This window comes from Vanacampus margaritifer, chromosome 12 (assembly GCF_051991255.1).
Source record: "Vanacampus margaritifer isolate UIUO_Vmar chromosome 12, RoL_Vmar_1.0, whole genome shotgun sequence".
NCBI lineage: Eukaryota > Metazoa > Chordata > Actinopteri > Syngnathiformes > Syngnathidae > Vanacampus > Vanacampus margaritifer.
This window is the reverse complement of record NC_135443.1, coordinates 2,632,083-3,159,828: the sequence shown is the minus strand read 5'-3', so window position 1 is coordinate 3,159,828 and position 527,746 is coordinate 2,632,083. Positions and strand designations below refer to the sequence as shown.

Genomic DNA, 527,746 nt, shown 5'->3' with positions numbered 1-527,746 from the left:
TTGTTTACTTTCAATTTCTACAGCAGCTTTCTGTATTTAAGCAGCAAATAAGTTGAGCCAACGTTCATTATCTCACTAGTGCGATCATTCTCAAATAATTGGGGAGTGGGAGGGGGGGGGGGGGTTCGGCGGTTGCGATGCTTTACACAAATAGCACTTGCAATTGCACATACACTACAGTAGGTGGCAGTGGCGCTTTTATTTATTTTTCGTATTTCAGGCAAATTGTTGCCCAATCTTGTGATCTTGTGATTCTTTGTAAATTGATCTATAACGTTTTTCTTTGTGTGTGTGTGTAAATAAGGATACAATGTAATGCAGAGGTGAACAATATTTTAGCCAAATAGTACTATTTTTAGTCGAGATTGGAGGGTGTGAAATGTCTTCTTCCCGAGGGCAACAGAAAATAATTGAGAAGCACTCCACTACACTCTAAAATTGCCTTAACTGGTAACACAGGATGGAATTAAATTAATCCAAAGTAAATATATTAAGTTAAATTAACTCTTAATTAACTCATAATTTTTCCACTCATTTTTTTATTTTCAATTCCAAAAAATTATGTCATTCTTTAAAAGAAATAAAATTTAACCAAATAATAATTATAATTCATTCAAATTAATACATTCTCTAAAAAGAATTGTTGAACCAATTAAAAAAAATAATTTAAGATTAAAGATTTAAGCTTCAAGTGGTAACACAGGATTGAATTAAGTTAATCCAAAGTGAATATATTAAGTTTAATGAACTCCTAATTAATTAACTCATAATTTATTAATTGAGTAACTCAAAATTGATGACCAACTTAATAAAATTGCTTCAAGTGGTAACACAGGAATGAATTAAGTAAATCCAAAGTGAATATATTAAGTTTAATGAACTCATAATTAATGAAGTCATAATTAATTAACTCATAATTAATCATGAGCTGACAATAAACAAATCCGGTTCATGGAAGATTCCCGCGAGCTGAAGTTTTGGAAGAAGATACAAATCAGTCATATCCACGTGTGGCAACATAATTACCCAATGTTTGGCACGTCACCATCTTCAAAGTTGGGATTGGCCCTCCAGCTCCCCCACAACCCTAATGAGGACAAAATGGTGGATGTACTCTAGTAAAAGCGTGTTTCCATCCAGGCAGAGGCCGGCAGCAGGTGCTTGTCTAGCAGCGCTGACTGCTGCGTTTCCTGTATGTTTCCTGGAGCCGGCCATCAATCAAAACAACCCTCACTCCATCTACAACGCAATGAGTAGTTCTGAAAGAGATGGTAATCCATTACAAATGTGCACTACTTCTTTTCGACAAAATTGCTTTTCCTTTTTTCTCCTTGGACTAGACCTGGGCTTGCCAGATGATGTGGAAGAAATCTGCCCTCTTCTGCCCTCTCTGGAGCAAGCGATGGGGGAAGCGGAGGAGCTGACGGACGCCGGCGCCGCCGCTCGGCAGGCCCAATATGTCTATGTCACGGACGTCACATTGCCTTTGCTGTGCGCTTACGTGTCCCGCTGGTGGCGAGACAGCCCGGTCCTCACATCTGTGACTCCTAAGCACGCCAGCGACCTGCTGGGGCACATTCTGCGAATTATCCACAACCACGTGGGTGCGAGCCAGGCTGACTGGATGAAGCAGCTGGCAGGTAGTTCAGTTTAGATTACTGTTGATGTTTCACTGAATTTTTGTTCCGCACAAGTTGTTTTGGGTGAAACCGTACTGAATGTAGTTTGTGAGTTGTGTGCGTCTCAGTCCATTCCCAGCCAATCATCGGCAAAGCCCGTAATGAGCTACTGAAGAGCCACTTCATTCCTCTAATGGAGAAGCTGAGGAAGAGGGCGGAAAGTGTGCTGCTCGAGGAGGAGCGTATGAAAGCGGAAGGTTGCGGTGCTTCCGAAGCAGAATTGCACATACAGGAGAAGTTCACCGTTTTGGTGCGAGACCTCTACGCCTTCTATCCCCTCCTCATCCCCTTTGTGGACTCAAAGCGGTAAGATTACGGAGACTACGGAGCTTGGAAAGGCAAGGCTCAAATTTTGCTTTCCAGATCCATTTTTGTGGCCTGTGTGTCACGTGAGGTGCGGAATTCGGACCCAAACCAGGCAAGACACTAGGGTTGGCAACAGAGAGTTTTTATGTACAAAAATACAAAGTAAGGATAGAGAGCAGGGCTGGAAGAATTCACTTGACGAAGAAATCTTAATTGAGAAACCTCGAACACATGCAAGGGCAGTGTGCAATTCTATATAACAGAATCAAAGCTTATCTGGCAAAATAAGAGTCACAAATACAGAACCTAAATAAGTGTCACAATTACAGGAACATGGCAACTGAATTGCAACTGACAACATCATCACAAGGAACGTAGCTACTGACATCTTCATCACAAGGAACATAACTGCATAGCAACTAACAACTTCATCATAAGGGATATAGTAACTGCATAGCAACTATCAACTTCATCACAAGGAACATAGCAACTGGCAACTTCATCATCACAAGGAACATAGCAACTGGCAACTTCATCATCACAAGGAACATAGCAACTGACAGCTTCATCACAAGGAACATAACTGCACAGCAACTAACAACTTCATCACAAGGAACATAGCCACTAACAACATCACAAGGAACATAACTGCATAGCAACTGACAACTTCATCACAAGGAACATAGCCACTAACAACATCACAAGGAACATAACTGCATAGCAACTGACAACTTCATCACAAGGAATATAGCAACTGACAACATCATCGCAAGGAACATAACTGCATAGCAATTGACAGCTTCATCACAAGGAACATAACTGCATAGTAACTAACTACTTCATCAAAAGGAACATAGCCACTGACAACATCACAAGGAACATAACTGCATAGCAACTGACAACCTCATCATAAGGGATATAATAACTGCATAGCAACAATCAACTTCATCGCAAGGAACATAGCAACTGACAACATCGTCACAAGAAACCTAACTGCACAGTCACAGTATTATGAACGCTGTCACAATGTGTAAAAATGTTCTGTTGAATGAAAACGAAATGTGTGGTTAATGATGTACAATAACGTGATATATAACAAAGCAATAGTTTCACTCTAAATGTCGTTAAATGCGTTTTTGTTTATGCAAAAGATGAGCAGGATTTTTTTCCCCCTGACTGTACCCCAATATTAAGCGAATAGTGAACTTAAACAATTGGTAATTATAGAACATTTATGTAGTTGCGCCATTATAACCGGCCCCAAAATGGCAACCAAAACTAAAACTCTTGAATGAAACTTTTCTAGGCACAGAAATATGCGTTTGTGTTATTTCAATAGCATTTTTGGTCAATCCGTCTCAGGGCACGTTGGCAGCAGGAGTCGAACCCTGATGCTGAGCAGCTGTTCAGCATGGTGGCAGAGGTCTTTATTTTCTGGGCCAAATCTCATGTGAGTTTGTCAAACATTGTCATCTCTTGTCACTGTCTGTTTTGGAAAGACATTGCGTCTCGCATATCACATTTGGTGTCGCACTGCAGAATTTCAAGTGGGAGGAACAGAACTACGTGGTCCAAAACCAAATCGACAATTTGGCATTCTTGGTCAATGAGAACTCATCAAAGGTTAGCCGTTATTCACAAGCGGACGCCGGACACGTGGAATCGGCGCCGTAATGTCATATCATTCCGTTTGCAGCTCGACTTGGAGAAAAGAAGGATGAAGAGGAAGGGCGATCGTTATTCCGTGCACACTTCGCTCATTGTGGCTTCCGTGAAGCGACTTCTCCCGGTGGGGCTGAGGGTTTGTTTTCCCAGCAACGAGCGTCTCATCATGTCGGCTAAGAGCGCTTTCGCTCAGGTTGGTTGCAAATGTGGGCGTCATGCCAAGTGATGGCTGCATGGGGAATGATTACCAATCTATTCCATAATGGATCATTTTCAAAAGAAAACAACTGCGGCAATTTTTATTTTTTATCATTTCAGCGTTCTGCCATTGGTGTTTTTTACTGTAACATTTATTGACCAGGTAGCATTTAAATAGTCAACAGCTTCAATATGATCAAGTGTGTCCTGTGGGTCTTGCCACTCGCCTACTCATGGACCAAAAAATAAATTGTGAAATGGGACACATGAGGCAAACTCATTAACATGCAACACAATACTTGGTCATCATAACAGATGAGAATACATACTTTTAATGTACGTACTGTACAGTCATGAATATGAAGTTTTTTTTTTTTTAATGTACTATATTTATTCAAACTTGTCCTGTTTGCTTTTCACAGAAGAACACTGAAGATGAGATTCGTGACTGTGTGTCTAAATATTTTCATTCTCGTGGTCAGGTAAAGACTGTCATTTCATTTCAGCCCTCCTGCTATGTTGTAGGTCAAAAATGACCCACTTTCAAGTTGAAAAAGAACAAAACTTGGCACCAACAGACAATTTAAAAAAAAAAGCTCATGATGACATAATTGCAATGAAAACGCAAGTTAACAATGAACTATAACAATATTTTTGGGGAAGGTTTTGGAACATTCAGCGTAGCCTGGGTCCAATTGACCCATTTTAAAGTTAATTAAAAACTTACAAATATTGGATTGCAATATGAAATGCCATGTCAACAGACTATAAGATTTTTTAAATTTCAACATACAGTAAGTGCAATGAAAATACTTAACTCATTCACTCCCAGCCATTTTCATTAAAGAACATGGAACCTACCAAAAGAAAGATTAGAGTCTCTTCTTTCATCAGAAATTTTTTTTCCATTTTGCAGCAATTAGCATTAAAATATAGCTGCGTTTCATCATTATTCACAAATCTGTTCAAAACACTGCGGAAAAGAGCTTGTTGCAACATGGCCCTGGTTGATCTCTTACACTCTGCTGCCACCTGCTGGCTATTTTTTGTAATAACTACCATTACCTTAAGCGACCTCTTTAGATCAGAAGCTGCATCAAAGCCTTCTGTATGGTCTTGCATTAAAAAAAAATATATATTTTTTTTAAACATACAAATACGTTTTTTGGGAGTGAAGGACAAATAATAAAAAAAACTTATTTACACGTTTTTGGGTCTGAATGAGTTAAAAAGTGCACATTAATTTTTTTATGTGAAACGTCTCATCAGCAGACAATGAAAGTTGTTCACTTTCAATTAAAATGGTTAACAATGTTTATGAAAATGATTTTAGATCTGTAAGAATTAGCCCCGTTTCAGAACTACAAATTTGTAGTTTTTTGCAACTTCTCACTGACAGACAATTCAAATGGTTCATTTTGACATCTTTGCATTAAAAACTCTTAAAATTCATTATCAGGACGCTTTTGGAACATTAAACGTCATAGCCCGGGTCAAACGGACCCATTTCAACGTTAAACAACTACTTTGAAATATTTGAATGCAAGCGGTTAATATTAATCATCATATTTTAATCATTAACTCATTTGCTGTTTTTAAAAATGTTTACAGAAGACTTTGATGCAGCTTCTGACCTGAAGAGGTTGTTTAAAGCGATGGTAGTTATTACAAAAACGGCCAGCAGGTGGCAGCAGAGTATAAGAGCTCAACCAGCGCCGTGTTGCAACCAGCCAATGTTTTTAACAGGTTTGTGAATATGATGAAGCTATATTCTAATGCTAATTGCTGCAAAATGGAAAAAGTGAGAAATATATCTTTTTTTTCCTGATGAAAGAAGAGACTCTAATCTTTCTTTTGGTAGGTTCCACGTTTTTATAGCAATAAAACACAATATTATGTGGGCCTTGCAAAATCTGTCAAAAGCCAGTCAAACAGCCGGGAGCAAAGGGGGTTGCTTCAGCGAAAAAGGCTTCTTCCTGAGAATCCAACATAGCAGGAGGGTTAACCATGTTGAATTTCACTGCACATTTCTTTCTTTCTTTTTTTTATGTGCACACATACTGTGTGTGTATATGTGTGACAAAATGTCCCCACTTGTCCTTGAGGGTTGTGTGCCTTTTTGAATGAAGCGCATGTGCCGTCATCCTGCATGCGCGCCGACACGCCCGAGTAGGCGCGATTTTCGATTCAAGCAACACGAGTGCCGTTAATTAGACTTTGGAATGGTCTCGTAGCCGGTAAAAATCCTTTCTTCCAGCACGCCGTGACTTGAATTTGTCACACAATACCAAAAGACGCGCCATGCATGCGCGCACTGTTAGCTCGCTCGAGTGTCAGCAAGTACTTTCCAGTGATTGCAATTCCACCAGCTTGCAACTGAATAAATAAATGCGCTCTTGTTTTTCCCCCCTCCACGAGAAGTCATCAACAAGCTTGCACAGAGACGTCTTTAATTCACAAGCCCAGAGTCGACTTTGTCCCGCCGATGACTTGAAGGCAACCGTGGACAAGATCCTGGGACTTGCTCGAGTCCTCCATTACCTCGATCAGGTGAGCGCTTAACTCTTTGACTGCCAGACGTTTTCAGAAAAGGGATGCCGTGGGTGCCAGCCGATTTTAAGCATTTTGACTGATCTTTCAAGGTCCATAGAAAATTATGTGTTTGGACTATGGAAACACACATACTACCAAAAAAAGATTGGACTCTCATCTTTCATCAGAAAAAAAAAGTTTGTTTCTACCTTATTCCGTTTTTCAGTAATCCACAATAGAAAATGGTTAGTTTCACCTCTGTTTTGAAACAGACGTCTTTTAACGTCTTTGGCACTCCTCCATAGGATTTTACTAAACGTTATTTAACGTTTTTGGCAGTCAAAGAGTTAATGGACGATAACGGAGAAGTGTCATGCTTAAGTCGTTAAGACTTTATCAGTCATTGTCTTTGAGTGCTGCTAATGATCTTTCTGGTCTTTTGTATTTACTTCAAATGATGTTTTGAATTCCGTTGACGTAAGAAACGTGAAGCAAAAAAAAAAAAAAAAACGTGAAGCAATGCTTCCCCTCCTGATGAATTTTACTGAAGTCATTCACGTCGCTGCATAATTAAATGTGCACCAAAAGCTTCTTTCCCTTTTCCGTCTTTGATTGTGCGTTGAGGTGGAACATCCGCACAAGCATAAAAGAGCCACATGGCACAAAGTCTTGTCCAAGCGGAGAAAGCAAGCAGTCGTGGCCTGTCTGAGGATGGCGCCTCTTTACAACCTCCCCAGGTACAAACACCTGCTGAATGATGTTTGCCTGTTATTGCCTGGGAGCAATAATTGTGTCCCACCTGCTTCCGTTGTAGTCATCTGTTCACACTGTAGATATTTTTAATAATTTTTAATAATTATGGACCGGTCCACTTTATAGGTCAATTCGACCCAATTTTTTGGGTTGTTTTATACACAATGACTTTTTTTTTTTGACCCAAGTAAAGCATCTGATCAATATTTATGAGTTATTTTACACTAAAAGATCAATTTCTTGACTCAAAGTTGCGTCAAATAGAGGATGTTTGACCCAACCTTTTTTAGAGTGTATGCCACTGTTCTTATTAAGTCATTTTGTGGAACATTTGCACTCGTTTTGTGTGCTTCTTGAGCCTAACATTGCTTCTTATGACATTATTTTGGCGAACTAGTGGGTAGCATTTCTGCCTTACATTCAAGTGCTCTGGGTTTGAATCTTGGCTCAGGCCCTACACTCTAAAAACAGTCGGGTCAAAAGAAACCCAATTATGGATCAAAATCCATAATTTACCACTTTCTGGGTCAATTTGACCCAATTTTCTGGGTTGCTTTATACACAATGACCTTTTCTTCTTTCTTTTTTTACCCAAGTAAAGGATCTGATCAATATTTATGAGTTGTTTTACACTAAAAGATCAATTTCTTGACTCAAAGTTGCGTCAAATAGAGGATGTTTGACCCAACCTTTTTTAGAGTGTATCCCACTGTTCTTATTTAGTCATTTTGTCGTTTTGTGTGCTTCTTGAGCTTAACATAGCTTCTCTTGACATTATTTTAGTGAACTAGTGGTTAGCATTTCTGCCTTACATTCAAGCGCTCTGGGTTTGAATCTTGGCTAGGCACTACACTCTAAAAAGAGTCGGATCAAAAGAAACCCAATTATGGATCAAAAATGGACCGGTCCACTTTTTGGGTTGTTTTATACACGACCTTTTTTTTTGGACCCAAGTAAAGGATCTGACCAATATTTATGAGTTGTTTTACACTAAAAAAAAAAACCTTTCTTCACTCAAAGTTGCGTCAAATAGACCCAAGTAGAGGATCGGTCCAACTGTTTTTAGAGTGTATCCCACTGTTCTTATTTTGTCATTTTGTGGAACATTTGCACTCGTTTTGTGTGCTTCTTGGAATTCTTGAGCTTAACATTGCTTCTCATGACATTATTTTGGCGAACTAGTGGGTAGCATTTCTGCCTTACATTCAAGCGCTTTGGGTTTGAATCTTGGCTCAGGCCCTACACTCTAAAAACAACAGTTATGGGTCAAAAATGGACCCATTTGACAAAACTTTCTGGGTTGACCCAATTTTTTGACACGAGTAAAGGATCTGACCAATATTTATGAGTTGTTTTACACTAAAAGACCCATTTTTTCACTCAAAGTTGGGTCAAATAAACCCAAATAGAGGATCAGTCAATTTTTGACCCAACTGTTTTTAGAGTGTACTATATGGACTTTCCATGTTTTTCCCACACGCATGTTAGCTTCTTAATAAACTCCAAGTTGTCCTTAGGTGTGAGTGTTAGTGTGTATGTGGCTCACTTTTCGCAGCCTCGCTAATTAAGGGATATTTTTGGGGGCAATTTTTCGCATGCATTTTTATTTTTATTTTTTTTTAACAGTAGTGTACCTATTTTTATTTTATGAAGATTTGAATATTGACAGTGTTACAACAAGAGAGAAATGTACGGAAATGAAAATGCATGTCTGAGAAAAGTTTCTAAGCTGTGTGGTGAAGGGTTTTATAGCCTTACGACAGATTTGATAAATGTAAGAAAGGCAGCTGACTTCTTTGCGGATTTCACATATCGCATGTATTTTTTTGCAACGGAACCCCAGAGATACACGAAGCAACACTGTCCCCATCTTCTTAGCAAAAGTCAACTCTGATCAACTCTCCGGCTCACCACGAAAAAGAAAAAAGAATGGATTGATTGCACATTTATTTTGGACCAATTCTGTGCCAATCTGGAGAAAGTGCACTCTATTTCCACCCACTTGTGTGACAAAAGGCGCAAGAAAAAAATCCCGCGTCAACAACCATGATTAAACACGGTGCAATTTGGGCAAACAGTGGCTTAAAAGCTTATTTCTATGCTGCCTGCTTTAAAATCTGCTATTTGCATGCGCCTCATTGAAACAGCAGCGTTTGCCAGCGTCGGGTTTGCCGTCCTCTCAAACGTCCCTCTCACTTCCCAGGCACAGAGCCGTCAACCTGTTCCTGCAAGGCTACAACAAATCCTGGATATTAGCTGAGGAGCACACTTTGGAGGAGAAGCTGCTGGAGGATTTAGCCGTAGGTGACTTTTTGCATTTATTCTGCGTGGCATTAAAGACTTTATTTTGAATTAATATCAACAAGGGAACTCAAAATCAATGGGGAAGAGATGTTGAAATATGACTTGTTTTTCTTTATTGATTTTGCATCCTTTTTTTTTTTCTTTGTATGCAGTCGAATAAAATTGGATGACAGACTCTCGTAGGCTTTCCCCCCAAAAAAGTACAGCAAATTCCGAATGACGTCATTTCTCGCCATTATTTTCACAGAAGCTCGGCGCGACGGAGCTGACGGGAGGAAGCCGAGAGGAGGATGAGGAGAGCGACGGCGCCAAAGCGACGGATCCTCTCCTCCAGCTCATCACGCTCTTCAGTTGCACCGCCTTGACGGAAAGCAGGTGTTGTCATCATAACAGATCCCGCAACAGTTTCTCTCCGTTTCCTCACATTTTCTGCTCAGCATGTCTCTCCACTGATATCAGCTCATGTGCCTTCCCTTCTAAGTGATCTCGGGATCGACTGGCTCTATGTTTCCTACGTGGAGATAATGGCCAAGGTAACAGGAAGGCGTGCGGGCTCAAGAAAAAGGATTCTTAAAGGGATACTTAACTTTTTACTGATGAAAATTGGTATATTTTGTTATTTTCTTATTAATTATTTAATATTATTATTTAACTTTAGGTAAGCCGTGATTGGTTGTCACCTGAGCGACTCAACACGTGTGATGTCATTTTTCAGTCGACAGCAAGTAGCAAAATGCTTTTTTTTTTTAAAGGTGTTAAATGTACATGAAAAATGACCGTACCAAATTCATGAGAAACAAAATGTTCCCTTTTTACTGCTAAAAATGGCAAAATTAGTAAAGTATCCCTTTAAGTGTTGTATCGGTCCTCATGGGAATTGTGGGCGTTTTTAGCTGGTTGTCATTCATTTTGTAGGTCTTTACCATCTTAACTCATTCTCTGCCATTCACGGCTATAAACGTCAAAAATTTATTTGAACTATTTCTATTAGTTTAATTTTTTTTCCCTTTTTGTTAACAAGAGTATGAAAACCTATTTTTTTTTATTGTACATTTAGAACAGATATGAAATTTGTAATCAATTGCGAGTTAACTACTGAAGTCATGCGATTAATTACGATTAAAAACTTTAATTGCCTGACGCCCCAAATTTTTTATATTATTTTCTTTATTTATTTTAATTCATTCACCGCCGTTGATGGCTACAAACGTCAAAAATTCATTTTAACTATTTCTATTAGTTTAACATTTTTTTCCACTTTTGTTTACAAGAGTATAAAAACCTAGAATTTTTTTATTGTACATTTAAAACAGATATAAAAAATTGTGATAAATCGTGAGTTAACTAGTGAAGTCATGCGATTTAATTACAATAAAAAAAATAAAAATAATCCCCTCTTGCCCCTAATTTTTAATAATCTTTTTTTTTTTTTTTTTATGAATTTATGGCATTGAATGAGTTAATATTTATTGTTTTTGTGATTTTATATCACCACCTGTCCTTGTAGAGCTGCCATAGAGAAGATGACGACGAGGAGCAACAGGAGCTGCAAAGTTTTGAAGTGAGTCAAACTTCTTAACGGATGGTAGAAAATTTAAGGGAAAAAAAATACTAAAATAAGAAAATTATTACTTCAAATAAGCAAAATTATCTGCCAACAGAAAACGTTTTTTTTTTAAACTTTAATTTACGTGGAAAAAAAACCTTGTAAAGCAAAATAAGCAAATTGAGGTTAAATTTAAGAAATGAGGCCTATATCTTACTTAAGATTTCAGTTTTTGCAGTGTTGTATTCTATGAAAAGGTGACTAAAATGGTCCCGTTTGCGTTCCAGGAGAAAGAGCTGGACAAGCAGAAGCTGCTGTACCAGCAGGCCAGGCTGCATCTTCGCGGAGCTTCCGAGATGGTCTTGCAAAGCATCAGTGCCAGCAAAGGTACGAGCTGAAAAGCAAGTGGCAAAAGTGAAGCGTTTCAGAAAGTTTTTGTTTCCTGAGACGATTGCTACGAACGCCTTTCCTCGCGGGTTGCATTTGGCTCGATTGTATTCATGATGCGTTTTGGAATGGGCGCTACATTTTCTGATTGTGATGATTTCACATCTAATCAGGAAGCATCGGCTCCGTGATTGGCCCAACACTCAAGCTGGGTATTGCTGTTCTCAACGGAGGCAACGCCACAGTTCAGCAGGTGCATTGTTGCTCTCACTTCACAAAAGAAAAAAATTACGATCCTGTCTCTGTCTGTCTGCTTTTGAAACGTAATCGTCTGACCTTGCCTTGCTTTGAATAGAAAATGCTGGATTATTTGAGAGCCAGACGAGATGTTGGCTTCTTCCAGAGCATGGCTGGACTCATGCAGTCGTGCAGGTGGGTCAATACAGAGACAGACATCCTCACAAAGTCCTTACTAGGGATGTAACGATATCCAAAAATCACGATACGATATTACGATATGAAGGTCAAGGTCAAACTAAAAAAACAACACAATATTGTGCTTTTGTACCCAATAGCAATGCATATAAACAACCTACTATCTCTAATAACACTTAACTCCCAAAACATTCTAAATATCTTTTAAATATTACCATGCTCCCAAAAACGTATTTATATGTTTTTTATTTGTTCGTTTTTTTAATGCTCGAGCATACAGAAGGCTTTGATGCAGCCTCTGAACTGAAGAGAATGCTTGAAGCAATGGCAGTTATTACAAAAAAACGGCCAGCAGGTGGCAGCAGAGTGTAAGAGATCAACCAGGACCATGTGGCAAAAAAGCTTTTTTTTCCCCCCAGTGTTTTAAACAGATTTGGAAATAATAAGGAAACTTAGCTATATTCTGATGCTAATTGCTGCAAAACATAAACAGATACAAATATACTTTTTTTTCCTGATGGAAGAAGAGACTCTAATCGTTTTTATAGCAATCGAACACAATATTCTGTGGGCCTTGCAAAATCAGTCAAAATCCAGTAAAACAGCCGGGGTTATTCCACTCGGTTCACAAGCATATTAATTTCCCCTTCATCTGACCATTAACTTTAGCATGGATTTTAAACATAAAAGGGCCAAAACATGCCTAATGCCCAAAAATAAAAAATAGCCACCAGAGGGTGCTAGAACTGAACAAATGGAAATCCACCTGACTTTTTGAACAGACGTGCTGCTTTTGACATTGTGGCAGCTTTGAGATCACTAAGTTTTGCTTGTGAGAACGTGCGCGTGTTTCCCCAGCGTGCTGGATCTGAACGCGTTTGAGAGGCAGAACAAAGCTGAAGGATTAGGCATGGCCACGGATGAGCGCTCAGGTAGCGCATTCATACGGAAAGTTTATCTCTATTAGGAACCTCCACTCATCGGATGGCTCCATTTACCTTTGGATTTCGCCACCTCTTTTCCCATTAGAGAAGGTGATGCCTGATGAAGAGCTGACCTGCGACCTCTTCCGTTTTCTACAGCTGCTTTGTGAAGGACACAACTCCGGTTATTGCTTCCTTTCCCCTCTTTGACACTTTTTAATTAACTTTGCACACGTTTATAATGGCTGAGCAAGTGTTGAAATTTTTGCAATAAAAGGAGAAAATGACCTTTTTCCCCTCAATTCTCACTTTTAATTTCATGCGTTAGATTTCCAGAATTACTTGAGAACGCAGACGGGCAACAATACCACCGTCAACATGATTATTTCCACTGTGGATTATCTACTAAGAATACAGGTAAGCATGAATAAAGCGTAGCACATCATTATGTAATCAGACAGACTCCATCATTTTTCATCCTACTTTTCCAGGAGTCCATCAGTGACTTCTACTGGTTCTACTCTGGCAAGAATGCCATTGATGCACAAGGCCGACGCAATTTTTCCAAGGCTCTCAAAGTGGCTAAGCAGGTCTTCAATACACTCACCGAATACATACAGGTGGCCGGCTCGCTCGCTTCCCCGTTTCTTCAATGATTCACATCATCTATGTACTCATTTATAATGCAGCGTCTCCCGCCGCTTGTTTTTACCGCAGGGCCCGTGTAATGGAAACCAGCAGAGTCTGGCCCACAGTCGCCTGTGGGATGCCGTGGTTGGATTCCTCCACGTCTTTGCGCAGATGCAGATGAAGCTCTCGCAGGTATGCGCGTTCGCCAATTGTCATCCTTTGAAACGAAAAAGTCTGGCGCGGCCGTGTCAATTGAAAATGAACGCCATTTTCTGCCTTGAATGTTTTGTTTGTGTGCAGGATTCAAGGCAAATCGAGCTCCTAAAAGAGCTCATGGACTTACAAAAGGACATGGTTGTCTTCTTGCTGTCCATGTTAGAAGGTGTGGAAAGTACTCAAACTCAATATTTTTGTCACAGTATATCTGTATGTTGGGGCCTGATCGATTAATCGGCCAGCTGATTATGGCCCTTTAAACATCCACCAAAATAATTAGCCAAAAGGCCGAAGTTTGACGACATTTGTTTCCTTATAATAGTTTAGATATATGTAGTTTTGAAATATTTACTCATTCACTCCCAGCCATTTTCCCTGAAGCAACCCCCTCCGCTCCCGGCTGTTTGACTGGATTTTGACTGATTTTGCAAGGCCCACTACATATTGTGTTCTATTGGTATAAAAAACATGGAGGCTACCAAAAGAAAGTCTAGAGTCTCTTTTTTTCATCAGGAAAAAAAAGTATATTTCTATCTGTTTCCGTTTTGCAGCAATTAGCATTAGAAAAAAGATAAGTTTCATCATTATTCACAAATCTCTTTAAAACTGTGGGGGGAAACAGTTTTGTTTCAACATGGCCCTGGTTGATCTCTTATACTTTGCTGCCACCTGCAGGCCGTTTTTGTAATTACTACCATTGCCATTACCATCCTATATACAAAAAACGTATAAGTACGTCTTTGGGACACCTAAACCATTTAAAATAGAACGTATTTATACGTTTTTTGGGAGAGCTAATATTTGCAATTGCAAACATATTTAGGGGTTGTCCTTTATTGGTGATTTTTTGCTCCACATGGCAATTGTTGACGAGCTGATGTTGGACAATGGTCCGTTTTCATCCCCGCAGGTAACGTTGTAAACGGAACCATCGGAAAGCAGATGGTGGATATGTTGGTGGAATCGTCGAGCAACGTGGAGATGATCCTCAAGTTTTTCGACATGTTCCTCAAACTTAAAGACCTCACATCTTCGGACGTCTTTCAGCAGTTTGACCCCGAGCGCAAGGGGTGCGTCTCCAGGAAGGACTTCCAGAAAGCCACGGAGCTCTCCAAGCACTTTTCACAAGCCGAGACTCAATTCCTGCTCTCCTGCGTCGAGACGGACGATGGCGAAATCCTGGATTACGAGGCTTTCGTGGATCGCTTCCACGAGCCGGCCAAAGACATCGGCTTCAGCATCGCCGTGCTGCTCACCAATTTGTCGGAGCACATGCCCAACGATTTGAGGCTGAGGGCCTTCTTGGAGCTGGCCCGCTGCGTCTTGACGTACTTCCAACCTCATTTGGGCCGCATCGAGATCCTCGGCGGCGGCAAGCGCATGGAACGCATCTACTTTGAGATCAGCCAATCCAGCCGCACGCAGTGGGAGAAGCCTCAGGTGAAGGAGTCCAAGCGGCAGTTCATTTTCGAGGTGGTCAACCAGGGCGGAGAGAAGGAGAAAATGGAGATGTTTGTCAACTTCTGCGAAGATACAATCTTTGAGATGCAGCTGGCGGCCCAGATCTCCGATAGCGGCGAGCGACACGGGGGAGAATTAGAAGACGAGGAGAACGGAGAACCAGGCCTGGACATGAAGGGAATGTTTTTCATGTCTCGCTGGTGCTTTTCGCTGATGTCTCTCATTTCTGTCAAAAAGCTTCGCGCACTCACAAAAATGAGCCTCAAGGACGTGCTCTTGTCATCGCTTGCACTCCTCAGATTCCTCGTCATGACTTTGATCCGATGCGTTTGCTTTGTAGTGAGCGGCACTCGCTACGTGCTATACGTAGCTTTTGTTAACAGCGGACTCATCGAGGGAGCCAAAAAGATGACCGTCTCGGACCTGCTCAGCGGGATTCTCGAACCGACGCTTGATGAGGTCACAGACGGCGCCGACCCGCTACGGCGCCGCTCTGCCGCTTTCTCCCCTCGGCGGGAGAGCCGGCAGACGGCAGCCGTCACCTCCGCCAGGGAGACGGACGTACTTTCGGACATATTTGGCCTGAAAGTGAAACGAGACGGAGGACAATACAGACTGGCGACGCCAGACGTGACGAGCGCTCACACGGATCCGTTCGTCCCCGCTGACGCTAACTTTTCTGACAGACATCAGCGGCTGGTATTTGTTTCTATGAATTGGATCAAAAGAGTCAGTCATTTTTAACATCATTTCATAAATGTTTTTTTCCCCCCCAGCAACAAAAGGCTTGCCTGTTTGGAGAGGAAAAAGCTGAGGATGAGATGACGCCTGAATCAAAAAAGTTAGTGATTTTTGATGAAAAATTGACTTAGCTCAGAATCATTCCCGAATTCATGAATCATGATATAGTAGGGGTGTCAATTAATTAATGACCTTTACTTGGAAAGCCTCTACTGGGGGAATTATTTGTGGAGACTGAGGTCAAGTTGTATTTTACAATTTAAGAAATGTGCAGAATTTCATAAGTTAGTTCATGTTAAAGGTTAGATAGCTCTAAATATGAAAATAAAAATGCACTGGGCTGTCAGGAATGTCTTACAAATGTAATTATGCCATCTAGTGGCAGAAATATGACCTCAACACAAATCAATATAACACTCGTTTTTTTACAGTACAGTACAGCTTTTGAATTTTAACAAAATCTTATGAATTATTATGAAATTACTGCATCAATAGTTTGGTTTCCATCCACCCATTTTTATTTGAATGTTCAAGAAATACGAAAATAAAACTGAATGGAAACGCTAGAAATTCGAAAAAGCGCCCATAATGCACTAAAAACTTTTTAAAAAGTTTTTACGCTTACAGGGGGTGGATTTTGAAGCCTATTGAAAAAAAAAGGACCAATTTTTGGCTATGGAAACAAGGTGCACGTCGCACGTTTTGACCGGATATTACGTCACACGTTCGTTTGTAGTCCTAAAGCAATGTCGGACGATAAAGTAAGGTATGTTTGGGGGGGCGACAAAACAGAAATATTTTTGGACTTAATTAAAGAAGCGAATATTAATGCAATTTTAGATGGAAAAGAAACAGTTTATCAAGAATTACAAAAGCAAACTCATACGACGTCATCGCACGGCGCAGTCGCTTCCTGGTTTTCTTCTTCTTCTTTTGAATTACTGGTGGATCACATCTCTCTGTTATATATAGCGCCACCTACAGCGGCGGAGTCCCCTCTCAATATTCCCAAAAGAAGAACAGATGGAAACAGGCATAAGTCGCATGTTTGTTTTGCGCATTTTCAGGAAATTCGCTTAAAAAAATTCGAAGCAATTGGATAGAAACCTGACTAATGACGAAAGGATGCACACATATTTCTATTAGTTAAAAAAAATATATATACTTTTATGTTAACAAGAGTATGAAAACAAATTTGATATCTGAGAACAGATCTCAAATTTCCAATTAATCGTGATTTAACTATTGAAGTCATGCGATTAATTACGATTAAACATTTTAATGGACTGACATCCCTACTATAAAGGGAAAAATCATTTATGAAGTCGATGTATGGCTGAGTGATTGAAGTCTTTTGCAGGTGGGAGACATGTGAGGACACAACGTCGAATGAGGATGAACGCAGAGCCAAGAGACTCTCTAATAAATCAGAGGAAGCAGGAAGCCAGCATTCCGCTTTGGGCGAAATGATAAGCGCTCATCACAAGAGCCTGCTGGTCAGATAAAAGGAAAAAAATGACGTTGTTATGTAGTGGAGCAAACGCTCTAATGTTCTTCCTTTTCCCTCCAGAATTACTTTGCCCGGACGTTTTATAACATGCGCTTGCTGTCCCTCTTTGTCACCTTTGCCATCAACTTCATCCTCCTTTTTTATAAGGTTAGTGTGAATGTTTAGAGGAGCAAACCTGACTAAATTAAAAATAAATACATGAAGAATAGTGGAAATAAAAATTTATGTAAAAAATATAAATCATAATGTAAATACAAAACAATACATTTAAATTGAAATAAAAACAATACATATTTATAAATAAATAAAAGTAAAAATAAATACATAAATAAAAAATGAAAATTAATATAAAAATAAATGTGGGAATAAATATATAAATAAATAGAATAAAATCTCAATTAAAAAAAAACGCTCTGCTCTGACATTTTTTCATGCTGCTAGACGCTTTGTCAGGACGAAATGTTATTTAAATGAGGGCGCGGTCCTAAACGTGTGTTGGTTTCGACTCCGCCGTTGCAAACTGCCTTTCAATGGTGGAGTGAAAATGAAATAAAATCCAAATGAAATAAAAATCAAAGTGCGGTAAAGTATTCAGCTGACATAAATGGACCTATGCAACAGGTACGAACACACCAATTTGTTATTTTGAAATATGAGGGACCCCACCCATACAAGGGGAAAAAAATGGCCCTAATTGCATATTGATTTTAGCCTTCGCACCTTCTTCTCAGGTGGTATCTTCGCCAACATCACCCGAAAAGAAAGTGGACACTTCACTGGACTCGGCGTCTGAAGACGACGAAGGCGGAGTTTCTTATGTTTTGGAAGAAAGCAGCGGCTACATGGAGCCGTCGCTTTACCTGCTGGCTGTGGCGCACACGCTCATCTCCTTCTGTTGCATCATAGGTTACTACTGCCTCAAGGTGCGTACACCCCCTCGAGCCACCTTCAACGTATGGGCGGGCCCATGAGAGCTTTTTGTTTTTTTACATTCCACAAACACACCACGGGCTGTTGTTGTTTGAAAGCATGTGCTCCGCAGGTACCGCTGGTGATCTTCAAACGGGAGAAGGAAGTGGCCCGGAGACTTGAGTTTGATGGCTTGTATGTGACACAACAGCCCCCGGAGGAGGACATTAAAGGCCAATGGGATCGACTGGTCATTAACACAGTGTATGTTCACATTTAATTTGTTTCCAAGCATTTGACTTTATTGCACTCACTGGTCCTTAATGAAGTAAAACATGCACAATATAATAAGAGCCAATACGCTGAGAGCTATATGAAGTCATCGGATTGGGGGAAAACATTTTGTCCATTTTAATTCAATAACGTACCAGTTCTCAGAAACCTCCTTGAAAAACAAGATTTGTTGACTGCTATTCTTGTTTTCTTTTAGATTTGTTCATGTATTGAATAAACATAATATATGTTAAATGTGAAGAAAACCCAAAATAATTTCTTGACAATATGTTCTATGCAGCCCCGCTAGTCTAAATGCTGTATTTTGGTTAATATTGCACGAGTGGAATATGAGTTAAGCAGCAAAAATCCAGCAGTTTTTATCAGTATCAGAAGGCGGCCATTTTGTCACTTGCTGTGACATCACAGTTGCCCAGGTGTCAGGCAACAACCAATCACAGCTCAGCTTCAGCAACTGTGATGTCATCTTCAGTTGACAGCAAGTCGCAAAATGGCAGCCCCCCGAGATGGATATAAAAAATAAATAAATGGCTGGATTTCGATGAATTATCACTATCAGAAGGCGGCCATTTTGTCACTTGCCGTCGAGTGAAAATGACATCACAGTTGCTTGGGTTTCAGGTAACCAATCGCAGCTCCGCTTCAGAAAACAGGTGAGCTGTGATTGGTCGTTGCCTGAGCCCTGAGCAACTGTGATGTCATCTTCAGTCGACAGCAAGTGGCAAAATGGCCGCCCCCTGATGTGGATAAAAAATGGTGGATTTTGCCACATAACTCATATTTCACAAATGTAATATTAATCAGAATGTCGTGTTTAGACAAGTAATGTCACATATAACATATTAGTGTCAAGAAATGTTTACGGTTGACTTGCCATTTAACATTTGTGTACTATTTGTTGTTTCAGATCGTTCCCGAGTAATTACTGGGATAAGTTCGTGAAGAGAAAGGTAAAGCCATTTTAATTTGGCAAAAACAACCTTAATTTTATTTCTTTTTAAATTTGGGCCGGGAACATTGCATGTCAGCTGCCTCACATTGACAGAGTTCTTTAACCACTGCTCTGAATTATAGCATCTAATTATGATGCACTCCCGTCATCTGACAGCGAATTGGACTCCATCGGTTTTCTCCATCAGGAGACCTTGTGTCATCTTAATAAATAATAATCAGACTTGACTATATTTGCCCAGCTCCGACGTCCGTGTGACTGTCCAAATACAGCACTCAGAGACTTTGTACCTTGAACGGCTTTCGGACGGAGTTGACTCTTCTGCATTGTCAGCGTTTACCCGGTCAAGACGAGGCACACGGCGTACAGGATTGTGATGAGTTGGGACTCCTGCCAGCAAAGCATGCTCGTTTATATTTCAAGCAAAATATGTTTTCACTGACTCACAAAAAAAGGGAGCGCTGTTTTGGTGGTGTAGACATTGACAGTAGCTAATATTTAGTTTGTTCTTGAACTTAAGTCACATCCATTACTGCATTTTAATCTCTCTTCTGCATCATTTTAACTCATTTGCTCCCAAAAACGTATAAATGCATTCTATTTTAAGTGTTCCAAAGACGTGTTTATACGTTTTTCTAGATTTTAATGCTAATTGTTGCAAAACAGAAAATTATGAAAATATGTCTTTTCTTCCTGATGAAAGAAGAGACTCTAATCGTTCTTTTGGTAGCATCCATGTTTTTATAGCAGTCCGTCCGTCCGTCTTCTTCCGCTTATCCGGGGTCGGGTCGCGGGGGCAGCAGCTTTAGCAGGGAAGCCCAGACTTCCCTCTCCCCAGCCACTTCAGCCTGCTCATCCGACGGGACCCCAAGGCGTTCCCAGGACAGCCGAGAGACATAGTCTCTCCAGCGTGTCCTGGGTCGTCCCCGGGACCTCCTGCCGGTAGGACATGCCCGGAACACCTCCCCAGGGAGGCGTCCAGGAGGCATCCGAACCAGATGCCCGAGCCACCTCAACTGGTTCCTCTCAACGTGGAGGAGCAGCGACTCGACGCTGAGTCCCTCTCGGATGACCGAGCTTCTCACCCTATCTCTAAGGGAGAGCCCGGCTACCCTGCGGAGGAAACTCATTTCGGCCGCTTGTATCCGGGATCTTGTTCTTTCGGTCACGACCCACAGCTCGTGACCATAGGTGAGGGTAGGAATGTAGATCGACCGGTAAATCGAGAGCTTTGCCTTTCGGCTCAGCTCCTTCTTCACCACAACGGACCGATTTTATAGCAGTAGAACAGAATATTCTGTGAACCTTGCAAAATCAGTCAAAATCCAGTAAAACAGCCGTGAGCGAAGGGCGTTGCTTCAGTGAAAATGGCTGCCAGTGAATGAATTAAGAGCAGTCGGCATAACAGATGATGCGATGTCCATAAATACTTCTGGTCCAGCACGTAGATTTCTTACCTTTTTACCAACCACCGCTGTTTTCTTCAGATGGAACCCAGGGGCAGCAGATAGAATGAAAACAGCAGAGGCCCCAGAATTGAGCCCTGTGGAACACCATACGTTCCAATCTACATGTGAATTAATATTGCACAAATTTGATCGACCACTTTCTTATTTTGCTTGACATAGTTTAGAATTAGAGACGTCATATCAGTATTTTTGCAACACAAATGTCATTAGAAATGATCATTTAAAAATGTTCTCTGTAAACCTTTCAGCGACCTCTCGCCTCCAGGTCATGGACAAGTATGGGGAGTTTTATGGCCGCGAGAAGATCAGTGAACTTCTTGGTCTGGACCAGGCTTCCTTAGACTTCAGTTCTGAGGGAACAGAGAGGAACAGGCTCCGAAAAGATGCCGCCTGGGTCACTGTGTGAGTACTGACATTTTTTTTACATTGATGACAGTTTCCATTGAGTGATTACATTTATGTTTCTGTAGAAAATTTTGTTTTTTGTAATATTTTATAATGTATGTATTACGCCTGCTCAATTATGGGAGAAAAAAAAATCACGATTATTTTGGTAATAATTGAAATCACGATTATTAATTGTTTGGGACAAAACAAAATGTTTAAGCATTTAAAAATATTTAGACCAATTAAAAAAACATAGAAACACTATAATTATGTAAGTTCCGTTTGGATCAAACAGAATTTATAATAATATATATTTATAATAATATTTATTTCTTTATGTTGGCAAAAACTTGTGCACTGTGCAGTAGCACGATCATTTATTTTTTTGGTACAAAACAAGAAAATGTTTAAACGTAAAAAACAAATAAAAAATATTAAGACAAATACAATTCTTTGAAACACTTTAATTAACAAAATTCATTAAAATAGTTATTTTAAAATTTAAAAAAGGTGCAAATGTATACATTTAAACAACTCAAAAATTAGTATTAATAATATTTTTTTTAAATATTTTTTTTTACCATTACAGTAATTTCTGGACTATAAACCGCTACTTTTTTCACTTGCATTCGACCCTGCGGCTAATACAAAGGTGCGGCTTATCCATCAGATCACAAGGGGGCGCACTATAAAGGAAGCGCAAGAGCGTCAGGCAGAGCAAAACCAACCAAATGAGGCCAAATACAGTAGGAAAGACATAAAGAGAACTTTGCGTCCTCATTATGGAAAGGAAAGTAGCGGGAACCCGTTGCGGTAACGTATGTTATATATATTATATGTGTAATAAACTTGAGTATTTCCCAAATTTAGCTAGCGCGGCTTATAGTCAGATGCGCCTTATAGTCCAGAAATTACTGATTCACACATACTTGTGTTTCTCAATGAGCTCTTAGACCTCAAACCTGATGTTTTACTTGAGAAAGAACAGGACATCCTGGTTTCGATGAATCGAAGAAGAAAACGAGTCAACGATGGTACAAATTGAAGCAGGTGCTATCCCGCATGATGCGTTGAATGGCTTTCTTTCAGATTCAGCTGCGTTGACGTCAAGTACCAGATCTGGAAACTCGGAGTCATTCTCACTGATAATGTAAGTCGAGCAGGCACAATACTCGAATGTTTTATGACGTCCGATCTGGCTCGCTATTGGACGGTCACTTCCTGCGTTGTACGTTAACAGACGCCACGAGTCCAGCATCAACCCTATTTGTTAACCTTTGACGACTGATTTGTTTTGACGTGGCGAGCTGCTGATTGTAGTTTGATGCAAATCTAGGCGGTGCCTGAGTGATGAGCGTAATAATATCCTGTGATTTTGCCTTATCGTCAATACGCGTTGGTCTCCATGCCGTCTGCTAATTTCTCTTTTGTGTGTTTGATGCGTTCGCCGCAGTCCTTCCTCTATCTGGCCTGCTACATGGCCATGTCAGTTTTGGGACACTATAACAAGTTTTTCTTCGCGGCCCATCTTTTGGATATCGCCATGGGAATTAAGACTCTTCGCACCATCCTGTCCTCTGTTACACACAATGGAAAACAGGTGTGTGTGTGTTTGCGCTGCTTTGAATTAGCTGGTGTCAAAATGAGTGTGTTAATTTTGAGCAAATTTAAGTTAAGTTAAGTTCCTTTAATGCCACACATTTTTTTAAACGGAAGATTAATGGTTTCTGTAGTGGGGAAATTCCAGTCGCAACGCAGCAGACACGTCCATGTCAAATTTATTAATGATGCATATATTTTTTCGAGACTGGGGTAAAAAATTTGCAGAATTTTACAAGTTCCTTCATGTTAAAGATGAGATAATGCTGTCACCAACATTTTACAAATGCAATAATGCCATCTAGTGGCAGAAAAATGACCTCAACACAAATCAATATCACACTCAAAGTTTACAGTACAGTCCATCTTTTAAATTTTAACTCCATTTTATGAACTATTATGAAATTACTGCATCAATGGCTAAAAGATGCAGCCATATTCTATTAGCTTAACATTTTTTCACTTTTATGTTAACGAGTATAAAACTTAGAAAATATTTTATTGTACATTTAGAACAGATATAAAATGTGCGATTAACTATTGAAGTCGATTAATTGCGATAAAAAAAAAAAAAATCGCCTGACAACCCTACTTTATATACTATACAACTTCCTGTCAACATTCCTTGATGTAAAAACCAGGATTTAGTTTCATGATGATTTTGTATTCCTCATAATAAAGTAGAAAAAGCTCTTTATGATCATGATCCCAAAGACTCTTGTTATGTGTGTGTCTGCTAGTTGGTCCTGACTTTGGGCCTTCTGGCTGTGGTGGTCTACCTCTACACGGTGGTGGCCTTCAACTTCTTCCGCAAATTCTACGACAAGAGCGACGACAAGGACGCCCGAGACATGAAGTGCAACGACATGCTTACTGTGAGTTCAATGAGCAAGCCGACGTTTGGGTGCGGTTTTCACTCCAGTGTTGGTTTACTGCTGGCATTTTGTTTCCATCCAAATGATTCGAAATATTGGAGCAAATTTTGTGAAAATGCACAAAACAAACACTCGGCTGAACAAAACACAAAACGATTATTTACTGCAGAAATATTTCAATTTCTTCACAAAACATACGTTACGTAATTGAAATGCAGTTATAGTGTCGGACTAGTTCGTCATCCTAATGAGAAACATTTATTATCTTTCTTTTTTGTTTTGTTTTTTGTTTTGCTTTTGTCACTTTAGGGGCTCTGTAAATTTCTAGCATTTCCATTCAGGTTTAATTTCATATGATGGCGTATTAGGGCCATGTATAATTTTTAGTTTTTTGTCAGCAGGCGTTCAAGGGGGATTAATATTCTCAGAAAAAACTTGCGAATTAGCCACTTTATAAAGTGATGATGATTCACTCATACTATCCACCTTTGCAAGAATTGTGAAAATACAACGGCGTATTAGGGCCACCTATAAAAAAATATATATTTCAGAGGTAGCGGTATTATTCCAAGAAAAAACTCGCAAATTTGCCACTTTATAAAGTTGCACAAAGTGGCAAATTTGGCAAACAATAATAAATTTATAAACTTGCAACTTTATAAAAGTGGCGAATTTGCTACTTTATAAAGTGGAAAATTTTGCGACTTTATAAAGTGGAAAATTTGCGACATTATAAAGTGGAAAATTTTGCGACTTTATAAAGTGGAAAATTTGCGACATTATAAAGTGGAAAATTTGCGACTTTATAAAGTAGCAAATTTGGCAAATTTTGTGACTTTATAAAGTGGCAAATTTTGCGACTTTATAAAGTGGCGAATTTTGCGACTTTATAAAGTGGAAAATTTTGCGACATTATAAAGTGGAAAATTTTGCGACTTTATAAAGTGGAAAATTTGCGACATTATAAAGTGGAAAATTTGCGACTTTATAAAGTAGCAAATTTTGTGACTTTATAAAGTGGCAAATTTTGCGACTTTAAAAAGTGGCAAATTTGCGACTTTATAAAGTGGCAAATTTGCGACCTTATAAAGTGGAAAATTTGGCTAATTTGCCACTTTATAAAGTGGAAAATTTGCAAGTTACTTCTACTAATACTACCGCTCTATCTGAAAAAAAATTTTACGTGGCTGTAATATGCCGTCACATTTTCACAATTCTTGAAAATTCAAATAATAATAGGTGGCTGCAAACCTTATGTTAGTGAAGTTTGGTAACAATTACAGCATGTACCAATTTACAACATCAAAATGTGTGCAATGTCAGCGTTTTACGGCATCATTCATTCACTACTTCATTAGGCACGATCTAATAATACAAGTGTCCCCCAAATTCTGCTTTCACAAAGATGATAATGATCGGTTTTGATTGACACTGCCATAGTTAATGTGGAATTTGAATCCCTCTCTGGGCCCCAGCCGTGTCTATTTTCCCGATATCTGGAGAGCCGCACGCACGTCTCGGCCTCCAGTGGCGTCGAGATGCTGCTGTCACGGATCCACTTCTTATTCCTCCCACCATTATTCCATAAAATAATGGACAGCCGGATAAAAAAAGCATCTGCTCAAGATATGATATCTCTTTGTTTGGCCAGTCACGACGCCGTACAACCCCGCCGCCCACCCCGCCTGCTCTACGCCGATGCGCCGTCCCCTGTCACTCACGGACGATACCATTTGAATAAATCCCTTCTATTTTAAGAGGCGGGAGAGCTCTTACATGAAATCTTCGGTCCTGGTTACTGTCTTATTACGTATGTTTGACGTTGAGCAGCCCTTGAGCAAGCACGCTTTTCACAATATTGTGAAGTTCAGCACAGTTTTGCATTGATATTCCTTGTTTTTCCTTATCGGATTTGTGTCTTTAGTACGTGAGTATTTGTGAGTCTTTTGTCAGATAAGAACAAACTTTGGAGGACAAAGTTTATTAAAGTGAGATTAAAGTGAAAATAAAACTGATATAAAAATATAATAAAAAAAAAAATATATATATATATATATATATATATAAATGGAAATATATGGTCCTAAGCATGTCTTGGGTTGGGCTCCGCTGTTAACAAATAAATGTGAGAGCAGAGCGTTTTTATTTATTTATTGATTGAAATGTAATTCATTCTATTTATATATTTATTTTTGTACATATTTCAACTTTTATTTTTTGAATCTCGTTTTTTTTATTGTTTTATTTATGGTTTATATATATATATATATATATATTAGTTGTTTTTATTTCTATTTTTTTTTTGTATTTAATTTTTACTTATATTTTTCATATCCGTTTTTATTTTCACTTTTAGTCATTTATTTATTTAGTCATTGATTTAGTTTTGATGTGTCGGAAAAGTTCTTCCTTCTTTCTTTGAAGGTTTGTCATGTTCAAAGTGTGTTAGCCATCAGTAAAAGCTATTGTGCACTTTTGGTCTTGTTGGCTTAAAGAAATGTCCTTGGCTCATGGAAGCGAGGGATCATCCCTGCTAGGCAACCAGACTCTCAATTTGTCCTGCCTCACGTTCTTCTACAAAATCCTTTTGGGGAATTGTAGTCAAAAGGCAAAGAATATTGATTACACAGTCTTCTGCTCCTTGATGAAAACAAAAAAATGTGCGGGCCTGCCACTGAATAAGGATCCGACTTTGAATTTGTGTTTCAGTGCTACATGTTCCACATGTACGTTGGAGTGCGAGCGGGAGGGGGTATCGGGGACGAGATCGAGGACCCCGCCGGTGATGACTCTGAGGTGGAACGTATGGTCTTTGACATCACCTTTTTCTTCTTTGTGGTGGTCATCCTGCTGGCGATCATTCAAGGTGAGTCGGAGGTCGTTGTTGGCTTTTGATCGCACGCAGCACAAAACTTAGCTTGCTTAAGTCGCAACATTTCCTAAACATTCTCTGATCAGTCTTAATGCTTTCCTAAACAGTCTTTATTGTCGCAAATTTGAAACAATTCAGAACGTTTCGGGAGCGCTGTGACATTCAACCAACCCTGACGTGAACTCAACAATCGCCAGCGACGTAAACGGCGTCCCTCTAAAGGGGTTTACACTTATTGACAATCGGGCCAAATAGCGAGAGCCACTACATCGTGATAACTTACATTGATGTTTCTGCATCTGGCAATTTATTATTATATTATATTATTAGTATGGGATTTTTTTTTTTTAATGGGCTTTAGGTGAACTGATGAATACACACACGCTCGCACGCACGCACGCACGCACACACACACACACACACACACACACACACACATACACATACTCACCCACATACAAAATAAAGGGTATATATATATATTATGTATATATATATATATATATATATATATATATATATATATATATATATATGTGTGTGTGTGTGTGTATATGTGTATATATATATATATATGTATATGTATTTAAAAAAAAAAAAAACATTTATTAAATTTTTTTTAATTGATTTGTTGGATTTAAAAAAAAAAAAAAAAAAAAAAAGGAGAGCAATGATGATGTCAAATCGAATGAACAATACTGAGCTCTCCTGTAAGAAAGGAAAAAAAAAAAAAAAAAAAGACAATCGGACCAAATTTGAGCATTTCTCTCATTTAAAAAAAAAAGAAAAAAGAAGAAGTTAAATCAGTACATGTGTAACCAGCTTAAATGAATTCATGAGATTCAGCCAACCACTTTTTTTCTGATTGTATGTTGGGGAGAAAAAAAATTAAATGTAAAAGTAAAATTTATTCCATAAGCATTCCACGTGCATTCAAATCTTAGCATTCAGCTTTCAGCATTCCAAAATCAAATTTCAGATTTCAAAAATCTAGTTTTTAATCACTATACGAATCCGAAGTACGAAATAATCACTAATAAACAGTAATGAGGGGGAAAAAAAATTGTTATACAATTTAATGAAAAATTTACATTAATCCGATTAGTCGATTAATTGATTGAATAATCGATAGATTAATCGATTCTAAAAAAATATTCAATCGTGACAGCACTAACCAAAATCATGTCGTAGTTTAACTCTTTGACTGCCAAAAACGTTAAATAACGTTTAGTAAAATCCTATGGAGGAGTGCCAAAGACGTTAAAAGACGTTTGTTTCAAAACAGAGGTGAAACTAACCATTTTCTATTGTTGATTACTGAAAAACGGAATAAGGTAGAAACAAACTTTTTTTTTCTGATGAAAGATGAGAGTCCAATCTTTCATTTGGTAGTATGTGTGTTTCCATAGTCCAAACACATAATTTTCTGTGGACCTTGAAAGATCAGTCAAAATGCTTAAATCGGCTGGCACCCACGGCATCCCTTTTCTGAAAACGTCTGGCAGTCAAAGAGTTAAAAAAAACATGTTTTTGCTTCATTAGAGTAAACAAATCCAAACCGAAAGACGCAATGTTGCCTGTTTTTCCCAGGCTTGATAATTGACGCCTTTGGGGAGCTGCGTGACCAGCAGGAGCAGGTGAAAGAGGATATGGAGGTGAGGTGTGACAGTCGCCGCACACACACGCACTGAGACTTTGAATTTTCGGGCTTCCCGTGAGTGCTTTAAATCCTCAAATCCGGCTTTCGCAACAAATAGCCGTCTGCTTTCACAGTCTGAGAGATGGAAGGCCTTAAATGAAACTTTGGTATTTGCCATGTATTTACAATAATACGCGATAAAGTAGTTAATCATGGTGTCATCTCCTAATCGTGTTGCTGGGCTTTTATAAATTAGCGAGCACGTGCCGCCACAATCGAAATGCTCCAGATTGTTAAGCGCCTTCACCCCAAAACGCGCCCCAAACCATCTGAGGAGTGAATCCAAATTTTGCGCATGAACCTGGCAGCTTTCCGCAATTCATTTCGCTATTCAGGCTTTTTTTTGCCTTTCAGTAGGCGCGCGACAGTCGCTTTGAAACGAAGGAACAACTTTGTTACAGCGCCACCAAATCCCACCAGGCGTCACCGTTTTACTTTTATTTCTCTCTCCCTCCCCGCAGACCAAGTGTTTTATTTGTGGAATAGGGAACGAGTACTTTGATAAAGTTCCTCATGGTTTTGAGACTCACACTCTGCAGGAGCACAACTTGGCCAACTACCTGTAAGTTTGCTGTACTTTATGCAAAAATACCCAAACTGCACCTTGTTTTTGTGTGTGTGTGTGTCACCATCACCACTAACTCTTTAGTAGTCTACTGACAGCTGTGAAAATGGAGGTCATATATATTAGGTAGTGCCTGCTTGGGCTTTATGGGCTATATTTATTTGTTCTATTTTGGCATGTTTGCCAATTTAGCAGAAAGTATTTCCTTCATAAATATGCGAACAGCTGGCATCAAACCCTCTTAACTCGTTCAAACCCAAAAACGTATAAACACGTTTTTTTTTTTTTTTATCCTTCGTCCTTCACTGCCAAAAACGTATTTACACGTTTTTGTTGTTGTTTTTCTGCATGAGCATACATAATAAATTAATAAAATACAGTATGAACAAAAAACATTAAGAATAAACCAAAATATACTGTATATACTGTGCTGTATAATAAGTAAATTAAAAAACATACTTTTGATGGAAGAAAATTAATGTAAATGAAAAAGAACATATATAATGAATGCTAAAGCGTTTATAATAAACTAAAAATCATACCAAAATGAAAAAACATGTAAAAAATGTATATAATTAACTGAAAAAAAAAATTTCATGCGGATTTCCATTATTGCGAGTAGTTTTTGGAACGTAACACCCGCGATAAATGAGGGAACGCTGTATATAAAAAATATAATACAAAATTAGTTTTTCCTGATGAAAGAAGAGACTCTCATCTTTCTTTTGGTTGGTTCCATGTTTTTAGAACACAATATTTTGTGGGCCTTGCAAAATCCAGTAGAACAGCCGGGAGCGAAGCGGGTTGCTTCAGTGAAAATGGCTGCACGTGAATGAGTTAATCATTTTATCTTTTTTTATTTATTTATTATTTTTTTAATCATCTCACTGGCAGGCACAATTATGGTGGGTACACTTGAATAATGGAGGGCGGCGGGGGTGGTCTCCAAGTCCACTTTACAGCGCGTGGGCCTATGTGAGACAATGCACGCCTTTAAAGGGATGGAAAGGAGCCGCTTTGATTGGCCATGATTGAAGTCAGCTGTGAACACTCCCACAGCGGCAAAGCCTTCATCTGTGAAATTACCAACATCAGGTCCAACCCGCCTCAGTGTAGTTTTGCCACGTGCCACGGTGAAGGAAATATAGATTGATCTGTTGATGAATTAACAGGCTCCTCACTCAATAATTATTCTCAAATCTAATTGCATAATTTCTACACTAATCATTTTTTACACGTTTGTGTGTAATCAAGTGTGTTTGCATTCTCGGACTGATCTCTGATGTCTTGCTCATTGGTCGACACGCGAATGAACGCACTAACCAACCCCAAGCTCTCAATAACGTTTTTTTTAGGAAGTCATTTCTTCTCGTGTGTCTTTGCAGATTTTTCTTGATGTACCTCATTAACAAAGACGAAACCGAACACACAGGACAGGTATAATTGTTGCGTTGAAACACCTGAGCCGTACCCGTGTCGGCACGCCGGGTGCTGTTTTTGAAAAAGCAATTTGTGCAATTGTGGGTCCATTAGCAGTTGCAAAATTGTCAAACTCTGCATTCTTCCCATGCGATTTCATGGTTGCTTGATGTGCAAAATATTAAAAAAAAAAGAATTCAAAGAAATGCTTCAAAAATACTGAAGCTACTTTATCCCTTGTGTTGACATAGGAATCGTATGTGTGGAAAATGTACCAGGAACGTTGCTGGGAATTCTTTCCAGTGGGAGACTGTTTCCGGAAGCAATATGAGGATCAGCTGGGATGAAAGCAATTTCGAGATAACGTCATCACATCATCTGCATCGATGTTGTCTGGATTAACTGGAAGTCGGTGTGTACTATCCATTTTGGATTTTGATCTCGTTTCCCTCACTCACACATTAGATGTACCAAAATTCAGTGCCTTAATGTATCCTTGGAGAAATAAAAGGAAAATGAGCACACGTTTTGAGGGTACCCTTCATAAAAAAAAAAAAATAATTCTCTTGTTTTTAAGTTCCAAATAGCCGTCATGTAAATGAACCTCCGCAGCAACGTAGGCTCGCGCTTTGTGAATGAAATCATTTTCGCTAATCGCAGCCTCCAAACTCTTCACCCAGCGTGACATCCAGACAAACTCTCCCCGTGGCATTTGTTCTCGCGACGTTCCACAGCACGCTTTGGCGGTGCTCTCCATGCCTGTCACGACAATCTCTCCAGCTTCCTTCTTGTCCTTCACGTTTCCACACCCCCCCCCCCCCCCTCATCTTCAACTTGTTTGCGGCCTCATTATAAAAACCACCGTGTAGCGCTTGAAAGGTCTCTCCGTGCTCAGGTCACCATGTTTCCATAGAAATGGATCATCAAGCTTTAGAGGGGACTTTTTATGGAAAAATTGACTTTTTAATAGCTTGTTTACAAATAGGTGTGTCCTGGACTGGTCGCCATGACTGGATGGGATGTGAAGTAGACTGGTCGCCACGACTGGAACGAGTGTGACGTGACAAGCGCTAACTTGACTTGCTGTTGAGTGACTTGACTTGGCTGTGACGATGACGACTTGGTTGGATGTGACGATGACGACTTGGTTGGATGTGACGATGACTACTTGGCTTGCTGTGACTTGATGACTTGGCAAGCTGTGACAATTACAGTTTGGTTAGCTGTGACGATGACGACTTGGTTGGATGTAACGATGACGACTTGGTTAGCTGTGACGATGATGACTTGGTTGGATGTGACGACGACAACTTGGCTAGCTGTGACTTGATGACTTGGCTAGCTGTGACAATTACAGTTTGGTTAGCTGTGACGATGACGACTTGGTTTGCTGTGACGATGACGACTTGGTTGGATGTAACGATGACGACTTGGTTAGCTGTGACGTTGACAACTTGGCTAGCTGTGACTTGATGACTTGGCTAGCTGTGACGATTACAGTTTGGTTAGCTGTGACGATGACGACTTGGTTAGCTGTGACGACGATGACTTGGTTGGATGTGATGATGACAACTTGGCTAGCTGTGACTTGATGACTTGGCTAGCTGTGACAATTACAGTTTGGTTAGCTGTGACGATGACGACTTGGTTAGCTGTGACGATGACGACTTGGTTGGATGTAACGATGACGACTTGGTTAGCTGTGACGATGACAACTTGGCTAGCTATGACTTGGTTAGCTGTGACAATTACAGTTTGGTTAGCTGTGACGATGACAACTTGGTTAGCTGTGACGATGACGACTTGGTTGGCTGTAACGATGACGACTTGGTTAGCTGTGACGATGACAACTTGGCTAGCTGTGACTTGATGACTTGGCTAGCTGTGACGATGACAACTTGGTTAGCTGTGACGATGACGACTTGGTTGGCTGTAACGATGACGACTTGGTTAGCTGTGACGATGACAACTTGGCTAGCTGTGACTTGATGACTTGGCTAGCTGTGACAATTACAGTTTGGTTAGCTGTGACAATTACAGTTTGGTTAGCTGTGACGATGACGACTTGGTTGGATGTAATGATGACGACTTGGTTAGCTGTGACTTGTTGACTTGGTTGGATGTGACGATGACAACTTGGCTAGCTGTAACTTGATGACTTGGCTAGCTGTGACAATTACAGTTTGGTTGGCTGTGACGATGACAACCTGGCTGTTGCGATGACCACAGACAAAAACAACAAGAACACCCATAGCAAACAAAAAGCCAACCCCCCACAGAACCGAAACATAACACTCCTTCCATGATTTGAGCAGTAAGGCAAGGTGAAGATCCAGAGCCACTTTTATGCCATGGCCGGATGAAACTTTTTCAAACTCTATCATGCAGAAACACCCACATCACCCACGAGTGCGGCACCACGACGTGCCAAAGCCAAAAGGTAAGCAGACCTGCATTAAGTTTTGTTGAATTCATGGGTTAGCATTAGCTCCAGGTGGGGCTCTATTCATGTCACAACAGTATGTACAAAATGATTTGATTGTCTTTACGGGCGCCTTAGCCTTGGTCGTCATGGTAACGGCAATCCATACTCGCCATTGGCCCAGCAGCAAATATAGTCAGGTGTCCAGTCTCATTTGCATTAGCCAAGTTCCTGCTCTCAAATCAGCTAATTTCAGCAAAAAAAAGAAATGCAAAGTGTCTTATAAAATTCTTGATCCCTATTTTGACCAAAGCTTGTCCAAAAAAACACCGTGTTTTAAAACGGGAACAAACGTGTCATATGTCTTTGTGACGTTGACAGGATTCGTCACTGAATCCTGGTTCGTGATAATTCCAGTTGAAGCTATTGTTAAAACACTTCTTGGGATGGCAGTCGTGTCGCCTTCAAGTCGATGCGTCTTTACTGATTACTTGTTTCCCTTGATGAATAGCTCTAATTAGCATGCTAATTTGGAATGATTGCTCTTTATTGCCCCACTTTTGAAAAACTCTTGTGTTCTAGAATGGCACTTTAGATATTGAGAAAGGAGCATCATTTCTACGAAAGCATGCCGGTTGTACAGATTTCTCCAAAAACATTCTTCCGTCTGGCGACTTCCCAGAGCGCAGATTAAAAAACCTCAGTTGGCCATTTGCACCGTCACTTTTTTTTGCCTGGTGTTTAAGCAGCAGTCTGAAAAGCTTTCTCCTTAAAATCGCATTTTGCTTTGGGGTCATTGACCTTAGAGAGAGTGTGTGTGTGTGTGTGTGTGTGTGTGTGTGTGTGTGTGTGTGTGTGTGTGTGTGTGTGTGTATACTGTGTATGGGTGTGTCAAAAAAAAGAAGAAAAATGAGTAATGAATACAATTTAGTTTTTAGCTGACAAACTCCATAGATCATCCAAACTGCTATGATATATTACATTAGCTAATGACTTATAAATAATAAATAAATGAATCAATAAATCATCCTACCTTTGCCATCATCGTGCAATGTGGCCGGCTAATCGCCAGCTTGTAGACCCCCAACTCCACCTTTTCATGATTTAAAACGTTATTTTTGTCTTATTTATGAGTTTGAAACCACCTCGAACCCGGTGCATTAGCCTCGTTGTGTTGCCGGAAGTGGCCGCTGACAACAAATGTCCGTGTTGAAACGTGCAAAGGGCCGAATACCAAATATGAGTTCTAGTCATCACAAATATTGATTCGATTTTTTCCATTGGAATTTTTATTTTGAACATGCATTAAAAAAATAATAATTTAAAAAGATAATGAAAATAAAAATTGTGAAGCCAAAAAATGTGCAAACGGCAAAGAATGAGAAGAAGAAGAAAAAAGCAATCGTTCAAAACTTAGCATCCTATGAAGCAACAAGAGATGTAAAGTCAGTCTTTGGATATGTTGTACGTGTTCGAAAAGGAGTTGGAAGAAGTATAAACTTTAAATATGCTTTTAAAATGCCTTAATTATAGTTTTGAAGCACAATGTTAGCCTACTTTTTTCCAAGCCCTAAGCTTCATGACATATTTTTATTACTTATATTTCTAAATATTTATTTGTTTATAAATAAAATAAAAATCTTCTCTCCTCAGAATAAATAAATAAATATATATATAATATATATATATATATATATATTTTTAAATTAATTATAGTTTTGAAGCACAATGTTAGCCGACTTCCCCCCCAGTCCTAGCTTCATAACATATTTTATTTTTTATTCATTTTTTAATTTATTATTTATATTTACAATTATTTCTTTATTTATTTATAAATATATATTTATTTATTTATGAATAAAATAAACAATGAATTATTGTTTCAAAGCACAATGTTAGCCGACTTTTTACCCCCAGCCCTAGCTTCATAACATTTTTTTTTAATTTATTATTTATATTTATAAAGATTTATTTAATTATAAACAATATAAAAATGATAAATTTGAAGCACAATGTTAGTCGACTCCCCCCCCAGCTCTAGCTTCATTACATATTTTATTTTTTTATTTATTATTTATAGATTTATATTTATTTATTTATAAATAAAGTAAAAAACTGATTTAAAAAGCACAAAGTTAGCCAACTTTTTCCCCCCAGCTCTAGCTTCATCGCATATTTAGATTTTTCCATGTATTTATTATTTACATTTATAAATATGTATTTATTTATTGATAAATAATAGAATAATAATGATTATAGTTTTAAAGCACAATGTTAGCCGACCCCCCCCCTTCATGACATATTTTGTTTGTAATTTTCAATATCCGTCTGCTGGCGTAGCAGTTGCAGTAGTTGGTGTTGGGTTCCAGCTCATCGCTGACCCTCGCGAGGACAAGCACTTTTCAAATGTTGGAGCGCTTCATTTGTCTTTTCTGCTTTTTCCGCGTTTACGTGCTCATTTTCCTCCACAACAATCAGTCGGGCGGCTCCCCCTTCCTTGGTTTTATGGCAGGCCTGCGCAAATGGAAAGCCCGTCTCGAGTAGTGTCCAATCAAAGTTGATTGTGAGCGGGCTGAATTTCTCGCGCCGAGCTCTTCTCCGGTCTTCGCCGCAGATGAGCTTGTGTCACATTTTGCTCAATTTGCACCGGCTGCCCGAAATGTGATCAGTAGGCTGACGGGTACAATGGTAACCGTATGTGACACGTGCTGGCAGGCGTACTGACTACACGTCCCTCGAACCCCGCAAGCTGTCCGTCTCAGTCACACGCTTCCACCGACGAGCGCCTGCCAGAAATGCTGCTGTTAAACACTTCAACATACGCCGCCGCCGCCGCCGACATTTGTTTTGACGTGCGCAAGTGAAAGGCTGTGCAGCGTCGCGAATCACGTCGTGAAACGGCAACGAGGAAGAAGAAAAAAAATGGTGGTTAAGGGGAAGTCAAACCACTTTTTGGGGACAATATTTTTAATTAACAATAATAATAATGATGTTAATTAATTAATATTAAACTCATTCACTGCCATTGACGGTTATAGACGTCAAAAAATTATTTTAACTATTTTTATGAGTTTAACATTTTTTCCCACTTTTGTTAACAAGAGTTTAAAAACCTAGAATTTTTTTATTGCATTAGAACAGATATAAAAAAAATTGGGATTTATCGTGTGTTAACTAGTGAAGTCATGCGATTAATTACGATTACAAATTTTAATCGCCTGATGCACCTCATTTTTAGTAATCTTTTCTTTAAAAAAATTTTTTAAATAATCTTTTTTTTTCTTTCTCGGTGCATCAGGCGATTAAAATTTATAATCGGAATTAATCGCATGACTTCACTAGTTAACTCACGATTAATCACAAATTTTACATCGGTTCTAAATGTACCCACAAAAAAAATCTAGGTTTTCATACTCTTGTTAACAAAAATGGGAAAAAAATGTTGAATAGAAATAGTTGTAATGAATTTTTGACGTCTATAGCCGTCAATGGCAGCGAATGAGTTAATATAAATAAATAATCATAATAATAATCATCATAATAATATGTTATATGCAGCCTCATTAGTCTAAACATGGCATTAATATTGTGTTAGCGGAATATGAGTTTAGCAACAAAATCCAGCTATTTTTATCCATCTCAGAGGGCGGCCATTTTGCCACGAGCTGTTGGCTGAAGATGACATCACAGTTGCTCAGGTATCAGCTAGCAACCAATCACAGCGCAGCTTCAGAAAACAGGTGTGCTGTGATTGGTCGTTGCCTGAGCCCTAAACAACTGTGATGTCATCTTCAGTCAACAGCAAGTGGCAAAATGGCCGCCTCCTAAGATGGATAAGAAAAAGGCTGGATTTTGCTTCATAACTCATATTCCACAAATGTAATATTAATCCGAATGTCATGTTTAGACTAGTGAGGTCACATCTAAAATATGATGTCAAGACATGTTTAAGGTTGACTTCCACTTTAAGATCTGCAAACCACAACACAACATCCGCTTAAAAGTAACTTTTAGCAAACTACTTCAATTTTAATGTTGCACTTTTCAAAGGCTTGATTTAAAATTCATAAAGTCTCCTTACTGTAAATGCGACCTATTTCTTTATCACGAGCTACCCCATGGACTCCTTCTTGTTTGAAATCACAGCAGCCTGGAAATGTATTCCTTTGATTCTCCCGCTTCCGCTCGTGTGAAAGCCAATTTTCTTTTTTCTTATCATTTACAGCAACAATACGTGGAAAGTAAATAACATCTGAGAGCCTTCCAAGCTTTCTCTTGTCTTTGTTTCATAGCATCCAGTCGTTTTTTTTTTTTTCTTCTTCTACGTGTTGCCATATTTTGACTCCAAATGATGATGAGGCTTGCTTGCTGACAGGGTGGACATTTGCTGCCTCTCATGATTGGGCCTTCATTTAGCAACAGGATTCAGTTGCAAGCTATTCGCTGTTGAGAAAAAAAACAATTCTGAAAGGTTTTCATACCGATTGAGATTTGACTGTGACAGAGTGGACACGTTAAGCTTGACAACAACAAAAAATTATTTAAAAAAATATATATATTAAAAAAAAATAAAAAAAAGAGAGCAATGACGATGACATGTCAAATCGGTAAAATTACCAAATGAACAATACTGAGCTCTCCAGAAAAAAAAGAAAGAAAAAAAAAGCTTGACAACAACAAAAAATTATTTAAAAAAATATATATATTAAAAAAAAATTAAAAAAATAAGAGAGCAATGATGATGACATGTCAAATCGGTAAAATTACCAAATGAACAATACTGAGCTCTCCAGAAAAAAAAGAAAAAAAAAAAAAAGCTTGACAACAACAAAAAATTATTTAAAAAAATATATATTTTAAAAAAAAAAATTAAAAAAAAAAGAGAGCAATGATGATGACACGTCAAATCGGTAAAATTACCAAATGAACAATACTGAGCTCTCCAGAAAAAAAAGAAGAAAAAAAAAAGCTTGACAACATCCAAATGACATCATCATGACAGGATGGACAGCAATTCAGCAAACTAGCAATGAAAGTAGCTCGTTTACAAGACATTTTTGGTTTAGCATCACTTGACCACTTAGTTTGGGAGATATGCAAAATCATGTTCTTGTAATGGAGAAGAAAAAAAAAACTGCTGTCAAAGGATGAGAACAAATTGGAAGACTTTTCATTGCACTGGTGTGTGTGTGTGTGTGTGTGTGTGTGTGTGTGTGTGTGTGTGTGTGTGTGCGTGTGTGTGTGTGTGTGTGTGCGTGTGCGTGCGCGTGCGCTAATGTTTGGCCGCTTATAATAAGACCTCACAGTTTCATTATCCTGCTACGATGACTGAGTGGTTCTGATAAAGACACCAAAGGCACTTTCAAGTGGTATTGACCCACTAATCGATGTCTACGTATTTACAGCGTGTCCACAGAGGACCGCTTACTTTCGATATCGCCGCTAATGCCGCCATCGAGGCATAATTACGCTAAGCAAAAACACTTCAAGGCTATACATTAGGGATAAAGCGATTATCGGCCAGGCCAATTATTGGCATTTTCGACAAATATCGGCATCGGCCTTTTTCTGAATCTGAAGGCAGATGATAAAGTTGGCGTCTCACTGAGCGGTGAATGCTAGCGAACGTAGCAAATTTAGGATTTTTATCAGGATTTGTAAGATGCTCAGCTTTTACTTGTCACAAAGACTTTTTAAACGTATTCAGAACATTTGTCACACTCTGCGAAGATTAACTCATTCACTGCCATTGACGGCTATAAACGTCAAAAATTTATTTTAACTATTTCTATTAGTTTAACTTTTTTCGTATGAGTATGAAAACCTAGACATTTAAAAATATATATATTTTATTTATTTATTTTTTTAAAGAAAAGAGTATTTATTAAAAATTTGGGGCGTCAGGCGATTAAAATTTCTAATTGTAATTAATCGCATGACTTCAATAGTTAACTCATGATTAATCACACGTTTTATATCTGTTCTAAAAGTATAATAATTTTCTTCTAGGTTTTCATACTCTTTTGTTAACAAAAGTGGAGGGAAAAAGCTAAACTAATAGAAATAGTTCAAATGAATTTTTGACGTCTATAGCCGTCAATGGCAGGGAATGAGTTAAAGTAACATTCTTCCATGCTTAAAGAATTAACCTAAACCCTAAGACATTTTGTTGTTTAACTCTTTGACTGCCAAAAACGTTAAATAACGTTTAGTAAAATCCTATGGAGGAGTGCCAAAGACGTTAAAAGACGTTTGTTTCAAAACAGAGGTGAAACTAACCATTTTCTATTGTTGATTACTGAAAAACGGAATAAGGTAGAAACAAACTTTTTTTTTCTGATGAAAGATGAGAGTCCAATCTTTCATTTGGTAGTATGTGTGTTTCCATAGTCCAAACACATAATTTTCTATGGACCTTGAAAGATCAGTCAAAAATGCTTAAAATCGGCTGGCACCCACGGCATCCCTTTTCTGAAAACACCAATTTGGCCGCATATTGAATCGATTCGAGATGGCGATATATTGCCGAATTGATGCTAATATTTTCAATTTGACTGCAAATGAATATCGACTTGAAATCTGGGTTATCGGTCTCCTTGACGACTGATAATCGGCATCCGTATCGGCAACGAAAAAGCCATATTGGCCTATCACGCTATACGTATCAATCAATCAAATGTAAAACAAACGCTAGTTAATTTCTTGCCGTCCGTATTCTGTCACGCCAGCCTTGGCCATCAAAAATGATTCTTCCTTATCGTGCTTTGGAGTTCCCTCACCAAGCACTATTTTTTATTTATTTTTTCTACTATTGATTCGGTGCATTGTGACACCAGCAGCCACGCAAATGTGAACCGATGCGACGGGTATGCGGCGATGAATGAAATCAGCCGCGTTTGTCATCCCACTCAATGCGAAATCAATGAAATACGGCTCGTACCCGGCACCTCTGCATTATTCAGCCGTTCTGATAACGTACGTGGAGGCTAAATAAGCAATTGAGACGGACGGCTTGAGGTCGCCGCACGTGACGGACGGATGGAAGACGCCTTGGAATGATGAGACACCAAAAGCGCCTGCAGATAGATTGACCCCCCCCCCCCCGACTCCCCCTCGACCCCCCCGACCCCCCCTCAACTCGATCATGGAATTGTGGTGTAAATCAATGCGAGACGACTGAAGGACGGGAAGGGTGGAAGTGTCGGCCCTGATGGCACTCGTACCCGAGGCTTCGAGCGCTGAATCAAATATGAAATATGCACTTTCTGTGATTTCACTTTTTTGTAAGCTCGTGTCTGCCCGGCCCATTAAATCGCACGCCGCCTGCTTTGATCCTCGGCGGGACCTCACGGCCAGTTGCGCCTTTCAGATTAAACTCCAGCTGGAGGCTGATGCTTTTTTTTTTTTTTTTCTCCCCTATCCATACTGATGAAGGAAATCACTAGAAGCCTACCTGCCGGGGGATGCGTGGAAAAATGCGAGCGCTCTTTCAGCGCAAGCTGAGTCTTGGTCGCGCATTCACAATCGGAAAGTGCATTTTTATCAATTCCTGGCTGCTCTTAGAATGACTCGGCGTGATGATGACAGCGCACGACACGTAACCATAAGGATTTTTTTCCCACCGCCCCTAAGACACATCTGTCGTAGTACCAAGATTGACCTGTGAGAGGCAGCATGGTGCCACAAAATCCTAACTTCCAAAATAGTGAAGAAGAAGAAATGGAAACAGCTTAGTAAACGATTGCAAATCCTGTCGATTGCAAATCCCGTCTTCTGGCCCGACTGTGCCACTTGATTTTTCTGCGCATGTTTTGTCTCGTGACAGTCCGATTGACCTTCTGCGTTCTCATTACAGTTTTAATTTTTGTATGGAATATGCGTCTAACAGTAAACAGGCGTTGATGAGAGGCGAGCTTCCAAATTAACATTTAGATTGGACAACACCGCGCCAACAATTGGCTAAGTAAGAGGAATGGGGCACGGCCGGACACCGGGGACGAGAGACGTTGGCTGCTTTTGAGTGACAGCGTCATCGCTCGGCCAACTTTTTTTTTCTTGTTTTTTTTTGGGGGGGGGGTCTCGGGTTTGTCTGCGGGTCGATCCGTCTCGGTGGAATGCGAAAGGGGGCGACAGGTGTTGCCTTCAATAATTGAGGATGGCAAAATTGGCTCATGGGCAGTTTGGGACGTGACCCATTTGTTGAGCCGCGCAGAAAGATCACGTGTTAGCGCGTTGTAGCCTGGCAAAGAAGTCGTTTTCTGTTTTACTCTTTCGCTTGTGCTTTCCTTATTTGAGCAAATATTCCCGCGCATAACGGCATCCATACGGGCCTGTACACTTATGCGGTAAATGATTTGGGACATAACATTTTGTCTGTGGTATATTTATTTTTCAGTCCGCAGCGATTGAAATAGTTGAAGCTAGCTAGGCTAACTGCTACGTTGCCACCATCTTTTTTTTTTTGCACTCTGAGACGTTAAAGTCGAATATAATCTCAACTGTTGTCACTCTGAGACTCACATTTTCCTATTCTGTGTTAAAAACAATTACCTTTGAATATATATATATATATATATTCATATTTTAACTCTTGACTGATTTTGCAAGTCCCACAAAATATTGTTATATAAAAACATGGAACCTACCAAAAGAAAGATTAGACTCTCTTTTATTCATTTGTTTCTGTTTTCGATTTTGCAGCAATTAGCATTAGAATATAGCTAAGTTTCATTATTAGTCACAAACCTGTTCAAAACACTGAGAAAAGAGCTTTTTTTCAAACGTTTTGATCTCGTTTGCTCTGCTGCCACCTGCTGGCCGTTTTTGTAATAAGCACCAGTTCCTCAACCGTTCTGACATTTTATATCGGTTCTAAATATACAATACATTTTTTTTCCTAGGTTTTCACACTCTTGTTAAAAAATGTGAAACTAGTCATTCAAATTCATTTTTTTGACGTCTATAGCCGTCACTGGCAGTGAATGTGTTAAGAGACGTGTCTGTTTTTGTAATGCGGGAGGCAGCAAGAGGAGAAAAGCCACACAAACAGAAAACATGCAAATCCCAAACCTCATGACGGGGAGGCAGACTAACTAAACTAACTAACCGCTAATTCACCAATCGCCATCCAGTCAATTCTAATATCACTTTAGCCTCCGCGCTGCAATTTTCTGATGATAAGAAGACATCAACAATCTGTCATATGTTGGAAAAAAAGACTCTTCGCGTCCCATCAATAATGTACGATAGCCAAAATGAGAAGATTTCGATGCCGATTGAAAACACCCTCTCGTCGTTAAGCTCCAATTTCTGCCTCTCCAACCCTTTCACTAAATTTGATTTATTTATTTTTTTTCTCAACGGCACAAAATGGGCTGCGGGTGAAACGGAGCTTCTGCCTAACAAACGACAAGCTTGCACCGATTGCGGAGGGAGGCGAGCGATGGCATATCAAACGCCCCCAAAAATGTTGAGACGTCGTCAGAACGCGCGCGTACAGCACGTCGGTGAGGTGCCTGCGCGCGACCCCTTCAAGGTCACGGAGATTACCGCGCCGACGTTATCGCACGCCGCGGCTCATAAGCGACGCTAATCTCAAAGATTTCCATCAGGGGGAGGCGGGGTCAAAGTTCACACGAGACGCGAGGAAGCGGATCTGATAAGCAGTTGTCACTCCAATCCTCTAATCCACTTTATAAATATCCTTCATTTGTCTTTCGTATCTTCGGGGATGGTCCGCGTTTGTCTCCGCTTTTTCTTGCTCTGAATTCGATTGTTAATTTTTGACAGCTAAACAATCATTTGTACTTCGACGAGAATAGCATAGTTGGCTTAAGTGCTTAATATAGGGAGGAGGGGGGGGGGGGGTACTTAAATAAAGATCCAGTTGGTGTTTTGCATGATTTTCTGATATTTTGCAATGTGCCGGCTATGTTGATTTTATAAGACTTTTAACTCATTCACTGCCATTGACGGCTATAGACGTCAAAAATGAATTTGAACTATTAGTTTCACATTTTTTTCCCCCACTTTTGTTAAAAAGAGTATGAAAACCTAGAAAAAAAAATATATAACATTTTTGATTAATCTCGAGTTAACTAGTTGAAGTCATGTGATTAATTACAATTAAAAATTGTAATCTCCTGATGCCCCTAATTTAAAAAAAAAAGAGAAACGATTATTAAAAAAATTATGGGCGTCAGATGATAAAAAAAAATTTAAATTGTAATTAATCGATTAATCACAAATTTTATGTTATAAATGCACAATAAAAAAAAATCTAGGTTTTCATACTCTTGTTAACAAAAGTGGGGAAAAAAAATGTGAAAACTATAATACAGTCCAAATGAATTTTTGACGTCTATAGCCGTCAATGGCAGCGAACGAGTGAATTTGAATGTAACGTAATGAATTCAAGTGTGAATGCTTGTTTTGTCTGCTACAGCTTTTATTGATCATTGAATCCAAAATGTTTTGAATTTGTCCCACTCTGTATGTCTGTAACTTTGTGTTCTTTTGCTGCTGCCTGCCTTGGCCAGGTTTCTCTTGAAAAAGAGCTTTTTAAGGTTAAGGTTAAATGGAAAAAAAAAGATTGATAAAAACAATCCATTTCCATCTCACCTCAAAGGGAAATAAAAACTAACTATCATGAAAATTCCAAAACTATAATTAACCCTGGTCGGGACCCAAAATAGTAGGCTACATAATTATTAAATTTATAAATAAATTCTAGGTTTTCATACTCTTGTTAACAAAAGTGGAAAAAAACGTGAAAACCAATATAGTCCAAATGGATTTTTGACGTCTATAGCCGTCAATGGCAGTGAATGAGTTAAAAGAATCTTGACCGGTTTCAGTAAGAATGCATTTGAAGCAAACTGTTGCTGAAGTCGGTCCGAGCGAGACCCGTATCTGTCCCGGCCAATCCCGTCTCCCGAGGCCGAGCGAGCGCGTGTCGCGGGTCCGATAGAGCGGGTGTGGCTGTCGGCTTGAAACGCGGGGACATTTGCTGCCTCCTAATCCCCCCTCGGCCGCAGTAGATTAGCAGAAACTCCAGAGCGGAGAATTTGTATGCTGCTCGTCTTTCGCCCTCCTCGCTGCCAGAGTTGACTTTTTGCACAAATTTCATTTGGCTAAAACATGCTAATTATAAAACAAACATCCACCCCCCCCCCCCCCCCCTTTTGGCTCAGCGGCTAAATGGAGTCAAAGTGGGGCTTCATTATCTTGGCGAAGTGGGAGTCTCCGTTTGACCTGCCGACTCTCGCGACACACGTGGATTGAAATTGCCCATCGTTGCTTCATTTTCCCTCTCGCATGCAAATGTCAAAATGCAGCAATTCGCAATCTCGACAGAAACTCAGTTTGACATTTTGTTTGCATTTGAGTCATGAAGGGTGAAAAAAGCCTTTTGTTAGCTTCATGTGAACTGCATCCGAATCCAATTTGCACTGAAATCGAGGGGATCTTTTGACAATCAGAACGGATGTTATAGTAAAAACCCACTCCTAACCACATCTTGCGATTATTTTTTATTTTTACGGAATTTTAAAATTATGATTTCATTTTCTTAATAATTATAATAATAATTATGCATCCACATTTTGTGGTTTTATGTCCAATTCTTACCTTAAATATATATATCTATATATATATATATATATATATATATATATATTAGGGGTGTGAATTGTACCTGGCGATTCGATTGGTATCACGGTTCATAGGTCACGATTCAATTCGATACCGATTCATCCCGATACGAATCCACAAATTGATTATAACGATTTTATTTTTTTTAACTCAAATTTAGAAAATACTCATCAGTAAACTTGTACGTGTACACTGCAAGATTTGCATGAAAATGTATTTATTTATCTGAAAATTCAGGTTGCAGTCTTGTTTCATGTTTGAACAGCACTGAAATGAAATATTAAGGCTTATTCCATTAATAGAACATTCTCCCATGCTTAATGTGTGAATCCTAACCTAACCCTAAATAAGACATTTTGTTGAATATTCCCATAAAAAAAATGGATGCTTAAAAATCGATTCAGCCGCATAGTGAATCGATTCGAGAATTGCGCGCTGTAAGTAATATCGCGATATATTGCCGAATCAATTTTTTCTGACACCCCTAATACATATATATATATATATATATATATATATATATTGTATGTTGTGCTTGCCGGGAGGTACGCGCCAGTTCAATCGAAAGTTCAAGTGAAACATTTGAAGTCAAACAAAATATGGCCGCCGACGAGCGGCGCGCATGATTTGACTTCCTTTTAATGCACGGCAGTAAATTGGGCTTAATGCGTCTGCTGAGATTGCGTTATGATGATTGGCACAGGAGGAGACGAGAACGCCAGGCAGCCGACGTGGCGCTAATTGGGCCGCCTCGTACGTCCCAAATTGGAGCCGGCGCATCGTATCTCTTTGTCCTCCCTAATAAGGAACACAAACATCGCACCCGGGCCTGCTTGTGGCATGTTTGTTTGCGCCCGTTGATTCATTTTGAATCCTTAAGAAAATGTTTTTATTTAATTTTTTCTTCGAAGCTCGGTTCAGCCGCCGATTGTAAGAAAACATGTCGTTCTCAAGGCACGTTTTAAATGCAACGGGTTGAAGTAAACAAAAATTGGGGACGTTTCGTCTTCTTGCAATTCAGTCGGGTGGCATCGAAAAGGAATGCAATTAAAGACAACAAGACGAGGAGCTCACCCAAACAAAAATAAGATTGTTTTTGTGCTACGTACCAGTTTTTATTGTTGCACTTGACTTGGATGAAAGATTTCCTACAAATTTTTTCTAGGGGCTAAATTCTATCTCAGCATTCTTATTATTCAAGTAACCAATCATCTTTTGGGGAATCTCAACATACCAAATGAGGGCAGAATTTGTTTCTCATAACAGGACGTACCGAAAAGTTTCACGTTTCAAAATTGAAGAGGGCCATTTGAGTTTGAAGCAGACATTTTGGGCCAATTCCACGGCTTTGTTGAACTCCAACTAGGAAAATCATCCAAAGAAGTCCCAATTGGGAGCAGAAATCCTAAACAGGCAAACTTTTTGTCGGCACGTCTAAGGTAGGTACAAAGTTTGATCTTTTCAAGGATTCAGAAACTTGAACAAACAATTTGACCGACGGACAAGAAAGCGCTTGGTAATAGACCGTGAGAGATCATCAGCGACGCCGCTACACATTTTCCAAATTGACTTAACTCATTTGCTCCCAAAAACGTATTTATACGTTTTTTGTTGTTTTAATGCTGGAGCATACAGAAGGCTTTGATGCAGCCTCTGACCTGAAGAGGTCGCTTAAAGCAATGGTAGTTATTACAAAAAACGGCCAGCAGGTGGCAGCAGAGTATAAGAGATCAGCCAGGGCCGTGTTGCAACAAGCTCTCTTTGAACAGATTCGTGAATAATGATGAAACTTAGCTTTATGCTAATTGTTGCCAAACGGAAACAGATACAAATATACTTTTTTTTTTCCTGATGAAAGAAGAGACTCTCTGTTGCAGTGGACCACTTTCTTTTGTAGCGAGAGGAAGAGGTTGAGTATGCGAGTCTGCCAGCTTGCGAGACTCAGAAGCCATCCGAGCATTAAGAATTTATGAGGGCGTCTCCGTTAGGGAGGAAGTCAAAGTCTATCAGCGGGCCGAGCGCTGTCAAGTGCCCGCCGTAGTTCTCGTTCAAATCGTAGTATTTGACGTTGCATCAATAAGAAAAGAAAAATGAGCGCTCATGCATGAGAACGGGGACATCTCAAGTCTATTTTTCACTTCTGTGGTTTGGAAGGAAGTCTCACTTTTGTCTTTGCGAGGTTTGGAAATATTCAGGCGACGTTGGCCGCTGCTTTGGTCCGTTTTTGCTTTCTTGGTCTGTACCCGCTGTCAAAAACTTTCCCGTCCATCACTCATCCATGCGTCATTTCTTTTTATTTATTATTATTATTTTTTTGTTTATTTTTTTCTTCTTTAGAGCTCAGTATTGACATGTCATCATCATTGCTCTCTTTTTTTATTTTATTTTTATTTTTATTTTGTGTGTGTGTGTGCATGTGCGAGTGTGTACTTATTAGTTCACCTAAAACCTATTAAAAATCCCACACCGTCCACCTAAACCGAATACTTCAGAATCCAGCTAGAGTCGTGAGGTTGTCAGGAGACCCGAGGAAGGATCAAAGAAAGAAAAGTGAAATTGATAGATATTATAACATTTTTAATACTCCATTTCATATAGCAACCATTGTTACACACTATTAACATTTTAATTCTTTATATTAACCTTGTCGAAATGTTTTGTGTCCTGTGCAGAGCAGATGGTGTTGATTTCGGTATAATTTGACCTTAAGCTGGGACATACTATTTAGTCTAAAAAAGTTCCTTCTCAGCGTTTTGTGCGAAAACACATTTGGTCCTTGAGAACAGAATCTGTTTTTGAACACGCACCCCTGACTCTGTTTTCGCCATCTGCTCACGGAAAAGTACCAGAGAGTATGTTTTGTCTACAAATTAAAGAGAGGAGGTCTTTTAACTATAAGAAGCGATTCTACAGGCAGAAGAGCTACATTTGACACTCTGAATCCCACCTGTTTAAGTGATGAATTAGAGGCTGTTATCTGTCCAGAGATCTCTGACTGATTAAAAATCATTTTTGCAAAGGTGTATTTTTCTTACATTAAGTCGATCTTCATTTTTGGAACACGCAAAGAGGACAAATTACGTTTATTCCTCTTTCAAAATCCAGCACCGACCAGACATGACCCGCTACCCACCAACCCCAGAAACATCTCAATTCCAACCAAGGAGGGCGTCATTTCTAAGAGTTCTGGCACTCGGCCCATCAAAGCGGCAGTGATCCGGTAGCGATGCGGCGCTCATCCAGCCTAAGCTCGGCCGCCGTGACTCTGATTAGGCCCGCGCAAGCTAAAAAGAGCCCAACAACCAGGACCAGATGTGGTCTTGCTGCAGACAAAGAGGAAATTAATCAGCTTGATTGTGTAAGCGCAGAGATATAAACGGCAGACGTGTGCAGACAGGCGTGCGCGCACGCCAGGTGCTGGCGGCTCGGCTACAATTCCTTATTACCGTATTTTTCGGACTATAAATCTCACTTTTTTTTTTTAATAGTTTGGCTGCAACTTATACTGTATTCAAGTTAGAAACCTAAAATCTCCGCTTCCCAACCACGTCAACTTGTTTTGGTGATTGGCAAGTACTTTTGGCGTGTCACCGCCAGTGGCCAGAAGGTGGCAGTAATGTATCAAAAGCACCCACAGTTAAAAGAAAGTAGAAGAAGAAATGGAAGCAGAAGAAAAAATATTAGTCATGGCTGTAGAGATCGATAAGAACACTAGCTGGCTTGTGCGCCCGGTGAGCCAATGAGAAGTGACGTCGTCACAGGGCGGCCATCTTGGGACAGGGCCGCTCGATCACCCATAACATTACAGTCAATAGAGGGCGGGATTTTCAAATAGCTGTAACTTTCCCAAATTCTTAAGCGATTTTCATTTTTGCTGTTGATATAACTAAATAAATAGATGACACAAAACATCTATGCCGCGAATTAAAAACAAACAAACAGTGATTTAAAAATTCTGCCTGTATTAAAGCCTTGTTATTAAGTGTAGTGTGTCGTAAACCAATCTGTTTGTGAATCCGTGAAGAATTCAGCGAGTTCCGAGTATTTAAATAGTAAATCATACACTTTACCACCAACAGCGCAGCACACCAAAGCAGTCCCCTGTCCTAAGATGGCCGACCAGTGACGATGCGGCCAACTCTGCCTTGAGCCATCTAGTGTTCTTGCAGATATTTATGAGTCATAGCAACAAATCTGTGATGTTTTGCTAGTTTAGCATTCGGCTTCTTTACCGAAAGGCACAAAAACAGGATTTTCTTCATTTGGCCACAATACAACAAGGGATTGTAGTTGAAGCTATTTGAAACTAAAAGGAAAAGCTTTGTCTGGAACTCACTTGTGCCCGGAATATTTTGTAGAAATAAAAGCTTCGAAGTAACTGTTCATCGATCTCCAGCCTGCATTCGGATAACCAACATTCTCACTACCCGAAAGAAAACGAACACGCGGAGGAAAAGATCGGCCTCTCAACATATGTTTGCCTGGCGACCAGTCTCGGGTGTAGCTTTCCCTCTTACCTCCAGTTATTTGGGATGGTCTCCAATTCTGCCGCAATCCTAAAGGAGGCGGCACCGCAGACAATGGATGTTTGGTCCTGCGAATGCTGCAATCCCGCCTCCATCTTAAAATCAGCTGGGACAGACTCCAGCTCACCCGCGACTCACAAAATGGATTCCCCACAATTCCACCTCCCCATCACTTGGATCTCTAGTGCTTCTTTTTTTTTTTTTTTTTTGAAGTATGTCAACATCTGGCTGTCCGTGGCAGAGCTCAGCCAAGAATCAGCTCTGCAGGCAAAAAAAAAAGACGAAGCGCCGTCTTTTTTTGTCTTCTGCCGTCACACGTTAGATATAAATAAGGCCTCGGAACGCTGGTGTACGCCATCCATCCTTTTCCCGCTCTTGTTTTCCGCTTTGTTTTTCTCACCGCGCCGCTCTCATCGCTTATCAAGTGCGCGCACTCGCGCCCCGAGAGACCATCGAGCGCAGCTTTCTTGGGGGGGGGGACTTATTGAATGAGGATTTGAGGCGGGCCAATACGAATCCACAAGTCACCGGCGTGCCCGATTGGAGGAGCCCCAATCGGTCTGCCTCCGGGAGGAAAAGCGACTTTTTGGGTGGATTTGGACGTTTGTGCGAGTGCGTGTTTACGTGTTTTTCTATGAGCATGTGTGAGTTAGTATTTTTTTGCATTTGTGCTTATTTGTGTGTGTGTTTGCACTTGTTTGTGTATTTTGTGTGAGTGTTTGTTTTGCATATTTGTTTTGTCTTTAATTGCATATGTTAACACAGGGGTGTCAAACTCCGATTAGCTCAGGGGCCCGCATGGAGGAAAATATATTATTACTAAGAAAAAAAAAAAAAGGCAAATAACTTAAAAACAATTGCCGTGCATATTTTCGCTATTTGTGGGCCAGCCCTAAATTACGGCGCTCAACTGTAATCATATTGTTGCAAAAAAAACAAACGAATGCAAATGGAAGTGTTAAATCGACCCATTTTGCATATATTCTGTTCCTAGAATGAATTGTGGGACAAATTTAATGACGTTAATCCTTGTCATATGCATTTGTGCTCCCTGTAATTGAATTTGTGTCATATTTAACACGTTTATGTCGGTCTATGATTAACTCATTAACTGCCATTGACTGTTATAGACGTCAAATATTTATTTTAACTATTTATATCAGTTAAACTTTTTTTTTTTTTTTACACTTTTGTTAAGAGTATGAAAACCTAGAATTTTTTTATTGTACATTTAGAACAGATATAAAAATTTTGATTAATCGCGAGTTAACTTGTGAAGTAATACAATAAAAAAATTTGATCGCCTGACTGCAAATTTTTTAATAATCTTTTCTTTCTTTTTTTTAAATCTTTGCGAACGTAGTAATTGGTTACTTTGTGAAGTGTTGAAGTGTGCCTTCGAATTTAGGTCCTTGTATTCTATTAGTTCACCACTAGATGGCACTAAATTCAACGCACTGGCCCTTTAAGTAATTACCTTTATTAATAATTTAACTACTAAATTTATCCCCTTTCATCTTATGAATGTGTGTGATGTGTATTTTGTTGTTTTGCAACCCATCAAAGTACCAATTACTACTTTCCTATCAGCCATTTTATTTTTTGTTTGACTTAGTGACTCAAAAAACATTAAACCTGTTCAATTTTTTTTTCCTTGTCACATTGTCATGTGTAGAATGTCTTGTATTAAAAAAAAAAAAAGATCTTAAAAATCAGTATGTTCATACCCCAATATTTGCATTGCCTTTTCACACTGCACTTAGCAATGAGCCATTGACGCAACGACTGTGGCGTAATCTTCTGCGATGCGTTTCTTTCATTTGTGTTTGGACTGGAGTAAATGGCGAGGGGCCCGCCATTGTTCCTTTCCCAATTGAAGAGACGCATGGATGGACCCCAGCCTGGCGCCACCTCGCCATTCACACGGCAACGCTTCCTATATCCTCAAGTCTCTTTGATTGTGATTGCTCTCGGCAGCACAATGCGGCCGCTCCTCTCGCCACAGGTTGTTGGCCTCCGTGCCATTATTGGCTGATTGCCCTCGGTCTCCCCGTACCTTGATCTCAAACCGAAACTCCCAATTTGTGATGTCCTTCAGGTAAGTGTCTTCTTTTTCTGTTCTTGTCAGTAATCTGCCATGGCAAGCTTTTCAGATTTTTTCTTTGCAGCTCATTTGCAGAATAAAACGGAATCATACTCTCTTTTTACCGGAGGCCGCCATCTTGAAATCATGTGAAGGCTCGATTTGTTTAACTAACTCTCCAGTATGGATCCACAGTGTGGTGTCATCCGTTTAAGTACGTGATATTTTATTTTCAAAGGCTTAACCGGAAGTGCAAAGGTGGCCGTGCACTAACTTGTTTGTTTTGTTGAGAGACGCAGAAAACTAATAAATGCGATCCAGTTGCCCAACGACGTGTAGCTTGAATTCTTACGCCCAACAACACAACACGACACGCAGCTACTTTGTGGCCATCAATTAGTATTTTGTGGCCGCAAAATGAGCCATTTTGTGCTCACATTTTGGACTCAAAATCATGTCTGGAGTTCCATCCTTTTCCACTAGTCTGTAGCTTCTTCCAACCACAAGATAAAAAGCTTTTGATCAAGTTGCTGAAGATGCTCACCCGTATGAACACGTCAGGTGCGAGGATTAAGCCTTTTATTCACGTGAACAGGTTGCGTGAAGCGATGCCTTTACAAGGCAAACGAGGTGGGAAGAACAAAAGCTGAAGGTGGCGGAGCGAGAACGGACGAGAAGGTCGGCCCGGATAATTGAACACGTAATTTGCTATTCACACACTTGACACGCACATGGACCGCTCGGATCACATATAGGAAGAAGAAGAAGAAGAAAAACACCTCGCGGGGGTGTCTGATTATTTTCCCGGGAACAAATTAATTGTGAGGAAGGGATCAAAGACGAGTGCTTTTCATTGTGTCACTCCTGGAACAACATGTAACTGATAATGGATTTTCAACCCCCCCTTGTGTATGTAAAAGAAAGCCCTTGAGGAGGAAGTCATTTGTTGGGATTTGAAGAAAATATGTTCACTTGCAGAAATCAAACAATTTCAAAGAAATAAAATGTTTTGTGGAATATGAATTAAGCAGCAAAATAATAATAATAATGTAAAGTGAGGGTTCGTTGGTGGTTAATGGAACACTCTTTACAAAATGAGAAAGCAGGATGGAGACGTATTTCTTCAGGAACAACGCTATTTACTAGACACGCGAAGCGACACTTCCTGACAACCCATCAGCTGACCAACACTAACCAATCAGGAGCTAGCAAACTTAAGGTAAATGCAAGTGAATTAGAACAGCAGATTCGACAGTCAATTTAGCTACTTGTATAAAAAAACAAAATATATAAATGTGTAAATAATAATTCTGGAAACATAAATGTAAATATATATGTTAAAAAATGAACTATTCCAAGTAATGACTTAATTGAAGTGTATGTATTGTGTATTGATTTTTGCTCGACTTCAACTTCAAGTTTAAGCCTTGACACTTAAGTATCGAACCAGCACCGTGGACCACGAGGCAGACACGCTCACCACTATCACGCCGCAATACATTTGGCGCTTAATCCTACTAAATAAACATGACCAAATCCTCCTTTACGCTTTTTTTTTTTTTTGGCGCAGGTATCACGCAGACCAAAACTCCATCCCAAATTTCCACTTTATTTGCCGCTTATCTGATATTCTGTTGACAAGTCTTGAGATTGGCGAGTGGTGCGAAGGCGTTGGAGGAGAAGCGGGCGGAGGAGGAGGCCGTCAAGGTGAGCGTCGGTTATCAGTGTGTTCACGCAGCTCTCGGTGGAGTCAGACGGTGTGAAATTGCTGGAAAGTCAACGTGGAACTCGGACCCAGGGAGTGCGACGTTGTCTCAATCGGACTGTGTCCATGCGCCTCATCTGCCGCGGGTTCGGTCGGCACATCCCGACTCTCAACGATCTCTCGTGTTGTTTATTTGCAGTGTTGCCTCAACAATGATATGGAGCAGGTAAATAAACAAATAAATGAATTTGCATTCCAATCAACAATGCGGGATTGCTTTTAGTTGTGTTGAATGCATTTTTTTTTTTACGTCAACAGCATCAACTTAACCGGATCAGCATCAGCTTGACCTCTTTCTCGCCTAGCAGACACCGTTTTATGTAATCCTATAAACATGCATATCCATAAAACACACACACATTAAAGTGTGTGAACGATGTGCCATTCAAGCACGTCTGTGACAAGTCTTGTGTGTTTTCACAGAAATACAGTGTGTGTGCGTGTGCGTGTGTGTGTGAGTGTGACAGGAAGCGCGCAGTGAACAGGAAACTGCAAGGCGCCATTCCTCAGGTCCCTGCACAAGAAGCAGCTGTAATTGGCTTACACACATTCCTGTCAGGATTAGCCCTTGTGCCATATTTGTTTATAAAAAAATATGTTCAAACATTGGCTTTGGGACCTGAATTACATCCCGGGCAAGTGTCAAAACAATTCAGTAAGCCACAATTCTTTTTTTTTTCAGGACTTGTTGAATGCACATTATTTTATTTTATTTTGTCACACACAAAAGGACTCATGGCTGAAACTGAACAGGAAGTCGGCCATTTTGGTTTGAAGCAAACATTTCAGGACTTGTACTTCTATGAACTCCGAGCAAGCAAATTACCCAAATGAGCCCCAATTGAATTCAGGTATGAATGACAGATGGGCAAAGCTAAATTGCAAATATTTGTCTAAACTGTGTAATGCGGGTGAAGCGTGACGTCAATATTGAAAGAGCATTTGAAGGATTCTCCATGCAAGAAAACGGTGCTGCAAGGACACTGTTGTCATTGTTTTGTCATTTTGGCTTCAGTTACTGTGTAATTTGTTCCCATATTGTATTTACATGTTAGTTTGAATATTGAGGATACAATGCATTCTTATGCTAGGCTGTAGGCAACCTACACCAAGAGTAAAGTCATCATTTTCTTCATATTTGTATAAAAAACGCACTAGGCCATATACATACATATAATATCAAAATGAGGTTCTGATTTTTTGGGGTACAGTAAATAATTGTGTTCTCGTGTTCTGTCTGGATGTTATTCCACTATTGACCACTAGAGGGCGGATATTTGATTTATTCAGAGAATAAATTCGAAAGAACGAAACCGGAAGTAAAAAAAAAAAACTTTATTATACATTTCTATGAACATACACTCGTAGAAGATGCAACGTCTGTGGCAACAATATAAAAACAAAAATAATCAAAAACACTAAATACTGTATAACATTGGCACTTATTTCCCTTGCATATTTGTTCCTTTCCCACTTTTCCAAGCATACAAAACAGGAAGTATTTTGACCGGCCTGTCTACAATTTTGAACAACGACTGTTGGTTCATTTTATAATATACTCCTTTAAGAGTTTTTGTATTATTTTAAGTGTGTTTAAAGACCTTTGAATCAATTAATTGCTGTAAACTCTTATCAAATCAGATTAATTAAATGGGACTTGGAAATATAAATTCCTAATGCTATGTCCAGTGCGTAATGGGTCGGTCTATTTCCTGGCACTAAAATGACACCACTTCATCTTTTGCCTCCTCAAAGGACGTTTTGTTGGGACGCCTCTTGAAAAATGTTCTCAATGAAGCACCACCGAGGGGACTATTTATCGTGCGGAGGAGTCACCTGCCGGCGCGTCACCGCCTCTCTGCCCAATCCTGGCGCGCTTCCTCTGCGTGCGTGCGCCATTTTTGGACGTCCCTCCTGCCTCTCCTGACGCGCGCGCGCGCGCACTCCTCCTCCTCCTCCTCCTCCTCCTCCTCCTCGCTGCCTGCCTCCAAACGCGCACCCGACACATTCGGCAGAAGGTGTCCGTCCAGCCTCCTCTTCATCCTCTTCGGGACGGCGCCAGTGGACTCCCCGCCGAACCCGACTTGACTCGTTTTGGATTGTCGCTCCTGGCCCGTTTTGTGCGCATCAGCCGATGTTTGAAAGGTAAGTGGATGGAAATGGGGAAAGTTACCTGCTATGCAAGTTGCTGATTTGGTTTGTGGTGTGTATAAAAGTTTGTCAAACTAGTGACGTCATCTCTTACGCGGAAGGCTATTTCATTATTGTTTGTGTTAAGGGGGAAGGCTGGCGGCATCCCGACATTGTTGCATAGATTTGCTGTCTTGTTTATCTGTGATGCCCTTACATAGCCACACGCTCTGTTGCTGGAACGAACCCCCCCCCCCCCCCCATCCTTAACCCTGGGTTATTGGTTACACCTTGTAGTGTATGTAAAGATGATGATGATGATGAAGAGCAGGCAATGGCATCCGTGCGTGTGCCACGGTGCAAATATTTCCCCTTGAGCTCGGTGGCTGCAGTCGTTCGTCAGTTGGGAGTTTGACATCCACTGATGGCTTCGTTTTTGTTTTTTTTATCAACACTTTGTTATATATACACAGCGTATATGTATTTAAACAAAAAATTATCAGTTGCTTTGGTTTATAGTATACCTTTTATTCCACCAACTGTCAATACAAGTCCCAAATTCTAAACAGATATAGTCTCAGTGGTTCACAAATATTTTGCAGCAAAAAGTAGTACCACCTAAAAATATATTTAATAATATTGAACATTATTAAGCACGCTGAGCTTACATTTAAGAAAATTATAAACTACTTAAAAATATATATATATTTAAATGTATTGTACTTAAGTTTAATACAAATTTTACCGAAATGTTTTAAAACAAGCCATTAAAAAAAAATATATATATATATATATATATATATATATATATATATATATATATATATATATATATATTTGACAAAATGCAACAGAGTTGCACATAACAAATGTACGCAGTCAGTTGGATTCGAAAACTTGACGCTGCTTAAACATAACGCACAGTTTGAACATGCAATTTTGTGATTCTTTGCTAGAGGGAACTGCTGTTACTTTGAAAATCAAGCATTTTTTTGTTGTTGCAGAAAATACAATTTTTTTTTTTAAAAAATCCCCAGAACTCTCCAGTATAAAAATATAGGGAATGAGGTACAATATATATATATATATATATATATATATTAGGTGAAGGGAACTTTGTGTGTGCGTGTTGGAGGTGGTTTGGGAATGTGTTTATTTGGACTTTCTCGCTGCAGAAGGACGAGACGGTGTTCCCAACTTGATGGATGGTTCGTGTGGTGCGCTTTCCTTCACCTCTGTATCAATCTTCATTATCAACTCCTACAATGCAGCCTGGTGGTGGGTAGGGGGGGGGAGGGGGGGTAGGGCGAGCAGGCACATTACTGTACACACATTACATGAGTTTTGTCTGTCACTGTACATCGTTGGTACGGATGGATAGAAAGATGCATTGTTTGTAGCAAATCAAATACGGTAACGATGCTACGGAGCACTGGCTCCTCCCCTTTGCCGCCACATGTAAATGTCATATGTGAGCTTTTCATATGTAATTATGGTTGCAACAGGCTAAGGACCTGCTAACATTGCCTGTTTAATGAGCAATCACTCAACATTTTAACGGCGCACACAAGCCGCTTTATTGGTTTAAGAAATGTGTTTGGAGGAGCAAACGGTAGAGGGCATTTTTTTTCCTCATGGTTTCAAACCGTTCTTTGTGTTTTAAGAAAATGCAATATGCTTTTGTCAAAATACCAAAAAGGATCAAGACTTGCCGTATATTTTATGCACCATCTTGTTGAAATTAGCATCTGTCATTCATCCCTGACATTCATCCCTTTATACACTGCTGGTGTGGAGACAGCTCAATTATTTTCAATCTTGAAGGCAGCACTTCATACACTGTGTGTATGTGGCGTATGGCAACCCCACCCCCGACACTATTATGATGACAACTTCACCGTGGACATTTGACTTTAAAAATAGTCTATTTGGTCCCACTCTAAGCAGGGTAAAATATTCAGAGTCAATTTTACTCACTTTTTTCAAACACTTGTTAACAAAATTCGGAAAAAATGTTGGACTAATAAAAAATTTTAAAAAATTCATTTTTGACGTCTATAGCCGTCAATGGCAGTGAATGAGTTAATCACTGTATATTCAAATGAGGAGGAGCAGAGGTGGCAAATCCAGGTCCAGAAAGTAAAAACCCTGCCGCAGTTTGGCTTTAGCCCCTGATGCTAGCTAGGTAAACAAGCACCATGGGAGCTAGCTAGCGAGCTAGCTAGTTAGCAGCTGAGGCTAAAGCCAAACTGTGGCAGGGTTTTTACTTTCAGGACCTGGATTTGCCACCTCTGAGGAGGAGATATATAAATGGTGTGATCATGACATGTAGTTGTTGTTAGGCTACTAACCTGACACTTGCAAATTGTCGCTAAAACAGAAGCTAATTACAGCTGATTTATTTTTTATTTTTTTGTAAGTTAACAGTTTTTGGCTGTGATATTACGAGCACGCGACGTTGCTTCTTCGTCTGCCGGTTTGAGAGGTGTGCTGTCCCGGTTGCTGTTTTCAGCTCCTGTGCGACCCAAACAACGACATCAAGAATTACAACCCCCCCACCAAGGCCACGCGGGCACCGCCAGGCACCACTCGAGCACTTTTCTCGTCTAGAATGGTGGGAGCCACTGATTGCTATTTTACAGGAGTCAGCTGGTCAAACAGACGGGCTGACATCCCCCATTGGGTTTCATTAGAGCTGCTCTTGATGTTAAAGCCCGCCTAATCCACTTTCACAGCCCGGCAGACCGCAATGGGGCGAGCCGCGGCGGCTATCTTTAGGCGGCTCAAAAGCGCCGGCCTTTGGCTTCCGTAATTAAAACAATCGCATGAAACCACTGAAGCCGTCCTTTAAAAGTCTTCGGCGAACGAGCCGGCTCGACGTCGGCCGTCTGAGCCGCGCTAATGACGACGGTTAGCCGGGATCGAGTCGTGTCGCTCATTCCTCTTTGCTTTCCTGGAGCAGGAATGCGGAAACTTTTTACTCTATAGTGAAGAAGCCGTGTCAAGAAAAGCAGCACAAAAAAAAAGAAAGGGGTTGTAATTGCCTACAAATGCCACACGATAATCGCAAAGCAGTACTTATGTCTAATTGAAACTCCTCAACTCACTTCAACATACTTCCTTCAAACCAGGATGCCACCAGATGGCGCCAAAGTCCTTTTTTTTCCTATTAGGCAAGGCACGTGACTTATGGAAGCGCTTCCTTTAACTTCAGCAAAGTTCATTGGCTCAGATGGGTTGCATTTTCCCTCGCGGAAGCAGCACTTCATCACCAAATTTATCACTGATGTTGTAAACAAGTATATTTTTCCTTTGTAGTACTTTTCTCGCAAAGTGCTTCAGAGTTATACCGTCATAATTACAGAAACAAAACATTTGACATCTAACAGCTAATACAAAAAAAAATAATCTAATCACTTGCGGATTCCGGGTTCCAGGATCTGCTATTCTATGTTTTTTCTTTTTCTTCTTTTTGGGTACAGTTCATAACCATTTTGTTCTGCCTCTCATTCATTTTGAGTGTAATTCCACTGTTAACCACTAGATGGTGGCACACTAGTTTGACAGTGTCAATCCTGCTTTTTATGCCTACAGAAAGCAATGGATGGACGGATGTTTGGGCGGATTGTTGATGTATATTGTGAGATGAAAAGTTGGTTTGGAAAACATTTGATTTGTTTACTGGAAGCAATCAGAACATCGTACGCAGTGTATCCAATATCAATCAAATATTATCTAATGCTCGTCCATGCATCCTAACAAAACTCAATGCAGCTCCGCTTACCTTTTGGTTTAGACATGATAGGCTTTGTAATCTGACCTTGGCGTGGAAATGCATCCGAAGAACTTGGTGTGGGTGTGGTATTATTCAAATGAGCTGACTATTGATGTCGGGCTCATTTGCATAACCACACTCCCACATGCTGTCACCGTTTGGCAAAATTCGAAATGTCTCGCTCACAGACACATTTTCAGAAACAGGGAGCTAACGAAAGATGTATTTAATTGCTTAATTTGCCACTTGCTGGGCGGGCAGCCACTCCAGAGACACAACAATAAATTGTGCACGTGTGCCTAATAAAATGTCCTGTGAGTATATTTTCCCGTGGTGATTAATTTCAATACAGAACAGATGGTGTTCTCTCATAATCTTGTTAATATCTAATACAAATATGCGATTGTTGACGTTGTAATTGCTAACTGTCGTTACATGGTACGTTAGCAAAGAAAGGTTTTTTTTTTTTGTTTTTTTTTAAAATTGCAAATCAATCATGCGTGCCACACTGACGCCGACTCTCTCTGACCTTTATGGAGCTGTCGCGCGCACGGCGGCAATAAGGCGCTCACTTTCGGGCCGTTAGCGATGCCACTCCGTGTTTGTCTTGAGATATTGTGTATGTTCAGCACACAGCAGTGCACGCACCACCACAGATAATACAAGCGTGTGTGTGTGTGGGGGGGGGGGGGGGGGGGGCGTTGTGGTGCAAAGATCAGGTCAAGGTGAAGGACAAAGGGAGGGTGATTTATGAACTTTTATCAACTTACATAAGGTCATAGGATAATCTTTTTAGAGCAATGGTTGTCAACTGTTGTCACATGGGGTCGCGAACTTTGAAAGATAGATGTGGATCATATTTTAAGTACACAATCTTAGCTTAGCTTAGCTTTATTTATTTCAAATGAACATGGTACGCGTTTCTTCTGTATCAAATATTTTACATTATGTTTTAAAATGAACTCGTTCCAACTCCCAGCCATTTTCACCGAAGCAACCCCCGTCGCTCCCGGCAGGTTTTACTGGATTTTTAACAGACGGGTCTGCACACTTATGTGGTAAATGATTTTGGACATAACATTTTGGCGACAAAGCCGGTAGAAATATTTGAAGTCTGCAGTGATTGAAATAGCTGAAGCTAGCTAGGCTAACCGCTACGCCGTCGTATCTTAACTGTTCCTACCGTCCTCCTCAAAGTTGCTTATTGCCAGTAAAAACGATACAGGCAACGGCAAAGGCAACATTTCAACTAGTTTTAAGTCGATGTTTCATAAGAAGAAATATGAAAATATATTATATATATATATATATAAAAGTTCCTTAGTGCTACTTTAACTCATTCACTGCCATTGACGGCTATTGACGTCAAAAATTCATTTGAACTGTTTTTATTAGTTTCAATTTTTTTCCCCACTTTTGTTAACATGAGTATGAAAACCTAGAATTTTTTTTTTATTGTACATTTAGAACAGATGTAAAATTTATGATTAATCGTGAGTTGACTATTGAAGTCATGCAATTAATCATTTAAAAAATTTAATCGTCTGACACCCCTAATTTTTTAATAATATTTTCTTTTCTTTTTTTAAATTAGCGGCATCAGGCGATTAAATTTGTTAAATTGTAATTAATCACATGACTTCACTAGTTAATCACAAATTTTATATCTGTTCTAAATGTACAATAAAACCATTCTAGGTTTTCATACTCTTGTTAACAAGAGTGGGGAAAAAAAAGGTGAAGCTAATAGAAATGAATTTTTGACGTCTATAACCGTCAATGGCAGGGAATGGGTTAAAAATGGACCTCATGGTGTTAGGTGTTAAATCGCCATCTAGTGCCTGACAGTCTGTCGAATCCAATTTTCTGTGGACAGATTTTGAAACCCAGGAGTGAAAACCTTCCACAACTTTTTTTATTTTTTATTTTTTTTTTACATGCAGAGATGTTCAATTGACGGACTGATTTGATATTTCAGCAACTTTTCTATCTGTTTACCCGGCTTCAAAGTGTTTCTGTTGACATGGCGTGACACAGCGACATTTGCAAAAAAACAACAACAACAACAAGCAAAAAGAAAAAAGAAAAACGCAAGCGCGCACGCTATTTGATAGGCGGAGAAGTTGCGAGCGAGAAAGCCTGCCGGGCCGCCACTCACTCACTCCGCAATTTCCATACGAACGCTCGGCGAGCCGCGCGCATGACCAAGCTTCAAACACTTTTTTTTTCTTCTTTTAGCGCCGCTTTCTTCTCTCCTGTCATCTTTTCCTTCCCTCGCTCTGGAAATTCGGATTCATGTGGAATATGTGACTGCTCTCTTGTGCGTGCTCTGTCCGCACACGATAAATCAATCAGTAACACTTATCCCATTTGCATGCAGCATAACAGGTAAATGCTGCTTCACCATGTTTTCTTTGAAATCTGGGCTCCACTTAATTGACAATGTGCAGACTTCAGAGCCCTCCTGGCTTTATAGTCAGTTAGCATTTCCTTAACTCATTCACTGGCAGCTACTTTCACTGAAGCAACCCCCTTCACTCCCGGTTTTACTGGTTTTTGACAGATTTTGCAAAACCCACAGAATATTGTGTTCTATTGCTATAAAAACATGGAAGCTACCAAAAGAAAGATTAGAGTCTCTTCTTTCAGGAAAAAAGGTATATTTGCATCTGTTTCTGTTTTGCAGCAATTAGCATTAGAATATAGCTAAGTTTCATCATTATTATTATTTAATTTATTATCATATTTACCATTTATATTTATTTTACAAACCTGTTGAAAGCACTGTCAAAAAGAGCTTTTTTTTTTTTGCAACATGGCCCCGGCTGATCTCTTATACTCTGCTGCCACCTGCTGGCCGTTTGTTGTTGTTGTAATAATTACCATTGCTTTAAGCGACCTCTTCAGGTCAGCTCTAGCATAAAAACATAAAAAAATTATAAAAAATTTTTTGGGGACCATGGCAATATTTCAAGTGTTTTTATACGTTTTTGAGAGCAAACCGTGCAGTGTTTGTTGGACTAGTAGCAGAATTGTAAAATCAAATTCTACAGCTGTTTTAGAGTCGGAATAAATGAAAGTCTCTCAAAAACCGAGCTGCAGCTGCGTGATGCTCTTTTGAAAGAGTCAAGTCGGAATATATATTAGAATATTATCTTTGCATGCTAATTTACTACTCATTTGAATAATTCTGCATTATTATGAGTTATTTTTAGGCCTGGAATCTGCAGGATTTTTATTTTTTTTCAAACAACCACCATGAACGTGAGCGTAGCAACTCTTGCTACTGTCAACCGTGCTCCCTCATTTAAACCCTTTTTTTTTTTTTTTGTCCTTCCTTTGTTGGGGGATCACATTCCGTTCATCATCATAATTGGTAGAAAGTCTCATAACGCAGCAATAAAACAATAAAGCAGCAGCAGAGCACAATATGAGAATTTGGCCCTAATGAAGTCACGCGGAAACTTAATAAATCACAATTTACAAGCGTTCTAAACAAGCCACATGATAAAAGAGCCGCGGGTCGCTCATCAGGCCGCGACATTTTTCAATCGGAAGCAATTCCATTTGTCAGCTTTTACTCCACTTGTGTCAAACGCTCTCGCGAAACGCGGCTTTGATCTGCCTTTCCACGTCCTCCAAACTCAAGGCGCCGCGGCGGCCCTCAATGCGGCTCTCGTCTCCTGTTATTTCCACAATAAGAATATTTTATCATGAGCACGACACCAGCCTGGGAGTGTGTGTGTGTGTGTGTGAAGCCTTTTACAGAGAAGCAATCTGCCTCCAGTCATGGAGCATACCGTCCCGCACGCACACACGTAGCGGCTTCTATTAATGCGAACCGCCACAGACGGACTGCAGGTTACGCTGCATAATGACGTCTGTCTTGAGGGAGGGGGGAAGGGGGGGGGGCGATGTGTTCAACTTCATGAGTGTCGAGTCATCATACGTCGAAACATGACAAGGCTTCTCGCGGTCCTCACACGATCTCATTTAAAGCTCCGGGCGTTATTCACTATGCACCGAAGCAGAAGCCCTTTTTGCTGTGCGTTCCGGAAACGGAGCTTAATGTGTTTTATTGTGTGATGCGCGAGCGGCAAAGGTAGGAACGAGAACGGCAATCTTGCAGAAACAGCCGCTCATCGACCTTTGCTGAATTGCGGAAAGATGCTCCGATTTGGCCACATTTATGGTAAGTTTGGGACCTGCTTTCCCGAAAGCGGCAGTAGGGACACTGTACAGTACGCTAGAGCGGTCGATGTTAATCGATTATCAAATTAATTGACAAACTATTGTAATAATCGAGTAATCGTTTGGAACCATTTTTTTTTATTGATTTAAAATTGATATTTCAGCATATCAACAGTAATTGGCAGAAATCCGAAATCAAAATAAGACATTTGCAAACATCTGTTTTTACTTTGGAAAACAATAACCGAACCTGTAAGATTTTTTTTTATTATCACTATATGAATACAAAGTACAAAATAAACACTAATCACTGGTTAATGAAAAGTAATTAAGGGATTTTAATGCGAAATTCAAATGAATCCGATCAATCGGATTCTAAAAATATTCAGTAGTGACAGCACTGGTTTCTTGAAGCAATCCAATTTCAAACAGATCTATTTTTGGTCCATTTTGGAGATCCTAACATTTTTCAAATCGTGTCCAAATTGTCTGAATGCTATTACATCATTTGTAGCACTCGGTAAAGCGACGTATGTTTAACAAATAATCTGAGACTGGCCATCGCTGAGACGCCTTTAACGGTGCCAGTGCACTTTCCTTTACGGTGGATTTGAAATGTTGACATTTTGTGCCGTGTGGCGAGCGAAGGGAAGTCGTTTCCACGTCGCGCGGCCGCCAGCTGTGCGCGTGATAAGATTTCGGGCCGAGCTGCCGTGCCACGCAGCTGCTGCACTGCAGGCCACAGCAAAGACGATGAAATTCCGCACCTGTGCTCCTTTTTGGGCAGGGCGCCATTACAGATCGGATGACTAACTCAGAGCGCCACCTGAATTGGTTGAATGAATTTTTAGCAGAAAACATAATCCAAGTATGACTTGATGAGTCCCGTCGAAAAAGAAAAGATTTTCAGTCCTGACGGACAGTTTTAGCTAGGGTTGAAACCTCCACTTTTTAAAACCAGCTGGTGATCGGCCTGTGCCTAATTCCAGATCGAGCTGCGCCGTATGAGATTTTTGCTGCAATTTTTCATAGTTTTACTGAAGCCCCCTGCTTGCATAGTTTTCCCAAAAACTGAAGTTTGCTGTAAAAGGGAAAAAAAAATTCAAAATTGTTTAATTAAAAAAACAATAATATTCAGCCAAACCATAGAATTTCATGTAATGAACGTTAGCTTGTTTAGCGTTAATAATGCAAAACACCGGCTAACAGAAATTAGCATGGATGTTTTGGTCATTTTAGCTGCTAATGCTAACATGCGCTCACTGCTACCTGGAATGCTGCGTCACAACAAACTCTCATTTTGAAAGGAAAAAAAATACCTGCGCAATAGCCGTGTTTCACCGCACAACAAAATAACAGCTCTGGATTTTAAGTGTAGCCATCACACGTCAGCTGGTCTCGTTCCCTGACATTGATTGACGTAGCGGAGCAATAGTAGAACTTGTAGCCGTCACAATGAGAACAAGAGTGAATACCCTCAGGCTAGAACTGTGTCGAGGAAAATGAATGAGTGCAACATCGCCCGCAGGCCGAGGAAATGAAACTTGACATTTACATGAATGTGTGTCACGGCGGCCGAGGAGTTCTTTAGGAGAACTTCTCCAACTCCACAGTGGAGAATCCTTCACTGTGGAGGAAAGACCTTCTCTGTTGGAGTACGATTGCCGAATAAGTGCAGCAACATGAAAATGAGGAATTCAGGGTCTTCTATTTTACTCGCGACTTAGCTGGCTTCGAAATGGTCATTTCAAAATAAAATAAAGTAAAGTACAATGATGTCACCAGAGATGGCAAATCCAGGTCCAGAAAGTAAAAACCCTGCCGCAGTTTGGCTTTAGCCCCTCGTGCTAGCTATTTTAGCCAATTTTTATATATGTTCTAATACAATAAAAAAAATTCTAGGTTTTCAAACTCTTGTTAACAAAAGTGGGAAAAAATGTTAAACTAATAAAAATAAAATAAAAACATGAATTTTTGACGTTTATAGCTATCAATGGCAGTGAATGAGTTAATCACTGTATATTCAAATGAGGAGGAGCAGAGGTGGCAAATCCAGGTCCAGAAAGTAAAAACTCTGCCGCAGTTTGGTTTTAGCCCCTCGTGCTAGCTATTTTAGCAAATTTTTATATGTTTTAATACAATAAAAAAATTATAGGTTTTCAAACTCTTGTTAACAAAATTGGGAACAAAATTTAAACTAATAAAAAAAAAAAAATAGAATTTTTGACGTCTATAGCCGTCAATGGCATTGAATGAGTTAATCACTGTATATTCAAATGAGGAGGAGCAGAGGTGGCAAATCCAGGTCCAGAAAGTAAAAACCCTGCCGCAGTTTGGCTTTAGCCCCTCGTGCTAGCTATTTTAGCTAATTTTTATATATGTTTTAATACAATAAAAAAAATTCTAGGTTTTCAAACTCTTGTTAACAAAATTGGGAACAAAATTTAAACGAATAATAATTTTTAAAAAATGTTTTTTTGACGTCTATAGCCGTCAATGGCATTGAATGAGTTAATCACTGTATATTCAAACGAGGAGGAGCAGAGGTGGCAAATCCAGGTCCAGAAAGTAAAAACCCTGCCGCAGTTTGGCTTTAGCCCCTCGTGCTAGCTATTTTAGCTAATTTTTATAAATGTTTTAATACAATAAAAAAAATTCTAGGTTTTCAAACTCTTGTTAACAAAATTGGGAACAAAATTTAAACTAATAAAAAAAAAAAAAATGAATTTTTGACGTCTATAGCCGTCAATGGCATTGAATGAGTTAATCACTGTATATTCAAATGAGGAGGAGCAGAGGTGGCAAATCCAGGTCCAGAAAGTAAAAACTCTGCCACAGTTTGGCTTTAGCCCCTCGTGCTAGCTCGGTAAACAAGCACCATGGGAGCTAGCTAGCGAGCTAGCTAGTTAGCAGCTGAGGCTAAAGCCAAACTGTGGCAGGGTTTTTACTTTCTGGATCTGGATTTGCCACCTCTGGATCTCACTACCACTGGCATGAGCCATACAGAATGTTGCATGTACAACGCATATGTATGTTGAAGAAAGGAACTTAATTAAAGCCTGGGGTATCGATTTTTCTCACATCGGGGCGGGGGTGAAAATCAATGAGTTGAAAATAGCAATCTTGATGATGTCATCCTGCCCGCCATGGCGACGAGGCGCCATATTTCCCTCGCCGCTGTTTTTTTCGTCCTCCCCGTTGACGATGATTGAAACCTTCGCTGCTTCTTTAGGGATCACTTCTGATATTGCGTGTAAAAGCAAATAACATAAATCTGGTTTCAATCCAAGTGGAATGGACAAGCCGAACGTATTCTCTATTAGTGAAGTGCTCCGCAAGAGCAAACGGGCAGTTTTTTTTGGTGCTGTAGACAAAGACACAAACTCCAGCATGAAGTCTTGGCGTGCCTCCATACTGAAGTTTTTTTGGCAGGGTTGTGTTGGCATAAAAAAAAAAGAAAGAAAAAAAGTTGATGTTTATTGGCTCGCTCTGGGCTGCGTTCTCTCTGAAATGTTACCACAGCCCAAGCTGGACATATTTATTGCATATACAGGCAATACACTGGAGCTTTGTTCATCAATATTTCAGTCCGCCGAGTAATGTAAACATCAAAATACAACGGCAGCAGCTCGATTTATGAAGCAAAGATCTAAATAACAAACTCGTGGGATGCGCCACGAAAAGACGCTGCCGTCCTGCTGGCCCTTAACAGACCGGACTGCAGACCGAGTTGACACGTTGGCGCTTGTTCTCGTGGAAGTTTCAATCAGTGAATAGCGAAATTGATCCATTTTACATCCAATTTTTGAAGCCAATTTACCGAAAATGCACAAAACGGACACGCCTGTTTCCGTCTGTTTCTTTTGCGAATATTGGGGGGAGTTTTCGCCGCTGTAGGGGGCGCTATACGCCATAGAGATGTGATCCACCAGTAATTTAAAAAAAGAAGAAAAAGAGCAGGAAGTGCGATGACGTCGTGCGTGTGAGTTTGCTTTTGTCATTCTTGATCAACCGTTGCGAGTTTCTTTGTTTTTTTTTAATCTAAAATATTCACTTCCTTAATTAATTCCCAAAACATTTCTGTTTTGCCGTCTTCCCAAACATACTTGACTTTATCGTCCACGATTGCTTTGTGACTACAAACAAAAAATGTGCGGCATCTTGTCAGCGTCAATTCGCATTTCCCTTTTTTCAATACGCTTCAAAATCCACTTTCTCCAAACGTCAAATCTTTCTTGCGAATTTTGGGCCCATTTTCAAATTTCTAGCATTTCCATTCAGTTTCATTTTCGCATTTCTTAAAAATCGAACAAACACGGGTGGATGGAAACCTCCACTTCTGTCCACCTCGAGTTCAAATGTCTTCCAAGCGTAAAAACCTTTTAGCAAATTTTAGGCCCATTTTCGAATTTCTAGCATTTCCATTCAGTTTTTATTTTCGCATTTTTTTTTTTTAAATCGAACAAAAACGGGTGGAGGGAAACCCCCACTTCTGTCCACCTCGAGTTCAAATGTCTTCCAAGCGTAAAAACCTTTTAGCAAATTTTAGGCCCATTTTCGAATTTCTAGTATTTCCATTCAGTTTCATTTTCGCATTTTTTTTTAAAATCGAACAAAAACGGGTGGATGGAAACCTCCACTTCTGTCCACCTTGAGTTCAAATGTCTTCCAAGCGTAAAAACCTTTTAGCAAATTTTGGGCCCATTTTCGAATTTCTAGCATTTCCATTCAGTTTTTATTTTCGCATTTTTTTTTTTAAATCGAACAAAAACGGGTGGAGGGAAACCCCCATTTCTGTCCACCTGGAGTTTAAATGTCTCGGATGCCAACATATTCCCAGGCCAGGGACAAAATGGACTCCAAGGTTTGCCCCAAAGTCTCCTCATGGTTGGACACAAAATCTCCCCTGGAATCCATTCCTGAAATATTTGTCCGAGCGAATCTCGATCTGGAGCAGCTCCTCACCCTGTTTTCAAGGGGATGCATTTCAGATTTGTATCCACGTCCTTGCTGCCACATGACCAACATTGACCGACTGGTAAATTGAGAGCATTGCTGGCTCAGCTCTCGTTCCAGACGACGGTCCGGTACAGCGGAGCGCTTCACCGCCGACGCCGCACTCATCCGATCTTCCTTTCTTCACCTTCTTCCCACCGAAGAAAAGACTTGAGGAGCTTGCGATTTCCACATCAGCCAAAAATGAGATTCCACGAGAATGGACTCACACTTTGGCCTTGGCTGTGTTTAGAAATGGTGTCGGTACAGATAATGAACAGGGCAGCATGCTGGGACAATGTTCAACATGTCCGCCTCGCACACTGGAGAACCGGGTTCGAATCTCTGTTGGAACGTCTCCATGTCCATTTGCAAGTTCTCCTCGTGCTTTTTTTTGAAGATGATGAGCTTTCCCTAACTGATTTAAAAAAATCTAAATATACCTCCTAAATTAACTGCGCAAGAGATTTTTTTTCTTTTCTTCCCAAAGACAGATTTAGCTGCAGCATCCATCCTCAAAGTAAGAGAGTCTCGAATGAAAGAAACCCGGCAGGAACGATAGGATAAAAAAAGAGGAATATTTATAGGAAACTTTTATCATCTGCTTATTTGGTCATTTTTTTTCTGTTTTAAAGCAAGCAAAACATGCTGGATATCTGGGAGCCCCTTTGCTTTTTTTTTTAACTACTAAACGACTTGTCTAGATGAGTCCCTTAAGCGCTCAAACGGTTGAAAAGGAGATTGGATCGTACTGGGTTGGAGGTTTGGCTTAATCCCATCACATCACAGTTGTGCATTTAACCCCACTGGGAACGAGAGGAGCGACCATGCGACGTCGCGTTCCGTTCTGGCGTTGTTAGTCGTGCATTAGATATGAGCACATAAGGTGAGCTCACAAGTCAACACGCAGAATCCACTTCTCCGGAGAGTCAATGGAAGCAGGCGTTTTCCTTGTTTGCCTGCTGTCCCTTTTTAATAGCGGCCAATTTCAGACCATAGATCATAATCAGGATGTGGCAGAGGTTATTGACACTGTCCACAAGACAGTGTTTGGCTTTCTTTTTCATTCCCGCTCAGCTACTTATCCGGTTCTTCCTTCATTGGTGGGAATCGGGCGTGTGCATATGAGAATATGCATACCCGAATCTTTAGGACGTGTTAGAAGACTATCTTTGTCTTCTGCGTGTTCGTTGTTGTTCGGGTAGAGACAATGTTGATTTTCTGAATCCAGACTGGAGATCGGTGAACAGGTCCTTCGAAGGATTTATTTTACAGAATATTCCGGACACGAGCAAGTTTACAGACAAATGGCTGCAGTCCTCTCGCAAGTGGATGTGGAAGTGGACGAGGTCCTTTAGACATGATGACATGAGCAGAAATTGCGACAGCACTTACAAAGACACATCCACAGATAAAAATTCCACTGAGGAAATAAGTAAATTAAAACAGTTATGACTAAATCTATGCAGAAGACCCTCTTCAGAAGCAATGATGGAGGCAAAACCAAAAGTGGTGTTTTGAGGCAACGCAGCTAGTACCGCATCAGTCCGAGTAACTGGTTGAGCTCGTTTGGTAGCAACGACCTCAACCCAAATGTTTCCTGTAGTTGCTAACGATCAGGAGACATTTTTGGACCAGTCCTCCTCACAAAACCGTCCCAGTGCCGCAATATTCTTGGGCTGTCTGGTGTGACATTTTGGACGCATGTCTCATGAGCAGACCCGCAAAAAGTCTCAAGCCTGAAAAGAAAGAGGAAGACGGCCATTTTGGTTTGAAGAAGTTATTTTTGGGTTGTTTTTCAAAGTCAATTACTTGCTGAAACGTTTAGCACCACTCGCACCCGAACGCTGCGATTGGTTTCGCACTCTGTAGAGAGGTCTGAGGTTCCCACCCCGTGGCTGTGACGTGACCCAGATTTGTACACGACCTCAAACGTACCGTAGTCGGTCACCGAGCACAACAAACTCGAGTCAATTAGTGGAGCCCGGGTTTCAAAGCAAACATGGTGAAGCGGCATTTAGCTGTTATGCTGCAGAAGTGGCCAGCCCCAAATGCTTTTAAATCCACATTCATAATTAAGATTGTTTTCAAGGTCTTGTAATGTTTTTTTTTTTTAAATTAATTTCACTATATGGTCTTCTTTCTTATTTCTTTCCTTTGCTTTTAAATCGATCTTTTGATTGCAAATGCATTTAAATGTTGTCAATGTACGTTCTTAATAAGCTTCTTTTATTCTCTGTGCTTTCCAAATGGATTTGGTTTGTTGTGTTTGTTAGTGCTTTTAGATGTTGAGCTTTTGGTTGCCGTATAAATAAAGTTGCCTTGCCTAGTTGAGTAAAACTACAGTAAATATTTATGTTTAGAAAACTGTTGTGGGTCATAAATGATCCATGTAAAATCAAGCCTTCTTTCTTGCGCCGCTTAAAAGTGTGTTCTTGTATTTTCATCCTTTTAATTTTGATTGTACGAATCCGAAAGAAGAATTTTTGTGTGATGGTGAGCGAGTCTGATTGTTCAAATTGTAAATGGGGTTCAATTACGTCCCTGAGCTGCGCAGCAACCTTGGGAAAATAGGAACCGTTTAAAAAAAATAAAAAAAAGCGTTCTCAAGCAGGTCCCTTCTAAAATAAATGAACGTTTTGTCTCTTTGCCCGACATCCACAAACACCTTTGAAGGATGAATCCTGCTGGGAGCGCCAGTTTGCGCTAATCCAGTTATTCAATCAGAACAAACTGTATGGACGGATGTTTCGGACGCAGCTGTTTGTTTGGAGTCCCTTGACCTCGGACAGGAAATGCTCTCCCAAGCAGTGTCATACCTCAACATCACCTCAGCTAGAAGCCATTATTTCTGCTGGTGTCATTTTCCCGGCAAAATGACACCCGTCTCCATTTCGGGTTGAGCGTAAACATTCACCGTTGGGTTACATAACTTTGTTATCTTAGCGTCCTCATTTTAGCGGCGACAATTCAAATCCTAATATAATCATGCTTTGCGAAAAGCGCTGCTGGCTTGTCGGTTGTTACGTAATAAAGTAAGAGCAGCAGCTGCAATGATGTCACATTGTTGTGCGACCCGTGGGAGCCCGAACGCCCGTTTGATTTACGTCTCGTCTTACTTCGGCATTCTTTGGAGGTCTGCGTGTCTTACGTGCTCGCAGGCCTGGAATATTTGTGTCCGTTTCCCAACACGCCGGTGGGCTGTTGTTTCTTTATTTGGCTCCAACGCCAACGCTCGCTGCACTTGCCTTCTATTTTCTCTCTGATTGATGGAGCTCGACACGCACGCTCATTTGCCGTTGATTAGCTTTCAATCTCCTTCAGGGAAAAAAAACAAATCCCTCGCCGGGGTGGGGGGGTGCGCCTCGGTGTTCCCGCGCCCATTCGTCAGCGAGCGCCGGTGACATGACGCGGCCCACGCCGACGCCGGTCTCATCCAAACAGCCGGGTCCATTGATCTCTGCTCCCGCCTCATCCATCACAGTGACACGTGCAGATGAGGACCGGACTCGAGGCATGCGGCTCCATATTGCTCAGTTATAAAGATGTTTATTGGTATTTCCAAAAATGACACCAACTGACAAAGAACAACACTTTTTTTTTTCTTTCAGGAATCACATCCATGTTCATGTTTCTCGATTTGGATTGTTTTTGTGGGATGTAGCCTTAGCTATTAGAGCATGACTGATTAATAGGCTGGATGGATTTAATTGGCTCATATCAACTCTTTTTAAAATCAAAATGGCAAAAATCTGTAAAAAAAAAAATCTCAATTATTTTTAAATTTTTTTAACATTAATATTAGTACATATTAGTATTAGGGCCACATATATATATATATATATTTTTTTTTTTTTTTCAATTTTTTTTTTATTTTTTATTTTTTGAGGGTAAGGGCAATATTCTGAGAAAAAAAACACACAAATCTGCTACTTTATAAAGTGGCAAATTTGTGAGAAAAAACTTGTAAATTTGTGAGTTTATAAAGTGGCAAATTTGCGAGAAAAAACTCAGAAACTTACGAGAAATACACGTGCAATTTATTCAACTGTCCCAGGATGATGGTTAGTGATATATTTACGGTTGAAACCTTTTTTTTTTTTTGGGGGGGGGGGGGGGGTATTTGAAAAGCACATTTGTTTTCCCAAAAGACGCGTTTTCATCAAAACATTTCATTCATAATTTACATTGAAACTTCTGTCATTCAAAAGGTACTGTCATGCCTTATTCAGCCATCCACTTTTGTCCCGTGCGCATCAATCCAACTTTGAGTCTTGCGCTTCCTTGCTTGTTCATCCAACAAAGTGAAAGTGGAGTTGTTTCTTCTACGGAGGAAGTTTTGATGGCCATTAAAAACCCCAAGGAGATAAAAAATTTTTTCCGGTGCTCGTTGAGTTGGCATGACTCAAAAGACAATCCATGCAGACGATCGTAAAAAAAAAATATATATAAAAAAAAAATATATATATATATTTTTTTAAATTTAATTAAAATTTTTGTTCATGATATTTAAAAGACTTTTGAGGGGTCTTTTTAGGCTACTTACTGCTAGCCCAGAATTTTGAGTTCACTCGATCGACTGAGTCCAATTTTTTTTATTCGCATCTTTATTTAAGACTTCCAGTGTTGCCTTGCACAGAATAACGCTGACCTGAGTTGAACCGTATGTTGATCTTCCCGCAGCTGACGGCCATGTTGGTCTTCTTCAGTCAGTAAATTAATTGACACAGGATCAACAGAACGTCAATGAGTTGGCAAGTCGTGCACTCCATTTTGCCTCAATTGCTTCAAGGGGGCCTTTTCACATCATCAACTAATCAGTCCCGTGTTTTCATGGCGACGAAAGGCGGCGAAAGCAAAGGTTGCTGCGGCGGTGGAGGGGGTTTTGGGCATGATGTAACGTTTGCGAGCGTAAAAACATGATCCGCCCTAAAATAGAAGCCGGGGAAGCACGATTGCAATCTGTGACGCTCGGCTGAGTTTACAGCCCGCCGGTGATCTGTGGACACGGGAGATTAAGAGGTTTGCAGATGTGTGCCAATCTCACAAGAGCTTTTGTGTTCCCAAGATGTGCCGGAGCGGCGAGAAACGGTGCGAAAGCACGCCATCCGCTAAAAAAAAAAAAAAAAAACCCCGGCGGTGTGTTTCTTTAGTGGAATAGGCATGTTCTTCATGGGCTGCCATTCGGCACTTTTCTCTGCGTCAAATCATAACACGGGGCGGCACAGTGACCTCTGGGGGTTCCAATTCGGGTTCCCGCCTTCCTATGTAGCGTTAGCGTGCGCTTCCCGTGCCACGTTTCTGGCTTCTTTCCAAGTCTCAAACGCATGCATGCAAAGTTAATTGGAGATTCAAAAAATTTGCATCGGTGAAAGCCTGACTGTGCAAAAGGTATAGAAATAGAAAGGACGAATGAAAAAAAAATTCTCGGTATTATTGTTGATGAACATTTAACATTGAAAACGCATATCAATATGTCAAATCGAAGGTATCCGAAACCATAGCTGTTTTACGCAAGGTTAAAGAATCATTGAACAAGAATCCTTTGTTGTCGTTATATAAATATATAATTATGACCTATTGCATTGAAGTGTGGGGGGGGGGGGGGTTTGCTGGCAAAAACGACACCGAACTTATCGTTCTTTGACAGAAACGTGCAAATTTTTCGGATGTGGATACAGAGATCACACTAATCCAAAAAACTAAAAACTTTAAAATTGAAGGAATTTATGGAGTTTAACCACCTTAAAATAATCTATAAAGCCCATCATGACCCATCATTAAATTTTGTCAATTAACATGCAAATCCAAAAAAAAAGAAAAAGGGAAAGTGAGTACAAATGAAGGCAAAATAAAAATAACGACGTATTTCAATTCAAGGTGTCAGTTTGTGGAACAATCTGGATTTTAAAATTAAATCATCTCAGTGTATTTGTATTTTTTTTTTAATGTATAAAAGCACAATAACAGGAAAAATATATTTAGCACAAGGTTATGCTGTTGAATTATTTTATTTAATTGTCACATTTAAAGCACATCTTGTGTGCGCTTGGGTAAACAATAACCCAACTGTGGGTAAAAAATGGACCGATCCACTTTATGGGTCAATTTGACCCAACTTTGAGTCAAGAAAAAGGTGTCTTTTAGTGTAAAACAACTCGTAAATATTGGTCACATCCTTTACTTGGATCAAAATATTGGGTCATTTTGTCTCTCTAAAACAATCCCAAAAGTTGGGTCAAATTGACCCATAAAGTGGATCGCTCCATTTTTGATCCATAATTGGGTTACTTTTGACCCAACTCTTGATAAAAAAAATTTGTGTTGAAGTTTGACTTCTTCCCGTCCCTTCATTTCTTCTCTTTTTTTTTAAAGAATGAATTTTTTTTTGTTGAATTATTTATTTTGTTTAATTGTCACATTTAAAGCATCTTGTGTGCACTCAAACGCTTGGGTAAAAAATGGACCGATCCACTTTATGGGTCAATTTGAGTCAAGAAATGGGTCTTTTAGTGTAAAACAACTCGTAAATATTGGTCACATCCTTTACTTGGGTCAAAATATTGGGTCATTTTTGTCTCTCTAAAACAACCCCAAAAGTTGGGTCAAATTGACCCATAAAGTGGATCGCTCCATTTTTGATCCACAATTGGGTTACTTTTGACCCAACTCTTGATAATTTTTTTTGTGTTGAAGTTTTACTTCTTCCCGTCCCTTCATTTTTTAAATTATTTTTTAAAGAATGAATTTTTTTTTTTTTTTATTGAATTTTAGGAATTGAATGGATAGCCCAAAGTGTATCCCGCCTATCACCCAAAATCAGCTGGGATAGGCTCCAGCTCACCCGAGTCCGTAATTGGGGGCTTGTGCAAAAGAAAATGGATGGATGGGTGCATATGCCGCCTTCAAAAATCCAAAATGGAAGCGCGAGTCGAGCTGCAGGCCGTACTTCACATTCCTAATGGACGACGAGGGAGCTTCTGGCTGTCAGATGGACTTCTCATTTCCTGCAAACCTCAACATGACATTTTACAACCACATGGCGCTTTTTTTTTTTGTTGTTGTGCATTTTTAAGTCGTATGGGAGGAATATTGACCGGCATCAGCTGCGTAAAAATCCATTTCCCGACTGCGCGGCCACAATGGCCGCCATGAATCATTCATTCGCCGCCGTCACTCGCAGCTTCGCCGCAAAATGGAGACCCGCACGAGCGGAAGCTTTTCTCTGTTTTGCTCCGCAGCAAACAAATAAGAGAGGGCGGACGGGTTTCTAATCGGGACATGCTCGCCGGTGCGTGTTTTGCTGGTTTTACTGACTGAGCATTTGACATATTTTGGCTGCACATCCCTTAATTCACTCTTTTTTTTTATTTTTTTTATGCCATTACCCTCTTCCGTGCAAGCTTTTAGAAGATAATGCGGATAATAGTGCATAGCAGGCAGTGACAACAATGCAAAACAACAACGTGACATGTTGCTTTTGCATCACCCCCGTCGCCACGTTACAGCGCACTTCGTATGAGAAAGGTCAAACTTCAGGATGACGGCAAAACGGAAGCATTTTTCATGCTAAGTTGGGAAGAGAAAGGGCACGTCTGGCTGCACAGACATTTAAACCACAACTTGTATTGATTTTTTTTTTTTTTTACCTTATTTATTGCCACGTTGCCTCCTCTCCAACATGTTTACATCAACTAGAAGTCGCTTCTCACTAGAGTAGAGCAAAAAAAAAAGCACTGTTAGGAGTACAGTTTGAACAGAACACTGCAAAAAAAAGTATATTTTCCCATGGAATGTTACGCTCATATAGCAGTAAACAAAGTTTGTTTTAGTTCTGTCACTATTGAATATTTTCGATTAATCGATTGATTATTCAATCGATTAATCGACTCATCGGATTCATTTGAATTTTGCATTAATGTATATTAAAAGAGCATTTTTCCCCCTGATTACTGTTTATTAGCCAGTGATTGTTGTTTATTTTGTACTTCATATTCGTATAGGGATTAAAAAAAAAAAGGGGGGGATTGATGTCATACTATGTTAAAGGCTCGGTCGCTATTTTCCAAAATAAAGACAGATGTTTGCAAATTTCATATTTTAAACACATAAGATAATCATGAAAGACTACAGAAATCAGTCAACAATTACTGTTGATGTGCTGAAATCAGAGGTTTTGGACAATTTCATATTCAAAATGGCTGCTTACTCTCCTATTGAAATAGTTGTTGATTCATTTGATCATCAATTACTTGTCGATATAGTTTGTTTAAAGCGGATATAATATGATACGGAGCCCCTAAAGTGACCAGGGAGGGAAAAAATAACGATGGTTCTCATGAGGATGAGAAAGTTTCTCATCCTAGCAAGAAACTTTCTTGTTCCAGCGGGAAGTCCAGTTTTTGAACTGCTCGTACACACAGAGACATTTGCAGAAACAGGATGAAAAGAAAAGATTTGCTTGGTTGTTTCATTTCACTCTTAATGGCCGCTCAGCCACTCCCGAGACCCAACTATTTGTCGACAAGCCATAAAAAAGCCAATTTTACATAACAGTTCCCCAAAAGATACAAGCGCCGTCCATTTATATGCATTTCGTCAACTCCAGAGTAGCGTTTATGACCAATTGGACTTAGCATTAAGGACAGAGCGAGCTGTTTTTCCCGTGTCCTAATTGTGGTTTGTATTTATCACGTAGCAGCGAGAGCCATTTAGCCGCTTGTTTGTCATTCAAACAACTTTTTGTTGGCACAACAAGCACAATGTTACTGTCCAAATAAGAAGCATGTCCCCATTTTAAGTTTCAGTATTCAAGTTGTTTGCTTCTAAAATAGTTTTTGTCGGCTTTGCATTTGGACAACTTAATATGCAGCCCTATGAACTCTGCCTAGCAACAAGTAATGGAAATTTCCATTTTCCTGGTTTGTCTTCCTCAGTGGTTGGAACTTAATATTTTTGATATTGTTCCACATAAAACGGCCAGTGATGTGACTGTTGAGTGTTTGGGGTGCAAAATCAATTCTTGTAGCAAACGCAGCCAGATAACGGTGAAGCGTACTGGTGTTCCTTTTTTTGTGTGTGTTTTTTTATTCCTTCCTCATTTGACACACCGTAAGAGTTATACCGTAAACAAACAAATAATAAACATATATGACGGTCCTTACAATTGTCAAATATACCTTCAGCACAACTTTCAGTTATACATATGAAAAGTTAGCTAAAGCAGAAAGCTAGTAGTATTAAACAAACATTTAGGAGAAGCTATCATTAGCTTCACTTCAATGGAAAATAACATTTGAAAAACTCATTTTCAGTAATTCACGTCATGAAAAATCACAATAAAACAACACAAATACCTCGTCACCGTTCCAGCTAGGTGCTTAGACAGCAACAACGTAAATCGTCTGTTAGCATCTTTCTGTTACGTGTAAAGACACCTCTAGCGGGTAGCACTTCCTGGACTGCCGCCAAAATAAAAGCATATGACATAAAAAATACGACTCGAAAAATAAAGCATGGAGAGAACAGGATATTGACGTTAGAAATCCCAAAGTTTGTCATTTATGAGTTTGTTACAATTCTGCCTTTTAGACTGTTGTATTAAAGTGCCGAGACCAGACAGTCACGTTGTGTTGCGTCGGAGAAAAAGACCCGCCGTGGCCTTGATAGCTGTTTGTCTGTCTGTCTGTCTGTCTATCCTTACCATTAGCCGCTTACCCAGCGACCATCGCTACAAAGCGGCTGTGATGGTCGCAGTTTGCTCTCGCTGTGGGGACGCCTGCTTCCCCGGGACAGAAAAAAAAGGCCAATTATTTTTTTCTGCGCTTTGATGACAATAAGTGCATAAAAAAAAATGAATAAACATAAATAGTCAAAACAGGAATCACGAGAAGGAGATTTGATCCAACTCGAATGTCTGACATTGAAAACACCTCGCAAATGAACCATTTTTCGCCTTTTACGACTATTTTCTGTTCAAGTGCGCAACGCAAGGCCTGTAAAGGAATGTTTGGGTGAGTTCATCGGGGAAGAACTTGATGGAACAGAAATTGTGAGCCCTCAGATCCTCTCAGAGGTTCGGCATCACTGACATCTGACCACACGAATGGCGTTCTGGATCAATGGACACAAAAACTCTCATCTTGTAGAAAGAGGACAGTGAAAGAGAGCCTGAGCAAGCTCACGGTTTTGCTGTGCTGGCTTGCGTTTGCTTTGGCGTGTATAAAAGAGGATCGTCAGCGCTGCCCGCTGAAAAGATGCTCTGCGATTTGGGCCAGCATCTTTTTTGCCTCAGGCCGCCACTTGTCTGCGTCTCACCGCAGCTCATCACAGCTGGGACTACACTTGCTCTCAAATCCGGGCTTGTGTGCCAGTTCTAGCAAAGCTTAGCAATACCCGGGTGCCCAGAAGATATCGATAAGCTATTACTTGTGTTATTGTTTTCCCGCACGGCTTTTCCCGTAGGAAATAAAGGAAAAACAAAGGATCTCTTTCAGGGTCAAACATTATTAAATGTCACACGTATGTAAAAAAATCAAATCAAATAAATAAAACCGTACCAAAACAGTTAGTCGGCTAGCTGTCTACTTACCTAGTTAGCTTGCCATCTGGTAGCTGGCTAGCAAGCGAGTTAATTAGCTATCTAGTTAGTTGGAAAACTAGTTATGTGGCTAGCTAATTTGTTAGCTAGCTGGCAAGTTAGTTTATGATTGAGTTTTTTAGCTAAGCACTTAGATGTCTACATAGTTAGCTAGTTACCCTGGAGAGGGAAAAAAAAAAGCGGTGGGATATAGCCAATCTTGTACGTTTGCCATTTTGTTAGCTAGCTGGAAAATGTGTTTGTTGCTTTGTAGTTATTGAGTCAGTTCCAACAAATCATTGCTATTAATTAGCTCAATGACCAACTCAAATTAGCTGGCTAGCTACGTTGTTGGCTAGATAGCGAGCTACGTAGTAGCTAGTTAAATGCCTTGATTTGGTGGCTAGTAAGTTTGTGATCTAGAAATCTAGTTTGATTAGATTTTTAGCTAATTCGATATGTAGCCAAGCAATTATACTTGTAATCACTTGGCTAGCTAATTTATGAGTTATCTAACCATTAGGTTAGTTGTCTAATTAAATGTCTACACTTTGCGTTGCTGGTCCATCTTCTGAAAGATGGTGTCATCAAAAAAAGACAAAGCAAAAGCAAATCACAGATAGTTTGCTAGTGCTCGGATTTGACAAATGCTGAGGTTTTGTGCGATTACAGCGCCAGTGAAAATAACCCAAATGAGGATTTCCTGGCCTTGATGAAGGTCTGCCATTCATGTTTTCCTATTTTGTGGGTGTTAGAAGCTCACGTTTGTGTATCCGCATCATTAGTGGACAATGCTGCTTTTAATTGCGCACGGAACGTTGCAATCATCAGGGGACGAGGATCTTATTTGCACATGATGGCACATTAAGACCGAGAATGAGCTTCCTGTTTGTTCACCAGAGCAACTCGCATCCTCGAAACCTCTTTATGGCGGCCCTGCGCGTCCCATTTGTTTCTTCCACCGCAGATCACACCTCCGCGCCTCACGCCTCCTCTTAGGCTGTCCGCTCACATTCAGAGCGCCGCTAATTGAGTTTTTGGACAGCTCGGCTCGGTCTCGTTTCGCTCTGCCCGAGATGAAAGACGTTGGACGTTAAGGCATCAAAAGGGGCCACGGTCCCAATCCTGCCCCCCCCCCCCCAATCCTGACCCCCCCCCCCCCCCGACTCCTTCTCTCGGGTGAACGCGATGACAATCGGACTGGCACGGTTGGGGTCAGCGTGTTCCCCAGAGGTTAATGTCGTGAAGGGAGCTGTCTCATTTCTTTTATCATTTCTAATTTAAGCTCCCAGAGGATTTGCACTTTGCTGTATTTTATGAGCGTGTTCACCTGACTGCAGCTCGGTCTTCCATTGGCACTAAACAACCCCCCCCCCCCCCCCCCCCCCTTGACAACAAAGAGGCTGCAGACGTGATGAGGATGCACATTTGCCTCCAAAAAATGAGAGTGAAGTATCCTGGAGTGTGGAGAACATTCCAGAGATCATTTTACTACGCTTCTGCTGCTCTCTTTTCATCTTTTCGTCACACTTTTTCATCTTTCTTTTGGGATTTTTTTCCCTTAACTCATTCACTGGCAGCCATTGTCACTGAAGCAACCCCCTTCGCTCCTGGCTGTTTTACTGGATTTTGGCTGATTTTTTGCAAGGCCCACAGAATATCGTGCTCTATTACTACAAAAACATGGAACCTATCAAAAGAAAGATTAGAGTCTCTACTTTGATTAGTAGACCTTTAGTAGATCTTTTTAAAACAGTGGGGGAAGCAGCTTTTTGCAACATGGCCCTGGTTGATCTCTTAGGGTGCACTCACACTAGGGCCATTTCTTCCGTAGCGTACTGAAGCCTGATTGCCCCCCTCCCCTGTCCCCTCCGGCCCACACTCACATTACTCTAACCAAACCGTGCCCGGGGCTCGGTTGCCTCCGAAATATATTCGTCATCACGTTGATTCCCGCAAGAAGAAGACGTCATCATGGGAGACGGCACTTCATCGTCCGACCATGAGCCCTTTGCTGCTGCCATCTCTTTGCTCGGGACACTCTGGTTGTTGTAGGGTCACCAGTTCAGGTCTCTCGCTATATACGTACGTACGTGACGTCATGGTTGGAGTGCACGTGCGGCCAACCGTACCGTTCTCTGTCCCACGTCTCGCAATGGTGCTAAACTGCGGATATGAACCGTACTCGGGCGCGGATCGATTGCGCTCACATTAGCGGACTTAAGCAAGCAAGCGTGCTTGGGCGGTTTTTGTAATAACTACCATTGCTTCAAGCATTCTCGTCAGTTCAGAGGCTGCATCAAAGAAAAAAACATATAAATACGTTTTTGGGAGCAAATGGGTTAATGTTCTTGGCGGAAGGGGGTGTACTTAGGGAGATTAAGGGGGATAAAATAGATACATTTGCAGCAGAATTCACTCCCTTGCAATCATTTTTGGGCACGTTAAGGATAAAGAATATTTTCAGTACGGACACTGCTGAATTTCACATTGAAAAAAACTATATATATGTATACATATATATTTCATATTCATTGGACTTATTTGTACATGAAACAGTGTCGTGTATCATCATCCTTTACCTGACACCTTTATCGCGTGGTCTCGACGGCATCTTTCACCCCATTAGATTCTGTGTTTGTGTCCTTGACAGTCATTACAGCTGCTTGTGAGTCATCTGCTATGATGACAGTCTTCTTTTTTTTTTTCTCCTGAGTGGCCATTGAGTGTACTGTAGACGTAGCGTGAGGCCAGCAGGTATTTTGAAGCTTAATGAGCCATTTATTGCACGGCCAATCAGGTTCCGCCTCCGCTTGTATGTGTGGCTTCAAGGATCTTCGCTATCCAAGCTACGAGCACCTCATGAAATTCATGCCAACCGACCTGCGCACACATTAGGAATATAAGGTCAAAGCCACTGGAACGATACATGAACGGGATCAAACATTATTTACATCAATTATATTGCTACATTTATATTAGGGCAGTCACTATCAAATATTTTTCGAATCGATCATTCTATTGATTATCCTAGGGATAGACCGATAATCAGCATGATATTGGGCTTTTTTGACGAATATTGGTATCGGCCTTTCTTAAGAATCTGACGGTCGATATAAGGTAAATCTAAAACCATTTTAACCTCGGGGAAGTATTTTTTTTTTTTATTTAATTTGAATTTCAATGAACTTTATAAGAGATGCTGCTGACCCTGGGAACCCTCTGAACCTTTAGTTTTTGTTCGACATTAAAACAAGTTTAAGAGGTATTTTTAAATTTTGGGGAAAAAAATATTTACTGTAGAAAACTATAGTGAGCTATGGTATTTACTTACGTTACCATTTAACTTTTTAAGACTTACTGATAACCTTTAGAGCTCCATGAACATTTTGTTAGAAATTTAAAAGGATGTATATTATCTAAAATTTAAATACTACATTTTGAAAAAAAAAATTGGCGTCCCTCTCTTTTATATCGGCTTCAAATATCGGCTTCAAATATCGGCTTCAAATATCGGTTATCGGCCTCCTTGACTTACTAATAATCGTCATCGGTATCGGCCCTGAAAAAAATATATCGGTCTATGTCTAGATGATTCCATCGGTTAGTTAAATATAGTGGTATCCCAATTTGTGAATTTAATTCGTTCCGTGACCCCGTTTATAACTTTTTGCTGCATAGACGTGTCCCCGTACACAAATTGCCAAACAAATACACACCCGTTTTTAGGGTTCAAATTTTTGGTGGGGAGAATGTCAAATTAAGTTCAACTGTAAAGCTTCTAGTGCATTGCAAGTTCATCCACGTTCTGTGACTTTTTTTTCCTGGTCTCATGCGTTGCTTCGTCGTTCGGCGCGAGGATCCGTCACGACGTCAGCCTCTCTTTCCATCTGCTTCCGCCATCAATTGGCTTTCATTTCCTGCCAAGTGCTGCACCTCCAGCGGCGACAGCTCATTTAGCAGCAAGCCTCGCGGATGATGAGACGCTCGGCTGCAGCGACGGTGAAAAGTCCGAGCCAAAACACCTGACTTTCAAACGTGAAACTTAAATAAAGCTTGTCTGGGAGCAGTCGAATTGTTTGATGTAAAACATATCGTTAACTGCAGTAGCGCGCAACCGTTTGCAAAAAAGTACTCGGTCCTCCCACTTGGGCAAACACAATTCGTGCTTTTATTGCTCCTTCGTGAGGGTTTAATCTGACGCTATATTGTCAGATTGGCGCCTTTCTGATCTGCCTGTCTGACAAATGTTTTATTATTATATTCCCCTTTGTCTTTTCTCTCTGCGGGTTCATTTTTTTAAAATTCTATTCTTATGCTTTTTCCGAAGCAGAACAAGGCAAAAAGGCTTGTGGGAAGAAAGTGAAATATGCTGCTTGTGATCTGCCAGAAAGATAACGTTTTTATTTTTTTATATCACCTCATAAATAATTTTGAAGCCGGATTGTGTCACCGGGAGGATTGGCTGCAGCGTCGCTTGTCACTTGCATCTGTTAACGCCATAGTCTCCACTTTGCTGTCGTGGTCTGTTTTCTGGCAACCGTCAGCCACTTTTAAGATCAAATGTGTCTTTGTTATCGAGAAGTAAATACAGGAGACTCCGATTCTCCTCCAGTATTAGCCTTTCTCCTACCAACTGATGTGGCGTTCTTCCTGCAGGTTTGCACTCCGCATTCTCCGATTTGCTGCAGCAGTCCGGCGTCTTGCCACTCCCAGTCTCCTCCTGGGTAACATTTGCCTCCTACAGTGTATGTTGAAGTAAAAACAAGAGAAACTTGTTCTCCTCGAGTCTTGTTCAGACTGTTTTCAACGTGGTGTGGCTTCTGTAGTGCTATATTCCACAGTCTCCACTTCAATGTCCTGTTTTCACCCAGTCCTCATTCACCTCTTGGATAAAATGTGTCCACAATGTTGAGAGGTTGTCAGGTTCAGTCAACCTAGAACATTTGATAAACAATAGACAACAGACTATTTTTGCTCGCGAGGAGAACGGACAGAGACGGTTGTTGCTGCTCTAAAGGTTGGGGGAACACACAGCAGCAACCATATGAGCCATCGTGCAGACAATAATACAGTCGTGTCTTTCTTCGGCGCTGAAGCTTTCAACAGTTTATCCGCAAAGAGTTTCAGTCGTTATCTTGTGATGAGTCATGATTTGCAATAAGAGTAAATATGGGATAACTTATGTACATGTATTCTAATAGAAGCAAATACAGGAGACCCCCATTTTCCTACATTACTGTTTTGTTAGTGTGTTAAGTGTCAACTCATATGTTTTATTTTTGTATTATACTCCAGAGAATCCACTTTGCTGCAGCCGCCCATTTTCTTTCCTGACGCGCTCTCTTTATGTTCTATTACAACTTTTGTTCAACTTTGTAAGGCACAGCAGATGTAATTTCAGAAGTAAATTAGAACCGCATTTAGTTAATTTAGCACGGTGAGACGAAGGTCGGCAATAAGGAGGAGGGAGGATGGCGGGCGGCGCCCGGGTGGCCTCGGCGCTGCCGACTGAAGGAAGCCGTGGGCCTGCTTTAATATGCGTCACGTCAGCAAGTCTGCGTTTTTGCATCGGACTGTTGCATAATGCATGCAGAGGTGCATGCAAACTCCTTCAGGAGCTGCGAGGCCTCAGCAAAAAACAGCCTTCCCGCTCATCAAACTAATGAACGGCAGAATGTACTCAATAGCAATTATGATGGTCTTCGAAATCAGTAGATGCAAATCTAGCAGTTTGGGATACGAATTTAGCTGTTGTTGGATTGCTGGTTAAACCAATTGATTTTAAGTTATGACCATTTGGTAATGTCAAATGAAATGAAAGAAAGTTGTTAATCTACGGACTGAGTGACAAAATATGGCAAACTTTGCTATTGAGAGAAAGTAAACTTTATGAGATTGACTGAATTTGCCAAAATGACGTAATGTCGTCAGCATGACTTGATTTCTGACGATATATTTTTGTATAGACATATCTTCTGAACAAGGCTTGTAAACTGTATCAAAAGTAACATGATATTTATTATACGTGTAACTGAAGCCGCATTTGCATAATCGAAGGAAAAGCAAATGAAAGATTTTTTCTCTTGTAAGTAATTTGCTCCAAGATAATGTATGGAAATATCATATAATGACATGACATGACCTTTCTGCTTCACATGTACAGTAGTTATTTCTATTTCAGAATACTAATGAGCGACTGTACACCATCTGGATGGCTCTCTCTCTCTCGAGAATTGCCATTCTTTGGTATTCTGGGAATTGAAAGATGGCACAAAACGGTTCCGACATAACGGCGGCAAAGCGACGGGACTTCATGTGGTTAATGAAAGGCCGGAAAAGTACAGTACGGGTCCAATAATTAAAAATGGTCGGGTGCCAAAGTGAGAAATGTCACACTGCCTCCAATCAGACAAGGGATGTTTTCTTATTGACCTTTTTGAGGTTCAATTTGCTGTAGGGATGAACAATGAATCAAATTCAAATTGCTATGTAGAATGTCATTTTCAAATCGCAAAGGCTCTGCAATTTTCAAAACCCCTCCAACAACCTCTGCTTCATTTCGGATGGTCAGCAGGCTTTATTTCAATGATTTATTCATATCGTGTCTACTGTCTAGAAAAGTTTAGTACTTAACTCATTCACTGGCAGCCATTTTCACTGAAGCAACCCCCTTCGCTCTCGGCTGTTTTACTGGATTTTGACAGATTTTGCAAGGCCCACAAAATATTGTGTTTTATGGCTATAAAAACATGGAACCTACCAAAAGAAAGATTAGAGTATCTTCTTTCACCAGGAGAAAAAAGTACATTTGTATCTGTTTCCGTTTTGCAGCTATTAGCAGTAGAATATAGCTAAGTTTCAATCATTATTCACAAACCTGTTGAAAACACTGAGGGAAAAAAGCTTGTTGCAACATGGTTGATCTCTTATACTCTGCTGCCACCTGCTGGCCTTTTTTGTGTGACAACTACTATTGCTTTAATTAATCTCTTCAGGTCAGAGGCAGCATCAAAGCCTTCTGTATGCTCTAGCATGAAAAAACCCCATTAAAAAACGTATAAATACGTTTTTTGGACCATTGCAATATTTAAAATAAAACTTTTTTATGTGTTTTTGTGAGCAAATTAGTAAAAAATTAAGTCTGCATGTTTACGTCTCATTGTTTCATGAAACATGAAAAGTTGAGTTAAGTTTTGTTGAAAGATGTCATAAGGAATTTGGTTCATTTGCCTTTATTTTAACAAATGCCGAACCGACAGTGTAAGACAAATGATTCATTTATTTCTTGTGTTGTGGGGGGGAGAATCATCATTGCATTATTTTTCAAGCTCATTCTGTTGTCGTTTCCAAACTCCACGTTGTTTCTGCAAGCTTTCTGGATGGAGTACGTTGGAATAATTAAAAATGGTTCGGGTGCCTGCCAACGGGTTAAATGTCACGCTTTCTCCAATCAGATGATGAATGTTTGCTTCATTGACCTTTCGTGGCTCAATTTGTCGTAAGGAAATGAGACGCTTGTGCTCACTTGTTGGAGTGACCTGAAGGTGTTTGTCATCTCCTTCACTGTTATTACGCCGCACCCGCCTTCCTCTCATTATATTTGCATAAGCACTAACATGAGGCCATGCTTTTTTTTTTTTTTTCTCCATGTTGATGATCTGGAACTTTATGTTTTATCTGGTGCGAGGACGCACTCCCTTATGTTGTCTCTTTGTACTTGCGACGGCGTTGGCTTAATGAGCTGCCTGTTCTTTGGGTGCGCTTCCGTTGTTCCCCCACCTCTGGCAACATCCAGCAGCGCGCAACGCGACACCGAGACTATATAAGGCATGAAGACTTCACGAGACATAAAGACATGCCATTCTCTCCTTTGACACGTATTATCCAGCCCGGACCTTGATTAAATCGCATTGCATAAATAAAGAACGTGATACTTCGATGCGATTTGGTTTGGGGGACTGACGTACTTGTACTGGTACATGATGTGTCCTCTGCCCTGTTTAAAAAAAAAAAAATTTTTTTTTGCTGTGGACGCATTTCCAAATGTAGTCACGTTGAATTATTTTGTCTTTGTTTTGTTCCCGCTGCCCTCCCCGTTCCCTCACTCCCTGTGTGGCACATAGACGCCATGATCCATGCTGAGGAGGATCATCTTGCCCCCCCAGCAGACAACAGTGACGCCGAAAGGCATCCGGCTGAAAGGTGACCTCCAGACACTTCACCTCCCCAAAATGTTTGGTAAGTTGAGCCTGCTCAGAGTCTCTTCACCACAAGGACACGATGTCAGGCAACAATGTTTATGTTTGAGGATCCAAATTCATCCCATCCAAAAAGGAAAACACAAATGCAGACCAGTTCCCCAGCCTACTCGGGCTGGGTATAGATTCTAATGTCCTCAATCGATTCACAAGAGTTCAGTTCGATTAGATTTTTCCTGATTTGATTCACTTCAATTCAATCCGATATTGCTTAACTCATTTGCTCCCAAATAAATATTACTGTGCTCCCAAAGACGTATTTATACGTTAAAAACGGTTTTTTTTTAATTTTTATTTTATGCTAGTGCATACAGAAGGCTTTGATGCAGCCTCTGAACTGAAGAGAATGCTTGAAGCAATGGTAGTCATTACAAAAACGGCCAGCAGGTGGCAGCAGAGTTTAAGAGATCATCCAGGGCCATTTGAAAAAAAAAGCTATTTTCCCCAGTGTTTTAAACAGATTTGTGAATAATGATGAAACTTATCAATATTCCAATGCTAACAAATATATATTTTTTTCCAGATAAAAGAAGATATTCTAATCTTTTTTTTGGGAAATTCCATGTTTGTATAGCAAGAGAACACAATATTCTTGCAAAATCAGTCAAAATCAAGTAAAACAGCTGGGAGCGAAAGGGGTTGCTTCAGTGAAAATGGCAGTGAGTCAATGAGTTACTGAAAGTAATGTGTTGTAATCACTTAAGTGTTACACACACATTAACATCAGCAAGAATGAGATGAAAATATTTTCAAAATCTAATAAAAAAAAAAATGTTAAATAGAGTAAAACGATTCTGAATTGTTTTAAAGTGCAATAAGTCAGGTTTTGCATAAATGTAACAAAATACTTTTAAATTCATGTGAACGGTAAATTTCAAGAAAATAGTCAAATTGAAAATCAAATTTTTAAAGAATTTATGGGAGAAAAGAGATATTAAAATAATCGAGTCATCGTTTTATGAATCAATATCAGGTTTGAATCAATTCAATTTTGATTATTCGATTTTTTTTTTTTTTATTGCTTTAAACCCACCCTCAATGACAAGTAAATGAATGTATGTAGTTTAGTTTCTGCCAAGCATATAATTAGGTATAACAACACGACAGGAGGTGTGAAACATAAAAGAATGAACTTTTCATTTTTTTTCATTTTCAAATGAGGTGTATGTCTTGTAGGAGGTGTGAGAGCCTCGTAAAAGTGTGCAAAAAAATCCAATTGAACACGAAGACTTCAGGTTCTACATTATCTTAAAAGTTCTATAAAAAGTTACGTTACTATTACTATTACAGTCTTGGTCAGACATCTGTTAACATGTTACAAGTAATGTCATGCATTTCTGGGAAAAAAATATTTTTGTGCTTGCCTGTTGTATTAAATAATATTTATAATGGAATTTTGTCAACATGGAAATTTTTCTCATTACCTTACGTGACTTTCTCATTTGACAAACCTTAAACCAGCGACCTTAAAAAAAACAATCAGTCACTTAATGGATGGAACGGTTTCACCTCCGAAAGAAAATAAATATCTTTATTGGCGTGAGGAAATCAAGTGACGCTCCATTTGCATTCATGTATTCCGCTGCTGGCTCGGCTCGGGGTTTGTCGCCAACGCGACGTCTCCTTAAGTGAAACCGACGCAAAAAATGAAAGCCATCATTTTCATGAATGGGCCAAAAGGCTGATTTGTGATTGAAGCGAGCCAAGTGTAAATGCCGTTAGTGTGATGGGAGTTCAGTGAGTTTACAACAAGCCGCCCGGCGTGTGTTTATACGCGTGTGTGTTGTATACGTGCGCGTGAGTCCCGCTTTACGAGCAGTGGAGCGTTGGATAGAATTCAGTCAGTGTGCGCTTGATTTGCGCCGGGGCGCTGCCGAGAGGCTGCTTTTACAAGAGATAGCAACAAGCACATTTGGGTGGCGGGAAGAAGGCAGGAAAATGCCCATAAACCACTTGTGTCACTTCATTCCTTCCACCGTAATTACCTGTCGTAAGCAATGGAGCCGCTCGCTTGCTCGCGTTTGGCTGAATTGAGATGACTTTCGTGTTTTGAGGGGGGAGGTTGGAGGGCGGATTTGTTGACAGTGTACTGTGGAGGAATACCGGTTGACTTTTGTTTTAATTGCATGCGTTTTTTTGTGTATTGCAAACAGACATAAGAGACAGAGCGAGATATTGGTTTTGTTGAATGTCATAACTAGGGGTGTCAAAATTAGTGTGTTCGTTTCGAGTTAATTTAAAGTTCCTTAAACGCCACAATATTTTTATTTTTTTTTCTGGAGAGCTCAGTATTGTTCATTCGGTAATTTTACCGATTTGACATTTCATCATCATTGCTCTCCTTTTTTTATATATATATATATATATATATATATATATATTTTTTTGTATTTTTATTATTTTTTTGTATGTGGGTGAATATGTGTATGTGCGTGCGTGCATTCATTAGTTCACCTAAAACCTATAAAAAAAAAATTTAAAAATCCCATATCGTTTCCCTAAACCGAACACTTCCAGCCAGAGTCGTGAGGCCGTCAGGAGACCCGAGGAAGGACCAAAGAAAAGAAAGGAAAGTGAAATCCAGCACCGACCAGACACCACCCACCAGGCCACCAACCAGAGTCCTTCACCAACCCCAGAGACATCAAAATTTCAATTTCACAATTTTTTTTTTTAACGTGTGCTTAACGACCGCCTCTTAATTGGAAAGCCTTTACTGGGGGAATTCCAGTCGCAACGCAGCAGACACGTCCACGTCAAAATTTTGCAGTAATGAATTGAATCATAATGCATATATTTGTGGAGACTGGGGTCAAGTTGTGTTTAAAAAATGTGCAGAAGTTACTTCATGTTAAAGATTAGATCGATCTTAATATGAAAAGAAAAATGCACTGAGCTGTCACCGTCTTACAAATGCAATTATGCCATCTAGTGGCAGAAAAATGACCTCAACACAAATCAATATCACACTTTTTTTTCTTTTTTTTTTAAGTACAGTACATCTTGCTAATTTTAACTCAGTTTTATGAATTATTATGAAATTACTGTATCAATGAAAAAGATGCAGCCATATTTCTATTAGTTTAACATTTTTTCCACTTTTACGTTAACAAGAGTTTGAAAACTTAGGGGAAAAAAAACACCTTATTGTACATTTAGGACAGATATAAAATGTGTGGTTAATCGTGAGTTAACCGTTGAAGTCATGCGATTAATTACGATTAAAAATTGTAATGGGTCTGACACCCCTAGTTCATAACATGATTGGATGTTGTCAAATCTAATTGAACACGACTTTGCTTGAGAAGGTTTGTAGGCAAATTTAGAGTTTTTTTTTTTTTTTGTCACACACTGTTGCCATGGCAATGCGCTGTTTGCAAAGAAAAATGATGTGCGTTTTTGAACATCTAAACCAGGGTGAAAACTTGTGAAACTTTGCATGTGCACCAGGCCTGGCATAAACATCAATATTTATTTTGGAAACTATTTACCAAATTGGCCTGAGTTGTTTCGGCTAAACAACAGTAGCTTAGCAGCATTTAATAAACAGTGACCGTTATCGTCCCGTCTCTTCTCACCTTGACTCATTCATCCCAGGAGGATTTTTTTTTTCAGGGGCCGGCTTGCACACAATGAGGTAGCGAGTCTAATTGGATTGTCGGCCATATTGCGCAGCCCGATAGCAAAGTGTCAGCCAAGCAGCTTCGTAACTCATCCAGTGAGCGCTTTTTGTGAAGTGCACGCATTGTGTTGGCCGCTTTTCTTTCTCCTTTCTTGTGTTTGACTTGACTTTCCTTGTTATGCCCTCAGGCCACGTGACTTTATAAAGTTTGGTCAGTTATTATACCTCATGGCATTATTATTCCCCCCCCCCGAAATTTCATTGTCTGTAAGTGGACGCCTTGAGAAAGCGAGTTGACTTGATCGAGTCGGGTTTAAAATTGATTTCCTATACTTCAACCGAGGCACATATTAAATCTAACTTCTATATTTTTCATTTCAACCACTGGAAATTGTGAGAAGTTAATGCTCGCTTTTTTTTTTTGTCCACTGGGTATCTCCGGTGAACAAGAACATGGTCGTCATCAGAATTTATCTTCCTCAATTCCTGCAAGACTCTCCAAATCCCAACGCTTCCTAGTCAGGATTTTAACGAAATGTATTTTTAATGCTCAGTGGCCTCCATTGGGGATTATCAGATCCAGATTTTCAGACTCCATTTGCTCCTACAACAAGTCAAAAAAAAAACAATTTCAAAGATTCCACCTTGCGCAGAAATAAACTGCCCTCGGCGCTCTTTTGCTTTTCTAAGCCTGTCAAGCGCCATCTGCGTCTTCTGCTAAATCTCTTCCAAAAATGCTGGTGCGACGACAAAACAAGACGTCTTGAACACGCGATGCCGTCCAATTGTAACCCTTGAGGATGAATTTGCCATGACAGTGACAATGCTTCAAGCAATACTTTGTTTGGAATTATTTGGAAAATGACATACATGACTTTTAGAATGTGGGAAGATGGCGGAGAAAACGTACGTAAGACACCGAGATATTGAGAGGGGACTCCGCCGCTGTAGGTGGCGCTATACACCATAGAGATGTGATCCGCCAGTAATTTAAAAGAAGAAGAAGACCAGGAAGCGAATTACTTTTGTTATTCTTGACAAACCATTTCTTTGCTGTTTTCCATCTAAAAGTTTATTAATATTTGCTTCTTTAATTAATTCCAAAAAATATTTCTGTTTCGTCGTCCCCCCCAAACATACCTTACTTTAACATCCAACATTGCTTTGGGACTACAAACGTACGTGTGACGTAATATCCGGTCTTGCCAATGTTTATTCGCATTCGTTTCCATCGCCAAAAATGGCATTTTCCTTTTTCCGATACGCTTCAAAGCTTCTTCTAAGCGTAAAAACTTTTGGGGGGAGAATTTGGGGCCCTTTTTTTCGAATTTCTAGCATTTCCATCCAGTTTTATTTTCGCATTTTTTGAAAATTCAAAAATTCTAAAATCCAATTTACTTAATTTGGTTGGAAAAATCCACCTGGAAATCTCTCTTCAACGTCCATGATAAAAATTGTGATGATAACGTCATCTTTGGTCCGCATGGTTGTAAACTGTGATGATAAATTGTCACTGGGCTATATTTGATACCCAAGTAAGAAGCAATTGAAGTGTTCAGGCTTGTCGGACAATCCTGATGAACAGCTGTAGTCTGGGGCTACTTTATTTTCAATGTTACGTCGATGATACTGTACGGGTTTCAGGCCTCAGCGCACCTTTTTTTATTATTTATTTTTTTCTATTTTTTTTTGTTTCTGGAGCGCACCCTTTTTTATAATCATCGGGCTGATGCATGATCTAAGAAAAAGCTCCCCAAAACGGCGACAATTCGTCTTTGGCGGACTCAGGGCCTGAATTAGAAAAATGTTTGCTTATCTACAAGCGCAGCTTCCCTCTCATGTTTAGTCACGCAGGACCTTCCCGAGTTGTTTCGCTAGTTCATTTCCTTGGACCTGCCTTGCACATTTGTCTTGTTTCTTCTTTTGTACGCCGTCCCGAGGTGGACCATACATTATACGCACGGACGGCGTGGTTATGAAACAGGACCTCGCAAAAGGCTTTGCATGTTGTACGACGGCTGACTTGGCGTCTGTGTGACGCTAGCAGCTTGAAGAAGAAGGGAAAACTCGTCCTCAGGACCTGCTCGCTGCTTTCTAACATGTTGACTTGGGTTCTGATCCACAAGAAGGATTTGCGCGCGCATTTGACGGCCGCAAAGCCTGATTCCTCAAACGGATGGTATGGAATGAAATGTAAGCACGTCATCACATTTAAGCCAGGAATCAGCTTTTTTAAATTTATTTTATCCGCATGCAGCCGAGCGATCTTGTTTTTCTTCCGTCCGTCTGCTGCTCTCTTGACACTAACGTTTGATTCACTTCCAACTTCAGCTTCAGCTCGGAACACAAAAACTATCCTCCACTTTGAGGGATGACGGGGTCCGAAGATCAGTGATTGATGATTCTGGCTTTAATTAGTATAGCCTGTTTTAGTGATATCAGCAATTCTTTACAGGCTATGCTAATCTGTGCCAGAATCAGCAATGCATTTGTCACAGATACGTTTTTTTCCCACGATGCACCTGAAGGTCCTTGCTTGCACTTGTTTCATCCATCAGAAAAAGTTTTCAATGGGGTGTTATGTTTGGATGCAAATCTCTGGAGTGCCTGCTCACCCATCAACCAAATAAATCTTTTGTCATCTGTCTATTTCTGAAAATGTTCCTTTGCGAGCGTTTCTTGCACTTTTTAATGTAAAAGTTTCTACATTGTTATGTAAAAGTAGGGTAATATACATAATAACCACCTCCCACAACGAGTTTGTCATGTATGATCTGAAAATCATCCAATTTGTGAGTGAGACAGGAGTAATTGAGGGATGGCGGACCCAAATGCAGGGCATGACTAGACTGGTTGCCATGACTGGACAGGACGTGAGGTCGCCATGACTGGACAGGAAATGACTAGACTGGTCGCCATGACTGGACGAACATGACGTTATAGGACCTGATTTGCCTTGACTTGACTTGGCTGGGTCTATGGCTTGGCTGTGACGAAGACGACTTGGCGGCGAGAAAGACGACTTGGCTGTGACGAAGACGACTTGGTGGTGAGAAAGACGACTTGGCAGCGACAAAGACGACTTGGCTGTGACGAAGATGAACTTGGCTGTGAGGAAGACGACTTGGCGGTGAGAAAGACGACTTGGCTGTGACAAAGACGACTTGGTGGTGAGAAAGACGACTTGGCGGTGACGAAGACGACTTGGCTGCGACGAAGACGACTTGGCTGCGACGAAAACGTCTTGGCGGTGAGAAAGGCGACTTAGCAGTGACAAAGACGACTTGTCTGTGACGAAGACAAACTTGGCTGCGACAAAGACAACTTGCCGGTGACAAAGACGACTTGGCTGCGACGAAGACGACTTGGCTGTGACGAAGACGACTTGGCTGCGACGAAGACGACTTGGCTGCGATTAAAACGTCTTGGCGGTGAGAAAGGCGACTTGGCAGTGACAAAGACGACTTGTCTGTGACGAAGACAAACTTGGCTGCGACGAAGACGACTTGGCGGTGACAAAGACGACTTGGCTGCGACGAACTTGGCTGCGACGAAGACGACTTGGCTGTGACGAAGACGACTTGGCGGTGACGAAGACGTCTTGGCGGTGACAAAGACGACTTGGCGGTGACAAAGACGACTTGGCGGTGACAAAGACGACTTGGCCGTGACGAAGACTTGACACATGAACTTCTACACATAACGTAGACAGAAGCTCCTACATTAACTGAACTAACCCCACAGACAAAATACACCTCTGCTAATTACTTGACAAGACACACCTGGGGAAGACACAAGCAGCTGAGGGCACTTATTGGTCAACACAAGGAAAGGGGAGACACGCAGTCGGATGTGGTTACACATAACGAGACGAGGGGAAGGACAAGGAACACAAAACAAAACACTGAACACTCAGACAACAAAGAACATGAATACCCAAATCAAGCAAAAACCCAAACCCACAGGACCGAAACATGACAGAATCCAAGCAATGCTGGAAGTCATCTTCTTTCAGTCCCTTCTCCGAAGCAAATGGGCTGACCCTTGATGAATTCAAGTGTCAGTTGATTTCATCGACTATCCTTGTTTCACCTTTTGTAACGGGGGTGGGGGGCACTTTTTTGGGGCGTGTCAAGACATGAGCAACACCACCTTCAGCTGCCGCCGTGATTTGTTGACGCACTTCCATTAACCTATAGCCGCCTAACCTATAGACACTTCATTACCAGCATGTCAATGGCTCGACAAAGCCATTATCCCCGCAGACACTTGTTCGACCTCAGCGATGATGAATGCACGATGATTTTTATTTCTCGTTGTAAAAGCACCTGCGTTTGCCTTTCTCAAACAACTTTTTCACAGTAATTGTGCTCATCAGATGTGAGTGAACTCTTTAAGTTGACGGCTGGTCACGGTGATGTCTGCACGGAACCTTAGCCCTTTGCTTTATCTTTACAAGTTTGAAAGGAACATATCCTACGGCAAACTTTTTGTTCTTGGTAGTGGAGAGGGTCTTCTGCCCAGATTTAGTTATAACTGTTTTAATTTACTTTTTTCCTCAGTAGAACTTTTATCTGTGGATGTGTCTTTGTAAGCGGTGTCGCAATTTCTCCCCGTGTCGTGATGTCTGAAGGACCTCGTCTGTTTCCACATCAATGGGCCAGTGTCTGTGGTTGAAGTCAATGTGTATTGGATGATATGCTGTAAAAGTCTTATCTACTTTCCGGCTGTCGTCATGTGTATTGAACTCAGGGCGGGGGGCTGTTTCCTGTTTTTTTTTTTAAGATAGTATAAGAATGCTGTGAGTCCGCTGTAACTACACACTTGCGAGAGGACTGCAGCCATTTGTCTGTAAACTTGCTTGTGTCCGGAATATTCGGTAAAATAAATCCTTCGATAGGACCTGTTCACCGATCTCCAGTCTGGATTCAGAAAATCAACATTCTCTCTACCCGAACAACAACGAACACGCGGAAGACAAAGATAGTCTTCTAACAGTAGTAAAACAATTCGGTGCAAAAAACAGGACATCGAATAAATGATCAAACGGCTTTGAGGCAAGCCAATTAAGCATTTATTCAATACCAGCTTAAGGTCCAAGTCCTCATATTCTCTTTGTCCTCAATAGTAGGACTTCTTTGGCCACTCAAACCCGATTCAGATTCTGATATGATTAGCACAATCCACGTTACTAATTAGTCAATACTAATCACTGTACAAGCAATCGAAGCAGTTTGTTCCTATATCGTCGCTAACGTGAACAAAAAAATGTCCATTTAGCTAATGATTGCAACGGAAAGAATTTCGAAAGCCAGAAGCGTGTGTTTTTTAGGCTGACACGACAAAACACATTTGCCACAAATCCTTGTTGGAGACTGGAGTCGTCCACATCAAACGATTCTCTTAAATGAGGCCCTGGATGGAGGATGTCTGGCGTTTTTACAAATCGGTCATATTTGGTTTACCTTCATCCGCGCCGTTGCCGTCTTTCTGTCAATCGATCAATTAAGAGCTGACCCGTGGTTGACTTGACCTCAGTGTAGTCGTCCGCAGAGGTTGAAAAAAGTAACAAGCCTTTTTTTGACAAAAGTAAGAAGTAGAAAGAAAAGACGTCTGTTAAAAAGACAAACGTTATCTGGAGCTGTCCCGAAGCTCAGTCAACGGGCGAGACGTTCCTAGATGAATACTTCCCTTGCTTAGCAGATTCTCTTCACTAGACATTTAACACGTGATATCAGTTCCGAGATCGAGACAAATTACAGTGAAGCATTCGTGTGATTGTCTTAGAAAGTACGAAGAAGCTTGTTTCGCTTGCTTTGGGCGGACGCTAATCAAAGCTTTAAGATCTTAGCTTTGTTTTTTCTTTTTGTAGCCAATATTGAAAGATTAAAACAGGAATGGAGGAACAATGATCACAAATATAATTCTATACGTACAAGTGAAGAATGTTTACTCCTGTTCCTTCATAAGATTCAGGTCTTCCTTGCTTCATGTCCTAAGTCTCAGACAGGACCATCTAGGATTTTTTTTTTGGTTTGATTTATTCTATTAAATTCTCTACTAATGCTAAGTTTGCTATTATATCTTTATTGTTGACATGAACTATGTCATGAGAAAACTAAATAATCAAGTATAAATGACAGATCAATCCTCTTAAGTGCAGTATTGTTAGCACTTGAAGGGATTTTGCTTCCGATAGTTTGGGTCAATATCATTTCTGTCACTCTTTGTGCAAAATCCTCTTCAATCCCGCAGGGGTGACACCTGCCATTTTTGCTGTTACTACCGAGGATTACATTTCCTGCGTTTGTGTTCCAAAATTGGCCTTAGCAATCCGCTACGCAGATTTCTGGTGACTAACGAACGCTTGCGCCGCGTTAGCGTCGTGAGGAGGATGCGACGGCTGCCAGGTGAGCCGCCTGTAAAGCGGCCCCTCGGAGGGACTGGCATTCTCGGCGGCCTTTGATTGACAGGGGAGCAAATGGCAGCGGCGTCTGGAGGCCTGATAGCAAATGCCGACGCACGGACGTGCGGATAAACGCGTGCGGACTTGACAATCCGCGCGGCCTCCCGCTTATTCCGCCGCACTCGTCCTCGCTTTGTTTGCCTCCGAGCAGGAATTTCCACCTGCTCACTTCACTTTGAGGGGGAAATATTCTTCAATTAACATAATCAGCCACTGGGAGGGCTTGGGATAATTTGCAATTAGCCATTATTTAGTATTCAGAGATGTTAACTTAATCCTTTCCACTCAGAGTGATTGATTCGGAAATTTAGGATAAAAAAAAAATCAACCATGTCCTTATTAGCAAAGTAGAGCGCTACCTTTACTTATGCTAACACACAGAATTATGTATGACGAGACCTTTTAACTAACCCTGGTGTTCACTAAGTGGTTAAAAAGTCCGACTGTTGCTCTCCTTTCTCACATGCAAGGAGTTCACATGAACTCATTGACTCGCAGCCATTTTCACTGAAGCAACCCCCTTCCCCCCGGCTGTTTTAATGGATTTTGACTGATTTTGCAAGTCCCACAGAATAGTGTGTTCTATTACAATAAAAATATGGAACCTACCAAAAGAAAGATTAGAGTCTCTTCTTTCATCAGATGAAAAGTATTTTTGTATCTGTTTCCGTTTTGCCGCAATTAGCATTAGAATATAGCTCATTTTCATCATTATTCACAAACCTGTTGAAAACACTGTGGAAAAGAGCTTGTTGCAACATGGCCCTGGTTGAGCTCTTATACTATGTGCTGTTTTTTTGTAATAACTACCGTTGATTTAAGCGACCTCTTCAGGTCAGAGTGTGCATCAAAGTCTTCTGTATGCTCTAGCATAAAAAAAAAACATAAATATACGTTTTTGGGACCATGGCATTTTTTAAAATAGAAAGTTTTTATACTTTTTGGGAGCAAACGAGTTAATGGGCTTCCATTTCATTTTTTCCGATTGGTAGGGGAAAAAATTAACAAACAATTTCAACAATGTGTGTGTAGTTGACACCAGCCCTCGGGATTCTGAAGGTGCCGGGAAAATATTTCCACGGCAATATTTCGAAGCAGAAATTTGATTGCTGGAAATACTTGATTACAATTCCATGTAAGTTTTCAAATTGAAATCGAAGGCCCTTTAATGTCCGAACTGCACGCCACTGCTGTGCGGACCCACGCAGCAGTTGCGCTTTACAGAAAGCCAATGATTGCATTACTTGTCCTGGCACGCATTATCTTGTGTCCAATAAAGGTTCCTCTAAATGATGGATTCCCCCCAAGTTGGTCTCTGTGTCAGCTTATCAGTCATTTCATCAATGCAAATAACGTCCCTGGTAATGACGTTAGCACAATCGCGGAGGAACACTCGTAATTGCTGCAACTTGTGAATCCAAGTGCTTCACTTATCTTGAAATCTCCACTGAAAGGATATTACCTCCGGCAGGGAGGTTTTTTTTTCTTTTCATTTTGAACTGATTATGTAAAAGCTTACTTAAAATTCTGGAGCAGGAAATTTGTGTTCTTGTCTCAAGAAATCTCACGCAGTCCTTGCTGGAGGTCTTTTCTTTTACATCAATGAGAAATTAAACTTGGAGTTTATTTGTGAGAGTTTTGACTTCCAGCAATTGACTTCATTTAACCCGCTTGATAAAAAAAGGTCGCGTGAACGTCGCCCGTCAGCAGCGATGGCCAGAACTTTTAGTCGGCTTCCGAGGTCGGCCGTCCCCGGAGCAGGCGAGCCCCTCCATTAAGCAAACTAATTGCACTCGTTACCTGCTTCGTCGCCGCGCTTTGCCAGAGTGGCTTTTTACGAGGAAGCAGCTGCAGCGGCCGTCACCGATCTGTCGTAGTGCCTCTTTGAGCACCGATAAGAAATTTGCTATTTTACGTTACGGCCTCGGGCGGCGGAAAAAAAACAAACAAACTTGGAACACGTTCAATTGTTTGGCTTTGTTTGGAGCGAATCAAGATGAGAACACATGATAAGGAGAATAACAAGAAGCATTGTTGTGTTTTGCATTGTGACATTTTACACCCTGATGTCAAAATATGTTGAGTACGTGAAACCAAAGTAAAGACAAAATAATTTATGTTGTGTGGAGAAAATGGTAGTTCAATGTTGCACCTCTAAAGCACTTTTTTGTATTTATTAATAAGGGATTGTTTTTATGTAATTGTACGTTATGTGTTACTTACCTCATTCGAACCCAAAAACGTGTAAACACGTTTTTAAATACCTTGTCCTTCACTCCCAAAAACACGTTTACACGTTTTGTTTTGTTTTTTGAATGTTTTTAATGCAAGAGCTTACAGAAAGCTTTGATGCAGCTTCTAACTTGAAGATGTGGCTTAAAGCAATGGTAGGTATTTAATAAAACGGCCAGCAGGGGGCAGCAGAGTATAAGAGATCAGCCAGGGCCATGCTGCAAACAAGATCTTTTTGTCAGTGTTTTCACCAGGAATGTGAATATTGATGAAACTTAGCTATATTCTACTGCTAATTGCTGCAAAATGGAAACGGATACAAATATAGTTTTTTTTTTTTCTGATGAAAAAAGCGACTCTTATTGTTCAATTGGTAGGTTCCATGTTTTTATAGCAATAGATAAACAATATTCTGTGGGCCTTGCAAAATTTGTCAAAATCCAGTAAAACAGCCGGGAGCGAAGGGGGTCGCTTCAGTGAAAATGGCTGGGAGTGAGTGAGTTAATGTGAACTCCTTGCATGTGAGAAAGATGAGCCACAGTCTGACTTTTTAACCATTTTTCTGAACACCAGGAGAACAGCAAAACATAAACGCCTGTTGTTGACGAGTATATTTTAGCAGGTGAAGATGAAGTGCTGCTGTCATGAGAGAAAATACATTTCATGCTGTCTTCAATGTGCACTTTGGAGTTCAGTCGCTTTTTTAGATTCGGGCTCGACATGAATCCACCCTTAGCTCCGCCCCTAATCGCCATGGTTAACGAAATTCATACTTGCTATTTAGCTTAGCAACATATGGCACGCGGTCAGCAGTGTCTCACTTGAACGAGACAAGAACGACCCCTTAAGAAGTCTTCTAAGACACCTGGGAAGTGTTTTACATTTGTAAAATAATTCACGATACGCCTCCATGTAGCACCTTCATAATCTTTCCGTACAAGTACGAGGCTTATTATTAATTAGTCAAGCGTAGAGCTCTTATTCAAAGTGATTTAACGAGGCTTCACCTCTAATGCATTATTTTTTCTGCTTAATTTGGGCGGAACATTCAAGGCTGGCTGCACCTTGTCCATCAAGCCAGATAACTGCCCGTGTGATTAGTGCACCGCATTAAAGCTCACGGCCGTTTCCTCTCTGAGTTATTGCGCAGGCAAAGATGCCGCCCGCTTCTCCGCAATTAATGACGCTGTGCATTCCGTCAATCCGGGAGGGAGAAAAACACTTTCTGAAAGATTTCTTCTTCCCTGGGGATGCTTGTCAGGGAGCCAAATGCACTTCAGTGCTCTCTGAAGATGTAAGCAACCAGCCAATGTGAACCTTAACTGAACCTACAGCGCCCGCTCAGGTGTTTCGCACCAAAGGTATCGGTTGACCGTGCTTAGATTTAGTCCGAAATAACCTTTTGAAATTCACAGTGGCGGCCAGATGGCACCAAAATGCGTCCGTCAGCATTTTAGGACGAGCTGTTGGTCCGCTTCCAATACTGAGGGACGCAGCATCCTGCAAGATCAAGAGAGTTTTGGGGGGGGGGGGTACTGAACATAAAGCAATCGATTGTGATCAGCAAGCAGTTCATCCTTCAAATCTTCACAGGCAGCGTAACGATTTACCTTGAATCGACCGCGTGCGTGTTTTCGCTAACGTCCTGCCTGACCTTGGTGAAGATTCATCCCAATGGTCAGCTCAATAAAATAGCAAACGTTTACTATTCAGAATGTTTATACTTGTAGTCAAATATCCCTGACCGGTAGTGTTCATTTTATCTGACATTTTTAAATTGATGTTGAGAGGAACCAGTTGAGGTGGCTCGGGCATCTGGTTCGGATGCCTCCTGGACGCCTCCCTGAGGAGGTCTTCCGGGCAGGAGGCCCCGGGGACGACCCAGGACACGCTGGCCTGGGAACACCTTGGGATCCCGTCGGAGGAGCTGGGTGAAGTGGCTGGGGAGAGGGAAGTCTGGGCTTCCCTGCGTAAGCCGACCCCCCGGATAAGCAGAATTGAAGACGGAACAGAACGGATTTTTTTTTTTAAATTGAGTCTGTTTTAATCCACTTTCAATCACACTTGTTAGTTTTTATCAGCTCATTCCGTTTTTATTTACTACCATTTTTCAAGCGTCCCTGCATCAAAGCCTTCCGTATGGTGTAGCATAAAAAAAAACATTAAAAATGTATAACTATGCCTTTGGGAGCATGTTAATATTTAAAATAGAACGTATTTATACAGTTTTGGGAGCAAATGAGTTCAACAAGGAGCAAACGTGTCGTTATACTTGGAATCATCATCATGAGGACTGAATGGACTTCAAGCATGTTTGGGAATAAAATAAAATATTTCATCGAGACGCTCTCATCCAAATCCAAGACAACAGATGCTCACGTTTAGCTTTGATTTAGGTTAAGGATTTCCCCAACGTGGTGAATGCGCGGGTGTCACAACCCGAGTCAATCCTGCTTACCATCAACGAAACGAGCCGTGCGACCGACCGCCTGATAGATTTTTGTCTCGATTTCTTGTCCGGCCCAGATTAGCGCTCGTATTGCTTAGCGCGTCCGTTCTCTCACTTTCCGCTCGCGCCGCGTCTCGCCGTGCCGGCGGGCCAATAGGCAAAGCGGCGGAATCTCTTCTAATCCCGGCCGGCTCGGCCTCCGTGAATTGAAGTGATTATACGGCCGCACCTGGACCTCGCTGAGACAACGAGCTCGGAGACGACGGGGGGTTGCGTGCCGCCGTCAGCGGAGATCACAAACCCCCGCCACGCCGCGTAATGCCAAAGTCGATGGCGGCGGAGGTTACGGGCCAGCTCTGCCGCTGATGAATTTGTCCTTGTGCCCAAGACACAACGCTGAATAACAAATAGTATTCGCCACGTCAAGCTGGGGCCCGCGACGAAGCGTTCGGATGCGGATTTGTACGCAGCTGCACCGAGAACGAAGACTAATATTGAGCGTATTCCCAAACAGTCTCGAACCATCTGCGCTCTTAATAAGGAGTCGCAGCATGTGTGGAAACAAATGCCTTTGCGTTGTCAGCCGCGCTCCAATGCGACACTCACTATTCATGACAGGCCCAAATCGTAAAAAAGACCGCATGGGGGGCCATCGATCGAATAAATCTGTCGAAATAGACCACAAGTTCTGCATTCTAACAAACAAAAACACAACATATTAGTGGATTGTTTTTTATGTTTTTTCCATCCATCATCTACCGCTTATCCGGGGTCGGGTCGCGGGGGCAGCAGCTTTACCAGGGAAGCCCAGACGTCCCTCTCCCCAGCCACTTCAGTCAGCTCCTCCGACGGGATCCCAAGGCCAGCCGGGAGACGTCTTGAGTCCGAACCAGATGCCCGAACCACCTCAACTGGTTCCTCTCAACGCGGAGGAGTAGCGGCTCGACACTGAGTCCCTCCCGGATGTCCGAGCTTTCTCTCCCTATCTCTAAGGGAGAGCCCGGCTACCCTGCGGAGGAAACTCATTTGGGCCGCTTGTATCTTGTTCTTTCGGACCCACAGCTCGTGACCATCGGTGAGGGTAGGAACGTAGATCCACCGGTAAAATGAGAGCGTTGCCTTTCGGCTCAGCTCCTTCTTTACCACAACGGACCAATACAGAATCCGCGTTATGTTTTTTTTTCCTAGGTTCATACTGTGCTCCCCTGCCTCCTTCCTCGCACTTCCTGTTTTCCATCTAAGGAACTCGGGGCACTAACTTCCCGTTGTGTCTCCGTTTGTTTTTCGTGTTTCTCGGACGGCTCGTGACTGTGAAGAAAAATCCCTTGTGTCGTTTTACATACTTTGCCATTAGATTTTTTTTCAGATTCTGGATGTTGCCAGAGAAAATACTCATCATTTGTGTTGTGACCACACTGTGGTCACCCACACACCCTTCTGTACGGGTGGCATCGTCACAGCTGACAGTGAGCCACGTCAAGTTCAGCTCAGATCGCCAAAGACGCGTCGCAGCGGGCGTAACCGACACCTGACCCGCTAGACGGAAATAGCTCGTCTCGTTTGTTCCTGAACGCAACGCAGGGTCGCATCTGCTGTGGAATTGCCGCATCCGTTGGTGACGTGAGAGGAAGGAGGAGGATTTTAAAATACAGAACAGGCGCAGCAGTTTGACTTCCAAGAGGTCATTTAAGCTTCATGGCAATAAATGTCTCACATTTCATTTTTTGGGCCGAGGAGTGCAGCTTTCTAAGTACGCGACTTGATTGTGTTGTCTCACCTCCCACATTCAGAACATTTTTTCACTTTTCGGATGAAATGTTATCACAGCCTTTTTCCGCACCGAAAATACATCGCCGCACTTCACACTGTTTTTAATGAATCGGCACAGAAATGAGAAGCATAAGATGCTTTTGTCTGTAAATGTCAACGTCGACTGTGCGGCTAGTTTGCGTTGCGATGAAGACACTGAGCGGGATCAGCTGTCTCTATTTGAGGTGTGGTGTTCATTTGTCCAACCCAACTGCTGAATACATCCTGCGGGGTGTTAGCATTAGCGCTCAGTCTAATGCTAATGTACACTCAAATGAATCAAGTCGTGACACAGTCACGTTAGCATCTGGCCGTGCTTTTTTAAGCATGTGAACGCAGTTTTGTAGCTTTTTATTTTTTTTTTATTGGAATTTGCCATACTGGCTTGAAATGCAAATCGCACCCAACAACAACCATGAGTTTGCCTGACCCCGTGGCTGCTTGGTGTTTTGCTCCCCGTCCTGTTATCCCAATCTTTAAAGACTTGCGAGACCTGTTGCAGTTACTATTAAAAGCCGGTTCCAACTACTTCATTGTGTATTGTGTATCGCATTTGGGTTTGCCACACACGCGTGTCAGTATTCTCACCCCCCCCCCCCCCCCAAAAAAAAAGGCCTACTACTTCTGATGTGCCACACTAAATTGCACAACTTTTTTTGAGCATGGTGTAAAAGTTTGACAATTATTTTTGAAGATTCTCGGAAAAATATAGCAAAAAAAAAAAAAAAAAAAGTTTCCCTGACAATTACCCATACCCAAAATTGAACAGGAAGTCGGCCATTTTTTTTATTTATTATTTATTTATTTATTTTATTTATTTATTTATTTTTTATTTATTTTTTTCTTTCGGTAATTTTACCGATTTGACATGTCATCATCATTGCTCTCTCTCTTTTTCTTTTTTTTTTATTATTATTTTTTTTATTTATTTTGTATGTGAGTGAGTATGTGTCTGTGCGTGCGTGTGAGTGTGTATTCATTAGTTCACCTAGTCGGCCATTTTGGTTGGCCGAAAGTATTTTGGGCCAACTCCTGCTCGGGAGTTGGCCCAAAACAATCCCCATCGGAAGCAGGTGTGTTCGACAGATGGCTGAAGCCAAATTGTGCAACTTTTTTCCCCTAAGCCGTCTAATGTGTGGTATCAAAATGTGATGATCACGTTTTCTCCTTGAAAAAGGCCCCGCCAGGCCCCGTTCATCGCTGCCGGCAACTATAATTCCTACTGCTGTTTTAATGGCCTTTGGCCTCCTGCGGCGTTTCCGAGCACTACAAAAGCCACTTCGCGCATCAAATGGCGAGCGGAAATGTGATTTAGACGGGCGATCCCTGTCAAGGGTCACACTTGTCTTATTAATTGCGCACTCTTACTGGTAAGGCCGTCCACTTTAATTGTCTGCGATTGGCCAAATTCCAAATCAACTCGTTATTAGCGCGAGGGGTACACGCGCCGACACTTTGGTAATGTCGAGCCGATGCGGCGTCATGCATTTTGATGCCGATCCATTATCATTCAGCCCAGGAGCGGAGTCGTACCTGCGCCACTTAATGAGCCCGCGAAAGATGAAGCGTCGTTCCCCTGTTGTGCAATTAGCTCGGCAAATGACAAGCTTTTTGAATAGATGATTATTTCCCAGCGTGACGGCGGTAAGTGTCAAATGTGTGTGGGGTGCTGGTTCCATTTCCTTTCTTGGTGACTCTGAGTGACAGCGCGCACAATGAATGTCAGCATTGTAATACAAAATAAATAAAAGGGCCTGATGGAAAGTGCGCGGCGCGATAAAGGGAGCCTCGCGCTCGTATTATTCGCCTTCCGTCTCCACTATTGTGTTTCTCGGGGAACAAAAGGAACATCCTTTTATTGGAAAGGCAAATCGTGGACTTCTCATAACGTCAGCTTTGTTAGATGCCCTCAAAAACTTGCTGTTTAAATAAGACTTATTATTCCGATATCGCCGCAAAGGCGCTCGATTAATAATATTTGACCTGGAATTGGAGTATCGGCCTAAAGAGCGGAAAAGTGCTGCTGCATGCGGTTGTGGAGATCTTAACTTTTTCTTATTGGAGGACGGAGGAGGCGTAGTGAGGTGGAACTGCCTGTTAATTAACCGTAGAGATCCAATGATGGACACACACGGCAGTCACACGCCATTTAGCGCAGAGTGGCACAACACAGCAACACATAATCGGCCGACTCCATTAGAGGATGTCGCTGCTGTTTGTTTTTTCCCATGTGCTTATTTTGCCTCCCTTTTACCCTGACCTGCTTTTCACCACACATTTTTATTATTATGATTCTTGTCCGACGGCTCACTGGGCATCCGAGTTGGCCTCAATGACCTCACCTGTCGTGTGGCTGTCGTTATCAGCCCATTTGTACCTTTTTTTTTTTTTTTTACTTAATTTTCACATATATCAGGAATGGGCACGTAGAAGTCTTCACAAAATGCTAATAAACATTCAATATACTTTAGAGCTGTCAAAATTAATCGATTGATCCACAAGTAATCGATTATCAAATTAATCGACAACTATTTTAATGATTAAGTAATCGTTTGGAGCCATTTTTTAGAAGACTGATTATCTTCTGTGTTTTATCAAAATGAGACATTTGGAAACATGTTTTTACAATGAATCGGTAACATCAATCCCCCGCCCCCCCTTTTTTTTATCACTATACAAAAACAAAGTACAAAATAAACACCAATCACTGGTAAACAAACAGTAATAAAGGAAAAAATGTTTTTGTAATACACTTTAATGCAGAATTGAAATGAATCCAATTAATCGATTGAATAATCGATAGATTAATCAATTCTACTAATATACTTTGTGTTTTAATGAACAACAAATGGTAAATGGGGGAAAAATCTGAAAATATAAATCAGCAAATTCGCAAGTGCCAAATTGCAGATACGCGTCAACTGTGATTTTAAGTTGTAATATCATCATTAACCATTAGATGGCAGACATTGCTTAGTTCATTGCGGTTCTAATTCTGCCCTCACAATCTGCTTTGAGATTATGCTGCCTATTCTGCACACATGGCAACGTCACATCAATCCCAATGTCAGCTTTCACAGCAAATTTGACATACAAAGTGAGATCCAACCCAGCCGACGCTTCAGAAGTTTGTCAAAGGTCAAATTAAGTTCGCCTGTCAAGGTTCACTCATTGTGAAAGTTCACCTTGGAATAATCATAACAAACGGTTTGAATTCAAGTTTTTCTGCTACAGTTCCAAATCAGAAAGCTTCGACTCCATATATTTAAATAAATATCAAATGTCAAAGGTGAGCGTTATTATCTCAGCTCAGCCGAGGATATTTTTCATGGGCGTTTATTAATATGCGAGTCGGAATTCCTCTGCGGATGCCAGAACTTGACATCATTTTGCTTGTGAATAATGAATGCATGAATGTTAGTGACAAAAATTCCGGCTTATGCCGAAGATGTGCTGATCTAAATTTGGGTTTTTCTGCATTTCCGCACCGACTCGCTGCTCTCTTTGTAAAGTCGCAATGTTTGATGCAAATCTTTTGTAGTGAGCCTCGTTAGGTTTTTGCAGGCGTCGTGCCTGGTGAGCGTCGTCTCACGCCACCTTAAATGCGGCGGTCTAAAATAGTGAGTCGACGTCACCGTGTGAGAAAACAAAAAAACGAATGCTCCACAATGACCAAAGCCCAAAACTTTTTCTCTTGAGCGTTTTCTGCTTTCTTGACTCTCTGCAGTTTGCCAAACCTTTTTATGCGTTGCATCCAAATTGCATCATCTCGACGCCATCATCAAATTTTTTGGGGGGGAAGAAACCTCACTTTTCTCTCCACGTCGTAGTGTTAACTTCAATTTGAGGATTTGGTTGTCCTTCAACGTGTAATAACTCTGGTTAGAAAAAAAAAAAAAAATGTTGTTTTTTAGCTGTCAGATGCCAGACAAATGATTTGTCGTGTCCGTGACACCCGACGTGCACAAAATACGTCATAAAACCGAATGCTATTTATTGAGCAGTCAAAGTCCGCCACAGTTGCCGCAAATCATTTTGAGGGGGGGGGGGGGGGGGGGGGGGGGGGGGCTGAAAATGAAGCGCTACTTTTGTTTTAAAAGCGTTTGAACCCGCACGGTTCGGAAAGGTAGCTCGCCTTTGCAATAAACGGTAATTAATCGGAGAACACGGTTGATATTGGGACGGGTCTCTCGGCAAAGCTGAAGTGGAGCCGGCGGTGCGGAACGCTTGTCGACTCATTTGCAAATATCCGCTGACAATCAAGTGGAAATGATTTGAAATGGAGTGTGAACGCCGATTAACCTGACGGGCCTGACGGTTGGCTTCGCATGGGAGCGTCGTTGACAAGTCGAACCGGGAGAGGAGACGGGAAGTGTTTAGAAAATGAAATAAGTCGATGACAAGAATGAATGAATATGAATTTTGAAACCATCGGCAAAACGCTTTCAAATGATGTGCAGTTAGCCACGGATTATTGTGGGAATGCTGAAAGCATAATTTAACAATAAATATCAACTTTTCCCCTAATCATTGCCAAATTATTTCACATCCGTTACTTTTGATGTCATTTGTCATTATCAAGTTTTTACTTCATTATATATTCAAAATTCATATTCAACGCATTCGCTTTCAAGTTTTTAGCGGTAAACAGGAGGCGATTATTCGAATCCCACTTTTTTATTCGTTCATTTGTCAACTACAACTAAGACTTTGTAATGTTCGCATCGTTTATCTTTCAAATGACTTCATAAGCATTCAGCTGTTAGCATTCAGCTATTAGCATTCAGCTTTCAGCATTCCCACACAATTTCTGTAGAAATTGCACTTTGTCTGGTTATTATTATTTTGAAAACGTTTCCTTCGATGAATGAATTGCCTCATTAGCGCCCCCTTTCGGAAAAAATGAGCCTCGGACACCAGTTTTGCTAAACAATATAAAGTTGGTTGGACATGTCTTATCCCAACAGGATGCGTGAACGTAAGTCCTCCTCGCCAGTAGTGGGAGCTACACTGCAGTGGTGTATTTGGTGTAGTCCGAATATTGATCTATCGCTGTGAATGCAACACAAAATGTCTTGGTTCAGCCTTGATGGAAAGTCTGATCAAAAGAGAATCGCCAATTATTTCCTTTTCTCGGAATGATGGAGCGATATAATGATCATCACGACAAAGCTTTAAGTGGACAAAAGATGCGCGTGGTTGGATTTGGAGGTAGCGATCCGAATTCCGCCTTCATCCGCACGAGGATTTTTATTTATTTTTTTAGAGAGCTCAGTATCGTTCATTCGGTAACTTTACCGATTCGACATGTCATCATCATTGCTCTCTTTTTAAAAAAAATTAAAATTTTATTTTATTTATTTATTTTATTTTATTTTTATTTTGCATGTGTGTGCGCGTGTGTACTCATTAGTTCAGTTTATTAAAAATCCCACACCGTTCACCTAAACCGAATACTTCAGAATCCAGCTAGGGTCGTGAGGTTGTCAGGAGACCCGAGGAAGGATCAAAGAAAGGAAAGTGAAATCCAGCACCGACCAGACATGACCTACTACCCACCAACCAGAGTCTTTCACCAACCCCAGGAACATCTCAATTCCAACAAATGAGACCAAAGGAGAGACTGAGGAAAGGAAGGAAGGACAGACATCAGCCAGAAACACAAAGCGGAGCGTGCTAATCGCAAGTTTGTTCCGTCCACACTCCGTCTTACGTCCTCTTATCTCTAGTAGTCTTCTGATCGGGTTAATTCATATCCTCTTACCTGATTCTATCTCAGCCAGACAACTTTCAGGGGGACATGATTATTCTCACCTTCAGGTCCTTTTGTTTTGGCATGATATGGCATTTCAAATATTTTTCCACGGCATTGAAGCGGTTATTTTAAGCTACAGGTCAAATGTCGCATTGAGGCTGAATGGTGCGAATGTGAGAAACTGCACAGGAAGTAGATGATGATCCGTCTCCAATCGTCTTTTTCAAGAGACAGAAGTGAGACGCTCGGAACAATAGCACAAGAAGACAATTAGTTCCGCGGCAGCCTGCACTGAGGCCGCCTGTCGGAAATCCGACGCGAGCTGCTCACAAGCCAACAAAGACGTTAGAGCTCAAGTCTTCCTCTTTGCACGGTGCCTTGTCAGCCTCTGAGGTTGCGGGTCCTAATCCCATGTTCTCCCCATGCGTCCCCTTGTGTAGGTTTCGATTCAATGGAGACTTTGGCTGCTTCTCAATTGGCGTTCTTGTCTGTTCTTACGTCCTTGTGATCGCGGTCCGAGTGCTTTTCCAATTGGAAGGAAGTACAAGTAATGAAGTCATTGAAGTTAAAGGGGAAGTCAATTTTTTATTTTTTTATTATTATTTTTTTTTTTTACAATAATATGTTCTATGCAGCCCCGCTCGTCTAAATATGGCATTCTGGTTAATATTGCGTTAGTGCCGTTTTTATACATCTCAGGGGGCGGCCATTTTGAAAAGAAAAAGAAACATTAGTTGGGTTTCCATCCACCCATTTTTATTCAAATTTTCAAAAAGTGTGAAAATAAAACTAAATGGAAACGCTAGAAATTTGAAAAAGGGCTCAAAATTGATTTAAAAAAAAAAATTATGCTTAGAGGGGGCGGGGGGTGGATTTTGAAGCATATTGAAAAAAGGAAAATGCTAATTTGGGCTATGGAAGCAGGTTTTGCAAATAACCGCTGGCATGACCCGATACATGTCACGTACGTTTGTATTGATTAAGTAAGACGAAACAGAAATATTTTTGGAATTAAGTAAAAAAGAATGATGGAATACAGCAAAGAAACGCTAAGGTTTATCAAGAATTGCAAAATCAAACTCATATGACGTCATCGCACGGCGCAGTCGCTTCCTGGTTCTCTTCTTCTTCTTTGAAATTGTGGCTAACATCTCTACGGTGTATAGCGCCACCTACAGCGGCGGAGTCTCCTCTCAATATTCGCAAAGGAAGAACAGATGGGAACGGACGTAATTTCAGTAAATTCGCTTAAAAATTTCTAAACAATTGGATGAAAACCTGACTAATGTCATGATGAAACCCGAAACGAAGACGAAAGTAAGTGTTTGATCTGGAAGTTTCTAGTTGCGTAAACCTGAGGGCAACAGAAACGTGACGTTAGCGGCTGGATGAAGCGAAGTTGTGCTGCTCTGTTGGAGCCATTTCCTTTATTGATATTACACAATTTGGGAGCTCAGGAACATTAACAAGCGAAACTGATTTTCCAAATAGCGCCATTATGCCCCACAGCCAGCGTTCTATGGCTGCGAAAACCACCTGGGAAGCTAATGCGATATGTGAACAGGCTCGAACAGCGACACTGACGAAGTCGACTGAGCTTCGGGCGTCATGTCAATGCTTCTGGACTGTTTTTTTTTTTTAAAAAAATGAAAATAGATCGACTGGAACTGTAGATCTGCAGAGACGGATTTGAACGACAAAATAGAGTAAGGGAAAAAAAGCAAAAAGTTGATTTGGAAGAATAACCAAAACAGCAATTTCAAAGCTGCCTTTTAAGTCTTTAAATGTAATGACAAGAACTAATGTTTAACTTTTGGGTAACATTGGAGCGTTCCTATTTGTAGCTCAGTTTTAATATATTGTTAATTCATCAATGTGAACATTTAATCGTTAATTACAATTCTGCATCTCCATCATCCAGCATCAACAAAATGTGTTTCTTTCTCTAAGCTAAAAAAAAATAAAAATAATCCAAACAGTAATAATATTGTATATACAGGGTGTCCATAAAGTCTCTTTACCATTTCAAAAATGTATTAAAAATGCAATTGATTAGATATTTTATTCAGATTTGTTCTATTGTATTCAGCGTTTATTCAAGTTTTGTTTTTTTTATCACACTGCATTTGTGCGTTTCAGGGATCCTGTTTTGTCAAAGGTCAAAGGTCGCCCACTCCTTCCTTTATCTAACACTGTCCCTGTCTCCATAAATTTCTTGGGCCGTGCACGAATTGACGGACGTGCTGGTGGATTTCTTCCATACTGAGTTCTGTAGTTTCGCTGAGTCTGCCTTATCCGATTTTGTTTCAATAAACCATGAGGCACATTTGCGCCCTTCTCTTGAGGGGGTAGCCATTTTGACAAACAGGATCTCTGAAACACACCAAATGCAGTGTGATAAAAAAAAACTTTAATAAACACTGAATATAATAGAACAAATCTGAATAAAATGTCTAATCAATTGCATTTTTAATAATTTTTTGAAATGGTAAAGAGGCTTTATGGACACCCTGTATATTATATTATATGTAATAATATAATAATAATAATAATAATAATAATATATAAAATCGGTATCACAAATGTCTTGAATGGAAAGAAATGTCGTTAAAAATTTTAAACCATGCTGCAGGCCTTTGAGACAATTTCAATGTGGTGAAGAACTTAACTTAACTTAAACAGCTCAGGGTCAACACATGCGAGGTTTGCAAATCTGCCAGTTTGTCTCCTGTAATTATATCAATGTGGGCGTGTATTTAATTCACGGATCATTCTCCCCCCCCCCCCCCATCGAAAAACTGTCTATGGTGCAATAGCGTGTGATTCACATCAGTTGTTTGATTTGGCTGCTGTTTACAAACGAGACGGCCCACAATGCACCAGGACGTCAAATGACATCACGCAGACAAACACTCGTCTATTAATCGCTCACATCCCGGATGTGGATTTGTCCTTAATTTCCTGGTTCAAACTTTTATTGATCTCTGCTGTATAAACCGTAAATCTGATTGCCGTTGTAAAAGTGCACATTGAAGGAAGCGTATCACTCCGTGCGGATGGCTTTTAAGTTGTGATCGTTAAGTTAATGGAGCTCGCAGTTTGGCCTGCTGTAAATGTTCATAGACACAAAGCAGAAAATCATGGAGTCGTCCCAACTTGATCAATCACACACCTTTTTGCACCCAAAACCTGCACTCAACTGTTAGTCCAAAAAATGAAATATCCAATTTGACAACTCCGACTCCTTTCGTGTCATAGTGACAAAGGTTTTGATACATTGCCATATTATGTCACATTTGCTAGGATTCATTCGTTCGTCTTCAATTCCGCTTATCCGGGGGTCGGGTCGCGGTTGGCAGGAGCTTTAGCAGGGAAGCACAGACTTCCCTCTCCCCCAGCCACTTCACCCAGCTCCTTCCGACGTAGTCTCTCTAGCGTGTCCTGGGTCGCCCCCGGGGCCTCCCGCCGGTGGGACATGCCCGGAACACCTCTCCAGGGAGGCGTCCAGGGGGCATCCGAACCAGATGCCCGAGCCACTTCAACTGGTTCCTCTCAACGTGGAGGAGTAGCGGCTCGACGCTGAGTCCCTCCGGGATGACCGAGCTTCTCACCCTATCTCTGAGGGAGAGCCCGGCTACCCTGCGGAGGAAACTCATTTGGGCCGCTTGTATCCGGGATCTTGTTCTTTCGGTTTGCTATGATTCATTCTCGCTGAAATCCGACAATTCTGATTCGACATTCTTTTTTTAACAGCTAATTTGCATCACAATTCAAGTCGCCATCTATTCGTGCACACACCTAATCCATCCATCCATATATCTTATTCCTCGCAAGGGTCATGGGGATGCTGGAGCCTATCCCAGCTGACTTCGGGCAGTAGGCGGGGTACACCCTGAACTGGTTGCCAGCCAATCCAGAAAAAAAAAAAAAACGTCTTTGGGATGTCTGCATTAGGTTTCATCCTATATATGTATGTAAAAAAAAAAGACAAAAATGGACACAAGGGGTTTTCACAGGATAGTGAGGATATAAATATTGTAATGTGTGACAGGAATTCAACGTCGCTCCAGTACGCAGAAATAACCAAGAGATGCTGTGATCCACTAGCACCGATGTCTGTTCATCAATCACAAGCTTGTAGGACTTTAATAATAGAATAATAGAATCATGTCAAGTCAAATCCAGGCCACTCCGGAAAGGTTTCTCTTCCGTCTTTTGTCCGTCTCAGCTTTTTCTCTTCGCTTTCTTGCTGCCTTCATGGAGACGTTGAAGTCAGTTAAAGTCATCGGAGATGAAGTCATCAAAGATGCAAGTCGGTTAACTTTTGATTTTGAATTTCTCCACCAGAAGACGCGTTCTCGGTCCTCGCAGTATTTTCACTCACTGTTTATCTCCGAGCGCCGACCTCGTCTTTGGGCTAAATATAATCGCTCTCAGCGCTGTTTAAATAAGATGAAGGGCTTCCGAGCCCTCCTCGCTCGCCGTTGACGTCTGAAAAGCGAGACGGGCGAGGGGACCCTCAAGAGGGAGAGAAGGAGAATGATGGTTCCTGTCATGTCACTGAATACAATTAGATTTGATGTACAACTTTGTGTTGACGTGTACTCCTCCTTTTTGAGCTTTGAAGGGAACACCTGCGGGTCCGAGCTTACTGTAACATCTTAGAATAATCGAGTAGACAAACATCAGACTGCAACATCATGACAGACTTTATGTCAAACATTTGTTCTTTCTGCATCATGAGAGTCATTCGAAGTTGCGATTCGCTTCTATGAAAAGGATTTCTTTGGTCCTTCCTCGGGTTTCCTGACAGCCTCACGACTCTGGCTGGAAGTGTTCGGTTTAGGTGAACGGTATGGGATTTTTTTTTAATAGGTTTTAGGTGAACTAATGAATACACGCACATACACATTATCACCCACATACAAAAAAATAATAATAATAATTAAAAAAGGAGAGCAATGATGATGACATGTCAAATTGGTAAAATTACCGAATGAATAATACTGAGCTCTCCAGAAAAAAAAAAAAAAAGGATTTCAATGGCCGCCCACGTCGTCTTCTTGGATGTCGAACCTTCCGACTCATATTAGCCACATGCATGCGTACATTCTCCGCCAGCGTCGTCATCACTCTCCATCCCGCTAATGTCTCTGTCAGTTGCGGCGGATGGCGACTATTACGCGCCGCAGATCATCAGTCAGTGGCCCACGTAAATACTGGCACTTTTACGGCGCCGGCGTATTAGCCCGCCGGTGATTTAGCTTGCCGGTTGTTGTTTTTTTTTTGGCATCGTTACGCTCATTTGGATGCGAGCGCCTCTCGTGCTTTGCCGTAGCCTTCAGACATCATTGGATGGTGTCTTCGTCCCCCCCTGCTGGCCTGGATGTTTTTGTCTTTCTTTCTTTGCATTCTTTCCTCCCCGCATATCAATGAGTTTACCATTCATGCTTCATTAAACAGCCGACGCATCTTAGATCAAATATAATTATAGGCTCTGCGAGGCCATCGGAGCACGGCCGCCTGCTGAATATGGAATCGAAAGTGGCCAGTCTTGTTAATTTTATTGCGTATTTATGCATGCATCTCTCCTAATTGTCTTTTAACACCGGAGTGTTTAAATGTACAGTAATAGCAACGAGGGCAGGGACTGCATCGGAAAATTACTTTTGCCCATCATAATAACACTGCTTATGGAAATAATGCTTCAACGGGAATTGGAAATGTAGCGACCTGTGTTAAAGGCTCTTGTTTGTTTATGGAGTTGTATACTTTCTTGTCCTCTGGGCGCAAAACATGCCGTAAAGAACAATTTTACAATTAAGCGTTGTTGGGGTTTTTTTACACAAAAATAAAAAGTTACATTACCCTTACCAGGCTGTCTCGATAGAAACCTTTAAAGTGTGGAACGTTCAGTGGTTTCAATATCAGCCGGTTTATAGAGGAAGGTCAGAGCGGCCGCAGGTAATAATAGCACAGAGCTAAGCAGGTATAAAGTGGCAGTCCAAAATAGTGCACTGAAGATGCTGCGTTGGCAAGGACCTTGAGTATTGATCACATGAAGTGAGCAGTCATCAATCCGGACGACGCTCATGCTGCTTTATTCCACATTATTGTGTTGTAAACTGTACGCTACGTTCATTATGTGCAGCCACTGACAAATATGCTACATTTGATTTGACTTCTGTATTAAGGCGATGGCTGTCTATGTATGTATCTATCTCAACTCTGCCGCATGTCATCCTTCCATCCAACTAATCCCTCCATCCAATTCATGTATCCATACATAATACAGAAGTCCATCAACTATTTAATTTAATGCGGCTTAGCCTGCACTCGGGGTGTTCTGTGGCCTTCCTTTTTGTACTGATCCTCATGTGCTTTAATGATATATCTTTTTCTTTTTCTTTTTCTTTTTTTTTGAGAGCTCCCATAGCAGATTTAGCCCGTGGCGTTCATGCGGTGCTGCCGGTTATCACAGAATGAGCTTGGAGATGAGATGAGACCACCATGACTTCCCCCTGGAGAATTGGGGAATCGAATTTAAAAGCTATTTTAGGCGGCCGTGCCAGGTACAGTCAAGTCACCTGGCTTTGACGTTATTGGATGAAATGGGACGGAACCCCTGCCAATGCCATCCATGTATGCATTGGGGTGTTCTGAGGGGCTGCATGGCAGGGGAGCAAAAAGAGGAATGAGGAGATGTTTGAATGAATGAGGTCGTGTCGGTTGGCGTATGTGTACAGTGTGTTCATGTATAACATCTCCTCACTGGAGTTGGAGCACAGCAGTGTATTATTATAGCGATAGGTCTGTCATAGTAATCCAATATTAAAGTTACTTTTCTCTTCATTATATTACTATTAAAGAAGTATTATTAAAGAACACTTATTTCCACAATTTGGCTTTAGCCTCAGGTGCAAGCTAGCTAGCTACTTAGCTAGCTCCCATGGAGTTTGTTTACCTGCTAGCTAGCTAGCTAGCGCCCATGGTGCTCATTTACCTGCTAGGAAGCTAGCTAGCAAGCTTGCATCAGGGGCTAAAGCCAAATTGTGGCAGGGTTTTTACTTTCAGGTGCTAGCTAGCTAGCTCCCTTGGTGCTCATTTACCTGCTAGCTAGCTAGCATTAGGGGCTAAAGCCAAACTTTTTTGTGTGGGGGGGGTTAAAGCCAAACTGTAGCAGGGTTTTTACTTTTTGGACCTGGATTTGGAACCTCTGTTTCCAGGTGTCTTAAGACCCCGGGCATCCCCCAACAGTCGTCGAAAATGTTCAGTGATAGTTCATGTCGGGGCATCCTCTTTGGGTCGAGGGGGTATAAAGCTAAAAAAATCTTCCGTTTGACGGTGCACTTCCTATCTCTGAGAACCAAACATTTACAAGGTAAAACTTTGCTGTCAGACATTGAAATATTTTGTAGTTCAATCTATATTCCTCTATATATTACTTTCATAACATTCAGTAAGAAAGTGTTTGTACATTTTTTCCCACCCCCCAAGTCCTGATTTCTTCTTGACGCCTTGTTGATTGTCTGCTCCTTTGGGGTTTTTGAGCGATGACAGCGCGACAGCGTCTGTGTTTGCATTCCTGTAAAGTGTCCTGAGTGAGTGAGAACACGCGGCATGCGCAGTTCCTCGATTTTCAATGGCGCTCTTATGTAAGTGCGTTCTCTGTAGTTGTGTTCTCCGTCACTTGCGACAGCTCTGTCGGCTTGCCGCTGTTTTGCGACTTCTGCTTTGCAACAAACGCAAAATCACTTGAAACTATCTCAAGTGTGTTTTTTTTTTCCTTCTCGTCTGTCCACCCTGAGAATTCTTAGAAGACCTAAAACGACCTTTGTGATGAGCGTAAGTGATTTTTTTGGGGGGAGATGTTGGTATCGTATCTGTCTTTGAAAGCAATATGAGGTACAATACCAACTTTAATGATGCAGTATTTGGTAACTCAAGCAAAGTGTCTGTTTTTTTTTATGTGTTTTTTGAGATGTGAGGACGATATTTTGGTGACTATGGCTGTGATGGTTTGTGTTTGACTTATCTATTGCTCCAATGAAAGACAAATACACAGTAAAGTCTGTAGACTAAATTTGACTCTATTTGGAGTGGGACCAAATAGACTCGGTTTTAGACTAATGTTTACACTCGAAAGAGAGTAAAATAAAGAATTGAAAGAAAGAAATGTCACTCAAGGGTTGCGAAACGAACTCACGATTGGCCGTCTCCCAAGCTGAAGGTAGTGAGTTTGTTCCTCAACCATTTTTTTAATTTTTTTTTTAATTTTACTCTCTTCCAAGAATAAATATTACTCTAAAACTGAGTCAATGTGGGCCCACTCTAAATAGAGTCAAATTTACTCTACAGAATTTACTATGTAGATGCTTTTTGGATCAAATACATTTTGTCATTGTCACTCAACGATTAACCCCCCCCCCAACTGAAGTTCCTATATCCAAAAGGTTTGAGAACCGGAGGTGGGAGTAAGTCTGAAATTGTAACCTCAAAGTGTATGCGAACCGAACTGCAACAGTCAAAACAAACGGTTTGGACAATTTTCATCAAAAGTTACTTAGGTATATTTATATTGTATGTTCACAATCTTACAGTTTTTACTGGTCCCAAACGAGTTTTTTTCGTATTGCTAGCGAAACCGTGACGTTAGCTCAACTGTCTTTGCGGGTTTTGTGGAGACGTATGAAAGTAGACGCCGTTTGTTGTGTCTTCATTCTGAGAGTTGTGTTTTGCCATCTTGTTTTTGCTTACGTCATTCACAAGATAATCCGTGAAGTAAAATTTAGTGATCTTCAGATTTGGTAGCAACAACGCTGACTGGTTTGCCCAATTGTTGGGAATGAAACAAACAAATAGTAACTCCAACCCCCCCCCCCCATTCTTTCTTTCCTTCCTAAAAAGGCAAATTGTTAAAATGGAGATTTCCAACTCTAAACAAGATGACATGTCTTCATGACTTGTTCAAGTCCTAAAAATGGCAACTAATGCCAAATCGTATGTCTGGAGTCGCCCATTTCAGGCCTGATATTGGAGATGCTCAAATTCAGCCCGATTATCGCTTTGTGTGAACACTAGCATCTCATTTCAAGAGCTCTCTCCTCATGCTCAAGCATGTTTACACTCCGAGAGTGTACGCCAAACCACCCCCCCCCCCCACGCCCTCCCCTCGCCTCTCCAGTGTGCCTCCTAAAGCCGCTCATTTGCACTTCCTTTTAAGGATTCCTCGTCCCGTTGCCCGTTACCGACATGTGTGTAGCATCTGCGCGTGTTCACCCGAAGGCCCCCGAAGCGCGAGGGTCACGCGGCGAAATCCGTCCTCACGCGAAAACAAAAGCGCAGCGGCTGGCAGGATGGTATTTGAAAGTTTGGATTGAGCCGTCGTCGCGCGGTCCAAACGGCGTTCCACGTTGACGCGTGACCGTAAAAGAAACTCGGGCCTTAATTTATAACGCAGCCACTTTTTGTTTTTGAAGCGGACGCCGGGTATGCTGGACCTCATCCAATTGCAGATTTACTGTAAGAGGAAGAAAGAAAGAAGGCAACGTTGGGAGCGTTTGACACATCGCCGTTTTTCTTCCACACGCTCTCCGTCCATTTTTCTTCCTGTGAAACGCACACGCCGCGGCGCAGGCATGTCTCAATGTTAGTCGAGCGCCGCGTCTAAAGAGTTCCAAGCAGCTTGTTACTCCGGCTGTCAGAAGCGGAGAGCCACCGCCGAGGTGAGGATGCGCGTGAAATCCCGTGAGCCTCTCGTGCTGCTCAAAACACATCCGCGGTGAGATTTCTCTTCTCACCTGCTAGTTTCGCTCAAAATCACACAGGCAAGACGGACCAACGGAACACCCCAAACAAAATGAAAAAAACAGGTTATCCATCTGTTTGATCAAATACTGTACAGATAAATTGACAAACACAGCCTGCTTAAAATAAACAAGCCTGCTAGTCGCGGTCGGGAGGTTTCCGAATCTTGTGTCATGATGTCGTCGTGGTTTCCAGTTGTGTTCTGGACCAATAATATGTGCCATCTTTCGGGCACCCTGACAAAACACCAGCCAACAGCAGTTAGTCAGGGGGGGCCCTGTGCGGGGGGGTTCCCGACATGCCGTCAAAGCAGTTTTGTCATTGATATGGGCCAGCCGTTTCTCAGGGCCCCTTTTAATTAAGCCCGAAGCTATTCTGGAGCGATTCTCCAGAGGAAAAAAAAGAAAGGAAAAAAAAAAGCCCTAAGCTATTTTACAGGCTTTTGCTCGAAAAAAAAAAAATACATACCCTCTAAAAAAAAAAATCTCTGCAACCACAAGGTCTAATTAAATAAGGGAACTCATTTGTTCAGATGGGTGACTTGTGTGTTTTGCATGAAGTCGCACAGCGGGAGTTATTTCGCTGTGCGGCGCAATGACGATTTCTATATTTGATGATGAAATGAGTTTGAGCTGTGTTAGGGGCACGGAAAAACGGTGTATATATTCTCGTAGCCGCTGTTCTGCTGTTTAATTTTATGTGCGACGTCATTATAGTCTATCATGATTAGTGTATTGTTTGACACAATTTCTTCTTGACAATTTCTTCTTCTTGCTGATCAATGATTTGGTTCAATAACTTGCCTGTTCAGCTCCTATTCAGCTGCAAATTTTTTTTAATATTAACTCTTTGACTGCCAGACGTTTTCAGAAAAGGGATGCCGTGGGTGCCAGCCGATTTAAGCATTTTGACTGATCTTTCAAGGTCCACAGAAAATTATGTGTTTGGACTATGGAAACACACATACTACCAAATGAAAGATTGGACTCTCATCTTTCATCAGAAAAAAAAGTTTGTTTCTACCTTATTCCGTTTTTCAGTAATCAACAATAGAAAATGGTTAGTTTCACCTCTGTTTTGAAACAAACGTCTTTTAACGTCTTTGGCACTCCTCCCTAGGGTTTTACTAAACGTTATTTAACGTTTTTGGCAGTCAAAGAGTTATAACAGTTGGATATTTAGTGCATTCAAAAGTCTATGGAAAGTCAAATGAACTCATTATCTGCCATTGACGGCTATAGACGTCAAGGATTCGGGTTGGCAGGGAATGAGTTATGTTTTAGTCTGTTTTAGGTTCAACGTTAAAAATTCACCTGAATGCCGAATATTGTATCTAGAATGGATTTTTTTTGTGTGCATAGTATGTCAGTAAAGTGTTATTGGTAGTGTAGTGGTTCACTTGGACGAGGTTAGCATGTGGTCTGACAGTAGCTTGTCTTTCTTGTGCACAGTCGCCCAAGTCTTGCTCAGTCTGATGTTTTTTTTTTTTTCTTCAAAGTTATCATTTTATAAGACAAATAATATGATTTGCCGCCATAGTAGAAAATGAACAAATTCAATTGGATGACTTTTTGCAATCAGACACTGAATACGCACTTCATTTTTAGGCTGAAGCTAAATTATACAGTGATGTGTAATGCGTCCCCCCCCCTGCGAACACTCTTTCCGCCTAACCGCTTTTGCCTTTCACCTCTCACTCTCACTCCCATGAATATTATTATTATTATTATTCCAGTTGTGCGCATTGTTTCGCTAGCGCGGCCAGCCCCCGTCAAGCCGCCGCCGTCTGTTCCCGGAGCTGTCGGTTGCCAGAGCGAGAAGCCTCTCTGCTCCACTAATCTGGATTGCTGCAGCAGCAGCGAGCGAGCGAGCGAGCAGCGAGTCACCTCAATAAAAGAGCAACTCCTGCCTGCCCGGGATCATAAAGGAGAATAAACAAGGTTAGGCAGAATAATTATGCTGAGCCGCTTCCTGGTATTAAAGGGCTGGCATGACTTTGTCAGCCCAATACGCACAGCAATCCCTTCCAGGTCACGACTTCCAGCGAACGTGTGCGGTCTGACTCAAAAATTCTTGCTATGTTTACATTATGCCGGCAACATTTCATCTATTTTCCAAAAAAACTGGCGGCGAATTGTGGCCTGTGCGAGGACCGAAATATCTGAAAACTTGCAAATGTGGTGTTAAATAAATGATGTGTTATGCAAGGTTTTATGCACGCTTGCCGCGGGTTGGCGTGGAAACCCAACGTGTGAACGGTAAATAAATAACTAGCAAACTTCGCTCTGCCATTTTGTGTTGTTGGCCGAGCTGGCGTCACGACACCGTTGGGGGGGGGCGGGGCCAAATGCCAGCTCTCTCCGTAAACTGGTCGACTGATTTATTCTGAAATACTCACTGCATATTTAGTGGGAATATTAAATTCATGACAGGATTATTTTCCAGCAACAGCAACTTTACTGCATCCAACTTGTAAACCTTGAAATCAGTGCCGCAAAATGCTTTCTGTGATCAATCAGAAATGCACGTTGGATCAGTGGTGCCAAAGTGCAAAGGCCTCTAGGATCCTTTTCGGGCCTGAAAACTCATTAGCTTTACCCGTTTGCGTGCGTCGTGCTAAAAAATGTATGCATTTTTCAATGTCCCTAATATAACTACACCAAAATTGACTTACTAAGTTAGAAAAGAGTTTGAATAAATAGCATGAAATGGGCTGGATGTGTCGACGTACTGTAACGAGACGCTTTAAAAAGTCTCAAGGACAACTCGTCCAAAACAGAACTGAAAGTAGTCCATTTTGTTTTGAAGCAGCCATTTTGGGCACATTCCAGAGCTTGTACAGTACTTTGACTAACTACTGTTAGAGGATTTGACCAAATGAAACACAATTTCATGACGAAACATGACGTGTGAGGGGGACCATCTGTTTACAGATATTTTATTCATTTTTAGGTTTGAAAAACGGGCTTTTCACTTGTATAGCACTTTACGCAAAGTGTTTTTTTTTCTCTTTTTTTATTATTATTTGTATTTTTTTTCTGGAGACATGTCAAATCGGTAAAATTACAGAATGAACAATACTGAGCTCTCCAAAAAAAAAAACTCAAAGTGTTTTAACGCTCTCCTCATTTTACCAACTGATAATGCAGCATCTTGCTCAAGGACACTTTCACACGCTCACAAGGGTTGAGGATTGAACCAACAACCTTCGGGTCGGAAGATCACCGCTTTACCACTTGAGTCGTACCCCATTTCCAATGTAGTGTCTCAGATATAATCACATATATACCTGAGCCCATTCGCAAGACTAACGTTAATTATCATCAATACAAAAACAACAACAACAACAAAAAAAAGGAGGCAACCAAACTAGCAAATTAGAAAACAATACAAAGTGGCTTAGTGGAACCTTAATTAATGTCATTGCTACTGCTTGAACGCATTCTCCTCATTAATGTTTTATGATGTCAACATGAGTTCTGCAAAAAGGTAATTAAAACGCCAAAGAAAACAAAGACTCATTTACTGTAAAGCAGCAACAAAAAACCGCACGGAATATTTTCCCACTTGAACTTGTGACCTCGCTTCTCCTGCCAGTTTCCCGCCACATAAACATTCCCCAAATTGGTGCATCGTGTTTGCCGAACGCACGCGGCGAGCACTCAAAGACACGCTGTGATAAGAGCCTCCTTAACGGGCCATTGAGGCCAAGCGTGCAACTTTTCTGCTAGGGTGCGAGCCACGGGCTCTTCTTACCACAGACATTTGCAGGTGGTAATTGCAAAGTGATTCATGTCTCCTATTCAGAGTTTACGCTATCATGACAAGTTATTCTCCCTGAGGCACAATACTATAAATTCCATACCGCTGTTAGAGAAAACCGGAAAATGTAGTCCGGTTTATTTATAGTTCACAAAACATATATATGACTTCTTAGTTTCAGGAAAATAAATTCTTCAGCATACAGAGAGATTTGAGGCAATCCAACAGTTTGGGTCCGACCCCCCCATCCTGTTCCAACATGAGAGCGCCATAAAGACATGGATGAGAGCGTTTGATGCGGATGACTGGCCTGGACGGTTCTGACCTCAACCTGATAGAACACCTTTGGGAGGAAATAGAGCGGAGATTGAAAGCCGGGCCTTCCCCGGCCAACAACACAAATGCGCTTCTGGAAGAATTGTCCAAAATTCTCATAAACACTCCCAACCAAACCTTGTGGAAAGCCTTTCCAAAAAAAAGTTGAGGGTTGTTATAGTTGCAAAAAGCTGGACCAACTGATCAACATTCCACAGCATTGGACTCTTAAAAGTGCTGAAGGACTTTCTGCATCAGCGCACATTCAAAGTTGTATCACAATTAATGTGCGACCGGTCATTTTAAACGATGCGACAATTATCTGCACAACCTGTCATTGTGTTGTCATTACCGCGCTACTGCTCACTCTATCTTTGCTTGATAACTTCAGCTGTCTATTTAGCACAGTAGTTGTGATTGTTTTCATACTTTTATAAAAACAACAGCGGGATGAAAACAAGCGGCTGTGCTTGGAAGCCGCCATTTTCGTTCCCATGGGTTGACTTTTCTCTCTTTTGGTATTTTGCTTGACAGGTACAGATAGGAGAGGGTGTTTTGCACTGTTGTGGGCTGGAACGCAGCTGACTGCCGGCCAATTCAAGCGGCTCCCCTCATGGCCATTAAAATCAAGCGCATATTGCAGAAGCTGAAATTGGCTTTCCCCTTGCGGACATCCAACCTGGCTAATTGGAAACTGCCTTGCACACTGGCTCGTACCTACGTCTGCGTGTCTCTGTCATCACAGACAGAGCTATCTTGAACATGCTGTGACCTTACGCTCTAAAAACAGTTAAGTCAAACCTAACCCAATTATGCACCAAAATTGGACCTCACACTATATGGTTCAATTTGACCCAACTTTCTGGGTTGTTTTATACAAAATGACCCAATTTCTGATTGAAAGTTGGGTCAAATTAACCCAGGTGGAGCATTTGAACCAACTTTATGGGTCGTTACATACAAAATGACCCAATTTTTTGACCCAAAGTTGGGTCAAATTGATCCAAGTTGAAGATCTGACCCAACTTTCTGGTTTGTTTTATTTATTTTTTTAAAAATACCCAATTTTTGACCCAAAGTTGGGTCAAATTGATCCAAGTTGAAGATCTGATCCAACTTTTTGGTTTATTTTATTTTTTTAAAAAAATTACCCAATTTTTGACCCAAAGTTGGGTCAAATTGATCCAAGTTGAAGATCTGACCCAACTTTCTGGTTTGTTTTATTTATTTATTTTAAAATACCCAATTTTTGACCCAAAGTTGGGTCAAATTGATCCAAGTTGAAGATCTGACCCAACTTTTTGGTTTATTTTATTTTTAAAAAAAATTACCCAATTTTTGACCCAAAGTTGGGTCAAATTGATCCAAGTTGAAGATCTGACCCAACTTTTTGGTTTATTTTATTTTTTTTAAAAAAATTACCCAATTTTTGACCCAAAGTTGGGTCAAATTGATCCAAGTTGAAGATCTGACCCAACTTTCTGGTTTGTTTTATTTATTTATTTTAAAATACCCAATTTTTGACCCAAAGTTGGGTCAAATTGATCCAAGTTGAAGATCTGACCCAACTTTTTGGTTTATTTTATTTTAAAAAAAATTACCCAATTTTTGACCCAAAGTTGGGTCAAATTGATCCAAGTTGAAGATCTGACCCAACTTTCTGGTTTGTTTTATTAAAAAAAATTACCCAATTTTTGACCCAAAGTTGGGTCAAATTAACCCAAATAGACGATCTGACCCAACTTTCTGCGCTGTTTTATACAATATGACCCAATTTTTTTTTTACCCAAATTAGGGTCAAATTGACCCAAAGTAGAGGATCTGTCCATTTTTTGTCCATCCTGTCAATCAACAGTAATGAATAGCCCAAATCCCAAATTCTCAATCAGAACTGTGACAATCTGCGACTGATTAGGGAACACGTGGGCTAAACGAAGCATGCAACAGATGAGACGAACGCAACCAAAGCAGGAGGTGGGCCAGCTGGAGGGATTTGGCACCCAGACAGAACCTCTCGGCTTTAATTTTCACACGGACTTTCCAGGTCTGAGAGGGAAAATCTGCTAAATCCGCAAATGTTATAATAGTTATAACTGGGACTTAGTCAAAGATAAAAGCAAGTGATAAACTCTGGTCGACTGACGATTTGCCCGCTTGTCAATTCCCGTCCTGATTAGACAGCTGGAGGGACGGAGCAAGCAGATGCTTTCCCAGCATAGCGCTCGGTGAGGAGCAAAAAACGTTGCGTTCTAACGTCCTCCCTTAAATCAGCCTCAATGAAAATCTGTCAACTCGAAGAGCCAACTCGGATTATCTCCGCCTCCGTTCCAGCAAATCCATCTTCTCTGGTCTTGGCTGCTTCTTGTCAGCGGGGAGTACCTGACGCGTGGCCTTGTGTTGTTGCGCAAGCCGCAAGTCTCTCTCTATCTTCTGGCAGTGGCTTTGTTTTTTTTTGTTTTTTTTTTTTAAAGGAAGCAAGGTCCTACACAACTTCATACTATGATGAGGTTCGACATACTACTGTAACAATACGATACGATAATACCACTGATGTGCATCATGTGAAAGTGTTTTTTAATTAGTGTTGAATAATTTAAGTACTGAATACATTTGTTTATGATTGTGCACATTCAAGAGGCTTGGCGTTGATGCTTTATGATCGTCTCGGTTTTAAATGCTTTGCCGGCGTTCTCGTGCTATTTTCGTGCAATTAAAAACCCTCTCAGGAGCGGTTTCAATTAAGTTGCATTGGAAGACAATAGTGTTCATTTCATCAACAAAAACTAAACAAAAATAATTTCGTCAACACATTTTTCACCAGACTAAAACCCTCACTAATGAACAATAATTGGGACTAAATCAGTATGCGTTTTTGTTGAGATGAAAATTGACTTTACTTAAAAAAAAAAAATTGGACCAAAATCTATGGACATTTTAGTTCATGAAGAAAAACAGGACGAAAATTATTTGATTTGGTAAAATCTCGATCGATATATTTCGACCGCTCACTAATGTTGGCTAACTTAATAGCTCATAGCTTGGAGCCAAAGCAGCCACTTGTCAAGTTGTTTTTCATCAAAAAGATGGGAGAACATTTTATGTGAAATTGTTTTAGAAATGTTCAACATAATCTGTTATATTTTTTTATATATTTTTTCCAGCGGTTAAATGATTGTCCTGACGAAAACTAGACAAAAACAAAAACAATTATGTTTTCTTGGACTAAAATAAAGACTAGAATACTAGATTTAAAGTCGACTAAAAACGGCCTAAATAAAAACGGGACGAGGTTGACTAGCTAACAAGCAGGATTGAAATTGGACTAAAACTGAGACTACATTTAAAAATGGCGGATAAAATGAACACTAGAAGAGATGCATCGTGCTAATTTCCATTACACTTTCTATGGTGTTTCACATCATATGTTAGCATTAAGCTAGCACCTTTTCATACATTTTGGTTGAATGTTTTGCTATTTATATATAAAAAGACAGAAATGGAAATGACGAATAAACAGCTTGCGGAAAAACGAGCTATGATTTTATTTTACCTGTAAATATGTTGTTGTTGTTTTTAGCTACCAGTACATACATTGAATGTATGTACTTTTATGGCTTGAATTAGCATACAAGGTCTTGTTGGCGCGTGTTTTAGGCGGTTCGTTGCAGGTGACTTAAAGTTAAGTTGTCCCAACGTATTTACACTGAGCAATCCTTCCTGCGCAGTCTTGACAATAAAGAGACATTTAAAGACATTTATGAGCCAACAAAAGTCCTGCTCGAGTGCTTGCGATGCCCTGCTGGATGTCACATATGGTGTGTTTGCAGCAACAACCTTTCACCTTCCACTATCTTTACTATCTTTACTAGCTTCCTGTGCAAGCAAAGTTTTATCTTAAAGCGCTAAAACAGGAAGCTCGTGTAAAAGTTTAAGACTCTCCCGTCGTTTGTATAAATTTGCATTCGAGTTCCGCGTGTCGTTGCGGCGGGGAACGAGCGAAGCGGTCACGCTAGGGTGAAATGGGATCAATTTATCTGCAGCAATCTTTGAAAAAAAAAAAAAAAAAAAAAACTCATCTCAGTGCAGCTGTGACGCTCAAAGCACACATTTAATGCTCGTTTCTCGCCGCTTATGTTGCTGATGAATAGTTGGATTTATCTAATATTGCGCTCAAGTGAACATACAGCGCAAGTACGAGCATATTTACATTTAATTCCCCACTAAAAAAACATAGCGAAGTGGTGGATTGCTGTAACCAAGAATTTTCTTCTCCTAAGATTTGTGATGATCATTTCTGCTAATTAATTACTTAAGTTATATTCAATGTTAATTTTTTTTACAATTTGAATAAGTTCCAAATTGTCTTCATGAAAGTTATCTGGTATTCTTTGGTCAAAATACACAAGACAGAAAAATGGCTGTGCACTTAACTTAATAAATTCGCTGGGAATTATTATTATTATTATTTTTTTGCTGTCGTTGCCATGACGACTATGACGGAAATTTATTTAACGACAGAGAAAGTGGCTCTTCGGTGTTGTCGATTTAGCAGCTTTGTCACTATTTAGTATTTTTCAAACATGACAAAAAAATAAAATAAAATAAAATGACATTTTGTGGGCGGCACGGTGGCTGACTGGTTAGCACGTCCGCCTCCCAGTGCTGAGGACGTGAGATCGAGTCCGGGCTTCGGCCTTCCTGGGTGGAGTTTGCATCTTCTCCCCGTGCTTGCGTGGGTTTTCTCCGGGTACTCCGGTTTCCTCCCACATTCCAAAAACATGCATGGCAGGTTGATTGGACACTCCAAATTGTCCATAGGTGTGATTGTGAGTATGATTGTTCGTCTCTGTGTGCCCTGCGATTGACTGGCAACCAGTTCAGGGTGTGCCCCGCCTACTGCCCGAAGCCAGCTGGGATAGGCTCCAGCAACCCCCGCGACCCTTGTGAGGAAAAGCGGTAAAGAAAATGGATGGATGGATGGACATTTTGTGGTGTTTTTAGAGATTTTGCGTAGTCTGCAAATAACTGCCGCTTGCCACCACTAGCTTATCATGCGTCGCTAGCATAGATGAGCACACATAACTTATTTGTAGTAAATAAATCATTTGGGGCCCGGTTAAGTGAAACCGGATCATTTCCAGGGTACACCTGATAATCTGTCACGGCAAAGTGGTTTGTTCAATGTTGTCATGGTGCGAGCGTACACGCAAATGTGGTGTGTGTCTCGTCGATGAGTGATCAATCAGCGCGCACTTCCTGTTCTGCGCTCACTCAGCCATCATCCGCATCCTGTACGACAGCAATTCTGCACGGTTAACTCTCAATTAGCTTATGTAACGTGTACCACTTTAGAATTAACTTTGGAGATTGATTTCCGTGAGTCTTAAGTCATTAACACGCTTATTCGCAACCCAGCAACAATGACGTCTTCGTGAGCATTTTTTTTTTTTTAACCCAAAAAACAAGGATAATGTTCGTTCTCGTCACTGCTGATAGATGCTTGAAAATAGAAAGCCGCACCCCCGGTGACCCCGCCCGCTTGGACCGTTTCGCATCCGGGGTGCGTCGAGACAAATGTCAGTGAACGCGTGGTGTTGCATCACAGTAAATGAGTATCGATTTTGTCTTGTGTACCTGAGACCATCACACCTACGTGCCTGGAAGTCCAAATATAGGGCCGAGCGCGCCCAGCCGCGCTATAATAACGTCAGTGTTATAGTCTTGTTTGTACAGCATGTCAGTGGATTTGTTTGTCTGTTGGGGCCATTTATACGAAGGCTTACATCAGTTTGTGTGTGTGTGTAAAAAAAAAAAGAAGAAAGATTGCTCAGAGACATTCGATTAGTCAGCGGATGTGTTTGTCCACCAGAAAAATCAAACCTTTTGAGCGTAATGAGTCAGCGCTCCCTCAATTGTCATGTTGTAATTGTGCCACATTGATTACTGCTTCTTCCATCCTTTTATCATTATACGTAAGTATCGCCATAAAAACAGTGAAGTGAATGAGACATTCCACAAAAGCGTTGCCCAACTTTCCCATTTCAGCTCATACACAACAGCATGGAAGTTATTTCCTACCTTCTAAAAATTCCCACATTCCCAAAATTCCACATTTTAAATAATAGAATACTCAAATTTAATTTACATTTGCATTTTATATTTCCTCCTGTGTAGAGCTATTAATAATATTTGAAAAATTCCCCACATTTTCATAATCAAATTTGCAAATGAGAGATTTCATCCTTCTTCCACTTCTTCACCTTCAGCATTAACGCATTTTGTCCAAATTTCTCAACCAACTAAAAGCATTCAGACAATTTTGAACACATCAGGGAATATTTTTTTTCCCACATTCCCATAATCCCCACTTCAGCCACAATTCCACATTCTCCTTGAAAAAGTTATTTTTAAATTTTTACTGGATGCTTTCACATTTCTGCAGTATTTACCCCACTCCCCCAAATTCTCACTTTCCCCACAATTCCACACCCAAAAAACAATAAATAACAATAATTGTACATTTCTCAACTGATTCACAGAATTCCAACTTTATTTATTTCATTTTATTTTATTTATTTTATTTATTTTTATTTTTTATTTTTATTTTTTATTTTTTATTTTTTATTTTTATTTTTATTTTTTATTTTTTATTTTTATTTTTATTTTTATTTTTTTTTATTTTTTTTTTTTTATTATTTTTTTTAATTTTTATTTTTATTTTTTTATTATTTTGTATGTGCGTGCGTGTGAGTGTACTCATTAGTTCACCTAAAACCTATTAAAAAATCCCCTACCGTTCACCTAAACCGAACACTTCCAGCCAGAGTCGTGAGGCCATCAGGAGACCCGAGGAAGGACCAAAGAAAATAATTCCAACTTTAAACTGCTGCGCTCATACAGAACTGTTTACCTAAATGTCCTCATTTTTCAGTATTGCACATAAAAAAAAATGCAGATTTCTTGCTTATTTACTTCCTCCTTCCAGATTTGTCAACCAATGACAACATTTGGAATTCTCAAGTTTCAACATTTCAATCAATTCTACAGCAGTTCAGTTGGATGTCAGCTTTTCGGCATCCTCTCGAATTTGCATCTTTTTTTTTTTCTCAAGTGGGTTCTTACAGGGCGCCAGTACTGTATTGTACACATTTCTCCTTCTGACCCCCCGCATTGACAATTCCATCTTGTGAAGGCTCGGCCTGGATCTAATTACATTGTTGCCCCGACTGCGTATTCCGCCTCAAGTCCGCCAGCCCAACCAACAAATGACTTTTAAAACAAGCGACGATAACTCACACTTTGTTATCCGAATGGAAAGAAGGACACAGCAGGTGATTGCGCAATCACAGGAGTTGCTGGTTCACCAATCGGGTCAGCGTTAATGGCTTATAGTGACAAACAGTCGTTAGTCACATGATTCTTACCATTTCCTCTGCTTATGGCCTCTCGAATGAAAAAAAAAAAAAAAAAGTAAGGAAACACAGCGTTTGATCTTCTGTTCTTCTAATAGCACGCAATCTTTTTTCTTACTTTCCCGTCTTACCTTCTTCTCACCTCTCCAGATGGGAACCCGTTTCCTGCTTATCTTATTTTCCCCACTTCCTTCCGGTACGCAAGTCTGCCCCCCTGAGTTTACAGCAGCCCGAGGTAGCGGATCGGCTCCCACCGCTAAATCTGCTCCCATCTTTTACTCCCGCACATTCTGCACTTGTGAGCCAATTAAAAGATGTAAAGATGCACATTACTGACAAACAGCCTCACTAGAATATACAGTAAGATGAACAGGGATGTGATTTTTCCGCTAATTCGCGGAATTCCGCTTTTTTTTTTATCTCGCCCCCAAAAAAAAAATCCGTTTTTTTTTTTTTTTTTTTTTTTTTTTTGTATTTCATTGTGTATGCACACGACTCCGACAGATAACATCTTCTGCTATAACAAAGACATTTGTGGTATGCTCTAATATGAGTTACTTTTCATTTGGTCATGATACAATTATTTGTTCATGAAATTTGAACCCCTCAACATTATTTATGTGTTATCTTAGTAATCACATTAGTTAGATATGATGATATTCTCAGTGATAGTTTTTAAAAGCAAAGGCAGTCCAATGTTTTTGAATGTGACTGATTTTGAGTTGACTAAAACTGCCATTTTATATGGGATAGTTCAATATACATTGAAAATTTATGCTGTTGTTTTGTCTATTTCTTTGTCATGTGAGTGCATTGAAAGTACTTAAAAACACAGAAAACCCATGAGCTCCGCCCTTGTCCCCCCTTGTCCCCCCACCAGGGCACTGCCCTGGACCTAGCTGGGTGCCAGCGGCCCCCAGACCCCCGGCTAAATTTTCAGATAATTTCACTTTGGTCAAATCACATCCCTGGATGAAGGATTTTGTAAAAAAAAAAAAAAAAATTCATATTTTTCGTTTTTTTTTTTTTTTTTTAATCTACAGCCATTTGTACAAATTCTCACTTTAATCCAGCACATTTCCAGATTTTTGTACATTCCAGTTCATTTCCATGAATTTATATTATTTGGAAATTTCCCAAGAGTCACAATAGAGGAATACGGCATGCACAGGTTTCCATATTGCATCCCACATTTGCTTCTTTCTGCTGGTGGAAAATGTGGCGCCCCCAAATGCAACCCCCCCCCATCCCCCCACCCCACCCCTACCCACCCATTTTAGTCGTGACTGTGGCTCCATTGTTGCGGTGAGCTCTCTGCTTCGATTTGATTGTGACACCAATGTGCTGTTGTCACACTTGTAAGTGGCCACTAGCTGAGTGTTGCTCCTCTCTATACAATATTCTATGCGTGTGTGAAACGTAGCCTATATAGTGTACATGCAAGGGTTCGTGTAGAGTTCATAGCATGATTTCCAACAAAAAGTCACCATACTGTGTGAGCTGCAAGGTTCCTTTGGGCTATTTGAGTTCTCTTACCTGCTCGGTGGGAGCGCTCTCAGCTCCAAATACCTTTCCCAGTGGGATGACGCGGTGTGTGTGTGCGTGTGTGTGTGTGTGTGTGCACAATTGGCATTGTGTGATGGATTGTGTTTGCTTGTGCGTATCATGATATTTTTTTATCATTTGAATTTGTGTATAGAGCCTTTTGGGGATTTGGTACATTTTTCACAAGTTGCAGGTTTCCCGATTAAAAAAAAAAAAAAAAAGTGACGAATCACGAAATAACGAGATGCAGCTCTGCTTACCTGCCACACTCTTTGAGGATGAGGGTGTTTCCGCATTAAAATGCCTGTGCATGAGTGCGTCTGTTGGATGCTTGAAAGTGGCTATGGATCTTCACCCAGCCTAGACATAGGCAGGAAAAAATGGATAAATTAGCGTTAGCATTTGCATGACTTACTAGAAATGCAGAATGGTATTGTATTCAGAAAAAATACATAATATGTTTTCTTAAATGCATGAAAGGTATTATCTTCACACAAATTCAAGTGTGACGTGCTGCCATCGTCAAAATATCGCTATGTCATGAACACGCATTCACCCGTCTTTAATTAATTCGGCTGTAACCTTTCGTACGATTCCTTTCCGAGAACAAACAAGGTGAGATCAGCTTTCGTTACAACCGCTCGGCAGCTGATGCGATAAACATCAAGCGAAATCCGCCGTCAGATGTTTTGCTTGAAAGGCACCAACATTTGAATGCAAATGGTAATTAGGAGGCAAAACATGGTGCCGCACTCCGAATGTATAATCCAATTATCAAGAAATTGCTTTGACAGAAAAAGCCAGGTTTTGTGTGTGTTGTTTGTCTCGGGCTTCCTTAAGTGACCCTCAAACTAAATTGCAAACACCACTTACGGGGGCCGTCAGTAATCAAGTCTTTCATTGCTTTCGTTTTAGTGCCTGCAGAGAACGCCTGTCGGAATCATAGACAAACGCTGGCTTCCTTTTCAACTCAAATCAAGAGGAAAGTGGTCTAATTGGAGAAAAAAAAAAAAAAGTCTGTCCTTATGGACTCTTCTTACGTAAATAGACGTAGATGGAAGTTGGGTTAAATTTTGACAAAATCGATAGATGAATAGCTACACTACTAGATTGAAGCTTCGGGAGGAGAAAAATGGGAGGATGCGATTAAGAGCCACTTCAACATAGATTTTTTTTAATTTACAAACCAGAATCAAGAACCAGCTTTCTACCGCCACCTAGTGGACACTTAATGCTATTGCACTTGACAAGAATTCTACACTTTTTTTCTTAACTTTAATTGTCTCTTGCGTGTCTCTGCCGTTTCCCTTCAGAACATGCCAGGACATAACAATGACCTCCAACAGCACAGACTCTTCTGGTCTCGTCCTGATTTCCAACACCTTCCCAGCAGCAGCAGCAGGAGCGGCAGCGGCAGTCGGCTTGTCCCCACAGTCCAATTCTTTCCATCAAGCGGGGACGGGACCCTGGCTGGTTTTCCACGTGACCGCCCCAGGCGGCAATTCCTCATCCGTGGACTCCCTTTTAAACGCCACCCAATCGCAAGATGGGAACGGGACGTCGGCCCCGGATCCCTTGGGCGGGCACACCGTGTGGCAGGTGGTCCTGATCGTCCTGCTGACGGGGACGCTCTCGCTGGTCACCGTCATCGGGAACATCCTGGTGGTGGTGTCCTTCAAGGTCAACCGCCAGCTGAAGACGGTCAACAACTACTTCCTGCTGAGCTTGGCGGTGGCTGACCTCATCATCGGGGTCATCTCCATGAACCTGTACACGGCTTATCTGGTGATGGATTACTGGGCCTTGGGGAACTGGGCCTGCGACCTGTGGCTGGCTATCGACTACGTCGCCAGCAACGCCTCCGTTATGAACTTACTGGTCATCAGCTTCGACCGGTACTTTTCCGTAACCAGGCCTCTGACTTACCGGGCCAAACGGACAACAAAGCGAGCCGGGATTATGATTGGCCTGGCCTGGTTTGTCTCTCTGGTTCTCTGGGCCCCGGCCATCCTTCTGTGGCAGTACTTTGAGGGTCAAAGGACGGTGCCGCCGGATAAGTGCTACATTCAGTTCCTCCAGCAGCCCATTATAACCTTTTGCACGGCCATGGCGGCGTTCTACCTGCCCGTAACCATCATGAGCGTCCTCTACTGGCGGATTTACAAGGAGACGGAAAACCGCTCCAAAGAGTTAGCCGGACTGCAGGGCTCCGGGGCCCGCGGCGGCGGCGGCGCGAAGATGGCGGCGAGAAACGGCAACGGCAGGGTCGACAGAGCCCGTTTTGTGCGTCAAACCGGGAGCTCCAGAAGTTGCAACAGTTACGAGCTGACCAGGTTGTCCCAAAGAAAGAGCGCGTGTCGGGAGCTGGTCAGCCGCCTGCACTGCTGGTCCGGGGTTCGATCCTGGAGGCCCGGTAGCATCCGGCAAGTCGAGCGGGATCCGGACCAAAGCAGTAACGATAGCTGGAACAACAACGACAACGCGGCCTCTCTGGACCAGTCGGGCTCGTCTGATGACGAAGACTGCGGCGGTCGAGACAGCCACACCATCTTCTCCATCGTTCTCAGCCTGCCTGGCATCAAAGCGGCTGTCGACTCCCAGCTCACTTCCTGCGAAGACCTGGATGACGCCTCGGAGCAGGACCCGCTGAGGGGGGCGGAGTACAACCGAGACCGCCTGGCCACAGTGGCGACAAACACCGGCGCGGCCGCCAGCCCCGACACTGACAACAGCTACCATCAACGCTTCTGTTCGCGCAACATCCTGTCCTTGCCGACCATCCAGCCCACCTCCAACTCCGATTCCGATATGACGGCGGCGACGGCGGCGGCGGCGGCGGCCCGCGACTCCACCGCCACCAGCGCATCCACCAAAACCCCCTCCGTTCCCATGTCCTTCAAAGAGGCGGCTCTGGCCAAGCGTTTTGCGTCCCGAGCTCGGACTCAGATCTCCAAGCGCAAACGAATGTCCCTAGTGAAAGAGAAGAAGGCGGCTCAAACCCTCAGCGCCATCCTCTTCGCCTTCATCATCACGTGGACGCCGTACAACATTATGGTCCTGATCAACGCCTTCTGCAAAGCGGCCATTCCGAACACGCTGTGGGCCGTGGGCTACTGGCTGTGCTACGTCAACAGCACCGTCAACCCCATGTGCTACGCCCTGTGCAACAAGACCTTCCGGACCACCTTTAAGATGATCCTGCTGTGCCGCTGGGACCAGAAGAAGCGGCGGAAACTGCAGTTCCAGCAAAGGCAGTCTGTGGTCTTCCACAGGAGGATTCCCAGAGAGTCCACGTAAAAGGACGGGACAGCGCTTTGATGGCGGGATCCCAAAAAATACGAAGCATCTAAGGGGCTTCTTGCGGGAGTTTGTCGAAGGCACTCGCACCCGAGCAGACGTTTGCAGCGGTTTCCATGTATGTGCTCTCGTGTCCGTGTGCATGCGAGAAGGGCTGAAGATTCAGAAACACGAGACGACGATGTGGTCTAGACGAACGCTACCGTTTCATGCGGGTTTATCTTCGAGGGATCCGATCGGGACGTGTGCTTGAAAAGGGCTTTAAACCGAACAGAAGGTCCGGAGTATTAAAGTGCAATTGACTCAAAGGGTAAAAGAAGAGTTTTGTCACACGGTTTAGGGCTTGTCGGTTCTTATCGTTTTCTCTTTCTCTTTAGCTAGATTTGTAACGTGCAGACTCGAGTGCTTTTGCCTTTGTGAAGAAACAGAAGTTGTCATTTGTCACCAAAAGCCAAGACATTCTTTGTGTCGTGCTAACTGGGCCTCGACTTTTGGACCGGCATGTTTTTTTTCTTTCTTTTTTGTTTTGTATCAGATCTTCTGTGCATTGCCTTCCTACGTAGATATAACTTGTGTTAGATGGGATATTTTAAAAAAAATAAAATAAAATTCAATGGTGTCCGACAGAGCTTATATTTTTGTGCTACTCATCTTGAACTTTTGAGCCAGTCTGAAAAAGACTTCTATGGGTATTCCGTGTGGCACCACCGTCAGTGAACCGCCGTCGTGTTGGATGTGATTGTTGTGGTTTTGAAAACAATGGCGACGACGAGTACATCCGGTTGTGTTCATGTACTTTGACGTCATTGTGATGATATTCTGTCGGTGTAATTTTGCAACTTTCACAAACACACACACAAAGATGTCGACTTTCTCAGACACGGCCTTGTTTGAACTTTCTACCGTAATCCTTTTGTCAGTACTCTTTTTTGCTTAGCTGTGGAGCCAGGGCGGCCTCTAGTGGTGGGAGGAGGACCTAACATGCTCACTGCCAGTTTAGCTTGTCTGTGTGGTGCAGTTCCATTCACAACCACCAGTTGACCTTTAGAAAAGACAGGTGAATTAAAAAAAGAAAAAGAAAAAAAAAAGGGAAACTTTTGTGTTTCTGTAACTGATTCTAATTACTGGTACTATGTATACTGTTTTGTGTTTTATTTTTAGATTATTGAATTGAATCCACATGATCTGAAAGTTGTGTGGAAAAAACTATTTTCAACTGTTGAGTGCCCTTTGGTGGCTGCTTGTGCCACAAATAGCACACCTTTATGTACTGTAACAAATGTCAGTGTCCCCTTTGACCATTTATACACACAAATCCCAAACATTGGTAGATCCATTCATCCATTTTCCATAGCACTGGGTGAGAAATTTTGACGTGGTACACCCTGGATCGGTCGCCAGTAAATGGCAGGGCACATACAGAGTCACAATAGTGGAGCAGGTGAGTCAAATAATCAATCAAGTGGTTATACAAGCATGATATACGGTGCGTATACCAATCCAGGTTGTAGACCACCTCTCAGCTTTCAAGTCATGCAAACTGGCTCGATGAATTTGTTAGCGTAAAAAGGGAATGCGACCTCATGATTGACAGCTGCCGTTGTTGTGTCCATCTTTCTGTACAGTGTACGCTTGCAGCACCCTTAACGTGTCACCATGAATATTGTACAAAGGCCTTCATGGACAGCTGCCGTTCCACTTTTATGTACTGTATACGAAGGGAAAAAAAACACTCGGTATTTGATATGCATCCAACACAAAGACTTTTTACATCGGTGGGGAACGTTTGTTCTCAAATTTCGGGAATGTAAACATGGTGATCGCAAATGTCTTTTTGTTACGTTTACAGTATGCCAATCATTTCGCATCTTTGAAATCAATAAACGGTCTCAAATGATTGTGTCACAAACTGGTATTGTGTTATTTCCAGCTTTATTATGTTTTATTTCTACGGGAGCTTTTATTCACCTTGACCTGTCCAAGTCGTCAATCCAAAGCCACAGTAGTCGCCAGTCAAGTCGAAACAATGAGTTGGCTCCCTCTAGTGTTTTTTATGAAGAAAAACTTAAATAAAAATAAAAAATCCAGTCCATTAAAGTTGTGTTGTATTTAACTTTTAAGCACAATACATTTGTATTTACAATGAGTTGGCTCCCTCTAGTGGATTTTATGAAGAAAAACTTAAATAAAATAAAAAAATCCAGTCCATTAAAGTTGTGTTGTATTTAACTTTTAAGCACAATACATTTATATTTAATATTTTAGAACTTTGTTTTCAAATATTCATATATGTACCATTTTTATTTAGGTGCAATCACTTTTACTAAACAAGAATTAAGCCTTAAATTAATAGAAAATCATTTATCTGAATAAAATACATACCTCGTTTTTGCTGAACCTATTACACTACTATATTTTAATGTTGGTCTTTATGCTGGTACTTATCATTAAGTTTAATTTAATTACTAAGTATTATTTGAGGTGGCACATGTAAAAAGTTCAAGATGACACAAGGTCTACCCACGTGTTGCCATTCCTAAAACGGAATTATTGTTAACGTTTGAGGTGCAACAATATAATCGATTCTCAAATTAATTCTGACAATCGATTTCTTACAGACTCTTTCACCCTTTTTTGTGGCATTTTTGTTTGGTGGTGTGCTGCCTTGGCAAAAAAAAAAAAAAAAAGTGGTTGCGAGACACTCACAGCTGATTGGCTAATGCATTGGTCAGACCCACCTGAGTCTTGATTAATGGGACGCTTTTCAAAGAGGCACCATGAAGTTAGCACACCACACATCAGTCTTACTGTATGTATTCCATACTTTTTTTCCCCCCCCCACAATGTCACACCAACAAACATGAGCACGTAATTTCTGCCAATAGTGCAGCATTCTCATAGCCGAGGCTGCTGATAAAAGTTACTGCCGGTTTTGGAGGGTTGGGTGGTTTCTAATGGGAGATGGCCGAGGAAAACAGACATGTGATGAGGCAAATGAAGCAACTTCATGTGACCGACGGCTGAGGAGAGGCTTGGAGAAGAGGACAAACACCCGCTTGTGTTGTTTTCTCCACTCAGTCTGCCAGTGCTGCACTCAGGCAAGTTCGCTCTCTATTATCATTTCATATATATTTTTTAAATGTTTAACATGATGTTGTTTTTAAAGAGATTGCGTTTGATAGAAGGCGAGCACATGTTTGGAGGAAGCTTCAATGCATGGATTTAAACATTTTAACCTTTACTTTGACATCGTCGTCCACAGTGGGACTATATGACGTTCTAGCTGTGAGTGAGATTTGTGTTTTGTTATCTTCTCTGCACATTTTGGTCACGTTTACAAATGAGAGAAGGCCTATATTGATCATTAGAGTTGGTGTGTGCTGCTTTTTATGCACCACACCCAAGGCTGGACTGGCAATATGACTTGGAGGGCAGATGCCCGGTGGGCCCGGCGTCTTTTAGGGCAGATGTAATGCGATTTTATTATTACTTTTTGACAACAGCCAATTTATTAATTTACAATATACTGCATTTTATTTCATGAAACCTTGACTGTGGATGGTATGACAAATAAGGGCGGTCTAAGCAGAATATGATATTTTTGTGCGTGCGTGCACCAGTCCAGCCTTTACCACACCCGAAGGCGCACACGGAAAAAGCTACAAAATGTATCAGTCCGTTATTCAACATTCGGCTTGTCTCTGCTGTACATGTCAGCTCATGTCTGATTTAAGTTAACACACAAAATGGCTCCAAGTGTGTTTTGGAAAACAAGAATTTGTACATTAAAGTCACAGTTATTTACGTACCGGCTTCTGTATGCACATACATGTCAGCTGGCGCATCAATTCAGTTCACTATTTACCATCTGCTTTCATTTGTCTCACAAGATGAGCCTTATGCTTATTTTTGTTTGGTGCGTATAAAACAAATTGTCATCCTTCATCACTTTGGACATGAATTTAATTCAATCGCTTTTTAGAGTGTATAATATTTCTTTTTCATCTGTTAGTTTTGGTTATGGTGGTTAGTATTGACAGTTTGAAAAACTATAAACTACAAGAAAGAATCATTTTCAACCTCCAATGGCAGCCATTTGCATTTTTTATGAGGCCGCACAATAAAATGAATCGGCTAAACTTGCTCCCTTTGCATCAGGCATCCTCGCCAGCCCTCCCCCGAGGGTGACGCCGTAGTGGCCGCGATGCAGACAATTAAGACCGTGGAAACTCAAGTTCCCTTCCTCAAAGAGAGTTTCTTCACCAGCACCTTCAAAGACAAGCGGAAGAGCAGCGCCTCCGGCGTCCTACGCCGACAGCAGCCGCAAGCCGCGTACATTTCCGGTCTTCCCGAGCATCTCTGCCCTTTGCCCTCCGAGCAGCCCCTCGCCAGGGAGCAGCGGCGCTTCCGCTCTAACAGCAGCCCGTTATGCAACCGCTCCGAATGGAGGGGAGCAGATGGGGACAGGAAGGAGGGGCAAACGGAGAGGAAGGATCAGAGCGCAAGACAAGCCCTGACTGGGAGGGGGGGCGAGCGAGGAATGAGCGTCGGTGGCGGCGAGCACGCGGCTGTCACCGACAGACTCCGCCTCCTCTCGTCATCATCGGCGGCAGCATCCTCGCAGCCGCCTCCGACCGCGCTGCCTGAGCAGGCGGAATTTGGCGGAGGAGCCCGCCAGGACCCCCGCCCGCATGCCCAGGCTCGACCCCAGCAGCACGGCCTTTTAGCCAGGGGGGTCCGCCTCCTCCGCAGCATGGGCAACCAGGAGGCCAAGCAGAAGAAAGGAGCCAGCGGCAAGGATGGCTCGAGCGAGGCCGGCGAGAGGGAAGCGGAGAAGAAATCCAAAAAGTCCAACAAGACCAGCAAAGGGGAACAAATTGAGAAGAAGAAATCCAAGTCGGATTCGAAGGTTTCAGTGTTCTCCGGGATGAAGATCAGGAGGACTTCCAAGGCCAAGGGATTGTCCAAGGATGACTTGCTGGCGGACGAAAGGTGGGTCAAACCCGGAAGGGGGGCCAGCCTGTCTGCCGAGGAGATGCTGTCGGATTTTGAGGGCGATCTGAGCCGCTTGACTGCAGGCAGCCAGCAATCCATCATGGATGAATCCTGCCACAAAGCCGGCTCGGGATCCGACGCGGAGATCTACAGTTTCCACTCGGCCGCAGCCGACACCGAGGATCTTCTGTCGGACATCCAAGAAGCCATGAGGGTCCAGCGTGAAGACTTCGTAGGAAGCAGTATGGCGGAGAAGTTTCTATCCGATCAATCTTTGAGTTTAGACAAGGACGTCTCTTCCCGTCAGAACAACAAATCCAAAAACCATAGCGCGCTCATGACCAGAGATCCGTCCCTGAGTGAAAATGAACCGTCCTCGGCACCCGACACCGAGAGGAGCAGTGGAAGTCTTTTTCCAAAGACCAACAGCACCTACAGCTTCCCGGACACTTTGACCACCACCCCCTCCTCTTACGAGAGTGCTGAGGATGACCTGGAGGTTCCGGTCCTGTGCCACAGTCAAGAGAACTGGACCGCTCAAGACAATTTACCAGGTATGCCATGTGTCTTGGTTGAACCAGGAAGTGCGGGGCCTGTCGTGGCTCACAAGAGTGCAAGCAGCATGGACTTATCTTCAGAGCGAGGGGAGGAAGACAACAATGTGGGACACAACTTCCTGTCCCTGAGGAAGAAGAGCAGTCTCTCAATCAGCCTGCCGGCTACCGAGAACCCCGCCAGACCGACTTCCGCCATCTCCCCGTCCACTGTCAAACTCTACCCTCCGGTGCACCCCTCCTATGTGAAGACCACCACCAGGCAACTCAGCTCCCCCGTCGGCTCCCCCCTCACCAGCCCCTGTGTGCCGAGGAGAACGGACTTGGGGGAACCCGAAGAGGTCCAGGTAGTCAGGGGGCGCAAGCAGAGGTCCAGCTCCATCGCGGGGCCACTCGGCACCTCGGCGGACTGGTGCGGAGAGCCGGACGGCGGGGATGGAGCGGTCTTCTTGGAACAGGAGCAAGCGGAGAAAGGCGCTACAGGGGGCACTTACTGGACACTGGGTTCCAGGAGGGCTCAGTATGGACACTCCAGGTCTTCCAGGGGGACAGCTTCCTATCTGGACATCTTCTCTGGTGAGTTGTAATCTTGTTTGTGAGTCTCTGCTCAATCCAAGTTATTCCAACTGTATGTTTACGCATATGTAGAAGAATATTTCAAACCTTTACTTAAATCTCAAAAGATTGAAGGCACGGCCTCATTCAAAAATGGGTACATTCTGAAGCAGTTTTATCAAGTTCAGTCCCAGTCCGGAGAATTTTCATCAGTAAACAATCACTTGAACGCAGAGATGGCAAATCCAGGGTCCAGAAAGTAAAAACCCTGCCACAGTTTGGCTTTAGCCCCATTGTGCTAGCTAGCTAGCTAGCTAAACAAGCACCCGGAGAGCTAGCTAGAGAGCTAGCTAGAGAGCTAGCTAGAGAGCTAGCTAGCTAGTTCCTGGGGCTTAAGCCAAACTGTGGCAGGGTTTTTCTTTCTGGACCTGGATTTGCCACCTCTGCTTGAACGAGACCAGTTGATTAAATCCCAAACAAAGCGGTGGCAGGGTGCCTTTCAAGACTTTGTAAATGAAACATGAATGAAGAAGTGCTAGGAGGCGTGTCCCACAGGAAGTAGAGCGTAAAGACCGACATCTGCTTGCAAAGTGCTCCTCAGAAGACAAGATTTTTTTAAAACACGTATACTAATGAAAAGAAACATCAGGTTTTAGTTGATCAATTCATCTCTTTGATGCACTGAATCTTTCCACAAAGGGTGGCATGTGACTCACAAGACTTGGTAGGATTTTGTTCAAAAACAAAGAATACTCTCTCTACAGGGTTGTCCCCAAAGTCTGGACACAGACATAAGAAATGAAATTTGGAAGTGCATTTCATTAATAATAATGACATCTTAAATATGATTTCAGACATTTGTGATTTTTTTAAGTTGATGTCTTTTTCGCAACACTCGCTTTCATTTTAGTGGGTTCAATTTAAGATATTAAAATATTGAATATCGCTGGTGTCGGGCTTTGTACCTCCAAAATCAGCAATTTTTAACACTTAAAATTGGCCAATAATTTGTAATAAATAAATACATTAATTAATAATGATGATGATAATAATATTAGTGATATGCTACATATTTTTTTTTTTTTTAATTTTTCATTAATTTCCTCACAAGGAAATAACAAATAGCTCAAGCTTCACATCACAGATGTTGGAAATCTTTGGAGATTTTCAAATTTACATTGCTTGAAAATTAGCATTTTTGCATTTTAATACAATTTTTTTTTTCCTGGTTAATTGAAATAAAGTTTAAAAAAAATACATGTAAATATTTCATTTAATTATTTAGTTATGATTCATCCCTAATCTTCACTACTTTATTGTGGCGAAATGTTTTCTTTTCTCGGTTTTTCGGTGTCCAATGACAACCCCCCCCCCCCAAAAAAAAAAAAAACACCATGTCATATTTGACCTTTATTTATGTGAAGCTGTGCTGGTATTTTCAACATTTGCTTGGCACACAGCTCAACCTATTAGACAAAATGTTATTATACAAGTTGTACAACCATGTAAAAAAAAATCCCGTTCTGAAAATGACCATTGCAAGAAAATGATTGGACGTGAAGGCCAAGTAAAACAGTGGATCTCTATTGAGTCATTAAGAGGTCAGTCTATGAAAACAAAGCTACCTTGTTCCCTTTCTGACGCATTAGATGAGCTCAGCTGCTCTCCGTGTGTGTGTGTGTGTGTGTGTGTGTGTGTGTGTGTGTGTGTGTGTGTGTGTGTGTGTGTGTGTGTGTGTGTGTGTGCGTGTGTGTGTGCGTGTGTGTGTGTGTGTGTGTGTGTGTGTGTGTGTGTGTGTGTGTGTGTGCGCGCGCGTGTGTGTGTGTGTGTGCCCTACAACAATTGACGACACGCGCAGATTTGCCCACAATGCATCATTGAGGATGCTAAACCAAAGTGACAGTTTATCTGCGTGGTAAATATGAGTCACGCATGACGTCATTTCACATCTCATCAGACTGAACCCGACACAGAGAGGTGTTTTATTATTCTATCGCAAACAAGCTGCATTAGTGACATTTCAGCGTCGCAAACGTAGAGAAGTGTGTGAGTGCTTGATTTGTCTCACCGTTCATTCCCTCGGCACTGCATGTGATGCTGCGGAATTTGTGGAGCTTTCCAGGTCACTCGCAGCCCTGAGGAGGGAAGGAGAGACAAAAAGTATTAGCAACAGCCATCCATGAGGAAAAATTGACATTATTCCGTTTCATTCATTGAACTAATTTGATTTCTCCCCATTGGCTGGAATTTAGCATAGTTTCAGACTTTGTTTGAATTATTACACAGTATCCTGCGTGGAATTGTCCCCAAAAGTCTCTTTAAATTACACAATGTAGCGCGAGCCAGTTCAGGAGCTGTGTCGAAAAATTTTGGCCGGTACAACGTTACGAATGTTCGGTTTTAATTGACGCTGGCAGATAATAAGTCACTTTCATTATTTTAGTTGGCCGCATAATACTGAAATGTTCATTTTTTTATTTTTTTATTTTTTTATTTTATTTTATTTTTTTTAAATTCTGGAGAATACTGAGCTCTCCAGAAAAAAAATGAAATGTTTATTTATGTTGCATGTGGTCCAGCTTATTTAGCTACATGAGAGGATTTTATACTGTAAAAACAACAACAACCTCAAAACACCCAAATGATTGCAGGAGTGCGAGTGATAAACCACAAACAGAACGAGGGTACTGAATAACATTTGGTCCACCATTTTTTGTGTGCATGTATATAAAGTGGAGCTGCACCATTAACACCTTCACATCAAGTGTCAGGGGGTTCGCATGCAAGTGTTTAATTATCACATTCCAAACTGTCACAACGATTTAAAATCATCTTCTTAAGTCTGCATTCTGTGTCTGAACCATAACATTCTTCTCATCTGGAACGTGAGGTCACTGATGAAAGTAGTGTATACCTTCAGGCCGCACTCTGCTGGACAGGCTTTGTATGAGCCAGGAGGAGGGCTCGTCACAGGAGCAGGCCAAGGAAATGTGTCAGCGAATGTTGACTCGGGGCCTCCTGCATCCCTTCAGCGACAACGGAGGGGACCGCCACAGTGACGCCAAGCTCACTTTTAACGTAAGCCGGCATGCCACGAATATACGGAAAAGGTGTAAGCGCAGAACCAGCACCCTCATCTATCCAGCCATCCAGTTTGAGTACAAGTACAGCTGTAAAAATAATAATAATAATTTAGTTAAATTAGAAGTACGGCGTTTTTCCCCTTGTTTTTTTTTTTTTATTCAAACAATAAAAGTAAAATAAAAACTATAGATACCGAAATGGACAAAGGTAAAAATAAATAATAATAATAAATAAATATATTTCTGTCAATTATATAGTATCTGTTTTTATAATTTAACAGACCAAAACAAAACTCTCTGGATGCGAAATAGTTTGCCCATAAAAAAAAAAAAAGTTAGTTAGTTAGTCGTTGTACTGAGATTCACGTTCCTTTTTTTAACCGAGAGCTAGCTAACTTGTATGCTTTCAAACAGAAATCACAGTACAGATATCTATTTTCAAAGGAGTAGCCTACAAAATAAAAAGTCATCCGAAAAATATATAAAGTTTAGATACCTGAAAAATATAGTTAAAAGGGAAATCAGCAGTTTTAAAACCACTATTAAGATTTGAATGTCAATGTAGCCCCACTTGGCTAATCTCTCTCCTCTTGAGTCTCTGACCAAACTTGCACCCCTCACTGTCCAGCATTCTTAAACGTGGTCATTCATAAAGATAAGAGAATGTGAAAGTGTTTAGTATTAGTAAATAGTCACAGAAAAGACTGTCAGGCTTCAACAAAATGGGGAGTGCTAAGCTACCATTTGCTATGTAAACAAGCTGACGTTAGCCACGGCTGCTACGTTGGTAGCATACACTATCTTTGAAAATTAATTTCATTTTTTTTCTAGAATGCACAGTCAATTTTTTAAAACTCAAACAGAGGTAATAAACGTACCTGTCAAGCAGAAATCTTGCTAATTAACATTTTTGAATCCTCCGCTTTTTTCACGCTACTTCTGTTTGCTAGCACTATGTCCAGTAATTAGCAAATGTCGGCGGGGCTTATTTATTTAGCTAGCTAGTTATCTTCCCTGAGGTTGATATTCCAACACTAGTGTGCTTCCTATAATTTTCATAATTACAATTTAGGCCTATGCTTGCAAACCATCCTCGCCCTTTATTTATATACATATTATCGAGCTGTATGCCAGCAAAGACTGTTGTCGGTATAAAATGTCTCAATCTTGCTCTCGGCGATGTTTTGCGTAAATATACATTATTCCTTCAGTCTGTTTAAAGCCGCTGTTTAGTTTATAGTCTGAAGTGGCCACAAACGGTTCCTTGGCTTTTCAAAGTCATCTCTGCAGCGATGCGTGCGCCTTGTTAAGGAAAGACATTCTTTTGATACAAAAGGCCGCCCTGAAACACGCTCATCCACGTTCATGGCCTTTCCGCGCATGACTGGATTAAAACGTCTCCGACACCCACTCTACTCTGGCGGTCACAATCGGCGATGCTCGCCTAGACCATCTGCTGACCACGTTATGTAACCGCTCCACGTGCCTCCATCTAGTTTAGCCAGCCTGCTATTCCCAGGCAAAACAATAATAATCTAAATCTGAGGTTTGGACCAGCACAGTCCTTCATTATGCAATTAGTCAGCTTTGCCAGAAATAACCGGGGGAAGTGTGTTGCTTTTTCTCTCTTTTAAAACTCTTACTGTACATACTGTTGATAAGAGACGGAGGTTTTGCAATCATGTGAGGGTGATAAAAGGATGTGAGGGGGGGATTTAATTGCATTCAGGGGACATAAAGCATGAGTGACTGAAATTAATTAGCTTAAGGAATACATTAGACATGAGCTGTGCTTTTTGTTCAAAAATAATTGAAGCACAGGCTGTTAATTGAAAGGAGAAAAAAAAAGCATTCCATCTCATTTACACCTCATTTATGCCTGAAAAGTATGGAGGTAAAAACTAACTTGTAAAAAAAAAAAAAAATTGTACCTGTAGAAAAAAGTCTAAATTTGTATCTGTAAAAGTCGTGATTTGTACCTGTAAAAAAAAAAGTGTATCTGTAAAAAAAAAAAAATAAATAAAAAATAAAAAAGTGTACCTGTAAAATAAAAATAAAAAAATTGTACCTGTACAAAAAGTGTAAATTTGTATCTGTAAAAGTTGGGATTTGTACCTGTAGTAAAAAAAATTTTTACAGATACAAATTTTTTTTTTACAGGTATAAATCACGACTTTTACAGATGCAAATTTAGACTTTTTTCTACAGGTACAAATTTTTTTTACAAGTTAGTTTTGCACCATATTTACCTCCATAGAAAATAACCTAATTTTATTTTATGTAATATATTTCTGTCCCCAATAAGTCTAAATAATAGGTTTGGTTGTAATTAAAAAAAAAGAAAGAATCTAAAATAACAATGGCGACATCCCCAGATCATACATACAGTCACAACTTGTAGTGCATGTTTCAGTCCTGCTTCTACTTCTTAACACGCAACCATGTATTTGCCATCATGTCTTACCTTACCTGCCTGCAGGGGGAGCAGCTGTACACCTGGGCCACTGTGGGGCTGCCGGTGTCCTCGCACCTATGGGAGCTTTACGGCGGTAGAACTCCGACTCCGAGAGTGCAAAGTTCCAGATTACCATTGAAGGCCACTTCAGCGGCACCGTCTCACCCTCAGGTTGGTAGAAAGCTGCCACCAGAGGTCAGGCTTGTCTCATTCGACCCAACACATGGTAACCCTTGTTTTTGTACGAGAACTAATAAATAAGAGGATAGCTAAACATACGCTTTAGATTCAACTTTGTGAGCACAATTTGCAAATGCGTTGTGGTGGTAGTGGTCTAACCTGCTCCCCCTTTGCTTCATTTGAGGCCCAACGGGACTCAATGTCTCTGGGGGTCAAATCTCTCTTACGATCCCACTCATCCAGTCTGGAGCCAAAAGGTCTGATGGAGTCTAGACATTGTAGACTTTGTTGACCTGCATGTAGCTTACACTTGGCTCCTTTTTTTGATTTGGGTATTTGGGATTGATATGTAAGATAATAGGTGAGGTGTCCCGAAATGTTCTTTAACATGCACATGGAATGCAGTGAATATGAAGAAGCAAACTTGGATGTGTTATTGGCAAATGTATTTGTCAATTTGTCCCTAAATGAACAGTATTAATTACAAAATCATTTTTATGTTTATTTAACAGTCAACGATCAGTATGTCTTGTTGAAGGGTAATAATATTTGTGATGCTAAAATATAATTAATGTTTATCCATATATATTTAAATGTACTATTAGACAAAAAAAAAAAGAGCACATCAGTATTTCTGGATTACACTGTCAAATTATTTACTCATTATTTACTCTAATTGCATTCCTGAGTGAGTCTCTGTGGTGGAATGCAATACTCGATTCATTTCGGACTCATTTTTGGCTATTAAATGTTGAATTCAGTTTGAAATTTTGAGTTGCTTTTCAAAGTTTACAGTATTAAGAGCTTATTGAAATTGAAAGCGTCCATAAAGATGTCATGAAGCTGTCATTTTTGTGCCAGGCGGTCTTTTATAGTGATTTCCAACCATGAAATCATCATCAGGTGTTTCTATTAGGGGTGTCAAAATTAGTGGGTTCATTTTGAGTTAATTTAGAGTTAATTTAATGCCTCGATTAATGAGGAAAGTCTGTATCGGGGGAATTCCAGTTGCGACGCAGCAGACGCATGCATGTCAAAAATTAGCGGTAATAAATGTAATAATAATGCATATATTAGTGAACACTGGGGTCAAGACAATTTTACAATTTTAAAAATGTGCAGAATTTCACAAGTTTCTCCATATTAAAGATTAGAAAAGCTCTTAATAGAAAAAGAAAAATGCACAAAGCTGTCACCAATGTCTTGCAAATGTCATTATGCCATTTAGTGGCAGAAAAATGACTAACGCAAATCAATATCACACTCTTCTTCTTTCTTTTTTTTTTCACGGTACAGTACATCTTTTTAATTTTAACCCAATTTTATGAATTATCGTATGAATGACTAAAAGATGCAGACATATTTCTATTGGTTTAAAAAAAATCCACTTTTATTAACAAGTACATGAAAACTTAAAATGAAATATTGTATTGTACATTTAGAACAGATATAAAATTAGCGATTAATCGTGAGTGAACTGAAGTCGTGCGATTAATTTCGATTAAAAAATTGAATGGCCTGACACACTCAGTTTCTATCTGTCGACTTGCTAGATTTTTACGCTCAGTTAAACAGAGCCAAATTTAACACTGTGTTAATAAATTGAGACGAAATCTGTAATTTTTCAGTATACAGTATTTACTTTTTGTGACTTTTTTTTTTATGATGGAGTGTCGTGAGATTTTTCTATTGTAAAAAAAAAATGTATTTCTTGGCTCAACAAAGGTTAGGGAGCACCGTTGTGACGTATTTGACATCTTTCTTGTGCTTTGTGCGCTGACAGGCAGAGCCCAGCAGGTTGAAGTCGTCAGCTCAGTCTTCCTCCGAGGATGACGGTGGCGTCATAGCCCAGCTGGAGAAGACCATCCTCGACCTTCGTGTCAAGATGGCCGCGCTGCAGGGCCAGCAGGTCTCCTCGAGCCAGGAGGTGTTTGTCCAGACCTCGCCGCTGGGAAATGGTTTTAAGTTAGATGTGACGACTGGCCTCCCCAAGCCTGAGGGGGGCTTTGTCTGCACGTGCCAGCAGAACAAGACTATCGCACCTCCACCTCCTCCTCCTCCTCCTCCTCCACCTTTACCTGGACTTGGATCCTGTCCCCCGCCGCCTCCTCCACCTTTACCTGGACTTGGATCCTGTCCCCCGCCGCCTCCGCCGCCGCCGCCACCACCCGGTTTTGGAGCTCCGCCCCCACCTCCTCCTCCCCCAGGTATGGGCCCCCCGCCGCCGCCCCCACCTCCCGGAATGGGCCCCCCTCCCCCACCCCCGCCCCCAGGCCTCGGCCCCCCACTGCCACCGCCGCCGGGGCCCGGGTTCTCCGCCATGGTCCAGGAAGCCGCCCCCGCCAAGGCTGTGATCGAGCCCCCCAAGCCGATGAAGCCCCTCTACTGGACGCGCATTCAGCTGCACGCTAAGAAGTAAGAACATGAAGGCAGATAGGCATCGCTGGCACTGAGCTGGTCTTTACGTAGGAGAGAGGAAACTTGTCCACTTAAGATAAAAATCTGCTGCATACTGTGAGGCGATGGGGATGCTCAACCTTGCGGAAAATGGATGTGATGCAGTCCAGGGAACCACAAATTAATTGTTGTGCAACACATTTTGGTTCCTATACTTGACAATAATATTTTTTTTGTGACCTCACGAGTCTAAACATGACATTCTGATTAATATTACATTTGTGGAATACGAGTTATGAAGCAAAATCCAGCCTTTTTTTTTTTCCATCTCAGGGCGTGGCCATTTTGTTACTTGCTGTCGACTAAAGATGACATCACAGTTGCTCAGGGTTCTGGCTACGACCAATCACAGCTCACCTGTTTTTTGAAGCTGAAGCTGAGATTGGTTGTTACCTGAGACCTGCGCAACTGTGATGTCATTTTCACTCGACAGAAAGTGGCAAAATGGCCGCCCTCTCAGATGGATAAAAACGGCTGGATTTTGCTGCTTAACCCTAATAGGGTCAATTTGATTTTGAGTCACAAGAGTTCAGTTCGATTTGATTTCTCCTTATTCGATTCACTTCAGTTCAATCCAATATCAATTCATTATGGAACATCAATTATTCTTAAATGTCATGGACATGATAAAAACGCCACAAATATTAAGTTCCAAAGTTAATTTTGCCGAATCAGTAACTGGTCAAATGTTTTAGTTTATTATTAAAAGTAAAATAAGTTAAAGGGATACTTGATTCATTGAGCCATTTTCAGCAGTGAAATGTTAATATTTTGTCTGGAATTAATTTGATAACTTAATTATTTTTCATGTACAATTAATACCTTTAAAAAAATAAAAATTTCCTACTTGCTGTCGACTGATGATGACATCACCTGTGCTGAGGAAGTAGGTAACGACCAATCATGGCTTACCTGTTTTATGGGCTTGGTCAGTCAACTGAACCATGATTGGTCGTTACCTACTTCCTCAGCACAGGTGATGTCATCTTCAATCGACAGCAAGTAGAAAAATTAGTTTTTAAAGGTATTAATTGTACATGAAAAAAATAAAGTTACCACAGTAATTATAGACAAAATATTAACTTTTTACAACTCAAAATGGCTCAATGAGTCAAGTATCCCTTTAAGTGTTACACAAACATTGATATCATAAGGATGAGATGAAAATATTTTGACGATTCTAATTTAATAATTGTAAATATAAACTTAAAATATTCTGAATTGTCTTAAAGTGACTTCCTCTTGAAAACGGTTGAATCTCGGATTTGGCCTTCCTTCAAAACAAAATGAATGGATTCTTCATTGGTCCTTGTGACACTCAAAACTGTTTAAAGGTCAACGCTGCTGTGGAAAAGTGGTCGATTTTTCACAGTATTGTATTTGTTGTCTGCCTTTGTATGTTTTTCAACGTCATTTTTGTCTTTCTGCAGGCAGAGCGGTTCATTAGTTTGGGAGACAATTCAAGAGCCAACTGTGGACTTTGATGAATTTGTGGATCTCTTCTCCAAAAGTGCCGTGAAAGAAAAGAAAAAACCCATTTCGGACACAATCAGCAAATCCAAAGCCAAGCAGGTATGATTTCGAAGCTATGTACTCGATTGGGGGATGCCTCAGGGCTCTTATCTTGTCCCACTGAGTGCTTAAAAGCAGACGGTTATTCTGTGGCGTGAGCTCTGGCTCCCGTCAAACTCCCGCCTGACCATATTATGGCAGCCGGCCAGTATTTCGCGTGCGGCGAGAAGAAACCTTGCGGTGGCGATGACTCCTTTCGGGAGGGATGGAAGCCTGGGAGCCGTATTTCATGATGCGGTTCCTCCCATTGTGCTCGCTGTGTGATTCACTTTTCTGAGCCAGAGCGTCTCTCGTTGCCAGCACGCTTCATGCTACTCCATCAATCAGCCAGCGGAGAAATGTTTGATCTCCAATTCAAACATGTTCTTGTCAGGATTTGTATGTTGAATGTATTTAACAGCTAAATTATGTGTTTCAATGGCGAATAGCACAAATAATATTGTTCCGGGGAAGTGCTTTTCCCATCCGATTGTTTGCGAAGAGGAAATGTGGTTTTCCGGAATGAAAATGATTTCATGGGAGCGGGTGACTTCCAACCGACATGCGAACATCTCCCAGAAACTTTCCGCTGAAGTGAACGTTGGACACTTCCTTGAAACGTCTGTTGCCCAAAAAAAGTCAAAATCCACTTCTTTTCGGGTGCCACCCCATATCAAAAGCTTTGAATTATTTTTGTGTCCGCCCTCTGTTCTTTTTATTTATTTATTTTTTAGGAGGTCTGAGAACAGTTAAGTGGACTTTAAATCACTTTAATCTTCAGTTCATCACTCTCTGTGAACACAGTGAGTACAGAATGTGGCTGTGATGCAGCCAAACATTTGCAACTCAAAGTGTTGCACTCTTTTTTTTTTTTTTTTACCAGATTGTGACTGAGTATAATTGCACCATCTAAAGCTCTTAGCTTTCATAGGCAGATGCTTTTAACCTTTGTAATTAAAGTCACTGCCATTGATTCTCCGGCTATTTTTATGCGTCCATGTAGCAGACAACAAAGGACATTTTCTTTCATTTACCTTACAGATGCACGATCCAGGATGCTCTGTTTGCCATTATACTCTCCCTTTTTGGGGAAAATCAGTGACCACATCACCAAACAACTCTTTTCTGTGGTCCGTTCCACTATTAGGAAAGACAAATGACAAAATTGGGACAGACAAATTGTTGGATGCGGTCGGTTCGATTCCAGTGGTCATGGCAGGATGGCACCACTTTTGGATGTTCTCAAACACAGCGACGCAAATGAGAACATGATTCCAAAAACAGAATTGCACCTCAGCATTACTTTTGTAATGACCCAACCATAGTAATAATAACTTCTATTTCCATTAATGTTAGTTTCATTATAAAATTCCAAAAGTGCGCTGTCATTTTAAATTCAGATTTCATAAGAACAAAAGCCAAAATTTGGTCAGCCCATCATGAGGAGATACATTTTCACTGGGCTCAGAAGTATGCAGATTATTTTCCAACAGTGTGCTAATAAACAAATTATTAAACAAAATGTACCTTTTGCCTTTTCGGTGACGTTACCAGTAAGGACATTCCTCGACGCTGCGCAACAAACTTTTCCAGCGTACTTACGCTATCAAGCTACCTTGAGAACAAAAAGCACTAAACCGGAGGTGCCTCTTCAAAATAAAACCGTTAGCCTAAAACCGGTAGCGCTGAGAACATCTTTTTTTAATGGTCTTTTTAATAAAGCAAGTACATGTGGACATTCGGCCAATTTTTGCGCCCTGCTTGGCTAACCGGGAGCGTCCTTCCATGGCTGTACTGAGCCCAAACATTTTCCCAAGAATTATCTTGAGGAAGATGGTAGGCCAATTCACTATCCCGCGCTGCAAAAATATTGAATATTGAAGGAATTCTGACATCCCCTGACCTCAAGCCTATTGAGAACCTGTGGCTCGCCTTCAAAAGTAGGATTGACGAGGGTGGGGGGCAGTAACTCTGGAAGGGAAAATGTATTTATGAGATACAGGCAGAAAGTATTCCTTGCCTGACAAGTTCAATGGATGAGAGAATTGTTAAGCTATATGCTAACCATAGGCTTAATCATTTGGATCGATGCTAATTTCGTTAGCGTTCTTATGGTGTTTCGCATTAGATGTTAGCATTAAGAGAGCAAACTTTGTGTTTCGCATTAGATGTTAGCATTAAGCTAGCAAACTTTTATATGACAAAGCAATGTGGTAGGTTAAATATACGTGTGTTTAGTTTTACAATCAACTCCGACCGACTGAGTGTCAATAAACAACTTGATGCAAGCACAGTTGGACTTTTATCTGCCAAACTGCTCACATCACACTCAGGAGAGTTGCTTTATTTTTTTACCATGGAACAGTCTGATTTATTTTTTTGTTTATTTAGGCAGTGCCATTTTCTTTTCTCTTCTCTTCTGTATGACCCTCATACCTCTTTGTCTTGGTTGGCTAATAATAACATAAACTTTTAATTGGTCTCTCAGCCGTAGACGCTGTTCGTCACGACTGGGAGATGACTGATGGAGATGACGGTGGCGGTAAAGTCAATTGAGACATCGTAAATCAACGAGACAGCATTATAATTTCATATAAATGTTTGTGGTTAGTAGGCTTGTGTTGCACTCCCACACAAGGAAAATGTCAAAGGAGGGGGGTAATGATCCTGTCTTTCGTAACATGTCAATTATTGAAATGCTTTTACTAGGTTTGTTCTTCTGTTTAACCCTGTTTTTTTTTTTTTTTTTTGCCTGGTCGTTGATTGCAGGTGGCGAAGCTTTTGAGCAACAAGCGTTCCCAGGCCGTCGGTATCCTGATGTCCAGCATCCATCTTGACATGAAGGACATCCAGAATGGTGAGTGACGTTGTGGGAAATGATAGAGGTCCCAAAAGAAGAAGAATGAGTTGATTGGTCAGGACCTGCTTGCTTTTCTTTTCTGATCAAGCACAGTCTTGACGTGCTACTGGTGAACCCTCTTATTACAACTGATCATCAGTAGTAAACATTTTTAGCTTCAAATATGAATCAAAGGCCGCTCAGAATGCAGGCGGCCATCCCTGCAATACAAATTCAATGGATGAGAGAATTTTTAAGCTATATGCTAACCATGGGCTTAATCATTTGAATTGATGCTAATTTTGTTAGCATTAAGCTAGCAAACTTTTGTAAGACAAAGCAATGTGGCAGGTTAAATATACACTACTCACAAAAAGTTAGGGATATTTGGATTTCAGGTGAAATTCATGGTAAATATAAAATGCTGACGCTATCGTTGACGATTGATAATTGACGATATCATATCATGAAAGTAGGACATTTAAGTAGAATGATGCACTTTCCTCATCGCAAACAATTGAATGAAAGAAAAGTTAACAACAATGGTGGGTACACCACCCTTGTGCTGCTTTTATAGAAATACAAAATCCCGTCCCCTGCTCTCATCCTCCCACCATTTTGCGCTTTTCATTTTGGTTCCAGCCCCTCTAGCCAACCGCACGACTATGTTTTTCTCCGACTTGTCACCATGTTGTCGGGCCGCCTTTTGTCAAAGTGATGTCACTCGCGAGATGATGATGATGAGAACGGACTGTCTTCCTGTTTTAGTTTGTCTCTGATTGCTCCGCCGTCGTCACTCATCGACGTGTCTAAACACTCGCTCTCGTCAAAGATGCCTCACATTGCGGTAGAGATCCATTTTCGCTGTGAAGTTTTCACCAAAACGAATTTAATTCATGACAAAAAAAATACAAATACCTCAAATTTGAAGAGCCTGTAATTCACTCTGTGGTGTGTTGTTGCCCTCGAAGCATTTCCACGCTTGTAATTGGAGTTTGAAGGTGAGAACATCCATCTTGGGTCAGTGCTGGAAGGGCATGCGCGGGCCACGCTCATCAGCACTGCCGTTCATCTCAAATGTTAGGACAACTTTTACCTTAGCGCACCATTAGCGCTGATTGGAAACGTCAGTATATCACAGAGAACAAGATGGAGGGAGACGATACAAGAGCTTTGGTGACATGCATGTTAGTCAAGCCCCAACAGTGAGTTTTATGGAGTACGGACAAATATGCATGTTGTAAATAGCTTTAACATGTTTTATTCTTTTACAGAACTAGCCTTCAGTTCTGCTGTTGTTCCTTCCTATGACAACTGCTTCTCATTTACAGTTCTGATGTATCAGCTTAACTTGTTCACTGCCATAAATTCATAAAAAAATTTTTTTATTAAAAATTAGGGGTGACAGGCGATTAATATTTTTAATTGTAAATAATTGCATGACTTCACTAGTTAACTCATGATTAATCACAAATTCTATATCTGTTCTAAATATACAAAAAAAAAATATTCAAAGTTTTCATACTCTTGTTAACAAAAAGTGGGGAAAAAAAGTTAAACTAATAGAAATAGTTCAAATGAGTTTTTGACATCTATAGCCGTCAATCGCAATAAATGAATTAAAAAAAAAAGAAAAGACAACATTATTAAAAATTTGGGGCGTCAGGCGATTAAAATTTGTAATCATAATTAATTGCATAGCTTCACTAGTTAACTCACAATTAATCACAAATTCTATATCTGTTCTAATTGTACGATAAAAAAAATATTCAAAGTTTTCATACTCTTGTTAACAAAAAGTGGGAAAAAATGTTAAACTAATAGAAATGGTTCAAAAGATTTTTTTTACGTCTGTAGCCGTCAATGGCAGTGAATGAGTTAAAGTGGAAACCTTAAACATTTCTTTACAATAATACGTTATATGTGACCACATTAGTCTAAACATGACATTCTGATTAATATTACATTTTTGGAATATGAGTTATGAAGCAAAATCCAGCCGTTTTTATCTATCTCAGGGGGCGGCCATTTTGCCACTTGCAGTCGACTGAAGATGACATCACAGTTGTTCGGGGCTCAGGCAATGACCAATCACAGCTCACCTGTTTTCTGAAGCTGAGCTGTGATTGGTTGTTACCTGAGAGCTGTGCAACAATAGCGGGGTTTCCATCCTCCCATTTGTATTCAAATTTTCAAGAAATATGAAAATAAAACTGAATGGAAACGAAAAAGGGCCCAAAATTTGCAACAACAACAAAAACACTTGGAAGGAAAAGGAAAATGCAAATTTTGGCTATGGAAACAGGTTTTGCGAATGGGAGCATGGTAATATTTAAAATAGAACGTCTTTATATATTTTGGGGTGAAAACGAGTGAATTGACTTTTTTTTTTTTTTTTTTTTTTTTTTTTTTTTTTTTTTTTTTTTTTTTTTTTGGGAGATCTCAGTATTGATCATTTGAAATGTCATCATCATTGTTCTCCCTTTTTTTTTTTTTTTTTTGTATGTGTGTTTGTGCGTGTGTGTGTGCGTGCGTGCGTGCGTGCGAAAAAAAATAAAAATAAATAAGAATTCCCATACCGTTCACCTAAACCGAACACTTCAAAATCCAGCCAGAGTCGTGGGGCCGCCAGGAGACCCAAAGGGGGACCAAAGAAAAGAAAGAAAAGCGAAGCCCAGCACCGACCAGACACCACCCACCGGGCCACTAACCTTCACCAACCCCAAAGACATCCCAACTCCAACAAATCAGGGAAACCTCAAGGGCCCAAAGGAAAAACTGAGGAAAGGTAGAAAGGACAGACGAAGCAGAGTGAGATCCACAGACACCAGCCTCCACCGAATCAATGACCTGAGGGAGAAACAAATTGTGTCTGAGTCTCGATAGATGCTGGTGTGGTGGATCTAGCATGCATGAAAATCTCCACCAAAGAGGGGAGCCGTCGACCTCCGCCAGGACAGAGCAAGCGCAACACCTCAGGGCCCCCCAGGCCGCGGCCGCGCCAAAGGACGACCCCCGGGCCCCGCAGGGGCCACCGGCCGGAGAGCAAACCCCGGAGCAGGAGCGCCCCCCACCCCAACGCGGCCCGCGCCCCCAACCCAACGCAGCAGGACGGGGCACTGCAGGCCCACCAGGCACCCCACCGGCCCACAACCCCCGCTCCCCCCGCGACCCCCCCGCCCCCCACCCCCGCCACCCACCCCAACCCAGCCCCAACCGCCCCCAGGCCCCCAAATCCCCAGACACCCTCCCCACCCCAGCACCCCCCACCCCGGCACCCCCACCACCACCCCCCCACCAACCAAGCCGCCCCCGCCCCCCGCCCCCACCCCCACCAACCGACAGCCCCCCAGCCCCCGACCCCAGACCCCGGGGACACACCGCACCCAGGCATCCGCGCCGAAGAGGGGGCCGGGCAGCGGAGCGGAGAGGGCACCCGCGCCCACCCCACCACGCGGAGGGACGGAACACCAGGGGCAGAAGGGGAGATGGGGGCACCGGAGGACGGGCGGCATCCCCGAACCCCAGGCCCAGCGGGGAGAGGCCCCGGTCGTCACCCCAACGATCAAAGTGAAAAACTAACCCTGTTACTAAGTTCGCCAGCTCGCCGACTGGCGAACTCTACCCCTAAACCGTGTGTGTGACCCCACCCAGTGTATATACATAAGTGTGTGTGTGTGGTGCATTAAAATTGGGGGCAGGTGAACCGGAGCAGAGGGAAATGATATCCCCCCCTGCTCCGATCCATCCGCCCCCCAGGCGAGTGAATTGACTTGATGGGATGCAGTTCTGTATGGCTGGACGTGTCCGATGGATGACGAAGTATTTGAGTGAATCGAGAGACTGCACGGTGAAGTTGAATGAAGGTTTAACTGGATACATTTACTGCATGGATGCTAGTCGCATGCCAGACGCCAGGACTGTTGGATTGACAGACATACAAAGGATCGGAGTGACAAGTTTGGGATGGAGGAACAATAGACAAACTGATGAATGGAAGAAGGACTAAATGAAGGTCATTTTTACAAAGATAAAACAAAATAGCACAAAGTGTCTTTGCAGTTTAATAAGAAAATGTTCCCATGATATAATTTTGTCCTGATCTTCATGAGATTGGGAAATTAACTTTGCTTCACATGCTTGAGTAAATGTCACTTCTGATGTCGTGAATCATGCGTTTTATTTGCCGATGATAAAAACGGCGCCGCCTGTCAACATTTCAATATCCCCAACGGAAAAGCACTTGTGATTCACACGTTTTAAGATGCTCCCTTGTGTATGTCGGCGCTGTTGCTCGGCGACCGGTCAACACGTTGCTGTTGTTTGTTTGTCGTCTCGTGTCCACCCGTCACAAGACATGACGTCTGCCGTGCCGCCTTTCAACGTGGCCATCGATCTCTGTTGCAATCTTTTCAAACGTGCCTTCATGGAGAACGGCCCGCCAGATTCTGATGCAGAAATGAAAACCAAATGGTTTGTGAGGAAGCAAGGGAGGAAGAGGGGCAACGAAGGGGGGGTCGTCGTGAGTGACAAGAAGAACTACAATTTAGGAATTCCTCGGACTCTTAAGGAGAACGAGATGGCAGATAGCAACGCTAAAGATCTGATTGTATCATTTGCTTGAGGCGCTCCTTCTTACAGTTGTGCCGCGATTTATCGTGACCACAATACGTATCCTTCCATTTCAAAACAAACTTTCAAAATGAGATCAATTATATTTGGAATACAGTAATTCATTCCAGTTCAAACCGTCTCGCTCATAAAACCGCTTTAAAGTAGACATATGATGCATTCTAGTATCAGTAGTATTTGTGCACGTGTACATTTAATTTAGCCAATTGCAGCTCAGTTTTGTTGTACACGATTTGGCCACTTAGGGGCAGTGTGGTTCCGTGCGTACTGATACACAGTTAAGTTGTAGCCACATTAGAGAGTAGAAGAAAAAGCTCACGATCAAGTTATGCAATTAAAAGTTGTTGTTTTTTTGCAGTGTAGGAAAAGCATATGCCGGTGAGTAATATTAAGATGCTTTTCTGTATACATTCCTGAAGCATTTTGTATGGACAGCCGTTCTTTTGAGTGATAAGTGCCGCGAGTAACGTGCTAATTAGCATTAGCGAGTCAGACTGGACACCAGACCAGGCAAAAAAAGGTTGGATAATAGTGAGTACTTGACTTGTTTAGCTCTGATAAACTGTCAATCAAGATAGCATTTAGCATTGCCATTAGCTAAAGTAATAACACAACGACCGGTTACCAAACAGACTTGATATTGTTATAAATACTTTCTGGTGAGAATTTACATTATGTTTGATTTCCAGCAAAATTTGCAATGTCATGGTTTATATTGTTAAAATCTGGTCACCAAAACATAAGTATCACTGCTTTGGCATATTCCACCTTTTGCTATAAAAGGCTACTTGACTCATTGAGCCATTTACAGCAGTAAACAGCAGCATTTACCTGTTATGCTGCATGCAAATGGAATAAGTGGCCATCAAAAATGAAGTCAGCCCAAATCAATTTCACTCTCCTACAAGTAAAAATCAACTTTTAAAAATGTGTTTGTAAAAAAAGAAAATAAATGCTGTTTAATGCTAATTCAATTGATCAATCAATAGTGTGGTGGTGTTTACAAATCGGTGTGTAATATGATCAATACTGTGAGTAGCCACCACATTACTTCATCATAAATAAGATGTCAACATGCATAAACACAATAGAGTATCAAAGTATGGACATCAGTCTACTCTAAGGCCAAAATCCAGTAAAACAGGCGGGAGCGAAGGGGATTGCGTCATTGAAAATGGCTGGGAGTCAGTGAGTTAACCAATAATGAAGTGTAGTTCAGTTTCACACCCAAACCACAAGGCAAAGCGTGAACCTCAATTACACCTCGTTCCATTTACACTCCTGACACCTTGCACAAGAAAACAAGGCGGGTCTAAGGTGACATGTTGAAATTGTCAACATTCAACTGTATTGGTGTTGAGTTCTTCGCCGGGCAAATTATGCACACATAGCGACAACACATCGGCCTCAACACCGCAGACCCCGCGGGGGGGGCTGTGTTTGTCTTTAAACATTTACTTTCAAAGGATTAATGCTGGCGGGCGCCTGGGTCCTCGCGCCGAGACAAAAAGGCGACGGCAGGAATTCAAACACGCGAGTTCAAACACACGTCAGCGCAGCACTGCCACATTGGCGAGACCTCTGCAGTCACGTCGTACTCTGCGGCTCCGTTTGCCAGCAATCGCCACCAGAGCTGATAAATACGACGCGCAGGGAATGCCAGCCGTGTTTCCGTGCGGCTTCCAACCGCAGCAGAGCTCTCGGCTATCATAAAGGGGACGTCTTATTGGAAATGGACTTTTTATTGCTTGTCTACAAAATAGTTGCGTCTCTGTAGTGTCGTTTCAAACATCGAGTGTAAAATTACACAAGCAAGTAAATCTTTTTTTTTTTAGTAACGTTGAAGTTCGTGAAAATTCTATAACAACCACCTCCCACCAGCATCGATCAGTTAGGCTGGGTGAAGATCCAGAGCCACTTTCAACCTGATGGTTAAATTTGTTAGCTTTGGGCAAGCAGCATTCATTTAGCCTGGACACAAAGGGGTGAAGCACTCTGAGGTAAGCAGAGCTGTAAAGTTTTTTTTGGGGGGGGATAAACATATTAGCGTTCATGAACAGCAAATTATAAATGACGCCTCCATCAGAGAGTTTTGTAATTTCATATACAGTAGATATGTTCATACCATATGTTGATACCATATGTTGATACCACTTTGACATGGCGTCAAAGCAAAACGTTTGTCTAAATGAAGCTCCTCAACTCACTTGAACGTAGTTCCCTGCCACAATAATGCCACAAGATGGCAACAAAGCACAAAATTTGTCTAAATGAAGCTCCTTAACTCACTTCAACATAGTTCAGGGTCACGAAGATGACAACAAAGCACTACCTTTGTCGAGGCCCTAAAGGTCATGTCCTTGCTTGTTTATAATGTCCTGTCCTTCTTCCCTCAGCCGTCCTCAATATGGACAACACTGTCGTGGATCTGGAGACCCTACAAGCGCTTTATGAGAATGTGAGTATCAAAAGCATCGAGGGGTGTCACACTTGCTCTGAAAACGTTTTTTATCTTGAAGGGAAAGACGAGCCAGTCTCGCTCAGACGGCGGTTTGTGTCATCAATCTCGAGCCGTAATCATTTCTGCACTTTTCCCGCCAGTGCAAAAAATACATAAACACAAAAGTTGAGCAACAAAAGCCGCACTGCTAAGCACTTTTCCCCCTTCTTCTTTCCGTTTAGCTTTTATTTTGAAACTGTCGCTTGCGGCAAACAGAAAGACGTACTTGCACATTTCACACCGTCCACATAAATAAACTGGCTGTTATTTAATGACAGAAGGCAACCTAGCAAGGATTTGACGAGACGTGATTCATCGCACTTTCAAGCAGGCGACCGTCAGCTGTTAGCGTAGCTTTTTTTTTTTGTGTAATCATAATTCACACAATGGCTGGCCTTCGAAAGCAAAAAGCTCAACTTTTGCAGGGAAAAAAAATGAATTCAATTAGGCTGTTGTGTTTTCAGAATCAAGCGGCATGTTTTTCCACTCGACGCCACTCTACTGTGAAGAGATTTTTCACTTCAGATGTGGCGTTTCCTGCCTCCCTGTGAAGGGTTGAACTAAAGGACATGGGCATTAGGCATTAGGCAGAGCGGCTCGCCACAAACCGTGTGATGTTTGGAGAGGGCCTGAATAGGGGAGCGATGATTTAACACGGTAAACATGTTTTTGTCACACTGAATCTGATCGACTTTTGCTCCTCCTGCTCCGAAGAGTTTGCACGCGTGTTGTGCCTTCGTAATATTTGCCACCACGGCCTGTCAACAATAAAAACTCATCTTGGATTTGAAAGTGGTTCTCTCCTAACCAGTAGGAAACCATTGGGAGCACCAATGGCGCTAGCTAGCTAGCACCTGGGGCTAAAGCCAAACTGTGACAGGGTTTCTAACTAGCTAGCTAGCTCTCTAGCAGGTAAACGAGCCCCAATGGTGCTAGCTAGCTAGCACTTGGGGCTAAAGCCAAACTGTGACAGGGTTTCTAACTAGCTAGCTAGCTAGCTCTCTAGCTAGCAGGTTAACGAGCCCTAATGGAGCTAGCTAGCTAGCACCTGGGGCTAAAGCCAAACTGTGACAGGGTTTCTAACTAGCTAGCTAGCTCTCTAGCAGGTAAACGAGCCCCAATGGCGCTAGCTAGCTAGCACCTGGGGCTAAATCAAAACTGTGACAGGGTTTCTAACTGGTAAACGAGCCCTAATGGCGCTAGCTAGTTAGCACCTCGGGCTAAAGTCAAACTGCGGCAGGGTTTCGACTTAGACTAAAACGCTCCACCAGCTCCTCTCCTGTTGGAGGGGTTTTTGACCACCTGCACGCAACAATGCTTTATTCCGTGGTTCCTGCCCCTCACCACATACACAATGAAAGGGTTTGACGATAGTATGCTGCGCTCTGATAAGTGCAGTGTAAAAAAGGCTTTAGGGTGTTACAGCAAGTACAAAACGTGGAATAGGTGAATTTTTCGGCAAACATCCGAGGATAAGCTTCCACAGAAAAAAAACGTGAATGGCAAATGAGCGGCGCTGCTTGACTGTAAATGGCTGATTGTTGATCATGGGAACAAGATGAGCTGCCGTTCTGATCCGACATGTCAAGAGTCTCCTCTAACGTCTCAAGCGCTCACCCCACGATTTGGAAGGCCTATCGCCCCTTTCTCCTTCTACCCCTCCCGTCCCTTCGCCGCCTCGGGCTGTGTTATTGAGTGGAGGAGCCAAATTGTTTCCCTTTTGTATTGCGAGACTCCATCCTGTCTGTGGGTCTCCAGACCCCTAAACCACAGTTGGCAGCACAGTCAGCCTGTCTTGAGGAATGCGAGGGGGCTTCTAATGGTTACGCCCTCGCTCGCTCGCTCGCTCGCTGGCTGCGCGAAAGAGAAGACTGCTCTCCCTCACTTTCCTCGCGTCGCCTCGGCACAAACACGCTCGCAAACAAACTGAAACCGAGCACAGAGATTTTACTTCTTTTTTCCTCCCCCCTTCTGCGGGCGTAGAGTCGCTCAGTCTGCGATCTTGCGGATTATAGTCACTCCTGTGCTTTGAACAATAAGCCATTAAAAGGGGGTGGCAGTGATAGTGGGAAAACGGCTCCCTCCTTTGCAATATCACAAGCCATAATCTGGGCCCAGACTGGCTGTCTGAAGCTCAGACTGCTGACGGTAGCGAAATGTCACGCAGGTCAGTCAGAAGCACGGCCCCTCGCGTACGATCGTTTAATGATCGCCTCTTTATTTTCTTCATAGCGTGTGGCTTCTGATGTCTTTCTATGTTTATGACATTATACCCGCGCTCATTTGGAAAGTATTCTTTGCACTTCAGTGCACTGAGACTCTCATAAACGGGAAACTGAGTGACATAAATGAGAGAATTAGCCATAGTCGGCTCCCTTTGCCCAGAACTAGAAAAGCGGATAATGAATACCACTTGGCCAACTACTGCTCCAAATCTGGCATCACGGAATATCATCCTACATTCCTTTGCATTTGATATTCCACATGGGACTGTATTTTCCATGCTAACAACCGTTGCAACATGCCCTTGCAATTCAAAGATCACACGCTTATGCCTACTTGTCCCCAATTACGCCGAACACTGCTGGGCTGCGCTGCCGCCCTTTGAAAGGGATCTGTTTTGTGTTAAATATATTTACACTTGAAAATGTCTCAAGAGGAGGGCGAAGGAGAGCTCGCCCTCGCCCCAAGAAGGCGGCGCTGTGCAGAATACTAATCGGACCCTCGCTGCGTTTGATGCTCGTTTTTGATGTCTGTTGAGGATCCACGCGAAGGCCGGCTTGAGCGAAGGTTCGATAGACAAGTGGGGGGGGGGGAGGCATCGTCACATTTGTCCATCGTCATCATCTTTCGGTCTTGGCAGGAAATGCAACTGACATGATCAAGCATTTTAGTGTGTTGTTGACATGTTATGGAATTGTTAGTATGCAAGTAATTGGGTCTCTGGCGCACCCGCCCACCCATCAAGTGTCAAACTAAACAACTAAGAAATTATTTTATCATCTGCTTATTAGGGAAAAGCTGTAAGCTATTTTGAATTTTGCTGAGTCATAGTTTGACCAAATTAACTCTACCCGTGACTTGGATCAGGGCTGGGCAAAAAAACTGAGCCACCTTCAAGCGACCATCTAAGTCTGTGTTGTGTTTGTCGATGTGTTGGCGGAGCCTTAGTCACTAAGGGTTTGAAGTGCTGCCTCCACAAGTGAAAATGCTTTACTTTGTCTTTGTGGACTTTAGGCTCCGCCTCCGCAAGTTGAATCCACTCTACATACCGTTTTTTTATTTCAACCCACAGTAGCAACGACTTCACGTCACTTTTGCAATACATTTGGTTTGAAACATTGCCAATTGAATTTTCCAATGGAACAATTTCCGTCAATCAGAGAGCCCAAAATGACGAGATGGAGAACATCACCAAACACATGAAGTCGGTGCAAGACAAAAAGGACGCAAAGCCTCTGGACAAGCCCGAGCAGTAAGTCTGCATTGCGCGACTTGAATCTGCTCACTGGATGAAAGTGAGCATCCTTCAACGTTCCTTCTTCAGGTTCTTGTTGCAGTTGTCTGAGATCCCCAACTTCTCTGAAAGGGTCTTCTGCATCCTTTTCCAGTCCACTTTCCATGAATGCATCACCTCCATTGTCCGGAAAATGGAAATCCTACAAAGAACATGCAAGGTGAGATGCGGCAACCTTGAGCTCTTTTTGTAACTGGCTACTGCTCAAGACCTATAAAAAAAAAAAAGTATTTTGAGAGTCATACCCTAAACTGAACAGGAAGTCCGCCATTTTTATTTTATTTTAAAATTTGGTCCCGTTTTTGCCCTTTCCTAAAGGTCATATTTGAACAAACTCCTCCTAGAAAATGTATCCGATCGTCTTCAAACTTTGGACGTTTTATCTAAAAGTGTTTTAAATGAGAAGTTACAGATTTTTTTTTTATTGTGTTGCATGCTGTTGCCCTGGCAACGCGCTGTTGGCAAAGACAAATAAATATAAATATATATAGTTCATTATTAATTCAATATAAATATCAGCCTGTCTGACTTTGATGTTTGTATGTGTGTCAGTCTCTTCAGAGTGGGAAGTGTGTATTGCAGGTTCTGGGTCTGGTTCTAGCTTTTGGTAACTTCATGAATGGAGGTAATCGAACCCGCGGGCAGGCTGATGGCTTCACCTTGGACATTCTGCCCAAACTGAAGGACGTTAAGAGCTGCGTAAGTACTTACAAAAAAAGAAGAAGACGAAAGTGTCGTGTCGTTTCAGGAAGGGAATGTTGTCATGATATGGAACCGCCAATATCCAAAGCTAAATCAAAAGATGTTCATATCGGAGTTCAGAGGAATGTTCTAGAAATGTGCCTCAAAAGCCGATGTTGCTTTTCTTTGGTGGTGTTTTATGATGCCCCTGTTGAATGTTGAATTTCAACACAGTTTCAATAATTCTGTAGCAATTTCATTCACAAAAAATGAACTTTACCAACCAGATGCTAATGTAAATAGCATGAAGCTAAATGTATGACGCTAATGATTATCATGGCCTTAAGATGTCTCATGTTCCTTTTCTATATGTCAGATGTCTCTATATGGTGATTATTGTATTTTAGTTTTAGCCTGAATTAATAATGAACTTTGTGTTCCGTCTGATAGTTAGCTTGCCTTGCCTATCACTTGACATGATATCCCATTGGACAAAAAGGTTTCGAAATGAGAACAACGGCTTCAATCCAGCTCTGGAGGTTCCACTGTATATAAAAATAGTCGAGCGAAAGTCATCGGAAAATCTTGACCTCCAGTGTCTCCCCCGACCTGGAATTAGAATTCGAGTCAAATCTTGGAACTTGTGGTCCGCATGAGCTGCAGAGCTTTGGAGAAGAGGCCATCGTGTTTACTCTTCTCGCTCAATATCACGCTGGTCCCAGTCTGCCCTTGGCAGCGCCATATAAGGCCGTGATGCTGGAGGTGGACCGAGCGTTGCGTCCATAAAGAACATCCCACTCTGAATTATGACAGCCAGCCAAGCGTGTTGTTACATTGTTCCCCTAATGTCATGATTGATGCTCCCCCTCCTCAGGGCTGCTGTTTCTATTTTTGTGTGCCCACGCACAAATTGAAACGTCCTGCTCCGAGATGATTAGATTAATAAATAAAGGATTTGGGTTTATTTATTTAGGTCTTTTCCTTTCTTTCAGGATAACTCCCAGAGTCTTTTGTCCTACGTGGTTGCTTACTATCTGAGGCACTTTGATGAGGTATGTTTTCATTTCTGTTTATTTGAATCACTTTTCCGTTGGGGTCTGATTCCCTCAGAAATCCTTCCAGAGCCCTCTTTTCATCTCCTCTCTCGCCAGAGGATACAATGACTTATCCTTTATCAAATTATTTATTTTTCTTTTCCGTATATACGGCAACGTGAAATCTCTCCTCCTCCTCCTCCTCCGGCTGACTGGTGATTTTCTGTCTGCATTTCACTCTTCATCTCTCGGCCTGGGTTCGTTCAAACTGGTCGCCCCGTTCACTGGCACGGCATCTAACGAGGCGCTGGTGTAAATAATTAGTTTTCGCCAGATGAGATGAACTCGGGCCCGAGTGCCGCTTGCCAAAATCAACCTGCATTACATGCTCGCAGCACTCATAATGGCCTTGGAGCGACAGTGATGGAGAGGATTGTGATGATATTTTTTTTTTCCCCGTTTGCCCTGCTTAAATGCTCCTAAATGTGTTGTCAAATCAAACATATTTGTTTGAATTGTTCATAAGCACACAAGGGCCACTTACTGTAAGACATTTGCATCAATCTGGCTGGTGTGTTCATAATGTATACAAGCGAGGCCTTCCTCGAGTCATTGTGTGTTTCTCTGCATGTGTGCTTCTCCAGAATGCTGGAAGAGAAGCGTGCGCTTTCCCTCTACCCGAGCCGCACGACCTCTTCCAGGCCTCCCAGATGAAGTTCGAGGACTTTGAAAAGGATCTGCGCAAGCTACGGAAGGACCTGAATGGTAAGCTGACACAGAAAATTGTTACATTTCCAGTCTTCGATCAAATACAGATCGTAGTAAGTAGCGTTATTTTAACACTGTCAGAGTCAATTTCCTTAAGTGTTGGGTGTAACCTGAAAAGCACTACCTTGAGTGTTAAATTGACCACACCCTCATTTCCGGTGAAGGAGAAACTCTGCAGTTTTCCAGCGCGCTGTCGACATTTCAATACATCCAGTTGTTGATGTCAGGGCGGCGTGGCTCAGTGGTTGAGTAGTCGTCTCGCAACCCTCAGATTGAGGGTTCAATCCCAGACCAGTGTGGCTATGTCAAAGTGTCCTTGAGCAAGATATTGAACCCCTCCTGGTGCAGTGTCATCAGTAGTCAAAAAGTAAAGTGCTTTGAGGAAAAACTATATAAATGAAGTACCATTTACCATAATAAAATGTTGAGTTACATTTTTTAACACTGACACTAGTGCAATTCACTCTTAAGTGTTTAGACACCAGAGTTCAGTGTAGTTTGGCAGGATTAAATGTTTAACACTGAGTACTTTCAAAACTACTCAATGTTTACAGGTGTAGATTTTTAACACTGCACAGTGTTAGAGTAACACTTTGAAAAGTGCCAGATTTACAATCATTGGTGTGGACACAAACACTTTTCTAGTGTTGGATTTAACACTCTCAGTGTTAATCCCAATTTTTTTTTTAACGCTACAGTGTTGGAGTAACACTGGAAAAAAAGTAACACTTTAAAAAGTGTTAGAGTAACACTTTGAAAAGTGCCAGATTTACACTCATTGGTGTGGACACATAAACACTTTTCTAGTGTTGGATTTAACACTCTCAGTGTTAATATATATATATTTTTTTTAACGCTACAGTGTTGGAGTAACACTGGAAAAAAAGTAACACTTTAAAAAGTGTTAGAGTAACACTTTAAAAATGGTCAGATTTACACTCATTGGTGTGGACTCACATAAACACTTTTCTAGTGTTAGATTAACACTCAAAATGTTAAATCTAACACTAGAAATTTTTGCTGTGCACCCGACCGCGATCTGCTTGCGAACAGGCTGGACATTCGCTGGCTGCCTACGTTTCCCCCCCATCTGCTTAACTCGACCCTGAGGTGTTATTTGTTTATGGGCAACGCGTGAGGAAACATGTGGAGCCATGAATTATGCATGAGGCCTTTAACATAACTTCTCGCGCGGAAACGGAAACTCATTTTCTCAAAAGTCGAGCATGCCACGGCCGCGGTCAGATTGGCGGAGGTGTGTCAGCTGCGAGATAACATCTGGTTGTTGTCCAGACGGCAAGCAGAAACAGATGTGACTGGTTCGGGACGAGACCCCCATGGGTTCGGTAGACCTCCTCATGAAATTGAGATCAGCATACATAATGATGGCGCTCATTTGATTTTCACCCAGTGTAAATTAGTTGACAATTTGATAGGAAGATTTTAGAATTTTGTCCTTAGGGTCCTGCTGCAACAGCCTCTGCAAAGATGGCAACAACAAAAAAAGCATGTTCCCTTTTTTTTTTCAATTTTATTTCGAAGACGTATGTAAAGAAAAAACAAACAGATTTTAAAAGTACATGTGTAAAGACAAAATATATAAAAAAAAAAAACATATACAACAAACACAACATTCAAGCAACGAAAGCAACATAAGAAAGTTTCATAGTGTTTCACCCAAACGTGCTGCTTTTAATATCGTGACACGACGACGACGATATTGTGGCAGTTTTAATAATATTGCCATTATCGTTACGCCAAAAGCCTCAAAGTGTCCAATTAAATTGTTCACTGTGGAGGGGCCGGGTTTCATCTCATCACATCTGGAAATTTCTATAATACGCTATTTCATTTTATCTTCTATAGCTCTAAATTAATTTTGCTTTTGGCAACAGCATCTCTCCTCACGTCTGAGGCAATTTTTTTTTTTTTTAACAAAAGGAGATACTTCGATACGGTGAAATGTTCCATCATGAAACAGATGGAAAAACCATTTGATTGATTGATTGGTTGATCAAGATCTCTGGAAGCAAATGTGCTGCTTGGCTTGCGCTTTGACAAGGAAGTGAAGACCTAACGAATGTGGCTGTTGGGAAATGGCTCATTTCTCTTTCTCAAAACACTCAGCAGCATTTTCCAAGCATGTCCACGGGCACTTATAAATGTATTTTTGTGCAAATATTAAAGTGTGAGATCGTCAGTTCCCCAAACAAGTTTTGGTCCCTAGGATGTTTTATGCGCCTTTACTGCTAAACTAATCAACTTTTGGGATACGCTTTGCCAGACAGTTTTTTTTTTTAAACTTATGTCGTAATTTGTAAGTCATGAAGATTTAATCGCTCGCAGGGGGTTATGAGAATAGGCTTGTCTGCTACCCCCTCCGAACGGCGTTGTCGCGAACTTCCCGCACATAAAAACGTCATCACCTGCTCTACCTACGGCGCTCTTCATAACCTAACGTCTGCTGAGTTCTCTAACAGACGCCGACTTTGCAAATGGGAGGCTGGGGTGTTCCGATAAGCGCTAAAAGGACCTCTGCTAGCACGGAGAACACGAGTAGAAGTCATTAGGTCCCATGAGGGGAGGCGACATATGGTTTCTAAATTTCATACACGACCACGTCCACTCCTCTTCTCTTCTTCAGTCTTGTTTACATTGGGTATCTGTATGAGCAGTGGGATGTCCAACCTGCGGCCACGGGGGCCTTTTGCCACCATCCATTTTTTTCAGCGGCCCACAGCTTGAAGTAAAAATGACACTTGACACTGCCAGCAAGGCTGGTTATAAGATACAAATGAAAGTATTCGCTGCTAAAATAGTAGACAATTTATCTTCAAAATCAAAAATAGTTTTGTCCACTTTCTGCTCTGTGTTGATTTATAATCAAATCGCATTAACTATTTTTTTCCCAGAAACGTATACGATTTTACAACATATTTTTAATATTGCCATGCTCCCATAATGTATTTATAATTTTGTTTTGTTTTTTTATGCTAGAGCATACAGAAGGCTTTGATGCAGCTTCTGACCTGAGGAAATGGCTTAAGGCAATGGTAGTTATTACAAAAACGGCCAGCAGGTGGCAGCAGAGTATAAGAGATCTACCGATTTGTGAATACTCATGAAACTTAGATATATTTTAATGCTAATTGCTACAAAATGGAAACAGAAAGAAATTTACTTTTTTTTTGGGGATGAAAGAAGAGACTCGAATCTTTCTTTTGGTAGGTTCCATGTTTTTATAGCAATAGAACAGAACATTCTGTGGGCCTTGCAAAATCAGTTAAAATCCAATGAAACAGCCAGGAGTAAAGGGGATTGCTTCAGTGAAAATGGCTGGGAGTGAATGAGTTAATGATCTTCAAGAAACTGTTTCAAAAATGGTCATCTTACTACAGTTTGTGCTCGTATAGGTTCTGAAAGTGAAGATCGGCTTCAGCTGCTACTAGAAAACATAAACAATAGACAATTTCTGGCCTGATTGATTGATTGATGGCTTATTGATTGATTTGAGCATGTTAAGTACATTAAAAAAAAAAGAATTTTAAAGTGGCCATTTTTCTGTATGTGGCCCTCAAACTAAAAAGTTGGAGTGTATTAGAGTAAAAGCAAGGTTATCGCATATTTTTGTGCTAAGAATGCACAAGTTATGACATTGGTATTCACTTTATGTGAAAACTTGGATGAGGCTCTGACTTTTCTAGCATGTATTTGTTTTCCGTTGCCTGCACTGCATTCGGGGTCATAAAGTCTACGCTTGCAAAAAAAAAAAAAAAAGAGCCAGAGTTGTAACCTGTGGTGACATGTGCTCCGCCACTGCGTATCTTCGCATCCTTTTTCTTTCAGCGTGCTCCAGAGAGATGGAAAAAGTATGCAAGCTGTCCTCAGAAGACAACCTGCAACCCTTCAAGGACAAGATGGATGCGTTTGTTAGCCAAGGTGAGTTATTCGCGCTTTGTCACATCCACATACAGTTTGCCATAAAGTAGAACAAATGTACGGAATACGGCACATATTCCAGCTTTATTTTCTCTCAAGAACATGCATATTCGCTTTAACGATGACTCTAAATTGTCCATAGCTGTGAGTGTGAATGAGTGTCTGTCTCTAAATTAGAGCTGTCAAAATTAATAGTTTAATCTACAAGTAATCAATTGTTTAATTAATTGACAACTATTTTAACTCATTTGCTCCCAAAAACGTTCTATTTCAAATATTGCCATGGTCCCAAAAACGTATTTATACGTTTGTTTTTGTATGCTAGAGAATACAGAAGGCTTTGATGCAGCTTCTGAACTGAAGAGGTTGCTTAAAGCAATGGTAGTGGCAGGTGGCAGCAGAGTATAAGAGATCAGCCAGGGCCATGTTGCAACAAGCTCTTTTGCCAGTGTTTTCAACAAGTTTGTGAATAATGATGAAATTTAGCAATATTCTAATGCTAATTGCTGCAAAACGGAAACTGATACAAATATACTTTTTTTTCCTAATTAAAGAAGAGACTTGAATCTTTCTTTTGGTAGGTTCCATGTTTTTATAGCAATAGAACACAATATTTTGTGTGCCTTGCAAAATCACTGAAAATCCAGTAAAACAGCCAGGAAAGAAGGAGGTTGCTTCAGTGAAAATGGCAGCGAGTGAATGAGTTAATAGGGTAATCATTTGGAGTCACTTTTTCTGGAGTCATTAATTGAAGAAGACAGATTATCTTCTGTGTTTATTCAAAATAAGTCAATTTCAAACATCGTTTTTTTACTTAAGAAGAAAATGACCAACCCGGTAACATAGTTCAACCCCCCCCCCCCCTTTTTTTTTTCTTTTTCACCATAATAGTAATCTGGTAAAAAATGCTTTTGGAATACACTTCAATGCAAAATTAAAATGAATCCCAATAGCCGATTAATCTATTAAATAATCGGTAGATAAATCGATTAATCTATTGAATAACCGGTAGATTAATCGATTCTAAAAATATTCGATAGAGACAGCACTCCTCGAAATGTGACCCGCAATTGTGTTGGCGACCAGGATGCACAGCGTAACTACCACCCTAATGAGAATATTAGTGGTCAAAATATTAGAAACCCTTCAATAAGATGCAGTTACAATTGCACACTGAAAAAGCAGAAAAGAAGCCTGTCACTTGTTGAACTCTTCTGCGTCTGTCTCCGCACCGATCTAAATCCAATAAACCTTGGCAATGAGATGTTTACCAAAAGGGCTGTTAAAATGATGATGATGAATTGATGCGCACTTCCTCTTTCACTGCCCATGCTTCAGAATTACATTACCCGGCTGACAACCTTGTATGAAAGCAGTTCAATTTATGCCGTTTCGCACTTCTAACGTACAGAATCATTTGAATAATGTGGATGAAATAACCAGCAAAATCCATCTTCCAAAAAAGCAGCTTGTAGACTCGGTGTCACATTTCAGATGTCAACACTGAAAGTGGTTTTCCATCGCCTCGGTCTCACATGGTTTTGCTTCATTAAATGCTCAACTGACCCAGTATCTTACTCAGCAAACAAAGATTAGAGAAGAAGTCCAAAAACTGAAAACAGATTTGTTTGTTTTTTTATATATATATGATTTTTTCCCTCACCCCTCCCATGTCACTCCAAAGCCATCATCAGATGTGTTGTGTTGTCAGCCTGACAAAAACAACCAACTGAAAATATTTACTGGAGCATGCGGTGTACTTGTTCTGTGTAAGTGAACCAAAAACATCAACTGAGACACCAGAGTTCATCAGCTGATCAACACGGAGATCCTTATAAAGTTAATACTTGAAAAAAGTCCCCAAGATGGACACGTAGCGGAAACCAGTGCTATAACTATTTTCCCCTGGCCAAAAAAAGCATATATAGACACATTGACAAGATTTAAAAGTCAAGTGTAAATATGAAATATTGAATTAGCTTGTTCATTAGCTGCGTCCCAATTCAAGTTCCGCGCTTTTGAGGGTCCATTCTACATGGTCCAGTGCATTCAGACACACCTCCAAAAGTTGTTATTTATTCAGGGAGTAGATTGTAGTCCCTAAACCCTTGAGTAACTTTATTTATTCATTTATTTAATTAAATTTAACTCTATTTAGAGTGGGACCAAATAGACTCATTTTAGAGTAAAATTTTCTTTGTAGAGACAGCCATAACAGGAAGTGGCAAAGAGGTCCCGAAAGTAAAAACCCTGCCACAGTTTGGCAGTTTAGCCCCAGGCGCTAGCTAGCTAGCTCCCTAGCTAGCTCCCATTGTGCTCGTTTACCTGCTAGGGCGCTAGCTAGCTAGCTCCCTAGCTAGCTCCCATTGTGCTCGTTTACCTGCTATGGAGCTAGCTAGCTAGCTAGCATCAGGAACTGAAGCCAAACTGTAACAGGGTTTTTACTTTCTGGATCTGGATTTGCCACCTTTGGACATCATACTGCAGTCTTACAAATAGGAATGCTGAAAGAATTAGGAAAACTTTTTGAATTTTATTTTTTTTTGCACAACTGAGTATATATACAGCAGCAGCAGCAAAACATTGTTCAACATTGTTTGCTGTGTGTTTTTACATAACGATAAATGTACTTGCCTTCTGTTGGCTTTGACCCAGGCTACATTTAACTGACTGTGACCAATCTCTGTGAAGAAAACATGCCACAGGCTTCGCACCGACTGCTTTTGTATTCAAATGAGGACGTATAACGCGGAGCATATGTGGCTCGGCGGTAAAGCTCGCTGTCCGTTTTTTGAAAGGAAGTCTGCAGATGAAAGCTCCTGGCGCCCTCTGTTACTCCCCCCACCCCCTTCTTCGCTTCTCTCCGAACCTCTCTCATTCGCTCTCTTTCTGGGTTGCGGAGAGAAATATGGGAGCTCCCGCTTTGATTCACATGACAAGATTTTTCCTCTGAGAGACCATTGCGAGCGTGGAAGTTTGACTCGCATGGCTCCAGACGGGTTTCTTGGGGTTCCGCCACTGTGGCGGTAGAAAGGAGAGGGCGGGGAGCAAACTCAAAACAAAACAAGAAAAGAGCCAAATGTCATATTTTTTTGTTTTCTCGCTAATCTCCAAAAGGCCCGGGGGTTAAACTGTTTCTGGCTCCATAGTTTAGAACCGCCTTTGTTTGTTTTCTGACCATGAAACTAACCACAGAATAACAGTGGAAGCGGACATGTTGGAAATCCGTTGTTTGGTCTCGCTCCGTTTTTGCCGCTCGCTTCACAAACTCTCTCGCCGCTCTTTGATGCTCAGTCATCGGGCCTTGTCGGATAATCTGTTTCTGATAGACATCCAGATTACCAGATGATGGGATTGCATCCATTCTCCCCGATTCTTCTATAAACAATCGTGAGATGTTTTTTGTGTTTCGGTCGCCGTATTATTACTAAAATAAACTGTTACTTTACTGTAATACGATCACTGTCCAATAAAAAAAAAAAAAGCATGTACTGTATCTCTATGCTGTCAGTTTAGTTATGGCTGGAACGCAGATTGTTCTGGTTGTTTTCTGGCAAATAATGAAATGACCAAATTTAGAGATACATGCTTTTCATCAGACAGTTTCGATTGGGCTTTATTTAGGTCGCATTTGAGTTGGAACCTTTGCAGCTGACTTTGGTTGAGAGGCAGAGGTGGCAAATCCAGGTCCAGAAAGTAAAAACCCTGCCACGGTTTGGCTTTAGCCCCAGATGCTAGCTAGCTAACTCCCCGGGTGCTTGGTTACCTGCTATGGAGCTAGCACAAGGGGCTAAGACCAAACTGTGGCAGGTTTTCTTTACTTTTTGGACCTGGATTTGCCACCTCTGGATAAACCTTCGCGGTTAACTTTGTCTGAGAGGTGGGCAGATGTGGCAAATCCAGGTCCAGAAGGTAAAAACCCTGACACAGTTTAAGTTTAAGCCCCAGGTGCTAGCTAGCGAGCTCCCTAGCTAGCTCCCCGGGTGCTCGGTTACTTGCTAGGGAGCTAGCATAAGGGGCTAAAGCCAAACTGTGGCAGGGTTTTTACTTTCTGGATCTGGATTTGCCACCTCTGGAGGAACCTTCACAGTTTACTTTCACTAAGAGACAGAGGTGGCAAATCCAGGTCCAGAAAGTAAAAACCCTGCCACAGTTTGGCTTTAGCCCCAGGTGCTAGATAGCTATCTACCCGGGTGCTCGATTACATGCAAGGAAGCTAGCATAAGGGGCTATTGCCAAACTGTGGCAGGGTTTTTACTTTCTGGACCTGGATTTGCCACCTCTGGAGGCGGGATAGTCCGTCAGCCAAGGACACGTGAACTACAATTCACACCTATGGATAATTAAGTTACTTTAGTCTCGTATCTAAGTAAACCAAGCCTGGTGGAGGGGCAAGGAAAGGCTGGTGAGCCGCCAGGCTAATAAAACACTGTAGGAAAGCCTGAATCTTCAATCTGCAGTCTAATCTGCATCAAATTTTATCTTTCTTAACTGGTCAAATGTCACTTTCATTATCGCCTTTCAACGCTCCCATTTTTAGCTCACTTTTGGAGAGTATTGTTCCATCAAATCGAGAACCCAATTGATATCGGACGGATGTTACAACTCTCATTAATGTCCATGTGTGTTATTACTTCCTTACTTCTCTCAAGGAACAAAGCAACTTCCAGATATCAAGCCTCATGAATATTGTTTACAGATTGATCATAATATATTGACGAGCTGTCATCCGTCACGAATGGGACTGCGGGCCGATGGGTGATTTAGCGCCGTGGAATTGCGCGGGTCCCAGTGGGTTTCTCCGAGATCTTTAGATGCGGCTCTGGCTTCAATTACACATCGCAACCAGATATTCTCGGGATAAGAGCTGAACATATATTTGCGCCAGGAAAGATGATCTGTTCTATCTGCTGTCATGTCTACCTCGCAAAAAGAACCCGTGAGGAGACGTGACTTTAGCACATGCCTGATCATTGACGGTTTAATGCAGCTTTAGCATACATTTATTGACGGCGAGGGTCCTGCGAAGACAATTATTCGGCAGCACCATCGACGGTAAACGGACCGAGGGGGAAAACGTACCTCTGGATTGAATCCGCTGTTGCTCTTATTCTTTTTGAAAACAAAACAGGCAGCCTCCGGATCAGAGATGAGATAAGCGAGCCTACACCGAGCCAGGCTGTCACACTTCACCGCCATTCCAAGTGACCCCGATGGCCGCTGAGATTACAGCAGCTTGAAATTTTGAGCAGTGCCGAATTTTTTTATTTTTTTTTTTACACCAGGGACCGGTTTAATGTACAGCAGTTAGGGTTGTTGAAATGAAAGCTCTCACTCTGCACATTAATTTAAATTCTTTAAAGCATTAAAAAAAATTAACTCAATTAACTCAAGATTAGTTGTACATCTTTGACAAATCATCTAAGCACAAAGTTACCTCTACAGCGCTGGAGAAGTTTTGAGAAGAATACAAAATGCCTGTTAAGCTGATCTGTTTCGATCATTGTATTTTACAGGAAAATTATTGTATTCAAGGATCAAAAAAAGCTAACGTAATAGTTTGGAAACTAAATATACTTACTATTTGATGACTTTACATCAATTCCAATATTTTACTGATATATCTGTTTAAAGCTCTGTAGAACATAGCAGTACAAAAATGCGATTAAATTGCGATTAATCGCGATTAATTACGGAATTTGCGTGATTAATTGGTTAAAAATTGGAATGGATGGAAACGGGTAGAACTCAAATGTCCGTTGTGTGCATTCTCAGTAAATTCGCTTAAAATTTTTGACGCAATTGGACGGAAACCTGACTATTGACACTAGCTAAAAATGTTTATAATGTCCAGTTCATGTTGTGATTTTGTTTTGGTCGGCACGTCACAGAGAGATGTTGGAATGACCCGGCCATTCCAACGTGGATCAACAAAATGTATTTTCTTCGGTCTCCAACTGGTCCTGGTTCGGGACTGCTGAGCTGATGGACGCAGTCACGTGCTAATCTTAATTTGCTCACACTCCTGTTCCGTCTCGCACCTCTCGCACCGACACAGCCATCCGTCTCCATTGGGGAGGCAACTGCACAAAGAGGCACTTGTGCCGCACTCGGTAAGAATCATTTGTCAGTTGTGCAACAGCGAAGCGAGCCGCCGCTCGAACCCGCTCGGTGGCACACCAGCGACCGCGAAGACGACTGTTGGTTTAACGATGGCAGGCAGGAACGCTCGTGTACATACAAGTCCGCCTGCCGCTGATCTCATCCCTGCACGCATTCCTTGCACGGCTCTCACTTTCCCACAAAATGTCTTTTCTTTTCTCTCTTTTTCAGCCAAAACTGAGCTGGAATCGCAAGAGAAACAACTGGCAGAGACTCAAAAGACGTAAGCCCTTGATCTTTCTTTCATGATTTTCCCGCAGCTTCTTCACCTCTCTTCGGTAGGTGATTCCTCTTATTCCATTTCACAGATTACATAAGGCCTGCTCTTGTGCGTCAAAGCACTGATTTGTGAGTTTGGAAGTAAAGGCAACAAGGGATGTTCAATCCAACAAAGCCTTAAAACGCCGTATTCACAGAGGAACATAATCTTGCCGCTTTGTCAATATTTAGGGCTTCTGGTTCCCTCGGTTATAGCGAAGGTGCAGGCCGTCGTTCCGGGGGGCCTCAGTAGACGGGAGGCCCCCCCTGCGCGGTGTCTGCGTTGTTTATCTAAGCGGAGCAAGAGGAGACAGCCTTGGCTCCAGGTTTCTGTTACGGCTGGCGAGGAATGCGTCGTTCCTACAGCACACTCCAAACAAAGACAGCCCAACCTGTCCACCGTATTGATCCACTGCAAGCCGCCTCGCCGTTCAACACCTTGACGTGCGTCATCCCGCGGCACCGGCGCTTCTGATGGATCGGCGGCACCTCCCACTTTTCCGTCAAGGTTTCTTTGTCTACCTAGGGAGAAATTCCGATTGGAGCAAAGGGGCAGCTGCATATATCAGCATCACGTTCACATTTCATTAACGCAGTGCACTTTGTCATCTCCATCTATAGCCATTGACAATTGACTGAGGTCTAAACACGTTTTTATGTCATTTGAGTATCTTGGGCCAGATTTAATTACCTAATAGTACCCACAGTTCACTTCTCGAAGGGGGTCTGATAAGTTACTTTCACTGTTTGTCATTAAAATATTACCTGAAGGGTATTCAGAGGTGTGCAGATGACCCATGACCTTTCCTGATATTTATTTATCTTAGGGGTGTGAATTGCCTTGTACCTGGCGATTCGATTCGTATCACGATTCGATTAAATACCGATTAATCCCGATACGAATCTATAAATTGATTATTGCGATTTTTTTAATTAATTTTTTTACTCAAATTTTGACAATACTAATCAGTAAACTTGTACATGTACACTGTAAGATTTGTATGAAAATGTATTTATCTGAAAATTCAAGCTTTAAACTGAGCCACTGCATTTAACTCTGCAGTCTTTCATGTTTGAACAGCACTGAACTAAAATATTAAGGTTTAATGTTCCATTAATATAACATTCTTCCTTGCTTAATGTGTGAATCCTAACCTTAAGTAAGACGTTTTGTTGAATATTTCCATAAAAAATGTATGTTTAAAAATCTATTTGAGAATTGCGCGCTGTAATATCGCGATATATTGCCGAATCGATTTTTTCTAAAACCCCTGATTTATGTATTTATTTATTTACTAATTAATTAATTTTAATTTTATTAATTACTACTGCATTAGTGTAGGTTTGTGATACACTACAGCTCGTTCTGTCTTAAGTACAAATTTACTCTCTGAATTCACTGTTTTGTTTCTAAAAAAGCATCAAACTCCAAGATAAGCGTCTGGATTCTGCATATTTGCTTGACGCCGCCAATTCTTTTTGCAATAACTGAATTGTTGTTTTATCTCATGTTGTAATAGTTTTGCCTGGATGTTCATGTTTTCTTTTTTGTTCTCCTCTTCCTTCAGTTTCTTGGAGCTGAGCACATCCTTCTCCGTCAAACCCAAATCGGGAGAAAAAGAGGCGTCACCCAACACTCTTTTCGGCCTTTGGCATGAGTTTTCCACGGATTTTAAAGAGCTGTGGAAGAAGCAGAACAAGCTGATGCTAAAGGAACGGTAAGTTACACAGACCCCGGATTAGCTAGAGAGATGAATAGACTGTTTGTTCGCTAGCTACATGAATAGCCAGATCAAGCCAAGTTAGCAAAGTTGAAATTGAAAATGTTGCAAAGTTAGCCTAGCTTAGTATTTTTGTTGTTGTTGCTAGTAGCTAATATGTATTTGTCTTTTAGCTAGCTAACTTTAAAAAAAAAAAAAAAACTAAGCTTGGCTAACTTAGACTAGGCTCACTTACATAAATCTTGCTATTTATGTAGCTAAATTGCTAGCTAATATGTATTTGTCGTTTAGCTAGCTACTCGGCTACATAATAGCCAGATAGAACAGTACCTAGGTAGATGATAAAGAAAATTGTCACAGCATCATTAAAAGTTGTAGCCTTGAGGAAGTATCCCAAGAAATAGAAATATAAAAAAATATAAATATAACGAAACGATAAACTATGATCCATCTTAGTATTAGTATTGCATGCTAATGTCAACAACTAAAACTAACACAAATGCTAAACCTAATGTATCTTACTTATTTGTTTTATTTGACTTGGTAGTTAGTTCAGTCTGTTTAGTATTTTTTCTTCAACCATAAAGAGGTAAATTCCGTTTTTAAAGCAAGCTAACAGCTAACTGTTAGCTACGCCCATGAAGTTATAGTGTGATCTGAACAAAAAAAGATTTTGATTCAAATATTATGACCTTTATGACAACGATAATTCAACAAACGTTCTCGACTCTTGAACAAGTTGAAGTGGATCTCGTGCACTCTGTCGATCCTATCGTGGTCATTCCGATTCGCAAAGGCAAAAGACACCAAATGACCCCAAATCTGGGTCTTCAACCCTGTAATGAAAAGAACACACGCAGCATCCATTTGGCTTCCAGTGCTACGATGGGATACACTGATAACAATGCATGTCGACAGAAAGCAAATTGGTCCATTATGCCACATGCCACATTGTGCAGCAGGAAAGAATACAAACATTTGAAAGCATGAACTCTTTGACCTTTTGCCCCCGAGCTATCATGCAGCTTTGGCTGTGTGGTGGTGGTCGCACAATTAAAGATTGTAATCTTCCCTCACGGTGGATTGTTGTGCAAAAGCAACAGAGCTGGCACTGACAATTGATTCTTGCCCGCTTTTCACATAAAGCCCAAATCATTCTATTAGTCCCGAACTGGTTTGCTTGACCTCATCCGTTATTGTGTGTGCGTAATTTTTAAGACTTTTGATTTGAGCCATATCATAAACAGCTGTAGGAAGCCCAGCAGGAGACATCGTCACAGACTTTCTATTCTGGCAATGTTAAACGGGAGATCATGATTACTATATTCTCAAAAATAATGCTAACTTTTCCTCTTAACATTAGGACTTTATTTTTCATTGACCCTTATACAACACTATTCCAGTAAATTCCAACAGAATATTTTTTTTTGTAAAGTTTATTCTTAAGAAAGTCTGACTAAATTCTTGAAATATTAACACTTTTTTTTTTTTAAATCTTTTTAAAAAAATGTTTAAAAAAAAAAATAATCTTCATAATATAATTTATTTATTCTCTAAAAGATTTGGAGATTTTCAATTTATTCTTCAAAAATCATTACAAAAAAATATTACAGGGTTAAAAAAACTAGAACTTTTTATTTGGACTATTTAAGTGGACTTCTTTTTATATAGCTATTCTATGTAGTACACGTTTTATTCTATAATTTGTTGTTCTTGTAATAATAATAATATTCATAATAATAATACAAATTATTCTGGTATTTTTGCCAACATTATTGTTGGAAAGTTCTAACTGTGAATCCCCCCCCCCCCCCTCATAAAATTAAGACTTAACTGGTAAATAAAAATATGACTTTGTCTAGAAAAATGGTATGTCATTTTGCCCTATAATAATAGAATATATATTTTTTATTTTTAAATGTGACCCTATAACTACATCACATTGCACAATGCACCGCAACCCAACAACAAATTCCAAAGCGTGCTGCAAGAATAACGTTTGCGTCTGCTATATTTTAGGCTGAAGATGGCGGAGGAGTCTTTCAGAAAGGCCAAAGAGAAATCATCCTACGTGGTCACGCCCAAACATGCAACTGGAATCGTGCGTCACGGTTATTCTTCTGCGAGCCTAATCTGCTTTTTCTCTAGTAGCCTCATGGGAAAAAAAACAAATCTCCTTTCTCTTCCCCAGAAAGCGAAGCTGAGCCAGAAGATGTAAAGCGCGGAACGCTAATCGCCGAGGCTACCGCGCAAGTACAATCAGACCTTTTTTACTCCTGTGTATTAGTTTTTAGAAATAAATGTAATACTGTTGTTTATGGCGACTTGGCCCGTTTTAAGCGTATGGAGAGTGGAACGCTCAGCTCGTTTCTGGCAGCACTTATTGAATTATTGCTTGCAAAAGACAAACGCAAGCCTTGGGGATTAGGGAGGAGATGCCAAAAAATGCTCACTGCAAATTCGTAGCAACACTCTATCCATGCGTTGGATTTTAAAAGCCATATGGAGAGGATTTTTTTTTTTCTTCTTTCAGTGCAATATCTCAGCCTATTTTACAAGCAGAGAGTTTTTCAACGTAGATCACCCTGACAGAGTGCCTTATCACACACCAGATGACAAATGAGTGCTGGACAACATGGATTTTTACAGACATATCATTTGTAATTCAGTATTTCTATTTAAAGGAAACGTGGCTAAGACATCTTTACTTTTATCTCATGACATCCCGGTAGTCACATGCTTTGCTGAATCCCCCTAAAAGTGAACGTGATGTGACGTCGTCAAGCTAATATCGCTGGCGTTGTTTTAATTCTTACGCGGTTCATATTGCTATCATGTGCTAACGGAGCAAGAGGATCATGTGACATGTTTTGGATGGAATACCTTTTGACCGTGAAAACGATGTATTTATTGAATAAAATCATTTACATGAATTTTACATTTTAGTGGGCTGTTCCTGTTCCTGTTCGTCAGTGGCCATGCAAAGAAGAAGAAAAAAAAAAGTTTATATGAAATAGATTTAATATACTTTTTTTCACATATGCACACATACATAACATGTTTATATTGTATTATATATTGCATTGCACTTGAAATACACATGCAGCAGTACAGCCTGTTCTCACTTGAATTTAGTAGGATTTTGTACAAAAACGAAATCTATAGAACATTTTTATTGGGGGATTTCTTGGAAAAAGCTAGGAATGTTCGATAACACTTTTTTTTGGGGTCTGCGATTCGATTCAGAATCGATTTTCAATTCACAATGCTTTTTGATCCAAAATGATTTGATTAGCAATATTTTTTACTTAATTTTATAGATGTGCAAAGAATCGTCATGATCTACTCCAGTCTGACTCGCTAATGCTAATTAGCGCGCTACTAGCGGCACTTTTATCGCTCAAACAAACGGCTATTCATACAAAACGCTTCAGGAATGTAAACAGAGAAGCATCTTAACATTACTCACCGACATATGCTCTTCCTACGCTGCATAAAAACTTTTATTGGAATAACCTGATCGGGACTTTTTCCTTCTACTCTCGAAAGTGGCTACAACTTAACAGTGTATCAGAACACGCGGAACCACACTGCCCCTAAGTGGCCAAATTGAGTATAGCATGAAGAGTGCTCACAATAAAGGCACACACAAACAAGGGCAAGACAGTATAAAATAATTTAAAGAAAATCGATTTTGGCACATTTCAAATCGATTTTGAATCGTACAAAATGAGAATCGATTTATTTTTAAAGGGCACACCCCCTAGCAAGTACTTTGAAGTAAGGCCAGGTATTGGCCCGGTACCGATACCTGGTGTCGGTACTCGCCCATCCCTAGAAAAAGCTTTTTTTTTTTTTTAATGACATTGAAACATTTTCTCATCAGTGTTCATGCTTGAAACCAAATAACGGGAAATAAAGTCATTGATGCATGCCCACCTTAGTTGTAGTCTGTCTGAGTTTTTGTATGATTTCCTACTAAATTCTTGTGAGAACATGTTGAGCATTGTTGTTGTTTTTCTTATTGTTTTCGTGGTATACTTGTGTGTCCAAACAGGCAAAATTCTTTATCGTGTTGCCGCTTGACAACCGATTGTGCATCACTTCGAACACCAAAGTCAATCAGAAGGATTCCGAAAAGTAGTAGGCCTGAACATCTCCGATAGTTTTCACAGTTTGGGTCCAGGATATTGTTTCGATTTTGGACCCCTTACCCTGGCAGCAAAGGAAAATGTCTGGTCCAGTCTTTGAACATGTCTTCAGTCTTTGACTGAATCAGTGTCTTCCAAGGCTGGACTGGCCATCTGGCATACATGGCAGACGCCCGGTGGGCCGGTGTCCTTTGGGGCCGATGCGGTGCTACTCAATGATTATTTTCCTCCATTTTACCCTGAGAGACCGGCCCACAATTAAGAATATAGAGATCAAACTGAACCAATAAACATCAGTGGTAGAGCTACGTGGTAGCTAAGGGCGGTCAGGAATCGGGCTGAACCAGCGGGCCTAAATCAAAATGCCAGGGCCAGATTATTTGTGCCAGTTCAGTCCTGGTTTCTTCCCTCCGAAGTTCCAAGCAAAGAGACCGGCCACGGTCTTCACAGCTTTCCGTGGCCGCTCACGTCCACAGACATGCAGCGGCACTGTTTGACCCTCTGCACTTTGCGGTGCCGGAAAGGGGGTTGCAGGTCGGGACAATCCAGCTGCACCGTCAGCTGCGTGACGCGGTGCGGCCTGCAGAAGGAGCACGACTGAAAGGGCTCCTGCGCCGCCTTATTTTGGCCTTTCCTTCCTTGTCCTCGATTGTGTCCCGGGCCGCTGGGCCCCATGTGGCGGGGGATGTAGAACGAGTTGCACTGGCCGTAGCAGAAGCGGTTGACCACCGTGCGGCTCCGGCAGCCGTCCTCGCTGATGGTCTGCCGCAGCGGTTGGGTCTTGCACCAGTCCCTGCGCAGGTAGCGGCGCTCGGTCACCACCAGGGCCTCGCGACTGGACGAGAGCACCTCGGGCTTGGGTTGGAGGAGCCGCTGGTGGCGCTCGGAGGACAGGTTCCCTTTGGTCTTGAACGGCGACGGGATGTAGCCCTGCGGCCGGGACTTTTTGCTTTCGGCCGTGATGCAGAGCGCCCCAGCCAGGAAGACTGCGACGGTTATTCTCCACAGCATTCTAGATGGGACGGAGACAAATGAGCGCGTTAGGGCGAAAACGGGAAACATCTGTTATCGCATGTTTTTCACATAGCAGCGACGACATACAAGTCACAAATGAATACAAGCCGCAGGACCAGCCAAAATATGGGGGGGGGGGGGGATGTGCGAATTCTAGTGCAAATAATGCCATAGTACAGAAACGGGTGTGAAGGAAGTTCGTAGAAGTGATTCATCTCGACTAAGAAGCTTTTATTTTTAAGAGTAATGCAAGATGAGTTTTGATCTGTTTTGGATCTTTTAAATTGTTAATACAGGCAATTCTAAAGATTTCTGTAGGCGTTGTCAATTTCTTTTGGTTTTTCACTATTTGCGGCAGGGCTTGATATTAACTCTTTGACTGCCAGACGTTTTCAGAAAAGGGATGCCGTGGGTGCCAGCCGATTTTAAGCATTTTGACTGATCTTTCAAGGTCCACAGAAAATTATGTGTTTGGACTATGGAAACACACATACTACCAAATGAAAGATTGGAGTGTCATCCTTCATCAGAAAAAAAGTTTGTTTCTACCTTATTCCGTTTTTGAGTAATTAACAATAGAAAATGGTTAGTTTCACCTCTGTTTTGAAAAAAACGTCTTTTAACGTCTTTGGCACTCCTCCATAGGATTTTACTAAACGTTATTTAACGTTCTTGGCAGTCAAAGAGTTAATCTCGCACGAATAGTCGGGATTCCCTGTATTTGCTTTTTCGCTCTGTTACGCAACCCTCCCCAAAAGAAACAAAGCCACCCAATCAAAGGATGCACTTCGACACGCATAATGAGAAGGGGAAGTTGATTTTATTGGTCCAGTTGCCGTGTAAAATAATTGGGCCGATGTTTACTTTAGTCATGAACTGTGCTGCAAATATGTAAACCCGGCACCGGAGGGGCCCATCTGCATGCCATTAGGGGGGGGGGGGGGGGGGGCGAGGACTAGACCAAGTACCCAGTCCTCGTTTTGTTCTCTTTGCTGATGGACTATTGTTTTAAAGCTGCACTGCGAATGACCCGCCATCTCTCCGATCGTCTTCTGTATCGCCCTCACGTCATAAAAGGGAAAATCGATCCCGCGTCTGCCAGCGTGCGCGCTGTCAGTGTTTTCGCGCCAGCACATTTTTGACCATCACTCAAGCATCTTTTGAGCAGATGTTCCCGAAAAGGACCAAGAAAAGAACCAAAGCGCCTCAAGGCCATCGTGCGCTTCTATTGAGCCAGTCGTCTTTTTTTTTTGCTCAGCGAACGCGACCTGCGACTCACCCTGCCCTGGAACAAATTACTTGATGGTAATCCGCTTTGGGGGTTTTGACTCCTTTTGTGATGCTAGTGATCCCGATGTCACGGCGGCCGTGTCAGCGAGTTGTCCAACCTGCTTCGATGAATTCTAGTAAGGATCTTCTGAGGTTTGGAACAAGTGTGTCGTTCTAGCTCTGTTGTACTTTTATAGAACAGTAGTCGGGTATAGACGGATGTATAGCTGGATTTTAATGTAAATATGACTGTGTTGGCGTAAGTTAGTGATAGACAGACAGACAGACTAGGGCGCATTCTGACTTGTGTACGAATTTGCGCTTACGTCGCCGCCGGAGAAGCCGATATCTGTCAAAAACTGATGAGCACATTGGTCAGCATTTAAAAGGAAAAAAATCCTCATTTCAGAGTCGCATCCGGTACCTTGAAAACATTGGTTTCCCGCTCCTTTCGGCGTCAGTGCTCCCTCAACTACCCTCTTTTAGTCACTGTCCATTTGGAAGTGAGCCAATTCTCAGATCTCTGTGCTGTGGTCAGCAATGAACTGGATAGGAGAGCGCCTCACTTTTTTTTTTTTTTTTTTGCCATTTGGTTTATGGCCTGGAAGTGTTTTTTTTCTAGGGGTGTCAAGCGATTCAAATTTTTAATAGGAATTAATCACAATAATTAACTCAAGATTAATTGCAAATTTTATATCAGTTTTAAATGTACAATAAAATGTAAAACATTTTTATATTCTTGTTAACATAAAATATAATCTAATATTCATAACATTAAGTTAAGATTAAAAAGACATACTATAAAAAGCGAGTGTGATTGATTTGTGTTGAGGTAATTTCTCTGCCACTAGATGGCATAATTGCATTTGTAAGACATTGGTGACAGCTCAGAGAATTTTTCTTTTCATATTAAGAGCTTGTGAAATTCTTTGACCCCACAAATCTCCACAAATATATACGCCTTATTATTAAATTTATTACTGCTCAATTTTAACGTGGACGTGTCTGCTGCGTTGTGACTGGAATTCCCCCAGGACAGGCTTTCCAAGCCAGCAATGAACTGGATAGGAGAGCGCCACACTTTTTTTTTTGTCATTTGGTTTATGGCCTGGAAGTGTTTTTTTTTCTAGGGGTGTCAGTCGATTAAAATTTTTAATAGGATTTAATCACGACTTCAATAGTTACAATTTTATATCAGTTTTAAATGTACAATAAAATGTTTTTATATTCTTGTTAACATAAAATAGAATATAATATTCATAACATTAATTTAAGATTAAAAATATATACTGTAAAAAACGTGTGTGATTGAATTGTGTTGAGGTAAATTTTCTCTGCCACTAGATGGCATAATTGCATTTGTAAGACATTGGTGACAGCTCAGTGCATTTTTCTTTTCATATTAACAGGCTTTCCAAGTAATTGCGCGTTTAAAAAAAATGGTGGCGTTAAAAGAACTTTCAATTAACTCAAAAGTAACACACTAATTTTGACACCCCTAGTTTTTTCATACAAATATTTACTGTAATTCTGGCCTTACTCACTGTGTTCGCGTTATGCCAAACCAAGGACTCCCTGTAATCCAACAAACAAATGGGAGGGGACTGTTTTAATTTTCACTTTTATCTATTTAGTGATTTATTCATTTTTAATTTTGGCAGTTTTAGTCCTCCATAACAAATATCCTGATGGAGCTCAACTCAAAGCTTGCGATGCTTGTTTTGACCACTTTTCCCATCTACCTCCATGTAAAACGCTCTCATTAATCTAAAGTAGCATTATGAAAAATAAAAAAAATTAAAAAATAAAATAAAGTAGCATTATGGAGTCCTCGTCTGGATAGCAAATTCTACTTCGGACTCTCATCCATCCACATTTAGCTGTTATCCAGCTTGTGCTCAACCTTTTCCGTCAACAATGTATTTTGGACTGCGGGAAAAAACGTCGGAGTGATTCTTTGTGAACATCCCAGAACCCAGAAGCTTCTTTGCGCGATGCACCAGCGCTAACCACTGAGCCACTGCGTCTCCCTCTCTAAAACTGTGGTGAGTCAAACTCCCCAAAAGTCACTGATGGGATGATCGAAACGACCCTGCAAAACATGACAGATGACCCCGAGAGTCTGCAGCCGAGCTTCCTGTCTCCACGCCTAAAAAAAAAAAAAAAACGGGCCTGATAGTGCCAGTCCTGACAAGCTGTCCTCATCAATCCTGCGGTTGGACAATCTGAGGCTTCGGTTGAGGGATTTGAGGCTTTGGAAAGGGGGGGGGGACTGCTGAGGTGGGGTGGTTAGCGGTCTGAGTAAGGAGACAGTAGGGACGAGGTTTGGGGTCTCTCCCCACAACTTAGTTTTTAAAGATCAACCCCCCCCCCCCCCCCTTCGCAACATTCCCCACTCCGTCACTGCGTCTGACGCTCGCACTAATCATTCCAGGGTCCCGCCGGCGGAAGGAGACTGTGGTGGAAAACGCCATGCGAAGCGGACCTCTCCGTCTGCTGGAGACTAATATCGCCCACGTAAACATCTCTGCGACTGCAGCGCGACCGCAAAAATACTTTTGGGGGGGGGGGGGGGTGGGCAGGGGACATGCTTCACTGAAGTGTGGCAGACCTTGCTTCCAAAATTCAGGCCTCTAATGAAATTACAAATACCAGAACCAAATACCAGAGAGAGAACAACCATTAGGCTTTGCTGCATTTTATTTTCCACGACGGCACTTACGATACGCTAATGGCGCTGCTTTCAAAGCCTGGGCAGGATATTTTAAAAGACGGCGTCACGCTGCAAAAAGGACAGTAGACAATTTGAGGAAAAAAATATAGCAAAGTAAGAAAATTATCTACCAACAGAACAAGTAAATTTTACTTAAATTTTCCTGTAAGATTAAAAAAAATATACTAGGCCCATATCATCCACAGCGGTGTTGAAAATCGTATTTTTAGACTTAAAAACAAATAATATTGACTTGAGTTTTAAACTGTAATATATAGAATGAGTGTCAAGCAGGGAGGTAACAGTTTTTTTTTCACAGGGATTGAACCCACAACCTACCACCAGTCCACTGGGCTGGTACTGGAAAAATAAAAAATGAGATTACTAAACATAACGTAACGAAGCACTTCTAATGAGCTATATTGCACTTTTGTTTGTTTTGATATTTGTATTTTTCCATTTATCTTTATTTACTAGATTATGCAAAATCTTAAAATCAGAAACTTCAATTTACGAAACCCCAGTTCAGGGCCTTTGTTGTTGGTTAGTAGTCGTCTTCAAATGTGGGAAATGCTTGTTTCAAGCCTCACTGTACTTCAAACTAGCTGTTAGCTAGCATTCGATGCCAAATCTTCTTGATCAAACAAGATAATGAAGTAGTGAGTATTGTAACGTCTCGAAAGAACGCCGCCAGCAAACGTCGTTCGGGACGTCACCCTTTTTATTTTGCTTCAGCAAACGCGTCGTCCCTTTCCTCCCGCGAGACCCGTGTTGCGTTTACTCACCGTCGGACATTAGAATGCTTTACAGAAATGGCAACGCCGAACACATAATACACTTAGTTCGCTACAGTATCTTAAAAAAAAAAGCAGAATGTAAAAATGAAAAAAAAAAAAAATTGGTTCAATTTAAGAAACGATATCTTACATAAGATTTCAGTTTTTTGCAAAGGAAACCTAAAACAAACAGAACCTGATGCCTCGATTATCGCAGTGCCTCAAACGCATTCTGCAAAGCGTGTTTAATAATAAGAGAGCTGCGTTGAACTCGCACGTGCACGCGTGACCACACGTCAAATCAATGTTCTTCTTTCACGTAAACCAAGAAGGAAGCGTGTCATTATCTGCGTTTTTGGATTGTGGATTTTCCCAAACTTCACTCGGCTGTTGGCCCATTAACAGTTGGGATGGATGGATAGTTTTGTTTTTTTTCCGAGGAGGAGGAGGAGGAGGAGGAGGAGTTTGGGTCTGCTCCGCCGTGTCAAACATTCGCATCGCCAGGAGGTTGCTGCAGGCGGTTTGGGCAGCCTGTTTGTCACCACAATCCATCTTGATAATGACTCGCAGATATTGAGCTTTTCCCTGTAAAGTAGCGACTTAAGTGCAAGAAAACGCCTTTGCCTCGGCAGCCAAATGGAACGCTTTGCGAGTGAGCGACGGCCAATTGCAGATACTTCTTGCTTTCCAGCGCTCAATCAACACGGGGCGACTCACTCAATGGCGTTTCATAGCGCTTTCGAAGATGCTTTATGTTGGCTTTGGTCCAAAAGCCACAAACGTAATTATTCCACAATAAGATTCCACTTAATGTCATTTTATTGATTATGCTAATGAATCGATCAATGTCTTTTGGATTGATTTGAATATTTTGGACCGTCTTTCTGGCTTTGTAGGAACAGTTTGGAACGTGAAAATGGATGCTTGGATGAGTTAATGTGGAAGAACTTGCCAACACTGACCTTTAACCTTTGGACCTTTTTGAGAGTTATTGCATCGATACCAGGGATGTAATTTTTCCGCTAATTCGCGGAATTCCGCTTTTTTTTATCTCCCCCACCAAAAAAAAAAAAATCCGATTTTTTTTAATTTATTTTATTTTTATTTTTTTTTAGTACTTCATTGTGTATGCACATGACTCCGACAGATAACATCTTCTGCTATAACAAAGACATTTGTGGTATGCTCTAATATGAGTTACTTTTCATTTGGTCATGATACAATTATTTGTTCATGAAATTTGAACTCTTCAACATTATTTATGTGTTAACTTAGTAATCACATTAGTTAGATATGATGATATTCTCAGTGATAGTTTTTAAAAGCAAAGGCCGTCCAATGTTTTTGAATGTGACTGATTTTGAGTTGACTAAAACTGCCATTTTATATGGGATAGTTCAATATACATTGACAATTTATGCTGTTGTTTTGTCTATTTCTTTGTCATGTGAGTGCATTGAAAGTACTTAAAAACACGGAAAACCCATGAGCTCCGGGGGGCTTTGCCCCCCGTGTCCCCCCACCAGGGCACTGCCCTGGACCTAGCTGGGTGCCAGCGGCCCCCAGACCCCCGGCTAAATTTTCAGATAATTTCACTTTGGTCAAATCACATCCCTGCGATACATTTCTGCCGTTCTCACTTTCAGGTTTTATAATCAGCCATCCAATTTTAATGCCATACTCGGTCCACCCGCAATGCCCCCCAAAAAAAAATCACAGTTCAATCTTTGTACTTTTTCTAGGACAAGTTTGTCTTTAAAGGACTACTGTCAAAATAAATCAATAAATAACCTCCAATTTTTTTGTGTTTCAAATTTGGAAGTAATCGGTCCAATTTTTCGTGGATGCCTGGAAATGGCAAAAATGACCCTAAAATGTCTGCTTTAAACCAAAATGTCTCTTTCCCTGTGTCTTTCCAGCTCTGGGTTCTTGAGACTTTTTTTGTGGGGCTACCCATGCTGGACCTGCCCACCAAATTTCATGTGGCTCAGTCTAAGGCTTTCGAAGGGTTGATTTTTTTTTTTTTTCTCAAAAAGATGATGTGGCTGTGAAATGAACTGAATGACAAAAACTACAATTTTTCACAATTTAACTTTGCCGAAACAAGTGCTTCAAATTTGGAAGTAATCGGTCCAATTTTTCGTGGATGCCTGGAAATGGCAAAAATGACCCTGAAATGTCTGCTTTAAACCAACATGTCACACTACCCGTGTCTCTTCAGCTATATGGTCTCTTGAGATTTATTTTTTTTTGTATGGCTACCCTTTATAGACCTGCCTATCAACTTTCATGTTGCCAAGTCAAACAGGCTTCGGGGGCTAAACTTTCCAAATAATTCCTGTGGGTGCTACCAAGACCATTTTTTTACCTAGAATGAAAACCTGCAGAATTTAGTGAGTTCTTGAGTAAGACAAATGACCTTTGCAGTGCAAGCTGCGGACAAGTAGGTCAAGTTCATCTATGAAAGACCCTTAGTTGGAAATGTCTGCTTTAAACCAAAATGGCAGACTCCTGTGTCTTTTGAGCTATGGTTTCTTGAGACTTTTTTTTTTTTTTGTGGGTCTACCCAGGGCTAAACTGGCACAAAAAAATCAACCCTGGCATTTTGATATGTAGTTCTGCCACTGATTGATGATGGGCCAGTATCTTGGTGCAAAAATGGAGTATAATAATAATAATATAATAATAATAATTATAAAGCAATATAATAATTAAATAATAATAATATTAAAATAATAATAACTAAAAAGCACTGCATGGGGCCCAAAAGACAGCGGCCCACCGGGCATCTGCCCGGAATGCCAGATGGGCCAGTCCAGCCCTGGGAACCATCCGTGATAGAGATGCTGAGCAAATTTCACGTCGCTAAGTGAAACAGGCTTCAGACTTCGGCCTCCCGTTCCCTCACGTGTCAAAGCTTCTATCAAGCTGCAGTTTGAAAGTCTTTAGCGTTTGCTAAAAGGACTTGTTGTGTGTGGCGAAAGAAAGTGTACAGTAATGTGTCAGTGCGCTGGCTAAATCCTCTTGTAACGCCGGCGCCGACTGTACAGGGCGGTGCAGTCACCGCAGCGGTAAGACGGATCAGAAGGCAAAACTCTCCAAGCGTATGCACACAGAATGGAGAAAATATTTGGGCCAACCTATGGATTGTGTGTGTTGCACAGATGATGATTTTGACCGCTCTTCATCTTACCGAGATGTTCTGTCATGGCAAAACTCACAACTCAAATTCCCGGCAATCTGCGGCCACTAATCACAGTCATTTTTGCATGACACTTTTATCTAGAGCACCTTGCGGAACCTTCAAGTTGGAGATTTGGACTCTGGGTGGGCCCCCGGTGGGAGTCAACCAGCCCACATATTGACTTACTCAATAAGTACAGATGCTCCGATTACACGCTGCTGTGGAGCAAGGGGGCACGTCCTGCTCGGTGGAAGCGGCTCCAATGTTGAATTTCAAACGGGCTTTTCCCCACTTTTGGCCTTCAATTTATATACAATTTGGAAAAATGGTAAGGTCATCTGTAAAACTAAATACAGAAATCTGCAAACTTATTTTTCCATATATAATAATAGTTGAAGAAACTGTAATAATTAATTTCATTTTGGCTTTTTTTTGGGAGTCTAATTCCAGTGGTGTGCAAAAGGGGGGGCAATGCGGTGAGGAGGAATTCACCCGAGGCGTTCATTTTGTGATTTATTTTATTTATTATTATTATTTATTATTTATTTATTTGTGATTTTATATTTATTAAATGGGTCTTTTAGTGTAAAACAACTCCTAAATATTGATCAGATCCTTTACTTGGATCAAAAAATTGGGTCTTTTTATTCAAAAGCACCCAGAAAGTTGGGTCAAATTGACCCATAAAGTGGATCGGCCCATTTTTTGATCCGTAATTGGGTTACTTTTGACCCAACTGTTTTTTTAGAGTGTAAGCTGACAACTTAATCAATGAATGAATCCATCGATCCATTACTTCAGCTCTAAATGAATCTTTTGATTGCTGTGATGCGTTGAAGTGCCAAAGCGTGTGTACAGCGAGTCGTACCTCTCAGCGTGGCAGTAACGTGTCGAGGATGCGGTCTGGGCAGGTCATTCCACCTTCGGCGGTCCTTGCGTCCGCAGCCAGGCTCCGGTTTCCATGGCAACAAAGTGGGTACGTATCCCCGAAGTTGACTTCCCCCCTCCCCTTGCTCTTCTTCAAAAGTCAAAGTCTTGAAAACGATAAGTTATCGGTCATATTGTTTTGGTCTCTTGGGTCCGGTGTGATGATGTCTCCTGGATGAAGGTTCGAGCGAGCGACTCCGGGTCTTACAGTGAAACCATCTGACGGCTCTCAGTGTGTGCGTGCGTTTGTGCGTAGTGAGACTGTGAGAGTGTTCCGCTGACTGTAAAGTCTTTGGACTTTGAAATACCACCAGCCCCTTCCCTCCTCAAGAATGGGAGGCTTTTTTCCTATTGGCCCGGGTCCTTGTGGGATTCAAGCAGCCTTCACTCCTTATTTTGTTTTTCTGTGTGTTTATGATTCTTGGTTATAAAAATGACAGCTTTTCATTACAACAACAGCCCCCCCCCCCCCCCAAATCTTTCTTAAGTCACTCTTTAGTCGTTTATCTGAATTTGTTAGTTTCGAAGATTCATCACATCTGGACTTTCGTCACTGGAGGATATTATGAGGAGCTTGGATGCTAAATTGACTGTCACCTTTATGAAATATTGATACAGCGTTGGAATCTAATTACAATGTAGAATGTTTCCAGACTAACTTTTTTTTTTTTTTTTTTAACTAGGAGCACAGTTGCGCTTAACCTAAAATTTTTGAGACACAATATTCACATGTTCCCTCATTTTCACGGTAATAATGATAAGTGAGTTGAAGTGGCAAGCAGAGGTTTGTCAGCTAAAAAAAAAAAAGAATTCAAGAATAATTAATGAAAATGTAAATAAAAAATAAATGAAAAAACTAATGGAAAAAAGTCAAATCAGGAAACTGGAAAAAATTAAAAGGGGGCATTGTAAATAAAATAAAAAAAATATATATATATTATACTATATATAGGCTATTGCTCAGAAAAACATGAAGATCAATTGAAAAAGTATAATTTAAACAAAAAATGCAAAAGAACCAAACGAAAAAGTAAAAAATTAATGATTTGGGAAAAGGGGGGGGGGGGTAAAAAGCGAGGATTTTAAATGGGATACGAGGAACAACGACCCACTCTAAAAATTGTAAACAACCCCCCTCCCCAAAAAATACAACCTTAAAACAAGAAGAGGGGACAAAAAGGATCTAGCCAAAAATATATGAATTAATTCATGTCAATCAATTCTGCAAATAAAGAAGAAAAACTGGATAATGTAATACTGTGATAATTATACCAAAAAAAATAGCCAGTAAACATAATTGCTCTAATGTTGATGACAGCCCGTCAAGCATTCCACTGTGTGTGTTGAGATGCCATCTTCCTCCCATCATCATTTCACTTCTTTGGGAAATGAGCTACCCCCCTCTAGCGGTTGAAAGGCCGTCCTGCAAGCTGGACGACTGAGGACACCCACACACGAGCCACAAAATCAGACAGAGGGCCGACTTTAATCATACAAGTAAATAAAAGTGTCTTTAAATATGGTATAAAAATAAACGCAGAGAGAGAAAAAACGTTATGTTTTACATAAGACAGCAGACAGTAAGTATCCTCCTCTAGTTTTTTGGATGTGACTTTTACAAGTGCAGTGGAAACCGATTACGTGCTGATTATTGTAGTGCAATAAAATAATGCAAAGCAAAAAAAATAATAAATAAATGCACATTAAACAATCATAGTAATATAGGTGTATGTATATATATTGTATATTCATTCTTCACAAGACTTTCCCATAGTGTGACAAAGTCTCTCTGAGCTCATCATCATGTAAAGCAAAGACATTGGTTAGATTTATCATTTGAAGCTTATTTATTATCTATGTGTGTGTTTTAATTGATGTTTAGTTTCTCTTTCTTGTCCCTCTCTCTCTCTGACATCATTTGTTTTAACCGGAAGTGAAAGAAGGCCTCCGATCCAGCGGTGAGGATGGAAAGCACGGAAACGGAACCGGATTTAACCTTTTTTTTTTTTTTTTTTTTGCATCTCACAAGGTTTGTCAGCGTCCTCACAAGTCAAGTGATGCCTCTTGTTTTTTTTTTCTTCTTCTCTCAAATCTAATGTCAATAACTGTAAGAGGAAGAGAGAGCGGTAGGAGCATCCCCGCTCTCGGTGGACGTGCAACGACTTGGACGACAGACGAACAGATCGGGCCTGGCTCGCTCGTCGCCCGGCTGGGCCGATAGACCACGACGACGACGACGACGACGATGATGATGGAGAGATGACATGGCTGCTCTCCATGTCCCAGAGAGAGAGAGATGGCATTGATTTTTTCTTCTTCTTCTTTTTTTTTTTTTTAAGCATGATGGCACACGTCTGGTCCGTCGCTTGTATCCTGGCAGTCCTCACTTACGATGAAAAACAAAGATAAAGAGAGAGAAACAAAGATGTGGAATGAGGGGGGAGGGGGAAATACGCATTGTGGGCTCCCTCTAGTGGTTTGCAAAAGTATAAATGTCAAGTCAACATTTTCTTTTAAATATGTTGTATGCACCTCCACTAGTCTAAACATACTATTCCAATTAATATTTTATTTGTGTGATATAAATTGAGCAGCAGAGGTGGAAAATCCAGCAAGTAAATTGCTAGAAGGCCAAAATGTGTTGTGATGAACCAGAACAACAAATAATTTATCGGAATCTACCATCTTTGTTGTTCACATTCAGAGGTGGCAGATCCAGAAAGTAAAATCCCTGCCACAGTTTGGATTTAGCCCCAGGTGCTAGCTAGCTGGCTCCCATGGTGCTCGTTTACCTGCTAGGGAGCTAGATAGTGGCTAGCTAGCTAGCATCGGGGGGTAAAGCCAAAAATGTGGCAGGGTTTTTACTTTCAGGCGCTAACTAGCTAGCTCTCATGGCGCTCGTTTATTCTATTAGCTAGCTAGCTAGGCTAGCATCAGGGCCTAAAGCCAAACTGTGGCAGGGTTTTTACTTTCTGGACTGGGATTCGCCACCTCTGTTAAGCAGCAAAAGCCACCGGACGGCCATCTTGCCACTTGCTGTCGACTGAAAATGACATCACAAATGCTCAGGGCTCTGCTGTATTCGAGGAAGGTGGGAAGTCGGATTTTTCCAACTCGGATTGGCCCAATTCCAACCTGAAAGCATTCGGGGTGAATGAGAACAACAAAGATGGTAGATTCCGATAAATTATTTGTTGTTCTGGTTCATCGCAACACATTTTGACCTCCAGCAATAACAGCGAATAACTAAATTAATGTAAATAGGTAATTCATGAATTCACAAACGTAATATTAATCAGAATTCCGTGTTGCGTCTTGTGGTGGCACGTTGCAGTATTTCATTAGTTGGTGGTACACCTGCACCATCTAATAGGATCCAAGTGCTAGACAAAATGGATGGCTAAACATATTAGCAGTCATCGTGTGTTTATCTATCGGCCTTACCTGGAAAGCTTTCAGAAGAGGTTCTTGCTTTTCTGTGAGGAAAAGAAAAGAATGCGTTAATGTAGCATTAGCTTACGCAAATATAGCTCATTATATACATTTTAAATCAAGATTCTTGATTAAAATAATACATATATGCCTAGTGCTATGCCTATTCCCTCTTTCTGTGTTGCTACAGTGTGTGTTCCAATAATCTTATAAATTTGACATTGTCATTTTTGATTAAAACTGGGGCGTCAATACACTTGAAGCAAGAACACACTTCCCCCCCCCCCCCCCCCGAGAACTGTTTGTTATTCTACTCAAAATCCACATCCTAGTTAGCAAGATGGTATGTTGTTCATCTCATTTCTACCCTCAATGCCAACATTCACTTTGCCAGGATATCAGGTAGACGCGTCTCAGACTAATTAGACGCTGTGGCTGATTAATCGAATGACGCCAGCCTCACAATTCAACGCTATTCTTCATCGTGGCCTACATGCTAGACAGGAGGCCTGATGAAGCGCCCCGTCATCAAGCACCTGGAAAAAAAAAAGTCTATTAATAAGCGGCTTGTATCCTCCCAGTGCACCTCTGCCATTGTTATATGCAGCACAGATGTAGAATAATTTCTGCTCACACGGGGATGTCTTCTTCACGCCGCTCACACTGAACTCCCCATGAACCTGTGTGAGGTTTATTCCTGATACCGAGTGGGGAGGGGATCACTGATCAGTTGTGCTTAAAAGGATTTTTGTTTTTGTTCCGGAAGGCAGTGGGAGCCAAACCATGACCAAATGCTACTTCTTCAACTCTGGCAACAGACTGACAAAGCAAAGCAAGGCTGTTTTTTTGCTGTCATGTCAGTACAAGTGGCAACGCAAGATGGCTGCCCTCTGGCTTCGGACACAAGGGGCTGATTGACAGTCCATTTAGTCCATGGGGAGAAATGAAATAACTTCAATATAAATAACACAAAATAATTTTATATAAACACCAGAAGACATCAGGCTAGAGGGGAATTTCATTTTTTAATGAACAGAAAAGAATAAAAAAAATAAATAATAAAATAAAAACGGCTCAAGCTAGCACTAGCATGAGCATCAGTCCAACAGGATTAGCAGGAAGCTAGCAGGATTGGCGCTAGCAGGTGCAGCTAAAGGGTGAACAAATTAGACGACAGGATCTTCCATCAAGCTCAAGAAGACCTTTGGCGTCATTAGCACAAGGTAAGTCACATTTTTCATCCACTGTCGCCAAGCAAGGCGCTTCAATAAGTTACATTAGCATGTTAGCATCTATAAAAGTGCTCGTCCTGTGCCCTTGGTCTGTAAGGTTTCTCACATAAACTTCAGAGCTAACATTCTGTTATGTTGTTTAGTTGCTTATATGATTAATGATCATTTGTGGTGGTTTCTGTTTTACTTTGTGGCGTTTGTGGCTACTTCAATATTATTGCTTGAAAATAAGTGTTGGAGAGACTTTCTACCATAAGCAAGTGTTTGCAATTTATAATGAAGGCGACTAATAGAAAAGCAACTTTTTCAGTGCTCATATACAAGAAATTGGTTTCTGGAATATCTGCCCACCCTTAATATGTGAAATTAAAACAAATAGATATTTTGTTAGATGCCCGTATTGGGGGGAAATGATTTGCGAAATCACAATTAGGCTAATTTTCATAATGTGGCATCACTGGAGAGCAACGCCATAAAATTAGGGTGATAAATTTGTTGTAAATGTTGATCTTTGGGGTATAGTATTTTGCTTTTACCACACCTGGGAACTGTTTTTATTGGTTTAAAAAAATTGTATGTTTCCCTAAAGAGCCACTAACTACCAAACAAAAACACACAATGGATATTTTTCAGCGCATATCCTACATATTAAGCATTTTTATGCATACAACTTGTTCTCATGGGCATGAAATCAAATGTTAATGCAATCATGCAAATGCTTTTTGATAGCGTTCTCTTGCTGGAATTTCACAAAAAGACACATCAGTGACTTTATATGTGGTTGTTGACAAAAAATTCCCGCGTTATTTAAAAATCTGATATTGGGCCAATATTGTACATTGACCTTGCGCCTGTGCAGGTGCGAGCAACAGCACCTCCACGTCCACACTGGCTTTATGTGGAGGGATTAGAAGAAGCGGGTTTAAAGTGTGAGCTAACACATGTTGAAAAAGCGTGACTGTGCGTACCAGGAGGGCAGCTTTCAGCATATCCCACAATGATGAAGAATGAAAATGCAGCCGTAAGCACTGTAACTCGTATGTGCACCAATATCGTGAGAAATTAAATGACCAGTCCAGTGCTCGACCACGAGGAAAACATAATAGGTTTGTAAATCTATGTTGTGTTTAACTTAAATGTTTAAATTGGAAAAGTACTGATCTGGACTGTTTAGGCCGATGCCGATTCTAATATTTGGCAGAATAGAATTCTGATAGACAATTAATTGTCCATATTAGACGAGGGGGATTTTTTTTAACGTAAACTAATTGTCTTGTTATAATTTATGTGTTAAAAAAAAAAAAGAGAGAGAGGGAGAGAAATCATTCTTATTGTTATTTTATTTTTTTTATTTTATTAAATTTTTTTAAAAGAAGAGCGAATATCGACCGATTATTTCGTCTGAACTATATATGGCCGGGCTCTAGTGCATATGAGCTCACATGGAGCCAGAACACAACTATGGTTAAGTCTTTGGCATTGAAAATAAAATTTTACAATTTACAAAAAGTTGTACTCGCACCAAAACAAGCATATTCAAATGTAGACACTAAGAAAATACAATAATAATAATTTAAAAAAAAAATCATTGTGCTGGCTCATGAAGAGCCATGTTGGGTTTATTTTTGTTTCTATGGTTACAGAGCTGTTTTATTTGGCAAAGTAAAGTTACGTTTAATGTGAAAACGAAACAGGATATTGTTGTTAAGCACTTCCTGTTTTGCGTGATGTCACACAAACAGATTGCAGCTCCGTGTCCTCAAGTCTTGAGCCAAGCACAACATGGACGTGTGTGTGTGTATATAGAAAATGTTTTGTGTGAAACGTGGAGCCATTATACATTAGAGGGGTTGTTAATCGTTTGCATTGAAGAGATGCTAGAGACGTTCATTTACGATTAGCCTCGAGCTAACGGTTAGCACGTTAGCTAGCGGACGTTAGCATGCTATCTCAGTGTATTGTTTATCATACAGCAAACAAGTGGGGTACAACGTTTTTATTGTATTTTATTTCACAACAGCATGCAAGTGTTTTTTTATGTTTGTTGTTGCAGTTTTACACCTTGAGTCATCTCCACGGTGAATAAAGTTGCAAGATTCATCAACTGGTGTTTTGTCTATCTTTCTAGCTACAGCTGGAATGTAGCAAGGGCAGAATAATCTTTTCTTTTTTTTAATGTGTAAAACAAAACAAAAACAGAAAATCGGCCGATTTTTCCAATTTCCAAAGAGCTCATATCTGTCAATAAAACTGACTAGCTGATTAATTAATAGTTTTTAAATTCAAATGTGAATTTATTTACCTTCTTCTTGGCCTGCAACAACTCCTGGTAGGCATTGGACCGAATGAAGCGGCTGTAGGAATCACTCTTCATCAGCTTGTAGATGTGTTCCTGTAGCGCATGACAGTAATGCACAAAAACATCAGACGCGCGTGTCACATGCTATTTACGCTGAACAGCTTCACAACAGAACTGTGACTCATTCGTAAGCAGGAATGAAGACCTCTGGCGACCAGTCCATTATTCATCTCGACGTTATGGGACCATGCTACGGTACCGAGCCACGTACTTGTGCGTCTTCAAAGGCGTAGCGTCCCGGGTCTTTCACATTCTGAGTGGTTTTGTCATAGCTCTTGGAGTCCACGTTGATGGCGCTGGGTGCGCCCGGAGCCAAAAACTCCTGCCAGATCTCCTGAACCCGAGTTGGGACTTCTCGGATGGGGCGCTTCTTTAGTTCCTGCACCGCTAGCCAGAACCTTCCAGATGTGGGACACGTGTAAATTAGACAACAGTCCATATAGAAGTTGACAGCAGCACTACAACGCTAGCTACTTGAATTATTTAGGAAGGATAAGACATCATTCATTTAAAGGGACACAAACACTTTTAGTCAAGTACATATTAAGGCCCGACACATGTTTTTTTTTAACGCTTCAGATATTTTTAATTTTGTCCCTTATACAGATACTTGACTCATTTTGCCATTTTCTGCAGTGAAAGGTTCATATTTATTTCAACATGTGTTGCTGCACTATATGCCGCAACATCGATGCTATTCATTTGCCCGTCTATGGCGTTTTGTATTGCGTGTTAGCATTAAGCTATTGGACTTTCTTTCCTAAGGCAAACGTGTAATTGTCTTTGTTTTGTTTAGGTTTGACAACGCACTTCAATTGGGAGCTTCAAAAGCCGCTTGAAGCCTCATTTGTGAAGAATTGTCCATCTGGCGAGCAACTGCTTGTTTTCAACTGAGCTGAGGTAAGTTTGCAGCCGCCATTTTAGTGCCGTTATCTCTTAGTGAGCGCAAAAAAAATGGTCTGATCAAGGCACTGCTGTGATTATAATTCATGAATTACTTACTGTAGAAAATTCTAAGCATTTTTTTTTATGTTTCTGGATGAATAACAGAGTCATGTTTTTGAATTGAGGTAAATAGTGAAGGATAATAGTTTTAATAGTACATTTCTGCAAAACGCTCCATAAGGGAGGGATTTGAACGGATGTAAATGCGAAAGGCTGGTGGCAGCCCCATGCTTTATTCATAAGTGGCTGTTTGCATGCATCTTTAAAACTTGTGCAATATTCATGCCGCCATGAATAAAGCAATTAGCGGAGGATTCTTTCTCAGCCACCTGCACGTACGGTCGCTGCTGTTGTGCCTATTAACAACAATACTGCCCATTCGAACCTTGCTTTGTCACTCTGTCTTCCTCTGTAAACACACTTTCCCGTATGGCACACTGTCCATACGCTTGTTGACATATTTAGAAATTAATGATTGTGTATTTGTTCAATAGGACTGAACAATTTTGAAAACGAATTGAATTCAATATTGCGATTGTGATCCATGTTTTTTTTTTTACGAACACAAGCAATAAATCAATCTAAGTAAACAGATAAAATAAATCTAAAAATAAATAAATAAATAAATTAGTTGCAACGATATAATCGACAACTAATAAATTAAATTACTCTAATTATTTTTGATATATGTATTTTTTTATTTAAAATTTAAAATTTTCCTAATCCTCATTTCAGCTCCTCAACAGGAAATATTTCTGTAGTCCTTCATGAAAGTGGACTGATGATCTTTTTTTTTTTTAAAGGGTGGAAATGTAGTTATCGAAAAAAAAAATATCGACAGATTAATCAATTACTGAAATAATTGTTAGTTGCAGTCCTAAAGAAAAGAAAGCCTGCCAACTGACCAAAATGAACCAGTTTTATATTTTATTTATTTTTTCTACTACATTGTGATGTCAATTTGAGTTCCATTAATTATATAAATAGCAAGGAAATATATATTTTTTATTCCTTTTTTTTTTTTTTTTAAGAGCTCAGTATTGTTCCTTTGGTCGTCTTACCGATTCAACATGTCATCATCATTGCTTTTTTTTTTTTTTCCTTCCTTCTACCATTTTGGCTGATGGATTCCTGCGATATGATATCGAGGTATGTGTGTACTGTATTTGTGATTGTGTGTGTGGGGGAGGGACAACGTGTGAATTAAATCCTGCACAGTGTCTTCCGTGTGCCCGGGCATATTAATCCAATTGTTCTGTAGGAACTGGCGGCTTGTCCCCACCAAGGTTGAACATTTGTAGTAGGATGAGAGGCATTTAAAGCTCCACGTGAGGGAGGGTGCGGCGCATTTAGCTCGAGATGAAAGTCGGAGCAGCAGTCAGAGGCCTCTTTGACGACATATTGTCGCTTCCTGTGCGTGGGTGCTGATTGTTAGCTGTTGGCTTCATAAAATCCACCTAAGCATATTAAAGCATATCCCACCTGAGATTCTCCGAGCTGAACTCAGACTCGAGGAACTTGAGGAACTGTTCCCTCCCCACGGGGTCTTTGAGAACCTCGTTGATGCCGAAAGCCCACCTCTTGACCCTCTGCTGGCCGGGCTCCTTACTGCATGCGGGGAGGACACACACGCGTGCACACGTCATAGAGTCAACTTATTATTTTGGTATCTTTAACCGTGCAAACTATCCTCAAATTTGCACATGCAATTTTGGTGCATTTATTATTATGTACTGTATAAGTAATGTAAAATGAGTTTTGAATAATATTACATTTTTGGGGAGAGAGATTATACTTTGTAGTAGGCTTGACACGATCAGCATTTTTTTGGCCGATCAGCGCTCAAGTTTGGGGGGGAAAAAAACAAAACAATAACCAATCAACAATTTGATCAGAAGATGGCGCAATATGTCTATTTAAGCAACGTTTGTATTTACTCTATAGTCGACCGCCTCCATACTTTACGAACTGAATAGCGTGAAATATGAATGGCAAAAACCCACATATAATTGACGGCAATTGAAATGCATGGAAAACAGCAGCCATTTTCAGATGTTCCTTTGCCTTACCATGTGATTTAATTATTATTATTTTTTTTTACAATATATACAAATGCATATCTGGGATTGAATGTCTAAATTCTTAAAAGACATGAAAATATGTCCACCAGGTATCAGTACCGGGCCAGTATTGGCCTTATTCTAAGGTATTGGGTATTTATGGAGGGTACTTATACCAGCTGCCAATATCCGCACACCCCAAAAAATCTGACATTGAATAAGTCCTCCTCGGCAGTAGTTGGCGCTATAGTGCGGCAGATTTGCCTTCTTATCATGTGCGTCAGAAAGAAAGTTCTTTGCTTACAATTGTTTTTTGTCATTGTGTTAAATTAAATTCTATATCTCAAAATTAGTACCAGTTATCGGTATCAAGGCGATACCCAGCCTTATTTCAAGGTATCAGTACCAGCATCGGCCATTTTTTTTGTCACTATTTTATGGCCAGGAATTAGAAATGAGAAAAATAGAAAATTGCCATTCATTTTGTACAATTTAAAGGAAAAATGCTATATTGATATAAATAGCTCTTTCTTTATCTGACATTGTTTGTTTTTTGTTTTTTTTGGGGGGGGGGGGGGTATCCTGTATCAAAAGTACTACTACTCAAATGTAAACACTTGTACTGGGAAGTGCTGTGTTTTCCCCTAGAAGACGGAATAATCATTTTTTTGTGGACTGACCTCTCACTTCCTCACAAGAGAACATCAATCAATAACATCCTGCAATGTTACTTTCAAACCCTTGTGCCGATTATGTGTGCTAATAATCGCGTTCAATGGGCGTATGTCCTCCGACATCGATCATCGCAGGCTCCTGAAGCCGACCCTTCTATTTGCATGATTGGTCGCAGTCGGTGCCCTAATTTGCTCACGTGAAGAGATATCGCAACGGGGGTGGAAGTTCAGAGGTCAAAGCGCTACCTGTTGCACTGACATGAATCAGACAAATATTTTCACGTGGACAGAGATAGTCACGACCGTCTTTCCTTTCTGTGCCCACCTTGCTTCCAGCTCCCACACCGTGGTGTCATCTGAGATCCAGGGGTTGGATGGATCCGGGGGCGTGAGAAAGGGGTCGTATTCGATGTACTGCTCCGTGTAGCCCAGCAAACTATTGGGGAGACACACAAGATACAATGTGTAACTTTTTTTTTTCTTTCAAATGTGTAACTAACTACTGCCTGCACGTCATCTTTTTTGCTTTGGTTAGTGCAGCTCGGCGGGATCGTGGTTAGTGCAGTTGCCTCGACGTTTGGAAGTTCGGGGTTTGAATCTCAGGTTTTATGTTAACAAGAGTAGAGGGACTTAGAAAAAAATTATTTTATTGTACATTTAGAACAGATATAATCGTGAGTTAACTATTGAAGTCATGCGATTAATTACGCTAAAAATTTTTAATCAAATTTAATTTTAATGGTGAAGGACTCTGGTTGGTGGCCTGGTGGGTGATGTCTGGTCGGTGCTGGATTTCACTTTCCTTTCTTTTCTTTGGTCCTTCCTCGGGTCTCCTGACTGTTCGGTTTAGGTGAACGGTATGGGATTTTTAAAATAGGTTTTAGGTGAACTAATGAATACACGCACGCACGCACATACACATAATCACCCACATACAAAAAAAAAAAAAAAAAAGGGGGGAGAGCAATGATGATGACATGTCAAATCGGTAAAATTACCGAATGAACAATACTGAGCTCTCCAGGAAAAAAAAATAAAAAATGAATCACCTGACACCCTACTAAATAAATATATTAAATACTATTGATATTCTGTTATTATGAAACCATGATGAGCTGGAGGAAAAAACGCAAGCAGATTCGGAATCGGCGCAAAAAAATATAATCTACAAATGTTTACTTGCATCTCTGCTTAAAAAAAAAAAAAGAGTTAAAAATATAGATCAGTTTTTATTCATAATGATTTCAGTAATCAATTGAAATAATCATGATTTTTTTTTTTCCTCTAATCGCCTGCCATACTCTCCAATGAGTGTCCATGAGGTAAAAATCCTGAAAACTCAATCAGAGTCAAGATAAGACAACGGATCATATGACATTACGCACGTCACGTTGCCAGGGAGCCGAATTATTACTACTCATGGAAATCCAAGGTAGAGTTTGACAAAAAAAAGGGATTTGACCGTTTGCAAGCATGTACAAGGTCACACAAGCTGACCAATCGTCTCCATTCAGCGAGGAGACGACCGGACTCTCTAATGATGCCACGTCCTCGGGCGGATCGCTCCTCAAGGTCACAAGGGGCGGGCTCATCATTCCGCAACACGTCAGCTGGTTTGAAGCCTCACTAAACACATCGACGGCCGAACTGAACGAAGTTGCCTCACCTCTCCGCCACTTTCGACATTTTCAGTCGATGCCGGTCTAACTGCAATTGCCAAAATGTGATCTGAAAGCAAAGCGGGCAATCGTTAGCCGGCATGGGTTGGCAGCGGGCTGAGCGTGACGTCGGTTCACCTGCTCCTGCAGCTCCTCTTCTGTGGGCTGCTTGGCCTCCGGCGCCGGAGTGTGGGTGGGGCTGTGCGCGCGGATGTCGTTCTGCAGCCCGTACACGGACTGGGACAAGATAAACGGGACATAAATCGGTACGCTGAAGCACGTTATCTTCGAAAAAGCAAGCCAATCGACTGCGCACCTTTCGGGTTTTGTGTGGGTTTTTCATTCTGGAGGACTTCTTAATGTCAACCTCTGTCGTATTCACACATCCAGGCTGGGAAAAAAAAAGAATAGAGAAGAAAGGGAATTAATGAAAGGTTTCATTATTTTCAGCATCTCTTTTGATTCCGTCTCAGCCCGATTCAAAAGGGCAACCATCCACATTCTCTGTTTGTCAAATTAGCGGCGACGTGGAGGGCTTCCGAGACGTCTCCAGGACAATATATCTGACGTTGGCTAATTAAACATTGAATGTGCCAATTCTTCTCTCCGGCAAAGCAAGAGAACCTGGAGGGGACTTAAAGATGGCAACGTCTGTCTGATTGAGTAAGTAGCTCGGATCTCTTCAGGAACAACAGCGTGGAGCCGCTCCGTGTGACCACGTCGGCGTGAAATCTGAATTAATATTGATTATATTGCCCCGAGGATGCATAAATTGAAAGTGTTATTTGCCAATTAAGCAAGAGGCTTGATGCTATTTGAGGACGGCAGCGGCGGAAAGTCTTTAACCTCGGGAGGGGGGAGTAAAAGGCTAATGCTAAGCGAGCATGTGGTTAAAGAGCAACGGTGACGCTGATGTGTTGTGGCACATATGGACTTGGTATTTTGTGCGTGTACGGGGGGATAACATGCCCCTTCGCACTATTCATATGCCACATGCAGGTACCAGATATTACCCATCTATAGATTGTATTCTTATGACGTCACCGAAGCAAACATTAGCGGGCCAGTGAGACGACGCAAAAGCTGAGGAGAGCGCGTGTTGCTATGGAAGTTTACATATTAGGGCCAAGTATAAATATATATTTTTTTTTAGAGAGCGGGGGCAATACTCCAAGAAAAAAACTTTGCGAGAGAAAAAACTCTGAAACTCACGAGAAGTACACGTAGCCTAACATATAAATAACCCGAGATTCTTCGCCTCTAATTCACAAATGATTTCATTAAATGCACACAGCAACCAAATAAAAGCAGAAAGTACACCATCGTTTGACCGTACAGTAGTTGAGCAGAAGACGTCAGTGTTTTGGGATCGAGCCGTCCTACCTAGCATAGCATACGTGAATGTCGTCATGGAATCCGGACCAAACATTTGTCGGTCAAATGTTTGTAATCCAATCAATTCCATTAAGCAAACAGAGTTTCAACATGTGCCACACCAATTGATCTAAACCTTCCCCTTACGTCGTCTTTACACAAGGTATGTTAGAAGAAGCTGAGGATGACGTTGTCAATAACAAAATCACATTTGCGCTGACAAAATGGCGCTGACTCGCGAACTCAATTCATCCCGTGATGCCCGTGAAATATCTCAATAGAAAACATTTGGGATAGTAAAGCAATGTACAAGTGGAGGTTCTTTTTTGCACTCACCACTGGTCTGTGCACGTCCCAGAACGCTCTTTCCTGACTGTCGATAATTTTCCTCTCGATTTTGTCCCTTTTCTTATCCACTCTGAGGGAGGACAAGGAAGACACTTTATCTGCGTGGCTTAGGACGGCACAGATGTGACACAGGACAATTGAACATGTGCTAATGAGGAGCTCAAAGCCCAAATTCCACCAAGCGCTATAGTTCAGTTCATTGGGGTACGATGCAAAAGCTGTAAACGGCCACATATGAGCCACATGTGACATTTTGGAAGGCTTCTGTTTTTTTTTCTGTATTTCAGCGATACAGTACAGAAAGAGACAAGCTTGAAATATTGTCTTCATGAGGAACTAGAACGCATGCCAAGGGCTAAGCCAACATGCTAACCTAAACGTTGTCGATATTATTTTTTTAATGTATTCAGAAAAAGCATTTTGTCTTGTTTCAATAAATTGCTAGGGAGATATGACGTGTATTGTTATAGTCAGGAAATGCAAAATTATAATTATATGGGGGCACGTGAGATTTTAAAAGAATAATTCAAATGCAGCATCCATGCAAAAATGCTTTTAAAATAATTACTAAGTAATGCAAATACTTCAGTAAAATTTGATTGCATTTTATTACATTTTATTGCTTTTATTGTTGCCTGTGCTGTACACTTTCAGATTTATTTTATAAATGTAAAGTGCGTTACAAATAAAATCTATTATTATTATTAAATGTAAGTTCATAAATGTTTTTCAACTTGATTGTCCTAAAGAACCTGAGTCTCCCCACAGCAGAACCGTCAGTCTGTCAACAACAATGGCGGCTAGCCGTGTTGCAGTCGTTTTTGCTTGGCCTCCTTAGCTCGCTTATGCTTTTGCAGCAAAATATTTTGCTTCTTTCTTCCCACGTTCAACAAGCGGCGTTGTACTTGAACCACCCGCCATTGTCACTTCTCCCGCGTTTGTCTTTTTTCCCTGTTGTTTTGATCCACGCAAAGTCATGTTTGTTCTGTTCTTCTTCTACGCTTTCCGTTAACTCCCTGCGGCTGCGCTACAGCGCCACCCCAGACTCGGCATATACATTACAGCCGTTAAACGCTTCTCTGTGTACGAACGAGATTGGTTTGAGGAACAAAGCTGCCAGCTTTGCTTCCGTCTGGACCGGGCCTCAGTGCTCTTGAAGTTGTCCTTAAGTTTACAATATGGCCTTCATTTTCTTTGTGTGGCATTGCTGCGATATTATTTTCACAGCAATGGAAGTGAAGGGCAGGATACAACCACCTGAAGTTTTGAATCGTACTGCGCTAAGATGAACTGAATTGTAGCACTTGGTTGAAACTCAACTATGTAAAACTGTATCTAAACCTACTTTGCTTGTGCTTCTGCTTGCATAAAAATGAACTCCCATTTCCTGGCGAAAGCTCGCTGTAGCCTCGCTAAGCTCTCCTGCAAGTAAAACAAACAAACAGGCAAAAAAAAAAAAAAAGGTTTTGAGGTAATTGGACTGATTATGTTTGCTGCACATGGCGTGTTGTACAGTGCACGGCTGGATAGCGATGCTAATGATGCCTGCTCACACACACACACACACATAAGAAAAACAAACATGCTTCGCTATCAGTGTGAGAGAGAAAGCCGGAAAGTGGCGCGAATGCTAAATGCTCTTTCACTTACCGCCTCGTAGTCTGCAAGCTCCAGACGTGCTTTGTTTTGCATTGTTCTTTTGCAGAGGTAAACAGCTGAGAAGGAAGAGGGAACGAGGTGGGTTAGAGCAGTGGTCCCCAACCACCGAGTACCGGGCCGTGGGTCATTTGGTACCAACAGGAAAAAAAATTGCATTATTTTAATTTTTTTTTCGAAAATGATGTTTTATTTTGAAAAGTGGCCGGATTCTGTCTGTTACATCCGTCTCGCTTGACTTGCTTGAGACATCAACTCTGCCGTTGTTCTGGATGAAAGTCATGGCAGAATACCCCGAGATCGCCACAACAGCACTGAAAACCCTGTTGCCATTTCCGACATCGTATCTGTGTGAAGCTGGGTTTTCTGCAGCGACGGCAACCAAAACCAAATTACGGAGCAGACTGGACCTAAGTAGCACACTTCGGGTATCATTGTCTCCCATAACCCCAAGATGGGACCGTCTCGTTGCAGCAAAACAAGCTCAGGGCTCCCACTGAATTCACTGCTGCTGTGATTAGCGAGTATTTTCATGCACTTTGTTTTTGTGTTGTGTCTTATTTTGAAGGTATGTTTAAACGCTACCATCGCGACCAGAGTGTGTTGCATTGTTTTGGGGCAGAAACGATGTTGCTCATGTGATGTTCTGTTGTTGGTGCGACGTTACGGACACTGTTAATAAAGTTGCACATGATTACACAGTAGATTTACGTTCATTATTATTATAGAGAAAATACCACCGTTTTTTTCTTGTCCTTTTTATTTTGTTTTTATCAGCGAAACCTTTAGATTGGGCCGTGAAAATATTGTCAGACATTAAACCGGTCCGTGGTACAGAAAAGGTTGGGGACCACTGGGTTAGAGGACTGGATCTCAGTTGGGCCTTAAGTGGCCCTGCATTTTACTCATTTAATCCTCTCAACTGCACATTTAAACTGGCCTGTAATTCACAAAGGTCATTGACGGTGCATTGAGCCTATGTTAATCGAGTGAGTGTGTGCGCGTGCCTGACTTTTGATGTCTTTGCGCATTATCATCCTCCCTTCATCCCATTGTAAAATGACCATTAGGTGGCCATTAAGCCCTTAGACTGTTTTTTTAAAATTCAAAAAACATAATTCATCAGTCTGGCGATGGGTCGCTAACATCGCCGTGGCCTACTTCATCTCCCGCTCTGTGACTCCAAACAAGACCAAGCAAAAAAAAAAAAAAAAAAGATAAAAAAAAAACACTGTTGGAATGAATACGCTGCCAAAAGCTCATCTCTGTGTCACCATCAAAATGTTCCTCCTAAATGTGCTCAGCAGGTGCACGCACACAAGCCACGGCTCTGCTTTTAGTCACTGTAATCAGTCTGTCTGATGAAATTAGAGGAGGGCTAAATTCCAATTTAGCTTGTGATACAGTTAAGTCGCTTGTGTTTCGTCCCTGCAACTCTATTGAATATCTATTGCAGAAATGCTCAAACTCTCAAAACAGCCTGCAGAGCGGGAAAGTGCCAAAGCCGTGCCGCACTGAACGCAACTGAATTTTTGAAGTTGAAATTTGAACGGTGTCAATCGGAAGTATCATGTGGGAGTTGTTACACGGCAAAAAAAAGTGTGGAGACTAAAAATCACAATAACATTTTTGCTTCAGCATTCCCACAACAACGTAGCCTGTGGTTGTGATCACTGCTCCAGGGGGACATATTTGCACTTTACATGCCAAGATGTGCTGCTACGGTGTTTTCAGCTCTGGTGACGGCATCTGTCAACATTCGCAAATTTCTTATCTTAATAATGTCATATTTAATTACGTAGCTCGCCATTTCTTTTTTTTATCATTTAATTGGCAAATCGACTTGAGACTTTTAATATACTTGTGATTGTCTTTTCTAATCTTTTTTTTTTATGACTCAATTTAATAAATTGATTAGCGGCAACATCTATCAATATTTGCAAGCAATTTCTCAGCTTAATTGCAATTGTGAACGGTGCTTACCATAGTCTGTGTTTTCTGGTTCCCAGCAGTTTGATGGCCAAAAGTATGGAGTCTGTAAGCACACATATGATAAGAAACGCACATGGAAAAGAAGCCCGAACGTCTCTGACGGAGCACCAAATGGTGTGTTGTCGTGCGGGGAGGGGGAGGCGCACGGGGGGCTCGTATCGGAGCATCATGGCGTCCGTCACGATCAAACATTTTGTCCTATAGGCTGCGTGCATCGCTGAAAGCGCATAAGCTCCTTTTCTGCCAGCGCTCGGCTCGGCGCACTCATGCATCCTGCCCGTCTTCGGGCGACACCGCGCGCAGCTTTCCGATGAGAAAGCCAATCGTGTGAGGAACACAAACAGCCTCCAGCGTTCATTTACATTGATTAGATGTGTAGTGCATGGGAGGCGGAAATCGCTAAAACTGTCAATCCTGCAATTGATGTTCACACAAACGTCGGGCAGATTTAAAAAAAAAAAAATGTATTTTTTTATGAGACCGTATAAATTATTGGACATGCATGTAATTCTTTTTTTTTTTTTCGATTTGACATGTCATCATCATTGCTCTCTTTTTTTATTTTTTATTATTAAACAAAAATAATAATAATACAAAAAGAGAGCAATGATGATGACATGTCAAATCAGAATAATAAAAAAAAAAGACTTACATGTAATTCTAACACAGAGACCTTTAGTCTGTCAACAGTGTGAATACGGATACTACACTAACCACAAATGCACAATGATAGCTGAAAGATGCCTTTTGTTTTAATAAAAGATGTTTCCATATCTTGTAAATATTTCATCAAATGGATCAGACAAAACTTTTGAGTCCTTGTTCAAAAAGTACAGTAAACCCGTAGTGGGGGTAGAGACCGAGGCATGCATTAAATAGTACACAGGTGTCAAACCCAAGCCCACGAAAAGCATTTAAAATGTGTCCACTTCCTGTTTTTTGCAAAAATTTACTTATTTCTTCATTTCACAAGCATTTATTTTTTTTAACCAAAATCCCTTCTTAATCTACAGTACATACATTTCTAATTCCAAACATACAATAATCAAATGAAGGGGCAATTGTGTAATTATGCCATATTATGACGAGATGATTAACAGCCATGACTACAATATAGCCCGTGAGGAAAATAAGTTTGACATCACTGGATTAATGGGAAAATGTAAGTTAAAGGGCTGGGTGTCGATTCTAATTTCCTCAATCGATTCGATTTCGATTCACAAGGGTTCAGTTCGATTCGATTTTCTTCAATTCAATCGCTGGTGATTAATTATGGAACACCAATTTTTTTTTTTAAAGATCCAGACAGTAACTGGTTAAATAATCCAATAATTTTAGATAAAGATTCTGAATGGTCTGAAAGTGCAATAAGTCAGGTCTTTCATTAATATAAAAAAATATATTTTAAATTCATGTGGACAAGAAAACTTGTCCTGCACTCAACAATCCTGCATTAAATCTGGCCTTTATGTTTCTCTATTCTAATCAAATCTTCTCCAGAGGTCAATTTCCAAGGTTTTACATTGTGGAGTTGTGAATGGGATTATACTGAGAGGTGTTCCTAATACAGTAGTACGGCTTCCACACAAACTCTTTGTGTTTAGGAACGAAGGCGTGCGAAAGTGAAATAAATTACAAGCTGCACAAATTGTGATGTGAGGATGTTGCGCCTCGTTCTCACCTGAAACCTGTAGAAAGTGCCGTCGTCTTTAAGTGTGAGGACATGGTCGGAGATGGGAAAGAAGTAACCATGCGCGGCCATCAGCGTTCCGAGGTGAAGAGCCTCAACTGGGAAGAAGAAAAAAGTCAAATACTCCATAACTTTTGTTTTGGACTTTCTGTTGCTTTACACTTAGTAGCATCTTACAATCATCAGTTGGCATATTGGGGGAAAACGATGCCCAGTTGGGACCAGGGTCATTATAGTTTTGGAATTTTCATTTTAGTTAGTTTTTATAAATTTAGTTAGTTTTAGTTTTCAGTGTGGTTCTGTTAGTTTTTATTAGTTTCAGTTAATTAAAAAAAAAATGCAGTTTGTTTAGTTTTAGTTAGTTTCAGTATTAGTTTTTGTTTGAAAAAAAAAAGTGTATTACTTGTATGCAATATTTAATAAACACCCTGGCAAAATGGAAAAAGTAACTCCCTAAATTCTTATCTAGCGTTGCATTTTGTCTGAGTTAAATTTAATAAATTTAAATAAATAAATAAAAATAAATTTAAAATCAAACGTCTTTAAAATCATCCCCCAAGGCTTAACTCATTTGCTCCCAAAAACATATAAAAACGTTCCGTTTTAAATATTGCCATGGTCCCAAAAACGTATGTATACGTTTTTTTTGTGTTTTTTTTTTTTTATGCTAGAACATACATAAGGCTTTGATGCAGCCAGCCTCTGACCTGAAGAGGACGCTTAAAGCAATGGTAGTTATTACAAAAAAAACGGCCAGCAGGTGGCAGAAGAGTATAAGAGATCAACCAGGTCCATGTCACAACAAGCTGTTTAGAAATATACTTTTTTTTTCATGATGAAGGAAGAGACTCATATTACTCAGACTAATATTTCTTTTGGTAGGTTCCATGTTTTTATAGCAATAGTACACAATATTCTATGGGCCTTGCAAAATCAGTCAAAATCCAGTAAAACAGCCAACCCGGCTGCTTCAGTGAAAATGGCTGGGAGTGAATTACCAAAGTTTAAAATGAAGGACATTTTCGCTATAATTATAGTTAGTTTTAGTTTGTTTTGTAAACATACAAAGTAGTCTTAGTTAGTTTTCTTCTTTTTTTTTTTTTTAAATAATTTTTATTTTATTTCGTTAACGAAATTACTTTTTGAATTTGAGTTTTTACGTTAGTTTTCGTTAACTAGAACAGCATTGGTCGCGACTCACACTGATGTATTCATTTCACAATATGTCCACATTATTGCGGTTGCACATGTGCGTCGAATCACACTGACAACGGTCATGTCTCAATTGGCGCCGAACACAAGAAGAAGAGCGCTGACTGATGAGGCCACCTTCATTTTGAAAAGGAGGAGCTCATCAGTCCAATCACCCATGTTGTGCCTAGCTAGGCTGGCCGGCTGCGGGGAAAATCTGCTTCCCTACGGCGCTCGCTCAACCGTCCTTGATTTTAACCCATCGCGTAATGAAAACACGCACGTAACCATCATCATTATCATCCACGTCGTCATCCCGCGCCCTTCACCTGCCGCACATCTCTCGCTGTAACCTTCTAATGATGTCAAAAGCCATCAGTCATGTTCTGCATCATGCCTTTGGCCACCTGTTTGCATCACCACGCGCGGTCCAAACATGTCGTGAAAAGTGTTTTACTCGGACTATTTTAAGCTAAAAAGTCGAAATGTCTGACTACAAATAGGGCGATGGTACAGCTTCATGGGGGTGAATTCTGTTGTTGGGGCACACACAGATGGTTCTGCAGCTGGCACATGTGTGCATGTGTGTGTGTGTGTGTGCAACAGTGGTCCATTCATCAATAAGTGATGACTCATAATTTATTCAAAGCCGTTTACGTATAAACACTTCCCTTCTGTGGTGTAACCTGAAGGATTATATTATGTAATCACCTCTCTGGCGCGCACACACATTTTTAGCTCTTTAGTGTATGCATTATTTTGTGCTCTAATACTGTACAGTCACGCAGGACGATGGATTAGTGGTTAGCGCATCTACCTCAAGGATCTGAGTTTCTGAGCTGGAATCTCTGCTCCGACCTTAAGTATGAAAACATGCGTGAAGGCTCTAAATTTTCCGTAGGTGTGAATGTGATGTTGTTTATGTGTGAGAGAAGTGCCTCTCACCAAAAGTCGGCTCGGATAGAAAATGGAGGGATGGTGATTGTACTCGGTATGAATATTCATGAAAATGTGTGTTGTTTATCAAATAGATGTACAAGAATGAATAACTGTTGACTTGTAGTTCGAGTTGATTAAATGTTGGACAAGGAGTCAAGTTGCCAAGTTTCCTTTTGGTGAAGCACTCCTTACATTTAATCATGTTACCTCTTTGTTGCCAAAATGAAAATGGACTGGAGCCCCATCAAATGGCGTGTGGAAGAGTTTTAGCATCTTCATTATAGCAAAGAGCTTTTGTTATTATTACACATTATACGACCAAGCAGTTTCATTGGACAATAATTACGGCAACAGCGTGTCACATAGATTGTTTGTGTGCATTTTGGTGATAGACGGCAAGATTCGCGATTTCATCCGCAAGCGCATGTGAAATTATAAACGTACTTGTTGTAAAACGCAATTTTATACAGTGTACTGCTACTTTAATTGTATGACTTGGCTACTAATACTTGTCATGTTTCAGTTTTGTGGCGGCTGGGTTTTTGTTTGTTATGGCTGTTCTTGTTGTTTTTGTCTGTGGTTGGTGTTTTTTGTCTCGTGTTCCTGGTTTCTTCCCGTGTCTGGTTAACCACGTACACCTGTGTGTGTCTTCCCTTCCCCAGATGTGTCTCATTAGTCTTGGTGTATTTAGTCTGTTGTGTTTGTCCAGGCTGTGTGGGTGCATTGCCTTATGTTATGTGTGGAAGTGCCTGCGTCAAGTCGTTTTCGCCACAGCCAAGTCGTTTTTGCCACAGCCTAGTCGCTTTCGCCACAGTCAAGTAGCCTTTGTCACAGTCAAGTAGCCTTTGTCACAGTCAAGTAGCCTTTGTCACAGTCAAGTAGCCTTTGTCACAGTCAAGTAGCCTTCGTCACAGCCAAGTAGCCTTTGTCACAGCCAAGTAGCCTTTGTCACAGCCAAGTAGCCTTTGTCACAGCCTAGTAGCCTTCGTCACAGCCTAGTAGCCTTCGTCACAGCCAAGTAGCCTTCGTCACCGCCAAGTCATCATCGGCACAGCTAACCGATGTCGTCCTCGTCACTGCTAACCAAGTCGTCCTCGTCACAGGGTTGTCTGCTCACCGTTCTCCCTATGTTTCATTCAAGTTTCTCATATTGCACTTCATTCCTGTCTCACTGCCTTGCTTGCCCGCATTTGGGTCCACCAAACCTCAACCTCTCACGTCCATCCTGACAATACTACAGCATGTACGCTATGCTTAACGGAGGAGTAATCTTCTCTTACCTTGATCTTCAATGTCTAGATTCTTGATCATCCACTGTACAATATCAGAACCTGAAAGGGCAAATAACAGCATTATCAATACAGCATGAAAACGCAGACATCATCATCGCTACAATTTTTTCTCGAAATGATAGCAACAACACTCTTAACCCTTCCTGCTGTCCATCATCATCACAGCGCATATCAATTCCTCTCGCCTTACACGGCGTGGGCGGATGACATCCCAGCTATTATTTTCTGACAGCCACTTCATAGCCACATCCCGTTAATTGAAATGACCACAGGTACGGCGGCATAATGGAGTGCTTACTAAATACAGTAACAACACAATTGAGGATGACTCACAGCAAACAATTCTTACAGAAGCTTAGCTTTATTATTATGGAGTGGGCTTTAACCAGTACAACCTTTTCTTTTCTTTTTTTTGCTTTAAAGAACTTTACCGCCAACAGTAAATAATATAACCCACTTGAATTATGGTCCTGTTCCATTTATTTTTAAGAGAGCCACGTTGCTGCTATTTATTGTTCAAGTGTATTGTTTTGTTTATTCTCTTTCTTTTTAAGCCTGTCCTGTTCAACTGCTTAGTCATGCAGTATGGTGGAGCTGTATGCCTTTTCACGCTGGAACCATTTTACTAACAGGATAGTTTGATATACCGTACTGCACTACCTCTGTTGTTGTTTGTGTTGAGATTTTATTTTAGAAATGCGGTAAGACAGAATGAGGTTTGAGAGGGGACAGACAGAGAAAATAGAACAGAGCAAAAAGAATAATAATATTAACAAGGAGTTAGATTTGTTTTGCTACAAATGTGGACTGCAAGTAGCAAATGGATAGGATGGCACAGGACAGGGCTAGTAAGAAAGGTAGTATTGCACCCTGTGAGAAAGGGACAAGAGAATAGCAACTAGGACAGAAATGAAAGGGATGTGCTGAGTAGCAAATAGAACAGGATGTGGCCAGACAAGACAGGGTAGAACAGGACAGAGATAGGGAGCCAGACAGTTATATACCCTGGGAGGAAGGGACATGATGAGGAGCAAATAGAACAGGACAAAGGTAGTAGACCAGAATTACACCCTGTGAGGACATGCAGCAAATCGGACAGGACGAAAGGACAGGACAGGGGTTTGAGCCGGGGTGTAATCGACTCTGACTGGACGAGATAAGTAGCAAATAGGACAGGACAGACGGCGTGAGCCAGGCAGTGCTTCACCCTTTGAGTAAGGGATGACGAGTAGTAAAAAGGAGCCGGACGGGACAGGACAAAATAGTGGTAGTAAGCAAAGGCAGTATTACACCGTGTGAAGACAGGAAACAATGAGTAGTAGATAGAACAGGATCATGACAAATGAAATGGCGGCACTAGATTTTTCACAAGACCGTAATTATCATGCCTGATTTACAGTCATTTCACATCAGAGCCGTGCACAGCAAGCACCTTCTGCTCTCTCCCACCCCCGGCCATTTTCCACACCCTATCACAACCTGCGACTTGTGTCATTTTGGTCTAAATATATCTCATAATAAATAAATATATCTTCTGAGCGGTTATTGCTGTCTACCGAGCTGTCAGGTGAGAGTGCGAGAGTGTGAAATGTCAGACGGTCCCCGCGGCTGTCTGTCAGTCTGTCCGCCATTACGTACGCGTTTTAGGCCGTTATTAATGTTTGCTTGGTTCCTGTTTCCCTTGTGGCCTCTTGCGTCCCCAGAGAACCGGAGAAGCTTTTTACATGGATTACCATCATTAGCGCAAACCCTGTTTTCACACTGTCACACATGACTTACTTCTCCGACAGCAAGCTTAAACGTGATGTGTAAGGTAATCTTCAAACAAGACCTGATTAATATGGCGCCTGATATGACCGAGATTTGCGCGTGCGTGCAAGAGCCGAGCTGACTATTTTAGAAGCAGGTTGTTACATTGCTCGTTAATAAAGTGAGGGCAAACCTGTGTGGTGAAAAAAATAGCTAACAAAAAAGAGACTAATGGATACAAGATGTGTTTGTGTTTGTTGACTGTGCACTTGCTTAAAATAGCATAGAAAATATGCTTGTGCACATTTTGAAAGAACAAGGCCCTCACGGGAAGGAGAGAAGTGCATGGTAGGTTTGGACTACAATATAAATGGTTCATTAGTAACACTAAAAGGTTAAAAGCATTAAGCTTAAATTGAGTAAGTGTTCATAATTGACCTGCTATTAATCTGTGGCTACAGAATGGAAAAGCATGTTGAAGAGTCTTTACTTGCATTAGAGGTTCACATTAGAAGATACAGAATAATATATGACAGTACAAAGTGTAGAGTTTGTTTTATCCCGCTCCACTTCTCATCCCGGTGTCTTATTGCTGCCATTCTGCCATTGCTGGATTGCCAGAAGTTTGGCGTGTTTTGTTTGGTGAGAAACAAAGGAGTTGACTGGCTGTGTGCTTTGCGGGTGGGAGCCCAGCAGGTGAACGGATGACAAGAGGAGCGCAAGGTGAGGAGCACCGGCTGCGCACAATCAGACCACAGAGGTTGAGATGAGAGCCTCACCTGAAAAAACACTGGGGATCTTGGTGAGGAAACTTTTGACTGTTCGGATCGGGATGCCATTTTTCTCCGCCTGCATACGCTTTATTACTTGCTCCATCTGGAGAGAAGCAGTGGGAAAGAAGAGGCAACATTTGAGAGGATGGCGTGGATTATACTTAAAAAAAACACACAAGGAAAATCACACAAACACGAAGATACTTCCTGGAGTAATACTAAAACACATTCGCACCTACACAGTAAATTCTGTAGAGTAAATTTGACTCTATTTAGAGTGGGACAAAATAGACTCCGTTTTAGAGTAATATTTACACTTGGAAAAGCGTAAAATAAAGAATTGGAGGGGAAAAAATCAATAAAAGTCATTTAAGAGTTGAGGAAGGAACTCACAACCTTCAGCTTGGTTGACAGCCGAGATACTCCCTGAGCCGCGCAGCTCCTGTTGTGCGTTAACATATCGCTCGTGTCAGATGGAATCTTCCAAACTCCCAAGAGACCAAAAACATCGCGTCTCCTCTTGGAGATAAGCAGTCAGTAGGAGGGGCATAGCTCAGGTGGTAGCGGGGCAGTCTCCCAAGCTGAAGGTCATGAGATCGTTCCTCAAACCTTGAGTGACTTTTTCCCCCTCAATTCTTTATTTTACTCTCTTTCAAGTGTAAATATTAGCCTACTCTAAAACTGAATCTATTTGGTCGCACTCAAAATAAAGTCAAATTTACTCTAATTGGAGTCAAATTTACTCAACAGAATTTACTGTGTATGGACAATATAGAGTCTTTCATTTGGAGTGTCGCGAAAGCTAGAGAACATGCAAACTTCACACAGGAAGGCCCGGAGTTGGGAATTGAACCTTCAACCCAAAATTATAATTCACCAAAACTAACTAAGTAACTAAAACTAGTAATTTTGGTTCGCGAAATTAAATAGACTTGTTTTCTTTTCTTGAATTCCACAAAACACCGCACTGTCCTGAAAATCAAACTAATATTCTCGCACCCCCTACAAAATGAGTGCCATTTGACAGTGACGCAAATCTATTGTAAATTTCAGATAAGCAAACTATCAAGTCTAACCTTTCACACCATCATGTTGTCTCATGCCAGCCGCTCCATTTGGGAAGCCCTGCTTTATGACCTCGTTCATATGCGGATAGCTCATCAGGAGCAATTGCTGTCTGAGAGTCATCCATAAGGACTCTTGAAATAGAATGCTTTGGCACCGTCTTGGGTTCAAGCACCCGTCTTTGTGATTGCTGCCAGCCACTTTACCACCTGAACCCCAGACATGGCTCAATCATGTCTGCAGGTCACAGGCTGGGGCGGACCATGTCTGCGACTAACAATTGTTGCTGTCATATTCTTAGCTGCACTCTACCAAAAAAAAGAAAGTGTTCTTTGGTGCTGTCAAGTGGACAATCCTGTCATTCTCCATCACCGTATATTTTGTGTCTGGTAGGAGGCGCAGATGCGGCAATTCAGACCGATTTTAGTTCTTCAGTGTGCTTGACTGAGTGACAAATTTAAATCGCACCGGGAAACAAATGACGTACGCGTTCAAGCATTTTTGCATGCGTCAAGGTGACAGAAGAGTTATGGGAGTTTTGTGAAGGGTGCGTGGCCTTGAATTAAGTGCCAAGAAACTCAAATGATGAATGAATTATAAATACAGACCACAGCACATAAAAAGGGAATTACTCAATCAAGGGTTGCACTACTCCCCCCCCCCCCCCCCCCCTCAATCTTAAATTGTCATCTGACTGAGATACTTATTTTCCAACCTTGTGGGAAAGACCCTTTTCTGCGGCAGCACAAAGACATGCTTGGATGAGTTTGGGTTGGAACATTTTGGGATGAACGACAACAGAGACTGGAACAGAGTCAGGTCCGGGTTCCAACATTAATGGCCGCTGACCAAATGTTCTCACTTTCATTAGATATCTGTCAAGTTTTCAGATCTTTGTAGCTCCTTTTGTATAAGAAAAAAATAATCTTGGGACTCACTGTAGTGTTCCTGAAAATGTATGCTGTCTTTGAGACTCCCTCCAGAGAAGATGATGTTCAATCCTCCGTGTTCAGCAAATAAATGGTGCGTGTGCTAACTTACAGTATACAGTGTGTGCTTAACCTTTTGGCTCGGACACGATTGTGCTTTCGCATAGTCTGGTACTAGACTCCTGTTACTGCTTGACAATGGCAGATTTAGAAGTTTAGCTGCCCGATCGTGGGTGCCGATACTGTGTGAGTGGCTCAGAGACATTTCCAGATATTGGCAGATACTTGGTTGTTTTATTTCATGCTAGGTGAGTGGGCAGGCACTCCAGGGAGCAACTATTTCTACTATTGGCAATCAAAAACTCAATTTGTCCCAAACCCCTTTTAACTAAATCACATTCCCTGCGATTAATTTCAAATTGTAAACAGACTTAATTCATATTAAAGAAAAGATTGTTCCTCAGTTGATGACTATTATTACGCGAACAAGTGAAAATGTTTGCTGATTTGAAATGATTGACTTTTGTGTAAAGAAAATAGCAATTTTGTGAGATATTCATCGGCTACTTCACCAAGAGCGACAAAAAAAGGAATATCATGGACTCGATACATGTCCCTGGAGTACACCACATGACTTGTCATGGAGTAAGAAAAGGCTATCCCGAGATGACGCTTTCTACATGATATGATCTTATTTAAACAGGCGCGAGGAGTCCCTAATGGGCACTTTGTTCCATAGTGATTAGCTCAAGCAACCTTGGCAACCAAGCAGCGATCAATATAACCTGTACTCATATTTGATTTGAAATGTGTCATCAAACGATGTCCAGTATCAGACTGTTTGTTCGTTTTGCCATCGTTGTTACTGTCTTGCGGTGTATGAAGTGGCTTGTTGGGAGTTCTGTCTGCATGTGGAACATTTCAGCTTTTTATGGGCGACGGTGTGGCTGTTACTTGGACACGTCCGACTATAACTCACTACAACATTGTTTCCGCTCCAGACAAAAAACTTCAGTGGAGCTCATTTAGGAAAGGGAAAGCAATTGGATTGCTCAAATGAGTGTTTTGTGTGTCTGAAAATGAATTTCTGTGGTCACATTGTTGCGAGCAGAGTTCCGATTATGAAAGAGCTCAGTTTAAAAATGTAATCGGACTATTTTGGCTTGAGCAATTCATGAACCGGGTCTGTAGCACTTTTTATTTTGAATGTTGTTCGCATGTTCAAGTTAACGTTGAAGCAGCTGTCTCCATTCTGCTGCTTGTTTTTTTTATGGGCTATTATTGATATGTGCAAGGCCAAAATCCCCACAGCAGGAGCTCTAATGGACCAGCAATGCGGCGCAGTCTAGAGACAGTTTTCATTTTTAACGAGGAGACGCTCTCGTCACTTGGCTATTTAATGCGGTTATTATGGGCTCTGGCTATTAGGAACTTGCACACAGGCGGCGATAATGAAAGGCGGAAAAAAATTGTGACAGCAGCTCATCACAAAATAATGCAAGTGTCTTTTTTTCGCAGACCAAGGGGATTTCAAGATGGTTGCTTCGTTTGAGGGAAATGTGCTAGAGGGTTCTTTTTATGTCTGGCGGAACATCAGTTCTTTTTTTTTTTTCTCTGCCATCATATCTCTGCTAATTAATCCAAATTGGTTTCATCTCATCGCTTTTTGAAGACTTGTGTCGCATGATGCCAACCGTCTCTCTGCCTCTTTGCTCTCGGTTGGCTCGAGAGCCTCAGACCAAACGGGGACATTGATCAATACCCTCACTCTTCTCTCTCTCTTCTCTCTCTCTCTCTCTCTCCAAACGTTCAACCGCCTACACATGCTAAAATGCCACCAGCCGTGAATATTCACCTTACAGAGCTCTCCAAAGGAGCCTCTGTGGCTTCATGTCGTGTCGAGATGAAGACCAAAGCAGTCTGTCTCAAGTGGGAGAGAAAGTGTCGTTCTATCCTCTATTCCATGCAGCTATCTTTATGTTGAGGTATAAAGAGAAAGTAGATCGCAACGGGAGAGAAGGGAACATACAAAGTAGTAGTAACTCGGCCATCCCTCAAGAGGGATGGTTCAATTCCCTATCATCAACTATCAGTCCTTTCACTATCATCTTTCCAACGGCCATAAATATCCATCCAACCACCCAAACAGAGCCGAAAGGGGTAGCGCTCAATTTACCGGTCGATTTACATTCCTACCCTGACCTATGATCACGAGCTGTGGGTCGTGACCGAAAGAACAAGATCCCGGATACAAGCGGCCAAAATGAGTTTCCTCCGCTGGGTGTCTGGGCTCCCCCTTAGAGATAGGGTGAGAAGCTCGATAATCCAGGAGGGACTCGGAGTAGAGACACTGCTCCTCCATGTTAAGAGGCGCCAGTTGAGGTGGCTCGGGCATCTGGTTCAGAGAGGTGTTCCGGGCATGTCCCAACCGGCGAGAGGCCCCGGGGACGACCCAGAATACGCTGGAGAGACTATGTCTCTCGGCTGGCCGAACGCCTTGGGATCCCGCCGGAGGAGCTGGTTGAAGTGACTGGGGAGAGGGAAGTCTGGGCTTCCCAGCTAAAGCTGCCGCCCCCGCGACCCGACCTCACATAAGCGGTAGAAGATGGATGGATGAATAAATCCGGAAGTTATACTGATTTTTGCAAGTGACATTGAGCTTCCAACAGTTGAAGAGAAAAAGTCCACGGATACCAAAAAATAATATATAATGTCAAAGTTTGACCGGCATTGTAATGTGGTAGGGCGAGTGAGTGAATAAAGCGATGCTTTCACTACCTTGAAGGTAAAAAAAATTGCTGTACAAGCGAAACCCATTCACCAAAAAAAGCGATAATGACAGCTTCTGTCTCTTGCGATTCCAATTAATGTCAGGAAAAGAGGAGTGTAGTCGGCTATGACAAAGAAGGTAGTTATCTCATAATATTTCCATGCCACCACCTAAACATCCATCCTAAGGCCAAAGAAAAGGCAGGTAATGTCAAAGTGTATCTCTTTTTTTTCCTCCTGTATTCATGTAGCATCTTTGTGACAAGAAAACGAGACAGCTAGTTTTCCCCCCAGCCGCCTCCACCTACAGTAACTCCCTTACTCAAACATCGGCCATATTTGTCTTGTCTATTTGACAAACTGCTTGTATAAGTGGAGTGGTGTAGCTACTGTTCTTTGTTTTTACAATGGGAATGGATTATTGGTTTCTATCAGTGTAATCGGAGGCGGAACCAATTGTTCCCTACTTGCGTTTCTGCACGTCACTTACTAACCACCCATCCATCTTCATGTTTACAAAAAGAAGAAAGCAGTTTGTGATGTAAAGAGAGAGAATGATGCCATCCCAGATCCTTCCTGTTCATCCAACCACCCAAAAATATCCCGGGCATTGACGGTCTGACCACGTCTCCGCAGCCTTCTGACGGGTACGAGCAAGTGTTGCGGTTTCACAGTGTGAATAGTGGAAGGATGAGGACGACACACTGTTCTGTACATGTGAAGTGACTAACAGAGGTTTGGAGGGGACACAAGTGAGCCTGACACTTCAAAGATGATTACGGTGGACACACAAAGCGCAATCACAAGCACCATTTTGAGCAACAAATGTTACAAACTGGGGCGTTTTCAATTATCACCGGCCCCGTGGATTGCTTTTAAAGTGCCGACAGGATATTTGAGGTCTTGAGGTATGCAAAGGGGTCTCGAGGGGGTCATTTGGTGGAAGAAAACGGAATTAGGTTTGATCGGTAGATTTTTCGTTTTTAATCGAGATAGAAGATGACAGAACTAAAAGGACTTAACTCTTTGACTGCCAGACGTTTTCAGAAAAGGGATGCCGTGGGTGCCAGCCGATTTAAGCATTTTTGACTGATCTTTCAAGGTCCACAGAAAATTATGTGTTTGGACTATGGAAACACACATACTACCAAATGAAAGATTGGACTCTCATCTTTCATCAGAAAAAAAAGTTTGTTTCTACCTTATTCCGTTTTTCAGTAATCAACAATAGAAAATGGTTAGTTTCACCTCTGTTTTGAAAAAAAAACGTCTTTTAACGTCTTTGGCACTCATCCATAGGATTTTACTAAACGTTATTTAACGTTTTTGGCAGTCAAAGAGTTAATGATAAATTGGGAAATCGGCTTCAATAAAGAGCACCAAATGAGCATTTGTTAAAAACCGAACATCAGGTCAAGGTGATCTCATGAAAATGTATCAGGAAATCCGCTCCCCCCCCCCCAAAAAAAAATCTGAGGCCGAGTCTTGCTGCCTAAGGCCATCCGGAAGACCTCTGGCTATAAAATAAATGTATAATGCATCAACAGGCAACCACATCTTACAATTGATTGACGTAATTCCCTTTTAAGCTGTCCAATAAATAAGACTGCAACTATAGCAGAGAGGAAAGATATTTCATATTTTATGCCCCAAGCAGCAGCGGTTTGCAGGAAAAAAGCATCGTCGTAAATATCAGAGGAGTGCAACTTCATCATTGCATCTTTGCTTTAGCCAATCAAGGCAAGCGAACGCATTGAAAGGCGCATTACAGCAAGCTGCAATCAATATCACCGTATATGATATGAATCATGCATCTCCTTTTGGCAGGCCGCTCCATTTGGGCAATCCTGAAGGTACAATGTGCTGCTCAATGGCATCCTTTGGGTTTAAGGTTACATAGCAGAGTGCACGCAAAGCGTTCTATCAAGCGGTGGCCTCGATTGCAATGTCGGAGAGCGGCCCATTTCCTGATGATCAATGCGCGTTTCTGCGCGTCCACTGGAAAATATAAAGACGCCGCATGTGCTGACTTAAGGCGTTCGTACGCATCTGTTGACAGTTGACACCAACTCTTCTTTTCATCGACAAAACTGAGCGATTCTTCGCCAACTATTTATCTGAATTGCCAAGAGTGAATTCGTCAATCAAAGAATGCTATTTTATCTGTATATGAATGATTTCCATGTCCACGGACAAACGTTAGAAACTTCTCTCTCGTACGATCCATATAAAGGCACAATTTAGATACAGTAAAATGTTGCTTGGATTCTGAATGAAATGCATCGCTGCATAATCTAGGACAACAACTTTGCGTTATATAAAGTTTCAATGACAGCGCACCCTCTCCGCAAACCAACCATGTGACTCAGAGGGGCAGGCGGCCGGTGGAGGGCTTCTATTCGTGAGCTCATGCTGACGAAGCCGTTGAGTCGATGACGTGAATCTCAAGTCTCTTCGAGGTTGCCTTCCACTTGTGAGTTACCACAGCAACGCCGTGTCCGACCACAATCGCAAGGACATCTCTGCCAGCTTCCCGCGGCTCATTCACCAGAGAGGAAGAAAGAAGGCGGCTGTCGGGGGGGGGCGCATGGGGGCGAAAAGCACGGACAGACTGTGGAAAGCCATACAATGTGCAACTTTGCACTTTGATGTTTGATTCTAAAAACTCTACAGACATGTATTAGTATTCTTTAAATACTTTTACAGAACGTACGTCTGTGAATTCTGCAGACATTGTTTTTGTATTCTTTAAGTACTTTTGCAGCACTTCAAGATGAGCCGAAGGGAAAACCATATTTTAGAACTTGTACGACTTTCAAAACAAATCCATGTTTTCATTTGTTGCACTATGTCTATTTCCTATTTGAATGATATTGTTATTGAAGTCATAAGATTTGTACCTGCTCAGAGTTCCTGACGGATAATTTTCACGTTTGATCTCTTCCTCTAAACAAAAGCCCTATTGATTTTGAAAGGGATTCGACAATTCAACGATGGCTGGGGAAGCTCTCAAGGTCAAACAATTAATTTTATTGACTAATGACTGAAAAAAATGTTGAGTCTGTTTGTGGGATAGTTCTTGCTTGATTAGATTATCTCATTTAGATCAGAGGTAAAGGTACCTGTATTTTTTTTTTCTGTCTTGGACGGCAGTTTGAGAAGTATTATGGCCTTCGCACTTCTCAAACAAGTACACAGCAAAAAGTTCAGTGTTTAATTGACTCCCACGAAGTTGATTTGAACACTTTTTGAAATTTGATATAGCTTCACAAGTAGCTCTTCTCAGACACGTTTTCTCTCTCAGTCAGTGTTGGTTTGACTCCTCGAAAGTTTACCTTCATAGGCCCAAACTCCATTTGTTTGAATGTCAGTATTTCCCAGTGATAAGCAAGGGCAGGAAATTTTACTTGATTTGTCTCTCTCAAACTGGAAAAGTGTCGGCGCAAAGGCCAAACTCAGACAACAGGTGACAACAGCAAGTGGAAACAATTGTTTTTTTAAAGGTATTAAATGTACAAGAAAAATAATGAAGTTATCAAATTCATTCTGGAAAAAAAAAAACTTTTTACTGCTGAAAAGTATCCCTTTAATCTAACACTCTGTAGAGTTAATCTAACGCTAGGTGATCAACTGAAATAACACCTACTTTGGACACTATTTAACTCTGAAAATGTTCAAATGGCTCAGGTCTTTTAAGCATTAGAATTTACACTATGCATGGCAAGCTTCTCATAACAGGATCATTTAAGCTATTGTAACAAACACCTGGGTGCAAATCTAGGTTGACGAGTGGGCCGCTTGACATCCGGCGAAGACCAAAGACTTGAGGAACAGACGCCGGGGTGACGGCAGCAACCGGAGGCGTCAGGCGGCGATTGCGCCATCCGACATGAAAGTTGATTTCTACGGGCCGCGCTCCGCCACCGGGCCGTCGGCCATTTAATAGCATCTGCGGTTTTGGTGCTTGATAAGCCCCGCTGTCACCCGTCTTCATCAACGTAGTTTCCCCTCTGTGTACACAATTAGTCACACGGAGCATCTGCTGCTCGGAATGTGTTCCCCTCGCTGTCTTTATTCATCATTCCGTATCATTCGCACAGCCTGGAGACAAAGCGGTGTTGTTTTGTTTTTTTTTGCGCTTCACCATTCCATCCTTCCGGCAGTCATGTAAGAATTTTTCCAGATGAGAAACCCTCACCGCTGAACCCCCCCCCCCGCCAAGCAACGTGATTGTGTGTTTCAAAACGGGGGGGAAAAAGTTGTTCGGTGGGGTAATGGAGGCGAGTGATAAGACAAGGCTAATGTCACCGTTAAACACTCTTGATAGCAGTCGCATTATCGTAAACACGTCTGATGGACAGTGAGAGGCTTTCTTCGGACGCTTACAAATGGATGTTGTGAGCCGTGATGCCTCGTCAGCTCGGAAAAGCTCCTCCGAGGTGCGACTGAAAGCCTTTTAATGGCTTGATCTTATTCGTTGATGGATGAAAGCTGGAGTGAGGTCTTTTTTTTTTTTTTTTCTTTTTTCGGGTGGTCTTTTTTTTTTTTGTTGCAGCGGTGACTTGTTGGGTTCCCGGGGTGCTTGTTGTGCTGTCATGTGTGCACTTAAATACACTGCAGCTGTCTACTTTGTTGTGAGCCCTGGACGAGGATGACAATTGCACACAGACGAATGCAGGGGTGATAGAATTCTGGCTCGATCAAATCTAAATGGAAATTATAATATCATCGTAAATCATTGGCTTCATGTCCATTTTTTAATGTGCACAATGGAACTCTCAATTGCCTTAATCTCTCAAGTATAACAAAATTTTTCTTTAAAAGATTTCTACCACAATACGTGAACTCAGATCAAACTCAATTCTGGCAGCATCAAACCTTGCCTTGTAAACAGTTTTGTGTGCCATTTGTTCAGCATTTAAAAATGATGCCTTTTAAGCTAATCATATTCCGTTTGATTAGATCTGTCAGCAAAGTAGTTTAATAAATTTCATTTACTATGGGTTTCGCCAATGCTATAATTTATTCTGGTGTGCTGGAATTGAATGTTTTCAAGGAAGGCCGATGCCACACTCCGTGCTCCAGTTTTGTTTTTAAATCAATAAGAACTATGAAGGATAAAAAAAAAATAAACATACAATGAGGGCAGCACCGTGTTTAGCTCTTTTACTGCCTAACGTTATCCAAAAAACAACCCCGCATTTTTCACTCATCTTTCAAGGCTAATGGAATATTGTCTGCTATTTCACTCTATCTATTGTAATCTATTTACACTCTACAGTCTTTTAGTAATCTGAGGAAGCTTTGTTTTGTTTCTTTCCTTTGCTTTCAATGTATTTAAATCTTTTGGTTGTAAATGTACTTAAATGTAAATTTATTATTAGCTTTTGTTCTCTTTGTCTTATGAATGTCTTCAGTTGTTCTGTTTGTTAATGCTGTTAGAATTGCTTTGTATATGAAAAGTGCTATTTAAATAAACTTTACTTAGCCCAAAACTTTTTTTTTAGGAGCATAAGCATAACCCAAGGAAAAACATAACTATTGTCATGAAATATAATCATTGACCCGAGAACTGAATGACTGAGATGTATTGACCACATTGTAGCCGATATTTCCGTCTCCTTTTGTGCAAGATTTCAAAACAGCTCAGTAGTCGCGCGCAAGTTGCCGTGTTAGAATTCATGCTAACGCAAATGAATTTGTTGGGCTCTCCTTTTGATGTTGTCATCAACTGCGCAGCATTTTCAACTCCCTTCTTTTCCTTCCTGCTCGCTATTCCCCGGAGAGACACCGTCCGTCCCTGGCGTACAGCAGCAGCAGCAGGACTGTCAGAGTCTGACTGTCCCTCCCCAAGGAGCAATCTCCCTCCACACTGGAGAGCCAGAGGCATGCATTGAATCGTAAATGGGGAAATGGTTTGCTTCTACCTGGTTAAACATGGAAATGGGATTCTCATTTGACACTGATTTTCTCAAAGGACACTTCCAAATTGGCATAGCACTTTGTAGATCTTCCCAAGTCTGGGGTCCTGAACGAGGAATAAAATTATTTGTCCTCTTTGCGTGTTCCAAAATTTGAAGACAGATTTAATGTAAGAAAAAACACCTTTGCAAAAATGATTTTTTTTAATCCAACAGAGATCTCTGGACATTTAACAACCTCTAATTCATCACTTAAACAGGTGGGATTCAGAGCGTCGAAATGTGTCTCTTCCGCGTGTACAAAGGCTTCTTATAGTTAAAAGACCTCCTCTCTTTCATTTGTAGACTAAACATACTCTCTGGGTACTTTTCCATGAGCGATGGCGAAAACAGAGTCAGGAGTGCGTGTTCGAAACAGATTTTTTAGACTAAATAGTATGTCCCAGCTTAAGGTCAAATTATACCGAAATCAACACCATCTGCTCTGCACAGGACACAAAACATTTCGACAAGGTTAATATAAAGAATTAAAATGTTAATAATGTGTAACAATGGTTAATATATGAAATGAAGAATTAAAAATGTTATAATATCTATCAGTCCAAAAAGGGTCGTTTTTTATTTGGCTACTGATTGCATTTTTAAAAAGTGTACTTTATATGGTAATGCTGTGACAATGTGCAATTTAGTCTTGCAGTTGTTTAAGTCCAGGGAAGCACTATTTCTAATGTGGGTGTAACAGATTGATATCTGAACCATACCAAATTTTTCCATTGACTTTTCAAAGCATATCGAAAAAGGGGGGGGGGGGGGGAACTTTAACACAACCCACACCACAGGATAATCAGTCAGGATAATCTTTCAGACTCATCTGATAATCAAACCTTTGCTGACTTTGATTGGAAGCGGGGGAATCAGTGACAAATTAGGCCCAATTATCAGTACGTGTAGTGTACCACGCTTTATATCATGTTGCCGCTTTAAGCCCAATTTAAATGTCTCCCGCGGGGCACTTCGCGGCTGCCGGTGGATGACTCTCTCCTTCTCCCCGCGCGCAGCAGCCCCCGGGGCCACGGGCCAAGCAGACGGGGGGGGGGGGGGGGGGGGGGTTGCCGGCCGAACTCTCCTCATCCCACAGCGAGGCGGCTTGTCCGCGGCCGCCGTGTTATATTTTACGGTACGTACTGTGATGATTATCTTCACACTGTGGCTGCGCTCCGTTTTAATCATAGCCCGTCCTCACACAGACAACAGCTGGCGAAAAGGGACCCCTCCCCCCATGCATATAAATATAGATTTTTTAGAGGGTGGCCGCAATATTCTGAGAAGTGGCAAATTTACCACTTTATAAAGTGGCAAGTATAAAGTGGCAAAATTGCGAGTTTTATTGCCCTCGCCTTCTAAAAATAATAATTTATACGTGGCCCTAATATGCCATCGTACGTTTGCAATATCAACTTGCAAACGAGTTCGAATGAGTTTGCAAATGCATTCAAACATACTTGTAGGCTAAATGCTAGTAACATAGCATTTTCCCATAATGCCACAAGGTATTGACTTGTACGTAACAAGTAAAAACAAAAAGCTTTTATTGGCCTGGATTATACCAATATGTTTGAAAATTGAGTAAGTAAACGTTTATTGGTAAATGATATGTAACATTTATGGCAACAATATTAGCACAACAGAACAAAGTCAGCAAGTTATTTGAATTGTTTACTGAATTATTTTTTACTTCTATCCTTAAGTTGGGGCATAATAGAAAGGAAGATTAGTTCTATAAATTCTTATTTCTTTATTGTGAAATGCAGGAAAGCCAATTTTCACATCAGCAACATTTTAAAATGTTTTAATAAATTGTGTTAGAATAAATGTACATAAGTTATCCCATATTTACTCTGTCTTATAGTATTGTCAAAGCATGACTCGTGCTCTTGCAGCTTCAGAACAGAAACTGTGCCCTTATCACAAGGATAAGGACTGAAACATTTTGTTGTTGGAACGCCCTTTAAAAAAATTAAAAGAGAGGACTTGGGAGAGTGTGCCTCAGAGCGGATAGGAGATTGTAACTGAGCACATTTCTGTCCGTTCTCCTCGCGAGTACAAAGAATCGAAGTATTGTTTATTTAATGTTCTAGGTTGACTGAACCTGACAAATTGCCCAATTTAAAATTTTTAGTGGTTTGATCTCAAGAGCTGGACTACATTCAAGCGGCGGCGTATCTGAAGCTTATTTGTACAAGAAATGTTGTCTCATGGCACAAACCAAAACTTGGAAAAAGTTGTGAGTTGGGGAGCAAGTCAAGGTATTGCGGCTGAAAAAAATCAAAAAGCATTTTTTTTCCCACCTCAATATTGTGATTGTGTTAAATATGTGATTTTTTTTTTTTTTTTTTTTTACAAACACAATCATGTGAGGTCCGTTCCCCTGAACTTTCCATCACGTTCACCTTCCTGAACTTTCTTTCTTTTTTTCTTTTTTTTTAAACAAATGATCTGATGGTGCTGGCAGGTGGTGCAACAGTGTTCCTGGGGCAGGACCTCTCTTTAATTCTCATGCACACAACACACACACACTCATCATCTTGGTGGGCGGGCAGTGGGCGAGAATGACTAAGCCAAGGTTGGCCATGTGCTAGAACATAATCCACTGAAAGCCAATATCCCGCCTGCTCACCCACCATCATTTCATCACTCAAACAGCATGATCATAAATTAGTAGATAAAGGAAGCGTTGATTCTTCTTCTGATTCGGAGGTAAATTCGGTGTTAAAAGTGGCCTACTGAAAATTTTGTAAACATTGTTTATTCATAGTTTTTATGATTTATTAAAATGTCTGCAGTGCATTTTTTTCCAATAATCCCACGGGGTCAAGTCAATACCCTGTGGCATTATGGGAGAAACTTTTTTTTTTTTTTTTTTTTTTTGCAGTTAGCCTACAAATACATTTGAACGTATTTGCAAATACGTTGGCAATGCCACGCTTGCGTAATTTTCCAAATGTACTAGTAAAAAAAGCCTCAATAATCATTATTTATATTAAGTCATGAATCTGTTTTCAATTTATTGTTTGGGGATTTTCCTGGTTATATAATGGCTAAATAAAATAAATACTAATACATTTTTGGGGATTTTTAGGCTACTTTGAAATCAAATTGAGGTGAATGTGGCCCCTGAACTCAAACTGGTTTGATACCCCTGCTATAGAGGATTTGCACCTTGGGAGCCATTACCATCGTTATTTTTATTGGTTAAAGTGCGCCGACTGAGATCATGGAACTCGATTCGCTTGTACAGTCGAGTTCATCCGTCATCAAGCCAAGCTTGTTAGCAGTGTCCAAAGTGTCTGGCTGTACATTAACCGAGTCTCCTCATTGGGCACCAGGGAGTAAATTTACTCTGACCAAACTGTCTGGAGCATGACAAGGAAGCGGGCGCGAGCAATGCAGAGAAGGGAAGCGAGTATGGAAACGGAGGTGTGTTGTGAATAGAAAAGAAGCAAAGATGCTATCTATTTTTAGATACGAGAGGTGGGGGGGGGGGGCTTACTCCTCAACTCCTCCCTCCTCTCCATCCCTCATTTCCCACATTCCTCCTTGGCACGTGCGACAGACGCTCAGGACGGCTGCTAGTGTCCTGAATAGCAATAAGAAAGAAGCAGCTGGATGCTGGCAGGCTGACATTCTTCCTTTTCTCATCTGCCGAGACCCAACAAGGGCAGAAGAAGCGCACACAAACACGCTGACATTTTTACTATAGAGCAATGAAGATGATGGCCATCTCACAATGTCAGTCACTTCTGGAGTGGTTCGACAATGCTGTTGTGCGAGCACTTGAAAGGTTGACGAAATGATGTGATAGATGCAAAGAAATGTCTCTTTTGTTTTGTTTTTTTTACTGCTAGTGACAATTTCAACTGCAGAGAACAGTTGAGGAAATAGTAGTTATTACAAAAACGGCCAGCAGCTGGCGGCAGAGCAAAAGAGATCAACCAGGGCCATGTTGGAAAAAAGCTCAGTACAGACGCTCCCCTACTTACGAACATTCGAGTTGCGAACAACGGTACATACGAACATTTCTGCGCGTACAGTATGTCGAAAAATGTTTGGAAAGAAATGCTGTAAGTTAGATTTTGTATTGCGCGTAGTGCTTCTTTCCGCCGCTAATACCGACGATTGGCGCTGTGAAAGCTCATTGGAGGCTGAGCAACGTGGCGAGGAGGAGGAGGAAGAAAACGCCGGTCCCCATGAAGCAGGAAATAACTTTTGAAGCCGATTCCAGCGACGACGAAGAATCTCTCATGATATAAAATCCTCCTCTTCCTCCTCCTCCATCATCTCCTTAAGCATCGAGTACATCTTCCAAAAGTAAGTTAAACTTCATTTTATTTATCTTATTACGTACATGTACATACTGTGTGTGTGTGTCTCACTCTCTCGCTCTAACATACGTAGTACAGTACTGTACGTATTCTCTCCATTTTATTAAGTTTTTTTCAGTACAAACCAATGCAGGTTACTTGTACAAGCCTTAAACATACTTACTGTATATAAACCTTCAATATACTTAAATAGGCTTTAAACATAAATTCTAATACAAAATATAGCACTGAAGCAACTTACGAACAAATTCACCTTACGAACGATCGTCCGGAACGGAACTCGTTCGTAAGGTGGGGAGCGTCTGTACTATACAGATTTGTGAATAATGATGAAACTTCATCAATCAGTCAAAATCCAGTAAAACAGCCTGGAGCGAACGGGATTGCGTGTTAGGCGACCAAGACTTGAAAACCTCTAAAATGGTTTATAATTTCCCATGGAATTATCATCATCATCATCATCATTCTATAGGCAGTTATAAAAGAAGAAGCTATACATACCACAAGATGGTAGCAAAGCACAACTTTTCTATTAGACAGGGCTACGGCCTGACAAAATAACTCTTCTCCCTTCAATTATCATAGTTTATTGGCTTTGGCCGAAACAAACGAGTGGATCGGTAAGCTTTTCGGCAAATAACAGAGCATAGGTTTCCCCCCTTTTGTGGGGAACACTCTACATGCAACAAGAGCAACGATAAGCAATCACAATCGAAAAGCAGTCTTGATTGCTCACGAGATGTCACCAATAACATCTCTAAGAACAATAAGAACCACGCTATGCAATACAGCAAGCCTGTACACTAACCGCAAATCTTTACTATGGCCGCAATTATGTGTTAAAACGGTGATTACGTCATCCAGAGAACCGGCACAGAAATTTCTTTTGCTTCACCGGTTATTTCACATAGATTCAATAATTGATGGCCAAGCTGGATATTTTCGCGTTGTATTGCACAAGAGGCGAGCGATAGGGGGCAACACCTCTTGCCTACGTCCGCAGTGGACCAATCTGCCATTTGTCTGCCATTCCATCAAATTTCAATCGAATGTGCCCAGAATTTAATCAACTGTCGATTGTTGCCATCTGCCTTGTCTTGCCGGAATCAGCCGGTAAATATCCTGTCCGTCTTGCCTTATGCACACGCGTATAATGCTCTGATGCAGACGGCATCGCACACAAGGGAAATGAATACCTTGTGAAATTTATTCAAGCCCAAAATATTGCAACTTTGACCTTGCGTTTTTTGTTTGTACAAACTCAGGTAAGAATTATTTCAGCACAGTGCGATCGAAAGACGCGATCATTTTTGTCAATGTTCAAATCCAGGAGAATTGTATTGAAGGTTAATTAGGAGATGGTAATCCGTGTTAATAATGTCCCTTCAGACTATAGAGATGGAAAATAATGGAGGTGCGTTTTATTTTGGCATAGGAGTCTAAATAAACTCTAAAATTACTAGTACTATATACTGGATGCATTAGCAACAAAGTGTAATGGGTGCCAACAGTTCTGCTGGGGGAAATGAATTGCCGATGTTTGTGTGTTTTGGAGATCGGTGTTTTAGTGGCAAATAAGGTAGAAGTCTTTCATGGCTAGTAGTAGCGTTTCTAAGCAAACTAGGCACTAGGCCGGTTTGTATTTACTGTAAATTTGGCATATTCGACCTTAAAAGACATCATTTTCTTGACATCTTTCTTCTCTGATGCACAACTAGTGTTGAAGGCGCCAGTGAGCAATGTCTGCCGTCTAGTGGTGAGCACTGTTATTACCACTGAAGACTGCTCAACTATATAAGCATTATTTGCAAATATCAATCGAGGGCTACTCCTTGTAAATGAATGATGAGATCACTCTATCAATGTCAATACTGTTAAATGTTTTACCTTTTAGTTATATACTTCACCGTATACTCGCATAGATGCAAATGAATCTAACCAAAGTCGGTGCCACATTTGAAGATGAGAAAAGCAGCAACAGCATGTGAACTCCGGATGGGCTTTGGTGAGCTCGCTAAGCTGAGCTAACAGCGCATAGCTGCGAGCCTCAGTCGGCTGCAGGTGGAAGCTGCTCAGCTACTTTTGCCCTGCAAGCTGTGAGTGTTTGTGTGCCTCTGATGACTTTGAAACAGGCGTTATGCAAATTCAGTCCCGGAGTATTTGCCAAAAGGAACGTCTCGATTATAATGGTCAAACTGAACACCTAATGGGACACTGGGTCGTCATTACCTCATGAAATGCCTTTTCTCTAATCGATTATGTTATGCGGCATGAGCAGGGCTGTCTGTAAAGGTTTTTGATAGTGAAGAAGATGTTAGGGCTTCACAGTTTACGATTGTTTGCTGTTAGGAGTCAGGTTTCCATCCAATTGTTTCAAATTTTTTGAGTGAATTTATTGAAAATGCGCTAAACGGACATGCGACTTATGTTTGTTTCCATCTGTTCTTCTTTTGCGAATATTGAGAGGGGACACCATAGAGATGTTATCCACAATTTAAAAAAGGAAGAAGACCAGGAAGTGACTGCGCCGTGTGTTGACGTCGTATGACGGTTTGATAAACCGTAGCGTTACTTTGCTGTTTTCCATCTAAAATTGCATCAATATTCGTTTCTTTAATTCATTCCAAAAAGATTTCTGTTTCGTCGTCTCCCCAAACATACCTTATTTTATCGTCCGCCATTGCTTTGTGACTACAAACGTACGTGTGACGTAATATCCGGTCAAAATGTGCGACGTGTGTCCGGTCTTGCCAGCGGTTATTCGCAAAACCTGTTTCCATAGCCAAAATTTGCATTTTAATTTTTTGGATACGCTTCAAAATCCACCCTATCCAAGCGTAAAACTTTTTTTTTTTTCAAATTTTGGGCCCTTTTTCGAATTTCTAGCTTTTCCATTCAGTTTTAGTTTCGCATTTCTTGAAAATTCAAATAAAAATGGGTGGATGGAGACCCAACTATTGTTTTGGGTACCCTAAGTTTGATTAGTGGTTCTTTTCTTGGTTCTTTACTTGCCTTTGGCAAGTGAAGGGATCCAATTAAAACCACCAGCTTAACTTCTAAGATCTTTCTTAGATGGTGGCAGGGCTGTGGTCAAGTCCACCTTTTATTGAGTCTCCAGGGTCAAGTTTCCAAAAATCAGGTTGCCACTCTGGGTAAAAGTTGTAAACAGCCAGAATGCAAAACAACACATCCAGTGTTGTTGTTTTTGTTTAGCTTGAGTCCCCAATAAAGACTAGGAGTCATGAGTGAATCATTTCACACAGGAGGGATGACTCTACTGCAGCAGGGTCTGAATATGTCGCTCTTGCCCCCCACCCCCACCCCACCCGCCATCTCTTTGTGAGGATAAAAGCTGACTGGAGTGGCACGCTGCTCAAAATCGCGCTCTGACGACTTCAAAGAGAGACGAGAGGGATGTGAGAGGATGGAACCGGCGGGCGTTGGGGGGGGGGGGGGGGCAAGGGGGTGGTGGGATCAGGAAATATGGCACCAAAGCGAGAGGTGCACATCTTCTGAACATACTGTAGGTGAGACAAGCAGACAAAGTTTTTTTTTATAGCGCAGGTGTACTGGGAACATCAAAGAGCTGAGGACGAACAAAAAAAGGACATCAGTGTGGTCGTGGCAGGGAACGGAGAGGGGAAAGGGAGTCGAATAAAAGCAGTGAACGTGGCGAGGAGGCCAGACAAAAGGAGCTAGACAGACTGATGTGAGAATCGCGAGAAGGATGCTTAGTAGGAAGAAAACAGCATCCTTGATTCCGGCTGACAAAATAAACTGCAGAGAAGCGGAGGCGATGCATGAAACGCAGCAAGTCGTTGACAAGATTTCTTATTGCTGTTGACTTTTGAAGGCTGCAAATACAATTTGGGCTTTGGCAATGAAGTGAGGTGGCGGGGAAATGTACATAGAGGCGCAGTTGTGGAAAAGGAGGGCTCTGCTGTTATTCCTTGGCTGAATACTTTAATCAGATGAATGCAAAAAAAAAAAAAAAAGAAGTTGATTTTGCTACTTGGAGGCAGGTGGTCACTGTATATTGCCTACTTTTGTATATGCAGTATTAACAGTGTAAATAAATTCTCGGATTGGTGTCACAGAATATATATTACAAATCTAAACTAGAAAGTACAAGTTTTAGAAGTGTTTTTCTTACAAATTCAGAGGCGGGTATCGTCATTGACTGGAATTGATGATTGATGGAAGTGCCCACCTTTTGGCGTGTGCTTCAGCACTTTGAGCGAATGCTTGATAATGCGAAGCCTCACAAGAATACATGGATTGAGAAGGACTGTGTCGACCGTGATTGACAGAAGTAATCCTGCTTCACTCGGTGCTGTCCGTGCATTTTTTTGTCAAGGGAGTTTCGCATTATCAAGCATTCGCCGAAAGTGCTGAGCACACGCCAAAAGGTGGGCACTTCCATCAATCATCAAATCCAGTCAATGACGATGGCCACCTCTGCGAAATATTTACTGTAGTTATGGCTTGACTACAACATGTTTGGATTTATGTGCAAATTTGAGTTACATCATGTCATGAAAACCGGACTCTGCGTCGTAAACAAAGGACCTGTACAACAATTGCCCACAACTATCCTAGCGTTAACAACACAAAAGGCCTCCTGGCTGGCTCGCCAATGTTATAGTCCTCTCAAGTGGCTTGTATGGAGATGTCGTGCGAATGACAGACAGCTATTCTCCTTTTTACAAGCCAGTGTTAGCATCTTAATGATTTCCAAGGTGTTGTTTACATGCTAGTGCTTGAAAGCAGTGCTTCCTAACCACTGTGCCGTGGATCATCAGTGTGCCGTGACAGATCATCGGGTGTGCCGCTGGAAATGATCCAGTCAACTTAAAATATATTATTTATTCACTACAAATGTCATGATCCGTGTTTGGGTTAACTTTGTTTTGATAGGATTTAGCTTGGTTTGTTATTTCTTTTTTTTATGTTCGACTAAACATGCAAAATTGAAAGTAAATACGTTTGTGAGTAAATTAAGATGAGAATATAATTACTTCAGTATACAATGGAGAAAACCATGAATAATTGATGCCTCTCGTTCACGAAAGATTTATAATTGCCTATAGATGCCATAAAATGGCAGCAAAGGAATACTTTTCCAAAATGGAGGTTTTGGAGATTACAGAAGATCTGCTAATTTGTGGAAGCTGAATGAGCAATACATGGCTTTTCACTATACAGTACTTTTTGTGACATTTTCGTTTGTTGGTGTGCTTTGCGAATTGTTGTCAAATCTGTCTTCACTCTATTGGTTCGACAACACTTGTTTAAAGGGCATTTTAAGAAAAGTGGGAAATGAAGACGAGATTGTTGCGATGGAGCTCGTAAAAGACGATTTCCAAGAGATACAAGGTCACGGAGACAAAGCAATACAGCCAAAAGTGTTTCCTCTTCCCTCTTCCTGCCTGTTTGAGTGTTTTTGCCCTTGTTTAAATCATCACACCAGAGGCCGAGCATCCGTTCACAGATCCCGACAAGGGTTTTCCCCTGTAATCATTCCCTAAATGTTGAGCTGGAATTAAATGTCCAGACAAAGGCGAGGCCCAAGTCAGCCCGCTATCGTAATGCCCAGGCTGCCTTCGACCCTTATATAATCCAAACAGACAGGACTAAAAGCTCCAGCTGTGGCAGACGGACACAGAAGGGGTTGGGGCGGGTGGTAGGACAAGACGGTATCTTTGCTGTCTTCACATAGCAGCTCAAAGTAGGACGCTGCCATTAGAAACGCAACATATTTTCCCAAAGAAAAGCCGCTTCATCAGTCATATGCGATCATTTATATTCACAGGTGCGCTAATGGGATTTATTGCTTTGTTCTGATACCCGAGGCCCTCCTTTTATATCCTGTCAAGGCTAAACTTGATTTTATCACGCCTATTGCAACATTACAGCATTACAGAAGCTTTAGCGGTGTGGCCCGGAAAGAAACTTCTAGGAATAATTGAACTTGATGGGAAATAGTCATTGTTTTCAGTTTTGTTTAGTTTTTTTTTGTTAGTTTTTTTTTGCTTTCTTGCAGATTGGAAGATGGGCCAATCAATAGCACTCTCTTCCACGGATGGTTCGATACCTCCTTGAATCACGCGCAGTGCAGTGCAGTTAACCCTGGTGCACCTTTGAGTATCTAATGACGCAGGTACTGACCCGATAAGTCCTTTCGTTCTCTCGGTGCATGCATTGATCATGACAGCAGTTGCAAAAATGGCACGGCATTTATGAAACATGATGAAACGGCCTCCGCCTTGACAGCCAGTCGCTGTGAGCTTCATGGACAAACTGTGGACACACTGATAAAGTGAAATCTATTTTCTTTGTACTTTACACAGAGTTCATAGTGTGTGTGTGTGTGTGTGTGTGTGAATGTGGCACATGGACATCCCTGAATTCCAACAACCTTCAGCAAATTTTGACAACTTCACTGAGCAAGTATGTGCCACGGAGCAGAAGCTAACACTAAGCTAAAAGCTAATCTGTCTATATATATTATATTATATATTTTTCACTTTTTTTGCTGCTGTTTATTAGCGTTTTTTAAAATATTTTTGGGGTTTTCATTTTTTTCCAATGCATTTATAATCAATAAACGTAATTTATATGCGTACATTTTTTTTTACCTCTTTAATAGGGATAGAGTGATTATCGGCCGGGCCGATTATTGGTGCCGATATTCAGCATTTTGACAAATATCGGTATTGACCTTTTAAAAATTTTGACGGCTGATAAAAGATCCATTTAAAACTGTGTTAACCTCAAGGAGCTAAATTTTCAGTTTTCAGTCCCTGGGAACGCTCTGCACCTTTTATGGTTGTTTGAAATTATAACAAAGATAAGTAAAAAAAAATTAACATTGTGGATATTTCAAAATTTTGGAAAACATTATTTACTGGAGAAATTAATACGGAACTATTTATTTAAGTTTTCATTTAAGTTTTTAAAGATGTGCCGATGACCCTTGGAACTCCCTGAACTTTTTGTTAGAATATTAAAACAAATATGTGTATTTTATTATTAAAGAATTTTTAAAAGGTTGTTCAATAAATTCAAGTTAAGAACTGGAATTTGTATTTTTATTTTTTTTCTTCTCCAAGCCAGTCTTTGTTTTCCTGAAAAATCGAATGAATATCGGCTCCAAATATCGGTCATCGGCCTCCTTTGCTACTAAATATCGATATCAGTATTGGGGAAAAAAACCATATCGGTCTTTCTTAACTCTTTAAGGATTTATTTTTGTTCATCTTAATAGTACTGTAAGAGTGGTTAGCTTGGAACTACACAAATATGGCTGCTGAATGTTCAAATGTTAATTAACTCACGTTGAGATGCTGCATAATGTGAATCAATTATTTCCCTTGCTTAATCTTCAGAGACTTGACAGTTAAACTGCTGTAAACAACATACAGCCGCCCGCACGGTCCAGCGGATTACCTCATGTTGTCGCCGCTATTGACTGTCGCTTGCGCGTGTGATGCCGGCCCCTCTAATTAGCATTTAGGTATCGACCACGGCAAATATGGACACGATGGATTACAAAGTCATGAGCCAATTGTCCGGGCGGGCCACCAGGCGACGCGCGGTTCGATAATTTGCAGTTTGAGCTGCAGCAACATGAATGTTTTCCGACACAGGGAGCAGATGTACAAAAGATTTCTCTCTAATCTTGTAATTATAGATCAGCCCACCTCGCCCGCCCTTCATCTTTCCCTCTGTTTTCTAATCGTCTGCGTTCAGATTGAGAAAAAGCCCTGCCAACCTCCACTGTTTGACTTGAGAACAATCGAGGATGGCTAGAAAATGATATTGATAAGATGTTGCTACGCTTATAGGGAATATTGAGTAGCTCTGCAGATGAGGGCGAGACATCCTGTCGAGAAGCCACGCACCGAATTTCTGCATCAAGGAAGGCTCGAGATGCGCATTATCCGTCAATACTGTATTCCAGCCGTGTTGCAGGCAAAGTCTCGTTCTTACGCCGGTGGCCGCCAAGTCGATTTTCCAGATCAATATCATGCACTAATACCTTTTGCCTTGCTTGTTAATTCCGTTTATTCCTTGCTTCGTTAGTGAGTCTCGCCAGGGGGGGAAATGCCGCAGCGCTCGCCGTGCGGCATCAACACCTTCTCCAAAGTGTCAAGCGCAGAGTTGCGCTCATGAAGGAACGTTGGCTGGATGCCATGCTAATGCTAATGCTAATGCTAATACTATGTCTTCTTCATGAAGATGTGTCACATGGCCCGTAGCTTCACGCTGGTTATGATCGAGGCGGGAAGAATAAGAGCTGACTTTTGGGGATATGAGCGTCTGGCAAGGCGGCGTCTAATAAATAACGTAATAATGCAGACACCGGCAGGAAGAGGCGCTTCCCATCAGACAATCACTTAAGGCGGACGGCGCTGATTAGATCGTATATGATTTAACTGTAAGCCCTTCTTCATTTTCTCACTGTTTGCACTCTTGTGTGGCTCCTCCAATGTTCGCTGCAGCTCCAGGTTTTTTTTATTTGATTTTTTTTTGTTTTAGAATTTTGCCCCGAGATTCTGCAATTGCCAGTCGTCACCAGCAGGTCGTCAAGTGAAATGATACATATGCTTAATTCTGCTTGGATATTATTATTAACTTGAACCAACACACCTGAAGCTCGTCAGCAAGCTCTGCTGCATAAGCCTGATAACGACCTCATTCATTGGAAACAGGTGCGTTGGAGCGGGGAAACATCCAAAGCATGCAGGACTCCAGCCCTCGAAGGACCGAGTATATAATATAATAATATAAGAAATATATCGCTTATTGTCCAAAAACTACAATCAATACATCTCTGCTTATGCCCACTTCAACCTCTCATCATTTTCAAACGATCACCGCCAATGTTTTGGATTTTATTGACGCGCGCTTTCCTCTTTGTAGGAAAAACGTAACATAAGTTGATGTCAGAAAACTGCGATCAATGCTCAGCAAAATTGAATGTATCTTAGTGGCGTTTGAGGAAGAAGCTTAATGTCCATAAAATCCAAAACATTTGGCCCATGGTTCTAATATTTTTTTTAAGTTGAAGTGGGCATACAGTAAAGATGTCCACGTGAATTTTGGTGGCAGTTTTCTGATGTTGACATTAAGCTTTTTTTTTTTTTTACAATTGCGTTAAGCATTTTAGGCTCTTTTTGACCCAGTTTTCGTTTTAGGCTGCTGAGATGTCCACACTAGAGGTTGACATAAAAAATACAGTCAGATGATCTACTTTTTAGTGTATGTATTTAATTTGTATTTTAGTATTTTAAATACTTTTTAACACACTGCATTGGCACATGGGTAAAAATATTGTTAGTACAATGTATTGATTTTTAGAGTGGAAATGACAATAGAAGGTAATCAATCGAATCCAGATCTCCCCAAAAATGCGCCTGGGAGTTTCACAGATTGACTACGCCCTGAGAATATGATGTATAGAAAACGCAAGATAAATATTTGGCGGTGTGACGCAAATAAGGCCGATAACAGTAAATGATGACGCTACTTACTTTTACGACGAGGCTGCTGGAAGGAAGGTGGCGTTAAAAAAAAAAAAAAAAAAATGATGGTAAATTTATATTTCATGTAAGGTTCCAAGCTGTACATGTGGCTGCGTCTCTCCTTAAGCCCTTAAGTGCTTTAAAGGGGAGGGAGAGAACAATAGAAATCACAGGCCCGTATGCTCCTTTTACCTCATTTTGCTGCAAAGCCGTCGTGTCGCCAGGGGACCGGTTACGTCAAAAGCGATCCATATTGACACACACACACATGTAAGCGCCGGAATGCAAAGCAGTACGCTTTTCCTTCATCGACTGAAGAGAATAACAACAGCGTAAAATACTGGTGCTCGGAACAAAAACAGTATAGGTACAGTTGAGGATTAATGGATCCGCACAGAGACGGAAGCCAAAGTGGCTGCTGGGAGAACAATTACTGGATGCCCATTGGCAGCTGAGATGTAAATACGAGTGGACTGCTGGCACTGCAGCCAGATACTTCACACGATAATGTACTGTTTTAGCGCTACCGATGATTGCGATTGCCTCCGAAAATTACAATCTTCAGAGATGCTGTTGACGAGCTGGAATGCAAACGAGCGAAACGAATTGAGGGCTGCATAAATAATGCTTGCAAATGCTTGCGGTATCTCAACGTACGAAGTTGATTTCATTCAAAAGCGGCCACTGAAAGGAGAAGCCCAACGTTGAAACAACAAAAGCAAATATTAAAACATAGACTGGATTTAACTCTTTGACTGCCAACCGTTTTCAGAAAAGGGATGCTGTGGGTGCCAGCTGATTTAAGCATTTTGACTGATCTTTCAAGGTCCACAGAAAATGTTGTGTTTGGACTATGGAAACACACATACTACCAAACGAAAGATTGAACTCTCATCTTTCATCAGAAAAGTTTTTCAGTAATCAACAATAGAAAATGGTTAGTTTCACCCAAATGCTCTGTTTTGGAGAAATCAAGCTTTTTGTGAAACGATATTATTTCATGCACTCTAGTGAATTTGACACTTGTCCAAAGAGAGTCATCGCTGCCATCTAGTGCCCAAAAATAGTCATTATACTAACTCGATCTGCTTGATACTTTCAGCACAGCTGGCCAAGGCTTTCCTCCACCCGTTTCCAAAAAAAAACAAAAAAAAACATAGTTAACGTCTTTTAACGTCTTTGGCAGCCCTCATTTGGATTTTACTAAACGATATTAAACGTTTTTGGCAGTCAAAGAGTTAATAAAGTATAATTAAGCTAAAAGTCTCACGGACACACTGTTAATGTGTCTTGACGTGTGCCTTTAAGGGGCGTGGCCAAGTGAGTGACATCAGGACCTGTGACTCCAACCCGGGTTATACTACGCTCACACCGAACACCAATTGATCCCACTCACACAGGATATGGATCGGGCTGGCCTACAAATGGCGGAAATCCAACAATAATGGATCCCCATTATACATGCAGTGCAAAAATAATACTTTTTTTTTTTAACTCATTCAATCTCAAAAACCTATAAATACGGTTTTTTTTAGAACTAGTTTGTCCTGCACTCCCAAAAACGTATGAATATGTTCTATTTTAAATCTTAGCATGGTCCCAAAGACGTATTTATACGTTTTTATGACTACTGAAATGGAATTCTAATTATAATACTATATGTCTGCTGTCCCCAAATATAATGAAAATATACCCCCAATGGCTGTGAGCAGTATCAATATGAAAACGAGTTAGTATAAGTGCAATACAACTAAGACGATGATGAAGAAGAAATGACATCATGTTGGAGAACAACAGCAATAAATGCCCAGCGATGTTCTTTGCATTCACACAATGCATTTTAGTGCACGACATCATTAGTATGAATGATTGATTCTCAGAATTTGCATATAGAACGTAGAACTTTGGATGATTGCAGATTGCAAAAGACAATATCATAATTGGCTAGCATCATTAATTTGCCTGATTTGAAAAGACTTGACAGGTGATGTTGTAAACACAGGGGAAAAAAATCAACTCAAATACGAATGGCAACAGTCGAACACAAAGGGGGGGTGGCTTGCTTTTATGTTTTCCAGCCTTTGTGCTGCACAGTCGTAAGACACTGGTGAGTAATACCGGATTAAAAAAGATCTATATTTTACACTCCGTGTGGTGTATTGCGCGGCACACAAAAGGTTCCCTCCGATGTTCCCTCCTCATGCTGAGTGGCTGTGAACTTGTGTTTTAGGCTTGCATGAAAAATTCAGCTCTTTCTCTCTCTCTCTTCTCAACGTTCGCCCTACATAGCGCTACATGCCGCCATGTTCATGCATGCAGCGCCATATTATTCATGCCACGCGCACGTGAGCAGGCATACACATGCGCTTTGGGCCAGGGGGAATTCGACATTCATCTCAATTGAAGAATTAAAAAAAAAATAAAATAAATATTGAGATTCTGAAGATTTTGCATCATTCCTACTTTGACATTAGTGATGTTCTTCTCTACGCAACTGTTATCAGATATTTGTACTTCACTTGAGTATTTATTTTTGTCATGACTGAAGATAACCTGTGCTGAGGAAGTAGGTAACGACCAATCATGGCTGACCAATGTTTGCTGACCAAACCCAGAAAACAGGTGAGCCATGATTGGTCGTACCGACTTCCTCAGCACACGTGATGTCATCTTTGGTCAACGGTAAGTGGAAACATTTGTTTTAAAGGTACATGAAAAATAATGAAGTTATCAAATTAATTCTAGCTAAAGTTTTAACTTTTTCTGGCTGAAAATGGTTCAATGAGTCCTTTAAGAACAAACTACAAGTACTTTTGCCACCTCTGGTAACAAGTGTCTGGTCTCTTTCTGGCTGAGGCGTCCTTGAGGGAAACAAAAATCGCTACGGTGCTCATTTGCAAGGAAAGCGGGTCAACACCTCGACTTGTCCATCCATTTTCATTAGAGGCTAATGGCAGCAGTGGACGAGCCGCGGCGAGAGCGAGCTTGAGTGCGAGAGACGATGCCGCTTCGGTCCTGCTGGAAGGACGATTTAACTACCATCCACTGTCCTTAACCAGAGAACTCCCTGCGCTCTTGTTATGTAACTCCCAAAGGTAACGTTTGATATCAACATTGACCGCAGTGTTTACGCAGTCAGTTTATAACATTTATGCACAAGAAGGCAGAAGTATGGAGGACCAAAACTGCCCAAAATAAACGACTAAATAAATAAATGAATAAAAGTGAAAATAAAAACGAATATCAAAAATGTCATTCAAAAATTAAATAACAAAAAAATGGAAATAAACCCCCCCCCCAAAAAAAAAAAAAATATATATATATATATATCCATAAAAAAATAAATACAAAAATAAATCTATTAATAGAATTTCATATCAATCAATAAATAAAAACGCTCTGCTCTCATATTTATTTATTTCATGCAACAGACGCTCTGTCAGGTCGAAATGTTATTCAAATGAGGGGGCGGTCCTAAGCGTGTCTTGGGTTGGACTCCGCCGTTGCAAACTGCCTAGAGTTAATATTTATTTAGTTTTTTACTTTTATATTTATTTTTACTTTTATTTATTTATTTAGGGATATATATATAGTTTTTATTTCCATTTGTTTAATTTTTGTAATTTTTTTTTTTATCCATTTTTAATTTTACTGTTATTAATTAATTAATTATTTTTTTTAATTTTGGCAGTTTTGGTCCTCCACTTGAGGATGCTTTTTTTTTGTTTGGCCCCGACAGCACGGTCCAGTCAGAGCGGGTCGCCGCATCTGAAAAGCATCTGAAAAGCATCTGGCATCCGCCCGAGCGAAGAGCACAGCCTTCCCATTGAAGTTTGACCCAAAGCCACTCCAGAAGCGCCGTTTTCATCCCGGCTGCCGTCACATCGTTCTCCCTTTCATGGTGCCGTGTATGTAGGTCAGCAAGTGCGCGCCATCACAAAAGGTCCGAAGAGTCAGATTGTGCGTGAAAGCTTCATGACTCAAACCCGTGATTTTGAAGACAGATTTTCAAAAGTAGCTCAAAGTGGACTAAGGATGCTTTGTTGCGGCTGAGCTTTCGACACGTCATGAGTTTAAGATCTGTCTAGAAACTATTTAATTGGATTTTACTTTAACCACCCCCCCCCCCCCCACACACACACACACACACCCTCCGAGATTATGTGTGTAATTAAACAGCCAACTGTCCTCCTTTCTCAAAACGTACCAATGAGCAAGCCATTCTGAAATTTCAGCAATTTACATAATAACCACCAACACATAAATTTCTTCAGCCATGACTTGGCAGCAAGGCTGGTGAAGATCCACCAATTTCAAGCCACAATTCGACAACAATGTCTGAGTCAACGAAGCCAAAAGGTAAGCAGAGCTGCAATGGCTTGCGCTAAAGGCGGTTTCTGATCAGCTGAAGTTGTCGTGGTGCACGCATTTCACGCTGATCTGCACACTAATCAACACGTATTGTTTGAAGTGCTGCATCCATAAGTGAAAATGTTTGTCTTGCCTTCAGGGGCGCTGTGGGCACAGCCTCCACCAGTAGAAGCCACTTTCTTCGTCAACCCCTGAGCTCCGCCTCCAGTCACCATGGTAACGAAAGCCGTACTCAGATTTGGTTACGAAGTGAGGCCGTTATTATTCTTGATTTTTTTAAAATTGTTTTAATGAATTTATTTTGTATTTTACTTATTGTATTTTTGTATTTTATTGACTATTTTTTTATTTTTAAAGTGGGTTTTACTAGATTTTATCTGTATTTTTTTTATTTGTTTTAAAATTATTTTTAATGTATTGTTTTTTATTTTACTTTATTTTAGTATTTTATTGACTGTTTTTTTATAGTTAGTTTTACTAGTATTTATCTGTATGATAGTGTGCGGATCTCAATGTGCAGCACTTATAAAGTGGATTGGATTTTCACAAACATACTGCATGTAAATGTAAACTTTTAATATATAACAATTTTAATTGTAATAGTTAACAATTACCTATGCAAAACCAAGTAGTTTATTAGTAGAAGAGTTTTGATCAATCTCAGGTGGCGGCCATTTTGCCACCTGCTGTCGACTGAAGATGACATCACAGTTGCTCGGGTCTCAGGTGACAACCAATCACAGCTCAGCTTCAGAAAACAGGTGAGCTGTGATTGGTCGTTGTCTGAGCCCTGAGTAAATGTGATGTCATCTTCAGTCGACAGCAAGTGGCAAAATGGCCGCCACCTGACATGGATAAAACAGCTGGATTTTGCTGCATAACTCGTATTCCACAAATGTTAATTAGAATGTCAGGTTTAGACTAGTGAGGTCACATATAACATATTATTGTCAAGAAATGTTTAAGGTTGACTTCCCTTTTAGTAATCCACCTCAGCCCGTCACCTTTGTTTTGCTTTTTGTGTGCCACTAGCCCACCAAATCCCGTCCCGCACGGCCAAAAAGCGTCAATCTCTGATATCATGCTAAGCGTATCCTCTTCCCGCCGTGCGGGAGCAGATGGAACGATGGCGCTCGCTGAAGGGTGAAGCCGACGAAATGGCGAAAATGGACTGCGCGCCTGACTCATGCGCAAGTAAAACGAGAAAATGCTCACTTTGTGGGCGCACCTGAACGCGAAGTAAACCATTTCAGGACCCACCAGGCAGCGATGCACGTTATCGCATATCGAAGGCCGTAATACTGCAGATCACACTTCATTATGGAAGCCGACCATCTCGGCTAAGTGAATTTGACTTCAGCTTTTACACGTCAGCGAGTAGGAGACTAAAATGGATCAGGCCTTTTTTGTTATCTTTTTGCGGATAATAAAGTCTGGGCCACCGGGGAACAGAAGCCTCTCCTGTCGGCAGGGAAGCAATTTCCAAAAATGGTTTCATCTGAAATGCATAAAAAGATTGCGATCAAATGAGCGCCGCGCACACTCTCGTACATCTTTATGTCACATTACAGGTATTCAAATTAGAATTCCGCCTCAAGTTTGAAACATTTTATCTTCCAGCTAAGGCTCAATCCTAAATAGTTTTTCCCTGCCAACATAACACAGTTCACTGATTCTGAGCTGAGCTGTTTTCACACCTTTCTCACTTGAGGCCAGTATCAAAACACAGATGCAGAATGCAATATTTATTCAGATAAGATATGTGGACAATCAAGTGTAAAACTAGGCACAAAAAAATATATATATTTTGTCTCATTTATAGGAATTAGCGATGCACGATAATATCGGTGACCGATAATTATCGGCAATTATCGACCAATTTGACGTCAAACAGATAAAACCGATAATAAAGAAATCTGCCTATAATTATCGCATTTTTATTTGTGATGTCATAATGCGCGCGAGCTCGTGTTCGCGGAAGATGTATCATGGTGATGTGGTCGTCGCCAGTGTGGGCTTTCTTTTTTGTGTCTCCCCAAAATGTTACCATCGCAGTTTTTTGTTGCATTTTTTTAAACATGGCATACTCAAAATGAATTACTGGTTGAGATATCGATAAAATTCAGCTTTATGGTGCTTAACACAATGTATTTAACATGTTAGACTTATTGAAAGACTATAAAGTATATTTATCTTCAAAATTATTTTGCAAATAATTATCAGCTTACTTCAATCAATAAACGCAATCAAACGCACCCCAGGATGCAGACGAGTCGAACATGCGAATGTTGCGTCAGGCCTCCGTTTGATGTGTGAAGCCGGGCGGGATTAAGGTGCCCCCGGCCCCTCCCCTTTTGTTTCACCCCCTTCCAAATACGCTCCGATAACGCCCTCACATGCCGCCGGGTGTCGTTTCTCCTCCATTAATGCAGACAAAAGCGCCTCTACCAACATTGTTAACTATGTCAGCTCCTGTTCAAACAGTCGGCGCAACCTGCAGGCCCCCCTGCGCACACGCGCACGCACACGCACGCTCTTTAAAGCCTCGGCGTTACTGTACAATCAGCTGATGTTGCAATATTACCAAAATGTAAAAGTAGGAGCGTTATGTTGGAAATCGCTGAGTATGGTTACAAACGTACTCGAAAGTATGCAGCCGATGGACGAATATGAATCCGATGCATCAATATTGGATGCTGCTGTATCAATAATGTAGCACAAGAGATAAGGTGAAGATGCATTATAAATACAGGGTGCTACAAAATATATATTTTTGACATCATTTGATAGACTAATACAGATACAGTTTCCCAACCTTTAGCGAGCCAATGCACAAAGCACTCAAAATAGTTCCTGAAATAATGACAATCTCCTTTTCTTTTTTTTTTAACTCAGTGTGAAATCTACTTATTCTGTTGTATGAAACAGGTAAACACGCACCTTCGTTGTACCTTCTGCCCTCTAGTGGAAGTGCACTTCATTGCAAGAGAGTTGATTTTCGAGGACACGCAATGAAAATAAAACTGCCACAATTTCTAAAAGGAAAAATAAAACGCTGCGCTTAATAACATCTTGAATTGGTTGCAAAATCCCATTCTGGCTGAATGCTGTGGGAATTGTGAATCATTTTTCAAAATCAAATTTAATTAAATTTTGTTTATTTCGGACATGTTGTTACTTGTGTATTCATATTTAAAATTATGTTTAAAAAAAACAAACAATAATACTGGAACATCTTGTACATGTTGATGTTTTGTCTCATCCAGTGTTGCAATTGGAACTACTTCCATAAAAAAAAAAAAAAAATTGTAATCAGTCATAAATAAGGCTGGGGCGATTCTGGATAAAATAATAATCACAATTATTTTTGATTTGAGATCATTAACATAACATCATTTTTCATTTATTCCAAAACTTTGTATTTATTGAATTACCAAAGCTCACCTTGAAACATAACTTGAAAAAACAACCAGAAAATAAATGACTGGTGATGTAAAATGCTAATATTGTGCAATAATAGCAATTAAAACAACCAATAAATACAGACTAGACTAAGTGCAATTTCTGGAGAAATTGCGTGGGAATGCTGAAAGATGAATGCTAAAATTTCCACAATAAATATTGTGTGTTTCTATTGTGTACACGTTGGCCTCTTGTGGGCAGTGTGGTGCCATACTTGCATAGAATACACACTTACATAAAGATAAGAAGAGTAGAAGAAGAAATGTGTGCGTGATCTTTATTAGTATAACTAATTTTCTACAGATTAGGACAAATATTTGCCTTTGAGTATTGTTATATTACCAGTTTGTATGTGTTTGTCCAGAAATTGTGTGTTACTTTTTTGTTTTTTGAAGGAATATCACTCCATGAACTCCATGCTAACTTTCTATTAGCCTGTCAATGGGATTTTACATTGACTGCTAGCATGAGCACTGGCAACGAAACATGTCTTTTATTTAAATACACAAAAGTGCTCTTTTCTTTGATTATAATGTTATAAATAAGAAAAAGCACACTTGGCATGGCCGCACTTACCTTCCTGTAAACGATCATATTGGGGGACTCGTCCGCCACCCCGTTGGTCCCCTGCCCGCCGCTGTTGGTCTGTGCCATCTTCCAGTATAAGTCGCTCTTCCACAGGAAATGTCAGGTGCTCCTGCGGTGGACAGAGCGGATATTGGAGTCTTTTGGAGGCACAATGGAGCCAAAAGGCCCGTCTTGCCCTTACCTGAACATCGCACCGGATCGTGTTTAAGCATATCTGACATTTACACGTGTGTGCACCTGCTCACTTTTTTTTTTTTTTCAAACAGTGGTCTGGTCAGGACAATTCTTGGAGGAGGAGGCAAAAGTTCATTCAGGGAGGAAATGTAATGAAGTGCAAGTAGTCTACCCTCGGGGTCCTTCTGCCCTCAGACATTTTCAGCTTTCACTCATTGTGCAGAATATACTTCCTGCTTTGTTTACATTGTGGCGTGCAGGCCAGCACTCGAGGTTCTAAATTCAAAACTAGTATCACCACAAGCCTTTAGGAACCGGCGGCTATAATGTATAATGTTTTTCTGGGGATGTGTATACAGTACGTTCCTGTCGGCCTTGAATCGAGGGCCTTGAATCGTCTCACATCACCAGAGCTGTCAACATGTTGACAGTGTGGATGCATCTGAAAACTCAAGTGTCAAGGCTAGTAGCTCTGATAGACGAGTCAAATCTGTAATGGTGCCTGGATGTTTGTTTTCAATACTACACTGTAAAAAAAAAAAAGACGAAATTATATTTAGTTGAGAAAAAAAAACTAGTCAAATTAAATTGTACTCAAAATCTCCCTTTGTTAAATTCACTTAGGATTTCTGAGTGAAAAAACTTTATCCGTTTTTTTTTTTTTTAGTAAATATTACACTTTTTTCATATATGCCTGACAGTGTTGAATTTCAAACTTGTAGACAAAGTTGGAAAACAACGAACAAACAAAGGTTTTTTTTTTGGAGGATGCATCGTTAACGACCGCATGGCTACGGATTGAAAAAGCTATGTTTCAGGATACCACCTCGTCAAAGCCAAAAGGTAAGCAGGGCTGCATTGGGCTAACAATTTTGGATTGTTAATTGCACTGTAAAAAAAATTAATAAAATGGGGCGCCCCAGCTACCGGAAAATTAACGTTTTTTTTACTATGTATATCTCATAAGATGTCCTTTCAAAATAAATGTTAATACAATGAATGCTACCATACATAGGACTTAACAGAAATTGTTGTTATTTGCACAAAGAAATGGTAAAATTATGAATTTTTACTGTTAATTTTTCAGTAAATGTAAAAGAACAAATTTTTTTTTTTAGGGTTTTTAAGTTGAATTTGACATGTTATTCCATTAAATAACAGACAAATATTTGTGAAATTATGATGCATTTGTGTTAGTATTTTAACAATCAATGTATGTATTTCTAATGGAGTTGTTTTTGTAAAGGAACAGAAATATTGTGTGTTTTTACAGTTACAGTGATTTCATGTTATTTTACATTCGAAATTGACACATTTTGTAAGTTAAATATTTTTGAAATACAGAAAAATTTTAATTCTGTTATATTACAGTATCGTTTTTTACAGTGTGGAGCGAAGTGTATAAAGTGTCTCAATGAGTGGAAATGTTTTGAAAGCTTTTTTTTTTTTTGTTTCTGCCAGTGAAACCATCTTGTCTCATTCAACCCGACAACACGAGGACACGACACCGGCTTACGGTGAGCAACCTTAATTAAGCCACTGCACATGCTTTTTTATGATTTAAAAAAAATAAATAAAAGTATATACACTAAAATAATATCACAGATTTTCCCCTATTATGGTCCGCTGTGATAAATGGACTGACCGTGCCACAAATGGCTCCCACTAGCACCCGGCTCCCTGTGGATTCCTAACTCATTCACTCCCAGCCATTTTCACTGAAGCAACCCCCTTCGCTCCCGGCTGTTTTACTGGATTTTGACTGATTTTGCAAGGCCCACAAAATATTGTGTTCTATTGCTATAAAAAACATGGAACATACCAAAAGAAAGATTAGAGTCTCTTCTTTCATCAGGAAAAAAAAAAGTATATTTCTGTTTCCGTTTTGCAGCAATTTGCATTATAATATAGCTAAGTTTCATCATTATTCACAAATCTGTTGAAAACACTGGGAAAAAAGAGCTTGTTGCAACATGGACCGGATTGATCTCTTATACTCTGCTGCCACCTGCTGGTCGTTTTTTATACTAAACTAACATTGCTTTAAGCGTTCTCTTCAAGTCAGAGGCTGCATCAAAGTCTTCTGTATGCTCTAGCATTTAAAAAAAACATTTAAAAAACAAACAGATGTATTAATACGTTTTTCGAACCATGGCAATATTTAAAATAGAACGTTTTTATACATTTTTGTGAGCAAATGTGTTAAAAAGTTTTAAAAGACATTTAATCTATCTACAAATAAGGCCTGAATTGGCATTAAAATGTCTTAAAACGGAAGTCAAGACAAAAATGCCCTTTACAATAATATGTTTTATGCGGTTCCACTAGTCTGAATATTAATTAACATGGCCAAATGTGAATTTAGCAGCAAAATCCAGCTGTTTTCATCCATCTCAGGGGCGGCCATTTTGCCACTCGCCGTCGACTGAAAATGGCATCACAGTTGTTCAGGAACAACCAATCACGGCTCAGCTAAGGAATGTCACATGACCAAAATTCAGAAAACAGGTTTCATCCAAAACATTCTTAAAAAAACAAGGATAAACATTTTTATCCTGCAAAAATACGTTGTTGTTTTTTTAAATCTATATATCTAGAAAAAAAATGTAAATATTGAAAAAAATTGTAATATGTGAACCCGTGGATTCCGAACAACAACCACCCAACCTAGTTTCTACAGGACATGCAATGCTTTTCTCTCATTAGGGATGCATCACGTCATCTTACTTCTTTGACACCAATTCCTCCTTACATGACTTTGGTGGAATACAGTGGCGCAAAAACAGCGAATAATGGAGGATACATGAAAAAATGAATCACAAATGTTCTATATTGCTTATCATGTTTAGGGTCGCATGCTGACATGAAAGGCGGACTACACCCTGGATTGGTCGCCAGTCAATCACAGGGCACTTATAGACAAACATTCACACTCTCATCATCTCGGAGTGTGAACTGAGCCCGCACGGCCTGCATGGAAGTCAGACCAATGTATCACAGTGACCTACTGTCACAGTCATTTGATTTTATTTATTTATTTTTTTACTAGTCGTGTAGAAACCCCCTAAAAAATGCCTTGTCAAAATATGAGCGCAACCGATTAAGGCAGATGCAGTCGAAACAGCACATCGTCCCTGGAGGAGCTCCTCCACAATGCAGCTTAGACACAACAGCCACTCGGGGCTCGCACAGGCAAATGTTGCCGTGTGCATCTTTCCGCTCCGTCGTCATCGCTGTGGTTTTCGTGCATGGGTAGGAAATTGCATGCATGCAAAAGGGGAAAAAAGAAAAAAAGAAAGTGGCGCATGCATGCGAGCTGCTCGTGCATGAGGCCGCCTTGTGTGTCTTGGGCAGCACCTTGGACAGCGACCAACAACGCCCCTCGTCCGCGCGTAAACACACACAACACACACACACACACACGCACAACACGCGAGGAAAAAGCAGGCAAGGTGCAAGACGAGAAAAGACGGCGATGTGTTGCCGTGAGTCCGAACGGAGAGGTTGTCTCACCTGAAAAATCGCGCAGCCAACCCCACAACCGCCCCCCCTCCAAGATGTGGTGGGACCCGTGGATCGGGGACGTGCTTGGACGCCGTGGACCCAGCCGGCCTTTGGCGTTGTCAAGCGGCGCGCGGAGGAAGGCGAGGCGGGCTCATCGGCGGCTCCAGGAGGCGGACATTCGGCGGACGACTCGCTCCCCGTCTCGCTCGTCTCTTTTTCTCCCTCTCGCTCTCTCGCTCTCCCCGACGACACTCGCCGCGCGCCTTCCTCCCCGCTATGCTGCGAAGCAAGCGGGCGCGCACCCTGGCGGCGCCGTGCACGCGCATCGATCCGTGACCAATCGCGTGTGCGGAATAAATTGCGGCCCGTTTCGAGGAATGTTTAGTTGCTAAATAGAATTGACCTACATTACGTCCATAGGAGTGCTTGCTGCGGTCATTTGAATTACAAATTGCTTTACGCGTAAGCAATATGTTGTTGGATCGAAAAATGCAGAATTGATTAGTGATTCCTAATCACTGTACTGTGAGAGATTTAGTGATCAGATGATGAACAAAATTCTCAAATTGCCTCTACAATTATTTATTACCAGCCTACAAATAATGTAGGGGAGACCGGGGCTAGTTCACGTTGCAATTTTCTTCTCCACCAGAGGGCGCATCGAAAAAGTGGAATACAGTACTAGTTTTCTTTGTATAAATGGCCAGGGGTTGTGTACTGACTGAGAAGAGAATAGCACATAGTGAGCTAAGATGAGTGCCAGTTATCTGTTTTGCACAACCGAAAGTAACAAATTTCAACTTCATATATTTTGAAACGGGCGTCGTACATAGACAAACTCTAGCAGAAAATCAAATGGACTTGTTAGTGGAGAGATTCAGGCATCTTTTCATGCCTCAGTCAGTGCTCTGTTTTAAGATAACTTTAAACTAGAGCAAGTATGGTAGTTTGGGGCAACTTGTCTCAAGTCATTTTGGGGTTTGTTGTCACATATGCAAAGTGTGGCGCCATCTAGTGGTTGACAGTAGAAATACATCCAATATAAACGAGATAAAATAGTTGTTCCCTGTACCAAAAAATAAATATATAAATCTGTGAATTAGCGAACGCATGAACATGGAAATTCTGGTGGAGGTTTATTGTAAATACTGTATAACCAATGATCTATATGCTAATGTACTCATATTTCTACGTCTGTATTTTAATTATGTTCTCCTTCGTAGGCTCCAATTCACCACCAAATTGCAATACAATACAATACAATACAATACTTTGCCTCTCGAGGACATGACACCACCCATCCATCGACTTGTGCAAGATAGGTAGAATTAATTCCACAGCTGCCAGCTCTGTTATTAAATTGCGTCTTGTTATTATACTGAATATTATTATTATAACGCTCAAGCCAATTGCAACTGCGGCATACGACTGTGTGTGCTTCCAATTCAATCACAGACCACAACATTGGGTAGATTTGTTTAGAGGCGTGATTCTATACATGCATATTGTGCCACACACGACAGTAAGAATTACATCCACTGTATATTTAAATACTAAAAAAACGTCCCTTTTAAAACATAGCTAGCCTAGCGCTAATGCTAAAATGCAAACAGGAAGTTAGCATTGACTTCGAGAGTGTTTTTCCTTCAAATAACGAATATTCACACACAAATGCTGTGAGAACACATACCCACATGTGAGATAACACTACGCAAAAGCACAAATTCTTCGCAATGTGTGAAAAGTGAGTTATTTTATAGAATTCAATCAGAGTCCAGTCCAGTAACTTTCTTCTGTACTCAATTTAAGTGTGTACACCATGGCTGGCATGGCAACACACTGCCCCCAAGAGGCCAAAACGCACAGGAACAGTCAGTACTGTATTTGTTCTTACTGGTTTTTTTCAGTTGCTATTGTTTTAGTTTATTCTATTCTTATTTCACTTTCTTATTGTTTTCTTTTGTCCTTGTTCTTCCAAGTTATATTTGAAGTTAATATTTCAAGAATTCAAAGACTTTCTTTTCTCAAAATTCAAGGATGCAAACATCCAAGGATGTATTTTTAATAAATCGGCAGATTAATGGGTAATTGGTGTTTCCCTGCGGCCTGTGAATGGACATTTTGCTAATCAAGCCCACAAACCTTCCATTTGAAACATTTAATAATGGATTCCTTCCGCTGTCCTGGCAACAGGAGTCGATACAAGTACCTTGCTCTGACCTATGATATTGATTATTGATTCACTTTGGCTTAAATGTGCACCAGCTGGCACTGCTGTGCACAGGACGCACTCACGTTTTTGAACTTTACTTGCCATATGTTACACATCCTTGCACTAATATTGGGCATGCGCAATCGCTAGATTTCATTCATGTAAGTAAGCGCATATATGTACTTGCATATCACATGCAGTCAATGCATTAGGAACCCCAGTTGAGAGTGTATACATTTGAACTGCCGTGAGGTCTATGGGCTACTTTATGGCAATTGATGGAAATATCCCTCATTCGTATTCTTTAGCAGAATTGGAATCCTCCAAAGAGAGATGGTGCAAATATTTTGCAAAGGAGTTGATTAGACAAACCAGCGTGATTACTCTGAGAAAATATTATGAATTTGCAATGCGCTGTTTTGATTCTGTGCGAATCAGTGCGGTGGAAACACTGTAAGAATGTCATTCCGTTTGAGCTATGCAGGGCCGTTGAAGCATGAAAGATTGCAGATGTGACCCCCCCCCACCCCTCTCACTATCTAGCGTGTTTATCTCCTGTCCTCTCGTCGCCTTTGCTCTTTCTGGACTTAAGCTTTTGGACAGGTGGACCTGAATATTCAGCTCACCTGCTTTCCTCTGTGAGCTTCATCGTGGACACACCAATGAGGAGGGTACATTGTTTGTCTAAATTGGCCACAAGTGGTGGACTGGGTTTTTGGTACCAGGATCTTCATGGGGGACTATTGACTTGACCCTCCTCTTATGTTGTGGGTCAAAATGACCCACTTTCAAGTTAAAGGACAAAAAACTATTGGCTTTTCTCTATGAAACGTAGTCCTCTGCATGCTCATTTGTTTTTAATCCATAATAATTCATGATCCACATCAATAGGCTGCTCATTTCAATCATCAATCTGCTTCGAAGGTCAAGCATCCATCATAAAGTGTATTTTAGGCCAAAGCATAAAATTTTAAAGACCACCTTTGGGGCTGTGAAGGCTGCTTAAATGGATGATTGAGCTAAAGGCCACAAAGCTACAGAACACCTGCCCGCTAAAGCTTGGAATATTTTTATTATAATAATAATGTGTGAATTTCCATAACGTCTATCTTTAACTACCTTACCTATTGAAATGTGAATTACACATTCACATTGCGTCTTTTCAACTAATAATATAATACACACATTTAAACTAAATAGCTTCTCTTCTGTCGGTCTTGGCCAGATCTATCTTTAAAAAGGTGTTTAATTTGGTCAATTAAAGGTTAAATTAAAAGACAAAATCATAAATACCGTCATTTAAACCATTTATCTAGAAGTACGTATGACGTCATGGCGAAGCAGTCTAAAAAGCGCGGTCCCTTTAAGGCAGGCTTGTCTCACAACTACATTTCCCACAATGCACCGAGCTCAAACAAAAACGCGGAAACAAAGGAGAACCAGTTTCGTCTCCAAACAATTAACATCTAGTCGGCGTAAAGCTAAGTTGTTAGTTGACATTTGTCGGTTTGACACCACAATCTCCCATAACCTACATTTACCACCTGACATGGCGTTCAAAAGAATAAAGAAGGTGAGTTTATTCGTATCGCCTTTTGTTTATTTGATGTATCAAAAAGGGTCGCCAGGAAACGTCGAGAGACTGAGACGTCCGGTATTACTGTGTTTGCTAACTAGTTTCATAAACATCCCAGTGGAAGGATTCAACTTGTATTTATTATAAAAGCAATCAGACTTCATTTGAATTGTGCTGACGTTACAATCTTAACATTTAAATCATTGGCCCGTTTCAGCACGAGTAAGCTAACTTCGCGGCTAGTTAATCTACCAAAAGGTTTTCAGCGTCTCCGCATGAACTTTCACTTCTATTTTAATCGTTGTTAGCTTTTATTACTATTACAAACACGCCCTTTTACCGGTCGTCACTACAGTTTAACGCAATGTTCCAATCCTGGACGTGATGCAATACCGCCTCTGGAATTGTGTTTTTGGTAGGAACTGGTGGACCTTAGGCGAGATCCACCTGCTTCGTGTTCGGCGGGACCCGTCGGAGACGACAGTGAGTATGCAAGACACAAGTTTGTCCTTTTTGGTGCTTGGCAGACGTGTGTGCAGTCATTTGGAACGTGCCCGTTTGAAGGACTGGTACTGCAGTGCTGAGTGTCAAACTCTTCCAAAAAAGAAAAGAAAAGCACATCCCTGCTTCTCAAATATTGGACGTTTAATCAAAAGACGGATCAAGGACACAAAAGTGACAAAGTCGAGGCATTGCTGAAAAGATCATGGATGTTACTTATCGTCCAATCCCGTGGCTCTGATGTCATTCCATAATCCAATTGACATCGCATCCAGGATTGACCTCTAAACTTTTGAATACACTTGCCCAACTGTTCGGTGTTTCATTACTTTTTGTACAACTTGCTGATCGCTAACAGGAAGCAGTGCCCAAAATTCAGTGGCCGTTTGATCCATTAATAGACCAATACAATGCCGCTTATTTCTGCGACTGTTCTAGTCTATCCGGAGCTCTACGGTATCGCAATCTGTTGACAAAAATCTGACACTCGTAAAGCCACCCAAAAGCCAAAGTATGCAGGATGTCCCAAACGCCTCTAAACACTTTCGATTTCATTTTCATTTGACAGCTCAGTCTTTGTGTTATTTATATCATTGCCGCATAGTTTGTCAAGAACAGCCTTGTTTCTTATCACAAATTTTCAACACTGCCCCAATGTCAAATGACGAGCCATGGGCAGTGAAGTAGGTGGGGTTCGCCGTAATTCTTATACCGCTCACCGCTCCTCGAGAGCATATTTGCATTATGTCTTGTGTATTTTGAGTTTTTGCACAAGTAGCAGGACGTGTCATCATTCACACACGTTCTCTGAAAGAACTTCACTTGAACTTTTTGAATGGCTTAACGGCCTTTTTGTCTTCTGCAGTGTTCCATTGGCAAGCCAGCATCGTAGGACCAGTGAGTTTTTCTAGATTTCTTTTTTTGTGTGTTTCCTGTATTTCTTTTAGGCATGTTGCTTCTGGATGTGTAGACAATAGAGCTTTATGTTGACTTCGCACTGCAGCGACCCCTTTTTTCCTGTTTAAAAAAAAAAAAAATTGCCTGGCAAACTATGGCTGTTTGATTACAAAGAAAATATTAATGGCGGTTATTTTAGTAGTAATTGAAATCATGATTAGGACGATCATTTATGTTTTGGTACAAAACAAGAAACTGTTTCAAAGTTAAAAAAAAAAAATTGAAAGACAAATAAAATTCTTTCAAACACTATAATTATGCAAGTTACTTTTTGATGAAACTAAATTAAATTCTTTTAAAACTTAACTCAAACATCTCAAAAGTAGTATTCATTTTAATAATCTTTTTTTACGATTATGCTGACTTTGTATTTTTGAGTATAATAATTATGTAATGAATTGTAATTGAGTTTTGATTAATTGCACAGTCGCAGTGTAGCATATGGCGGCTGTGACATTGTTGCAATAATAGCAACAACAAAAAAATGTCTTCTATCTGATGTCTTCAATGGATGTCAAATTCAAGTTCTATTTTAAATATTACCAGATATGTATTTATACGGTGTTTTGTTTTTGTTTTTTTTAATGCTAGAGCATTGATGCAGTCTCTGAACTGAAGAGAACGCTTGCAGCAATGGTACTTATTACAAAAAATGGCCAGCAGGTGGCAGCACAGTATGAGATCAATCAGTTACAAAAAGTTCTTTCCTCACGGTTTTGAACTGATTTGTGAATAATGATGAAACTTAGACATATTCTAATACTAATTGCTGCAAAACGGAAACAGATAGAAATATACTTTTTTTTCCTGATGAAAGAAGAGACTCTACTCTTTCTTTTGGTAGGTTTCATGTTTTCTATCAATAGAACACAATATTCTGTGGGCCTTGCAAAATTAGTCAAAATCCAGTAAACCAGCCGGGAGCGAAGGGGGTTGCGTCCGTGAAAATGGCCGGGAGTCAGTGAGTTAATGAAAATGTTTGTTTTCCTTTCCATCTTAGAGTGACAGCCCGTACAATGGAGGGGTGTTCTTCCTTTCTGTCCATTTCCCCACAGACTATCCCTTCAAACCACCCAAGGTAGGTTTTTCATCACACAGTTGAGCTGCGAGCTTCACAAAGGTTTTTATTATGTTAGGAAACGAGTGCAGCTACTTTGAAATCTCAAATGTCTTAATACAATCAGCTCCCGTATTTCAAAGCAATTTTTCCCAGAGGAAATAATTGGAAACTGGATTCATCCAGGCTGGGGTCATCTTTATCAAATTCACAGTTCGTTTTTGTGCGGGTTTGAGAGATGCTTGTCCTGAAAGTTAAATAACAGTATACTTGCCACGCCCTGTTTATGTCGTAGTGATTAGTATTGGCCTGGCTTTCGTTACCATGACAACCAAGGGGCTGCTGCATTCGGAGCCCTGTTCTGAAAACGGCAAAGCACACGCATTCCCCATTATGACAGCATGGATTCCGTTTTCCCTGGCAGAAGCAGCACGTCATCATTCTCACCACACAAGCTGATGAATTACACTTTGTGGCACATCAGTTGGGATGTAACCATAACTGCGAATTTGTGATATCACAATTTTAAAATTGCCACATTATCGTCATTGTCATGTCACAATGTTAATTTAAAAGCAGCACAGCTGTTAAAACAATATTTGTGTAGCTTTAGCACCCTCTGGTGGTTATTTTATTATTGCAGTTTATAATTTTAATTAGGAATGATTTGGTTCACTACGGCAATCATCTCATATTGGGAGTTTTTACACAGTATCGTGAGTTTTTTTTTTTTTTTTATGCCTCCAACCTTCCCACAATATCGTGAGAGTTATCATATCATGAGTTTCATATTGTGACTTTAATCGTATCGTGATGTTTGGATATCGTTACATCCCTACACAGCAAAAAAAAAATGCTCGCGATCCACACCATATCACCTTTTAAGGGATTTTTAGGGCAGAATTAACTCTTTGACTGCCAGACGTTTTCAGAAAAGGGATGCCGTGGGTGCCAGCCGATTTAAGCATTTTGACTGATCTTTCAAGGTCCACAGAAAATTATGTGTTTGGACTATGGAAACACACATACTACCAAATGAAAGATTGAACTCTCATCTTTTATCAGGAAAAAAATGTTTGTTTCTACCTTATTCCGTTCTTCAGTAATCAACAATAGAAAATGGTTAGTTTCACCTCTGTTTTGAAACAAACGTCTTTTAACGTCTTTGGCACTCCTCCATAGGATTTTACTAAACGTTATTTAACGTTTTTGGCAGTCAAAGAGTTAAGTACTTTTTGCAGTTCTTTTTTTTTTTCTGGAGAGCTCAGTATTGTTCATTCGGTAATTTTACCGATTTGACATGTCATCATCATTGCTCTCCTTTTTTTTTTTTATATATATATATATATTTTTTTTTGTATGTGGGTGATTATGTGTATGTGTAAGTCCTTTTTGCAGTTGTATGTCAAACTGGAAACCATTTGTATTTGTGCAGGTGGCTTTCACGACCAAAATATATCATCCAAATATAAACAGCAACGGTAACATCTGCCTGGACATACTAAGGTCGCAGTGGTCGCCTGCACTTACCGTGTCAAAAGGTATGTCGACATTTGCTCATATGCGGCCTTTCTCATTATATGACAAAAACTTAGATTCAAAGTATTTTCTGTACGTAAACATGTTTGAATTTGCTTAATGCCTGCATCATGACTGCTTTTTGACATCCCTGTTGTGTTTGGTTCCAGTGTTATTGTCCATCTGCTCTTTGCTCTGCGACCCCAATCCCGACGACCCCTTAGTCCCTGACGTAGCGCACACGTACAAATCGGACAGACAAAAGTAAGTGTGGAAGTCGCGGTCACTCCAACCTCCTTTTTTTTAACAATTTGTGCTGTTGCGTGTAGGTACAACGACATCGCCAAAGAATGGACTCTGAAGTTTGCCATGTGAAGGCAAGTCCAGTCGCGGCATCAACATTCCCCGGGACACCTCAAGTAAAAAAAAATAATAATAATAAAAAAAAAAAAGTACTTTTTGCCACCACACTGGTTGTAGTTTATGCCGGGAGCACTTTCACGACTCCAACTTGTCATGGCCCGATTGTTTATTCTGCTTGAATCAAATTGGAATTATTATTTTTATTATGATATTAGCAATGATAATACCTCATTTTATTTTACTTTTAAGAGATTTATATTGGGAGGGAAAATCTGCTTATTCTCCTTTACATTAAACACATGGAAATTTGAGTTGCATTTGATTTTGTTGCACTGACAAAAAACACACTTCCTGCATGCCGGTTATAACTTTGGTGAGCACTAGGGGGCAGCCTTGGCTTTTTCTCCACGTGCCTCAGGCCATTGATTGCAAACAGTCAACAGATCAACATAGCGTTTATGTTAATGAAATATTCATGTCCAAATTGATGTTCTATGTGTTTATTCAGTCATACTTGGGCTATTCATAAATGTAGAGTTGTTTTGGCAGAGCGGGGAAGCAAATTCATTTTATGGTGAAAAGTCACCATTTTTGAAGCGTGGTACATTTTTATACACAAAGAGAAACGAAAACAAAATGGCAACTATGGTATTTAATATCCATTATGAAACGGACAAAATGATTGAAATTAGTTTCACGTTAGAACCTGATGGAAGGCAATCGCATTTCAAAATCTCTTTGATTTATTCGTCCGAGGTATGTGCTTACAAGCCACAAATATTTAAGCTGTAGGAAGCCTGAATTTAGAAATAAAGCAAATCCCAGAGGAAAACCTTTTTTAATCATAATAAAATCAGATTTTTGTGTAGGAAAAAAAAAAATCTGTGGCCTGGCGCCATATCAGGCATGACAAAATGTCTACAATGGCATCAAAAAGGACATAAATCACATGATTCTTTTCCTAACAGAAGCGACAACAAGCAAAATCGTCCGTCCAGTTTGTCGGCGCGTGTGTTCCACTCGAGGCATGTTTTGTTTTGCTCCGACTTTCCTGTATTGCCCCCCACCCACCCCACCCCCCCCCCCTTTACAGGATGTGGATTGTTTCCTCTACAGGCCAATAAAGCCGTTTGCGTGGTGGCTGCGTAAAGAACACGGCTTTCTAGATGATACGTTGCCGTAACGCAAGAATGCACGTAATGTGCAGAAATGTTTATAGAAATGAAAACTAGGTTGACTAGCTTTTCCACCGAGATAAACTAGTCATTGTACTCGTGCCCAGAATGGTCTTACTAGCTTGCCGTTTCTGTATTAGTAGTACAACTGCATGTTGCTAGTAAGAAAAAAATTGTGCACTAGTTAATATTGTGCTACTAGTTATACCAGTAGTGCACATAAGTCAACTAGTGTACACTTTTGCCACACAAGTAACATATTTGTCCTACTAGTACACCAAAGTTGGCCTACTAGTGTACAGAAATATTTATAGGAAAAAAAGCTAGATTGACTAGTTTTTCCACTAGGATAAACTAGTCATTCTACTTGTCTTACTAGCTTGTGCGATACTATGCTCTTTGTCCTTAGTAGTACAACTGGATGTTACGAGTAAGGAAAAATTGTGCACTAGGTAAAGTTGTTCTACTAGTACTTATAGGACTTCACTAGTTATACTAGTAGTGCACACAAGTCAACTATTGTACAATTTTGCCACACTAGTAACATAGTTGTCGTCCTAGTAAATGTACCCTACTAGTGTGTAGAAATGTTTATAGAATTAAAAACTAGTTTTTCTACTAGGATAAACTAGTCATTCTACTAGTTTGATCGTCTTACTAGCTTGAGGTCGATGTGCTCATCCACTCTTTGTACAACTACATGTTATTGTAAGGCGGAACTAGTAGAACTGTTCTTGTTGATAACAATGTAGTACTAATAGCATGCAGAGGTCAACTTGTCTAGTTTTGCTAAAACAAAATAAATGCTTGTTCAACTAGTGAGGACAAATAGACTAGTATACTAGGACATGAGCCTTATGGCGTATATATTATGGAACTAATGGGCCATGGCCGCTTATACTAGTAGTGAAGGGGGAAAAAAGGGATGCTTGAAGTTTGAGTGGGAGGAGTCTGAGTGCAGGACGATGACATGTGAAACTTTGCTGGGAAGACTTTTTGTCAGTGTGTTTGGCGCAGCCTCCGCACTTGAGCGCTCAGCCTGCAGAGAGAGAGAGAGAGAGAGAGAGAGAGCGGGGTCTGCCTATTTTTAGCACCCCCAAATCGGCGCTCAAATGGGGGGAAATGACGGTCCGTGAAGGCTCGGCGAGGCCCAGCTCCCGAGTGACGGAACACGCGGCCCAGCACAACTTTTTTTGAGGCCTCCCCCCCCCCCCATCATCGCCGACGAGTAGCGCCGCCATGGCCGCCCAGTGCGACGCTTTGAGCGGATACTTGCAGCAGCAGCAGCAGTCGGACCCGGGCTCCAATAGCGAGCGCAGCACAGACTCTCCTTTGCCGGGCTCAGAGGATGACCTGAGCGGACCCCACCAGCTGCCCGACCCGGAGTGGACGGAGGAGCGCTTCCGAGTGGACCGAAAGAAGCTGGAATTCATGTTACTAGGTATTATTAAATAAACAAAAGTTCTGTTGGATATTTTGCAGCACTGCGTCTAAGCAGCTTTTGTTTAATTAACAAAACAAAAGATGTACTCAATTTAATTTGACCCATGTTAACGTACACGCGGGATTTGTTTTGATTGGCCAGTGGCACTGATCATCTGCTAATCACGTGCGTCATCTACACTAGGGAATTACAATTTAGCTCGGGTCTTTACAGCGCCAATGCTGCATTCAGTACGTTGGTTAGGGGGAAAAAAATGGTGGGTCTACTTCATTTCGTAGCGTGTTTCTTGGCTTCATCGCTTCCAGTACACGTAAGTGTTTTATTTTTTATTGTTTCGAGGTGCTGTCATGATATGAACTGCCCATAGCCGTCAGAATTCAGACATCATTATTGTTGAAAGTTGATTGAAACGATATTGGCAATGTGTTTATTGAAATCATATTTATAGTGGCAATTAGCGGTTCCACAACGTTGTCATTTTTCTGCCCTGCGGTTGGTTGCTTAGAAAAAAAAAACTTGTTACAGCTAACTTCAACTAGCGAAACATTTTTGTAGCATAATGTGCATCCTTGGTGAGTATGGTGTATTTTATTTGAATCTTTTAATGTTGTTTTGGCATGTTACAGGATAAATATTGATTCTTAACCGCTTCAGATGACATATGTGGCATTGACATTTCCGAGCTTACGTCACAAGTCAAAATGGCGGTAGTACTTGGTGAAATTACCTCTGCTCATTGATAAGCTTTGGATAGTTATTTGATTTGTGCGGATTATTTTGATTTCAAAATGGCGTTTGACTACTATTACAATCTGCCTGTCTGTATGCTAGTCACAGGCAAAAGCAATTTAAAAAAAAAAAAAAGGAATACATTGTTTTTCAGGAAGCGTTTGTATTGCGAGAATATCAGAAATGCCCGGATGTTCGGAATTGTCAACTGTAACTAAGTAAGAGTGTTCTTAAGAGGTTGATAAAGCTTGTCAAGAATGAACATTGTAAAAGGCAGTGTTTATGTGTGCCTAATATTGTGGCCGCCCAAGTTGACGTTTATCTCTCGGCACTCGCGTCGTCCTCCATGTCTGGCGTTGCCGCGCTTGCTCAAGTGCATTCCTCAACGCTGCATGTCATCTCAAACTCTTCCAGGAAAACAACTTAGCTCGCGAGCGGCCCAAGAGCCAAAAGTGTCCCGGACATACCATGCGCCACGTCACGCTGTGTGTCAGTGTGTGTGTGTGTGTGTGTGTGTCATGTTCAGTTGATTGGATGTTCCCGGTTTGTTGGTTCGCCAGCAGCCTCGGCGGAGCACAGAATGAGCGTTCCTCTGTCCAGCGCTCGCTCGCCGCCTCTTTATTTATTAGTTCAACTCTGGAAGCCACATTATCTGAACCATGAAACCTCTTTAACCTTTGACCTTCTCCTGCCTCCAGGAGTAATGCTGATCATTAGGTTGTGGGTTGTTTTTTTTAGGGCCCGACCGATATACTTTTCTTTAGGCCGATTTTTGGCTTGATTAATCAAAACAAAAAAAAATATTTTTATCTTGTGTTATTTTTACAAGTCTTGGGACTTATTTTGCTAATCATGTGGAAATGTGTGTTAAAACAAAAAAAAATCCTTGGATGTTTGCATCCTTGAATTTTGAGAAAAGAAAGTCTTTGAATTCTTGAAATATTAACTTTAAATATAACTTGCAAGGACAATGACAAAATAAAACGATAAGAAAGTGAAATAAGAATTAGCTAAAATAATAGCAACTGAAAAAACAGTTGAAAACAATTACTGACTGTTCCTGTGCGTTTTGGCCTCTTGGGGGCAGTGTGGTGCCATCCATCCATTGTATACACAAAGTAAGTACAGAAGAAAGTTACTGGACTGGGCTCCAAATGAATTTGATTAAAATAACTACTTTGTCACACATTGGGAAGCATGTGTGCCTTTTGCGTAGTGTTATCGTACCCGTGGGTATGTGTTCCCACTGCAATTGTGTTGTGAATATTCGTTATTTGAAGGAAAAACACTCCCGAAGTTGATGCTAACTTCCTGTTAGCATTTGAATGGGACCCTTCCTTCGCTTTTAGTATTAGCGCTAGGCTAGCGATGTTTTAAAAACTAAGCACGTTTTGTATTTAAATATACAGTAGATGTAAGTCTTATTGTCATGTGTTTAGTTTACAGTTAACTCCAACTGGGGTGTCATTAAACAACTTAAAGGACGCTTGGGGACAACAGAATAACAGACGCTACACACTTGCTAGGTGCTAATGCTACGCAAGCAAAATGGTGCATTCAATGTACTTGCAGAGCGTCGGAAACGTCGATTTTTCTTTGATGATAACGTTTTAAGGGGAAAATAATCGTCCAAATGTGTTTGAAGGGCAATAATCGCCCGATTATAATCTGCGGCCAATTAATTGGTCTGGCCCTAATTTTTTTCTCTTAACAAAATCTCAGTCCATTAAAACAATTATAATAAAATACAAATCAGCAAAATAGCAGAGATGAGCTACTTAGTAGTCAAGTGTGCTTTTCTGAAGTAAATCTAAATCTGCTTTCTCGTTCGTTTCAGTGTTGGTGTCATGAAGTTGTCCGTCTCTAACATCTGGCTGTGTTTTCTTTGGATTAGCTTCTGTTTGACATGTTCGAACCCCTTCTGATCGTATGGACGTTATTTCACGAGAGCTCTGGTGTATTTTTACGTCCGCTTTAATTGTGTGTGACCGTACCTCTGACTTGCTTCTTTAAAAAAAAAAAAAGTCATGCTATGCTTGGCCGAAAGCTACTGTCCAATCATAGCTCTGCATCTGCCGTTTGTACACGACTTGATGGCCAACTGCTTGTTACGTAGTCAAGTTGCTTGGAATGGTGGCGTGAGAAAAAAATCATCTTTTGGTTATCCCAAGAGGGCAACATCAAATTGCAATAAATACAGTAAAAGTAGATAGTAATAAATGATATAAACTAGTAGCAAATCTGATCTGACCGTCTTTTGAAGAACCTTCGTCAGTGTACGTAGGCCTGTATTAAATCTCTCTTTTGTTTAATAGCCATTCTGGACGATTGCGATTTTAATCAATACAATTATAAATAAATAAATATTTTAAAAAGGTTTAATCCATTCAAAAATAAATTTGAAAATGTAAATCTCCAAAATAAATGTTCACAATTCAATTCAAAATTTGGATAAAACCGAACTTAAGAGCAACCGCTTTTAATAATCAGCACCAACTTTGATTGATTCAAATGTAACTCTTTCTCACGTTCCTTTGATTTATTCCTATTGAGCAAATTTTCAAACCGTCCATTTTTAAAATGACATCATTAATCAAATCAATTTGATTAATTACGTCTTATATTCAATGAGCATTTCTCTTATGTATTCAGGACCAAAATCATTTACTACGAAAATGTCACATCGATGTGAACGTGCGTGTTTTCATTGTCAACACCGCTGAAGGCGGCAAAACGTGACCCGGGATCACCCGAAATGACTTTCAGCTTGTGTGGCGTCCACTCGTCCTGCCAACAAAACTGCATCCCAATTGTGGCCTGCTACACAACACATCCTGCCCCGGGATCAAGGACCAAAGTGTATTTTGAGCAGATAGTGAAGCCTTTAATCACATTTGACCGGCATCCCATAATACAACAGTGGCTACTGAAAACGGATTGACATACTTTTTTTTTTTGTTATGATATGGAAAACGGAGCTGAATGAAAGTTTGCAATTATGCGAGCCGTTAGTCACGAATTTCAAGAGGCCTTCCCAGCACGAAGCTGACGGTGCACGGCGGCCATGTCGTCACGGGTTGTGTGACTTTGCGGAAAATCTGGCGCGACTTCACAGGGGCTCGCAAACCCCGCAGTCGTCTCTTTTTTTGGGCCCGCTTTCTCCCGGAGAAAATGGAAACTATGAAGCCAGCAGTTCCAGCGCCATCTTTGGACTTAGCCAGTCCAATCGGTAAATAGATTTTTTTTTATTTTTTAAAAGGAAAGCAGAATCTTGCCCTGGTAGCCATCGCAGTTTACTGTTGTGTTTTTGGCACCGCCGACTGGATCTCCCAAGTTGTAACAGCTTGGAGAGCTTGACAGCGGCATGAAAGCCTGAAAGATGGCTTCATGTGGACAAGAAAACCCTGTGTGGTTGCTTTCCTGCCTGTTTTTTTTTTTTTTTTTTTTTTTAAATCTTTTAAAAGACAAAAAGACAGTGTGGTGGGAAAGCATTAACATTTACTCCTGGGCCAGTCATCCACCTTGTCTGCATTCAGATCCAGTTCTTCCCTCTTATATGTATTTTATCATACAATACAGTCAAAATGGTGGTATCAGTAAGTAACACACCAACAATTGACAGGAAATGGAGCATTTAATGGTATTACTTCATTTCAATTTTTGGAGTAATGTGGACAAGTTAGCCGTTCGCTATCCATAGCTACATTAGCCTAGCCACCAAATAAGTGTTTAAAAGTTTTAGTTTAAAATAACTTACCTTAACCCTACTTAATGGCAGCACAAAAAATGTTTTTCCAGTCGTGTACAAATGGCTCACAGCCTCACACGCGCTCTCCGCCATTGTTTTTATGCAGCTAAATAGACGCAAAGGGGTATGATGTTACGTCATCACGCCGACGTCGCGATATTTGCCCCCCCCCCCCCCTCCCCAAAAAAATACACCAGTAGTATCATAGATGGTATGATATGGAACGCCCCTAACCCTCAACCCTATTAAATGAATCATTTTCGTTAATGAAGTTAACACTGAACACAACGGAAAATAACGCCATCTTTTATTTAGTGGCGTCATGCCGCCTTTCTTGAAAACGTCATCCTTGTCCTCCTCCCGAGTGCTGAGCAAGACTGTCGGGACAGGAAGTGTGCGTCTTGAGGGGGAATGCGCGCACGCCTTCACGTTCTCTTGCTTCCTCCGGAGGATTCAAACAGTCTTCTGTTGTCCTCACTTTTCATTTGTGGCAGAACAAAAGTTATGTCAAATACTTGTACTTATCGTTTTCGTTTTTAGTCTTATTTTCCACGGCGAAGCTGTGTCGCTTTAACAAAGAATCAGGCACGTGTCCTTCTTTTCCCATCATAGCCGTGTGAGGCCGCTCCTCCTCTGCAACGTTTCCAACGGGTGCCGCCGTCAAAACAAATCTGCTCCGAGGACAGCTCGCTTTACATTTCCTTTGACAACTTCACAATAAAAGCAAACACGCCTGTCAACGCTAAAAGGCCTTTTAATGTGAAAGTAGCAGAAGCAGGAAATGACCTTCTTGGAGTTTCAGTAACCATCTGTTCACATATTTTATTTATTTTATTTTTTTTTTCTGATTTCCTTCTGCAGATGTTGCAGCCAGCTCCCGGCCAGGCTTGATTTAATGCATGCGTTGAAGTTTAGAGCCTTCAAATGGCTTCACTTGAGCAGGGCTGAATCCTAACGCATATTTTGTCTCACAATATAAAGGAAAACATCAAGCGAGCGCGTAAGTTGTCGTCTTCGGATTAGCAAAAAAAAAAAAAAAGTACTTACTTTGTCTTCATTTATTTTGTAAATAATATTTTTCCAAGACAAAGTTCCGTATATCTTTTTTTAAAAAAAAATTATAATGAAAATACCTCAAACTAAGGCACATTCCCTTCCTTTAAACATATGGAGAGTGAATTACAAATTAGCCTTGGTCCAATATATTAAAAAAAGAATTCAAGTAATCCAGTCACCAGCTGTCAAACTCATTTACAGCTACCAGCCAGACAGCCAGACACTCGTTGGTCATGCTAACAGCTAGCCGCTAGCCTCTTAGGTCAGAAACCTCTACCGTACGCTACAATGACGTCGTCATTAATTAGCAGTTTCTTAGCGTCCTAAATTAGCGATTGAACATGAGTTCGGGATAGCGTTGTGTTGATGGTGGTCGCAACTACAAAGTCAATCGAAGAAACGTCTAAAAGCGACTGGAATTCTGCCAGTACAGGCTTTCCAAGTATGGGGCGGTCATTAACTCATTCGCTGCCATTGACGGCTATAGACGTCAAAAATTCATTTGAACTATTTCTGTTAGTTTCAAAAGGGTTAGAAGAGTATGAAAACCTAGAAAAAAAATGTATTGTACATTTAGAACAGATATTAAATGTGCGATTAATCTTGAGTTTAAATAATTAAGTAATTGAACAAAAAAGAAAATATAAAAAAATTTGAGGCGTCAGACGATCACATTTTTAAATTGTAATTAATTGCGTGACTTCAATAGTTAACTCATGAATAATCACATTTGATATCTGTTCTAAATGTAGAATGTTTTTTTCTAGGTTTTCATACTCATTTTTTTTTCATACACATTTTTTTTTTAAACCAAAATATTTCCCAGAAATCTCATTTTCAAGCTTTAGTTTTAATACCGCAATTACAGTTATCATACCTTCACAATCTAATATCAGTCAACAATGATGTCAAAATGATCATTTTAAAAGCAGCTTTTTAGCATATTGTGTTAGCCTAGCATGTTAGCATTGGATCTCAATAGTGGCTTGTTCATCGCATATGTTTTCTTTTTTTTGCTCTTAATTTAATGTAAGTAACAAGCGTAACCGCACTCCATCCATTTTCTATAGTGGCGCCGATCCCGGCTTCCTTTGAGCCGCAGGCAAGGGTACACCCTGGACTGGTCGCCAGTCAACGGCAGCGAGCGGCGTGTAACTCAAGCCGATTTCACAGCAGGGCTCTCCGCCGCCGTGTCACCACCTTTTGCTTCCTTTCTCGCACCTTCTCGCTGGTCCGTCGCCACAACAGCATGCCGCTACAATTAATAGCGCTCGGTTCAACGTTAGCTTGCATTCCTCCATCGCGGCCGTGATGAAGCTCCCGGCAGCTGCAATATAATTGAGCTCCAGTTGGTGGAAAAAGCTGTAATTCATTACTTAAAAAAGAAAGAGAGAAAAAAGTGCAGCCTGGGGAGTCTGATTTCAGCTCTCTGACCCATTTCTGTGCTGGCGGGGCTGTAAGTGAATATCTGTTATTCCACGGCCCGCCGACATCTTTTTCTTGTGCAGATTTACATTCTGTCTGGTTTGCGGTTGCTATTTTAGAAATGTTTCTTTGAGGGTTGGGGGGCAGGGATTGTAGTGGGGCACCCCTGACTTGCATCCACATACATGTGGGCACGCCACTTAGGCCACGCCCCTTTCGGTGTTTGCCTTTTGGACAAGCTCTGGTTTTGGTTTGTTGTTCTCGATCTGATCACTCAGCAGTGACTGCAAGCTGCACTTCGTCCCTTTGCCTGATTAGAGAGAAATTTTAAAACATTCTTTTGGATCTATTTCTGGAATGTTCTTCACTTCGGTGCAGAAAAAAAGGACATGATTTGCTTGAACTTGATTTTAACTCATTCACTGCCATTGACGGCGATAGACGTCAAAAATTTATTTGAACTATTTCTATTAGTTTAACATTTTTTCCACTTTTGTTAACATGAGTATGAAAATCTAGAATATTTTTTTTTATTGTACTATTAGAACAGATATAAAATTTGTGATTAATTGTGAATTAACTAGTGAAGTCTTGGGATTAATTACGATCAAAAATTTAGAGTCGCGTCAGGCGATTAAATTTTTTAATTGTAATTAATCGCATGACTTCAATAGTTAACTCACGATTAATCACACAGTTTTCATACTCTTGTTAACAAAAGTGGGAAAAAAATGTTAAACTAATAGAAATAATTGAAATAAATGTTTGACTTTTATAGCCGTCAGTGGCAGTGAATGAAATAAAAAAAGAAAAGAAAAGAAAACATTATTAAAAATTTGGGGCGTCGGGCGATTAAAATTTGTAATCACAATTAATCGCAAATTTTATATCTGTTCTAATAGTACAATAACAAAAATATTCTAGTTTTTCATACTCTTGTTAACAAAAGTGGAGATTTTTTTTTTGAAACTAGTAGAAATAGTTCAAATGAATTTTTGACGTCTATAGCCGTCAATGGCAGTGAATGAGTTAATTTCCTGAGCATGTGATTGGCCGTTTTTGACAGTATCAGTAGACGCATTTAAGTGGTGAGATCAGCCAAGTCGACTTGAGAAGAACACCGCGCCGGTGGTTCTAATATGATTAACGGCGATTTCCCAACAATATCATGTTTACACAGCAACAGTGTCCAAGCGAGACGCCCTCCCTTTTACTCGGCAGGGGACCCGATACTGGGCTGCAGATACCAGGCACCAGGAATGCGCTGCCTTGTGTAATCGCTTGGCATCATTTATGAGGGATGATGCGGGAGGAGGCGAGAAATGAAATCAGCTTGATATCTGGACGTCTCTCGCAAATTCTTGCTCACGTCGTTCGGTCATTGTTGGTTTTAGACGTGGTCACGTATTCATTTTTTTCTAATCAGTTCAATAAAAGACGTAAATGAAAACAACAAATATTCGACTTCCATGTAGCAGTAGTCAAAAATTCAAAAGATGCCCAAGGTGTTTGGGGTTAGGTTTGAGTTGGGAACAGGAACGTATACGCGTGACAACTTAGCTTTAGCACTTTTTAAGTAGCGATAAGCTAGCACTAAACACACAAGCCTCGTCACCGACGTACGTCCCATCACTACTTTGTGGGAATAAAGCGTCCCCTGCTAAATTGTCGTGACTGTTTAAACTTGTCTCTGTGCATGTTAGCAAGTTAGCTTCTCCGGCTAACTTAGCTTAGCATAGCTTACTCTATCGACACACATCGCTAAGCAGTGATCGATTGTGAGTTTAAAGTGTTTATTGTTGGGAGTGTTGTGAACGAAAAACAAATAAAGGGTAGATTATCCGAGTAATCGATGGAATAATCAAAAGGTTGATCGATTCTAAAAGGTTTGTAATTGACAGCCAAAGAAATGCCCCTAGCTGGGACGCCAAGGTTGCTACATTGTTAGCATGTCTTATTCATGATGGAGCCAAAAGTGAAACATTAGCGGTTTGTTGTTGCAATTTTGGAGGTGTTAGCCACAGGCTAACCACTTGTAGACCGTTTTCTCCATTTTGTGGATAAACTATTGATAGTATTAGTTGATGGCAAACATATTTTGGTTTAAAATAAACAAAAGGAGATTATCATTGAAGGCTATTTTGCGACGCATGGAATTGGAATCCATATTGTGGAAACACTGAGTAATCTGTACTTTCTAAATTGTTAGAACGAACGGACACTTGTTTACATCACAACCGCGGCGAACGCTCTTTGTGGAGTTTGGATATTTTTTGTCTCCGTTTGGCCTTCTCTCAACCTGCATTTCAACCTTCCCATCAAAGCTGAACTCGTACGCGAGTGCAAGAATCCACCAGGAAAAAAACGTCCAAGACTTCTGGACGGAGTTAGAAGGTATTGTTTGCACGTGGACCGTCGCCACAAATGTAAGAAATCAACACTGTTTACATTCCGCCCGTGTCACAACAGTGGAATCTCCCGGATTTAGACTCTCTGCGTGAAATAATGGAGAACAGACCCGGGTATCATCTGTCAGTGTTTAGGCCTTCGTGCTTTCCTCCGCAGCTCATCGCTTCTTTTACATGCTGTGACGGATGGACTCATTGGATACGTTCGCTAATTGGGAGTCGCCGCCGCAAAATGACAAACTGACTTACGATGAATACTGGATTTCTTGTCGGCGCTCGAAAGGTTGCGATTCTCAAGCGGTCATCTCCGAACTATCGAGGAAGAACTCAATTCTTTTTGACTCGAAGGCTTTCGGCACATTCTTGAGCTGGTGTCAAATTATGTACGTTGTGGCGTGACTTGATGGTTTATGACAGTTGAAGGGTTCGGTTCTGAGCAACTACCGCCCACTTTGTTGTACATAACGACCACAATGAAGGAGAACTCGAGGGATCCTGGTCTTTCAAGATGGTGCCGTTTTTGGTTCTACAGGACAGACGATCTCCATTTCAAGGGTCCAAACTCCGCAATAGGTGGAGGTCAGTGCTAGAGAAAGTTGTAAAAATGTGTTGCTGGATCGAGAAGTGTCGTCCATGTCCTTGCGTACGTACAAACCGAAAACGCTCCATTTTCAAGTCATAACGGAGGCCACGATCTCTCCGACAAAATGCTGAAAATATCCTTCAACAAAGGATGTGCAGGGATGTGATTTTTCCGCTAATTCGCGGAATTCCGCTTTTTTTATCTCCCCCCCCCCAAAAAAAATTCCGATTTTTTTTATTTTTTTTATTTTTTAGTAGTTCATTGTGTATGCACATGACTCCGACAGATAACATCTTCTGCTATAACAAAGACATTTGTGGTATGCTCTAATATGAGTTACTTTTCATTTGGTCATGATACAATTATTTGTTCATGAAATTTGAACTCTTCAACATTATTTATGTGTTAACTTAGTAATCACATTAGTTAGATATGATGATATTCTCAGTGATAGTTTTTAAAAGCAAAGGCAGTCCAATGTTTTTGAATGTGACTGATTTTGAGTTGACTAAAACTGCCATTTCATATGGGATAGTTCAATATACATTGAAAATTTACGCTGTTGTTTTGTCTATTTCTTTGTCATGTGAGTGCATTGAAAGTACTTAAAAACACGGAAAACCCATGAGCTCCGGGGGGCTCCGACCTAGCGGCCCCCAGACCCCCGGCTAAATTTTCAGATAATTTCACTTTGGTCAAATCACATCCCTGGATGTGCTCTGCAGTCAGCCAGTGTGTCTCAAAGGCCTGTCATTTTGCTTGGCGGGCTAAAAAGTAGCACTTTGCCGCCTGAAGCTGAGAGGTCGCGACCTTCCTTGGCAGAAATCGCCCATCTGTATTTTCTGCTGAATTCATCTGTTGCGGTCTTTTTCTTCCAGAATACGTGTCGGATATTGTGGTAGGCCCGAGAACAGAGATTGTCGTAGGACTCCGTTGGCCAACGCGACGTTGTATGTGGTCTATTCAGATTGGGACATTTGAATTGAAGATTTTGTTTTCGATTGTTTGAGTCCAATAAAAGAGAGTAGCAGACATATGCAGGAACCCGGAACTTGGACTTCACTTGATATTCTTAGAATGATTTTTTACAGATTATCGGAGGCCTGAACTGGAGTTTGTAGTCGGCTGCTGCAAGAAGATTTTGCTACCTGGTTGCTGCTTGCAGATCTGCACGGGAGATTGCTGTTGACCTTTTTATAAGAGAAAGTTCTAGCTTGATACAAGAAACTGGTATCAGACCTGGTGGGTGGTGTCTGGTCGGTGCTGGATTTCACTTTCCTTTCTTTTCTTTGGTCCTTCCTCGGGTCTCCTGACGGCCTCACGACTCTGGCTGGAAGTGTTCGAGTTTAGGTGAACGGTATGGGATTTTTTTTTTCAATAGGAGGAACTAATGAATACACACTCACTCGCACACACGCACATACACATAATCACCCACATACAAAAAAATAAAATAAATTAAAAAATATTTTAAAAAAAATAAATAAAAAAATAAAAAAAGGAGAGCAAAGATGACATGTCAAATCGGTAAAATTACCGAATGAACAATACTGAGCTCTCCAGAAAAAAAAAAAAAAAAAGAATGTCACATATAACAAATTATAAAAAAATAATAATAAAAAAAGAGGGAAAAAAAAACTGGTATCAGACTATTACTAATGTTATCGGCCTGATACCTGTAGATTTTTTTTTTTTTACAAGAGATTGTTATATCGGAGATCACTGTCAGACCATTGACAAAGCGGTTCCAGGCCTGTAGATGAGATTGTTGTAGGCCTGGAGTGACCATTTTTGTTCCAAACCAGAATGAACGGCTGCTCAGTGAAGGAAAACCCCCGAGTTCTGTTTCTCTCTTATTAATCAAACAATAAAAAGCCGCTTAGCTTTTTTTTTTTTTTTTAGTGTGATGCAACGCAAATAGTGACTAACTGCAAAATTCCCGATTTGAAGTCAAGCATGTCAGCAGGTCCAGGTTTGGAGTAAGCGTTATAAACACTGGGGTCCGCCGATGGGGTCCTTGGCATGATAAGCGCCCCACAGTGGGTGTCGTGATCTTCCCGTCTCGGGTCTGGGTTCTCCCGCAGCTGGTTTGCGTGCCTCGTATGTTTCCCTTTCACTTTGAGGCTTTTGCTCCAAAGTTCTTGTCAGTCGGCAACCTCGGCACCATCTTTCTTGTCTATGAAATTTGTCAATCTGGGGGTTGTGCCAGACCTGCTTTCTCAATCTTAAACACACTACAGTTTTGGATTATTTGTTTAAGAGATGAAGTCTTTGATGGAAGACTTACGTAACTTTATGGACTGGCTGCCCGTTTTATTAGTTGGTACGGAGAGAAGGATGATGATTGTTGTTTGCAATATGACTGCTAACTATGTGAAAACCTCTTTTTAAGTGTCTGTCCGCGCAACAGCCAATTTTCAGTTTTCCCTTTTTATTTCTTTTTTTAGTACTGATCCAGCAAATATCCAGACACCATCTGTTATTAGCAGAAAATGGGATTGAGAGTTTGCTTGGCCTAAATCAGGTCAGAAATGTCGCTACAGCAAAATAGTCGAATGGCAATAAAGCAGATTTTTTAAAAAAAAATTTAGTAGGCTTCTCACATTCTGCATATGCGTTGAAAATATCAGCGTTATTAAGCGTCCGTGTCTGGACAGTTTTGAGACATCGACCCACATTGAGATCCGCGGACGCGCCTGACCCAGATTCCGACAGACGGCAACGGAACCGTCTCAGGGAACGCTGGTTAAGAGGCGTCATTAAAACTTCCTGTTCAAATGATAGCGAAACGTGAGAATCCTCCTCGGACGACAGATATTTGTATTTGCCATCGGCAGAGCTGCCACAAAGTGGAAGACTTGCAGATGTGCTGGAGTGACGACAAGCCTCGTTCGTTTTGGTGTTTGGCCCCCGTCTTCATCCAGCACGGGTCCAACTCAAGTAGATGAATCAAAGCGGTACTTCATCAAAATCAGACGGCATGTGTCATATTTAACGACTGATTAAATCTACCAGTTGCTGCTTGTTGCATCAGCTGTAGGGCCCGAATTGAAATCGAATAAAGTCGAAATTTGATGCTGTATAGATATGTTGATTTAAGGATGCGCTTTTGAAAACTTTTGAAGCACAGTCTGCTGTTTTCAATCACTTTCAGCCGTTCGTCTCAATGGCTGCTCTCAAGACGAGAGCAAATATGTTACAATGTTGATGAAGTTTTGAGTTCCCTTAGCTAGCTTGGAAGCTAACATGTCTGCTAGCATAAGTGTCGCAAATTAGAAACATTAGGTCAAGTAGCGGTAGCTTAATTCAACTTGTTTTGTTAGTGTAACTTTGTCGGTGACTAGAAAGTGTAAAAGAAACAACGGCATCTCTAATAATCAGGCCTTGCGGCATTTTGTATACATTTATCCAGCTTATTTTCCATTGCTACTGTTATAATATGAAAATAAATCATGCTATAGGCTACTTAGCGTTCCTTCAAATTTTGCAGATCAGTATGTTCTTTTCAATCAATTTTAGTGGTTGAAATGTTTCCCAATAAACTAGTCGCATAGCAACAGCAAATATGTGATGATTTTGATGTATTCTTGAATTTGTTAAGCTAGCTTGTGCTAGCTTGCAAGCTAACGCTTTGATCGTCTGCACATAGATGTGAAACTAAACTAAACAATTTTTTTTTTGGTCTACTTCTTGTTAATGGCAATTTCAAACCGTTACGATTCAGCTTGATTTATAAGTTTTATCTTATTGCTGCTTAAGCGAAAGTAATTTTCTCCAGCTAGCAAGGTTGAAAATGTCCGTTGCTAGGCAGCTAACAAAGACAAAATTCCATACTGTATGTTGTCATTTCCTATACATTTACTGAATGTATTTGGCATGGCGTCTTTATATATCGTTAAAATTCATCATCCTATCCAATTATTTGATTAGACAGTTTGATTACGTTTACTGCCTGAGGCCATTATTGCGGTACCTCATAATATACTGACCTCAACCCTATTTTACAAGAAGGTTACGTGGTTCACATTTATTAACAACCAGCTGCAGTTCAAATCTCAGGACCGGCTGGAGGGAGTTCCTCCGTATTCGATTTCGTGCTCGGAAAAAGACTTCCAAGCGCCCAGCTCTTGTAAATTTTTGATTTTTGTTTTGTTTGCACTGGGACCCGTCTTGTGTGGTTCATATTCTTTCCTGAACTGCCGTTTCCAAGGTATTCCCAGAATTGTGCCGAGGAATCTGACACAAAGAGTGCAAGTCGACGACAATTGGCCCAAACGTTGTATTAATTTCACCATTCCTGGCTTTTGTGTCATGTAATACCAACGTTGCCCATCAATTAGTCACGCGGGATTGTTTTCCAATCTTTTGGATTACAGACGACTTTTATACTATTCCTGTAAACGAGTGGTACCAATTACTCAACCATAAACGCTGCCACGTGAAGACACAATCTTCAAGAGATAGGTCATGACTTATTTGATGATTTTTCTTCTTCTCTGTCCCCACCCCAGCCGCCTCGGAGGGGAGAGTCAACGGCGGAGAGGATTTCTTTCAGAAGGTGAGTGTTAAGAGTGTCGTCCACACTTTTGTGGTTGTTTGCTGTATTCTCTTTGTGTTGCATTGTTGCCAGCTGAGTGTCTTTTCTGGCGGGGGGGGGACGTACGCACGTCAGGTGCTCCGTCCAGTTGTTCCTGATTACAAATCCAAACAAAACATAAAACGCTGGAACTGACAGTGACGTTGAATCGCTGCGGGGCCACCACTCGCTCTGATCGCCGTAACGCAGCTGACACAACACCGGCTCTTTTTTTGCTCACTTATGCAACGGAACACAAAGTGCACGTTTGTGTTTGTGAAGGTTGAAAACACGTGCGTCCGTTTGGACGGAGAGGACCTGCCTCGTTGACTTCATCAGTCATTTAGTTCATGTTCTGAAACTTTTGAGTGCACGAATACTTTTAGTCAGCAACTCCCTTATCGTTGTACGACTCGGAATCGTTTTATGACTTTGTGACGTGTATTGATTTAGTGCAGTGGTTCCCGAACTTTTTACCTCCCAAAAAATATTTGGCTCTGGAGTTTTTATTCCTAAAGAGTACATTTAATTCTATTGTAAGCCTCTATAACATAATGCAAACTTTAAGCATAAATATTGCTCTTAACCCTGGAGAACCCACGGGGTCAAATTTGGCCCCTATAAATTCTGCTACTCAAACAACAAAGACCTTTTTTTTTTTTTTACAAATTTAACTTTAAAAGTCCAGAGTGCCACTTCTGACCCCTGCATGGGGCCATCTAGTGGATGAATATTGCATTTACATGAGCCAGAGTGGTGGTGACAAGATGGCTAAAATGCAACAAATAAAACAAAATATATATATTGTTCAATGTAGCTGTGTATTTGATTGATTATTTTCTTAAATTCTAAATAGTTTACTGACAGTTTTTGTTATTCTGATTTTTCGAAATGATTCCCCTAAATCCCAAAGGGTCAAATTTCGCCCTAATCCTAAATTAGGAAATTAAGGGTTAACCCTTAATTCCCTAATTGAAAAAACATATATTTTGGTGTTCAGTGAATTTATAGCAGTCATTTAATGTATAATTCATCATTTTCCAAAGAAGAAAAGGGTTCTTGGGTTCTCCAGAGTTAAGCAATTTTGCAACATATTCATAGCGGTTTTTCCATTCCTCCAGATTTTATAGTTCTTGTCCTCATTAGGGTAACTTTATAAACTGGAGCCTTCCCAGTTTGACTTTGGGACTCGTCACCATCCACCAAGCAATCGTATCTGCCATTCACGCCAACCCGAGCCATTTGAGCTCAATGGAAGCAACACTGGTTGCGATTTCCAACCAGCCGTGATTGCTAATCGTTTGAAGTAACCCAAAACTACCCAAAGGCTTCGCAAACACTGCACTTTTTTTTTTCAACCATTAGAAAAGTACCATTGGCAGCGCCGTTTTTGTGACGCTAAATAGTGTATAGCATTCCAAGGGTTCGAGTTCTGACTGTGATTGATAAGCACTTGAAAATGAGGATTGGTAGCTTTAGGAAAAGGATTTGTGCACATTTTAATTTTGACCTCAAGTTTTCTGTTCCACTGTTTTGATTTTTTTAGTATCTTTAAGGTCACACAAAAACTTTGGGAGTTGAAATTGCCGCAAGATGTCAGCAAATCATACTGGACCTCAAAGGATTAACTCTGGCTTTGTTTTGTTTTTTTTGTGGTTGATTTTTGTAACTGTAATACTGTAGTTCTCGGTTTGGGACCTTGACTTGACGTAGAGAAATAATCCCCCAAAATGTGAATGACCTGCACTAATAAGAACTGGTTTGGCCAAATCTTAAACTTCCAGTGAGGACAAATGGACAGTTTAATCCTGTCATGTTTAAATAATTGTGTTCAAAATGGAGGCGTTTTGTCAGCCAGAGGGTTTTGTCAAAAATGTCTAAAGCTTGGAAGGCTCCAGTGAACAAAACTTTTTGACAACACTTTTCAACGTCTTAGCAATCTTTTTGACTGTTTCAAGTATTTGGTATTGGACTTCTTGATGCAGAGGTTAAGATGTCAATTTAAGAGTTCCTGCTGCACATTTTTGAAGGAAAGTAATGCAAAACAGGCGCGTCAAGTGTCCTGTGAAAGGAATTTTTACGAGTACTCGACACCGTTGGAATCTCGCCACCTCTTGTGCTTCGACGGTACCAGTGTTGAAATATCGTCAAACGCGCCACAGAGCCGTTCGAAGCAAATCTGCCTGGAAGGGTGTCAACGTTGCCCCTCAAGGTCTCGAGACCTCAACGTAGCAGTCAAGGTTAAATCATCAGCTCGAAATGAGCGCGTGAGGCTGTTTGAGTTGCAAGACCGCAAAAGACCACATTTTCCATTTCGATCCATTTGTGCGCAATTGCCCCTCGGATAGCGTGACCCGCGTCCAGCTGGCCATGCCTCGTTCAAGGCTGGAAAATAAACGCGGCTTTGGAGCGCGCCGTGCGATTGTGGAGCGTAAGTGAATGAAGAGCTTGTGTGCCGTACCTTGAAGCTGTTGAAAAATGGAAACGGATAGTTTGACCCGCTTCCTGTGGATCACATGCTAGCTAGCTAGCTGCGGCGCACGCTGGATTTATTTATTTTTTTTATGAAGGTACCACAGTTGGCGGAAGAGTAAGATTGTCCAAACTGACGAAAGCGGCGCAGTAAAAAAAAAAAAAAGAAAAAGTCCACCCCCACATTTGTCCCCAGTTCTCACTCTTACTCACCGTCTACTTGACTTCCTTTGAGTCCACAGCAGCAGAAAACCTCATGATGTCACCGCAAAACCAACAGGATGACGAGCAGTATGTAATCACGTTCATTCAACGGCCATGTTTTGCAGATGCTAAAACATCAGCAAAAGCAGCAAAACATTTTTTTATTAATTCAAAATATTAGGATGTGTACATGTTAATTTATGCAAGTACTGTATATATTTATGCATATAGTGTATGTGCTTTCACGTTGCATTTCTTATTTTTGAAGCCCTGCATTTGACTGCATCTGATGTCATCCATTTTAAATATTGGTAACACTTTGGCACTCCCATGACTCGATGTAACGTTGCTTGAGTGTGCGTGCATTTCTCTGCTCTTCTCCATCACGCTGCCAATTAGTCGAAGGCGGAATCAAATACTACAAACTGGGAACAAAATAATTCACTTTCTTTTTTCTTTTTCTTTTTTTAGAGCTCAGTATTGTTCATTCGGTAATTTTACCGATTTGACATGACATCATCATTGCTCTCTTTTTTTTTGTTTTATATACACACTCACGCACTCACACGCACGCACATGCACATACTCACCCACATACAAATTAAAACAATTATAAATGAAAAAATTATAATAATAATTCACTTTCATTGAACGCAGCTCGAGTCCACTTCAGGGCCAGCAGTGTTTTTTTTATTTTTATTTTATTTTTTTCTGCTTCTCTGCGAAAAACGTCATGTCGGTTGGCTTGCCGTGGCTGTCAGCCGTGTAAGAAAAAAAGTCAAACTTCTCAGCGAGCAGCGGACGGCCAGCGAGCTCTTTCTTCAGTGCGTGAAACCATCGTAATATTCATCAGAATGTCACGTTTAGACCCGGGAGGTCACAAACTATTGTCAAGAAATGTTTACGGTTGAACCGCACAATATCCAAAAGAACAATGTCTGAAACGTTTCTCGTCTTAAATCGAAAGCCTCAACTGCACCGTTTCTGGCGCTGCCGCCTCGAGGTCTACTCGCGACGTCTTTACACCCCCCAACCCCCCCTCGTGTGTCCCGCTGCCACACACACACATGCGCGTTCCAGCTGAAACAACAGCTGCACCATCGCAGCGCCGGCCAGGAGGAAACATGCCTCGGCCATGTTGACTGCTGCAGCGATATACTACGTGCAAGCATACCGACGCGCACGTGCACGCTCACGTGCGCCCGACACATGTGCTGACTTCCAGTCCAGGACGTTTAAAAAAACACACACACACACACACACACAAAAAAGAAATCCTGTTTGATTTTGCTCACACAGCAGCTGGAAACCTCTTAAGAGCCGATCATCGTGTCAAGGCTGCGCGGTGGAACCAATCAGTGGCGACGTTTTCTATTTACGCATTCCAGAAGGGGGCGTCGGCAGAGAGAGGTGTAGCGTTTAAAGGTAAACGGAATTTGGAGAGTTGTCGGCGAGTCTTTTCATCAAAAATAAACCGCGTCCACCCATTAAAGCAGTGTGTGGTCTTGACACAAATCAGTCCCATCTGCACGCCGCCGCCAAGAACAGCAGCGCTTAAAACAGGAAATGTCTCTCGCGCTCTCTGAACAAGGACCTTTTTGAAAGACGTCCCTGGCGAAGTTTAGCGCAGGGAGCGTCAAGAGTTTGGGGTCGTAATCGGACCCGTCGCGTCCACTTTTCATTTCATTATTGGGTTTCTTTCCTACCTTGTCCTCCATTCATCCAGTTTCTCGTGTCCTCACTAAAATGGGCGGTGGGTTGGCGGTCATCCCGGCTGATGTTAGACAAGAGGCGGGGCGGGGTACCCCTGGGGTTGCACCCGGGACTGCTCGCTAGTCAATTACAGAGCTCATAAAGACAAACGATTCAGTCTTCAAAGTTTTGGGACTGTCAGGAATAAAAACCCACACAAGTACGGGAAGAAGAAGTCAAACAAAAATAAGGGTCAAAGCTGAGATTTTTGGACCTTGAACCTTCTTTGTCCTTCACCTATCACAGCTGATGTTGGGCAACAGGCGGGGTGCACCGACAATTTCGAGCAGCGGTGTCAAACATGAGGCGTGCGGGCCAGAACTGGCCCATCAGGACAGAAGACGAATGTTAATTAGCTGTTGTTACTAATTTTTAACACTGTTGACCACTTCAGATTACTATACGATAAGAGAGTAACGATAAGAGAGTAATAAATGTGAATATTTCGAAACATAAAGTGCAAACCGAACACAGGAAGGCCGGAGTCAAGATTCGAACCTCTCAGTTGTGAGGCAGACGCGTTATCCGCTACTTCCTTGTGTTGCCGCACTACATCCCGATATTTTGATCCAGTTTCATTGAATTGGATTTTTGCAAGTATTTGATTGCATCTGTAATTTTTGTAATTGATCTTTTTACGTCCGTTACTTTTTTTTTCTAAATCCAACCCACTAAGCCCCCCCCCCCCAAAAAAAAGTTGGACTTTTAAAATACCCTCCATCGTGCCAGTGTAACGTAAGCAGCAGGATTTCACGCTCAGGCGAATTTATTGGCGAAAACCATCTGAGTGTGATACAAAAGTCTTCAATGATCCCGCTGAGACGCTTCTTATGTTGACGTTTTATGGACTCAGACGGCCGTTGATTGATTTGTAAGGCACATTTTTGGTTTCTGTTGACCGCAACCATTCGGACTTTGCGAGCGAAAGTCCAAATGTTCTGTTAAATATGCACGTTTGATGCTACTTTTTTCCGACCTACCACGCAGCATTCCCACGTATGTTGTTTCTAACCTTTATTATTATTTCAGGCACTTTTTTATTAACTCCCACATAATACTACCGATTTACATCGCTCAAAACTTGCTATCAAATATAAAAAAATCAAACAGTTGGTGCATCATGATGAATTGTGTTTCCCTCTGGTGTGCATGATTTGGCCACCAGGGGCAGTATAAAGACTTTCACCTAACTAAACTACACCAAGTGACTCAGTAATCAGCACTACATTCGTCATTATTTTTGCCGTCGATAATGAATATATGCCTGTGAGTGTTGCTTTTATTGTCTGTCTATATGTGTTGCGGGAATTTTGTGTTCAAATATACGTTTTTAGAAGTGTTATGACACTGCCACATACAGTATATGCTGTTTGTTAGCCTGTCTATGTCGCTTCCTATAACATGTTAGCATTAGGCTAGTGGACTTTAATGTAAAGTTGTGTGAAATTGTATTTAGTTTGACGCTAAACTTTCAAGGGGGAGTCAAGTCAAAAATGCTCTTAATATGTTCTATGTGCCCCCCAACTAGTCTAAACATGGTATTAGTGGGATTAATATTGTATTTGTAGAATATGAGTAAAGTAGCAAAATCCACCTGTTTTTATCCATCGCAGAGGGCGGCCATTTTGTCACTTGCTGTCGACTGAAAATGACATCACAGTGCCAGGCCGGCTCATCGATTTGCCTTGCTGTCTTATTTCTCCTTTTGGCTGCATCAGGATGACCCTGAAATGGAAAAAAAAAAAACATTTTTATTCCACATTATCATACCGAAACGGAGTTCTGTGTTGCATTTGCAAAAATTTGGCCGTAACGTCAACCGCATATTTCATAAGCGTTGCTGATTGCTTTCTATTTTTATTCTTGTTGCTATTAGATGACAACAATTGTACTGTCCACAGATGTGCAGCTTGATCCAATCGCCTCAAAAGAGGAAGTAATGCCAAACATGCTCTATATAAAAAAATTAATAAAATACAAAAATAAAATTCTGCTATGCAATTCGGCTTGAATGCGACTGCAGGACGGACGTGTCGGAAATGACGGCACTTGAAGTCCGATTTGAAAGACGCGCTGGTGCGACGTGTGTCACACTCGGCGAGGACGCGCTGTCAGTTTGCGTTAGACACGATGAGGGACAGACCCTACTACGCCCTCAACAACATATGCTGGAATTTAAGCACTTCCCTTTTTAATTTGTAGCCCCCCCCCTTAAGGACACGGCTGTTTTCCATTCTGCCAAGTGAAACGGTTGAATTACAAAATGTTTTTAAAGGGGAACTCAAGTCTGACATTTTCCTTGCAATAATGTGTTCTTAATAGTCTAAACCAAGGTTATTTTAATTAACATAAACTAATGAAAAACAGTGTTTCCTCTAAATTCATTTAGTAGCGGTGGCCTGCTGCTAATTCAAAGTCTGCACTCTTTATGGTACTTGGATTTTATTTGTGGATGAATGTTTTAGCAATGTTTTTTATTGAATGTTTACTACACGTTTTTTTGAAAATTATTTTTTGTACGGAAGAAATACACAAATTCTTAAAAAAACAAAAACAAAAAACAGAATGAATACTAAAACCAGTAAATATTTAACTAAAACGAAGCATGTTTTTGAAGAAAAAATAAACTTACTTTACTGGAATTTGACTGATTTTGCAAGACCCACAAAATATTGTGTTCTATTGCTATAAAACATGGAACCTACCAAAAGAAAGATTCAAGTCTTTTCTTTCATCAGGAAAAAAAAGCATATTTCTATCGGTTTCCGTTTTGCAGCAATGAGCATTAGAATATAGCTAAGTTTCTTCATTATTCACAAATCTGTTTAAAACAGTGAGGCTTGTTTGCAAAATGGCCCTGGCTGATCTCTTATACTCTGCTGCCACCTGCTGGCCGTTTTTTGTAATAATTACCATGGCTTCAACCGTTCTCTTCAGTTCAGAGGCTGCATCTAAACCTTCTTTATGCTCTAGCATAAAAAAGAAACAAACGTATAAATACGTCTTTGGGAGCATGGCCATATTAACATAGAACGCATATATACGTTTTGGGGAGTAAATGAGTTTACTTGTGAAAATTCCCAAACTTTTAGGTTAGCTCATGTTGAACATTTTTGACTCGAGTTCCTCTTCAGGGAAAAAGCTGTGAATTGTTATCGTGACTTTAGCGCTGTTGCTAATCTCTCCAGCTAATCTTGACAAGGTGCACTTTTCAATGACACTTCACCGCTCGCTTTTTATTGCTGCGGACCACTGAGGAATATCAAGTAGTTTTAAAAGCTGCTCCGGTGTCAGACATGGGAGCACTTTGGACAAATTCTTGCACTTTTCACCTCAAAGATGTCTGAAAGTATGAAAACAAAGATAAAGAATATATCAGCTTTTTTTTTTTTTCCTTCAACGTTAACATCTGAATTTCTTTTCCTTTCTGCTAACTTTTGGTGAGCAACACCCCTGAGGTTTGTCTGCGGATTTGTAGCCAAGCAAGGTGAGCTTTTCCTGTGGTTGAAAGGAGGAGCCTCGGGAGGTCGGAGGTTGTGTCGTTCTTAACGTGGGCTTAGCATGTGCTCCTGGTTACGACGACGGCACTTGTCAAGGGGCTCTCGTGCACGTCGGCCCTGGCGGGTTTCGCATCTTGTTGTTTTTTTCTGCACTCATGTTGGGGTGGAGGCTTATTATATATTTACCATACATCTGTGCAGCTTCTATCAGCCGACATGTTTGAACTGGATTTGTTGACTTTTGCATATTTAGTAGCTGGCTCTGTTGACGTGTTGCTACTCTGTGTGTGTTAAAGTTGCAGTTGTTTTGAATTTGCCCATCAATGGATTTTCATTTGATACCTTAGCAATATGGTGATGGATTATCCTTTCCTTTAATTAAACTATTAGGTATGGGGGCCTGACCGATTCATCGGCTGATCACTTTAACCGACTGATAGCTCTTTTGAAATTGCCTTAATTTGAAAATTTCTCAATTATTTGTTAAAAAAAAAATTATTACAACACAAAACAAACATTCAAGCATTCCCTACCTCCCCCCAAAAATCAGAAGAAATTTGACCAATATTTCCGTTTTTTTTTTTTGTCAAATATATATATATATATATATTAGGGGAGTGAATTGCCTAGTACCTGGCGATACCGATTAATCCCGATGCAAATCTATAAATTGATTATTGCGATTGATTGATTTTTTTACTCAAATTTAGAAAATGCTAATCAGTAAACTTGTACATGTACACTGTAAGATTTGTATGAAAATGTATTTATTTATCTGAAAATTCAGCCACTGCATTTAACAAACAGGTTTGCAGTCTGTTTCATGTTTGAACAGCACTGAAATAAAATATGAAGGCTTAATGTTCCATTAATAGAACATCCTTCCATGTTTAATGTGTAAATCCTAACCCTAAGTAAGACATTTTGTTGAATATTTCCATTAAAAAAAATTATGTTTAAAAATCGATTCGGCCGCATATCGAATCAATTCAAGAATTGCGCGCTGTAATATGGTGATATATTGCTGAATCGATTTTTTCTAACACCTCTAATATATGTATATTTATATATGGATTCTTCAGTAGGTCAGATGAATTTATTTAATTGGCAAAACTTCAGCCAATTAGTTCATATTTTGAAAAGGCCCATTAATCAGTTTGGCCTTACTGAGGTGCATTATATGCTTTAAAAAAAAACGCCAAGCTGTTTTTCCATCCTTACCAACATTTTCTCAAAATCGATTGCATGTAAACCAAAGAGCACCCGATGACCTCTTTGACCCTGATGCGCCCACCGTATGACATTCATTCATGTGAATTGTGTTGCAGATTATGGATGAAACCCAAACTCAGATCGCGTGGCCTTCCAAGCTGAAGATCGGAGCAAAGTCGAAAAAAGGTGAGAACGGGCCCCACCTTCACTTCGCACCTTGTGCTCCACTTGAGTCAATGTCCGATTTTGGTCAGACCACCACCTGCTAAATTAACAACATTAAAGCTGCATTAACCAGTTTTACACCAAGTTTGGTGATTTTTTAAAATTTATTATTGTACATTTAGAACAGATATAAAATTTGTGATTAATCGTGAGTTAACTTGTGAAGTCATGCTGTTAATTATGATTATGAACTATTAATGATTTGAATCACCTGACGCCCTTCATTTTTAATAATATTTTTTTGAGGGGGAAAAAAGATTATTAAAAATAAAATACTTAAAAAAAAAAATTAAAAAAAAGAAGACGAAAAGATTATTAAAAATTTTGAATTTTTCATAATTAATCCCATGACTTCACTAGTTAACTCACGATTAATCACAAATTTTATATATTTTCTAAATGTACAATAAAAAAAAAATAAAATCTAGGTTTTCGTACTCTTGTCGACGTCTATAGCCGTCAATGGCAGTGAATGAGTTAAAAACTGGATTAGGTCAGGGAAGTCCCTGCTACTGATGGCCCAGGGTACCAAATGTACCGCTCGCTACGGTTCTTTGAAGACTTTGAGTTGTCCTTAGGTGTGAAACTGATTGAATGAACGGTTGTTTGTCTGGATGTGCCCTGTGATTGGCTAGCGATCAGTCCAGTGTGTCTACTACCTCGTCCCCAAAATAAAAGTCAGATGGTAAAGACTCCAGCTAACCTGCTAACTAGGTGGATGGATGGTTCCGGATCCGGACAGGTGGACGACTCTTCTGACAAAAAAAAAAACCCTCTTTTCATTGGTCAGTTGTTCCAGTGCTGCGTTACTAATAAAACATGATTGAGGTTTGGTCGCTGAGTTGTAGCCACGCCCACTTTGTTGCCCGCCGGAGAATTGCCAATGCGAGTCCTCAAGCCAGATGTGCGATCCAACGGCATTATGTAACGTCCTCGCTCGCTCGGAATAGAAGACATTTGACAAAATGACATAAGAAGTCGTCTCACACAAAGTCGTCGGCGGCGTCATCGCCTGGCACGCGCGTCCCGTGCGCTAAATTTCATCATCTGTTGAAGTGTTTTCCGGAATGGCGCCATCATTTTTATTTTTTTATTTTTTTTTAAATATTGGCCATTGTCAAACAGTTACGAGCACATGTGTTCTTGGAAGAAGACATGTGAGAAACTGACTGACCGCACGTTTTTAACAAGCTGGTCTCGGGGGCAAAATGAAAAGTTAGTGATGCATCATCTGGCGGTTCAAAAAGATCCCTCAGTTAAAGTAAGAAAAACTTTAAATATCAGCGCTGGCCAACGAAAACAAATATCAAAAAATGTAAACATTTCATGAATGACACAAAAGGCCGTTTGGTGATTTTTACACCAGAAAAGTCATCCTACCTTTTCATATCCGTGTGTGTATTGGTTTAATGTGTTTAGCAACTTTTCATGGCAGAAAGCAAAAATAATAATAATAATAATGAATTCTAATGAAAAACATTCCGAGCTGCAAGTTTCTGTTCTCCCTCAGCTTGTAACAATTGGTAGCGAGGTAACGTCACATGTTTACACAAAACTTGCAATGCCATAAAAGCACCGCTTTGGTTGGCTAACGTGGAAATTTCCAATCATTCGTCGGCTGCAGGGCCGCGGCTGGAACCTCTTCAAGTTGACTCACCTGAAAGTTGCACACATTGGAAACAAAAAATAGCCATCGAAAGATGCACAAAATTGAGTTCATGTCAGCTCAAGAGAGGTTCACATCGTTTTCATTGGACTTATTTACAAGTTGTGCTTGTAAGTTTAGTCACAACGTAGCAGACACATCCAAAATTTGGCAGTAATAAAAATGCATATATATTTGTGGAGACTGGGTTCAAGTTGTATTTCGCAATTTAAAAAATGAGCAAAATTTCACAAGTTACTTCATGAGGAAAATTAGATAGCCGTCACCAATGTCTTACAAGTGCAATTATGCCATCTAGTGGCAGTAAAATGACCTCAATACAAATCAATATCACTCGTTTTTTTTCTTTTTCATTGTAACTCAATTTGATGAATTATTATGAAATTACTGTAGCAATGACTAAAAGATGCAGCCATATTTCTATTAGTTTAAAAAAAAAATCCACTTCCATGTTCACAAGAGTATGAAAACTTAAAAATAAAAATGTATTTGTACATTTTATTGTACATTTAGAAAATGTTTATTTTAAGATTAATCGTGAAGTCATGCAATTAATTTTAACTAAATTTTATGACTTATCAATGACGCAGCCATATTTCTACTAGTTTAACTTTTTTTTTCATTTTTATGTTAACAAAAGTATGAAAACTTGGGGGGAAAAATATTTTACTGTCCATTTTATAGTCCTTTTAGAACAGATATAAAACTTTGAGTTGAATTCATGCGATTAATTACGATTAAAAAAAATAATAATCGCCTGACACCCCTACAAATAAAAAAATAAATAATTAAATTAATTAATTAAGTTTACTACCCATGCCTAGAGTACCTAAACTTTCAATAGCTTCCTCCCCAAAACAGAATTTCTGTGTGTCACCCAAAGTTCCAAGCAGTGACTAACGTAAGACTCACCGATGACGTGATGCGAAACGGCCGCGTGTTATTTTTTTGCTCGTCCCATCCAAAAGCCGGCGAGACTTTTTTTCCCCGTAACTTTGCACCGGTGTCGTCTTTCACGCCGAGTCTGGAAACACTTTTGAGGTCGGCGGGCGGGCGAGCGGCGGACGTTTGTCACCTTTCCCACGAGCGAGGGTAGCGAGACTCGCGCTCCATGAAAACGCGAGCCGGCCCGCTTGGTTTATGACCCACGGGCCGAGCGGCTCTGCCACCTGCGCGGCCCCGATAAGGCTGATTGAATATGTGATCATTTTTTACATTTATTTATTATATGCAGTGTAAACGCAGTAATTTATAAATCAGATGACATCAATAATGCAAACAAATGTGTGACTTTATCCCTTCGAATGTTAGTAATTAGTTTTATTCAAATTGCTGCCTTTGCTATTTGAAAATTGCATTTTGCTAAATTGCAATGTTGATTAATTATTCAGCGCCACGTTATAATCATAACTTTATCTAGTGTCTCAAAAAAACCACATTATTTGACACCAGAATGGGTGAGTATCAATACCCGGCATCTGTATTGGGGCGATGCCTTATTTCAAGGTATCGGGTACTTATAAAAGATGTCGGTACCAGGCGCGATACTTATTGGCCAACCTTGATGCACGTAGTCGCACATCCAACAAGTTCGTGTTCTTTATAAAAACACATGACAAATAAAATTGTAGCATTTTGGGGGAGCTGGAACGGATTAATAGTATTTCAATTCATTTCGATGGAGAAAATTGATTTGATATTTAAATGGATTGATTGCATAGCATTCCTCTAAACATTTTTTAACTTAATTTGGTGTATTTCGATTGAATTTCCTCAAAAGTGCACATGGCTGCACATTCTTGTTGGACACGTTTAACATCAAGCCATTAGTTTTGTCACACTTTGTCAAATTTTGAGACCATTTTTGAAATGTCTGCATAACATGAAGACGTACAGTATGTGTTAATATAAAACATCTTCCCATACCATCCGTTTCCAGTAGTGAGCTTTGTGTCAAACGTTTTCTTTGTGTGACTGCGAGTTCTCACCTTGAGCCGCTTGCACGTCGGCTCTTATTTGTGTTTGTTTTTGTAGGCGTTGCGGGTGCCAAATGAAGCTGTTAGGTGCACATTTTTGACTCTGCTTCCCGCCCCCCCCCCCCCCTAAAAAAAAAAGGAGAAAAAAAAAAAGCCCACGCCACACTTTGCTTGAAAAATGTGGGGGTGTTTTACATCACAACTGCAAGCCAGCTAATCTTTACCAGATGGTGCTCTGCAGGTTAGAGTGGGGACACTGGAGAAGCGCCCTCTAACGGTCAAATTGTGTATTACAGGAGGTTAGTCCAAGCTTTGTCATGCAGGAATGTGAAAGGCGGCTTTTTTTCCCCGCTTTTTTTTTGGGGGGTCGTGTTGTTTTCTGGCTCTCTGTTATTTCCATACACTTCGAAATTCCGTCGTCATCACAAATTGTTCTGCCCCCCCCCGAAAAGTTTAAACATGCGCTAAAGAGGTCCACAGAATGTGGGGCGACGTTGTAACAATAAATTGGGATTCAGCGAGTCTTCTCCGAAGGCCATTCTGTAAATCTGAGATGCTGCAAGTGCTGTGTGTGTATGTATAAAGGGGAGGGGGGGGGGGGGGGATTCCTGGAAAGGGATCTTTACGGACTTCCTCCAATGTGTGTAGTACACCATTGTGTGTGTGTGTGTGTGTTTGATTCCGCAGGGGTCCCAAAAGTGAGACGTATCCAATGCAGCACAGATGTAAGCATTAGCTGCCGTCGCTTTGTACGCTTATCTGAGCTGAAAGTTGTCTGTGGAAGCGTTCAGTTTAAATAAGTGGAAGCGGTCCTCGGTTGGTACCGAAATACGTATGAGGCTTCGGGGTTGCGCAATAAAGTTAGTTTGCGTGGAGGTGTAAAAATATGTGGTCATGCCATATTTGCACTTTCTTTTTTAATTGCTTTATATTCAATGACTTTAACTTTTTTTCATACAAATATTAGTCTATATGGTTTGGGGGGAAAAAAATCGGATTTTATTTCCCCATTGTAAATGAAAAAAGGCAAATAACGGTAACAACATTGAAAAAAACAATTTCACAGCATTTTTCCCCCTCAACATTGACTTCCACAGTAATAATAGAAATTAAAAATACATCTTTAATAGGGGTGCGCCAAAAAAATCGATTCTCATTTAGTATGATTCAGAATCGATTTTAAATGTCCCAAAATCGATTTTATTAAAATTATTTTATACTGTCTTCCCTCTGTTTATGTGTGCCTTTATTGGGAGTGCTGTTCATGTTGTACTCAATTTGGCCACTTGGGGGCACTGTGGTTCCACGCGGTCTGATACACTGTTAAGTTTAGAGAGAAGAAGGAAAAAGTCACAATCAAGTTATTCCAATAAAAGTTGTTTTTTTGCAGCGTGGAGCCGTTCTTTAGAGTGATAAAAGTGCAGCAAGTAGCGCACTAATTAGCATTAGCGAGTCAGACTGGAAATATTTTGCAGGTCTCAGACCGCGATAAGCGTCCGGTGATGTTTTGTGTTGTTTATTTCGGCTCAAATGCGACATGCAAAGCCATAATCTTCAGCTCAGCCGTCTCGGAACGACTGACAGATCGACTGAGTATAATTCCACACAGTCGTGGCAGACGGCCCGCCGCTCCCTCCCGTCGTCACCCCCACTTTCTCGCACGCCGTCGCGGTCGCTCGCAGACTCAAAACGCGAGCGCGCTCTTATCAAAAGCTGCAATTATCGTGGCAGGGCTTTTGGCCACCGCTGTAATTTGTCAACGGTGGCGGACTGCTGGGCCACGCTTGGCCCCGAGCGGCCCCGAGCGGCCATGTTGTGTTTACTTTATCACCTTATGTCCTGACTCGCCCTCTCTCTCTCTCTCTCTGCGCACGACAGATCCACACATCAAGGTGTGCGGCAAGAGGGAACATGTGAGGGACGCCAAAGAGAGAATTATGTCGGTGCTCGATACAAAGGTAAATATCGAAACGCATTTTTTGTCGGTATCCAATCAGATTTCGCCCTCTGTGTTGCCATGCCAATCTAATCTGCCCAGGGCCCACCTCCGACTTTACGTTGCAAATCTATCCACGGCCATTATGCTAAGTGATGGACATGTATACCAACTGACTACCATGTCAAAAAATGCATTATCATTTCACCAAAATGATTAAATGCTAATGTTAGCTTTCAGCATCAGATGACACTTTTCGAAATAAACACGCCATTAGCCATGAATTCATACAAGTTAGCTTAGTGGTTAGAGCAATTGCCTTCCACTACGGGGTACCTGGGTTCAAACCCTGCTTTGAACCACATTTTAGTGCGTTTGATGGTTCGAACCAAGTGACGATCAGAAAATGGATTATATTTTCACTGAAATGATTAAATGCTAATGTTAGCTTTCAGCATCAGATGACACTTTTCGAAATAAATACGAAGACCACTTGGACCACATTTGAGTCCTTTAGTAATTTTTTCAAAGGCACATGCATTCAAATCTTAGCGTTCAGCTAATAGCGTTCAGCTTTCAGCATTCCCACACAATTTCTTAGCAATGTTTTTTTTTGCCAATCAGATTTTAAATTCACCCTCACAGGACAGAGCACTGGTCCTCGATGACATCAGCATTTCTCTGTTCTCTGATTGGTTGGATAGAGCAAAAATTGCTTACAGTCAATTTCAACTAGCAAAACACGTCTGAAGTGATTTTTGCCACATTTTGATTCTAAACTGCTCCTGATTTATGCGCATTTTGTATAGTATTGAAAAGTTTTCATAATGCCAACGTGATCGAGCAGGATGACTGCAAGAGGTGGATTTAATCCCCAGCGAAGAAGGCCCAGGTTCCAAATTCAGCAGCCGCCACTGCCTCTGGGCACAATTTCTCACATCCTGACAATCGGAGTCGCTAGTATAGTGGGGAGGCTCTGTTGTCACGGCAACACCACAATAGCATCACCTGGCCGATGGCGCTGTGGCGCCCCCTGGGGGCAACCAATCATCCGTGCACTTTGAACGGTCAACAGGGACGACGCATTGCATTCGGCTTTTCAGCATTCCCACGCAATTTCTGCAGAACTTGCACTTTGTCTTGTCATGTTTGTTATTCTGGTTGTAGTTTGCAGAAGGGAACCAACCGCGTCATACTCGGAGCTCATTTCCAATATTTGTATTTATTCGTTGAGCTGAATGCAGCGACCAAACATAAATGGAAACATCACTCAGTGATCAACGAACAAGACCAAATCATGCTGAATACTAAAAAAAAAGACAAAAGAATGGATGGAGAAACTTGCTACAAAAGAAACAGGAAACAAGATCGACCTGTATGTGCCCAGAGTAACAGGGTAACGCTGAAGATGGACGTGTCGCACACGGAGCACTCGCACGTGATCGGCAAGGGCGGCAACAACATCAAGCGTGTGATGGAGGAGACGGGCTGCCACATCCATTTCCCCGACTCCAACAGGAACAACCAGGCGGAGAAAAGCAACCAGGTTCGTACTTTGAAAGATTTATTTATTTTATTTTTTATTTTATTTTTTTTCTGGAGAGCTCAGTATTGTCCATTCGGTAATTTTACCGATTTGACATGTCATCATCATTGCTCTCTCTTTATTTAATTTTTTTATTTAAATTTAAAAAAAAAAATAAAAATTGTATGTGGGTGAGTATCCATCCATATTTATTTTTGATCCACCAAACCGCAACATTGCTGCGTGCTTATGTTTGGACTTGAAAGTCATCACCAAACTGCTAACCGAGCGCATTTCCATGCTTGGTCATTGACCTAAATTCAATGATGTGGTTCTAAACAGCATTTTTTTTGGTCTTTCTTCAAAACGTGCATCTTCTGAATGAACGCCGGCGCCCCAAGGTTAGTCAACGGCTTCCTCGTACTGAGAATCACAAATGATGCAAACGACAGTAACCGCATCGTGTGTTTGGACGCGGACGAGTACCAGACGGCTGCTGAAGGCCGAGAAGTGCGCAGATTAGCCGCGAGCGACCGCGAGCTGTAATGACCGTAACTCCCCCGCTGATTGCAACTTTCTGCTTTTTTTACTCAACATCGCTTGTTGCCATCATTGTCACCATGAAATTGTCAGATTATTTTTCAATGAGGAAACAACCGCATGCATGGCAGATGGTTTGTTTCACCAATCGATGTGGGAATGAGGTGATGCTAAGTGTTTGGAAAAAGATACAAATGGCTTAGTCCGCAACCTTCTTTCTTATTTAACTCATTCACTGCCATTGACGGCTATAGACGTCAAAACTTAATTTGAACTTTTTCTATCTAACATTTTTTCCCCATTTTTGTTAACAAGATTATGAGAACCTAGATTTTTTTTTGTACAGATAGAAAATTTGTGATTAATCGTGAGTTAACTAGTGAAGTCATGCAATTAATTACGATTACACATTTTAATCGCCTGATGCCCCTAATTTTTAATATTTTTATTTTATTTTTTATTTTTAATAATCTTTTCTTAAAAAGAAAAGATTATTAAAAATGAGGGGCGTCAGGCGATTACAATTTTTAATCGTAATTAATCGCATGACTTCACTCACGATTAATCACAAATTTTATATCTGTTCTAATACAATAAAAAAAAATCTAGGCTTTCATACTCTTGTTAACTAAAGTGGGGAAAAATTTTAAACTAATAGAAATAGTTCAAATGAATTTTTGACGTCTATAGCCGTCAATGGCAGTGAATAAGTTAATGGCATATGTACGACGCCCCAAAAGTGACATATGGGTAATAATATGTTTCTCATCAGGGCGAGAAACTTTTACATTCCAAATAGAAATCTTCATCAGAAACGTTCCCATTCAACCTAGAGCACTGCGCTCTGCTGCCTTTGAGGGATTTTGATTGGTCTGATAAAACTCTGACGGGCACGTTAGCAAGCATGAGAATGTGAGTTTAAAAAAAACACAATACACAGAGCTAATCGTTTTTAATCCCAATTTGCATGATTTCTGGAATGCATTCAAGCCTCTTTCACTCTCACTGACTCTGATGACGCAACACCAGGCAGACAATCGGCAAGGGGCTTCCTCCCTTCGCCCGAGACTCCATTTTGATTTTTTTTAAAAGCCTACCCATGCGTAATAAGAGCCTCGGGGGCATTGAGCTTGCATATACAGTTCGTGCAGCTGCGTGGCTTTTAACATCCGCTCGCTCGATGATGTCAAGCAGGAAGTCAGGAAGCGCTTCAAACACAGTCTGCGAGTTTATTTACTGACGAGGGATTTATTTGGCGCTTGTATGAGTGTAACGTGCATGTGGCTGCTTTTCAGATGCAATCACAGCTGTTAAAAATAGAATTGCTTACAAGGGAGCAGCAATCGCATATGATGCATTACTGGCAAATAATTGAGTACAGTTTGTTTGTTTTTGTTCTTTTTAATAGCGCTCAACATTGAAATGAAGTCTGATCAGAGATGGCAAATCCAGGTCCAGATAGTAAAAACCCTGCCACAGTTTGACATTAGCCTCTCGGTCTAGCTAGCTAGCTCCCTAGCAGGTAAACAAGCACCCGAAGAATTAGCTAGGTAGCTAGCTAGGGAGCTAGCGCCTGAAAGTAAAAACCCTGCCACAGTTTGGCTTTAGACCCTCGTGCTAGCTAGCTCGCTAGCTTCCTAGCAGGTTAACAAGCACCCGTAGAGTTAGCTAGGTAGCTAGGGAGCTAGCTAGCACCTGAAAGTAAAAACCCTGCCACAGTTTGGCTTTAGACCCTCGTGCTAGCTAGTTAGCTTCCTAGAAGATTAACAAGTAGTCTGACTATATGTGATGATCTGAGCTTGTATTTGTCTGGGCCTCATTTGTGTTGCTTTATATTATTATCAACAGGTGTCCATCGCGGGGCAGCCAGGAGGGGTGGAGGCGGCTCGAGTTAAAATCAGGGTAAGTTCGGAGCAAGTCTTCATGTGACAGAAAATGATACTCACACCACCAGCGCTTTAGAGGAACACTTCCTATACACGCTGCACTTATTAGTTTTGGAAACGATTCCAGCACATTTGATTTTAGGACGTCCATATACCGTATATTTTCTTTAAACGCACTTGGCTCAGAGCGTTGTGAACTAATGTTTGGACCGAAGTGCTCGTTTTTGGTTTCACACGTTCCAAGGCTCAGAACTCCTTCCATCCGTTTTCACGCAAATGCCCGCCATTCTGAGTCAGCTTCTTTTTGTTTTCAAAGGAGACATTTTGTGGCTTTTTACACAATTGAAAACAGTTCCCAGGTGCCTTAATAGCACGAACACGGCGAGGAATCAAAGAATTTCAGTGCCATTCAAGTCTGCCTTTCGTTAGCATGATGACTGAGGCCCCAGAGTGTCGGGGAAGTGGCAAGTAAATCCAGTAGGCCTCTGAGGTCAGCAGACTCGGGTCAATTAGCGGTGCCTAGAGTTCAAAACAAACATGGTGAATCACCATTTTGCTGTGATGCTGTATGCTCTTGTAGTCATTTTAGTAAACTACTTTTTATTTCTTTACTTTTGAACGTCTTAAATGCTTCTGCCCCCACCCCCTTTGTTTTTAAACATCTTAAATTCTTTCGTTTTTAAAAGCCTTTGAATTTTGTATTTTTAACTACGTGTGGAGCACATTAGTTATGGAATGCGCCACATAAATAAAGCTGCACAACACACAAAACACACAAAAAATGATTTTCCTAGTAGATGCAGCAGTTCTTCAAATCAGCTGGATGGACTTATCAGAAGCTAAGGCTGTTAGCTAAAACTAATATGTGCATCCAGCAAAATTCAATCAGGATTTGCTTGTTAAAGATCATTAAAAGTAATGAAATAGAATTGGCTCAAAACAAAAAACATAACAATACGTTCCATTTTAAATGTTTTAGGTGTGCTTCACCCGTTCCCTGCACTTCAGTCTAATCTAGCATATATAAAATAAAATAAACATAAAAACGTATAAATGTGTCTTTGGGAGCATGGTAAAATTTACAATAGGACGTATTTATATGTCTTCGGGAGCAAATGAGTTAATTACAACCAAAAATTGGAATCGACGGACAATCCTGATATAATAACAGTATATGCAGTACAATGTGGACATTACATTAATTACATTAAAAACTGCATTAAACAGCATAAAATTAGATTTGATGATACCAACAGCAATCCTGTCAATGCTGCTTGCTTTCATTTTTATTATTATTTAACTATCTAACTATTTATAACTATCATATTTCGAGTCTTTCTGCATGATAGTGTTTCAAACGGAACCTTCGTAGTGTCTCACAATCTTCACCTGGTTGATGGAGAAAATTTGCAGAAGGCCTCACTCTTGTTAAAAAAAAAACGTTGCGAACGCCTGCGTGACTTGTCCGTCAACTTTCAAATGTATTTCAACACTGTGGTCGTTACGGTCCGCGCCGCACCAAAACCAACAAGACTCTGCGTGCGTGCGTGCGTGCGTGCGTGCGAGAGATTTGAAGTGCGGCGTATTTGTGCGCCGTCTGCTGAAACACGTCAGGCTTTATCTGGCCGTACTTCGCTGCGCTTAACAGCTCTTTGCATAAGCAACAAAAAGTGCCGCTGGCGGCGAGCGTCCCAAAAACTGTTCATCCAAAGAACACCAAGTCAGCGGAAGAGAACAGAGGCACGTTTTCTTTTGGACACGTCGGCCAGGAATTGATTCTGCCTTTCACTGGTTATGTTTACAACAGTCAATTATTTTCCAGGAAATTGTAATTCAGCCTCAGTTGAAGCCTTGGAAAAATATCTTTACGACACTTGAAAGTATCCTTACACCCAAACCTAGTGCCCAAACCCAAAATCTGGATCCTGGTCAGTTTTTATTGGGTCAAGTACAATTCTGTAAGCTTTTTCATTGTCGTTGAACGTGATGTTTTGTGTGACATGTTCTGTCTTTTATGATTAATTAGCCGGTATGTGCAAATGTTATGACAATCTTTTTTGCAAGTTTTCACTTTGGATCCTGAACGAGAAATCTGGTTTGAAAGCAAAATGTATTATTAACATTTCATGTTTTTTTTAAGGCGGTGAAACTACCATAAAGTTGTGCAAAAACTCAGAACTGTGTGGCAAACATGCTAACCACCAGTACATCGTGCTACCCATCACAAATTATTACTTTCTAAACTTGTTGAAATATATCAATTTTGTGCAGAGGTGGCAAATCCAAGTCCAGAAAGTAAAAACCCCAGGTGCTAGCCCCAGGTGCTAGCTAGCTAGCTCCCATGGTGCTCGTTTATCTATTAGGAAGCTAGCTAGCTAGCATCAGGAGCTAAAGCCAAATTGTGGCAAGGTTTTTACTCTCAGGAGCTAGCTAGCTAGCTCCCTAGCTAGCTCCTGTGGTGCTCGTTTACTTGCTCGGGAGCGAGCGAGCTAGCTAGCATCAGGAGCTAAAGCCAAATTGTGGCAAGGTTTTTACTTTCAGGGGCTAGCTAGCTAGCTAGCTCCCTAGCTAGCAACTGTGGTGCTCGTTTACCTGCTAGGGAGCGAGCTAGCTAGTATGAGGGTTGTTCACATCTTTTTCAACATCTACCGAATGGGTTGTTGAGGTGCTGAATTGTCAAGAGGTTTCCCACAAGCTTTGCGTGTTCGACTTCAGCAGACAGGTGATGAAAGCTGACTTAACCTCCGAGATATTTACATTTTCCATCGTGTCTTATCCCTAACTGAGGTTTTCCACCCACGCTTTCAACTTGTAACTGTACTCCTGGTACTGCTTTAGAGTAAAGCTGAGGTCAGCTCCAACTCTCAAAGTCGGCCTTTTCTTCATTGATCGCACGAGTCCGGCTGCCCTTTTTGTGTTCTGACCTACATTTCTCGATCCCTCGGAGAGCAAGTGCGGAAGCGTGATAAAAAAAAACGAAGGCCAAGCACATATGGGACTGATCAGTGGAGGCATTTCTTTGGTCGGAGCGATTCATGCCGCTTACCCTTCACTGGAAGCCAAACCCGTCGTGGCGTTCTGCCCAACAGCCAGTGTTTGGATAACTTTGTGTGTGTGTGTGTGTGTGTGTGTGTGTGTGTGTGTGTGTGTTTGTGTGTGTGTGTGTGTGTGTGTGTGTGTGTGTGTGTGTCTGGGTTGGAAGACAACTTTGGTCTCATAGTTTAAATGCCAAAAGTTAAAAACATTGGCGTGTATTTAATGCAGTGGCGGACATTCATTTGTCTTGTCTGCCTAATTAATTTTTTGGATTAGATCGGAAAGCTAGCTTAACATTTGCTCCCAAAAAACGTATAAATATGTTCTATTTTAAATGTTTTAAGTGTCCCAAAGACGTATTGATACTTTTTTTTTCGTTTTTTTATGCTAGAGCATACAGAAGGCTTTGATGCAGCCTCTCAACTGCAAAGAACGGTAGTTATTACGCAAACGGCCAACAGGTGGCAGCAGAGTATAAGAGATCAACCAGGGCCATGTTGTAAAAAAGCTCATTAACTCACAATTCTAAATAGATTTGTGAATAATGATGAAACTTAGCTATATTCTAATGTTAATTACTGGAAGAAGAAACTCTAATCTTTCTTTTGGTAGGTTCCATGTTTTTATAGCCATAAAACACAATATTCTGTGGGCCTTGCAAAATCTGTCAAAATCCAGCTGGAAGCGAAGGGGGTTGCTTCAGTGAAAATGGCTGCGAGTGAATTAATTAATAGGTGAAAAAATAAACAAATTCTAGCACCTTTGTCATCCACTTTATCACTCTTTGGATGAAACCACACGGCTTTGCAAGTAGAGCTTGGGCGTTGCAACTAGGAGAGCAGCATTGAAGAGAAAATTGAGATGAAGTAAAAACATTTTCCTGTATTTTGGCCCATCCCTAATGTGCGTCTGTCTCATTTCAGGAGCTGCTCCCTCTAGTGCTGTCTTTCGAGCTCCCCGCCATCATGCAGTCGGACCCGAGCTCGCCGAGCGTGCAGGCCATCTCGCAGACGTACAACCTCGCCGTGTCTTTCAAACCGCCCACGCGGCTGTACAGGGCCACCGGCGTGGTGCGTGGCTCCCAGAACAACGCCAACGCCGTCAAGGTGAGGAGTGACGGATGGGCTTTCTTGTGGTACTTGCTGATTTGAGACTTTTTCATTTACCAAGCGTTATAAATGCTATAAAGGGGGGAAAATAAAAATAAAATTCCCAGTGCATTTCAATGGGTGTCAATTTTACTCAGATTTTTGCTATTGGAAGAAATAATAGACCAGGCCAGCCCGTGAATTACGAAAAACCACTTGTCCGGGTCTGGACTGTATCTCATTATACGCAGATCTATATGATCTATATATGCAACTCTAAAATAGTGCATTGGCGCCATATACTGGCAGTTTTGAATCATTACCATTCTTCTCAAACTTGGAATTCACAGTACAGCAACATCAGCTATGGAGGACCAAAACTGCCAAAATTAAAAAATAAATAAATAAATGAATAAAAAAATACAATTCAAAAATTAAATATAAATGCAAATAAAAACAACAAAATATATATCCATAAATAGATAAAAGCAATTAAAAAAAACAACAAGCTTTCTTTTTATTTTTGTATTTATTTTTACATTTATATATACATATATATATATATATATATATATAATTTCCATTTATATTTATCTTTATATATTTTTTATATCCATTTATTTATTCATTTATTTTTAATTTTGGCAGTTTTGGTCCTCCATACAAAAAAGACTGGAAAACACGTTCTTGGCACTAAACATTGTTTGGATTCAAAATTTGGAACAACATGAAAATCCATCTTTGGAACCGAGTCTCTTAATGGCATATTAGTTCACTTCAGTTGCCAACGGTCATGAAATTAATTAAACTCATAATCCAAGTCGCTGTATTGCAAACTATTTTCCGGGCCCCAAGCTCCAATTTTCAGACCCCTAAGGATCCGGGGACTACAGTTTGAGAACCACTCACTTCCTGTCTGTACAGTATTGGCGTTCTTCGCCGAGCTCCTCTCCGCCCGTTTCCATGGCGAGCCACAATTCAAAGAAAGCGTCTTTCCTGAGCCCAGCAATACTGTCAGCATTACTGCTTTTTCCCGCACAAGCCGCCTCATTTCTTCTCCGCGCCCCGCAGCCAAGAGTGTGCTGAGTGATGTTTGGGTGGCGTGAACTCCGCTGCGGGGGCGGCGCAACTCTTAAAACTTTTTAGCTTAGCCCACTCGTGCTGCAGCGAGAGGAACGTCCTCTCTCGTGTGCATGCCTCTAAATACAAATCCTACAACTTGCAAGTGCGCTCGAACCTGCTGAGGAGTTTTCCCGTCTCTCTTGCCAATAAGTCATGCCCACCGACTACACAGAACTTGGCGTTGCTTTGCCAGAGAGTACATTTCCAAGCCTGCGTTATACGTATATATTTATTCTTCTGCGTTCGCGAGCTACATCAAGTATGTGTGTTTAGTAAATGCGTTAAAAACGTCAGCGTCTCATCGAGTTTGCGGGCGGGTCAGAGGGGGTGAGGAGGCCAGACGAAGGCCGACGTGATTAGTGGAATGCGTGAGCGCTATTATGCGGTGCGGCGAGACCCCGGGAATACCTTGGTGGATTGCCAAACCCGCATACGGAGATGGATTCCCCCTTTCCGCCATGGGAAAGACGGGCTTTGCAAGGCCAAGTGGATCGCTTGCATAGCAGGGAGACGAACCCAAGTTTGGGATCCTCAACTCGTTGACAGGCGGATCTCAAATTTTCTCAAGGATATGGACTGTTTTACATCTGAACGGGATTCTAAATGTGCTTTTATTGTTCATTTTCAAGCCAGAAATAATCATTTTATGGTTGAGAATATTTATTTAGGTGGTAAAACAACATTAAGGACAAAAGTGGAGTGAGGGAGTTTCTGCACTCTACTGTAAACGGTAATATTAGAGCGCCGCTAACCCTACGGTGGACCCTGCAAGGTTGAACACATGTTTTCCCTGGACACTCATTCAAAGGAACCCCGACTGTAATGACACATTTGCTCTAAATTATTTATTTGGGTGTTACTAACATAACAATGAGATTCATTTTTCAAAAATGATTTCCAGTTTAATTCATTTTGTAGAAACTTTATTTGGACGTACGGCGCCATTGTTATTTACGTGGCAACGCAAAAAGCAAGGTGAGCCTCCGTCGCGTTCCTAAAGGGACGATTAAAACTCTTGAATGCGTCTGGTGAATGACGAAAGCACAGCGTAGGGGAGGGTGACTCTCCCGATCGCGTCTTGTTTCTTTGTCTATGTCCAAATAAAGTTTCTACAAAATGAATGAAACTGGAAATGATTTTTAGCAACAACCGAATAAATATAGAGCAAACGTCATTACAGTCAGGATTCCTTTTAACATTCTGGATTTAGAAATAAAATAAAAAAATTGAAAAAAAGCATCCCAGTTCAGCAGAAATGTTGCTAATTTTGCATCAATAATCAATTTAATAATCTTCAGCAAAAACTAGGCTGCGCTTGAAACGCTTCCTGTTTTCACTCTTCTTTTAATCTACAGTAGGAGTGTCAAACTCATATTAGCTCAGGGGCCACATGGAGGAAAATAATATACCAAGCAAAATGGTCTGCTGCCATCTAGAGGTCTGGAGTGAAATTACACCCAAAGGAAATAGGGGGGCAGAGCAAAATAGAGATACAAACTGTACAAAAATCCGCAAAATAGCAACCCTCGTACTTGTGATGGAGGGAGGATCACTGTACTCCCTGCGATCAATGTTTTTTGTTTTTGGAATGACCAAACTGTTTTTTTTTTTGTTTGTTTTGTTTTTCCAGCGCGGCACAGCTGTGCTACTGGAGCACTTGGCAGGCGGCCTGGTGAGCACCATCTCAGTCACCACCCACCTGGACATCGCCCCCCAGCACCACCTCTTCATGAAAGGCCGCAACGGCAGCAACATCAAGCACATCACCCAGAGGACGGGCGCCCAGATCCACTTCCCCGACCCCAACAGCCCCCAGAAAAAGTCCACCGTCTACATCCAGGGCACCATCGAGTCGGTTTGCCTAGCCCGGCAGTACCTCATGGTGCGTATTTTGCGCCGACTTCAAACCTCTAGCGTTTGTTTTTGTGGTCACTATTCCGACCGTGTAAGCCGTTCCCCAGTCGGTGTGGGAGCCATAATGGATGTCACAGTCGGACTAGCATCAGTTTGGTATGCGAGGGATGTGCGGGCTTCGCAACGTCAACCGCCGTGACCTTTTGGGGTTTGGGGCGAACCTTGGCCGGCTTCGCTAAAATGTGCATGTGCAGTTCGGCAACGACTATTAAGGTGCCACATAGCTGCTAGTTAGACACATTATCTTGACTGCCGCTAATGATGATGGTTTGCTTGGATTTCAGACTGCAATTCCGAGTTCATTTTTGGCAATTTGGTTTGGGTTTGGAAGTGCATTGTGGTTCATATTTTTTTTAGAGTGCCCTTGAACCTGAGGTAACTCTATTTTGGACTATCATCACAAGTCATTTTTGACAATTACAATTACAATTGATTTTTTTGGGGTGTGTGTATGAAAAAGATTTTAATTTTTTTATAATAAATTAATAAAATCAAAAAGAATTGTTATATGATTTGTTTTCATTTACCACTCAAACAAAATTGGTTTTGAAAAGAAAAGCACTCATGTAGATATAAATTTGTATTTGTACACTGTTAGTGTAGTAGAGGGGAAAAAAGCATGCATTTATTTTCACTTTGCTGTGTCTTCATGGAAAACATAAAATTATTTGGATGACTCCAAATTTACAATAAATAAATCCACAATTTTTGGGGGGTTTATATGTGAGTAAAAAAAATAATATGTAATGTATTTGAATAACCAATTTTAGGGTGAAATCATGCATTTAAAAATGTAATTAATTAAGAAATCAATCTTTGTCTACGGCCAGATCTGCATTGCAAATGAAACGTTGTTCTCTTATATTACCTGGATTAATAATGGTTTAATTAAAAGGAGAAAAAAGGGAAAAAAAAGAGGACTGCTGTGTTCGCACTAAAGAGCCCTCAGCAGAAATTCGACAGGGCTTCCCTCTCTTTCGCCTCGTATTTGGCTATAGTTAACAACTAGCAGAGCACTTGTGGTGACTGAACATGTCTTTCTCGTGCTTTGGAAACTGGAGCAAGAAAAACAGCTTCATGAGTGTGGCGAAGGAGAGCAAACAAAAAGCCGAGAAGTAAGAAAGAAAGGCCTAAAATAAAACGTCAAGTGGACGCACGGGATGGGGAGTCCTGCCTGTCAGGGCGTACTTTGTGATTTGGCCCCTCGCAATGTTGATTACAGCTCCAATCTTAAACTTGTCAGAAGCAAGGGCTACTCTGCTGCTAATTACACCTATTCACAATAGGAACGCCGGCCGTGCAGCGCTCGGCCACAAAAATAGAGATGTCTGTGGTCTTGTGGTGGTGATAATGTGAAGCATATTGCACTTGGCGGAATTTCCCCAAACTAAAGATGCAAAACGTCCACCGGGAAGTCTGAGTATTTATTGGATTGGTTTTACCTCCTAGTTTACGAAGTAAAGTGATAATAGTACTGAGGGTTTATGTTGTTGCTCCCAGATTTCATATGAAGTTATACTTTATTGTTATAATATCTAGCTATCTAGCTATCTAATGGCTATAGCTAGCTAGCCATTAATATATCTACTGGCTATAGCTACCTATAGCCATTGATATATCTACTGGCTATAGCTAGCTAGCCATTAATATATCTACTGGCTATAGCTACCTATAGCCATTGATATATCTACTGGCTATAGCTAGCTAGCGGTTGATATATCTAATGGCTATAGCTAGCTAGCGATTGATATACAGTGAGGAAAATAAGTATTTCACCCCCTGGTGATTTTGTGAGTTTGACCCTTTACAAAGAAAGGAACGGTCTATAATTTTCATGGTAGGTTCATCTTAACAGTGAGAGACAGAATATTAAAAAAAATCCCAGGAAATCACATTATATTAATTTTAAACATTTATTTGTCTTTTATTGAGGAAAATAAGTATTTCACCCCCTAGCAAAACATGACTCAGTACTTGGTGGAGAAACCCTTGTTGGCAAGCACAGCGGTCAGACGTTTCTTGTAGTTGGTCACCAAGTTTGCGCAGATCCCAGGAGGGATTGTGGCCCACTCCTCTTTGCAGATCCTCTCCAAATCCTGAAGATTTCGAGGCTGTTGCTTGGCAACTCGAAGCTTCAGCTCCCTCCACAAGTTCTCTATAGGATTAAGGTCTGGAGACTGACTAGGCCACTCCATAACCTTAATGTGCTTCTTCTTGAGCCACTCCTTTGTTGCCTTTGCTGTATGTTTTGGGTCATTGTCATGCTGAAACACCCATCCACGACCCATTTTCAATATCCTGGCTGAGGGAAGGAGGTTCTCGCCCAAGATTTCCCAGTACATGGCCCCATTCATCCTCCCCTCGATCCGGTGAAGTCGTCCTGTACCCTTAGCAGAGAAACAGCCCCAAAACATAATGTTTCCACCACCATGCTTGACGGTGGGGATGGTGTTCTTGGGGTCAAAGTCAGCTTTTTTCGCCCTCCAAACACGGCGAGTCGAGTTGATGCCAAAGAGCTCGATTTTAGTCTCATCTGACCACAGCACTTTCTCCCAAGCCTCCTCTGAATCATCCAGGTGCTCATTGGCAAACTTCAGACGGGCCTGTACATGTGCCTTCTTGAGCAGGGGGACCTTGCGGGCACTACAGGATTTCAATCCATTACGGCGTAGTGTGTTACCAATGGTCATCTTGGTGACTGTGGTCCCAGCTGCCTTGATATCATCAACAAGCTCCTGCCGTGTAGTTCTGGGTTGTTTCCTCACCTTTCTCATGATCCGGTTCACTCCACGAGGTGAGATCTTGCGTGGAGCACCAGACCGAGGGAGATTGATGGTCAATTGGTGTGTCTTCCATTTTCTAACTATCGCACCAACAGTTGACTCCTTTTCACCCAGCTGCTTGCTAATGGTCTTGTAGCCCATTCCAGCCTTGTGCAGGTCTACAATCTTGTCCCTGACGTCCTTAGACAGCTCTTTGGTCTTGCCCATTGTGGAGAGGTTGGAATCTGATGCATTGATTGATTCTGTGAACAAGTGTGTTTTTATACAGGTAACGGGAACTTAATTAGGAATACCAATTAAGTAAGAGGACTAATGTGTGTGCCTCCTGGTCACATGACCGGTCTGTGGGAGCCAGAATTCTTGCTGGTTGGTAGGGGGTGAAATACTTATTTTCCTCAATAAAAGACAAATAAATGTTTAAAATTAATATAATGTTATTTTCTGGGATTTTTTTTAATATTCTGTCTCTCACTGTTAAGATGAACCTACCATGAAAATTATAGACCGTTCCTTTCTTTGTAAAGGGTCAAACTCACAAAATCACCAGGGGGTGAAATACTTATTTTCCTCACTGTATCTAATGGCTATAGCTACCTATAGCAATTGATATATCTACTGGCTATAGCTACCTATAGCGATCGATATATCGACTAGCCCGTTTAGCAGCCTATATTAGTTAGCTAGCTCGCTAGCTATCACCTCAATTTAAAGTCTTTGCCCCTTACCTCACTAAGTTAATCTAATTGTTGATTGTTGTGAATAAGACAAAATGGTATACAGTATATTTTTAACATTTTATATTGTTTTATTATATTATGAATCATCTACAAATGACCTGGCACGTCCGTCCGTCCATTTTATAAATCAAATACAAGAAAAGTTTGCACACCCACGGACGAGAACGTGTGCGTGTTGCCTGAAATTCTGACATGCCTATTTTTATTTTTATTTTATTTTTCCTCAGGGCTGCCTGCCGCTGGTCCTGATGTTCGACATTAAAGAGGACGTGGAGGTGGAGCCTCAGTGTATCACAGCCCTCATGGAGCAACTGGATGTCTTCATCAGTATCAAACCCAAGCCCAAGCAGCCCAGCAAGGTATGACGGTCACAATCGCCCGTCTGTGCGCGTTTCTCCAGAAAGAACAACATTCCATCTTAAGAAAAGCACCTCGCGTCTTCAAAGGCGAGCGTGGGCGTTGCCGGTCTGTCCGATTGTATTAAACAAACATATTGACAGGTCGCATTTCAGTATGTGAGCGACTTAAAAAGCAAAAATCAGGAAGGGAAAAATCAAAGGGAAGGGGGTGCCATGTTCAGTCGGCGTCTGCCGCAGTGGAGAACCGCAGTCTGTCTTCAAGCTGTGCGTAAAGCAACGAGGACCAGCCGGCTCTGTTTTGTGTCTTTCGCAGGAAGACTCGCTTGCATTCTTGGTTAATATGCGTGGAAACTCGACATGGTTTATTATCATAAGAACAGCAGGGAAACATGTTTCCTCTGCAATCTGACATTTTTATTTTGCTTTCCGCGTGGACGCCAACATAGTGTTAAGTATAGAAAGAAAACAAAAACATGCACAATTCAAACGTTTAGAAAAGCTCATTTAAGTTCGCCTTTCAAGTTTATAGTGCACTTTAGGTTCTTCCTGAAATTTCACTCGATCACCAAATCCGTACTTTGCTCATTTCGGAGCAGTCCAGACTCGTGCGGGCCAAGAGGCGTCGTGCCTAACCCATACTGACCTACTGAGACGAATACGGAGATGCCAAGCACTGTTCCAGCTGCCCACCTCTGACCCCCGACCCTCCTAAAAACCCTTCACTTAAATATGTTAACGAGGTGACAGCAGTAGGCCCGTCCAAAGGCGGCCCACTCCCTTAGCACTTTGGCACAGCCATAAAAGAACGATTTGGATTCTGTTTTTGGAAGAATGGTCAAATGCAAACATGATGTGTGTGATTTTTTTTCTTCTTCTCGCATTTATGATTGTTTGCGGTCCAAGAGGGGCAGAGCTTGTGGTTTGGCTGGAAACGGTCCGTGCGATTAGAAGACGAATGAGCGAGCGGTCTGACTTGATTATTTCTCTACAACTCATATTGGATTCATTTTCCCAATATTTGTGTTAAATGGGAGTGTGTGGCTTCAAGTTCTATGTTTCTTTATGAAGATGTTTACGTCATGTATGACCACAGCCAATGAGAATGTGTGTTCATTTGCATGCATGTTCTTCATTGCTAGCTACTCAGTTGTAGTTGTTTTTTTTGCATAGCATAGAATACTTTTTATTTGTTAATCGATCGCTATAGCTAGCTATAGCCATTAGATATATCAATCGCTAGCTAGCCATAGCCATTAGATATATCAATCGCTAGCTAGCCATAGCCATTAGATATATCAATCGCTAGCTAGCTATAGCCATTAGATATGTCAATCGCTAGCTAGCTATAGATAGATAGATGGATGGATGGATAAAATGATCATCTAGATAATGTGTAAAAATAATTACAAAAAAATATTTGAATATTTGACTTTGACAAATCAAATACAATGTAAAGGACCTGTGTCAAGCTCAAGGTCGGCAAAAGCAAATCAAATCTTATCAAATCTTGTCAAATCTTTACTGAAATTTTAAATTGTCATGTGCAATAAATAGCTCGATTTCGCAAGAATTTTTTTGTTATCCTTTTTACGCTAACGTAAAGAATTCAAGAATAATTCAACAAACTATTTTCCTTGACGTCTGATTTCAAAACTAGTAAGCCATAATTTTTTGGTGTATACATAATAATACGATTAAAAACGTATTTGGTTTCACTTTCATAACGGCCCAATGAGGGAACTACAAAGTGACTTAAAGAAAACTTGCTGTTTCCATACAAGATCAGAAGTCAATTTGTCAGATTGAATTCACATCTAATTAATTTTGAGGGAATTAACAAAACATGCTAATCATTACATTTTAAATGTATTGAAAATTCAAATGGATTTTGAAACAAGAAAGAAAATATGTGTTAAAAATAAAATAAAAGTCACAGCAACAAAATTCCCTGTGCATGAACAGGTTCAAAAGTTCAACCAGAATTAATCCAGATCTGAACTTTTCAGGTCACACATTCACCACTTTATACAACATAGAGCGAATTCTCGGGATAATAATTATTTAAAAATAAAATAAAATCATGTCTTATGATATCAAATGTGATCGTAGCGTGCTATGTGTGTCGGGGAATGTGAAGTCAAAGCAAGTTTCCTTCAGATCGGATCCAGATTGCACATTTGGCAGCAATCGGCCCATTTAACAAATCTTACCGTGTACATTTCCAGTATATCGCTGTCATATCTCATCAGATCAACTTGTAATTAGTTGTGTTTTTGTGCGATCCTTTTACATTTCCACAAATCCTGGCAGCGGATGAAACCTGACCTCCTTTTTCATTATTTACATCCCGCATTGTCGTGGCTCGCTCGTTTAATGCCTTTTGTGCTATATTTTCCCAAATCCTATTTCCATTTTTTCCGGTCCGATGGGCATCATCATCATAAGCAGCTTTTTGAGAGACGGCGGTCACGATCACATGACGGTCAACCTTCTTGGCTGCATCACCGAATGCTTTTGAAAAGCCATCAAAAATAAAAGCTGGCAATTTGCGGGATGGTTGTGACATACTTTTCAACTGTGTGTGATAATTGTCCCCACATGTTTCTCTCAACATTCCTCATCATCATAATGTGTTTTTTTTTCCTCCTAATGTGACGTCAAAGGCAGGAATAATCTCTCCTTCATACTTCCATTGTGTGTGTAAGTGAGCGCGACGTGCTGAAAAAAGTCGTCCATCAAATGTTGCTCCCACACTGACCGACTGACAGTTTGTCATTCTAATCTCTCCTTAATTCCCTTCTTCCTTCCTTCCCACCGTGTTTGTCTCCCCCCTCATCCTCCCTTTCCCTCCCTATCTCGGCATCCAACATTCCCAAACCCTCTCCCGTCCCCTCCCGTGCTCCTCACGTGTTGCGACACACACGCAAATATTGACTCTTTTTCCTTTCTCTCACTTTTGATGCGCAACATTTTCCCTCTTTCTCTCTTTTTCAGTCGGTCATCGTCAAGAGCGTGGAGAGGAACGCCGTCAACATGTACGAAGCCCGAAAGTTCCTCCTGGGCCTGGAGAGCAACGGCGTGCCTTGCTCCTCGCCCTCGGTGGCCCCCAACGGGCCCTCGCCGTCCCTCATCTGCCCCGTTGGCCTGGACATCCTGGCCTCAGCTGGTCTGGGGCTCAGCAATCTGGGTAGTAAGAATGATAAATTGTCAACAATTCTTCACAAAAGAGGCTTCCGCTTGTTTAATTTGACTGTATAAATGTCAAATCGGTTACTTCTTGTGTGTTTCAAACAGCCAGAAAGGTTTTTCGCTCCACTAGCTTGGTGCTAATGCTAAATAGTAGGGATGGGCGAGTACCGATACCAGGTACCAATACACCGCCTTATTTCAAGGCCAATATCAGTATTGGCCGCCCTCTTGTGGCCGTTTTACAATCAGTAATTAGAAATTAGAAGAATAGAAAATTGCATTAATTTTATGTAATAGGTCTTTACAAGTGGTATCGGTATTAGTGGTACTTAGTATCGGTCACTACTCAAGAGTAAGAGAAAGAGTGGTATTGAACTTCCTTATTTAATAGTATCTATGTTGCTGTGCTCCAACCCCTTAATCAACACAAGAAATACTCACAATCATATATTCTTTATCCTCTGCAAAGAATGCCTAATGTTATGTTAATGTGCCGTACTGATGAGAGGAGTTGAGAAGCCTCAATGAGCGGTATTAATTTTGCCAAAAATCTGCTAAATTGCTGCATCTCAAGTTTGTGCTTGCATCGTTAAAAGTTTTTTTTTTGAACAGCTCATGTCTTAAAAAGCTCTTAAGTTGAGCCACTTGTATCTCAAGGCACCATTGAATTTTCAGGATAACCTAAACGTTTCTGTGTCATTAATTGAAATACTTATCTCATTTGCTCCCAAAAATTTATAAAAAAATGTTCTATTTAAAATATTGACATGGTCCCAAAAACGTATTTATATGTTTTTTAAATGTTTTTTTTTTAATGCTTGAACATACAGAAGCCTTTGATGCAGCCTCTGAATTGAAGAGAAAAAACGCTTGAAGCAATGGTAGTTATTACAAAAAACGGCCAGCAGGTGGCATGAGAGTATACAGATCAACCAGGGCCATGTTACAAAAAAAGCTCTTTCCCTCACTGTTTTAAACAGATTTGTGATTAATGATGAAACTTAGCTATATTCTAATGCTAATTGCTGCAAAATGGAAACAGATAGAAATATACTTTGTTCCCTGATGAAAGAAGAGACTCTAATCTTTTTTTTAACACACAATATTCTGTGGGCCTTGCAAAATCAGACAAAATCCAGTAAAAGAGCCGGGAGCGAAGGGGGTTGCTTCAGTGAAAATGGCTACAAGCGTATGAGTTAAGGATATTTTTTACCCCACAAAAGTTGGCTCTAGGTTGTCCACCTGATGATTCTTGTCATCCTATTTAATTAATTCTCAATTCTTTGCCGTTTCAAGGTTTGGTACAAGAACCCGTACTTCCTTATGGGACAGCGTGTTCCTTGCTTTAAACTCAATGAACGTACATTTTATGACCTCACTTTTCCTGCCAAATGAAAAGCGGGGAAAAGTAGATTTCATGTAAATAATCAGTGGGCAAAAAATAATAATAGCATTCCGTGCAGGCCCAGTTCTCTTGAACGGGTTCAAAGTTGGTGGACCAAGTTGTGGACGGGCCCACATCCTGGCCGTTAGTAATTGCTACATGCTTGTCCTGCTCGGATTACAGAGCAGCCTGCCAGCACAGTCCCGTGCCTTCGTCCCGGAGCCAAACTAGCCCCTTGTTAAAGCCACAGACCTGCTGCTCTCTGTTTTCATACTCTGACTTGGGGTCAACGCACTCAGCGGCGCATTGTCTCAATAACAAGGCTGCGTTGGGTACCGAGGCCCGGCGGATCGGTGCTGACCTTGCGGAGCGGCGAGAAATTCCTTCTCACGGTTGCCTGTTGCCTTGATAGGATTCTTGTTAAATAGTCGGAAAAGTTTGATTATTTTCCCAGAGGGCTTGGCATAACATATGATTAGCTTTAAACAAAAAAAAAAAAAAGGTTATTTTTTGACCACTGATTTGTCCGATTTGTCCACAGGCTTCCTGGGTGCGACGGCGTCCCACTCGCTGGCCAACTCGCCCGCCCCCAACGCCGTCCTCAACACCTTAAACTCCTCCATGAGCCCCCTGCAGGCCCCCAGCCCCCCCACGCCCTCGCTCTGGCCCAGCTCGCTCACCAGCACGCAAGGTGATGACATCCATTTCTTCTTCTTCTTACATAACGCTGGCATCGAGCAGAATCCTTGTACCTCCAAAATCGGCACTTTTCAGGAGACCCCCCCCCCCCCCCCAAAAAAAAAGTATGTTTCCTCAACTAGTAACATTACATTGTCAAAGTGCGGAAGCCGCAGAGCTGCTCAATGACGAAGAAAATATTAATCCTGATTATAATGGTAAGAATTGAAATCACGATTAGGATGATGAAAATGTTTGAACGTAAAAAAAATCTAAGACAAATAAAAACTATTTGAAACAATGTAATTATGCAAGTTCCTTTTGGATGAAACCAAATGTATTACATTTGTTATTTTAAAACAAAATAAAATGGTTTCAAATGTATCAATTTAAACAACTCAAATAACTCATTTAATATTAATACTGTTTTTTTTTCCTACAATTAGGCTGATTTTGTCATTGTGGAGTGTAATAATTGACATTGTAGTTGAATTTCGATTAATTGCACAGCCCTAGCGGAAGCCATTTCAATGCTTTTGATCGGTCCCAAAAATGTGTAAACCAAAAAAAATAACACCCATATATATCTATATGTTTACTATAAGTCTCTGCCACATTTTCAAATGATCACTTCTACAACATTCCGAGAAAATCACGATGTCCCGTCATTGAATATCGAATCAGTTAGTTATGTTTATTTTTTTAACAGGGTACTCATTGGGGTCCCTGCTCTAAATGGACTCTAATGATGCAAACGGTTTTGAAACTGTATGGATGACTATTCTTTAAAAAAAAAAATGGACTCCTGATGTTTCATTCTTCTTCTTCCCCAGCCTTCTCGTCCCAGCTGATGTTGCACCCGGCCACCCACGCCACCCTGAGCAGCATCCTGCTGTCAGGCGTGCAAGGTTACACGCAGAGCACGCCCTCCCCCCCGCCGGGCCTGGCGCCCATCGACAAGCAGCCCAACGGCGTCCCCGACTGCGCCAAGGCAGCCTGCGCTCTCAACGGCCACGTTAAGGTCAGCTCATAATTCGCAGCTGCGTCTTACTTGTTAACGGCTTCCTTCAATATTTTCACTCTGCATCGTCTGTGCAGCATCCGGCGTCCGTCTACGGGAGGATAGCCACCGCCTCGCTCGCTGAAACGGTTTTGAGTCCGGCGCCGTGCGACTCGGTCCAAGAGGCCAGCGGACATAATCCATCAGAACCTCTGTCCAGCAAGTCCAGCACCGATGAAGGTACGCATCACATCGAAGAAGTCGACTTTAAAAATAGCTCCACTGAAAATGTCTGCCTCGAAACTCCGCCGAACCATGTTTGCGCCGCCGTCCGTGTTTCGACACGGGCATTTTTTGCAGAACGCACGTGCTGGACAGGAAGTTATTGAGCTAATTGTAGCTAAGAGGTAGCCTGTAAGTGACTTTAAAGAGACTTTTTCATGTGTAATGGAGATATAATGATGTATGGTAGATATAATGACCTAAATGGTGGTTAGTGTTTGTTTATCTTAAATAATAATGCTAATATCAATTGCTAACCATTTAGCATAGGCTAATTTTGTTGGTCATTAATAATGCATAGCCGCTAACCCTGAGCTAATTACATATGAAGTTATACTTTGCTGTTTTTATATCTATCTATCTATCTATCTGCTAGTTGGCTAGCGATCGATATATCTGCTAGCTAGCTAGCGATCGATTTATCTAGCTAGCTACCTAGCTAGTTAGCTGTCTAGCTAACTATCACCTCAGAAACAGATGCCTTGATGATAGTATGTGTGAACAAAATGGTGGTTAGTGTTTATTTACCTTGAATGTTAATGCTAATTGCGATTGCTAACCATTTAGCATAGGCTAAATTTTATGGTGCTTAATAATGCATAGCCGTTAACCCTGAGCTCACAACGGCCAACCCTACTTTCATTTATTCTGACACCCACGTCACTCACCAGGCCATGCCTCGCCTTTTAAGGCCATTCACACTCAAAGTCATAGATAATACAGTGTAGAACATGAGGTAAAATTCGACATATGCAGCCCTGGTAGTAATACATCCTGGGAATTAAATTGTGAAGAAGAAAAAATCTCTCCTTCAAAACACCAGGGAAGTGTTTTAAATTGTGTGTGTGTGTGTGTGTGTGTGGTGGTGGGGGGGGGGGAGGTGATCCATATTATGTCTATTTTTAAACACCAAAAAGATAATCCATGAATCCATGAAGTGAGCGCAGGAGCTTTCCCTTGTCTTCTCCTGAGCTGTCGTCCTCACCTCAAGTTCAGCATGTGAAAGATTTATGTACGTTTTAAAGCCCCGTGAAGAATACTTCAAATCAACTGATTTCCCTGAACCTCACAGTCTGCTTATTACTCACAAGTGGAGACAATTTAACTTCTGCCCTCCTTGCGGTTTCCTCCCTCAAATCTTTCTCTCTCACGCGTCTCCTTTTTCTCGCGTGTTTACCGAACACGTCTTCCCTGATGTGGCGCGTCATGGGCAGGTTTTCTCTCTCTCTCTTTCTCTTTCTCTTTCTCTCTCTCTCTCTGTGTCGCAGTCTCTTTCACTCTCTCTCTCTCTTTCTGTCTCTATCTATCTCTCTCTTTCTCTCTATCTCTCTCTTTCTGTCTGTCTTTCTGCCTCTTTTTCTATCTGTCTCTCTCTTTCTGTTTCTCTCTTGCTGTCTCTCTCTTTATGTCTCTCTCTCTCTCTCTTTCTGTCTCTCTCCCTCCCTCCCTTTATCCCTTCATCCCTCTCTCTCTCCCTTTATCCCTTCACCCCCCCTCTCTCTCTTGGTCTCTCTCTGTCTCTCTCTCTTTCAGTCTCTCTCTTTCTGTCTCTCTCTTTCTCTCTCCCACTCTGTCGCCCTCTCTGTCTTTCTCTCTCTCTCTCTCTCCCACTCCCTCCATCCCTCCTTGCTTCCATCCTTCCATCACCTCCTCCTGTGTCTCCCAGTGTATTTGGACTGGCTCGCCCACCCCGGCTGCGCTCGCTTGAGTCTTTTTTGCAGGGTGCGCCGCTCCCAACGCGAATCCCCCGAGAGCTCCATTAGATCGCCTGACATCATTTTATTTTCCTTGGCCGTGCACCACTTCAAATGCATATTCATATAGCGTTGATGTGAACTCTCACACATCCTGTTGCGCAGCATATAGCGGCCGGCGGAAAGGAAATTTTACAGCTGCTGTTTTTCACTAATCCACAAATCTGCTGGGACTTTTAACGGCGTCTTTGTTTATGCGTTGAAGGCTCGGACACATTTGTGGAGGTGGGCATGCCAAGGAGCCCCTCTCATTCGGCCAGCGGCAGCGAGTTAAAGCAGATGCTGGCCTCCTGCAAGAAGTCGTCGGGAAAACGGCAAGCTGTCGAACTTCTGCAGGGCACCAAGAATTCCCATCTGCAGTACGTCACAATTTAGCAACACTCGACAGTACTTTTAGGGCGTTAGTGATCTTGAAGCCTTTTGGAAGATTTCGGTTGCGCTTTGCTAGTGGAAAACTCCATCAATGAGGAATTTGCAGGGTTTATATTCAAATACAGTGAATACAATTTGAAGGGAAAAGATAAAATGAAATAAGCTAAATCATTAAACTTAAGCAAAGTTATTACAATTCATTCTCAATTACAAATACAGGATTTAATAAATGAAGAAAAACATATTAAAACATTTGAAAATGCATACAAATGCAGATTTTGACATATTTTCTTGTGCTGTTTGTGGGCTTGTCTCATTTTAATTAGTTTTTTTTTTTTTTTATGAGCATTTTTGATGTTCCCAAAAGAATTATCAATCAATTAATTGTCCAAACTATTGATATGTGAAAAACTAAAGGCAGTTCAAAGAAACAGATGTAATTTTTTAATAAATAAGCAGCCCAAAATGAACCTGAAATCATTCAAATATCTTTGGCACTCAGGGGGAAAAAATCATAAAAATGTTGTTCAGTGAAATCAAATTAAAAACAATTTAATTAAGTAAAAACTTAAAATAAAAGATTCTCAAATCAACCAACAAACTGGGAAAACGTTTGACTCGGCTGACTCAAATTAAGTGTAAATCAAAAGCATATTTTACAATTAAAAAAGTCAGTACAGTATTCACTGGAAAGAAAAAAAAAACATACTCATGTAATTTAATGTAACTTACATTTTCTGTGCAGTTCCGATTGTCTCCTGTCGGACGCCGAGTCCAGTTCGTCAGACAGTCCCGTTGCCGACAAAAGGGCGCCGGGCAGCGAGCGAGCGGCCGAGAGGGCGGCGCAGCAGAACGAGAGGGAGCGCATACGATTGGCCCCGCAGACCTCCTTTGCCAACATGCAGGTGCCTGCAAACGCATACCGAGAAAAAAAAAATTGTTTTGATACTGAGAACAAATACTGTTTTTGTTTACAGGCATTTGACTATGAACAGAAAAAGTTGTTAGCAACCAAAGGTAAGTTAACATATTTTTATTCAAATCCTTGAATGCTGTTGCAGGCTCTTTAAATAACGTATTTTCACAGCCATGTTGAAGAAACCGGTGGTGACGGAGGTACGGACCCCGACTAACACCTGGAGCGGCCTCGGCTTCTCCAAGTCCATGCCGGCCGAAACCATCAAGGAACTGAGGAGAGCCAATCACGTGCCCTACAAGCCCAGCATGAGCACCACCTATGAGGTTACCCCCCCCCCCCCCCCCCCCGCCATTTTGAACCTCCCAGATCAATGTGTCTGTAACTGATATCGACCATTGCGATGGGCCAGCCTAATATTTGGGTGAACTTCCTCCCCCAGGGTTCCCCGCTGTCGCTGTCCCGCGCCGGCAGCCGCGAAGGCGTGGCCAACGGCAGCGACTCTGACAACTGGCGGGAGAGGAACGGCACGTCCAACGGGCTGCAGGCCCACGCCGAATTCCCCGCCGCCGTCAGCAGCCCCAAGAGGAAGCAGAACAAATCAGGTCAGCAGAAGATTTCCATTTCGTTTAATTGCTATTATTATTATTATTATTATTATTATTATTATTATTACTGATGACAATAAAGTCAGATATAGAAGAAAAAAAAAAGTCTTGCGTCTATTGAGCTGAAGTTGCCCTCGGGTGGCAGCTGCTCTCCATTCCGCACCATTACGCCTGGTCAGCGAGCCCAGTTCTGTGTGCGGTTGCCATGGCGATTGGCCTTCATGACTTTTTGGAGTGCAGGCTTACTGAGTGAGAAAGGACAGAATGATTTTTTTTTGTGTTAATGTCAAATATCAACAAACATTCTAGCATAAAGTTTCTCCTCTCTTGCAAGTCTTCCATCCATTTTCATAAGTTTACACACCCCTTTGGTATGTAACTTTTGAGCACAACTACCACTTCTATTTCTACTCTCCTACTACTATCACTTCAACTTCTCACTACCTCTTCTTCTGCTATTACAATGACTACTGCCGGACTGGGACTCATTTTCAGCCCTGGAGTTTTATGGCTTGTACCAGCTCCCTTTTAGTTTACAGTGTTTAAATGAAGAGGTATATTTTATATGTATTAATGTAGCAATGATGAACTGCAATCACACTTTAACTTCCTTGTGCTAGAATGTTCTTGAATTGCTATTAGCAAGGGCATGATTTACAAAATTGGGTACAAAATGCAAAAGTTAGTTTCAGTCACATAAAAAAAAAAAGTCATTTCTATATTTTTTGTCTATGTGATTACTTTTTTTTTTTAATTCCAAGAAAAACCTACTGTTCCCAACAAATACAAATATCACACCATTAAATTACTAGTAGAAAAATGATCAACCAAACATGCTATTGGACCATTATTTACATTTTGAAACAAACTTGCGGGCCGAAATAAACAGCGCCCCCTGGTGGCCAACCGGGAAAAAATCCCGCCGTGACAATCCCGGCCTGACAACTGCTATTAACACTAATAGTCGTACTTCTTTGACTACTTATACCACTATTACTACTAATTCTCCTGCTACTACTTTTTTTTATAATTCTTCTGTTATTAATACTACTTCTACTACCACTAATACTTGCAGTTACTTTATTTTATTTATTTGTACCTGTTAGATCTTCCACATATGTATCAAAGCTCCATACTTACATCATTTTCAACATCGTTTTCCTCGTTGTCGTTTTGACGTCCAGCGGCTGAACATTACCTGAGCAGCAGCAACTACATGGACTGCATCTCGTCAGTGACGGGCAGCAACGGCTGCAGCCTCAATTCCTCCCTCAAAGGTTCGGACCTGCCCGAGCTCTTCAGCAAGTTGGGCCTGGGGAAGTACACCGACGTCTTTCAACAACAGGAGGTAAGACGCATTGACCCGGAATGTGGACACGTGCGTCAGGAAGTGGAAGAATTGGTCTCGTCTTATCAACTATAACACTTTTTAAAGGATTAGGAATTGTTGTTTACAGGGTTTGGGGGAGCTTATTCCACATCAAAATAGCCTTAAATGCATACAATTGTCCCAAAAAAGAAATTATGAAAAATTACCTATACAGGGGCAACGAAAGGAGTCGAGGCCAACCTCGGAATTGAATTGTTTTCTGTGTACAAAGTAAATGATGGGTTTGGACTGCTTCTCATAAAGGTTGCTGAATTGTGGAAATAGTCCTGAAATGGTTTTGTTGTGACTTTCAGATCGACCTCCAGACATTCCTGACTCTGACCGACCAGGACCTGAAGGAATTGGGCATCACCACCTTTGGCGCTCGCAGGAAAATGCTACTGGCCATCTCAGGTACTTCAACACCCGGCAGATGCTGTGGCAAAAAAATCAGTCAATAACATATACAATAATACTGTCTTAGTTTATTTATTTAATTATTATATAATAATAATAATTCTTATTATTATTTATTATATTTTATTTATTTATTTATTTAATTTTTTTGTATTCTTTATTTATTATTATTATTTATTATTATTATTATTATTATTATTATTACTATATCATTATTATTATTTTTTTTTTTAGTTTATTCATTCCCACGTATGAAACTCATTTTACTTGCATCTAAAAATGAATACTCACCATTAAAATGATACCATTGTTACGTGTTGGGCCATTCCAGCCACCCAAAAAAAAAAAATTTAAATTTGGGGGCGTGTTGTAAATGAAGACAAATACTGTGGCAATGTATTGGATACAAATGTAGTATTCGTGATTTAGTGGTGTGCCTTTAAGGGGCTTGACCTGCGTGAGTGTGAGTAGTGACCTACAGCAGCTTTGTGAACGTTTTCATTTTTGTATGTTTGAATAGTTGAACAAAAAAAAAAAAGTGTGCCCCATTTTTATTTCACTTCAAGCTTGCCCATGTCTACAAAAAAATCGACTAATTAGTGATTTGTCACTTGAGAACCTTCCTCCTCTTGCGTGTTCGTAGGCCAATCCCTCTCGGTAAATGGAAAATAAGGGACGCGGGATTAAGAAGGATTAATTTTAATTCTTTGCAGATGAGCATTGTGTGTGTGTGTGTATTTTTCCACTAGCTGATGTTACTTTTGTTCTATTGACACACTGGCTCCAATGCTCATGTTTAGGTGTCGTTTTTTCATCAGTGATGTCATCTTTTTGCGCTCTGCCGTTCTGTAGCTGAAGTCATTTTGAACAAGGAAGAAAATCTATCCTAGAAAATATATGACTTGCATATGATTTGATTTAGGGTTCAATAATTCTGAAAAATTATGTAATTGATTTTTTTCCTTCAAATATTGTGATTATTTTTTCAACGTATTTTATTCAACAAACACAAGCACGGAAAAAAAATCAGGTGCATTTATGTGATTGAGGACGAGGATTTCCTTCCTTGTCTTTTCAGAACTGAACAAGAACCGGCGCAAACTATTCGAGCCCCCCATCCGCTCGTCCTTCCTGGAAGGTGGCGCGAGCGGTCGCCTCTCCCGCCAGTTCCACGCCGACATGGCCAGCGTCAGCGGCCGGTGGTAGGCCAACCCGTCCCGGCCGGCGCCGTTCTTTTTCCATGGCGCCGCGCCACCTTTTTTTTTCTTAAGGCTCAGACTGTTGACAGACAGCGCCATCTTGTATAAACATGCAGTTCCAAGCCATAGTTTGCCAAAAATGGATTCCTGAGGTTCGACGTTCACTCCGATCCGAGCCGTTGAGTCTATCGGAAGCGTTTGTGCGCTCCTACTCCAGTTTTTCAAGGGAACAGGCAGAATGATTAGTTCAATCATTTTAGCCACTGACGCCGCTGCAGCCGTGTCGGTGACATGCACTTTAAGGTTACTAGATTTTTGCCTGTGAACGCCTTCATATAGATTGAAATAATAATAATAATAACTATGCATCCGACTTAAAAAGCACTGATGCTTTTTTTGTACCAAGCCAAATGTAAGCACTTAACCAGCCTGATTGCGGGTGAGAGGACGACGGCGTATTAGGGCCACATATAAAACATTTTGGGGGTAATATTCTGAGAAAAGGTCATCAATTTCAATAAAGTCGCAAATTTGCAAGGAAAAAAACATACATTTGCGACTTTATGAAGTGGGAAATTTTCGACTTTATAAAGTCAAAAATTTGTGAGAAAAAAACTAATAAATTTGCAACAATAAAGTGGCAAATTTACGAGAAAAAAACTCATCAATTTGTGACTTTATAGTTTGTTTGTTTTTAAATTTACGACTATATAAAGTGGGAAATTTGCCACTTTATAAACCTTAACCCTAAATTTGGGGCAAAAATTTGTGACTCAAACTCATAAATTTGCGACTTTATAAAGTGGAAAATTTGCCACTATAAAGTTGAAATTTTGCCAAGCAACTCATAAATATGCGACTTTATGAAGTGTAGAATTTTCGACTTTATAAAATCGCAAATTTGCAAGAAAAAAAACATAATTTTGCGACTTAATGACGTGGACAATTTTTGACTTTATAAAGTCGCAAATTTGCAAGGAAAAAAACATACATTTGCGACTTTATGAAGTGGGAAATTTTCGACTTTATAAAGTCAAAAATTTGTAAGAAAAAAACTAATAAATTTGCAACAATAAAGTGGCAAATTTACGAGAAAAAAACTCATCAATTTGCGACTTTATAGTTTGTTTGTTTTTAAATTTACGACTATATAAAGTGGGAAATTTGCCACTTTATAAACCTTAACCCTAAATTTGGGGCAAAAAATTTGTGACTCAAACTCATAAATTTGCGACTTTATAATGTGGAAAATTTGCCACTTTATCAAGTGGAAAATTTGCCACTATAAAGTTGAAATTTTGCCAAACAACTCATAAATATGCGACTTTATGAAGTGTAGAATTTTCGACCTTATAAAGTCGCAAATTTGCAAGAAAAAAAAACATAATTTTGCGACTTAATGACGTGGACAATTTTTGACTTTATAAAGTCGCAAATTTGCAAGGAAAAAATCTTAAATTTGCGACCATAATTTGCCACTTGACACAATGGCAGATTTGTGAGGAAAAAAAACCTCACACTTACGAATTTTTTTCTCGGAATATTACCCCACTTATGAATTTTTTTATTTTTTTATATGTGTCCCTAATACACCGTCGTAGTGAGAGTGAGGGGGCGTGGCCAAACAAAGTGCAAAGTATGTCAGCGCACCAAAGTGGACTGGTCGGCAGACCGTGTACCAAAAAGGGAAATGTTTTGATTGGGAACAAACCTCCCAAGTCCGTGTTTATGTTCAGCAGCTGTTCCGACATCTCGCCATCGTTTGCGTCCGTGGAGTTCCTCGACCAAATGTTCTACTCGTTTATAAAAAAAAATAATGTTTTAATGACCATGTTAGGGGAAAGGGGCGGGGTGTATAATGGTAATCAGTTTACATGTGTATTTTTTTCTATGTTACAAATGTCTTAATATGATTATTTGGTTTTATTATTGTCATTTTATGTTCACGTTTCTCAGTCTGTGGAGCGCTTGGATGGCCACAGCATGTTTTCGTCTGCATCATTTTTGTTTTTTCTCCCCCGTCTGTTATTTGTCAGCGTTGGCCTGACGGGGGCCTCAAAATCCCACAATGCACTCCTCTGCCTTCTCTGCGGAGCAAGGACCTCGTTAGGGAACGTTTTGTAGCCTCAAGTGCCAGTTAACTTTTTTTTTTTTTTTGCGCTTGAAGAAGGGACATTTTGCGCTGACTGCATCTCACAGAGACCATGAAAACTCATTTGAAGGAATGCAAAGAAAGACGAGAATGTTCTTCTGTCATATTTTGGGGTCATCTTCATGAAAACCTGCCTAAGCTGCATTTCATGAAACCAGTGGATTACGCATCTATTCTCAAGATTTTTGAAGATTTAGAGGTTGGATTTCAAACAAAAGTGCAATTTTGTGTCGTTGTTAATATTTGACAGTATTCCAAATGAAGGATCAAGATTATCTTTTTCTGTGTGTAAAAAGTGCCTTAAAGGGTAAGTCAGCCCAAAAACATTTTTTTTAACAATACTTTGTTCTATGCAGCCCCACTGGTCTAAATACGGTATTCTGGTTAATATTGTCTTAGTGAAATATGAGTTAACAGCAAAATCCAGCCATTTTTATCAATATCAGAAGGCGGCCATTTTGCCACTTGCTGTCGACTGAAGATGACATCACAGTTGCTCAGGTCTCAGGTAACAACCAATCACAGCGCAGATTCAGAAAACAGGTGAGCTCTGATTGGTTGTTGCCTGAGTGCTGAGCAACTGTGATGTCATCGTCAGTCGACAGCAAGTGGCAAAATGGCCGCCCCTTAGATGGATGAAAATGGCTGCATAACTCTTATTCCAAAAATGTAATAGTAATCAGAATGTCATGTTTAGACTAGTGAGGTCAAGAAACGTTTACGGTTGACCTCCACTTAAAAAAATTGACCGCCTTTCGGGTGTTGAAGCATCTGAACTATTGATGGAAAATATCAGCAGTAAACAAATTAGTGCCTTGCATCGGAATTATTTTCCTTCAATTGCAATTTTTCAACCACTTTTGCCTATTTTTACGTCTATTTGAACCATTGTCAATGCGGTTGTTAATAACACTACAGTACAGTGAATTAGTTTATGACAAGGTTGCCGATGCTAATCAGCTAATTTTATGTTGTTGTTTTTTGTATTGAAATCTTCAAAAATACAAAATGGAAGCACTACATGGAAACTGGTGAATGTTCTTTTAAGGGGAAGTCAAGTCAAGAATTTTCTTTACAATAATGTTCTTCTATGCGCCTCTACTCGTCTAAACTCGGCATTGTGACAAATATTGCGTTTGTGGAATATGAATGAAGCAATAAAATCGTCCCCCACCTCAGGTGGCGGGCATTTTGACATTATACTGCCCTCTGCTGTCGACTGAAAATGACATCACAGTTTTCTGGCACTGTAATGTCATTTTCAGTCGTCGGGTAGATTTTGCTGCTTAGTTCATATTCCACAAATGTAAGATTGGTCAAAATATTGTCTTTAGACTAGTTGGGGCGTGTAGAACATATTTTAAAGACTTTTTTAAATGGACTTCCCCGTTAAAAAAGAAGCGCTTTATTTGAGGTTTGATGTTTTTGTTTTCTTTTTCTGTGGATCATGAAGAGACTCATCGTGTCAAAAAAGTTTACTTGCAGCTCCGCACAGCCTTGTTGGATGCCAAAAGGGTTTTATTGGAAACGTCTTTGTACTGCAGTTTTATGGTAAATTCATAAGAAATGTAAAACCACTAAGGGAACTCTGCAACATTTGTGCAACTTTTCAATCCGTAACTTTTTTTTTGCACCGAAGGATTTGTGCATCATGGCCAAAAAGCTCTTGTTCACAGTTTGTTATTCCACTTGTCTTATCTTAAAGAAGTATTTTTGTTTTGTTTTGATAAACCATAAGTCAGGCAAAAAAAAAAACAATGATTGACAACATTGATATTCTGAAGGTAATAAATGTATGCAAAATTACTCTTTTCTTTTCTTGTGCTTTTTCTGGGAAATGTTCCATCTGGTGTGTGTTTCTTTTCCAAACGTTCCAGCGAGACTCCAGGGAGGCTCCGAGTGGAGAATCTCGGCTGTCTGTCGCTATCTAAAAGCTTTTCATTCCCTTGCTACCTTTCTGCTTCCAGAACATTCTCATGCAGTTGATATGCAAAACGATTCTTCTCTGTGCCTGCTGTATTTTCAGGTGGATGGAAGCCAGAAAGAACACTTTTCATGCTCTTATGTGATAAGTCTCTTTTTCTTACAATTGTGAGTGCTGATTCTGATTTGCATCTCATTGAACTACCATGACTTCTAATCCATATGGAAGCTATCCATTTAGTTCGGCTAAAGTCAGCAAGGATAGAATCCAGCTCACCGGCGACCCTAATGAGGAAAAGTGCTATTGAAAATGGATGGATGGATTCAAAATGGCTGACAACCAGAGGTGGTAAATCCAGGTCCAGAAAGTAAAAACTGTGCCAAAGGTGCTAGCTATCTAGCTAGCTCCCATGGTGCTTGTTTACCTTTTAGGGAGCTAGTTAGCTAGCACCTGGGGCTAATGCCAAACTAGCAGGATTTTGATTTTCTGGACCTGAATTTGCCACCTTTGTTGTTGAATATTTCTTGGGCAATGTGAATTTGTTAACAATAATCATGGCTCCTTCTACTGTAGTATTTAAATGTGGCTGGTGTCAGACTACTGCATGATTTGGAAGGGTTGTCAATTATTGAGATAAACGGTGTTAGCTAGCTAGCTCCCATGGTGCTTGTTTATCTTTTAAGGAGCTAGCTAACTAGCATCAGGGGCTAAAGCCAAACTGGCAGAATTTTTATTTTCTGGACCTGGATTTGCCACCTCTTATGACAACAAGAAAACAGTCCATTGGGTCATTTTGTCCAAATGATGACTTCATATCAAGCCTCAAGGGGGCAGTGTTGCTGCTTCAAAATAAACACTAAAGATGGACACATTGCATACATTCTAATTCAATTGCCGTTGCGTTTCTTTGAAATGCAGTTTTTTTTTTCATCTAAATTTTCTCTTTGTTTTTAAGTTCATTTTTGTGTGACGTCATGCAAGCGTCAGATGGAGGGTGGTGGTGGTGATGATGATGGCACGTAGGAGGCTCCTCCCCCAAACAGGTGGCACCACCGAAGCGTCTGTTCATCACCAGCATGTGACTCATTTGCACTTTTTCCCCTCCGTCACCTTTTTGTTTTTTTTCTTCTTCACCACCACCACACAAGCTTTCCCCGCCTGTTTGTTGTGTAACACTGACGACTGTAAATACAGCCTTCTCTCACTGGGTTAATATGTAGGAGGAAAACGTTTATTACGGTACCAGATGAACACAAAAGCTGATTATTGGAGTGATTTTAAAGCTTCCTTTTAGGGCACAAAAACTGATTTCTCAAATGAATTTCACCTGTAAAGTGCATTTCAGGCTCATTCTTAGCCCGAAAGCTGAATGTTGAATAATGATCTCTCTTGTGGCGTTCACTCTCAAAGCATCTTTTGACTTCCTCAGAAGCTTCTTAACATGTCACATTTTCTTAAAAATGAGAAATTCCCACATTGAGTCAAACATCAGGTTTGTTGAGAAAAGCTGTCAATCAAGTCATCCTCAATCAACAGCGCGGTTCTGTTGTCCCATTGTATCGCCGAGATGTGAGAAGCTCCTGCAAATTGCCGAACGAAAACAACTGATATGACTAAGCAGCCATCAAGATGTGGGCAAGCTTCCCACTTGATGCTCCACAATATTGTTCACGCACGCACGTCGACAGATTGCCTCTGCAGGGGGAGAAAAAAAAGTGTCGACCGCGTGAGGTGTGATTTGCTTCCACATTATGTTTGGAAATGCGCAATTTCATTTTATTCTTGGAGATTTCATTCTTTAAATGAGACACTTTTTTTTTCCACCATTGGAAATATTCTTGAATATTTACTATACCTGGCAAGAGCTTAAGTGTCTGGCAGCTATCATCTCGCCAGTAAGTGTATGCCAAACAGCAGACTAGATCTTGTTGGTAAGTGTATATTCCAGAAGCAAAAACTAGTTGTTCTTAAAGAAAAACCCACACATTTACATTTTTTGAAAGTTTTTTTTAGGTCTTTCATTTTTCATATTTTTAGAATCCACTGTGACATCCTATTTTGACTTTAATGTTGTCAGAAGAATGCTTTACTTTGCAATTATGATTCAATTAAAATATTTTGTAAATGAAAGATAAAGATTTAAAAAGAAACATTTGACAACAAGTGAAATGCAATTCTTTTGCATACCACTAGGTGGCGCCCTCGTACCTCTAGTGCTAGCCGTACCGCATTTGGACAATCATTACTCTCTACTGTGTGTATGTAGAAAACGGTCACGTCACCAAACACAAATTCCTGAGAATCTGCCCTGTCGCTTGAAAACTGCTCTGGATCTTCATCCAGCTTGCCTTCATATCATGACTTAGAAATTCGGTATGGGGGTGGATATATTGTCAATTTGTGTGTTTGATAGGTTCTTATTAGAATGTGCTAACGAAGCGTTTCTCACCACTAATTTGAAATGTTCCAAGTACAAGCTCGTCCCTAATACAAGATGAAGACTCCATCGCTCTTCCTCCAACATCCTTCCATCCTCCATCTGTCGCCGTGCGGCCTCTGAACTCTCAGTCGAGGTGAGCCAATCTCACACACACGCACACGCAGAGGTCATAATTGTCATAAAGCAAGGTATGATGAATGACAGCATGAAAGGGATTTGGAAAAGAGAGGGCAATAATGTGTGTGCGTGTCAAAAATTCCTTTGAGCTATTTCTATATTAGTTTAGCATTTTTTCCCACTTTTGTTAAAGAGTATGAAAACCTAGAAAAATATATTGTAAATTTAGAACAGATATATAATATGTGTGATTAATTGTGAGTTAACTAGTGAAATCATGCGATTAATTACGAAAAAAATTACACCCCTAATTTTTAACTCATTCACTGCCATTGACGTCAAAAATTAATTTGAACTATTTCTATTTAACATATTTTTCCCACTTTTGTTAACAAGAGTATGAAAACCTAGAAAAAAAATATTGGACATTTAGAACAGATATAAAATTTGTGATTAATCGTGAGTTAACTATTGAAGTCATGCGATTAATTACAAATAAAAAAATTAATCGCCTGACGCCCCTAATTTTTTAATAATCCTTTCTTAAAAAAATAAAAAAAAGATTATTAAAAACAAAATGTGTAGGTTTTCATACTCTTTATCTGATATTGTTTTTTTTGTAGTTCACATGAATTTATTGCTGGTTTGTCAACACATACATAGGAAGAAAACCTTGGGGGGGAAATTGCAAGTTAAATCGCGATATTGTTGACAAAAATCCCAATGATCTTATCTTCTTGCTGTGTCAGTTTGTCCCCTTTCCCCATCCCTGATCTTAACACATAATGACTGTGACTGGAGGGGATGAGCTCGTCTGATGGATGGAGGAAGGAAACCTCCAGAATCAGTCAGCCTCCTCCTCCTCCTCCTTTTATTCCCCGGCAAAAAAAAAAAAAAAAAAAAATCAGAGCGACAAAGAGAACGAGACGATGCATGGCGTGCATAACAATCAGCTTTGTTTTTTTTTTCCTATCTTTTTTTTTGTATTCGGCGTAGCTCTTTGAGGCCTTTTGATGATGTAACGCTTGTTGTTTGTGAAGCTCAAAATTCCTTTCCACGACCGCTAGTGTGCTAATCTGCGGCTATCGGGGTGCTGAGCTCTTTTAGCGATGAAGGCATTTAAACGCAACAGGGGGCAAGCAGCTAAGTCATGCTCACAAGCTGCGTCCTATTAAGTCTGCGTAAGAGCATCATGAGCGGAACCAACTTCCCGATATGTTCCGTGTGTTTGTTGCAGACCCGGCAGGAGCCTGCGTGACCTTCGGGCAGCAACTTTGCAAGATTTGCTGCGCGTGAATGTTAAAAAGGTGAACGAGGCCTTGGTGGGCCTACTGAACGCGGCGTGATTATGAGCTTAGCTTGCTGTTGGATCCCGCTGGCCTCCGTAAACCTGATGTGCTAATCCCGCAATGTGCGTGGAAATGCGGCTTGTTTACAGACACATGTAGGTCAAGCCGCGCGCTTTTGGAACCATTTCAAAGTGACACTTGGCACCATTGGCCAGCTTTTGCGTTACGTTGTGGGATGTGGCGGCCATTTTAGGCTAGCTGAAGGATACCTGAAGCACACAGACGATGTTCATAAAGTTCTGAGCCTGTCACAGCCATGCCAAGAGTGCTTATGAAATGAAAATAGTGGCTAACCCAAAGTCATTTGTCTAAAAAAATTAAAAGAGGGCTGTCAAAATGGAAGAGTTAATCTAGAAATCAATTTAAATTCTTTAAAGCATTAAAAAAAATAACTCACTTAATTAGTTTTGTTGATTTTGTTCAACCTTTGTATTTTATTTATTTTATTTGTATTAGATTTTTCTCACTCAAATATGTTACTTGCATAGAACAACATAGTAGTACAAAATGCAATTTATCAGAATTAATTACATAATTATTGTGTGATTAGTTTTAAAAATGTAATCGGTTAGGATATTATTTTTTTTTTACATTAATTCCAAAATTTTACTCACTGAAATATATGTTACAAGCTTAGAAGAAATTAGCTGTACAAAGTGTGATTAATTGTGATTAATTACAGAATTATTGTGTGATTAATTAGTTTTAAAAATTAATCAGGTTAGTTTTTTTTTTTTACATTAATTCCAAGATTTTACTCACTCAAATATGTTTCAAGCATGGAAGAAAATAGTACAAAATGCGATTAATCACAATTAATTACAGAATTATTGTGCGATTAATTAGTTTTAAAAATTGTATCATTTGACAGCACTAAAAAATATACCGAGTCAGCCAGAATATATTCTACCAAGCTCCCCCCCCCCCCCCTCCCTATATTACACAGCATGACTCAGGGGTCTCACAGGGCGCATTTACAAACGGGGTTGTCCACTGAATAGATATGCACCCCGTCGCCTCTCCTCGGGGTGCTTTGCATTAGCGAGAGCGACAAAAACAAATACAAAGTGACAGTTGGACGCTTTTGGAGGTTCACTCATGAAAATGACTCCCCGACTCCAACACGGCCAAACGTTGTTAGGAGGCGCCCAAGGCCTGCAAATCGTCGCTTTGTCGTCCATTCATCGTACTCGTGACCTCTGGGAGACCTTCCTGCCTGTAATCAGCATCACACACACACACACACACAACACACGCAGCAGGCTGTGCATGTTTCATCACTGAGACACTTCATTAGGTACAACTACACAAGCTAATGAGATTCTGATGTGATTATAAATATAAACATGATTGGATTTATGTATCCGTGTGTTTTTCCTTCTCCACACTAGCGGCTGTCGCTAAACCCAAATTCCTCATTTTAATGGCAACTACTTGGCATTGGCCCCACAGTAGAAGGGTCCTCCTAAAACAGGCTCTTTTTTTTTTTTTTACAAAAGCAGTCATGTTATTAAGACTCCTCGCTTTTAAAGCATAATAATTAAGTCTCATTTTAATAGGCACCTTTAATTGTTCCAATTGGCCTCCTTGATTATTTGCTAATTTGTCCAGAAAAGGCTTTAATTCGGCATCAATCAAGCTTAAAGCTTGCAGATGTGCACTCATTATGTCGTGCAATATGTCAAGGGGCTCCATTTCGAAGCCACCCCCTTTCCCCCCCCCCCCCACCAGCTCATTAGTCCACTCGCAGCTGAGCTGAGCTCCGGACGGACCGACAGCCGAACGTCGCGGTCCTTTGATACGACTGCCTTTCTGACGTTAGGCGTGTTTTTTTTTTTTTTCTTCTTTCTTTTTTGACGCAACACAGAGGAGGAGAACCCGCGGGATCATCTCCTTACATAAGCAAGCGAAGCGCCCATTCGATTGCCGGAACGCTCGCGTTAATCCGCGCATGCGCGCACACTTGTGGCTCTCACCGCGACGAGACCGAACAAGCAAGCAATTGTGCGTTTTGAAATCATATTTGCATTGGTGTAATAGTGTGCAACGGGGCGTTTTTTTTTTCTTTTCCCTCCTCAGCCCGTGACGTCACGTGTCGGGAGAGTGAGAGAGAGAGAGAGAGAGAGAGACCGCAAAGTCCATTTGTTTCTCCTCCACCCCTCCTCCTCCTCCTCCTCGTCCACTCCCACCCGCGGAGCAGCCCCGAACCGGCCATTCAGCCCACACGGCAGCGCAGCATCGTCGTCCGCGCCGAGATGGAGGCACCAGGGTTGGCGCGCAACATCAGCAGCCCGCTCAGCCCTTGCGAGGGGATGATCAAGGACCTCAGCCTGGACGCCTTACAGTTGTGCGAACGAGACGGTGAGCTCAACATCAACTTACTACTCGAGTATTATTTGAGTGCATTCAGGTGCGAGTTTGTTTAGTTTTTTTTTTTTGGGGGGGGGGGGGGGGTTCATTCACGTGACGTGCAGAATTTGCCTCTTTTTTTTTCTTTTCTTTTTTACGCGTGTGCCTTTAAAGCCACTCGTTGGGGGTCTGTTGAAAGGCTGGTGCGTGTGTGGAATTTCAAAAGGCAACAAAGCCTTTTGTGCCACAATGCATGTTAAAAAAAAAAAATGAAAAATCTTATCTCAGCCATCCAGGCACCACCACACCTATAACTGCTTTCTCTTAAAGATGCATCATAACTGCAAATATTCTCCCTGATAGTCATTATGAGAGTGGATTGGATGTCTGCCACCATCCCATAATGAGTCTGCACCATTGAAGATCAGAGGTGTTGAACCCTCAAATGTGTGAAAAAAAAAAAACAGCAAGTCATCATGAGGAGAGATTGTGAGCCTCCAACATGGCTGCAGCCACATGTGAGTGAGCGTGCAGCATCCGCAACAGCCTCAAAGACACAAAAAGATCAATTCTCCTTTTTTTTTCTTTCTTTTTTTTTTAAACACATTTCCACCAACTATACCTGGTGATTGTGCAGCCATTCCTCCTCATGCTGCACTTAGTGCACTGCTGTCTTGATTGTGCAGCTTTCATTTTGCTAATGGTCAGAAGTGGACTCGCTGCCAGCTTTCAGGGGGCCCGGTAGACTGCAGGTGCAAGCGGGGAGCATTTTCATTACATTTGCAGCCAGTTGTGCTCGCCCAAACAAATCCAGCCTGTGTGTCCTTGAGACACCCACATGGTGTTTGTTTATGGAGCAACAAACGCACATTTTGGCTGCTTTGATGGCCAGCGAACGATGAGCTTTTCATGGAAGCGGAAAGACCGGTTTTAGTTGCAGGACCGTGTGAAAAATGTAGTGTAGTGTGTAAAGTAGCTTGAGGGCATCCACTTTTCATCATAAAGCTAAAAAATTGCCCGCAGAGCTTTGATGTGAAATCAGAATCTAATTGGTTAGCTTAACTAGTTTAAGTTACCATTTAAGCTAGGTAAACAGTTCTGCTTGTTGAACAGTTTTACTCTGACTAACCATTCACAAGACCGCTAACGTTATTATTGACCAGTTAGCCCTTTGATGGGAATTCAGAATCTTAATTGGTTAGCTAAACTAGTTTTTAAGTTACCATTTAAGCTAGGTAAACAGTTCTGCTTGTTGAACAATTTTGCCAGCCTCTGACGAACCATTCACAGGACCGCTAACGTTATTGTCGACGAGCTAGCCCTAATTCAAAATCTGATTGATTAAGGAGGCCAAATGCTAACATAGGTTTACATTTAAATTAGACTTGTTTTGCTTGTCAAAACAGTTTTGCTCTGACTAACCAACCACAGGACTGCTGATGACATTGTTGCCCAGCTAGCCCTGTGAGGTGAATTCAAAATGGGATTGGTTAACAAAACAGCCCCATTGCTAATCTATCCGAAGTTGCATCGGTCAGCGCGACTGATTCGGAAGATGCCGGGCAAATTAGACTAACATGGCAACACACAGAGGCTGGAATCTGATTGGACAAAAGAATCTACCGTCCACATACGATACATGCAGCCTACTGGAATCAGTTCAGCCAAGAGAAACGCAACAAAATCGAGAATAGACTGCTTGGAACCCTGACAAACAGGAACAGCCTTGACCCTGAACATGACAAGCATGGAAGACACAACGCCTGCATGTAAACTACTCGCATTGATTTTCCTGGAAATAGCCAGTGTCCTTATCTGGAAAACTTTTTTTTTTTTTCCATTCTCCGGACCGTATTCATTTCGGTACTTTGGCTGCTTTCTAAATTTACCTCTAACAGCCATCAATATTTAATTGGCAGCATGAGAGGCTGCATGCGGCCACGCTGAGCCAGCAAATGGGAGTGAGTGCATGCAGCATCACTGGGCCTCTTCCTGTCTGTGGGAACGGAACTCGCGCCCGCACACACACAGAGCGCTGTCGTGGATTTCAATGCAATAAACACGTGCTGGGACCGTCGTCAGTGTGTGGTGGTGAATGACAAAGTTCTACAGTCTAAATGCAGGACTTGTTCCTCAAAATGGAGGACGCGCTACTTCTACACTCCCATTTTAAAAGTACATTCAGATAATTGTTTGTATAATACAAAAACGCACAAGGAATATACCTGTATACTGATGTAGCTTTTAATCTGCACTGGCCATCTTACCACCATCACAAGTAGATTGTTTTGATCCATGATGGAAGGTCATCCGCTAAATAAATTAGCCTGCGCAGTTCTCTGAAGAGTGAGTTTTAATCAAATGCAAATTAATGATGTCGGCCTCAGACGTGTGCTTACTGCTAACAACGCAGACGAGGAAATTAACGTCAGCGTTGTGTCGACTTGCGGCGCGAGCGCTCGATCGCTAATTTGGAAGCTCATTTTCGAGCAGGCCGTGTGTCTACAACATGACGGCCCAGGCCAGATTGACGGGTACGTGTCGTGTTATGCGTCCATTCATCACGCCACAGTCGTAAAAAAATGATGTGATTGGCTCCATGGATAGTTTCTAGGGCCCGACCAATTAATCGGCCGATTATTGCTTTTCAAACATTTGCCAAAACGATCGGCCAATTGGGCCAAATGGCAGATTATTGTCCCCTTAAAACGTTATCATCGAAGAAAACCGAAGTTTCAGACGCTGTGAAAGTAACCTGAATGCACCATTTTGCTTGCGTAGCATTAGTAAATGTGTAGCGTGTTATTTTGGTTATTCTGTTGTCCCTAAGCCACCTTCAAGTTGTTTGACGACACCCCAGTTGGAGTTAACTGTAAAACTAAACACATGACAATAAGACTTACATCCACTGTATAGTTAAATACAAAACATGCTTCGTTTTTAAAACATCGCTACCCTACCGCTAATGCTACAAACGAAGGGAGGATCCCATTCAAATGCTAACCGGAAGTTAGCATCGACTTCGGGAGTGTTTTCCCTTCAAATAACGAATATTCATACACAAATGCTGTGGGAACACACAGGTAAGATACTACGCAAAGGCACAAATTCTTCCCAATGTGTGAAAATACATTACAATAAATGACATTCACTGTATATTTAAATACAAAGCATGCTTGTTTTTAAAACATTGTTAGCCTGGCGCTAATGCTAAAAGCGAAGGGAGGATCCACTGATCTGTATATTTTACTGGATAAGCGATAGGCCAAGACTTTTGAATCCGCAAGGCCGCAAATGCATATGGGTTGGGCCCTAATAATTTCAAAGTTTCTTCAATGCGATGTTACTTAAAGCTACAATATATGTCATGTGCTGTCATCAGGCAAAAATGGCTTGAATTTATTTTATTTTATGGGAAACTTGCTGATGTGCGAACACGCCGATGAACGGGCACATTGTTTGCGTGGCTCGGTATAGAGAAAGATGCTCTTGTTTCTGGTTGCTCGGCGCTCTCAGCGTGACATCCGTGTCAGTCTAGTAATCCGTGTCGCAAAAGCAACAAAGACGCGCTTTTCTAAAGGCCGGGCCAACATCCGTGTCCGCTGCTGCGCTGCTACCCTAAAAATGATGGGAGGCTGGTTCGAGTGGGTTACAGTCCAAAGGCAGTCCAAGACAAAGGACGTGGCATTTTGTTAGTACATGACCACGCAATCCTCGCTCAAATTCAAATTTCAAATCAAGTGAATTCAAGTCCTTATTGAGCGTACATGTTAGTAACATGTTAACATTATTGACCGTGTGTTTTAGAAATCTGACGATAACTGACGACCCCTCAAGAGGTTTACAAATGCTTATAGATGCCACAAGATGGCAGCAAAGCACTTCTTTGGGAAATGGCCTGTCTAAATGAAGCTCCTCCCCTTTTTTTTAGCATAGTTCCTTGGCAATAAAATGCCACAAGAGGGCACCAGAGAGCTCTCTTGTAAGCACTTCCTATTAGGGCTGGGGCTATAAAATACGTTTAGAATGGATTAAAACCGCATGAAAAAGATTTTTGAATAATACTAATCCAGCTACTGTTAATATCTGTTGGCTGAATGTGCTTTATGTGTGTTTATTTTGTTTCTGTTTGGTCTGTAATGCATTTGAAAGCGCACCAATTGCGACGTGATAGCCTAGTGATGTTGTTAAAACCCGTGGGCAGTATTTTATTTTGAAATGGCTTGGTCAGAACCATCAAAAAGCCACAAACGGGTCACAATACTGCCTAGCGGATTCAAGCAAGGAAATCCATTAGGAGGGTGATGTGTTTGCATGTTAACAAGATTTGTATTGAATTTGTCCATTGTTGTGCATTGCAGTACTATTTGATGGCACACTAAATAAAAAAGAAGTCCTTTTTTTTTTTTGGGCACTCTTCTGCAAATGCTCTTAGTCGAATCGTAAATATGTAGTAGTCATTCAGTGGCTTTTCAGGTGAAATGGTGATGCTGCAAAATGTAAGTCAATGTAGTCAACGCGCCGACAAATGTGAGTCACGGCAACACTTTAGTCGTCCCAGGCGAGCAGTATGAGGGTTAATTTCTACTTCCTCCGTCTGACCTTCGTCCTCCATCTTTCATTCTCACCGTCCCCGGAGGATCGGTCGCAGATAAGCGGCGCAGGCTGTCGAAAGCTTGAATGCACGCACGCACTGTACCTGGAAAAGGCAGAGCGGGCTGGCCACAATATTAGGTACGCAGTCGAATGAAAAAGTCTTATCTCAAATAGGATTTTGACGTGAACAAGAAAGAAACTCTTAAATGTCCATGAATGTCATACATACAATTTTGTATATGCAATCCATTTGTGTATATTAACATACTGTACGTAGTGTCGACTTCCAGTGTCTATAATTTCATATTTCAATGTACAATACAACAATTATATTATGCAAATAAGTTACATCTATCTATCTATCTATCTATCTATCTATCTATCTATCTATCTATCTATCTATCTATCTATCTATCTATCTATCTATCTATCTATCTATCTATCTATCTATCTATCTATCTATCTATCTATCTATCTATCTATCTATCTATCTAGATAGCTAGCTAGCTAGCTAGCTACTCCGGCCGCTGCTAGCTAGCTAACTTGCTATCCCTTGAAGTTAATCTTAATTATTGTAAATAATATAACATAGAACACGTTTTTACTTTTTAAAAAACATTTTATACTGTTTTAATAAGAAAGGGTTAATTTTACTTTAAATAATGAAGTACAAAAAGTAAAATTATCTACAATATCTATATAGCTAGTTTACGAGCTAACTAGCATCTCTTTCACTGTCTCCATCTAGCATCTCACTCACTTTCTCTCTCTCTCTCTCTCTCAATTTCACAACACAACAAGCAAAAGCTATCAATCCGTCTATTCTCTGCCCACCTTGTTGTAGATGAATGTTGATAATAATGCTTACTCCTTTGTTGCTATGTCGAGAGTGTCAGTCTGCGTCACATTTGCATTTTAGGAGGAGAATTTGCAATGCTTCATAGTTACGATGATGGACAGTGTTAATAATAACGCAGATGATCTCGCTCGCCTAATGTTACGACCCCTGGTGGATTGTGATAAATGAGCGTGGAGAGGACGGGATACGCCGCAAAAGAAATAATCGCCTCATTTGAAATACGGTGGCACTATCTGCTGTCGGAATCATTATAAAAGTTGAGTTTCCGTGCTGACTCACTGTTGGATCTCACTCATTTCAAATATGAAAGGCCAGTCTAGACCCGCTGTGCGCCGAGATTACTTTGGTGATGTACGGAGTCTCTCAAGTGTTATATTTCCATTTATTTTGGCTGACCGCGGGTCTTGCCTGAATCAAAGGTCGGGAACAAAAGGTGGGACAGAACACTTGCACAACCATGACGGTCCAAAATGTACTTTCAGATGGAGCGTATGCAGATAACGAATGTGCTTTGCCATGTCTACTATCGTGACTTCCTTTTTGAATATTTGTCACATGAAATCGTATTTATTAATTATGAAAAATGATATTCTCTTTATTTGGTGGTGTTTCTCTTGGCTGCATCGTTTCCAGTGCATGTATGTAAAAAAATTACTTTCTTTAAAAAAAAAATCCATTTAAGTTTCCGCTTCTCTTGTGTTGCTATGTCAAGCTAATCTGCCCAGAGCTTTCAGAATCAGTTGTGCTGATTCAGAGCATACTCGGCACCATGATAGTGTGTATATAAACCGTTATTTACAGTTTACGATTCAGGTACTCTTTGATTGGCTAATGACATACCGCAATGTCGCACAAATTGCACAAATGTAATTTATAGTGGCATCTTATTTTTTTTTTACATTATGTAATAATAATAATCCCCCCAAAATAGTGACTTTTATACTGTTACGGTATTTTCATACTGTTTCATACTCATATTTAAACTTTTTCACTCATTTGACCCGGAATGTTTAATATTCCAAAACCAACCCAATAAGCATTTTTATAGCTCATTATTAACCAGTTTCATTGCAAACTTAACACTTTCTTAATCTGTTGATGCAAAGTTTCATAGCAAAAAAAACATTTTAACTATGTACTTTGCTTTGAAAGCTTCTTAACTCATTTGCTCCCCAAAACGTATTTAAAAAGTTCTATGTTAAATATTACCATGGTCCCAAAGACATATTTATACGTTTTTTAATGTGTGTGTGTGTGTGTGTGTGTTTTTATATATATGCTAGAACATACAGAGAAGGCTTTAATGCAGCCTCTGACCTGAAGCAAACGCTTGAAGCAATGGTAGTTATTACAAAAATGGCCAGCAGGTGGCAGCAGAGTATAAGAGATCAACCAGGGCCATGTTGCAAAAAATCCCACTGATTTGTGAATAATGATGAGTTAACTGATTTTACTGCAAATAATGTCAACATTTTTGATCGTAAAAAGCTAATATTTGTTCTTCCACTTGAAAATGGGTCATTTTGACCCACAACATAACACGAGGGTTAACGTTTCCACTATGCGTGTGTTCATGTAACAGTGACGTCCAGTTCTGCAAGCTGCCTTCCGATTGGATATTTCCAAACTACACACTCTGCATTCTTATTCCTAAATGAGTGTGCATGTGTGTAAACGGCTGTACCATGCTCGGCTGCTTCCGCCATTGTTTAGACGTGCATTCTTCGCATTTGCACAAACACACACAAACACACACTGCATTGTTGAGTGTGACGCAAAAAGTCTATATTCCTCCGTGATTCCACAAAGGAGCCGTTGAGCCGTGTTTTGACATTTCCGTTGACCTCGCTTTGCCCTGTGGGTCGCGCGCGCGGCTGACGAATACGTGACGGATTGGACCAAATCGAGCGCCAACTGTCATTTTTGCATCCCTCACTGCTGATTAGAGATGGATCTTCCTCTGCGCATTCAATCAGCAGCGTTTTGAAATATTCATTGCGGCTTCTGCTCGGGGAAGCACATAGGTATGCATTGTGAGCGGGATGATGTGTTTCCATGGCAACCTGCGCTGGTTATACTGTAAGTGGCCAACGGGGAGGGAGAATAATCACTAGCAGCGACCAAGCAGATAAAAGAACGAGCGCTGCCAGCGTAATGAATGCACCAGCGGGATGTCAACATTTTGGGACCAAACGTGACTTCCTTTCTGCACAGGAAGTAAATCCCAAGATGGCGCCATCTCCGACATGGAGGAGCTGCCCGTCCCGCAGAGCATCAAGATCAGCAACATCACCTGCGACTCCTTCAAGATCTGCTGGGACATGGAGCAGCGCGGCAAGGAGCGCATCACGCATTACTTCATTGACCTGAACAAGAAGGAGAACAAAAACTCCAACAAATTCAAACACAAGGTAACGCGCCGCCAAAGCGTTTTGTTTCCCGCTTGCTTTTGTTTGACTCCCTGATGTTAGTTGTTCATGTGTGCTTGAAGGCATGATGGACTCGAAATGTTTAAGCAACAGTACATCTCCGTTTATTCTGGGGGTTACTGCCAGATAAAGACCGATATGTTTTTTTCAGGACCGATACTGATACCGATTATTAGTAGTCAAGGACGCCGATAACCGATATTTGGAGCCGATGTTCATTTTCACGAAAGGGAAAATATTGGCATCAAACTTTGGAGAGAAAAAAATACATACTCCAGTTATTTTTATTTTTAAGCAACTTTTAGGGTTTGTAAAATAGTGGAGTTTAAAAAAATAAACTCTTAGTCAATAAACATCTTTGTTTTAAAAGTCTAGCTAAAATCCAGGGATCTTCCAGGGGCAGTCGCATGTCTTTAAAGGTTAAATAAAAACGTAAGTAAATAGCTCCCTATTGTGTTCGACAGTAAATAAAGTTTTCTAAAATTTCAAAATATTCATAGTATTAGAATTTTACTTATCTAAGTTTTAACGTCAAACAAAAACAGAAGGTGCAAAGTTCCCGGGGTCGGCAGCATCTATGAAATTTAAGAATCAGTTCCCTAAAAAAAAATATGCTGAACACTTTTTTAAATGGATCTATTATCGGCCGTATGATTCTTCAAAATGGCCGATGCCGATACTGCCCTCAGTGCCCCAATCGATACTGGCACCACTGTTGACTTTACACAATCTCTCGGGCGCGTTTTGCACAGCCTGCTGGGGTCCTATCTGATGTGGTTGACTCCGCCCTCGATTGATCTTGTGTTTAGGGCCTGTTCTTGTGCTGCCATCATTAGTGCCTCCAGGCTGTTTTTCAGTCCAGCTCACTGGTATGCTTTCTCGATGTCAGCCACTTCTTCAATTTTCTGTCCATCTGGCTCCTTCTCCTTACTGGGCTTCTGTTGTCTAAGCATCCACTAAGCAGGTCGTCCCTGGGGGCCATCAACTCGATGTAATCTTGGAGGCTTGTTGTTTCCTTCTGGAACCTCTTCTTCTTCTACGCCAGGGCATTATGGCGGAAATAAATGCTCGTTCTGTGACATCACGGAGGGCAACAGCGTAACGCTGTTTTGATAAAGTGTGCAACAGCAGCAGTGTCGGGAGATTAATGGTGCCGCGATGTTGCTGGGCAGAGGATGAAATATTGGTGCTGTTGTCCCCCCGAGGGTCACAGGGCGGGGGTTGAGGGGTGGATGGGGGGGGGGGGGGTCTGTCTACAATGAAAGGGGGTCACTGTGATGTGATGTTGGTGAGTTACAGTGGCAACTTGTTACGAAGATAACATTTGAGTTTAACAGACTAACCAGCCAACCCAAGTCCAGATGTTGACGGTTAAAATTTGCCACGCCCCTTAAAAAGCACACAACCAACACAACAGTACCTACTATGATAACAAGTTCAATTTCAATTGCGTGTATTTGAATATTGGATTCCGTGCCATCTTCTTCCAGGATGTGCCGACCAAGCTGGTGGCCAAGGCGGTGCCTCTGCCCATGACGGTGCGGGGCCACTGGTTCCTGAGCCCGCGCACCGAGTACACGGTGGCGGTCCAGACGGCGTCCAAACAGACCGACGGGGACTACGCCGTCTCTGAGTGGAGCGAAATCATCGAGTTCTGCACCGCTGGTGAGTCGCAGGGAGCAGCGAAAACACCAACGTAACGCCGCTAATTAACCTGTTCCAGCCTCACACAAAAAAATACATACAAATACTTTTGTGTTTGTGTTTGTTAATGGGGAAAAATAGCACTCTAGAATATTGTACATAATCAAAAAATTCAATAGAATGGGGTTAAGCTTGCAGGGTGTTCTTAAGGCAACTGTTCAGTTGCTTAAAACCTTTTAAAACCGCGGCTATCCATGCTAACTGTTAGCATGTCAATGACATTTTCCATGATATGTTAGCATTAAGCTAGCCAGCCATTTTCAAGTCAACTCTGCTCAAATATCTGTTGCTTAAAACCTTCTAAAACCGCGACTATTGATGCTAACCATTAGCATGTCAACGACATTTTCCATTATATGTTAGCATTAAGCTGGCTACACAGCTGCTTTTTCGAAGTGAGTCAAATTGTTCGAATGACGTCTTGTATCAAACCCAAGATTCAGAACTGTCGAACTGTGAGGCAGATGTGCTGACCACTAGCGCACTACGCTGCCTGGCTGAATTTCCTTGCGATCTGTCCTCATACACGAGACTCCCGCATTGTCCCGACATTTGAGGTACCCTTGAGGAAGTCAGCGCGCCCTAAAAGATGCGCCATCATCACACCGGACGTGACCAAGCACTTTTGTCCGCATGATGTATGAGAGCACAAGCGAGATTCATACAGATGGAAGCTGTCAAGATTAGGGAAGGACGGCGGGATTAAATAAAGCAGCCAGGCCAGCGAGGCGGATGCGGTTTATCTCGCGGCGCGGAGGTCAGTGCATTTAATGCCGGTAGAGGGTGACCTATATATATATATATATATATATTTAAAAATAAAAAAATAAAGAGAAAGAAAAAAAAACTTTTTTTTTTTTTAATTTTTATTTTTTTTAAAAAGGAGAGCAATGATGATGTCAAATCGAATGAACAATACTGAGCTCTAAAGGAAAAAAAAGGAAAAAAAAGAGGGTGACCTTGGGGGAGGGGAGCTTTGAGGTCACGTGATTTTGGGAGGGGGGGGGGGGGGTTACACCACGCACGAGCTGGATGTAAAGCAGCGCAAAAAAAAAAAGCAACACTGACAGCATTGTGAGGCTTTAGTAAAAATAAATAAATAAATAAATGAAGTGGTTTGAGCAGGTTCATTTGCGTTCGGGACCAAATCAACATTCACACACTTTGATAGCACAAAATGGTGGTCCCTTGAAATGATAGTATTTTTCTTTGCAGATTATTCCACCGTGCATCTGAACCAGCTCCTGGCGAAGGCCGAGGTGATCTCCGGACGAATGCTGCGTTTCTCCGTCTTCTACCGAAACCAGAACAAGGAATACTTTGACCACGCCAGGTAGCGACTTTAGGATTGCCAGTGACTTTATTTGCGTTGTCATGCGAGTTTGTCTCTTTAGCTCAGCAATTTAGTTAAATTGTTTCATTCTTTAAGGAACAAACGAGAAAATGAGTCAATTGCTACTTCAACCTATAAGATGAATTTAATGTTGCCGATCAAGGACATCATTTCAAAGTTTCAGAAAAAAAACATTTTGAATAAATTAATTTATTTATTTTTACATTAAAACATTTTTTTTAGGTAACAGTAACAGTAAATAAACAAGAAATATGCATAAATTACATTATCTACTAATTATTGAAGATTATAACAATTCAGAAATCATTTTACATTTTAAGTTTTTAATTGAAACATTATTATGGTAAAAATATTTAACATTAACATTTAAAAATCTAGATTTTGTTTATAAATTTATTTATAAAAAAAAGTAAGATTAGGTTTACTTCAGGCCTTTTTCCCTTTCCTTCAAATGTAAAAAGGTTTATATAATAATAATAATAATAATAATAATAATAATAAATAAAATAATAATGAGAATAACAATATTTAATAATAATTTTAATAAATTGTTGTCTTTTTCATGTAAAAATATTTACCATTTTAAATGTCAAACCTTCCGCCCCAACTCAAATTCACCTTTTGAAAATCTAGCCAAAAAATAAGATTTGATTTATTTTATTCTGCTGCGCCCCTTTTTTTTTTCATATAAAAAAATGCTTCCTTAAATGTAATTAAATTTATTCTTAGATTATCCATTAAAAATATTTTAAATCGTTTTTTTTTTGTTCTAAAAAAAAACATGGAAAATTGTAACTATTGCAACTATTATCCTTTTTAATTTAAATAAAAGATTTTGTTTTCCAGTAGCACAAAAGAACACGATGAAGCAAACGCGAGCGTAGTACACGAACGCATCCGTCCCCACCGATCAATATTGCATTTGAACGTGTGGTCCATTAGCGCTTCTCCATTTACGCAAACGTGTACTCATGCAATCTTCCTGCACGCGGCAGCTGCAGGAAGTGTTTTCATTCCGTTCATAAATCGACATCCATCCGTCCGTTTTCCAGAGCGCTTGCTGAGCCCAACCAGAGAATTCAAACCCAGAACCATCGCCATTGGAGCGTCGGTGCGGCTCGGCGGGCGAGCTCGGCTCGTGTGCCGCTTTTGTTTCCAGCACTTTGTCATAATGAAATCAGCTTTTTCTCTTGGCAATTTCCTTCACTTGCGCTAATGTCATTACGGCGGCAAAGCTACACGAGAGCTGCGTGTAAATGAGTCGATCTTATTTTGCAAATGTCATCAGCTTTGCCTTCATTTTGGAAACACTGCTGGAATTAAGAAAGTGCTTTCGGGGGGGGGGGGCAAAAGAGATGAGGAGGCCCTCAAGGCGCAGGACGCGCGCGCATGCTAAATTGAATGCTACAAACAATTTAGCAGAGACGTCAAGGGAGCTAACGTGCTTGCTTTTGGCATGCTTGCTGTGGATAAGAAACAGCTGCGGGCAATTTGTGATGATATTCCAACACATTTGAACATGCAGGCTAGCTTCCGCTGCTAGCCCCCAAAAGTAACCAAATATTTTTGACAGCACACTTGGTTTCTTTGTAAATGATATTTAAAATGATGAAGTCCTCCAGTGAATATGATCCAATTCACATTTTGTAAAAGGCCATCAGGGTGACCATATTCCCATTTCCTAAAAAAAGAGGCCATCTTGAAATTGTGGTACCAGTCGCAGGTACACCGTGTACTTCACCTCCTCGTAGTCACGCAATGCCAAGCGGACATTTTCATGAATTTATAAAACTCTCGGACGCCCAAACGGTACGTAAGAATATCCTCCCATAAGAGGACGTCTGGTCACCCTAAATTAGAGTAACTGGGCATTCTGGTTTAATTGACGTAGGTTTGAGCATTAGCTAAAAAAATAACACAACCACCGGTTACCAAATGGGTTAAATTGGTTATAAATAGTTCATGGTGAGCATTTATTGTATATTTGATTTTCAGAAAAACTAAGTAAAACCTAAATGGCTAACAAAATGTTTCCAGAAGGTAAATGTACAATTAATTTTTTTTATAGGTTTTCATACTCTTGTTAACAAAAGTGGAAAAAAATGTGAAACTAATAGAAATAGGGGCAGCACGGTGGCTGACTGGTTAGCACGTCCGCCTCCCAGTGCAGAGGACGTGAGATCGAGTCCGGTCTTCGGCCTACCTGGGTGGAGTTTGCATGTTCTCCCCGTGCTTGCGTGGGTTTTCACCGGGTACTCCGGTTTCCTCCCACATTCCAAAGACATGCATGGCAGGTTAATTGAACACTCCAAATTGTCCCTAGGTGTGGTTGTGAGTGTGGTTGTTCGTCTCTGTGTGCCCTGCGATTGGCTGGCAACCAGTTCAGGGTGTAACCCCGCCTACTGCCCGAAGCCAGCTGGGATAGGCTCCAGCACCCCCGCGACCCTTGTGAGGAAAAGCGGCCAAGAAAATGGATGGGATGGATAATAGAAATAGTTCAAATGAATTTTTGACGTCTATAGCCGTCAATGGCAGTGAATGAGCTAAAAGCGCCCAACGGCAGCAAACATATTTGGTTTCAAAAATGAGTCGAGGGCTGCCCATAAGCTTTGAACCCGAGACCTGTTGACACTCCGCCCGCTCCTTGTGCTTCCAGGGAGGAGCAGGCCAACCGGATGCTCCCGTCGGTGAAGGACAACAGCGGCAGCCACGGCTCGCCCATCAGCGGCAAGCTGGAGGGTCTTTTCTTCAGCTGCAACACCGAGTTCAACACGGGCAAGACCCCGCAGGACTCGCCGTACGGCCGCCACCGCTTCGAGGTGCGGGCCGACGCCCTCTTCAACCCCGACGCCAACCTCTACTTCGGGGACTTCTACTGCATGTACACGGCTTACCACTACGTCATCCTGGTGGTGGCGCCCAAGGGCTCGCGGGGGGACGACTTCTGCAAGCAGCGGCTGCCCGCCCTGGACATCGCCGACAACCGCTTCCTCACCTGCCAGCGGGAGGACGGCGGCGGCGACGACGGCACCGGCGAGCTGGTGTTCCGCCACGCCCAGGACGTCATCCTGGAGGTGATCTACACGGAGCCCGTGGACCTGGCGCTGGGCTCGGTGGCCGAGATCAGCGGACACCAGCTCATGAGTCTGTCCACCGTCAACGCCAAGAAGGACCCCAGCTGCAAGACCTGCAACATCAGCGTGGGACGTTAATCGCGGGGGGGGACGCTCCTCCGCGTGCACGGCGGCAGAGCAACTCTTGCATGAAGCGGCGCGTACACACACACACACACACACACACGTAAATACATGTTGTCATCCATACACACTCACAAACACAAGCACGACTTTTTGTTCTCTCCCCAAAAATTCACATTATGGTCCCGTAACATTACAAATGATAACATTCATCTTATCTCTACCACAAGTTTTTTTTCAATATTTCAAAATAAAAGGGCAAAATTTGGATTCCCCCCCCCCCCCTTCTAATTTTCTACATTTCTACATACAACTTTAAACTTTTCAGCATATGCGCACCACAATTGTTTAAATCAAAATTTCAAAATAAATACATTTAAAAAAAATCCGACCGATTCAAACCATTCCAACTTTAAACTTTTCAGCATATTTTTTTACCACATTTTTGCCAAAATTTCAAAATAAAAGCCCCGCAGAAAACTGCATTTTTTCCCCTTTAATTTTTACATTTTTGGACCGATTCAAACTGTTCCAACTTTAAACTTTTCAGCATATTTTTTTACCACATTTTTGCCAAAATTTCAAAATAAAAACACCCCAAAATAATGATTTTTGGGGGGGGTTCTTTCCCTTTAATTTTTTTTTGGACTGATTCAAACTGTTCCAATTGTAAACTTTTAAAACACAATTTACAAAAAAAAAAAATCAAAATAAAATCTTTTTTTGTTTTGTTTGTTCTTTCCCTGTAATTTCTACTTTTTTTTTTGACAGATTCAAACTAACTTTAAACTGTTGATCTTATCACTAACACAATTTCTTCCCAAAACTTCAGAATAAAAGCAAAAATTAGGATTTTTTTTTGTTCTTTCCCTGTAATTTCTACATTTTTTTTAAAACTATTTCAAAACGTTGAACTTTAGTGTTTACCCCACCACATTTTTTAAAATCAAAATTTCAAAGTAAAAGCCCAAAATATTTTTTGTTTCTTTCCCTTTCATTTTTTGATAAATTCAAACCAAACTTTAAAGTGTTCATCTTATCCCTACCCCGATTTTTTTTTTTAAGTTAGAAAATAAAAGCCCCTCCAAAAATGAGATATTTTCGGTTATTACCCTTTATTTAATTAATAAATCTAAAACATTTTTTTACTGTTCATCTTTTCTCTACCGCAGCGTTTTTGAAAAATTTCAAAACAAAAGCCCAAATTGAGATTTTTGTTTTGTTCCCCCCACCCCTTCTAATTTCTATATTTTTTGACACCGTTCCAACTTTAAGCTCTTCAATTTATCCGTACCACAAGTTTTTTTTTAAGTAAATAAAAAGTAAAAAAATTGGCCGATTCAAAGTATTCCAACTTTTTCGCTGTTGATCCCTCATTCAAAATTTATGCAAGAAATTCTCAGTTGATTTATTTCTAGTACACTGTGATAATTTTCAAAGCGAAAACCTTTAAAAACTTTTTTTTTCTCGTATTATTTCATCTTATCAAAAATATGACTGTTCTTTATATTATGAAGAGCTTTTTTCATGAAGTTTTAGTATTATGAAAAAATCCCAAAAAAAAAACATCTTTTCACCAACACTCCACGCTTCTCTGCTTGATTTACTTTTTTTTATTTTTTTCCAGTTTTACTAATGATTTCCTTTTTGCGTTGTTATTGTTATCGTCAAGCATCCTTCTTCTTTCCAGCTTAATTGTGATCCTTTTCGTTCGCCGTTCCGGCGGGGGACAACTTCTCGCTACCTCCCAACTATGGCGTGGACTTGATAATCCAACTTTGTGAGGCTGCCTGCCGCATCCTGTTCTTTCTTTAAACCAAAGGGATTCAAAACAACTTACGACTGTGGAGGGATAAAAAAAAAAAAAAAAGCTGTGGAAAGTGATTGTCAAGTCATGCAACAAACAAGGCCTGGAAAGTGTGTGTTGTGATGGACAAGAGTGATAATCTTAAAAAAAAAAAAAAGAAAAAAAAAGAAGCATGATGCAGTCTTTTTGCAGCACGGGTGTACTGAATCTCGTCGCCATGGCAACCCTTTCTGCAACACTCTGTTGTCGTCGTCGTGCAGTGGTTGATAGAAAGGCACAAAAAAAAAAGAAAAAGTTGAGCGGGGTAAATGTGAAAAAGTATTTATTTTTTATTGATACATTCATATGTACATATATAGGGAGGCTATATAGAGTGTTCTATAAACCAGAAGTGCACAGAGCTCGGGTTCATGTCACTGAGAGCATTTCACTCATTGACTTCCAGCCCCGCTTAAATTGACGTCTATATCCGTCACTGGCAGTGAAGGAGTTAAGTGGAATTTCCAACACAAGATATGATGAGACACAAAAGCGGAACGGCGATGCACTGTAAATGCCGACGTTCACCAGGAAGTCAGCATTCAAATGGAATAGTTACAATAAATACATGTAAAAAATAGATATATATATAAATATATATATGCACATCAGAGCACAATGAAGGACGTCAACTGTTTCCATGATTGCATTTAACACGAATTAGTGGCTGACTATCACAAAAAAAGTCCGATTTTTTTCAAGAAAGTTATTTGACCAAAAAAAATATGGTCGTAACATTACACTTACTGTACACGCCAATAACACATATTTCATGAAAATATAATAAACTTTTAATTTCTTCACATAGACGGCTCAAAAAAAATAACATTTTGTTTTCATATTACAACTTTTGTAAATTTAGCTCGTAATTTTATTACTTTTTTTTTCCTCATAAATTTTTATTTTGTTTTCTAAAAAGGCAATTTAGTTTTCCTCAAAATGACTTTTTCTTTTTCTTGTAATGTGATTTTGGGGATGCATTATTTTCCTGTATTGTTATTGCCACTAAAATCTCTTTATTTCTTTGTTTTAATTTAGCAACTGCTCAAAGAAAAAATATTTTTTAGTATAATTTCATGTAAATTCAAAAATTGGTAAAGTTACAATACAGCGACCAAGTTTGCTTGTTTTTCTTTTTCACTTTTTCAGGAAAAGTCTTACTATAGTCAGACCATCACAAAAAAAACTTACTAAATTGTAAATTTGGCAAGGCAAGGGAATTTCTTATCTTATTTTTTTAAATGGCACTATTACAAAAATGGATGTTATGAAAATATATAGTCAAGAAAAAAAATCCCTTGAGAAGAAAAATCTTTTTGGGAGAACAAAATTAAGTTAATTTTGGGGGAAGAAAACACGGTTTAGTTTTCTGAATAGTAATTCTTTTTCTCAAATTGTAATAATTTCTAGGAAAAAAATATACGACCGTTCTGATAGCTTTGTGACTTTTTCCTCATAATTGTACCATTTTTTTTCTCTGTCCGGCATGTTCCTCCCTCATGCAATTGATGTTTTTTTTTTTGTTTTTTTTTGTTTAAGAAAATGCATATTCCACTATAAGAACAAACAAAAGTGCCATAACAGCTCCACAAATATTGACACAACTCACAATGTACAAGAACATCAAGTTGAGAGTCCGGATGCTAAACAACATACGCTTGCTTCATCGTGTGCTTTTTGGACTAAAAATAAATCCCTTTCAACGCCGTTGTCCTCCTGTAAAGTGCATCATCCTCATCATCATCATCATCCTCATCTTCATCATGGGCTCAGTTGCTCTTGGCCGTGTCCTGTTTTTTGCTGAGCAGGGCCTCCAGCAGGCGCAGTTTGGCTTTCAGGTTCTTGTACTGGCAGTACTCCTCCACCATGGGCCCGCGGTCCTCCTTCTGACACACCCTGTGGGAGGGCAGCGCGCCATGCTCATCAAAAACAAAAAAAAATGTTCCATGCTGCTTTTGTTGCTTTACTCGGATTAGTTAGTCTCTTTCAATTAAAAAAGACAAAAAAAAACTTTCCACAAAATGTGTAAAGAGCACAAAAGGTGCTAGTTTTGTTAGCCTGTCTTGATATTTTGTATTGTGTTTTAGCATTAGGCTAGTTGACTTTTTTTTTTTTTTTTTTTTTTTTTTTTAAGAGCTTGAAGCAAGTACTGCGCTACGTTTTTGCAAAATATTTCCCTATGTGTCAAAACTGTCAAATTAGCTACTACGGGCTAGCACTAAGTTTTTGCTCATAATTCAAGACAAAAGAAAGAAAAAAAAAGGCTCTCATCTCAAAAAACTCAAGTCACTTGTAAGTCGAGGAGATATTTGATTACAATGACGGATTTCTTTTGTTCTTTTTGTTGGAAGCCAAATTAGTTTCAAGGCAAAGTCAAGTTGCAAAGTAAAATAGTTGTATTTATTGATATTTGTGTGTGTGCGTACCTTCCGCTCAGGGTGTAGAAAAGGTCCTCAAACTCCCGCAGTGCTCGGTGGAGCCTTCGTTTTTCCAAGCGGGTGATCCGAAGATGGTCCAGTAATTCCGATCTGCGTGATCAATACGAGTCGTCAAGAAACTGCACTCGCAGGAATATTTCAAGCCTAACTTTTTAGATTTATGTACATATTTTACATGACAAAATTCTCATTTACTTTTTTTTTTTTTTAGATAATTTTAACACAAACCTACCAAATAAACATACATATTCATTAGTCTAATAAAGCCTATTTATTTGAAATGCCTAATCCTCAGTTGTATGTATTTAGTATTTAAATAAAGTATAATTACTCTAAATTAATAATGAGAGTATTTATTTAAAATGCATAAAGTATATTGTTTGAATTGCATAATAATCAGATTACCTAGCCACGATAAATGTCCATTTTATTTTATTTTTTACATTTGTATGTTTTTGGGGATGAAAGTGAATGCAGACATCCCAAAAACGTGAAAAACAAAAAATAATTATACTTTAATTTACTTTATACTAATGAAAATATATCATATAATTCTTATTTGTTTTTTTATTTTATTTTATTTATTATTTTTGTTAGTTTATTTTAATTTTATTATTTATGTTAAAATTATCTAAAAAGAAAAAAAGTACTTGGGAATTTGTTATGTAAAAAAATTACATGCGTCTTAAATTAGGCTTGAAATATTTCTCGTTTTTTGGCCAATAATTCAAATGATTGTCAAACTTTGACACATTCGATGGCAAAACGTCTCTCACAACTATTTAATTTCTTATTTACTACAAATAATTTTCTACTTATTAAAAGATATTTATTAGTTGTCGCTCATTTGCTTCTAGTCAGGGTTCAAATTCTATATTTGGTCAACACTATAGGCTCAAAATGGCTGACTTCCTGTTGAGACTTTTTCAATCTAAAATTCCTGTCGGGGTACATTTTTTCTTACTTTCCAGGGGTCACTACTGAATGATTTTGGGGGCGCATGTTTGCAATATTTTCCCAGCATACAAATAAAAATGTGATTCATTTTCACTCAGCCATGTTAAGGCCGCCAAAACGTTTGCGAGAATAGAATAAAATTTAAAAAAAAAAAATGGCCCCCCAGTGCACACAACGTGTACCTGGAAGCCTCATGGAGTGTTGCCATGGTGACGATCTGCGGCTGGAGACACTTGACTTCCTCCAGAGGCGACACCAGCGGCGTGTCGGACATTTCCAAAGTGGGAGGGGGAGGCGGCCCCCCCGATGACACGCATTGATGTCTCGGGGTTTGGTGGTCGTCGTCGGAGCCCTCCTCTTCCTCCTGTGGTCACACGTCGCTTATTGATTGGACAATAACAATGCAGTTCAAACGAGGGCTTAGTTGATGCATTTTGGTCAGATTTCATGTAATGCGCCCACACTGCCACTAGAGGACAGCAAAGTACACTATTTCATTTGAATGTGTGCAAACGGTGAATAACTTTTATCCATGATGTTTTGTTTAAAAAAAAATGTTAATCCTGTATTACCACATTTCGTGAGCAAATGTGATTTTGTTTTGATTCGCATAAAAATAATTAACATGTACAGTATCTATTTTTTTAATTGACAACAACAACAAAATCATTAGAATATGAGTGATTGTTATCAAACCAAAAATTTTTTAGTTTTTTGTTTGGAGAGTTTTGTTTTTTTAATCGATCATGCATCTCCAAATTTTGTGGGTTATTTCTTTTGATGAACAACTAAAAACTGTTTCTACTTACAATGGTGGTGATGAGTGCGGAGGTGGTGGAGGAAAGCAGCATCTGTTTGAGGATGCGGTAGCGCTCGTAGAAAGGTTTGACCAGCAACCGCTCGTTTGCGCTTCTCTGAAGACACAAACGGAGAGCGCACTGTTAGTTAGTGAGAGCAACGTGTGAATGAAATGAATGAATGAATGGATGAAAACTTTAGTGAGGTAGCGAGCGGGCCACTTGAAAAGATCAGTCAATAAGCTGAAAAAAAATGCTGATATTAAACTGCTTCTTTTGATCATAACCAAGAAGGTTTTTGTTGTTTAATTAGAACCTCAAAACATTAACATTAAAAAAAAAAAAATGTTTTGCATAAACACTCAACAATTATATATATATATATATATATATATATATATATATATATATATATATATATATATATATATATATATATATATAAAAAACATGGATCTAAAATCAACATGCAAAATTGGTTGAGTTTTGAATAAAATCAAAACCGAAAAAAAAACTAGAAAAATGTTCTTCACATTGAGAAAAATTGCCAAATTATTTTTGGGGAAAAACAAATTCTGATAGCTGATTGTAAAAAACAACTAAAAACGAAGAAAGGAAAAAAACTAATGTGAGTTATTTTTATTTTATTTTTTTTATTAAACCTAAAAAAATGTTTTTGTTATACAGTGTATTGTATTGTAAAAAAACAAAACAAAAAAATTTAACTAAAAAAGAATGTACCAGTAACTCGAAATTTAAACAGTTTTATTTGATTTATTTACTTATTTTAATTAAACCTAAGAAAAGGTTTTTGTTATATATCGTATTGTAAAAAAAAAAGAAAAAGAAAAGAAAAATGACAAGAAACACAAACTGGTTTGACCTTTGACATTACTGAAAAGCAATATGTTTCTTTCATTGAAATCCCAAAAGGATCCGTTTAAAAGTTGCGTACATTTGTATAAGGCTTGCTCCATTTGTGTATACATCATAACGCCTACGGAGTTATGATGACATCACGTAATACTCGTCGAGAGATAAGAAGAGCAAATTTCTTACCGGCCGTCCGTGCAGACTCTCGAAATAGAGCAAACACTTTTGCAGGCTGGACTTCTCCAAGCTCATCTGGGACGGGTTCATCTCCTGCGCGCCAACACACACCACGGTCAGCTTGGGACCGACAGTCGGACAACGGCTCGTCCCAACATTCAAAACGGAAGTAAGAGAACCTGCATGTTGTCCGGCAAGCCGAGTTCTCGCCGCGTCTCCGTCAGCGTCCTGGCGATGACGTGGAGCGTTTCCTCCACGCTGGGTTTGGCGTTGCTGATGTTGTTGACTTGTTGAAGTTCCAGCCCCGAAAGGGTCGCCTCGCTCGGATTGCTCCTTTCCGGCGGAGGGTGGAAACCCGCTTTCATGACGCCTTCCTCTGCGTGACACAACTTCAGCTCTGCGGGAACACACAAACAAGTACTTGGTGCTCACGAGGTTCAAAATGGGCTACGGTTTATCTTCACAATGAAATACCAGAAAATAGTCTGTTTTTATTCATTGGAGAATCTCATTGTTATTGTAGATTTGCAATTATACTTACATTTTCGTTAATCCAAAGTATGGAGAAAATGAGTTTAGTTGCGTTTGACTTTTTTTTTTTTTTTACAAATCTACATTTTGAGTTATTTGTTTTGATTAACAATGAACTTTTTTTTGTGTGCAGAAAATCCATCCATCCATCCATCCATTTTCTTAACCGCAGAAAATCTCAAAATGAAATGACTATTTGCAAAAAATTGTATCTTTGTCAGGTTAATTTTATTTTAAAAAATATTATTATAATTATTAATATAATAATAATAATAATTATTATTATTATTATAATTATTATTATTACTAGCCATACTAGAAAAAAGTGAAATTGCACATAATCTCAAAATAAAATGACAATTTGCAATAAAAAATTTTTTTTTTAATTGTCTGTTTTTTAATGTTAATATTATTATTTATTATTATTATTATTATTATTATTATTATTATTAGCCATACTAGAATAAAGTGAAATTGCACATAATCTCAAAATAAAATGACAATTTGCAATAAAAAAACTTTTTTTAATTGTCTCTTTTTTAATGTTAATATTATTATTATATTTTAATTATTATTATTATTATTATTATTATTATTATTATTATTAGCCATACTAGAATAAAGTGAAATTGCACATATTCTCAAAATAAAATTACAATTAGCAAAAAAATTATCTTTAAATTGTCAGTTTTTTTATTTAATATATATATTTTTTTTTTTTTTCAAATGTTATTATTATTATTATTTGTTGTTCTAGAATAAAAAGTAATTGCACATCCACTACAGTAGGTGGCAGTGGCATTCTTGTCAGAGAGCATGCAAGGAGTGCTAGCTCGCATACTTAGCTTTCTAGCTAGCGTACGAACAACAATTTTATAGACAAATTATACTATTTACAGTTACAGAAGAAGTTTTGTGAGCTAATAATTTTTTATACTAAACTTTTTTTTTTTTAAGTGTCTCTAGCAGAAAAAAAACAATTTGAATTCTCAAAAAGTACTTTTGCTTTCTAACAAAAAGCATATAAGAAAATAAATAAACAGCAACTGTATTTTTTACTTTTATCAAAATTTTGTGAGCGAATAATTAATAGTTTTTTTATTTAAAAATGAAATTTTGTTTTGAGTTTTTTGTTTTTCTCTTCATCCGAACCTATTTTTGACATTTAACTTAGAAAAAATGGATCCCTTTTTTTTCTTAATGAGCAACAAAAAGAGTTTTTGTTGTGTTTCTTATAAAAAACAGCATCAGATGTTATCATCAGACCTTTGAGCTGCTTGCGGCTCTTCAGAAGCTCCTTGATGAGTCTGGCAACCTCGGGATGTGCGTTCTTGTCATAATAGGAAGGCTTGCGAAAAACAAAACACAACCACGTGAGACTCGTGACGTCAGCGGTGGTGAGATGCGGCGGCGGCGGCTCGCAGGCCAAGCGTGACTCAGCCGCTTCGACTTTGGTGTTCACCTTGAGCCGCTCCTGCTCAAAATGCTCCTCCAGCTGTCGGATCCTCTTCCTCAAGGTCTGAACGTGTCGTTTCAACACCGACACGGACAGCGAGCCGTCGTCGGGTTCCGCGCGGACGCTGCAGCGCGCCCTAAACATGGAAATGAAACACTTTTGATTTAAAATAGGGGTGTCAGGCGATTCAAATTTTTAATCGCATGACTTTTATTTTAAATGTTTTAAGTGTTAAATGTTTTTTTTGTTTTTTTTTTAATGTTTTGAATTTTGAATTTTTAAATGCTATAGCATACTTTGATGCAGCTTCTCAACTGCAGATAACGGGTGAAGAAATGGTAGTTGTTACAAAAACGGCCAGTAGATGGCAGCAGAGCAAAAGAGATCAACCAGGGCCATTTTGAAAAAAGCTCTTTTTCCCCCCAGTGTTTTGAACAGATTTGTGAATAATGATGAAACTTAGCTACATTCTAATGCTAATTGCGGCAGAAAATCAACAGATAAAAATATACTTGTTGACTCTAATTTTCCTTTTCATATTAAGAGTTATGTAATCTTTAACATGAAGTAACTTGTGAAATTCTGCACATTTTTAAAATTGTAAAATGAAACTTGACGTGAGTCTCCACAAATATATGCATTATTATTACATTTATGACTGCTAAATTTTGCATTGCGACTGGAATTCCTTCAGTACAGGCTTTCCAAGTAGGAGCGGTCATTAATCGTGCGTAAAAAAAAAAAATAGTGGCGTGAAAGGAACTTTAAATTAACTCAAAATTAACTCACTAATTTTGACAACAATACTTTAAAACTTTTCAGACGGGTTGCAGTCCAGATGACGAAATACGCTTCGGATTTTGGACAAAAAGACATTTTAAAAATCTCCTCAATTGTGACAACATTCCTAATACGGCGGAGATCGTCTCTTACATGCGAATGTGCTGCGAGCACGGCGGCGACGGGGCGGCGTCGGGGTCCAGGTTGTAGCGGAGGCTGCTGCTCAAGTTGGGGCAGCGAGGCGACGGCACGGGGCACTCGCCCGTGGTGAAAGCCGAGAGCAGGAGGGGACTGCCCGGGGGGCTGGCCGGGGGGTCGTCACGTCCCGGCGCTCCCTCGGGAGGGGAGGGGCTACACGGAGCAGGAGGACATGAAGAATCCTGGGAAGGCGCAGGAACTGCCGGGCAGGGAAGACGTTACAACATTTTAAAGGAGATATCATGGAAAAAGTGACTTTTTGTTTGCATAATTAAACTTAAAGCAAACAAAGGCATATTTGCATATTTGACAGTTACAGTCCACTTGCATTGGGGCGCATGCGGAGCAGTGAGCAGCAGCGGAAGCGTATTGCATTCACTTGAGAAAAAAAACAAACTCCTGTTTTTCTGACAAATTTTTGTTTGCTTTGTTTTGAGTATTTTATTTTTTTCAGTTTTTCTGAATATGTTTTTTTCTGTTTTACTGATTTTTTTTCTGTCAAAAAATATTCTGAAAAAAATATTCCGAAAAACAGAGTTGGTGTTCTGTTTTTCTGATTTATTTATTTTTTTTACCTCTTTTACCAAGTGACTTATAGCGGAAGCGGACACTTTCCCGCATACCTCCATATGCAATAAGATGGTCATGTTTACTTACTGGCTCGCAATAAAGGAATGAATGTGTATACTGTATTGTGGTTTGTTCTCTAATCTGTGAGGGAAAACCCTTTAAAAAAATAAAAAATAAAAAATTATATAACGGGGAAATTACTCAGAAAAAAAATTATTCAAAAAAACTGAAGAAAATATATTTTTTTTAAATAGGGGAAAAAAATATTCAATAAAAAAGAAAAAAAACTCAAAAAAACAAAGCTCCCCCCCTAAAAAAAATACATAAATATATATATTTATTTATATATATATATATATATATATATATTTTTTTTTTTTTTTCATTGACAAAAAAACGTTTTGCTTTGTTTTTCCAATTTTATTTTTGGTTAACTAATATCCTTGGTGTGTCGTGAGACGTTTCTAATGTCTGATGGGTGTTGGGAAACACAAAAAAGAGAAAAAATACAATAGATGACAAGTCTCTTAAAATAGGGAGTTGCTTTTCAAATGTACACAGTCGCACATAAACATGATATTTGAACGTGTGCGCGTGTGCACTCACCGTACTGCAACGAGTGCACGTTGTCCTGAGCCGGCGTCGTCGGACGCGAGTGTAGAATCGGCTTGTGGTCCAAATGCGGGCTTGGCCGCCTGCTCAAAAGAGGCTGCTGGTGGCCCGGCAGGTTCTTCTGCTCCCCAGGGTCTTCTTGCTCCGGATCTGGGGGGCTGAAATCAGCCTCCAGGGCTTGGAGCTTGAGGGAGGGGCTCTGGAAGCAGAAGCAGAACATGGCTACGACCACGGAGGCGTCCTCAAAAAAGTCTCCGCGCGGTTTGGACGCCGCGTGGGAAGTAGTAAAGAATGGCGTCCTCCGCCTCGCCGTTCCTCACGTCTCCAACATCACCTCGCTGACGAGGCCATTCAGACAAAAAAGGATCGCTGTCCGAGCACGTCGGCGTCCAAGCGCAGGATGCGGGAGCGAAGTCCATCATGCAGGAAAACACGACGACGAGTGCGAAAAGGCGCCGACGTCCGCACATGGCCGACACCGGCATTCCCTGCTCAGCCGCCTCCACATGGATTATTCATCAGGCGCGGCAAGAAGGGGCGCGGCGGGAATACCGCTCGTATGGCTTGCGTGCGGCGTGGGTGTGTGTGTGCGTGCTCGGGGAGAGCAGAGGAGGAGGATGATGTGAGGGCGTTACCACGGCAACGTTGTCAGAGCCAGCTCGGGCGGCTACGCGGCGGTGATGATGATGATGATGATGATGATGCAGGAGTCACGTCGCTATCAAATATGGAGGCTGCAATGAAAAGCATTTTGCTTTGAGGTTGTTGTTTTTTGGGAAGGGGGGGGGGCAAATAAGTAGCTCTGACGTCACCATCACGGCTTCAAACGCTGCTTTCTCACGCTCCTGCACTGTTCATTCATAAAAAAAAAAAAAAGACGTTGTTGTGCGTCACAAGGCCTGGGATGGGAGGGGGGAGGAGGAGGAGGGCACGGATAGACGAGCGCGCTTCCAGATGCAAGCCCCCCCCAAAAAAAAAACTGACAGCAGCGTGGAAAGGTGCCCTCTTGTCACAGATTAAAAATGGCAGCGAGGACGGCGGGATCCATCGGACGTCATAGCCTGTGTAATTATCAGCGTGTGTGCGTCAGGAGAAGCGCCGCATCCTCCTCCTCCTCCTCTTTTTGCCTGAAGGAAGACGAACGCAGTGATGATGTGTCATCGTGCGGCAGTCCGTTGAAACGCGAGGAGCGCGTACGGGACAAAAGATGCATGACAAAATAAGTTGGTTTTATCATGAAGACGTAGCATGATAGCAACGTGCACTTTCGAACTACATGTATGAACAAAAAAATGTGATTTTAGATCAAGATCAAATGTGTGCCATGCTCTTAATAGATTTCATTTTTGATGATGCAAGATAAAGATCATGAAATATCGTAAGCCGACAAAAAAGGGCTTGAAGCAAAAATCATTCATTTTTGTGGCAATGCTAAGTGCTTTCTTGCATACAAAAAAAACAACAAAAAAGTGCAACTCGCTCAAAATGTCAACATTATGTTTGTCCTGCATATTCATATGAACTCATTCACTGCCATTGACGGCTATAAACGTCAAAAATTCATTTTAACATTCCCCCCCCACTTTTGTTAATAAGAATATGAACCTAGACATTTTTTTAAATAATCTTTTTTTTTTTTTAAGAAACGATTATTAAAAATTAGGGGCGTTTCATACTCTTGTTAACAAAAGTGGGGACATTTTTTTTTAACTAATAGAAATAGTTCAAATGAATTTTTGACGTCAATGGCAGAGAATGAGTTCACTGCCATTGACGGTTATAGACGTCAAAAAATCATTTTGACTATTTCTGTTAGCTAAAAAAAAAAATCTACATTTGTTAACGAGAGTATTTTTTATTGTACATTTAGAACAGATATAAAATTTGTGATTAATCGTGAGTTAACTATTGAAGTCATACGATTAATTACAAGTAAAAATTTTAAGCGCTTGACGCCCCTAATTTTTTTTTTTTTAAATCAGGCAATTCATTTTTTTAATTGTAATTAATCGCATGACTTCTCTAGTTAAGCCTAACTTAACAATTAATCACAAATTTTATATCCGTTCTAAATGTACATTTTCATACTCTTGTTAACAAATGTGGGAAAATAATGTTAAACTAATAGAAACAGTTCAAATAAAATTTTGACGTTTATAGCCGTCAATGGCAATGAATGAGTTAATAAAATATAAACTGAAATGACTGTTTAAATAATGACGCAAATGGTGTCAATACTTCTAATCAATACTCTCTATCAAATCTGCACCAAAGTGCAGGTGCGCGCACGCGTGTGTATGTGTGCGTGTTGTGTTGCTGCGAGTCCATTCAAGTTGTGGCTTCGTCATATGTGACATGAGTGAGGCACAAGTGAGACAACCTGTCCTGCAGCTCTGCTCTCTGAAAGCAGTGTGCCACCCACCATACTAGGTCAGCGCAAAATAGCCAGTTAGCGGTTAGCGACCCCCCCCCCCCCCCCCCAAGCCCGCGGCGCCTCCGTGTTATTTGGACTGGAATCATATCAAAAGCGTGTCTGTGGGCGCCGCGCTGCCCCAATAACCCACTTGTCACACCGACCGCGCGACCAGCACAGCGAAGGCGAGTCAAGCTGGCACAAAGGAGGACAAGAAACGACGGCGGCGTCCCAAACAATCACATCACCGGAGTGAAGACGGAAACGGCAATGGCAGCCAGGCCTTTTGGAGTTTAACAGACAACTTCGGAGCAAACTTAACAAAGTGACGTAACTTATTTTGTCACGCAAATTCGACACCAACTACTTTTTCTGTGTATTTCTATGATCATTGCCTAAGAAAAGTTATAAAAATATTAAATGGGAGAAGCCCTCCCATTTTAAACATCTATCCTTCCTTTAGTCTTTCCTCTGGTCTCTTGATGTCGCCCTAATCTGTTGGAATTTAGATGCATCTGGGGTTGGTGACAGATTCTGGATTCGTGGAGGTTGGCATCTGGTTGGTGTTGAGTTTCACTTTGTTCCATCTTTTTTTTCCCTTTGATCCTTCCTCTGGTCTCCTGACAACTTCACGACTCTGGCGGGACTCTGAAATATTCGGTTAGAGTGAGGGGTCTTGGATTTATAACAGGTTTCAGGTGAATTAAAGAGCACAAACTTCTGATGAATATTACATTTGCGGAATATGAGTTACGAAGCAAAATCCAGCTGTTTTTTTTTCCAGCTCAGGTGGCGGCCATTTTGCCACTCGCTGTTGACCGAGGATGACATCAATGTTGCGCAGGGCTCGGGCAACGACCAATCACAGCTCACCTGTTTTCTGAAGCTGAGCTGCGATTGGTTGTTAGCTGAGACCCGAGCAACATTGATGTCATTTTCACTCAACGAGTGGCAAAATGGCCGCCTTCTGATATTGATTATAACTGCTGGATTTTGCTGCTTAATTCATATTCCACTAACGCAATAGTAACCAGAATGCCATATTTAGACTAGTGGGGTTGCATAGAACATATTATTGTCAATATTTTTTTTTTTGGGGGGGGGGGGTTAACTTCCCCTTTAAGTATTGTTGTAAAACACAATATAAGTGTGTTGACTTGGTGGTCAGCCATCGGGTGTCTCGCTGGCTAAAACCCGAAAATGTGAGACCGACAGAAAAACCACTAGCTCACCGCGCTGTCCTAAGAAAAAAAAAGAAAAAAAAAAAAAAGAAATTGCTCATCCATGGTTGTTTGCGGAGGATTGCAAAATCCATCATGACTCAGAAGGTGTCAATTAATTCTTGTATCAGAATCTTAGAACTGCGAGGCAGACGTGCTAACCACTAGCTCATTGCGCTGTCCATGTTTGGTCTCGTCGGATGACCAAAAGATTGCATCGTGACTCACATGGTGTAAAAAAACAAATTGAATCCATATTTGGACCTTTATCGATGTCCATCCTAAAAATGAATGGATTGATGGTTTTAGCATGTTCAATAAAAAGATCAACATGCGCCTGCTGTGTATCAACAGATGAAGCACACAAGACCGGCAAAAACAACAACACGCTTTTGTATGTCGGATGGCCGGCAGTCAAGCATGCAGCTGACATGAGGGCGGCTTCCATTAGCGAGGAGAACGCACGCCATGATGAGCCCGCCTTACTCAACCAGTGACTTCCTGGAGGCAGAGCGGCTCAACTCCATGCCTTTTTTCATTTACAGCCGGAGCCCAAACGCGCACGTAAACATTACACGCAGCGGGATGGCGGCCGTTGTAGCCGCTGGAAGGAGCTGCAAGTAGGTCACAAATGATACGCACGAACACTCGCATTCAAACAGGTCGCCCCACCGCCGCTGGGCTTCTGACCGAAACGCAGCAAAGAAATAATTAAGCACACTTAAATTGTCATCATCACAATACAGGATATTTGCAGATTTTGTTTTGTTCTGAATTTAAAAATAATTGTAGGTGTTTTTTTTTAATTATTTGTATCCCAATCCAATGTATTTAAATACTGTATTCGAACGTTCTCACAAGTACGGTCAAAACAATGTACTTATAGGCTACAAACATATTTATTATAAAAATATATATGAATATTTATATATAAAAAAAATGCTGAACTTAAGTAATGCACTGCAGACATAGTAATAAATCTACGAATAAGCAATGTTTTTGACTTAATTTTTTTATTATTTTTTGAGCATACAGTAATTGTATAATGTGGGCTAAATGCTAAAAAAAACATTTTTTCCCCACTCGTAGTGTATCTAAATACGTTTGAACAAAAACGGCCAGCAGGTGGCAGTAGAGTAAAAGAGATCAGCCAGGGCCATGTTGCAAAAAGCTCTTTCCCCTTCTGGATATTCACAGATTTGTGAATAATGATGAAACTTAGCTATTTTCTAATGCTAATTGCAGCTAAACGGAAACAGATAAAAATATACTTGTTTTTTTCCTGATGAAAGAGGAGAGCCTAATCTTTCTTTTGGTAGCCTCCGTGTTTTTATAGCAATAGAACACTATTTTGTGGGCCTTGCAAAATCAGTCAAAATCCAGTAAAACAGCCGGGAGCGAAGGGGGTTGCTTCAGTGAAAATGGCTGCAAGTCAATGAGTTAACTGTTTAGAGAACATTTGGACCTTGATCGAACCCTGACGTGAAATTCGCTAGTATCGTTAATGTTCATCCATCAGTGGGATACGGGCTTAACTTAAAATGCCAAAACTTTTATTTATAATAAAAATAAATAAATCTTATAACTATTATTACTATATTATTCATTGTTTAAAAAAAATGACATGGAAAAGCCTTGAAAAAATAATAATCGCTTATTATATTACAATTACAATATTGAGGAGGGAAAAAATTGCAATTAGATTATTTTTCAAAATAATTCAGCCCTAATGTCAATTTGCAGGTAGGTAGGTAGAGACTTTATTAATTCCCAACAGGGAAATTCAAGGTATCCAGTAGCTAACAGTACATCCATATTAAATAATATAAAATAAATCAGTTAAAAATCTGTCACTGTGACTGCTTCTCTCAGCAGCTCATGAGGATGGACTTCCTCATCATCATCATCATCCTCAGTTCTCTTACAGAGTTCACTTTCCTCCCAATCACGCACACACTTCCTAACCACTTTGTCGAGGCTGTCGTGCGCTTCCCAACACTGTTTCCTAACCACACTGGCTAGTGAGGCCTCTCTGTCAGGTAGTTGGCAAACCAACCTATGAAAGCCGCTTCCACCCTCAATTTCTCAAATTCCGCCCTCGAAATCCGCAACTAGATGGTGCATGCGACATGCTCGGCCTGCTTTTTTTTTTTTTTTTTTACATTGCCAAGAAGTCAAAAGGTCACCTCAGAAGGGGTCCGAGGACGTCGGGGAAGGTGGGCGGGAGGCGCTGGGGGGCAGAGGGATGATCTTGTGCTTCCGGAGAAGATGGACCAATACGGTGTTGCACACGTTCTGCTCCTCCAGCATTCTGGGTCCAGCTTGAACGCTGCATGGGGGAAAACATGCCAGTCAGGCAAGTAAGTCTACAAATGGGTTGTGAAACACTCCCATCTAGTGGACACAATTACGCATTGCAGAAGTGTCATTGGATTGTAAGCAGCGCCTTCAGATATGCTCTTGCTTTGACTTTTGAGCTCAAAGTTGAGATATGAGCTCTGTGAACTCAATTCACAATAAGCAGTAAGTTAAGTCAAAATGAATTCATTTTTTAAGTTGTGTACTTTTGAATTGTAACGTGTAGAAGTGTTAAACGTCCCTCCGGCAACTTACTGAAAGATGCAGGGTCCGAAAATGGAAGCGAGAGCGTCCACCGTCATGTGATTCAACTGGCTGCAAGCCGCCACTCTGGAAAGGAAGTCGGCGAAGTACAACAAGATGGTGAGGTTTTCGTCCGGGATGCGGCAAAGGTGTTTTTTTAAGGCCAAGTTGAACTGGCTCTCGTCTGTGCTGGCTAAGGAAGGAAACATGAAAAAGGACAGGAACGTCTGGACATTAAGACTTACAATCTCAAGATGAAGGTTTGAGAAATGCGGGAAAAAAATGAATGAGATTGAAAATAATGAGTGGCAGTCCTCGATTGAGATATTTTGTTTTAGTTTCCGATGAAAAAGGCTCAGCAGTAACGCTAAAGCAGGATACAGTCAATTACCAAAGTGACCTGAAGAGGGCGCTGTTGCCAGACACAAACTCAAGTAACTAGTTGTGTTGCTGTTGAGTCATTCAGCACAATAAATGACAAGTTAAAGCTAACAACTAGCCTAGCTTCTTCTATGTCTTCTCCTACTATTCACACGGGGTGTCAAACTTTTTTTGGGGACTTCAAGCACTTTACCTCTGAAGCACTGGACGAGATTTTTGCGTTGGTACTCGGGGATGATGGGTTCGGGCAGCTGTTGAAAGAAAAGCTTGAGGAGCGACGCCACAGTGGAAACGTGTTCCAGCTCCAGTTTGACTTTCTCGCCACGATCCAGCCGCCATCTCAATTGATGGATCTTCACCACTGAGCCGCCCACGCGGAAGAGATCTTTGTATTCCATCCCTGATTATAAAAAAAAAAAAATGGGAGTCACAAACTGTTTGAGAATGAATCACAGATGTGCGCATCAATGACCATTTTTCTCCAGGCACTCCACCATATCTTGTAAGACGAGCGGTATCCCGTTGTTCATCATCCCGTTTTGTCTCAGCGTTTGGAGAGGAACGCCAAACACAGACTTGGACGCCACTCCAGACTTTGGCACCCGGAGAGGAGCAGCTGGATCTCGCTTGAAATGAATGCTAAACCACATCCTTATTGCCGAAGCTCTTTCCTGCTGGAAGGGGAAGGATACAACAATGAGAACTTAAAGCGACTAAAATGGACCATCACAAAAGGATGAGTTGGCGACTTTTCACCACACACCAAGCGATTGAACAGTGCACATTTACCTCAAAACTGCATCTGGTTTTAAGGCTCCGCATACAATATACTGTGTAGTATTGTTATTTATTATTATTATGAACCACATAAACATAGCGTGATTGTCAAGGAAGAAGTGGATCTGCCACAAAGACAAGGAAATGAGAATGTGTATTTTTGATAAGCTGTTGGCAAGGATTGATCGCCCGCATTCATTAACTCCATTAAGTCCACTCCTTACTTTCTAGGTGCAGGTACATTATCAAATTATAAATACAGTAAAGTATTATGAAATCAATCCACCTTTAGATAACTCCCAATACAGACAAAGGTGAGAATAAGTGATTGAGGACTTACTTACAGAGATTAATGAAAGTTTTCCTCCCATGTTGCAGCCAGATGGCACATCAAGCACTTCTGTTGGTGTTTTGTTATTTATTTCTCTCATTTGCAGCCATTTGGTCTCAGAAAAGGTTGCCTATTTTAAGACAACCCTTGACTTTTCCATTGTATTGTTGTGTTCTTCAATTAATTGTACTGTAGCTACAGAGAGCCATTTAATTGAGAGTAGGGACTAACCAATGAGGTCATCGGTACCGAAAAGAAAAAAAAGAAATAAGGCTGGCGGAGGGGAATGTAGCCGCATACTGACGTGACGTAGATATCGATCCGCGCGCTTGTTTTCTCAAAGTCGATTATATTTTAGAGCCTGAATAACAAAGACACTTGAGTATTGTTGGTTTTAAAGTAAAACAAATACTATACTGTGTCTGGACAGAGTGCTTGTATCTTACTTTCCTTGACTAACGGGACTACTAGACGTATAACGGAACTACTTGTGCGACGTTTTGAACGCTTACAACTTCCGGGTTTACGAGAAAGTGTAAAAAATAAATAAAAATAAATGACCAATAGGTTTTTGTGTAATCAGTTCACGTACACGTAACAAGTAGCGTTGCGGTGATGTACTTGTCATTTTTTAATTCGCGTAATGCCGACGTTTTCTTTAAAGAACATACCTCATTATCGTTATGATCGTGGTCATCTACTTCCGTGTTTGTTGACGTCACAAGCCGCGCCCACATTATCTCACAGCAGCCATATCAAGAAGTAAATAAGTACGATTTTTTTTAAAGGAAAAATATAAACTACTCTATATATTAAACTTTCCTGCACTAGTATTTTGATCAATGTGCCTAACTAAGGTAACCAAAATATCAGCAACAAGAGAGACGCCATAAGAAACATCCCCCCCCCCACTGTGAGTGCTCGTAAACCTTTGTACAATAATCAAATTGATATGTTGGCTGACCATCCTTCTGTGCATTGCATAAAATAAACACACACAAAGTCTTCAAAACATTTTTTATTGGCACGATGCATACAAAAGAATTGAATAGAAATAAAATACATAGATATAATAAGTGTAGGAAAACAGACATAACCGCGTCTATGCAAAGTGAGTGTCAGTTGCATCACGTCTGCACCCTGTATTGCATTCACTGACACAAAAAACGCACAAGAACAATCTTTACCTGCTACTAGAACTACTTTCCGTTGTTTCCTGAACAACATCCAAGTGATTCTCAAAGCCTACGTGTGATTACACGCACACAGTTACAACATAACTTACGGATCTACAGCCAGGTGCATGTAAAAGTCACTCGTAAATTGGACTTCAACTAGCGCTAATACAAAAAGTATATCAAACAACACACAAGTTTGCACAGTGCACCCGTGTGTGCGTGCGCACATACAAACACACGCAACAAATACAAACATGTCGCTGGCGACGGGCCAAAACAAGGTGGCAAGTTTCATGTTCTATACTTTTGGTCAGTCCAAACGCGTTGGGGTCATTTTTACCAATTATTGATCAATCTAAAGTGTTAAAAATGTCTTCTTCTCTTTAATGGTTGAAAAAAACAACACGTCGTTTTTGGGGTCTCTGAAAAGTGACCATTTTAGAGGTACAAGATTTTGGCCCGACACCAGCGATATGCATGGAAAAGGACCAGCCCGGTCAAAAATATTTATGCTACAAAGAGATAAAATATGAAAAGGGAAAAAAAATGATTTGACATGTCTTTGATCCTGACACTTCTTTTGCTGTAAAAAGTTCTACAGAAACCAGAAAAATAAACATTTTAAATGAATGCATCTGACAGTGCCAATCAATACTGAGCGTTATTATATTTTTTGGCACAGCTCTTGTATTGGAGCTCAATCGATTGTGCAAGTGTAAGCTCACGTTTGTGATATTAAGTTGAAGAAGAAAAAAAAAGTTGAAAATATCTACAAAGCAAGACGTGTGCGTTGTTCTAACGGGCGTTACGTGGAACGAGCAAAGACGCTTTTGTAATGTACAAGACGTGCCATTGGGATGGACAGACAAAACACTTGTTGCTTAGGTTACGATTATTAACTCATTCACTCCCAGCCATTTACACCGAAGCAACCCCCTTCGCTCCCGGCCGTTTTACTGGATTTTGACTGACTTTGCGAGGCCCGCAGAATATTATGTTCTATTGCTATGAAAACATGGAACCTACCAAAAGAAAGATTAGGATCTCCTCTTTCATCAGGAAAGAACAAGTATATTTCTATCTGTTTCCGTTTAGCTGCAATTAGCATTAGAATATAGCGAAGTTTCATCATTATTCACAAATCAGTTTAAAACACTGGGGGAAAGAGCTTTTTGCAATATGCCCCTGGTTGATCTCTTATACTCTGCTGCCACCTGATGGCCGTTTTTGTAATAACTACCATTGCTTCAAGCATTCTCTTCACTCCAGAGGCTGCATCAAAAACCTGTATGCTGTAGCATAAAAGAACACAGAAAAAAACGTATAAGTACGTCTTTGGGAGCATGGTCATATTTGAAATCCAACACATTTATACGTTTTTTGGGAGCAAATGAGTTAAAGAAGCTCAGTCAGTCGTCTCAATTCTTGAAGTTTTGTTTGTGCATTTCTAGTGGTTTCAAGTTTCAGCGCACAGCCGTTGATTTGGACCACCCCGTAAAATGAGGTTATTAAGAAGACCCCCCTTCAGCGGATGTGCAACGAGTGTTTGACGTGAACCTGAGAAATGCAGGCGTGCTTTTTGGGAGGAAAGTCCTTTATTTCCTCTGGCAAGTATTTTGGCGCGTGGAAAACCTGGCAGCAGTTCACGGGGCAAACCGTGCTTGTTGCACTCAAGAGGTTCTTCGGGTCGAGTTTTCTGAGTGTTGCCGTGTTTACCCCCGTGTGCCGGCATTCAAGCTACAGAGGCCACTTTGTCACAGTTGATGGTGTACTGGACGTCCGGCCTGTCGGTGTCGGACGCCGGTTTCCCGGTCCAGCAAGGCAGCGTGAGCAGGGAGAGAACCAGCGCTCCCAGCAACACGAAGCCGCCGCTGAAGTAGAACGCCAGGTCGTACGACTGCGTCCAGTCGAAGAACCAGCCTGAAAGGGGATGAAACACAAACAGTGGGTCAGCCCGAAAACATGGAACCAAGTGGTCTAGGGCTCAGGTAGTTCTACTGTATCACTTGCACGACTTCTTGGATAGTTCTGTAAACTTCAGTCAAGCAAATCTATTTTCTGGGTCACCTGCAGTAAGCAGATTTCATTCTTGGGTAGTTCTGCCACTGCACGAAGTGGATCGGTTCTTAGGTTGTCGTGTCTCTTTGCACAAGGCAGACACAGTTCTTTGGTAGTTCTGTCATTTTGTGAGAAGTGGGTCTGCTTAGGTAGTTCTGTCCCTTGTCACAGTCAAAGTCCAGTTCTTAGGTAGTTCTATCCTTTGTCACAGTCAAAGTCCAGTTCTTAGGTAGTTCTGTGACTTCTGTCCCTTGTCACAGTCAAAGTCCAGTTCTTAGGTAGTTCTGTCCCTTGTCACAGTCAAAGTCCAGTTCTTAGGTTATTCTTTCACTTTGCAAAGATGGTCTAGTTCAGTTCTTGGGTACATAGTTCTTTCACATTGACCCAAAGCGGGTCCATATATTATGTAGATCTGAGGACGCCGGGTTCTTAGTTAGAGTCTTGTTTCTGCTCAAAGTAGATCTAGGACTAGTAGTTTGGTCACAAGCAAAGTTGGTCCAGTTCTTAGGTAGTTCTGTCAGGTTCCGTAAGGCGAATGTAGTTCTTAAAGTGAACCAGTTCTTGGGTAGTTTTGTTACATGCAAAAAAGGACCATGACTTTGTGCAAAGTGGCCCAGTTCTTCGGTTTTTGGAACACTTCACACAAAGAACCTCATTTCTTAGTTCTGCCACTGCGCGAAGCGGGTCCAATTCTTTGGTAGTTTTGTCGCGTTCCCCGACGTGAACCCAGGTCTAAGGTAGTTTTCGTTCATCTACTCACCAACTAGAGGCGGTCCCAGCATGATCCCGAACCCGCCGAAGAACATGACGATCCCGTGGGCTTGCGTGAGTCTATCCAAGCCGACAATCTTGGTGGTGATGTAGGACGTGATGGACCAGTTCCCCGAGAAGAAGCCCAGGACGGCCACCAGGATCTGCAGTCCCGGGTAGCTTTTGGTGACGGGGATGAGCAGCAGCGCGACGCCGCCGGCGAACATGGTGAAGGCGTACAAGTAGATGCTGTTGATGCCGCGGATGTCCACCAGGATGCCGAGCACCAGCTTGCCCACGCAGGTGGCGATGGCGCCGATGGACACCAGCGGGATGACGCTGACCTCCTCGATGAGTCCCTGGCTCTGCGCCACGTCCTCGATTAAGAGCACGGGCGGGAACGCCCCCAGGCTGAAGAGGAAGACGCCGATGCAGAAGGCCACCATGACTTGGTCCTGCAGGATCTCGGACATGACGCTCACGTACTTGGCGTAGGCCTGCCTCTTTTTCTTGACCACTTTCATGATGCCCAGCCGGGCCAGGACGCCGCCGCTCCTCTTCTTCTTCTCCGCCTGAATGCCGTCGATGGTGATGAGGATCTCCGTCGCCAGACTTTTGTCTGTGGCGGCGGAACCCGGCGCCGTCTTCAGCTGGGGCTTTTGGAAGAGCTGCTCCTCCGTGCTGCGCTCCAGGGCCGCCTTCTGTTTGAGGTAGTAGCCCGGCATGTCGAGGGGCCTCATGAAGCCGGCGCAGGCCATCAGGTTGAGCGCCAGCGCGCCGATGATCAGCAGGCAGCCGTCCAGGCCGTACAGCACGATCAGCTCGTTCTGAGCCGTGGCGTAGATGAAGGCGCCGACGCTGGTGCCTGGACGGGAGACGGCCGCGATTCAAGTTGATTACTCTTGTCGTCATTGAATATTTTTAGAATCCGTTCATGTAAGGATTGCTCAATCCGATTAATCGACTAATCGGATTAATTTTTCATTAAGGTGTATTACAAAAAGCATTTTCGCCCCGATTAGCGTGATAGGTGTTTATTTTGTACTTTGTATCATATAGTGATTTAAAAAAAAAAGGGGATTGATGTTGTACTGTTATCGGTTCGGTCATTGTTTGCAAATGTCTCATTTTGATGAACTCATTCACTGCCATTGTCGGCTATATACGTCAAAAATTCATTTGAACTATTTCTATTAGTGTAACATTTTTCCCACTTTTGTTAACAAATGTATGAAAAGTTGTGGGGGAGGGGGGGAATTGTACATTTAATACAGATATCAAATTTGTGATTAATCGTGAGTTAATTAGTGAAGTCATGTGATTAATTATGAATAAAAAAATGAATTGCCTGATGCCCCTAATTTTTATTAAAATGTTCTACTTTTCAAAAAAAAATAAAAAAAATTACCTTTAAGAAGAAAAGATTATTAAAAATTAGGGGCGTCAGGCGATTACATTTCTTCGTAATTAATCGCATGACTTTACTAGTTAACTCACGATTAATCACAAATTTGATATCTGTTCTAAATGTTTTTTTATAGGTTTTCATACTTTTGTTAACAAAAGTGGAAAGAAATGTTAAACTAATAGAAACAGTTCAAATGAATTTTGGACGTCTATAGCCGTCAATGGCAGTGAATGAGTTAAACACAGAAGAAAATCGGCCTTCTTTCATGAAGGACTGCAGAAACCAGTGAACCATTACTGTTGTTGATATGCTGAAATCAGAGGATTTGAACAAGTTTGAACTCGATTATTAAAATAGCTGTCGATTAATTTGACAATTGATTACTTGTCGATTAATCGAATCATTTTAACAGCTCTAAAAAGATGCATCGCTGTCGCCTAGCAGAACTTGGGCGAGCGACTTGGACTATTTGCCAGCCCATCTCAGTTTACATGCAGAACCATTCATTCCTATCGACAACTTGATGATCATTTTTGAAATGGACCAAACGTGGATGCATATTTATGAAACGACGATTACATACGTTTGGATCCTTTGGCGGTACTAATTTGCTTGAGAAGACACTTGGAATCTTGTGACCGTCATGTCACAAGATCAAGCTGGCTGCGTAACAATGAATAATGAACACTAAAACGAAATATTGCGATAGCTCAGCAGCTTCCATAATATCTTGCATTTGCAGGGTGTGGACGTGGACTTTATACAGGAAGTGGACCGAGCTCACGCGGCGTCACCCATCGAACCATTATCGGCTAATTTGGCAGCCGTCCACGTTTTGGCTGTTTGGCCTGCGCAAAGTGACCGCATTTAGAGATAACCGATACACAGACCATAATAAACAGCAAAGTGGAAAGGAAACTCCGCAGAAAAATATTTATAGTGAAGCAAAATACGATCATTTTCTTTCAACCCCGTGCAATCGATTTTTGGGCAAATTTGCATTTTTGCAAACCTTTGAAAAATCAGCACCGCAGTTGGCGCTGCCGGCTAAACCCGCCCGCTTTTTTCTGGCCTCCCAAAACTCCCCAAAACATTCCGCCCGTGCTGCACTGCAGATGTTTTTACCCGCTCGGTTTCCCACGCTTGCCGAGCGGTGACGCAGACGTGAAAGCGGCGAGGCACGGAAAAGGGGACTTTAGAGCAGCAGTGTCGGAGGAGGGGGCCGTACCTGTGGTGACGATGCCGAGGGCGAGGCCGCGCCGCTTGTCAAAATACTGACAGGTGATTGTCAAGGTGGCCGCATAGACCAGACCGCAGCCCAGACCTGCGTGAGGACGAGACGAGAAGGCGGCGAGAGGAATTTATATTAGGGAGAAAAAGACAAGAATGTTAATTTTGCAATGTGTGTGAAGATTCAAATACTGAATGACAAAATATGGAAACGTGTGGAATGATTTAGAATGATGTGAAACGCTATAGAATGAAATGGCTGTTGTTTTTTTTATGTGTCATTTGGAATGAATGAAGAATGTTTTTGTGGGTAATTGTGGAAATGTTGGCATGTGGAAGATCATTCTCAAGGTGAACTGAATGAGCTGAACATTGCAGTTTAGAATGGTTGTCATCTATTTTGTTAAATGTGTCTTTGTGAATAAATTAGTTTTTTTTTTTAGTGTGAGAATAGTGAAAATGTTGACTTTTGGGTGCATGTGAATTTTTGCCATGAGCTGATTTTTTTCAAAATCCCAAATGGGAATGATGTGCTGTGAATCTGTTATGTTGAATGTCCCATTGGAAATGAATGGGGACATTTGGGTTTGAAAATGCAGAATTTGGGGGAAACTGTTGAATTTCTGCAATGAGACGAGTAATGACCCCCGTGATGAGAATTTTTGGAATATGCTGACATTGGAATGATGTGAATCGGATGAAATATGTGGAAGGAGATGCATGTCAAAAAAACGATTTTGTGCTGGCGAGAGTTTGAATTTTGATGTCATTAGTTGTATTTATAATCTTGAGATTTGCCAAATGAGTTTTATAAATTAATATCAGCAGTGGATTAACAAATTGTCCCGCCGGTGTGCAGTGTTAGTGTTAAAATGTGACTTTATTTCTATTTCTATTTCGTATGGAATATTTTTTCCAGAATCCAAACACGTCAGTTGCGACGAGTTCGCTGATTCTAAATGTTGTAAACGCACACGCGGGCGGGCACGGCACGTCTGTGCTCGTTTGTGTCCTACGTCTTATGCCGCATTGCCATGTGGTGCCATCCATACGCGCACACGCAAAAACGGCGATCTGAAAATACGCCGCACGTGCATGAGGCAACATCTCTATAAATAAAGCGGGGCCTTGCAATACGCATAGCGTCCACTCGGGGGCCACGGCTTCCTGCTTTCGGCAGCGTTACGTACGCTTCATTTCGTATGAGGTAACAGGTGGCAAAGGGTCATAAAAGGTCACGCCCGGATGTGCCAAACAAGTGCCGCTCTTATCACGACGCTCATTTTCATTAGCTGTAATCAGCTCCCGTGTTACATCATCGCAGCTCTTTCGAACCACGATCCATATTTGCGTGAGTTTCAAAAGGGATAAGAAGCTTAAGGCCGATGTCAGATGACCGCTTGGACATCAAAGGCATTCCTGGGCCGGCGCTTACCCACGACGATGCCGTAGGAGAAGATGAGGAACTGGACGTTGGGTGCGAAGGCGCTGAGCATCAGGCCGCCGGCCACCATGACGCCGCTGAAGATGGTGACGGGCCGAGCGCCAAAGTTGTCCACGCAGGCGCTGCACACGGGACCTGCGACCAAAGACGGGGACAAATTGATGCCGGAAGACAAATGGAACCTTTAGGAAGTGCTGACAACAAAAAAGAAAAGGCCCCGTGAGCCAAAAGATCTTTAGATATATATTTTTTTTTTGGACCCACTGTTTTTGCTTCACGCTTGCGTGGTTCGAAAGCAACCTTCTACTCGCGCTTGTTTGCTTTTCCAGCTCAAAATGGACGACAGCAGCTCAGCGAGCCGCTAAAGTGCTCATCAAAGACACGTCGGGTTCCCCCTTCCGCCCTGTTGTTGCAAATGCTGCAGAAAAACACCTGCGGCTTAGCGCCATCGTTTGAATTCCCTCCCCGAGTCCGCGCCTGCTTTTATCAGCGGCGCCACAAGAGGATGGAAACAAGGTCAGGTGTAAAGGTCAAGCTTTAGTGCGCCACTTTTTAGTGGGGGGGGGGGGGGGGGGCATAATGGGGCATGACAGCAGATGACGGCGCCAAAACATCAAATGCGCTGCCAAAACATTGATGAAGAAGCCACTCCTTTGTGATCTACAGTTTGCTCGGTCATAACTGGCATCCACACAAAATTGAGATTCTATATATTACTACTATATAAAAAAATATATGAAGTTCCTCTTTGTTATGTTTTGTTAAAATAGTCATGACATGAAAAACATTGTTTGTCTGTTGTAAAAATGTGCTGAATTTTTTTTTTTAATAAAACAAACTATCGCACGATGAGAGTGCAAGAAATGATTGACACCTCTTAAGGTATACCTTCGATCTCTGATTTGTTGTTTTTTAAGCTAGAGGCAGATTTTTTTCCCGATGATCATAATGATCATTTTATTCTGTCTAGTCATAATATTATGCAACTATTTGCCTCAGAAAGTGCTTTCATGTAGACACTCTTGATTTCACGTTTCATCATTTTGAGTAGTTTTATTGAATATTTGTTCTGTTTTTCTGAATATTTTTGTTCAGTTTTTTTTTTTTACATTTTAATTAATTAATTCTGAAAAACTAATAAAATACTAAATAATCAGGAAAAACGAAAAAATTGATTATTCAGAAAAATGGAAACAAATATTTAAAAATATTCAGAAAAACAGGAAAAAAACATTTAAAAAAATAGGGAAAATACTAATACTGTAATAGGAAAGACACAAATAATATTCAATAAAACAGAAACTTAAAAAAAAAAAATTAAAAAAAATGCTCCTCCCCAAAAAACAACTCAGAAAAACAGAAAAAAATATTAAATGAAGCAGAAAAAAATACTCCAAAAAACAGAGCCAAAATTTTCTTTTTTTGTCATTAAAAAATTCTGAAAAACATAAAAAAAGAATCAGAAAAAAACAAAAAAAGGATTATTCTGAAAAAAAGGAAACACATATTTAAAAAACTGAAAAAATATTCAGAAAAACAGGGGGAAAACTATTTAAGAAAAACAGGAAAACACTTGGAAAGACACCAAAAATATTAAAAAAATGTTTTTTAGTTTTTATCAAGTTGAAGAAGAAAAAAGATCACAAAAAGTCTTGAGTGAAAATCTTTTACAAGTTTTTTTTTTCACTTTTCACTCAATCCGAATGATAGTGGTTGACTTTCTAAACTAGATTTTTGCCACTTATGGAGCAAATGAAGGCAACCGACGTACAAGGAACAACAACCACAACATTTCTGACAGCGCCAATAAAAACGGAACATTTCAATCTCTCTTTCGTTTTTTTGGGGTCCACACGTGTGTGCTACTCACTCGCAATGAGGCCCACTCCGGCCACCAGGGAACCCACCCAGGCCGTCATGCCTTTGCCCTCCTGGAAGGCGTGCAGCCACTCGGGGTAGAGGACGCCCACCGACTGCGGGGAGCCGTAAGCCAGCAGCTGGGCCAGGAAGGAGGCCACCACGATGGCCCAGCCCCAGCCGCCGTCCAGCGCTTTGGAAGCCATGTCGGCGAGGTCGCTGCCGCCCGCCGGGATCCTGCGTGGGGAGGGGGACAAATCAATTCGCCGGCATCGTTTGCAAAGTGTGCACTTCTTGGGTTCGTCTCCTGGATGTGTCTGAGGACACAGTCGGTGCACTTTTGCTTCTTATAACCACACCTTGGAGGAGGGGAAAGTGAGTGTGTGGGGGGAGCGCTTGCTGCTGTGTGTGGCCAGCATCTTCATCTTGACTCAGAACAATCACTCAATCACAATTCATAAGCGCATTTTCATTTGGTAAATTCTCAAAATGTCCTCCTCAAATGTTGCAATATTCCAGAAAACTTGTGCACACAAATTCCCATCTGATGACCTCTTGCAAGGGTTATTAGCCTTCCGAAATTGTGTTTCAAGGCAAGTGTTAGGGTTTTGTGGACTATTGAGGAGTTTAAAGTCATGTGTCAAGACAAGATTTGGGTTTCGTGACAGGGTTAGGGCTTTACATACAAATGAGCAAGTACCAATACCAGTGATTGTTACTGGGATGGTACCAGCTTTATTTTCAACCTAGACATAGTGTCTCCAGCGTGTCCCCGGGGCCTCCCGCCGGTTGGACATGCCCGGAACACCTCGCCAGGGAGGCATCCAGGCTCCTGATACTTAATTGAAAAAAATAAAATAAAATCGCCATCAAGTAAGTCCTCCTTGCCAGTAGTTGGCGCTGAATCTGCATCAAGAAAGAAAGGTCTTTGAAATTTTTCATCATTGTGATAAATGAAATTTTAGTGGAAGATTTGGGCTTTCAAAACAGGGTTAAATAGTTTTAAAATAACGTTTAGTGCTCAAGTTCCAAAGTAGGGGTTCTACCCTACAATAGAATTTGTAGTTAGGGTTTCAAATCATGTTTTGCTTAGGGCTAAGATTCTTAAAATGAGGTGGGTTTTTTTTGTGAGGGTTGAGGTTTCAATCAAGTATTGTTGGTTTAATGTATATTTTTTTAGCCAGAATGTGTTTCAAGTCAGGATTTCTAGCCTGGGATAGGGTTTGCAATATAGGTTTTAAATCATGGCTTCACGCATATCATCAAGAATATGTCGCTTATTTCTTTGCTTCCCTCATTGTGACTTTCCTTTCTTCACTAGCACATTCCCTCCCTACTTTTTGGTGGCAGGCTGTTTGCGTGCGAGCGCAACTGAAAAACAAAAACAAAAACAAAACAAACCACTGCAGCAACAGCAGCATTCCGCCTTGCTTTTGTTTACAACGCAACGACAACGGCGCAGACCCTCTCGTCATGTGTCACGGTTAGTCGAACCGCACGTCAAGACGACGTAGAGCCTCCAGGTCGTAATAGAAACCATCTCATGTTAACGGCTGTTATGTATTTTTTTGGGGGGGGATTTGGTCGAACAATCCCTGCGGAACTCACCTCAACATCAACAGCAGCAGCAGCAGCCGTTGCTGACGCGCGCTCCTCCGCGACAACTTTCCATGTACGGGATGGAACGACGACAAGCGGTTTTGTAGAGGGAGAAAAAAAGCTAACAAAACAAACGCGGCGTTGTTTTGGTGACGTCTGGTAGAGGAGGTGTCGACGAGACGCTGAGCATCAGCGCACTGCGCCTCCTCCGCCTCCTCCTCCTCCTCTTCGTCGTCGTCTTCTTCTGGTTTTCTGGCCGCTTTGTGGCCGACGAGGCGATCAAACCGGTTCGAAGCTGTTCTCGCCGGCCAGCAGGAGCGCGACTGCCCCGTGAGCATACGGATGCTCTTTATGAGCAATACAAAAAAAAAATAAAAAAGCCACACATGACACACCTTTTATAAATCATTTCATATTAATAATTTACCTCAGATAAGCGGCCAAAAATGGAAGGACAAAAGCTAATTGGTAATAGTTGGTTATTAAGTGGACTTGTACACGTGCAAGATGGGAAGTTATAAGGGGGCCGACGAATATAAAAGAGGGGATGTATCGATTAATAAATAAATAAATAAATAAAATCTTTATACACAAAACTTAGGGCAGTCTCACCTCGGGGTGTACTCACGTTTGTTTGCCAGTGGTTTACATGCGAGTTGTTATTTTGTGGATACAGTAAGTGTGCAATGTTATACAAGATGTACACTGATTACTTTAAATTACAGCAAAAAATAAAGAAGGAGATGGTACATTTTACACGGCAAGCTGTCGTCAAAATGTGGGCATTAATCTCACTTAGGGGTGTTCTCACTTTTGTTGCCAGTGGTTTACATGTGAGTTGTTATTTTGTGGCTACAGTAGGTGTGCAATGTTAGACAAGATGTACACTGATTACTTTAAATTGCAGCAAAAAATAAATAAGGGGATGGTACATTTTACACGGCAAGCTTATTAATCTCACTTAGGGGTGTTGTCACTTTTGTTGCTAGCAGTTTAGACACGAGCGACTGTCCGTTGAGTCACTTTGAGGGCACAGTCAATTTACAATGACTGTTATCCAAGTTGTAGACGGAGTCGTTGTCAAGTCCAGTTTTCATAGGCCGTAATGAATAAAACGGCTTAGCGTCTTTATGATCTCTAACAAAGAAAGCCCGATTGATGACTTGAGATGAGATTCAATCTTGATAACTTGAGGTGGCTGACTGGGGGAATTTGTTTGCGATGATGATGATGATGATGGTTATTTTTATATTCTCACTATTTTTTTTCCATCCCTTCTATTGGACGCGAAGATCTTTCGAACATTGCTGTGGTTATGAAGAACGTCAGAAGAGCAGAACCTTTGATGTTTTGTTGATGATTGACCTCTTCAGGTTCCCGCACCTTCCCACCCCACCCGTGCCCGCCATGCACATGCTCTCAATCTGGTTGGAACTGGTCTAAGGCAACATGTCACTTTAATGCCAGTGTGAGCGCTACGCAAATACTTCTCGCTCCTGTCACTTTTCCTGGCAGGAGGGGGATTACTGGGCCGAATTCTTTTCCAGAAAATACAGCAAAGCGCCGCTATGGAAGCGGCAAAGGTCCTGAGGAATTTTATCCCCCCCCCCCCCCCAACAAGTGTGGGCCTTTGTTCGCTTTCTTTCATCAGGTTGAGTTCCTCCTATGCGACTCCCCCCCACAATTTGTGACCTTGCGAAGGTTGTGGCAAAGTGTCAAGTCACACGGCAGGCAGCAGTTGTAAATTCTTTTCAAGCACTCCGCAACTTCCGTCATGAATCATTTGAACAGTAAGCAGTTCAATATGTGCAAGAAGGCATAAACACACTTTATACATCTTACTTTTGTTGAAACAAACCTGGGATTATGTTATTTACAAGTTGGGGATTTTTTTTACATGAGTGCTGTCTGTTAATATAATTTTCACTCACTGAGGCAGCACTTCATACACTTGGTTCACCGAGAATAAAATGGTTGTATGTCTGCTTTCCCCCAAAAGTACAGTACAGTAATCCCATGCTACATCATGGATTTTTAATTTATTATTATTATTTTGGTAAAGGATAGGTTACAGTAAAACCCTGCTACATGAGATCAGGACCGCCGGGCTGGCATGTAAATAAAAACGTACTTTTTTTTATTTTTTACCTTAAACATATTTGGAACAATGCTGATGAACCAATTATGTCATAGATTTGAATTTTTTATATATTTTATTTAGGTCACTTTTAGGGAGTTTTTTTTTTTGGGTGGTAATTTAAGGTTACATTTCAGAGCATATTTTAGGGCGTATTTCAGTAAGTTGCTGACATTGGGCCAAATTTGTTTACTTTCAAAATAATCACTTTTCAGGAGACACAAAAAATAAATAAAAACCGCAAGTTGGTTCATCTGTAAACATTGCATTGTCAAAGAGAGCAAGCCATTTTCAACACTTAAGATTGGTCAATAATTTGTTTGAAAACGAAAATAGCACACACACATATAGACTGACCAATAGTTAGAGAATTGTGGGGGGAAAAAACTTTGACATAGTATGATTCAGCCTGACAGGTAGATTTAACAGTAGTTAACTTTTAGGAACAACATCCTGAATTGTTTAAGGTCCATTGTGCACACTTGGGCTAGTCGGATACTATTGTTTTCTAAAATCACATGTGACTTAACTGTATAACTTGACACACTTGGAAAAGTTTGACTTGTATTTGCTGCAAAATCTAGTGCACATACGTCAACGCTCTCCCGTAGCGGTTACGTGAGCTTCGCCATCTTTCTGCAGTGACACAGGAGAAGTCGCACCATGCTGTTCTCTCCCATAGGGGGCGTCAGACCAGGGAGACCCCTCCTGCTCACCACTGGAAAAAAACACAGATCACACGCTCAAGTAGAAAAACACACAGAAAGAGAAGACGATGACACTCGTGTGTGTTACTAAAGGAAAACAGCAGCCAATGGGGAGCTCGTCAGGTGACCTCACCCTCAAAGCACATCATGTAAGATGAGCAGAGGATTGATCATGATGGGGGGGTGCTTTTTTAAGTCAGTCAAAACCAGTTTCTTGGAAATGAAAGCGGAAAGCAAGACCCTTGATGATGAATGTAGACCTACATTTTATAAAGTATGATATAAAGTGTTGTTTACTCTCTTCGTTTATGGGGTATATGCCACGGAGGAGGCGGGAATTCAGACTTCCACACTTTCAGCTTTAGCTTTTGTGCCCCTCGGAAGCGAGTTTTGTCTACGGGTGCGAGTGTGTAGTGTGTCTGTCTCAGTTGTCTGAAGCATTTCAGAGCCGAGATGCCCTGGGGAGCGCCCGGTTGGAGGGCGCGAGTTTTGGAACGTGGCCGGAAACGTTGCTGATGTGTGAAACCCGGAACTTCGAAGTAGATGGCATCCATCCCATAGTATTATGCTGCGGCGTCGGATATATCAGTTTTTCCCCCCAGTTCCGACCTGAAAGCGTTCGAGGCGAAAGTAAACAACCAAAATGGCGGATAGTGATAAATTGTTTTTTTGGGGTCATCAAAACACATTTTAACACCAGTAAACTTGCCTTCTTGCAATTTTGCTTCATTTATCTTTATCTTATTTCATAAGACTTCCATACAGTTCAGTAGTTCACTTTATAATTTCATGCAGGGAGATAGCGGCATACTGTCACGTTTGTTGTGTGACGTGAGAGAGTATGCCGAATACTTATGAATGAAGAAAGCTATCAAGTTTTAACTCGAGTAAATTGTGTTTTACCATTCACGGTCTCTTTCCAAAGGGGTCGCCATTGTAGAGTGACGTCACATTTTAGTTCGTCCGTGAAGTCCCCCCCCCCTAACTTCAGAAGTGGAATTTCCGAGTTCAAGGGGGCGTTCCCGTACACACTTCCTGGTTCAAACTCAGAAAAGTCCCGACTTCTGACCATCCTAGAATGCAGCATACTCTTGGCTGCACTGCTTCTAGTACATGTAGATGTCGATTTTTTTGGGGGGGGTCCCAATCAGATTTCAGCCTGTTACCATGCATGTTAATCTAATCTGCCCTAATGACCAAGTTTGTCTTGGCAATGAGACTGTTCCTTTAACAAGATTTCAAATTCATGCTGACCCTCGATGACATCAGCATTTTTACGTCCTCTTGATTTGTAAAACTTTTGACTATTTGTCACAATCTGCACACATTTATGAAACAGCAGCTCTGGTGAGTATAATGATTTTATTGAATTTGGTCATGTCACTAGATTATGAGGTGACACTGTACACGGCGCAGCTGCTTTATTGCATTTGTGTATAGTGTTGATGGTTCCAACGAGGATTTCTTTAAAAGGCACAACGATCAAATCAGATTCCACCATTTTGCGGCTAAAGACAAATCCAACCAGCACAAGGTTGTGCAACACATCCAGCGGCCGAACGCTCGACTGGTGAGCTCATGTCTGATCATAACAAAAAGGTGTCTCAACTTTCACCGTGGGAACTTGACAACCATCTGATGGGGAGTGACAAGGAAACAGTTGCTAGGCTATCGTGTAGCTTCTTGAGCACAAGAAGCTGCAGGGCTCAACATCGCAAGGACTTTGAGGAATAACGGACGAAAAAGTGGGATGCTTCCCATGTTTTCATCTCAAGAGATTTTAATCATACATAGAAATTTAGTTTGACAGTACCATTCATTTCGAATGTTTTAGCAGTATGTATATTTAGTGTAAAGAGCACAATGTGTTTGTTTACTTTTTTTTGCCATTATCTGATGATGGTAAAAGCGTTGACAAATACACCAGAGAGAAGAGCAAAGAGTACATGACTAAGTAACACCTCAGACTACATCGTTATTTAACAAGCGACATTTATCTGTGGTTTATGTACCAGTGTGCATCCTCAAGGAGGACCCCGCCCCTTTTTCCCTCCCCCAAATTGACTTCAACGAGCCTTGAAAATGCGGGAACAAAAAAACAAAAACAAAAACGGCGACGCGATGACACATCTCGGCAAAACGCGAGTGAACGATCAAACTGCGGAACGGATGAAAACGGGAGTGTGGGTGCTTTGTGGTGGTGTGTGTTTTTTTTTGGGGGGGGGGGGGGGCAAATTACTGCAATCGAGTGCCACATTTATAAGGCGTAAAAACAATCGATCACATCCACAGATCACATCCATCTGCGGACCCAAACATCCATCTATCGCAAAACAACAACAAAAAAGCCGCCGCGAAGCTTCTGTGCCTGCCGTTTGTGCTATCTGAAAAAGCGCCACAACAACAATTCCAACCAGCTAAAGTTCCGAAGCAATGAAAAAAAAAAAAAAAACGACAGGAGGGCGGAACGGATAATTGGCCTACGAGTCCCACAAGTGATTATTTTTCAGTACATCCATTCCGTTTAAGAGCAATTAGAAAATGTCGACGCGGGCGATTTGGCCGCTTGGCATGGCGGGCGTGCGTGCGTCGCCTCTCTCTCTCTCTCTCTCTCGCTCGCTCGCTCTCTTCTTTAAAACTTTCTAAGCTGCTTCTGAGCGCTTCTTCCAGAGCTTGTAAATGATGGAAGCTGCTGCGGTTTTGGCGTCGTGGCATCGGGCGGGCGCCCTCGCGCGCCCCGAGACGGAGACGTGTGTGTGCGGGCGGGCGGGCGGCGTTAAGGCTGGGAGGGGGGCGGCTGCGTGGCGGCGGCGTGCTGCGACATGGCCGCCGGGGAGGACATGGACTGGACCATGGGCTGGGCCGGCGGCGGCAGCGGAGGCTGAGGCTGCAGGGCCCCCGAGTGTGTGTTGGGGGACGGCGGTGGGGTCGGACGTTTGAATTTGTCGGGGCTGGCGCTTCTCCTTGGCGAGGGCCTCTGCGTCACAGAGACGGGGGCGGGGGAGAGATCACACATTTTGAACCACATTACCATGAAGTCTTTTTTTTGATACGAGTAAGACTGACTCACCGCTACGGAGTGGGAGGAGCTTCCGTGGACGTGCAGGGCGGGGGTGTTGTAGTGGGAGATGCCGGCTCTGGACAGAGTGGCCGGCGGGGTGAAGCCGACCGTGTGACTTCCGTACGAGAGACCTGCGTCGGCGAGAAGTGAAAGTTGCTCAACAGGACAGCACACTTTGGATGACATGTTTGCACGTCAGCCATTTTGAAAAAGGAACAGTTTGCTGGGGGTGGGAAGGCGGGGTTAAGAATTCCACGATAGAGTTTTGCCCCATTGAAACAACAATTTTTAAATACAAAAAAAAAAAAGACAACAAAAAACAACATTTGAGGCTGCCCGATTATGAAGAAAACATTAATCACGATTTTTTGGTAATGAATGCAATCACGATGAGGACAATCATTTGTTTTTTGGTACAAAACAAAAAAATGTTTAAACATGTAAAAAATCTTAAAGACAAAAAAATTTATTTGAAACACTAATTATGCAAGTTCTTTTTGGACCAACCACGATTGATCAAATTAGTAATAAAAAAAAAAAAGGTGCAAATATCATTTGTAATGGTTTATTATTTTAATTATTTATTCAAGCTTTTTTTTTTTTTTATACAGTATGACCGTCAATTACTTTATTATTATTTTAGCAACTTAACAGCATTACTGCTGCAACTGATGATTACTGTAATAATTGACTAATCTGCTCATTACTTGGGTTGAAGAACAGGTTTTAATTTCAATTCCTTTATTAAAAAAAATTGGACATCAATTCAAATTGACAGTGCAAAAAAAAAGGAACAAATTGCGATTCAGTTGCTTTTTTTGGTCTGTAGAGTTGCAGAAAACAGGCAAAAAATGTAAAATTCTAAAGTAATACTAAATTTTTGATTCAACAACGATAATGAGTGCTTTCATGTTGGACTACAGAAATTGGAAAAGACATGCTGAGGATTTGGAAAGTTTTCTATAAAAAAAAAAAAAAAAGCTATCCAAACGATTGATCACTCATCCAAAAAAGGTAATCAATTCAAGCCTCTAAACAGCATTAATGTTTTTTTTTTTTTTTCCCCCAATGACGACCTGCAAAATAACTAACGAAAACTATAACTGTACTTGAGTTTCCAAGATGTTGTTTGTGCGAGTTCTCCATGCTGGGAAACCCCTGACACAGATTTCCAACTCTGATTGCCGAGAAATAAAATATTTATGCTCCTTTCTTCCGGTGCAAGGATGAGCTCAAACATGAAACTGCAAGTCAACAAGGCGGACGTGATAAAAATGATGATATGGTCTGTTACATAAAGCGACTTTATGATCATGATTTTCATGTGCTTATGATAGCTTATAAAAAAAAAAAAAGTCGTTCTGTATTTGATGACAACGTGTGAACTTGCTGAGCGTTTGGGCGGCGGCGGCCATCTTACCGGGGGATATGGGCCGGCTGGAGCTGGGGGAGGGCGTGTACGGGATGGGGCTGGACACCGTCCGCGCTCGCAGGCCCTGCGCCGACATCTCGTTGAAGTACCTGATGTGAAGCAAGACCAAAAAATAAATATTAAAAAAAGGGCTGTCGGTGACTAACGCAATGTTATTGCTGCCATAATGATTATCTGTGCTCGGTGATCGGGTCACACCGTCCTGTTTTATGAGGTGGCATAATGTTACATAACGCACCTGTTTGGCTACAAAGCAATCACAACACATTCAGGCTGGATTAACGTTGCATGGTTAACGATATGATTTTTTTGTTGGTGCTATCAAGTGATGCAATTTATATGCGCAATACTTTGTAAAAAAATTGCTGAAATGTAGAATGTAAGCCTTGCGGTTGAAATTGTTTGAACATGTGAAGCAACGTTCAACAAAATGGTAAAGACACTATTTTGGAATATTATTTATAAAATGTGGACATGTCCTCCATGAGCTGAGCAATTTCACGTTCGCTCGTCTCGCGCACGTCCGACATCTTTTGCTTTCGAACCGCGCCTCGTACCGCTCGTCGTCCATCTCCAGGCTGGACTCGCTCTCCGACAACTGTCTGCACAGCGCCTCCCGACGCTCCATCTCGCGCTGGAGTTTTCTCTGCAGCCTGACGTTCTCCTCCCTCATGTGTCGCTCCTCCTCGATGTACTGCGCACGCTTCTCCGTGTCTGCGCGGGGACAAATGGCATCGCTTATGGTCGGCGCTTTTCAACCGGACAGCGGGTCAAATGCCCGATTCCAGGATCAGAAAGCAAACAAAAAAGTCTGCATTTCCATCTCACAGGGATGTGATTTGACCAAAGTGAAATTATCTGAAAATTTAGCCGGGGGTCTGGGGGCCGCTAGGTCGGAGCCCCCCGGAGCTCGTGGGTTTTCTGTGTTTTTAAGTACTTTCAATGCACTCACATGACAAAGAAATAGACAAAACAAGAGCATAAATTTTCAATGTATATTGAACTATCCCATATAAAATGGCAGTTTTAGTCAACTCAAAATCAGTCACATTCAAAAACATTGGACTGCCTTTGCTTTTAAAAACTATCACTGAGAATATCATCATATCTAACTAATGTGATTACTAAGTTAACACATAAATAATGTTGAGGGGTTCAAATTTCATGAACAAATAATTGTATCATGACCAAATGAAAAGTAACTCATATTAGAGCATACCACAAATGTCTTTGTTATAGCAGAAGATGTTATCTGTCGGAGTCATGTGCATACACAATGAACTACTTAAAAAAAAAAAAAAAAAAAAAAAAAAGCAGAATTCCGCGAATTAGCAGAGAAAATCACATCCCTGATCTCAGCACTTCCCTCTAATTTAAGGTTGGGCTAAGCACTCCCCCTAGTGGCCAGAAACGAAACAGACAGACGGGTCACAGGAGAGGCTCTCTGGTTCATGCTAATTAACCTCCATTATTTAGTTGGAAAGGCAAACCAACAATTACAATTTGGATCATCAAGTGATGATGGACTTAATTAAAACTAGAGCTGTCAAACAATTACATTTTATAATCAGATTAATCACATTGTAGAATTTTGATTAATCACGATTAATCGCTTCATTAAAAAGGCTTTTTAATCAACATTTTTTGGGTTGCTGAGGCGCAACTTCCTTCTTCGAACATTTTGGTTGCGGGCGCACCCCGTTTGCAAACCCGCAAGCATATTTGCCGCCGCTTGCCCGCCGTCCACTTACGCTGCAGCTCGGTGGTGCGCAGGCTCTTCTTAAGCCTCTCCACCTCGTTCTTCAGGAAGCGGATGTGCCGCATCATGTTCTCCGGGGAGTCGATCTCCATGGAGACGTCCCGCGGGGACGGCGGGGCCGACACGGGTTGGTCCAACTTCTCCTGGAGGATCCTGGTGGATAAAAAGTCCATAAGAACAAAAAAAAAAAAAAAAAAAAAAAAAAGATTGCCGCAATGTGACGAAAGTGATTTTGTGTGAGCAGCGCGTGCCTTTTCTCGGCCTCCAGCTTGTCCATGCGCTTCCACAGTCTGTTGACGAGGGCTTCTTGTTCCTGCTCTAATGTGTTCTCGAGGTCGATCTTTTCCCGCCTCAACTGGAGGAGTGATGAGAAAAAGAAAAAAAACATTGAGAGAAAGCGCCCGGCACATTCAAGGTCTTGGTACAGAAAGTCTTGCCGCCTGCTCGCTCGAGGACACCGCCAGCAAAAGTAAAGCGCGGTTTGAAGATATTGGCCAAATGGTTTGGGCTTGGGTTAGAGGACGTTTTCAGGAAATTCGGATCATTTTACTCACTTCCTCAAAGTGTCAATTCTCACTAAAACGTGTTAAGTGTTTTTTTTCTCTCTTGCTGTATCCGTTTGTGTAAATGGCCGGCCGGGACGACAATCATCACTTAAAGCAACACTAAGGAACTTTCAGTTTACGTTGATTATAGCGGCGCCACATGGACAAAACTGCTTTTGTTTTGCCTGAAAGAAGACCACATTTCCCATGAGGACAAGCGCATTGCGTTTTTTTGTTTTTTTTGGGCTAATGTTGATCCTTGACTGTCCTTTTATCCGGGTAGCTTTTCCTTTTTGGTCTTCTCAGACAAATCTTTTCAGTTGTTTTGCAGCTCCTGCCATGAAAGCAGTTAATTAATTGTGCGACAACATTTAAATTGACTTCTTTGTAACGAATGGGGAAAGTGATGTATGCCATAAAGCAGTCAGCACATTTGTAGTTTTTTTATTTTTTTGTGGCAGTGTTTCGACCATCCGCCTCAAAGTTGCTTAGTGCCAGTAAAAATGATAAAGACCCCCTCAGGCCATGGCAAAGGTACCATTCAACTAGTTTTAAGTCGGTGTTTTCATCAGAAGAATTATAAAAATATTTTATTAACGTTGAAAAGTTCCTTAGTGCTACTTTAATCAAAAAAATTCCGACCTGGAGACGCAAGAGTGCATATTGAAATTGAACCGAGACGTTCATACTTGCTCCAAAGTCAGCTGCTTGGAGATGGTCTCGTTCTCCATCTTCTTGATCTTCTTCATGAGCTTGTTGACCTGGAACTCCTGCTCCTGCTCCAAGTGCTGCTCCAGTTCCGCCTTCTCGTGCTGGAGCTAAGATGAAGAAAAGGAAAAAAAAAAAAAAAAGGGAAAAAAAAAAAGGGGCAAGAGCAAGTGAGGGGGCGGGAGAAAAGAGATGCACAAAAGGATGACGATGAGTCACTTGTCAACTATTTGATGACGGGAGTGTAAAAGATCAACTATGTTAGCTAAACAACTGAGCGGGGAACAAAGCGAGATGTTAAGTTAATTTTGAAAAATGACCGACGCGGCAACCACGGCAACCGCATTTGGCAGATTAAGCAGACAAATAACAGTGACAGATTATGTAAGCAACAGTTACTCGTCATCAGTAGGGAAAGCGCAAACTCATTTATGGGAAAGGACTGGCGAGGGCGGACTGGCATAGAAACGACAGCAGGCGGACGGGAGGAGAGTCGTTTGGAAGCCGCGGCGACGTCATCGTCAGCCCTCAGAGTCGCCGTCCGGGCAGGTTAAAAATACAGCTGATGAGAATGCACGAGCTGCCGGGAGCTTGCATACACGAGGACGACCCAGACGGATGATGTCAAACGCAGGCCACATTTGCACCGCGTGGCTCAAGTCAAACAATTTGGATGGTATGCGTCATCGCAGTGGAAATAGAAAATGCAGGGAATCAGAAATCTCAAATAAAAAGATGGAGGGGGAAAAATCGGATCTGCATTATACGGAGATCAGATACTCATCAATGATGTCAATGAACGACTTTGAAAAATTAACTAATTGAGATTCTTTTCACTCAATATTGCAAATTTATAAAATATCTCAACTTATTCACCAGCAGCCATTTTCACTGAAGCAACCCCCCTTCGCTCCTGGCTGTTTTACCGGATTGACTGATTTTGCAAGGCCCACAGAAAATTTTGTTCTATTGCTATAAAAGCATGGAACCTACCAAAAGAAAGATTAGAGTCTCTTCTTTCATCAAGAAAAAAAGTGTATTTCTATCTGTTTTTGTTTTTTGCAACATGGCCCTGGTTGATCGCTTACACTCTGCTGCCTCGTGCTGGTCGTTTTTGTAATAACTACCATTGCTTCAAGTATTCTCTTCAGTTCTGAGGCTGCATCAAAGCCTTCTGTATGCACTAGCATAAAAAAAAAAACGTCTTTGGGAGCATGGTAATAATTCAAATATAACGTATTTATACGTTTTTGGGAGCAAATGAGTTAACGTTGGCATTATTTATGTATTGCAGTTTTTTTCATGAGTTCTTTCAGTGCAATTAAATCCTTCAGATTTAATTTGGAATTGTACACCAATCCAGCCACAGACGGCGCCAGGACATGAAAATCTGCTCTCCCGGTGCGGTCGGCTTCAACCTGCAACGGCTCAAGGTGAGTCCGAGGATGGCGCGGCAGATCCAATTGAGCGCAAGATGGCCGCCGCAAGGTTCTGGCAAAGAGCCCAGCTCCAATGTCAGCAGTGGAGAGTCGAAAGCTGAAGACAACTATCATGTTGAGGTGATGATGCATAATGGACGCAAACGAGGTCCTTTAAGGGAAGTCTGCACAGAGGACGTTACGCAACCTCAGATTTGTTTTTTTCCTTCAAAAACTATTTTCTCACCTGAAATGATGTAAGCATATAATTGAATATATATTTTGTTTTTTTTTTGATTTTTGGACAATTGTAGTACTTTCCTTTATTAAAACAAACAAAAAAAATTCTGACGATTTTAAGGGCCGAAATGGGAATTTTTTTTATAATCAAGACTCAGAATTGCGTGTTGCACCTTCTCCATTTCTATTAGCCAACAGACCGAAACTACGATAAATCATTTAGGGAAGTGGACAGAGGGAGGACAGCTGATGGCAGGTCAACTTTGCGTATTGCGCTTTTTCAACATTCCCAACTGTCACACGAATGCAAAAAGAAGTGAAAGGCTAAACATGAAGTCAAATAAAGTTTGCTCGTTGATGGCAAGAGACTAACGTGTTGCATTTCACACTTTAGGCTATTCATCCGAGCATAAAAGGAAGTCAAACATGGTATAATAAAACCTACAAACAATACACTGGGTACTAACCATTAACTAGGATGACGTGCAGCAGGTGCAGCGGAGGCAAGTCGCCTCACATTAACACCAAACAGCCAACTTTGCTGGGCTACTTTTTATTGCAATTATTAATAATTGCCATCTTGTACATAGCAACCAACCTTTGATGTTCATTGCAACTCTAGCAGCGCATTATTTTTTACAGAACAATCTAGCCACAATTCTAAATTGCATGCCTTCAGCACCGAAGCGGAATCCATCAAATCCATCTTACGTTCTCGTTACTCGCCCCTGAACAAAATGGTGGCGCTACTCACTTGCATGAGCTTCCTGGAGAGCTCGTTGGTGAGAAACTCCTCCTCCTTCTCATAGTTGACGGCCAGGGTCTCCTTCTCCTTCTGGAGGGCTTGAATCTTCTTGAACAGGGTGTTGCTGATGAACTCTTCCTCCTGCTCCGCTCGGGCTTGCTGCGCAACAAAAGCCGCGTCAAATGTTGGTGAGCCGGGCGGGAAAACGAGTTTCACAAAGGCTGCATTTGCACTTTAAATTCTAGCGGCCGACAGATATAATAACGCCTCTTAAGCGGCATGTCCGATATGCCGTGACGGAAAATGACACAGCCTGCGTGTGACAAACTGCACTTAAGTAACTCCATGAGTGTCAACAGTTAGCAGTGATAACACAGAAGTAAACAGTAGTGCAACACGTATTACAAAAGCTAAACATTAAGTTGGCCTGGTTTGACTCGCCGCCCCATCGATTGAAACGAGGTCATTTCCACAAACTACTTTGCTCATTTAAACTCTTCTAACGTACATATTTAGACTATGTTTAAAAGTATATTATTTTGCTCTAGTTTAGATTCACAGTGTGTGTTTTCAAATGTGCACAGTCAACGCTGGCTGATTTGTGAATCCTCACCGCAAATTTATCATAAGAACATAACTAAAACAATTAGCTGAAAACACACCTAGTCACGCCTACTCAAATATTTGTGTGCTTTATTTTGTAACACCCTAAGATGCTTCCAGCTCTCTCTCTCTTTTTTTTTTTTTTTTTAAAGTTTGTGGCAAACAGCCTAGTTCCCAAGAGACGGTAATGAAAGAAGGTAAGCAGGTATGTTCAAAGATAGGAAAATGTTGTGTGAGAACTCATGCTAAGGGTTGTATGTAAAGATAGCAGAAATGTTTGGGGCAACGATGAAATGTAAAACATTTATGGGTGTCTGCTTTTGTCGCCCTGGACTCAGTGAGGGTTAACCGCATACATGGACATTTTACTTTCCAATCAACTTTAAAAGGATGATTTGGGAAGAAGCGGAAACGTCGTGATTCGACCCAAGCTCAGGCCTGCGAGCCAGCCGTGTCAACCACTACACCGCCGCCTTGCTGCAGTCACTCGAAGTGTGCCAAACCAGCCAAAATATTGTTTGCTTTGACAGGGTGGAGTCGTCTTAACCGAACAGTGGACAGAAAGTTTTCAAGGCAAGGCAAGCTGGTGATTCACTATTGTTTTTCCACTGGCATCCAAAACGGAAACATAATTTCCCCTAATGGCTCCTGGGTTATTGCAGTAATGGGAGCCTCAAAAAGGGGAGAGGGAGGGAGTGAAACAGGAGGCAGCACACACGCAAATTCATCATCTCGCCAATGCGTTTATATACGAGCTGGAATGATTTAATGAAAGGGGGGTCAAAGCTGAGGAGACACCCGGCCTGAACCTCACCTCAACCCGGCCGACACATGAGCCTCTCTCTCGGCTTAGCTAGACCAAGTTTGGCCTACATACCTCCCATCTCGACACGGCATCAGTTACAAACTCCATCAAGGCTAATGTTGCATCCATTTGGCGTTTTAGCTGCGTGTGGACGCTTTTCCCCCCCAACCACTTCGCGTGCGTGTGTATGTGTCGCCCATTTCGGATTTGAGCCCCCCAAAAGAGCTCACGCCGGTTTAATTAATGACTTCGTGAGGTGTTAACGCGACTTTGGACGCTGAGCTAAGGTTAGCGGAGATTAGCGGGGGGTGGGGGGTGGTGTGGGTACAGCAACAAAACAAAGCCAAACTAGCCTGTCTGGCTAACCGCTGGCCGGCCAACACCAACGGAGACGTTAGCACGCACGCTACGTTAGCATAGCAACATGGCTAGCTCGACAACAACACGAGAGGGGCGTGTTGAGGAATATAACACACGCGTGACATGCATTACGCGTGGAAACGGACTTATTATGCGATTCAACGGCAGCGCGTGTCGCTAGCTACATGACAAAAAAAAGGAAAAAAAGCCAGGTATCGATCAGGCTGTCATGTATGTTAGCCGCGAGCTAAGAGGCTAACGCTACTCACAATAGTGACGCTAGCTTTGCGCAGGTCCCGATTCTCCTCCTGCAGCGCTTTGCACTTGAGTTTGAACGTTTCCAGCTCGATTTTCAGAACTTTGTTCTCCTGCTGCAGCGAGGCCAGCCGGTTGGTGAGCTCCTCCAGGCGAAACTGCGAGATCACGATGCTCGGCTTGCCCGAGTTGGAGGCGCAGGTCGACATCGGGGTGGCCGAACTGCTGCCCGCGCCGTCGGTGTCGCTCTCGCTCGCGCTGTCCGCCATGGCGACTGTGAGGAGGAGGAGGAGAGCTTCGACGCAGAAGACGAGCGCCGAGCTTCGACGCAGCTCTGCTCCTGCGCAGTGTCACCTTGCTGGGGCGCCGCGGTGACAGCGCCACCATGTGGAAGTCTCCGGAAGTGCGGCGGCTCGGTCGAACTGCTCAACTATAGCACGTCATAAAGGTGAGTGAGCCAGAAATAGGTACGCAAAAAAGTGCTTTTACCCCTCAAATGGTCATAATGTTAAGATTCAAGAAATATGTTGATGACAAGTGCACTTTCTGTTCTGTGGAGGTCGAAACTGTGACTTGGCTCCGCCCCTTTGGCCAAAGTTTTTGGAGTGACGTATGCAAATTGATTACTGAAACGATTGATGGAGATTTTGAACTGTTTGGTCTCTATGAATTGGCAGCACGGTGGCTGACTGGTTAGCACGTCCGCCTCCCAGTGCAGAGGATGTGAGATCGAGTCCGGGCTTCGGCCTTCCTGGGTGGAGTTTGCATGTTCTCCCCGTGCTTGCGTGGGTTTTCACCGGGTACTCCGGTTTCCTCCCACATTCCAAAAACATGCATGGCAGGTTAATTGAACACTCCAAATTGTCCCTAGGTGTGAATGTGAGTGTGGTTGTTCGTCTCTGTGTGCCCTGCGATTGGCTGGCAACCAGTTCAGGGTGTACCCCGCCTACTGCCCGAAGCCAGCTGGGATAGGCTCCAGCACCCCCGCGACCCTAGTGAGGAAAAGCGGCCAAGAAAATGGATGGATGGATGGTCTCTATGACTTTAAAAGAATCAAGTTAAAGCCCAAGGAGATTTAAATTATTAATCTTATCATTCTTATGGCTAAAATTTACATCCATAAATGTAAATTCTTACATAGGAAAACGTATTTACTTGCTTTCCATTGTGAAATCAGGCAGTACATCGAGTCCATTAAGTTTTCTCGTAACCAAAAAGCTATCAAGACCTACAATTTATGTAAACATTTCAGTATTTTTTGTAAACTTATTTCCCCTGGCATGTTATTTAGTTTTCTTTTGTTATGTATAGTCAACAATTGTTTCAGTCATTGATTTGTCATTTTTAATAATGGCTATTGTTGTATGTTTGCAATATTTAAAAAAAAAAAAGGTACACAAAAAAGTTAATTGCTATAAAAAAAAAGAGAAAAAGAAAAGAAAAAAGGTGTTTTATTCGGTGGTGAGCCTTTTTTTTTTGGTTAAGATTGTCAATGCTGTCAGTGTTTCCAAAACTTTATTGAGAAAATGTCATGGCACTAGGGTACGGGTTTGTACAGATGCGTGTGTAAAACAAAGAATTTACTGTCATTGTGTAACCGTTTCGATAAATTGGCAGATTTAAAACGTTTTTCTAAACCAAGAGCTAGTTAACACTGGCTTATGTTTTTTTTGCTATAAAAACGTGTTTCTATAGCTTTGCTATACAATATGTACTCCAAAAAAGCAAAAAAAGCTAACCTAGCAAATAACTGAAAATACCTTACCTGTATGAGTGTTTTTGTTGTTTTTTTCCCAGAATTTTTGAACAACAGATGCATTATTCCTTAGGCTGCCACCAGACAACACATTTGCCACAAATCCTTTTTTTATAGTGAAATCAAACAAGTCTCTTAAAAAAAAGGCCATTCATGTGGAATATCTTGCTTCTCTATATGTTGCTGTCGTTGCTAACGCTATTTTCAGATTTTGTTTACATTCCTAAATACTGCTGCGATACCCACCCCCAACACACACACAATCCAGTCCCCTAACGTTTCTACAAAATGAATTAAACTGGAAATTATATAAAAATATAAATACATGAATCTCATAGTCCCAGTCTAATATGATAGGTAACGTTTGTTACATCCCAAAAGAAATGTCTTTTCTGCTGCCCACCTCCATGTCAATATCACAACACACACACACACACAGCACAAGAGAAACGAGTTGTATTGCAAAACCAATGCATTTTTTTTATTTATTTTTGTCCTTTTCAGCTCGACTTTTGAGTTTGTTTTCTATTTTCTTGAAAGACATCTGAAACATTTGCGGTGTCCTCGCTGCTGCTATCGCCTCTAAAAGATAACCAAAGTGCTAGAATTGTTATTACATTTCAATGCCTTCACACTGTTAGTAAGAATTGTACATCAAAAAGTCCGCCCCGGGTGAAAACACATATGAAACAAAATCCATAGTTCAACCATATCAAAGGATCGTCGAGCCCCTGATAGACCGAGAGGAGTAAGAGGGGGGGGGGGGGGCTTAACACCCCCCCCACACCCACAGAAAAAGAAAACGTCACATAGTTTGAATGTCGACAGCGTTGGCAGATACTGAACACACTTGATCTATGGGTTCGCCTAATGAAAACCAACACACACACATGAGAGAATGCTTCTAATGGACACTGCATATACGGGCTCTCCTGTCTAAATACCACACGGCGTCAACAGCCAAACACAATTTAGTCAACAGCTTCTGTTGACCATCCAGTGTTTTTTTATTTATTTATTTATTTAGAGCTACAGTCAAAATAATCTCTGCTTGTGAAGTGGATTTTAAATAAAGTAGACATGTCACCCAAAAAGATTAATAATGAAAAATAAATGCCCCATTTTTTTTTTTTTTTTTTTTTGCCATTTGATACCACACAGCATTTGTGAGACGGACGACACGGTCTAAACAGTGTACGGACTCTTACACCTTATAGCCAAGAACGCACGATAACTGGTTACAGTGTTGTACAGCCGACGAGAGCTTACATTCGACTTTAGTCCGCTCTCAAGCTGACCCTCCAGTTTTACACACGCAGACGTTATCCCCCCCCCCCACCCACCCCCAAATCCAAAAAAACAAAATCGCTACCCTCGTCCGTTTTAAAATATAAAACCAGTGACAAACATTCAGTCTGTACATGTACACGGATAAAAGGGCCTTTTTCTTAATACAGTGCTTTTTGCAAACTTGTAAAAATCGTACTTAAAATAATGTGAACAGCATGCTTGAAAATACTCTTGAAAGGCTGCGGGATTCCATCCCAACACTGATTTTCTGGAAATGTCCTCAAGTTAAAATCAAACCAAGTCCGTATACAAACGTTATACCTGCTCTAGTAGATCTTCAATTTTTTTTTTCTTTTCCCCCCCTTTTTTTTAGTACAAGAACTTGTGTTACACGCACCTATTTGAAAAGTGGAATTGCTTCAGTGGATTACTAAAGCACTTGAAAAGATCCCACACCCCGATGTGAGCAAATTCTTACCAGTAGCGTATTAACAATTGGACACACTCTGATTCTATATACAGAAAAACGTGTTCATTTTTTAGTTTAAAAAAAAAAAAAAGGGAAGAAAAAAGTTCACCTCCTGACAACAGCGGGTTGGAGAAGAAAAACTATAAGGCCAGTGTTGAAGTTGGCTGACGTGTTCCATTAGATCGCTGTCGTGTTGGATTGTGTCTTCTCCGTAATTCCTCCGTTTGTGCCGTCTTTGGTTGCACCGACGTGTGTGGATGTGAGCGAAGGAGACGCCCCCGAAAGCCCTAACAGGAAGCGGAATCCTCGACGGACAGGTCCCGCGGACCGAGCGTTCGCCCTCCCGGGTCCTTTGATTGACAAGGAGTGGGAGGAGTTTGTTCATGCTCATGCGTTGGAGGATCGAGAGGGCCGTTGTTACTCCCCTCATCACGTGAAGTCCGTTCGGTGGAAGCGGATGCTGGCTGGACTCTTGGACTCAAGTCCTCAAACTGGAACACCTCAGCCCTCAAGTAACCCCTGTTCCCAGGAACGTGGAATATGATCCTGTATGGCTGCGGGACACAAAACGGTACATAAAAATACGGCCATTAGATTAATAGCATCAATGCCAAAGTCGTGTCTGAAAGAAACAAATGATCTCGTTTCATCCTTTGCAGATTACCACACTGGGAAAAAAAGTACTTCATTTGATCATGATGCACAAGTTTAACTCATTCATTCCCAGCCATTTTCATTCAAGCAACCCCCTTCGCTCCCGGCTTTTTTACTGAATTTTGACTGATTTTGCACGGCCCACTGAATATTGTGTTCTATTGCTATAAAAAAAAACACCAAAAGAAAGATTAGAGTCTCTTCTTTCATCAGGAAAAAAAGTATATTTATATCTGTTTCCGTTTTACAGAAATTAGCATTAGAATATAGCTAGGTTAATAATTCACAAATCTGTTAAGAACTGTGGGTACAGTACATGAGCTTTTTTCAACATGGCCCTGGTTGATCTCTTTTGCTATGCTGCCACCTGCTGGCCGTTTGTGTAATAACTACCATTTCTTCAACATTGTGTATGGATCCATCAATACAAATAGGATTGGATGATAGGATCGATCAATAATAGAATTACAAAAGCATCAATAACTCTTTGACTGCCAAAAACGTTAAATAACGTTTAGTAAAATTCTATGGAGGAGTGCCAAAGACGTTTGTTTCAAAACAGAGTTGAAACTAACCATTTTCTATTGTTGATTACTGAAAAACGGAATAAGGTAGAAACAAACATTTTTTTTCTGATGAAAGATGAGAGTCCAATCTTTCATTTGGTAGTATGTGTGTTTCCATAGTCCAAACACATAATTTTCTATGGACCTTGAAAGATCAGTCAAAATGCTTAAAATCGGCTGGCACCCACGGCATCCCTTTTCTGAAAACGTCTGGCAGTCAAAGAGATAATAAGGAATTACAGAAGTATGAAAGCAATTTTGATCTTTGTTAGCCTCATGATGGCGCGTGACGCTCTGCGTGACTTGCCAACGCTGCCAATAAATGATGTCATTGGTAGAGAGGGCAGCATATGGCCGAACAGCAGTGGGGCTTAACAGCGAGGCTGCAGGGATAACAGGCTCTTTTTGGAAGTGACACACTGCGACCAGTCAGGGATTTTGGTAGACAAAAAAGACACAGGCGCAGGTGTCAGAGTTAAATATTGCTCATCAGCGCTTTGTCACTAATGACCAATGACACCAGCACAAAACAACCCCCCCCACCCCCTTAGAAAGAAATGTTGCCAGAGAATGAGCAGGCTCAGACATCAGTAAGCCTTTTGCAAAGGCAGGAGCAAATATGTGGGCTGGGATGATTTGCCATTTAGGGGGAAAAACATGCTTAGTTAGACTGTATTTCATCAAATATTTGCCTCCACTAACAGATGCAGTGCCTGAGTTAGTTCATCAAGATTTGTGTCACCCACTTCAAATCAATTAACTATGAACAAATGCCTTACCACAAATACATTTAATGTGACAATGAATCATCCAGTGTGTCATGCACTTGAATAAATGCCCTAAATAAAGTAACGCTGATTCAGTTAACAAATGGCGAGCCATTCACTTGATCAAACGCCTCGCCTCAAATAAATTAACCATGTATAAATGATGCTCCGGATGAGTCATCGACTTGAAAAAACACCTCGCCTCAAATATATGAACTGTGACTAAATTAACCATCACGTGAGTCAGACAATAAGAAATGCCTTACCTCAAAAAAATTAACTGTGACTTAATGTGTCAACCGCTTCAACAAATGCCTCACCTTAAATAAATTAACCATGATCCAGCTACCAAATGGTGTGTCCTTCACTTGATCAAACGCCAGACCTCAAACAAATCAGCCATTTATAAATTACGCTACGGGTGAGTTATACGTGAAGAAATGTCTCACTTCAAATAAATTAACTGTGACTTAAATAAATTAACCATGATCCAGCTACCAAATGGTGTGTCCTTCACTTGCTCAAACGCCAGACCTCAAACAAATCAGCCATTTATAAATTACGCTACGGGTGAGTCATACGTGAAGAAATGCCTCACCTGAAATATATTGTCCCAGACTAAATTAACCATCAATGAGTCATTGGCAAGAAATGCCTTACCTCAAATAAAGTAACTGTGACTTAACGTGTCATCCGCTTCAACAAATGCCTCTCCTCAGATAAAGTAACCGTGACCCAAATAATAGTTATGCGTGTCATCCAGTTGAACAAATGCCTTTACTGGACCTCTGAAACCACCGCGTGTAACAGTAGATATTGTGGTGGCGTTTTGAAATTTCTTATGATTCATTCATTCATACAGAATTGTACGAGTACAATTTATTTTGCCGTAACATAACGGTATATAACATAATTGAACGACTAATATACATGTTTTATATATTGTTATTAAATTGAATACATTTTGGGGAAATTAAAACTATATACTGTAATAGCGAATGAATGAATAAATACATTACCTCCAATAAACACCTGGCACTCTCACCAGTTTGGTAAATAAATCTGATGATCTCAAATGAGTCTAACTTGGGACTGACTGCCTAAAAGTGAGCGACATGAAGCAACCGTACCTGGTAGAGAGAACAAGCATCCATCCCTATGAGTGAAACTTTTTATCTCCGGGCTTCCTCTCGTCCATTCGCCTGCTATTCCTCGACGCTCCTTCTTTCTGCGAAAACACACCAAAAGAAAGTTGAATTGAGGAATTTGTCATCATTAAATCCCGCCAAGCCAACCACTCTAATCTGAAACCAGCAAATGTTAGTAATCTATGGTTGCAAAACAACACCACACCTGGATAAAGAAAAATAAGGTTAGAATAAATGTACATAAGTTATCCCATATTTACTCTTATAGTATTGCAAAGCATGTCTGTTGCAGCTGCAATACAGGAACTGTGCCCACGATAGCGGATGAAACACTTTGTGGATGAACTGTTGAACTTTGACTGTTGAAACCTTCGGCGCCGAAAGAAAGACACGTCTGTATTATTATTTGTACAATGACTCATATCCATGAAGGTTGCTGCTGTGTGTTCCCTCCCCTTTAGAGCAGCATCCACTGTGTAACCAGGGGCCGCCCTAAAAGAAATAAACAGATGGCTGGGCAGAATGTGCTTCAGAGCGGTAGGAGATTGTAACTGTGCACATCTCTGTCTGTTCTCCTCGTGAGCAAAAATAATCTAAGTCTCTTGCCTTCCTTCTTTGTCTGTTGTTTATTAAATGTTCAAGGTTGACTGAACCTGACATTATGGAGAGAGAAAGGAAAAATATCATACTGTTAAAATACAGTCACGGCACTCGTTAATTACAAGTTGTCTGAAAACGCGTTCAAGATGGTTGCACCACACTCAACATTAGGTGGGCCAGAAAAACGTAATGGGATCAATGACAAGCCCAGGGTGGAGCCCACCTCTTGCCCAATATCAGCCGGGATAGGCTCCAGCTGCCCGCAACCCTGATCCAAATACGCTGTATAGAAAATGGATGGATATTCTCATTCTCTCATATTCGACCCTCTTATGTTGCTAAACAACTAACCAGGGTTATTGTGCATGCGTACATAACGCCACGGCAGCATCCCTTTTGTTATGAAGCAGAATGGACACCACAGCCCCAAACGCAACATGCAAGTTGGCATTTTTGTGTTTTCTTTGTCAAGTGAAAAAAAAAATCATCACATCCATCTCTGCCAACCTCAGGCCCGTCCTCCTGCAGGATGGGACTTTTCTGAAGGTCCCTGTGGCACCTGTGGTTGTCTGGTGAGGAGCTAGAGAGCCGGCGGATGACCTTCCTGATGACCTGCTCGGTGCGTCAACCAAGACAGAAAACAACTGATGGTTTCACAAATGGATTCTCTCCATGTAGATGAACGGATCGTGAACACAAAATGATACGTTACTTTTCTACTGATGAGGTTACCGTCTTGGTCCAAGTAGTGTTCCTCGGTCACAGATTCGCTTGATATGTTTTTTGCTTCCTCGCCCTGCGAAGGTTTGGCCATTAGCGCCATAAAATAAGACACTAAATGTGGCAAACAAACCATCACCACACCGAAAGAGGAGAGAGCACTGCAACAGCGTGACAAACAGGAAATAACTAGGAAGTAATCCCCAAATGGTATGCACATATGACCTCAAGGCTTCACAATATCAGCTTTGAGCATGTAGGCCATGTTATGACATCATTGCTAGATACATGTGCAACATTTTAGAGAAAACACATATGGACAGAGAAAAGTAATAGCCAGAGGTGGCAAATCCAGGCCCAGAAAGTAAAAAACAAGTTTGGCTTTAGCCCCAGGTGCTAGCTAGCTAGCGCCATTGGTGCTCTTTTACCTGCTAGAGAGCTAGCTAGCTAGCTAGCCACAGTTTGGCTTTTATCCCAGGTGCTAGCTAGCTAGCTAGCTCCCTAGCGGGCAAACAAGCTCCATGGGAGCTAGCTAGCTAGCTAGCACCTGGGGCTAAAGCCAAACTGTGGCAGGGTTTTTACTTTATGGACCTGGATTTGCCACCTCTGGTAATAGCTCTCAAATCAGATCAGTTGAGAAATGAAAACGCTGTTAAAGCAACAAATGCTCGACAGCAAACAAACACAGACACCAGGACAGGCTCAGGAATGCAAAGACGAGACTTTCCTATACTATCAATGCACCCACACCCAAAGGGGCACACCAAAAAAAAAAAAAAAAAGACTCCAGACTCAAGCCAACGTGAGCCACTTCCCAGGCTGGCAGGGTACCTTCAAAATGAGCCGTCGTCGGAAGATTCTGGTGGTTATGGTCTGTTCTTCCTCGGAACCGGAATCTACACTAACCCGCTGCTGTGGACGAGTCAAATTTAAGGCATCATGACACAAACTCAAAAGAACGAAGCCAGGAGGAGAGAAAGTGGTTAGTTATTCAGTGGAAATGTACACGGAAATAGACGATTGGATACAGGCTTTAAATCATAATTGGGCACTTGGGACCTGCAGTGTAAATTCAGGCCAAAACTCACATCCAAGAAACTGCTGAAATAGTTTAGTCAGAACTACCTGAACTTTCTTTTCGGACACCGGCGTTCCCTCTTCTTTTCTGCCATTCATTGACTCCGATGAGCCGCCCTGAGGTGAGCTTTTTGAGTTGTCGCCGTTCTGCCGGGACCTCCCTGAGTCGCCCCTGGACGAGGAAGTGACGGAATCGCTCGAGTTCTCGTGGCTGCCGAGAGAGGCACAATTAGGGCCGACGTTTTTGAGAATTTCAACGGCCGGATAAAATCACACCTTTCCCGCCTGTCCAGCAGATCCGAGCTGCGGCCCGGCGTGGGTGGCTCCACGTTGACGCTGGACGAGTCGCTCTGCCAACCTGAAAGCGAGCACACGTCTCTTTCTGGCTGTTCAACGCGATTGACAATCTTCAGAGCTCTGTCCACGGTAGTCATTTCCTGGTGGTCCTCCTCCTCCTCTGAGCCTTCTTCAGTTTTCACCTCTGCCTTCTCTTGGATCGCTTTATTTCCTCCTCCATCCTCCGCCTCAATAGAACCACACTCAGTGGGCTGACGTTCCCAAAGGGCCTCAGCCCATTTCTGAACGGTCAAGTCACTTTCCTGGCAAGTGCCTGCGCCTTCCTCAGCAACTTTGCTTCTTTGGTTCTCACTGTTCCCTTCTACTTGATGTACCCTGGGTGTTTCATTATTCCCTTCTTTGTCAGTCTCAGCCTCTATTTCATCTCCTACAGATCCAGTTTGCAGCACATTAATCATAACATCATTTTGTCCCGTCAAAATGTTCTTTTCCGCCTCCAGCTGACACCTATCTTTTGTCACTATCTCACATTTCCTCTCCACCTTTTTAATCAAATCCTCCTCTACCCACCTCTCCACAAATACGTTTCCCTCGACCGCAACCGTCTCGTCAAGCTTACCCTTTTCTTTTGACACTTCCCTCTCACATCCTCTACTATACACTTGCACCAGATCGCCATCTCCCATTTGTGCCCCGTCAGGTGTTGAAGGGGTTACCGATGATGCAGACGAAACGGAAGAGGATGATGTGGAGTAGGCCATGCTGATGTCTAACTCACACATTGCGGGGACGGCGCGCGTCTTGGGTTTGCGGCCCGGCTCCATTTCTCGATAAGGTCTGTCCTCCTCCTCGCTCATAAGCAGCTGGTCGTTCAGGGCGATGTGGGGCTTCTGCATCTTGGACGGAACAGGATCAGGGAGGTCGAAAGCCGCCGAAAGGGACAGGGCGAGCCGACAGGGTCTAAGGGGATTCTCGGGCGGGATCTCTGGGCTCCTGAACGGGGGCTGAGGCTGGGAGTCGACCGGCCAGGGGGAGTCGGGTTGTGGGTAATGTTGATGCTGGTGGTGGATGGGGGAGGGGTTGGGTGTGACGGGAAGTTCGGGCACCAGGAAATGTGGGCTGGAGTGCAGCGCAGCTGGGGAATGCAACTCGGCTAGAATGCTTTGATAATCTGTGGGTGACATGATAAATGTACACCAAAGCATGCTAAGAACTGAAAACACAGCAAAACACACAAACATACCACGACAAGGTTAATGGCACTGAAGTGGGAAGTAGGTAGCGTCACGGCACACATACACAATACAAAATTGTACTGTCTGTGTTTTTAATTTAATCCCTCAAGATTGTAAAGGAGAACATTAACACATGGAAAATGGAAGATACTGCATGCTGACTGACATAAGATAGTTGACAGATGAGAGGTGAAATATAAAGCGGGGGTTCTCAAACTTTTGGGTTCCAGGGACCCATTACAGTGGAGAATTTTCCAAAGAAGCGTAATCCGGCATAATCCTAACGCCAATTAAAAATAACTACCACATGTACCCCTAAATGCCACAGGAATTAAAATAAAGTTTGCCTATTTTCAAAAAAAAAAAAAAAAAGCAGCCATCTCTATAAGAATAAAGTTTTTCCTAAGATAAAGCCATAATATTACGATGACCCCAGTTTGAGAACCACTAATATATAGCTACAGAAATATTTCCAATGAGGTAGGGTCGATGCGGGTGCGAGTGGAAGGTGGACAAGCGCAAGGGCATGCGTGGCAAGGAGACAGGCAGCGGAGAGGCGGGGATGGGGGATTTGGGCTTGGGCAGCGAGACCCACAGGGGGACATGGCGGGCAAGGAGAGAGGGGAGACGGGGCGAGAGGGAGTGGCCAAATCAATTGGCGAGGGAGCAACCGCAGGTAAGGTCATAGGTGTAGAAGCATGTTGCGGCAGGTTGTGGGTATCAAGGGAGGGTGCAAGGGTGAGGACGGTGGCTGCGGTTGTAGGTTCGGAGAGGGTCGATGCATCACAGGTGAGTTCGGAGGTGCTTTGGGATATTTCCACGACTGCTGCGGAGGTTGGGGAAGAGGATGGCACAAATGAAGGTGCTGGTGAAGTGATGAGTGGGATCGGGGAGGACGGATGTGGTGAGAAAGGACAGGAAGGGGATTGGCGTGGGTCAGCAGGGGGGCACTGAGGGTTGAGGCATTTCAGAGGCGGGGGAACAAAGTGAGAAGGGGGTGCCAAGTCTTTGAGTGAAATGGAGAACTCGTAACTGGGAGAGCGGCGTGGGGCCAAGGTTCGAGGAGTGAGGGGAGGGGATGGGATTGATGGGTTTGTATGAAGGACGAAGGCAGGACTGCTCGGAATCAATGGAATAATCACACACACTAAAGGGGAGGGGCATGGATTGACACAAAAAGTAAAACAGGAAGAAATGGGAAATGAACGTCAGTGCTGATTGAAATCAATCATGAAACAGGAAAATGAATAAATGGCGTGACTTTGGGTGGGCAGAGGGACGATATCAGCAATATGTGACTCTTAAACAGTTAAGAGCTGTTATGTGCCGTTATCAGCAGCTAGGTGCTGCTGAGGGGGAGGTGATGGGAGGCAGGAGGGACAGGAAGAGAAAAAGCGGCACTCTCATCTATCCAAGGAAGGCTCAGAGGAACTGGAGGAGCACTAGGAGAACTCAACTACAGCAGAACACAGTTAAATAGACTACACAGCCACATCATCCACACTCAACTCAGATATGGTGCAAAATATTATTGCACTATCTTAGAGCATGCACTTTAAACAGGATACTCCTCTCAGGATAGGTCATTCGTGACGACTGCTACACTGTAGCCATGTATTCAATCTTAATTTAGCTAAGAAATAGTCCTATATGCAGACAAGCGTTAATATTAAAATATTTTTGGAGAACAGTAGGAGCCAGTTGTCCAAACCTAATTCTAAACTACCACTAAAACAATATCTCTATAAATAGTCAGAATTAGGCATTGGCAACTCGACATCATTCATGCAATGTGGTATTTGCAAAAACAAAACTAACAACATGGTAGCAGGGAGAGGTAATAGGTCAGCTAATCAGAGCTAAACTTTACCATCAGCCTGATCCCGGAAAACCGCATGATCATCGGCAAAACATCTCGTGCCGGAAATGTTACCATAGTCAAAAATTGGGCCCTCCAGTAAAGTCACAATATCCATCCGATTGACTTTGGTCAACACTGCAGTCAAGGCGTCCGCTGTGGAAAATGGACACAACCAAATATGAGGTCAACCTTTTTAGAAGGTTGTGAAAAGTGCTGAATGACTTCACATGTGAAAAGTCTTACTTGTGGCGTTTTTCCCTTCCCGGCTGACCCACTTCTTTAATAGCATGAAGCTCTGTGCTGTCAACGAGTTGGGGTTCTCCAATCTAACGTGGTTGATCTCATCTACTGTGAAGTTCATCTCCCGAGCCAGCTCTGATGACCGGATACACAAAAAGTCAGCCTCCGCGAAGCCGTCGCCGTGTACGCAAATTGCTCAAAATGTTTCCTAATCGGAATCCCTCCACAATTTCCTCACCTGTCCAGCTGAGTCCCAAGTGATCTGCTACAATGGCCATACGCAAATCTGTCCGTTCACAAGGACTTTGGGGACCTGGAGAAATAAGAGGACAAAGACTCGTTAACGTTTTGCATATCTCGTCCTCACATAACAAGAGAGAAATAAAAACACGCACGTTTCCTTTTCTGGCCATTTTTTCAGTTTACAATTCAAGATAACAGGATCAGCTGCAATTTGTGACTATAATTCAGTGATTACATCAAATATGTAGAATTTTTGTTTTGCATGATGGCAAGAAAAGGAATTTCACAGTACATGTGGTGGTCTACTGCTATTTGTGCTATGTAACCTTTTAGCAGGCATTAAGTGAACCACACAAAACAAAGCATACCACAACTCGAAGAGGCAGACTCGAAGTTCTAAAAAAAAAATCGATGGTGGATATTTCTAGGTTGGAATCTAAATGGTCAGCATGCGCTATCTAGTGTTGTTTGCAAAGACTACTGTGACAGTTGAGTGTATGAAAAAAATCTGACGAGACTACAACCATAATTGCGACAACTTTGCCCTGAACAGAGACAAACAAACCAGGGATTGTCAAACAGGTTGTGCCACTGTAGAAGTCACTACAACTGGCTTGCTACTCTACTGCACAGGGCATACAAGGTTGGAGAACGAGGAAAGGGGAGGTACAGAGGGAAAGGAATCTTGAAACGGAGACGGTACGGGACACAGTACATCAATGATGATGGGTCAATGGCAGCTACTGTTCTAAGGGAATATAAACACGCCACAGGCATTCCAGTCAATCATTTCAATGACCACAACATGTCATGCAACTATCAGTGAAATAGGTCAATATATATATATAAATGTATTTGATAGTGTGAAAGTTTTACAAACTAGGCTTGATCTCTGCGATGGGAGGTGTTCGAGACCCTGTGAGTCCCTGACTGCCCTCCTTCCCACCAGTCCGCCTACTCCTCCTGCTCCTCTGACTGCCAGAGGCCCTGTCCGTCGTCACCACCTTTGCCCCTACGGACGGGGCCCCGGCCTCAGCCCTCGAACCTCTACCAGACCTGGACGAGTGGGAGGGCTGGGAAGGTTGGGAAGGCTGCGAGGTGTCTGACAGGGAGGTGCTCCGGGAGGTGCTGTCTTCCTCCGACTGCTCTGTCTGCTTCTTTTTCTCCTCGTCTGACAGGCGGTCCACCAACTTTATCGTCTCTCCGCTAATGTCTTTAAAGTATTCAATGGTGCGTTTACAAACCTCGCTAGGGTTCTCCCGTCTCTCCTGCCTCGATGTTCCCTCACCTGATGCCTTACTGACCTGATGCCTGTCCTTCAGCGGTAACCTGGAGGGTAACTTTATGGCTGCTCTTTCACTAGCCAATGGCCTTGTTGGCCGCGAGGTCACCCTAACTGAATGTGGTGAGCTGGCTGCTGTTGTGGAGCTGCCCTTCTTAAAATCCTTGACTGGTATTCTAGACCTTGGCTCTACTTTGGCAATGGCTGGCTCTCCTCTTTTCCTGGTCTCAATTTTCACTGCTTGCTTGGGCTTCTGCTTGCCTATGGCTGTTCCCTGGGTGTGAATCGAACGCCCTGATGCTTTCACTGGAAGCCTGGACCTGGGCAGCTTCACTTCACTGTCTTTAACTGGTACGCTCGGCTGCTGCTGCACTTGACTACTACTATGACCTATTTCTACTTTCTCTTCTAAATCCCTACAACACGTTTCTATCCTGCTGGCTTTCTGAAGTGTGGGCTCAGAGGAGGACTGCAGATTGAACACTACACTGCCACACTGAATGTAGTTGGCCTGAATACTGGAGGACTCGAGGTTATTATTGTTGTTGCAGTTTTCAGAGGGGTAATCTCGTCTCTCTGACTTGGCCTCTATGCCTTTGCTAGACTGGCCTTCTGCACTCTGACCCTCTATACTGATATATTCTGGCACAATCTGGCCCTCTGATATCTCAGCTTTAAAATCAGCTAGCTCCCCTGAGTCTTTTTTCACAGTTATAGAGGCAGCTATGCCCATCTTAATAGGGGTGCGTAATTTGGGATCAACCTTGGAGGCTGTAATTGTGCATGAGGAGGCCGTCTCGACTATGGCTTCACAGGTGGGTACTTCAGTACCAGCATAGCCAGTGTCACTGCCAGGGTGCAAAGGGCTGCATTTTGCGGTTGCTGCTGGTGGTGTTGTGCTGCTGCCTGTGGTTGTATCTAGAACTTTCCCCTTCCCCTCTACTGTGGCCCTCTCCCCTGTTTTTGATTGAGAGGAAATTACACCCAGGATCTTGCCCCCTCTCCCCCTTTCCCCTGTTAGAGGGTCAGAGGAATGCTCACCAATCTGAAAAAACTGAAGCCTCTCTTCAACAAAGTCCCGCTTGCTCATGTCAATAGCACCACTGCGGGTCATCTCAAACATCTTCCCTTCGTGGAAAGGGAAGGGGTTAGGTTCACTAGTTGGTGTGCTCTCATCAGTCGGTGTTCGAGCAGGGGTTGTGTCAGGTGTTGTAGCCTGTGATTTGTCCTCCACAGATAAACCAAAGGGCTTGGGATCTTCGTCTTTGGTTTTGGAGTCATAAACTCCATCATGATCACTCCCTTTGGTGGACCAGGGGTCAAAGTCGAGGCCTTTTGTGGCTACTGTTTTAAAGGTTGAGTTTAGCTCCTCTTCAAGTTGGTAGCCAAAGTAGTTGTCTGTGAGGGTCTGCCTTTCTGGATGTCTTCCTTCAAGGGTGTAATCTACTTCTTCCTCACTGCTTTTTGTAGAAGACGGATTGGTTTTCCCATCCTCACACTTCTCTTCCTCAATCACCTCAAGCTTAGACTGACCAAAGGAGCGATCAGCTGTTTTCCCATCATTGGATAAACTGGATGTTTTTGGGTCCTCACTCAGTCCATCGTCTTCATCCTGAAAATCATAACCATCTAATGAGTCAATCTCAGTGGCATCTGTATCATGGGAAAATTCAGCAGTGGTTGCTATGGAGCAGTCAGTGATTGATTGGTCATTCCCATTTGGTTCCAAGTCAGCTTCCTCCCCCTTTACGACACTATTGACACCAGCCTCCTTATTTCCATTCTTCTCTAATTTTTGTTGTTTTGAGCATTTCTCTCCCTCCTCTTTCATTTTGAAGGTGTACTTTTTGACAGGGATGGGATGGAAGACAGACTCATCGTCACTAGAATCGCTGTTGTCAGCTCCAGGGGGGATGGGGGATGGAGGCTGGACTCTGATGATTGGCTCCGCTAAGAAGTGCTTGTCGTGCTCCTCCTGTAGGTTTACTTCTATCATTTCAGTCTCTGTCTCAGAGGATGCACAAGACTTTCTTTTATCAGGGTCTGACTGCTCTGTGTCCAAAGGGGGTGGAGGTGGAAACTCTATAAAAGGAACTCTCTTCTCCCCTTTTGACCTTTGTTTATCTGCTTCCTGTTTCTTGCTCTGATTCTCTGAATTTGCTTGCTTGGGTTTTTCCCTTGAAGGCTCCTTGTAGATGAAGGTCTTACCGTCTTCCTCTTCGGACTCTTCTGGAATTAGACTTGGCATGCCAGCCATGGAGCCAATCATAGAGTCGGGCATTCTTGAGGTCAGGCTAACGTCCTCAGGGCTTGGCGTCTCGGGAGTAACAGGACTCTTCCCAGAGCTGTCTATGAAGGTCACTTGTTCTAGAGTGTCATCTTCTGGACTACCTTGAGGAGATGGAGACTCCTTTTGTTTGACAGTGTAAAATGTTCCCCTGGTCTCATGTACGGTCCTACTCTCATGGCTTACTATTTTTTTGTAAGTTCCAAGCTGCCCAGTTTCTTTCTCATACTGCTTGCCTACTTGAATGCTGACATACACAGGTAAGGGTTTGATATCTTTGTAACCTTCTGTGATAATTGCAGGATTTCCATGATCCAAATACTCTATTGGGTCACAGTCAACACCATTACAAGTGATATTTGACTGGCTACAGTCTGAGTCTGTGGATTTCACAGACGATCCACAAGTAGATTTGTTGGATTCAAAGCTACTATGTATCGGGTTTCGAACTAGGCCGGGCGTGCGAGAGCCTTCCTTCTCATGTGTCTCAACAGAGGCGTCTAATTTTAAAGATGGGGATCTGCGATTTTCTGAAAAATTAGATGACTTTCTTACAGGAATTTGAGATTCCGAGTTTTTTTTTAGACCGTCATTGCTATTTGGACTCTCTCGTACAACAAATTCAGTGTAAATAATTTTCTTGGTAGTTTCTTGTCTTTGTGAATCACTATTGTCATCTTTTAGAGAACCGTGGACTAATGTTTGAGATAATTTGGGGGATTGGGGTTTATAGTTACCATACCCTTGGTTCTCCCATGTTTTGAATAACTTCTTATCTTCCTGATTTTTCTGATGCGTGGGTGAAAACTTGGACTCACTTTCTTGCCCTCTTCTCTGGCTTAATGGACTGTCAGGTGGTTTTGGAATGTTAGAACCACCAAATACCTGGTACACAGGGAGCTTACTTTCATGGAGCTTCCTTATGGGAGGATTGGCATTTGGGCCACCCTGAGGACCCTTATCTTGTCTTTGAGCCTCTTGTTCAAACTTAAGCCTCACTGCGCTTACTTTGGAAGAAGACATCTGAAAAGGTTTTGAGCCTTCAGTTTTTCCGTCTCCCTGCTTTTTAGAGTCCGAATCATTATACTGCAGCAGTACTCTCCTCTCCGGACTACTGGGTAAACTGGCACATTTCCTCTCAGAGCTGAACTTGTCTCTTAGTCTTTCTCTTCCCCACTCTTCCCCGCTAGCACCATTTCTATAAACCGATCGCTCTGGACTGCTTTGAGTGGAACTAGGCCCGGATCGTGATTCCCTAAAGTCTGGCCTGCGAGATTTTCTCTCTGGAGAGGAGAGTTCATCATTAAGCTGCTCTGTTTTATCTCTGAAGAACTGAGATACCTCACTGAGTTTTTCCTCTGCCTCTTTTACGGTTCTGTCCACTCTCTCCTCATACATCAGTTGCTCTCTTTCCTTTCTCTCCGTGTCGTCTGCCGACACACGCATCCAAACCGACTGCTTTGGACTACCGGGCTCAGAAGAATGCTGCAGAAGTGTCATTGTGTCATAATTATCATCAGCATTGGCCATTCTCCCTGATGTATCAAACACATTTCGTGCCGACCGAAAGATATATTCCGTTCTCGGGCTTATGGACCTATTCTCATTTCGACTTCTGTCTGGTGAGTGGAAGTGAGACTTTTCTCTAACATGTTCCCCAGTGTCAGCATGGGATTGGTCAAACTTCTCTGACAATAACATTTTCTCAGCAAAATTATAAGATTCCCCCCTCAACTCTGACGATTCATCCTCATTATACTCCACAGATTGCTGGCTAAGCAATTTAAAGGTCTTATAAGACTCGTCTGCCATTAATTGGGCGGAACTAGGGCGACTATCCTCATGTGCCGTGGTGGTGTTAAATTTGGAGGAGTCAAAATATATGGGAAGTTCCTCAGCGTCCCTATCTTCTTGTCTGTTTCCTGGGTAGTAATACATTTCATTGTCTGAGTGGTTTTTAGTCTCTCTAATGATGACCTCCGTTGGTTCTGTTTTATTGCCCTTTTCAATGTGCACCTCAATTATTCTTTCGACCTTTGGTTTGACGTCTTCAGAGAGTCTCTGTGACGTTTCCTCAGATTTGTGCTCAAAGAGTCCGGCAAGCTCCCGAGAAGGATCTTTTCCTGATTGAAAAGCCTTCATTATGTCATGAACAGACATGGTTTCCTCACACCTCTCTGATACAGTTTCGTTGCCAGGCGGTTTGTGGTACACCATCCTGGTGGTCGTGGTGATGTGAGTTTCTTCCTTCAACCGTATGCCTTTACCCATCGGATCATCATCGGGGGCAACTTTAACTGAATATCCCTTATTCGGATCAGGGGTGGATGGACCTTGATTGGCATGTCCTTTCGATTCTGTATCAATATATCTGATGGGATTTCCCTCCACCATTGCGGGTTGTTTGTTATCCTCCGGGGCCTCGTAGCTTCTGATGACATGAACAACTTCCGTCCTTGTCTCAGTGATCACTGGGGGAACGGGGATGTCCTGGAAAGGGGCCTTTGGGCCCATGCCTTCAGCACTCTGGGGGGCAGAGGGGGTCCTTTCACTTCTGGTCTCAAAGCCACTGTCTGAGAGGGGGCTCTTATCCTGTTCATGATATATGTCATCGGGGGATTCCAGCACAGTGTCTGCTCCGAAAAGAGCATCGGCCACTTTGCCCAACTCTCTGTCTGAAGGTGACGATCGCATGTTGGTTGGAGGCATTTTGAGTTTTTGCTCTTGAACCGCAATGGTAGGTTTCAGAACACGTTTATGCTTTTCCCTGCCATCCACTTCTCTCTTGCTCTCATCTATTGTATGCTTTGTGTCGTGTATTTTGGAAAGAGAGAAAGAATTGTTGCCAACATCATTAGCTAAACAGTCAACAACTTTAGAACGATTGAAATCTCTATCTTGGATTGTTTTTGCTTTTGCTTGAGGAACCACTGTTTCATATCTTGGGGGATAGCTCCAATTGCTTTGTGGCTGCTCAACCGGTACTTTTGAGAAGCGTATGTCGTCCAAGGCCCCCCTTGCCATTGGCTCTTTGGCTGCGTCTTTAGTCAGGATTTCACTCACTTTGACCAAATCTTGTTTTACTTTCTCCACAATCCGGTATGGCTCTTCGTCTTCTACCTTCCCTACAGAACCAGATTGAAATCCTTTATTTGTACTAGCATTGGGATCAGTCTGCAAAATGGCTGACATTCGTATTAAGTCCTCTTTCATATCAGCGACATCCTTTAGAATTTCTTGGCTGGATGACAAAGGGGATGTTGTGTTTGACTTCAAACTAGGCGAGAGAAGCGGAGGTTTGGTAGGGGAATGATTTCTGGCAAAGGATGACTGCAATTGAGGATTCATCTCAGGGGGCACGATCTTACGTGGGGACAGAATCGCCGCAGTGGACCTGGACACCTCGGGCAACTTTTTAAACTGGGGCTCTGGCAGTACATTGATAACAGAATACACAGGGACCATCACGGTGCTGGATGTTCCAGCAGTGGTGGCATTAGGCGGGGACCTGATTGAGTTGTAAAGGGAACTAGATGCGGAGGACCGAATGGACTGATATGAGGAGGATGCAGAGGAGGACAATGACTTTAAGGTGCCATAGCCAGCCGAGCAAGAATTCAAAGTCTTTTCAACCTCATCAAATACCGCATTGACGCTTGTGGTCGCAGCATTGGTGGTTGCTTGTATTCTTTCTTGGAGACTGCTGGCAAGGAGAGAGGTCGGGGAGGAGGAGCGGTACTGTGCCGGGGACGCCGTTCCATTGATCAGCGCCGCAGCACTTTGAGGGCTGTTGGATTTGAGTGGTGAAGACAGTGAGGAGAAGAGGTTTCTTGCAGGGCCGGACACATCTGAGGAAAACGAACGGACGGAAGAGAGGCCGGGGACAGTTTTGATGGGGGAGGAAGACGATACTGTACCGGCGGAACCCCCCACAACGGTCTTGTATGACAGAGGGGAACTGAACATACTAAGGGAGGATTTGGGAGATGTTGGAGGCGTCATGGCTATTGATGTCCTCTCAAGAAGAGGACTTCCTCCTGTAGAAACAGTTATCGGGGAAGACCTAGCCGACAATGCTGCAAATCCTTTCATGGACGCACTGTCTGAGGTACTTTTTGCAGGTGACGCCTGGGGACTGTGGACAACCTGGCCTGGATACTGAGCATGTTGGACTACAGTTTTGATGGGCGAGGAGATGGTTCTGTACGATCGGATGGGAGAGGCCATGTCACTAACTGACTTAACAGACGAGGCAGGGGATCCGGGAATGTTTGTCTTAATGGGCGAGGCAGAGTTGATGGACCAGACAGACTTTAGTGGAGAGGCAGAAGGTGTGTTGGACGATGAGCTGGAGAGCGAGCCAAACCCGGACTTGGCTTGGCCAGGGACGGCGACAGGAACAGGCGGCCACGCCTGATAAGATCTCGTTGAAAAGACAGGTTTGTGAGGGTAGCCAGAAGGCTGTGCTCTTTGCGGACTTCGATCGGATGTTTCTTCAACAATAATTCAAATGAAAAGAAAAAAAGGGAGGCAACAGAAAGTAGAACGTAAAATAATTGAAAAAGAAAAAACATAAAAGAAAGAGAAATTGAGTCAGAAACAGCATCACTTACAAGCAGTAAGACAAAAATGTACACTTGTAGATTACAGAAGGTCCCTTTTACACAAGCAGGATGACGTGAGAAACGAACGCATCAAAAACAATGATACATGACAAAATACAGCGTGCGTGTGTGGGCGGGGCAAAAAAGTGCATGACATGTGGTCCAAGTCACAAAACATGATAACTGAAAAGTACAATTTGGTTGCCTTCTGATGTGCTTCTTTGACTTTTTGAGACTAGCGTGCCTTTTACTGTCCACGTTTGCTCGACATGCAATTTCTTACATTTGCTTCATTTTCAAAGCCAGACACGACCCCACAAGTTAATAGCATTTGTACAAGCAGATTACAATATTTATGTATTTAGACACAACTTAGGATAAAGGATGAGGTTGCACTTTACAAAAAAAACATCAAGCACCAAGATTTAGGAACGTTCTGTGCAGTTTTCTGCTACTTTGTCACACTTACTGACATTTCAAATCTTCAAATGACACCCTAACGTTTAATATGGACCAGGCAAGAATAATATGTTTTAGTACGAAATCTACCCCCAAATGATTTTCAACCTCAAGGTGTAAAGTGCAACCTGTTAGCACAAAACTATTCATAGCCACACACAGTCACAAAAGCCAATAAGACAACAATGGCCACGCAATGAATACAAACAAAACGAAATGAACATTTTCATTCAATGCAAAAAAAAACCCCCAAAAACATTTGGTTCAAATAAATCAATGAATAACACGTGTGATGTTGACCTGCTAATATTTTCCCAAAGTGTAACACAAGATTTGAAAGAGTGGCACATAATGCTGAGGCAAGCTTGACACACAATAAAACCATGCAAGAAAGATGACAGAATGTTTGTTGGGCTTGAGAAGAAATGATTCATGAGCATTTGGGATTGAAAACTTCTGGACGATGTAAGAAACAACAATAACGATTTAAAGGGACCTTCAGACAGTTCAACTGACTGTATTTTTCCATGTAGAAAATCTCTATTGATTTGTTGTTGTTTGTTTTCATGCATTTTATAAAAAGAAAAAAAGGGGAACTCACTGGCCGCAGGGTCGGTCAAATAGCTGTAGCGCTTACGCAAAGCTAAGGAGGCAAAGGTATGGCGTCGCTCGGGCCTTTCATTCTGAAACAAACAAAAAACAAAAAGATGCTGAAACATAAAAATAGGCTCAGGTATGAGTTATGTTTACCTCCACCAAAAATAGTTTAACTTGGTCATTTAGTAGGAAAGTGCACTGTTTAGGGTCAGTCGCCATTTTTCAACCACAGGCAATAAAAACTTTTGTCTATTTGCTCTTTAACATTAAGTGCTCACAACAGTATTAATCAAACCAATTTTTCGGATTAAAACCAACTGAAATGGCATTAATTAATTAATTAGTTCCAACATCCCATAAACCAACATATTTTTTGTTCCATGGTTTTAATAAAGGAACATTATTATAATAATGCATAATAATAATGAATTGTCAAATAGAAATACAGTATAAAAATGTAATAAATTAGAATTTACATTTTTGTGTTTGCTGGTGACTTTTTTTCTTCTTTTTTTTAGTTTACTAGGAACTCAAATTTTGGCCTGCTACAGAAAGCAAAAATATCGCTCATCGCTCTAAATCTTGTAAGTTGGGGTACCCGGCCCGTAAATCAAGATTATTATTATTATTTTTTAAGTTACTTATATTAGAGTCATTAAATGCTACATGTGTTTGAAGAACGTATCGTCTACAAGAGTTACGATTATCTGTTAGTATTGGTGAAAAGATGCCACTTGACAAATAGAGAACTATTGGACGAGAAATAGGATCATCTTAAAGTTATTGATTAGCACTTGATTGGGCTGCGGAAACGCTAAAAAGGTGTGAAGCATTTCATGTCACTTGGGATGAAGGCGGTAAACAAAATTAACTCGATAGAAGCAAGTAGCATTTATTCATGCACGAAGCAGCTTTAGTAAAAGCCAACAGAGGGACAAAAAAAAGAAAGAAAATAATAACAGCAGCTGTTTGTGTGATGATGACGAGACTATTTACCTCATCGTCAGGATCAGACTCCATATCCTGTGGGATTCCCAAGATGCATTGCAGCAGGAGGAGGAGGGGGAGGAGGGGGGGGAGAGATGACACAATGGAGAGCGGCGACATTGTCATGAGATGCGGTGATGGAAAATGGAGCAGCAAAACAAAAATCCAGAAAACATCAGGGGGGAAAAAACAAGTTGCATAATAATAATAATAATAATAATAATAAGAGCAAAATATAACAAGCAAGAGCACCATTTTGCTGCAACAAATGCATGTGGAACCGCTCTTGACAGAGCCAGGCAGCAGCGGAGCAAAGCACAATATAGACACGTTGTGGGGTCTTATGACTGGCTTAAATATGTGCAATAAAAAAAACACCTAAAAAGGCAATCGTAATCTCCAAAACCCAAAGAGTTCATTATTTGAATATCATGTAGGGTGATATGACGTGAGTCTAAAAGCACGCAGCATAAGTTGAGAAGTTGACGCCTACCTTCTTGTGTGTGGGCAGCGTGATATTTAGATTGCATATGGCGGCCTGTGGAAGAACTTTAGAGCTTTTTGCTTCCTTCAGGAATGACAGCCGGCCACAGGCCTCTTGGCCCAGATCTCGGATCTGGACAAAAGACACGGGAATGCATTGGTGAGGGGGGGAAAAAAATAAAATAAAAATCACAGACCGGTAGTAGAAGATCCGGCACCATTTCCTGCTCTGACATGTACTGTAGAACTCAAACGTCATATACCAATTAGTGATGGGCACAACAATCGTAATTTGATTGTTGATTCACCGCAAGTCAAAATGGAGTGCAGTATTTGGCTGCAACCAGCACCTTTATCTTCACAATCCGTATCAATAAAGTCACCCAATTGTGCTTCTTTTTTATTAATAGTATAAATAATTGGATATTAGTGATGAACTCATTTGCTCCCAAAAACGTATACATACGTTCTATTTTAAATGTTATACTTTTTTTTCTCTAATCTTTCTTTTGGTAGGGTCCATGTTTTTATAGCGATAGAACACAATATTCTGTGGGCCTTGCAAAATCAGTCAAAATCCAGTAAAACGGCCGGGAGCGAAGGGGGTTGCTTCAGTGAAAATGGCTGTCAGTGAATGAGTTAATGAAACAAAAATATGTTTACAGGAAAATACTTGTCAGAATGCCAATTCTTAACACGTTTCTATATGAAAAATATTTAAATATTTTAACTCCTAAGGAATATTCAAATTTTTCTACAGATGGTGAATTTGGGCTTTTGTTAGGTGTAAAAAACAAGACAAAAAAACAACAACCTAATAACAACAAATAAAATAAAAAATCATTAAGTATTTGATTGTGAGTGTAACCAATCTATGAGCTTGACTTTATCAACTCAACATTAAGTTTTCCATGATTTTCTAATTTATTAACATGTATTCTAAGAATAAATAGTTAAGTGAAAAACAATTGACAGTTGATAATATTTTGTCACCGATTTTCTACCATTTAGCACCAATTTACAATTTCCTAATTGTAAACTGGAAAAAATTGTATTTTGGAGGGAGGACCTGTTTTGATTGAAATTTGTGAAAAAGTGGAGCGGTTTAATCAGTGTCGTATTGTAAAAAATAACATTTTAAAAAATATATAAAAATGTACCTTCACGTTGAAAGGAAGTCTGTTTTCCTTGAAGGAGTAAAAATTGAAAACAAGCTGCTGTCCACTTTTGGTCAGCGGAGACAAGTTGCCATAGCAGTCCACATGGATGGGCTTGTCCTCCAGAACCTAAATCAGGCCGTGACAAAAGTATTGAGACACCGTTTAAACAATGAATCAGGGTTTATGAGTTCATTGGGTCTAGTTTGGGCAAGTCCATTGGAGCCCACCTCGATGTCTTTACTCCGGGCCACCTCCTCAAAGTTCTCCTGCTGCTCCAGAGTCTTGTCCACTTTGTCGTCCGTCATGCAGAAGCAGCGCAGGCGCGCCTCCACCGGGTCGTTCATCTTGGCGAACACCACAAACTTGGCCAGGTACGGCACGCAGATCAGCTCCCGGTATAACTGAGACGCCAGACCCACCGTCTCAGGAATCTGGTGACAGTCTGCGAGCCAGAACCTGCCACGCGGGAGCGAGGACGGAGACTTTGATAAAACAAGATGGAGGACAGTGAAACGAACGGGATGTGCAAATGGTCTCGTACCTGGCCGACACATTTGTGGTAAAGGAGACGCAATCGGTCACAAAGGAAAGCGGCGTGGTCCCCGTGATGTCTTCCCACTGGGCGGGGGACGTCCCCCCTGTGCGAGGCAGAGGACAAAACATGAGCGTTCCCATAATGCATCATTTCAAGGTGGCCGCCCTCGTGCCTGTGATGCTGCAGAGCAAACGCAGGCAAGGCGCCGCGTCGCCCCGGGGGCCGGTGGGGTGGCCTTCCGCATGGCGTGGCGGGACAGGGATGGTCATGGTGATGGGCTTGTGGAACTTCCTCCTCCTGGGCTCCACGGTGACGATGGGGCTGAAGGTGGCTCTGTTCCCCAGGACCGCCCTCACCATGTCGTCAGGAACAGGCTGGGCCTAAGAAGGGGGCAAAAAAAAAAAAAGAAGGTATATACAGGGGTACCTTGACTTATGATAAGGGATTGACAGATATGGCTTGTTTGAGACCATTGCCGATTCCCATATTTGGATGAATAAAATTACGATAACTGATTCATCCACTGATTAATTAACTCATTTGCTCCCAAAAACGTATAAATACGTTCCATTTCAATGTTTTAAGTGTCCAAAGACGTGTTTATACGTTTTTTTTATGCGAGAGCATACAGAAGGCTTTGATGCAACTTCTCAACTGCAAAGAACGATTGAAGAAATGGTAGTTATTACACAAACGGCCAGCAGGTGGCAGCAGAGCAAAAGAGATCAACCAGGGCCATGTTGGAAAAAAAGCTCTTTTACTCACATTTCTAAATAGTTAATTGTCAAATCTGTGTTATCGTCGCTGCTATGGGAAAAACACTTATGTCCGTTTTTTAATTTTTTTTTTTTAAAAAGGGACCTTAAAAAAATAATAATAAAAATAAAAAATGGACATAAGTGTTTTTCACATGTCAGTGCTATGTGAAAAAAATCGTATGTCCATTTTTCTTTCGTTTTTGATTTTTGAGATGAAACTGAATGCAGACATCCCAAAAACCTAATAAAAAAAAGAAAAAAAATGGACTTGAGTGTTTTCACATAGCAGCGATGTTGTGTTGTAATTTGTTGCTGTTTATCAGTTGATGTCATGCGAACCTGCAGGCCGACGCGGATCTTCTTGGTGAGCGCCCCCTGCGGGAAGGAGGCCTGGACCATGGGCACGGTGCTACTGGACAGGACGCCCCCTTCAGGACCCATGTGGTTGGACTCCTGCTTGATCCTCGACACCACAGCAAAATACTGCGGGAAGTCTCTGCTCACGATGCGGCAAATGCGTTTCTTCTCCAGCTCGGCAGGGCTGTCCAACTCTGTGACACGACCACGAGGAGTGCAAATAAGGGACAGCCATTTTGAATTCACAGATGAATTCACCTGGGAATGCTCATTCACCACTCTATGTGGTCGTAGTTTTTTTTTTTCTTACAAATATTTACACAAGCGCTCTTTTACCTTCATCCATCCCGGTAAGCAGCTCCGTGAGTTCCTCTGGAGTGGAATCGAACTGGTGCTCCCGCCACGTGTCGCCGTTGTCGCTCCTCAACACGATCAGTTCCCGCTCCTTCCCCCGCATGGAGCCGAAATGAGGGATCTCCACAATTACGGGACTGAAAGAAAACACGGGATCGACGGGGTCAGTCAATAGAGCCTGGACTTCTTGTCCTAAGCCCCGAGTTTGGTTGCCAGTCAATCACATGGTACATACAGAAAACAAAACAAACACTACAACTGAAATCCACGGAGAATATAAAACTGCTATAAATATACTCACAAAACTTGCATTTGAGAGGATTGACATGCATCCAGTTCACTTGCTGTATAAGAAACTTCTTTCAGCCATGCATGTCATTTACTTCCTGATAGTAGAACGGCCACAAGAGGGGGCCGGTGAGTATCGGCAGCCTTTGCGAGACTGTAATTCTTTGAAATAAGGCCACTATCAACTAGGGATGTAAACGATATCCAAGAATCCCGAAACGATAAATATCACGATATGAACCTCACCATACGATAATTATCACAACGTTGTGGGGAGGTTAGATATACAAAAAAAAAAAAGCTCACAATAATATGTAAAAACTCACAATATTGTAAACAAATAAATCAATCAATAACAATTTAACAAAAGCTCATATTGGAGGTGGGGGGGGCACAATATTGTGTTTGTGTACATAATAACAGCAGTGACAGAGAAGTCGGCTTAGCCATGTCGTCATGGGCTCTTATTGGCTCAGCGGTGCAAAGCATCATGGTCTATGTAGTTCATAATATTGTTTGGCTGAAGCGGGCCAAAAGTAATGTGTTTTTTTTTTACGGCATTGTTGAAAAATATTTGCTGGTACGACTAACTGATTTAGAGGCGTGATAAAGTGGCCAAAACATTCCTAATTAAAATGAAATTGCACTAATAAACTAACCACCAGAGGGTGCTAGAACGGCACAGATGGAATATAACCTCACATTTTTAATGGATGTGCTGCTTTTAATATCGTGGCATGACGACGACGATATTGTGGCACTTTTAACTCATTTACTGCCATTGACGGCTACAAACGTCAAAAATTAATTTGAACTATTTCTATTAGTTCAACATTTTTTCCCCCACTTTTGTTAACAAGAATATGAAAACCTAGAATTTTTTATTGTACATTTAGAACACATAAAATTTGAGATTAATCGCGAGTTAACTAGTAAAGTCATGCGATTGTTTACGATTAAAAATTATAATCGCCTGTCACACCTACTTTTTAATAATCTTTTTTTTTTAATAAAATTAGTGAATGAGTTAATATCTCGATATCATGATATTGCCGCTATCGTTACATCCCTACTATCAACCATTCCAGAATACTTGTTATTGGTACTTGCCCAGCACGAGTTAGTTAATAAGTATGTTTTTGGAATGTGCGAGTGATCCAGAGTACATCGTCCCCCCGCTATGCTGCGGTTCACGCCGCTATGTCACTTTTTTTTTTTTATCCTAAATTCTCCCAAGTACTGTGTTGAAACCTACCCAAGAAATTGTGCCCCAGCCGGACCGACTTCCACGAGCCTGCTGACCAGGCCTTCCCCTTCCACCATGGGAGGCGGGTAGGCCAGCTTATGCCTCTTAGCCAGGCGGCAGGTGATACGCGTGGGCGCCGTGCATTTCCTGGGCGGGATGATGATGCGCATGCCGTTATGGCGGCTGCCCCTCATGGAGCCGCCGCGAGCGTCCACCATGAAGCTGACCAGGAACCTGCGTGAGAACACAGACCGACCGTGAGAGCGTGAGGAAGACGAGGCTGAAGCCGAGATGCGCGGAAGCCATATGGACATATAGCGAGCGGGACGATCCCCATGCTGTGATCACCGGACAATCAAAAACACGGAACGGAAAAAAAGAGAGAAGGAAAATAAAAGAGAAAGCGCCGGCGACACGACAAAGAAAGTTGCTTTGAGTTCCGAGAGCTGGCTCAGGTGGAATGCCTCAAATTGAAGGGAAACTAAACGGCGGATGGCGTTTAGTTGGGTTTGGAGGCAAAAGGTGAGATTGACGCCAGCGTTTCAGATCCTCGAAAGCAGCCGTCAGTGAGCAAATATCGAACACCTGCACAGATGTTTCACCAACATGTGATTTCAAGGTGTCACAAAAAGTTGGGATATTTGGCTTTCTGGTGACATTTCAGGATGAAACGGAAATGCACGAGAACCTATAAACACATTTGACTTCTTTTTTTTTTGGTTCATGTCCAACCGCTGTTCCCAACCGCTGTTCAACTCGCAAAGGTACGGAAAACACCGAAAAAAAAGGACATCATCATTCAAGTTAATCTCATCTGTAAAGGTCATAGTGCGTTTGAAAATCCAACTGAAATTTCACCTGACAGCCCAACATCCTTAACTTTGTGTGAGTTAGTTTGTCCTGTCAGCAAAATGCCAAGTAGAAAAGTGAGTGCAGTAATCCCCCGCTTGATCACAATTCACTAATTGTGGTCTTACTACATTGCGATTTTTTTTCTTGTGTTCACATACACAATAAAGAAGTCTAAAATAAATTCTTCTATTTTTTTAACCACATCATTATTACATACGTACAGCATTTTCTCTAAATTCTATGTTTGCAATTTTTTTGCATGTGTTCAAATTATTTTACACGTGACTTTAAAAAGTGCGCTTAAATTGTGCAGAAGGGTATTTTAAACTATTAAAAAAAAAAATCGATATATCAATGGTTCCCAACCTATTTTTTGGTTTGATTTATTTTTGATTTTTTTCCTTTGTATTATTTTCAAGGCCAAAATATTTATTAATGTTTAATTTGAGTAAAAAAGAAAAAGAAAAACACAATGCCTAAGAATTAAGTGTTAAAATCAAGTTAAATTCTACTTAATTATAACTTAATTGTTAGGCATTGTCTTTTTTTCTTTTCTTTTTTTAACTCAAACAATAAATATTTTGCCTCGAAAACTATACAAAGAAAAAAAATCCAAATAAATAATAATCCTTATCACATTTAAAAAAAGAAAGAAAAAAAAGAAGTTATTTAGAAAAAAAAAAAATCCCCTTTCAAACAGGCATTTAAACTTTAAATACCAGCACCAAAACAGGTCATTGATCTGGGAAATAAATGATCAAATGATTTCACGTACTTGCAATTTGCTCACCTACCCCTAGGGGTACGAGTAGCCCTGGTTGGGAAACACAGCTGTATATCACAGATTTGAACCATTCCCGAATGGGTCCGGAACAAGGGATTACTGTTCATATTCTCGTCGTGAGTGTTGTGTTTTTTTCTGTAATTGCAGTCTAAGGTTATTCACGTACGTTGCAAGAGAAAACCACTAACACAAAGATGACACACTTGTACTGTACTATCTCTATGCGATGCAAATGAAACACCAGACCACACGAATGAGTGGGAGAAAAAAAAAAGGGAATGTCGGTAAAGGCAGTGATGAACGAGTGAGTGACATCACTGAGGGGGACAAGGGGGGGGGGGGGGGGACGTCACGGGTTACAGAGCAGCGAGCTCAGTCGTCACCTGGAGTCATACTGAGGGAGCGGGGACGAGAAGCTGTAAAATAAACACATGGAGACAATGCAGGGAGAGGCAAAGCCCCCCGAAATCTAGTTTTAGTATCAAGGTTGACAACTGCTGTCGGGATCTATGGCGACAAAACACAAACATCACAAACTGCGCCGGGACGCAAAGCAGAACACTGACTGGGAAGGTTAACAAAATGGCGTTCGTTGGCTCACGTTAAAAGAAATGGCGCGCATTTTTCAGTTATCAAACATTGAAGGGGGTCTCTTCTGATGACGTCTATTTCAAAGTGTATGGCAGCTCTTTCACAATCGGTGTGGCCAACATAGGCAGTGGCGCAAGAAGGTATCGGGTGCCCCGGCGGCCATTCGTACTATACTTATACTCATATTACGTCATTTTTAAAATTGCACATCTGCATCGTCACCATTAATTGTGCTTCATTCAAGTAACTTGTTGTTTTAGTTTGTTCAACTTTAGCAAGAATCCTTCTAAGTGAGTCAGAAAACAGGAAAATAAAATTACTAATCGCATGGTCGTTTAAAAATAAAAAAGCCGTACTATACATATATATATATTTTTTTAAAAATAAAAGTCATGTAAATGGCCGTTTTAACTAACTAAACATCGTTATAAAAGCAAAAGCAAACACCTTACTATGCATGGTCATTTACAACAACAACAAAATCAGCTTTACTATATACATGGTCGTTTAAAAAATAAAAAGATTCCTTACTATATACATGGTTTGTTAGAAAAAAAAGCCTTAGATACTATTATATACATGGTCATTTAAAATAAAAATACGCCTTACTATATATACACACATGGTCCTTTTAACAAAAAGGGCTTACTATTTATGGTTGTTTGAAAAATAAAAGACGCCTTACTATACACGGTCGGAAAAACAAACAAAAAAAAAAACACCTTACTATATATAAAAAAAAAAAGCCTTTCTATATACATGGTTGGAAAAAAACTAAACACCTACTATATATATATATATATATATATATATATATATTTATTAATTTTTTTAAGACGGTCAATTGTCATTGCTGCACTGTTAATGTGAAGGATATGCGGTTTGTGTCAAATGTGTTGGCCCTCTGGGGGCCCCTGCTGGCTAAGGGGCCCCAAGCAATTGCCTAAAGGCAAACTACGCCTCTGAACGTGGGAGAGAAACCTGGACTGTGTCATTACATTTATGAGGTGAGTGTTAAGTACAATATCCAAAAGTCGCATCAGCACGGCCGTTTCTGCCGACTACCGAATACCGTGTTTGCGCACACTTCTAAACATCCGCACGCCCTTACCCAGAGTGAATGGGGCTGGATGCGATGTTGTGGCCGTGGTCCACCGTGTCCGGCGTCCAGCTGTAGCGCCGCAGACACTCAGAGTTGTATTCCCGGGTCACGGCGAGGTGCTGGGAAGAGAAACGGGCAGGTGAGCAGACGCAGGTGGAAGGTGAAGGATGTGATGAAGGAGAAAAGTTCAGTCAGTCAAGATCAATTCAAAAAGTGATGGTCATATGCGGCGTCATACAAATCAGTGGCGATTGCGTTAAGAATGCAAAGGAAGCTCAGCTTTCCCTTAACTCTTTGACTGCCAGACGTTTTCAGAAACGGGATGTCGCCAGTGCAAGCCGATTTAAGCATTTTTGACTGATCTTTCAAGGTCCACAGAAAATTATATGTTTGGACTATGGAAACACACATACTACCAAATGAAAGATTGGACTCTCATCTTTCATCAGAAAAAATAGTTTGTTTCTACCTTATTCCGTTTTTCAGTAATCGACAATAGAAAATGGTTAGTTTTACCTCTGTTTTGAAAAAAACCCGTCTTTTAACGTCTTTGGCACTCCTCCATAGGATTTTACTAAACGTTATTTAACGTTTTTGGCCGTCAAAGAGCTAAATGCCCCTCCCCTTGAAAAAAATGTAAAGTGAGGAAATGTATTCGCTATAAAACCTTCATCTTTTGTTCACAAATAACTTCCTTCTAATTAATCCCTGCAGTTCCACGGCACTTTTATTTATTTATTTGCGCAGTCGAACGCTGCTTGCTAGAGTGGGTTGTTCCACTGCGCAAAACTGGACAGTCATTGGATAAATGCTGGCCTTTTTCCCGCCCATCGGACGCTCAGCCAAACATTCGGCTAATGCGTGATGATTGGAAAAAAAATTGTTTTAAAGAGTGTGGCCTGGACCCCTGCTACGAATCATCTGGACCCGTCAACCCATTTTTATTATTATTTTTCTCCCAATTATAAGCAAAAGCAAACGTGGCGCCCCTGGCGGCGACGGCAGGAATTGCAGTCATGACTTCCTTAAGTGCCGTTCAAATTGTTAACGTCGCAACAACGACCCAATAATCGCTACAAAAGCGTCCACCTCATTTGAATGACCAGCAGCCGCCACTGATGTAAATTTATTAAACAAATAGGCAAGGGAGGCCAATTCTAACCTAATGTCTACATTAACTCTTTGACTGCCAGACGTTTTGAGAAAAGGGATGCCGTGGGTGCCAGCCGATTTAAGCATTTTTGACTGATCTTTCAAGGGCCACAGAAAAAGATGTGTTTGGACTATGGAAACACACATACTACCAAATGAAAGATTGGACTCTCATCTTTCATCAGAAAAAAAAGTTTGTTTCTACCTTATTCCGTTTTTCAGTAATCAACAATAGAAAATGGTTAGTTTCACCTGTTTTGAAAAAAAAACGTCTTTTAACGTCTTTGGCACTCCTCCATAGGATTTTACTAAACGTTATTTAACGTTTTTGGCAGTCAAAGAGTTAAATGTCATTAGTATTGTCTCTCATTCAATACTGTATTTGACTTTCTTGATACAGCAGATTTTCATAAATTGTTTCAAAAAAAATCATGACATACAAGTTTCACTTTTTTAATTCAACATGATTGTAATTCATTCAGAGGCATCAGCACACGACTATGTGACGTAAAAATGAGCATGAGTGAGCGGAGAATGGACGTGGGAGATGCGGGTAAAAACACTATGACATGAAATATTGACATTTATTTATTATTATTATTATTATTTTTAAATACCTTATTTAGTGGGTCGACCAGATAGGAAATGTCTTTACAGACACTCTGAAGCTTCGGGAAGAGGGAAGAGTTGCGCTTAATCACATTTTCTGATGTTTAAGTTTGCAAGAAAATCAGACGTAGTTACAATTACACCACACAAAATAACATTGATTGGAAACGGACAAGTCATGCAAATGAGTCCATTTGACTTTCTATATTATTTTGTCAAGGTGGTAAATCATGTAGCATTTGTATATTTTGGGGTCTTTGGCGACGTCGTCACTGAACTAGCAGGCTTCATTGCAGCCGCCGTTTGCAATACGAGAGGTGACCGTTTCTGGTTTAGCTCCTGACCACCAAAACAACAGTGGGACGGACGCGGAGCCCTGCGGTACGCCCTGAGGTTTCCCATGAGAAAACAAGAGAAAGGAGAGTAAACCCCTCATTTCCATGTGCTACATATATTCCTGTACTCCCCCTCCCAACAATTTGCAAAAACAAGCACGATATTGACCCCGAAGTGTGAGGACGCGAAAGAAGGACTGGTTGTGTCTTACCGTGTCCTTGGTGGGCGCCAAGATCTCCTCGATCATCATGCTGTCCCGGGCGAAGGAGCTGCGGTTGAGGGTGTTGGACCTATCCGAACTGAAGGAGCGGAGGCTAAATGTTACCACGCGAGCCAGCGCCGCGGGGCAACAAAAAGCCACGGGCGGCAGGGGAACATGACATAGGACAAAAAAAAGCAAGGGATTACTTCATGCAACCTCCAGGGAACAAGTTTGTACTTTTTTCTAACTGGACCAAGCGTGTCCAGAGTGGAAAAGTAGAAAGAGGTGGAAAGGAGGATGTGATTCTGGATTCTACTACGAATACTATTACTACTAGTAGTCTAGTAGTCGTCTCCATTGAAATGTATGAAAATGCCTTTAATATCGGGTAACCTCTGTCTATCCTAACAAAGCCTTTTTGCAAGAACTGACCTGACGTCTCGAAACTTCTTTTAAGAGAAACAGGGCGGTTCAGTTGCGATCAACAGGAAGTCGATTTAATTTCACTTCCCTAGGTAGTTACTCAGATATTCACATTTCACATTTTGGGAAAAGCCAGTATATGAATGTGTAGTCTGGTTTCTTTACACAATATGATTCCATACAAAATGCTGATAAAGTTTTTGGTCCGGCTATTTTGTAGCGTGTCTCGAGCTAAAATCGTGAAGGAGATGTCAATGCAAAAAAATAAATAAATTGGGACAAAAATATTTTAGTTGCAGCACCGCTAGTCTGAATATGGCATTCTGGATAATATTGTGCGAGTGGAACATGAGTTAAGCAGCAAAATCCAACCGTTTTTATCCATCTTAGGGGGCGGCCATTTTGCCACTTGCTGTCGACTGAAGATGACATCAATGTTGCAGGTAACCAATCACAGCGCAGTTTCAGAAAACAGGTGAGCTGTGATTGGTCGTTGCCTGAGCCCTGAGCAACATTGACGTCATCTACAGTTGACAGCAAGTGGCAAAATGGCCGCCCCCTAAGATGGATAAAAAACGGTTGGATTTTGCTTCATAACTCATATTCCACAATCAGGGGTGGCAAATCCGGGGCCAGAAAGTAAACACCCTGCCACAGTTTGGCTTTAGCCCCTTGTGCTAGCTAGCTAGCTAGCTCTCTAGCAGGTAAAAGAGCACCCGGGGAGCGAGCTCAGGAGCTCACTAGCTAGCACGTGGGGCTAAAGCCAAACTGTGGCAGGCTTTTTACTTTCTGGATCTGGATTTGCCACCTCTGATCAGAATGTCACATTTAAAAAATACCATTGTCAAGAAATGTTTAAGGTTAACTTCCACTTTAAATCTTTTCGATTCAGTCCGCAACACTAATTCGTTTTTTTTTTTGGGCTCCTAAACAAGAAGCGTCACAAAGACTTTAGAGAGTTTGATGTGTTCTAAAAGACAAACAACTAAGCTGGCCATTTGTGACGGGGGTCCGGCGGGAGGAAAATGCAGAGCTCAGCATGTCGAGCGGGGGGGGGGGGGGGCCGCAGTCGGTCACAAAGACAAGCGCTTTTATTGGCCGCCGCGTTACCCGGCAACTCTGAGCTGCCGAAATGGACTCAGTGGCGATTCCCAGTTGGAAGTCTCCCGAGCCAACATCCGTTCAAAGGCTCGTCCTTCCTTTCGAGTGGCTTCCCTGGAGTTGGTTATGCAATGTTTCAATCGGGAGTGTCAAATCACCTCTCCCTCTCGACCCCCCCCCCCCCTCTCTCTCTCCCTCCCTCTCTTTCTCTCCCCCCTCTCATTACTTCCCTTCTACAGAATGATGGCGCTTTCATGCAGCTGCCTTTTTTTCCCAACACTTCTCCGCTCTCTGTTCCCCTGAGCCAGTTCATCCTTCTCTCCTTTTGTCCTTTTTTTCAACACTGCTCCATTCATCTTTGCAGAGCTCAATCTGTCTGCCCTCCTTACTCGAAGCCGCACTGAACATTTTCCCGATGACTTGATTCTTGATTCCCCCGCAACCTGTGAATAACAAGCCATTCTTTATGATGCTACTCGTGCACGACAACGGGCATCCGTATGAGTTATGTTAGCATCGTTGCCGAATACTGACCATACATCGGGAATTCTCCTGATGACTGCCGGGACATCTCCGCGGATTTACGACGTGTGCAATTTACGACTTTGTTTACAGTTTGGCTGTCTTTCGCAAGGTCGCCCTCTGTTACTCTTACGGACACTATTTCAGCAGCCACTACGCTATATTACAGTATGTCTAGCGAAACATTGCCAGTGTCAAAATCAAAAAAGAAAGGGCAGAGAAAGGCCATCGATTTAGACACCCTGATAATAGTAATCCGGCTCTACGGGGGCGCAAAGAAAGTTAATGAGATTGGAAAAGGGCTTTAGGTTGACTGCTACACTGTCGCTAAGCTGCTCACAGACGCCAGCTACAGTCGAACAGCGCCTAAAATCAACTTACAACTGATTGGTGGGACCAAACCAGTAAAAAAAAAAAGATGCAGGTGGCAAGTTAGATTAGAGGCCATCAACCTTTTTTTTTTTAGCTGAGTTATTTCTTGGCGACTGATTAATGTGAAGGGCTACCACTTCTGAAATAACACATTCGCTCAAAATACCTTATATTATATGCCACTATTAATAATTAAAGGGAAAGTCAAGCCAATTCATTATTATTTTTGACAATAATATGTTGTATGCAGCCCCACTAGTCTAAATATGGCATTCTGGTTAACTCATTCACTCCCAGCCATTTTCACTGAAGCAACCCCCTTCGCTCCCGGCTGTTTTACTGGATTTTGACCGATTTTGCAAGGCCCACAGAATATTGTGTTCTATTGATATAAAAACATGGAACCTACCAAAAGAAAGATTTGAGTCATTTCTTTCATCAGGAAAAAAAAAGTATATTTCTATCCGTTTCTGTTTTGCATCAATTAGCATTAGAATATAGCTAATTTCATTTAATTATTCACAAACCTGTTGAAAAGAGCTTGTTGCAACATGGCCCTGGTTGATCTCTTATACTCTGCTGCCATCTGCTGGCCATTTTTTGTAATAACTACCATTGCCTTAAGCAACCTCTTCAGGTCAGAGGCTGCATCAAAGCTTTTTGTATGCTCTGGCATAAAAAAAAAAACCACAGCAACATTAAAAACGTATAAATATGTTTTTGGGACCATGGCCATATTTAAAAATCAAATGTTTTTATATGTTTTTGGGAGCAAATGAGTTAATATTGTGTTAGTGGAATATGAGTTAAGCAGCTAAATCCAGCTGTTTTCATCCATTTTGCCACGAGCTGTCAACCGAAGATGACAATGTTGCTCAGGTCTCAGATAACAACCAATCACAGCGCAGCTTCAGAAAACAGGTGCGCTCTGATTGGTTGTTGCCTGAGCCCGAAGCAACTGTGACGTCATCTTCAGTTGACAGCATGTGGCAAAACGGCAGGATTTTGCTGCTTAACTCATATTCCACAATTGTAATATTAATCAGAATGTCACGTTGAGACTCGGGAGGTCGCATATAGCATATTATTGTCAAGAAATGTTTCAGTTTGACTTCCACGTACTTATTTTAAGAACGGGCTCATTTCAGGGAGGTAAGTACTAGGGTGCAAAGTGAAAAGTATGCTATATTTCTTCATCTTAGATTTTGCATTTAGCATGATTATGGCACCTTTAAGTGGAAAACTAACAATTCCTGCGCTTAACTTGTGTGCCTGATCCCTGGAAGTTGCAGCTTCAAAGAAAGCCACATCAACGTTACAGGATTAGTGCACAAAACCCAAAACGAAAGATGGTTCTGTAAACACTTAATGCAGCCGAGCCTGTATTCCAAACGTCTTCCAGCATATTTGATGACTCGGGTAGACACGGGTGAGGAGAAATAATGTGATTACAGCACAGGGACAAAACTAGCACAAACAAACACCGGGCGACACGGGAGGGAAGTTGTCGGTCGGCGTAAAGGGGATTTGTGGGTGTGGTGAGTTTCGGGGAGGGTGACACGAAGAGACGCCATTCACAACGAAAGACTCTTACAACACTACTATTGTCTTACCTGATTCTAGGGCTAGAACGAGAGTGGAGGACGTGCAGGGAAAAAAGAAAAAGATAGGAGAGCGTCAAGCAAAGTGACTTTTAGAAGGCTTCAGAAAGCCAAATTTGTGCGTTTGCAATGTGGACGGCGGACAACAGAAAGGAAAATGAGTTCTTACAACTTTAGTCAAGCAATTGAACAAGTTACATCGGGAAAAACAGATCTTTACCAGGAAGTTTTCTTTTTTTTTTAATAATGAAATCTTGGTATGCCTGCACAATCTGACAAAATCACACACTGCTATCCAAAACTTTAAAGCACACATTTAGCGATAATGAGGGTTCATTTGATTTGTCTTTTTTCTGTCTTACAATTAGTCAGCAAAAGACCCGATTTTCAGATGGCTCTCAAAGATTATCCTGTGTTATTAATCATTTTTCCTCTGCTCGGAAAACATTTGGGGCAGACAATCGTTGATGTTAAACCAATTCAATATTTACAATCACAAATTGTCAGCAAATTCTGACTGCCGATTATCAGATGTCCCTAAAAGACAATCCTGAGTGATCCTGAAAGTGATTTCTCTTTCCCGACCGCCTCTGAAAAATGTTGCAACCAACAATTGCCAAAGTTAAACCTGTTCAATATTTACAGTACCAACACATTTCCTCATGTGCGCGGTTAAGACCAAGTTCAGCCGATGTTGACCACAATTATGATGCAGTGCAGTTCTACACCACAGCAGACGGCAACAACCACAAAAGTAAACATACTGAACAGGTACTGCACTGGATCTTATTAGATTGTGCAGGTGTCGATTTCCCATCTGTACACCCAGAGACTAAAATGTAAACAAAAAAGTGTTTTCCAGGCTCACAAATGTCATCCACTTCCTGTCACTATTTACGTTTTTGATCCGAGTGTGCCGATGTATGGGCGGTCGCTGGTGTTTTTCACTGCAGCGCTTCCCCTGGATTGAGGTCCACGTCGCAGTCCGCTGGGCATACACCAGCTCCAGTATTCAGCTCATTTATAGCTCTAATTGGAGCAACTTTATAACCCTGCGTTTGAACGAGGCCACGCAAAAAAAATGCTGAATCATTTTATCGGCACCAGTCATTTGATGGCAGCTTTCCAACGTAGCGGTGTACACGGTTCCACCAGGTGTCACATGGTCACCAAGCGGTGATGTCATGCTTTTTTTCCTCCTAAGGCATCTTCGTTTTAAACATTACGAATGACAGCGATGCCTACCTGGCCGAGCGGGCTCCGATGCTGAAGCCCATGTAGCCCTCCTGGGGGAGAGAGTCATCCCCCAGTTCTTTGAGGTCCTGGGGCCGCAGGTACTTGTCCGTGTCGCAGGTCATGGCATCCTCACCTGGCGGAGGGATCGCATCACGAAATGAATGTTTGAAGCAGAAAAGTCGTTCCTTATAAGATTTTAATAATGCTGCAGGCCTTGGGACATTCATCCGCACCATTTATAGCTGAATGCACCTGCAGAGCCCACTGCAACTTTTTTCTTATGTGACATTAAAACCCCCATGCAATAGACAGGAAACGTGACATTAGAAAAATATATATACTGTCATTTAAATACATCCATATCCAGCCATAGTTACTCTCTTCCTCTCTCCCTGACAGCAGAGCCACCAAAAAGCCAGAAGGCGCAAATGTGACAGAATGGGCGAAAAGTAAAGAACCGCCCCACCGCACCTCGATCGGCGGACCGGTGGACGATGACACGCCGCTCCACGAAGCGGGCGGCGCGGCTGCCGTGCTTGCCTTTCTCCCGCATGGCTGGAAGGTGGTTGTGCACCGCACAGCCCCGCAAACACTGCGCTCGTTCACCGCAGCCCCTCCCCTCCCGCCTTCGCCGGTGCCGCACTACAATCGCACTCAAGTCCCACGCAAGCACCACTCGCTGCGTTTCCGGTTTGGCATTTCACAATAAAATTCAGAAGTAATACTTCTTTAACATTTAATTTAACAGAAACGATTGTTCAGACTCTAAATTCGCCGTCGCTTGAGATGAGAAGGTAAATGAAGTAAATTAATGACGTATAGTCAGGACGTTTTGGATGTCGTCACATTAGAAATGTATTACGCGAAACGAACAAATATGCCAGCGTTTGTACGGAATTCCAAGACGAACGTCATGGTTTTAATGTATGGGCTCTCACTTTCTGTTTCAAAATACATTGTTTTTCTTCATTATTAGTCATTTTCTTCTTTTAATACGCGACAATATAACGTCTGATTTACACGCCAAATTCAATAAACGTTGGAATACGTGTACATTGAACCCGTCATTCAATTTCGAATTGACTTACCGTTCTCTGACGCAGCCATAAGTCCTTTTTAATTTAGATTTTCCGAGTCATTTTTTTTTAATCTAAAGGGAAGCTGGCTTCACGGGCTGAAGTCTTCCGAAAATAGTTGTTCTCTCGGTGCACTACCAGAGAAGAAAGCGTAAAGCCCGATGGCATGTGACGTCTGCAAAGTCCAGAGTTAATTCCCTTAAGAAAGCTCATCTCGTTGGCTTTAAGGAGGTGACACTCCTCACTTCGCGAACGCCTTTTCTTTTCTGACGCACCAAGAAGGAATAAGTTGTCCCCCCGAAACGAGCACCGACTGTCATCTTTTCTTCTTCGACGGTGGAGGAGGTTTGGCCGGTGGCCACACATGCAAAGTTTTGGTAGAAGAAGAGGAAGCCAATTCGAACCGATGCGAGGAAGTGAACTTTGCACAAGAGTCCAATTGTGCAACGTGGGATGCACATCAAGTACAGAAGCATCGAGTGCATGCACGAACAGCGGGTCTTCGCTTTACGACGGCACCGACGTACGTCGCCATTCAGCACAAAGAAGCCCAGTTACCAACCTAGTACCATTTACCATATCTATGTAGTGTTTTTCATTGGCAGTGAATCATTGTTTTATATTAATGGCCTAGACGTGTTAATCACGTTAACTGTGGCACCGCGACTTACTCACAACCAACTGCAGTTTGGCAGAATTGTTTTTCAAAAAAGAGGTTTCAAGCCGTTTTATTGCCTCTCACAGTAACATCAAAAATATATATACTTTGCCTTTGGAAATCCTGCTAGCTTAATGCTAATACATAATGCAAAACACCATTGACGGGTCAACAAATAGCATCAGCACTGTATTAGCTGTTTTTCCAATTGATTTAGAAGCGATTTTCATATAAGTAGTTTCTGTAATAAAGTCCACTTGTGTGTGATTTGCACATCAACACACATCCTGACCACCGTGCAGCATAACAAGATTAGACACCTCTATAGGATTAAAGCGACTCTTTACATCCACTCTCTCCTTTCCACAAGCGCACCGCCTGTGAATCGCGCACGAAATGTCGTACAACTCCTCTACGAGGGATCTTCCGTCCAGCCCGTGCTGGCTCACACCTGTCGAGTCTCCTATCAGCTGACATGCAAAGTACACCTGCACGCACTCAATCGTTGTCTAGGCAACATGCCCGCCAAGTAGCTCATCAATTTTACAAGCGTGTGGTTGGAAACAAAAGCTCAGCAGACCCAAGCAGCTCCTTGTTGTTGTTGTTGTTGTTGATTTAGGTAGCTTTGCAGTACTTTACAACATCTCAAACATAACAGATACGCAGTATGTAGTGTTAGGCCGCTTCAAATCTCCTCCCGAAGAGGAGAATGGCGAGATGGAGTTAAAAATAACAAGTGGAGCTTTTATTGTAAAATAGCATCAGTGCTGTCAGTCTGCAAAGGAGAAGGGACGGAAATCTAAAATAAGCTCACGTCAGGAGCAAAACCAACATCAAAATGTTATGGTGCAGTTTTTAGGGAGGAAGATGTTAGCACGCTTAGATGGACAAAAGTATTAAGACACGCCTCTTTACAAATTAATTCATCAATCAGAGCTTTTCATGTGATGTATTGTATGCTTAATGTTGGTGGGAACAGTTTGGCCAGCGCCATTCGAGAGTTATAGCGTCTACTTCTCGTCAAACTTTTTGCCGGGTGTGACGTCACTTCCTAGCCCGCACCTTCACTTCCGATATAAGTCCCGCCCCTTCACTTCCGGAGAGAGTTATACTATCTAGTTCTCGCCAAACTCGTTGACAGGTGTGGCATCACTTCTGGTACCGCCCCCTCACTTCCAGTCCCCCCCCCCACCCCCTTTTACCAAAATAACAAGTCAACATGTCCTGTTTTGACCACGCCCCCTATGCCCAAATATGGCCTTCCTATGACATCACACTTCCGGTGATCCGTCATGAAGTCAGGACATGTTTTTGAACAACTCTCAACTTGGGACATGTTCTAGCAATAGACGGATGATGTCATCTTGACCCCACCCCTATGTCCGAATATGGACTTCCTATGACATCACACCTGTCAAAAAGTTTGACGAGAAGTAGATACGATAACTCCTAACTAGATACTATGAAGCCATTTTCCTTCCCAACTCAACGGTGCAAGGTATGCTTGGATGAATGACATATTACACTCCAAAATCTTGTTGATAGTACGTCAAATATTGATTAGCAACACAAAGCGATGACCCCAAGAAAATGCATCACAGTATAATTTCTGTAAGTGTCCTGATACTTTTGTCCACTTTTGCTCTATCCAGCATAACTTACTCCGGTGTGAGTACCATGAAGCCAAAAGTCAAGTGTGGAAAAAAGAAATGCACACAACAAACCAAACCCACAACCAGAGCGATTTCGACGACCAACTAATGAAGCGCTACCTTCGTCGTCATCTGACATAGACTCCTCCTCCAGAATTTCAGGCACATTGGCCCAAACTGTGTGGTTTGAATGCAGACGCCGTGACACATGCAGACATGTTAAGACGTCACAAGGCACATTCTCTACTACAGAACAATCATGCAGTGCAGATAGTTATTATTATTATTATTTTTTTCATTTAAGAACAATATAAGACGTCGTTAGCTTACCTTCATCGTCTGACATGTCCAGGAACTCGTTCATGGTTTCCGGGACGTTGATTTTGTGTTTTTCGGCGGCACTCTGTCAACATGAAAAGAAGATAAGATACTTACTAATCATAATTATGTGAGCACTGTGGTTTAGTGGTTCGCAAGTTTGCCCTACACTATTAACTCATTTGCTCCCAAAAACATAAATAAATAATAATAATAATAAATAAGTTCTATTGTAAATATTACCAGTGTCCCAAAGACGTATTTATACGTTTTTTATAATAATTATTATAATAATAATAATAAAAAAAATATTATTATAATTTAATAATAATAAAAAAATATATATATATACTAGAGCATTCAGAAGGCTTTGATGCAGCCTCTGAACTGAAGAGAACGATTGAAGCAATGGCAGTAATTACAAAAACGGTCAGCAGGTGGCAGCAGAGTACAAGAGATCAACCAGGGCCATGTTGAAAAAAGATCCTTTCCCCAGTGTTTTCAACAAATTTCTGAATAATGATGAAACTTAGCTGTATTCTAATGCTAATTGCTGGAAAAGAGCAATAATAATTTACAAAAATATGTCATCTAAAAGTCCTGGCCTGTCTCGAGGGAACAGTTTTAATAAACCCAATTGAAATCATTTACTGTGTGCAAAAAGAGTATTTTTGATGTGTGTGTGTCTCACCACAGTATTCAGGTTTTCATCCGTCACGGGTCTCAGCGTGTCCACCACCGAGATGTAACCAAGGCGACGGGCGATGGTGAGCGCCGTGTTGCCGTTCTGAGAGGGAGACACACAGGAAGTGAGTCGTAAAAAGAGAAAAGCAAGCAATTGACCGGCGTCCAAGCGCTTGGACCGACCGCGGTGAGTTCGTTGGCCGAGGCGCCGTGCTGGAGGACGAGGTTGATGATGTGTGTGTGGCCTTGCTGAGCCGCCTGGTGCAGAGGTGTGTAACCATTCTGCACACCCGCAGGTGGGAAAAGAGACACCGGATGAATACACAAACAACACACAACGTTGTGATCTTGATGGGATTTTCCACCTTGGTTTTGCCGTTGACTTTGGCGTGATTCTGCAGCAGGAAGTTTGCCATCTTTGCGTTGCCATAGTGACAAGCCACATGCAGCGGCGTGTAGTCCATCTAGGAGAAAGTGAGAGACCGCCCGATCAGACTATGGAGGACCAAAACTGCCAAAATTAAAAATAAATAAATTACTAAATAAATAAATTAATAAATGTGAAAATAAAAAACTATATAAAAAATATAATAAAAAAAACAAACAATTATTTATATATATATATATATATAAATCTATTTATATATTTATTTCTGCAACAGCGGAACCCAACCCCAAGACACACTTAGGACCGCCCCCTCATTTGAATAACATTTTGACCAAACAGAGCGCCTGCAGTATGAAATAAATAAATGTGAGAGCGGAGCATTTTTATATATTGATTGATATTTATATTCGTTGAGAGGAACCAGTTGAGGTGGCTCGGGCATCTGGTTCGGATGCCTCCTGGACGCCTCCCTGGGGAGGTGTTCCGGGCATGTCCTACCGGCAGGAGGCCCCGGGGACGACCCAAGACACGCTGGAGAGACTATGTCTCTCGGCTGTCCTGGGAACGCCTTGGGGTCCCGTCGGAGGAGCTGGCTGAAGTGGCTGGGGAGAGGGAAGTCTGGGCTTCCCTGCTAAAGCTGCTGCCCCCGCGACCCGACCCCGGATAAGCGGAAGAAGACGGACGGACGGACGGATATTTATATACTTATTTTTGTATTTATTTCAACCTTTATTTTTATCTTTTGAATCTTGCGTTTTTTTAAATATATTTTTTTACTTATTTTTTTACTTATTTCCGTTTATATTTTTTTGTACTTAATTTAAAAAAAAAAGTTTTTATTTTCACTTTTATTTATTTATTTAGTCATTTATTTAATTTCCATATGAGACGGCTTTTCGTGTCATGACAATCTTCGAGTCATTTGGCCAAGCCTGTTTTTAGAATGGAACGTCGCCTTTGTTTTACGTGTGTCGGACGCATCAGTGAGTGAATAACCTCTTCACTCTAAACTGTCCTGTCAGCACAAACACACTCACACACACACACACACACACACACACACTCGCACTAGAGTAACCTTCAGCTTGTGACGTTTCTGTGCACGTGAGCTGCCTGCAATATAGTGTGCGCTCCAAACTGTATATTCGTGAACAAGGTTGTGTGTGTGTGTACATGAATAGAACAGGTTCAATTATAATAAAATATTAGAGCTTATACATGCTTGTGTGCATGCATTGAGGACACTTTCCACTCTAGTATAGATTTTTGTGGCAGGTGTGTGTAGCTCTGTGTGTGTGTGTGTGTGTGTGTATGCAGGTGTGTAGAAATGTGTGCTAGTGTGTTATTTTTAAAAATTATACTGGTCAACACAAACTTTAATCAGAGATGACTATATGTCTACTTAAACATATTTTTTATGTTAATTAGAAAAAATATATATTGGACACTAGATTATTTAGATATTTTCGTTTTTGACCTAGAAAAGCTCGCACGATATGGATTTGACCACGCCTTGTAATTCATGGCTACGATGTCCATACCTTCGTTTGCGTGTTGACATCCGCGCCGTGGTTGAGAAGGACTTCCGCAACATTGACCTTATCCTCCTGAGCCGCTAGGTGGAGTGGCGTCAGTCCGCTCTGACCATGGCAGAAAGATGCATACACACACAAATTGGAATACATTGTAAAACGAGTTGGGTCGAAAATAACCCAAATTGAGTCCAATTTGGATTATTCGTTAAAAAGTAAAAAAAAATAATAATTTGCACAAGCATGTGCCTTTAAGAGGCGGGGCCTGCTGGACTAGCGTGTGACAGTGGCACATCTGTATACGCTTGTCTATCAGGAAACAAAACCAAATAATTAAGCAAATAATTACAATTTTATTTAGTTAAAGTTAAATTCAAGATTTAGTTCTATTTTATTTGCTCATTTGTAGACAGATGTAAAGTACCGTATTTTTCAGACCATAATGTAAATGGGTAGGAATTTAAATTAAATATGTCAAACTGAAAAGTTGACATCCATATATAATTAAATGTTATATGATTATAAAGTGCACTGCAAATTTTTGAGAACATTTAAGGATTTTAAGTGTGCCTTATAGTCCAATAAATACAGAGTTCTGACTGTAATTCAGTCGACTCCTTGAGTGCCGCTACCTTGTTGCAAATGTTAACGGCGGCGCTCTTCGCCAGCAGCAGCGACACCAGGTCCACGCTGCCCTCCTGCGCCGCCAGGTGGATGGGGCTGACGCCCTGCCGCGTCACCGCGTTGGTGTCGGCGCCGTACTCCAGCAGCGTGGTGCCGATGTCCATTTGGTTCTTCTTGGCGGCGATGTGCAGCGGCGTGTAGCCATTCTGACACAGAGGAAGGCAAAGTTTGCATGATGAACTGTACTGTGTGCGCACACGTTATCGCGACTGTGTTTGAACCTTTGCATGTTGTGTAGGGGTGGGAATCTTTTGACTGTCTCACGATTTGAGTCGATTACGATTTTTGGGTCTGCCATTGGATTCAGAATTATTTTGGATTCAGAACGATTTGTGAATCAAAATGATTTGATTGACAATTATTTCTGCTTCGATTTATAGATGTGCAAAGAATCGTCATGATCTACTCCAGTCTGACTCGCTAATGCTAATTAGCGACACATTCCTCACTTAATAGAACGGCTATTCATACAAAAATGGATACAGAGAAGCATCTTAACATGACTCACCGGCATATGCTCTTCCTATCTTAACCCCCCCCCCCCCAATTTATATTGGCATATGTTGATCATGACTTTTTCCTTCTACTCTCTAATGTGGCTACAACTTAACAGTGTATTAGAACATACAGATCCACGCTGCCCCCAAGTGGCCAAATCATGTACAACATGCTCCCAATAAAAGCACACACAAACAAGGGCAAGACAGAATCAAAAAATTTAAATAAAATCAATTTTGGGACATTTAAAACTGATTCTGAATCGTGAATGAGAATCACGATTCTTATGACAATCGATTTGTTGGTACACCCCCCTAATGTTGTGATGCCCAGTCAACTGTAAAAAGTAGTTGGGTCAAAAAATAACCCAATTTGTGTCAAAAAGGGACAGACTTCTTTGCTTTCTGAAACACCCCCCCCCCCCTCCCTCGTTCTGTGAGCAAGCTCGTAACTCGATTTACTTTTGTACATGCATAAAACTGCGGAGTCAAAAGTAACTCAAATTAGCTAACCCAGTAATAATTAGCTAAGACAAAACCAATGTTGGGCCAAGGAGTAAAAACTACTCATATTGATGATTTAAAGCTGCCAAGAAATGGTCATCAACATACACAGGTGTATCAAAATAACCAAATTTGGGTTCAAAAGTAATCAACCTGCTTCTAAGGTCAATCTGACCCAACGTCCTGGGTTGTTTTGTTTTAAACGACTCAATTTTTTAGGTCGTTTTGAAGACAGCGATGAAAAGAAAAAGAGCCGTGAGGAAAAAAAATGACTTGACGACACATCACCAAAGAGCACAAACAAACATGAACTGATGTGAATTGGGAACGGAACAAATGAGACGTTTGATGTGATTCGGACCCACACCACCACCATTCCCGTCCCGTCACAGTTGTGTGTCGTGTGTACCTTGGCGGCGGCGTGTGGGGAAGCTCCCTGATCCAGCAACAGCAGGGCTACTCTCTGATTATCGTAGTGAGCGGCTACATGCAGTGGAGTTAGCCCGCTCTGAAAACACCCCACATGAACACGCACGCACGCATGCAACACAACGAGCAGCAGGGTTAGAAGGTCAATGACTGCATGGAAACACGCACACACACACAAACAACACTCACATAAGCCAGAAAGATAAATAGCTTGAATCCACCACAGAGTTTTGTGTTCATGCAAACATTTAGACGAAATAAGAACACTCAGCAGAAGATGATGTGATAAAGAGAGATGGATGTGTAAGGGAACATTTTCCAGTTATTACTCAGGAAGTGTTTTTTTTTTTTAAATACTTTGTCCTTCGCTCCCAAAAACATATTTATACATTTTTTCTTTTTTTAAACGCTAAAGCCTACGGAAGGCTTTGATACAGCAATGGTAGTTATTACAAAAACGGCCAGCAGGTGGCAGCAGAGTATAAGAGATCAACCAGGGCCATCTTGCAAACAAGCTCCCCCCCCACTGTTGTGAACAGATTTGTGAATAATGATGAAACGTAGCTATATTCTAATGCTAATTGCTACAAAATGGAAACAGATACAAATGAAAAAGAGACTCTTTTTTTTTTGTTGGTTCGAAGGGGTTACTTCAGTGAAAATGGCTGGGAGGGAGTGAATGAGTAATTACATGAATATAATATTTTCTTTCCCATTAAAACCCTGACGTGTATTGATCTGACGTTGCGCGGATACTCCATTAGAGGGCAGTATCGCCCATCTGACGGCTTTCGCAGCGACCTTGCAAGATGAAAAATTGACATAGGAGTGACACCTCTACTTTTTAATAGTGGGAAATATTCTTTCTGATTTTTGGAAATACTATTAGATTTTTGACAGTTATTTATTTATTTATTTTTTTCTGGAGAAAGAAAAAAAAAAAGGAAAAAAAAGATTTTTGACAGTTATAAATGTACGAATTTAAAGCATCGTGACCGTGTTGATTTTCACAACAACAACAAAAATGTTTGTTTGTTCAAAAGGACCATTAAATACTCTATTTACAAATAATCCGAATTTTCTCTCTTATATATCATGGTTCAGGCTTTATAGGGTTAAGGTCAATACAAATGAGGTCTTAAAGTGTTTAAATGGGTTACTTATCATATTCCCACAGCAATGATGCATTTTTGGACGACTCCCACTCAACATTCCACACAGTAAACAGCGAGCACGACTGAGTCACCATATGTGCATGTTGCACCAGACTGTAATCTTATTAAACACTTCAACGGGAAAAAAAAAAAATCTGTGGTATTTTCTACTAGAGTTCAACGTGGGAGGAAGATCTGGCCAACCTAAAAAGTTGCTGAGCTATGTTAGAAACATCGTTTTCATACTCGTGCCGCCAAATGCAAGCAGATGGTACGGCGCATGCTAACAATGTCGTCCGTCGTCAGCTTGGCAGCTTACAGATCGACATCACGTTGACGCGATGAATGAGCAGCATTGTTTGTGTCCCGGAGTTCACTGGAGGGAGGGTTCAATATGGGAAAAGTAGTTTGTGCATTCTTTGCGTGGGCGCATCATCTGCAGCCTGACACATTGCAGCCATGTCAGATTCCTCCCGTTTTCGAATTCCAACATTTTCCGAAGATGCTGTAATATGGTTAGCCTGTTAGCATACTTGCCTGAATCATACTTTTGAAAAACAAGGAAAAAAACATCAATTTGGTAAAAGTAACTAAAAAAATAGCTTAGGTACTAATTATGCTATTAAGTTAACAATAATTATTTCTTTTATTTGCTATTATATGACTAACATGCAGCACATCACATTGTCCCTTGCACAAACATAACAGGAGGGTTAAATACATGCATTACCTCCGCCAAGCAAAAGCGCAAAGGCAAGTAGTATTGTCTTGTTTTTTTGTTGCTTTGTTTGCACAATTATGCAAAAACTACACATTTGCGTTCCCAAAATGAATCTGGTCCAAATTAGGAAGTGAGGGAGGCATTGTTGCTATTTAGTTTTTGTTTCTTTTTCAATAAAAAAAAAAATATATATATATTATATTAATATATATTTAATGAAATAAAATACAACTCAATTAATTAATAATAAAAAAATATATATTATTTTTAAAGTTTTACATTTTTTATATATTTATTTTTTTGTGTTGTTTTTAAATAAAATAAAATAAAATATAAATCAATTAATTATATAGAGCATTGTTATATTAACATTTAATGATAATATTACAAAAAAAGTTTCCATTTCTAATGGATTCAAGGTGTTCCCACGGTAACATATCAGGAATGAAGTCGACTCCCTGAAGAGAGCCGTCATATGGCCTCTAACTGGCCTTTTTTTTCTTTTTCTTTAATAGACTCCTCACCTTGCCAGCAGCGTCAGGCGCGGCCCTCTTCTGCAGGAGCAGACTGGCCACCTCCATCTTGCCGTATTTTGCAGCCACGTGGAGCGGACTGAAGCCTTTCTGTTAGAATGTAAAAACGCAGAAAATTCAACTTGAGCTTTAAGAAATGGAAAGTGATTTTTTTATATTTTTTTTAATGACAATGAAGCACATGACCTCATTTATTGGAAGTTTCTACTCGCACTATCAGGACGACTTTTACATTATTTTGGTCTGGATATTAACACTGTAACAAGCTTTGTAAAGCACCAGTCAATTTCTCCATAAATAACACAAATGGGGCAGTTTGATGGGGATGTCGTTTCCTTGGAACAGCTGACTTGGGTGCTGTCCCAAAAGATGCTGTGTGTGTGTGTGTGCGCGTAATTGAGTGTATGCACACCAAGGGGTTTACCCTCCATTAATCTGTTCCACTGACAGAGGTCACCTTCACAACCCCCCCCTAAGCAACATACCACACACATGTTTAAACCACTTCCATTATCAAATGTCCTTCACGGCTTACGACCTCCCGCAACGTGATTAGTCATTTGGGAAACCATGTGACCGCAAAAGGGTAAAAATTCTTGTAACTTTTAACTTGAAGTTGACCTTTGAACCTTTGCGGGGTTCGTTTTGGCTACCTTAGTGGAGGAGGCGAGCGAGGCCCCGTTCTCCAGCAGCATGGTGGCGACGTCCTGGTGACCTTCGCGGGCCGCCAGGTGCAAAGGTGTGTAGCCTGAGGTGGTGGCGGCGTTGGCCGAGGCGCCGCACTGGAGCAGCTGCTGCACGATGTCCACCTTCCCCAGCCGACTGGAGATGTGCAGCGCCGTCTGGTCATCCTGGAAAGTAGCGCTAATATGATTTCAAAGTCTACACACACCGACCCGTCTTCAAATGGCAGCTTTTGTGCTATAAAAATAAGGAGGCCAAGATGAATCATTGCAAAACCTTCACATTACTGGTGAAAAAAGTTTTCAAATGATTTCTATTGGCCTCATTGATTGATTTGGGCTGGGCATTGATCAATTTTTTTCTAATTCAATTCGATTCACTTCAATTCAATCCGATATTGATTGCTTATAGAACATCAATCCTTTTTAACTCATTCGCTCCAAAACAGTATAATACGTTCTATTTTAAAGGGTTTAAGTGTCACAAAGACGTATTTATACGTTTTTTTTTTTTTTTTTAAATGCTAGAGCATACAGAAGGCTTTGATGCAGCCTCTCAACTGCAGAGAAAACGTTTGAAGAAATGGTAGTTATTACAAAAACGGCCAGCAGGTGACAGCAGAGCAAAAGAGATCAACTAGGGCCATGTTGAAAAAAAGCTCATTCACACAGTTCTAAACAGTGAATAATGATGAAACTTAGCTATATTCTAATTGCTGCAAAACAGAAACAGATAGAGATATACCTTTTTTTCCTCATGAAAGAAGAGACTCTAATCTTTCTTTTGGTAGGTTCCATGTTTTTATAGCAATAGAACACAATATTCCGCGGGACTTGCAAAATCCAGTAAAACAGCCGGGAGCAAAGGGGGTTGCTTCAGTGAAAATGGCTGGGAGTGAATGACTTAAATATAAATGACATGATAAAAACTACACAAACACAAAATTCCAAATGAAATTTTGCGGAGGCAGTAACTGGTTAAATGACCTTTAAAATTCCATTTCCTTTTGAATTTATGAGAAAAAGAGATATTAAAATCGATTCATGGTTTTATGAATCAATATCAGGCTCAAAAAAGGAAAATTATTTATGATTATTACATTTTTTTAAACCCAGCCCTATTACTTATATCCCAAACTCCTCAAAGGGGCATGTGGACTTTTTCTTTTGAGACTGCCGGTCAGAGTGCCCACCTTGGACTTGGTCTCCACTTTGGCTCCGTTCTTGAGCAGGTATCGAACCACGTCGGCCTGGCCCGCCCTGGCTGCCATGTGGAGGGCCGTCTCGCCTCTCTGGAGGAAACACAAAGCCACGCCGGCCACAGTGAGATTTCGCTCAAGAAAAGTCGCGCATTTCCAACACGTGACGATGCAGTCACGGTTCTCTCACCACATTTGTGGTGTTGGGTGAAGCTCCGTGATGCGTGAGCGCGTGCACGATGTTCTCGTGGCCCATGAAGGCCGCCACGTGGATTGGCGTCAGGCCAGACTGCGGAGGAAAAACTTGCTTTAGATGCTGAAACTAAATATGCAGCCAAGTATATCATGGATTGCGGAATTTAAGCAATCTTTGTAAAGTATTTACACTTGTGCACCTTCAGTGTATAACGGACCGGTACCGCATTGTGTTGTCCATGTTATATAAATGGATATGAGAAACATAATTCTAATATTAAATACAAAAAAATATATATAAATGGAAAAAAAAAAAAATATATATATATATATATATATATATACTGTATATACACCTCCGTGACAGCCTGGATGGAGGCTCCGTGCTTCAGCAGCAGCTCCATCACTTTCACTCTGTTCTTCTTGCAGGCGATGTGAAGCGGGGTGAAACCGTTCTGCGGAGAAAGAAAAAGTGTACAACCAGGGGAATTTCCACAGCGGGAAAATATCTGCGACTGCCGACCAGAGTGGAAGCAAATGAGCTGCCGGGGAACGGAACGGTGATGAGGAATTTCCCCATCGGTTGCACCCTTCTGATTCATGTTTCAATTTGTTTTATTATTCCCTTTATGGTATGTGCCGGCTCATTTGGTTCCCTCGTTGGGCCGTAACATTAGGTAGGGCTGCTAAAGAGATTGAGTACAACAGCTCTATCAAGAATTGTGCCTTTGCAAAGTTCAAGGGGGTGGACAACATTCAGAAAAACAGGAGGAAAAAATACTCGGAAAAACAGAAAAAAACAATTATTAGAATATTATAATTATTTTTAGCTCTGAACTCCAAGTGACTTGTTGCAGACTCGCTAATGGCTGACACTTTCCCGCATACCTCCAATGTGCCTAACTATTTCACTTACTGGCTCATTGTACGAATCGATCGGCATGATTTTAGTAGGCTAACAGTTGAGTTTCTATGGAAGCGTATTGCATGCGGGAAAGTGTCCTCCATTAGAGTCTGCAACAAGTCACTTGGAGTTCAGAGGTAAAAAAAATATAATAATAAAAAAATACTCTGAAAAACAGAAATTGGTGCTCTGTTTTTCAGAAATTTTTTTCTCCAGGTTTTTTTGAATCATTTATTCCCCTGTTTTTTGGAATATTTTTTCCCCTGTTTTTCTGAGTAATTTTTACAGAAGCATATTGCATTCACTTTTGGGGTGGGACCTTTGTTTTTTGTGTGTATTTTCTGTTTTTGTAAAAAAAAAACAACAACTTTTTTTTACAGATTTTTTTCTGTCATAAAACTTATTCAGAAAAACAGGAGGAAAAAAATATTAAAAGAAACGGGGATTTTTTTTCTTAAAAACAGAACACCAGCTTCTGTTTTTAAATTAGCAACAAGTCACTTTGAGTTAAGAGGTAAAAAAAGAAAAAGAAAATACTTTAATTATTTTCTCCTTGTTTTTCTGAATATTTTTTTTCTGTTCTAAGTAATTTTTCCTCCTGTTTTTCTGAGTAATTTTTTTCTTGTTTTTCTGTTGTTTTTTTTAAATGAAAAACAAAGCCCCCCCCCACAATTTTTTTTTGTCAAAAAAATGTTTTTTTTTGTTTTTTCCCAAGTGAATTTAATACCAGGGATGTGATTTGACCAAAGTGAAATTATCGGAAAATTTAGCCGGGGGGGGAAGGTGAGCATGACCAAATAATTGTATCATGACCAAATGAAAAGTAACTCATATTAGAGCATACCACAAATGTCTTTGTTATAGCAGAAGATGTTATCTGTCGGAGTCATGTGCATACACAATGAACTACTAAAAAAAGGGGGGGGGATAAAAAAAGCGGAATTCCGCGAATTAGCGGAAAAATCACATCCCTGTAATACGCTTCCCTAAATTGTTCCTCCTGTTTTTTCAGAATATTCACCCCCCCTGTTTTTCGGGGGGTGACAGAAAAAAATATGCAGTAAAACAGAAAAAATAATAATAATTACACACACTAAAAAACAAAGCTCCTCCCAAAAATTTGTCAGAAAAACAGGAGGTGAATGCAAATACGCTTCCGTATTGCTTTGATAAATATGTACAGACGAAATGTTTTCTGTCTTTTACCAAACCCGATATTAAATTCAAAGTGAGAATTCAGTCTGAAAGTTCCAAGCTCCCTTCCCGCCTACCAGCGCCTTGGCGTTGGGGTTGGCCTTCTTGTCCACGATGAGTTTGGCCACCTTGTAGTGTCCGCAGTGGGCCGCCACGTGCAGCGCCGTCAGGTAGTCGTTGGTGACGTCGTCCACCGGCACGTCGTGCTGCAGCAACAGCTGCACGCAGTTCAGGTGGTCCCCCTGAGTGGCCATGTGGAGCGGCGACAGGCCGTTCTGCGGTGGCGGGGCGAGAAGGGATGGAGAGGAAGAAAGAGGGGGGGGGCGAGAAAGAGAGAGAAACACGCAGACGGACACATAGACGGATGGACAGACAGACGGGGAAGCGGTCAGTCAGGTGGACGTCAGGTGCTGCGAAGGAAGTTTATTGGAGGACTGCGGGAGCATTGTTATAACCGGGCCGTTACAACAATGTCGACGTGGTTACATGGGTGGTCCCGCCAGGTCAAAGCGGACGCGTTCTGTTCACGGATGTTGCGGGGGCAGTGCCGCGCCACGTCGCCACGGCAACAACAAAAGCTCTGGTGAAGAGAGCTAATTTATTCAACCGTGCTTCCTGTTATTCAGAGCCTCGCTGACAATGTGAAAACTTGACAAAACTTACATACAGTGGCACCTTGAATTACAAGTTATGTCGTTTAAAAACCACGCAAAACGCCAACATTTTGTCTTTGTTTTTTAGTAGTACAGTAAACTCCCCGTTATCGCGGGTCCAAGCTCATGATTGTGCTATTTTGTAGATTTTTTTCCCCTACAGTTACTAAATCTATTGTGGTCTGTCGTTTATATTGGGTGTAATTCCACTGTGGACCCCTTGATGGCGGCAAAACTATTTGGTTGGAGGTCAAATTTGAAAGAACAACAAAAACGGAAGTATTTAGCATAGGCTAGTTTTTATTGAAAATTCTACGACGGCGTTCTTGGGCCACTTATAAATATATATTTTTTTAGAGGGCGGGGCAAAATTCAGAGAAAAAGAACTCACAAATTTGCCACTTTCTAAAGTCTTATAAAGAAAAAACTCGAAAATCTGCGAGTTTATAAAGTGTCAAATTTGCAAGAAAAAAACGTACGAGAAATTCACGTAACGAACTACTCGGATGTTTGTGCCAATACTTTTCAGTTGCGTTTTCAAATATGTCATTTGCACTTTGAAGCGTTGGGTACTGCCAGCGACAAAGATGCCTCAGAATTTTCTGAAGCTCATCCAGTAACATTTGTGTTTGCTACTCGAAAAACCCCAATCAAGGTACCGCTGTATTCTGCTATGTCGCTGCCCATGAGCTGAAAAGACAAACTCTACTACTCTTAAGAAAGAGTTTCCTCAAGCAACATTCCCCGGTAGCTACCTTGGTCTTGGAGAGGATGGGAGCGCCTCTGTCCAGCAGGATTTCTACCACCTGTGCATGCCCGCTCCTCGCCCCGCAGTGAAGCGGAGTCAGACCATCCTGCAGAAAGAACAATTTTTTTTTTTTTTTTTTAGAAAAACCCATAGAAGGGGATTTTTTTTTTAGGGCAATTATGCCGATTCAAATATATTTGGCAGAATAAAATTCTAAAAAATAAATTTTAATAAAAAAATAAATAAAGATGAATCAACTGATTTATCAAAAAATATAAAATATAAATAAAATAACTTGCTAAGCTATGAATTAGAACAGAACGTTTGACTGTTTTATAAATGCTTTGTCTTGTAGTATTTAAGTGTACAACAAAGAAAAAAAGTGACAAAAATCAGGGGTGACTGAATCTTTGCCTTATGTTGTAATGTTTTGATGTGAGGGGGGGAAAAAACAAGCTAATTATAAAAAGAGCTAATGTTGGCCGATGAATTGGTTGGGCCCTAGTTTTCAGTCATTCTATCAGAAACCTTTTCGAATGAAGTAAACAATTACAATTAAAACAAAATTCAAGATCATTTTGAAAAGCGCTAAATTAATCATAACAGTGCATTTCTAAGTAGTGACATAATTAAATAGAATGTTAAAGGTGCATCATTATAAATTCATTGCTCCTCCTTCTGGTGTGCATGAGTTGGCCACCAGGTGGCAATCTAATTCATTCATGTAGACAAACAAGAGTGTCACTCAACAAATGTAAGTGACTCAGTAATCTGTATTATTAGCCATTTTTCGAGTAGGCTAAAGAAAATATTCCTATCAGAACTGTTATATTGTCTTTTGACATGTTTTGTTGCACCGTTTATGTTCAAATATGTTTTTTAATCGTGTTATGACATGCGTTAGCCCATCTATGGCCTGTTAGCATTAAGCTACCGGACTACAAGGCAAACTTATGTGGTTGTTTTAAATAAACATGCAATCGTCTTTATTTTAAAGTTTAGTTTGACAGTAAACTTTAAATTGGAAGTGGCATTAAAAATCTTGAAGCGTCTTTTCAGGGGATGGTCACAGCCACCATTGGCCACCCTGCAGCTCCGCCCCTAATCTCAAGGCACCACTTTAATTAAATACAATGAAAGTACTGTATATTATACTGATATCCTATTACTGACAATGTAATGCTAATGTTAAGTATAGTAATGAACTACAATCATTCACTTGGTTTGAAAAGGTGATTTCCATGGTATGAGTGCCCCCACGAAAGGTTATTAAAGGTAATGGTTGGTGTTCTTGAAATGCATCCCAGGTCTGCTTGCAGTTTTATTGTGCATTACAACCCCGCAGGGAGACTTAATTAAACATCCCGAGCCACCCGTTATGAAAAAAAGAATCACGTTGTCACCTTGGTCTTGGCGTCTATTTTGGAGCCACGGTCCAGTAGCAGCTTGACCATGTTACTGTTGCCCCTTTTGGAGGCCACGTGGAGCGGCGTGATGTCATTCTAAAGGGAGGGAAAGAGACACTGAATGGCAAATGACGACAAGCAATGGTTCATTATTAGCAAGTCACAAAAACAAACAATGCGTGGCGCTTAATTACTATGATAAGGGCACGCGTGTGTGTGTGTCTATTCCCAGCTAACATGTGATTAATGCCAGAAAGCAGCACAAACACTTCTCCAGACATTAGCTGATGTCATTATGGACCTTTTGCTAGCTTTGGTTCGCTTATGTGGAAGCAAATGTCAATAAAATGTTATCCTGACTTTTGTTTGTGTACAGGTGCATCTCAATAAATATCATAGAAAGGTTCATCTATTTTAGCAGTTTACACATGGACATGGAAAAACGGTTTTCACAAGGCCAAATCATCCTCCTTTTTTTTTTTTTTTTATATATTAAAATAAATGATAGTTTTCTATATAATATTCTAATGTGCTGAGAATGTCCGGGGTTTTACTTAGCAACTATAATCATTACAATTATTTTTTAAATCAGGAAATATTTCACTATGTGAACAATTTACTGTTTAAACTAATTACATTTCCCACGATATTCCAATTTATTTAGACACACCTGTATTTCATACACAGTACAAATTGTGTACAATATGTTGACAGTGATATTGTACTTACCACGTTGCACCTACTGAACAAATATTTAGCTAGTTAGCTAGCTAAGTACTTGCCTAGCATGCTAGGAAGATAACTACAATAAAAAATAAATACATAAAAATATATAGCTAGCTAGTTAAATACAAATACAAAAGTATACCTGAGTTAAATTGAAGTTCCAAAATATAGAAAATAATTTAGTTGTACGTCAAACTTTGTAGGACATTAAGGGAGGGAAGACCTTGCTTTCCTACCTAGCCTAGCTAGCTAACTACCACGCTACCAAGCTAATGTTCTACCACGCTTTACTTACAACCAAAACAAATTATTTTTTTTCTTTATTTACAACCAAATCTAATTATTTTGTATATATTGGAGCTTCAATTTAACTCAGTTAAACTTTTTATTTTGTTCATTTCACTAGACTGAAACCACAACGAACTCTGATTCAGCTATCTTGTTCGAACAATTGTATTCAGGTGCGATCATGTGACGCAGCATGGCATCCTGATTGGTTTACATAATATGCGTGATGGAGTTCACCTCCCGGACGGCTGAGGTTGCCCCTAAACTCACCCTGGCCATGAAGTCCACGGCGGCCCCTCGGTTCAGGAGCAGCGTGGCCACGTTAATGTTGCCGTAGTGGGCTGCGATGTGAAGTGGGGTGAAGCCACTCTGTTTGGAACACACACACACACACACAGGCCAAAATATTGTATTACAAAGCACAAAAACACACACAGACACACAAATCCATTGCGACACTTACAGTAAGTCCACTCAGACAAGGACATAAATATTTATTTTTTCTCAGCGCATTTTTTTTATTCCCCACCACACAGTTTTTATTGACACATTATATAAAACAGCATCTCTGATGAGTATGATGCAATTTAATTATAAAAAAATTTTTTTTTTTGTTATGTAATTAGATAAACATTCATTTTTGAAGCGCTTCAGATGATGCAATATGATAGGTGTGGTATTAAGAGATCTATTAAGTCCCTACTGTAGGACCAGGCACCAAAGCGACACGTAGCACAGAAACCGCAACTAGCAAAGAGCATAGCGACATGTAATTCAGATGTTTGCTTAAGAGATGGCCAAAATGACCGTGCAAATGAACACAACATCCTGAATAAGAGTCATTTCCTGGCTTAGTGAGCGACAGCTGTCCAAATGACACAACAGTTCCACGTTAAGCTGTGTAATCATTCCACATTAGTGATAATCCAGGAGAAAGGAGGTGTTTGCTGACAGATATTCAATGCCACAACCAAATAAAAATATCTAAAAATATTTTCTTATTTTTGCACACATTGCAATTTTAAGACACCAGTGTACCAAATGAACAAACCTGGTGTTAGCGTAGCAACTAAGCTAGTCTGGTACCATGCAAAACCGCTTGTCGACCATTTGTCGCGTGTGAACGCTGAGAGTCACCAAAGCCGAAAATGCCAAAGACACAAATGAATTCACATGTCCAAAAAAAAATTGGGCAGATCCCATGCGAACGAGCTCTCTTGTTGGATTCCCATAATTAGGAACAGATGAGTGTGCGGGCTGAGGATTCTTTACCCTGAACAAGCTGCACATTCTCTTGAACGACAGCATTGGCATTAAGCGGGTAAAAGCAAACTCAAGTATAAATCGGACAAATCAAAGCTACAAGCATGAACGAACGGGCCCTCACACTCACTTTCTCATGGCCAATCCTTGAAATGATCATCAAACTTTGACACCATGAAAATTTAAAACACCCTTAGAAGGAGTTTTGAGTCTTGAAATTTGCTCCAAAATGGCTGCTTTAACCCAAAATGGTTGACTTAGTGGACATTTTCAGGCATGGGTCTTTGAGACTTTTTCGTTCATCCTGTCATGATCAACAAGTCCACCAAATTTCGTGTCAATCATTTCGACTAGTGTCAAGGGGGTCATTTTTTTCTCTCACTTTCTAGTAATGTGAGTTTTGTGTCCCTAAAACACAAAATTAGAGTACACATTTGCAAAAAGTGGTTAATTTGGTCTAAAATAAATAAATAAATAAATAAATGAACATGGCCATTTCAAAGAAGAACCTTAAATGGCATTTGGTGTAAATGCTCAGCATTCACGCACCAAATCAAAAGTGTAGCCCGGCAAACGATCATCAACTCACATCACGGAGAATCTGTTGCCATGCGGGTTTACGGGCAAGCCACTGCTGATAACCGCTCGACATGCTCCACACACTGGTTATCATATTAATCGGTTTCATGGATGAAAGAATTATGACATTGAAGTGGGATTTTTAGACTCAAATCATTTGCCAAAAATAACAGCCAAAGGCTTCCATTTTAGGCACCATGAAACCATTAAAATCAAGGAGAGCTCGGAACACGCCACAGTCCGGCCAAAAGGCAGCCAAACATGCGCCATTAATCCCGTATCGTTTGGTTCCAACACTCTTTGCTACATGAGTCAAGCCATGGAAGAGGAGAAGGATGGTGTTAAATGGAAACAAGGGGGACAAAGGGTGGGGACAAAAAGGGGCTTCAAAACTGCAGTAAGACTAGGGAACTGTTTTGGGGAAAGGGTTCTGTTTTGCAGACTTTATGAGCTGAGATGGAGAGACTAAATCATGTACAGAGTTGAGGTGTACCTCTGTTGTTCTATTCATCATCTACAAAGTCAGCCAAGAGAGGAGAGAACGTGTCGTTAGTGAGGAAAAGAACAAGTCAAGTCAGCGGAGGAGCTGAGGAGATCCTCAAAAGTGGTGGCAAGAAATAAAAAAAAAAAAAAACACAACAGGAAGTGAGCGCGGCTGCCTCACCTTGGACTCCACGTCTGCGTTGTGGTCGTTCTGGAGGAGCAGGGCGGCGGCCTTGGTGTCGTCCTTGCGGGCGGCGATGTGCAGGGCGGGCAGGCGCACTTTGCCCTTGGTGTCGTTCTCCAGGAGCAAGGAGACCACCTGGTCGTGGCCCTGCTGGAGGGCCACCGCCAGGGGGGTGAAGCCGTCCTGCGCACGGCGACGAGAGACGACAAAGAGCTCAGTCACAATATTAAGTCTTAGCAGTGATTGAAGGTTGCCTATATACTGTACATTGTAGTTAATGCTAATGCTAATGCTAAATGTTACACATATTTTTAACCCGATGTATAATAATGACCTCAGCTGTCAACAAATATATATTTTTAGAAGGATCTGAATCGCTATTAGCAGTTGTGAAAGCTAGCCACTGACTGACCAGCTGCTAACAGCTAGCTGCTCAGCATCATTTCCAGTATGTATTTAAAAATAATAATAATTATATAGCACCATATTGTTAAAGTATAAAGATGTTTTATCTCATTTATCATTGTAGAAAACATAGACAACGTTCCAAATAATTAAACAAATGATATTTTTCTTACTTTCCTAAATAGTTGATGCTAATGACATCAGCATACATTTTAACTCATCAACTGTAAAAATTGAATGCCCCCCCCCAAAAAAAACTTCAAATGCTTTTTTTTAAATTACTATTTCGCAAAACAGTTTAAAAAATGAATAAAAAAAGTCAACAAATAGTGTTCAGAAGCAGTAGTGAAACCTAGCCGCTAGTTGCTAACAGCTAGCTAACGTAACATAAGATTCGTTTCCAGTATGTCTTTAAAAAAGAAATTAAGCATATAGCACCATATTGTTAAAGTATAAAGATGTTTTATCTCATTTATCATTGTAGAAAACATAGACAACGTTCCAAATAATTAAACAAATGATATTTTTCTTACTTTCCTAAATAGTTGATGCTAATGACATCAGCATACATTTTAACTCATCAACTGTAAAAATTGAATGCCCCCCCCCCCAAAAAAAACTTCAAATGCTTTTTTTTAAATTACTATTTCGCAAAACAGTTTAAAAAATGAATAAAAAAAGTCAACAAATAGTGTTCAGAAGCAGTAGTGAAACCTAGCCGCTAGTTGCTAACAGCTAGCTGCTCAACGTAACATAAGATTCGTTTCCAGTATGTCTTTAAAAAAAAAATTGAGCATATAGCACCATATTGTTAAAGTATAAAGATGTTTTATCTCATTTATCATCGTAGAAAACATAGACAACGTTCCAAATAATTAAACAAATGATATTTTTCTTACTTTCCTAAATAGTTGATGCTAATGACATCAGCATACGTTTTAAATCATCAACTGTAAAAATTGAATGCCCCCCCCAAAAAAAACTTGAAATGCTTTTTTTTAAATTACTATTTCGCAAAACAGTTTAAAAATGAATAAAAAAAAAGTCAACAAATATTGTTCAGAAGCAGTAGTGAAACCTAGCCGCTAGTTGCTAACAGCTAGCTGCTCAACGTAACATAAGAGTCGTTTCCAGTATGTCTTTTTAAAAAAAATTGAGCATATAGCACCATATTGTTAAAGTATGAAGGCGTTTTATCTAATTCATCATTGTAGAAAACTTACACAGTGTTCCAAATTATTAAACAAATGATATTTTTCAGATTTTCCGAAATAGTTGATGCTAATGACATCAGCATAAGTTTCAAATCATCACATATTTTTGCCCCCCCCCCAAAAAAAAAAAACTCTTCAAATCATTTTTTTTTAATTATTTCGTAAAATAGATTATTTATTTTTTTATTTTAACATATCACTTCTTATTTGATAACAGCTTCACAATGAATCCATCCATTTTCGAATATACTCCAACAATGGATTGTTTGACATTCATGCTGACTGTCACTTGCATCGTGTGCGAGTGTTTTACTTGGCCTGGGGGTTGCACTGAGCTAAAACAGGTCCCGTGTCGCTCACCTTGGTCAAACTGAGTCTACTTATGAATAAAATATAGCACTTAACTTTACATATGACTTCCAATGACATGTCCCCCATGAGCGCATAGCCTGAGTATAAGTAGATAAGTTCTGCTTACGGGCCATTATAAGCTGCATGAATAATAAATGGCACAACATGTTAAACAAATGACGAGGTCATTGCGTTGTTTTACATTTCTAAGCCACTCCGTGTCGGGCGCTAATGTAGGTTACATAAGGAAAATGGATCACACATGCACATTCTACATATGGAGCATAACTCAACGTTGAGTTGTCATGTATTGATTGTAGTGTACCGCATACTGTACAATGTGAGTGTACTCGTGTATGTGCATCCCAAGACCAAGGGCACATTTACAGTATCTCATAAACGTTACTCCGGATCCTTTGGCTATTCAATTAACCCTATCAGTCCACTGTGACTGGCAAGCGTGCTTGCATTTGTGTGTGTCTGCGCGAGCCGAGCAACGTTAAATCGGCGGCCCAGAGGCAGCCGGGAGGGTGGGGAGGGGGCGGTGGGGTCATCATTGATACGCTCAAGGTCACTCTACCTTTGCCCGACTGGCAATCAATAAAACTGGGCCTAGCGCATGAAGAGAACGTGAGACGGGTGCGATGAAATGGAAGGACGAAGATGAGCTCACATGAGTTGTACAGTAGAGAGCGTTGGTGTTCAAACTACGGCCCCGGGGGCCATTTGTGGCTTGCCGTGCAGTTTTTAGTGGCCACGGCATATATTAACTCTTTGACTGCCAAAAACGTTAAATAACGTTTAGTAAAATCCTATGGAGGAGTGCCAAAGACGTTAAAAGACGTTTGTTTCAAAACAGAGGTGAAACTAACCATTTTCTATTGTTGATTACTGAAAAACGGAATAAGGTAGAAACAAACTTTTTTTTTCTGATGAAAGATGAGGGTCCAATCTTTCATTTGGTAGTATGTGTGTTTCCATAGTCCAAACACAACATTTTCTGTGGACCTTGAAAGATCAGTCAAAATGCTTAAATCAGCTGGCACTGGCGACAACCCGTTTCTGAAAACGTCTGGCAGTGAAAGAGTTAAAAGTAACATGTGACATGGTCCTTATCACTACTTTGTAAAATTGAGTTAAAATGAAAAAGTACTGTCCTGTAAAAAGCGAGTGTGATATTGATTTGTGGTGAGGTCGTTTTTCTGCCACTAGATGGCATAATTGCATTTGTAAGACATTGGTGACAGCTCTATCTAATCTTTAACATGGAGTAACTTGTGAAATTCTGCACATTTTTAAAATGATAAAATACAACTTGACCCCAGTTTCCAGAAATTATAAACATTATTATTAAATTTATTACTGCAAAATTTTGACGTGTCTGCTACGTTGCGCCTAGAATTCCCCCAGTAAAGGGTCGGTCGTGTTAATCGTGTGTTAAAAAAGATTAGTGGAGTTAAAGGAACTTTAAATTAATGCAAAATGAATGCACTAATCTTGACACTCCTAGTAAACAATAATAATAATTGCATGACGTTTCATCATATTTTGGCTTTTGCCTCAGTGGGCTGCTTGAGAAGTATGTGGAGTACCTCAGTGGCCATACTCTGGCTGGCGCTGTTCTCCAGAAGGAAGCGTACCACCTCCTGGTGATTCTCCTGGGCTGCCATGTACAGAGGAGTGAAGCCATTCTGCAGCGTGAACAAAACGCATGCAAAAGGAAAAAAAACGTTATGTAATCCATCAGAACCAAAAGACTTAGATCACTCAACAGAGTCAAACGCTTGAATGAGTCTAAAAGATATGCTGGCCGATTGTCAAGCTGACAGGAGGATTTTTTTTTGGTGTGCAAAATGGCCCTGCTTGATCTCTTATACTCTAATGCTACCTGCTGGCCGTTTTTGTAATAACTGCCATTGCTTCACCTGTTCTCTGCAGTTCAGAGGCTGCATCAAAGCCTCCTGTATGCTTTAGCATAAAAAAAAAAAAAAACACCCATAAAAAAATATATAAATACGGCTTTGGGACACTTAAAATATTTAAAATAGAACGTATTTATACGTTTTTGGGAGCAAATGAGTTAAGAGGCTATAGCGTGACTAAATGATATTCCTCACTTCACTTCCAAATAGTCCCTAGGCCCCAAGATGGCACCAATGCCATATTGTTTTATTTGACATGGCTTTGGCTAGAGCCCAAAATTGGCGACTAGGCAAATTTAAGAACGCTTAATATGTGTAGGTTGTACTTCAACCGAACCTCGTACTAAAATGCTCGTTTTTTTTTTGTACTCACCTATGTAAATATTACATACACAGTAAATTCTGTAGGAGTAAATTTGACTATTATTTAGAGTGGGACCAAATAGACTCAGTTTTAGAGTAATATTTACACTTGGAAGAGAGTAAAATAAAGAATTGAAAACAAACATAAATAAAAGTCACTGAAGGGTGAAGGAACAAACTCGTGACCTTCAGCTTGGGAGACAGCCGATCTACTCCCTGAGCCACGCAGCTCCTGTAGTGTGCGAGTATATCGCTCGTGTCAGCTGGAATCTTCGTAACTCCAAGAGACCAAAAAAACGATGTATTTGGTCTCTAAGATAAGCAAACAGTAGGAGGGGCATCCGGTGGTAGAGTGGTAGAGTCTCCCAAGCTGAAGGTTGCGAGTTCTTTCCTCAACCCTTGAGTGTCTTTTATTATCTCTTTGACTGCCAGACGTTTTCAGAAAAGGGATGCCGTGGGTGCCAGCCGATTTAAGCATTTTTGACTGATCTTTCAAGGTCCACAGAAAATTACGTGTTTGGACTATGGAAACACACCTACTACCAAATGAAAGATTGGACTCTCATCTTTCATCAGAAAAAAAAGTTTGTTTCTACCTTATTCCGTTTTTCAGTAATCAACAATAGAAAATGGTTAGTTTCACCTCTGTTTTAAAAAAAAACGTCTTTTAACGTCTTTGGCACTCCTCCATATGATTTTACTAAACGTTATATAACGTTTTTGGCAGTCAAAGAGTTATAATTTTTTTCAATTCCTTATATTACTATAAGTGTAAATATTAGTCAAAAATTGAAGGGAACGTCTGTACTGCTTTGATGATGGCAGAAATAAGAAAAATCCAATAAAAAAAAAAAAGAAGGGTGAAGACCTTGATTTCACCTTGACGTGACAGAGCAAGCATTAAAATGTGACGCCGGCGGCTCTGCGCAAGGTAGAAGCCTACTGGGCAGCGAGCCAGACTGAGCGAGGAGCTATCAGCTGAGTGATTCCCGAGACTTGACGATAATCATCATCAGGCGCAAAAGGGGAAGCCACGTTGCCGTCTGCCTTGGCTTCCATGACGTGCGCGTCGTTGTGCAACTCACCTGAGATTGTGCGTTGACATTGGCTGCGCTCGTGACCAGCTCTTTGACGACTTCCGATTGGCCGGCCAGCGAGGCGATGTGCAGGGCAGTGTTTCCTTTCTGGATTACATGCAAACAACCACAGGAATGCTGTTAAGCTCTCGCACACCTGTTCTGTGTGTGTCTGTGTGTGTGTGTGTGTGTGTGCGCGCGCAGCCAAGTCTGTTTATATCCATGTCGGTATTCCAGTGACACACCAATCACACTTAAGTTCCAAAGGCGCTCTCCGTAACTCGCACTGCCAACAATGTGTCACTTCCGATGCCCGCACATGAATGAGCCCGGACTCGGCCACAAATAGGATTGGTCGCGGGAGGCTTTATGAACCTTTGACCTTGTCTACAGTAAATTATAAAAGTCACATAGCCAACTATTTTGTACTTTTTGCATAGCTTTCTGACCTGGAAAAAATATATTATATATTAAATCGCAATCACAATACTTGGCTTGGGGGGGGGGATGCAATTAGATTACTGGAGAACACAATTTTTGTTGAGTTACGTCTCACAGCTGTTTTTAACCAATTTTTTGGGTGTGGAATCCAAAACTGATCTCGTTTTTTTCTCTATGACATCAAGTTATTTTTTAGCTGCAGGATAGTCGTTTTCTTTAAAAAAAAAAAGAAAAGAAAAACAAGAACGAAAAAAAAGAAAGAAATGTATATACAGTACACAGAATGTAAATATAACACTAAGGCGAAATAGTCACAACCTTTGAAAGCTAAAAAAAAAACAAAAAAAAAACAGCATACATTGAAATAGAATTTACAACGGTATATGGTATCAATTGTAACTGCACAAACAAGTTGCCACGCAGCTGTAGACGGGGTCCAATCATAATCAGCTCTTCTTACTACAGTCTTACTACAGCTAAGTCAGCAGAACATTGCTTATCTGGAGAGTAAGCTGTGGAGGAAAATGCAATTTTGTAATTTTCAGCATGTCAATTTTTGTTTTAATCAGCATAAAAATCTAGCTCAACATATTTTTTTTTTCCAAATTCTCAAGCGTTCTTTTTTTTTTTTTTTATCGTTTCGGCCAACTCTGACCTTAGTGGCCTCACAATGGCTCAGTCTGCATCAATTGTTGATTTGCTCTCAGGGTGATGAAGCGCTGCCTCAATGACAGAAAATACAATCCATGCTGTCTTTGTGGGATCTCAAGTATTCTTGCAATACACTTTCTTTTTTTTTTGTTGTCACACTTCATCCACCCCTAGTTCTTCCCCTTCGTCACCAAGGTAACGAAATCCGTACTCAACATCGGCCCAGCAGTGCGAGTGGCATCGGCACTGACTCACTTGCGAAGTGTGCTACTGTACACTTTTTTTTTTTTATTTATACCTCTGGAGTATTTGCACAAAAGGCATGTGACGTCTCATCCCTGAGAACGGCTTCAAATTGTGAGGAAAAAATACAAACGATATCGCCTTTAAAGGCAGCCATTTGCCAACGTAGGTGTCACAGATTGAACATCACTATCAACAAACAAAGTGTAAAAGGCTTGACATCACCCACAATGAAACCCCGAGACCTTACGCTAATCCCGCAGACCGCTTGAGGGGGGGTTGACAATTGCGAGGCTTTAATTGGGAAGACTCTTCTTGAATATTTCATCACATTATGTGTTTGTCAGCAGAAGGTTTGTAGCCTGTGGCAAAGAGGCGGGGCGACGGAAAGGAGTGCCAGACATTAATGGGGATAATATTTCCCCCTCAAAAGTGTTTATTAGCATCAGATGAAAGCGACTTCAAATCGGCAGACCCCTCCCATAATGCATAACATTAGGATGTGTTGCGTTCCAAGAAAAATAATGCACTGCGGCCTCGTTTGTTCTTAAAGCACATTTAAAACCGTTCCTCCAGCAGCGGGCGAGGCCGTTAAATGACTTATAATTCAAAATAAATTCCCCTCATCCCCACCTATCAAGTCGCAGAGGCTTGCAGTTGCTCTGCACTGTTTTAATCCTTGCAGCCTATTAACTCTTTGACTGCCAGACGTTTTCAGAAAAGGAATGCCGTGGGTGCCAGCCGATTTTAAGCATTTTGAGTGATCTTTCAAGGTCCATAGAAAATTATGTGTTTGGACTATGGAAACACACATACTACCAAATGAAACATTGGACTCTCATCTTTCATCAGAAAAAAAAAGTTTGTTTCTACCTTATTCCATTTTTCAGTAATCAACAATAGAAAATGGTTGGTTTCACCTCTGTTTTGAAACAAACGTCTTTTAACGTCTTTGGCACTCCTCCATAGGATTTTATAAACGTTATTTAACGTTTTTGGCAGTCAAAGAGTTAAAAAAAAAATAATAAAAGTAATCCAAATGGTGCTCGCTAAATCATCAGAGCTGCATGAGGTTGAACGGGGCAGCTCGGCTTACCTTGGTAGCCGCGTCCACAGCGGCGCCGAGTTTGAGCAGCTCAGACACAACCTCCACGTGTCCCTCTTTAGAGGCTAGATGGAGAGCATTCAGGCCATTCTGGGAAAGGAAACCACACAGTAGAGGTCAAGTAACCAATTAAGACGACGAGTGGATGGGCTCGATTTTACGACTCCGCATCGACGTTCAAAGCTTTTTGCCATCTTGTCTTCCAATCGGCTAATTTGGACAATAAGGTTTCTGTGCAGCAAATTCTTCATACGTTTGCAGGTCGAAGAGTACGAAACGAAGCTAGCGGTGGCTAAGAATAGCGGCTAGTCACGCTAGCTTCAGCTATTCCAATCACTGCTATCCCTAAAATATTCATAAAAACGTGACCACAGGAACAAGGCATCGGCGTGACGTAAAGCTTCATCTTTGTCAACAACTTTTCATGGTATGGCTAGCTGGACATGCTAAAAGCGTGAGGACATTTTTGACCAAAAATGAGAGCTTTTAGCATGGCCACTTTGAAAATTACAACAGATCAAGGGGGATTAGAAACAGTAAAATAATATTTTATATCATCTTAAAACATGCGATGCTATGCTAGTTGTATTTTTTTTTGTTTTTATTTGCTTCTATGCTGGTCCATTTGTACAACGACGTATTAGAGCCGCATATAAATAAATATTTTTTTTAGAGGGCGTGGGAAATATTCAGAGAAAAAAACTTGCGAGAAAAAACTGGGAAAATTTGCGAATTTATAAAGTGGCAGATTTGCGAAAAAAAAAAAAAAACTTACGAGAAATACACGTGGCGTACTACTCGGATGTTTGTGCCAATAGTTGGGTTTTCAAATAAGGAGATTGTAATTGCTTTGGCAGAGATTAACACTTTGAAGAATTGGGTACGGCTAGCGACAAAGACACCTCACTTTGCAAATGTCCACACCCTGAGGATCAAGCATTTAAGTTAATTTGCTAAAATGTATATTTACTTGTACATTTATGTTTCCAGAATTATTATTTACACATTTTGGTATTTTTTTGTACAAGTAGCTAAGTTGATGTGTCGAATCTGCTGCTCTCGGTCATTCACTTGCATTGACCTAAAGTATGCTAGCTTCTGATTGGTTAGTGTTTAGTCAGCTGATAGGGGATCAGGAAGTGTTGTCGCTCTAGCTGCCGTGTATGACGAGTAAAGTTTAAATTAAGAGTGAATCCGTCTCCATCTTGCCTTTTCATTTTATAAACATTAACCACCAACGAATCCTCACATTAGAATATAGCTACGCTACGTGTATGTCTCTTAAGTTTTGGAGTTTTTCTCTCGCAAATCTGCCACTTTAGGATTCAATGTCATTGAATCATCGACCACCTAATTTTTTTGTTTAACCCCATCTAACAGAAAAAAGTATTGAGACACCCGATTATATTACCGACAGGGAGAAGATTTTGATTTGAATTCAAATGAATTCTCACTTATGGACAATTAAGAGTCTTCAATGAACCTAACAAAAAAAAAAAATTAGAATGTAGGAGGAAGCGGAATAACCGGAGAAAATCGCCAGGCCGACATGTTGCCCCTTTTATATTAAAATACCCCCAATTCACAAGTATGTGGTCCGAGCAAAGTCTGCTCAACTCACCTGATTGCAAATGTTGATCTCAACACCAGACTTGAGGTAGTCAAGGACCTTTTCAAGGTTTCCAGCGCGGGCGGCTCTCAAGTAACTGGCATTGCTGTCAGACTGCGGAGAGGCAAGCGAGAAACAGAGAGGGAAAGAGTGAGTTCACACAGAAAATATAGAAGAACGTTCAAATATTTCTATGTACCAGGTAGAACTCAGTCATCATTCCTCAAGACAAACGACGTCAGAAGAGCAAAACTAATATCCGAGAGCATCCGTCTTTTTCAAGTTTGTGATTTCCTCCGATTTAAAAAGCAAAACATCCTGTGGACCGAAGCCATTTGGAAGCCAGCAGAGCTCCGGCACGCCGCTTCGTCGTAAACCGTGCACGTCACGTCCCAAAGGACGCTGAGCTTCCTTCGAATCCCAAGCATGTTTTCGCTCCCGGCGGCGCCGTCCCGACACCGAGAGTTCTCGGCTGCAGCCTCCCCGAATGTGCTGGGCTGCCCTCGAAAACCGGGCTTTGTAGACTAAAATAAAACCACGAGGCAAGCATAATTCTGACCCCATAAAAAAAAATGTGAGCAAAGGAAGGAGGGAGGAGGGAGGGAGGGGGGGGACAGCGGACAAAAGAAAAAGCGGAAAAACGAAAAAGACGATGCTTGGCTTTCCTACCGAGTTTATTGACATTTTCTGCTTGCTAGAAGTGTGCTTTTGTACAAAAGCGCGAGCACCGGAGTTGTCGCTTCATAATAGAGGATCGCAAACCCAAACGCTGCTTAACTCCAGAATCTTCTTCAGCACGAGAACCCGCTCGCCAACCCACGATAAGGGCCCGATCCACAAACAACAAAATAAAGTCAACAAACCAAACAGAGCATCAAACGCTGTGCAAATTTGTGAATGGAAAATATTTGTCACGGAGTTGCTTCCTGATTACTGTGACCTTTCAACTTAACATCATATCTCAGCCACTATCTTGAAACATTGTCTTCTTTTCTTGACCCCCCCCCCCCCAGAGGAAATCTCAGCTCTCATGGCCTCTGCAAAATTAGCTGACCAGCTGCGGAATGTGGCTAAAAATAAGATAATAATGCTTTGTTTTGATTGACAAGAATGTTCTCAAATGGCCTGATCTCAACCCAATAGAGCATGCTTTTCACTATGCATAAAATGACAGTAATTGGTCAAACTTAAACATTTCTTGACAATAATATCTTATGTGACCAAACTAGTCTAAACATGACATTTTGATTCATTTGGAATTTGAGTTATGCAGTCAAATGCAGACGTTCTTATCCATCTCGGGCGGGCAGGCGGCCATATTGCCACTTGCTGTCGACTGAAGATGACATCACAGTGGCTCAGGCAACAACCAATCACAGCTCACCTGTTTTCTGAAGCTGAGCTGTGATTGGTTGCAGCATTGGTTGAAGCAAATTTACTGAAAATGCGCAAAACGGACACGCGGCTTATGTCCGTTTCCGTTTGTTCTTTTTGGGGGAATATTGAGAGGGGACTCCGCCGCTGCAGGTGGCGCTATAACACCATAGAGATGTGATCCACCCGTAATTTCAAAGAAGAAGACCAGGAAGCGACTGCGCCGTTGCTTTTGTAATTCTTAATAAAACGTAGCATTTCTTTGCTGTTTTCCATCTAAAATTGCATTAATATTCACTTCTTTAATTAATTCCAAAAAGATTTCTGTTTCGTTGTCCCCCCAAAACATCCCTTACTTTATCGTCCAACATTACTTTGGGACTACAAAACGTACATGTGACGTAACATCCAGTCAAAACGTGCCACATGTATCCGGTCTTGTCAGCGTTTATTTGTTTCCATCGCCAAAATTCACATTTTCATTTTTTTTGATGCGCTTCAAAATCCACCCCCTCTAAGCGTAAAAACTTTTGAGTTTCTAGTGTTTTAATTCAGTTTTATTTTCGCATTTGTTGAAAATTCTAATAAAAATGGGTGGATGGAAACCCAACTTGTGATGTCATCTTCAGTCGACAGCAAGTGGCAAAAATGGCCGCCTTCTGACATTAACAACAACTGCTGGATTTTACTGCTTGATTCATATTCCACAAACACAATATTAATTAGAATACCGTATTTCGACTAGTGGGGCTGCATAGAACATTAATTGTCAAGAATTTTTTTGGTGAGTTGACTTCCCCTTTAATGGTAGCTACCATCTACATGTCAAAACTTCTTTAATTAAAACTAAATTGCATGTTTTTATTTCACATCAATTGTGGCGAAATACCGCTGGATCTAACTATAGCCTCTCCGATGACGATTTTGTCCTCATTCATTGCTTATTAAAGCCAAAGTTTCCCATGCAGGATAACATCTGGGCAACATGTGTGTGTGTGTGTGTGTGTGTGTGTGTGTGTGTGTGTGTGTGTGTGTGTGTGTGTGTGTGTGTGTGCAGTTGTCCTCTTTCTTACATAAGCAGTCCTGATGCTTACAAGCACGCGCTATGCTGTAGCTTGCCTGCATGATCAACAACATTCCTCTTGACGTGAAAGAGCGCAGGTTCGAATAAGCCAACAAATACCATTATGTAGGTCAAACACGTCGAACCCTGCACTTGTGCTTCTATACTCGCTCAGTTACGGTATGGGGAGAACGTCATGTGACGGATCTCCTGGAACATGATATGCTATTCTCTTCTCCTTTATGTGACCGGCTTAAGTGGCAGATTAAATAGTTTTAAGTCGCGAATCGCGGACCTGGTCGCTTGATCCCTTAATGCTTAGCGAACCAACATGTGGGACGCTCCGCCTTCCTGAAAATCCGTCCATTCAAGATGAAGGTGCGTCACACAGGAGAGGGGCGGCAGATTTATACGAGGAATAACGCTAAGATCAACCGCAGAATGGGATTTTGAAAGAAAATGGCGACGTGCGCGAGTGTATGGGTTAAGCCTCGGAGAGAAAAATGACACACGAGGGGGATGACGTTCAGGGGACGGCCCGTCGCAGATTTATTCTTAATAGAACTCGACGAGGTCGGAAAAAAGTCTCATTTGTGGGGAAATCACTACAAACGTGAGAACTTAACATCCCACGTCTGATTCGACAGCGGCAGGCTTAGCCGTGTAATCTTAATAAGATTACTGAAACTTATTTGTTTTAAATAAGAACGGTGGAAGCACAAGAAAAATATGCATTTTAGACGTTATAAATTACTGCTACTACATACAATAAATTCTTTTTTTTTTTTCTTGCAAATTTGCAACCTTAGATTTTTACTGAAGATTATCGAATGTCAACTTCCCTTCAATCCTGCTTTTTACGCCTACAGAGCGGTTCATATTTATAATATGAACCACTTGCACCAAACAACATACAATAAACATTAGAAGATGTTTTTCAATACAGCCCTTGTTTGTTTTCAGGCTGGCATGCGGCAAAAGAGCCAATTTTTTTTTTTTTCGCGAGCACACGAATAAACACGGAGGCTTGATGTCATGTGCTGATGATTCTGGCTGAGCTGAGTGCGGAGCGGCCGCAGCGCTTGTATTGTTCCACTTGATCCCTCACTGTCCTGACTCAACAAAAAAAACAAAAAAAACACAGAGGCCAGCTACAAAAAGCCCGGGGCACCCGGCGGCAGGCCCCAAAAGGTGTCTGCTGCCAAACACCTTTGCACTCACACGTTTCCTCTCATATCACAACGAGCGATGCAAGAATTTTTTTGCATGGTGGGCTACTGTGAAACCAAATCAAATGTAATAAACATGTAAGAATTTTTGGTGTAGTCACAAATTGTCCCTTCTTTATCATTTCTGCAGCCAGTCTTAAAGAGAAGTCAAGACAAAATTGTGGCAACGTTTTGGGGCCACATAAAATGGCATGTCGGGCCAGATCGAGTCCACAGGCCTCGGGTTTGACACGAGATCTCGAACCTTCTCTTGTTTCAAATGTACAAAGCCTTCAGTACCCAATGCTCTTCTAACTGTCAATCACCGGGGTTGCTATTTTGGGAAACAAACACGTCTGCGCTCCGCTGGCCCAAAGACAGGAAAAGGAGATTTTAGGAATACTGTAAAGGGGTCCTGGATTAACAATGGCGTCACGTTCCGACGACTTTACCATCAACTTGCGGTTAACACAAATCATAATCACAGTAAATATTTACGATAAAATAAAAACACTTCCAGGCCGTGAAGAGAAAACAAAAGGAAAATGTTGAAGGCACCACAGGTGCGTTCAACAAGCTAGCGGTTAGCCTAGCTTAGCATAAAGACTTTGCGACAACTGTCAAATGTGCCGATTGTACACGAAGGCATGCAAACAAAACACGGGACTTGTACGGAAACACATTTTGGATACCAAGGGTGGGCAATTATTAAAATCGATTAAAAAAAAACAGAGGATAGATTTGTAGGGGGAAAAAAAGTGAAATTTGAACATGGAGGTTTCCACCCAATAGTGACGATATGTAGATGCATCTGGTGGCGAAATAAATTGTTGGGTTCAGCAGACAGAGGACAGATTAATCCATCCAGGTCATGCTAATCCGCAAAGGTTGAATCCAGGCTACTGGATTCTTCTTCTTGTTTTTTCCCCATGTGTTGACTTTTTACCCCTTGTTTTTGCAAAACATTCAAATATGACTCTCAAATCCTGGCAAAGGGGGACAGTTGCTTCCTAGGCAAGACCCTTTCTGACACAGCTGTCAAACCCCCGCTCCTCGAGGACCCCTATTCTGCATGTTTTAAATGTTTCCTTCAGGCAGGATCCTGCAGAGCTGGCTGACGAGCTGATCATTTGAATCAGCCTGTTTGCCATGTGTCCCTGCAACACACCTGAATCAAATGATCAGCGCATCAGCAAGCTCTGCAGAAGCCTGATGACGATCCTGATTATTTGACTCAGGGGTGCCGGAGTGGGGAGACATGCGAAGCAGGCTGGATAGGGGCTCTTGAGGACCGGACTTGGAGACCCCTGTTTTAGACGTCTCCCTCCTCCAACACACCTGATTCAAATGATCAGTTTGTGAGCAAGCTCTGCAGGAGCGTGATAATGTTTGTGATCGTTTGAATCAGGCGTGTTGAAGGAAACACCTCAAACATGCGAGTGACTTATGGCAAAAGTTGCTTTTTCTTTTTCATGGAAAATGTTGGTGATTATTATTATTATTTATTTTACCACAGCTGATAATCCATTTCATATGAATAACCCAGCATCGGCTCAACCCCTTTTAGACCCAATTTGGGTTACTTTTAGTCCAGCAGTTTTGGGAATTTAACGAAATATCACAACAAATGACGCTCAAGGACCACAATATTAGGTACACCTGCAAGATGCAATATAACCCAACACGACAGCTGTTTTAAATGGCGGGAAAACCCCTCACTTTGTTGCGTTTTCAAGGTCGCAGCAAGTTTTACTCACGCGCGTTGGAACGCCGGCACCGTCCTCAACAGCCATCTTCTCTCACTGTTTACACTCTTGTCGCTTTCTCTCCGAAGAGGAGTGAAACCTGAACACCCCCCCCCCCCCACCACCACCACCACCACACCCCCCCTAGCCCGTCACCGTTCAGACACTCATCCCAACCTCGTGGGCATCCAGCCAACTCCGGCGGGCCACGAGTGCCGTCAGATACCAAAATAATACAAAGGAAGACGCTGACAACAAAAGGCGCTTTTAGCATCGGCGGCGCGGTTGAGCGAGCGGAGGAGAGAGAGCGGAGGAGGTAACAGATGAGGAAGATGCTGAGCGGGGCTGACTGGTGAGTAAACACGGCATTCAATCAGAATCCAATTTGAAAATTGAGAACGCTTTTCCCCAATCAGGTGAAACCCCGCAGCCGCTACCTTTCAAGCGTGGAGGGAAGCCCCCCCCCCCCTTTCCCCCGTACCTTCCCCCCGTGACTTACCATGACAGCGACGGATTCTCCCTCCTTTTCCGCCTCCTTCCCTTTCTTCCTCACCTTCATTGAGTCTGCAGCGGGAGGAGGAAGAGGAGGAAGAGGAAGGGTCTTTTTGTGGTTGGGGAGATCCAAGGTTGGGGAGGCGAGCGCACTGCAAATGGACGCCGGTGCAAATCCGTAAGCCAAAATGACTACGCCGGGATGTGTCACCCCACCCACCAGCAAGCATCCCTCCCACCCGCGATTTTTATGATCCCACCCACTATCCATCCCTCGTTCCCTCCCACTCTCGCTGCCTCCCTCAGCATGCGACTCTTTGTCATCCCGCTGAGCAGCGCTTTTCTCCCCAACAAAGACCGCATGTGTGTGTGTGTGTGTCCAGCACGCCGGTGCGACCTGCACTCAGCCTGTGTGTGTGTGTTGTTGTTTTTTTTTGATTGGTGATGTCATTTCATAGAGCAAAATGACAATAACAGCAGACGCTGTCATGTGAGGTGCCTCCCCTCCCCCTCCCCCAGCCCAAAAACAGTCAATGGGGACACTTTAACAGAGGATTAGGAGGGCTCGCTCTCTGGTATTAGGGACACCCCCCCCCACCCTCCCCCTACTGTCCGCCCACCTCACAACCAGCAGAGATCAGGATGATCTGATCACCTCGTACCAGAGGTGGCAAACCGACACTCAGATTCAGTTTTTTAGGGAATATTTTCCGAATCCATTGAAGGCTGTGGCCACATATTCTTCCTATACTTTGAACTTCATAATAATATTGCGCCCATTCTTTGGCATACTTCCACATAATTAATCAGATTCTTGTCATTCCGATTTTAACATATTCCAAATATGAATTCATGCCATTCTAGGTTCCATTTTTTTGTGTTCCAAATATTCCCGATTTTGTATCCTAATTTCCCCTCCTCATTCCTAATGGCAGATTCACCATTTCACCATTTTATATAATTTCAAATAGACATTCAAAACATTCAACTATTCCCTACTTGATTCTTCACACGCACCCCCCCCCCCCTTTTTGTTTTTTTCTGCAATAATTTATTAATTTATTCACCGATTTTAAACCGTTCTAACTTTCAACTGTTCAGCTCTTTCCAGGTCATTCTGCAGCATTCCAAGCCATTCAATATCATTCCAAATCATTCCATAGTTTTCATTCAGCCTCACAGCCTTCACACCCAATTTCTACATTATTATTATTTTTTTTAGTTCTATTGATTAAACGGGTCAACAGAAAATAGTATCGTAAATGTATTTTTTATGCTAATTAAAAAAAAAAATCAGTTTTGTTTCTAGTACATCTGGTTTTGGAGATTTAAGAATTCGATTCAGCAACAGATGGAATTTCTTTCCTGAAATGTCATAGATTAAAAAAAAAAAAAAAAAGCTTTTATGGGTCAAACTTAAAAACAAAACCATCCATCCATTTTCTTTACCGCTTGTCCTCACAAGGGTCGCGGAGGTTGCTGGAGCCTATCCCAGCTGGCTTCAGGCAGTAGGCAGGGTACACCCTGAACTGGTTGCCAGTCAATTGCAGGGCACACAGAGACAAACAATCATACTCACAATCACACCTATGGACAATTTGGAGTGTCCAATCAACCTGCCATGCATGTTTTTGGAATGTGGGAGGAAACCGGAGTACCCGGAGAAAACCCACGCAAGCACGGGGAGAACATGCAAACTCCACCCAGGAAGGCCGAAGCCCGGACTCGATCTCACGTCCTCAGTACTGGGAGGCGGACGTGCTAACCAGTCAGCCACCGTGCCGGCTTAAAACAAAACATCTCTCAAAAATGTAGTATGTTAGAAAAAACCTAAAGACATTAAAATCTACTGCTGAGCAGTTTAATCAGTCTGCCGATATGAAGAACTAGAGAAATCTGAAAATAATTGTTAACTAACTGCTCTGCTAAACAGTTGCATCTAAAATAGTTGAGAAAAAAAAAAACTGTATTTAAGTATGGCAGCAAAGTATTTGCACTTTTCTGTGACTTCCCGTGCTGGCTTGTCATCACCTCACACAGGAAGTGTGGAAAATGCACGTTGAAAAAAAGGTGGAGCTGATCACTATCTGCTTGCAAGGAAAACAGTGGAATGATTAGCGGAACGCATCGCGTAGCTAACGTATACAATAGGTTTGGAAAAATGGGCTATTTTACCCGTGGGTGGTCGGCAAAGGGGTTTTACCGAGGAAGGCCCCCCCGCTGAAGAATACAGCTAAAGCCTAAATTGCCAATTTGTGACAATATGCCTTAAAAGCCAACCAGGAAGCTTCTCAAAATCCGTCAAAAAGCAAAATGCAACACTGCTCAACACTTATTGACCTTCCTGCTAGCACATACTACATCATGTGTTCATCCCGTCACCCGAGCGCTGACGTGAGGGTCAGCGTTCCGGTGGAAAGGCGCCGCTTGCATCGCGGGGGGCATTTCAGCGCCGCTGTGGAGACATTCGGAAGGAGCGTGAGACACGGGAGGAGCCGACCGACCGACCGACCGACCGGCGAGCTGACCGAGGGTGCGACAGATGCTCCGGACTACCGGGGAGGCGTCTTGGCCGCCTGATTGGTGGTTCGCACGCACCCACACCCTCCCTTCAGTGAGCAACCTTGCTTGTTTAAATAAAAAAAATTAAAAAAATGGAAGAAGAATGCAGGGTTGCTATGGCGATGACGGAGGCTACAGCACAAGATGCACTGCTGCTTATACTTTTTAGTTTTGCAAATTATGCTGTCGTGGGAATTTTTAACTCTTTGACTGCCAAAAACGTTAAATAACGTTTAGTAAAATCCTATGGAGGAGTGCCAAAGACGTTAAAAGACGTTTGTTTCAAAACAGAGGTGAAACTAACCATTTTCTATTGTTGACTACTGAAGAACGGAATAAGGTAGAAACAAACTTTTTTTTTCTGATGAAAGATGAGAGTCCAATCTTTCATTTGGTAGTATGTGTGTTTCCATAGTCCAAACACAGAATTTTCTGTGGACCTTGAAAGATCAGTCAAAATGCTTAAATCAGCTGGCACCCACGGCATCCCTTTTCTGAAAACGTCTGGCAGTCAAAGAGTTAATTTGATTGATTGCGGTGCTTTGTAGGGCTGAACCTTTTGAGAAATTTATCAAATTATTTTTGCTGTCAATATTGTGATGGTGAGTTAATATATGATTATGTTTTCAAGATTCTCTTCTCGCGTATTTGAAATGATACAAGAAGGCGTTATTTTGCGAAATTTCAAAGCTTTTGTTATAGAACTTTACCCATTGCTGTTCTATATTTATTGCTCATGAGTTTATTTTTGTAAGCTTTATAAATAATTGTCCAAGTATTGATACCATATGTTAGATATTGGTATCGGGCCAATGCCGGCCTTATTTTAAAGGGATACTCGACCCATTTAGTCATTTCCAGTACTACGAAGATAATATTTTGTCTATAATTAATGCAATGACTTCATCACTTTTCATGTACAAATAATACCTTTAAAAACACATTTTGCCACTTGCTGTCGACTGAGGATGACATCACACGTGCTCAGGAAACGGCTAACATGGCCAATCATGGCTCAGATTGCTAATGTCACACGAACAAACTCAGAAAACAGGTCAATAAAAATACATAAAAATATATATATCTGTATATGTGTATATATATATATATATATATATATATATATATATAAATATGGATAGATTTTTTTTTTTTTTAATTTCCCAAAACAATGTATGTGTACATCATTTATGTGCACATATTTTTCAGCAAGTGGATAATAAACGTGATCCACGTGCAGAGAATTCCACAGCCGCAATCCAATCAGATATATTTCTGGGAATTTGCGTTTTGCTGCAGGACTCTTCCCGTCTTGTCTCAACCTGCCCATAAATCCAAAGGCTCCGTCCGCTTGCGCTAATCCGCCCGCTCGCTCGCTCGCGCTACACAAAAGAAAAGCTCGGCCATCTCGGAGGAGCAGTAAAGCATCTCGGCGTGGTCGTCGTGAATATGTGTGAGTGTGAAGACCGAACACACACACACACACACACACACACACACACACACACACACACGCACACACACCATGGAGAAGATTTACTGCTTGTGCTGCACAGTGCTCGCTCAAGGGCACGGCTTCCCTCCCGCCACCTGGGACTTGAAACCATCGGGGGAAGGACTAGAGGAAGACGAGGAGAGGAAGTGAGTGAGTGAGGAAGATGCCAGAGGGAAGAAGAAGGTAGACATTCTGGGATGGGCACGTTCTCTTTAACACAATCTGGGGCACTGTTTTTTTTTTTTAAAGCAAACATTTTCAATTTAAACAAAAAAAATTGAGCTATTGTAACACATTACGGACATTCACACTGAATTAATATACTGCCAACCTGACTCCAGCTCTTGCTGTCACTCACTAGGCCACGCCCCTTAAAGGCAAACATCCACCATACCACAGTAACCGCACTCATCATACTTGATAAAAAGTCAAGGTCGCACTGCGGTCCTCAAGCCTGTCGATAAGTGAAGAGTTGATGCGGATGCAAAAAATAATTATGAACTCTCACACTTTCCAGCTTGCGTCAACGACTCGCGGGAACTGAACCCAAACATCTGCTTGGATTCCTTCCGGCACAAAAAGTCAGCCGGAAAGGCAAAAATCCTGCTAAGAAAAGAAAGAAAGAAAAAAAAAAAAGAGTCACTTGTGTGGACGAGGAGGATTTGGAAGAAAAATAAATGGAGAGATAAGACATTGATGAGTTTGGAGAAAGATGAGGTCGATCTGGCATCAAGTCAAAGTGACCACGGCGTCAACTTTGCGGCCCTCGGCTGCCTTTGAGGCCATTCAACAGTCAAACACTGGACTCTGCTGGTCACTGCGCACATCACACGCAATCATGGTCGGCAAGCTGCACTTTTTCCCACTAATTGCTGCTTCTTACTGTCGTAGTGACTGAACACTCAAGTGTAGAGCCCAAAAGGTATCAAATCAAATGATCTGACAAATCTTTGCTACAGGTGGAAATGAGTTCATACCAGGGACGGCTATGCTGGCACTTCACAAGCTGGTGTAAATATGTGCAAAATACATACATGCGCTTAATATACTTCCTTTTTGATAACACTGTACATTTCTCGTAACCCAACGACAAAGCAAACAAGGAAGCTGTTTGTTTTGGTGCAGTGCAAAGGTGTCTCTTTCGCTTAAACGGCACAAAACTGTTGAATAAGAAACCAACATTAACTCATTCACTGCCATTGACGGCTATAGATGTCAAAAATTCATTTGAACTATTTCTATTAGTTTAACATTTTTTTTCCACTTTTGCTAACAAGAGTATGAAAACCTAGAATTTTTTTTATTGTACATTCAGAACAGATATAAAATTTGTGATTAATCGTTAGTTAACTAGTGAAGTCATGTGATTAATTACAATTTAAAAAAATGTCATCACCCCTTATTTTTAATAAAAAAAATTAAATTAGGGGCGCCAGACGATTAAAATTTGTATTCGTAATTAATCTCATGACTTCAATAGTTGACTAATGATTAATCACAAATTTTATGTTATAAATGTACAGTAAAAATTTGTTTCTAGGTTTTCATAAAAAAATGAAAAGAAATGTTAAACTAAGAGAAATAGTTCACATTCATTTTTGACGTTTATAGTCGTCGATGGCAGTGAATGAGTTAAGGATGAAATTCTATTTTGTAATATTTTTTTCCCCCCCAAAAAAAAACCAATTAATTCCAAATTTTAAGATTATTGAGGTACTATGCTTATCTGACATATAATTGCAAATCCACAAAAAAAAAAAAAAAAAAAGATTAGACAAGCACAACTAAGCCATGTCTGCCATCTAGTGGTAAATGGTGACATTACAACTTATGACAAAAGTGGACCTCTGCATATTCGCCATTGGCAATTTAAAAAAAAAACACTGAGACATGACCGGAGACTTCTGGAGTCTCTGTAAAAGCAGACCCCCCCCCCCCCCAGCCCCCCCTCCGCATTCAGACTACAAATGACGCTTGTGCAAAGCCACCAGCGGCAAATTGAACCGCTCCACCGACTGCCATTCCAATGTCCTTAAAATTAAGACCGTCCTTTTTGCCCGTAATTTTATTAGTGTTCAGACGGTAGGAAATAAAACCACTCAATGATCTTCTAATGTCATCATTTGCAATTGTAACCATGTTTGGTGGATACACGGAAAGGGCAACTGTATGACATCTATGTACTGTAGGTATTTATAGCTGTGTGTGTGTGTGTGTGTGTGTGCACGTGTGTGTGTGTGTGTGTGTGTGTGCACGTGTGTGTGATGCCTCTACAGACAGGGAGCTTCTTCTCCAGGCACAAAGAAGAAGAAAAGCCAAGTGTGCAGATGTCTTCACTTCATATTGCATCAAAATGACAAATCTGCTTTGTGAATGCAGCCTTTGAGAAAGCACTGAAATAGATAAGATAAAAAAAAAAAAAAAAGATGAGATACATTTGAACTTTAGCAGAGTAGAATGATGATTGTATTTCTCTTGATTTCTAAACAATAACGTAAACTCGACAAAGTGCAATCTCTGCAGAAATTGCGCGAGAATGCTGAAAATCGGAAGGCTAAGGTTTGAATGCATGCGCTTGTGAAGTAAATTGAAAGATGACTTGTGTGGAAATTACCAATTTGTAATTGTAGTTAAATGACAAACCTGAACTGCAATCTGCCTAAAGTAGGATTTCATCATTTCAGGGAAATTATAATCCATTTCCTGAGATGATCGAATGTACTAAAATGTGGTCCAAGAGGGGTTTAAACCCAGGTTCTCCATGGCGGCAGGTAATTGCTCTAACTTGTTCGACTTGTGCCAAAGTGTCATGTGATGCCGAAAGCTAACATGCATTTAATCGTTTCAGTGAAATATAATCCATTTCCTGATACGATAGTCAGTTGGTATACATGCATATATCACTTAGCATAACGCCCATGGATATATTTGCAATGTACAGTTGGAGGTGGGATTCGAACCTGCAACCTCCTGATTACTGGACAATGCACTTGAGTCCCCTGCTAATGATGATCAGTTGTATGAATGGGGAAATGTTGATATTTAGCGTTAAATTGTGCCAATGCGGCAAGTAATGTGGAATCAGACGATATATAACACAAAAATTTGAACGGTGTGAGTTGGAAGTATATTGAGAGAGTTGTTTCACGACAAAAAAAAGTGTGGAGAATAAAAATCACAATAACATATGTGGGAATGCTTAAAATGCTTCTAAAAGAATCTTCGGTTTGATGATTGCTCACATTCTTGTTTGGAAGAAATGATCGGGCCAAAAAAACGGCACAGATGCTAAAATGTGGAAACCGGCCAATCAAAAGGCATCCATCGCCAAACACTTCCTGTCCGTGTAAGCGAACCACGACGCGATGTCTCGTCAAATCATCTCGAAAACACAAAATAGCTCCGGACCGAGCTGAGAGAAGAAGCGCGGTGACCGCTTTGGATCTGGCAGTTATGGAGCACCAGCCTGGTGCCATCTGTCCCCCTCGGACCTCCCACCAGACACAAACACACGCGCGGTCACCAGTGCACAAAGCAGACATACGTGTGGCCGTAAACATGTTGCATTTAGGGAACGTGTTCCCATCCATCTGACACCAGACAAGGACAGAATGAAAAATGAAGGCGTCGGGCGCACGACGTTATCAACTACAGCAATATTTTGGAAAACAGAACAACGCATAACATGACTTAAATAACTTGTCTGCGTCACTTTTCTTAAATTGTTGTGTCCAGTGAGTTTAAACACGATGATGTTTTTCGTTTTCGGTGTTAAAAGTCCAGCTAATAGCTTGTGGCAGGCTGACGTGACGTTTGTGCACCACCGACAGTTTATACTGTGGGCGCCAGCACTTTTACTTTTAAGCGTGTTGTCCGTGTGACACTAAAATCTGGGAGGGACATTATTGTAAGTCCACCCTGGGTGAGGACGTGTTAGCTGACCTTTTCTGACCCCGCATGTCCAATCATCCATCTACGCAGGTAGCGTTAGCCGACCGCTCATCAAGGCTCACACACACACAAAAACAAAAATACACGCTAACATAAGTGACACATTGTCAAGTTTGTGTGTTCGCTCAAAATTCCCGAATGACGAATGACCCACAATACACACAAAACGGTGTGACAATAGATAGAAGAACAAAATGATACATATAACAAGAAAACATGATAGAACGGTAGAACGATAGCTAGAACGAATGATAGCCTGACCAACCAACTGAATGAAAGAACAGTAGAAATGAAATAGAACAAACAAACGATAGACCAAATAAACAAAAGTTATGACTGAATGACAGACCGATCAACGAATGCTAGTTTGGACAATCAAAGAAACGAACGCACAAAAGAATGAAAACGACAATAAAGCTAGCATGCTACAACAATAAAACAAAGGGCAGAACAAATGATAAAAACCGACAAAATAAACGATAGCGTAATGCTACAACAGAATGAATTAAAACAAACAATAGGACGAATGACAGAAGAAACAGTCGACGGCAGACAGAACGTTAGCTCGAACAAGAGAAAAATAAAATCCAAGCGGCTCTTCATTCATTCTGTATGTGTGAGTTTTTCCCCCTAGTGGCTGATTTAAGCTTTTACTGTCCGGGGGGGGGGGGGGGGGGGGGGGGGCAAAGTCCCACCAAAAGTTAAAAGTCGGCTATTAGTGTCAACGCAGCTGACACGCAGCTGACAGCGCTCCCGTCAGCAGCACAACACACTTACACAAACACTTAAGCAAAACGCACACTCCATGACAACCTCGTTGTCAGCAGCGGCAACGCCGCGAGCAACTTGTCAAACTCAAATTGTTTTGTCTCAGTGTATCACATTCAAACGTCATGCTGACCGGCTCACTAAACTGAAGCAATCAACTTGAACACAGCTCTCAATCTATGCCGGACATTTAGCTACAAATGTATTCATTCTTTAAACAGGGAAGCTAAAGTCCAAGCTAGCACGTGCTCGGGAAGTTAGCATTTCTTCACATAGGATTCCCTCGGGTATTCCGCAGCCGTTTCTCCATCTGGAATGTGAAACTTGTTGAGACCCAGCTGTAAGCGTAGATGACAACAGATACCTGAAAAATCTACGTCAGAACAGAGACTCAGCATTTGTACTCTGGCAACTCACACCGCTTGCCTTAAACTAAATAAAATGTTTGTGAACTCCTGGCTAGGTGAGCGAGTGCCGAGCTAACGTGGGCTAGCCCACCCTGAATCTATGTTTTAGCCTTGAGGGGTAAACATTAACAACGTGTACAAGCAGAGCACATAGCATAGCGCCGTTAAAGGACAACGAGGCATCTGTCAAGTTAAAGAATACCTTTGGTCATAGTGGACTTATTTAGGCGGCAATCACTTTCATGCTAGCATAAATTTGACATATGGGAGGAAAAGAATATTTGGAATGTGCAATGTGATATTTTCGAGGCCATTTTTGGGGGATTTTAGACATTGCAAAAAGCGTCTTATGTTCCTCCAAAACAGGCTAGGTACATAACATGGCAAAAATAGCGACAAAACAGGATATTTGCATTTTCAGCAAAGGCTAATTAGCAAAAATTGCGAATATGCGCGGTAATTCATGCCCACGTTTTATGCTCACTGCGTTTTTAGGGGTGATAAAATCCTTCAGTATGTGATCACGACGGATGATAACATATTGAAGGATTTTATCATCCCTGAGAAAATGTTTGGCAAAGCGGTGTCTGAATAATTCAAGCATCTTGTAAACAGAGCGCATGGAATTTATGCAGCGCACTCACAAAAAAATATAACCAACCGATGTGTGTAAAGGTCTATTTTTATCCCTAGTGATCACATATCTTGTGCAAAATAAAGAATACCAATCCCAGCTTGGAGCTACAATCAACCTTTTCCCCCAACAGATGCCATTATGCTGCATTAGTTGCCCGTGCACGCTTTTAGGAACGCACAACTATTGTCATCTGCTGTACTGGCCAGCAGATGACAAATCGGATTATTTCACCGAGCTTTGGACTTCTTGCAATGCTGCACATAAAACGCTAAAACCACGCGGTGAAGGAGAATATCAAAATCTAATCAAAAATAAATATACATATATAGAGAAACAAAGGATATATTTTCATGGTAAATTAGCATCTTTAATTAAGGTGGGATGGAAAGCACTGTAATATAATATTTGTTTTGATATAAATAATAATAATTAAAAAAAAAGATCACGTGGAGTTTAAATGAGGTTCTTTCCATTCAGGTTGGGGCTTGTTCAGGGAGCGTCCATCTTTGGAATTTCATTAGAGAGTAAGTTGCAGGATGATGATTTTTTTTTCTTCCTCTCAACATGAATCTGGATGTCTTTTTAACCCCCCCCCCCCCCCCCAAACACCCCCCCCCCCCCCCCCCGGGAACGCCTGCCATGCCCCCTTTTTGCTATCCTGCGCCAAGCAGGTAACAACACTACGGAAGAGGATTAGGGCCAGTGAAGACAGAAGAAAAAAAAAAGTTTGGCAGGATTCTCACTTTATTCTCAGAATTCTCACTTAATAGTCAGAAATTATTGTCTGACTTTAAAGTGAAAATTCTGAATTTATTCTCAGAATTCTGACTTTAAAGTTATAAAGTCAGAATTCTGAGAATAAATTCAGAAAATTGTTGTCCGACTTTATTCTCAGAATTGAAAGTATTCTCGCTTTAAAGTCATAATTCTAACTTTAGTCTCTGACTAGTTTATTGGCCCTAATCCTTTTTACGTACTACGGAAGCAGCGAAATACTAAATGTACAAATTCAAAATAGTTCTTGGTGTGGCTGCCTACATTCATTTCTTCTTATCTGCGCATGTGACATCGGAGTGGCAGGTGGTTAAGTGGGGAACCGGGAGACGACCTCATGAGCAAAAAGGGAAAAAAAAAATTGCAATTATCAAGCCCAGCCACGAGAGGACCCAGCACGCATGCAAAACCAGCTTTATCTCGGAGTGTCACCTGCCGCTTATGCGTGTGCAAACGCACCACGCTCGCATCCGGCAAAACTGCAGAAAATATCATTATTGCAATATTGTTTCAAAATTCACTGGCTCAAGAAATTTAATATGATAAAAGAAACAATTAAAAAAGATTTTAAATAGAGAACCCATGTAAAATGGAATTTCCACTGTTTTTTTTTTTTTTTTAAATCTATATGCGGTTCACTTTTTGTACTGAACTAGTCAAATAAATGAACTTTTCCGTCATATTCTAATTTATTGAGCTGCACCTGTACATTATATAACACACGAGTAAAAAGAGCGATTGAGGTTCATGTGAGCGTCGGTACCCGAATGGTGTCTCTTGCACGCCTCATCGAGTTTGCACTGCCTCCGTTAACCCCCCCCATCCTGAATGACATCATTACAAAGTACAACTGTCCTCATTAGCATGTGCTAATAGTGTCAAGGTGAACTTCGTGGAAACTCAAGGAAATCTGCATAGCAACAAGGAGGAGGAACGCGAGCCATTTCTATGTACATTTTCCCCCCCGTATTAATACTGAGCTGACACAATATGACTTTAAATAAATCTTTTCTGTTTTACAACGACCTAGAAGTAATTTTCCTTCAAATGTTTATTATAAATACAACTTTACTACTGCATTTGTGATTGGCGATCAAAACTAAGGTGCCTACAAATTCAGCATTGATGAGTCGACCCCCTGTAAAATGCGGAGGACCAAAACCTTAATTAAAAATTAAAAAATAAATATAAAAAATAATATATAATATAAAAAAATATTATTAAAAAATTAACTACAACAAATAAATATAAATACAAATAAAAACAACAATATATATATATATATATATATATATATATATATATATATATATATAAACAATAATCAATCAATAAATCAAAACGCTCTGCTCTCACATTTATGTATTTCATGCTGCAGACGCTCTGTCAGGTCGAAATGTTATTCAAATGAGGGGGCGGTCCTATGCGTGTCTTGTCTAAATAAATGTGTTTTTTTTCATTTATATATTTTTTGGAATTTCATTTTTTTTAATTCGATTTTTTTTATCTTTGTTTTCATTTTCACTTTTATCCATGTATTTATTTTTTAATGTAGTCATTTTTGGTCCTCCATAGTAACGTGTCCAGTTGATTGCATAAAAGCCCAATCCGGCGGTTCCGAATCAATGCAGCACAACGTCAGAGCCGAGCACGAGGACTGAGCGCTCACGTGGAGCCGAGGAGGACACGCAAGAAAAGACACCTCTCACCTTCAAGTGACCTTTAGGCTTAACATGGCTCTCTCTCTCTCTATTTGTGCTTATCTACACTCTTCTTCTACGTCCTTTTCCTCGCGACTGTTCAACGCACTCATGCCGCTGCAACTGGAAGACACATGTCAACATTTAATGTTGAGTGGTGCGGGAAACCGCTGGAAAATGTCAAGTGCGGCAGACCGCAACGACAGACAAAAGCGGGCAGAACAAACAAATGTCTAACGTGCTGGTTTGCATTACTCGCGGAGAAAAGAAAAAAAAAACATAGGCCCACCATCACCCTCAGCCAACATGACATTCTGATTAATATGACATTTGTGGAATACGAGTTATGAAGCAAAATCCAACCGTTATTAGCCATCTCATGGGGCGGCCATTTTGCCACGTGCTATCGACTAAAGATGACATCACTGTTGCGCTGGGCTAAGGCAACGACCAATCACAACTCACCTGTTTTCTGTAGTTGAGCTGTGATTGGTTGATTGTTTGGCGGCCATTTTGCCACTTGCTGTCGACTGAAGATGACATCAAAGTTGCTCATCGGGCAACGACCGATCGCAGCTCACTGCTTTTCTGAAGCTGAGCTGTGATTGGTTGTCATTTTTACTCGGCAGCAAATGGCAAAATGGCCGCCTTCTGATATTGATTTCCCAGCTCAGCTTCAGAAAAATAGTGAGCTGCGATTGGTTGTCATTTTTACTCAACAGCAAATGGCAAAATGGCCGCCTTCTGATATTGATTTTTAACATGATTGTTGGCGGCCATTTTGCCACTTACTGTCGACTGAAGATGACATCAAAGTTGCTCATCAGGCAACGACCGATCGCAGCTCACTGCTTTTCTGAAGCTGAGCTGTGATTGGTTGCCATTTTTACTCGGCAGCAAATGGCAAAATGGCCGCCTTCTGATATTGATTTCCCAGCTCAGCTTCAGAAAAATAGTGAGCTGCGATTGGTTGTCATTTTTACTCAACAGCAAATGGCAAAATGGCCGCCTTCTGATATTGATTTTAAACATGATTGTTGGCGGCCATTTTGCCACTTGCTGTCGACTGAAGATGGCATCAAAGTTGCTCATCAGGCAACGACCAATCGCAGCTCACCTGTTTTATGAAGCGGCGCTGTGATTGGTTGTTACCTGAGACCTGAGCAACATTGATGTCATTTTCAGTCGACAGCAAATAGCAAAATGGCCGCCTTCTAATATTGATTAAATCTGCTGGATTACGCTGCTTAACTCATATTCCACTAACGCAATATTAACCAGAATAGCGTATTTAGACTAGTGGAGCTGCATAGAACATATTGCCAATAATTTATTTGGGGGGGGGTTGACATCCCTTTCAACTGTTAATCCCGCAATGGCGCAACCAACCTCAATATTTTCTTCTTCAACTGCCACAAACTCAACATAGCGACCGACTGTATCACCAGCTTGAGAACGTCCTACTTGCGTCCGTCTAGCCGGTGGCGACGCGGACGGCAACGTTGGGCGACACAGCCAGGAGTTCCCGCAGCCAACGCAATTAGCCGAGGCACGCATGAGCACCAAAGTCATTAACCTCCATCTTTTATGCGCCGCTTGTGAAAAGGAAGAGGAGGAGATGGGACGGGAACGCGAGACGCGCGAAGTGACAACGCATCAAGCCACAAACGTATTCAATGGACTCATTCTCACGCCCGCCGCAAGTCTGACGTCTGTTTATTTTTCCCTCCCCCCGGGCCAAGAAGAGTCTTCTTGTTGCCGGCGGGATTGAGGGCCGACATCCAATTTAAACACCGCCGTTCTCCCACTGGGGGTCAGTCCAAGGTCGAGCAGACGCACAAACGTCAGATGAATATCCCGGGAAGGTGTTGAGGGTGAAAATATTTACATGAGACAGACGGAATAAAGTCACGCATCAAGTGCCATTTTTTTTTAACCGCTAAAGCCAAACTGTGGCCGGGTTTTTACTTTCTGGACCTGGATTTTCCACCTCTCTTAACTCTTTGACTGCCAAAAACGTTAAATAACGTTTAGAAAAATCCTATGGAGGAGTGCCAAAGACGTTAAAAGACGTTTGTTTCAAAACAGAGGTGAAACTAACCATTTTCTATTGTTGATTACTGAAAAACGGAATAAGGTAGAAACAAACTTTTTTTTTCTGATGAAAGATGAGAGTCCAATCTTTCATTTGGTAGTATGTGTGTTTACATAGTCCAAACACATAAATTTCTGTGGACCTTGAAAGATCAGTCAAAATGCTTAAATCGGCTGGCACCCACGGCATCCCTTTTCTGAAAACGTCTGGCAGTCAAAGAGTTAACGATATTGAACTCATTTTCAGATGATTTTGCATACCCGAGTGCAGCTGCCGATCCAAACGGCAAACACACGCACGCACACACACGACACGTTGCTCAATATTTGGCCTCTGCCGTGCAGGTTCTTCATTAGCGGCACAACGGAGTGAGTGCCGGCTGATAAAAGCAGCAGGACTCGTCCTGAAACACCTCACGCCGGCTCGTTTAGAAATCCATCACCGCATTTTGACGGCAGATATCAATTCCTGCGCTTAATCAAACATACATTAACCGCACTGGGATGGCTATACTGGACATCTACGCGTGGAAGACTTACTCATAGCATTAGTCACGGCAGCTGCAGTATGATATAAGGGAGCTTCTTCTGCCGACTTCGTGTCAAGCTTCACATTCTGCCCGTCGACGTGGTCAATATGTGCACACGACACTTTTCCTGTTTTATGACTCCCCTTATAGTGCCCTTGTTGTGACATCATCCGTCATTCCTTTAATGACGTGTGTTTCTCTCTGACTTTGGCATCCCTCATTAAGGACACAGAAAAGAGTTGGAAGGCCACCAAGCAGGAAGAGGAAAGGCACACTCCAAAAAAAAAAAATAAAAAATTCACTCACTCACTCGAATGACGGATGACTGCAGCGTAGCAGCATCGGAACATTCGGAGCTAATAATAAGCAAAGTCAAGGTGAGATGATGGACAAAGTGGTTTCAAGTAGGACCCCACTCACGTGGAGTATTTTTTTTAGGCTAATTCCGATATTTGGCAACTCATTTGCTCCCAAAAACGTATAAATACGTTCTATTTTAAATAATGCCATGGTCCCAAAAACATTTACGTTTTCTATGTGTTTTTTATGCTAGCTAGAGCATGCAGAAGGCTTTGATGCAGCCTGTGAACTGAAGAGAACGCTTGAAGCAATGGCATTTATTACAAAAACGGCTAGCAGGTGGCAGCTGAGTATAAGAGATCAACCAGGGCCATTTAAAAAAAAAAGCTATTTTCCCCAGTGTTTGCAACAGATTTGCGATTAATGATGAAACTATTCTAATGCTAGTTGCTGCAAAACGGAAACAGATAGAAACAGATGCTTTGAGATATGAGTTTTAATCGTTATTGTTTTTGTTCTCAATAACACTCGTTTCTCAAATCATCTTTTCCCGTTGAAATGAATGAAAATCATTTGTGTTCAATGCGTTGCTTGAAGGGTTTTCGCACTGCAAAATAGCTGCTAGTTAGCATTAGCATTAAGCTAGTGGACTGAAAGGCAAAGCATTGCTTTTTTTTTTAAATATTCACAATATTTAATTGATATTTCTCTTTCGTTTGACCTTCTGGTGCTCTGCTGGGATCAGCGGCCCCGGTGAGTATACACTTGACAAATGGACGGCTCGTCACAACGTCAGCATCACTGTAACGAGCTGTACCCAATTTAAGACGCTATTAAGATAACAATCGTCTTAACACGATGTACGGTGCGGGTGTACCTAATGTTGTGGCCAGTGACAATGATGAGCCCCCCTGATGACTTGTTCCCTTGTTGTTTATGCTGAGGTCAAATAACGTCGCCAGCAGCATAATTTAAAACCGAGGCGCCCGCCCACCCCCCCCCCTCACCCCCCCACCGGGCACAGGAGAGTACAGTAAATGTCATCGTTACCCAACAAGAGGCCGATCTAGTAGGCACGTGTTACAAACTAGGAGCCTCCTAGCAGCACTAGCAGTTTAGTCTCACAAGTAGTGGCGCAACGTTGATCCGTGGCGGGTTTGGATCAGGCCCCACGGTTCCGATCGCCTACAATCCGCGGATTGGTTGGTGAGGAAAAAACAACAACAGCTTTATTTTGAAAGTAGCCCACGTCGTGGCGTGACGGCTAGCTTGATTTCCCTTTTAGACGTTCGTTCGTTTTGATTGACATTTAAGTAGCGACCAACAGCAACACAACGCTATCGCTATCGCTAATTTAGGACACTAAGAAACCGCTAATGTATTACGCCGTCATATTTTGATACGGCAGAAGTCTCCGTCTAGCATGCAGCTAGCTGTTAGCATTAGCAACGGGTGCCTGGCCGGTAGCTGTAAATGAGTTTGACTGCTGGTAACTGGCTTACTTGAATTATTTTTCAATATTCTGGAGCAAAGCTACTTTGGAATTCACTCTCCATGTTTAAAGGAAGGGAATGTGCCTTCAATTACACTTTGAGGTCTTTTTATTATTAAAAAAAAAAGGCTAAATAGAACTTTGTTTTCATTTATGAACTTGTCATGACAGTCGGGTTCGTTTTTAAGTCGTGTTCCTAAATCCTAAACGGCTATTTTAGACATTCTGAATTGTTTTTTTTTTAAGGGAAAAGCATTTTACTAAATAAATGAAGACAACGTACTATTTATCTTTTTTTTTTTTTTTTAGCTGATCAGAAAAACGATCCGATCCGTGGCTCAAATCCGTGATCCAATCCGAACCGTGACTTTTGTGAGATTCGTCGTACAGTCCGACATGACGGAGGATAAAGAGCGTACGGGTACATCAACAGTAAGCTAGCAATTCCGAATGTCAAATAAATGCCGGAATTGGACCCGTCCGCGAGGAGGCCCACGTGCATCCTCGCCATCGTATGAAAAGCGCGGCCATCAATAAATTAGCCGTGCATGCATTATACATGCCTGTCTGTGCATCACAAGCGCAAAAACACAGAAAGAACCTGCAAAAACAAATCCACTGCGCACTCTCGCTCACAACATCAAGTACAGCAGGAGAGGATTTTCCGCTATTATTATCCCATTCAGCTACATCTGAGCTGATCTTTTTTTCTTCTTTTTTTTCCCCAGGTGGCCTTCGAGCCAGTTTAAGTCTCACAATAGGACGAGCGTAGCAAGAGTACAACAACGCTTTCAAATGACAATTGTTGAAATCTCTCCAATGACGAATTTCTATTTCAACTTGTGATCAATGACCTCCCGCATGGACTCGAGCAAATCCGTTTCTTGTTCCGCCGTGTCAAGGACACGCTTTGAGTCGCTTCGATTGGCGGCGACTCAAGTCGGCTGTGTGCACACCCACAACGGCATAACATGTAACGTTTCAAACTTCGCCAAACTGCGCATGTCTGTGAAAATACTTAAGCAAAGTCTTGCCTGCCCCTGCGTGGATTTAGAACGGCGCCTCGCGCCAGATTTGCACTGGTCTCGAAAATACAGCATTGAGATTTGATTCCTTCCACGCATGAAACTTACCAAAAATAACAAATTGCACAACAAGTAGACTTGACACACACCTGATCGGCAGATATTTTTCATGAAAATGCAAAATTGCTGATGTAATGCCATAATTTGCCGATTGATCAATCACAGCATATACACTCCGATTTTTCTTCTTTATTCTCTCTAATATTTTACAATCATTTGGATTTTTCTTTTGGAGGGGGTCCGTTGTTTTCGGCCAGCATGCATTGAATGCTTATCAGCATTTTGGGGAGAATTTTTCGATTAATTGCAATTTTTTCCCCCAATGCCGTAATGGCTGTCAACTATACACAAATTTGTGGGCCGGGTCCAGTCCCAATCACCCACAAATAGCGTGTGTCGACTGTACAGTAAATAAACACGTTGTTTAAAAAGATCAATTGAATAATCTTCTGATTGGTTCTCTCTTTTTGTGCGTGTTTAATTCTCTGATGGATAATCAGCTCCAAAATCCTGACCGTGTAAAGCCCAACAAACTATTTACATACAACACAGAAAAAAATCTTCAACCGTCCGAGAAACATAACAAACAACCACGACCAACAGTGTAGTGTTGATTTTATCAGCCATTTTTTTTATTTAGTCTCAGTTTTAGTCCGATTTCAATCACACTTGTTAGTTTTTATCATAGTTAGTCAACCTCTTCCCATTTATATTTAGTCACCTTTTAGTCCACTATAAATTGAGCATTTTAGTCTTTATTTTAGCCCAAGACAAAACTTTTTTTTTTTTTAATTCATCTAATTTTAGTCAACAGAAACTGTCAACATTTTAGTTTAGTTTGATTTAGTCAGTGGGGCTTTTAGTCTAGTCCAGTTTTCGTCCGGTGAAAAATGTGTGTTGACGAAAATATTTGTATTTAATTTTTATTTTCGGTAACAAAATTGACACTACAACAGTGGGAGACAAAAGTAAAGCCTGTCGGTTCGCTAGTTAGCGCCCCGAGTTTCTCCGACGGAAAAAGGAGGCATGAGAAAGGAGGATTATGCAACATTTTCCTCTGACAGTCAGCAATGAGGAAAAACTGGCCTGCGACGCATTTTGGGGAAGTTTGGGAAAGCCTATTTGAATTTTTAATGGTTGCATAGGAAGAGTAAGAGAGAAGTGAAGAGCGTGCCACACAAACACACACACACACACACACACTTGAGGTCAGCAATGTATTGAATTGACACAATGTGATTAGATGGAAACGTGTGCGCTGAGGTGACCTCCAAGCGCGCCTGCCATCAAGACTCCAACAGACACGCACGCGGCGAGCGCCAAAGTCACGCTCCAGCGATGCCGGCGGAGCGGAGGCATCAGCAGCAGCCGCCGCCGCCGCCGAGGAGCGACTCCCGCCTTTACCTTTCTCTTCTGCTCCCGGGACGTGGCTCTCCTGCTCTTCCTCCGCTTCTCCTTGTCGTCCTCCAACGCATTCACATCCACTTCCCCCCGATTCTTCTTCAGCTGGGAGGCGGCGTGCGCCATGACGGCCCACGGCGCTGGCAACACGCGCGCCTCACCTGAGATCCCGGAGAAGTTAGACGACGGCGGCCGCGGTGGACAAAGCCGGGATCCCAGAGGGAAAAATCGGGGTAGAAAAGGAAAGGGGGGGAAAGGGAAGAAAAATGCCCTCCTTTGAAAAGGACAATGGAGAAGCGTAGGTTGTCGCTTTTGGCTGTTTTTGCCGCCAGGATCCTGTTTGTCCTTCGGAAGGTCCGCTGCCTCTCTTCTTCTCTACTTCAAAGTGATGGAGAGGAGTCTTCTCCTCTTCCTCCTCCTCCTCCTCCTCCTCCTCCTCGGGTGGCAGCGTGAGTGGAGAGGTGAGGACGAAGCCGGTTGGAGGGAAGCGAGGCACGAGCAATCGCCAGCACAGAGGTGGATGGAACGAGGGAGGGAAGGGGGAGAGAGAGAGAGAATGGAGGGCGGGTGCGAGGGGAGTGGTTACCATGGCAACCACCTTCGCTTTCACTCCATCGTCCTAAATGGTCCTCGCTGCTCCACCGTACACACGTGTCTCCGTGAAGTGTGCGTGCGTGCGTGCACGAGAGAGAGAGAATGAATGAAATGAAGGCCCGGGTGAAAACGGCAGTTCACACACACACACACACACACACACACACACACACACACACACACACACGGACACGCTTTCATGCTCTGTGGGGACCACGTTTATGAATCTCAGCATTCTGACTGTAAAGCGAGAATTCTGACTTTAAATCTACTTTGTGATGTAGAGCTATGAATTGTGGCGGGAAGTCAGGAAGTCAAAATTCTGAGATTAAAGTGAGAATTCTGACCTTAAAGTGAGAATTCTGACTTTAATCACAGAATTCTGACTTTAAAATGAGAATTCTCACTTTAAAGTCAGATTTTCGACTTTAAATCTACTTTGTGACGTAGAGCTATGAATTGTGGCAGCAAGTCAGAAAGTCGGAACTCTGAAGTTTAAGTCAGAATTCTGACTTTAAAGTGAACATTTTGACTTTAATCACAGAATTCGGACTTTAAAATGAGAATTCTCACTTTAATCTCAGAATTCTGAATTTAATCTTTTTAATCTCAGAATTCTGACATTTTAACTTTTGACAATTCATAGCTCTACGTCACAAAGTCAGAATTGTGACTTTAAAGTGAGAATTCTGAGATTAAAGTCAGAATTCTCACTTTAAAGTCAGAATTCCGAGATGAATGTGATAAAATGAGAATTCTGAGATTAAAGTCAGAAATCTCACTTTAAAGTCAGAATTCTGAGAATAAAGTGAGAATCTTTTTTTCCTCTTCACTGCCCCTAATCCTCTTCCGTCTACTACAGCGTCGTGAGAGGTCAAAGAGGACCCAAAAAAAAAACAATTAAATAAATAAATACAAGTTGTCCGATTTAAACGGGTCGTCACGGCCGCCGTGCTGACTTGACGTCAGACCTAGCAGATTGGCGGCCATCTTTGTGCCGACATCACAGGAAGCCTGGCCGGGTCCTGACGCCACCGTGAGGCTGCCTCAGCATGTGCCTGCCTTTTTGCTGCACAATGAATGCATGTGTCTTTAACCTGTAGATGGAGTGTTAGGGACCAATTGGGGAAATTGTGTGGGGGGGGGGGGGGCGGTCTGGGACAAGCCTCCGGGGACGCACAGCCATGTAATCCCCTCCCCTTCCCCCGTTTTCTTTCTTTTCAGAACACTATGCAGCCACCAGCAATGGAAAGTGGTGATGTCGGTTGGGGGTGGGAGGGGGGTTGGCTTACTCGCAGCCCCCATCGTGTATGGGGGGGTGTCACATTATGCCAAATGATCATGCCGTTGCTAGGCGAGGACCAATGGGGTGGCGTCGGGGTAGACAGGATGGATGGATAAGGAGAGCGGAGAGGTGAGAAAAAGGATTGGGATGGGGGGGCTGGCTTCATGTGCACATTTATGGCGGTACCAAAAATCCTCTACAATCTCACAATGAGTGAAAACATTTCAAAAGATGCCGATTGTAAAGGCTTTCATTGATAAAAATCCATTCAGAGCGCCACAGCTGGCACGTGGAGAGAAAAAAAGCTGCCAAGGTGGACGTCACTTAACGGCGCTACATTTACTCCCAGACGACAAAAAACGTCTCAGCTACAGAGTTGGCAGGTGGCCGAGAAAAAGTTGACGCCTTTTGGAACTTTTCCACCCGCCGTTTTCAGGCCCGTTGCCAGGCAGACAGAAGGCCACCGACTGACGGTCCCAGATGCCACATTTTTACAACCACGGGACACAACGTGACTCATTTACTGGCACAAAATCCGCCCAAATATGTCACCGCTTCGCTCTGGTTATAATAGAAACGCTTCATCCTGTCGCTTGCATGTTTACAGGCAACACAAAAAAACAACAACAACAACATTCATTTGTCCTAATTAGGAATTCGAAAGCCAGAACCTTTCAACTGTGAGGCAGTCATGCTCACCACTAGTCCACCGTGCTACCCAGAATCTTCGATCTGCTACACAATTAGTCCATCATGCTGACCACAACAAAAAAAAAATCTACATAGAAACTATATACAGTGGGGGTTTGCCAAAAAATAGATTTTTGTAAGAATCGCGCTTCTCATTTTGTACGATTCAGAATCGATTTTAAATGTCCCAAAATCGGTTTTATTTAAATAATTTTATACTGTCTTGCCCTTGTTTATGTGTGCCTTTATTGGGAGCACTCTTCATGTTGTACTCAATTTGGCCACTTAGGGGCAGTGTGGTTCCGCGTGTTCTGATACACTGCTAAATTGTAGCCACATTAAAAAAGTCACGATCAAGTTATGCCAATAAAAGTTTTTTTTTTTTTTTTTTTTTTTGCAGTGTAGGAAGAGCATATGCCGGTGAGTAATGTTGACTTGCTTCTCTAAACATTCCTTTTGTATGAATAGCCGTTCTTTCGAGTGATAAAAGTGCCGCGAGTAGCGCGCTAATTAGCATTAGCGAGTCAGACTGGAGTACTGTAGATCATGACAATTAGTTGCACATCTAAGATCAAAGATCAAAGATTCGGACCCGTAATATGCAGCGTATTCATAATAACAATGTAAACAACTGAAAATATTGAGAGCTGTTCCTTATATTTTGTTTACCTTTTTGTGCAGAAATAAGAAGGTTATAGGCTAATTTGACTATCAATCAGCGTCATTCTAAACAATTTTAGCCATTAGTGAGCTTCTTTGAACAATCAGCTGTGAAATTGAGTGCACATCAACATTTCTAAAATAATTGGGGCACGCATTATTTTTAATACCCGTACGCTCCTTTGCTTTTTTACTCGGGAAATTCTCCAGAGTCTAACAATCTCATTGACCCTTTGACCTTTACAGCCACATTAGCGCATCCCAACGGTTTGGGGGGGGGAGATGCCGCTTGCAGGGAGACAGCGTGTGTGTGCGTGTGTGTTTGGGGGGGGGGGGTTGAGTTTTGACAGGTCACACTGAGGGCGCACAATAAGTAATTACGATAATAGCTTTAATGATATTACAGCTTGGCTTCATGATGCTTTTCAAGCATCATTAGTCCTCCCAAGGCATACACACTCACTTAAGGCTTCAATTATTCATATTCCATCTTCATATTTTGTAATATTTTGGATGAGTATCTGCTGGCTTCAAAGGACACAAAAAATGGCAAAAAGACTTGGAAGGTTGTTGAGTAAGAGATATTAATGACAAATGAAATGTTTCCCACATGTTTGGAGGAGGAATATTAGTAATATTAAAAAATATTAAACTATTTTAAATCATGCTGGTCATTTTAACAACAGTATTTGTAGAATTGAGGAGATTTTAACATTAGCAGTAGCGGAAAATATTTTTGGACATGGTATTTTTGTAACTATGTAAAAGCAATATAGCAAATAATAAACAAACTAAATCATATACACAATTTAGTTTGTCATTCTTAGCATCTTTAAGAATGCACGTGTGATTTTTTTTCTCAAGAAAAAAAGCAGTAATTTGGCAAACGTTTGTCCTCTTCATAGAGTGCACTTGGCTACTTTTTGTACTGTGACGCCCTCTAGTGTTGAGCCATAGAATACTCAAAGTGTTCCACAGCTTGATGTGGCAAAATAAATGAATGAATAAATAAATAAATAAAACTAATAAGAGATAAGAATTTCTAAATCGTCAGCACTTAAATATTTCCAACTCATTTTTGACCCCCGCTAAGATTCAACCGGCAGTAAAGCTCATTTTAACAATGTGTGGATATTTCTACTGTTGCTCAGAGTCAGACTGGGCTAGCGGGGAGGCCTCCAGCAAAATCAAATAGAAGGCAGGACGAGAGCGAAAGGTGAAAGGGCAAACGGTAATATCGACAGAAGAGGAATAACAATACATACGCCCTGAGGTGGGGTTTGCTATGAAAATAACTGAAAGACGAAAGTAGGGTCCCCATTGCATATTTGAAAGGAAACAATTTCATCCTCCAATTTGTACATTATACATATTTTATTAGATTTTCTTTTTTCAATTCATATATATTTTATTAGATACTCTTTTCTTTTTTTATCTGTTAAATTTATATATATATTTATTAGATTTTCTTAAAAAAAACTTTATTTTCAATTTATATATATTTTATCAGATTTTCTTTGAAAAAAATTAGGTTCAATATATATATATATATATTTATTTATTACATTTTCTAAAACAAAAAGTTATTTTCAATTTATATATTTTTATTAGATTTTCTAAAACAAAAAAGTTCTGTTCAATTGATATATTTTATTAGATTTTCTAAAAAAAATATATATATTTTTTTAAAGTTAAATTGTAAAGAAACTAAATAGTGTTAGATGCTCGTTATCTATTTTTGTTTGTTTGTTGTTGTTTTCATTGTTACTGTTATTGTCAAACATTCGGCAATACAACACATATACCGAGTGAGGTGCGGTTAATATGAAAATAACACCGAAGTTGTGTCCGTATTGCATATGAAAGGAAACAATTTCATCCTCCATTTTGTACATTTCTCCTACAGCATATTATTTCTACTCATGCCTAAGAGATCTTCCTGTTATGTAGCCCCGCAGGCGGCCCACCCTTGACAAACACACTTCCTCATATAATCATAATTCATTTGCATCATTCGCTCAATTCCGTCATTTCGTTCTTTTGTCTCCCGTCCGGAAAGCAAAAAAAATGAGACGTAACCCACTTTGCTCCCACTAACCTACCAAAATGTGTGTCACCGCCAAAAACAAGAGCAAAGTGTCCTTGCACACTTTAGCCACAAGGGGGCAGTCACATATTTGCAGAGGAGGAGGAGGAGCAGAAGAGCACCGCCTGTGATGAAGCCTCTCAAAGGCTTTGAATGACTTAACGCTGGTGAGTGTTTTTTTTTTTTTTTTGTCATTCTATGTGAGGAGAAATGGTAAACAGATTTGTCTTTGTCATTTCTCTTCTGCAAAAGTGAACGTCCTCATTCATGCATGTGAGATGAGAATGACAATGTGGGTCACCAAAGCAGATATGAATGAATTTGGGGAGACTGAACAGCAGCTTTTACAATGACCTTGGTTAACCTGTGTTTTCAAAACAAAAGGCTGGACTGAATGCACGGCACGCGTGCGTCTGTTGTCACCGATCACGATGCATAGCAAGCACAAGCAAGCAAGCCTCAGCTGGAGCTCCGCCCAAACAAACGACACGAGGAGGTGAAGACAGCAGGTTACATCGGGTTAGATTGATGCAGCGCGGCTGACATTTACACAGGCTGCCATTCAGGCACATTTGCTTTTTTTTTTTTTTTTTTTAAATAGCATCGTCATCACAGCTGCTTTTTATTTATTTATTTTAGATTTTTTTCCCCTTCAAATGTGATTGTGGAACAGTTGCATTTACAATTGTAAATTAAAGGTGGTAGATGTTTTATATTTTTATTTTATTTTATATATTTATTTTTATATTATATTTATTTTTATATTATATTTACTAATATTACATTTATTTATATTATATTTATTTATTTATATTTATATTTTTTATATATTTAAATATATAATGTAAATAAATGCATATTCAAATGTATATTTATATTTATATACAATGATCGGCACTTATTTGCAGTGTAGCAGATATTAGTTATTCCCTAAAAAACTCACCTATTTGCATAAGATGAAAGCCGACGGCACCAAAACCCTGGCTCAGAGGAAAGTAGTAATTTGTCTCAAAGAAGTATGGTTGAAGCGATGTATCACGATTAAGTGACTAAGATATTTGTATGACTGGGAGGAGCTAAGTTTAGTCTGGGTTGGTAGCGGACATTAGGAGAGTCTTCTGATTATTATTTTTTTTAAAGATACAATGTTTATTTTTACTCATATGTACTATAAAAATGTGTTTCCCCACATATATTAAATGACAATAATAATTTGGAAATTTTGGAGGGTCCCATTTTGAACGTCAACATGTTTTGGACAATTGGGTGCAATTTCAGCTCAGTGAGTGATCTTTTTTTCATATGCTTTATATTTAATTAATAAAAAGCAAAAAGACAAAAATTGGACAAATTTCATTAAAATGACTGAATTCGCCATAAAATTATACACACTGTCTCTTTAAGGCTAAAATTGTAAGATAATGAAGATGAGTTTGGGATCATAGCTGGTATATTCCTGTTTCTACGGGCAATTCCAAACATTTTGCAGGGACGACGACAATAACTCTCAGTTTTTCACCACAGCCTGGAGGTACTGCAAGGAAAACCTATTAAGATTATTGACCTATTTTTTTTTCTACAAAGCAATTTGATGTTGAAATGCCACACCATGCAAAATAGATGTCAGCATTTTTTCCAATACTGGAACATTCTTGTTCATTTTAAACGCAGCCTTGCTTATCCACAAACGTTGCTCGACATACAGTATAGTTGTTATAGTCATGTTTTTCAAAAGTCTATTTCATTGAGTTGTTCAACACAACATCCATCAGGTCATTTTCTATATTCAAAATACAGAAAAGGTCACTTGAGCAGAAAATAAATGCTTGCATCCCATTTGGATCATGTGCCATTTTATCATAAAATTGCATATATATATTAATCGGTTTTCCTTGCGAGACCTCCAAGCTGTGACGATGGCATCGATGCAAAAGCCAAACAACGAGAACAAAATAGCTGTTCATGAATGAAGAATCAGGGGCGGGACATCATTTCTCAGCTAAAAACGGGTGCGGAGGTGGCGGTCGGAAAACCACTGAAATAAACCATTTCGCGGTCTGCTGGCGGGCGCAAAAAAACGAGGAGGCCCGACGCAATGGCGGCCGCCGTCCGCCCGTAATCGCAAGCCGCTCGCACCAGCCGCAATATGTCATCCGTGCAAAGTAGCCCCTCCCACTGCAGTGATGACAACCTCGCCATCATTTCTTCCTAAAAGAATATACAAATAAAAAGGAGAGAAAACATTTGCCTCCTTTTGGATGAAACGCATCCATCAAGGCGCACTTTGCCGAGGAGTCGCAGGAAGTCCAATCACATTAGGACTTTCCCAGAAATGCGTTGCGGACACAATGATGGACGAGCGGCGGCCGAGAGGGAAGATCAATTTGGGCATTAATAAAACATCATTTTCCGATTCCGACCATTTCCAGGAGGCTTGAGTGCTTTTTAATTGGAACGCGATAGCGAGCGGCGCACACGTTTGGCTTGAACAGAAAAGAAGAAGGCCCAAACGAGACTTGAGCTCGACTACGGCGCCTTCAGTCGCGGTAATTAACAAGGAAATGAGGACGCGGGGAAGAGGATGCGATTGAATGGTCACGTCACAGTCGCATCACGGAGGAAATGTTGCAAATGTCGCCTACAGATGAACAGGAAGTGGCTCGGCACCAGCCGGTGTGTGCGATTCCGACTCGGAGGAAACCTTCTGCCGCTCTGGTGGGCGACGTGCCGAGTTATTCCGAGAATCAATCTTCTCTTTTTAAAAGGATTCATGTTACGTTACAGTCCAAATTTGGAGCGGGCGAGGACAGGCAACTTAAATGCAGGAGGGGGCCGCCATTTTGCCGCCATGCTAATCTCGGGGGGGGGCACATGGGAGCAGGCACTTCCTCAACTGACGGATGACAAAAATGTCATTTCAACAAATCTCTGTTCCGACATCTATGACCTTTTCCGTAGACTTTCTTCCAGGTCCTTCCTGGCGGATTTAGCACAACAAGTATTGGCTTTTGTCACGTCTGTCACGTTCCGACGTGGCTGCCCTTTTCCAGACTCGTTCTATCAGGTCATTCGTCATGGAGTTGCAAAACAAATACGGCTGCGGCTGATATTTGGCTATTCTGGTATCCTGTTGAAACTTCTATTGAATTAAAAAAAAAATTCTAGACACATTAGTTTGGGACAAAGTGATGTCAAAACCACAGTAACGGTTTTGCTAGCTAAAACAGCACATTTAAGTAAGCCTGGTTTGTTAAAAAAAAAAATGGATCAGTAGGAACTGAAACTGTCAGGACGTCAGCAAAAGTCATTTTCGCTTATTAAACTGCCTTTGAAAAGCAGTCCGGCAGCTTTTTCTAGCCGGTATGGGGCATTCGCTTAAGAGGCTAGCTGCTAGTCACTAGATGCTAATGATGCTAACAGATGCTGTATGTCAAAGTCAACGTCATTAATTAGCTCGTTAATTAATGAATTACTTTTTTTAGATAATAAAAAAAAAAAAAGACTCAAATGTCAACTGTTTAGAGCCGCAAACAGTCGTCTCTTCTCCAGAAAAATTAGTGGACATGGGACAAAGTGGCGTCAGAACCACAGTAGCGCTATTGCTAGCTAAAACGGCACATTTGAGTAAGCCTTGTTTGTTCAAAAGTGATCAATAGAAACTGCAACTTTGCTAGGCTGTCAGCAAAAGTGTGTTGAGTCATTTCCACCTATTAAAACTGCCTTTGAAAAGTCATCTGATGGTTTTGGCCAGCCTGTAGGGGCCACTTGCTCATCGGCTTGCTGCTAGCTAGTACCTGCTAACGCCGACAACGAAGAAGGCGAATTAAGACAGCCGCCACGCGCTACCTCAAACAACTTCAAAATAAAAGCGTACAGAGGAATTGACATCCATGTATTCTTTGCTAAGCTAAAACTTATTAAGAAGGCCTATAAATCGGCCTTCTCACCGCACGTTAGCGTCATGTATGTGTTGCTGCGGCTAGCTTGACTAGCTTCTCAACGGTGCGCACCAACAGAGGTGGCGAATCCACTAAGTAAAAACCCTGTCACAGTTTGGCTTTAGCAGCAGGTGCTAGCTAGCTAGCTTCCACGGTGCTCGTTTAGCGGCTAGGGAGCTAGCTAGCTAGCATCAATGGCTAAAGCCAAACTGTGGCAGGGTTTTTACTTTCTGGACCTGGACTTGCCAACTCTGCACAGCAAATAAACAACTCCTAAACCATTCACACTCACATTGATACAGATGGAAAATCAAGAAAGTGCAGCACAAAAAGAGAAAATGATGCAAGTGAAAAAAGGTGTTGTCATTTCCCCCCCTTTTATTTCCTAATCCGGCAGAAGTCCGTGTGAGCTCTGCGATTTGGAGCCGCATCAAAGGCGGCGAACGCGGCGCTTTCCTCCCATGAGAATCAGCGGACGGCACCGGCACCATATGCGAGTGCCCGTCAGCGGGTCCGCATGCCATATGCCGGAATGTGCTGGCCTCGTGCGTTCTCCGTCGGCGGGAGTCTTCAAGGCCAGCCAGACACTTTTAGGACTTGAGGCTCGACTGGAAGACTTCGATAAGTTGAATTTCGGTCAAGACTTGCTCCACCTTCGTACGCTAGCCTGCGCAAAACGTGTCAACATTTAGAATTTGACGGCGGCGTGAGAACGGCGAGTTCGCGGAACATCCCCTCCCAGTGTCGTGTCCCCCCCCCCCCCCCCGCGTGATGGATCGCAGAGACGTGCCAAGAATGGCTACGCACTGGCTCGACACCACACACACACACACACACACACACACACACACACACACACGCTGCACTTCCACATCTATTCCAGAGCAAAGGTCAGACTGCGTCTGGGCATTTATAGTTTGTATATTATTACGGCTGCGTGGATACATTTACAGCAAAGTATAATTTACAGCCGCCAATGGAAAGTGTTCATTAACAGACGGCACTATTTGCGACTATTAAAAAAAAAAAAAAGAAATCAAGGTGCTGCCAACGCACTTAAGGCGTTTTGGCTTGCGTGCCGTTCTTGATTCAGCCAGCATGTCAAATTTGTTGCTACAAGGTGTGACATGCACGTTGAGGGTTATACTTTGAAAATGATTTCTCAAAAGGACATGTTTTGTCTCGTCAGGGGCGTTTTTATTGCCCCGCACAGCACAGAAGGGAGACAGACGTCGGCTTGAATCTCTTAATTAATTAACAGTTTTACTGGATTTTGACTGATTTTGCAAGGCCCACAGAATATTGTGTTCTATTGCTACAAAAACATGGAACATACCAAAAGAAAGATTGGAGTCTCTTCTTTCATCAGGAAAAAAAAGTATATTTCTTATCTGTTTCGGTTTTGCAGCAATTAGCATTAGCATATAGCTAAGTTTCATTATTATTCACAAATCTATTCAGAACTGTGAGTAAATGAGCTCTTTGCAGCATGGCCCTGGTTGAGCTCTTTTTGCTCTGCTGCCACCTGCTGGCCGTTTGTGTAATCATTTCTTCAACCGTTCTTTGCAGTTGAGCGGCTGCATCAAAGCCTTTTGTATGCTCTAGCATAAAAAACACAAATACAAAAAACGTATGAATACATCTTTGGTACACTTAAAGCATTTAAAATAGAACATATTTATACGTTTTTGGGATCAAATGAGTTAAGGATTGACCGATTATCGGCCTAGCTGACAAAGTTTCAATTTTTTTTCAAAAGCCGATAAAAGTTAAAGCTAAAACCATTTTAATCTCAGTGAACTCGGGCTGGGCAATAAATTGAGTGAATTCGATTAATCGTCATTTTGAAAATCAAATTGTTGAAAATTTTGTCTTCCGAATTACTAAAAGCTGTTGTTCTTATAAAATTTGACGCCAATACCCCCCCCCCCCCCGCCCTTTACTGAAAATGAATATCGGCTTCAAATATCGGTTATCGGCCCCCTTGAAAAAAAATATCGGCCTGTCTCCACTCTTAATGCATCACTAGTTATTGGGATAAAGCAACAATGGTGTCACAGTGCCCCCCTCATGCAAATATCACCGCCGACTGTTGTCATTAACATCCCTCGCTGCGAAATGCCAATATCAGTCGGCTCAAAGCATCAAATTGTCCAAAATGCCAAGGTGAGATGAAGACTCCGGAGTGATGGCAAAGTAATGGCCGACTGATTAATTGATTAAGATGATAGCGTGATTAAATGGCAGCTAAGCGTCCCACGCCGCACCGGCTGATGTGCAAATTAACGAGCGTCTAAAGGGTACAAATGGGCTCTTAATTGGATGCAAATGAGATGATTGCGTGGTAGACTGCGCGGGTACGATGCGCGGTTACACGCCGCAACATGGACCGTGATAATTACAACAATAATAATAACAACAGCCGCTTAGATTTTATAGCACTTTTTAGTCGAAGGGAAAGAATGTAGACGCAAGGTAGCTGGAAAAGAACACAACAAACCTGTTTATGGTAAGTTAACAAAAAATTGTTAGCAATTAGCTTTTAGCTAATTAGCAATTAGCTAATCAGCAATTAGCTGGAAAAGGACACAACAAAGCTGATTATGGTTAACAAAATTTGTTAAAAATTAGCTATTAGGTTTTAGCGAGTTAGCAATTAACTAATCAGAAATTAGCTGGAAAAAAACACAACAAACCTGAGTATGGTAACTTAACAAAAAGTTTGATGGTAGTTGTTTATAACAACGTTTGAACAATAATGTTTGTCCGACTGCTTGCTAATGCTGGCTAACTTACTAGCTCTTAGCATGGAGCCACAGTAGCCACTTGTTGATATACTGTAAAAGTGTAGAATAATTGATGTGCCATAATTATATTGGATGGAATTGAAGTGAAGCGAATCGGGGAAAAAATCGAAATCGAATCAAACTGAACTCTCGTGAATTGAAATCGAATCAATTGAGGAAATTTGAATCGATACCCAGCCCTAATTATTATTGTCTGAACATTTTGCACAGGAATTCATTTAGGAATAAATGAAACCTTTAAAATCGATTAAAATCGTAATCATCATAAATGACTGGAAGAAGAAAAAAAATTGAGATTTTATTTTTTGGCCATATCGCACAGCCCTACCCTCGAGTAATTGAACTGTTCCGCATAGACTGAAAATTGAACTTGTATGTCAAGTCACTAGCGTCCTGTAAAATCGAGCAGACGGTCTCTAAAAGTGTTATTATTATCTTATTGTACTTATTGTAGAACGCGACCCTCCTGACCAGGAAGCGGTTTGGGGTGGATTGACGGCTTGGCGGTCCGGCTCACAAATCAACACCGCCCACCGTCAGTGGGCGTCGATAAGGCCGCGTCTCACGCCGAGGCAATCACGCGCTCCATCACGGAACGCAATAACACGAGCGACAGAAAGAAAGCGGCGACTTATCAAACCCCGTAAGGCGCAAAAGCCGGGAGATCGTTATTCGCGCCCACCCCCACCGCCAAAACACAACCATCCGTTGCTTCTCCGCCTTGACAGCTGCGGCCCACCGGTCTCACATCAGTGTACGTTTGCGGACATGTCACTCCGTTGGAGCTCCGCCCCCCCCCAACTTTGGGCGCCGGCGGGCACATTTGACCATCCGAGCGTGGCTCAATCTACGACCGCGACTCACTCTCAAAAGCGCGTCCTCACCTTCCCGTCCCCAGAGCTCAACCTGTCATGGCCACTGAGGCAGGGGCCGCGTTGAAAAGGGGACGAGGTCAAGAGGTTAAAAGGCAGCCTCCAGGGGCTTTCTGGGGTCGTTCATAATTGATGGCAGGTTTTAGGCTTGAAATTAGCACAAGACGATTGACCCATTTTCATGCAAAAGGCAAATTCTGTTGACATTGGCTTGTAAGGAGAAAAATAACATGGAAGCCGTTTCCATGGCAACACTGGAGCACCTTCTCGAGTGATGGATAATGACATGACTGTAACATTGCTGGAATGGGCTCTGATATTCGCCCTACAAATTGGCCTTCTTATGACAACTATTTTGCATACATTACATTCAATTTGTAAGTTGAGGTAGAAATGTATTGTTACTACACTGTTATTACACAATTAGTGAGAAGTGTGAGACACATATTCAAATAGTGCCATATCTTAATTAATATTAATAATAGGTTAGATTTATGTAGGAAAATGTTGACATGTATGATTTAAGCAACTTACAATAGGAAGTATTGTTTACGCTAATACATAGCATAATGTTAAAAGAAACCCACATCTGTCAATCTTCCAAAAGTATTAATGTTGAATGACACGTAATTAAAATTATTTTTAATATACTCGGTAAATTAGCATTGCAATGTTTTGTTACTACACTGTTATGACACAATTAGTAAGACGTTTAAGCCATATATTAAAAGACTGTCATATCTTGATTAAAAAAAACTATTGACGATAATGATTTAAAGCAACTTACAATTAGAAGTATTGTTTATGCTAATACATAACATATTGCTGAAAGAAACCCCCATCTGACAATCTTCTAAAAATATTAATTTTGACACATAAAACAAATTATTTTTAATATGCTCTGTAAATTAGCATTGTTACTACACTGTAATTACGCTGTTATTACACAATTAGTAAGACGTTTGAGTCAAATATTATGTTGAATGACACATTATTAAAATATTTTTTTAATACACACGGTAAATTAATTAGGAATTGGCCTTCGAGAAAGTACTTTTGAATTGAATAACGGAACATTGCGACGATCTTTTAAATCGTGTCCACAAACTGTTTGGCAACGAACACGATGTTGTTACATGAGAGGTCCATGTGGGGAGGCTTTCAAATCTCACCTTTTCAGCCCTTCGCATCTTCACTTCATCGCCATCTGTGACCACTCGGGACTCCAAGAGAAGAGCGAGCGCGCATCAAAGCCGGCTGAGGCCGACGACGACGCCGACAACGACACGCCGAACGATGAAGCGAGCCGACGCCAACGTGATTTCTTTCAGGCCCGGAACGACGGCGGCGCTTGCGGGCGCTTAATCAGACAAGTGCTAATCTGGTTAGGAGATCAACAAATGAGCCTCTCAAGAGCTGAAAAGGAGGACACAAACCTCGCAGACAATAGAACGGGCCCGGCCGGCACCGTTATGGGCCGCCACAGCAAGGAAGGGATGCGAAGCGGCTATTAGCGTTTTTAATTCGGATTAAAACCACAATCCAGTAGCTCGTTAAACCGTCACTATTTTGCTGGAGATTTGAAATGCTTTGATTTCTGTTTCTGGTTCTGCAACTTAAGCTTATTTGAGTTCATGGGAAATTAAGAAGCAAAACAAAAATGAAAAAAAAAATTTGCCATTTTTTTCTTTATGCTTGTGAATGTCAATAATGTGCAGTAACTTCAGTAAAATATACCTTTTCTAAATAAATAAATTTACTTAACATGTACATGTACTTTTACTTAAAAGTCTATTTTTTTTCTTTAAATTTACTGTTTATAGAAATTCAAAAGTATTTTCTTATATTTTTGAAAGACCTGGTTCATTCCACTTTAAGACGATTTTTTATTTATATTTACAATTCTTCTTCTTCAAAAAAATATTATTATTATTATATATTATATTAAAAGTATAAAAATATATTTATTTTATTTTATTTTTTTTTATAAATTTTGTCAACGAAAAAAAGAGCGTTAGTGGACGAAATTGACAGTTTTGTCGATATTTTCCTCCAGCATACATTTCCACTTTTATACAGAAAATGACAACACACCTGTTTGTAACTAGTTTAACACGCAAGACACATTTAAAACAACGGTGTCTTTAGTTATTGTTTCAATGAAACACGTTGAACTGACAATAATATAACTTTGTTTTCACCTAAATTAAAACGCTTGAGATTCATTTTACCGCTTGAGAAGTGAAACGGTTTTGTGATGTTTTTGGCATGCCGTGACATTTGAGTCATTTTTTGAATGTGCCCAGGCTAAAAGAGCGAGCGCATGACATCATTGCCACCCTCGCGCTACAGCTACAAAGTACGCGTTTGCACAAACGTCTGCTCCGTCTGAGTTCAAAATCCCCCCCCCCCCCCCCCCCCCCCCCGCCGCCTTCAGGTTTTCACAGCCAAGCGAGGGAGCGGGCGGGGCTGGTGCAGCGGGAGGAGTTACAAAAGCAGGTCAGACGGCGGATATGTATCATTTTTTCATTATTATTCACTCGCACATCCAAAAGTGAGAATGGAAGGACGTGCCGCATCTAAATAAAAGATGTCCACATTTGCTCGGCGCTGGCTTTGCTCAAAAGCCCAATTCTAAATGCTAAGATGTACTTTGTAAAAAGAAATGGGGCAGCTGATGGATGTGCGGTGAATCACCCCCCCACATCCCCCCCCGCGCTGTAAGACGGATGATCGATACGCTCGCTCCAACTGCCGCCACTCCCAGCGTTTTCACCTCATTGTGATGAATTAATTGCAATGGAAAATATACACACGCAGGGTGAGCGAATGTGTGCGCGTGTGACACGTCCTCATAAACAGCATTTATCAGCAAAGACATCGCGTAGTTTGCACGTGCAAACAACTAGATTCCATAAAAAGGGACATATAACGGAAAATTTACTTTTTAATGACTTGTGTACAAATAGTCGGGTACTGTATATGGCATGCCTGCCCACAAATTATGAAATTAAACTTTGACATGCCTTTTTTTTTTTTTTTTTAAATGTGTCGGGTTATCAGTTATCAGGTTCTACAGCAGAGATTCTCCAACCACCGGTCCGTGGACTTTACATTTGGTACCAGGCCACACAGAGTTACAGAAAATATTTTTATTTTATGTATTTTTTAAATTATTTTTTAATTATTATTTTTAATTAATTTAAATTTAATTAATTATATTTTTTTATTGATTTTATTTTATTATTTATTTTATGTATTTTTTCATGTTCTTTTGTGGTGCATATATATACATCACGCTTTACACAGGTTAACTTGTTTCTTTCATTCGTATGACAGTTAATAAAATTAAAACTGATCAATTTTGATGAGGTGCATTTATTTACTTATTTTTGGACCGGTATGCCGAGAATATTGAACCTTAGATGCACCATCAGGGGTGGCAAATCCAGGTCCAGAAAGTCAAAACCCTGCCACAGTTTGGCTTTAGCCTCAGGTGCTAGCTAGCTAGCCAGCTCCTGAGCAGGTAAACAAGCGCCATGGGAGCTAGCTAACTAGCACCTGAGGCTAAAGCCAAACTGTGGCAGGATTTTGACTTCCTGGACCTGGATTTGCCACCTGTGCTTTCCAGTCGTACCCTATAATGATAATAATCCCGCTTCTGACTGAGGTGGTAACGACGTCTTTTGGAAGATTCCATTGCTCGCAGATTAGCAGCAGTTTGACAGCTCCAATTAGCCGCTCTTGACGATGGAATAATAAGATGAAGACGGATCATCCGCGCTCTCTCCCATCTCATCCCTCCAAATCCCTCATCCCACACTCGTCCAGATTAAAGACGGAGCCACTCCTTTGGCCCCGTGGATGTTTTAATCTCTCTTTGGCTAGCATTTTGTAATCTTTTCCAGTCAGGTGTTAATTTCACAAGAGGCTCACAAGTCACGTCGGCTCCAGCGGCCCCGCGTTTGCACTGGCACGGCTTGCAGGGCGACTCCCGGAGGATTACGTGGCCGCCCGGCGGCTCGGGGTCAATGCTAATCGGGTTTTCATCCACTTGTGACTGTGAGCGTGCCGGCTAAACAGACAATTAGCCGCCACTTTCACTTTGGAGGCCACCGCGTCGCCAAAATGCTTCTTGGCTGGCAGGGGAGCCTTGATGAGGAACAATCGTTGGATTGTCAAATGGTCAAAAAAGTAGCACGGGTCTGTTCTAAAAATAACTCAACAGTGATGGGACACTGTGACTTTTATTGTATTTTACTCTTATTTATTTTATTTTATGTTTTTAATTTAAACAGAAGAATAATGTTATCATTTCTTTCTTTATTCTAGCAGTGTCGGGCAATTAATTTTTTTAATTGTAATTAATCGCATCTTCAATAGTTCACTCATGATTGATTGCAAATTTATATCTGTTCTAAATGTACAATAAAATATTTTTTCTAAGTTTTCGTACTCTTGAAAAGTAAAAAAAAAAAAAAGTTTAACTAATAGAAATATGGCTGCATCTTTTAGTCATTGATACAGTAATTTCATAATTCATCAAATTGAGTTCAAATTAAAAAGATTTATTGTACTGTAAAAAAACGAGTGTGGTATTGATGTGTGTTGAGGTCTTTTTTCTGCCACTAGATGGCATAATTGCATTTGCAGTGCATTTTTCTCTTCATATTAAGAGCTATCTAATCTTTAACATGAAGTAACTTGTGAAATTTGGCATATTTTTAAAATTGTGAAATACAACTTGACCCCAGTCTCCACAATATATGAAATATTATTAAATGTATTACTGATAAATTTTGATGCGGACATGTCTGCTGCATTGCGAAGTAAGGGGCGTTAAAAAAAGGAACTTATTTCAAAATTACCACACAAATTTTGACAACCCTAATTTATTCATTTATTTGTTTATTTATTTAAACGTATTATGGTACACATTTCTTCTTCTTTTCAATATTCTATATTTATTTTAAAATTAAAATAGATTACATTCAGTGGAAATAAGTGCCGTTTTTATTTATCCAAATCATTCAAAAAAAAATCATCATTTCATTGCTGTAATTTTAATACCGCGATACCACAATATTTTTGCTTATGATTATCATACCGTCAGAATCGAATATGTCTAAAGACAGTAATGACTTCTGGACAATGCGCGCAGCAAAATAACATTTTGAATGTTTTTGTGTAACTTTAGAAGCAGATTTCCGCAGAAAATCTGGTTGAATTCCAAAGTTTACAACCTTTAACTTTAAATACGATACAATCATTTTCGTCAAATTCTCGTTCACAAATGCTTTTTTTTGTCTTTCTGAGTGCATTTCTAACACTTTGGGACGAGAAAAATATACTCATAAAAAGTGAAGTCCCACACATGACTTGACTTTAACGCGGGTCGTCTTACTTACGGTTCCCGTTTATTACGTCAGCAAGAACCCGAGAGGTCTCGAGGCCTAGTCCTGCTTGACTTGTTGACATTATTTGTCCTGGAAGTCTAGCATGCTGTTAATTACAAGCTAACGTGCATCTTTCTCTCATCAAAGAACCGCAAGACGCGCGAGAGACACCCGGCAAACGATCAATCAGAGCCGTGAACCGGAAGCACTCAATGGCGAGGGCGAGCATGTCTTCATTGTTTCGTGACGCGCGGGGAGGAAACGCTTTTCCCGTCGTCCCCTCGCAACTCCATTAGCGTCTCTACGGCGAGTGGACGCCGACCATCGCTTAAGACGACCTGTCAACGTTTTCCCTCACCTTCCTGTGCCGGTGCATTTTTAATGATTCCCATGCATGCAACATGCTTTATACGATCAATTACTCATCACTGGGCTTCTCGGCTGATAATTTCCTTCTACCGTGCCGCCTGCAATAAAAATGAAAAAATCTTGTGAATTTTCCCATGTACAAATTATTTCTTGCTATGTGTCCCGACTCACGAGCGGAGATTTGTACTGTAAGACCAAACATAAAATAAAGACATTTGGACATTGTATAATGTGTATAGAGTATAACCAAACCACATAATTGTCTTCTGAAAGTCGACTAGCTTAATGCTAACAACACCTTGGCTAACTAAACTCGCATTAGTTAGGTTTTCATCCAATGGTTTAAAATTTTTTCAAGCGAATTTACTGAAAACTGACATGCGACTTGTGCCCGTTTCCATCTGTTCTTCTTTTGGGAATATTGAGAGAGGACTCCGCCGCTGTAGGTGGCGCTATACACCGTAGAGACGTGATAAACCCGTAATTTAAAAAAAGACCAGGAAGTGACTGCGCCGTGCGATGACGTCGTATGAGTTTGCTTTTGTAATTCTTGATCAACCATTTCTTTGCTGTTTTCCATCTAAAATTGCATTAATATTCGCTTCTTTAATTAATTCTAAAAAGATTTCTGTTTCGTCCCCCCCCCCCAAACTTACCTTACTTTATCGTCCGCCATTGATTTGGGACTACAAACGTGCGTGTGACGTAATATCCGGTCAAAACATGCGTCGTGTACCCGGTCTTGTCAGCGTTTATTTGTTTTCATAGCCATAATTAGCATTTTCCTTTTTTTGATACGCTTCAAAATCCACCCCCTCTAAGCGAAAAAATCTTTTGCGGGAATTTTGGGCCCTTTTTAGAATTTCCAGCGTTTCCATTCAGTTTTATTTTCGCATTGCTTGAAAATTCGAATAAAAATGCAAACAGAGCAGCAACACATAAAACCATCACAGGTGCATGTTGGTAGCCTAATAATAGCATTAGCCTAATTTTGTCCCAGACATTTTGGAATGCTTTCAGAAAATAAGACGAAAAACACACAAATTCAACAAACAAAAAGTCCAGTCGCACGAATTGATCAAAATTGCTGAGAATCTAAACAGAAACACATATAAACTAAATGTTTAGCACATTGGGATTTTTTTTTTTTTACAGTTAGTGTGGCGTAAATGATGCTAATGCTAAGTAAATTATGACATGAGGCTTGCTAACCGTGAATGGCTCCGACCGTCAATGGTAAAAATCTGTGAAAATGATTTATTTTTTTTTGTTAAAAGAAATGCTAATAAGCAGGGGATGACGTAAAAAAAAAAAAAAAAAAAAGTGAAATACCAGGACATAGGTTCTGGAAAAAAAAAAAATCTGCAAATAGGTGACGCATGTTTCACTGCCCCCTGCTGGTGAAGGTGCACACACCAAAAAGGAGCAGCACAGCAGCTAATGAAATAAAACCCAAAAAAATCATCACAAATACAACACAATACAAAACCAATGGGGCGAGTTGATTTAAGATGCTAAGATGATTTAAGTGCTATAAGGCGGTCCAGAAAGAAATCAACTTTGTAGTCGCAGTGCTTGATGCAGGTCATCATCAGGAAACGCTTGTGTTTGGATGATTACTGGTGGACGAGGCCAATGGGAAAATGTCCTCAGCTGGGCAATTACGACTTGGCAAGTCCTCTGTGTGGGCGAACTGGGCCATCTGGGGCGCGTCGCAACTAAAGACGACATCCCGCTCGAGATCTCAGCAGTGATTTATTCATGACTGCGCTGAGGGAAGACTCTCGGAAGAAGCCGCTTCCCGGACACCTCGGCTCGCCTGCAGCCCACCATCCTCGTACCCGCCATCCTTCCTTCCTACTTATCCTTACACCTTTTTATGTCGCCACGTTCTTCCCACGTCTTATTTATTCGAACCAGGGCTGCCTACCACACACAACCTCTTACAACTTTTGCTACCATGGCAACATTTCAAAACAATTTTTGATCCAAAACGTGTCCTCATCCATCCACTCTACTCTCACTCGCTCCTCTCTCATATTCATCCTTTTCACCAGCTCCTCATCCCTCCATTTTTCATGGCAGGCTCAAGAAGGCGCCGGCGCCGAGTGGCGAGCGACCTCCTGGACGCCGGCCACACTTTCTTCACACGCACGGCAACGCGTGCACATCCAGAGGCCATCTCATTAGCGGCCTCACACCCTCACAGCTGGAGGTCGTCACGTTGCGCGACTGTTATGGCATCACCTAACCGCGCCCGCTGCGCGCACGCACGCACGCAGGCTATTCTACGGAATCAACGCACACGCATAGACACACTTCCGTGGACGGCGACAGTAGCCAGTGCGCACGCCCGGGAGCGACTTTCGCACGTCAGCCAGTTGATGACGGTTCAAACACGAACAGAAAGTGTAGCGTTTGGAAAAAAAAAATGCTTGCCAGAGTCCAAACAGAACCGCGCATAAACATGAGATTCGTCTCATTCTGGTGCTTTTGATGGCAAAATAATGTATTTATAAATATTCATCAGTGTAACGATTTTACATTTGACAAACTTTTGTACGTACGCACATGACGTCATTGCGTCTACCTCTAAATTTAAATCAACGACGTCATCCTTTCTCTCTTTTGGAACTCTCTTTGTTCACGTTGGTCAATCGCAAGATGCTTGTAACAGTCGCATTTCAAACTAGGGCTGGGTTTAAAAAAAAATACAAAAATCAACGAATCAAAATCGAATCGATTTTCATTTTCAGAGCTCAGCATCAATTCATAAAAGCATAAATCGATTAACATATTTTCCCCATTAATTCATGAGAAAATATCATTTTAAAGGCCCAAAAGTTTTTTATGTATATCTATATATCTGATTTCTAGAAATGTACCGTTGACAAAAATTTAAAAGTAATTTCTTACCTTTACAAAATGTAAATATAAATTGTAAATTTTCTTAATCCTCTTAAAGTGCACTGACTTTAACACAATTTAGAACATTTACAATTTATGTCTACAATTATTGAATTACAATTATGATTTTGAGTAACACTTAAGTGATTATAGATGCGATTATAAAATCAAATGGATTCAGGAAATTAGTATCGATACCCAGCCCGCCCAATTTCCAAGGGCCGGTCATGTTTTAGGGGCTTACATTTTGTTGCGACACGCAGTTGCCTCATCCAAAAGAGTAATTTATTTATTAAATAAATAAACAGATAATTTTTATTTATGTATTTATTTATTTATAATAAATAAATAAACAAATGACTTTGGCCAACATACATTTTTTTTTCTTTCTTTATAATAAATAAATTAATTACTTTGGCCAACATACTTTTTTTTATTTATTTTTATTTATTTATTTATTTCTACTTTTCCAGCTAATTGATCAAACCAGAGTTGGGCAAGACTTTTCTCTACCCATTTTTATTTAAAAACAAAATAAAACAGTTTACGGTAATTGACGTGATTAAGTATATATTTTTAAAAATAATCAATTCATTAACTCATTCACTGCCATTGACGGCTATTGACGTCAAAAATTAATTTGAACTATTTCTATTAGTTTAACATTTTTTCCCACTTTCGTTTTGTTTGTATGCAAACCTAGAAAAAAAATTACTGTACATTTAGAACAGATATAAAATTTGTTAACTGGTGAAGTCATGCGATTAATTATTATTTAAAAAAAATTAATCGCCTGGGTTTTGATAATCTTTTCTTCAATTTTTTTAAATTACAATTACTTACTAAAAAAAAAAAGAAGAAAAGACGATTAAAAATTCAGGAGTCAGGCAATTGAATTTTTCGTAATTCATCGCGTGACTTCACTAGTTAACTCACGATTAATCCCAAATTTTATATCTGTTCTAAACGTACAATATTTTTTTTCTAGGTTCTATACTCTTGTTAACAAAAGTGGAAAAACATGTTCAACTAATAGAAATAGTTCAAATGAATTTTTGACGTCTATAGTCGTCAATGGCAGTGAATGAGTTAATCGATTATCTGATTTTTTTTCTGCCAAATATCAGAATAGGCGACGGCTTCAAAGATGCAAAATCAGCGGAGTGTTTCTAATCGACGTGCTGGAGCTGGTCTCGCTGGACGCATGAAAAGGACAATGTGAGCCCATCAGTTGCTAACCTACAACTTTTTTAATTTATTGGCTCATTGCATCAGCTGTTTAAAAGGAGGCGTCCAGTCGAACGGCAATAACGCCTTTAGATTTGTGTCGCCGGGCCGAGAAGAGGCCGGGGCCGCTCATTAAAAGCAACGCCGTGGACAAGGGATGGATGTGATGGAGAAAAGAAAGCGGGCGGCGTCTGGCAATTAAGAAAGCGGCAGACCATCAAAAGCACAAGAGTGGATCGGGGCCGTCCAAAAGTCCATTCCGCATCGTTGGGAAGAAAAAAGACAAGGAAGGGGAATTGAAATGAAGTGAACATGTCTGTTGTTGGAAAGCTGAACTGAGGCGGCAGGTTGATCGCAGCAGGGAGGACGTTCGAGCTCACCGCGTTACGCAACTTTGCGAGAAGCCACCAGAGGGATCGCCGAGCTTCCGTTCCGTTTCTCTTGCACGCCTTCTCATCTTCATCCATCTCATCGCCTGCTCATTGCGCCGGCTTGACATTCCTACGAGCTTCGCCTCTACGTCGTCTGCTACACGTTGCGAACTTTGCCGGACGCCATTTTCTTGTTCAAAACACAAACTCGGGCACGGAACATTATTACAGGCTGAGCACTTTTAGGTTTAGATCTTACAGTAGAGTCTCTCATAGATGACGCACTGTGTAATCCAAGGCAATGTGAGTTCTGAGTATTGTGACAACACCTGTGGAGTCCCGCAGGGATCAGTACTTAGCCCTTTATGGTTTCGCATGTACATGCTTCCGCGTGAATAGAACAAAGTTCACCGTTATGCCGACGACGCCAACTATACACGCCTTTAAAGCTACTGAACGTACAACATTCCATTTTGAATCGCTACTGCCACCTGTTGACAAAAAAATTGAACTCCTTCTTCACATACACAACGCGCACGTGACGCCATAGCCACAGTCAGAGGGTGGGAAATTCGAACCCGAATCCAGTCTGAAAATAATTGGCCAAGAGGCTTGCAGGTGTAACCAGTGTGAACATTTTAGGTGTTAATCTACAAATTGTGGGAAAGTTCAGACAACAATAATGTATACGGATTCTAAATTAGTTTTGACATCAACTTAAAATTCATCGTTTTTTTCTTAAATGCTACAATTAAGTAGTTGGTAGCTATTGTAAACCATGTCTTGTAAAGGACCCTGGACTGGTCGCCAGTCAATCACAGGGCATGTAGAGACAGACGACCATTCACACTCACATTCACACCATCACAGAGAGGGAATTCTAGTCAGGCGAGGGTTTTTTTTTCTTCTTCTTTTCGTCGCAACAGTCACATTGGGGTCGGCAGACAAAACGTCGGCCATAAAGCGCGTTCTTTTGGCGCCGAATAAAAAGCTTTTGTTGTCCCACTTGCTCGCGTTTAGCAGTTGCCATGGCAACGCTGAACCCGAGGAAGCCCAAAGAGGATCCCAAATTCTTCCTTTTTTCTTTTACAAATCCAACAGTGCAACTCTAGTTCTTGCCCCTCCCCTCATTCTGCCTCACACTGTAGAGTCTTTGAAATGAGGAGAGGAAAAAAAAAAAAGAATAGCGAAATAAACAGAACGAGAGGAGAAGAGTGGGAAGCGGAAGAGGCTGCCATAATGAGGCAGCAGCAGATGCTTGCACAGAAAATAACCAGGCGAGCGCATCCAGGAAAATACTTGAAAATGCTCCTCTCGGTGCAGCTACGCAACTCATTAAAAATATTCGGAAAAATAAGCTAATTGTGATTTTTTTTTTTTCTCCGCTCTCAATATTGCAATTGTGATTTAATGTCGTGATGATTTTTTCAAGGTCCCCTTCCCATGTCATTTTTAATCTGTATTATAATAATAGGTCACAATAAATAATATCATATTTTTTGTACACATAAATGTTTTTGGTCTTTTAGGTTTGAGCTATGCTAAAAGCTAAAAGGCAACCACGAATTTCTTATGGAAGAATTGAATGATACAAACATGAGCAATGAACGATCAAAATTAATAAATAAATAAATATACAAAACAATATATACCAATATATATAAAAATAATAATAATAATAAATAATGATAACATTTTTAATAATAATAATAAAACAAAAATATGCCAAAACTAAACTGCCGACAAAAATGTAGCAGAGTGACCCCGACTCCCCCAAAAAAATAGCAGCCTTTGCAATTTTAATATTGCATACTGAGAGTTGAATCCGATTAATTGTGCAGCCCTCTAACATATGGAGAAAAGTCTTGGAACGTCAATATTTCAATCAAACAGTCAGTGGTTAGGCTAATTGCCTCGTCGTCTAAATTATTTCTCTTCGCAAGGACAAAATCTCTAATCGGGTTTCACGTGGCCCGAAGCAGACAGAGGTGGCAAATCCAGGTCCATGAAGTAAAAATCCTGGCTTTAGCTTTAGCCTCAGGTGCTAGTTAGCTAGCTCCCTAGCTAGCTCCCATGGTGCTCATTTACCTACTAGGGAGCGAGCTAGCTAGCTAGCACCAATTGTGCTTGTTTACCTGCTAAGGAGCTAGCTAGATAGCTAGCACTAGGGCATACTTTTTGAACGAACACACGGTGCAAGAAAGTTATTTGAAATGTGCTGAGCTTTCTATGTTATCGATTTATACTTGCCAAGAGTACATTTAAAAAAAAAAAAAGTGTTCACTGATGGCAAGGCGGGTCGAGCAGCCAGATTTGCAGCGAGCGGAGGAGAGTGACGAGCCCTCGTTTTGGCCTTTTTGTTGATTAGCTGGACGTTCTTCACCCGTGTGTGCACGCGCACTTCAGTTTGGAGCGAAAGGGTTGCCTCAGAACACACTTAGTAAATCAGTGACATAAGTTGAAGTGGAACAAAGTAGGCTTTCATTTTGGTACAATGTACGTACACTCATAAAAACACGAGAGAGCGGCAAAAAAAAAAAAAAAAGATAAGGACATTAATCGGCTAAATCGAATCATTTTGAATCAAAAATCGTTCTTAATCGAAAATCGATTCGGAATCGAATCGCAGGCCCAAAAATCGGAATTGAATCATGAGACAGTCAAAGATTCTCATGACCCTTACTATTTACCAGACAAAAACACATTTCAACGTCATGTTCTTCATCTCCAGGCAAAAAAGTATATGTGACGGTCAAAACGAAACCGAATTCTCAAGCCCAACTCCTCTTCACAACCCCCTCCCCCCATCTCCATCACACCTATTATCCACTTTCTCACCCGTATTCCTACGAGAATGTTGGAGAATGACGGCTGACCTCTTCAGGCCTGCCTGGATCTGCCTCCAGGATCCACAAGGCGAGGGCAGGAAGAGATCGTTTATAGATCTGCCGGGATGAGGGGGAAGCCCGCACGTGCGCTCGCTCACACCTCCGCACGCCGCCTGATCCAGCACGTGCGCTTTTTTTAATGTAAGAAATCACACCCATGTTCATTTTGGTCACGACCGGCGAATTTTCAGCTCGTGTGTACGACGACAACACAAACCTAACTGCACATTTACCGGATTTGACCGAGCACAATAACGCCATAAAGTCTCTCGCGATTGCCGATAATGCACAATCCAACCCTCTTAAGTCCATTAAGCCTAATGTGAATATCAAAAAGCAGCACACACACACACACACACACACACGCAGACGCACATCAGCACATCTTCCATCAGCCCGTTGGCCTGGCTGCCGTCATGTGTCATCCCGCTTTGAAGGCGCGGTCACAAAATGGCTTCTTTTCAGCATCTTATCAGGATGTGAGATCACGCACAGGTGGCAAATCCAGGTAAAGAAAGTGACAACAGCTAGGAAGCTAGCTAGCTAGCACCTGAAAGTAAAAACCCTGCCACAGCGAGCTAGCTCCCTAGCAGGTAAACAAGCTCCCGGGGAGCTAGCTAGCTAGCAGCTGAGGCTAAAGCCAAACTGTGGCAGGGTTTTTACTTTCTGGACCTGGATTTTGTCACGTGTGTCAGCACGTCTCGTTAGACACAAGACAAGACCAGAGACAGACGTAAGACCGCCCGCGTGCGATGAACAAAATAGCAGCAAGTTACCCAAATGTCCATTAGGGGTCAGTTACTTTCAATATATAAAACTTCGGTTAATACAATGACAGAAAAAATTTGAGAGCAAAGACCATTCTTTCTGATGCAATGAGTATAGCGCCAACTACTGCCGAGGAGGACTTTTTGTTTTGTTTTTTTGCCTTCAATGTTGGGGGCTGCTATTGACATACTCGCATAGCAATAATGTTCAATTCAGTGGGATTATGATTAAAATATTTGGGATATTTTTAATGGAAAATGTATAGTGAATGTTTGTGGTTTTTTGAAGAATATTTTGGCAGTGATAGACCAATATATAAGGCTGATACCGATTATTAGTAGTCAAGGGGGCCGATAACCGATATTTCAAGACAATATTAATTTGCAGTAAAAGAGAAATTATTAGCAAATTTCAAATATATAAAGAATTGACAGTTTTGTTTCAATAAAAATTATAACAAAAATTGCACGGAATGTCCAGGGTCATTAGCATGTGCTAAGCTAAATTAAAAAAAATAATAGTTTTCTACTGTAAATAAAGTTTTCAAAAATTTCAGCATCATTTCTTAATTATTTTTTTTTTGCTAAAAAGTGTAGGGCGTTCGTAAAAAGGTTTCAAAAGATCTTCGCAGACAGTGAAAAATTGTCTGACTATGTCTGGGAACATCTTACAAATCCTGAAATTCGCTACATTCGCAAGCATTCGCCGCTCAGTGAGATAACCGCTTTATGGGCTTTCAGATTCGGAATTTTTATTTGTCAAGGTGCCAACTATCGGCACCGATAATCGTCCCGGCCGATAATCGGTCTGTCCCTATGTTTTGGTTTTGTAAAGATAAAAAGAAAGATAAGATCAAACAAGTCCCAAGTAGAAGCTTAAAAAATGCAAATAACCGTCAGTCCCATTTTTAATTCTACAGTCGTGCCCCATCACAGTGGACAGACAGACCGACGTAATGTGTGTCTGTTGACAGACGAACGGACGTGCGAGCAGTCGGGTCCATCAGAGCGTCTGCTTCATGAAAAATGTAATATTTCTCTCCTGGCCGACAAGTTCAAGCAGCCCACCCTCCCCTTCCTCATCGTCTTCTCTCGTCTTAATTTCACTCCCTCCTCCGTTCGCTCACCCGCCACATCTTTCGCTCTAAAGAGAGAGCCTAGTTGCCATGGTTACAATCATGAACACATCTGGCGTAGTTATGATGTGGCGAGCGCACATGCGCACACGCTGACCTGACGACAAACCGAAGCAGAAAAAGAAAAAGAAAATCATCAATATGTATGATTTTGAGAGCTGTTGGCTGCTTTGTGGCGGCAGAGCGGCGTCTGCGTGGGGGAGATAACGCAACGCCGGCCTGCTGACGAAGAAGAGACGTCTGTGGGGAACTTTGGGCCTTAGTGATGAGAATCGGATTGGTTGGCTGCGATGCAAACATCCAACGGGAGATCAAGACGATGTTGGGAAATGGTTCATGTCATGTTTCGGTTCTGATGTTTGTCGGGTAGGTTGGCTTTTTGTCTCGTTATGTGTGTCTTCCCTTCCTCAGGTGTTTCTCATTAGTGTTGGGGTATTTAGTCGGTGTGGATGTGTGGAAGTCGTCGCCACAACAAGTCAAGGCAAGGCAAATTAGGTCCAGTCATGGCGACCAGTCTCGTCACATCCTGTCCATTTCGTGACGACCAGTCTCGTCACATCCTGTTATGTCACGGCGACCAGTCTCGCCAAATCATGTCCAGTCACGGCGACCAGTCTCGTCACGTCCTGTTCTGTCACGGCGACCAGTCTCGTCAACTCCTGTCCAGTCATGTGTGGAAGTTCGTCCGTCAAGTCTTAGTCACAGCCAAGTATCCTAGCCATAGCCACTCCACAGCAAGTCAAGGCAAGGCAAATCAGTTCCAGTCACGGCGACCAGTCTCGTCACGTCCTGACCAGTCTCGTCACGTCCTGTCCAGTCACGGCGACCAGTCTTGTCAAATCCTGTCCGGTCACGGCGAACAGTCTCGTCACAGCCTATTCTGTCACGGCGACCAGTCTCGTCAACTCCTGTCGAGTCATGTGTGGAAGTTCGTCCGTCAAGTCTTAGTCACAGCCAAGTATCCTAGCCATAGCCACTCCACAGCAAGTCAAGTCAAGGCAAATCAGTTCCAGTCATGGCGACCAGTCTCGTCACGTCCTGACCAGTCTCGTCACGTCGACCAGTCTTGTCACGTCATGTTCTGTCACGGCGACCAGTCTTGTCACGTCCTGTTCTGTCACGGCGACCAGTCTCGTCAACTCCCGTCCAGTCATGTGTGGAAGTTCGTCCGTCAAGTCTTAGTCACAGCCAAGTATCCTAGCCGTAGCCACTCCACAGCAAGTCAAGGCAAGGTAAATCAGTTCCAGTCACGGCGACCAGTCTCGTAACGCCAAGTCCAGTTGCGGCGACCAGTCCCGTGACGTCACACCATGTCCGGCCACTGCGACCAGTCCCGTCACGTTCTGTCCAGTTACTGTGACTAGTCCAGTCAGGGCGACCAATCCAACCAGGCCCCGTCCAGTCAAGGTTCTCTGCTGGGCGTTTTCCCTATGGTTCATTAAAGCACCACGCATTGCACTTGATTCCTGTTTTGCCGTTTTATTCTCTTGCTTTTGGGTCTGCCATCCCCCATGACAGTTAAAATTGCGGCCGAAAAGATGTTTATGCAAACGGTAACTTTAATGATGCCATCTAGTGGCAGAAAAATGACCTTAACACAAATCGTTTTTCACAGTACAGTACATCTTTTTCATTTTAACTCAACTTTAGGAATTATTATGAAATTATTGTTCCAATGACTAAAAGATGCAGTCATATTTCTATTGGTTTAATTTAAAAAAAATAATTTTTTATGTTAACAAGAGTATGAAAACTTGTAAAAATACAAATATTTTATTGTACATCTATAACAGATGTCAAATTTGCAATTCATTGCAGAATGTTTTCGCACCACGTGAGTGGTTGACACATAGCAGAGCTGCCGTAAAAAAATGTCATCGTGAAGCCAAAGGAAAAGAATTTGCCGCTTCTTCGCAACACGCCCATCGCAACCTTGTCCCAATGTATGCCGGCAATCTTGTGTAACAGCGCGCTCCGTTCTGCTCTTTCCCTCCTGTCTAATAAATCCCACATCTCAAGGGCCAACCCCAAATAAAGCTTTAAGCTTCGTCCCTTCACAAAGGAAAAAAAAAAATGGTCCTGCCGTGAATTTTGCCACCAGACGCACATCAAGAGAAGGAAGATAAGCGCAGCTTTTTAGGTTTGTTTAGACTGAAAGAAGACACGCCGGGTTTGCGTTGAGTAAAAAAAAAAAAAAAAAAAAAAAACACGCGCATGTGAGTGCAGGCTGACACGCACGTCGACATTCCAAGTCATGAGTCAAAACATGTTTGTGCGGCTCGCTTTTAAACGCCTTGCAATATTACATAAGCGCACACGCACAGCTGTGGAGGAGTTTGACACTACACCAGATGCTTGACAAAGCCCCCCTTTTGGCCCCTGCCGTTTACTTCGCTCCTGTATCCAACCCCCCCCCCCCCCCCCCGGGGCGAGAAGACAACCAAACCCGCCGAGATTAGCGCAGGCAGGCGACGAACTGCCACCTGTCAAATCTCCAATTGATGATTTCCACTTGGAATTCAAAGCAAAACAAACTCACCTTTTTGCCTTTCTTTTTGCGATGAGCCGCTTTTCCTCCTCCCGCCGTCGTCTTCTCCTTTGCCTCCTCACTCATGCTGAGAGTCACTTCTTCTTTCTTTCTTTTTGTTGCTGCGCCTTGTTTAATCCAGCATGTGGGAGCTCGTCGTCAGTGGAGCTCCATGGCCACAGTGATTGAGAGGAGATGATGCTCTCCTCCTCCTCCTCCTCCTCCTCTTCCTCCTCTATCTCCACGGAGGTCCACTCCCACTCGGCTGCCTTCGCAATTAGCGGCGCTCTCTGGCAGGGGTGGGGTAGGCACAGCCAGCGCGACACAGGAAGAGAGAGAGAGAAATCGATTTTTTGGTGTCTACCTGAGGTTACCTGAGAGCTTAAAAAACCCTGGAGAAAGAAAAAAAAAAGAAGATGGATCCAAAAGGGAAAGTGGAGAAAGTGACAAAAACAGATCCACTCTCCGCTCGCCTTTTTCCCGTGCGCGTCTCTGGCAGGCGTGACGCGAAGTGAAGCTTTCCACATCTCTGACAGGCGAGTGTGTGTTCAAGGTGGGGAAGGCGGAGGGGCAGCGGTGGGGGGGTCCTTCCACAAAAGGAACTCCTTTCCACTCGCTGCCAGCACGCGGGGTCAGCTTACTGGAAAACCAGAGAGGGCTGTGGATGAAGCGGGTTTGAGAAAGACGGGGGCGAAGGTTGGAAAAGGGTAAAAGACAAGATCTACTCACGGAGCAGGCAGGGAGGCGGGATGTCTAAAGTGGGATTTAATAATTTCAAAGAAATTAGAATCCATTTCCTGATATGATAGGCGCTTGGTATCGAACCATCAAATTTAATTGGATGTACAATGGTGATTACTGTTAATTAAACATTTTATAAAAGACTGAATTCATTTAAAGAATTTGTCTATTCAACAGAGTTGGCAAATCCAGGTCCAGAAAGTAAAAACCCTGCCACAGTTTGGCTTTAGCCCCTGATGCTAGCTAGCTAGCTCCTTAGCAGGTAAACAAGCACCAATGGTGCTAGCTAGCTACCCCTAATGGACATTTCTGGTCTTGTCTTGTGTCTAACGAGACGTGCTGGCACATGTGGCAAATCCAGGTCCAGAAAGTAAAAACCCTGCCACAGTTTGGCTTTAGCCCCTGATGCTAGCTAGCTAGCTCCTTAGCAGGTAAACAAGCACCAATGGTGCTAGCTAGCTACCCCTAATGGACATTTGGGTAACTTGCTGCTATTTTGTTCATCGCACGCATGTGGCAAATCCAGGTCCAGAAAGTAAAAACCCTGCCACAGTTTGGCTTTAGCCTCAACTGCTAGCTAGCTAGCTCCCCGGGAGCTCGTTTACCTGCTAGGGAGCTAGCTAGCTAGCTAGTAACTGGGGCTAAAGGCAAACTGTGGCAGCGTTTTTACTTTCTAGACCTGGATTCGCCACCTCTGTTTAATGGACAAATTCTTTAAATGAATTCAGTCTTTTGTAAATGTTCAATTACCAGTAATCACCATTGTCCTTCCAATTCATAAACCCTTGAGAAGCGTATACATTGTTCCCTCGTTTCCCGCTGGGGTTCGGTTCCAAAAAATACCCGCAATAAATTAAATCTGCGAAGTAGCTAACTTTATGTTTCTCAATGTTCAAACCTTCACAAATTTTATAAAATAAGTACATTAGTGTAGAACAAAAAAAAAACGTGCAAAATTGCAGACAAAAAAAATCCGCAAGACCGCGAAAAGTGAACCGCGTTATAGCGAGTACTACTTCTCATTGGTCAAATATGCTAATTGCTAAAGTAACGGCACGATTGAAATGAGGATAGAACTAAATCACGCTGTATTGCCACAATGACATTCTGTACCACAGGTAGGGAATCACCTTTCCCATGAGCAAGAAACCATCTTGACGGCTGATTTATGTGCAATAAACACTACAACCTTGACAGCGTTCAGCTCAGCGAAAGGCTAACCGGCGGCCAAATGTGGTGACACATGTCACATGACACCTCGGTCAACGCAGTCATCTTCCTCCATCATCCTTTCCGAGCGACACCTTTCTTCATCAACGAGCCTGCACTTGAGTTCATGGGCGCACTCACCGTGGATGTGCACAATAACTCGGTGCCAGAAGTTATTGATCGGGCATCTGGTGGCCGCTCCATCAGCGAGCTGTTTATTATGGAACACACACACACACACAAACACAGGAAAAGCTTACAAAAATCAATCAGAAAAGCAAAATCATTTACTATTTAGTTTTATATTCAAAGTAGTATATTGTCATTGGCAAGTTATTTGATTGTGCTTTACGAGACTAACCATTGTGGGCATGTATTACATTTAATTTGACTTATAAACACTAACTACACCCAGTGGCCCTTTTCCTAATGTCGATGAATCCCTTTATTAGTTGAGCAACAAAAAACACAGCTGCTGCTATCCATGCTGGCCAATCTACAGTAGATTATAGTTAAATTATTAAGGAGGGCACTTAAAAAGATGCTTCCATTTACTTTTGTGGCAAACAATAAAACAGTGAGTACTGATTAAAATAGCCATTATTATAAATATAAAGATAATTACGTAATAACTGTAATGTCTTGTATTTGTTTTGGAGTGCAGGTTGGCGGTGGATTGACAACAAACACGGCGGACACACTTCAAAACAGCAGGCTTCAGTTTTTAACCCGGTTTCTTGCTCTACCATACATTGCTGGTACTAAGCAAGTGATAGCATAAATGACAGCGCTCCTATTGGAGACTCTCGGTACTACACGTGACAATAACAAGCCGAAATGTACTCACATTTTCTTGCTCCGTTCATCAATTATGAGCGAGTTTATTTTAGTTATTTGGGGCAAAGCGTCACTGGACACTTGATTAACATACAATTAACAAAGGCTGTGTCAACAATTCGGCTATTGTGGTCTTACAACTTTGCTGAATGACATCATACTAAAAATAGTGACATTCTCAATTTACTTTTAGTACAATTTCTTGTGTAAAAAACAACTTTTCAGTAAAAGTACTCACTCAAATAATTACTCAAGTAAAAAAACAGGTTCTGAAATGTACTTGATTAGCAAAAGTAAAAGTGTTTTTACCGTGTGTTCCTGCTACGTCATTTGAAAGATATTAGCCAATGGGGCTCATATTTACGGGTTGTTCTAATCGAGCCAATTGCACGTCATGTGATCGCGTGTCATAGAGCCAATCACAAGATGGGATGTAAGGGGCCATGTGTAACGCTTCCTATGATTGGCGGAGCGAGGAGACGTTGCTTTTTCTTCCAGGTCAAAGTATTTTAATCGTTTTCATGCGTTTAAAAACAAAAGCAACTACCTTGTTTTGAAAATGTATCAAATAAAAAGTACAGATACTTATGTTAAAATGTAACGGGAAAAAAAATTAAATAAAATAAAAATACTCAGGAAAGTACAAAGTACTGGAATAGTATGATAAATTATCATACTGTTTGTAATATTCAGACCTTTTTGTGAGGTTAAATATGATGATTTTATGTCAGTGGTGTCCTTGCAAGGAGGACCAGACAATGTCACCAGATCAGACGGTGTACCGCCCCCTTTTGTCATGAATGTGACTTTGATCATCCAAACATAATCCAGACATGTGGCGTCATGCGCGCAAACCTAATTTGGCGCCGGTGGCGTTCTCAATATTCGACTTAAAAAGAGATGAAGGGGTTTCGCAGAGAGGAGGAGAACTGATGAATACTGTACGTATACTCACTGGCCTTGAGAAGACCCCCAAAGTTAATCTGCAAAATCTTTACCTTTTCTTTAGACACAAAACGGTTAAAATAGACATAAAACACACTTCTTTAATTGAGCCACCTGCAACTAGAATCAAACGTCACTTTCAAGCAGGCTGTGACAGAAGCCAGCAGCCTCCAAGTGTCTTCTCACATCCGTCAGCCAGCGGATGGATGGATGGATGGATGGATGGATGGATGGATGGATGGATGGATGGATGGATGGATGGATGGATGGAAGTCTGCCATCAATGCTGTGTGCCGAGGCCTGATCGGGCCTGACGTAAAGTTCGCCAAGCTTTGGGTGGCGTCTTCCTCCCGTTCCGATCAAGTGCTCCTCCTTCACTGGAAATCAATCTTCACATACAGTATGATGAACGATCCACCTTCCCGTGAATCATACCCGACTAGGCATCGCGCTAAATAACAGCAGATGCAGCTTCGATGTGATTATTGACCGTTGTGCTTTTCAGGAATCAATAGCAAGTTAGATTTTGGATTAGCAATCTGGAGTCATATTATGCATAGAATTTGATGAAACAAAGATCATCGTTAGGGGTGATCATTTACCTGAATTATTCACCATTAACTCATTCAACCCCAAAAACGTATACTTAAGTTTTTTAATACTTTGTCATTCACTCCCAAAAACGTATTTATACGTGTGTGTGTTTTTTTTTCAATGCTATGGCATACAGAAGGCTTTGATGCAGCTTCTGACCTGAAGCAATGTCAGTTATAGCAAAAAGACGGCCTGCAGGTGGCAGCAGAGTATAAGAGAGCAACCAGGGCCATATTGCAACAAGCTGTTTTCCCCACTGTTTTAAAACAGATTTGTGAATAATGATGAAACTTAGCTATATTCAAATGCTAATTGCTGCAAAATGGAAACATACACAAATATACTTTTTTTTCTTGATGAAGAAGAGACTTTAATCTTTCTTTTGGTAGGTTCCATATTTTTATAGCAATAGAACAGAATATTTCTGTGGGCCTTGCAAAATCTGTAAAAATCCAGTAAGAACAGCCGGGAGCGAAGGGGGTTGCTTCAGTGAAAATGGCAATCACCTCACTGTGGTTTGTAAGCAAGCTTCAAAGCAATATTTCTTGAGGAGAACTGAGACTAAAACGGACCTTTAAACTTTAAAAACGGACATTTCATTTCGAACGTTGATGATGACGAGAATCTGTGTTGACTTTCAGCATCATCCTCGCAGGTGCTCCACCCGAGCCCTCCTTTGTGCCGCAACCAGGTCAAGTCCAGACAGGTGCTCCCTGACTGATAAAGAGCTGCGGGGGACGGAGGGGGCTCCATTTTTACCTCGGCCCTAATATGCCAGGGACCCATTTGCATCGTTAACACACAAACTATTTCTGCCAGGAGAGCCATATTGAGGCTTGTACTGAAAAACCAGTGCTGATTCAGGGGCAATTTGAAAGCTCCCTCGCCTTGAACGTATAAGTGTAAATATGTATAATGACTTTAATTTGCCCAAATTGCTACTTTACAGCGAAGGGACAACTCCCTAAACAGAGTAATAACAGTGATAAAGCACACAGAAACACCCACGCTGGCATTCGGAGTCAACAGGCTTGAGCATGCGCACAATAAAAAATGAAATTACGACTAGACTTGCTTTAAAAAAAAAAAGAAGAAAAAAACGAGTAAAGCGTAAAAAAAAAAAAAAAATCTTTTCATTTCAACATCCTAAATTATGAAGCTGAAAAGAAGTACAGTAGTGGGGAAGTGATTGATGATCAGCTCGCTCCCTATTTTCATGTCTTTCAAAGCTCCCTTTCTGTAAACGCGCGGGGCCAAACTTTTTGTGACATGATCTTTACGTTCATGTGATAAACGTACAGTACAGTCGCGGTGACATAACACGGACGAGGCGTGCAAATAATTCAAGTGGGGAGACCCGCAAAGATAAACAAAGTGTGGCAGTGAGCAAGAAAAGGACAAAGGAACACGACTGCAAAAAATAAAGCACCTCGCTAATTAGTTAAGCCAATAGCGAGACTGACTTTCGTTACCATGACGAGCGCAGGCGGAGACCATAGTGGCCTTACGTGGGTTAAAAAAAAAAAACATTTTCACATGCTCACATTTTAACACCCATCCAATAAAACACAATGCAGCTCTGCTTACCTGTTGCCTTTAACATGATAGCAGGAGCGTTGCGTCTGTAGTAAATGGAGGTGTTTCCGCATGATAGGGCTTGAGACTGTCTAGTTAGGCTGTTGCTTGAAAGTGGATCTGGATGTTGGCCCGGCCTAGCTGATCACTGTGTCGGGCAGTTGATATGTAAATGAGCCCGGTGGAAATGCAGGAAGGGTCATCACAAATAACATTTGCATAAATAGGCATGTTTATAATTTCTTACCCACATTTTTTTTTTTGGGGGGGGGGGGGGGGTTAGAGATAGACTGATATGATTTTTTTTTCAAGGCCGATACGACACATAGTCAAGGAGGCCAACAACTGATATTTGGATCCAATATTCACTCTCACTAATAGGGAAAATCTTGGGATGAAAAATAAATAAAAAAATACAAAATCGATTTGTTTTTAGGCATGTTTATTGAACACCTGAAATGCTAAAATGTCTCTTTAGTTTTAATGTCAAACAAAAACAAGGTGCAGACAGTTTCCAGGGTCAACAGCCTTTCGCATAAAGTTAACGGAAAATTTACAGAAATGGTTCCCTTAGATTAACCGTTTTAAATTGATCAGCTATCGGCCGCTAGATTTTTCAAAAAATGTTGCCGATATTGGTCAAAATGCTGAATATCGGCCAGGCCCGGTAATCGGTCCATCCCTAATGGAGGGTCCGCTGCGAGTGTGGACCGGGGCCACATGTGGCCCTCAGCCCACCAGTTGCACATCCCTGACCTGGATGCATGTGGCAACTTCCTGTGTGAGCAGCCACATGGCAACTTGACATCACTTCCTTGTCCGGACCGGAACGTTAATGTCGTCAACAACAAAACCGAGGGGCCATTTTGTTTCAGAACAACAAAGAAGAGTTCTCTTCTTGCTCAACGCCATAACATTTATATTTTTAGTGTCTCATCAGCAGATCTCTGACATCGGATTTTTAGCAGCGCTAAAGTCTTCTTAGCATCACCCAAGTCAGATGAGGACGCTACAAAACACTGAGAAACTAAAAGACATCCAGTCAGTGTCATAACCAAATGAAGGCACTTGAGATGCAAAGATGTTCTTGTGATGTGCTAACCACGAGACCTCCGTGTAATGTCAGGGCGGGGGGGGGGGGGGGGGGGTAAGAATGAATGCAAATTGAGAATATTCCACATTTTCAACATGCACGTTGCCAGAAGCTGCAACTCTTCATGAATGAAAATGTTTTGCTCCATTCCTCTTTAAAGATTTCATAATGTTAACAATCTCGGGACAGAAACGGTCAAGCCGGCGTTGCCACGGACAACCAAATGGCCGCTCGCTCTCTCTCGAGCGTGCTCCTCGTTACGTAGCGTGCGGACGGACGGACACACATGCGCACACACCAGTGACACGCGGGACCGCTTTTCTCCCGGCAACATCATCACTCGCTTTCCCACCCTTGTCTCCATGGAGACGAACATCCAGAGCTGGCAGCTTCCTGACCGTTGTGAATCAGCACCGACTAGAAAGGAGGGGCGGGGTATGTCTTTTGTATTTCAAAATGACTTGGGAGGGGAGGGGAGGGGGGCGTGGGGGGCTTATTGGGCTATGTTATCTTTGCCTTAACACTGACAGAAAAAGGATGGAAAAATATGTAGGACGACGCCCAAAACCAGTCAACAAAACCTCATGTAAACAATTGTGTTGAACGGGCCACATGGAAAATGTCAAAAACGCCGAGACAATCCCATTAACATTTATCCAAGAGGAGATTTACAGTCTACAGAAAACTGTTTGAGCATCTATTTGATATCCTTGATATTCCGCTTCAGGTCCATGTACTAGTTAGCTTACGCTAGTCGTGGAACAAGTGTTTCAAGCCTCATGTGCCAGCTAGCTGACTAGCAGGTAAACCAGCACCGTGGGAGCTAGCTAGCTAGCTAGCGCCTGAGGCTTTAGCCAAACTGTAGCTCGGCAGCTAGCTAGCTAGCTCCCATGTTGCTCGTTTACCTGCTAGGCGCGCTCGCTAGCACCAGGCGCTAAAGACAATCTGTGGCAGGGTATTCACTTTCCGGACTTGCGCTTGCCACTTTTGGCCACTAATATTCTATTAACATTGTAAACTTCATTTACTTGACCTCTAGCAATTCACTTGTTTGTAGTCCTAGTAGCACACACGTCAACAAGTGCAGTTTTATCTTGCTCGTAATATTTAGTTGGCCTAAAAGTTGTGTCACTAGTAAAAACAAAGAGCCTACTAGAGCACAGATGTTTACTAGTCAGTAGCTGGATATTGAAGGATTTTTTTTTTCAGTTTTATGGAAAGTACTTGAACACAGTAGTGTTAAAAAAAAAAAAAAAAAAAAAAAAAAAACATTACTAGAAAGACACAATCGCTCTAGTGTATTGTAGTCATTTTTTTTTTAGTGTGAGTCGTCTTAATAGTGACGACAAAGCGTGCACTGGAACCGTACTCGTAAAAGGACCTTTTAAGACGGCTATGAACAAATGCTTGAACGCTTTCCATAGACATCAATGGGATGTAATTGATCTGCTTGCTGTGCACATTCAGTGGAAGAGAAAAAAATCATCATCTTATCACTTGCACTTTAACTGAGGTGTGTGCGTGTGTTACCTCAGTTCATCACATTAATACACACGCGTGAGCGTGTGCATAAAAATAAACACACCCGCGCACACAAACTTGTTGTGGTGTGTGTGTGTGTGTGTGTGTGTGTGTGTGTGTGTGTGTGTGTGTGTGTGTGTGAGTGAAGTTACAGCGGAAATGAACCTCAGTAAAAGGTCAGATATCACTGGGAGATTCTTGCGAGGGTGGCGGGAAGTGGTATGCAGAGCTTTAATGGCAGGAGTGAGGGGGGGGTCTGGTTCTGGTTCTGGTTCCATTCTTGTCATCAGAGCACATTTAAATTTTTTACTGAGAGAGTCTGAGGACGGCACCGGGGCTTCTCCCTTACAGTGTCCTCACTAAGACAGCAAATGACCTTTACATTCAGTTTGCTCTTTAAAAGTACAACTTT

General features: G+C 41.3%; 13 protein-coding genes and 1 long non-coding RNA gene across 77 annotated transcripts in view; 7 read left to right on the top strand and 7 right to left on the bottom strand.

Moving 5' to 3' along the window:
* LOC144061159 (ryanodine receptor 2-like) overlaps positions 1 to 30,722 on the top strand; it is a 77,110-nt gene extending 46,388 nt beyond the window's left edge. Inside the window, exons 59-96 of the mRNA XM_077581324.1 lie at positions 1,141 to 1,271; positions 1,341 to 1,640; positions 1,748 to 1,985; positions 3,348 to 3,435; positions 3,525 to 3,608; positions 3,682 to 3,843; positions 4,271 to 4,330; positions 6,270 to 6,398; positions 7,005 to 7,117; positions 9,337 to 9,433; positions 9,685 to 9,812; positions 9,919 to 9,970; positions 10,945 to 10,998; positions 11,271 to 11,370; positions 11,544 to 11,623; positions 11,726 to 11,802; positions 12,664 to 12,737; positions 12,835 to 12,912; positions 13,057 to 13,145; positions 13,220 to 13,348; positions 13,446 to 13,550; positions 13,659 to 13,740; positions 14,485 to 15,734; positions 15,812 to 15,876; positions 17,137 to 17,272; positions 17,347 to 17,433; positions 18,018 to 18,209; positions 18,329 to 18,459; positions 19,397 to 19,439; positions 21,176 to 21,312; positions 22,387 to 22,447; positions 22,751 to 22,897; positions 23,637 to 23,771; positions 26,481 to 26,637; positions 28,234 to 28,298; positions 28,804 to 28,904; positions 30,293 to 30,344; positions 30,578 to 30,722. Coding sequence (XP_077437450.1) covers positions 1,141 to 1,271; positions 1,341 to 1,640; positions 1,748 to 1,985; positions 3,348 to 3,435; positions 3,525 to 3,608; positions 3,682 to 3,843; positions 4,271 to 4,330; positions 6,270 to 6,398; positions 7,005 to 7,117; positions 9,337 to 9,433; positions 9,685 to 9,812; positions 9,919 to 9,970; positions 10,945 to 10,998; positions 11,271 to 11,370; positions 11,544 to 11,623; positions 11,726 to 11,802; positions 12,664 to 12,737; positions 12,835 to 12,912; positions 13,057 to 13,145; positions 13,220 to 13,348; positions 13,446 to 13,550; positions 13,659 to 13,740; positions 14,485 to 15,734; positions 15,812 to 15,876; positions 17,137 to 17,272; positions 17,347 to 17,433; positions 18,018 to 18,209; positions 18,329 to 18,459; positions 19,397 to 19,439; positions 21,176 to 21,312; positions 22,387 to 22,447; positions 22,751 to 22,897; positions 23,637 to 23,771; positions 26,481 to 26,637; positions 28,234 to 28,298; positions 28,804 to 28,904; positions 30,293 to 30,344; positions 30,578 to 30,673 — 5,305 coding nt within the window. The 3' untranslated portion in view covers positions 30,674 to 30,722. The remainder of the gene's footprint in view (positions 1 to 1,140; positions 1,272 to 1,340; positions 1,641 to 1,747; positions 1,986 to 3,347; positions 3,436 to 3,524; positions 3,609 to 3,681; positions 3,844 to 4,270; positions 4,331 to 6,269; positions 6,399 to 7,004; positions 7,118 to 9,336; positions 9,434 to 9,684; positions 9,813 to 9,918; positions 9,971 to 10,944; positions 10,999 to 11,270; positions 11,371 to 11,543; positions 11,624 to 11,725; positions 11,803 to 12,663; positions 12,738 to 12,834; positions 12,913 to 13,056; positions 13,146 to 13,219; positions 13,349 to 13,445; positions 13,551 to 13,658; positions 13,741 to 14,484; positions 15,735 to 15,811; positions 15,877 to 17,136; positions 17,273 to 17,346; positions 17,434 to 18,017; positions 18,210 to 18,328; positions 18,460 to 19,396; positions 19,440 to 21,175; positions 21,313 to 22,386; positions 22,448 to 22,750; positions 22,898 to 23,636; positions 23,772 to 26,480; positions 26,638 to 28,233; positions 28,299 to 28,803; positions 28,905 to 30,292; positions 30,345 to 30,577) is intronic.
* A 20,654-nt stretch (positions 30,723 to 51,376) lies between these two features.
* On the top strand, positions 51,377 to 137,073 carry chrm3a (cholinergic receptor, muscarinic 3a). 5 transcript variants are annotated; one of them, XM_077582829.1, is made up of 6 exons: positions 51,377 to 51,709; positions 52,580 to 52,716; positions 52,808 to 52,940; positions 53,033 to 53,625; positions 54,530 to 54,919; positions 133,193 to 137,073. In XM_077582829.1, exons 5-6 carry the CDS (start codon positions 54,909 to 54,911, stop codon positions 135,174 to 135,176), a joined length of 1,995 nt encoding a protein of 664 aa, XP_077438955.1. In that variant the 5' UTR covers positions 51,377 to 51,709; positions 52,580 to 52,716; positions 52,808 to 52,940; positions 53,033 to 53,625; positions 54,530 to 54,908; the 3' UTR covers positions 135,177 to 137,073. The 5 variants fall into 5 exon arrangements, with proteins under 5 accessions (XP_077438955.1, XP_077438957.1, XP_077438956.1 ...); XM_077582831.1 differs by having other exon boundaries at positions 52,580 to 52,940; positions 53,033 to 53,094; positions 53,457 to 53,625; XM_077582830.1 differs by having other exon boundaries at positions 52,580 to 52,940; positions 53,033 to 53,429; positions 53,505 to 53,625.
* An 898-nt stretch (positions 137,074 to 137,971) lies between these two features.
* fmn2a (formin 2a) lies at positions 137,972 to 181,995 on the top strand. 2 transcript variants are annotated; one of them, XM_077582257.1, is made up of 19 exons: positions 137,972 to 138,274; positions 139,335 to 141,301; positions 144,201 to 144,358; positions 146,843 to 146,989; positions 148,782 to 149,413; positions 150,886 to 151,027; positions 153,776 to 153,863; positions 160,874 to 160,935; positions 164,361 to 164,452; positions 164,525 to 164,654; positions 165,047 to 165,193; positions 166,168 to 166,227; positions 166,854 to 166,974; positions 170,824 to 170,916; positions 177,250 to 177,301; positions 178,905 to 179,054; positions 181,077 to 181,158; positions 181,249 to 181,310; positions 181,591 to 181,995. In XM_077582257.1, exons 2-18 carry the CDS (start codon positions 139,381 to 139,383, stop codon positions 181,273 to 181,275), a joined length of 4,104 nt encoding a protein of 1,367 aa, XP_077438383.1. In that variant the 5' UTR covers positions 137,972 to 138,274; positions 139,335 to 139,380; the 3' UTR covers positions 181,276 to 181,310; positions 181,591 to 181,995. The 2 variants fall into 2 exon arrangements, with proteins under 2 accessions (XP_077438383.1, XP_077438382.1); XM_077582256.1 differs by having other exon boundaries at positions 181,249 to 181,995.
* A 71-nt stretch (positions 181,996 to 182,066) lies between these two features.
* LOC144061643 (gremlin-2-like) lies at positions 182,067 to 193,360 on the bottom strand. Its single transcript, XM_077582258.1, has 2 exons — positions 193,033 to 193,360; positions 182,067 to 184,220 (listed from the first exon to the last, which is right to left on the bottom strand). The coding sequence occupies exon 2, from the start codon at positions 184,217 to 184,219 to the stop codon at positions 183,653 to 183,655; it is 567 nt and encodes a 188-aa protein (XP_077438384.1). The 5' UTR covers position 184,220; positions 193,033 to 193,360; the 3' UTR covers positions 182,067 to 183,652.
* A 1,198-nt stretch (positions 193,361 to 194,558) lies between these two features.
* Positions 194,559 to 255,452, bottom strand: rgs7a (regulator of G protein signaling 7a). Its single transcript, XM_077581679.1, has 18 exons — positions 255,157 to 255,452; positions 251,458 to 251,578; positions 218,462 to 218,558; positions 215,922 to 215,972; positions 212,503 to 212,609; positions 210,813 to 210,864; positions 208,824 to 208,888; positions 208,519 to 208,595; positions 207,162 to 207,243; positions 205,768 to 205,842; positions 205,590 to 205,688; positions 205,460 to 205,521; positions 204,119 to 204,229; positions 202,542 to 202,667; positions 200,326 to 200,512; positions 200,058 to 200,147; positions 196,536 to 196,567; positions 194,559 to 195,477 (listed from the first exon to the last, which is right to left on the bottom strand). Exons 2-17 carry the CDS (start codon positions 251,533 to 251,535, stop codon positions 196,547 to 196,549), a joined length of 1,380 nt encoding a protein of 459 aa, XP_077437805.1. The 5' UTR covers positions 251,536 to 251,578; positions 255,157 to 255,452; the 3' UTR covers positions 194,559 to 195,477; positions 196,536 to 196,546.
* On the top strand, positions 197,590 to 256,383 carry LOC144061331 (uncharacterized). 2 transcript variants are annotated; one of them, XR_013296162.1, is made up of 9 exons: positions 197,590 to 197,746; positions 200,911 to 201,014; positions 239,565 to 239,681; positions 245,993 to 246,143; positions 246,788 to 247,407; positions 247,559 to 247,635; positions 252,366 to 252,486; positions 253,105 to 253,160; positions 256,371 to 256,383. It is a non-coding gene; the product is annotated as an uncharacterized LOC144061331 (long non-coding RNA). The 2 variants fall into 2 exon arrangements; XR_013296163.1 differs by lacking the exons at positions 252,366 to 252,486; positions 253,105 to 253,160; positions 256,371 to 256,383 and adding an exon at positions 248,452 to 251,445.
* Positions 256,384 to 258,759: 2,376 nt separating this feature from the next.
* LOC144061836 (ubiquitin-conjugating enzyme E2 D4-like) lies at positions 258,760 to 263,642 on the top strand. Its single transcript, XM_077582691.1, has 7 exons — positions 258,760 to 258,932; positions 259,355 to 259,418; positions 260,302 to 260,333; positions 261,394 to 261,471; positions 262,886 to 262,991; positions 263,139 to 263,232; positions 263,298 to 263,642. The coding sequence occupies exons 1-7, from the start codon at positions 258,909 to 258,911 to the stop codon at positions 263,341 to 263,343; spliced, it is 444 nt and encodes a 147-aa protein (XP_077438817.1). The 5' UTR covers positions 258,760 to 258,908; the 3' UTR covers positions 263,344 to 263,642.
* A 1,914-nt stretch (positions 263,643 to 265,556) lies between these two features.
* Positions 265,557 to 326,289, top strand: LOC144061847 (protein bicaudal C homolog 1-like). 4 transcript variants are annotated; one of them, XM_077582712.1, is made up of 21 exons: positions 265,557 to 265,947; positions 280,411 to 280,457; positions 289,732 to 289,801; positions 295,361 to 295,440; positions 296,806 to 296,964; positions 299,332 to 299,385; positions 303,329 to 303,511; positions 306,246 to 306,497; positions 310,277 to 310,408; positions 313,403 to 313,595; positions 315,523 to 315,672; positions 316,493 to 316,680; positions 316,758 to 316,899; positions 318,901 to 319,054; positions 319,813 to 319,972; positions 320,045 to 320,084; positions 320,155 to 320,309; positions 320,426 to 320,588; positions 321,776 to 321,939; positions 322,275 to 322,374; positions 323,456 to 326,289. In XM_077582712.1, the coding sequence occupies exons 1-21, from the start codon at positions 265,746 to 265,748 to the stop codon at positions 323,581 to 323,583; spliced, it is 2,916 nt and encodes a 971-aa protein (XP_077438838.1). In that variant the 5' UTR covers positions 265,557 to 265,745; the 3' UTR covers positions 323,584 to 326,289. The 4 variants fall into 4 exon arrangements, with proteins under 4 accessions (XP_077438838.1, XP_077438836.1, XP_077438839.1 ...); XM_077582710.1 differs by having other exon boundaries at positions 313,403 to 313,598; XM_077582713.1 differs by lacking the exon at positions 265,557 to 265,947 and adding an exon at positions 277,155 to 277,256 and having other exon boundaries at positions 313,403 to 313,598.
* A 7,099-nt stretch (positions 326,290 to 333,388) lies between these two features.
* On the top strand, positions 333,389 to 351,599 carry phyhiplb (phytanoyl-CoA 2-hydroxylase interacting protein-like b). The gene is made up of 6 exons (XM_077581746.1): positions 333,389 to 333,562; positions 333,638 to 333,919; positions 341,577 to 341,773; positions 343,282 to 343,456; positions 344,711 to 344,828; positions 347,506 to 351,599. The coding sequence occupies exons 2-6, from the start codon at positions 333,814 to 333,816 to the stop codon at positions 348,059 to 348,061; spliced, it is 1,152 nt and encodes a 383-aa protein (XP_077437872.1). The 5' UTR covers positions 333,389 to 333,562; positions 333,638 to 333,813; the 3' UTR covers positions 348,062 to 351,599.
* On the bottom strand, positions 350,159 to 360,064 carry fam13c (family with sequence similarity 13 member C). Its single transcript, XM_077581745.1, has 10 exons — positions 359,276 to 360,064; positions 358,055 to 358,298; positions 357,128 to 357,257; positions 356,932 to 357,013; positions 355,314 to 355,531; positions 355,144 to 355,227; positions 354,097 to 354,201; positions 353,470 to 353,651; positions 352,319 to 352,420; positions 350,159 to 351,788 (listed from the first exon to the last, which is right to left on the bottom strand). The coding sequence occupies exons 1-10, from the start codon at positions 359,499 to 359,501 to the stop codon at positions 351,662 to 351,664; spliced, it is 1,500 nt and encodes a 499-aa protein (XP_077437871.1). The 5' UTR covers positions 359,502 to 360,064; the 3' UTR covers positions 350,159 to 351,661.
* Positions 360,065 to 362,074: 2,010 nt separating this feature from the next.
* Positions 362,075 to 367,728, bottom strand: LOC144061366 (protein FAM13A-like). Of its 3 annotated transcripts, XM_077581748.1 has the most exons (6): positions 367,018 to 367,397; positions 366,369 to 366,570; positions 366,090 to 366,296; positions 365,528 to 365,708; positions 365,101 to 365,243; positions 362,075 to 362,342 (listed from the first exon to the last, which is right to left on the bottom strand). In XM_077581748.1, exons 1-5 carry the CDS (start codon positions 367,102 to 367,104, stop codon positions 365,102 to 365,104), a joined length of 819 nt encoding a protein of 272 aa, XP_077437874.1. In that variant the 5' UTR covers positions 367,105 to 367,397; the 3' UTR covers positions 362,075 to 362,342; position 365,101. The 3 variants fall into 3 exon arrangements, with proteins under 3 accessions (XP_077437874.1, XP_077437876.1, XP_077437873.1); XM_077581750.1 differs by lacking the exons at positions 362,075 to 362,342; positions 367,018 to 367,397 and adding an exon at positions 367,676 to 367,728 and having other exon boundaries at positions 364,792 to 365,243; XM_077581747.1 differs by lacking the exon at positions 362,075 to 362,342 and having other exon boundaries at positions 364,792 to 365,243.
* Positions 367,729 to 368,009: 281 nt separating this feature from the next.
* On the bottom strand, positions 368,010 to 382,602 carry LOC144061498 (monocarboxylate transporter 9-like). Of its 4 annotated transcripts, none has more exons than XM_077582010.1 (7): positions 382,276 to 382,602; positions 381,259 to 381,981; positions 376,943 to 377,166; positions 375,064 to 375,207; positions 373,627 to 373,722; positions 371,001 to 371,855; positions 368,010 to 370,102 (listed from the first exon to the last, which is right to left on the bottom strand). In XM_077582010.1, the coding sequence occupies exons 3-7, from the start codon at positions 377,133 to 377,135 to the stop codon at positions 369,915 to 369,917; spliced, it is 1,476 nt and encodes a 491-aa protein (XP_077438136.1). In that variant the 5' UTR covers positions 377,136 to 377,166; positions 381,259 to 381,981; positions 382,276 to 382,602; the 3' UTR covers positions 368,010 to 369,914. The 4 variants fall into 4 exon arrangements, with proteins under 4 accessions (XP_077438136.1, XP_077438137.1, XP_077438135.1 ...); XM_077582011.1 differs by having other exon boundaries at positions 381,259 to 381,383; XM_077582009.1 differs by lacking the exons at positions 381,259 to 381,981; positions 382,276 to 382,602 and adding an exon at positions 378,538 to 379,663 and having other exon boundaries at positions 371,001 to 371,401; positions 371,477 to 371,855.
* A 990-nt stretch (positions 382,603 to 383,592) lies between these two features.
* On the bottom strand, positions 383,593 to 393,681 carry LOC144061499 (coiled-coil domain-containing protein 6-like). Its single transcript, XM_077582012.1, has 9 exons — positions 393,318 to 393,681; positions 391,290 to 391,439; positions 388,859 to 388,987; positions 387,876 to 387,979; positions 387,617 to 387,777; positions 386,423 to 386,579; positions 385,854 to 385,954; positions 384,443 to 384,564; positions 383,593 to 384,349 (listed from the first exon to the last, which is right to left on the bottom strand). Exons 1-9 carry the CDS (start codon positions 393,570 to 393,572, stop codon positions 384,149 to 384,151), a joined length of 1,380 nt encoding a protein of 459 aa, XP_077438138.1. The 5' UTR covers positions 393,573 to 393,681; the 3' UTR covers positions 383,593 to 384,148.
* A 1,832-nt stretch (positions 393,682 to 395,513) lies between these two features.
* LOC144061807 (ankyrin-3-like) lies at positions 395,514 to 502,561 on the bottom strand. 50 transcript variants are annotated; one of them, XM_077582601.1, is made up of 51 exons: positions 502,404 to 502,561; positions 463,234 to 463,335; positions 461,604 to 461,702; positions 459,182 to 459,280; positions 457,404 to 457,502; positions 453,839 to 454,024; positions 453,668 to 453,688; positions 451,603 to 451,701; positions 450,316 to 450,414; positions 448,920 to 449,018; positions 447,589 to 447,786; positions 445,770 to 445,868; positions 445,409 to 445,507; positions 445,213 to 445,311; positions 443,990 to 444,187; positions 443,328 to 443,426; positions 440,909 to 441,007; positions 439,447 to 439,644; positions 438,824 to 438,922; positions 437,260 to 437,358; positions 437,078 to 437,176; positions 436,902 to 436,997; positions 436,223 to 436,295; positions 436,013 to 436,069; positions 432,516 to 432,639; positions 431,283 to 431,294; positions 427,261 to 427,363; positions 426,722 to 426,772; positions 424,962 to 425,071; positions 423,643 to 423,675; positions 421,633 to 421,857; positions 420,072 to 420,226; positions 419,718 to 419,929; positions 418,793 to 419,000; positions 418,627 to 418,723; positions 418,313 to 418,541; positions 418,086 to 418,211; positions 416,936 to 417,058; positions 416,452 to 416,478; positions 415,460 to 415,541; positions 408,550 to 414,288; positions 406,222 to 406,296; positions 405,987 to 406,118; positions 405,753 to 405,896; positions 402,627 to 403,818; positions 402,399 to 402,561; positions 402,105 to 402,185; positions 401,266 to 401,349; positions 401,061 to 401,165; positions 399,936 to 400,033; positions 395,514 to 397,372 (listed from the first exon to the last, which is right to left on the bottom strand). In XM_077582601.1, the coding sequence occupies exons 1-50, from the start codon at positions 502,419 to 502,421 to the stop codon at positions 399,962 to 399,964; spliced, it is 12,237 nt and encodes a 4,078-aa protein (XP_077438727.1). In that variant the 5' UTR covers positions 502,422 to 502,561; the 3' UTR covers positions 395,514 to 397,372; positions 399,936 to 399,961. The 50 variants fall into 50 exon arrangements, with proteins under 50 accessions (XP_077438727.1, XP_077438705.1, XP_077438742.1 ...); XM_077582579.1 differs by lacking the exon at positions 502,404 to 502,561 and adding an exon at positions 488,303 to 488,794; XM_077582616.1 differs by lacking the exon at positions 502,404 to 502,561 and adding an exon at positions 488,303 to 488,794 and having other exon boundaries at positions 402,627 to 402,708.
* Between the last annotated feature and the right edge of the window lie 25,185 nt (positions 502,562 to 527,746).

Coding starts and splice junctions, on each gene's coding strand:
- fmn2a (XM_077582257.1), top strand. CDS start 139,381: ATGCAGACAATTAAGACCGTGGAAACTCAAGTTCCCTTCCTCAAAGAG. Junction 170,917..177,249: donor GGATGCGTTTGTTAGCCAAG/GTGAGTTATTCG, acceptor TCTCTTTTTCAG/CCAAAACTGAGCTGGAATCG. Junction 179,055..181,076: donor AAGCTGATGCTAAAGGAACG/GTAAGTTACACA, acceptor GCTATATTTTAG/GCTGAAGATGGCGGAGGAGT.
- LOC144061643 (XM_077582258.1), bottom strand. CDS start 184,219: ATGCTGTGGAGAATAACCGTCGCAGTCTTCCTGGCTGGGGCGCTCTGC.
- rgs7a (XM_077581679.1), bottom strand. CDS start 251,535: ATGGCACAGACCAACAGCGGCGGGCAGGGGACCAACGGGGTGGCGGAC. Junction 215,973..218,461: donor GATCCCCAGTGTTTTTTCAG/GTGAGGCTCTCA, acceptor TTGCCCTTTCAG/GTTCTGATATTGTACAGTGG. Junction 200,148..200,325: donor ACGCCTTTGAAGACGCACAA/GTACGTGGCTCG, acceptor CATGCGCTACAG/GAACACATCTACAAGCTGAT.
- LOC144061836 (XM_077582691.1), top strand. CDS start 258,909: ATGGCGTTCAAAAGAATAAAGAAG. Junction 259,419..260,301: donor GGGACCCGTCGGAGACGACA/GTGAGTATGCAA, acceptor TGTCTTCTGCAG/TGTTCCATTGGCAAGCCAGC. Junction 261,472..262,885: donor ATCCCTTCAAACCACCCAAG/GTAGGTTTTTCA, acceptor GTATTTGTGCAG/GTGGCTTTCACGACCAAAAT.
- LOC144061847 (XM_077582710.1), top strand. CDS start 265,746: ATGGCCGCCCAGTGCGACGCTTTGAGCGGATACTTGCAGCAGCAGCAG. Junction 280,458..289,731: donor GAGAGGATTTCTTTCAGAAG/GTGAGTGTTAAG, acceptor ATTGTGTTGCAG/ATTATGGATGAAACCCAAAC. Junction 316,681..316,757: donor CTCTCAACGGCCACGTTAAG/GTCAGCTCATAA, acceptor TCGTCTGTGCAG/CATCCGGCGTCCGTCTACGG.
- phyhiplb (XM_077581746.1), top strand. CDS start 333,814: ATGGAGGCACCAGGGTTGGCGCGCAACATCAGCAGCCCGCTCAGCCCT. Junction 333,920..341,576: donor ACAGTTGTGCGAACGAGACG/GTGAGCTCAACA, acceptor CTTTCTGCACAG/GAAGTAAATCCCAAGATGGC. Junction 343,457..344,710: donor CATCGAGTTCTGCACCGCTG/GTGAGTCGCAGG, acceptor TTTTCTTTGCAG/ATTATTCCACCGTGCATCTG.
- fam13c (XM_077581745.1), bottom strand. CDS start 359,501: ATGTTCTGCTTCTGCTTCCAGAGCCCCTCCCTCAAGCTCCAAGCCCTG. Junction 357,014..357,127: donor TTGAGCAGGAGCGGCTCAAG/GTGAACACCAAA, acceptor GTTTTTCGCAAG/CCTTCCTATTATGACAAGAA. Junction 355,228..355,313: donor GCTTGCCGGACAACATGCAG/GTTCTCTTACTT, acceptor GTTGGCGCGCAG/GAGATGAACCCGTCCCAGAT.
- LOC144061366 (XM_077581748.1), bottom strand. CDS start 367,104: ATGAGAGAAATAAATAACAAAACACCAACAGAAGTGCTTGATGTGCCA. Junction 366,571..367,017: donor GAAAACTTTCATTAATCTCT/GTAAGTAAGTCC, acceptor TTCCCCTTCCAG/CAGGAAAGAGCTTCGGCAAT. Junction 366,297..366,368: donor GGAGTGCCTGGAGAAAAATG/GTCATTGATGCG, acceptor TTTTATAATCAG/GGATGGAATACAAAGATCTC.
- LOC144061498 (XM_077582008.1), bottom strand. CDS start 378,866: ATGCTCACGGGGCAGTCGCGCTCCTGCTGGCCGGCGAGAACAGCTTCG. Junction 373,723..375,063: donor CTCCTACGGCATCGTCGTGG/GTAAGCGCCGGC, acceptor GTCCTCACGCAG/GTCTGGGCTGCGGTCTGGTC. Junction 371,856..373,626: donor CCTCGGCATCGTCACCACAG/GTACGGCCCCCT, acceptor TCTCCCGTCCAG/GCACCAGCGTCGGCGCCTTC.
- LOC144061499 (XM_077582012.1), bottom strand. CDS start 393,572: ATGGCGGACAGCGCGAGCGAGAGCGACACCGACGGCGCGGGCAGCAGT. Junction 387,980..388,858: donor AGCAGCTGACTTTGGAGCAA/GTATGAACGTCT, acceptor TCACTCCTCCAG/TTGAGGCGGGAAAAGATCGA. Junction 387,778..387,875: donor AAGCTGGAGGCCGAGAAAAG/GCACGCGCTGCT, acceptor TTTATCCACCAG/GATCCTCCAGGAGAAGTTGG.
- LOC144061807 (XM_077582576.1), bottom strand. CDS start 488,425: ATGGCGCACGCCGCCTCCCAGCTGAAGAAGAATCGGGGGGAAGTGGAT. Junction 445,869..447,588: donor ACCCCAACGCCAAGGCGCTG/GTAGGCGGGAAG, acceptor CTTTCTCCGCAG/AACGGTTTCACCCCGCTTCA. Junction 418,724..418,792: donor TTTGCTCTGCAGCATCACAG/GCACGAGGGCGG, acceptor TGCCTCGCACAG/GGGGGACGTCCCCCGCCCAG.